Here is a 576,716-nt window from a genome sequence, read left to right on the forward strand (position 1 = left end):
TATCCAGTCATCTATTGACGGGCTTTTTGGTTGTTTCCATGTCCTGGCCACTGTGAACAATGCTGCAATAAACATGGGGCTGCATGTGTCTTTACGTATCAATGTTTCTGAGTTTTGGGGGTATATACCCAGTAGAGGGATTGCTGGGTCATAAGGTAGTTCTATTTTCAGTTTTTTGAGGAACCACCATACTTTCTTCCATAATGGTTGTACTACTTTACATTCCCACCAACAGTGTATGAGGGTTCCTTTTTCTCCACAGCCTCTCCAACATTTGCTATTACCTGACTTGCTAATAACAGCTAATCGAACAGGTGTGAGGTGGTATCTCATTGCCATTTTGATTTGCATTTCTCTAATAGCTAAAGAAGATGAGCATCTTTTCATATATCTGTTGGCCATTTGTATTTCTTCCTGGGAGAAGTGTCTATTCATATCCTCTTCCCATTTTTTTATTGGATTGTTTGTTTGTTTGTTGTTGAGTTTTATGAGTTCTTTGTATATTTTGGATATTAGGCCCTTATCTCAGCTGTTGTTTGAAAATATCATTTCCCATTTAGTTGGCTTTCTGTTTATTTTGTTATCAGTTTCTCTTGCTGAGCAAAAACTTCTTAGTCTGATGTAGTCCCATTCATTAATTTTTGCCTTCACTTCTCTTGCCATTGGAGTCAAATTCATAAAATGCTCTTTAAAACCCAGGTCCATGAGTTGAGTACCTATGTCTTCTTCTATTGAATATGTACTTTATTGTTTCAGGTCTTATGTTTAGATCTTTGATCCATTTTGAGTTAATTTTTGTACAGGGGGAGAGACTGTAGTCCAGTTTCATTCTTTTGCATGTGGCTTTCCAGTTTTCCCAGCACCATTTATTGAAGAGGCTTTCTTTTCTCCATTGTGTGTTCTTGGCCCCTTTATCAAAAATTATTTGACTATATATATGTGGTTTTATTTCTGGACTTTCTATTCTGTTCCATTGGTCTGAGTGTCTATTTTTCTGCCAATACCATGCTGTTTTGATTGTCGTGGCCCTATAATAGAGTTTGAAGTCAGGTATTGTTATGCCCCCAGCTTCATTCTTTTTCTTTAGGATTGCTTTGGCTATTCGGGGTTTTTTATAGTTCCATATAAATCTGATGATTTTTTGCTCTATTTCTTTAAAAAATGTCATTGGAAGTTTGATGGGAATTGCATTAAATTTGTATATTGCTTTGGGTAATATAGCCATCTTGATTATATTTATTCTTCCTAGCCAAGAACAAGGTATATTCTTCCATCTCATTATATCTTTTTCGATTTCCCTTAACAATGGTTTATAGTTTTCATTATATAAGTCCTTTACATTCTTTGTTATGTTTATTCCTAAGTATTTTATTTTTTTTGTTGCAATCGTGAAGGGGATTATTCTTTTGAGTTCCTTCTCAGTTGTTTCATTGTTGGCATATAGAAAGGCTATTGACTTCTGTATGTTAATTTTGTATCCTGCGACCTTACTGTATTGGCTTATTGTTTCTAGTAGTCTTTTTGTGGATTCTTTGGGGTTTTCGATGTATAGGATCATATCATCTGCAAAAAGTGATACCTTTACTTCTAGAAGAATATTTTTATGACACAGAATAGAGAATATTTTAAACACAATGAAAAGTAACACAGGTAAACTTTATAAAATTACTATAAATTAAAAATAAAAAACATGAGGAAAAAATTATAAATTTGACCATATTGAAATTTAAAACTTAAATTCATCCAAACTTGCCATAAATAAAGCTAAAGATAAGCCACAGACTGGAAGACAGTTTTGTGGTGCATATAACTGAAAAAAGGGATTAATATGAGAACTATATAAAGAATCCTACAAACAAATAAGACAAATAAACCATGAGACAAACAGGCAAGAATATGAACATGCAAGTGGTTTACTAAATAGCTATTTGTTGAATTGCATGGCAATTCAAACCTAAGGTAGAATATGAGTAAAGTGTTCTGCCCGTTTCTGGGATGTCTCACTGTCACCAGCCTAAAACTTATTTGTCACTAAATGGAGAAAACACTTTCCTTTCTTTCTCCCTAATGTCTTCAGAAATAGATATGAGAGATGAATTATAATATAGCTCCTTTGAGCACTAAAATGACATAGAATCACTCTTTTCACAAGAAACACACATGCAACAAATTCTTTTTTTTTTTCTTTTTTTTTTGTATTTTTCCGAAGCTAGAAACAGGGAGAGACAGTCAGACAGACTCCCACATGCGCCCAACCGGGATCCACCCAGCACGCCCACCAGGGGGCGATGCTCTGCCTCTCCAGGGCATTGCTCTGCTGCAACCAGAGCCACTGTAGCGCCTGGGGAAGAGGTCAAGGAGCCATCCCCAGCGCCCGGGCCATCTTTGCTCCAATGGATCCTCAGCTGCGGGAGGGGAAGAGAGAGACAGAGAGGAAGGAGAGGGGGAGTGGTGGAGAAGCAGATGGGCGCTTCTCCTGTGTGCCTTGGCCGGGAATCGAACCCGGGACTTCTGCACGCCAGACCGATGCTCTACTGCTGAGCCAACTGGCCAGGGTCACAACAAATTCTTCAGATAATGAAAATAATAAAAATATCACATAAATTATAATAAATAATGCAAGTATTTAAAAATTTACTATAAGAAAGGCAGTGAATTAATACATAAAATTTAGTTTTTAAGAATAACTGTTCTGGCCCTGGCCGGTTGGCTCAGCGGTAGAGCGTCGGCCTGGCGTGCGGGGGACCCGCGTTCGATTCCCGGCCAGGGCACATAGGAGAGGCGCCCATTTGCTTCTCCACCCCCACCCCCCCTCCTTTCTCTCTGTCTCTCTCTTCCTCTCCCGCAGTGAGGCTCCATTGGAGCAAAGATGGCCCGGGCGCTGGGGATGGCTCCTTGGCCTCTGCCCCAGGCGCTAGAGTGGCTCTGGTCGCGGGAGAGCGACGCCCCGGAGGGGCAGAGCATCGCCCCCTGGTGGGCAGAGCGTCGCCCCTGGTGGGCGTGCCGGGTGGATCCCAGTTGGGCGCATGCGGGAGTCTGTCTGACTGTCTCTCCCCGTTTCCAGCTTCAGAAAAATCCAAAAAAAAAAAAGAAGAATAACTGTTCTAAGGCCCTGGCCGGTTGGCTCAGTGGTAGAGCGTCGGCCTGGCGTGCAGGAGTCCCGGGTTCAATTCCCGGCCAGGGCACACAGGAGAAGCACCCATCTGCTTCTCCACCCCTCCCCCTCTCCTTCCTCTATGTCTCTCTCTTCCCCTCCTGCAGCCAAGGCTTCATTGGAGCAAAGTTGGCCCGGGCACTTATATGGCTCTGTGGCCTCTGCCTCAGGCGCTAGAATGGCTCTGGTTGCGGCAGAGCAGTGCCCCCGATGGGCAGAGCATCACCCCCTGGTGAGCATGCCGGGTGGATCCCAGTCGGGCGCATGCAGAAGTCTGTCTGGCTGCCTCCCTGTTTCAAGCTTCAGAACAATACAAAAAAAAAATACAAAAAAAAATTATAACTGTTCTGTTTTCACCTTCTTAGCATTATTACAATAATGAGAGTAATTAACACAGAAAAGTCATCTAACCATATCTTCACTGAGCTAATTCTGAGGGATGGCGAGGCAGATTTCAACACCTCTCCATCACTAGCTGCTGAACAAAAGGAAGCCTGTGAAAGTTGTGTCATCATCTTCATCCGCAAACAAGCCATTGAACTTCTCTCCTCCTGTCACCTGCATCCACACCTCGTCCCCGAGCGTCAGCTGCAGCACAATGCCGCCCGAGGCCTGGTCCTCGGAGCTCATGTAGCCGTCCTTCGTGTGCAGCACCTTCACCCCGTTTTTGACCAAAGACACCTGCACGTTCCTGGAGAAAACAGTGATGTGGTAGGTGAAGTAATAGACCCCAGCGATGTGGCAGGTGAATTTCCCTGTGGCGATATCGTAATGGTTGAATTCGTTGTACAAGATCCTGTCGAATTTAATGGGCGCACCCGAAGCAGGAAACTTGCTCAGCACAGTGAGCCCCATAGTAAAAGCACTTCTTGGCAAGGCTGGAGTCTCACCAATTTTCCCTTTTTCTCCTCGATCCCCCTTCCAGCCTCTCAATCCCCGGACTCCAGGCTCACCCTGAGGTCCCAGGGGCCCAGGTTCTCCCTTGGGACCAGGTTTTCCAATGGGGCCTACGGGGCCAAGTAAGCCAGTTGGGCCCAAAGGTCCAGTGCTGCCCTTTTGCCCCTCTGGACCAGTGGGACCCATATCACCTTTAGCCCCCTTTTGCCCTTGAGAACCAGTCTCTCCTCTGAGGCCTTTGTCCCCCATGGGGCCAACAGATCCCCTCGGCCCATGTTTCCCTGGGGGGCCTCTGGAGCCTTGATCTCCTTTGATGCCTTTTGCTTCAACTTTTCCATCCACTCCTAGGTTAAGGAAGAGAGAACAAAGGAAGAAATTATTTGTGAAACATTATCTTGTGAAAACAACTTTAGTTTTCCTATTATTGAGTGTACAAGTGTGATAAAACTGCACAGGTTCAGCCTACATCCAGGGTTTGAATATCCATTCCTCCTAAATTATACACTTGCATACATACCATGCAGAACACTATTAAACCAGTATCAGAGCTCATCATAGAAAGTACAGCTCTTTACCATCTAAGTCTACAATTTGACCACTAAACAATGCCGATCCTTGGCAAAGGGTAGAATAACTCAGGGTACTTCCAGTAAATGACACTCAATCACATGATGTCCCCAAAAAGGCTCCTCGTGGGAGTGAACAGTCACTAAAGTCTTCAGTGTGGCATTCACTGCTCTTTACTGCCAGCCTAGCCTGTCCATTGTGCCAACTATATTGCACAATTTGTCATTCCGCATAATAGCTTGATGCTTCCCTGTTTCCTTCACCTTGACTGGGGAGTAGTGGTTATGAGCATGGATTCTAAAGTCAGATGCCAGGATTCAGCCCTCTCCACAACTTCTGCACAATGGGACATTGGGCAACCTGACTAGCCACCTGTACCTCTGTTTCCTCTACCATGATACTGGAATAATAATATACTTCCTATATAAGCTGTTGTATTAAGTGAGTCAATACATGAAAAGTTGTAGCACAAAGTGAACATTATACGTTTGCCATCATTAAATATTCTTCATCCCATCAGTCACAACTACAGATAGTCCCTCCTTCCCTTTAGGGCCTGATTCAAGTGTCACCTTCTCCGTGTCGTGCTGCTAGATGCACTGAGTCAATCATTGTCATTCCTCAGTGCTTGGACACTAACCGAGGCCTCGGCAAGCCATGGCCAGCAAGCCAAATCCAGCCTCCTGATTTTATGTGACCCACAAGCTAAGGATGGTTTACATTTTTAAGTAGTCAAAAATAATATATCCTGCAACACATGAAAATAAGTTCAATGTATATTTTTTAAATTCAGATTTTAGTTTTCATGAACAGAGTTGCCTAGGAACACTTTCCAACTTATTCGTGTAGCGTCTGCGGCGGCTTTTTGGCTATAGTGGCAGAGCGAAATGGTTGTGGCAGCGACCATGTGGCCTGTAAAGCTGACAATACTCACTCTCTGGCCCCTCACAGACAATGTTTGCTGATCTCTGCACTGAACAACGAGCTTCTGGAGCACAACTGTGATGCCTTTATTGCTGGGTCATTCCCCCAGCCCAGTAAAGTACTTGTCCATGGTAAGAACTCAATGGTTATTGCTAATTCACCGACAGCTCAGAATCAGAGCAGGGTAAAATGGAACACCCTTTCTGACCTTGTTCTCCTTTCTCTCCCATCATTCCATCCTTCCCGGGACTGCCAGGATGTCCAGGTTCTCCTAGGTGGAAAAGAAAAACACAGACAAGAGTTGAAGCTTCAATCTTCCTAGACACTGCTCTCAATCAATGATGTACTCTGGAGAAGTCCCAGGAGTGGCCCGGGCCCAGACACACACTCTCGACACAAGTACCAGCAGAGAGAGGCAGAGGTGAGTGAGCAGCAAGGGTGCTGAATGGCCAAAGGAGTGAACTGTAAAATGAAGCGGGTGGACTTCCCAAGCACCCAGTTCCAAGAAGGGTTCGGACAAGAAGGCAGGACAAGGGAGCACGTGCACACTTAATCACAGGGGTGTTTCCTCATGTGGGAAGAGTTCCGGAGTTAAAATGTTGGACAATAATGGGCGTCTTTCCCACTTCATTCTTGGCTCATTTCCCCATGAAGTGTGATTTGCCTTAGAAGGGTCTGGTGCCCATCACTTGTGGCTCTAATTAAGGTCATGCTTTGATGTGGTCTGAATATCGCCACTTGGACAAGTTGGTTCTGGGGCCGCTTGGGAGGGACTTCGGCGCAGTTCAATATTAGATGTGCCTGTGATCAGGCCTGGGCTGCCTGTTTGGAGCTATCAAGTAATCCACAGTGTTTGGCTGCCTCTGCTGGGCCTGAGTGTGTGTGGTTGGGGCCAGCACAACGTCAGCTGCCATTCGCAAGGAGCCCGGGGGTACTCGGACATCTGCCACCACTTGCCGGCTGCCTGGTAGACTCAGTCACTGCAAGAGCCTCTGGTGGTACTCAAGTTGCATGAGTTCGGTTATCAGCGAATCACCAGGTAGGAGTGATTCATCTTCACCAGATGGATTTCAAACGTGGAGCCAGTGCTGGGACTGAGACCACTTGGCCAACGTCTCTGGGCACATCGCAGCCAGCTGCCGCTGCCCTGGTGCCTATGAAACTTGTGGCGAGGTGGGGTCTCAGGGTGTCATCATGGTGTAGCTGGCAGAGGTCATCAGGCCTGAACGAACCGAGATTTGGCCAAAGGAGGGTGAGCTCTGCACAGGAACAGTAGCACCAGCTGAGAATGCGAATTCCAAAATGGCTCTGCCTTACTTGCCACAAACTTAGTCTCTTCCTCCTTGAGAGCCTTCCAAGAGAGTCTGCACTGAGAGCCCAAGCTGACCAAAGCCAGCTGACTCTTCTGCGGGCTGTGAGCTCATCAGGGGGGTATACTGGGAGTCGGGAGGGTGGGGCTCTGTGTGTCAGGCATGTGGAAATGACCCTCACCTCAGAGCCACACAACTTGGTTTCTGACACCCCTGGATTTGCCCTCAAGAGTCCTCCAAGAAAGTCTACACTATGCGCATAGGCAGCTGAGTCTTCCACAGGGTGGGGCGACCAGGAGTCAGAAGGGTAAGGATAGTACATTCCTACTGGCTGATGCAGTACATAGAGGAGTACTTGACCCAGGAAAGATGGCATCTGTGGGCAGCATGGGAGGGGGACTCAGCACAGGGACCCTGGCTGTTGTCCCTTCAGCCCTCTCTTTGGGAACCGCACAGCCCAGTTTGTCCTCACATGACTTCAGTCTTCTCTGATCCATCATTCCTCTGCTGGAGCCCAGGGTGTGTGCCTGTGGACATGATTTCGTGCACTGTCCCTTTAAGAGTGTTCCTGGGTTTTTAGCAGTCTCTCATCTCTCCCTGGTGGACAAAATCCCTGCTGATTGTAACAGCCAGGTGTGAAGTTTGGTGGTCCAGTCTGGGGAACCCAGCATTGGGTTGAGACCCCACGCTCCTCAGGGGGGACCTTTGAAGCTGAGATATTCCTTCAGATTCTCAACTGCTGCAGTGGGTGTGGGGCCAGCCCTTTTCTTGTCTCTGCCCTTCCTACCAGTCCTGACGTGGCTCCTTCTGTAAATCCTTGGTTCCGAGATACATTCAGCTGGTCTTCAGTCTGTTTTCCAGGTTGACTGTTCTATAATTGAGTTGTAATTCCAAGTCGGACCTGGGAGGAGGTGAGTGCAATATTCAACCGCTCCTCTGCCCTCTTGGGTCCCCCTCCTTTTCTCTCGCTCTCGTGGAGAGTGGAGTGGAAGGTTCACTAGCCTTCCACAAAAACACAGATGACTGTGGTTACATGGCATGATTTGGGATGGAAGAGAGGGTTCTGGAAGGATCTCTTTAGTGCTGTTGGGTGATGGTAAGTGTCACTGATAGAGTTGACATGGCTGATGCCATTGGGAACATCAGGTGAGGTTTGGTCGAACATACACAAATCCTTATTCTGGGAGCAGGCTTCCTAAGGCTCCAACTTCCCACGCTGTCAGTCAGCAGAACCGAAGTGGCTCCAGGCATGGTAGTACAAGTGCTCACTAGACATGATTCGATCCGAACTCGGGCTTCCCCCATTGCCACAGATAACTCAGACTTCAGGTCCACGGACCCAGCTGTGAGGTGATGGACAGGAAGGGCCAATATCCCGGTCCCGACAATGGACTGACACGGGCTGATTATATCAGTGATGTCTGGCCTCCTAGACCTCCAGGCAGGCTCTGGTCTGGGAGTGTTGCTGAGCAGTAGTCACCCTACTCTTCCCTCTTCTCCCTTCACTGGCCTGCTCCAGAAGTGTAAGCCTTCCTTTCCTAACTTCTTTTTTGTTTTCCTGTTTAATTCTCAGTTCTTCCATTCTCCAGAACAGTGGCCTCCAAACTTTGTCACAAGAATAGACATGTACTCTAATTAATATCCATTTATGTATTCATAAATTACATGCAGATAATATTCTAAAAATATTTTATTATAAAACATACACCAAAAATACATTTGAAGAAGGTAAGATAGAGATGAAGTGAATATTTAGTGTGAAAAGTATGATTGAATATACTTCTAAGAAACATGTATATAATACCTAGTACATATGAACTATGTACAAAACATATGTATGTATATCTGCTTTGAGGAAGTATGTAAAACTTGAAAGAATGGATACCATTGAGGAAAAAGGAGAAAAAGTCAATAGGGGAGAAAATAGAGAAATTTGGTGTTGGCTATATGAGCATTTGTTTTTATTTGTCTGCTATCTCTCTCCTGTGTATATAAAATATTTTAAAATAAAATATTAACATTTTACACTCCATATATCTGGAAATAAAACACATATTCCCAGTCTTGAGTCAGAAAGGGATGAGCACCCGAAGGCAAGGCCGTCACCTCACCCCACCAGAACTGTACTGAGCTGCAGAAATGTTGCCTTAAGACTGGAGCAAAGTGTACACAAGTTTTGAGAGAAAGCTGACATGGGACCCTGGGAGTGTGAGATCAGAACTGATGCCTGACTTTCAACTAGAAGAGTCTAAAGAAGAAGCCAAATGAAGCAAAGGCCCTGCCCGGCACTGAAGGGTCACAGAGCTACAGATGGTTCAGCAGGTTGTGCTGAATCCGGCAGCTGAGGGCATCATGGTGGGAGGCTGGAAGAGGAGACCGAGGAGACAGTTAGACTTGGAGGAGGGAAAGAGGGAAGTGGAACTGGGGTTACAGACCTGCAAAGCTGCCAGCAAACCCAGCTCTGCACCTTCCTAGACTAGCAATTTCCAATCAGTGTGCCTCAAGGATGTTTAATACATGCAACACTTGACTATTTAGTCAGGGGAACTGACCTTTTCCCTTAGATTGTCAAATATAAAAAAAAGTCAACAGTCAACACAACCTTAACCATCTAGTGTGAATGCCCTGTCTTGAACCATAAATGTATAGGTCATAGAATAGAGTTGTACCAGAAATCCTTATATACAAGTATAGGTACCTGATGTTATAAAAGTCACTTTGTAGCAAAAAGTATAGGTTATTACTATTACTATTATTATTATTATTATTTGTAAATCAGTCAAAATTATACTTATATTATTTGTGTGTGAGATAGGCAAAAATTATATTTTTGGTGTGCTTCAGAATTTTGGTCATTATTTTATGTGCACTATGAGACATAAATGGTTGAAGATCGCACCCTAGACAAAGTTCAGCAAAGCCTGGGCCCCCAGGCCCCCAGCATCCACTGGCATTCTTCATCCACTGTACCCCCCAGCAGCTCCAGGCTGCGTTTTCCTGGCCCTGGCACCTGTTCAGTCCCCTAAGACCTTCATCATGGGTGAAGGGGGCTTCTTCTTGTTGACCCCCCCCCCCGATCTCAGGGAGCTGGGAGACTTTCCATGGATGACAAAGACCCTTCAGAATGCAGTGTCTCCCCCAGGTCTCCAGAATGAGGTGCTGCCCTAGCCTGATCCAGACTTCTTAGAAGCTCTGAGCTCCCGGTACCTGAGGGACTTATGTCTGGATGACATTTTTCTGGATGTTGACACACCCATAGTGGAGAAGGAACCTGCGCTGGCCCCACCAGAGCCTCCTCACAACCTTTCCTGTGCCCCAGGGTCGTGGGAGTGGCATGAACTAGACCACGTCATGGAAATCATTCTTCCATCCTCTACCTGATGGGGGCAGGGTGCTGCTTCCACATCTCAGCCTCAGTGGACTGGATGCCCAGATGCGTGTGTGTGTGTGTGTGTGTGTGTGTGTGTGTGTGTGTGTGTGTGTTTTAGGGGGGCTTTAAGCAGTGACTACAGCTTCCTTTCCTCCCATGTCAGAGTCCCATGACTCTTACAGTGTGTGTGTGTATCTGGTTACCACAGCTTCCTGTGAAGATGGGGGGTTCCTGAATTGATTTTTCTGTTCCAAAAGCTTTAATGAGACACTGTTTCTGGAAGTCTTATTTCCCACACCCACATTTCCTTTGCCCTCCTTCAAGGGGCTCCTCCACTTGTGGCTGACCACTGGAGCCTCACGGAAGATAAGCCAGGCATGTCCAAGGATGACATGGATGTGTGGCCTGGTTGCTAGGGAAACCCAGGCTCTGCCTTTTGTACCTCTAAGAAGTAGGAGGGGCTGGCCTTCTCCTCACAGGCTGAACCCCAACTCCTTGGCAGGACCTGAGTCCCAGCAGCCTCTTAATTTATAACCAGGCTGGACCACAGGCAATAGGGTAGAAACCAAACCGCTCCATGTAGCATTATTTAAAAGAAAGGTGAGTTTTGTGATGGCTTTTTTTGTTGTTGTTGTGAGGTTGGTTGGCAATGGGGGAAGGTCACATGAGGAACTAGGCCCGGGAACTTTGGCTGGAACCACCCACAACCATGCCCGCCAAAAAGAAATAGCCCGGAGCCCTTTGAAAAAGAACAACCGTCTGTCAGCCAATGAAATTTCACCATGTCATATCAACTCGCCATCACCCTACTGACCCTATAAAGTACCCCCCAGCAGAAGAATCCACGTGACTTCTCTGGCCCCCATCTCAAGGACCAGAGAACCTCGTCTGGGAAGTGCTCTACTAAATAAAGCTTTTGCTGTTCCACACTTGGTGGCTACACCCTTCTTTCTTCCTCGGCGGGGAAAATACCTTACATTTGATGCCGAAACCAGGGAGGAGCTTGAAGCCCGCTGGGGCCACTCCTCTCCCCTTCCCTTCCAAGGAAAAACCAGGACCTCTGACCTCCCACCCACTTCGGCACATGGTGCAGTAAGTCCCCTGCCTCCAGCCTCCCCTCAGTTCTTTCCGCTGAAACTCCCTGTCTGTAATTGCAGCTGCATCAAGGAGATCTTATCCATTCCAAGTGTGTGTGTGCCCGTGGAGATGTCCCAGACACACACACTCTACCTAACCGTCCCGTGACCAAAGCATGAGTTGTGGGATGCCAATTCTCATCTCTGATCACTCCGAGGGCTGAGGGTGGCCATAGAGGCACAGGAATCTGAACCAGATCCAAAAACACTCCTGGAGTGCCTTATCCGAAATCTCTCCTTCCCTAAAGAAGAAGAAACTGATCTTCTTTTCCGATGTGGCCTGGCCACTGAACCCACTGGATAACCGAACCAGGTGGCCTCCTGAAGGGACTTCTGATTTTAACACCCTCACCAATTTAACTATTGCCAAAGAACTGGGAAATGGTTGGAGATCCCTTACATTCAGGGCTTCTAGTATTTGTGCTCCTGTCCTAATCTCTGTGCCGCCTGCTCCACAGCGCAGGCCCTTTTGGCCAGAAAAACCTCAGCTAAATCTCCACTCCTGATCTTTCCTCCTTTACCGATCCCCAGCTCTCTCCACCTCCTGCCCGACCCCTGGGGCGCCCCTCTCTTGGGACCCCTCTCTGGTCCCTTTGTGGACCTCTTCCAATAGGGTCTCTTCCCTCCAGGAAACCTCCTCCCCTGCCAACCAGGAGCCCCTCCCTTCTTCTCTGAGTTCTTAAGCCCCTCACCTGTCAGGTCCTCCGCTGGCCATTGGCCCTCACACAGGTTTGCAGGGCTCCTGACCCCATGGCCCAGCCCCAGTCTTCTTGCAGGAAGGCCTGGCCCTGTCCTGCCTCTGGCTCTGGCATTTCCTGCCGGATCTGGGTGCCAGCTCCCCAGGAGACCCCCCTCTTATTCTCAACCCCCAAACCCTTATCCGAGACCTGATGAACATGGCATTTAAGGTTTTTAATAGTCGGGAGGAACAGGTCAAGGCTCCTCGCCAGGCCCGCATGTAGCAAAAGGTACCATTCCAAACCCAGGCTCTTGTGGCAGCCTTGAGGCCGGCAGAGCAACAGGGGCAAGGCATAGAAAGTGCCTGACCCAAATCTGGGCTGTAGAGAAGAACCCCACCAGGAGCTTGCTTTAAATGTGGCAAAGAGGGTCACTGGTTGCAACAGTGCCCCTGCCCGAGGCTGCCCACTAAGCCCTGCCCTAACTGCAAGCAGCCCACTGGTAGAGTGATTGCCCCTTTTGGGCAACAGGCTTTTCCTTGGTGTTTCTATGTGGAGGACAAGCCACTCAAATGGGAGGCCATGCCAGTCACGTGGGCCCAATGCTTGAACTCCTTGGCCTCATGAACAACTGATGCGGCCCAGACTCGAAGACCCCCATCATCCTCTTTGAGCCCAGGGTAATGCTACAGGAGTGAGTAAGTCCATCTCATTTCTTGTGGACACGGGGGCTACCTTCTCTGTTTTGCCATCACACTCTGGACCTCTAGTTCCCTCACAGGTCTCGGTTATAGGAGTTGATGGAACCCCTTCTTTTCCCTTTCGTACGCCCCCCTTGACATGTAGTTTGGATGTGGTGGTCACCACTTCCTCCACCCTAGAAGCCCAATGAATACATGTAACTATATATACTGACTCTAAATATGCTTTTCTTATCACCCACAGCCACTCTGCCCTCTGGAAGGAAAGGGGCTTCCCCATAATCAATGCTACCCTCATTTCTAAACTTTTGCAGGCATTACAGCTTCCCACTGTGGTGGCTGTGGTACATTGTAGGGGCCATCAAACCTCTTAGGACCCGGTGGCCTTGGGAAATGCTCATGCTGACACAGTGGCTCGAAACCTCACCATGGGGACCTCCCCCACTCCTCTCATGTTTCTCTCCTCCTCCTTGAAACCTTCCTACACTCCTGAGGAAGAACAGACCCTCCTCAGAAAAGATGGGGACGTGTACAACCAGGGATGGTTATTTCTCGGAGATAGAATCGCCTTACCAAAAGGACAGGCTGAAACTCTCCATTCTGATATCCACTGTTCCTTACATACAGGACCAAAAGCTCTCTATCGATTCTTGCAACCACTCTTTTTCTTCCCAGGCCTCCAGCAGACTATCGAAAAGGTACATGCAGCATGCACTATCTGTTCCAAAACCTCTACACAAGGGGGATTCCGCCTTCTCCACTCATCAATTGAGGGGGCACGTGCCAGGCCAGGATTGGCAAATTGACTTCACTCATATGCCCCCCTCACAAAAAACTCTGCTATCTCTTAACTTTTGTTGATACCTTTTCAGGGTGAATAGAAGCCTTTCCCACCTCTTGAGAGACAGCAGACACCATTGCCTCCATTCTCACTGAAAACATCATCCTGCGGTTTGGACTGCCTACTGCCATCCAGTCAGACAACGGCCCGGCCTTCACTGCCCAAATAGTCCAGCAGGTTGCCATCTCTCGTCAACATTACCTGGAGACTCCACATACCCTATCACCCTCAATCGTCAGGTAAGGTGGAAAGGGCCCATGGCATCCTGAAGGGTCAGCTAACTAAACTATCCATCAAGACCAGGCTCTCCTGGCCAAACCTCCTCCCCCTGGCACTTACCAGAATCAGAGCAACCCTGCGAAACCCCACTGGACTCAGCCCCTTTGAGCTGGTTTATGGTAGATCATTCCTAATCAATCACAACTTACCTGTCAACCCCCCTCCTCTTGCCACATACCTCCCCTTTCTGTCTTTACTCTGCCATCTTCTTAGGGAACATGCGGACCAGACCCTTCCTCCCATAGGGGGTCCAGATGAAGTACAATGGTCCCCCTCCAGCCAGGAGACAGGGTTCTTCTGAGGGAGCTCCAGCCTGGCTCCCTACAGCCCAGGTGGATGGGACCCCATATGGACTGGCAGTCAGAATCACTGGACCCCACCCGTCTCCAGCTCACTAAAATGCTGGGCCCTGCAGACCCTCCTGTTGCTCCTGTCCCTCCCACCAGGAACCTGCAACCAGGGTTAAAGCAGGGAGCAATGCTGTTCAATGAGACTGATGGAAGAAAACAGCTATGTCCTCCACCGTCTGAAAAAAACTGTTCAGGAATCTCTCCTCCTACAACCCGCTTAACTCCTGGTGGCAGCCACCCATCCTCACCTGGGCTGCCCCTATCCTAGGTCCTCTTCTAATTATCAGCATATTACTCATATTTACTCCTCTTTTTTAAATCCTTACAGGACCGCATTCACGAAGTTTCTTGAGTCACAAACAGATGCTCCTACACCCATATATGTGACTCCCCTCAGAGCCACCACCTTCCAACCTCCCCTCCTCACAACTTCCCTAACCAGCAGAAATTAGCCAGATGAATAGCGGTGCCCCTGTGTAGGTAGAGTGCAGAGTGCATTCCTAGCAGCTATGGCTGATGCAATGCTGTGAGAACACTCCAGCGCCGGAAACCCTCTTAGGCACACCCAGGAGGGAGCTCACCCACTGTAAGGAAGTGACTCAGCGCCAACCAGGCAGCTCCCTGATCTTTTCAGCCATTGGCTTTGAAGGACACTCTGTAACACCCTATAGGCTGAACCTGTGTATATAAGCTAGCTTACTTCCTGAATAAAGTAGATCTGCGTCACTGATCCTGGTCTCCGGAGTCGGGTCTCTGCGTCTCCATCATCCTCACTGCCAGTGTGCCTTGTCCACAACTGGCGCCTGAACAGGGACCCAACCGGCACCCAAGGACGGGTGAGTGACCCTCCGCAATGGGAAACCTTCCCCCCACTCCTGAGCCCCGCAAGCTCGAGCCCTCCACGCCCTATTGCAGAGTAGGCGAGTTAAAGTTAGTGAAAAGGATCTTTGTACTTATTGGGAGATCCTCTCTGGTTTCAATCCCTGGCTTGGGGATGCGCCTCTCAGGGACCTGGACACTTGGGCCCAAGCTTTCTGACGTGTTCTTTCGGCTGAAGTACATGAAGGACAGACCTTTCCTCTCAGCCTCACTCCTGACCTATTAGCAATACATGCCTGCCTGACCAGTGCTCCTGCTGAGGACCCTCCACCGGTCCCTAAGGTCCTACAGGCTACTACTCCTCTTTCAGAGGAGCCCCTACCCCCATATTCGCTTCCCCCTGCAGAGGAGGAAGGTAATTGGGCCTCTGAGTTTGATAAACTTGCGGCTGAGCGAACAGAATCGAAACCAACAGAATTAATAACTGCACCATCAGCTCCACCGCAGGAAGAAGTGGAAGTCGCCACTTCCGCAGTCCCTGCCAGGGCTCGGTGCCCCACCCAAGTTCCTCAGACTCCATTTTCCACCCCAGCTATAAATCCAACCTGTGTCCCCGCTGTAGACCCATGGGCCAGCCTATATGTCCCTTTGTGTCAGCAAACAGATATTTCTCATGCAGTATTAGGATTAGAGCCCCCTCACCTTTTTCCGGTCAATATTAACCCTACTGCTGCACGACCGCAAGCATGGTATCCACATGACCAAAAAAACAGTTGTTACTCTCAGAAAAGCCATCCAGGAAGGTGGCCTTCACTCTCCCTATGTTCAGCAATTACTTGAGAATATCAGTATTGATTTAAATTGTCCCCATGATTGGAAAACATTGGCCTGAGCAGTCCTCACCATGGAAGACTTAATTCAATGGAAAGTTTTGTATAATGAGCAATGTGAAATAATAGGTGAAAGGAATCAAAGGGCTGGTATTAACCTCCCTCTGGAAGCCCTCAAAGGAGAAGGGCAATTTGCCTCCCCTGCCGTCCAGGCTACAGGACCCCTCAGTATTTTGATCAAATGCACCTATGTGCCACTAGAGCCTTTACCCAAACTAATGCTCATGGAAGATCCTTGAAGCTTTCAAAATTGCTTCAGGGTCCCAATGAACCTTTTTCAGACTTCCTGGGAAGGGTCCAAGAAGCCATAAAGTGTAAAGTAACGCACGCCGATGCGGCAGATGCTCTAACTAAAGAATTGGTGTGGGAAGGCGCCAATGGAGAGTGTAGACAGGCAATAGGACCTATCAGAGCTGCGCCCCTAGATGATTGGGTCCTTGCCTGCCAAGATGCGTTCAGCAACTCAGCAGCTGCCCTAGCTACTGCTCTTGCAGCCCAGTTAAGTGTCTCCCACCAGAGAAACCAGCAAACATGAGGAGCCTGCTTTGAATGTAAAGACACAGGACATTTTGCGCAGCAGTGCCCTAATAGGAAAAGGAAAAATGACAAAAAACCACTTCTGTATGCCCCCGTTGCAAAAAAGGGTTTCACTGAAAACGAGATAGCCACTCAACTACTACCGCAGATGGAAAGCCCCTGGAGCCTTTAAACAGGAAGCGGGGCAGCTCTGAGCCCTGCTCGTAAAAGAGCAACTCCACACAGGAGTCTATTGAACCTTACCCTTAACTCAGAATAAGGCCTTTCTAACCCTGCGAGTAGGCCACCCCATTTTTGGGCTCATAGACTCGGGTGCTGATGTTTCTGTAATTAGGGAAGAGGATAAAGAGGAAAGCTAGGCCATGCAGCCCGGGGCCTCTCGTACAAGGAGTTAGCTGAATGTGACCAGCCCAACAAGCCATACAGCCACTCCATTGGACCGATCCTGACGGGGCAACTGGAGTTTTCAGTCCTTTATTTTTTTATTTTATTTTTCTGAAGTTGGAAATGGGGAAGCAGTCAGACAGACTCCCACATGCGCCCGACCGGGATCCACCTGACATGCCCACCAGGGGGCGATGCTCTGCCCATCTGGGGCATTGCTCTGTTGCAACAAGAGCCATTCTAGTGCCTGAGGCAGAGGCCATAGAGCAATCCTCAGTGCCCGGGCCAACTTTGCTCCAATGAAGCCTTGGCTGCAGGAGGTGAAGAGAGAGACAGAGAGGAAGGAGAGGGGGAGGGGTGGAGAAGGAGACAGGCATCTCTCCTGTGTGCACTGGCTGGGAATCAAACCCAGGACTCCTGCATGCCAGGCTGATGCTCTACCACTGAGCCAACCGGCCAGGGCCTTCAGTCCTTTATTTATGACTGAATTACCACATACACTTTGGGGACGAGATGTGCTATCTTTACTCCATGTCTCTATTAGCAACCAGCCCCCTCCCCCAATTCTAAAGGCTACTGCTCATCTAAAACCCCTGGAACCCATCAAAATTACACGGAATACCGACCAACCAATTTGGGTCGAGCAGTGGCCATTAACAAAGCCGAAACTAAAAGTTACACAAGCTAGTCCAGCAACAGTTAGAAGCCAAACATATTGAACCCTCCACCAGTCCTCATAATTCGCCTGTTTTTGTGATACAGAAGAAGGCATCCGGAAAATGGAGATTCCTCCATGATTTAAGGGCAATTAATAAGCATATGGCAAAAATGGGCACTTTATAGCCAGGCTTACCACATCCTTCTGTGGTACCGTGGGCAGCCCATATCAAAATTCTAGACATCAAAGATTGTTTTTTCTCAATCCCCCTCCATCCAGAGGACAAGCCTTATTTTGCTTTTACTGTGCCTTCTATTAATCATGCCCTGCTAGCTCAAAGGTATCAAAGGACAGTCCTACCGCAAGGCATGAAAAATAGCCCCACCATCTGCCAGCAGTATGTAGGCACCGTAACGCAACCTCTGCGGAAGCAATGCCTCATCTACCATTATATGGATGACATATTAATAGCTCATGTCGATCCTACAATCTTAGAAGAATGTTACCAGCAGCTCTTAACTAATCTGAATGCCACTGGGCTTTCTGTAGCACCAGAGAAAGTGCAGACCTTGCCGCCCTTTACTTTCTCAGGGTACCGCATAGCGGAAGAAATAACACCTACTTCCCCTATGCTCGCAATCCCTCAGCAATGCTCTTTACATGAATTACAAGAGCTATGCGGCCAAATAAACTGGATACGTGGATACCTATCTATTTCTACTGCTGTATTAGACCCCCTATTCTCCCTCCTTGAGGGCGACATAGAGCCTACTAACATCCTCTGTCTCACTGCAGCAGCAAAACAGGTTATAGCGGATGTTAACAATGCTATTGGCTGTGTCGGACGGCCAGGTTAGAACCTACTCAGCCAATCTCAGCTATTGTCCTAGCCACAAAAGGCATTCCTAACAGAGTCCTATTTCAGAACAAACCCCTTATTGAGTACACTTAGCATATAGTCAGCTGTCTAAAATCACCCCCAGCAAGACCGCAATCTGCATTCTTGGCCAGAAGCTACGGTGAACTTGTGTCACCTTATATGGCCTAGAGCCTGATGTACTTATCCTGCCAATTCCTCTTGACCATATACAATTTCTCCTAGCCAATGATTTAGAAATGCAGACGCTCTTAGCTAACTATCCTGGACAAGTAGACAATCACCTCCCCAATGACTGACTTTTACAGACACTACAAAGGGTCCCCCTACAAACCACCCCTTATTCGTATCTAGCATCTACCCTTCTTCCACATAGCATGTTTGCGTTTATAGATGCCAGTCAGTACTTCTGTGGAATAGTCTTCAAAGCACAAACGGAAGGCACTAAATTCCACAAATATAGCTATGAGGGGTCAGTACAAGTAGGTGAACTGCTAGCCATCTACTATGCTCTACGGCCGCCTTTGGCAACATGGCCCCCTTAACATCTTTTCAGATAGTGCTTATGCAGTACAAACAGTCAAAGGTCTAGCCAGGGGTCCCCAAACTTTTACACAGGGGACCAGTTCACTGTCCCTCAGACCATTGGAGGGCCAACTATAAAAAAAGCTATGAACAAATTCCTATGTACACTGCACATATCTTATTTTAAAGTAAAAAAACAAAACAGGAACAAATACAATATTTAAAATAAAGAACAACTAAATTTAAATCAACAAACTGACTAGTATTTCAATGGGAACCATGGGCCTGCTTTTGGCTAATGAGATGGTCAATGTCCACCAATGAAAGAGATGCCCCTTCTAAAAGTGTGACGGGGGGTGGATAAATGGCCCTAGGGGGCCGCATGCGGCCTGTGGGCCATAGTTTGGGGACCCCTGGCCTAGCCCATTCCACCTTCTGACCCAAGCAGACGTTACTAGATACGGCCCTCAGCCAGCTTAAAGAACTGTTAGAGGAGCATCAACACCCTTGGTATATTCAGCATCTCCGCTCCCACTCTGGCTTACTTGGCCCTCTAATAGCAGGCAACGCACAAGCTGATCGTCTAGTCTTGACTCTTCCTCCTATTGAGCAAACCAGACAACTTCATGCCCCGTTTCATATGTCTGCCCATTCTCTCAAATCTCTTTTCCCCCCATCTCAAGCAGCTTGCAAACACCTTGTTTGTACATGTAAACAATGAAGGCTCTTACTACCATTAGGCCCCTTACAGCCACAAGGTGTCAACCTCGGGACCTACAGCCTACTGCTGTGTGGCAAATAGATGTCACTCATGTCCCCCAATTTGGCAAACTCTGCTGCGTGCACGTAGAGGTAGACATCTTCTCCAGAGCTGTCTTGGCCATGGCCCTATCTGAAGAAAAAACCAAACATGAAATTCGTGCCCTTCGACAAGCCATGCTTTGCCTTGGCGTACCTTGGGAGATTAAAACTGACAATGGGTTCTGTTATACCAGCGGCCAATTTAAAGCCTTTTGTTCTCAATGGCAAATCACATATCACCTTGGCATTCCTTACAACCCCCAAGGACAAGCTGTTGTAAAACGGTGACACAGAGATATCAAGCTCCAAATACAAAAAGAAAGGGGGGATATGCCCCAGGCCTTACCTGGAGAAGTGCTCCTCAGTGCTGTATTCACTCTCAATTATTTAACTTTTGATTCTGATGGAGTAACTCCCACTTACAAACATTAGCGAGGCCTTTGTAGCCAACCAACCCCATTGCCATTAGTATGTTGGAAGGACCCAGCCACAGCTCAGTGGCAGGGACCGCACCCCCATCGATTGCAAGGAAGAGGTTATGCTTGTGTTTTTCCAGAAAACAGCCCACATCCAATTTAGATCCCAGGAAGGAACATATGGCCACTCCCGGTGTCCCAAGATGACCCCACGAATGAATCCCCTGACGCCAGCGAACCCCCCAGTTCAAGAAATGGCCAACCTCGCCCTTGATGAACGGCCGCCTGGAGGAGGTCCTCAGCGCTCCAGGAGAAGCACCTCGTGGCCAACATGCACACCCCATCACCTGGGGGGATGGGAAGGCTTTAGCGGAGCAAGCCCAGAGAATGGCCCCTGACGGGCCCTCAGGCCCTGGTACGCTGTTCCTGCTTATGTGTGCTATAGTGACCGCTAACTCTCAGATACAGGCGGACCCGCACGTCTGGGCTGCTTTTCCCCACCCTGGCATTATCCTGCCCGTAGAGACAACAATAGCAAACTGTCATTCATCAAGTCCAACTGGCCCTAATTAAAAGAGAAGGAGGAAGTGTAGGTAGAGCGCAGAGCGCATTCCTAACAGCTGTGGCTGATGCAATGCTGTGAGAACACTCCAGCACCTGAAACCCTCCTAGGCACACACACCCAGGAGGGAGCTCGCCCGCTATAAGGAAGTGACTCAGTGCCAACCAGGCAGCTCCCTAATCTTTTTAGCCTTTGGCTTTGAAGAACACACTGTAACACCCTATAGGCTGAACCTGTGTATATAAGCTAGCTTACTTCCTGAATAAAGCAGATCTGCATCACTGATCCTTGTCTCTGGAGTCAGGTCTCTGCGTCTCCGTTGTCCTCACCCCTGGTGGGCCTTGTCCACAACCCTATCTAACATAAAAGGTCAGAATGTTGAGGTCATTTGGCAATGGGGGAAGGTCACATGAGGAACCAGGCCCAGGAACTTTGGTTGGAACCACCCACACCTAAGCCCACCAAAAATAAACGGCCAGAGCCCTTTGAAAAAGAACGACTGTCAGCCAATGAAATTTTGCCACATCATATCAACTCACCATCACCCTACCGACTCTATAAATTACCCTCCAGTGGAAGAATTGTACGACTTCTCTGGCCCCTGGCCCCTGGACCAGAGAACCTCTTCTGGGATGCGCTCTACTAAATAAAGCTTTGGCTATTTCAAACTTGGTGGCTACGCCCTTCTTTCTTCCTCTGTGGGGAAAATACCTTACAGTTGTTGTTGTTGATTTGTTTGTTTGTGGGTGATAATGTCTTTTATTGTTATTTTAAATAAAATATTTTAGAAGAGGAAAAAGAAAAAGAGAGAGAAGCCAACTGAAGCTTCCCAAATAGCAGAGCAAAGCAGACAATGGGCCCTGGCCAATTGGCTCAGTGGTAGAGCGTCAGCCTGGTGTGCAGGAGTCCCGGGTTTGATTCCCAGCCAGGGCACACAGGAGAAGCGCCCATCTTCTTCTCCACCCCTCCCCCCCTCCTTCCTCTCTGTCTCTCTCTTCCCCTCCCGCAGCCAAGGCTCTATTGGAGCAAAGATGGCCTGGGCACTGAAGATGGCTCTGTGGCCTCTGCCTCAGGCGCTAGAATGGCTCTGGATGCAACAGAGCAACGCCCCAGATGGGCAGAGCATCGCCTCCTGGTGGACGTGCCAGGTGGATCCCAGTCGGGCGCATGCGGGAGTCTGACTGCCTCCCCGTTTCCAGCTTTGGAAAAATGCAAAAAATACAAATACAAATAAAAAAGCAGACAATGACATGGGGAATATTCACTGCTTTTAGAATCAGTCAGGGCACAGATAGCAAGTGGTGCAGGCTAGGTGACTGCATCCAGAGGGCCCAGGCTTGAAATGCTTTGTAAGGGCCAGCCCCCAAAAAACCACTGCCAGCCCTAGCCAGATAGCTCAGATGGTTAGGTGTTGACTCAATACACCAAGGCTGAGGGTTCGATCCCCGGTCAGGGCACATTCAAGAATCAACCGATGAGTGCATAAATAAGTGAAACAATAGGTCATTGTTTCTCTTTTACCCTTTCTTTCTCTCTAAAATTAATTAATTACTTAAAAAGTAAAACAAAACAAAACAAACAAAAACATGCTGCCAACCAAGGGGAACCCAACAACAAGAAAGTATATGAAGAAACTGGGGGGTTTAGATGTAGTGAGACAATGAGTAAACGACCTCCTTTAAGAAATGGTGCCAGAGTGGGTCCAGAGAGAAGCCCAAAAGCATCTCATAGAAGAAAAGCCCACATTGGGTCATCTAGCTCAGAGGACACAAAGGCAGATTTCAATAGCACCAACTGAGCAGTATCTCCTCGCACTTTTTTTACTCTGCCTAGCCTCATCTGTGGAGTCAAAAGTGGTCCTTGCAGTGAGGATGGAGAGTGTGAATAAAAGGTGATCATGAAGACACAAGTGTAACCTGAGCAGGGACACACACACACACACACACACACACACACACACACTGGTACCTGTGGGAGAATAGAAAATGGGTTTTATTAAGATTGAGGTTTTGACCTACCTGGTGGTGTTGCAGTGGATAGAGTGTCGACCCAGGTTCAAAACCCCAAAGTTGCTGGCTTGAGTGCGGGATCATGGAAATGATCCCATGGTCGCTGGCTTGAAGCCCAAGGTCACTGGCTTAAGCAAGGGGTCACTGGCTCAGCTGGAGTCTCCCAGTCCTGGTACATATGAGAAGCAATCAATGAACAACTAAAATGCCACAACTCCAAGTTGATGCTTCTCATCTCTTTTCCTTCCTGTTGGTCTGTATGTGTATCTGTCTCTCTCTTTCTCTTGCTAAAAAAGGAAAAAGATTGAGGTTTTGCCATGAACTTGGAACAGGGTTTTTACAAGCCAGAATTGAGACAGGTCCCATGCCTAACAGTGATGTAGACGTACTGGAGATGCAGTCCAATAGGAGAGCCTAGGGCTCTGACGGCAGGATGATGGTCGGAGAGAAATAGCATGGCTTCCTGGTGACACTCTGCTTCATCCAGCCCACCCAATAAATGCCCTAGGTCACCAAATGCCATGAGTAGGAAAGAGAAACACCTAGATTGTCAATCACCTATACAACAGACTTCCTGTACTGAAGTAATATGTTCAAATACTTGTTTTTTCAAACCTTAAGAAAGGCTTTTTTAAAATCCATATTTAAATAGCATTTGCTGGCAATGAATTAATTTTATTCCATCTTGAAATTACCTCTTGAGTATTATTTTAATTATTTTTAATGTAGACAGAGGAATATATAATATTCTGACATGATTAATAAGTATCAGAAGAGGCTTCTAAGTGTTTATCATTAAGTTTGGGGAAGTTTTTCTAGTGCTTAATGTATTGCTGAGAAAAATGACAGTGGTTGTGTTCACATTCCACAGAGTCCTGAAATGTCCTATTCCTTCAGGTCCTTCCTGTTAATAATGTATTCCTTATGGTACAGTTTGCAGTTAGGATGAGGTTTACTTTAATGGGTCTAAATTCATTTGCCCTAAGTCTTAATGATTTCTAGGTTTTTACAGACTTCTTTTCAGATCTGACAGTTCATCACTGTTCTCTCCTAGTAATGTACTGTTGAAGAGTTCACACTAAGAACAGAAATGACAGCACTGCTATTTTCCTGTGATTCTTTGATGCTTGTATCATCAAGTCTACCATCAATCTTCTGTTTCTTCGCAGAAGTAGTTTAGGCACCAGTCTGTTTGTGATAGTTTGGGAGTTTAATTTGAAAATCTCCCCAGCCAGGGCACATGTAACTGCAACACAACACATCCCACTGAAGGCGACAGCTGACTGCACAAGGGCGCCCAGCCTAGCTGCTTGCACTGGGGGACTTCCGCTCTCCCCACAGGACATCAGGCTTCAAATGACACACATCTACCTGCAAATGGACCCAGTGAGGTCACCCATGCCAATCCACATACAGGCATCCCTTAGGTTTTACGGGACCAGTTCCAGACCACTGAGACAAAGTTAGTATTAAAATAAAGCAAGATGTGATCTTGCTGGTGGAGGGCTTGCCCTCAGTTTGTAAGAAACGTGCCTGTGAAGTGCAGTAAAACAAGATGTGCCCCTGTAAAATATTTGGAAAGCTCATTTTTTTATCTTCGCCTAAACTTATCTTTTAAAATGTCAGTACAATTTTTGATGTTTTCCTCCTGAACCCAGATGGATCAAGAACCCCATTCAAAAACCAAGCTTATCAGAAAACAAAAACAAACAAAAAACCCCAAAAAACCAAGCCTATTGGTTGGTGTTATGAAAACCACTCTTACATCCTGGCTTTTGCAAATCTTCCTTCCCAGTGCTGGATTCTGTCCACAAATCCCCAAACCCTGGGACAGGTCCCAACATATGGCATAGACCCCTGAGTAACAGCTGTATGGCTGCAGGTGACTGCCCATTTTTGTATTCTGTCACTACATGTCATCTGCTTACAGCACGGCCAGACGTTAGCTCTGGCCTACACTGCAGCTAGGTGCTCTTTGTCAAATACAAGTTCTCAGGTTATGACATTATGACACAGTTCCATTCCTATGACAGTGACGTAACTCGGATTTTGGTGTAAGTTAAAACACACCCTAGCCTAAGCCACTTACCTATCTTAACACAGTTGTAAAACCATAATCCAGAACATAAAAACACAACTAAACCACAGAAAAAGAATACTGAGTATTCTTCCACTGAGCAGCAACCAAACTAGTTCCCCCATGTAGTCTGTAAATAGGACACCAATGGCTAAGCCGAAACACATCTCAATTTTGTTAAGTTTTTATGGGAGTGGGTGTCATAAACTCTAAATGTTGTATGTTGAGACTGTTGTAAACCTAAGGACCCCCTGGACCTGGCAACTGAGTCTCTCTCTAGGCCTCATGTGCTAAAGATCCATCATGCCTGCCACCTTAGGCAGGAAGATCTGTGACATCATATACTCCTGAAAATGGTCCAGCAGTAGCAGAGATGATGACTAACAGGTTTACCCCACTAGATGAGGAAGTCCTTGGGCAGGGCGTTCCTGTCAGTCTTGTCCCAGGCTGTGTACCCATTTAGCCCAGAATCCGGCATGAAGCAGGCTTTCAGGAAGTGTTTGCTGAGCAAGGGAGAGTGAGTATATAGATGAGGAATAAATGAATGAAGTGAAATGAATGAAGGAACAGATGGAATTGCAGCTGAAGGTCACCAGGTGGTAAGTACCTGTGTCCCCTTTGTCACCTTTTGCTCCATCTCGTCCATCTCTTCCAGGCAAACCATTGTGACCAGGATTCCCAGGGACACCAGGGTGCCCTTGCCTGCACGTGTCCTGTGAGTCCACGTTTCCTATGCAGACTCCAGTGGCAAGCAGGAGCCACCAGACCCTCATGGCTCAAATGCACCTGAAAGAAGGAAACAGACCGAAAGGAGAAACCTTTGTCTCTGGGACCATGACACAGCCTCTGTTCCTTGCAGTGGGAAATGGACCCACCCCTGGCGAGACTTGGACAGAACAGTCAGGCTGGATCAGGGCAGAAGCTGGTAGCAGGCCAAGCTGCTTACAATCAGAAGGACATTGTGGTTGAAAAGGATGCTTGTAATTGGGACTGTTTTTCATGGTGAGCAGTCAAGGAGAAAGCCAAGTTCCAAGTCAGGAAACTTCCATTTACCCTTCCATTTTGGGTAGACCACTTTTCAAAGTCACAGAAGATATTAGTGCTTACTTATCTCACAGAGCTGCTGCAGATACCAAATTTATAACCACATTATAAATAGTAAAGCAAACATAGAATTAGCATTTTTCCCAGCAATACCACTTCCGGTGTCTATGCAAAGGAATTGGAAGCAGAGTCTCCAGCAGGTGGTCCTGTACCACGTCCCAGCAGCATTATCCAGGGTAATCAGAGGTGGGGCCCGAGTGTCTGCTAATGAATACACGTACAAACACATTGTGCTCCACCCACACTGTGAAATACTATTTAGCCTTAAAGAGGAAGGAAATTCTGACACATGCTACAACAGGGATGAACCCTGAGGGACATTATGCTAAGTGACACAATATAAATGTACTAAATGCCACTAAACTGTGTGCACTTATAAGTGATTAAAATGGTAAGTTTTATGTGTATTTTATCGCAATAAAAATTTAATCTAACTTAAAAATATTAAAGTGTTGCCCTGGTCGGGATGCTCAGTGAATAGAGCGTCATCTCAGTATGCCCAGGTCATGGGTTCGATCCCCCGTCAGGGCACATACCAGAAGCTATCAATGAGGGCACAACTTAAATGAAACAACTAAGTGGAACTAGTTAATGCATCTCTCTCTCAAATCAATGGAAAAGTTAAATATATATATAATATATATATATATTAAAGTGTTCCAAGTGGTCTTACTACTATGAGATGTATTCTCTGAGTTAAGGTTTGGTTTTTACAGGTCACTATGAAGAAGGCACATGGGCACAGACACATGGTTGGGTGCACACATGGGCACACACACCAGGTCATGGAGCACACAAGGGCACAGGCACATGCAAGGACACACACACAGGGCATGGGCCCATGCATGAACACACACACAGGGCACAAGCACATACAAAGGCACACACACAGGGCACACACACACACAGGGCACACACACAGGGCACAAGCACATACAAGGGCACACATACAGGGCACACACACACACAGGGCACACACACAGGGCACGGGTCCATGCATGGGCACACACACAGGGCACAAGCACATACAAGGGCACACACACAGGGCACATACACACAGGGCACACACACAAGGCACAGGTCCATGCATGGGCATACACACAGGGAACAAGCACACACAAGGGCACACACACAGGGCACGGGCCCATGCAAGGGCACACACACAGGGCACAGGTCCATGCATGAGCACACACACAGGGCACAAGCACATACAAGGACACACACACACGGCACACACACACAGGGCACACACACACAGGACACGGGTTCATGCATGAGCACACACACAGGGCACAAGCACATACAAGGACACACACACAGGGCACACACACACAGGGCACACACACAGGACACGGGTTCATGCATGAGCACACACACAGGGCACAAGCACATACAAGGACACACACACAGGGCATGGGCCCATGCATGAGCACACACACATACAAGGGCACACACACAGGGCACAAGCACACACAAGGGCACACACACAGGGCACGGGCCCATGCAAGGGCACACACATAGGGCACGGGTCCATGCATGAGCACACACACAGGGCACAAGCACATACAAGGACACACACACAGGGCATGGGCCCATGCATGAGCACACACACAGGGCACAAGCACACACAAGGGCACACACAGGGCACGGGTCCAAGCATAGGAACACACACAGGGCATAGGCACACACAGGGCACACACACACATGGGCGCACACACAGGGCACGGGCACACGCATACACACAACAGTGTGAGATGTTCAAGCATTCCTTCAAATTATTGATTTGTTTTCTAACCTCATCAGAAGCTAAGACAATGCTGTTTGTTGAGGTGGGGTTTGAGATATGAAAGAATGTTCTAGACAAAGAGAACAACACAGGCAGACCTCACAGTACTGTGAGTACTCAGGATGTGTGGGATCAGGTCTCTCGCAGGGGGAGATGGCACCCCATCCCTCTTTCACGGCACCATGGGGGGGTCCCATTAGTTTATGTAACTAACATAACTAACCTCTGGCTGCCATCCAACTGTATTTCCCTCATTCGTGTATGCCCAGTACTCAATCCTGGAGCAGCAGGATGAATAAGTATGTTGAGTGGAGTGAATGTACCATGCTGGGTATCCAGGATTTTAAAAGAGAATAATGTAAGGTTGCACAACTGGTCAGAAGCCAGAACCTCTGCTGAAGGCGATGGAAGTCTACACAGCTCTTTAGAAAGTTAAAGAGAAAGGACATCTATAACCTCAGAACAAGCAATCCCATCCCCCAAATTCTTCTCAATAACCCAGCTTGTGAGACAAAGATATTAACTCCAGCATCATCTGCAATAGTGAAAAAGTGTGCATGTTATACATAATGTGCAAGTCAGTGGTTTAGAAAGCAGCACGTTATGTAACCACTGAAATGATTATGAAGGTCACATAGAAATAGGAAAGAGATATATTGTGCTGAATTTTTAAAAAGTAGACTAAATTGCCATGTCCATTACGAATGCACCTATGTAATTACGTATGCACATTGAACAAAAGCTACAAGCAAAAAGATTCAATTGAACGTGTTTGCTTTGGAACGATGGGATTATGGTGTTTTCCCCTTTTTTGAAAAAAATTCTTTTTAACAGTGTCTACAAATTTCTAAATATACATAAATTGTGAAAACAGATTCTGCCATGCAAAAAATTATATTGCCATCTTATGGAAGACTCTAAATGTCACAGGGCTTGAGGCAAACAGTATTTCTGGAAAAGGAAATACAGAAGTTTCCCTTTAAAGTCACAAACATGTGAAATTTTGGGAAACTGAGCTTTCTTAAAGCCAAATTCCATGAATAATCTACACCAGCCTTTTAGTTTTACTCAGAAGTGACTTCTAACAGCCAAATCTAAATTGCACAGACCAACAACTGTTAAGGTGTCTATATGCTTTCAAAATGTGTTACAATTGCAACAGTAATCAAAAACTTACAAGATAAATAAGGTGCCAGATTGTGATCGACCTCATTTTGTTCCCCAGCTAGAGAAGAGCTAAGATAAAAGCAAATATTTCTTCTTCTCCAATTCTTTCACGAGGCAGAGATTGTAGCTAGCTTGCTTATTATACCTCATGCCTAGACTGTAGACAACCTACAACTGGTGAAATAAGTTGTGGCACTATCTCTAATAAGAAAATATAGAAGAGGGACAGCAGGATTTGCATAAGACATGCAGAATTTGCATTACTATGCTACTTTAAAAAAATTAAAAATTACATTTGTGTGTGTGTGTTTAACCAGTTCCTACACTTGACCTTTGTTGTCGGCTGTCTCTCCAAAATACATTAGCGTTAGAATCACTGTCCATGCCCCTGTCTTTTCCTTCCTCCTTTTCCCTCCTTCTTTCTCATCTGGATCACTGACATCTTCACCCCCGTTGGTCTGTTCTTTGCTCTGCATCTAGATGACGGGTCACTTATCAGGCACCAAATGAGGGGTATACCTTTTTGAAAATAGTGACGCATCTTTCCACTTTCTTATGTTCAGTTGAAAGATTGAATGAATAAATGAGTGAATGGAAAAAAGGAAGTTTATTTTACCACTTGGGGAGGTGACTGGCTATTAAATCTCATCCTTGTTGTGCTTCTGGTGACAATCGCTAGTTTCTCCATCACCCCTTCTCACCTTCTTACATGATAACAGAAATTTTAGCTGGCATGTGACTGCTCACAATAAAATACATTTCCCAGGCCTACATCTTAACAAGCTTTCTGTTGTGGAAGGTGTGGCCACTCATCCAAAGTAAGGAAGGCTTGTGGACTTTTCTACTCAGCCCAAGTCAGAGTTGCTGAGGACTTCCTGGGTATACTACCCTTCAGGTGATATATTAAAAGCCAGCAATCATCATTACCTTGAACAGATCAATACAGTCATGTGAATGCATGGAGAGACCCTGAGAAGCTGCTGTGATTTCACAAACCTGACATACTGATGTGGTTAGAGGCTCATGGACAGAGACTGCAAATGACTCAGGAGTTACTGTTTTTCAGTCTCAAATAAAATAGGTTCTTAGTTAACTTATTTCTGGGTTGTTTCTTCTATGTTTGACCTATATTTTTCCTTTACTACTAAATTTCTTGAGAAAAGGCTACTCAGTTCCTCTGTTCCCCAAGGACATGATACCCCTAATTTATGGCCAAGCTTTAGGGTTTTTGTTCTTTAAGACTTATTTATTTATTTATTTTTTTAGGTGAGAGGAGGGGAGATAGTGAGACAGACTTCTGCATGCACCCCGACAGGGATACACCTGGCAAACCCGTTTGGGGCCAATGCTCAAATCAACCAAGTTATTTTTAGCACCTGAGCCACTGGATGTGGGAAGGGAAGAGGGAGAGAGGGGAGAGAGGAAGGGGAGGAGAAGCAGATGGTCACTTCTCCTGTGTGCCCTGACTGGTGATTGAATTTGGGACATCCATATGCCAGGCTGATGCTCTATCCACTGAATCAGCCAGTCAGGGCCAATGTTCTTCAACATTATTTTTATTTATTTTTGTGGCAGAGACAGAAAGAGTCAGAGAGACAGACAGACAGAAAGGGAGAGAGATGAGGAACATCAATTCTTTGTTGTGGTTCCTTAGTTGTTCATTGATTGATTTCTTATATGTGCCTTGACGGGGGGGGGGGGGCTACAGCAGACCGAGTGACCCCTTGCTCGAGCCAGTGACCTTGGGCTCAAGCTGGTGAGCCTTGCTCAAATCAGATGAGCCTACGCTCAAGCTGGTGACCTCGGGGTCTCGCAGGTCCTCTGCATCCCAGTCTGACACTCTATCCACTGCGCCACCACCTGGTCAGGCTTCAAGATTCTTACTTCCCCCAATACTAAGATTTCATAGACTTGCAGAACCACGTTGAGCAATCTCTCTTTTTTTTTTTGGGGGGGGGGTATTTTTCTGAAGTGAGAAGCAGGGAGGCAGAGAGACAGACTTCTGCATGCTCCCGACTGGGATCCACCCAGCAAGCCCGCTAGGGAGTGATGCTCTGCCCATCTGGGACGTTGCTCAGTTGCAACCAGAGCCATTCTAGCACCTGAAGCAGAGGCCATAGAGCCGTCCTCAGTACCTAGGCCAACTTTGCTCCAATGGAGCCTTGGCTGCTGGAGGGGAAGAGAGAGAGAAAGGAAAAGGGGGAAGGGTAGAGAAGCAGCTGGGCGTTTCTCCCGTGTGTCCTGGCCAGGAATTGAACCCAGGACACTCACATGCTGGGCCGATGCTCTATCACTGAGCTAACCGGCCAGGGCCATGTTGAGCGATCTTTATGGTCTCCAAACCTCTGAGCCTCTTTGTGCAGGGGATGAATGAATTCCCAAACATCTCAACCAGGTCTCACAGTTTAAGAATATAAAAATGTCTAAATTGCCTTCAATTAATGCATTTTTTTCTATGTGCCCTATACATTGTACACTTCAAGTAGTTCTTCTTCAACATATTTTGAGAGACTTTTGAAAAAAACAACAGTGTAAATTATTATAGCCACAAATATAAAAACATACACATTAAAATGTCTACAAAACAATTTACAAACTACTTTAGAAAGATCTGTTCATTCTATGATTGTTTGATAGTTTCAGGCCTTCTCCCTGCAATGTACCGAGTTCTGGCAGAAGAATTTCAAAATCTGCTTTTTTCTCTTTTTTATCTCCTCCTCAAACATGAAATTTTGGAACTGGCCTACTCCTTTCCTACCGAACACTCAGCAGACATCAGCCCACATTGCAAATAATGGAACAGGATTGTCGCATGCTGATACTAACAGAACAGTTTTAGGACTCTGATACCATAATTGAGTTTAAAGAAATTGTTTTCTGATGCACTTACCTGCCCCCACAGTGCTGTGGGCTGCACCCAGGCGCAGTGAAGAACAGGACTCAAATTGAGGCAAACTAAATAAAATCACGCCTTCCTGCCATATAATTCTCTGGTGGAGACAGCCGCAAAACAGCAATCACGGGTAGGAGCAGAGAGGCACAGCACACATCTCCGAGGAGCATCAAGACTGCAGCCACACTTGAGTCAGGCAGCACCCGTCATCAGCTCCACTGAGTTTGGAAAACTTAGCTCCTCTTCCCGTCCCTTTTAATGAAATGAGAGCGAGGTACCTGTGTGAGTGGCGTCTGGAGAAGGAAGTCCCCACCACAGACAGTAGGTTTCTCTCCTTGAAGGGCTGTTGGTGCCTTTTGCTTGAACAGCGTCTCTGGGAGCCTTGGGTTAATTCTAGGGCAGGAGGACAACACTGAAGATGCCGTGCCAGGTCTCATTAGGAATCCAGAATTTTAACGCTGATAACATTTAACTAGACCTTTTAAACTTCTTTGTAAATGCCTTTAATTTTAGGCATTTATGTACACAAGGATTTAATGCCCATTGCTTTCTCTCTCTCTCTCTCTCTCTCTCTCACACACACACACACAACCTGCCTACCTGCCACTGAGAAAATAATGATGCAACTTTTTAATGTCATGTTATAATACCGAGTCTTATTTTTTCACAATCAGCATCCGCTAACACTGACCTCTAACTCAAAAAAAAAAAAAAAAAATGGCATCAAAGGACAAATTTACCCAACAGTGTTTCTCGGGAGTGCCGAGAACAGAGTTGGGTTGTGGTGTATGCGGATGTATGCCAAGTCCTACTTAAACTGGGGTAAGACTACCCCTACTTTCATCATGCCTCAGTTTCCTCATCTGTACAGCAGGCAAAACAATGTCAAAGTCCCAGGGCAGTGGCAGGAATTAATTAGGTCAGTACAGTAAATTCAGCCAGTTTCTCCGCTACAACCATAATTGCCTTAACCTCTTAATCCCTAAATCCATCCAGGTACCTTTAGTCCTTTCTTAGCAGAAGCAACGGCAACATTCACCCTGATGATCATTCCTCCCCCCTCTGCTTTTGCTGTCCTTCCCCTGCCTCCCTCCCCCCATACCCACTTCTCCATGCCTGGCCTCTTCCCCTTCTCTTCCTCTGCCTGAGCATTCTTCGGGGTGTTCCTTCTGCTGCAGATGCCTGGCTCAGCTCCATTCTCATGGTTTAACTTTGCAATTGGTGGTGCATTGTCCGATCTCCTTTGCCAGCCCTGACCTCCCTTCCGGGCTTCACTCGATTTATCTTGCTATCCGCTGGACAGACCCATCATGAATCCCAACACAGAACCGCCAAGCATCCTTCACATTTAGCCTCCTCTCCTTTCCCAATGTCCTGTCACTAGACATTGCCTCCTAACTTACCTGCTTGCCTCTGGTTTTCAATCCACCCTTTCCTCTATCTCTGGACTGAGCTCAACCTCGAGCTCTGTGGGGGAACTTACTTCAGAGACAGTAAGGTTCCAGCAGCAGAGGCATCTGGGAAGCGCTGGGTCTCTGCGCTGGGAGAGCTGGAGCCCAAAGACAAACATCACATCCCAGGACATTGGTTAATGACTGGATACAATGTTAACAACTGCCTGATGTTATCTCTTTTAACTTAGAAATGCATTGTTCTGGTGGTCTACGTGACTACTCACCATATGGTTTTGTTATTAACCCCCTTTATGCTATTAACCATCTATGAAAACGGACCCTTGTTCTGCAAGGGATGTGGATTTTGCCTGGCCTGCCACCACAGGAAGCAGATGCTTTGCTTATGTGTGTAAGTTTCTCCTATTAAAGCTCTTAGGAATTTGGATAAGGCTACGTGTTAATTCTTCAGAATCAATCCTGAATTTAGACTTTTAGGATTTCTTCCCAACAGCTTGTCTTTCCAGGTCACAGGGTAGCTGGCTCATAGTAAGTCATCTCCCCACAACTCTTCTAGCAATGGCCACCGCCTATACATGGTACCAGCCTGAGACCCCGGAGACAACCTCTGGGGTGGACTTTGGTTCCCAGTGCTTACACTCCCCCACCTTAGCCCTCCACCTGTAAGGTCACCCTCTTTTTAGTCCTGCCCAAGGAGGATAAACCACTTTGGGAAGCAGGTGGCTATTAAGAGTAAACAAACAGAAAGTGTAGACTAGTTGCCTGGCAACCTTCATAGAAATCCTTTGCTGATTAGCCACAGCAAACAATGGGCTATTTACTAGCTTTTCTGAGCAGTTAATTAAAGGAGGAAATTGTTATCTACCCCACCCTAGAAGGCAAGTAGGCCTAGGGCCACTGGCAAATATCCTGGGAAAGGGACCTGGCATTCCTTGGCCAGCAGCGGGAAAATGAAAGGTGTCTGAGGTCTGTTCTGTCCACCCACCTTGCACCATCAGTGCACAAGGCCCTGCTGCAAAGCAGGACTGTTCACTTTGTGGTTTGGCTCTGTAAATCTTATTCCAACGTTTCCTGACACAATCCGTCCAAAAAAGAATCTTATTCTAATACCCAAATGCATTACTAGAACCAGTTTGGCAAATTAATTTTAATATACATATACAAAACAACAAATACAGATTCACAGCATTTACAAGGAATCATTCAAATAACATTGTAAATATATATATTTTTTCTTTTTACAAAAACTTCAACAAAAATACATATCAAGTCAGAGCCATCTTGTACATCTTTCAGCTATCAACAGCCAATTCATCAGTTTGGAAGCTGTCACAACTTAGAGAAACCATCATCCCGACATTGATGAGTTAAAAGGAAAAGGTCACCAAAATCCTTGCAAAGTAGGTGAGTCAAAACGATGCTAAAGACTTACAAAACAATGACCAATTGTGACATCACAATCAATGGAAGTACTTTCTAAATACAAATGTTGATGCCTGTGGACTCACTAAAGGCAATATTGTTACCTGTATGTAGTAAAGTATATTTGCATCAAATATATGTCTCCAGGTTTTTCAAGATCAGATAGTTTTTACTTTTTTTCTTCTTTTTCTCCAAAATCTTTTGAACTCCACTTTCACCACATCTGTCCTGACAGCAGCTACAAGGCAGCTACAAGTCGTAGGTTAAGCTGATCACAGGGACAGCTGTTTTTGTGTGGTGTGACCTGGTTGATCTGTGTCCTGTAGCCATGAAAGGACATTTATTCACACTTGTTGGCACTGTCCTGTGAGGGGCACATCTATTTCTCCTCTCAACACAAAAATAACCCAGCAATTCCCCAGCCTCCCTAACTCTGGGTGATCAGATGGTTCTGCTATGGCTACATAAGTTGATTTTACTGAGGAATATCAGCAATTTGGGCATGTGAAGATTTTCAACTGATAAAATACTGCATCACGTGGCTTTTTACAAAAGATTTCTACTGTGAACCAAATTTCCAGTTAAAGGCACTTTTCCCCCTTTGCGTCTACCACAGCAATGTTTGACCAAGGAGGATTTTCTGAACAGGCACGGACTACCTCTCTATGTACATTAGGTATGGAAAGACCCAACAATATTCAGAAATAGCGAGGAGATGGGAGTGAAACATTTTCAACTACAAAATCAGATCTACCGGGCAAAAAGGATCAGATATGCCAAAAACAACTGTGCAGATGGTCCCATCAAAGCTTGGGTGGCTGCTGCCACATTTCTGCTATTTGCAGGCCAAAGACAAAGAATGCTACTTCTCCAGGATTTTACAAACATCCTACTTCACGGTTGCTTTTATCTACCTCAAGGCTGCCCTATATTTCAGGTATGATCAATGTTGGAAAGGCTGCTCCAGATCCAAAGCCATTGTCACTGTCTTTTTAACAGAGCTGGCAGACGCTGACACAATGAATGCTAGAATAAGTGAAATTTATAAGAATTCTACATCATCTTTCTTTGATCTACCATATTATGCAATGTAGGGTTAAAAAGAGAGAAAGAGAGAGTGAGATTCCCTATGAAATTCACACACAATCTGTAAAAAAGGCTCTTTGGCAAACCAAAATTAGAATACTTGAGCAATCTATTCTTTAGAGAACTCAGGCATTTTGGTAAAACAACCAAAGCTAGGCACACAGACTTGAAGAAGTCAGAGATTGCTCTAACCTTTTAAATTCATTTTAGCAGTTTTCAAAATCGCCTGAAAACCCAAGCAGGCTCAGGTAATTGTGGCACCCTAGCTTCCTGCTCCTGTCAGGAGCCCATGGAATGAGAGATGGGCACCAAAGGTAGGACTCTTCACAGTCCTTAAGGCATTTCTTCATTGCTCATTAATAAATGTAGTAAATGAAAGCCCCCTGAATGGTTCTTCACTTGCTGAATCCTCACTGAAAATATAACCTAAGCAAATGATTCTCTTTACTTCCTTAATAATTCTCTTATAGTAAAACAAAGAAAAAACAAAAATTGCTGTATATATCAACAACTCTATTTAGCACAGAGACCCCTACAGGTATTGCTGATAAAATACTGCATCACGTGGCTTTTTACAAAAGATTTCTATTCTGAACCAAATGATATATTTTGGTCCACAAAAAGCATATTAATGTGGTTTACAAAATATATCATTTTTTTTGTTAGTAAAAAGGTCATTTACATATACGCAACTAAAATTGAGATGTCTATTCAAAACTGAAACACACATATGCACGCACACATGGTTGTGCACACGCTTGTGCACGTGGTCACAGCACATCCTGAGAAGCCTCCTCTCAGAAGCAACCTTTGATCTGGGACACCCGCTATGAGGATCCACAGCAGCGGCCCGGGGTGTTGGCCATGGGCTCATGACCTAGCAGCAGGAGCGCCTAGCAGTGAGTATGTGGAGGTGAAGAGCAGGCTCAAGAACAGGTAGGATAGCCCCAAACTTTTGGGTGCTGTTGCTCTAAACCTCCCCTAAGGGCCAGGACTATGTCTTCTTGTTGCAGGACACCCCCTCCCCTTCAGGAGCAGCTCTGGGTGCGGGGGAAGGGGGGCAGAGCGAAGGAACCACACACCTAGAGCCGCAGATAACTCCTCTGTGTTTGACAGTACAAGTTTGTTTATTCTCAAGCATGGGTCTCATAGAAAAAAGAACTTTCCGAGAGTAGCATACGAGAAAAGAGATTCTCAAGTAGAAAAAGCACAGATGGTGGCACACGATACCCCCCCCCCCCAGGTGCTAAGTAGATTACAACGGCATCTTGCAGACAGAGACTGTCTTCTCCAGACATATTTAAAAGTAACTTCATCAAAATTGACAATACAGACAACAGATCCTAGGAGAAAAATGTTGGTAGAGATTGGTCCATGTGGCCTTTGTTAAAAAAAGACAGCTATTTCTGAGTCTACATATATTTGGGTAAGGCCTCTTTTATAAAGAGGGAATCTTCAGAAACCTGCTAATAGTGGTAGTCAGCACTATCGTCTTTGAAGCTCATTCTTTTTCAGGGGAATGTAAATGTCATTAAAACCTCATTGAGGAGGGCGCCGGGAATCACTGATGGAATCAGAATGCCTTTCACTCGGTGCATTTGCATAGTCACTTTATCTTTAAATTAAATGGGTTTTAACACTGCAAACAGGTATGTCTGAGAGAGTTTGAGATGATAACTTGCGAGTGGACGTGGGTTCTGGCTCATGGAGTTACACACCACATGCGGGCAGGAGAGTACCTGACGGGAGAAGGACCAGATCAGCCCATGCAGGGTCTCCGTCTCCTCCCTGCCCGGGAAGCAGCCGTGCCATTCAGCGGTAAAGCCGCCCTGCACTACAGACCTCCCAGCCCCATGACAGAGTCATCCTGCTCGCCCCTCCAGCCTGTGTGCAGAGGACCGAGGCAAGAAGAGGGCTGCACTCAGATGACACCAGGGAACACCACATGTGCAGTGGGTCCCCTAATATTACGGAAGAGAGGATGGCTTACCCATGCCAGTGGTGGGCATACTGTCCCAACCCCAGGATGACCATTCCTTGCCAACTCAATGCAAAGGCAGCCCACCACCCGTCTTTCCTCGCAGCACTTCGGGCCTGGGCTGTGGCACCACGGTCCTCATCAGCGAGGTATGCAGGGGGCACTGCTCAGCACTCACTTCGGAGCATGTCACCAGTCCCCCGATCTTGGTCCCCTTGGCACCGGTCACGAGAGGTTCCTGTGGATGCGAAAGCGTTGTCCTGCTTGTGTCATGCAAGGAGGCAGCCGCGTCTTCGAAGATGGAGGCCGAGTCCAAGTGCTTGTCTTCACTCTCCCCCAAAGGACATTTCCAGGGCCAGGCCCAACAGACTGTCCTCAGACTGAGCACAGAATAGAAGAAAGGTCCTCTTCACGGCCACCTCGGTCAAGGTGCGGCCCTCCCACTTTCATTTCTTAAAAGGGGTGAGTTTACTGAAGGTGTGCCAGAAGAGCGAAGGCTTCCTCTTGGGCTCCGCCAGGGCGAAGACCTGCTGCTGAGGGACGCTGGCAGGCACGGTGACGTGGCGCTGGTGGAGGGGGTGCAAGCTGGGGTGCAGCGGGACCGCAGGGCAGCCGCTATAGCCTAGCTCGAGAGGGGAAAGACAGCACAAGGACCGAGGGTCACTTTTTAACCAGAAAGGTCAAAACACAGTGCCAAGACCTGAAGATCTTAGCTGGTTCTCAGTTCACATTAGCTGACAGCTATGGTAATGTGTTTAGTCCGCACTGTCTGTGGAGACACGACATAGATCATCTCACTGACTCCTCACAAAAATTCCCCCAGGAAGACACCATTACTCTGATGTAACCAGAAGGAACACTAAACCCAAAGAGGTTATGTAAATCACCTACGGTCACACACAGTAAGGGGCAGGATTAGTACTGGACTGCTGTGTGGGATGAGAAGCAATAACACACTGCCTTGGCCCAGATCCTACTCTGTCACTTACTAGCTGCAATTATTTGGGAAACTAGTTGATTTCTCTGTGTCTCAGTTTCTGAAATCTAACGTGGGGAATCAAAGTGCCTACTGGGTTATGAGAATTAAATGAGTTTTATAATATAAGTACTGTGCTTGTAATAGTGTCTCCAACACCTAGTCACTTTAATCAAAACTCTTATTAGAGTCAGCATTTTAAATTTGGGCAAAGGTCATTAAAAAGGCCTATTAAAATTAGCTATTAGACCTGACCAGGCAGGTGGTAGCAAGTGGATAGAGCGTTGGACTGGGATGAGGAGGACCCAGGTTCAAAACCCTGAGGTCACCAGCCTGAGCATGGGCTCTTCGGGTTTGAGCAAGGTTCACCAACTTGGACTCAAGGTCGCTGGCTTGAGCAAGGGGTTACTCAGTCTCATGCAGCCCCCAGTCAAGGCACATGAGAAAGCAATCAATGAACAACTAAGGAGACTAATGAGCCGCAACAAAGAATTGATGCTTCTCATCTCTCTCTTCCTGTCTATCTGTCCCTGCCTGCCTGTCACAAAAATAAATAAATAAATTAAATGAGCTCTAGGGCTGTACAGGAACTGTGAAAGTCAGCGTGGTAAGAGGAAAGAGTATAGGTTTTGAAGGGAGCCGGCACCTAAGTTCAGAATCCATCCCTGCCTCTGACTTGCTATATGCATCCTTTGTCTCCCAGGATGACGGGAGGATGCCCAACAGGAAACCATTTGTTTTGTTCTTCAGGGGTCTTGTTGCTAAGCTAGTGACTCTTGGAAGAAACAGAAATAAATTCTAACATATTGATATTTACTAGTCACTGGCCATTAAAAGTGGTGATGTAAAAAAATAGAGTAGGTTTTTCTGCCTTGAATATGTATTATTAATATATATTAATAACTTGGGTGTGGGGTGGAGGGATTCTGCATTTCAGTGGAGGAAGCAGGAACGTGCTGAGTGTTGTTTTGGTAATGAGTTCTTTTTGGTCCACAAGGTAATGGCTTATCATAGTCCTAGGCTTAACTGGTCCTAATTTCTGCATTTTCAGTTAGGAAAACACTGAATGAGATACATTTCATAGGGTAAATGCCTCTTGGAGGCAATCTGAATTAAGTTTATAAAAATGTAACATTTTTGGAATAAAGATTTTCAGTATTTCTGTTGGGCTAGAACACTAGTATTAGCTACTTGAGGATAATCCTTGCTCTATATTAGGACCCTGGCGAATGTGACCAGGCACCAGTATTTCTAAACAGCTGCCCAGATCACCCTGATGTGCACGGAGGGCAGAGAACCCTGCTCTTCAATAAACACGAGTGTCTCTCCCTTACCTCACTCGTGATGTACTGAACTTTTACTTTTTTTTTTTTTTGCTTAAAGTAGAATGTAGCCTGCAAGGTCACGCAGTTGAGGTTGGAGATTTCCTCCTCACATGCCCAAAAGATGCAAGAGTGGTTGATCTGCCTCAGACAAGTGAACGAGCTGCCCCAACAATGCCATCATCTCCTTGGAAGGGGGAGACCCCAGGGGCCGCGTGTAGAACAGGGAGGTCTGGAAACTCTTCATTACTGACTCAGAACACCTTTCATCGACTCAAATGCAAATGTAAGCAAAAACCAAGGCAAATTCAAAACCAAGTGCACGTTACAGTGAAAATGTCTGTTATTTTGGACCTATCATTCTGAGTCTCACCCACACTTCTCTCCTTCATTTAGGGTTGGTCATATGCCAACAATCTTGAGCCTTTCCCCCAATTTTCATTCCAATACCGGTGCACATTACAGAGACGGAGGCTTATGCAGAACTTACCTTTTGACTTTCCATGTCCTGCCTTTTGAGCATTTAACATGGTGAGTTTCTTTTGATGGTCGGAAATTTCCATTCCTGGATTTAGAAATTGAGGTCATTTGTAGTCAAAACAAGTAAAAACATTTTAGTGCAAAACTTGCACCATAACCCCTATTACCCCCTAAGATTTTCACAATAACCTGAAGAAAAGAACCTTTATTCCCAAGGAACTATAAGAGGTTGGGAAGACTGAAGAAGGGAAAGAAACAAGGATTATCATGATGATGGCCACATTATTCTCTAAACCAGGACACAGGAAGGACTGAAATGGGGTGCTGTCAGTAAGGACACACAGACTGCCTGTGTAAACCCAGACAAGGTTTCATACGTAGTCCCCTAATTATCACGGTAAAGGACAAGGCTCTGGGAGAAGAAGGCAACTTAAAGGTACTCCTGGTCTGCTCACCCAACTGCCGTGAAAGCTGAGAGTTTGGATTCTCCCTGAATGCAGGTAACGCCTGACTAATAGGAACTGGGATTTGTACCCCAACTGTAGAGAGCATGAGGAGTGAGACCAGAAATAGGCAGTTGAGGCTAAGGCTGCCTGACAGGGTCCTGCCCTGGGAGACGCTTCTTCCCTGGGTCCTGCCTCTGCCACCATTGCCTGGGGTCTCTCGCCAGGCTCGTCCGCCATCTTCAAACACTCTGCTCCCTATGCCTTGGCCCCGTGGCATGCCCAACGTCTCTCTAATGGGTCCTGACGCCTCTTTTAGGCTCAGTATGCTGGCCCCTGGCTTCTACTGACCCGAGCCCACTCTGGCTTTGTCTTATTCCCACTCTCCACGCTCAGCCTGGTTAATGGCACGATCTTCAGGATGAACCTTCAAGCAACATACTGGGCTCCTAGGCTGACACAACATGCCAGGCAAGGGCCTACATCAGTGGTTCTCAACCTGTGGGTCGCAACCCCGGCGGGGTCGCCTAAAGCCATTGGAAAATACATAATGCATATCAGGTATTTACATTCCGAATCATAACTGAAGCAAAATTACAGTTATGAAGTAACCACCAAAATTATTTTTTGGTTTGGGGTCACGGCATTAGAAAGGTTGAGAACCACTGGCCTACATCCTTTCTACTTTCATCCACTCTCACCAACATCACAGACGTAGTGGCTCAAGAAGTGTCCAAGCATTCATTCATCCATCCACTCACTCATTCATTCCTGTCTGTCCTCTGAGCAGCAGCTACAGGGACGTGCTGAGCTCCAGAGGCAAAACATCAGGTGCCTCCCTGCTTCTCCCGCCAAGGGGTGGAATTGGGAAGCATTTAGAATGCCCTTGTGATATCTGGTTCTGTCTGAGGAAAAACCCAAAACATTCCAAATTACAAATGATTTCAGAGCCTGCCCTAGACAACATTACACGGCAGGTAAAATTAGAATCTTTGTGGATCTCTCATTTTGCATTTGGACATATATGATCTTGAACTCTCTGCAGAATCTTTGGCATTCCGGAGTGATGGGGCTTATCCCAATGAGGCCGTACGGATGTGCGGACAGTTGTTGGGAATCGGTTTTCCTTTTGGAGCAGAGGAAACTTCACTTAGTGGAAGGGGTCACCTGTGAGCAGTGAGTTGTGTCATTACAGGTCGAGGTGCAGGCCAGGGGCCACCTGTGAGCAGTGAGTCCTGTGTCACCACAGGTCGAGGTGCAGGCCAGGGGCCACCTGTGAGCAGTGAGTCCTGTGTCACTACAGGTCAAAGTGCAGGCCAGGGGCCACCTGTGAGCAGTGAGTCCTGTGTCACCACAGGTCGAGGTGCAGGCCAGGGGCCACCTGTGAGCAGTGAGTCCTGTGTCACCACAGGTCGAGGTGCAGGCCAGGGGCCACCTGTGAGCAGTGAGTCCTGTGTCACCACAGGTCGAGGTGCAGGCCAGGGGCCACCTGTGAGCAGTGAGTCCTGTGTCACCACAGGTCGAGGTGCAGGCCAGGGGCCACCTGTGAGCAGTGAGTCCTGTGTCACCACAGGTCGAGGTGCAGGCCAGGGGCCACCTGTGAGCAGTGAGTCCTGTGTCACCACAGGTCGAGGTGCAGGCCAGGGGCCACCTGTGAGCAGTGAGTCCTGTGTCACCACAGGTCGAGGTGCAGGCCAGGGGCCATCTGTGAGCAGTGAGTCCTGTGTCACCACAGGTCGAGGTGCAGGCCAGGGGCCACCTGTGAGCAGTGAGTCCTGTGTCACCACAGGTCGAGGTGCAGGCCAGGGGCCACTTTTCAGGAGTGTTTCCGAGGAGATTCCTGCTGCTGAGGACAGAGTGCCTCACTGACTCATAAAGCCCTTTCTACTCTAACAAGCGACCCCATGAACCCTCGTGGGGGTGACAGCAATATCCATGGCCAAGCCTGAGGCCAGTGCTGGGGACACACACCTGGGTCGGGGAGGCATACCCCCAGTTTCATTCTAGCTCTCCTCATGGCAGCTGGTGGGGAGCAGCGGGGGGACAGACTTCTCCTCCGTCCTGCACCACTCAACCTTGGAGGCTGGGGCTCCGAGGAGCGCAGCAGCCAGGACTCTTCATCCCACCTCATTTCTAGGGGCCACGGCACCTGTGGCATCCTGACTTTCCTTCAACAATCTGCACTCCGAAACCTCCCGTGCCGAAGAGGCACCGTGGCCTGCTGCAGAGGCTGCGGCACCCCCGCTGTGAGCGCCAGGCTCGCGGGTTTGTCTCCTAGTCCAGCCGACGCCTGGAGAACAGACGCTGCAAAGAGGGGCCCCAGTGTGGAGAGGCACGGCCCTCACAGCAGCGCAGGACCCTGTGGCTGAGGGAGGCAGGGAACGCGCAGGCATGGGGTCGGAGTGGGCCGTGGACGAGGGCTAACTTTAAAGTGCTTTAGAGGCGCAGCTGAGGAGGAAGCCTCAGGGTTAGGGAACAGTCACCTGAGGGTGACTCAGTCTCTGGGGTACACTGAGCTGGTTTTAAATGTCACTTGGTCATGCTGTAACAGTGGACAAAGGCCTTGAGCCTTGATGTGCTTGTCTGTAAAATGGGTATAGGAATAGTTTCCACCTTCTGAAATTCAATGAGACAATCTCAATGTGAAGCAGAGTACCTGGCATGTCAGTGTCGCCTGTCATGACTACATCTGCCTATCTTGTAAGCAAGTTTAGGACTCTTTAGAATTTGCAAATCCTTTTCTTTTCTCAGGGGTGGGATTTAACTCTGTGAGAGAGGGCTGGGCGGCGGGGGGTGTGTGTGTGTGTGTGTGAGATTTGAAAGCAGAAGCCCACGCCACTGTGTGGCGTCGAAGTGCTGCTCACCCAATTCCCGGTCCTCCTGCACCCGCCTCCTCTCATCAGCACATGCTTGCAGCCATCTTGCCTTGTCCTCTGGTTTCTTGGCACAGAATAGATGAACCTCATCAGTGGCTTTGCTGACTAGCTTGAAGGCGTTTTTCACGCTGAGGTTCCAGTCCTTGTCCCGCCCGTCCTCTAGGTCCACAAGCTCCATCTCGTCCATGTCCATGCGGCCCCTGTAATAGAGCATGTCCCTCCGCAGCAGGTCCTTCTTGCAGGACACGAGCTGGTGGTCAAACAGAAAGAATGTCCGCTGCTGGCTCTTGCCTTGCTTAGTGATTCGGGTCAGCTCACCAGAATGGATCAATTCTGAACTTCGGTCTAAAATGTCCAGTCCCTGGGAGGATGGAAACACATCGTAAGACCTTCCAATTCTTACTCATTCAGATGCCAAGATACAGGACGAGGTCCTGGCCCAGAGTTTTTACCAGATTTCCCAGTTGCCCAAGGCCCCTTCACAGGTGGCCAGAGTCTCAGAGGCCATTGAAAACCTTGGTTTATTACACTTCCCGCGTGTGAAGTTTCTTTTGTCTCCTACTCAAGGGAAAATGTGACAGTGACTCTTTGTTATCTGAGATGTCTTTCTTATCAGAAAGATTGATGAAAGGCCTGCTGCATTAATGCAATCTAATCAAGATCTGAAATGGCAGCTGACCAAAGCTGAGCCTGGAAGCAGGAAGACCAGGGGCAGCCTCAAGCAGGTGGGCCACAGGCTACATACCTACATACAGAGGCTCTGGCTCTGAGTCGGGTGTATGGCAGCCCCCTGGAATAACTAGTTCAGGGTCTTTGGAAACAAAAGGCCAGATGGTAGATTACCAGCACGAAACTGGTAATCCCCTAAGTCGGAGTCTGAGAACTGAAGGAAACCATACTTTTATCACAGTTAGGTTAGGCCTCCTCCAGCAGAACTTTACGGGCCTAGAGCAATTCTGTGCCTGGATTCTTCATGTACAAAATAAGGGAGTGAGACTCAGGGACTTCTGAGGGCCCATCCAACCTCCAAAAGTCCACATGGCCCTTGAAATACAAGTTATTTCTATCCAACTTTCACCACTATTATCTACTTTAGTTAAAAACATAAATTCTCAACCCAAACTTTCACAGTCTTTTGGGAGAGTGAGTTTTTACCAATTAGTTTGATGCAGGATAAATTTTGCTTGGTAATATGAACAGCTTTAATTTATTATTCTTAACAAGGGCCACAGAGCCTAATGGCTACAATCACGCATGCTGAAGCAAGGCTGCCTGCCTGGGTTTGAATCCAGTTCAGCTACTTCCCAGCTCTGTAGCCATGACTAGCTACTTAACTGTTCCATGCTTCAGTTTCCCCATCTGAAGGGGTTAACAGTTCTCCAACTATTTTTTTTTTTCTTCTTCTTCTTTAATTTTGAAGCTGGAAACGGGGAGAGACAGTCAGACAGACTCCCGCATGCGCCCGACCAGGATCCACCCGGCACGCCCACCAGGGGCAACGCTCTGCCCACCAGGGGGCGTTGCTCTGTCGCGATCAGAGCCACTCTAGCGCCTGGGGCAGAGGCCAAGGAGCCATCCCCAGCGCCCGGGCCATCTTCGCTCCAATGGAGCCTCGCTGCGGGAGGGGAAGAGAGAGACAGAGAGGAAGGAGGGGGGGGGAGAAGCAGATGGGCGCTTCTCCCATGTGCCCTGGCCGGGAATCGAACCCGGGTCCCCTGCACGCCAGGCCGATGCTCTACCGCTGAGCTAACCGGCCAGGGCCCAGTTCTCCAACTATTAAATGCGGTTAACAGTTCCTACTTCATAGGACTATTGAAAGGGCTAAATGAATACATACCTATACAAATGGCTTAGACCAGTGCTACGAATGAGGTAAACACCATACAGGTACTCACTATTGTCACTGTTTTAGTTTTTCTAAATAAGTGTGTGTGTGTGTGTGTGTGTGTGTGTGCGCGCGCGTGCATGTGTGCTGGATCCTTATTACAGGCTGTGTTAAACACTGCATTTATGCTGTCTTATAGGATCTTCCTTTCCATCTTATGGATGGAAACATTGATCGTTCGCAGTTCAGAGGATTTACATGATTTACACACAGAGGTGGCACGTGGCTCCCCAGTCCACTCTCTTGCTGCTCCGTATCTACTACTTTAAACGCTCTCAGGAAGCTCACTCTCTCGCAGGAAGGAAAGCACGGGCAATACATCATTATGGACACTCTTCAGAGTATTTCTCTGGTGTAGGTGCAAGGTAAAGTAGTTAACTTAAATTCAGTGACGTGCCTTGGAGTATATACAGGTATCTGTTTTTGAAAGTTCTCTCTTTACACCACTTCACTTTTACTAAAGACTTACCTCAGTATGTGTTTTTGCAAACCAAATGAAATCCAAAGAGAATTTTCCTCTTTACCAAAAAAAGAGGGGGCAAGAAGCGGAAAAAGCATCCTGTGTTTGTTCCGAAGCTAGACAGTATGGAGGCGGCAGCTCCCCAGGAATTAGGCATGGCCCCATGAGGCCCCACCCCCAGAACCACACTCAGCACCTCAGGGTCCAGCTGCAAGAGCTCTGAGCTGTATCGGGGCATCTGCGCCTCATCTTGGCTTATTCCGTGCACCGGTCAACAAGTTGTGTCCTACAGCAGGGGTCCCCAAACTTTTTTTTTTTTTTTTTTTTTCATTTTTCTGAAGCTGGAAACAGGGAGAGACAGTCAGACAGACTCCCGCATGCGCCCGACCGGGATCCACCCGGCACGCCCACCAGGGGCGGTGCTCTGCCCCCCAGGGGGCGATGCTCTGCCCATCCTGGGCGTCGCCATATTGCGACCAGAGCTACTCTAGCGCCTGAGGCAGAGGCCACAGAGCCATGCCCAGCGCCCGGGCCATCTTTGCTCCCATGGAGCCTTGGCTGCGGGAGGGGAAGAGAGAGACAGAGAGGAAAGCGCGGCGGAGGGGTGGAGAAGCAAATGGGCGCTTCTCCTATGTGCCCTGGCCGAGAATCGAACCCGGGTCCTCCGCACGCTAGGCCGACGCTCTACCGCTGAGCCAACCGGCCAGGGCAGGGGTCCCCAAACTTTTTACACAGGGGGCCAGTTCACTGTCCCTCAGACCGTTGGAGGGCCGGACTATAAAAAAACACTATGAACAAATCCCTATGCACACTGCACATATCTTATTTTAAAGTAAAAAAAACAAAACGGGAACAAATACAATATTTAAAATAAAAAACAAGTAAATTTAAATCAAGAAACTGACCAGTATTTCAATGGGAACTATGGGCCTGCTTTTGGCTAATGAGATGGTCAATATGCTCCTTTCATTGACCACCAATGAAAGAGGTGCCCCTTCCGGAAGTGCAGCGGGGGCGGATAAATGGCCTCAGGGGGCCGCATGTGGCCCGCGGGCCGTAGTTTGGGGACTCCTGTCCTACAGTATTGGCCTCCAGCTTTGCACCATTTCAGCTTACGAAAGGTTTCATAGGAATGCTCTACCTTTGGATAGCAGGGGAATCCTATGTACCATAAAAGCCATGAGTATAAAGCATCAATCCTAGGACGTCAAAGTGTGTCATTAAAGAAGGCCAGAGGGGAGGAGGGAAGAGTGCTGATGGATGATGTGTGGGGTGGGGGTGCACTTACCTCCCAGCCTACGATGGACACCTGCCACCGTGCTATCTTGTCTATGCTCTCCAGCTTGCGTTTGCGCTCGTTGATCAAACAGGCCACATTCTTCATGGCCTCGTATGCTGCCTTTATGTTGTTGTAATCACTGAAAAGTGGGAGGTTAATTTTAACCACCAGGCACACAACTCGCAAACGAGGACTGACAAAATAATTCGCTCAGTCCCTGATTTATACATGAAGAGTCTAGACCAGTGGTCCCCAACCTTTTTTGGTCACGGACCGGCCTTTAGGGTGGGACAGATAAATGTATCACGTGACCGAGAAAATGTCAAGAGTGAGTCTTAGATGGATGTAACAGAGGAAATCTGGTCATATTTTAAAAATAAAACATCGTTCAGACTTAAATATAAATAAAACAGAAATAATGTAAGTTATTTATTCTTTCTCTGCAGATCGGAACCAAATGGCCCACGACTGCTACCGGTCCACGGCCTGGGGGTTGGGGACCACTGGTCTAGACAACGTGGCATTTAAACAACAGCTACTGTTCCCTTTTTCTTGTTCCTCCATGAATAGACTATAGTCTGTATAGGGTAAGGGTGCTGACCAACTGCAACCCAGAATTCTCTGGAATAAGAATGCTGTCCTTCATTTCCCAGAAATTACCATGAATAAAAGTCAATGTCACAGAAATGTTTTAATCACAGTAGCAATGAATGATTTTCACTAACAGAGAAAGGACAGTCTTTATTAGTATTGCTTTGATTCTGATACAGCTAGTTTGCTACAGAAAATACTTTTAATAATCAGTAACCATTTTCAAGAGCAATGATTTGCCCTGAGTCCCATCTTTCACATTGTCAGGAAAGGACACTAGAGAATACAAGCCCGAGGCCTGACAGAGCGAGTTATACAAATGCTAATGAACCGTTTGCTACATCAACAGGGCCTTCAGCTCTGGTACTTCCTATACACTGCAGTGAATCAACCTAAGATCCTACACCCAGCAGGCTCCTGTGCCCTAGAGGCCTCTAGAACTGTAGGTGCTGATAAAACTAAAATTAGTTCTAATCTATAAATGAGGAGCCCTGAGGAGCCACTGCGCCACCTTACCCGCAGGTGTTGTAAAGTACCAAAAGCTACAGAATCGATATTAATATTTTAAGAGGCTTAAAGAACATTTTATTAATTTGGGTTAAGGTGTGCAGAGAAATTTTGTGAATAATCTCTGTACTGTGTGATTGGCATAAAACCAGGATGGCCCTGGGCATTGTATTGTAAATGCAAAGGGAAGGTAACATTCCACCACACCTGCAGGGAAAGGGGTGAATGGCTAGCCAGGTGCAGGAAGAGAAAAGCCAAAATAAACCTTTTCTTATAGTAATGAGCCATTTGCGGGCATTTGTCCCCACGGAAACTACCTCTCCCATGTGAATGCATGGAGTTAAAGTGTGTGACTCTGGACAAAGAGATGGTGGATAAACATTAGAAAATATAGGAATGTTTCTTAATATGTAAAGAGACATCTTTCTATCATTGTGTTGACTTATAAATTTTGTTTTCTCCAAAATGATGTATGGCTTGCAAATTGAACATGGTCCTATCATGTTAAAGAGCATATGACTATAACCAATAGTGGTAAAGGGCACTTAATTGCAATTTTTGCTTCTATACTTCCCGCTTGCAAAACTATAAAAACTAAGTAGAACAAAGGGCCGGCACGCTCTCCCTCAGATTTCTGTCGGAGTTGCCGCAGCTTGGCCAAGCTAGACAATAAAGCTTTGGTGTGGAATCAACGGATTTTGTCATGTCTTCAATGTTTCGAGTCCCTCCAGATTAGGCTTAACACACACATGTTAAGGGATGACCATTACTGGAAACTTTTACATTCAAATTTTGCTCAGCATTAATAACTTGGGAACATGTAAACCAATTACCTGGTGGATGAGCTGATTTTTTTTAACCTTCTAGCACTTTCCTGTGTCTCACAAGTCAGATAGAGCCTTTGGATTTCAATTAGATTCTTACTGTCTATTTACCAGATGCAATTAAACTCAGCTCCTGGGAAGTCTCCGGCCCCTGCCAGGAGGCAGAGCCTGCTGTCTTTAGACAGGCCCGTTCCCACGCAGACGCAGAGTGCAGAGCAGGGACAGAAAGGATTCAAAGGGCTGCCGAAATCATGGGAGCTAGGCTGCCAGCGAGGGCTCCAGCCATCAAGAGTGTGTGCAAAATAACTGTCCTTTTTTTTTTCTCTGCAAGTTTTTCTATACAATTTCAGAAAGAAAACAAAAAAAAAGTACAGTGTAATTTTTTTAAAAATTTTGCTTTGTTTTACTTAAGACAAGGAAATGTGCTTTTTGTCATTTCCTTTAAGATGAATTTTAAAAAAGAGATTGAGTCTGCAAATGCCTCATAGTAAAAAATCACCCTTCAAAGAGAATATTGAAATGTTGAAGGGTGACGTGTGCACCTCTGGCCATAGCTTCTCAGCTTGGAACCTATTCATCTGCTTGATCTGTGGTTTTCAAGATGTCTCTGCTTCTTAATTTTCTTATTTATTTCCCCTAGTTTCTCATAATGATGCTATTTTATTTTTTTTTTAAATTTCTTCAAATGTTTTACTTTTCTGACTTTCTAAACTTTTTTGATTTTTTTTCATCAGAAATAGGTCATATATATAGCTGTTTGATTTGTTTCAATGGACTACCTTTCTCTCTGTTTTGTCATCCTAATTCTTCAAACGCCCATATTGTTTCGCTCCCCTTAGCACTTTTTCTCTTCCTACCTCTCAGTCTAATTGTGAAAAAGACTCCCTTTTCAGTGCCCTCTCTTCACAGGAGTCCAGTGGCAGAGAGGACAAAAGAACGTTCTATTCTGGGCACCTGTAGGGCTAGGCACTGCTGCGGAGACAGGGATTGCTTTCTGGGCGACGGTTGTTAAAATCCAAATTAGTCGTGGTTTTACTATAGCAAATTTCCTCGGGGTGCAATCCTTCCCCTCTCCTTCCCACTAGAAAACCCATCAAGACTGTTTTTTCCAGGGCTGTGGGTGTCGTGAAAATTTTCTGCCAGGGACACAGATGCGGCTTGCTTCTGATCTAAAATAGTGTGCTGTTATCCTCAGACCTTGCCGGATACCACTTTTGTGTCCCCACTAGCATTTTAGTTGTGGTCTGGTGAGAGTATAAGCAATGACTCAGCTGCTTCCATCTCAAGGCAACAAACAGCTGAGTCTCGCTGTAGTGACACAGTCACAGATAATAAACGTGCCAAGTCCAGTACTGAATGGGTGATATCTTTACATAGACTCACAGCAAGATTTTACCTTATTTTGTGCATGCAAGAGAATAATGAGTTACTATTAAGTAAAACACGAAGAACTGCTGGCTCCTCGAAAAGAGCTTAGGCAAAGTAAGCTCTAAAAGGAGATAGAGAGAGCAGGCAATGGACCACGTGAAACCTGTGCTGACCGGAGAGGAAATGGCTGGAAGGGCTCTGGAGACCGAGCAAGCACCCTGGCTGGGCAGGGATCTCCATAATCCACATCTCCCAGGTGGACCCCACATGCTACTCCATACCCTGAGATCCCCTACTCTTCTATAGCTCAACTCTTTCTATATCCTCACCCCTTCTATTTCTTGGCTGTAAATAACACTGCTCTGAGGGGGAGGTAATGGGAAGCAACTAAAGGAATACAGGAGAGGAGAGAGGATATTTCTTACATTGTATTAAATTGGTCTATTTCTTTTAAAATTTGTTTTTATGAACTACTGAGTAGCCACAAAAGACTATAAAATATATGTCAGTGGTGAGAACCAACAACACGCTAAGTCTCCATGTGTTCATAGTGCAGTTTAAAAAATGCTTTGCCTGACCAGGCGGTGGCGCAGTGGATAGAGCGTCAACCTGGGATGCTGAGGACCCAGGTTCAAAACCCTGATGTCACTTGCTTGAGCATGGCCTCAGCAACTTGAACATGGGATCATAGACATGACCCATGGTCACTGGCTTGAGCCCAAAGTCGCTGGCTTGAGCAAGGGGTCACTGACTCAGCTGGAGTCCCCCGGTCAAGGCACGTATGAGAAGCAATCAATGAACAACTAAAAGTACCTCAACTATTGTACAAGTTGATGCTTCTCATCTCTCTCCCTTCCTGTCTGTTCCTGTCTCTCATGCTTTCTCTCTCCTCAAAAAAAAAGAAAGGAAGGAAGAAAGAAAGAATCTCAGTGGTTATCAATCTTTGACATTCTGAACAATCAGAAGATTTCTTCCACAGAGGTAATTAATGCAAGTACCAAGCCTGACATTGGAGTCTCTGTCACTGTTCCCTTGGGAAGTTCTGGGAGAGCCGTGCCTACCTGTGCTCCTGTGGGGTGTACTTGAGCAGCTCGGCCAGCTGCAGTGGGTACTTGCAGATCTTCTGCACAGGAGTGAGCAGGAAGCCATCGATGGCAATGTTGATCATCTGCTGCAACAGGCGGCAGGCCTCAAAGAAGTGCCGGTACCTGCCTTGCTTCATCAGGCCGGACAGCTCCACACAGGCACCTGGGTGGTTGTTACAGTACTCGGAATAGATGGCGAAGCCCTCTTGCTGGGGAAGAGAGAGCACAGTGCCATCAGGCTACAGGTGAGTGTGGGCTGAGACAAGGGCAGGCAGTACCCACTCCTACATGAAGGGGCATTCCTAGAAAGAGGGAGACGGCACTCTAAGGCCTTCTGCAGTGTGCAAGAGGCCCAGATCTCTGGGAAGAAGCCATTTGTGCAGACTCCCCAGGGGATTCTTATCTCTTAGGGGGAGCAGGGACAGGCTGCTCTAGGACTCACAGCCCTGGTCCCTTTTGAGGCAGCCTTCCACAGACTGTGAAAAGGTGTGTCACCAGTACACGGAGCTTCCCCAGGAGAACGGAGCCCTCTGCTGTCAGCCTCCTCACCCCAACTTCGATCTAAGATAAGAAGCTGTCCTTATGCCCAACTGGTTCCATCCTTGTCCTCTTTTACTTTCCCTGGTAAATTCCTTGCTCATGACCAAGAGGTGAGTGAGGATTCAAAGCCGCTGCCTCCTCATTGCAGCTCTTCTCCTTAACTCCAACACCTGGCTCCACACATTACCCTCCGACCTCCAAAGCCAAGTCGTCAGCTTGCTTTCTTTCCCTGACGCCTGTCCTTCTGGACTCTGTAGCACCTGCTCCGGCCCCCCCCCCCACTCCCGGAACTAGGCTTGCTGGCCCAGTTCTCATGCCTCTGTTCTCCACCCCAGGTGTCTCCTCGCTGCCGCCAGATTTCATGGTCACAAACATCTACCTGCCCAGAGTTGGGTTCCTTTCTGGCTACGTCTGCTCCAGGATTTACAACAGGTGTACTCAAACTCAAGATATCCACAACCAAGCTCCTGTTCCCCTAGAGGACAGGTTTTCCCAATCCACCTGTTAATTCTTTCATACTCAACCTGACAAGTGGCTCTGACTGCTGTTTTTCTTTGTACTTATAACCACTCTTGTCAGTTTGTCCTGAAAATAAAACCATCTCAGCAAAACTGTCTTTGCATGTTTCACCACCTTCAGACCCAGAAGCAGTGATGCCTCTGTTCCTAAGCTACACTCTCCTGCTCTCTGGGCTACCTCACCGGCCTGAAGCTTCGTCCCCATCAGGCTCTACCACCTCTGCTCCCTGACCTTCAGTGACCTCTGAAGCTTCTTTCTTGTACTCCACGAACCTTCTCCTCTGGCCAAATACAGTATGTCCGTAAAGTCATGGTGCACTTTTGACCGGTCACAGGAAAGCAACAAAAGATGATAGAAATGTGAAATCTGCACCAAATAAAAGGAAACCCCTCCCAGTTTCTGTAGGACAATGTGACAGCATGTGCAGATGATGACGTAACACCGTGTATACAGCGAAGCAGCCCACAGCCATGCCAGTCGAGATGTGGACAGTACAGAAGAAAGTTCAGTGTGTTCTGTGGCTCGTTAAATTAGAATCCATGACCAAAGTGCAATGTGAATATCGGCACGTTCATAATGAAGTGCCACCACATAGGAATAACATTACTCAGTGGGATAAGCAGTTGAAGGAAACCGGCAGTTTGGTGGAGAAACCCCGTTCTGGTAGGCCATCAGTCAGTGACGAGTCTGTAGAGGCCATAGGGATAGCTACCTAAGGAGCCCTAAAACATCTGTGCGTGAGCCCACATCGAACTGCACTGAATAGGTATGAAACTGGGAGAGTTTTCCTTTTATTTGGTGCAGATTTCACATTTCTATCATCTTTTGTTGCTTTCCTGTGACCATTCAAAAGTGCACCATGACTTTACAGACACACTGTAGGTCTTTGACAAAGTCCCACATAGGCCTAGTCTTCTCATGAGCTGATCTTCCCACCTGCACCACCCCAGAAGCATTATTTTCAGCTATTTGGAAGCACCCACCCTGGGGATCCTCTCCTCTCTACTGCCTCTATGAAGTGCATACTGGAGGAGGACATAGTGGTGGTTGTCATTGCCGCTGTCACTGTTTCTGTGTCAAGCCATTTTGGCTGAGAATAAAATCTTCTTCCTTTGAAAATTTTTTTCTTTTTCATATTTTTCTGAAGTGAGAAGCAGGGAGGCAGAGGGACAGACTCCCACATGTACTCAACTGGGATCCACCCGGCAAGCCCACTAGGGGGCGATGCTCTGTTCATCTGGGGTGTTGCTCCTTTGTAACCAGAGCCATTCTAGCACCTGAGGCAGAGGCCATGGAGCCATCCTCAGCGCCCAGACCAACTTTGCTCCAATGGAGCCTTGGCTGCAGGAGGGGAAGAGAGAGACAGAGAGAAAGGAGAGAGAAGGATGGAGAAGCAGATGGGTGCTTCTCCTGTGTGCCCTGGCTGGGGATTGAACCCGGGACATCCACACGCTGGGCCAACACTCTACCACTAAGCCAACTGGCCAGGGCTTGAAATCTTTTAGCATTAAATTGTTACAGTCAGCCACCAGCTAAACATAAGCCCATGTCATCATCACGAGACTGTACCACAGTAGCTGCACGGGTAGCAGGCGTGGGTCCCACAGCCACACATCTCAGTCTAAATTCCCATCTGCCATTTACTAATGTGTGACCCTGGGTCAGTTCCCCTCTGGCCTTTAGAGCCCTCATCTGTAAAAATGAGGGCAATAATCATACCTACCCCAAAGTAGTACGAGAGCTAACATATGAAGATCCAGAAAACAGTGCTTAACATATAGTAGACAATTCATAGATATTAAAAATTACTCCAAACTGCATAAAAGTGGGAAGATTTTTAAAAAGAAATGGACTTATGGTATTTAGCTAAAAATGAACCATACAGAGCAATCACTTAATTTACAAGTGGCATCTCCAATTCTATGGGAAATTAATCTAGCAAAAAACCCCAAATCCTATTTTTAGTGAAAAAACATTTTGAAATTACTTAACCAGATGCTGTTAATAAAGAAGTAACAGGTGGCATACATGTTGAAGAAAGCAGGATCCTATTTCACTTAAATGAGGTTCCTCTTTATTGTATTGCTTCTCAAGGTCTTTCAGGAACTTTCTTTGGAATTTGTAAATATCTTCAATGTTTCCAAAAATGGTGGATAGTTGTGCAACAGTGAACATCCCCGTGTGCTTGCGACACTGACGAATATAGCCCTGCAAGAGGGAAAGTAAGCTTTTAAAAACTAATTTGGAAATTCACAGAAATTATTTATTTGAATAATATAGTATTTTGGGCCCAAAGCCATTGTCTTGGAGTAGATTTTAATCAGAGAAAATGATTTTAACCTCTATGAGTCTCTGATGGGATAAATCATACTTCCATAACTACAATGTGCCATGTTTTACTTTTTTTCCCCCACAAGTAGCCATAATTTTATTAATTATATGCCATATTTTAAAAACAAAAGGAAAGAGAAAAGATACTTGTTTGGCTGAATTTATCATTCAAGAAACCATGTAAAGTTTCCAGATTACACTCAAGAAAAAAAATTGCTTAGTTTCAAATACTAGCTCAAAAATTGGTATTGTTACACTTTTTCTAAACTCTTCAGACGCTCATTCTCTTATCCTTAATTCTATTCCACAGCAGAGAAGACTTATCAAATACCGATGCCAACGCTTGCTGAACAACTCATGAACTTGGCTTGCTGTCATGGTAGCCAAGAACTCTTACCCAGGATTCCACCATTACTCTTATGTTTCATTTCAGGGCTTACGCAGGTGACCAACCACAAAGGAATGTCCGATGAAGTCATGGACGGTTGAAACTGCTGACGATTGAAAATCCACCAACATCCATAATTAGTGGAAAGCACCCCTGAGCCCAGCGATAGCGGCACCCAATCAGCAAATGCCCCGCCACCCTTCCTACTTCCCTAAACCCTAACCCAGGGGTCCCCACACTGCGGCCCCCTGAGGCCGTTTATCTGGCCCCTGTCGCACTTCCGGAAGAGGCACCTCTTTCATTGGTAGTCAGTGAGAGGAGCACACTGACCATCTCATTAGCCAAAAGCAGGCTCATAGTTCCCATTGAAATACTGGCCAGTTTGTTGATTTAAATTTACTTGTTCTTTATTTTAAATATTGTATTTGTTCCCGTTTTGTTTTTTTACTTTAAAATAAGATATGTGCAGTTCGATTCCCAGCCAGGGCACACAGGAGAAGCGCCCATCTGCTTCTCTACCCCTCCCCCTCTCCTTCCTCTCTGTCTCTCTCTTCCCCTCCCATAGCCAAGGCTCCACTGGAGCAAAGTTGGCCTGGGTGCTGGGGGGTGGCTCCTTGGCCTCTGCCTCAGGCGCTAGAATGGCTCTGGTCGCAACAGAGCGACACCCCGGATGGGCAGAGCATCACCCCCTGGTGGGCATGCCAGGTGGATCCCGGTCAGGTGCATGCGGGAGTCTGTCTGACTGCCTCCCTGTTTCCAACTTCAGAAAAAAAAAAAGATACGTGCAGTGTGCATAGGGATTTGTTCATAGTTTTTTTTATAGTCCGTTCCCGCAATGGTCTGAGGGACAGAACTGGCGCCCTGTGTAAAAAGTTTGGGGACTCCTGCCGTAGCCCTTAAAAAGTGGCCTAAGTCTGTAGCCGGGCTGCTCTCCCTTACGAGACAGCCAGCAGGTTTCCTTTCATTAAAGCCTGTTACACTGGCCTTTCGGACTCCAGTTGATTCTATCAATTACCAACTCTCTATCTACAGCAGTGGTAGTCAACGTGGTCCCTACCACCCACTAGTGGGCGTTCCAGCTTTCATGGTGGGCGGTGGCGGAGCAACCAAAGTATAAATAAAAAAATAGATTTAACTATATAGTAAGTGGTTTTATAAAGATTTATTCTGCCAAACTTAGCGAAAATCTGACATAAAGTACTTGGTAAGTAATTAGTATTATATGCTTTAAGTTGCTGTAACTCTGCTTCATAAATTTTATAAAGTAAAGTTACTTTCCTACTTTATAAATCACCATTACTGTGGAACTGGTGGGCGGTTAGAAAATTTTACACTAACAGAGATACAAAAGTGGGCGGTAGGTATAAAAAGGTTGACTACCCTGATCTACAGCATACATCTGTAGATCTTTAACCCAAGGCCTGTACTAGTTAGAAACTATTTAGTTATATACCCTTCTTGTACTGTGGCTTATGTAGGGATTAGTGAGATATGAAGAAAAGGCTGTAAATATATGTAGTAATTATTCCCACATATCATCATGTACTTATAGACTAGACTGACTAAATGATAAAAGCCACACCACTGACTATTTGGTATAACTTTTCACAGAAAGAGTGTAAAGGTTCAGGGTGCAGGCCTCTGGGGCAGACCGCTTGGTTCAAATCCCAGCCCTGCCACGTGACTTCCCTGTGCCCCGGTTTGGTCAGCTGTGACATGGAGCAGAGAGGACCTGCCCAGTGAGAGTGAAATAAGGTAGTCCAGGTAAAGGGACAGCACACAGTCAATGCTCAACAATGATCAGCAATTACTTTTATTTTCCCAAAATATTACTTTAAAGATAAACTCTCTTAGCCACATGTTTATACATAAGGTGACCAATCATCCTCCTTTAGGGAGGATAGTTATTCTTTTGTAAGTTCTGTCCGCCCTCAAAAAGTGTCCTCCTACATGTCCTCCTTTTTTTTTTTTTAATTTTTTTTTTTTTAGATTTTATTTATTCATTATAGAGAGGAGAGAGAGAGAGAGAGAGAGAGAGAGAAGGGGGGAGGAGCAGGAAGCATCAACTCCCATATGTGCCTTGACCAGGCAAGCCCAGGGTTTTGAACCAGCAACCTCAGTGTTTCCAGGTTGACGCTTTATCCACTGCGCCACCACAGGTCAGGCTCCATGTCCTCCTTTTTGATATTGGAAGATTAATCTGTAAATGTCCATATTCAATAGATGCAGAGTCGATCCATTGCGTGTGATGTGATGTATCTGTATCTAAATGAGTACCTTTTCCTTAAAATTATTATTAAAAATTTATAGGCATGTAAGCATAATTACAATATAAAATATTACAAATGTTTTTATCATGCATTTATCATATTAGAGTGTATTATTGTTGCAATGAATAAAATGTTTCTTTTACTTATGATATTGTTTTCTTCAATTTATTTTTGTCCTTTTCATTGTAAAAATGTTGGTCACCTTATTATACAGAACAAGACGGCTAGTACAAAGAAGCTAGACATCGGTGGGTCTGTATCCAGTTAGCCCAGGGACAGAGTGTGCAGCCGTCTCCCTCCGGCTGGTCTCTGGGCTGCACCATCACAGCTGATGAAGGTACAGAGAGCAGCACGCACGGCCAGGAGAGCTGGAACAGTCGTGGGGGCACACTGAGGTCTAGTCTAGTGTCATGCCTCCACAAAACCCGTACGAATAAGAAACTATCTATCACGAGAGAAATACAACGCAGAGTAGAAGCAGAGTTACCATGATACTATACCGTGGACTTTAGCCTGGGCTATCACTAGACAAAACCAGGGTTTTTTGTTTCTGTCTACATCTAAATGACTCAGACTCTTGTCTGTAAGACAGCGACTAGAGGCAGTGGGCTGCAGACAGAGTCACACCCTTGATTCTTTGTAAAGTCATGTGGGTTTCACCTACAGGGCACTGCCTTCTCAGACAGTCACCGCTCTGAATAATCTGAGAGGTCAGTCCTGAAGGAGATAGAGGCACAGTGCCCTGAAAACAGCTCTGGTTGCCACAGGAGGTCAGACAGCCAGTGATGCTCGCCAAGGTCAACGAGCATGTCACGAGTGAGCAGGAGGTGAGGAGAAACGAGGGATCTAGAGACATGTGCACGCCGAAGAGTCTGACTGGCGACAGAAGCCAGATGGCACACCCCAGAACCACGTGACAGCCTCCATGAGGCCCCGCGCCTGGTGCCTCACCTCACAGATGTCCTTGAGGTGCTTGATGTACACGCGCTCAGTGTTCATGATCTCCTGGATGACGTTGGTCCGCATCTGGTGCTTGCTCTCTGCGTGCTGGTGGCGGTTCCTGCCAGTGTGCTCCTCCGGCTCCTCGCCCTGCGTGCTGCTGGAGCTCTCCGACAGCTCTTCCTGGTTGACTCGCAGCTGCAGGGCACACACAGGGGACAGCTGACTTGGGGGAGACCACCCTGGACCAGCGAGGGCAGCAGCCGGACCCTCGCTGGTCTCGTGTACGTGGTAGAGACACGGTGCTGGCGGCTCATAACATGGCAGCAGCGCCAGACAACTAGTGACCTTAGTGACAAGTTTCCCTCTGACCCAGCTGAATTTCTAAAAGGTGTGATTAAAAGGATCAGAATGATTCAACATGGAGAAAGAGTGAGCTGGGCCTGAACCGCCCCATTGCTCCCCAGAGACGGGTGTGGAGCAGAGAGCCCTGACACGCACCCTGACGAAGCTCGCGGGGAACCAGGCTTCCTTGTCCTCATTCCGGCCCCACCACCAGTCCTTGTTGGAGGCTTCCAGGACCTGGATGACATCTCCTGCCTTAAAGCCCAGCTCCTGGTCATCCATGGTCACGTGGTCCCACAAGGCTTCTGCACAGACCATACTGCCATCGCTGATCAGCTAGAAGAGACACACAGGCATGCTTAGTGCAGAAGCTGACTGGGAGAAACGGGCAGGGGCAGTCTGTGTACTGTCCCAGGGAGAGAAGCACATCTCTAGTTCTCATTTCTTTTTTTAATTTTTTTTTTTTTACAGAGACAGAGAGAAAATCAGAGAGAGGGATAGACAGGGACAGACAGACAGGAACAGAGAGATGAGAAGCATCAATCATTAATTTTTCCTTGCGCATTGCAACACCTTAGTTGTTCATTGATTGCTTTCTCATATGTGCCTTGACTGTGGGCCTTCAGCAGACTGAGTAACCGCTTGCTCGAGCCAGCGACCTTGGGCTCAAGCTGGTGAGCTTTTGCTCAAACCAGATGAGCCCTCGCTCAAGCTGACGACCTTGGGGTCTCGAACCTGGGTCTTCCGCATTCCAATCTGACGCTTTATCCACTGCGTCACCGCCTGGACGGTGGTGTTCTCACCATCAGGCCTTAGTCCTCATTTCTATACACTAATGGCTTTGCATTAATACTTATTAATTGTTACACAAAATGAATGGAGAATAACATAATAGGGAAAGAAAATCAGGTGAGCCTGATCTGTGGTGGCGCAGTGGATAGAGCACTGACCTGAGACACTGAAGACCCAGGTTTGAAACCCAGAGGTCACTGGCTTGAGTGAGGGCTCATCTGGCTTGAGCATGGGATCACAGACATGACCTCATAGTCACTGGCTTAAGCCCAAAGGTTGCTGGCTTGAGCAACGGGTCACTGACTCAGTTGGAGCCCCCGGGTCAAGGCAGGTGTGAGAAGCAATCAATGAACAAGTAAAGTGACACAACTATGAGTTAATGCATTTCATCTCCCTCTCCCTTCCTGTCTGTCTGTCCACTCCACATCACTAAAAAGGAGAGAATCAGGTGAGGCCCCCTCTCACATTCTCTTCAAGAAAACCTCAAGTCCACTTAAAAAATGTATAAATAGCTTGACCAGGATGTGGCACAGTGGCTAGAGCATCAGACTGTGATGTGAAGGACCCAGGTTCGAAACCCCAAAGTCACTGGCTTGAGCGTGGGCTCATCCAGTTTGAGCACAGGCTCACCAGCTTGAGCACGGGATTGCTGGCTTCAGTGTGGGATTATAGACATGACCCCATAGTCACTAGCTTGAGCCCAAAGGTTGCTGGCTTGAAGCCCAAGGTTGCTGGCTAGAGCAAGGGGTCACTCGCTCTGCTATAGCCCCGGTCAAGGCACATATGAGAAAGCAATCAATGAGCAACTAAGGTGCCACAACAAAGAATCGATGCTTCTCATCTCTCTCTCTTCCTGTCTGTCCCTATCTGTCCCTCTCTCTGACTCTCTCTGTCTCGATTAAAAAAAAAAAAAAGTAGCCCTGGCCGGTTGGCTCAGTAGTAGAGTGTCGGCCTGGTGTGCAGGAGTCCCGGGTTCGATTCCCGGCCAGGGCACACAGGAGAAGTGCCCATCTGCTTCTCCACCCCTCCCCCTCTCCTTCCTCTCTGTCTCTCTCTTCCCCTCCCGCAGCCGAGGCTCTATTGGAGCAAAGATGGCCCAGGCGCTGAGGATGGCTCCATGGCCTCTGCCTCAGGTGCTAGAATGGCTCTGGTTGCAACAGAGCGACGCCCCAGATGGGCAGAGTATCGCCCCCTGGTGGGCATGCCGGGTGGATCCCAGTCAGGCGCATGGGGGAGTCTGTCTGACTGCCTCCCCGTTTCCAGCTTCAGAAAAATAAAAAAAATAAAAAAGTATAAATAGTTCACTTATCTGTCAGTCAGTTAATTAACAAATTTGATCACCTCCAAAATGGTTTCTGAGCAGCAGAACAAGATGTCGCCGAGCCAAGCCTCCAAAGTTCATGCACAGACTTAACCACAAGACCCTGAGCTTCATCCAGAATATGCTATTCATACTCTATTCACAATTTGAATAAACTCTGTATTTAACTTTATAGTTTATGGCAACTAAGGAGAACATAGCATGACCTTTGCAATTCAACAGTTAGCAATAAAAGTAAGAAACAGACATAGCTCCTCTGAGCCCACCACAGGGGCAGGTGACTGTATGCCCGCTCACCTCCGGGAACATCCTCACATCCTGGAGCAACAACAGATGCTGTTAACAGGGACAGTGACTGAGACATTACACTCGACATACTCTGTTTAACCTGCAGAAGCCAGTGACGCCTTCGAGAAAGAGTTCTATAAAAGAGGCTAAAATAGAGAGTGGTAGAAGATATGATTCACAGTGAGAAACAGGTGGTTAATGTCAGTTCTGCCACTTGCCAGCAAGTAATTGAGCCTCTTAAACTCATAGTGTTCATTAAAATATAGACAGCACCTGTAACATTCACTTCTTAGATTGGCTGTAAGATTAATGATAAGAGGAGGGCATGTCAGAAGCCAAACAGCACTGCCAACACTAAGGACTGCTGCTCTTATCACAAAAAGGGAGGAACTTAATTACATAAGCTGTGCTTGCAAATGCCAGAAACTCAGTGTTTCTCTGGTCCCAGTTCTAGGTTTGAGAGTATGTTTTAATAAGAAATAGAGAGCCAAGCTTGAAGTGATGCTGGACTCTGAAAGTCAGGCGTCCACTGTCACCCTGTGGAAGTACAGTACCTCATTGAGAGCCAGCTGCTCCCTGCCTGGCTGTAGGTATCTGGGGGCGGCCTGGCACAGGTCTTCATAGCTGTAGTCCTCCTCACTGCCGTTGTCATCCACTAAGGCAGAGGACTCAGTACCACCATCTGAAGAAACTTAAAAAAAAAAAGTTATGCATGGTTTAAAAGACACAGCTAACAAAACTTTTCTAGATGACAAAACCAATAACAGAGAACACACCCACCATCCAAGGGATAATCTTCACATTTATCTTACCCAGAGTGAGACATCATTAGACAGTTTCTACTGATTGATTAACCCAAAGGTAGCAGTAGATGCTAAAAAGAGCTGGGGTTAAGTGTTACATTAGGTAAGAAAGGGAACATTTCAGAGTATTGCCAAGATTCACACACAGCGCTATTTCCTAAGTTAGGATACTTAGGAACTAGGTGTGATTTAGGTGAAAGTTTGTGCTGCCCGAGTGCATATCAAAGGTATAAATATAGATAACGTTTCTAAGCAATGTGCTGATAAAGCTGGAGGAGGAAAATAAAATGAGAAGTAGAATCACTTTCTAAAAAAAGAGTTCTGCTTCCAGTTTCACCTGCAAGGCAGTCGTAACACTACTAAAACCAGGAGGTCCTAGCAGTATCATTAAAGTGAAAATATGTAGCCATTTTCCCTAGCTTTCCACGTGTGGAAAGGGTTGGAACTCACAGTATCAGAATTAGGCATTTAGCAAAAAGAGAGAGAGAGAGAGAGAGAGAGAGAGAGAGAAATTTCTTTTAAGGACGGGTTACAGCATTTTAGATTGACCACGTTGGCACTCAGATTTTCTTTCTTGGGACAGTGGACTATTCTCACCAAGGCTAATGAGTCACTGAGGAAAGGAAACGCACCAAACAGAACAGAACAGCCCTTGTGAGGAGGACGGGGAAAGGCCTCATGGAATGAAGTGTGGGTAGATCTGAAGCACACAGGATACTGACAGCAGTACATTTAACACAAGATGAGACAGGAAGTAGAGCAGGAGCATACTATAGGGGCTTCGAGAGCTAGGGTGGGCGGTGGGGCTGCTCCTTTAGGGTTGGGTAAGGGGCTGACAGGTTTTTGAAGAGAGGTCCCCTGACACTTTAGAAAGAGAGCAAGGTTTAGAGTCAGTGTGAATTTAAACCCTGCCCCTCTGAGGGCCTGAGACCCTCCCTGAGCAATGCCGTCTCTGAGGTTTACATTATTCTGTTGTAAAAAAGCATCTTCTTTCTTTTTGGAGGATTAAGTGAGATAATGTGTGTCGAGCTCCTCACACACCTGATTCATAGTCGGGACTCACTAAGAGAGATCCACCGCGGTGGCGGTGAGCGTGGCGATGCAGGGTGGTGAGGCCGGGGCTGGGTCCAGGCGGACCAGACAGCTGGTGGGTTAGACTCAGAGTAGTGTAAAGTTGCAGCACGGGGAAGGGGACTCAGAATGGTGTACAGGTGGAGCTGATGTCTGGGACAACAAAGACGATAAGGTCAACAACGATTCAGAAAAATACCAAGTCACTGGGAGAATCAGCAAGGAAAGGAAGTCAGAGAGACGTCAGTGTAGTGAGAAGAATAAGTGTAGGTCTGGGATTGTAGTGGAGGGAACTGTCTGCCCTTGCTTTTATCAAGGGCTTGCGATGCTGAATTTCTTTTTCTTTTTTAAGTGAGATGAACGGAGATAGAGAGAAAGACTCCCACATGTGCTCCAACTGGGATCCCCCAGCAGCCCCTGTCTGGGACCGATGCTCGAATCAACAAGCTATTCATTCTCAGTGCCTAAGGCTGACGATGCTTGGACCAACTGAGCCAACCTTAGAGCCTGAGGCCAATGGTCAAACCAATCTAGCCACTGGCTGCAGGAGGGAATAGAGAGAGTGAAGGGAAGAGAAGCAGATGGTTGCTTGTCATGTGTGCCCTGACTGGGAATCAACCCCCAGACCTCCGCATGCTGGGCCAATGCTCTATCCACTGAGCCAACTGGCCAGGGACAATTCTGAATTTCTAATGTCTTACTATTAGGGGATAGGTCTACTTTCTAAACAGAACTTTATTCCAATGACATAATTTCTATTCTTTATTTTGTACCAAATCTTCAAAATCTGATGAGCATTTTATATTTGCAGCCCACCCCATGAGGACGAGCCAAACTCCAGGTCAGTGCTTGCCACGCACGGCTAGCCCCACCCGAACCCCCAAGCTTTGCTCCTCAGGCCTCATAGCTTTCCTTCTTCTTCCTCACTTTGGCTATGCTGTTGTGAACAACTTTTTAAAAGCAATACATTTTGTAAACAGAGCCTAGAATTCTTACACTACAGTAGCAGACTCTATGGAAGGTAATAAACACTGTGGAAATAAGCTCTATGAATATACTTCTAGTACCGGATTCTTAAGTTTCCCTGGCTGCTCACAGACAGGACCACGATGATGTTGAGAGACTAGAAGCACGCAAGGTGTGAAGGCAGGAAGACAGATGGCCAGAGGCCATCCACAAGCTGGCCCGGCCCCACTCTCCCCTAGATGCCCATCGTCTGGGTCTGAGCTCTGTATAAAGCACCACTTAGCAAAGCTCAGGTCTCTGCATGGGCCCGTGCTTTGTATGGGCTGTCCTCTGTACCTGGGAAACCCCACACTCCAGCTGCAGTCTCCTCTACTTCAGCGCAGCTCCCCTAGGCCTGAGGCAGCACTCGTACGGTGAAGCACAACCTACCTGCTGGCTATCTGCGTCCTAGTCAGGCTAACAGGTGGTCTGCTCATAGCTAGGGTGGTCTGGACTTTGGGATAGGCTGTGAATTTGGGATGTGCTGATGACTAAGCAGCTGAGTTGGTGCTTTTAGAAGACAGGAGGGTCCTGGGTTCGGACCACATGGTCCCTGGCACCGTCTTGAACTGCACCACCCCATCCTGTTCCCATGCCTGCTGTCTCCTTTAGGAAGGACCAGGGGCTGTGTCCGAGAAGTAAAAGTGAAAGTGAGCTGCCCTGGGGAAGAAGAAACAGCAGCCAGTGATCATTCCTGAACCTGACTAAAGTCAAGAAGTAAAAGAAAGAAAGGTCTCCAGACACCTGGCCATAGCACCGCAGACAGCCGGGTGAGGGGAGTGCAGACAGCACAGAGCCAGCCACGGTGTCCGTGCAAGCATCCATCCTCGGTAGGGGCTGAGGACACACACTGGGACCCTCTCTCAGGGCGGGGTTCCCTCAGGAATACAAAGCTGGTGGTGCTCCTGCTGCCCAGTGCTGGGAGGGTCCGGGGTATTAGTTTGAGAAACTTCGGTTGTCCTGTCTGAGAAGGGCCCATGAGCCTGGATAAACCATGGCGACTTCCGCCTCCAACGCCGTGGTAAGCACACTTACAGGCAGAGAGCCCGAGGTCACACGGTCTAGTGCACTTTCCTGGTGTATGTGCTTGGGTGGGGGTGGGGAGAAGGTCTTGAGGAAGGAAAGTACATTTTTTTTTAACATGCACAAGTCTGTCTTAGACTATAAAGGAGATAATACTAAAGCTAAAGTCTTCTCTACCGGGAGCCCTTAGAGCAGGTGCTCAGACTGTCACCTCAAAGTGACACTGGCCATCAGCTGAAATGCCCCGGTGATCCCAGGCCATGAGGATAAACATAACCCCGGGCATTCAGGGCCCAGAGGGGCAGACATCTTCCATTTCTTAGCAAGCGCTGGCCCCATAGCACTGCTCCTCACAACACATCCACTGTGGTTGTCCAGAAGTTAAGTTCAGCAAACTAAAGCCACCTGGGCCTCTGGCCCACTGCAAACAACACCCTGAAAATCATACTTTCTCCCTCAAAGACCCATTGAACAATATTTCCCTGGGAAGAATTCCTGATTATCGTATCTGGCTGACGCTGCGATACCCAGTGAAGGAAAAGCCAGTGGCAATCATGTACAAACCCAGTTTACAACCCTAATGAAAAAGAGAATCCACCGTTAAAATAAAAAAATGCTATGCATTTACTGGAGGTACCGGAATAAAGTTCTTTGGAAACAGATACGGAGTTCATATATTGAATAATTTCTTGAGCTGCTCTCATAATCACTTAGGAAAATGGCTGAGGCTGGGTGCTTCCTAAGATTTCAGCAGTGACTGCTGCAACAACATATAATAGATGAGTGCTTACCAGGCACTGTGAAGCAAGAGGGTTCCGAGTGCTCGGGGTCGGCCAGGTAGGGCAGGAGGCCCAGGCTGGGAGGGAGGCTGAGTGTACAAGGGAAAAGGTAAGGCATTTTGACTTGAAAATACCTGGGAAAGCATCTTGGCTTTAGGTACTCTCTGGCTAAGAGACCTTGGGGCAAGTCATTTCTCCTCTTCCAACCTGCTTTCCCATCTGCAGAATGGGAGCAGGTTCAGACATTCTCTATCTCTCTGGCAGTCATTCCTCTTCTTCTGCCTCTCACATCTCAAGGTCCAGCTCATCAGCCAATCCCAACTCTCCCTTCAGAACGTGTCCAGAGTCCGGCTACTTCTCACCACTCTCTCCCACGACTCAGGGCTTGGTCACCTCGTGTTTGGTCACCCACCCTCTGCAGCACTTTAATGGCCTCCTTTTGCTGTTGCCCCAGTAGCAGCCCCACAATTCTCATCCAAGCGACCAGAATGACCATGCTAACCCATTCAGATGCCAGATCATTCACTCCCTACCATCCACAGGAGAGAAAGCCCAGGTCTTTGAAGACCCTCAACCTCCCACCACAGCAAACACTCAGATCTGGCCCTGACAGCTGCCTGCTCACACACCAGGCATTGCCTTTCCCTGCACCAACATTCTCCCCGCGAGCCCGTTCCTGACCATCCCATCTAAGACTGCACCTCCCACCCCTCCTCCTCTGCTTTCCTGGTTTACTTTTCTCCACAGCATTTACCACCATCTAATACAGGGGTCCCCAAACTATGGCCCACAGGTCACATGCGGCCCCTTGAGGCCATTTATCCAGCCCCTGCCGCACTTCCGGATGGGGCACCTCTTTCACTGGTGGTCAGTGAGAGGAGCATAGTTCTCATTGAAATACTGGTCAGTTTGTTGATTTAAATTTACTTGTTCTTTATTTTAAATATTGTATTTGTTCCTGTTTTGTTTTTTTTACTTTAAAATAAGATATGTGCAGTGTGCACAGGGATTTGTTCATAGTTTTTTTTATAGTCCAGCCCTCCAACGGTCTGAGGGACAGTGAAGTGGCCCCCTGTGTAAAAAGTCTGGGGACCCCTGATCTAATACATGGTGTTGGTCGTCTGCCTCCCCCAGCTAAATGCAAACATAAAGACAGTGAATTGTGTCTGCTTCATTTTCCACTGTACTACTGGTACCTCCACCACTGCCCAGCCCACACGGCTCAGTAATTTTTTACAGGACTGATGGGACAGATGGAAGTATAGCATATGAACGAAGAGCAGGTCAGATGGACTAGGCTTCAAATAATCATGCCGCACAAATCCTTTAAAAAAACTTCTGGGTTTTTTTTTTAGTGAGTCCTTTGTCATGTTTCCTTTTACCTGTTCAGTGTGGATAATAATAATACCCATCTCACAGAGTCATCTGTAAATTCTCAACAAGCAATTGTTTTAGTCTGCCGCGAGCCTCACGTGAAATGACATGTGAAAACACAGAGAAAACTTTAAAGAAATGCAAGACTACAGTGTGTCCGTAAGTCATGGTGCACTTTTTACCGGTCACAGGAAAGCAACAAAAGACGATAGAAATGTGAAATTTGCACCAAATAAAAGGAAAACTCTCCCAGTTTCATACCTATTCAGTGCAGTTCGATGTGGGCTCATGCACAGATTTCTCAGGGCTCCTTAGGTAGCCATCCCGTATAGCCTCTACAGACTCGTCACTGACTGATGGCCTACCAGAACGGGGTTTCTCAACCAAACTGCCAGTTTTCTTCAACTGCTTATCCCACCGAGTAATGTTATTCCTATGTGGTGGCGCTTTGTTATAAACACGCCGATATTCACGTTGCACTTTGGTCACGGATTCGAATTTAGCGAGCCACAGAACACACTGAACTTTCCTCTGGACCACCGTCCACATCTCGACTGGCATGGCGGTGGGCTGCTCCGCTGTATACACGGTGTTACGTCATCACCTGCGCATGCGCACATGCTGCCACACCATCCTACAGAAACTGGGAGGGTTTCCTTTTATTTGGTGCAGATTTCACATTTCTATCGTCTTTTGTTGCTTTCCTGTGACCAGTCAAAAGTGCACCATGACTTTACGGACACACTGTATTTTAAGAGCACTTAGAAGTGCCGGGCATTGTTCTAAGCCTATTACCATGACTTGAAGCTCATATAATCCTCACGACACATGGATACTATTAGCTTTCTCAGTTTATAGATGAGTAGACTGAAGTCCCAACGTCACACAAGGCTGGTGCAGAAAGGCCCCCATGCCCACGTTGTCTAACCCCTGCCCACTGGGTGTCACTGTCCCTTCCAGTATGGTACTAGTTTTGTTACTAGTGAGAAGAACAAAAGCTACTAGACAAATATTAAAAAGAGCTTTGTATGCCAAAAGCTAGTACTTCTACATCATTCTGGATAATAGCAACATTCACTGGTCCTCTGCTCCTTTTACTAACTTTTCCCCCCCTACTTCTGGTCACTGTATCCAACTGAGTCTGCCACGATCTGGTTAAGTTTTACTATATCCTTTGCCCTCTGTGACCTTAACTATTTCATGGCTTTACTGACATGGATTTTATAGAGCTGGGTTTTTCAGAATCTGGTGGCTCACTGGGAGGGATGTTCACGCTACACTGGGACACGCTGGGTGCACACAGCACAGACTGCTCATGTGTGCTCCCACACTCAGTCTTCATGTGTATTTCTCTTCTGAGACCACAACTTCCTCCAGGGAAAGGGCATTCTTTCTCTATTTGTATCCCCAGCACCAAGCCTAATATACCAGCCATACAGAAGGCTCAAAAAATCTTTTTGAACTGAACTTCAAATTGCTGATAGGGTAATTAAGGTTCCAAGAAGTTGACTTATTTGGGCTACGCAAGTGCTGGGTCAGGATGCACAGCCAGGTCTCCTTGCCTCATTCAGGACTCATCCCAACCTCCAGCAGAAAACCTTCTCATGTTCATGCCTCCTGTCTCCAAACCCCCCTATCCCCACCCTAAGCCCCCCTACATGTTACTTCCAAGATTAACTTTATCAAACAGCGGTTTCATCATTTTCATAAGAAACTACATAGTAGTTATCTATTGCATCATGACAAAATTCTTCTGTAGCATTCCAAGGTCCCCTGTAATATGACCCAAGGCTACTTCAGCAATCTGTATCCCGGGCACGGGTGCCAAAGCCTCCCCAGCGTGGACCCCTCACCATGGCCAAGACCTCAGGCCGGAGCACTGCCTGCATGATCACAGGCTTGCTCACATCTCAGGATCTCTCCTCCTGTGGGTGGAGACCCATTGACTCCAATGGCTTCAAAATTTTCAACTACAGTTTAATGTTAATAATGACGACTTTTTACTTAAGGGAATTTTGCACAATAGGGAGCTACTATAAATTCTCAAAATGTACTTCAGCAAAAATCGGGGACATAAGCATATTTTCATAATACAAGGGCAAATTTCTTTCTTTCCTTCTTTCTATTGTGGTAAAAAACCCACAACATAAATAGTAACCACCTTCACCATTTCTTCAGTGCACAGTTCAGCGCTGTTAAATACAATGTATTTATACGGTCATGCGGCAGATCTTCAGAACACTGCAAAACTGAAACTTTACCCCACTAACTAACCCTCCTTCCTTCATCCCCCACTCCCTGGCAAACATCTTGCTCCTTTCTGTTTCTATAAATTTGACTACTAGTTACTTCATATGAGTGGAATCATACAGTCTTTAATCCTTTTGTAACTGGCTTATTTCACTAAGCATAATACACTCAGGGTACATCCACAGGGTCAAATGTTCAGAATTCCCTTCCTTTTTTTATTTAAAGATTTTATTTATTAGTTTTAGAGAGAGTAGAGAGAGAGAATAGAGAGGAGAGAGAGAGAGAGAGAGAGAGAGAGAGAGAGAGAAGAGAGAGAAGGGGGAGGCGGAGGAGCAGGAAGCATCCACTTGTAGTAGTTGCTTCTTGTATGTGCCTTGACTGGACAAGCCCAGGGTTCTGAACCAGTGACCTTAGGATTCAAGGTCAACACTTTATCCACTTGCACCACCACAGGTCGGGCAAAATCTCCTTTGTTTTTAAGGTGAAATAATATTATTGTATATATGTACCATGTTTTCCTTATCCATTCATCTATTGACGGACATTTGGACTGCTTCTACCTCTTGGCTATTGTGAATACTGCTGCTACGAATATGGGTATGCATGTATCTCTTTGGGACCCTGCTTTAAATTTTTGGGGATATATATACGGAAGTGAGAATGCTGAATTATACAGTAATTCTATTTTTAACTTGTGGAGGAACACCCAACCTGCCCTTCATGATGGCTCACCAACAGTAAATAGGATTCCAATTTCTCTGCATTCTTGCCAACTGTATTATTACTTGTATTGAATAAATAGGCATGGAAAAACTATTTGGAAAATAATCTTGTAAAGGCTATTGCAAATTGAAATCGCTTTTAAAATCCCCGAACTCCTAGACATGGTTAGATGAGGCAACACAAGCTTCAGTCAAGCTGAGTGACAGCATCTTCTAGCATCTAAAAGCTTTGCCTATGAGTTTTTAGTACATACCTCTCGCTAGGGACAATCCTGAGGCAATGTACCTTTTCCATAGAGTAAGTATGTATAAATATTCTAGATCTGTGAAGGAGCTCTGTTTAACATTTTTGTTTAACCATCACGGCTAATATTCCTCTGGAAAGGCTGTCGTCCCGGGTCTCTGGTCAGTGGACTGGGGGCACCTTCTTTGTGCGCTACCATCTGTCTTGCCAGCCCTGCGCCCTACACAGTCCTCTCTTAAGATGCAGCCCCTGACTTCTCCTCTCACCTCCAAATCTCAGTCATCTTTATTACTTCCCCAACGAACTGATCAACTCTCCAGGCTGCAGCTGCCATCTGAGAGGATGCCCTGTTCACGAGTGGCTTCAGGGACAACTGGAGAGAACTGCCTCTCCATAAAGGAGGAGCCGGTTTTTAAGTCAGTAGCATGGTTGCAAATACAATTAGAGGTTGCAAATACAGTACATGGTTATAACAATTAGAGGTGTTATAAGTTTTTAAAAATGCCAGCAATAAACAGCTTCCACGCTCCTCAGAAGAGAGACGTTCTTCTGTCTAAACTTAGACTTTACATTTGTGAAGGGACAAAACCTGACGACTGATTATGAAGGTGAACTTTTATAACAGGAAATATCCTATATCACCAACAATGGAAAACTATTTTATAACACGTGCCAAAGGATGAGGACTTCCTATAGGAGTTATGCACATAGGAAAAACAAACAAACACAAAAAACAGGCTCTCAGCTCATGTCTGGTGGGAGTTTTTCTCAAGTCTCTTTCCAATTTAGTTTATTTTTGGCTTATATTAAAGATTTTCAATAAGAGAGACAAAATTTCAAAAGCACCAGCCTGGGAGCTCAAAGACCAGGCTTTGGGTCCCAGAGAGGCCGGGTTAGAAAAGGCCCCGATCTACCTACCTACCTCTCTGAGTCTCTGTGGTCTCATCTGTGACTGAGAAAAGTGCAGCCGTCTTATCTGTCACATGTGGCAAGTGAATGTGGAAGGGTTTTGTAAAAGGAAAAGAAAGTGAGGGCACCCTGCACCTTGGACTTCATAATCAGGCACCCGGCAGGAAGGCAGCGTGGATGTTGGCTACCTTCATGAAGGGCTAGGCCAGCACCACCAATAACGATGACCTAGTGCCCAGCCCTCTTCCTGGCCAGTGCGGCTCCTCTGTGGGACTTCCCCGCACAAAATCAATCTGACTTCTGGGAAATTCCCACACTTAGAAGCATCTGTCAAAACATGTGTTTTAGAAAACCTCCCGCTGGTCATTCAGACTTCCTCAAGTTTGAGCTAAGCCATGCTAGCTCCCCATCTTAAAACCGGAAATGGCAAACACAGGCAGGCAGGAAGGCAGCTAGCATTCAGGGCCCATGAGCAGCTCTCCTAAGGTCACTGGTGTCTGGGAGGAAACAGTGAGCCCAAACCCTGATCACCAAGTGGACTCTCAAGCCATGAGGATGCACACAGAGGGAAGGAGCTGGTCACAGGAGGCTGACCTTCAATGTCAAACATTCTATACTACTCCCAGGACCATTTCTCTGCGGGGGTTCCAAACCCCTAGGGCTGCTAGCATCCTATCACATGGGGGCACATTTAGAAAAATAAAGATTACTGCCCTAAGATGAACCACAGAACGAGGCTCTCCAAATGGTGGGGAGGCAAGCTGGGGCAGTTGGCTGAGAATGTGTTTTCAAAAGCTCTCCAAGGATTCTGATGCCTGGATAAGTGTGGGAACCAGGGGAACTTGAGGCTAAACTTACGTAAACCTACATGCATGAATGCATTCTAGGATGTGCTCATTTTGTTGTCTGTCCTGTCTCTGAAGTAAGCCATACGCTGAAAGGCAATGGATTCTGCTGATTGGCTGAAAACCTCTGCTTCCATCACATTATACCACTAAGTGTTCCCAGTATTAACAGAAAGGATAACTTCCTTTTGTCCACGCTGACCTCTCCACCTGGAGCAACATCCCCACTCCCAAACAGGTGATCAAATCCTGACTCACTCTCCCAAGTTAGCCATCTCTTCTTGTGATAGGATCCATGACTTGTGGCTCTCCTCCCTGCTATACGCTGACCCCTTGGTCACAACCTCTGTTTTTAATGTCCTAGAAGCATGTCAGGCTTACCTCTTTAAAATGACTTATCATGGCCCTGGCCGGTTGGCTTAGTGGTAGAGCGTCGGCCTGGCATGCGGGAGTCCTGGGTTCGATTCCCGGTCAAGGCACATAGGAGAAGCGCCCATCTGCTTCTCCACCCCTCCCCCTCTCCTTCCTCTCTGTCTCTCTCTTCCCCTCCCGCAGTCGAGGCTCCATTGGAGCAAGGTTGGCCCAGGCACTGAGGATGGCTCTGTGGCCTCTGCCTCAGGCGCTAGAGTGGCTCTGGTTACAACAGAGCGAAGCCCCAGATGGGCAGAGCATCGCCCCCTGGTGGGCGTGCCGGGTGGATCCCGGTCGGTATGTCTGACTGCCTCCCCGTTTCCAACTTCAGAGAAATACAAAAAATAAAAAATAATAATAATAAATAAAATGACATAATGATTATGTTGTTATTACACGTTAGCTGTTTAACTACAGTATTCTCGCTGTTTATGTGTCTAACTCCTAATATTCAGCCATAACTCTGAACCCAGCTGTGACTCTCTCAGGGATAAGAACTTGTTTATCAGTCAGTATTAGTTAACTGAATTAAAGAATGAACCATCTTTCATATTCTATAATTTAAATTGACACTGTTATGCCTAATCTAGACTTTCAAATCAATGTCCATATAGTATTTTTGAATGTTTTAAACATACTAAAAATAAAGGTCCTGGAAATGGACTTGCCAAACCTTTAATTGATAACCTTATGCTATGTCTGACGGTGCCCTGAACAGAATTCTCTGTCCAATGTGTAGCTTTATGTCTGTGTTCGTCTGAGGGTCACTGCTGACTTCTGCTGCCCAGAGCAGTGGCAGAGCAAGTTATCTGTGATGTGACGACTGAGCTTAACTTACATAATGCCTGAAGATGAATTTTGTGTCACCAATGGTTTAGTAAGTTTTATTTTAAACTACTTATGAACAATGTTTCCTCTTCTCAAATTAAAGCTAAAATTTGTCCTAGAGTCCTGTATGCTCTTTATCATTTAAAAAATGAGTCTGCCTGTATAAGTGGTATTCAGGGCCACGAGTCCTGGGCAGTCAGTGGCCCCAGGTTTCTTCACTCTCTCCTGGGAGCAAACCGGCCTGGAGCCCTCAGCCAGACTCAGCTCCCTCCTATTCTGGACTCTTGCTGTTCTTTTCATTGTTGTATACATAGACACCTAGTCTCCGGAACACATGGAACCAGTGAACGTCCTGAGCAGGAAAGGAGAAGATTCCTACAGAACCATCCTCCCAAATCAGAGAAGCAAAGAGTGCCCCTTTCTCTCATCAAGGGTGCAGAGCCAGCTGCGGTAGCAGGGCCGGAGCACAGGTGCTCCGATGGTCCTGGGGAGGGGAGGGCGCACAGCTCTGCACAGCAGACTCTGACACGATGGGTCTCTAGCTCCATTGAGATCATTCCACTCAGAGCCAGAGGCTGAGGCAGGCCTTTCCTAGGCCTGTGCATGCACTAGTGTGGGAAAAACAGGAACCGCCCTGGGAGTGGAGGAATGCTGGAGAGAGGAGCAGGAGGACGGCTGGGCTACCAGCACTCACTGCCCGGCCGCCTCCGCTCTCCCCCACGCAGGCTTCACCGCTTGGCTGGAATAAACACAGATACACCGGGCGGGCTCAAGCTGAGCAGGGTAGCCTGCACTCCTCCACGGATCCTGGGACCATCACACCCCGTCACTCAAGACCACAAGCACAGCCACTTTGTAGGCAGGTTTATGTTCTGAATGCAGAAATCACTGGGCATTAGTTCTCTTTTTCTAACTTTGTGTTGGTGAAATGGAGTCTATGCTGGTCTGGGTTTTTTTGTGTTGTTTGTTTGTTTTTAATCTGCCAGATATAGAAACCATAACCACATCCTTGTCTGCTCTTGGCCAGCACAGAGAACCAATCAAAACAAGGAGGAAGCACAAAGTACACACTGCACTGTTTCAGCAAGGCCAAGGCCGCCTTCAAGCTGTCAGCTACAGCTCTCATTCATTTCAGTGAGTTACTGGCACTGATTTCAGGCAAAAACAGACATGGCTTTTAAAAGCATCTATTGTATCCATGTGCAGCAGTCAGCTAAAATTCTTTCAGTGAAGTATTTGTTCTTATTTCTTTTTGAGAATACATGGGTGGCAATCTACAACTTCCTAGCCTGAGAATACCATACTGCTTTCACATTTAAGTAGAAGCTAATCTAAATGACAATACAAAACTATTGAAAAGGAAGGGTGAGATAAAAGAAAAAAAAAATCACGGAACAACTGAATTATGGGCAACATCACTTTTTAAAACAGTAAACAGCATTCTCCCAAAATCAATCCATAGGCTTAAACTTTATCTGCCCCCAATTACCAAGAAACATTTTTATATAACCCAACAACAAATTCTTGTAATAAAGAAATTTCATGTAACAGAAGCAAAAAAACAGCACAATAAAAACCAGATTCATTCTTGATTCTTATTATTGTTATATCCTACTAACAGCTCTGCCACAAACAAAACCAATTTCTTTGCCTTACTGTGTCTACAAGTAAAGCTGTCCTCGGTTCCCAGACTAGGACAAATGAGCTTTCACACGCACTTACATCTGATAGACAGCAGCAAAGACAGAAAGGAAAGAGATCAGCAACAGAGCAATTCCGTCTCTGCACACATACCCATATGAAGGCTTTCCAGACTCCAAAATCTTGCTATTTCCCCTTGAGCTACCATCCTTGTTTGAAAAACAGCCATGCTCAGAGCAGGACTGGGGTGTGACTGAGCATCCCGAGAATCTCACAAGCTCTCGCTCCTCCGAAACTGCAGAAATCGCTAATTCACAGCTTGGACGCTGTGGCCATGCCAGCCAGAGCCTGCTGAGCAACGGACAGCACACTCACACTACTCAGCACCTCCAGGGTGGCGGCTCTGGACGCCAGAAAGGAAATTCTAAACTAAGGCAAACCTGCACGTGCCAGACCCACACACATCCACAAGTGTATCAGGTGCAGCCAGCAGCCCTCCATAAATTAGGCGGCAGGAATGTGTTTGCTGCTTTTCATTGCAATCCAAAGCCCAAGTTAGATTCTCAGAGAGCTTTTAAAAAGGTATCTGTTTACCAGAGAAAAGGCAGAGAGGTTTAGGTTTGCTAAGTTAAAAAATGGAGTTGAGGATCACACATTATGTGTGGCATGACAAAATGAGTTATAATATTGTAAATTTATGAAGTCACTTTAAAAAAGGAATTTTCTTTAAAAACATACAAGTGAATATGTGAAAATGATAGGTATATCTTTTGCTAACTAAAGTATATATACTGTATAATAAAGAATTTTTTTAAAAGAAGTTCTCCCTAGATGACATATGGATTATTTACAATAATTCCCTTATGCTTTTCAGTATTTTCCAAGTTGTCTAACATGAGAGCAAGTCTTGAGAAAAACAATTGTTAACAAACTGTGCTCCTTCAGTTTGTTCAGGATAGGAACTTTAAGAAGCAAAATAGTGATCATACAGTCATCTCTCAATAAATGTTGATTAAGAAATGACAGTGTTGGTCCTGGCCAATTGGCTCAGTGGTAGGGCATTGGTCCAGTGTATGGACATCCCAGGTTCAATTCCCAGTTAGGGAACACAAGAGAAGTGACCATTTGCTTTTCCACCCCTATCCATCTCCCTTCTATCTTGTTCTCTCTACCCCTCCTTCCCCTCCTGCAGGAAAGGCTCCATTGGAGTGAGTTGGCCTGGGCACTGAGGATGGCTCCATGGTCTCCGCCTCAGGCGCTAAAATATTTATAGCTAGGGAGCTTGTCAGGTGGATCCTGGTCAAGATGCATATGGGAGTCTGTCATTCTGCCTCCGCGCTTCTCATTTAAGAAAAAAAATTTAAAAAATGAAAGCACCAATTAGTAAATGCATGCTCTACTGTACCGTGATGGGCTATGGAGCACGTCAGACCAGCTAGCTTTAAAATCTGTTCTACCAGAACTACTTTAGGGAAAGTTTCCAAATCTCTACATAGCTGTTTCCAATCTGTAGAATGACCAGTGATCCTTATAGGGTTATTGAGAACATGTTACAAAATGTTTAGGACAATGCTGGCACTTCATCAGGGATTAATAAATGTTACCAATTAAACTGCTGTTACTCTGAAAAATCTGAAGTCCGTAACAATTCTGTGAGTTTCCACAGAACTCACTGTGCGAACTTAACAGGCAAAGAAAGCTTTTATGAGTTATAATACCCATGTTGACAAGGTGCCTTATCATATAGGCTTTTCTATTTATTTATTTATTTATTTATTTATTTATTTTATTTTATTTTTCTAAAGCTGGAAATGGGGAGAGACAGTCAGACAGACTCCCACATGCGCCCGACCGGGATCCACCCGGCACGCCCACCAGGGGCCATGCTCTGCCCCTCCGGGGCGTCGCTCTGCCGCGACCAGAGCCACTCTAGCGCCTGGGGCAGAGGCCAAGGAGCCATCCCCAGTGCCCGGGCCATCTTTGCTCCAATGGAGCCTTGGCTGCGGGAGGGGAAGAGAGAGACAGAGAGGAAAGGGGGGGGGGTGGAGAAGCAAATGGGCGCTTCTCCTACGTGCCCTGGCCGGGAATTGAACCCGGGTCCCCCGCACGCCAGGCCGACGCTCTACCGCTGAGCCAACCGGCCAGGGCCAGGCTTTTCTTACCATCAAATATTTGTAGCTATTGAAGTGCATCCCACACTTCAATCCAGCAAAGGAAGGTTTCTGGGGAGCTCAGAGCTTCAATAATCGACAACAAATGTGCCGTGTGCCTGCATGCACACAATTATAAATCAGAAAACCAGATTTGCTTCCATCGTTCCTTTGCAAGTAATTTTTAAAATGACTTAAAAGTGTCAAATTTTTAAAATGGTTAATAGATCATTTGATAGCAGCATATCTATTCTTAATAAAGATGGTACTTAATTAAATTATGGGCTCAAAAGACTGCTTGAAAGTGTTTTTCAGAGCAGAACACTCTCCATAAGGTAAAGTTTCCTATATACTCCTGTATACCACATGGAGTAGTAATTACATAATACAGTCCACAAAAAAGTTTGAAAACTACCATATCCTATATCTACTTCTTGAAAACCCACAGACTACAGGCTCAAAGAAGTCCAAATAACAACCTCCATGGATCCTTGTTTAAGATAAATTTCCCAATCTTATTTGGCCACACAACTCTCTTTTTATAATCACACACAATACTACCACCAAGAAAGTACCCCAGGGCTTTGATGCCCAGACTGTGGTTCCTGGGCCAGCAGCACAGACACCACCACCGGGAGCGGGTCAGAAGCTAAGGTTCTCAGGCCACACTCAGCTATGGAATCAAAAACCTGCATTTGAATAAGAGTGAGGGCATTCAAATGTATATTCAGGTTTGAGAAGTGCCACTGTAGGAAATTCAAGAAACTCTTTCTTTTGAGGCCACATCTTGAAAACTAGATTTTTTTTTTTTTTTTAGCAAGTCAAAAACTAAAGATGATGATGGAATGAATGGGTAGAGCTGGTTTACTCAGATGAGGTGAGACGCTAACCACTGGAATACAGAGCAATGGAAAGTGGAAATGAATTGTCATGGGCATCCTTGCTAATAGTGCTTTAATTGCAACATGAGGCAAATAAAATCCAGTCTTTTCTTTTTTTTCTTGGTCAAAATTGCAAGTTTTCAAAAAGAAAAAGACACTTTGTCACATTTCCTTAGCAGCACCCCAATGATCCGTCTGCCCACTTTCACTTTCCAGTGGTGGCTGACACAGGAGACAGCTCTTGCCTTTACCCAAAAACTCTTTCTAAATGCAGAGATGAGGTCAGGGTGCTAGAGTAAGATCCTTGGGATTTTAGGCTCTTATCACAAAGGCATTCACTAAGTAAACGTGCTTGACTACACTTCAAAACAAAATCAAGATAAAAAGGGGGAAAGTATATAAACAAAAACTACATTTAAACGAAGAATTGTCTCAAAGTACTCAATATATTGATCCAACAACCCTTCCAAGATATCTTTGGAAGAAACTACAAAGGTTTGACTTTTAAAAACTTTTTTTTTTTTTAGTGATTAGAGCAAACAAGAAAACTGCAATAAAAACCTTACACACAACTGAGTCTTAACCCCACTCCTGCAACATGAACATTAACCTGTTCTCCTTGGATAAGATACCACTACACAACATGGTCAGGACTGAGAAATCACAAACACTGATTACCGGCAACACTGAAAGAATAAAGTAAAGGAATCAATCCCATGGGAAAGTGGAGAAATCCAAATTATATATTAATATCCACTATTTAGAAATCAGGATAAAGGTTGAAAACATAAAATGTTATAATCTTTTTTTTTCATAGATATAGGAAAAATTAAAGTCATATTTGGCAAAGTGTCCCTAAAACCCAAATACTTGCATATATACATATGGAAAAGAAATGCCCTAAAACTGTGATGGAGGTAAGTCAGTCATGATATCTTACACATAAACCACTGGTCATCACTTTATCTCTCTAGGACTGCCTCTTGAGATTAACTAGGTAGTTGTGAAGGTTCCATTTAGGTCCAAATTTCTGGTATCTTCTTATTTTAAGTACAATATGCTATGCATTGTTTCACAGGCCCACTTTATGACTGTGCAGTAAGCTTACCAGCACTGGTTATCTGTTTGTCAACCGAGTGTTCCTGGCTGCTGCTGCTTCATCAAGAGAGTAACCTCTCTGTGTGGCATACAGGTGTCCTTCATCTCTAACCATCCTAGGAACTTTTGGTCCCCACTAAGTTTGGATACAGCCTCATTACCAACAGCTCCAGGTCAGGCACAAGATAGGAGGAGGCCCCAAAGTACAGAGTGGCCCTATTCCTTGGCACAGCACTACTGTCAGTTTTAGAAAATGGGCTTAGGGAGAGATACCACCTCAGCCAAGAACAAAGGTTCCCCTTACCCTGGGCTGGACTGAGTCCCAGTCCAAATTCCCATATGAGTGATGACTACCCAGAATCAAGAGTTACATGGCAAGGGTTCCATGTGCACTCATGTGCTGTCCCCCATTGCAGACATGGGGCTGGACTAGGGGTGGTGGCGGGGCAGGGGGGTTCCTTAACAGAAACTGGCTACAGTTATTCTGACCAATGCTCCCTTGTCTATTAGCATAAGTATTTGCATATCCAAAGCAATCCCTTTTTCCTTGAATGGATTAAAACAAGCATTATTATTAATCTACAGGTCACAGTTATACTATTTCCCAGAAAAGCATAAGAAAATATAACATAAACACTTAACACATATTTTCCAGCATACTGAGGTACAGCTGCACCCACTGTTTAAGAAAGCAGCCGACTCATGCATGGCGAAGGCAGGCCCCACGGATTTCTTCCTGAAACATCACCCACGGCCAGGCTCCTCACCACAGCAGGGGAGGGCCCAATCACAGAGCACACAGGAAGTGGAGCCCAGGCTGCAAGGCCCTGCTGGGTGAGAACCATGCACTGCGCCTTTGAAGCCAGAGGATGAAAAAAATGCCTCTCCATTACCTTCAGAGCTATTTCTTTCAACCAGGAGTTATATGAACATGAAGACACTAAACAATGGAAACTGTGTCCTCACTGGCTTCAATGCACCTCCCCATTCACACCTTCTCTGTGCCCCAACCCCTCTAAAAGTGGCTCCCTAAAGGACACTGTTTCTGAGCACTGACTAGAACTTTAGGTACATTCTGAAGCAAGTATAAAACCATCCTTTAAAAGATAAGATGCCAGGTAACTTGAAGACCCGTGCTTTTCCTGCGCTCTGTGAGTGCCCCCCAAGGCCTCATACCCACTTCACCTTTTCTGTAATACCTGTTTGTCTTTGGGTCCTTAGGTCTCAGCATGTTTCAAACATAATAAGGACAAAATGGGTAGTAGATGAATTTCACTTTTTTCTTTGTTTTAATATAAAGCAATTGTTAAGGTGTGATTTTTTAAAAATGAGATGCTATAATTGACACATAACATTAGCTTCAGAACGGAATGGTCTTTAAAACTGCCAAAGAGCTATACTTCTGTGTCTGCAAGTGGCATCACTGTGTTTAGGGTGGGGAAGCACAGCACCTGGGTGCTAGTGGGTGGAATGGGAACCAGTCTGGGCTTTCAAGTCAGTTTGACCTGGACGAAATGCCAACTCCACTACTGTGACTTAAATCTTGCTTCACAGAGAAAGGAAAAATTCCTGCTTATTTTTAAGTCTTCAATTCCGTGTTGTAAGACCGACAGGATGCACACAGCACGGGCACGTGGCATTTGTTTGCTAAATGTTTAGAGCTCTTGTTCTCCCGCCTCTTCCGCTGACTTTTAATATCCAATTTCTGAAACTTAGTATCAGACATATGAGCATTTGAAGACGCTAGCAGTTTAAAAAGATTTTTTTAAAAATACAAGTTTTAGAACTGAGAGTGTTTTAATTGTTAGACTATAATTCCAAGAGTTTGCTATAAAATGCTAAATACTTTATTTGCAATACTGGTGTCTGGATAAGGAAGCCCTTCAGGATTTCCAAACTCCTCTGACTGGAATCCACACTCGTCTCACAGTACAGTTAAAAGGCAGTGATTTGAGTGTGTACAGCGTTAGCAGCCAGGCAAACACTTTTACTACAAGTTCTTGCCTAAAGACAAGTGAACTGAATTAACTTGTTTCACAAATAAATGTGGCCAACGCCAGCATTCCTTGCTATTAGAGTATAAAGCGGGATGTGGAAGGGAGGAGAGAACTAGACCAGACCCACAACATCCACTTCTGACAAAGAGCTATGCTACCAATACTTCAGCCAGCTTTCCTAAGAACTCTTCTATGGTCACTCTCAACAGGTGACAGGCAGCTAAGATCTCATTTTATATTCTCTCTGATTCATTACTAAAAAAAAAACTTTTGAAAACCAATATGAAGAAGGAGATAACCCAAACATAAGAGATCAGACAAAAAGGTTTTATGATACGTTTAAAATAATTTCAACGAGTCACACTTACAAAACTCAACCAGAAAATGCTTTTCTTTTTCTTCTTTTCTTTGAACAAAATTTATATTGGGTCTCTAGGTCTTTGGAAAATCCTTAGATAATGCCTGAAATTTTGGGTCAAGAGAATCAACAGAAGAAATTCAGTTGAGTATATGCATTTTAAATTTGTTTAACCTATAATGGGATAATAATAAAATACTAATAGAATATTGTTCTATATACACTCTTGGTGCTCTAGGCTTTTTTTACTCATTTGATTAAGTGACTTGTCTAAGGTTAAACTACTCGTTAGTGCAGTTAAATAAGCAACTCAGGCCTCACCAGGCAGTGGCACAGTGGATAGAGAGTCGGACTGGGACACAGAGGACCCAAGTTCAAAACTCTGAAGTTGCTGGCTCGAACATGGGCTCACCAGCTTGAGAGTGGGTTGCTGGCTTAAGCATGGGATCACAGACATGACCCCATGGTTGCTGGCTTGAAGCCCAAAGTTGCTAGCTTGAACAAGGGGTCACTAGCTCTGTTGGAGTCCCCTGGCCGAGGCACATATGAGAAAACAATCAATGAACAACTAATGTGCCACAATGAAGAACTGATGCCTCTCATCTCTCTCCCTCCCCGTCTGTCTGTCCCTATCTGTCCCTCTCTCTGACTGTCAAAAAAAAAAAAAAAAAGTAACTCAGTACTCTGGCTGCAAATATGGCTCACGTTCATCATTCCCCCTCTTCCCTATGTAATTAATGCTTTCCTTTAGTTCTTTGTAGCAATGGCAGCTAATATTTATTGCACACTTACTATGTACCAGGTCATGCTCACTCACCTGTGGGTAGAGAACATTAATCTCTCCTGTAACAGAAGACACTGTCACTCTTAGGTTAAGAAACTTACTGAAGATCACAGAGCTAGTCAGCAGAGGATTGGGATTCAACTGTTTTTCTTTTTGGTTTTTGTTTTTACCAAAAAGGTCTGTTAATAATAAAATTAACTTTTATAACTATAATTGGACAGAACAATACCAGAATCACTGTATGAGTGATTCATATGTAATTCATTATCTCTGGCTATCAACTATCCTTAGTGCATTAGTCTAGTCATCATTCCAAGGAAAAAACAGCAGTTATGATCTATTTTTTTATTTTTTTTTAAGTGAGAGTGCATGTATGCAAGAGAGAAAGAGAAAGAGAGAGAGGAAGGGAGAAAGATGAGGTACCTTAGTTGTTCACTTATTGCTTTCTCATACGTGCCTTGATTGGGGGGTGGACATGAGCCAAGCCAGTGACCCCTTGCTCAAGCCAGCAACCTTGAGCTCAGCCAGCAACCCTGCACTCAAGCGTGAGCCTGTGCTCAAACCGGAAAACTTGGAGTTTCAAACGAACCTGGGACCTCAGTGTCCCAAGCTGATACTCTATCCACTGTGCCACCACCAGTCAGGCTCTATTTTTAGCTGAACTATTGGTGAGTAAATTTGCTGTTTTCAACAAATTAGAAGTAGGATTTTTTCAACAACAAAAAGTACTAAGGCAAAGAAGAAAAACCAGTTTCTTTGACTAAATAAAAAAATATATCTAAAAGAAAGTGTTTTAATAACTTTACTAACTTTGTTGTAAGACTTTGCAAAAAATGCTTCAGTAATTTCTTACAATTCAATTTATTTTATTTTTGAAAATCAAAGTTAAAATGGTATAGGCATTTAGGATTAAATTTCCCCCACGCCCTAACTGTTGAGATATTACATCATAATAATGATCATCTAAATAATGATCATCTAAATCATGATAATGTAAATCAAGAAATAGAACTTTGTGACGTATACCTAACATTACTACTTCTTTCAAAAGTATTTAGTAAAAATGAACACTGACACAATCATGTTGAACTTTCAGATACAGCAAAATAAAGCCAAAATAACTTTAAATATGGTAGCAAAAAATCATTTTTGTTTACACCTAGAAGTTATGGGAAGTTTCAGCTATAAAAATCAGAAAACAAACACAGATAAGCAAAATAGATACCTCTATATAAAACGAACTATCCTGCCCTCCCCCATGACCTTGAAGCGACCCTCCCTGCACTCTGGCTCTGACTTCCTGGTGAACTGAAACAGCTTTGGTCAAGACCAACACACTTCTTGCCGCTAAATCCAATGGACATTTTTCAATCAGTAAGTATCTACCTTGACTCTGGTCACATCTGACATTATCAACCATTCCCTCCATGAAGCCTGGCTTCCTCTGAGACACCACTTATCTGTCTGGCCCTTCCTTCTCTATCTTCTTGTGGATTTCTTTTCCTTCAATGGCCCTCCAAAATTGTTAATCCTCTTTTCTCATTTTTCATACACATCCGGGATGATAACATTCTTTCCTATAGCTTTAAGAACAATCATAGGCCCTCACCAGGCTCGAGTGTCATTCCGATATACCAAGGTTGCGGGTTTGATCCCCCCCGTCAGGGCGGATCAAACATGCAAGAGTCAACCAATGAATGTATAGATAAGTGGAATAACAAACTGATGTTTCTCCCCCACCCCTTTCTCTCTATATAAAAATCAATCAATAAATTAAAAAACTTTTAAAAAATACTTAAAAAAGAAAAAGAACAACCATCCATTTCCTGATGACTCCTGGCAACCTCTGCTGAGTCTCCCTCCTCAAGTCAGACCCTTAACCATAAATAAGGGTCTCCCATCAAGCTGTCCCACGTGCTTGGAACAGGACCAAGTCCCCCTTTTGTGTGCTCTTCTCTTATGCTTCCCAAAACTCAGGCATCTGGGTATCAGCACCCAAAATATTAGATAATTAGCTTGACCTCCACATTCTCAGTTCTCCAGTACTGCTGTCATGTTCTTAGTTCAGGGCTCTCTCCTTGTGATTAAGCAAAAGACTCCTCCTGTATCCAGACAGGGCCACCATCTAGCCAGTGTTATCTCTAAAGTGCGAACCTGACAATCTCACTCCCCTTAAAACCCTCTACCTCCAAGATGAAGTCCCCTCAACAGGAGGCCATGAGCGGGCAGACTCCTTCTTGCTTCTTTTAGTCTGATCTCTAGTCTGGCTGTTCCTCTCAACCCCTAAAGCCTCCTCTCCTCCCCTCATCCTGCTTCAGCCCCTACTGCAGAGCTCCTCCCACCAGGTGCACAGATGCCAGAACTTCTAAACCAGGCAAAAATGATAGGTGCACTTTTGCCTATAACATCTCAACTTAAAATATATATAAAGGTACAATAAATATATCTTTGTTATCATTCAGGACCCGAGTCTGTGTGTATGATCGTCTAACCAGAAGTCTGTGTTCTTTCTTGCACAGTCCACACTCAGAATGTTCAACTGTCAGTTCCAGTTCTAGCTTCTTTAAAACATAGTTACAACCAGAGACTCTTGTGAAGCATTCTGAGTAGAGTCTTTGATATTTCCATTGTTTTATAGCTCTCAATTCTCATCTAATTTGACAGAAAATATTTTTTTAGCAACTCACCTTCATTAAATCTCTGCAGAATATTCAATTTAGTCTTCATAGACATGAATCTCTTTTCAGCCTTACATTTAAACTCCATTTTTTATACAGCCAAATAAGTTTCATAGTTATAGTAAATACAACTGCTCTAAACAGGTTTGGAGTCACACCCGTGCCCTTGGCTCTGGAGAAGGATCAAGCCCCATGGACAAGAGCAGGAGTCAGTGAGTAGACAGTGAGGCTGGCGTGGCTTCATCGGCACAGGGAGAGTATCTTCCATCTGATAAACCTGCGGATGGGGTAAGTCAGTTTCTGCTGGGCTACCTCACCCTCAGTTTCTCAAATGTGCTCTTCTCTCTGTGGCTTCCACCCTTTGCATATACTGTTCCTTTCAGCCTGGAACACACCCGCCCTACCAACAAACTGAGTCTAATTACCATTCACCCTGTGAGGCACAACGGTGAGGTCCTTCTCTCCAGGAAGTCTCAGAGCCCCCCCATATGATCTGCGTTCCCCCTTTTCACACTTCCTCCTCCCCGTCATTCGGCTTTACCCCAGACTGCACACAGACTAAAGGTTCACAGTGCCTCACTCACAAAGGGCACATGTGTACATTATATATCGTCACAGACATATGTTAAATGGATCAGTATAGATGGGGTGTCACTTAAACCAAAGGCACATTCCAAGGTTTCAGAGTACCTTGGGCATTTTCTGAAATAACCGTTTATGTCCTAATGTGCTATATATCATTTCCCAGTAGTAGGTGTATCAACTTTAGAATAAGGTTGCATAAACTTGCTTTTAAAACCAATACTAGTTCCTCAGTGGGGAAAGGAAATAAATAAATACATAGGAAATAGTTTCCATTTATGAAAAAGTACATTTCGTGTGCAAACTGAAATGGAAGTTGTGGACATGGAAAGAACATGACTCCTAAGTAATAACCCCAATTGTGTTTTGAAACTACTGGCTTTAAAGACTACCTTAGGAGACTCCCCTCCCCCACCCCTCTGCATCAACCAACCTTAAATCTACACAGGAAACATTTACCAGATGAAAGCAAGCAAGGTCTGTGGGCCACTGTTAGGGTGGTGCTGCGGGGACAGCAGCCGTCTTGGGGGATGAACTTGCGGGACAGCACTCTATGGGCACAGCCACATGGACGGAGGCCACCTCACTCCAACAGGATAGGCCCCCAGGATGGCCCCGGGGGCCACAGACAGCAGCAGTGCCAGCTTCATTTTAAGAGCCTTCCTAAGATCCCCCAAGAGGCTGCCACACCCCTACCTTTCTGCTCGGGCTTTTTAGGTCACTGGTGCAGCAAAGGAGGGCTTCCCTTTCTCAGGTTCACCCCACCAATCACCTGCTAGGCAAGCCTCCGAGGGGCCATTCTTGCAAGGACAGCACCCAGCTCAGCACAGAGGAGAGGTCACAGATGTGGCTGACCAAGTGTTAAGACACTGGGCAGAAGCCAATGCCCATACTCAATTTACAGATGTTTATCAAAATTACGGCCAGACTGTAATGGCCAAGGCATCCACCTTGAAAGCTGCTCACTGAGCCAGCAAGGCCATGCCCCAGCTCTTGTCTCCAGGCTAGGTGGAGGTGAGCAGTGAGGGACAGCAGTGTTGCCTGCAAGGGGAGTGGGCAGTTTTTGAGGGCAGACCCTGTTGCCAGCACCGTTTTTAGAGTTACTGGTAGACTATTTCTTTAAAATAGCCCCAGTGTGTTTCTGTGGCAAAAGAAAATTGCAGAATGTTGGATTTCTTATCACTACGTAATTTATTTTGGAAATGTCTAAGACACCTTAGCCCCAATCACATCTAACTTTGTAGTCTAAGTGGTAGGCCCTGATAAAATCAGTGACGATCTGAGGGCAGTTTGTAATATTTCCCATTTGCTTTCTTATTGACAGAACTGGAATTTTAAAACCTCAGACTACATTTTCAAAACAGTGCCTCCCTGCACTAGTCACTGGCCCCCACGTGCTTTCTAGACAGGCTGGCCAGCGCAGCCTCTGGGTCATTCTGTCCTTTGGAGATCAAGATGTTCTTTATATATAATATGTCATGCCTGTAAGGGCTGGTTTTTTTTTGTTGTTTCCTAATGAAGAATGTAGAGAGATGGTTATGAGAATCCTACAACCCCATCATTAGTACTTAAACTATATCATCATTCTGTTGAAGACTGAACGATTCTGGCACAGGTCACCAGAAGGCTAGACTGGCTTAATTTGATTCCCTTTCCTAGCTTGCAAAAAAAGTGATTGTCACTTATAAAAATAATCACAGGGATGTAAAGTACAGCATAGGGAGTCTAGTCCATAACATTGTAATAACCATGTATGTTGTCAGAAGGGTATTAAAGACATTGGAGTGATCACTTCCTAAGTTATATAAATGTCTAACCACTGTGATATGTATACCTGATACTAATATAATATTGTACATCAAGTGTAATTGAAAAATCAAAAAATACTTTTAAGTCACTATAGTCATAAGACACTAAATTATAGAGATTTAGAAAATCAGATCAAATAAAAATTTGAGTAATTTAGAAGTATTCTTAAAGCCATAAACAGTCCAATTATGTCAGCTTGTCATATTTGTTATCTCCTCAGAAAATCATTTTCTCTGTTTTTTATATTTAGTTGTTGTTGTACCTAATCTCATCTCTCCTATTGTCTGGCATTATGGCATTATTGTAAAATACTGGAATATAGCACTTATTGGTTTACTAAAGGCTTTTTAAAAATGTGGAGAATGATAATTTTTTTAATGGCACATCTCACTCTACTGATGTCAGCATCATACTTTAGTCCTGTGCTTGTGACCCATGAAGATCACCCTCAAGTGTAAGAGGTAAGGGAACCGGGTGTGCTCCTTTCTGGGAGTCAATTCAGATAATAACTCGGTTTATATCATGTGCACAAACTAATCTGAACTTGATGGGCAGGAGGAGGAGTAGAAAGAGAAGGATAAGTAGACAGGAGAATGAGAATTTTGAAAAATGATCAAATTTGGCTTGTGATCAACAGAGACTAGTTGGGGAAGGAGCATGATTAGATGGATCAGAATACACGGGAAGCACAAGGAAACGTCTGCCTAATGTGGATGCCCACTTATGTCCCATGTGAAGCCCATTGCAAAAGAGGCAGCTGAATAATTGTGTGGACATTATGTCCCACTCTGTGAATGCTGATCCTTGTTCCTAGTTATTTTCATGCTTCCTCGGTGGGTTAAAAGAAAAGGCCCTGGTAGCAGAAACGAACGCCGAGCCTGGCCCCCGCCACAGCCTGCCCCTTCCAGAGTTAATGACATGCTCTCTTGAAAGAACCAGACATCTACTTGTGGACAGCTGATTACAATCGGCCCTTTTCATAATAGAAGGGTGGATGATTTGTCCTTACAGGAAGAGGCGCTTATTCTGGATTTCGGTTTGTTTCCTTTACCTGTCAGATCCCCGCAGGAATCTCCCACAACACTGCTCCTACCTGAGGACTCCCCAGTGAGGGACGTGCCTGGTGACAGGCCAGTGACCATGAATGGCATTAAGCTTTCTCGTTTACATCACTCAGAAGCATGGCATCATACCAAACTGAATAATGGTGTAATGAAAGCCGAGTTCGGGAGGCAGGGAGGCAGCTCAGGGACGTGTCCCGAAGCTGTGCTGTCCTGGGCTGGCTGAGTGCTCGGCCTCACTCACTGACAGGAGAGGGTCACTGGAGCCAGAACAGACAGGGGCAGAGACAAAGGGTAAATACAGGGTTTGTGTCTTATGGTTACTTAATAATACATTTGCAAAATATTTTACTCTCACCCCCTAACTCTGCTCTGTCAAAACTGAATTTATCCCCCAGGGACAAGTTCTTCTCCCAGGATTCCCAGCCTGGCCCTACTGAGCTAGATATCATACAAAGAGGCCACTGCGACCCCCTTTGCGCTGGGAAAGCAAGTACCCCAGGAAGACATGGGGGTCTTCTGTGATCACTGCCACCACGGGGCTGAGGCAACAACCTTCAAATCAGCCTCCCTTCTACCTTTTCTCTCCTAAACTGTCCTTCCTCTCTAAAGTTCAAGTCAGAGCCTATGACTCCCCTGATGGCAGTGGCTTCCCGTTAACTTAGAATAACCTCCACCCCTTCATGGGGCCTGCAGAGCCTTGCTATGTGATTGACAAACAACCTTCTGACCACAGAGCTCCCTCTCCTGCCCTTATTACCTGTGCTCATCATTCTGGCCTTCTCATGGACCCTCGGACACAGCACCTTCTTGCCTCTCTATGGGCATCGATGCTCCTTCCAAGGGGCCCTATCTTCCCTCAGGCCTTTACTTCTGGTCCACCTTCCAGTCTGCACTCCACTGTCACCTCCTAGAGAGGGAGGTCACCCTCTGCCACCCCTGCTCCCAGTCTCTCTCCACCACATTACTCATGTCTGTCTTCTCCAGAGCATCATTAGCACCTGAGATAATCCTGACTGACTGACTAGGGAATCTGCTTAAATGCCAGAATGTAAACGTTCCATGATGCTTTATTTTCAGGTGGGTTCTAGTGGTAAAGCTGTGGCTCATAGTTGTGCTCATAGTTGTGCTCCACACATTTTTATATATGGCAACCCTAGGCAAACAAGACTACTAACAAGAGCTCAGAAAGCCATGGAGTAAAGGTTTGGAACAGCCCAGCTGGCAAAGGGCAGCAGCACTACTAGGTCAAGTGCAAGAGAGCGTGCAAGACAACTCTGTGAGCGCGTCAGGAATGGCACGTGTGGCCTTGCAACCAGAGGCAGGAGGGAGAAATGGCCTTTTGTGGTACTATGTACATCTACATACTATCTATTTTCTATTACTTTTTATCCCCTGCCTCTTTCCATTAGGATAAGGGTACATTGCTTAATTGTACCTCTGGAAATAAAAATTAAGAAGGCATTGCCCAGAAGTGGAGAAGGGGTGGACATGACTCGGAGGACGAGACTCGGAGATGTCTGTGGTCACTAATGAGCCTCTCTCTGGGTTGTTTCCCAGAAAGAAGGAAGGGTTATTAATTATACAGAGCATCGTGCATCGTGCTTAGAATAATGTTCTCTTAAAAATGCATACTCTCTTACTACTTCCTGTTTCTTTATAGTACAACCTGCTGTCTTATAGTTACTGGGGATTAACTTTCCCTCACTATGATATGAGTGATTTAAAGGACGTTGTTTGTTCACCACTGTCACCTGGCACAGGGTTCACACTAAATGGTTATTAAATGTAGGAATGAACAGAGAGGGAGGACTGCTCCAGAAACTATTTCTATTTCTAACACCATATGGATTTTCTTTGGAGGAAGGACCTCCATTCTACTCTACTGTGTTCTGCCTTAGTAGATAGGGACTCCAGGTGCCTACCTTCTAATACGACAGGCAAGGGGGTCCGGGGAGGCACATGACCCTTCTCTCTGTTCCAGTGCCACCAGGTGGTGGGTATGTCACTAAGCTTTGAGAATTGAATCCTCTATCCTGGGACTCTGACTCTTGCCCGAGCACAAAGGACAGAAGGAGTGCTTGACCTTAACTCATTCATTCCCGGGGGCAGCACTACGGACAGTATTCCTGCTACATGTCTTCCGTGGTTCCTTCCCTGTGGTCCCCCAGTTCCCAGACACAACCCTGACTGTCATCCATCTCCTAGACTGTTTCTCCAACCATTCTTTTGATTCTGGAAACATCTGATGCCCTTCCAATTAACTTTCTTCTTGCTTAAGCTAATCATTTGTTGCCTACACAAAAGGACCCTGAAGTTAAAACAAAACACTTTCTGAAAGCAGTCTGCATGTGTACAGGGTTGGAGGAGAAGTCACCTGTGCAGCCCTACCACCTGAACCACACTGCTGTCACCTCTGCACTGAGGTGGCGGACACCGGCACGGTGCTCAGAAGGAAATGACCCTGCCTACACACTGATCTGACATCCAGTCTCCAGCACTGAAACAATACATTTCTATGGTTTAACCACCTGGTTTGCAGTACTTTGTTATGGAGGCTCCAGCAGACTAATAAAGATATGACTTTATTTCCAGTATTTCCCCCACTTTAAAATTGTAGCCATCCTTCCTCATGCTGTTACTTGGTTTTCCTAATTATGCTGTAAAGTACTTTGAAGTAGTCACATGTATGACTCCAACTCAACAGTCCACTGTAACTGGACTTGGACGCTGCTCAGCATCTTGCTATCATAAACATGATCGGGAAAAATGTCTCGAGCCTGCAGCTTTTCTCTCCTGTTGGATAACTTTCTCAAGCTACATCACCAGAAGTCGATGACTGATCAGAGACAACACACATGAGACCTGGGGCTCAACTGCTCTGTAGAAGTACGGCAATGTCCTTATGTGGCTGCCGGGGGTAGACAGAAAATGGAGTTTGGAATTCTAAATGGAAAGAACGCTGACATATGGTAAAGGAAAGGGAGGAAATTCTAGGGACACGAGAGCAAAGGAGGTCTCAGAGCCCAGAGCGAATGGTGGGAACAGGGACGGGCACACTCGAGCCAGAGGAGGGAGAGGAAGAGGTAAAACATCAGCCTGGGCTGCAGAGAAACCTGCAGACTCGTTTAAGGCAGGGGTAGTCAACCTTTTTATACCTACCACCCACTTTTGCATCTCTGTTAGTAGTTTCTAACTGCCCACCGGTTCCACAGTAATGGTGATTTATAAAGTAGAGAAGTAACTTTACTTTATAAAATTTATAAAGCAGTTACAGCAAGTTAAAGCATATAATAATAATTACTTACCAAGTACTTTATGTTGGATTTTCGCTAAGTTTGGCAGAATAAATCTTTATAAAACAACTTACTCTAGGTTAAATCTATCTTCTTATTTATAGTTTGGTTGCTCCACCACCGCCCACCATGAAAGCTGGAACACCCACTAGTGGGCGGTAGAAACCAGGTTGACTACCACTGGTTTAAGGGACTGAGGCTTTATTCCGATGATGATGGGGAAAGTTTGCAAGGAAATAACAAAGAGTCAAAGGTGGCAAACAGTCACTGACTAGCATGTGTATAAAAGCCCAGTCCAAGAAAGCAATAGGGGAGGGGCCTTGGCTGAGAGTGAGGATTAAGGAGCCTCAGAAGCAGGGTGATGCTGAGAACATGACCTTGTGACCATGAATAAGGGGTGTTTAGCTGGCTCCCCTGGGAGCGTGACAAAAGACTCAGTGACAGAAGGAGCCACTGGGCTATTTCCTAGAAACAGGCTCTCTCTTGGACATCTGGACTTGAGTTGTCTGCACATTTCCACATCTAGCTGGCACCTAATTTCTCTTTGCCTTTTGCCTCTGTTTGAGGCAAGGGTCTAGCCTTGATTCCTTTTAATGTGAGTGACATGAGTTAGAAACTGTGCTGGCATACCTCAGAGTGGTAATGCTTCGACAATTCACCAACCCTCTGACCTTTTGCTCTTTGGCCTCCCAGGACAACCTCCTCAACAATTTCTGTGTCTGAATCCACCCGTGACTTCTTGGGTACCCCTGTCTTTAGAATGCCTCCCTTGTCCACCTCCTTGTTCTCTTTCCCTTCTCTGACTCCTCCTGGTCCCCTCTCCTCCTCTCCCTGAAATTGAAGAGTTCTCTAAGTAACACCCTTCGCCTCTTTCAAGTCTCATGAAAAACATGTTTTAAATTTCCCCCTTCTTGCTGCTTTAGTCACTACTTTTCACAGCCCACGGTGGGCTGCCCGCAGTGCTGGAGCCAGAACCCGGGCCGAGGCCTCCTACTGGCCAGGTCATCACTGTCGTGCTCACCACACAATACTCATTTTTACAGATAAGACAGTCAACGCCGTCACTGAAGCTATCATCATTAATGGTCTGCAGTTCTTCACTCAGCACAGTTCAGCAGTTAAAACACAGGCCTTGGTGTTTAAAAATTCTATTTGACTGGTGGCTCAAATCCCATTTCTGCCACTTTCTGGGTGAGTGACTTAGGGCAGTTTCCCTATTGATACCCGGGCTTTTTAATCTGTACAATGAGGATAGGATCTACTGCGGCATAAACATAAGAAATCAAATGAGGGAGCGCATCTGAGCACACAGGATGGCGTCTGCCACACAGCAAGTGCTTCGTGAACATTAGCTTTTATTCCCATCCAGTGCACGCCGGGACCATGCCACCACCCACCCGGACTGGCACTGACATAAATGTTAGTAAAAAGGAAGAGCATCTTTTTTAGAAGTCTAACCATCATTCCCGAAACGTGGTATTTATTACTTCACATCAACAAGTGGGTATGTGCTACAAGAGCACATTTACTACTCTATTATGTAACTTTTCTCTGGTGTTCAGAACAATACCGCTAAATCTTACATACCCAGAAAGAGCCTGAAAAATCCCTGGGACTGCATTTCTGGTTGGATCTTTATCTGCAGGAACACTCAAGTATACAGACACCACAAGGGGAGCAAATGTCTCATACTTGGGGTCACTGCATGATGCAGACCACCCAAAGGGCACCCACCTAGACAGACAGCTGACAACAGACCCAGCTCATGAGATGACCCCTCCTCACTGGCCGGCCAACAATGCCCTGGCCCAGTACACTGGGCACCACGGTTTTCAGAAACCACCCGTTTCTGAAAGGGAAGCCCCGAGCAGGGCCCGGAGGACTTACTGTTGGACGCTCGCATCTGCCGCCGACGTCCCACGCGGTCCAGCCCAATGGGGGTGCTCTGGGAAAATGTGAACGGCCGGAACCGGGCCGAAACCGCCTTGTAGGGCGGCACCTGGTGAGCAGGCACGGGTGGCCTGGCTGCTGGCTATGGGAGGAAAGCAGAGGCAGTGAGAAGGTGCCAGGAAGTGGCAGCTCCGGCATGCTCATCACATACACTGCTGCAAAGGACTCAGCGTTCCTACCTCAGGGCTGCTCACAGATGTGGCATGGTTTCCCCAAAGCATATGCCAAAAGCTTTAGGCTGCACTGAGGCTCAAATGCAAAGACTTATTCTGATTTAAAAAAAAAAAATCAGTACCAACCTATGGGCTCTTACCTCACAGCACCAGGGTTCATCTTATCTGTCAGCAACACACACATGGGCAACACCCAGGAAAAGCCAAGGGTTAGCTAAGAAGAGAAAAAGCAAATTTGGAAAGCAGTGGCTTTCTCACACAGAGGCAGGGTCACAAGGTTCACAAGACATGTTCCCAGCAGCAGCCTCCGGAGGAAGCGAAGTCAGTGCCAACAACCACGGACCACGGACCACGGAGCATGGACCAAGGCTAGGGTGACCAACCATGGCACAGACACTTCTTTCTGGCCCCTTCTACTCATCCATATACAAGCACCCACTAAGCATTTGCAGGATACAGTTGTTTACCTACACTAAGCATGACAACTGATCTTTGCTTAAAAGAGCTGGTTTTCTACAAATTTGTCCTAATCTGTAGAATCCTCTCTATGCAGTGCATGTAACTGCATCAAAAGCCATGCTCGTTCAAGCTGTCCTGAGGTTCTCTGCCTAGTTTCTTAAATGAACTTCGAGTGCAGAATGCTGAGTATACTCCTTTCTGATGCCCTAAAGTGAAATAATTTGTGTTTTAGGTCTTTCCTATACTGTGTTTTGTGTTAAGAGATTACAGTGTGTTTTTAATTCGGAATTATTTCCTAGCACATAGAGCATCTTAACACAAAACATGTGGTATTCTTCAACTTATTTTGTTTTCACCTTAAGAATTCAATTCAATTTAATTCAATTCAGCAAGAGGGCTCTGAGTGCTTGCTATATAAACAAGGTACTATGCTGGGCTTTCCAGGGAGAAGAGAAACATAAAATCCTATACTGATATAGACTTTCCCTTTTAAGAGAGTTTTATGGGTGATTATGATCAGCCATCAAGTTTAAAATATGAAATTGGGCATTTGCTCACGTACTGATCTGTGAACCCTGGATACAGGCTGGGGTATTAGTCTCACCAAATAACAAAAACTCCTACTGAATGGGTCCTTAAAAGTTTTGTATCCTCAAAGAGCTATTTGGATAACTGAAAAACATTTGCTGAATTACTATTACATTATACTAAGGGACTGATATTAAGATTTTAATCTATTGTCAAAGTAGTTGCAAAGCTGGGATTCAAAAGCAAGAAAATGGTGGAAAAAATTATTTCCATATCTCCTAAAAAATCGACATCTTTACTTTCTTCTTATCTTTACATGGTAATAATGGGTGATGCTTTTTTCCCCAAGAATGTCTTCTTTCAGGAGGCTCACTAAACACAACATGGCGACCCTCCCCTTGTTCAAATCTCAGATGATTTAAAACAAGCAACTTTCCCCATATTATTTGAGCAAAGACAGAAGATTAGTAAAACACATCCACATGTCAGATGATTAGGTTTAATATACACAGCAAGCAAAGTCAGGAAGCAAGGTTGTGAGCAGGTGACGTCATCCTTGAGTCAGACAAGAAGAAAGAAAAAGCAGCATCCTGTTTAGTTTGCAGGGGAGAACAAAGGCCAGGAAGCTGAGGGCTCTGCTGGCTTTGGTAGAAGCACACGAGTTCTTACTTGGGTCAGAAGATCCTCTATTGCTTCCGTCTGGCTTTTCTCATAGAAGCTGACCCCACCTATCACAGAGATAGGGCGCCTTCTCGGGCCTCCTTTGGGGCAGCCCATGGTGGTGTCCTGGTCTGCAGGGACCCTGGAGACCATGTTCAGTTGGTGGTCATGGTCCACAATGTCCTCCTTCTGGGGGTCTACAGCAATCGAGTCTTCGGGGATAGACAAACTTCGGCTGGCCAACTGGCCATAGTCTGAGAGTGGTCGAGGCCTTGACCTTTTTCCAGAGCCCCATCGCCTCCTGTAAGTCCTCTGAGTCTCTGTCCTTTCTTCCTCCAGGGATGAGCCCCGCCTCCAGGATTCCTCAGTAACAACCTTTTCAAATTTGAACAAGTTGCATGAGCACTAATATAGAGGAAGGTATTAAAAAAGAACAAGCTATACATTCCTTTTTACTCTCCTTCAGCTTTGTTGCAAGGATTTCTAGGCTTACCTTTTTTTTTTTTAAGGTGGGAGGGGAAGATAGTTAGACAGACTCCCCCATGCGCCCCAACCGGTATCCATCCAGCAACCCCATCTGGGGCTGATGTTCCAATACCGAGCTACTTTTAGTGCCTGAGGCTGAGGCTCTGGGACCAATCAAGCTATTCTCAGTGCCCGGGGCCACACTAGAACCAATTGAGCTACTAGCCACAGAAGGAGAAGAGGGAGAGAAGGGGGAAAGGGAAGGGGGTGAAAAACAGATGGTCGCTTCTCCTGTGTACCCTGACCAGAAATCAAACCCAGGACACCCATACACCAGGCTGTTGCTCTAGCCACTGAGCCACTGGCCAGGGCCAAAACTTATTCATTTAATATTTAAACAGTCAGCACCATTAGGAGTTAATAAAAAAAAACTTTTAAGTATGGTAAGGGTGTCACCCAAAATATACATTAACAGTATCCTGGGGGAAAGGAAAGGCAGGTCTGCTAGGTAGAAGGATGGATACATAATACAACCCATCCCTGCTCTCCTCAGGTACTGTCCTAAAATAATGTTTAAAAATAGAATGTACTTTCAGAAGATGGAGTCCGAGTTGCCAGGGGCTGACACTCACTGATGGGGCATAGGGGAGAGCACTGACCTCAGGTTCAAAGAACCGACTACTACTATGCTATGTGAGCTTGGACATGTCACAGCTGACCTTCCAGGATCTTAGATATCAGACTAGACAACTCACGACTGGAGAGGCTATGATCCTAGATTAAGCAATACGTTCCAATTTATCAAGGGAACTCTTTCAGAGGCAATGCCAAGTACTAGACAAAAGGCCATGAGGTTTGAAAATGAGTGGACTCCTGCGTAAGTCAGATTGGGTCCCTAGCTAGTTTTGTCACCTCGGACATGTTACTTAACCTCTGTGGATTTAGTTCTGTAACTGTTTCCCAATGTGGGGTGGGGGTGTGGGGAAACAAGGCCTAGTGAGGATGAAATACTATAACACTGAGATAGCCTGTATTCGCCATAGTTAATTATTGCCCTTAGAAAAATGCTGCTATAGAATTACTTCCCCTGATTCAGCTCTGCCGGGAGATATCCTTTATCCCAGCAGACCCCTCAAAGTCCAGTCTCAGAGCTCTCCGGGAAGGGGCAGGGAGAGGGGTTAGGCACCATCACGGGTCTGGGAGTCTGGCTGCTGCTTTCAGTTCTTTCATCCCTATACATTATTTAAAAATAAGATAAAAACAGAACCAGGCACTAGAAGAGAACACAATTAACCAGACAAGTCATGTGACTGCAGGGCAGGCAGAGCAGGCCCTGCTAGCAGAGTTGACAGGGCACCCCTAGCTGCCGGGTCAGCCCCGTCCAGGAGCACTGCTGGCCCGAGAGGCCCTACCTCTCTCCAGTCAGCGGCAACTAAAACCTGAGACGCAGGTGCCATCGTTTCCAGCCTGGGCTGTCCCAGCGTTTGCTAGGATCAGGTATCATGAAAAACCTGATTTAGAGTGAAGGAAGCAGGGAAGGACTCACAGATACTCGACGCTGAGCCCATCGCTGTTTCAAATTTGGGAAACCGCAACCCAGAGAAGCAGACTGGCTTGCTCAGGGCCACACAGCTGATTAGCAGCAACAGAGACACTGGCATGTGGGCCTCGTAATTTCTGTTTCCACTATACTGTGGTAGGCAGTCGACAGACATGAGCAGAGTGAAGACTACAGCAGTGGTCCCCAACCCCCGGGCCGCGGACCGCTACTGGTCCGCAGAGAAAGAATAAATAACTTCCATTATTTCCGTTTTATTTATATTTAAGTCTGAACGATGTTTTATTTTTAAAAAGTGACCAGATTACCTCTGTTACATCCGTCTAAGACTCACTCTTGACGCTTGTCTCGGTCACGTGATACATTTATCCGTCCCACCCTAAAGGCCGGTCCTTGAAAATATTTTCTGACATTAAATCGGTCTGTGGCCCAAAAAAGGTTGGGGACCACTGGACTACAGGCCAGGCACAGAAGGTCACCAGGGCAGAAAGCCACAGGTGCCTAGCAATAGGCAAACTGGGAAAACAAGGACCTCCCCCACTCCCAGGGCGACCTTTCCTCCTTAGTTGCTCATGAGGTTTAGACTCCTTAATTTGATATTGCTGGTCATGGAATTCAGACCTTTCCCTTCCCACTAGTCATGTGGTTTTAGACCCCCTTAGAGGAGGAACACAAGGAAGCCAGAGAAGAGCATTTAAGCATTAACCTCCAGAGATAACATCCAGGCCTCCATGGTGTTTCAGCTCCAGGCCCAGAAAAGCAGAAAAGCCAGATAAGTGGTGTCACAGCTGACCTCAGGACTAATGACTATGACCTCAGGACTAATGACCTCAGGACTAATGGCCCCCTGCTCTGGCACTGACCAATCAGTGGAGAACAAGAACCATAAGACATACCTGGAGAACTACTGAATATTCTATTGAAATACTCCCCTGGATCTCCCCACAATCCCCACCCTTAAAAGCCCTTTGGAAGTGCCTATCCCTTCCCCCTCCTCCTTCTCCACTTCTTCCTCCAGGCATGTTTTCCTTGCCCCTTCTTTCTTCTAAGCTCTAAGGGAACCTAGGGAACTTGCAACCGGGGGAGCAGTGGGCAGCAGCAGCTCATCCCAACCTAGCTCCCGAACTTGTCTCCAAGGTCCCCTTTTCTCTTTCTTCCTGCATGGCCAATTACTCTCCCTTTACTTGCTGCATTTTGTCTCTTGATTGAGTTCTTTCTCCCAAGCAAGATAGGAACTGAGGTCTTCTTGCTCCCTGTTGGGCAAATGAGTTTGTAAAATTTGTATTTTTTGAGTTTGCTCACTTTTATTGTTAAAAATGGTGCTGGGCAGCCGTGTGTGCGCTTGCCCTCAGAGCAGGGCAGTTGATTGCAAATTGCGGATTGCATTTCTGCTTGGGAGGGGCCCTTGTTTTGCTAATGTTTGCTGGAGGAGAGGTTTTCCCACCAGAAGGTTTTGAAAAGAGCAGGAGAGAAGAAGGAGAAGAGGCAGAAAGAAGCCATGTTTGCAGAGAGAGGAGAGAATGCAGGGTGCTGAGGAAGAAGCCATGTTGGCAGAGAGAGGAGAGAATGCAGGGTGCTGAGGAAGAAGCCATGTTGGCAGAGAGAGGAGAGAATGCAGGGTGCTGAGGAAGAAGCCATGTTGGCAGAGAGAGGAGAGAATGCAGGGTGCTGAGGAAGAAGCCATGTTGGCAGAGAGAGGAGAGAATGCAGGGTGCTGAGGAAGAAGCCATGTTGGCAGAGAGAGGAGAGAATGCAGGGTGCTGAGGAAGAAGCCATGTTGGCAGAGAGAGGAGAGAATGCAGGGTGCTGAGGAAGAAGCCATGTTGGCAGAGAAAGGTGTGCAGATGGGGAACCAGAGCTGAGGGGCTTTTGCGATCTCTGCTGACACTGGTGGGGGCCTTTGATTCTAGGAGGAACTGGAGAAGATTTTCCTGGTTGTGGAACCGGATAATGTATCAGGGATTTGGGAGCTCTGAATGAATGAAGAGGGAAGTGTTTTTCCTGTGTGTTTGCTCGTTGGGCAGTGCGAGACTTGAATAAAGGAAAGGCCCACCATTTTTTGTCTCCACTGTTTCCTTACTGTCTGCCCGAATCCAGAGGGAACCTGAACACACATGTGCATGGCTGCGAGGGCCGTGGCTACTGGCCCTACATTCCTCATGTAACAATACCACAAAATTTCCCCTTATCAGGTCAGCTCTGCTCAAAGAAAGATGGGTTCTAGCAATTACCAATGACCTTGCTATCTATTGACTCTTAGTGCCCAGAGCACTGTATTTCATATCACCACTGAAGGGGTCCAGAACACAATGCTGAGGCCTAAGTGCTGTTTTTTTTTGTTTTTTTTTTTTAATTGAGACATGGGGAGGCGGGGAGGCAGAGACAGACTCCTACATGCACCCCCAATCGAGATCCACCTGGAAGCCCCCAGCCCCTGCTGCTCATCAACTGAGCTATTTTAGCACTGAGGTGAGGCCATGGAGCCATCCTCAGTGCCCAGAGCCAACTTGCTCAAACCATTCAAGCCATGACTGTGGGAGAGGAAATAGGGGGGGGAAGCAGATGGTCACTTCTGTGTGCCCTGATGGGGAATTGAACCCAGGACTTCCACACACCAGGCTGATGCTCTACCACTGAGCCAACTGGCCAGAACCCCAAATGCTGTTTTCAGCTGAAGATATTTAATGACTAGGTTTCTTTTTTCAATACTCCCTTATCTGCCTGGAAGCAGGATCCCCCAGAACAACTCATTTACCATAAATTTGCTTATTTGGGATAGAATTTCTTCCTTCCGACCAGGGAAGATGGAGTCTTCCCATTCCAGCAGAGAAGCCCTTACCGAAACAGACATGCTCACAAAACCACCCTGTCTCCTCTCCCCTTTCCCCAGGCCCACTGCTCTTTCCTAAAAGCCCCTTATTTCTCCATCAGCACCCCTTTCCCTTATTAAGAGGGTATATAAGTCCCCTATTCTAACCACTTCCTGCAGTCACACTTTTTCTGTGAACTCCCACTTACCTACATGAATATAAATTTGTTCTTTCTTTTCAAATTTGTCTTTTGTCAAATCCCTCACACCCCTTCCACAAATCTAAGAGGGGGAAAGTACCGTATTTCCCCATGTATAAGATGCACCTTTTTTTCAAAAAGTTTGGGGTCTAAAAATGGGTGCGTCCTATACAGCAGTTGTAGACTTTTTACTTGCATTTCCCACTTTTTGACAGTAATGAGGAGTTGTATGAATCTAATGATGAATAAAATTTGAGTTCAAAAACTTAATGTAATACATTTTTTTTTTTCAAATTTCAGGCCCCAAAATTAAGGTGTGTCTTATACATGGGAGTGTCTTATACATGGGGCAATACGGTATAAGAGAAATCACAGAAATGTTAATACTACTTTGCACTAAACAGACACAGGCTATTAAGTATTGTTTAAATTACCACATCAAATGGCACAGACACCTTAAGCACACAATGAGGCTAAACCCATTTGTAGTATCACCCTCTGATAAAAAGCTTCAGAAACAAGCTAGAAAAACAACGTACAACAAAATTACAGGTGAAAATAGTGTGGTCACAAATCTACATGTGGTTTTGTTTGCAATTATGCAATATGCAGCCTGCTTTTCCTCACTGATTCAAAAAAGAAAATATGAAAAGGGGTTTAAGAAAACAAGAAGCTGTCTAAGCTGTTCAGGTAATAAATCCTTCTGAGACCAAAACATACTTGAGGAAGTGACGGAGGCCACGAGAGCAGGGGATTAGAGGGCAGGGGAGGGCTTGCTTCCTTTAACACAGCAGGCCTCGGTGTCCGCGAGCCCCCTAAGGACCTATTTTATTCTACTGAAGACATACAAGGAGAAGCACCTTCCTCAAGTGGCACCACATATTCTAGGAACTGTAAACATTAGTTAACAGGATAACATACAAAACTGGAAAATACTCATCTTACTCCTAGCAGACACACCAAGGGAGGCAGGAAAGGAGAGACAACGTCGAGTCCCTCCGCTTTAGGCCCCCATTCAGTGATCCGTGGCCAGAAGTGACTTAACATTCCTCACAGAACAAGTCTGGGCTTTGAGGCATAATCTGAGACTAAATCCTTTTTAGCAAAATTTACCTACTTTCAAAATACAACCTGCGTTCATTCTGGGGAATGTAGTGAGTGTGACTACGCCTGGAACCACAAACCCAACACCAAGAGCAAAGAACACTCTCCAACAAGGCACTACCTACCCCGGACTGGGCTACAGGCAGCGGTGGTCCACAGAGACACTGCAGGAACAAGCTGTTGAACACATCCATGCTCTCTGAGATTTTTTCTTCCTTGAAAAGACTCTACTCAGGGGCTTAAGTGGCCAGGGCTCTGCTTAGTCACTTTCTGCCCACAGGTCAGCAGCCTGAGCCTCAGATCAATCCAGGGCTCTGTAAGCTTGAATGGCCAATTCACACCCAAGCTATAAACCTTTGTAAACAGACTGCAGTGGAGTGGCTGCCCTTTTAACTCTTGCTTCTCACTCCATATAGTCTGAATGTACTTCCCCCAGGCAGGGCTCCCTACATCTTTTCTTCCTATATAAGATTCCTTTAGAAACTTCAAAACATTTTTTTTAAACCACAGGGAGATTACATTACTAACTAGCAGCAAAAATAAAGAAACGCAGGCACACACAAAAAACTGATCTAAGGTAAGTAAATGGGTCCACTCGCAGGTGTCATGGGTTGAAACATGAGCTCCTAGAAGATACATTGAAGCCCGACTCCCCAGTGATCTTGTTTGGGAATACCATGTTTGCAGATGTATTGAGTTACGATGAGGTCATACTAGATTAGGAGGGCTCTGCTCCAGTGGCTGCTGTCCCTAGAAGAGGGAAATCCGCACACAAAGACAAAGAAAAAAGGAAGAAAGCTGTGTGAAGAACAGAGGCAGAGATTAGAATAATGCATTTACAAGCCAAGATTCTCCCCTAGGGCCTTAAAGGGAGCTTGGCCTTGCCCACCCCTCTACAACAAAGAGACTAAAATGTTCTGCCACCCAGTCAGCGGTAATTTGTTATAGTAGCTTGAGGAAGTTAACACAGCAAGGCAGTTCAGAAGAAAATATAGGCAAAGAAATTAAGATGTTTTGTATAGATTTAAAAAAATAAACTAAAGGAAAATGACTTTGCTTTGAGCAAGCCAAAGTTACTTTCAAGATGCTATTAATATAATAAGCAAGCCTCCAATGTTTCCCAGGTGGCCAGACTCCTGGATACTGTAGGGATGGCAGGTACAGCCACTGAGCTGGAGGGAGAAGGGAAAGCATCTTGACAATGTTATAGAGGACGGCAGCAAGGACACTGAAGTAAACTATGATTGTTGAGTGCCTATGACTTGCCAGACTATACCATGGACATGTTACCTTATTTAACCTCTGCTACCACCCTAAGGGTGTATTATTTCCCACATTTTACAGTTTAAGACATTGAGGCTAAAATAAATAAAATCACTCGCTCAGGTTAATAGAGCCAGAAAGGGGGAGGGCCCATTTTATAACCCAGTTCATCTCACTTAAAAAACTGTCTGGGCCCTGGCCGGTAGGCTCAGTGGTAGAGCATTGGCCCAGTGTGTGGAAGTCCTGGGTTTGATTCCTGGCCAGGGCACACAGGAGAAGCGCCCATCTGCTTCTCCACCCATCTCCTTCTCTTTTCTCTCTATCTCTCTCTTCCACTCCCACAACCAAGGCTCCACTGGAGCAAAGCTGGTCTGGGCGCTGAGGATGGCTCTATGGCCTCCACCTCAGGCTCTAGAATGGCTCTGGCCACAACAGAGCAATACCCGAGACAGGCAGAGCATCGCCCTCTGGAGGGTGTGCCAGGTGGATCCCAGTTGGGTGCATGCAAGAGTCTGACTGCCTCCTCACTTCTAACTTCGGAAAAATACAAAAAAAAAAAAAATCTGTCTGCCCTGGCCAGATATCTTCATTGGTTAGAGTATCATCCTGATACTAACAGGTTATTAATTCGATCCCCAGTCAGGGCACATACAGGAACATATTAATCTTTCTGTCTATCTGTCCCCCTCTCCCTTCTTCTCCCTCTAAACTCAATAAATTAAAGTTTTAAAACAAATTTCTGTCCTTATTACTTTGCAGCCCTGTATCCTTGGCACATTCTTTTTTCTTTTAAATTAAATCAAATGTACTGATTTTTTAAAGTATAGTTCACATACAATATTATATTAGTTTCATGTGTACAGGGGGACCTCGGGTTACGACATAGTTCTGTTCCTACAACAGTGACATAACTCAAATTTTGGTTAACTCGAAACACACCCTAGCCTAAGTCACTTAGCTATCCTACCCCAGTTGTAAAATCATAATCTAGAACATAAAAACACAACTAAGCCACAGAAAAAGGAAAAGGACATGAATATACTGTACCCTGTACTGCATATTCTTCTGCCACGGGCAACCAAACTAGTTTGCCCAAGTAGTCCAAAAGTATGGCATTAACAGCATAAGCAGAAACAATCACATCTCAATTTTTTAAAGTTTTTATGGGAGTGAGTATGGTAAACTTGAAACGTCTATGTCAAGACTGTTGTAACCTGAGGACCCCTGTATAACACAGTGAGTGACTCTACATTTGTATACCTTATAATGTGATCACCAAGATAAATCTAGTATCTATCTTAACCATACAAAGTTATTATGATATTATTTGATATACAATGAGTTGTACATTATATCCCCATGACTTATTTTGTAACTTATTATGCTATAAAGAATGGGACAGAGAGGAGAAAGACGAATGGGAAAACAGTCCTAACTTCTCCGGTGGAAGAAGATGGAAGCAGGTATCTGGGCTCACAACGTCACAACATCATCTGTACTCACGAAATGGCATTTTAAGTCATGGTTGAAAGCACACCAACATTCAAATCAGTAGCCCCAAGAGCCTTTAGAATCACAAAAACAAAGGATTTCATAATAGAATACAGAGTAGCACCTTCATGAATCATCCTTTCCCACAAATGATTTCATTTCGGTTAAGGTCATGTGATTGTACCCAGTTGCTCAGGCATCCTAACTCTTCCCTCATCCCCACAAACCACAGGCACCCAGTCCCCACATTCTGTCAATAACTTGATCTCAGGGGGAATCCATTTTACCATTCCACTTCATGAAACTACCCTGATTGTTTCTTACCTTGCTTTCCAACCTTGGATCCTCTCTCTATACTACTGCTAAAACACACATCTGATCATAGCAGGCCGGTACCTAGAACACACGCAAGGCCAACAAAAATCTCATCTAATATGTCTTCCCAGCTCTGTCTTCAGACAGTTATTCTCCAGACACCAAACCCTCCTCATCTTCCATGTATTTACTGCAATGTAAATATGGTAAGTCCTGCCACCTCTTTTTCTCCTTTGTCAATGTGGAAAACTCATCCTTCAAAATATCATCCTTAAAAAACCACTTCCTATAAGAAAACTTCATAAACTCTCTTGAGCTTTGAGTTCTTTGCTCCTTTCTATGCCTCCATTTAAACCACTATAAAAATTTTTTTTAAAGATTTTATTTATTCCTTTTAGAGAGGAGAGAGAGAGAGAAGAGGGGGAGAAATAGGAAGCACCAACTCCCATATGTGCCTTGACCGGGCAAGCCCAGGGTTTCGAACCGGCAACCTCAGTGTTCCAGGTCTACGATTTATCTACTGTGCCACCATAGGCCAGACAAACTACTACAAAATTTGCATAGCCTTTATTTGTTTATGTGAATATTATACAAAAGCAACTACTTCCATTCTTTTCAAACTATCCAACACTGTGATAATGTCCTCAGAGTCTACACTACAACCTGAGAAACGGGTAATTAAAAATGTTTCATGAATGTGTCGAGGGATGAATGGGTGAGTTGGAGCATAGATAAGTGAGTAAATCAACGAACAACCTGGATGGCAAGAAGGCTGTTCTCATTCATATGTGATTTTATATAAATAAACTTACATTAAGTTATTGCTTAGTTATTATACTAAGTCTGAGTCTCTGACCAGAGATATAAATATCTTATAGTCAGTAACCATGTTTTAGATCAGCAAATCAACCATTCCTTTCCAGTCTTCTTCAAAACCTACTCAAATTCTGTGCTACCCTGAAAACAGACTGACTGCAATTTCCTTTCCCCAATTATCAACAATCCTGTTTTGAAGGTCTATTTATTTCACATCTGTAAGGAACAAGACAATGAAATCTTTTCCAACAAGTAAGTTTCCAAATAAGCTGGCAACAGACAGTAAAAGGACTTAAAAACATGTCTTTTCTCTATCTTAGTTTAAGTTTGATGCGGTACTAGAAAGAGAAAGAGGCTTGGCATAGATGAAGGAAACACAATGAATTAAAAGGGCATCATGATGAAAAGTTGGAAAACAATCGTCAGAAAATGACCACACTTTTACTTGGATTCTTTCTTCCTTCAGGAAACTGGTGATGGCAGAGTGTGTGTGTGTTACCCCTCCTTTAACCCTGTAAAGGACTTCAGCCAGTGAACTGAGTCAAGCAAACCCTAGCCCTTAATTAGATCTGCTGTTCACCAAAAACCCTTTTAATGAGTCATTTGGATTGTGTGTAGTGGGACCACCACAAAGATAAAGCAAGACCAAGAGACAGGACCAGAGTGTTTTTCCTTCAAGAAATCTTATTGGAAACTGGAAAAGACACTCAGTTGTGTAGCCCCCTTTTTTTCTCCCTGTGTGCCACTGGCCCCCACCCCCAACAGGAGAACCATTAACTCCAGCCTCCTGGCCTCCCAACCCTCCAGTGGCCACGCCCTGCTGAAGAGTGCTGGCTGCACCCACCCTGGACCAGCAGTGCGCTTTCTCTTGGGGAGCTCTGCTCTGTAGTAGGGGCCACTTTCCCCAAACTGAGTGCTTGACCGCATTGCGCCCAAAAAGGAGACCCACTAGCCCCGTCCTCCCAACCCCAGGTGCCCTGCCCTTGCAAGCTTGCACCTTGTGGAAGAGACTGCAGGCTGCAGGCAGACTGGGCCCACTCTATAGACTTTTAAGGAAATCCAACAGCCTCAAGGGGTGGCAAAGCAGTAGACAGGTGAAAGCAGATGTTGGGGTGTCTTGGGCCTTTTATTGATATGCCCCTGGGCTTGAGCTGGTGGAAGCCGACCTTTGTACACAGCTTGGACCTTCCCATGTGCACCCAGACCCAGTGAAGGCAGCCACAAATTGCAAATCGTTTGGTAGCTCCAGACAGCTAGCCCAAGGCTGAGTACAGGCAGCAAATGACATTCACCTGTACCATAGTCACTCCTGGACTCAGAAACAACAAAGCCAATAGCAGACTTCAGACTACAGCAGAGCACATATTAACTAGACACACAGTGGTACACCCAAAAGGTGATCCTGGTAGGGACCAGACCCTGTGAAGGGCCAACTCCATTTCAGGAAGAAGCCCCCATACCCTAGCTAATACACGTGGTTGGGAACAATCCCACAGTCAGCCAGCCTGAGGGTTAACCCTCCTCGTGGGTGGGCCAACAGCAATCAAGACTCAGCCACAACAGCAGAGCTCAAACATGCCACACAAGAGACATTCCTGAAGCACCTAGACCAAGAAGATTATACAATAGCTCCATAAGAAACCTACTACAAAAGACCACCATATCAAAATTACGAGAAATAGTAGATCAGTATCTAAAATAAAGAATACATTAAAATGCCTGAAGAGTCCTAATCAAGATAAGCCCAAAGAGGCCCACACCAAGAAAAAATAATTAAAATGCCAAAGGTTAAAGACAAAGAGAGAGTCTTAAGAGCAGCAAGAAAAAGTTACCTACAAGAAAGCTCCTATAAGGCTTTCAGCTGATTTCTCAACAGAAATACTTCAGACAAGAAAGGACTGACATAAAATATTCAGTGATGAACAGCAAGAATCTACAATCAAGATTACTCTACCAGAAAAGCTATCATTTAGAATTGAAGAAGGGATAAAGAGATTCCCAGACAAGAAAAAACTAAAGAAGTTAATCACCACCAAGCCAATATAAAAGAAATATTAAAGGATCTTCTTTAAGAATAATAATAAGAAAAAAAAAGATGAAAAATGTAAATAACAAAATGGCAATAAATACATACCTATCAATAAGTACATCAAATGCAAATGGATTAAGTGCTCCAATCAAATACGCATAAGTTTGCCAAATAAATAACAAAACCAGACCTTTATGTATGCTATTTATAAGAGACTCATTTCAGATCAAAAGACACATAGTCTGAAAGTAAAGGTAATAAGAAGAAACAAAGAAGGACACTACATATCCTGTGTTTTAATGTCTATTCTGTCTAATATAAGTATTGCTACCATTGGATGAAATAAACACCTATAAACATATAACCTTGCAAAACTGAATCAAGAAGAAATTGAAAATCTGAACAGACCAACTATAACTAATGAAATTAAAGCAGTAATAAAAAAACTCCCAGCAAACATAAGTTCTGGACTGGATAGCCTCATAGATGAATTGTATCAAATATTCAAAGAACTATCACATATCCTTCTCAAACTATTCCAAAATATTCAAGAGGAGTGAAGACTCCCAAGCTCATTTTACAAGGCCAGCATTGTCCTAATTTCAAAACCAGAAAAAGACAATATGAAGAAAGAAAATTATAGGCCAATATTCCTGATGAACAGAAATGCAAAAATCCTCAAAGAAACATTAGCAAATAGGATCCAGGAATAGATTAAAAAGGTCATACACAATGATCAAGTGGAATTTATTTCTGGGATGCAAGATTGTCACAACATCAGCAAATCAATAAACATGATACATCATATAAACAAAAATGAATGATAAAAAATCATATTACCATAACAATAGGTACAGAAAAAGCATTTGACAAAATCCAGAACCCATTTAGGATAAAAAAACTCTCAGCAAAGTGAATAAAGGGACCATACCTGAACATAATAAAGACCATATAGAGAAACCCACCGTCCACATCATACCCAACGAGGAAAAAGTAAGACTTTCCGTTAAGATCAGTAACAAGACAGGGATGGTCACTTTCACCCTTTATTCAACATACTACTGGAAGTCCTAGCTATAGCAATCAGACAAAAAAAAATAAAAAAAGAAACAAAAGGCATCCAAATTGGAAAGGAAGAACTCTCATTACTAGTAGATGACATGATACTGTATATAAAGAAACCTAAAGATTTCACCAAAAAATAAAAAAAAACCTCCAGTAGAACTGATAAATTAAGTAAAGTAGCAAGATACAAAATAAACATTCAGAAGTAGATTGCATTTCTATACACCAATAATAAACTATCAGAAAGAGAAACTAAGAAATCCCATATACAATTACATAAAAAAAAAATTACCTTAGCCTGACTAGGCAGTGGCGCAGTGGATAGAGCGTCAGACTGGGATGCAGAAAAAAAAATTACCTAGGATTAAATTTAACCTAGGAGGTAAAAGGCCTGGACTCAGAAAATTATAAGATAATGAAGAAAGAAATTAAATAAGATATAAATAAATGAAAGCATATACCATGCCTATGGATAGAAAGAATTAACATCATTAAAATGTCCGTATTATACAAAACAATCTAGAGATTCAATACAATTCCTATCAAAATATCAATGGTGTATTTCACAGAACCAGAATAATCCAAAATTTTATGTGAAACCACAAAAGGCCCCAAACAGCCTCAGAAATCTTGAGAAAGAAGAATAAAGTTGGATGGATTACAGTACCTGATATGAAACTATACTACAAGGCCATACAAGTAACCTAAATAGCATGGTACTGGCATAAAAACAGACATATACATCAATGGAACAGAATAGAGAGCCCAGAAATAAATCCACACCTATATGGTCAGTTAATATTTGACAAATAGAACATACAATGGGGTTAAAACAGCTTATTTGATAAATGATGTTAGTCAAACTGCACTGATACATGAAAACTGAAACTACAACACCTTCTTACTATACAATAATAAACTCAAAATGGATTAAAGACTTAAATGTAAGACACAGAAACATAAAACTCCTAAATAAAAATATTATAAGGAAATAAAACAAAATAAACAAATAGGACTACATCAAACTAAAGTTTTTGCCCTGGCCGGTTGGCTCAGCGGTAGAGCATCGGCCCAGCGTGTGGAGGACCCAGGTTCAATTCCGGCCAGGGCACACAGGAGAAGCGCCCATTTGCTTCTCCACCCTCCGCCGCGCTTTCCTCTCTGTCTCTCTCTTCCCCTCCCGCAGCCAAGGTTCCATTGGAGCAAAGATGGCCCGGGCGCTGGGGATGGCTCTGTGGCCTCTGCCCCAGGCGCTAGAGTGGCTCTGGTCGCAACATGGCGACGCCCAGGATGGGCAGAGCATCGCCCCCTGGTGGGCAGAGCATCGCCCCCTGGTGGGCAGGGCGTGCCGGGTGGATCCCGGTCGGGCGCATGCGGGAGTCTGTCTGACTGTCTCTCCCTGTTTCCAGCTTCAGAAAAATGAAAAAAAACAAAAAAACAAAAACAAAAACAAAAAAACCCAAAAAACTAAAGTTTTTGTTCAGTAAAGGAATCCATCAACAAAATGAAGACAACCCAATGAACCAGAAAACATATTTACCAATGATCATCTGATAACAGGTTAATATCCAAAATTTATAAAGAACTAAGACAGCAACCACAAGAAAAACAAACAACCCAGTTAAAAAGTAGGTAGAAAACCTGAATAAACATTTCTCCAAGGAAAACGTACAGTTGGCCAACAGACAAAGGAAAAGTTGTTCAACATCACTAATCATTAGAGAAATATAAATCAAAACCACAATGAGATACCACCTCACACCTGAGAGTGGGTATTATCAAGTTTTGGCGAGGACATGGAGAATAGGGAACCCTAGTACACTGTTGGTGGGAATGCAGATTTGTGGAACCACTATGAAAATCCATGTGAATGTTCCTCAAAAAATTAAAAATGAAATTGCCTTATGACCAGTGATTCATTCCACCTCTAGGAATATATCCAAAGACACCCAAAACACTAGTTTGAAGGAATATTTGCACCCCGATGTCATGGCAACATTATTTAAAATTGCCAAAATATGGAAGCAACCCTAGCGCCCATCAATAGAGTGTATAAAAAAGCTGTTGTACATATGTACAATGGACATAAAAAGAATAAAATCTTACCTGTTTTGACAACATAGATGGATGTAGAGGGTATTCTGCTAAGTGAAATAAGTCAGAGAAAGACAAATACCACATGATTTCACTTATATGTGGAATCTGAAGAACAATATAAATGAACAAACAAAAGAGAAACAGACTCATAGATACAGAGAACAGACTGATAGTTTCCAGAGGAGCGGTGAGGTTGGGGGACTGGATGAAAAGGTGAAGGGATTAAGTTCAAGTTGGTAGTTACAGAATCCTTACAGAGATGTAGAATACAGCATAGGGAACATAGCCAATAGTGTCATGATAACTATGTATGGGGCCAGGAGGGTACTTGAAGCATTAGGGGGACCACTCTGTAAAGCAGGGGTCTCAAACTCAACTCAGCATGTGGGCCGCAGAGCAAGATCACAGCCGTTCGGTGGGCCGCACTAGGTCTACAAAAGGCAACTGTTATGCAACACTTTTCTCACTGCAGTTGAAAACAAAAAAAAAATCAGGAGTTTGAGACCCCTGCTGTAAAGTATATGATTTTATAACCACTTTGCTGTATGTCTGAAACTAAGAGGTTAATATTCAATGTAAACTATAACTGGAAAATGAAAATATAAAAAAAAGACATCACCAGTCGTATTTTTTATTGCACAGAGAAGAATATGAGAATCCAACCTATACTGCTGCAAAATACCTTAAAAATGTTTAATACAAAATTTGGCAGTAAAAGAATTACAGATGAATAATTTATAACACAAAAGAGTAAAGACATGAAGCCAAATATACAGCAGAACTTTGGTGTAAGTAAATATATTAAAAATTTATAGCAGTTTCTTTAAAAATTAAACATAAACCTACCATTATGACCAATCTGTTCAACTCACAGGTATTTATCCAAGAGAAATGAAAGCATATGTTCAAACACTTCACAAGGATTTTTATGAGAACTTTTAATGATGAATAGATAAATTGAAATGAATTGATACACAGATCAACATGGATAAACCTCAAAATAACTATGCCGAATGAAGGAAATCAGACAAAAATGAGTATGACTCCATTTATCTAAAATTGTAGGCAATGCAAGCTATGGTGATAGAAAGCAGATCACTGATGCCTGGAGATGGGTAAGGGACGGGAGGGAGGTATTACAAAAAGATACAAGGAAATTTTAGAGGTGACGGATATATCCATTATTTTGATCATGGTAATAGTTTCACAGGTGAACACACCAATAAAAGTTGTGAAATTGTACACTTTACAGGCATGCAGTTTACTGTACATTAATTATACCTCAATATAGCTTTTTAGGAAAAGTGAAAAAATATTTATATGGTACATTAGGGAACAGAACTGACATACTTGATCTTCATCACAAACTGCATTTCAGGTACCATGCCTCCTGTTTCCCGACCTAAGTACTGACCTACTAGAAATGGCAAAGCTCTGGCCCTGTAGTCATACCCCATCTTCTGTCCACTGTGGCTTTCTTTTCTGTGCCATCAGCTGAACTACCAAAAGAAGGTGCCAGAAAAGGGAGTGAAGCTCTTGAGTTGAGCTACCAAGCCTATTCCAGGTAGTCAAAAAAGAAATCAAGAGGAAGGGCTCTAACTTGGGCAGGAACCAACTGCAGTAGAACGTGGCCCATGCTTCACGGAAAGAATGCTAGACATGGAGTCAAAAGGGAAAATGGTATAGAAATGTATCAAACCACTACAATACCACCATTTGAAACGTGGCTTTTATAGATTCCCATCTCATTTAGTTAAAAAAAAAAACCCTGCACATTAGGTACTTTTAATTCCATATCACAGATAAAAAAGACTAAGGTTCCACCAACGATCAGGAAACTAGTAGATGGACAGCTTTTAAGTCTGTGTGCTGGACACCAAGTAGATGCTGTTTCTGGGACTTCTTCCCTGTTTTTTATTTATTTATTTATTATTATTATTATTAATTTTTAGAGAGAGAGGAGAGAGAATGAGAGAAAGGAGAGAGAGAAGGGGAAGGGGCAGGAAGCATCAACTCCCACATATACCTTGACCAGGCAAGCCCAGGGTTTGAACTGGCGACCTCTGCGTTTGAGGTTGACACTTTATCCACTGCACCACCACAGGTCAGGCTTCTTCCCTGTATTAAGACCTGGCTCCAGGCCCAGCTCTGCCACTCACAAGCTATATGACGTTGAGAGCATCCTATAACCTTCCCAAGCCTCAGTTTGTTCTTTTAAAGTAAATCTAAAACTGCTGACCCACTTCACTGGGTGGCTATGTGATGTGAAGAAACACATACTGACTGGAAAAGCATCCTATAAATGTGAGTGGTCACTGTCGACACTTTTATTTTGAAGAGACAATTATATCCTTAAAGTTCTCCAAATTCCAGTTCCCAGCAGTGATTGGGGCAATTGCTGGAATCACATTCCTTTATATATTTCAGACCTAATGCGGCTTTCCACCATTTCTTGCTTGAAAAATTTCTTTCTTTCTTTCTTTTTTTTTTTTTTTTGGCCAAAGGGAATTTTGTTTGTTTTCTGTAGAAATTCATATTCATTGATAATATAATTCAAGGGAAAAATATAGGATTATAAGCCATCTTTAACTTTTTCAGGAATGTCTATCAGGGTTGCTATTAGGAAACATACTGGCATAGCAGATGTCCCTGTAACAAAATGTTGCCTTCTTTAGAAAAATATTTATTAAAAATAATATTATATTTTCAAATTATCTTTCCAATTGTAATTTCAATTCTTGTGATTCAAATTCTTGGGCTTTGTCAGAGAATTTTGAGAACCCAGTAGAGTATGGAAACTGACATTCTCTGTGGTGTACAAACTATGGACAGTTCAACCAATGGTGCTGAAATAATTGGGTGTCTATATGCCAAAAAATGAGCCAAGTCCTTCATTTCACATCATAAAAAAGTCAACTAAAAATGGAGCATAAACCAAAATGTAAGAGCTAAAACTATAACACTTCCAGAAGATAGGAGAAAATCTTTGCAACCTTGGCATAGGCAAAGATTTCTTAGATCTAACACCAGAAGCACAATCCGCCAAAGGAAACAAAACCTGTATATATTAATTAGAGTTTCATTAAAATTAAATACTTTTGCTTTCAAATGCCATTAAGAAAAAGCAATCCAGAGACTATGAGAAAATATTTGCAAGTTTTATTTTGTATTTTTTTATATTTTTCTGAAGTTGGAAACGTGGGGGGGGCAGTCAGACAGACCCCCACATGCGCCCGACCGGGATCCACCCAGCATGCCCACCAGGGGGCGATGCTCTGTTGCAACCAGAGCCACTCTAGTGCCTGAGGCAGAGGCCATGGAGCCATCCTCAGCGCCCAGGCAAACTTTGCTCCAATGGTGCCTCAGCTGCGGGAGGGGAAGAGAGAGACAGAGAGGAAGGAGAGGGGGAGGGGTGGAGAAGCAGATGGGCGCCTCTCCTGTGTGCCCTGGCTGGGAATTGAATCCGGAACTCCTGCACGCCAGGCCGACGCTCTACCACTGAGCCAACCGGCCAAGGCCTATTTGCAAGTTTTATATCTGATAAAGGACTTGTATCCAAAATATATAGAGAAACCTTACTGTTCAACAATAAAACAAAAATGCAATAAAATTATTAGCAAAAGACACTAATTTGAACAGACACTTCACCAAATAAGATAAATGAATCACTAACAGTCCCATGAAAAGATGATCAACATTATTAGTCATTAGGGAAATGCTAATTAAAATCAAAATAAAATACCACTATATACCCCCTTTAAAGGGCTAGAATCCAGAATACTGACAATACCAAATACTGGCAAGGATACAGAGAAACTGTAACCCTAATATATTGCTGGTGGGAACTACAATGGGATGAGTGTTTTAGAACACAGCTTGGCAGTTATGGCTACACACAGAATTACCATATGATGCAGAAATTGAACTCCCAGTTATCAACCAAGGATAATAAAAACATATGCCCACAAGACTTGCATGTAAATGTGCATACACAGCTTTATTCGTAATAGCCAAAGAGTGGAAAAACTCAAGTGTGTAACAACTGATGAATGTGTAAATAAGTATGTGGGATACCCAGTCAACTGAATATTATTCACTCATAAAATGAAATGAAGTACTCATCCATGCTACAACATGGGTGAACCTTGAAAACATTATGCTGGGTGAAAGAAGCCAGACACAAACGATCCTATATTAATTATCTCACCCCATTTCTATAAATATCCAGAAAGGTATAATCTAGACCTCAAAAAGTAGACCAGGTACTAGGGATGGAATGGCTAAAAATGAGCATGCGTTTTTTTTTCAGGGGTTATGGAAATGTTCCACAATGAGATAGTGGTGATGGCTGCACAACCCCATAAATTTACAATCGAGTTAGTCACGTAAAAAAAGTACTGAGACAGAAAGAGTGCTGATCAGTAGTTGCCTAGGCCTTTAGTGGGAGCAGGAATTGATTGCAAAAGGGTATGGAGGAACTTTTTGGGATGATGGAAGTATACTGTGCTTGACTATGGTAGTAGTTGCACAACTCCATAAATTTCCTAAAAATCATCAAACTGTATACTTACAAGGAGTGTATTTTATGTTATGCAAGTTATATCTAAATAAAACTAAAAAAATCTTGGGCAGACTTTTTAGGGTCATTATATTTATATCTATATATGCAATCCTCATCCTTCTGGTTCAAATAGCTGTGGATAGTTTCTAACCTTCATGATAATTGTTTGAATCTCCCAAGTAGCCATTTGAGTAACTCAAAGAGTAAAGTCTAAGCCAGTGGTCGGCAAACCATGGCTCATGAGCCACATGCAGCTCTTCAGCCCCTTGAGTGTGGCTCTTTCACAAAATACCACGTGCAGGCGCTATCTCGATAAGAAATGTACCTACCTATACAGTTTAAGTTTAAAAAATTTGGCTCTCAAAAGAAATTTCAATCGTTGTACTGTTGACATTTGGCTCTGTTGACTAATGAGTTTGCTGACCACTGGTCTACGCAATCTACAAAGAGTCAAAACAATGCAATGTATCTGTGTCTCTTATTAAATCATACAGCAACAGCACCGTGGAGCTATCATTACATGTGAAGTACCCATCATCCCCATAAAACTCTACAATTTGTAATTCACATAGAAAATAGGCTTCAATTTAGCCCCTGTTCACTTACTGAACTACTCCTTCAAAGCTGGAAGAAGGCTTAATCTTAGTGACAAGGTACCTCATGGTGCCCCATAATTCCCCTTGTTTTTCTTTCTGAGGCTGGGATGGGAGCCAGTCATCACCTCAGGCTAGATAAGGCCATAGGTGGCTTGCCAGGGCAAGTCCCCATGTGTGGCAACACCCCTTGTGGTCATAACAATTTGTACTCTACAAAATATAATCTCCTAGCCAAGCACTCACACTAAGTTCAATGAGTCCAACACTTTTAAAGCTACAAATCCCTGAGGAAAAAATAATAAAACCCTGAAACATTTCAGTGTTCAAGTAAACTGATGCTCAGAAAAGGAAAGTGATTTCCCACAAAGGTGCCATCCTGTTAGTGAACTAGGATAACCCAAACTCAACCCTGGCCCACCATTTCTATGGCTTGTTTGATTATTGATCTCAATACAATAATGTCCTACCAATTACCCCATCATCTTGACTTCTCACTCCCCTAAAACATTCAAAGGCTAGTTAAAAATACAAACTATGAATTTTTTTGGAATCGTCCCCAACCCTCTATTTTCTATGGCCTCAATACAGGTTGCACCACCTCTGAACTAGGCTCTCCCCAAGACCACCCCCATTCCAATCCTCTTTGAGAAGTTGGTCCCCCTCTGTTGTCTCTGGTTAACAGGGACACCCTCTTAGGGTGTCTACTACCAGCAGGGTAAAGTCCAAACTCCACAGGTCCAAGCAGGGACCTTCCTAACTATGTACAGACCTAGCTCTCCAATCTTATCTCACTTCTCCACCCAACCACCCTGTACAAGAGTTATGTGAGCAGTCTGCAATTCCCTTAGCACAACAGATTAGCCTCTGTGGGCACTTCTTATTTGCAAAGCTGAGTGCTAAGTACTCAAGCATCACCTCATTTAAATTCACAGCAGCCCTACATAATAGGTAGGTATCTTACGACCCCCAGTTTACAGGGGAGGAAAATAAAGCTTAGATAACACCTCTGGTTGGCTGTGTCCCTATCTACACTACCCGACTCCTCCCCCATGCTCTTAGAATTGGCCTGGAAGGCCCTGTGGCTCCTCAGCTGCTGTGCCCCAGCATCCCCCATCCTAATCTTTGAGAACCCAGTTAATCGTTCTTTCCCAATTACACCATTCTTCATCCAGAGTTAATAATTCTTTCTTTGGAACTCCTGTGCTACTTTGTACATTCCTCATCAGAAACTCATATCACACTATATCATAATATAAATATTACCTGTATCCAGTCCAATCTGCCAATTAGACTGAGAACCCATGAGAATAAAAAGTTTTTTTAAAAAAAACTCTTTCTTGCCCCTATGTCCAACATATAAATGTCCCGCTACGTAATAAATGAACAAAGTATGTATGCTATTATTTATTATGTGTTGTTTCATCCACTCCTGTTCCTTCCTTATATACAGCTAGTGCTCGACTTACGACCACGATTGGTTCCGACCGGTCGTAACACGATTTGGTTGTAAGTTGAGTAGGCTATATGTACAGTACTGTGAAATGATGTTATAAAAATCTTTAAGTCAAAGACAAAGACAATTTCCTCTTGGTAGACATCCTGGGAGGGATTTGATGAAAAATATCCAAGACACAAAACACAAACTGCTGTACCGAGTCTGGGATAACAGCTGAAATAGTACATGCGGAGATGGTAGTGCTGCCGGAAACTGGTCTGCACTGTCGTACGCCCAGCTGGGCAACGCTTGCACTGCCAGACGCGGAGCAGTCGTGGCTAGCGATTGTGGTCGTCAAGTCGAATGGTCGAAAGTTGCGTAGGTCATAAGTTGATCGATACCTGTATTCTATTTCAGAGCCTTATTACCTCTCAGCTCTTATTAGCAATATGTTCCTGACAGCTTTCCCTCTTGTCATCTTTCTTTCCAAATCTCTGCTTTACCAATGGTGAACTAATTCTTCCAAAACATAGTTCTAAGCCTGGCTCTTCTCTGTTCAAAACATCCTCAACTCCTCAGTGCTTACCAAGTAGCACACAGACTCTTTACTCTGGAATTTCAGTGTCCATGATGTGGACTAAATGATGTCATCCCAACCTGGATCATCACCCTACACCAAACCCAATTAGGTCACTTCCTGTTCTCTCAAATCACATAAAACCTCTACACATCTGACTGCCAAAATGCCCCATCTTTCTCTCCATAACTACCTGTAGAAATCTCATCTTCAAATTGGATTTGATCACCCTTAGTAAGCATTCTTGAATTCCCTACATGGGTAAAACTACAACTCTTCTGAAATCCTACAGCATTATGTTTTACCTTTGTAGTGGGATTTATTCAATGCTGCATAGTCTTGCTATGACTTCAATACATCTAAGCTCCTCTACAATTTCTTGGATACCACCTCTTCTTCCTTACAGAGCTACACCCAAGTGTCTTACACCTGGTAGGTGCTTAACAAATGTAGTATAGTGCATTACCAAAATAACATAAATGTTAAGTGATGGTATAACCTAACTCATGCACTTAAAAGAAATTAATGTAAAATCAAATTAATTGAAGAACTCCATAATCCCCATATGGCTATATTATACAGTGGCATGTTAAAAACCAAAGTTGGAAACACACTGACCTTAAACTAGCCCATACCTTAAGAAGTCATGTCATCATAGGATGGAAAAAATCATCTAAATGGACAGTGAACATCACAGAGTGACAGCCAGTGCTGACTACTAGGCAAGGTGTTTAACATGCATCATTTCCTTATTCTTTACCAACTCCAAGGAAGACGAAGCTATGCCACACTACACCCTTGAGAAGACTGAGGCCAAAAGAAGTCCAACAGTTTGCCCAAGGTTGGGGACCTGTTGAATGACAAACCAGGACCCCAACCAAACTAGAAACATGTACCAAAAGATCAAGGCCCCTGTGAAGGAGTTACAGTAGATTCTCATCGTTTACAAGAGCTTCATCTACAGCAGCCATTTTCAAGTGGTGCACTGCAAGAATTTTTAAAATATACAGTACCTGCTTAGTCAGGGATACTGGCCTCTCTTTTCCTTCAGATTGTCAAATTAAAAAAAAAAAAAAAAAAAAAAAAAAAAAGACAACAGCCAACACAGCAATAGTCATCTGGTGTGAATGAATCAAAATTATGCCTTTTTTTGGTTAGATCAGCAAAAAATATATTTTTGGTGTGCCCCAGAATCTTAGTAATTAGATTATGTACCATTAAATGATAAAGGTTGAAAATCGTTGATCTATGGCACATTCAACACTCCCACTAACTACTGAATCTATACTGCATAATGAAGGGCAGGGTCCCTTTACTGGTAATCCCATGCAGATGACTCGGCAGGAGAACCAGCAGTAATGCTCAATTCCTGTGCCTGTACCTTCACAATGTTCAGGGAGCACCATGGGTAAGTAAAAACCCTACACTGCGTGTTTAAACTAAGTAACAATTTTAGGGATTCCTTCAAGTGACCTTTGTTTTTACGGCAAGGTTTACCACTAGGTGGCAGAAATATAACGTTAAGGAGGTGAATTTTCTACAATGAAATGAAGATTGCTTGACATTTTCCAACTCCCTTTTGCAGTAATATAAAATCTTGTTAAACTGCTTGGAGTTCTAAAACACATTTTGTCATTTTCAAAGTGGCTCGCTACAAATAAGTGATTCTAAACAAAAAATTATTCTCCCTTACTGAAAATTGCATTATGATATTTCAAATTATCATTAATATCCAGATTTCAACATTTTTGTACTCAGCATTAGTCACATCTTAAAAAGCTTTAAATATACAAGTAGAAAAATGTTATCAATATTTTTAAAAACACATTACATTAAGATACAGTAAAGACTAAACTTTTAATTTTGTGTAATGCTATACAAGGTAGACAAAAACTACTTTTTAATCCATGAAGGCTAGAATTCTTGTATTTTGCAAGGTTTTTTTTTTTTGTAGTTGTTGGTTTTATTTGTCTTGTTTTGTTTGTACTTTGTATCTAAATGTCAAAATAAAAGAGAAAATCTGGGACTTCTAGCCTCCATAACTGTTACAAAATAAGTTTCTGTTGTTTAAGCAAAATAAAGTTTCAGGTTATATTTTACAAGTTATATTTATCTTCACATAAAAACAAAGAGTACTAATGTATAAAATAAAAATTGGGCAAAATTATCATATTTTTCTCTTTTGACATTAACTTTGGAAGTACAAGAGGAAGCTTGATGTGCTATATAGAAACTTTGAGGAATGCACCTTACAAATGTGATGACTCTCTTGAGGCAAATTTGTGGAATTATCTACCAACATGTGTGCAGCTTTAATACATTGTGTTCTTCTGCTTTCTGTCTTTGGTAATCTCTTGTGGGTAGAAATTAAATCATATATTACTAAGAATAGCAAATACACATGTGAAACTATATGGTCAAACCACCCAGGGAAGTAACTAAGTTAGAAACCAACCCTCACTGAATAAGCACTACAGAATAAAATATTTTCATGATTTTTTTTACTAATTTTGATAAACAAAATATTAAATTCCCACTTTAATGTAAAGAACCCTCTAGACCTATGCAAATCTTTTTTGGGGAAGGAGGGGGGGGGGTAAAGGAGATTCCAAACCATCAGTGTGGCAGTTCAGGGTGTTTGGTGGAAGGAATTGTGCGCTGCATCTCATCAACTAGGAAGGCGGGAAGCCCAGAATGGGTCAGGCCTTGGCCAATTATATAAACCAAAGTTTGCAGAACACAAATGTCTTCCCAAGGCCCACAACAAGTCCTGTGTTCCCACAACCATCCCACCAGGCTTCTTTGGAAATCTGCAGATGAGAAAATGGTGCTCAAGCACAAGACCCTGGGAGACATACTGGCCCTAAGGTCTCATATAACATAGAGCCACAAAAAGTTAGGCCAAGTCACTGCTCTGGCTGCCCAGGGATCCTCAGGCTGATTCAGATTTGCTGAAAGATTTGCGATAGGCTTTGCTTTTTTCTAAGTCTCCTTGAAAGCAGCCATTAAAAATGGACAGTCCAGAGACTGTCCTGGATTGCAAAAGATGTGGCATTATCATTTATTGGCAGCATGAAGCCAAAACTGAGGTCCTCTCCAGGGATCAATGGGAAGGAACAGTTGCTAAGGGATTATTTTCTATAGCAAGCACCAACTGACATCTATAAAATAGTCTAGAAATATATGTGAAGAATAATTTGCAAAATACACACATGGATGCATTTTCTTATCTTTCAATTCTGTAAGGTAATATATTACCAAATGCATTTATAAAGTGAAAATTATACAGTAAGGTATAGTTGTCAGGATGCTTGACGGGATATGAAAAGAACATTTCCTTGACAGTTTTCAGTTGATTCAATTCATGAGATGCTTATGTTCTCTAAAAATAAGTACAATAGCCATCATGAAATTTTCTTTGAACCATCACTGCTTAGGGTTTGATAGTTATCAAATGGCACATTCCTAAATCACTCCTAGGAAATAAAACAGAAAATGTAAAGGTCTCTTAACACAAAGAATCTCATTTCTATGCACTTGGTTGAAAAGGATACAGAAACCATTTAAAATATAAAAAGACATCTATGAGTAATAATAAATGTTTCAAAAATCAAAATTATGAGAGTCCTTGTTAGCTTCCTGGAGTGGAAGGAAGGTCTTTTTCAACGCCTACCCCACAATCTAGCATAGTTGGTGCTCAATAATTATCTTTTGAATAAATAATGTGTGGTAAGTGCTATCTCCATGAATGTCCTACATTAGTAATTCATTTCAAAAGAGATAAAAATGGCCTTTGAATGTGGTAGACAGCAACTCAACAAGAATAATCGTGATGGATAGCATAGAGCCCGCCTGCTCCTGTGGCAAGTTAAGGGAACACATCTGTGTCCATGGGCAACCTCCAGCAAGAATGAAGGGTGGCGCCGTCCCAAGCACCCCTGCTGCAGGACATCACTTCCAAGAAGTCCCTGCCATGCCCTTACCTCCTCCTTCTTTTCTTCTGGACCGGAAGCCCCGTCGAGGTTGGGCTGAGCTTGGCTGCTCGAACAGTTGTCTTCACTGTCTTTGTCACACGTGGCTTGCACTGAATCCGGGAAGGACATGAAACCTTCTGCCCTTTCCTCACTGTCCACTGAACTTAAGGACAATGCACTGAAATTGTTAGGACATGGGGCACTTCCTGTACCAGGGCTCTGAGAGGTAGAGGGTTTGGGGGTGGTGGGCCTCAGCGGTGTGAGAGGCTGCTCGGGTCTCACTGGCACCGGGCTGCCAGGTGTTGGTTCAGAGGCGTTCCTTCGCGATCCTTCCTGCAGAGTGGAACTTGGGGGCAAGCTGCCAGCGCCAGGACCGCCGCCTGGGGCCTCGAGAGGAAACACCGCGGTGTCCACGTCCAAGTGGGCGCCCCTGCAGCCAGGGGCGGCGGCGGCCCTCCTGCGCGCGGGCTCGGTGCTGCTGGACGCTCGGCGCGAGTAGTCGTCATGCAGGAGGCTGCGGGGCGCGGGCCGCTGGGCGTCGCCGGGGCAGGGCCCCGCGCCCTTGGGGCATTCGCGCTTCCAGGTGGTGTCCGCGGCGCCGCTCATCAGCCTAAGCACCCGGTCGAAGTCCTTGGCGCGGATGGGGCTCCTCCAGCGCTTCGTCCGCCTTTCGGCCGGGCCGAGCTTGTCCGCGTCGGCGGAGCCGCTGCTCAGCGTCCGCCGGGGCCGGGGCGCGTCGGGCGCCCCCCGCAGCTCGGCCAAGTTGCAGGCAGACTTCCTTCTGAAGGAGCTCTTCTTGAGGAAGTTCAGGTGGTCGGTGCTCTTGCTTTTCCGGGGAGCGAGACTGGCGCCGCAGCTGCCCGGGTCCCGGACGAGGACGGCACACACAGGGGTTTCCAGGCCGGGGGGCTCCGGGCCCGCGCACTGCGGCTCCGCGTCGCGGAGGCTGATCCGGCCCAGGCCGTAGGCGCGGCGCAGGCTCCGGGAGCGGTGCACGCTCCTCGGGAAGGCGTTGTCCACCTCCTCGGGGTCCGAGCCCTCGGGCGCCGGCCCTGGCCCCGTCCCCAGCGCGGAGAGCCCGCCCGCCGCCCCTGGGGAACCGTGCCTGCCCGTGGGGGGCCCCACGGCCCACCCGTTCGGGAATGCTGGGCCCAAGTTCGTCCCAGAGGCCGCCTCCTTGGCTGCATCCGGCCCCTCTCGGTTTTGGATTCCTTGAAGGACGGAGGACTTGAGTTTTTTAAAAGATCCCATCTTCCGAAAGGAGGCCAGAGCGTTCCAGGTAGAGGAGTGCCCCATCAGGACCACGGAGCGCGGCCGCTCGGGGGTGCCACCCGTACTCTTTCGGCTCGCAGACAGGAGGCGCACGAGCTTGGCCGGGCCCAGCCTGGGATCCTGGGCGCCCGCGTCGCCGCTGCATCCTCCGTTCTGGCATGCTGGGCTAGTCACCACAGGGGAGTCTGTCGGACACTGCACGGAACAGGGGATTGCATCAATGCGCCCGTGGCGGTTCTGGGCTGTTGTCATGTTCCCGCGGCTGGGAGCCAGTCGCCACAGGGCGGTGCAGCTCAGCCCCACGTGCACAACGGTATCCACAGGCCCCAGGTGCAGACATTTATCTTCGAGGCTGCTGCCGGCCTGGCTCTCACACCTGCTTTGCACATCAGACTTCTCCTCAGTTGCAGCCACTGCCTGCAGCAGAAAACAAAGCACGGTTTAGCCATTTCCCCCTCAGAAGAGACTTTATGAACAAGAACTAGTTCTTTTGATTAATAATTATTGCTAATGGACGAAAAGGCATGCCCCATAAACAGGCTGATCAAATACAGTTTTAAATTAAAATTTACTTTTTTTCTAATTCACTTCACAATAAATTAAAGAATGCAATTACTTTAACAACAACAACAAAGATAATTATGGGTTGTGCATTCAAAAAATGATAAACTCTTGAATCCACTGAAACTTGTTTAAGTAAAAGTTTTTGAAAAACTGCTGGAATGAAATAGTCAAGGCATCATTCAAGATGGTCTTCTCCTTGTTTAAAAAAGGAGAAACTTTTAGTTTCAAATAATAAAGAAAACCATGATTTCAAAATGTGTCACAGTGATATGTCAACTTAAGTTTAACACAGCTAATATGCAGACTGAGTGCTTAAACTGATGCAAGGAGTTGTGATGGAGACCAAGAGACTTTCAGCTGCTTACTGTACACTGAATACCCCAAAAATCTAAGAGAGCTACAAAATGCTACATGCACATAGGAATGGAAGGAATCAAGCTGAGGTTGCCTTAGGTGGGCTATGTGAAGGAACTGCATTTGTGAGGGGCTTCTATCAACAGCATTCTCACTGGAGTGAAGAGACACGAGGATAATACTGAAGTACTAGAAATTCAGAAACAAAAATTCAAATTAAATACCACACCTTCTTCCTTCCTCACAATGCCCAGAAGCCCACCGTGCCCATGCTGTCTCACCCAGCGCCCCTACTACTTAACTCTTCCTGTCAAGCCAAGTCCTCCTCAGCCTTTAATAGCCAGCTGAAATGTCACAATCTCCCTGTTCTCAATAAATGACTAGTGAATGAATGAAGAAAGGAAGGATTATGATAATAACCATAGAAGGCTACCATTTATTAAGGACTTACTATATGCTAGGCCCCAGCACTAAGTGCTTCAAAAAAAACAACAAAAAAACAAAAACAAAAAAAAACATGCCACTGAGTACTCATGCAAACCTAACAGGTCAAAAGAATGACTTTCATTTTATAGGTAATCAAATGGATGCGTGGGCAGGTTAGGTAATCCGTCTGGTGATCCTGCAGCTGCCCCTCCAAAGCTTAAGCTCTCCTCCACTGCTTCAAATTCACAAACAAACAGAAAAGTAGACATGTACCTCAGGTATCTGACTCCAATCCAAGTTCTGTGTCTCATGACATAACCCTGACTTAAGTCAAGTCCCTGAAGTCCTTATGATACCAGTCAAGGCCATTACCTCCAAAGGTAAAATTCAAAGCAGAAGAGGAGAAGGAAAAAGTTATATAAAGACCTTGAGGATAGGTCCCAATTTAATTTAGCAGAAGAAAATGTGACTTCATGCAAAGAGATCTGATCTGCTTCTTCTCTCCAAATTCTCAAGTGGGTTCATTTTTATTTGTTCTTATATCATGCCCAGTTAGGAGGGATTCTCAGGGGCAGCCATAGTTAAAGGACTGATCTATTTGAGACCGGGCATATTACAGAGACTTCAACCTCTGCACCCTTTCTGATGTTTATTCACTCAATGCCAGTAAATCAGAAGCCTCATGGGGCTACCATTTGCTCTCTGTAGTTTAATGTTTTAATGGGACAACTGGGGGCCTGAAGAGCTGTGGGTTGCATTTGAATTAGTCACATTAAGCTGGGTCTTGAATCACCCTGGCACTGAGTCTGGATGTGACATCTAACCAGTTGTAAAATGAGTCCAACACTGAGCAACCCCTGTTCATCTGTACATACTATGGGAGACTGAAAATTGTAGTAAAAACCTTTTTTTTCTTTTTTTTAAAAAAAGTTTTTTATTGATTGATTTTTAGAGAGAGGAAGGGGTAGAGGGGAGTGGGAAGCATCAACTCATAGTAGGTGCTTCTAATAAATGCCTTGACTGGGCAAGCCCAGAGTTTCCAACCAGCAACCTCAGTGTTCCAGATTGACACTTTATCCACTGCGCCACCACAGGTCAGGCAACTTTTCAGAATCTTGAAACAAAGCAGTCAGTTTATAGAGAGTCCAGTCCAGTCCCAAGCACTGACTGGCTACATATTCTGTAGTAATAATGGGCTTATTATGATTTGCACTGGTTACAGAAGAACAAACAGGATCCCTATTGTGTAACCTGGTGGACAAAGACAGATCACTGACACCACAGCTAGAGGGCACTAAGAGATCTTTTATAACCCAGGAGGAAACTGTTCAACTCACCCTAAGGGCTACAGGAATAAGCTTGATTTAATGTTGGGTAATTTGAGAATGTTCTATGGAAGACACGAGACCAGGCCTAGGTTCTAAACTCAGTATCATTGTCACATGAACCTTGAGTAAAGTCATTTTAGGAATCAGTGCTTCAGTGCCACCTATAAAAGAAGAGTGCCAACATTTGTGTATTATCACCAAGTAATCAATTCACGAGTCCCTGTTGTGCACAAAGATCTATGCAGGCCCTGTGATGAATTCAAGGGAGTGACAAAGTGATGACCCATTCTAGACGGGAAACTGCCATGAGCAAAGGAAGGGGCAGGAATATAGGTATGTTTGGCAGGCAGTGCAGTATATTTGGGTGACTAGGTGTCCCAATTAGCCCAGAGGTGAGAGTTTCCAGGATGTGGGACTCTTCATGGCTAAAACTGGAAAAGTTTTTGGCAAACTGGGATGACTGGCCACCCTACAGTAAGTAAAACAATACAGTTGAAAGGATGGCTTGATGTAATGTAGTAGTAGAAATTAAGGTGACAACAGGTTTAAAAGAGCCTGCATACCTTTAGTCTAACACTTTGAGATTGTCTGCAGGTGCCACCTTCTTTAAGGAATTCCTTCCTGATCACCCCTCAAATGAATTAGATCCCTGATTTTGTGGGTTACAGACATCTCCCCAAATTGCTTTACCCAAACCTATTACAAATATAGGTTTATAAAGCTGCCTTCAGAGCACGACTGTGAACTCTTAAACAGTAAGAAAGATGTGCTTTGCATACTTAGATTAAGTTTATCTCGATGTGACATTCTCTTGTCTTGTATCAGTTCTCCTGCCTTCTTAAGATCTGTACCAAGGTAAGGATTCATTCTAATTTTTTTCCAATGTGGAGATGGAAATTTTTACAATACTAAAAAAGTCTAAGTATTCACGTCAAACTTATGTTGTAGGGTACAAATCCAGTAAAATACAAGCAGAAAATCAGTTTCTAATTGGGGCAACATGCTTTTTAAAAGACCATTGACTTACTATTTCGTTCATGTAGCTGAACAATGTGATTGCTGTGTGCTACTTGGAAAGAAACTGAAAATCACGGAAGAAAGCTTTTCTTGGAATTTCCAAGTAACATACCAAGTTGAATTATTTAGAATACTTTAACCTCTATTAACAAGGGTTGCAATTCAATCAGTTGTTTTGTAGCAAGTCTTGTAAATTTTGGGAGCTCAGCCAGAGATGTTTATGAACAAAATTACAAGAAAGAATTTTAGATGGGAATATTGTGAAATCCATTGTCTACAGACTAGATTCTGGGGTGTATGAACTTTAGAACATTTTAGTCATAATGAGAATTCTCTGAAAACAACTATGACCAGTAATTTTTAAATAAGAACTTGTACTTGAATTTTGAAATTCAGGAATATATACCAAGTTAAATATACATACAGGAAGGTTTTTGTAATATCTGGGTATAAATTACAGAAATGCAACACTGAAAAAACAGAACATTGAAATCTGAAATTCTGAAAATGTGAAAGTATAGATCCTTGAATCACAGCAGTGTAGGTTATGGCCCTAGGGCACATCTAACCTCTGACTGTAAAGATTAGGACACTGGGGCCCAGTGGGTCTGAGACTTACCCATGGTCAAGCACTACAGGTGAAAGCACAGTAGGCTGGGAATCACGAGGGACCAGGTTTTGACCCAGCAGTGCCACCTACTGGTCAAAATCTGATGGTGATCCTAGACCTGTGATGGCAAACCTATGAGACTCATGTCAGAACTCACACGCATAGCCATTTTTGATGACACGCGGCCACATACGAGAAAAGTATGGGGCTGCATGCCGAAAAGGACGTTTCATCCTAGGCTCCTGCACAGCCAGGTGCAGGAGCCGAGGATAAAACATTTGCCGTAGTGTAGACACTCTGTGCCGGAGGTCTGTAGGCCAAAACAACAGAACTCCAGCACAGAGCATCTAGTTCTGGGACTTCTGGTTAAGCTGCTAGGGGATCTTGACCTCATGGCCAGTGGAGCAGGGAGCAGCAGAATGCCGTGAGGGACGCATCTCTGGGGATCCTGTGATCGCTATTATCAGCAACCACATAACCACAGCAACCATCATCCAATCTACTGTTCTGGGGTGTGTTGGATTTCTAATTGACCATCATTACTGAATAAGTGAGGGGGAGGCTGGGAGAGGTGAGGGCCTGTGCTATGGGTGCTGTTTCCCGCATTAGAAATAGCAGCAGCCCTGGTCGGTTGGCTCAGCGGTAGAGCGTCGGCCTAGCGTGCGGAGGACCCGGGTTCGATTCCCGGCCAGGGCACATAGGAGAAGCGCCCATTTGCTTCTCCACCCCTCCGCCGCGCTTTCCTCTCTGCCTCTCTCTTCCCCTCCCGCAGCTAAGGCTCCATTGGAGCAAAGATGGCCCGGGCGCTGGGGATGGCTCTGTGGCCTTTGCCCCAGGTGCTAGAGTGGCTCTGGTTGCAACATGGCGACACCCCGGAGGGGCAGAGCATTGCCCCCTGGTGGGCAGAGCGGTTGCCCCATGGTGGGCGTGCCGGGTGGATCCCGGTCGGGCGCATGCGGGAGTCTGTCTGACTGTCTCTCCCCGTTTCCAGCTTCAGAAAAATGAAAAAAAAAAAAAAAGAAAGAAATAGCAGCAGCCATCTTAATTTACATAAGATGTACCTTGCAGAATTTCAAGACAGCATCTGGGCTCAGGTGTTTGTCGACTTGAGGTCAAAGCTTGAGAATCTGGAAAGGTGCCACTTGGAGAATCAAGAGGAATGCCACTCACCTGACCTGTGGTAGTGCAGTGGATAAAGTGTCAACCTGGAACACTGAGGTCACCAGTTCAAAACCCTGGGCTTACCGGGTCAAGGCACATATGGGAGTTGATGCTTCCTGCTTCTCTCCCCCCCACCCCCCCCCCCCTCTCTCTGTGTGTCTCTCCTCTCTAAAATGAATTTAAAAAAAATTAAAAAAAAGAGGAGTGCCACTACAAACAGGAAATTTGGAGTGCCTAGAACTTATTACCAGACACTTTTAGCACCCTGAAAAATATAGCAATGGTTTTACTCACAATTTTTCCCTCTACGTACTTTTGTGAGACATTATTCTCAGCGTTAAATAATATCAAAACCAACAAAAGAAACAGATTGACAGATGAAGTTAGTAGCAGCACTTGCTTGGGCTTGAAGTGTATAAAATATCAACCTTCAATTAAAGATTTAGTCAATGAAATTCAGCAACAAAAAACTCACTAATAGGCAGGTTAAAGAATTCCCTCTCCCCCTCACTTATCTTAGTTCAAGGCACCCCACACAAGTTAAATAATATCAAGTCCAACAAAAGAAACCGACTGACAGATGAACAAAGAAGTCACTAAGTTAAATAATTAGTTTTTGGTTTATTAAATACAGTTATATATTACAATTATACATTTTTGTTATTTAAACTATAAATATCACAAAATTATGGTTTTTTTCTTGAAGTGACACACCACTTGAGTTATGCTCATTTTTTTGGCGAATTTTGACACACCAAGCTCAAAAGATTGCCCATCACTGTTGTAAGGTCGGTGGGCAATGGAGGAAGGTCACGTGGGTTCCCTAGCCAAGAACTTTGGCTAGGACTGCCCACAACCAAGCGCGCCCAAAGAAACTTCCCAGGAGCCCTTTGGAAAAAAGCGACCGTCTGCCAGTCAGTGAGATTTCACCACGTCATATTAACTCAACCACCCTAGGGACCCTTTAAATATCTCTCACACGGGTCACACCTTGCGACTTCCCTGGCCTCCATCTTTTCTCGGGGCTAGGGAACCTTGTCGGGCGGGAAGTGCTCTGTACTCAATAAAGCCTTTTATTATTCCACACTTCATGGCTCTGGCCCCTTCCTTCCTTCCTTCTCGGCGGGGAAAAATACCTTAACTGTCCTAGACTTTCTTTTCTTCCCTTAATTAGTCACCAAGTGCAACAGAGATCCTTGTTCAGTGTGGGCTGCCTCTGCCTTATTTCCAACTTTTAGGATTTTCACCTTGATGACTGCATTAGCTTCCTAACAAATCTCCTGTCTTCTAGTCTGACTCACTACAAGCCAACCACAGTGTCTTTCTCAAACTGCAGATGGATTCGTGTCACTTCATCTAGTGGCATAAGCTGCCTTTGGAGACGACTAGATGTTGAATCACCAAAGCCTAGCACACAATACAGTGAGCCTTTCTCATACTACCTTGTTTGCTCTCACAGCTTTTCTCTAGCCATCTTTGTCTCTCTGTAGTATGGGGAACTACAATCCCCAGGCTCCTGTGAGAAATGGCTTCTGGCCAGGTTGGCCAGTGACAAGCACTGGTGGGAGAGGCCAGGCTAGTTCTCTCTGTGTGCGCTGCTTCAGGGACCTTTCCAGCAGCTGCTGAGCCTCCTCTCTGGCTTCAACTCCTGCTGGGCAGCTCCTCCTTCCAGGTGGCACCATGTCTGGCTCGAGCAGCGCCAGCTCTTCCCTTTACCCTTCAGGATAGGGGTGATAGCCTCTTCCTGCTATTGCTCCTCTGAGTGTCTCCCTGTCTTCTCTTCTGTTTCTCAGCTGTGTAAAAATAATCCCTAGATTAATTCTCATTGCTTGACATAGCTAGAGATGTTTCTCTTTTCCTGAATGATAAATATGTGCTTTGCCTAACTTTCATTAATTCAAATCAACTTTTCCTTAGAGGAATTCTTGCCTTTCTAGCCAATTCAGAGGCCCCTTCTGTGTGGGCTCACAGCACCTCATGCATGCATATTTTAGCACTTACCATACTGCTCTGTAATTCTTGTTTCTCCACTCAACTCTGAAAAGGTTGAAAAGGTCAACCAAGGCAGAAACCAGATCTTATTTAACTCTGTTCTCAGCATTCAGTCAGTTCTGACTGAGTAAATGAGGATAACACTACTTCTTTGGCACAACTTAGGTGAGTAAACCTACCACTGGGGGCCAGATAATTCTTAGCTGTGAGAGCTGTCCTATGCATTGTAGGATGTTTATCAGTATCTCCAGCCACTGCCTTAAAATCATGCTATTAGAAAAAAGAATGCAAAATATAGACAAAACTCTGAAAACCATGAAAGTGAGATGAATTAGTTTCACAGTGATTTACTTGAAACTACTGAGATTTATCATTTTCAACTGTAAAACAGTGTTCTATTTATTGTTTGATGGTACTGATAAACAATTTTTTAAATGCTAATGTTGTTAGTAGCTACAGTTTCCCGTGGCAAAAAGCTCAACTTAATGAATGTTTAGGTTCCATTATCACAATAATTGTATCTAGTTTTGTCAGTGCTTTTTCATACATTCAGTGAAAAAAATTAATACAAGAAGGAAGTAAATACTGACATGTTAATAGTCACACCAACTGATCACTGTTTAACTATCAATACAGATTATTTCATTTTAATAAGTAATCAATTTATTTACTAAAAGGTAGTAATTTCAGTGCTCAGATTTCAGAAATTATGAGTTAATATGACAATTAAGACTTTTATAAATGTTTCATAAAACACTTAAAATATGGTTAATATTAATATTCAAATGGTATTGATTAAGATATCATTTGATTCACTTGTCTCAATGTTAATCAGCAATATTTAAATAAAAATATGGTCCTAAAGTACCAGTGATTATTAGGAAAGTGATTTTCTTCTATAAAATTATATATTCCCTTTAAAATATTTCTTCTCTAAAATATATCTTGGAAATATATACTTAATGCAAACCATAACTTAATATTTTCCCTACTCTTGCCCTCATGGGGGACGCACCTGGAGTGCCCAGCTTGGATGATCGGGGAAGCTGTGTCCCCAGATCCTACAGGACACATATCACATAAGGCCACTCTACCAAGCCTGGGAAATGTAGCAGCTCTACCTAATACACAGAAACAAACACTGCCAAATGAGGAGACAAAGAAACATGTCCCAAATGAAAAAACAGAACAAAACTCAAGAAAAAGAACTAAACAAAATGGAGACAAGCAATCTACCAGATGCAGAGTTTAAAACACTGGTTATAAGGATGTTCAATGAACTTAGGGAAAGAGTAGATAAACTTAGTGAGAACTTAAACAAAAAGATAGGAACCAAAAAACAGAGATAGAAAACATTAAAATGAACCAGTCAAAAATGAAGAATACAAAAAATGAAGCATCAACGAGTTGGAAGATAAGGAAGCAGAAAACACCCAAACAGAACAGCAAAAAGAAAAGCCCCTCCCCCCCAAAAAAAGAGGATAGTATAAGAATCTTCTGAGACAACTTCAGGCACACCAACATTCACATCATGACAGATGCCAGAAGAAGGATTGAAAATCTATGTGAAAAAAAAAGTAATGGTGTCTCCTGATCATCAGCATTAAAAAAAAAAATGTAATTTTTTTTTTTTTTTTTAAGTAAAAAGCATGATATGGTAGACCCGTCGGAGTCATTGGCCTGGTGTGCAGGATTCCCAGGTTCGATTCCTGGCCAGAGCACACAGGAGAAGCGCCCATCTACTACCTTCTTTATTAGATCTAGTTAATAACACTGTTCTGTCTTTTTTCCAAATAGCTCCAGATATATGGAAAAGATTTATATAGGTGGATGAGGATCCTCAAACCCCTCAGCGAGATCTTCTGAGAATGGCTTTTAAGATACCTAGAGGCAGAAAAGCCCAATAGAGATCAGGGGAACTACCAGCTTTTAGGATATACCCTTAAAGGCTCCAATGCCCCAAAGGGGTCTCATAGGATGCCATCTGGGTCCTGCTTCAATAGTGGAAAGGAAGGTCATTGAGCTAAAGCCTGCCAGGCTTACACACCTCTGCTGTGAGGAAACAGGGACACTGGAAGGTGGGCTTCCCCCTCGCTTCTCTAAGGGAGGGTTCAGTCTCTTCCAGCCCTGCTCCAGCCACCTATGACCTAACCTTGCCCAGAAAGCTGGGGTTTGCCACTGAAGGCTGAAGGTGGCCAGGGCCGTCGGCCCCATCTACGACACTGTGGACGAGCCTAGGGTATTTCTTCCAAGAAGCAGGTAAACTGATCTCATTCGCACAAGGGCCACTTAACTATGTTTTGCCTGAATAGTCAGGTTTTTTATTCTTCCCTCAAAGATCTCTGTTGTGGGTGTTGATAGTCCTATTTTCTACTGCTTTGCTTAATATATGGTGTTTCCTTTATCCCTCCTACCTCAATGCCCCACTCATATTTCAGGCTGGGACCTACTCCTAATTTAGAGCTCTCTTTCCTCCTTTTGCCAACTTGTATTATGAATTTACCTTTGCCACCCAGCTTAGTGTATCCCAAGGTGCTCTTTACCAGGCCACAGTCACAGAGCTCCAGGGAAAAGCAACCTGGTCTCAACTCTCCAGGCAGAGGAGAACAGAAGCTCCATATCCACGCATGCTGCAAATGGCTTTTTCCAGTCTACCTGAATCATTACCAGCTAGAAGCAGCGGTCATTGGGACTTGGACATGAGCTGCAAAGTATAGAATGGTGACAACAATTCCAGTGCCATGCGGACTTATCCTGTGGGGAACTTTCCTGGACTCCTGCTCCCTGTGACAGCTCCTAACAGACTGAACTGTGGTTGGGTTGCATTTTTCAGGGATTTGGCATGGTGATGGGGCCAACTTGGACTTGGTGAACATGTTAAGGACACTACTCTTTTAGGGATTCTTGCTGTATTGGCCAAGATTTTGCTTAAAGGCTTTTAATCACTGTAAAAAAAAATAGAGGACTGGATGAAGAAGATGGGGCACATATACACCATGGTATACTATTCAGCTAGGAGAAATGATGACATCAGATCACTTGCAGCAGAATGGTGGAGTCTTGGTAGCATAGTGTGGGGTGAAATAAGCGAATCAGAAAAAAACAGGAACTGCAGGATTCCATACATTGGTGGGACATAGAAGCGAGACTAAGAGGCATGGATGGGAGTGTGGTGATTACGGGGGGTGGGGGGAGGGAAGGAGGGAGAGGGGGAGGGGGAGGGGTACAGAGAGAACTAGATGGAGGGTGGCAGAGGACGATCTCTCTTCGGGTGATGGGTATGCAACAGAACTAAATGACAAGATAACCTGGAAATGTTTTCTTTGAATATATGTACCCTGATTTATTGATGTCACCCCATTAAAATAAAAATTTATTAAAAAAAAAAAAGTAATGGAAAACTTCCCTAACCTGGTGAAGGAAACAGACACACAAATCCAGGAAGTGCAGAAAGTTCCAAAGAAGATGAACCCAAAGAGTTCCACACCAAGACACATCATATTTAATATGCCAAAGGTTAAAGACAAAGAGAGAATCTTTTTTTTTGTTTTGTTTTGTTTTTTTGTTTTTTTTTAATAAATTTTTATTAATGGTAATGGGATGACGTTAATAAATCAGGGTACATATATTCAAAGAAAACATGTCTAGGTTATTTTGTCATTAAATTATGTTGCATACCCCTCGCCCAAAGTCAGATTGTCCTCCTCCACCCTCTATCTAGTTCTCTGTGCCCCTCCCCCTCCCCCTAACTCTCTCCCTCCCTCCCTCCCATGTCCTCCCTCCCCCCACCCCTGGTAACCACCACACTCTTGTCCATGTCTCTTAGTCTCGTTTTTATGTTCCACCAATGTATGGAATCATGTAGTGCTTGTTTTTTCAAAGAGAGAATCTTAAAAGCAGCAAGAGAAAAGTAGGTAATTACCTATAAGGCGATCCCATTAGACTGTCAGCTAATTTCTCAACAGAAACATTGCAGGCCAGAAGGGAGTGGCATGGAATGTTCAAAGTTAAGAAAAGGAAATACCTACAACCAAGATTATTCTACCCAGCAAAGCTATCATTTAGAATTAAAGGACAGATAAAGAGCTTCCCAGAGAAGAAAAAGCTAAAGGAATTCATCACCACCAAAGCAGTATTATAAGAAATATGATGCAAATATGAATAAAAATGGCAATAAATACATATCTATTAGCAATTACTTTAAATGCAAATGGGTTAAATGCTCCAATCAAAAGACATATGGAGGCTGAATGGATAACAAAATAAGATCCATATTTTGCTGTCTACAAGTTCATATCTAAAGACACACACACACTGAAAATAAAGGGATGGAAAAATATATTTCATGAAAATGGCAACAAACCAACACAAAACTGGGGTAGCAATATTTATACCAGACAAAATATACTTAAAAACACAGGCTGTATAACAAGAAATAAAGAAGAACTCAGCAATTCCACTTGCAACTTCCACTTTTTGTTTTTTTTGGTTTTTTGTGTTTTTTTGTATTTTTTTGAAGCTGGAAATGGGGAGAGACAGTCAGACAGACTCCCGCATGCGCCCGACCGGGATCCACCCGGCACGCCCACCAGGGGCGACGCTCTGCCCACCAGGGGGCGATGCTCTGCCCATCCTGGGCGTCGCCATGTTGCGACCAGAGCCACTCTAGCGCCTGGGGCAGAGGCCACAGAGCCATCCCCAGCGCCCGGGCCATCTTTGCTCCAATGGAGCCTTGGCTGCGGGAGGGGAAGAGAGAGACAGAGAGGAAGGCGTGGCGGAAGGGTGGAGAAGCAAATGGGCGCTTCTCCTGTGTGCCCTGGCCGGGAATCGAACCCGGGTCCTCCGCACGCTAGGCCGACGCTCTACCGCTGAGCCAACCGGCCAGGGCGCAACTTCCACTTTTTGGAAGAAACCCAAAACACATAAATCAGAAAGACATATGCATCCATGTTTATTGCAGCATTATTTACAATAGCCAAGATATAGAAGCAACCTAATGTCCACCAATAGATGAATAAAGTGGTGCATATATATAATTAGAATATGAGCCATAAAAAAGAATGAAATCCTGCTATTTGCAACAATGTTGATGAGATAGACAGTACTGTGCTGGATGAATTAAGTCAGAGAAAGATAAATGCTAGATGGTTTCACTTATATGTGAAATTTTAAAAACATAAATGGACAAGCAGAACAGAAACAGACTTTGATACAGAGAACATTTGACAATTGCCAGATGGGAGGGGTTGTTGGGGGACTGGATAAAAAAGGTGAAGAGATTAAGAAATACAAATTGGTAGTTACAGAATAGTCACAGGGAAGTAAACTACAATAAAGGGAACATAGTCAATAATATTGTAATAGCTATGTATGATGTCAATGGGTAGTAGATTTATTGGGGTGATCACTTAGTAAGTTATGTAATGTCTAATCAATTGGTTATATACCTGAAACTAATATAATATTATATGTCCTCTGTAACAACTGGTGATGGAAAAAGACCTGATTTGGGGGGTAAATACTCAATATGGTGTACAGAAATCTGTATAATTTTGTTAACCAATGTCACTCCAATAAATTCAATAAAAAGGAAAGTAAATATTTAAAGTTAAAAAATAAGAGATCATTAAAATATTTTTCCTACTCTTAGTTCAAAGGAACTATTTTAACTTTGTCAAAATAAAACTTAATTTGTGTATCAATTAAGCTAGTAAAGTTTTTATATATATCACTTTACATCCAGGAAATCAAGGGTAAATGAATACATTCATAGTTGGGTTTAAGATAAGGTTCTTCATTTCACACCAAATATTGTCATATTGACCTAACACACACACACACACACACACACACACACGTTATCTGAGTACTTGAATTATCAAAATTTTTCTTTTTCTTTCTTTTTTTTGACAGGACAGAGAGAGGGAAAGATACAGACAGACAGACGGGAAGGGAGAGAGATGAGAAGCATCAATTCTTTGTTGCGGCACCTTAGTTGTTCATTGATTGCTTTCTTATATGTGCCTTGAACGGGGGGGGGGGGGTAACAGCAGACCGAGTGACCTTTTATTCAAGCCAGCGACCTCAGGCTCAAGCTGATGAACCTTGCTCAAACCAGTTGAGCCCGCACTCAAGCCGGAGATCTTGGGGTTTTGAACCTGGGTCTCCCGCGTCCCAGTTCGACGTTCTATCCATTGTGCCACTGCCTTGTGAGGCTAAACTTTTTCATTAATTCAGATGGCTATGCAAAAAATTACAGAATTACAGATATATAGCCCAAAGATACTCACATAAATATTAACAGTCAAAATATTTGACAATAGTAAATGCTTTACTTTTATTATACAGGTAATTGCAATTACATAAAATTTCAGTTAGGATAAATTACAGCTTGGGCATTGAGAGAAATGAAACACCATGGTGCTAAGTCTTTCTCATTTGCTAAACTTGACCATTTTATTCTCCCTTTTCACTTCCTGTTAGGTCCTTTTCTTATTATTCATTCCAGTACCTTTCTTAGAACCTATTGAAATCAAGACTTTGACCAGCAACAGGAAATTCTAGTTTCCTACATTTCATGAATAGGTTGTACTTTAAAGGGTTTCTTACAGGCAATCCATATCCCAATAGACACTGTCCACCAAATTATCTTTGATAATATAGCTACCATTGAACTTAACCATAATTTATAACATTTCCATAGGAAAATGCACCTCAGATCCAACTGTGGGTTCTATTTCCAAGGATGAAGTTCTTTTCCACACCCCCTAGTCGTTAATACCCACCACTCTCCCTCTCCTTTCCAACCCCAGTGTGCACATGTCATTCAAAAGGGGAAGGCCCCTCACCCATGGACCGGCCTCTTCAGGATCTCTTCTGTTTAAGGATGGGGAGGATTCTTCAAAAGAGCCAGTAGCTCTGGCTTCATTTTAAAATCTAACCATTTAAGTTAAGTGTTAACAAATTGAAAGTATACATAAAAATGTAACTGTGGATGAGACTGAATCATTGTTTCTTTGGGAAAGGTGTCAATTTCATACAAGAATATGATTGTCTTGGCTTGCCTTATCTGGGTTACTAGGCTAACCCACATTCCTGTGGGTGAGATCAGGGTTTCCCAATGGGCATGGATGTTTGCTTTGTGAATATATTGTGCGGACAATGCTAGTAGAAAAAAATGAGGATTTGCAAAGGTGGGCCTTAAACCAAAGAGAGGAAAATCTTCCTTTTGTCTCTAAAGTTGGGGGGCCAGGCAGGTATAGTGAGGCATGCTAGGGTAGGTCTGGGTCTCTGCAGCAGTAATTATGGTCCTCTGCACCAGCGATTTTCAACTTTTTTCATCTCATGGCACACATTAATTACTAAAATTCTGCAGCACCAAAAAATACATATATTTTTGCTGATCTAACAAAAAAAAAAAAAATAAGTAAAATTTGGAATCATTTACACCAGAAGGCTATTGTTATGCTGGCTGTTGTCATTATTTTATTGGACAATCTAAAGGAAAAGAGATCAGTGCCCCTGACTAAATAGTTAGGTGTTGCAAGTTTTAAAAATTCTTGCAGCACACCAATGCATACCTGTTGAAAATCGCTGCTCTATACTGAACTTCCCTGCCATTAGCCCAAGGTTCAGCAAAGTCCCAGCCTCTGAATCTCCCCCTCTTCCACTCCCAGTTTAACCCCTGGGGTAAAAAGAGGCTAGGAACACCTCAGGAGAGTTAGTGCCAGTGCCCTGCCCACCACTTTTCTCATGGTAAGATTGCAGCAGTCACCACTCGAGTTCACGGCTAGGACAACTAACCTAATGCCTGCAACTGATGCCCAAACTGATGTCATCACAGAGAGTATGCCTCTCTGCACTTAGCATTCAGAGCAAAAAAAGCTTTCCAGATGGGTGGCCTTAATCTTGAAGGTACTTTGAAGGCCACTGGAGCAAAAACATTCCTGCTTGCTAGAGGCAGATTGAGCAGGGTCTGGAGCTGTATGTTATTGAGCTCATGGTCCCCAAAAACCCTGTCAAATGATCTGTGCAGTTTCTGGGACCAGCTTTTGGTTAACCATGTAACTGTCTATAAAAATATATATTTGTGTTGTATTTTCTTGTTTTTTTAATTTAATTTTTATTTATTCATTCATTTTAGAGAGGAGAGAGAGACAGAGAGAGAGAAAGAGAGAGAGAGAAAGGGGGAAGGAGCAGGAAGCATCAACTCCCATATGTGCCTTGACCAGGCAAGCCCAGGGTTTTGAACCGGCAACCTCAGAATTCCAGGTGGATGTTTTATCCACTGCGCCACCACAAGTCAGGCTGTGTTGTATTTTCTCTACATTTATTTTACTGCTGTTTTTTTGTTTTGCTGTTTGTTTTTTTGCACAAAACATGTTTCTAAGCATAGAACCCTGATTCAGAACACTGTATTTTGAGGAAACAAGATCAACATTTGGCTCAGTTTCCAGCTAGGAACCAATTCGGTCTTATCTCAAGGACTGTTATAGCAGCCCATTCTGCCATCACTACAGACAGGTCCAAAAAATGCATTTTTCCTGCTCTGTTTAACGAGGTATCCCACAAGCTCAAATCTGTGGTTCACATTTAAAGCAGTTGCTGAAATGCCTTAATACTGTGTAATTTAAATTGTCTTCTAACTGAACTGACATTTGGATATTGTTTCCTTGTGAGCCGTTCATGCCACTTGGCACGGCCAGCCCCCTTAGGAGACACACTGGACAGCAATGCGGGATGACGCCACCAGTGAACAAAGCCAGCGGTGACTGAACTATTGTTGATGAGCAGAGGTCCCCTATCTTGCCCCTCTGCCCATGGGACTGCTCCGCCGGGCTGGCAGCGGCTGCTCTGTGGCCACTTTGTTAGAAGAACAGGCTATTACGATGAGCGCATCCTCAGGGGACGTCGAACATAAAGAAAACTTCCTACTGTTCATTAGGAAGCCATATTCTCACACTCTTTCATGGCTCAGAAAAGCAAGCTGGCCCAGCTACGAAGGCAACCTGAGAGGGGCAGAGGAGCAGAATCTGGGGAGGAAGATTTAGAGTGGAAAACATCACCCGTTTGTTTCTCAGGCTTTCTCTGTAGGTACCTATTTCTCTGCATTTATTTGTCCTTCAAAAAGGGGGCCCCCTAGGAACTCAGGAGGGTGCCTTGATGGCTTCTTTGGAGTTTCCCCTATTCTTTCCAAACACAAATGTTTGTGGCCAGAAGCTTCCATGAGGTCACATGACCCACTCCATCATCACTTGGCTTATTTGTTTAGGGGGCCTGCTACGAGGAAGGGCCCTGTTCTTGGCGCTGGACACAAAAGGTCTCATTGCAATAGTGAACAATAATACCAATTCTATAGGTACAGCCACTAGTGGCAACTCTCCTGATCTACTCTCTCTGCTGATCCACTACCTACCAGTGGGGCAGAGCATGTTTAAGAGACAAGCCATACTAAGGAGCTGATCCCTTAGACCCTTTCCCCTATAAATACAGCCCAAGGGGAGTTTCCCTTTCCTCCTCTTGTGAGTGCTGACTTTCTCCCCAGTCAGGTATCTGTCACTGTTAGCCTGTGGTCCTCACAGCCCTCCAACCTCAAACAAACCTCCAACATGGTGCCTATCAGGGTAGACCTGGCCTTGAATTTGGCCACATCATTATTCCTCAGCTTCATTCACCTCTCACAAGCCAGAAGCCCCTGGATGCTGAACATCACGTGACTAGAGCATGCATCCGGCCTCGCAGCCCACTCACAGGTGCCTTTAACACAGAGCATAATAATCTTTCAAATATGTCAGCCACTGGTGGGGCCTCATATGAAAGAAATACTATATTCTATCTTTTGTGAAAAGTTCAAAACCAGTTTAGTTCAGGCAGTGAAAGGAAAAAAACCCCACTAAAAAAAAACAAAGACTTTAATATCTTAAACCAAAAAGAGGTGGATTCCTTTTTTTTTTTTTTGCATCCAGAACATAACAAGAATACAGAAAACTCAATTATATAAGAAAATAACTCAATTTTTAATTGAATTTATTGGGGTGCATTGGTTATATTTCCAAGTGTACAGTTCTATAGTACATCATCTGTACACTGCATTGTGTGTTCACCACCCGAGTCAAGTATCCTTCCACCACCGTTTATCTCCCTTTGTCCTCTTCTACCTCTGCCCACTTCCCTTTCCCTCTGGTAATCACCATGCTATTGTCTATGCCTGTAAGTTTTGTTTGTTTTCCAACCAGCGTCACAACCCTCTTCCCTCTGACAGCTGTCAATCTATTTGTCTTTCTCCAACTCATTTATTTGACTGAGCATAATCCTCTCCAGGTCCATTCATGCCACTACAAAGGGCAAGGGCAAGATGAGCCAGGGGTCACTTCTATGAAGCAACAGCCTATAAAAGGTGAATCCCTGGGCAATCAAGACATGAAACAGACTTGCCTTCTGAGAGTGAGGTTGCGAAGTACCCAGTGATGACCAGACAAGTCCAGCAGAGCGTCCCTCTCAGTAAGGTCGAGCCTCACACAGTTACAGCTTAAGGCAGGCTAGGTGAGGGAAAAAGGGCGTCCTGAAGCTCAGAACCCCTGTGCCTGGGTTTTTACTTTGCCTTTTACTGGCTTTGGACACCTGGGCTCGTCACACCCCATCCTTGACACTTCCTTGAGAGTTTTTTGAAGTGTTGCTATCAGAAGCAAATCTACCATGAACAATATTCTCATTCAAATATTAATTATACCATAACATGACACCTTTCTTTGTGAAGTATAAACTTTGTAGTTACAGGTTACTAGAAAACGGAACTCTATACCACAATTTCTAGATGAAAAAGAAGTGAAATACTCGCCTGGAAATTTAATGGACTCAAAGCTTATCAGATATGCACCTGGACTTATGCACAAATAAAACATCCCACGCGGCCTGTGAGGGTACAGAAAGGCACCTGCATGCACAGGCAACTTCTGTGACTAGGAAATAGACCATTCTCTTCCCTTGAGCCATCCTGCCAGTTCAGAGGTCATTGCCAGATGGAGATTGGGTACAGTCAGCATGGTGAGGGACCAGCAAAGGAGTATCTGAGCTTGAATGTGAGGGAATGTGGCCTCTGAAACTAAATATATGTTAAATGTCTTCATTTCATTTTTAGTCAGCTCTATCTTTTCTCCATGCATATGGGTAATATATGCATTAGGACTCTTTTTAACCCTGACCATGAGTATCAATAACACATTACTCAAATTTTTGACATGTGGTATCTAAAAGTCAATTGTTCAGAATTTAAAACATACTGTACTATAATTTTCTCTTATTATTTGCCCAATCCCACTTAATCCAGAATGTAAATAAACTATGTTGCTGGCCCTGGCTGGTTGGCTCAGTGGTAGAGCATCGGCCTGGCGTGCAGGAGTCCTGGGTTCGATTCCCAGCCAGGGCACACAGGAGAAGCGCCCATCTGCTTCTCCACCCCTCCCCCTTTCCTTCCTCCCTGTCTCTCTCTTCCCCTCCTGCAGCCAAGGCTCCACTGGAGCAAAGATGGCCCGGGCGCTGAGGATGGCTCTATGGCCTCTGCCTCAGGCACTGGAATGGCTCTGGTTGCAACAGAGCGACACCCAAATTGGGCAGAGCACTCCCCCCTCAGTGGGCATGCTGGGTGGATCCCGCTTGGGCACATGTGGGAGTCTGACTGCCTCCCCGTTTCCAACTTCAGAAAAAAAATACAAAAAAACCCCCAAAAACTATGTTGCTAATAGCAATATGATTAAAAAGTAAATTAATAGTTAATAAAAAGATAAACCTGATCTCTTTGGCTTGGGGGGTCCTATAGTAGCATAAAAAGAAGAATTTTGTCCCCTTTCCAGTATGAGAAAGACCCTTTGCAATATTGGAAATAGATGCCTTGGGCTTTGGCACCTTCTAATCTTCCCTTTTTTAAAATAAAATAATTATTATTTTTATTTATTTATTCATTTTAGAGAAGAGAGCCAGAGAGAGAGAGAGAAAAGGGGGGAGGAGCAGGAAGCATCAATTCACATATGTGCCTTGACCGGCAAGCCTAAGGTTTTGAACCGGCAACCTCAGCATTCCAGGTCGGGCTTGATCCACTGCACCACCATAGGTCAAAACTCACCTTTCTTTCTTTACTTTCATCCTCCATCTCACTCCCCCACAATGTCCCATTATGCAAGAGGTCACCTGTGGCTCTGGGCCACCTCCCCCCCACCCCCACCCCCCGTTCCTCAGTCCAGGAACATCCTCAATGCTGTAGAGACAAGGCAAAGCCACACAAGCCAGCCCAGAGAAGCAAACCTGCTGTCATTTCCTCTGCGGCATTAGGAGGGCAGACCTGCCTCTACTCAGCAGCTTCAAGCTAGCCTGTCAGCCCCGCTGCTATATTAATGGTACCTCTGTATGTCCTGAGCTTGTCCGTCCAGTTTGCTGTCTGCTCTTTGCCAAATGGCAGTGACTTCAGGGCGCAGGGACAGGAGTGGTACGACAGAGCAGCTACCTCTAAGGAAGCAGGGTTGTGAGTCTAAGCCTGCCAACCACCAAACAAAGCCTGCTTTTCCTATTTTTCAAGATATGGCAAAGTAGCTGCTCAAGTGTGTGCTCCAATGTGACCAATATAACTATATTCAAATTTCATTTAAAAACAACCTTGCTTGCCTGACCTGTGGTGGCAGAGTGGATAAAGCGTTAACCTGGAATGCTGAAGTCACCAGTTCGAATCCCTGGGCTTGTGCAGTTAAGGCACACACAGGAAGCAACTACTCTAAGTAGATGCTTCCCGCTTTGCCCCCTCTTTCTCACTCTCCCTCTCTTTCTTTCTCTCTCTCTCTCCCCCCCTCCAAAGATAAAAAATGAATAAAATCTAAAAGCCTTGCTTCACCCCCCAAAAAAAAACACCCTGCCAAAGTTTGCTAGTTCAATTTTTCTCTAATTTCAGAACTATAATGATATGGCAATCAACTCCATAGGTCCTGATCGTCAGTCCCCCCTAGACCAACTCAAGTGACACAGGGGTCTACCTCACGGCCTCTGGGTGGTCACGTAAGTAGGTCTGCCTCACGGCCTCTGGGTGGTCACGTAAGTAGTGCAGGGCTACGTGCAGTAAGAACACCTGGGTGGTCAGTCAACTCAGACGGTCATTGTTTGAATGTAAATTAGAAGGGAACATGGATGGCCTCAATTTAAATGAAGTTCTCATGGCTTGTTTAGAAGCTTCATCTCTGAACAAGAAAGAACCTCATAGGAGACATCATTTGTTCGTTCATTCATACAACATATGTCTCCTCAGTCCCTCCTGTGTGACTGGAGCTGGCGTAGACACCAGGAGAATGACGAGTAGCAGGCATCCATCCTCTCGGTCATCACAGACCTTCAGCCAACGTGGGAAAGATATGTAATTAAGTAAGCAATTATAATGAAGTCTGCACTACAGCACCCCAGCCGGCCTCCTTCAGGAAGGGACAGGAGGACAAGGACCTGACAGACAGTGGGCGGTGGGCAGTACCAGGAATCTGGGGTAGAGGCCTGGAGGACAGTGGAGCAGGGAGGTACTAGGACCTTGTAAGCCACATTAAGGATGTTAAGGGTTATTCTACGGGTCAGGAGAACCTTCAGGGTAGAGGACCTATGCAGATCCAAGGCAGCAGGACTAGAGGCACCTATGAGGCTGACGCAGCTGCCCAGTAAGACAGTGGTGGTCTGGATTCATGAGGGGCTGTGAGATGGGGGAGGTGATGGGACATACAGCCAGCATGGCCTGCTGACCAACTGGTTGTGTGGGATGAGGGGAGAGAAGATGGAGGGAGATGGAAGAAAGGGTATGACTCCAGCTGAAAGGCTGGGTCAAATGGTGACGGACTACCAAGGCCTGGAGGGGAGCTGGCCAAGAGAGAAGATGAGGAGTTCTAATGTAAATATATTGACTTTACATCACATCCAGGGGCAGCTGTGGATAACCCCTGCCTGGAGTTGGCAAGAGAGGACTGGGCTCAAAACACGGATCCAAGGTTACCCTGTCCCTTTGGAGAGTGGTTAACACTAGTGGGGAAGGGCTGGTGCAAAGGCCTGAGAATCGCTCCGAGGCAACAGCTAGAGACAAGTAGTCTGGAAAAATAGAGAAACAGGAATTTAGTACAGAGACTAAGGAGTTGCATGTCTCTTATCCGGGTTAGCTTCCAGAGATCTAAGAGCGTGGAGCTGATGTGGTCACCTCGTGACAAAGGTCCTCATTTCACTTTATCAAATAACCTGTGGGAAGAACTGTCTTTTCTTTAATTCCCTCAGCTCAAACCATAAGTATGACAATCTAATTTGACAACAAAAACACTGATCTTCGAAAATTAAAGAAATTAACAACAAACGTAGCCCTGGCCGGTTGGCTCAGCGGTAGAGCGTCGGCCTAGCATGCGGAGGACCCGGGTTCGATTCCCGGCCAGGGCACACAGGAGAAGCGCCCATTTGCTTCTCCACCCCTCCGCCGCGCTTTCCTCTCTGTCTCTCTCTTCCCCTCCCGCAGCCAAGGCTCCATTGGAGCAAAGATGGCCCAGGCGCTGGGGATGGCTCTGTGGCCTCTGCCCCAGGCGCTGGAGTGGCTCTGGTCGCAACATGGCGATGCCCAGGGTGGGCAGAGCATCACCCCCTGGTGGGCAGAGCGTCGCCCCTGGTGGGCATGCCGGGTGGATCCCGGTCGGGTGCATGCGGGAGTCTGTCTGACTGTCTCTCCCTGTTTCCAGCTTCAGAAAAATGGGGAAAAAAAATTTAAAAAACAAACAAACAAAAAACAACAACAAACGTATAACTGGGCTTAACAGAGAAGCAGGAATGGACAGGTCCTTTAAAACACTGTTGATGCTATTTGTGATCACATGGTGTTCTCTAGCTGAGTCCCTACAATTGGCTGGACCCTACGTACAGTTCTTGACTCTCTATGTTGGCAGTGACATTTCCCACCACATCACTGTTAAAACAGACCCCTCGATGTACTGAGAACTACCAATACTGCACGAGGCCCAAGAAGCCACATTCAACATGGGCCTGTTCTTCAGGGCATCCTAACCTTGTCCAGAAGACAACACAAACACAATTTGAGAGTCCTCTTTTCAGGGAAGTCTGTGCTTTCCACATAATCTCGCATGACTTCCAGTTAAAAACATAAAAAAAAAAACCTATGCCCATTCTTCAGTCCTTTCTTATGACTTCCACTTGGAACAAACTGAAACAGGCACACGAGTTTCTGAAAAAAAACAACAAAGCTTTTCTTAACTTCGTCCTTGTTCTCTACAATTAGAAACATCCCTCTTCAGACAATTAGTTAGAACCACTTAATAAATGAAATACTCAGGTCTTTCTTTTGGTTTAGGGGCTCATAAAACACTGACTGAGACACCAGGGATCGTGCACTAGGAAAGTCTGGGGACTGAAGGGTGAAAACTATTGGCAGCTAAAGATCAATGAGGGCGGGCTCCACCCCATCAGGCCTCTCACGACTGACGAACACAGAGCAGTTCGTTCAGAAAAGCCGGTGTGCACTGCTGTCCAGATGTCTGAGAACTCTGTTCTGCTGGTACTGCCCCCTGGAATCTTGGTAGCACTGAGATGCAGCAACCAGGCCGTTACACTTCAGTCTTCCTTGGGCACACGCTACATTCCATGCTTTATTCCACAGCAAAACAGTTCAACCAGAAGACGGTGCATTCTAACTAACAGCAGTGTGGAACAGGTGCCATTCATCTTGCTTGAGAACGGAATCTCCTGCTACAGGTAATCATGGGTAGAAAGTTGCCTCCTTCCAGGTCCCTTACTGCTCTGGGAGGCCAATAGGTCCTTTGTTTTAAATGGCAACTCTGAGCCTCGCCTGACATAAACCACCCTCCTCCAGCTTGCTGACAAAGGAATTCCACTCTCAGGATTGTTGGTAGCCAGTCTGGATAAGGCTTGTCACTTCCCCGCTGGTAGCCTGCTCAAGATTTCTGTACCAGGCAGTGCCACTCAAACTTTTCCTCTGAATTACTCCTGAGAGCAACAATCAATAAGATAGATAGACAGAGACAGTCTACACACCAGTATGATCAGCACTCATGACCACTTCTGATATCATACCCATTTCACAGGTGCACAATCTGAGGTTGAGCCCTAAGGTCACACAGGAGAAAGTGACAGAGCCGGCACTTACACCACGCAGTGCAGCCACAGCCCTTCGCCCTTCACCCACTGCAATCGCCTCTCCCCTGGGCTCAGGAGAACCAGTTCACACCCTGGGGAATGGCTGAGTAGCAAGTTACTGAAAGCAGGAAGTTTAAAGTTCCAGAATTTAACTTTCCAAGTCAGGCAAATTTGGCATTCTTCTCATGTGGTTAGTTTTTGTAAAAAAAAATTTCCATGTTACACCCATGAGAGATAGTTATTATCTAAAAGACAGAAAATAACAAGTGTTGGCGCAGATGTGGAGAAACTGGAAGGAACCCCTTCGCACGGTTGGTAGGAATGTAAAATGGTGCAGCCACTGTGGAAAACAGTGTGGCAGCTCCTCAAAAAGTTCAACACAGATTTACCACATGATCCAGCCATTTTTTTTCTGGGTATACAGCCCAAATATTGAAAGCAGGGTCTTGAAGAGGTAATCTGTACACCTATCTTCATACCAGCATTATTTACAATAAGCAAAAGGTAAAAACAACCCAGATAACTATCCACTCATGAACAAAGACAATATTATATATGAATACAATGGAATACTAGTCAGCCTTAAAAAGGAAGGTTCTACAATATATTCAATACTACCACATGGATAAGCCTTGAGAGCATTATGCTAAGTGAAATAAGCCAGTGGTCCCCAACCTTTTTTGGGCCATGGACCAGTTTAATGTCAGAAAATATTTTCACAGACCGGCCTTTAGGGTGGGACGGATAAATGTATCATATGACCGAGACAAGCGTCAAGAGTGAGTCTTAGACGGATGTAACAGAGGGAATCTGGTCATTTTTTAAAAATAAAACATCGTTCAGACTTAAATATAAATAAAACAGAAATAATGTAAGTTATTTATTCTTTCTCTGCGGACTGGTACCAAATGGCCCATGGACCGGTACCAGTCCGTGGCCTGGGGGTTGGGGACCACTGAAATAAGCCAGTCACAGAAGGTCAAATATTATATGATTCCACTTAAATGAGGCATCTAGAGTTGCCAAACTCAGAGACAGCAAGTAGAAGGGTGGGGGCCAGGAGCCGGGAGGCTGCAGGGAGAGTTATGTCTAAGGGGTACAGAGTCTCAGTTTGGGAAGATGGAAAAGTTCTGGATGAACGGTGGTGATGACTACACAATCTTGTAAATGGTGTGCACTTAATGCCATCAAACCGTGCCCCTAAAAATGGTTTAAATGTTAAATTTTATAATATGTATATTTTACTTACAAATATAAGTTCTAGGTAAGAAAGAAATTAAAGTAATTAAAAACCACAGTGCTTTTAATAATTTACCCCTTAAGTTACTTCAAATTTTCCAAAACATATGATTCAGGAAGATTCACAATTATCTGATAGTTTCAAATGTTCCCAAGCACAAACTTCCTGATATCTTTTGTCTGTACCATGAGATAATAGTACCAGAAACCTTGGAGGACTAGGGTGAGTATTCAGTACTATTATTCCTGCACCCATGTCTGATAGGTAGCAGGTGCTCAGGGAAGCTCCTGGCTGTTACTCCACACAAGGCTCTCTATGATCTGCCTCCTGCCATCATTACCGATGAGATTCAGTTAAGGAAGTGAATTTCCCCAAAGTTTAAAGTCCTGAACTAAACCATGATACCGTGCAAGTCTGCATCTAACACACACCCACATGTCAAGTGATGTTTGCGCATGACTGCTGCACCCCCCACCAATACAAAGACGGGGCCTTAGTCATCCTTAGAAAGATGCATATGGCTAATCCTAGTGTCTGGCCTAATGGCAGCTCAGTAAATACTTTATGAAACTTTCGAGGCCTCTTTATAAACATTAGGTCTGGATGTCTACAAAGAAAATGTATCCATCTGTGGGAAATATTACCAAATCCTTCCCATAAATTTCTTGTATTTTAGAATATATATTTTAAATGTTCTTTCCAGCTTGTTTTCCCATTTATCTATCAAGAAAATAGAGAAATAAGAAATCTGGGAATTAGAGGGTCCACTAACTTTATGCCACAGAAAATAATCTGATTCCAATTCTTGCTTTCAGGAATTGGCCATGAAATGAAGGGAAGGCGACATATTCCTGAAGTCATGCTCTCCTGATACACACGTGGGACTGTCCGTCTGCACATGATGTACTGGGACCTGCAGACCATGTCTAACCCTTAAAAGCACTGTTTTGGGAGCGATATGAAAGGCCACAGGAGTCCTGTCCCTTCACTTGACCCGATACCTGACTAACCAGTCACCAAAAAAGACTATGAAATAAATATAACTGGTGTTTTTGAGGCTTCTTTGTGTGGAATTTAAAGAAAAGACATGAAAAAATTACAGTACTCTTATCTGGTATATCTTTGTTTTCTGTTATGTGGTGATTGTCCAGATCCTAGTTTACATCCTCTTTAAAATGGTCCTTTACACTGGGGGTCAGGGAACTTGGAAAGAGGCAACTCTAAATATCTGTTCTTCAGAAACCTTCACATACATACCAACAGTCGCAGCACGTTTCTAGGAGCTATATCTTACTTCCTAACTTAGAGCTTTATACTTCCTATCAATCACTCACTCTACTGCCGCACTGGACAAACACTATGCTTTATGCCATTTCATACTTCATAAAATAAGTGCTGTTTATAACGTTATTCTGCTCTCCTAAGAGTGCTTTGCTACCTTCGGCTGAGTGAAAACTTTTTATCTTAAATAATAAGAAATGCAAATGGAGAATCAGAAGAAAAGGAAGAAACCTCATCTAATGAGAGAGTTGTCACTTTTTTCTCCCAGTGTCTTCTGAACAGGAACATTGTTCCTATTATCTATTACCAATACTATGCACGATTCTTCCTTCTACACCCTTCAGGTGTTAATTTTTTCCTGAATTTTCTCTCTCTCTTTCTCTCTCTCTCTCTCTCTCTCTCTCTCTCTCTCTCTCTCTCACACACACACACACACACACACACACACACACACACAGTCACAGGAGCATTCTAACATTGTACCTCAAAGTAGAAGTGAAACTAAAATAGGACCTGTGGTGTTTGACTGAGACCAGATCTGGGGGTCTGTGGGCTGTGCTGGCTGGGTGCTTTGCCTAGCTCTGTGCGATGAGAAAGTGCTCAAGCAGACATTTGTCCCCAGGCTAGTGTCAAGAATGCACTATTCTCTGTGGGACCAAATGCTCTTTTTGATGATGGGCAAAAATTCATGGCTGCTCGGCCAACAATTTAGTGTGGCTTGTCGGCCCAGTCACAGGAAGATCAAACTTTTCTACACAATGATTATGAATAAGTTCTAGAAGAATTTAAAACAAACACATAAAATGATATCCTTACCTATTATCTTTTAAAAGCAAGGATAATAAATGTATCAAACAAATACAGGAGTCAAGTATTATAGAGATGTTTATTTTAATTGTATATAAACAAATGCTACAACATGGATAAACCTCTGAAACTAAGTGAAACATTAAGAGTAAGTGAGAGACCCTAGCCAGTGGCTCAGTGATAGAGCGTAGTTCCAGAGTGCCAAGGTTGTTGGCTAGATGCTGGGTCACTGGCTCCAGTCCTGGTCAGGGCACAGATGAGAAGTGACCAATGGGTGCACAGCTAAGTGGAACAATAAGTTGATGCTTCACTCTCTCTCCCTCTTCCTTCCCTTTCTCTCTCCATTCTTTTCTCAAAATCAGTGGGGGGCAAAAGAGTAAGTAAAAGAAGACAGACACAAAACCACATTCGGTATGATTCTAGTGACGTGCTAAGATGTCCAGAGAGGGGAAATCTATAGAGACAGACACTAGTGGTTGCTGGGGCCAAGGGAAGAAACACGCAGTGCCACGTGTGGCCATGAGCTTTCCTTTCTGGTTAATGGAAAGGTTCCAAAATTAGATTGTACCAATGATTTGCAGAGCTCTGTAAATTTACTAAAAATTAATAAATTGTACAATTGAAGTGAATTAATTTTATTTTTGTATCAGTAAAGCTGTTAAAAGTATAAAATAAAAACTATTAACCATAAATGTCATTTGAATAGTCTGATAAACATTCTGAAGAGGATTTAGCCAAGAGTTCCCATAATTCAAGATATAGCATCCAGGTACTAATGAATTTCAGTCAAAAGAGCCAGTGTCATTCCCAAATCCCCGCCTCAGAAAAACCTGTAACTTACTCACAGCTTTTCTATCTTCATCACCAATGACCTGAGAAAAGATATCTTCCACACTGATGATTTTTCCAGCACTTTATTTAGGGACTTGGAAAAGAACCTTTTGATTTCTTAGTGCTTGCTATTTGGTCTTCAGCTACTTGGCACAAGCCTACATTACACAGGAGAAGAACCTGCTTCCTGTGACTTGTGTCTAGTAGAGTCACAAAGAGAGGCCTTTCACAGCCAAATGATCAAGAGCTCTCCAAAGAAATGATCTTCAGTAAGCGCACAAGGGATGTGATGTGCGACATGACAATGACAGCCAACACCACTGTGTGATACATAGGAAAGTTGCTGGAGTAAATCCTAAGAGTTCTCATCACAGGGAGAAATATTTTCTTTTCTTTTTATTGCATGTATCTAAGATGATGGATATTAGTTGAACCTTGTTGTATTCATTTTACAATATCTGTAAGTGAAACCATCATGCTGTACACCTTAAACTTATAATGTGATGAGTCAATTATTTCTCAATAAAACTGGAGAAAAGGGCCTGACCTGTAGTGGCGCAGTGGATAAAGCATCGACCTGGAAATGCTGAGGTCGCCGGTTCGAAACCCTGGGCTTGCCTGGTCAAGGCACATATGGGAGTTGATGCTTCCAGCTCCTCCCCTTCTCTCTCTCTGTTTCTCCCTCTCCTCTCTAAAATGAATAAATAAAAAATTTAAAAAAAACTGGAGAAAAGATAATTTTTAACATTATCTTTAGGGTATACCCTTTTGGAGTGGTCCAAAAGCTGAAAGGGCTCAACAGTCCCAGGGCCGGTGAGCTCTCCACCCACCTCCTTCCTGGTCGGGTTCAGAACACACAGTCTAACTCAGCCCAGCATTGGGAACTGCCCCAGCTGAGCTGTGAGCAGAGTTCCAGGGCTGTGACAGATGCTCTGTGGTGTGGGTCACAACAACAACACTTGTTGTTGCTAGTGTTTCAAGCTGATTTTATTATCTGGCCAGCTAAGCAGAGGTATCTGTCCATGTTTGCCACTTTCCAGTCCTTTCTTTCTAGCTCCACATGCAAAGTGGGTACAGGGCGACAAACTAGTCAGGTAAATAGGCAACAGCATCTCACATTCCAGCTTCCACCTTCTCCCAGCCTGAGTGCGGCCCACCTGCAGCCCTCCACCCCAGCTGCACTTCTTGCTCTTAGTTTTGTTTTCTGTCTTAAAAATAAATCATCATTATTCCCATGCTCTTATCTACATCCATCCAGTCCTTCTCACTGGATGTCTCTTTCCCCCCTCATGGCCTCCCTTCTCCTTTATCTGCCTCCCTCTTGCTCAGGGACCAGTATACCTGACCTCAAAATGTCACCCATCTTCCTTTCTCTGTTCCTAGCAGTCTGTGTTCTTCACTGATGGGATGTTTGAGTGTTAGAAATAATAAAGACTTCTGTTCAATGTCTCATTTTACAAAGGATGACCTGAGAGACCAAAATGTAAATAGCTAACATGTTTATAGCCGCTTTGTTCATAATTGCTAAGAACTGGAAACTACCAAGATGTCCTTCAGCAGGCGACTGGATAAGGAAACTGTGGTCCAGCCAGACAATGAATATTATTCAGCAATAAAGAGATATGACCCAAGAAGACATGGAAAGACAAGGAGGAAATGTAAAAGCATATTACTCAGAGAAAAAAAGCCAATCCAAAAATGCTAGATACCATATAATTCCAACTATATATCTGACATTCTGGAGACAGTAAAACTGTGGAGACACTAAAAATATCAGTGGGTGCGAGGGTTGGGAGAGAGGGAGGAACAAAAAGGCAGAACACAGTAGGTGTCTGGGACAGTGACATTATTCTGTGTGATACTGTAATGGTGGATGCGTGTCATCATACATTTGTCCAAACCCAGAGAATGTACAGCACCAAGAGTGAACCAACCCTAAAGTAAACTGTAAACTGCTAACTTTAGTTAACAATAATGTATCAACACTGGCTCATGATTTATAACAAATATGCCACACAGATGTAAGATGTTAATAACAGGGGACACTCTATACAGGGGGTAAGGGTATTTGGGAACTTCCTACTTTCCCATCAATTTTTCTGTAAACAAAAATTTTATCACAAAGTTAAGATTCAGAAATAACTGAATTCTACTTTTCCAATATATGTGATCAGTACTCACCCTCAAGCAGCTAGCTGGTTGCTCATTTCAAACTGAAATCTGTCTTCTTCTTAAATTGGTTCTCCTCTTCTAGCCAATCCAATCACCCCTAGTCTAATTTAGAAACCATATACTGTCTCTTGAAATATACTGCTTTACTAATATGCCAACTTTTTCAGAAAGTAAATAATATTTAATGAACATTAAGCCAGACACTGTAACAGACTGTTCTTATGTATAAACAAAGAAATCAGAATTGTTTTAAGGATGAACTGTATTGCTATTTACAACAACATGGATAAAACTTGAGAACGTTATACTGAATGAAATAAGTAAATCATAAAAAGCTAAGAACTGTATGATTTCACACATAGGTGGGATACAAAACTGAGACTCATAGACATAGACAAAGTGGTCATGAGGGGAAAGGGGAATGTGGAGGAGCGGTGGGGGAAGGGAGTAAAGAAGGACAAATATACAGTGATGGAAGATGATTTGACTTGGGTGATGGGTATACAGCCTAATCAACAGTTCAAATGCTACAGAAATGTTTATCTGAAACCTATGTACTCTTATTGATCAATGTCACCCTGTTAAATTAATTTTTCTACATAAAATAGAAAAAAAATGATGAACCGTAATCTTTACTTGGCTTTATAAAATCATACCCCAGAGTAATGATTCTCAAAAGCCTCTTGTCTTTATTTTTCTGTCCTCTAAGTGCTTTCTATATTAATTACCTTTTTGTTTTCCCATATATTATTAAAATAGATACTGCAGTGCATTGCATGGGTCTACTTAGCTTCTATAGCTTTTAAATGTTTTCTCTTTGCTCTACTCATCCTCCATATGCCACATCAAATGCTCACATGTGTGAAAAAATCAGTACAGTCTGACCGCTCTTGTCTTCGCTCTACATGCAGTTCCAATTACTTTCACATCATGTATGAGGACAGAGTCCCAGAGACTTCCAGAGAGGTCCAAGATCACACAGGAGAAGCCCTGAGTTAAAAATGATGAAATAACAGAATCTGATTCTTCTCTACCACGGTGCACTGCCTCTCAAAACTGCTCTAACTCTAGACCTTTCCAGCACGAACTTAACCACGCATGACCCCTTGAGGGGAAGCAAAATAACAATACTTATTAAAAAGGGTAAATCCCATGACCAAAATCATACAGCACGTGTAAGAACTGGGAACATAAGCTCAGGTCCTTTTAGCTATAACATTGTCATTTTTCAACAATTTAGTCACAAATATTTAGGTATCCTACCCCTCAAATCCACAGCACCCGTGCCTCTTTTTCACTTTACATGGCCTTGTACTTGGCTTCTTTTCTCACATGTTGATGCTGTTTCCTCAAGACCCTTGCCGGGTCTCAGACAGAACAAGTAGCATCTTTATATTTTTTATGTCCCCAGTGCAGAGATCAACAAACCTTTATTGACTGAAAGAATGATGTGAAAAGAATAATAAAGGTCTATTCTACATGAGGTAGAAGTATTTCTACTGTGCCAGGCAAAGCTACAACTATTTTTATTTCATGTTATGTAATTCAAGACTTCATTTTATATTAAAATAAATGCTAATAGTTATCTATTATGTGACTATTATAAAGTACAATATAAATTCATATGAATGTTGAAGATTGTAGGGTGATCCTTCAAAGTAATGTTCTCTTGCAACAGGCCTCTTCATGCTAAGCCTCCACCCTATGGGAGTATATGCCTTCATTCTCACCATCATTACGAGGGCTTCAGTCAAAATACTAGAGGCACTGACCATGACAATCTTCATTACATTTCAGTAACAAAGGAAACTGTTAGAAAAATTATACCAGACACTCTAGGTGTTTTGAAAATTCTGCATTAAGTTTAGTGCTGCCACTTTTCATTGAATTTCTTGGCACCAAAGAATTAAACTCAAATGCAAACTAATGCACTAAAATGAAGTTGCCATTTTCCCTATACAGTGGTCATCCAGATAAAATAGAACATAATTAGTTTTTAATGTTTTCATAAATGAAAACACAAAGTTTACAAAATATATATCCCTATATACTTTGAGTACTAGAGAGCTACTTGCCATTAATCCAAAACATCAAGTAAACTAATACATTCAGCCTTTCTCCCCTTAAACCTTTTCTAGCCAATTCGTTAATAGATGTTAATATGTACCTACATTAACCAGCTGAACTTCTCCCACATTCTCTTCCCCCTCAGGTCCCCAGTGAAGTGAAACTAGATGTTATTAAGGTAAAACCAACAAATCAGTTACTCGGAAAACAGAGAAAGAGAAATTAAATGCTAGAAAACTCACCTTATAAATAACACTGGGAAACAAAATTTTTGTTGCATCCACAAAAACACTTGTTCTTACCTAATTCGAGTGTGCTGATCTCAAATCTGACATTAGTTTTTCTCTGTAAGCTACAGTTTTTTGCAATTCAAGATTTAAGGTTTTCATCTTATTGTAAAATTTTCAACAGTTAGTTTAACATAATGAAGTAGAATGTCTCTTGGGCATCATCTTTGTGAAAATATAATAATTTATATAATGCAGTAAATACTCTAATACACTAAAAGATATGATTGCATCAGAATTTGTCTACAATTTCAAAATAGAACGTATTAAAACACTTATTTTAATCATAAAATTTGCGCAAAACTTACTTAAATTATATTCAGGCAGAAATTTGTGTTTGTAGCTCTTGCATTTGTGTACTTGTTGAGGATAATCTCGTTTGATGCTCCAGCAGTAGTCTGCTCATCACTAACAGCTCCAAGATTTTGGGGAAGTTTATCAAGGTGACTGCTCAGGAAGTGAATCTTAATGCTGTTACATCCAATGCCGCGGAAAGCCAACAGCATCCTTTGAACCAGAAGTTCATAGTTTTCTGCTTTTTTGTTGCCAAGGAAGTACTTTGTAACTGCCACAAAAGACTGACCTGCTGCTTTCTCCTCCTTATTCATCTTCCTGGCAAACTCTTCATCATGTATGAGGGTTCGAATTTGAGGTCTATCGAATACACCTGCTTTTATCTTCTTGAAAGACAAGGCAGGAAAAGCAGAAATAATATGTTGAAAGCATTCACTTTCTCTATTCAAAGCCTGAACAAACTGCTTCATTAAGCCAAGTTTGATGTGAAATGGGAAAAAAATGATACTGTCTTGATTAACTACAGGTTCATTCATAATATTTTGTATCCCTACTTCCAGAGCTTCACGTTTCGGCCACTCCTTCTGTGTCCAGTGTTTCTCCTGAGCTCGGCTGTCCCACAAACACAGAAAGCAAGGATACTTTATGAAACCTCTATGTTGTCCTAGCAGAAAATTTACCATTTTAAGATCTACACAAACAATCCAGTTATGCTCCTCATACTTCAGAAAGTCGAGGACAATTTTTATGTCATTCCTACTAAGTCATTCAATCGGGTTGGCTAAACTGCTAAGGGCTTACTGACTGCTTGGCATCAGAAGAAGACCCTTCAGATTCTACTACCATTTCCTCATGCATCTTATCAAAATACACTTGATCACCATGTTCACTTTCTTTGTCCTTAGAAGAAATAAAACCATTGAAAACTGGAACCGGGAGTGTCTCAGAGTGTGGGATAGGTTGTATTGCTGAAGGAATATTAGGATATGTGATCATATGCCGTTTTTTCTTGCCGATGTCCTTTGTATGGATCAGACAGAAATAACAGTCACTGCTGTGGTCCTTAGTTTCATGCCAAACCATGGGAATACCAAAAGGCATTCCTTTGTGTTTTCCTTTTGTCCAGTCATGAAGCATTTCCTCACAATTATGACACACAATATGAGGAGCCCAATTCTTGTCTTGAGCGCCAAGGGGAACTTGAAAATAGGCAATATATGCACGTGTCACAAATGATGAAATATTGCACCTTTGACGTTGAAGTGTGTAACAGCCACATATATTACAGAAAGTGTCAGGACTATTCTTACATTTACACCTACTCGAAGAAGCCATGATTCAATCTTAAAACAAAATAAGAGGGTGTTTTTATCAGATAATAATTTTTTACATTTAAAAACAACTACAATTATGTAAGAGTGATGTTTGTAAAACATTAATTGCCTTGTGGTTATGTTCAAGCCAAGAGTCCTTGCCCATTAACTCCAATTAAAAAACCAATGCATGCCATTAACTGTAACAAAGAGAAATTAAAATTGCATACAAACTAGAGCATGCACCAAAAAACAGATTTCAGATTTGGAATCAGAGATGCAGAAATATATAGAAACAGTTTTAAAACCTCATGCAACATAAAATGGAAAAAAAATTGTTCCTCAGTGTAATCAGTGCCTGAATAATTAAGAGTTTGCTATTACACTATACTATTCCAGATAAGTGTTGACAAGGATGTGGAGAAATCAAAAACCTCTGACTTGGTTGGTGGGGGTGTAAATTATGTTGCTACATTAGAAAACAATTCGGCAGATCCTCAAAATATTAAATACAAAGTTATCATATGACCCAGTAATTCCACTCCTATGTAATACCCAAGAGAATTGAAAACATGTCCACACAAAAACTTATACATGAATGTTTATAGCTACTTATTGCTAACAGCTTAAAAGTGAAAAACAAAAACAAAAACAAATATCCATCAACTGATATAGAGATAAACCATATATAGTATGATAAAGGCATGAATTTGAACATGATTTGGCCATAAAAAGGAAGAACAGATACACACTACACATAGATGAACCTTGGAAATATTGTTCTAAGTCAAAGAAGCCAATTACAACAGGCCACATATTATATGATTCCATTTGTATGAAATGTCAAGAATAGATAAACCCATGAAAACTGAAAGTACATGGGTAGTTGCCAGAGGCCAGGGGAGTGGGTAGTGGGGCAAGCGTTTTACAAGCTGTATTGTCCACTTCTCATGAATTTAGTCATAATTTATCCTTTTACCTCCTCTGCCAGAAACAAACATTTTGGATGGTTCCCTTCAGATAAGGGAACCATTGTGAGCCCTTTGTATAGGGACAGATAAAATCATTGGTTAATGTCCTGCTGGTGAAGTCAAGATTCCACATACCTTTAAGCAGGTAGAATTTTTAATAGTGTACAAGTGTTTCAGCCATAGAATAAACTAGTATTAGGAAAGGAAGTCCGTGTCCTTCCAACTTAATGCAGCAAACCAAACCAGTTCATGGCAAAATGTTGACTATGCAGTTATGAGCAGGACCACAGTTTGAAAACAGGTTAAGATGTAAAACAATCATCTTTTAAAAGTCACTTAAAGTGGGGAGGTTGGATGAAGAATCAGTAATCCATTTTCATGGCCCACGGATTGCTCAAATGTCCACAGCAACCAACTACATCAACCAACCCTACTGCCCACCTACACCTCTCATCTTCACAGGGATGCTTCTCCAATGTTTCCAACAACGTGCACCTTCTCCTGCAAAGAGCCTGGGAACTCTCCTCTCCAGTTCTACCTACTCTTGCAGGTGATAAGGAAAGGAGACATCAAAGGTAACATTAACTGCAAGAACAAGAACTTAAAAAAAAAAGTCACAGTCATAGATTTTGAATGATGCGAAGGTCAGGGACGCCTGTAAATATATATTTGCATCATTTTACATAATTGGCACCATCTGACACAATTTACATTTCAGCCCAATCCATGGAAAACTAGTTTCTTCAGTCCAGAATCTCTGCTCTGCAAGGACCCTCGGTGTGTGCGGGCAAGGCCGCCAGAGTTCACGTGACTACAGGGCAGCAGAGACAAATGAGGTACCAGCAAGGACTCATCTGCTGAAACAAGGATGCAAAGATGGGAAGATGGACCTGGAACTTGAACACCCAAGAAAGTAAGTTTCCTCTGCAAACTCTTGAATTGCTGCTTCTTTTTGTTTCTATAATCCTCAAAAATTCCTCTCTTCTAGATTTATGTCAATGCATTATAGTTTTCTGATTACTCATCTTACTATGCACTACCCAGAAACTCTCTGAGGGTCAAGACCATTTTTTTGTGTGTGTGTGTGATAGAGACAGAGAGAGGGACAAATAGTGACAGACAGACAGGAAGGGAGATGAGAAGAATCAATTCTTGGTTGCAGCACCTTAGTTGTTCATTGTTTACTTTAACCAGAGGTGCTAAAACAGAGCAAGTGACCCCTTGCTCAAGCCAGCAATCCTGGGCTCAAGCTAGAGACATTGGGCTTTAAGCCAGTGACCAGTGACCATGGGGTCATGTCTACGATCCCACGCTCAAGCCAGCAACCCTGCACTCAGGCTGGTAAGCCTGTGCTCAGGCTAGGTGAGCCCACGCTCAAGTCGATGACCTCAGGGTTTCAAACCTGAGTCATCTACACCCCAGTCCGATGCTCTATCCCTGCGCCACCGCCTGGTCAAGCAAGACCATGTTGATCTTGTTGCCTATCACAACTTCAGCACCTGGCACAATGACTAGCATGCGGTAGTGAACTGAATGAGTGAACCTCCCTACATTCTTTTTTTTTGTTTGTTTTTACAGAGACAGAGAGTCAGAGAGAGGGATAGATAGGACAGACAGATAGGAACGAAGAGAGATGAGAAGCATCAATCATCAGGTTTTTTTTTTGTTCGTTTGTTTTTTCTTTTCTGAAGCTGGAAATGGGGAGAGACAGTCAGACAGACTCCCGCATGCGCCCGACCGGGATCCACCCGGCATGCCCACCAGGGGCGCGGCTCTGCCCACCAGGGGGCGATAATCTGCCCCTCCGGGGCGTTGCTCTGCCGCGACCAGAGCCACTCTAGCGCCTGGGGCAGAGGCCAAGGAGCCATCCCCAGTGCCCGGGCCATCTTTGCTCCAATGGAGCCTTGGCTGCAGGAGGGGAAGAGAGAGACAGAGAGGAAGGAGGAGGGGGGTGGAGAAGCAAATGGGCGCGTCTCCTATGTGCCCTGGCCGAGAATTGAACCCGGGTCCCCCGCACGCCAGGCCGATGCTCTACCGCTGAGCCAACCGGCCAGGGCCAATCATCAGTTTTTTATTGCGACACTTTAGTTGTTCATTGATTGCTTTCTCATATGTGCCTTGACTGCAGGCCTTCAGCAGACCGAGTAACCACTTGCTCAAGCCAGCGACCTTGGGTCTAAGCTAGTGAGCTTTGCTCAAACTAGATGAGCCCACACTCAAACTGGCAACGTCGGGGTCTCCAACCTGGATGTTCTGCATCTCAGTCTGATGCTCTATCCACTGTGTTACCACCTGGTCAGGCTATCTGCCTACACTCTTGACACCACCTGCTATTTTTGCCAATGTACCACTCAGTGCCAAACCGAATGCACTTTTCTCAAAAAAAACAAAACAAAAAAAAACCGAAAAAGGAAAAGAAAAACAAAATCAAACCTACCTTCCCTATGGCCTCAGACATTGGAATGATAGAGTCTTCTCTAGGTTTCTGAGAGGCTTCTGTCAGCAGTCTCCTCAATCCCATCAAGTTGCTCCTTCTCCATCTCCATTTGTCACCTCACTTCTCTGCCCATCCCTAAGGTTCCAGATGCAATTCACTCTCCCACCTGTTTGTGCATGAGAGACCACTCCATCGCCCATTCTGCTCAGCTCCAGCTTTAACTCTCCTAGCAGCTGGGAGCACCTTCACCAGGATTTACCTCTGGCATTCAAACTCAGTCAAATTCAAGTCCACTTCTCCTCAGTCCCCAATAGAAACAAAACCTCCAACCACTTTCTGTTAACATTATCTCCATTCTCCCAGTCGTCCACATCAACAGTCTTAAGAACACTGGATGCCCCATCTCTCTCCAAGTCCTCACCTGTTTCCCACCTCCACTCCCCAGGTCTTTGGAATCATTCCCTCACATCCATGTCCTCTGCCACTGCCCTACCTCAGAGCTACTTCTCCCCAAGACCTGCTATCATTTTTCCATTCTTATACTTCCTAAGTCACTCAGAAGTTTGAGTGCCATAAAACGTTTCTTAAAGAGCATTCCAATCATGGTCACCATCCCATTCAACAACTTTCAAGGGTGCCTATAACTTCCTGGGTTAAAGGTCAATCTCCTCAGGCTGGTCTTCGAGGCTCTCATCAGTCATACCCACTTCTCCTTTCAAAAACTCTCCGGAGTTCCTATGACACACGAAGCACAGTGTTGGGTGTTTTAAGAACAGCAGGAAGAATAGGGAACCATTTCATCTCATGCTCATTCCACACTGATGCTCTTGACCTCAGTCAGCCCAGACTACCTGCTTATCTCTGAAAGTTCCTCCTGCTCCTTTGCCTCTGGTGATACTCTCCCACCCATGCAGGAGGCTTTTTTTTTTTGCCAAGATATCCTCTCAAAATCCTACAAGGTCATCAAGATCTGTCCCACATGACACCCCCTCCTACAATCAGATCTTCTCTTTGTTTCTCCACCACCCTGACCCAAAGCACACCTGGAAGTTAACAGACAAGCTCTGTCCCATGGAGTCTATGGCAGGAGACTTGGTCCTAGTGAGAAGATAGCTGTGCTTACCATACCCAAGTGCCACTACATTAAACATGTAATGACCGCCAGAGAACTTCAGGTCTTGACTCAAGAGACATAGGTATAAACAGAATATCTGGAGTGAGCAGGGACAAAGTGAGTGTGAGACTGTGGGTATGGCTGGAGTTAAGAAGAAAGAGAGTACTTCCGGTCAAGATAGCGGATAGGTAAATGCAGTGCTCACTTCCTCCGACAGTGCCTTAAAATTACAGTGAAACAATAGAACCATCATTCAGAACCACCTTAAATCTGGCTGAATGGAAGTCCAACAATGTGGAAATTAAGCCACACTGACAGTTTCCAGGTCCATCCATGTTGTCGCAAAAGGTAAGATTTCCTTCTTCCTCACCGCCGTGTTGGGGAACACGGGGGGGGGGGGGTTATATTAGGTGGGACACTTGAATCTATGTAAATACAATAAATTAAAATCATTAAAAAATTTTTTTAAAAAGAAGCCACACTGAGACTGATAGGACTGGCAGAGATGCAGAACAAGCTGGCCCCACACCCACATGTGGTGGTTTAAAATCAGGGGGGTTATCTTGATTGTACAAGTACCACCATGAAAAGCAAAGCATCCCAGGCCCACACCAGGCCCCCGAGCCCAGGGTTACAGTGTCAGGAAGAGAAGTCCCCACAACTTCTGTCTGTAAAAACCATCAGGGATTGTGGCTGAGTGAGACAGAAGGAATACTTCCACAGGAGACCCAGGAAGCTTTGCTTAAAGGACCCGCACACAGACTTACTCGGACTCACTCCCTCTGAGCTCCAGCACTGGAGCAGCAGCTTGAAAGGAACCAGAAACATCCGGAGAGAAACTGAGTTGCTGGCATCAGGACGAGAGCTTGGGGGAGGGGAGGACAGCTTTCTCCCAGACAGAAGTGCTGGCAAATGCCATTATTTCTTTTCTGAGCCCTTCCCTCACAGAGCCTCTGGCAGGCAGGCACCACATCTGAGTCTCCATCAACCTGGTTAATACTATTGGCCACACACTGGTGATTCCCTGAGACCCACCCCACCCAACTTTCTGGCCTACTCAAGCTGTTTCCAGTGACTTTTCCATACGAAAGGAGTGTCTTGACTCATGCTTCAGCTTTTTCTAAAATCTCTCAAACAAGAATCTGGCCTCAGGAAGCCCTGTGCCTCTTGCTAAGTGGCCCCAGGCCCAGCACAAGCAGCAGTTGGGCTTGGTTCTCAGCTTGGCCTTGCCTAGGTACCTCCAAGCCCAGTATAAATAACAGCCAACTGAAGTTCACTTTGTAGCTCATGCTGGGTGGCCCCGGGTAGAGCATAGGTGGTGGCTGACTTTGACCTGCACCTCCCAAGAGGCCTCAGAGCCAGCATACCTAATGGAAAGCTTCGGAACACATTGGAGTACCAGCACCCAACTACCTCCACAAGTGACACACTCAAGGAGCAGACTCAGCAGGTACCAGAGCCCCACTGAAATCATTCTTGCTTTGTGAGGTGGGTCTCTGCACAGCTGATCCTCCAGTGCTGTCAGTGGTCACAGCTAATCTTTTCAGCTGATTGACCTGGGGTAAACCCCTCCCATTGATGTGCCAACAGCAATCAAGATTCAACTCCAAGAGAAGGGTGTACACAGTCCACATGGGGGACACACTTTAAGTCCCCAGCTTGGGTGGCCAGGGAGGCTGTGCCACTGGAACCTACAGAACCTACTACACTGGACCTACTATGACCTATTACATAAGATCACTCTACCAAGCCCTGGAGACATAGCTGCTCTCCCTAATGCATAGAATGAACACAGAGAGGCTGCCAAAATAAGGAGACAAAGAAACCTGTTCCAAGTGAACGAACAGAAAAACACTTCAGAAAAAGAACTAAAAAAAACCCCAAACAAACAAACAAAAGAAATGGAGACAGCAGTCTATTAGATGCAGAGTATAAAACACTAGTTACAAAGAACTTAAAGAGAATTTCAACAGCATAAAAAGGGATCATTTAGAAATGAAGGCTATACTAACTGAAATGAAGAATAATTTACAGGAAAACTAGAGTGGAAGAAGTTGAGAATCATGTCAGCAATTTGAAACATAGGAAGCAAAAAAACACCCAATCAGAACAGCAAAATGAAAAAATAACAAACAATATGAGGATATTGTAAGGAGCCACTGGGACAATTTCAAGCATACTAACCTTCATGGGGGTGCCAGCAGGGAAACTGAAAACCTACTTGAAGAAATAATGACAGCAAATTTTCCTAACTTGGTGAAAGAAACTGATATACAAGTCCATGAACATAGAGAGTCCCAAATAAGATGAACCCAAAGAGGCCCACAACAAGACACATCATATTTAATATGCCAATTGTTAAAGACAAAAGAGAATCTTGAAAGTAGCAAGAAAAAAGCAGTTAGTGACCTACAAGGGAGCTCCCATAAGAAGAAATCAGCTGTCAGAAACTTTGCAGGGCAGATGGGATTGGCAAGAAATATCCAAATTGATGAAAAGCAAGGACCTACAACCAAGATTACTCAACCCAGCAAAGCTATCATTTGGAATTGAAGAACATATAAAGTAACTCCCAGTCAAGAAAAAAACTAAAGGAGTTCATCACTACCAAATCAATACTATATGAAATGTTAAGGGGTTTTCAAGAAAAGAAAAAGAACATGTCAAAAATATGAACAATAAAATGGCAATAAATACATATTTATTAACAATTGAATCTGAAAAACAAACAAGAAGGACAGAAACAGACTCATAGATGCAGAGAACATTTGACAGTTGCCAGATGGGAGAAAGACTGGAGGGGATGTGTGGAAAAGGTGAAAGGATTGAGAAGTAGAAATTGGTAGTTACAGAATAGTCACAGGGATGTAAAGTATAGCATAAGGCAGTGGTTCTCAAAGTGTGTGCCAGGGTGCACTGGTGTGCCCTAGAAGATTTCCAGGTGCACCCTATCGTATTCCAGAGAAATATGTGCCTGTTGGAGACCAAAAAACCAACAGGGCTTTTGGAGTTTAGATTTTGGGGGATTGGCTGTAAGCTGATAGTCTGCCCAACCCCTCACTTCACTTGCCTGATTAGGTTGCAAAAGACTGTTAAGCTGTGGTGCTGGATTGTTTACACTACCCCCCATGTTTCCTGGAAAGACTGGAGGCAAGTTTCTTCTATCCTTTGTTTGGTGTAAAGTTAAGATGATATGTATGGTGGGAGTTTTCTGCACTCAACACAACTAAGAGTAAAAAGAGAGGAATTCTTCAATGTAGTGACGAGGAAATGAGAGTTTGCCTTTCAAATATATGCCCAAACATTGAAGAAATCGCTAGGACACATCAGGCTCATGTTTCTCATAAACACAAGAATGAAAAAACTTAACACATTCATGCCAGGACCTGCCTAATTGACTAAATCTTACTAAGATTGTATCTGTATATATAAAAAGATAACTTTTTTTGTCATTTTTAAAATTTTTTAACCCATCTTTGTTATGAATTCTAAAAAGCATAACTCAAAAAATATAACATAAAAATGTTTTTTAATGTCAGAATAAATTTAATTTTTTTGTATTTATTTCATTTAATTACCATAAAAGCACGCTTGGACTTTATTTTTTTTCTTTAATATTTGACTTAATTATTATAACATATTTCTCAGAAAAAAAAATTTTTTTTTTACAGAGACAGAGAGTGAGTCAGAGAGAGGGATGGATAGGGATAGACAGGAACGGAGAGAGATGAGAAGCATCAATCATTAGTTTTTCACTGTGCATTGCAACACCTTAGTAGTTCATTGATTGCTTTCTCATATGAGCCTTGACCGCGGGCCTTCAGCTGACCGAGTAACCCCTTGCTGGAGCCAGCGACCTTGGGTTCAAGCTGGTGGGCTCTTGCTCAAACCAGATGAGCCCACACTCAAGCTGGCGACCTCGGGGTCTCGAACCTGGGTCCTCTGCATCCCAGTCCAACGCTCTATCCACTGCGCCACCACCTGGTCAGGCTATTTCTCAGAAATTTGTATATAGTGCACCTACAATTATTTGTAGGATTTTAAATGCGCCCCGACTTCAAAAAGTTTGAGAACCACTGTCACAGGGTATATAGTCACTAATAACTATGTATAGTGTCAAGTTATGTAATGTCTAATCACTGGGGTGTACCTCTGAAACGAATATAATGTATGTCAACCGTAATTGAAAAATAAAAACTGATTTAAAAGGAAGAAGAAGAAGAAGAAAGAGAGAACTAAACACCAGCACCCTAAAGAACACCTATAGTTAGTGCCAGGAGGAGGAAGAAGAGTTGCCACAGGGACAGAAAGGACAAAAGCAGACTGAGAGAGCAGGTGGCAGAGTGGCCAGGAGGAGGTTAACAATGGTTGAGGTTGCAGAGAATAAAGAAATACTAAAGAAAGGCCATTTATTTGACAATAAAGTGATCAGGGTTTAACTTAGCATTTACTTGGATTAGGTACATCAAATTACATCAAATGCCAGGGCTTTAGAAAAAAATGCACAGCGAGGAAGAGGATTAGCTATTATTCTCACCCATGCCAGGCTTCTGGAAGAGGAAGGTGGAGAACACGGGGCAATGACTGTGTGTTAACAAAGGTAGCGGAGAACTAGCGTGCCAGGACTGCTCAGAAAAACTGCCACCTAAGGATGGAGAGCTGAGCCAGTTTCACTGAACTCTAGGAATGACTCAGGCAGGATTCTGGACAGAGACGATTCTGCAGTAGAAAGAGAGGTCCAGTTTGGCCCATTACTTTCCTGTACAGTGAAAGAATTAATGGGCTCTAAATGCCTGCAAGTACAGGACCAGTGATACAGGTGATAATGCTTTGAACAAAGCAGTTTCATGCCAGAGTATCATAACATAGAGCTTGGTGTTTGTTGGAACAGACTCCTAAAAATCAGGGGTGAATAAAAGGCTCTTTATTGATTTTGCTCTGTTTGCATAAGCCCACACCTACTCATCTAACCCATACTGATGCTCTTTTAACTGAACCAGTGTGTGAGACTGTAGACATGAAATTGCTTTCCTGATAAATTAACCATTTAGAAAATCCTGAGGCTATACAAAAGCCGGTGCACTACTGTTTCCTACCCTACCTTTTGCTATGGCTTTCTTTTTTTCATTCTTTATCTCTCAATTTGATAATTTTTTCCCAATAGTTCTAGTGCTCATTTCAAACAAGTTGCCCTGTGGAGCACTTCTTTTGCACAACTGTATCTTCCATGCAGAAAATGAATGTTCCTGCTACATTACAATACTTTGCTTTTGCTTCCAGAAATGCAAGGCTCAGAAATTCTGAAAGGTAATGTTGATTCAGCTGTTGGACCTAGTACAGGAGCATGACTTCAACCCTGAGGACAACCTAAAATCATTCCGTCTGGAATCTAAATCAGATTGCGCTGTTGAAGTTCTGTGTGTTTAGTTCTAGGACTTTGGGGTGTTTTATCATTAATATTTTTGGCTTGTTGCTGCTGATTCATCTCCCTTTTGTGTTTGAAAACTATTATCTACTCCTTGCAACCGAAGGACATGAGGCTTTGCAAATCCTTGACATACCCTAAACTTCTGTCCTTTTCCATACTGTTAATTTCAGATTGGTGGTGTGTCATCTCATGTTTCCTGTGGTTACTCCTCTATTATATTACAATATAATATTATAATAATATTCTAATTTTCCAAATTTACCTTGTCATTAACTATACATTATGTGAGCAGGTGGAGGAAAGATGGCTTCTGCACACAGTGAAACTGTAACAGCCACGTTTTCCCATTTGCTGGTAGGTGTTAATTTTATGTGTCAACATAGCTAAGCCATGATACCCAGCTGTGTGGTCAGACGCTAGTCTAGATATTGCTGTGAAGGTATATTTTAGATGTGAGTAACAAATCAATGGATTCTGAGTAAAGCAGATTACCCTCTCTACTGTGGGTAAGCCTCATCCAATCAGTAGAAGGACTTAAGAGAAAAGAAAGAATTAAAAAATGACAGAGAGCCTAGGCTTCAACATGGCAACATCAGCTCCTGTGGGAATTTCCAACCTGCCAAAGCTGGAAATTTTGCCCAGCTTTTTCAGTAAGGTTTATTCCTTACTGAACAGATCTCAAGGCAGCTTTAAAATAAGTTATAGCCTTAAATGAGGAAAATCTAAATTATAGACCCCTCTAAAATCATACTCATGGCCGAATGTTGCCAATAAATAAATCCCTTATGAAAAAAAAAATCTTTCACAAAGCAAGCAATAAAATTTTACTGAGTGCTTATCACATGCACTGGGAACCATTATTAACAAAAGCATTTATTGTTCAGTCTTTTGTAATACAAACTATCATCTACAGTGCCACAAACACAGGTCACAGTCAGGTGCTTTTGGTCTCCATTATTAGAAAAGGCTTATATTAGGTTACATAAAGGGGGAAATGCCAAAATTAGTCATAAATACAATTACAGAGTAGGTCTCCTAGAAAAGCAAAATAACGCAGCACAGATGTTCTTTTCAAAAGACTGATTTCCCAAGGAATGACTATTATATCTACTCCAATTCTATAACAGTAAAGCAAAGGTCATTTTCTTCAGGCTCCACCACTTAACCTTAAACTCAAACAGATAATAAAACAATAGCTTTTCTCTTAACTCTGATCTTCACTAAGATAACCAAAGATCTGCTTCATTTTAAAACAGCAGGCTAAACCCATCCAACTTTTCCAAGTCTTTGGAAGGCCACTGAAAGAGGTCACACTGTGGTAGGTTATAATTTTATTTTAGGGCCTGACCTGTGGTGGCGCAGTGGATTAAGGCGGCGACCTGGAAATGCTGAGGTCGCCGGTTCGAAACCCTGGGCTTGCCTGGTCAAGGCACATATGGGAGTTGATGCCTCCAGCTCCTCCCCCCTGTCTCTCTCTCTCTCTCCTCTCTAAAATGAATAAATAAAATAAAAAAAAAAAAAACAAAAAAAAACCCCTCCATATAAAAAAAAAAAAAAAAAAATTTTATTTTAGGCCCAGTTACTCAACAGGAGCTCAGACCATAAAATTATCAGAGCTTTGAACTTGGTCCTGCACCAAATACCCACCAGTATGATTTGTAAGTTTGTGCCATTGCTCAGCATTGGGTTAATGTATAACAACAATTACACATCAGAGGGGGAAAAAATCAACAGGTTAAATACACACACTAGAAAGACCAAAACTGGCAACAAAAAGAAGAAAGTGGTAGACTTTGCAAGTGGACTGCCCCTGTTGGCGTGCTTCCTCCCCCAGTTTCCTATACATGGGAGGAGAGTCACTTGTGATGTAAGCGGTTTGAGGGCTAATGATTGATTGCCAGGCAAGCTCTCATCCACTCAGCAGGGGCAGGCTCTGTTAAACGGAGTGGTTTTCCTTTCAGGAAAAAAGCAGTCTGACTACTTGGGTTCTTATAGAACCAAAAATCCTTCCCAGAGAATTTTCTATATGAAATTTCAACATCCAAATGAGTTTAACATTGATTTCTCAAAAATAAGTCATTCTCAGGAAGCATTGACACCAGATAGCTATTTATTCAAAATCAGTCACTGAAAATGGCAGTCAACATACACCATAAATAGAGAAGAGATGCACACTCTTCCCAAAAGCAGCCTAAGTGGCCCTTGAAAATGGTTTGCTCTTCACTTGACCCAGAAAACCCCACAAAATCATGCAAATTCAGAGGTTCAAACTTTTGTGTTCACTTTAAGAACAACTGTGAAACTGCCCAGGCCATCCAGGGTATTCACATCTGCAAAGCCACCAAGTATCTGAAGAATGTCACCTCACAATAACAATGTGTGCCATGCTGTCATTACAATGGTGGAGTTGGTAGGTGTGTGCAGGCCCAATAGTGGGGCTTGTTTGGATACAGATTCAGTGGCCCAAAATGGATGCTGACTTTTGCTGCACATGCTTAAAAATGCAGAGAGCAATGCTGACCTTAAGGGTTTAGATGCAGATTCTCTGGTCATTGAGCACATCCAGGGGAGCAAAGCTCCCAAGATGCAGCACAGAACTTACAGAGCTCGTGAACGAATGAACCCATCCATGAGCTCTCCCTGTCACAGAGATGATCCTACTGAAAAAGAGCAGATGGTTCATAAACCAGAAGCTAATGTCGCACAGAAGAAAGTGAAGAAACAAAAACTTGTGGCCAGGTAATAAATTCAGCATGAAATAAATACTAATGAAGTTAAAAAGAAGAGAAATCCACAGAGCTAGGGTTATTCTTCACTTAGCACTTTATCTTTCTTCTTACAACAACCCTATGAAGGCAATGAGCTTCTCTGGATACTTCTACCCAGTTCCCTAATCTCACAAAGCTTGGGTCTCCTTTATACAGAAGGAGGGATGATGTCTGCTCAACATGTGGTGTGTAAATATGAAAAACCTGAGAGGCACTACTTTCTAGGAAGTTTACATGATTATTTTTTAAATCCCACAACACCCTGGCTGGTTGACTCAGTAGTAGAGCATTGGCTGGGCGTGTGGATGTCCCAGGTTTGATTCCCGGCCAATGCACCCAGGAGAAGTGACCATCTGCTTCTTCCCCCCTTCTCCCTCTCCTTTCTCTCTATCTCTTTCTTCCCCTCCTGCAGCCAAGGCTCCATTGGAGCCAAGTTGTCCCAGGCACTGAGGATGGTCTCAGGTGCTAGAATGGCTCCAGTTGCAACAGAGCAAGGGCCCAGATGAGCAAAGCATCGCCCCCTAGTGGGGACACCAGGTGGATTTTGATCAGGCGCATGTGGGAGTCTGTCTCTCTGACTCCCCACTTCTCACTTCAGAAAAATACAAAAATAAAATAAAATAAATAAAAATCCCACAGAGCAAAATCAGAATTAGAATGAATGCTCCATATTTCTAACCCTAATGGAGATAGAAATGCAGGGCACTTCCCTTCCTCTGTTAGCTGACAGGTGAGGCAACTGTTAGCTGATGGAGAATATATAAAGTTATGAAAGCCTCGATTTTGATCACTTTGAAAACTTTCCATGTAGAAAGAGTTCCAACTTTTGGACATTACATTTTTTGTGTACTAAGTTAAGGTGTGACAAAGCCCTGGTCAAATGTTTTTATTGGTGCCATTAATCTTGGTTTGCTTTGATGGCAGTTTTCCAAAGGGAAGTAATGGAGAATTATGCCTATCCTGAAGGACGTTTTCATTCATTACATGACTCACATTGAAAAATTTAGATTCAATTTATGTAATTTATTTTAAAATTTTTATTTATTGATTTTGAGAGGAGGGGAGAGAGAGAGAAAGAGGGGGGAGAAGCAGGAAGCATCAGTTCATAGTAGTTGCTTCCTATATGTGCCTTGATCAGGCAAACCCAGGGTTTCAAACTGGCGACCTCAGTGTTCCAGGTCGACCCTTTATCCACTGCGCTACCACAGGTCAGGCTATAATTTTTTATTTTTTAATTTGAAACATATAGGGCTCTGCTAAAACAACCCTGACATGCAAATGACAGAAAAATAGATGAAAAAATTTAGACTTAGTAATAGAGTACTTAAGCTAGTACTGGAAATAACTCAAGAAAAGCCTTCAACCTAACTGCTCTGAGGTCATGCGTGTATGTAGCAATCTTTCTGTCAGGTTACCATGAGTAAGGAACATATGTGAGTAGTTATCTTTCCTCAGAAGCTTCATATACCCTGATCCCAGATACAGCAATAAAAATAACAGTGCCCACTGTGTGTCACTAATCCATGAGCACCAATACCACTGTGCACAACAATGCCATGACGGTCACTGCAGCAGCTCCCTGGGGCTTCGCTGGACTTGGTTTAATGGGCTAGAGTTTGTTTAATGGGTGTGATTAATGAAGTAGGATAACAATGTGTTTTCTAATGCTGATAAAATCTGCACAGCTAACTATACTTAGCCCTATCAGCAGCACACAAAATCACTAGAAATGAAGGTTTTTAAAAAATGAAGGATATAGCTTAAGGTAGAATGAATACATAACCATAAAGTAACAGCCTTGCAGCTTTAAACCAGGTATGGTGAAAACGGATCCTTCCAACTCTAAGACACAGCCTATCTATATAGAAATAACTTTGCATCTCACCCAGCCAGGTCTCCTTCTCAATGCAAAATTTTTCCTACAAAAGAAAAAAAAATCCTCAAAGAGCAGTTTTCCACAAGTCAGTGAATAAATTAACTTTTCATGCAAACATTTATTGAATACTGACTATGATGAAGGTGAAGGGCATGATTACTTATACTCAGAACTTACTAAATGCCAGGTCCAACTGAGTATCTCTCTAAATCTTCAGAAAGGCCTAGCAAGCAGGTATTTGTCCCTATGTGACAGATGAGGAAGTGGGGAGAGTCACACCACTAGTGAACCTGAGCCTGAACTGGCCCTAGGCTGACTATGGAACCATGTTTTTAAGTATTTCCTCGGGCACTCATAGTCATGAAGAATTACAGTCTTTTACCATAGCTTCCGAAGACATTTCAAAGAATGAATAGGAAAAAGGAGTCCTCCTTTGTCAAAAATTTAATAAGAAAATTTTCAGCTAATCAGCATTAAGCAAAATTGAAGACTTTGGAAAAAAATTATGTATTATTTCAAATAAATAGAACACCATTAATACTAGATAAATATTAAATATAAACATTAAAGTACAGTTAATATCAGATTCATTTGTTAAAATTAGAAGCATAAGTCATCAGTTATAATTATATTTATTGCCTAACCTGTGGTGGCACAGTGGATAAAGCATTGACCTGAAACACTGAAGTCACCAGTTCAACACCCTGGGCTTGCCTGGGACTTGATGCTTCCTGCTCCTCCCTCCTTCTCTCTCTCTCTCTCTCTCTCTCTCTCTCTCTCTCTATATATATATATATATATATATATATATATATATATCACTATCTCTCTCTCTTCTCTAAAAAATGAATAAAGTCTTTAAAAAGATTATTAAAAAATATATTTACTGAGTGTACAAAATGTTAACTAAATAATTTATAGATTTTATTCTAATATTCACACTAATTTCCATATTATATATGAGAAAACAGACAGAGGGCAAGAAGTATTTATATCAAAGAGCCAGAACTGGAACCAAGAATACTGTCTCCCAAATTCTTTCAACAATACTTTAGTCTACGTTTAAAATAATGTACACAGCCATGTGGAAATGTATATATAGACACATACATTTATATATATGCTTATAGATATTAGGAAATTGAAAAAAAATTTTTCAGAGCCTCCATGTAATTGGGTGAAATGTTCCACTTTTACACGCTGCAATGTGCAATTTTAGTAAAATGTGTGAAGTTAAAAACCCAGTAACTGCCCTCAAAAAGTTCACATTCAGTGCATGAGATGGAAGAAACACTGAAGATTCTCTAATGACCTAATACATAATTAAGTGTGCTAAAGGGATTTAGCATTAATGAGACAAGTTCAGGAGTGCAAGCAGCTTCACAGGCAAGAGTAATCCAAGAAAGCTTCATGGAAGAACTGGGATACAACTCCACAGGCCACGAAAGATGGAAAGGTAGAGCGACTAGAGAGAAAGGACAACATGAGGGCATTTTAAAAACTGGTCTTGTTGGTCCCTTCTTTTAGGAATAAAAAGCAAGCGTAGAGAATTGAAACCAATTCTTTGCAAACTCTTTCAAATACAATAGGAGGGGATACTACCAAACCCATTCTATGAAGACAGCATTACCCTGAAAATATCACAAGAGTAGAAAACCACATATAATTTCTCATGAATATAGAAACAAAACTCCTAAACAAAATGCTAACAAACCAAATCTACCAACATATAAAAATAATTATTCACCATGACCAAAAAAGAAAAAACACACGATCATCTCAAAAGATATGAAAAAGCATTTGAAAAGTAAAATCCCCTTCATGCTAAAAACACCAAACATATGAGGAGTAGAAGGGAAATTCCTCAACCTAATAAAAAGCATCAACAAAAACCCGACAACTAACAATATACCTAACGGTGAACGACTAGATGCTTTCCCTGTAAGATCAGGTACCAGACAGGATCCCTGCTGTCACCACTAGCCAGGGCAATCAGGCAAGAAAGAGAAATAAAATGCATCCAGATTAGTAAAGAGGAAGTAAAACCCTCTCAAATTACAAAAGACATGATCTAATATGTACAAAGTCCTAAGGATAACACTAAAAAAATGATTGAACCAATAAACGACTTTAGGAAGGTCGCAGTATAAAATATAAATATTGAAAAAATCAATTGCATTTCTATATACTTGTAGTGAACAATCAAAAAAAGAAATTAAGAAAAACAATTCTACTTACAATAGCATCAAAAAGAAAAAAAATACTTAGAAATAGGTTTAATAAAAGAAGCATAAAATTTATACTTTGAAATCCATAAAACATTATTGAAATAATTAAACAATCCCTCAAAAAATGAACTTATACACTGGAAATTTAACATTGTTTAAAGAGGTGGAGAAGCAGATGGTCACTTCTCCTGTGTGCCCTGACTGAGAATCGAACCCAAGACTTCCACATGGTCAATGCTCTATCACTGACCCAACCAGCCAGGTCCTATCAATTCATTTTCAACAAGGGTGCCAAGACCATTCAATGAGGAAAAAATTATCTTTTAGCCTGACCTGTGGTGGCCTAGTGGATAAAGCATGACCTAGAATGCTGAGGTTGCTGGTTCAAAACCCCAGACTTGCCCAGTCAAGGCACGTACTGGAAGCAAACTCAAATTGACGCTTTCTCTTACTCTCCATGCCCCTTCTCTCTCTCTCTCCTCACTCTGAAATGAATAAATAAAATCTTTTAAAAAATAAAAGAATTATCTTGCAAGAAATGATCTAGGATAAATAAATATTCACATGCAAAAGAATAAAGTCACATTCTTTTTTCATATGTATACAAATTTAAGTAAAAATGAAGCATGGACCAAAATTTAAGAGTAAAAACTATAAAACTCTTAGATGCCTCGATTTAGGAAATGGTTTATTATATATATATATATTTTATATATATATATGAGACACTTAAAGCACAAACAACAAAAGAAAAAATAGATGAAATGAATTCCATCAAAATTAAAAACTTAGATGCAAAGAACACTAATAAGTAATATAACTACAGAATGGGGGAAATTATTTGCAAATCATATATATATCTCACAAGGGTCTAGTATTCAGAACACATAAAAAACTCTTGCAACTCAACAACATGGCAAACAAATCAATTAAAATATAAGCAAAGGACTTGAGCAGACATTTTTTCAAAGATATACAAGTAGTGAATAAACACATGAAAAGATGTTCAACATCATTATACAGTAGAAAAATGAAAGTCAAAATAAATCAAATGAGAAGGAAGATTTGGGGAAGTTGGTGTAGTACGAAGCCGAGGAATCAGTCTCCCTATCTAGACAACAATTGCATTGACAGAATGCATCTGACATAACTATTTTAGAACTTGGATACTGTTGAAGGCTTGCAACTTCCAGGGGAGATTTGGATGGTAAATTGCCATTAATTGTCAATTTCAGATCTTAGCACAGTAGCCATATAGCACATGGAATACATATATATTCTTGAAGCAGCTTGCACATAACTTGCAGAAATCAGGGTGGGCAAAAAGGACTCTGTCCTTCAAATATGTGCTCTGATTGTTGATTATTGCTTCTGATCAAATACATGCAGACAAAGAGGTAACCTGTCATAGCTGTTGTACTTCTCCTCTTTGTTGCAATCCCACACCCATCTGGTTAAAGTGACTTCAGAACTTCAACGACCTGGGCCATACCCCACTTCTATTTTTGCCTTTTTCCCTTAGGGATCCAAACACTGAAATGTCCCTAAAAACTAGGCCATTTAAAAACAACTGCATGTATGGGGAATATTAGAAAGTGACCACACATGCACAGGAAAAGATTAGAAAAGACTTTAAAAACCATAAGTTTACATTTCAGGGTGATACTCAGCACAAAGACATCCTACACAAATAAAAAAACAACAATAATAAACAAAACAATAATTAAATATATCAAACCCTGGGGAAGGGAAAGAATCTTATTTCTAGAGTTACCCTATTATGACATTCAAATGTCCACCATTTAACAAATAAAATACAATACATACAAAGAAACAGGAAAGTATGGCCCATTCAAAGGGAAAAATATATCATATATATATCGAACATAGACGTACTCAAGGACATAAAGCAAATATTTATGGTCATAAAGGCCGAAATGAACAGTAATACAAAATAGCTGGGGACTTTGATACGCCACTTACCTCACATTTATTTTTTGTGAGTTAAACTTTTCTTTTTATTTAAAATATTATTGGGAAGTGGCAAGATGGAGATGGAGTAGGCGGACGTACCAACTTCCACCTCCCAGAACCAAAGTGGATTACTATTTATTTATTTATTTATTTGACAGAGACAGAGAGTCAGAGAGAGGGACAGACAAACAGGAATGGAGTGATGAGAAGCATCAATCATTAGTTTTTCGTTCCACATTGCGACACCTTAGTTGTTCATCGATTGCTTTCTCATATGTGCCTTGACCGCGGGCCTTCAGCAGACCAAGCAACCCCTTGCTGGAGTCAGCGACCCTGGGTCCAAGCTGGTGAGCTTTTTGCTCAGACTAGATGAGCCCACGCTCAAACTGGTGACCTCAGGGTCTCAAACCTGGGTCCTTGGCATCGGCATCCCAGTCCAATGCTCTATCCACTGCACCACTGCCCGGTCAGGTAAAGTGGATTACAATTTAATTTTAAGAACCATCATCTGGAAAAACCAACTTTGGACTAAACTAAGAGGACTCTTCAAACAAGGAACACTGAAGAAGCCACACTGAGACTGGCAGGAAAAGCAGAAACGTGGGGAGGGCTGCCCAGCTCCCAAGAGCGAGTGGCAACCGGAGAGACTCATGTGGTGGGAAGTGAGTTTAGTGGAGAGGGGAGGGTCTTGAGCCCTAGGAACAAAGCCCCAGCCTGCAGCCCCAGAGCCCAGAAGAGGCATATGAACATTATTTAGCTGCGAAACAAGTCAGGATACTGTTTGTGAGAAAGAGACAGATTTCTCAGACCCAGGATTCTTCTTAGAGGGACCATGCAGAAAACCTTTCTAACAACCACCCACCCCAGGCTCCAGAGAATGGGAGAGAGGAGAGGACTGGAGCAGCAGGATAAGAGTGTAATCTGGAGGCACAGGGAGAAACACTTTGAGGGACAGCCACCCTAACCCCTGGGCTGAGTCACTCCCCAAATCTGAAGTGAATATTTCCCCTGGAAATAGCAATACCAGCAAAGGGAAGCAGGACATCAGCCAAACAAACTCCCCCGTGGCACTCAGAGCAAAGCTGCTTAGAAGGAGGGAGCTTTTGGGACTACAGTATTGAGTGTTAGGGTCTGAGCACGGCGCCCCAACCCACACTGCTGAGGACTTGCTGGAGGGCGGGTGGCCACAGCAGGAGGCGGAAGCATGGTTACGCTGGCAAGGGTGGAAGCTGGCCGTCCAGGACTGAGGCCTGGATGTGAGCTCAGTCTTGCCCAGTGGGGGTGGAGGGGACACAGGAAGTAGTCAGGACAAGCTGTGGGCTGCCTGCAATCCACCTGTGGTGGAAGGGTAGGAGCCCCGTAAGGGGTGAAGACCCACCGCTGAGCAAGGGCACGCTGGTGCAAAGCCTCACCCAGTCCGCGGAACCAAGGTTTGCCCCAAGCCGGCCCTCCCATGGGGGTGGGGCAAAGTCCAGAACAGGTGGAGTCCCGTGACTGAGTGTGGGCCAAGCCCAAGCTTGCAGCCCACCGGAGCAAGCTCCTCCTGCAGGGGTGGGGCGAAAGCCCAGAATCAAGCAGAGACCCACAGCTGAGCAAAGGTACTCACTCCTGCCTGCAGTGACGAGGCTTGCCGCCTGGGTGGGGCACATAACCCCACCCACGGGGCTGGCGAAGGTGGAGGCCAGGAGACTTGTAGACTCCAGCAGGTAATCACAGCCCCTCCGTGGAGCAGAGACCAAAACCACAGTGACAGCCCCAGCCGGCTGGCACCAGCAACGTCCATACCCGAATGCCCTAGGCAGAAGGGGCAGAGGGGGAGGTGGACCTGCAGACAGACCACACCTAAAGAACACAAAGGCTACACCCATTGGACTCCACTGGCCAAAACCTTCCTATACACAGACAAAATAGGAAGGCAGAGAAAAGCAACACAAATGAATCAAGATAAATCTCTAGAAATGAACCTGAATGAGTCAGATATAACCAAATTACCAGATGCAGAGTTTAAAATGACAATTGTTAGGATGCTCAAAAATCTAAGAAAAATAAATGGTCATTACAAACACCTAAATAAAGAAATAGCAAATATAAAAAAGGACATTGAGCCTGGCCTGTGGTGGCGCAGTGGATAATGCGTCGACCCAGAACAGTGATTTTCAACCTTTTTGGAGCTGCAGCACATTTTTTACATTTACAAAATTCTGGGGCACACCACCTACCAAAATGACACAAAATGACACTCTAACACAGTACATATTATACATATAGTTAATAATATAGTTTCTAAATGTATTTATACTCACACCTGACCAGGTCTCAGGGCACACTGGTTGAAAAACACTGACCTAGAATGCTGAGGTCGCCAGTTCAAAACCCTGGCCTTGCCTGGTCAAGGCACATATGAGAGTTGATGCTTCCTCCTCATTATCCCTTCTCTCTCTCTCTCTCCCCTCTCTAAAATGAATAAATAAAATCTTTAAAAAAAACACATCGAAATAATAAAAAAGAATCAGTCAGAAATGACAAATACAATATCAGAATTGAAGACCACAATGGAAGGAATTAAAAGCAGGATAGATGAAGCTGAGGATCGAATCAGTGACTTAGAGGACAAGATAAATGAAGGCATGGAAGCGGAGCAGAAAAAAGAAAAAAGACTCAAAAAGTCTGAGGAAACTCTCAGAGAGCTCTGTGACAGCATGAAGAGAAATAACATCCACATCATAGGGGTTCCTGAAGAAGAGAAAGAATAAGGGATAGAGACTTTGTTCAACCATATCATACCTGAAAACTTCCCTAAATTAATGCAGGAAAAAGTCTCATAAGTTCAAGAAGCACAGAGAACTCCATTAAAGAAAACCCAAAGAAAACTACACCAAGACACATCATAATTAAAATACCAAAGCTAAGTGATAAAGAGAAAATATTAAAAGCTGCTAGAGAAAAATGGCTATAACCTACAAAGGAGCCCCCATACAGATGACATCCGACTTCTCAACAGAAACACTTGAGGCCAGAAGGGAATGGCAAGAAATATTCAAAGTAGTGTAGAACAAGAGCCTACAACCAAGACTACTTTATCCAGCAGGGATATTGTTTAAAATTGAAGGAGAAATAAAAAGCTTCCCAGACAAAAAACAACTCAAGGAATTCACTACAACCAAACCAATGCTGCAAGAAATGATAAGGGGCCTGTTGTAAACAGATCAAAGGGGAAAAAAGAATATAGCAAAAGAGGAATACAGCTTAAAAAAATAAAAAGGCAAGAAACAACTACATATCAATAATAACCTTAAATGTAAATGGATTAAATGATCCGATCAAAAAATATAGGGTAGCTGCATGGATACATATGCTGTCTATAAGAGAAACATCTTAAAAGAAAAAAATGCACATAGACTGAAGGTAAAAGGATGACAAAAACATTTCATACAAATGGAAATGAAAAAAAAAGCTGGGGTAGCAATACTTATATCAGACAAAATGAACTTAAAAACAAAGGCTGTAGTAAGGGATAAAGAAGGTCCCTACATAGTGATTAATGGGAGCATTCCAACAGGAAGATATAACCATTATAAATATCTACATACCTAATATAGGAGCACCTAAATATATAAAGCAGACTTTGATGGATATAAAAGGCGAGATCAACAGCAATACTATAATAGTAGGGAATTTCAATACCCCACTAACATCACGAGATAGATCCTCAAGAAAGTAAATTAACAAAGAAACAGCAGACTTAAAGGACATACTAGATCAACTCGATTTAATAGGTATCTTCAGAACTTTTCACCCTAAAGCAGCAGAATATATATTCTTTTCAAGTGCTCATGGTACATTCTCTAGGATAGACCACATGTTAGGGCACAAAAGTGGTCTCAACAAATTTAAGAAGATTGAAACCATATCAAGCATTTTCTGTGATCACAATGGCATGAAACTAGAAATCAACTACAACAGAAAAACTGAAAAATACTCAAACACTTGGAAATTAAATAGCATGTTATTAAATAACGAATGGGTTAACAGTGAGTTCAAAGAAGAAAAATAAATTCATAGAAATGAACGATAATGAGCATACATCAACTCAAAATTTATGGGACACAGCGAAAGCAGTCCTGAGAGGGAAGTTCATAGCATTCCAGGCATACCTTAAGAAACTAGAAAAAGCTCAAATAAACAACCTAAACCTGCATCTAAAAGAACTAGAAAAAGAACAGCAAGTAAAGCCCAGAGGTAGTAAAAGGAAGAAAATAATAAAGATCAGAACGAAAATAAATGACATAGAGGCTAAAGAAACAATACAGAGGATCAATGAAACCAAGAGCTGGTTCTTTGAAAAGGTAAACAAGATTGATGAACCTTTAACCAGACTGACCAAGAAAAAAAGAGAGAGAACTCAAATAAATAAAATTGGAAATGAAAATGGAGAAATAACAACTGACACAATAGAAATACAAAATATTGTAAGAAAATACTATGAAGAACTGTATGCCAAAAAATTAGACAACCTAGATGAAATGGGCAAATTCCTTGAAATATATAATCTACCAAAAATTAATCTGGAAGAATCAGAAAACCTAAACAGACCGATTACAACAAACGAGATCAAAACAGTTATCAAACTCTCAACAAAGAAAAGTCCTGGGCCTGATGGCTTCACAAGTGAATTCTACCAAATATTCAAAGAAGAACTAATTCCTATCCTTCTCAAGCTATTTCAAAAAAATTCAAGAGGAAAGAAAACTTCCAAGCTCCTTTTACAAAGTGAGCATAATTCTGGTTCCAAAACCAGGCAAAGACAACACAAAGAAAGAAAATTATAGGCCAATATCCCTGATGAATTTAGATGCTAAAATCCTCAACAAAATATTAGTAAACCGGATCCAGCAATACATGAAAAAAATCATACATCATGATCAAGTGGGATTTATTCTCAGAAGGCAAGGCTCGTACAATATTTGCAAATCAATCAATGTGATTCATCACATAAACAAAAGGAAGGAGAAAAACCACATGATAACTTCAGTAGATGCAGAAAAAGCATTTGATAAAATCCAGCACCCATTCATGATCAAAACTCTCAGCAAAGTGGGAATACAGGGAACAGACCTCAACATAATAAAGGCCATCAATGACAAACCACAGCCAACATCATACTCAATGGGCAAAAATTAAAAGCAATCTCCTTAAGATCAGGAATAAGGCAGGTGTGCCCCCCTTTCACCACTCTTATTCAACATAGTCCTGGAAGTCCTAGCCACAGCAATGAGACAAGAAGAAGAAATAAAAGGCATCCAAATTGGAAAAGAAGAAGTAAAACTATCACTATTTGCAGATGATATAATATTGTACATAGAAAACCCTAAAGTCTCAGTCAAAAAACTACTGGATCTGATAAGGAATTCAGCAAGGTAACAGGATATAAAATTAATACTCAGAAATTAGAGGCATTTTTATACATTAACAATGAACAGTCAGAAAGAGAAATTAAGAAAACAATCCCCTTCATTATTGCAACCAAAAAAATAAATAAATAAAGTACCTAGGAGTAAATTTAACCAAGGAGATTAAAGACTTGTACTTGGAAAATTATAAAACACTGATAAAGAAATCAAGGACAATACAGACAAGTGGAAGCATATACTGTGCTCATGCTTAGGAAGAATAAACATCATTAACATGTCTATATTATGCAAAGCAATTTATAAATTCAATGTAATACCAATTAAAATACCAATGACATATTTCAGAGATATAAAACACATATTCCAAAAATTTATATGAAACCAAAAAAGAACACGAATAGCCTCAGCAATCTTTAAAGGAAGAATAAAGCGGGAGGTATCACACTTCCTGATATCAAGTTATACTACAAGGCCATTTACTCAAAACAGCCTGGTACTGGCATAAGAACAGGCATATATAGATCAATGGTACAGAACAGAGAACTCAGAAATAAACCCACACCTTTACGGACAGCTGATATTTGACAAAGGAAGTAAGAGCATACAATGGAGTAAAGACAGCCTCTTTAACAAATGGTGTTGAGAAAATTGGACATCTACCTGCAAAACAAAATGAAACTAGACTACCAACTTACACCATTCACAAAAATAAAATCAAAATGGATAAAAGACTTAAATGTAAGCCGTGAAACCATAAGCAACTTAGAAGAAAACATAGGCAGTAAACTCTCCAACATCTCTTGCAGCAATATATTTGCCGATTTTTCTCCACGGGCAAGTGAAATAAAAGACAGGATAAACAAATGGGACTATATCAAACTAAAAAGCTTTTGCACAGCTAAAGACAATAAGAACAGAATAAAAAGACAAACTACACAATGGGAGAACACATTCGACAATACATCTGATAAGTGGGTAATAACCAAAATTTATTAAGAACTTGTAAAACTCAACACCAAGAAGACAAACAATCCAATCAAAAAATGGTCAAAAGAAATGAATAGACACTTCTCCAAAGAGGACATTCAGATGGCCAATAGGCATATGAAAATATGCTCAACATCACTAATCATTAGAGAAATGCAAATTAAAACCACAGTGAGATATCACCTCACACCAGTCAGAATGGCGCTCATCAACAAAACACAGAGTAAGTGCTGGTGAGGATGTGGAGAAAAGGGAACCCTCCTGCACTGCTGGTGGGAATGCAGACTGGTGCAGCCACTGTGGAAAACAGTATGGAGATTCCTCAAAAAATTAAAAATCAAACTGCCTTTTGACCCAGCTATCCCACTTTTAGGAATATACCCCAAGAACACCATAGCACTGTTTGAAAAGGAGAAATGCACTCCCATGTTTATGGCAGCATTGTTCACAACAGCAAAGATCTGGAAACAGCCTAAGTGTTCATCAGTGGATGAGTAGATTAAAAAGCTTTGGTACACAGGCCCTGGCCGGTTGGCTCAGTGGTAGAGTGTCGGCCTGGCGTGCAGAAGTCCCGGGTTCGATTCCCGGCCAGGGTACACAGAAGAAGCGCCCATCTGCTTCTACACCCTTCCCCCTCTCCTTCCTCTCTGTCTCTCTCTTCCCCTCCCGCAGCCGAGATTCCACTGGAGCAAAGATGGTCTGAGCGCTGGGGATGGCTCCTTGGCCTCTGCCCCAGGCGCTAGAGTGGCTCTGGTCGCAACAGAGTGACACCCCGGAGGGGCAGAGCATCACCCCCTGGTGGGCAGAGCTTCGCCCCTGGTGGGCGTGCCGGGTGGATCCCAGTCGGGCGCATGCGGGAGTCTGACTGTCTCTCCCCATTTCCAGCTTCAGAAAAATACAAAAAAAGAAAAAAAAAGCTTTGGTCCATATATACTATGGAATACTACTCAGCCATAAGAAATGATGACATCAGATAATTTACAACAATATGGATGGACCTTGATAACATTATATTGATTGAAATAAGTAAATCAGAAAAAAACTAAGAACTATATGATTCCATACATAGGTGGGACATTAAAATGAGACTCAGAGACATGGACAAGAGTGTCGTGGTTACCAAGAGTGGGGGGAGAGGAGTGGGGGGAGGGGAGGGGCACAAAGAAAACCAGATAGAAGGTGACGGAAGACCTGTCTACTACCAAGAATCCCAAATCCAGCAAAACTGTCCTTTAATAGTGAGGGAGAAATTGCCCTGGCCAGGTAACTCAGTTGGTTAGTGACTACCCAATACACCAACGTTGTGGGTTCAATCCCCATTCAGGGTATATACAAGCATCAATCAATGAATACATAAATAAGTGGGACAAAAAAAATTGATGTTTTTCTCTGTTTGTTTTTCACCCCCCTTTCTTAAATCAACAAATAAAAAAAATTTTTTTAAGTGAGAGAGAAATTAAGACTCCCAGATAAACAAAAGCTGAGGAAGTTGGTTACCACTAGACCTGACCTGCAAGAAATGCTCAGAGGAGTCCAGAAAGGTGAAATGAAGGAACACTAGACAGTAATTTGAAGCCATATTAAGAAATAAAGATCTCATTAAAGGTAAATACATGAGCATTATAAAAGCCAGTATTATTGTAACAACGGTTTGTAACCATATTTTTTTTTGTTTTGTATGTTATTGAAGTTAAGCTGGTATAAATTTAAGTTAGAATGTTATAACTTTATTATGTTAAATGTAATCCCCATGGTAACCACAAAGAAAATACTCAAAAGGAATTGAGAAAGAAATTTAAACATTTCACTACAAAAAGTCAATTAAATATAAAAGAAGGCAGAAATGCAAAAATATGGGACAAAAAGCTAAGGCATATAAAAAATATCAAAGTGACAAATGTAATTCCCTATCAGTAATTACTTTAAATGTAAATGTGTTAAACTCTCCAAAAAAAGACAGAGATTGGCAGAATGGATAAACACGACCTAATTATATGCTGTCCGCAAGAGATTAACCTGAGATCCAAAGACACAAACAAGTTGAAAGGATGAAAAAGCTATTTCATGTAAACAGTAACAGAAGAAAGGAGACGCTTCACTATCAGACAAAATATACTTGAAATCAAAGAAAGATTACAAGAGGCAAAGAAGGATATTATATATTAGTAAAAGTTCAATACAGCAAGATATAACAATTATAAACATTTACACACCTAATGAGTGACTGCCAATACATATATACTGCTCACAAAAATTAGGGGATATTTCAAAATGCACTTTCAAGATCAGGGAACGTGCAGATACTGCAGTACTTTCAGCCTAGTGTATAGTGCATTTTCATCAATGAAATAAAAGTTGGTTTTGCATTTCATTTGCATAATCAAACAACTTTGATTTTCATTTGCTTTTCTGATGTTCTTGTTTAATAAAAAAAAGATCAAATGTTTCTTTTTTGTATCACTTCATATTCATTTTGAAATATCCCCTAACTTTTGTGAGCAGAATTGAACAGAATTGAAAGGAGAATTAGTTCTACAATGATAGAGAATTCAATACCCCCTTCACAATAATGAGATGAACAACAAAATGGAAGATAAGAAAATAGGATTTAAACACAATAAAGCAACATGACCTAACAGATATATACAGAACACTGTACTTAACAACAGAATACACATTCTTCTCAGAGCACATGACATATTTTCCAGGTTACACCATCTGTTAGGCCACAAATTAAGTCTCAATAGATTTAAAAAGCTAGTTATCATACAAAGTATCTTTTCTGACCACAACAGATGAAGTTAAAAATTATTTGACAATTCGACTTACATAACCCCAAAACTTGAAAGCAGGGTTTCAAAGAGAAATTTGTACGGCTAAGGTCATAGCAGCATTACTCACAATAACCAAAAGCTAGAAGCAACCAGTGTCCATGGACAGATAAATGGATAAACAAAACATGATATATACATACAATGAAATATTATTCAACCTTAAAAAGGAAGGAGATTCTGCAATATGCTGCCACATGCATGAACCTTGAGGATGGTATACTAAGTTAAATAAGCTAGTCAAAGACAAATATTGCATGACTCAACTTATATGAAGTATTTGGAGTAGTCAAAATCATAGTCATTTCTGTATAATAGAAAATGGTAGTTGCCAGGGGCTGTGGTAGGGGAAAATGGGGATTTATTGTTTAAAGGGCATAGATTTTCAGTTCTACAAGATAAAAATAATTACAGGAGTTGATAGTAGTGATGGTTGCACAACAATATGAATGTATTTAAAACCTTTGAATTATATACTAAAAAAATGGCCAAGACAGTAAAAACTTTAATTTTATTTAAAAATTTAAATTTAACAGGATGACATTGATCAATGAGAACATAGGTTTCAGGTAAATATTTCTATATTATTTAAACTGTTGATTATGTTGTATACCCATCACTCAAAGTCAAATCATTTTCTGTCATCTTATATTTGTCCCTCTATACACCCCTCCCCCCCCGTAACCACTTCACCTTTATCTATGTCCATGAGTTTCAGTTTTATATCCCATCTACGTGTGAAATTACAGTTCTTAGTTTTTTCTGATTTACTTATTTCACTCAGTATAATGCTCTCAAGGTCCATCCATGTTATAATAAATGACACTATGTCATCATTTCTTATGGCTGAGTAGTATTCCGTTGTATAAATGTACCAATTCTTCTTTACCCAACCGTCTATCAAGGGACATTTTGGTTGTTTCCATGTCTTGACCACTGTGAACAATGCTGCGATGAACATGGGGGTACACGTGTCTTTACATACCAGTATTTTCGAGTTTTGGGGCTAGATACCCAGTAAAGAGGTTGTTGAGTCATATGGTGGTTCTATTCTTAATTTTTTGAGGAACCACCATACTTTCTTCCACAATGGTTGTATTAATTTGCATTCCTACCAGCAATAAATGAGGGTTCCTTTTTCTCCACAGCTTTTCTAACACTTATTATTATGTCTTGTTGATAACAGCCAATCTAACAGGTGTGAGGTGGTATCTCATTGTCATTTTGATTTGCATTTCTCTAATAGCTAATGAAGATGCGCATCTCTTCATATACCTGTTGGCCATTTGTATGTCCTCTTGGAAGAAGTGTCTGTACAGGGCCTCTACCCATTTTTAATTGAATTGTTTGCTTGTTTGTTGCTGAGCTTTGTGAGTTCTTTATATATTTGGATATTAATACTTCATGGGAACTGTTGTTTAAAAATATCAACTCCTGTTCAGTTGGCTGGCTGTCTGGTTTTTGTTGTCAGTTTCTTTTGCTTTGCAGTATCTTTTTAGTTTAATATACTCCCATTCATTTATTTTTGCCTTTACTTCCCTTGCCTTTGGAGTCAAATTCATAAATTGTTCCCTATGGCCAAGGTCTGTGAGTTTAGTACCTATGTTTTCCCCTATAATTTATTGTTTCAGATCCTATATTTAAGTCTTAGATCCATTTTGAATTCAATATTGTTCAGGGGGACAAACTGTAGTCAAGTTTGATTCTTTTGCATGTGGCTTTCCAATTTTCTCCACATCATTTACTGAAGAGGCTTTCTTTTCTCCATTGTGTGTTTTTTGGCTCCTTTGTCGAAGATCATTTGTCCACATATGAGTGGTTTTATTTCTGAGCTTTCGATCCTGATATATGTATATTACCACTATCTAAAATCATACCTACAAGTGTTGGTAAGGAAGTGAAGAAATTGAAACCCTCATACATCGCTGTTGGGAACGTAAAATGGTGCAGCCACTTCAGAAAACAATCTGACAATTCTTCAAAAGGTTAAACATCGGAGTTATCATATGACTCAGCAATGCCTCTCCAAGAGAAATAAGAACACGTCCACACAAAACCATGTACGCAAATGTCCGTAGTAACCCTGTTTATAATAGTCAAAAAGTATAAATAACCCAATGTCCATAAACTGAACAATGAATACATATTGTATGAATGAATGAATACATACAATGGATTATTCAGCAATAAAAATAAATGAATTACTGACACATGCTATAACATGGACAAACCTTGGAACATTATGCTAAAAGAAGCCAGATACAAAAAGCCACGTGTTGATACCATTTATGTAAAATGTCTAGAAAACTCAAACCTATAGTGACAAAAGGGGGCTGAAGAAAAGTACTAATAGGTATTTCTTTTTGGGGTGACGAACATGTCCTGGAATTGGTGGTGGTGATGACTGGCATGTCTGTGAATATCATGAAAACAACTAAATTTTGCACTTTAAATGGAAAAACTGTATAGTATGTTAATTATATTTCAATAAAGCCATTAAAGAAACAAATTAGGCTGGATATTTTACAGTTGTGTCAAGTCAGTCTTAATTTAGACAGAAGGTGGAACAGGCAGGAAGGGTACAGTATAAACTACTGGATTATAACCTCAGCTCAGCCATTAGATAGAATGTGTCAGCTCGGGTCATTATTTAAATGTTCTGATCTTCATTTTGTGTCTTTATTATGTGGATAGTAATAGCTCCCTGACCATGCACAGCACACAGTAAGCTCATTTTTTCAGGTACTTGTTATTAGTAAAACCATATATATTAATAACTATATAAATGATGTCATAATTATATAGTAAAGAAGAGCTCTTACTATAAGAAGACAGATGCAACTTCCTCAGAAGTATTAAACTGATCTTTATCCATGGCAGCCATATCATAATGGAGCTCAATAAATTGCTGTTAAGTCAATAAATATATATATATATTTTTAAATGTCTTCTGGTAGATCTTTTTTTTCTTTTTAAACTTTGTGTATTCATTCTTTTTGAGAGAGGAGACAGAGAGAGAGAGAGAGAGAAAGAGAGAGAGAGAGAGAGAAGGGGTGGGAGGAGCAGAAAGCATCAACTCCTATATGTACCTTGACCAGGCAAGCCTGGAGTTTTGAACCTGCGACCTCAGCATTCCAGGTTGACACTTTTACCCACTGTGCCACTGCAGATCAGGCTCAATAAATATTTTTTAAGATCATGTTCATGGGTTGCAAGCATTGGCTTTTGGATTGGATTTCACAGCATCCGTGCCTTATTTGGCCTATACAGGAAGTTTTTTAAAAACTGAATTCATTTTCAATATTTAAGAATAGAGAGACTGTCTCTTAAAACCCAGATTTGTGGCCTGACCTGTGGTGACATAGTGAATAAAGCATCGATCAGGAACACTGAGGTCACCGGTTCAAAGCTCTGGGCTTGCCTGACATATGGGAGTTGATGCTTCCTGTTCCTCCCCTCTTCTCTCTCTGTCCTTTTTGTCTCTCTCTAAAATGAATAAATAATTTTTTTAAAAGTCCAGATTTCTGGACTCTCTTGGAAAATAAAGAGAATGTGCAAACATCGGGTCACATTTCCTTGTGAACCGTACAGGTGGAACCTGTAGTGCAACAGTCTCCTGCAAACTGCTGAGCTCCTCCATAGCTCACATGGCCCCCAAGAGCATAGCGTCTGCACCATGTGGGCTGTCCTGGACTGGAGACAGTGCGAGTAGTAGGGCACGGTTCTCACACTTACAGAGCTCACAGATTAGCAGGGGGAAATATAACCAGCCACCTAAAATAGGTGGGCTCACTAATCATCAGCCCAATTCATTTTATATAGGGGGGAAAGAATAAGGCTCAAAGAAGTTATCTCATTTTTTAAAAGATTTTTATTTATTGCCATGGCTGGATAATTTTGTTGGTTACAGCATCGTACCAAAGTGTAGAGGTTGCTGGTTCAATCCCTGTCAGGGCACATATAAGAAATGACTGAAGTTCGTGTCTCTCTATCTCTTTCTCTCAATAAAATCGATAAAATAAATATTTAGAAAAGATTTATTGATTTCTATGGAGAGAGGAGAAAGAGGGACAGGGAGCAAGAAGTATCAACTCATAGTTGCTTCACTTTAGTTGTTCATTGATTGCTTGTCCTATGTGCCTTGATCCAACAAGCCCAGGGTTTTGAAATGGCGACTTCAGTGTTTTAGGTCGATGTTCTATCTACTGTGCCATCACAGGTCAGGCAGAAGTTGTCTCATTTATCCAGGGAAACCATATCAGCCAGACTAACTGATTTTGACTGAATTGCTATAAATGTATTATCAGTTTCTTCCAGTTAACTATAATAACTTAATGTAACAGTTAAAAGCAATGGTGAATGCAAGTATGTACAATAGTTATCATGTCCACCACACTTTTATTAAGAAATGATAAACAAGTTGAACATACAGTATAATTTCCAATTTCTTTTTATACTAGGAGGACAAAGGAAGAGGCTCGTTAATTAAAATGATACAAAATAAAGCAGGAGCTTGTTATCAATGAACAAATAATAGCTTATCAACCAATCATCTATTACTTATTTAGATATATAGAACTTCTTTAGAGAATTACCAGGCTCTATCATCACAGAAAACACAGTAATTAAATTAAACAGCCACAGGGTGAGAGAAGGAAGACCAGGGACCATTTCTAGGACTCATGCCAGGATCCTGTATGCTTAATCTGGCCTTGGACTGGCCCGGCCCCATTAATCAAAGAAATTGGTTTTCTGAGAAAATAACATGTTTTCATAATTGAAAAAAAAAATATTAAAGGGAAACTATGATGTCATGGGGAAAAGAGCAAATACTTTGATATATTTAGCTGTATTTTCTCACTTTTTGTTGTGTTATGTAAAAAGCAATAGACCAAAAGTCTTTGCTGCCCTTCTGAAATGTACCTGGTTAAACAGGTTACACTAATGATGTGTTTGCAAGTCACCATGAAGTAACTTCAATATTGACACCAGTATCAACCTGTTCATACGTAGGTTTAACGTGACATATGTAGGTGTTCTCTATAAAGTTGTGTTATTGAAAAGACACTGTAAACAAATTTCTGGTATACCTGGAAGCTTCTATTTCTCAAGAAGTAAAACATAAAAATAAATATAAAGTTTAAGAAATTTATATTTGGCCTCTATCTTTATAACAATCAAACTTAAGAAGCATGCCAGGAGCTGAACAAACCCAGGTGCCCCAAACACACCTAAGTGCTAAGCATACGGAGAAGACAGACAAGGGATGTTGGGTTTTGAATTGAAAGTGACTATGCAACTAGGTGATAAAACAGTTTCCTTGCAAAGCATTTTTTTAAAAATTTACTTATTGATTTCAGAGAGAAGGGAGACAAAGAGAAAGACACAGAAACATGAATCTGTACCTGTGTGTGCCCTGGCCAGAAATCAAACCTGCAACTTTTGTATATTCAAACAACTCTCTAACCAACCAAGCTATCCAGCCCAGGGTCCTTCCAAAGCATTTTAAATATTATTTTCCAAATCTGACCTGCAGCATCTGAAACTAAAATAATCTTTCAATGCTGAATTTTCTCTTATATTCTATAGTAAGTTCTTTTTATAGAAGGCATTAAGAGCTTTAGTATCTTTTAGCGGAAGACTAAAAGATATAAGATACTTAAGTCCATGCCTCACTAGTTTATTTTTATATCTCAGGAACTAGCACCATTTTTGGAATAGAGGAATTATACAACAAAATTTTCAGAATAGATGAACAATCAGCTTTTCTTTTTTCTTTTTTTTGTGTGACATTGACAGAGGGACAGATAGGGACAGAGAGACAGAAAGGGAGAGAGATGAGAAGCATCAATTCTTCGTTGCAGCACCTTAGTGGTTCACTGATTGCTTTCTCATATGTGCCTTTACCAGGGAGCTACAGCAGACCAAGTGACCCCTTGCTCAAGCCAGTGACATCTGGGCTCATACCAGCGACCACGGGTCATGTCTATGATCCCATGCTCAAGTCAGTGACCCTGCACTCAAGCTGGTGAGCCCGCGCTCAAGCCAGTGACCTCGGGGTTTCGAACCTGGGTCCTCTGCATCCCAATCTGATGCTCTATTCACTGTGCCACTGCCTGGTCAGGCATAGCTTTTCTATTAATAATTCATTTCTCTGCTCTGGATCAAATTAAAGTAATGACTAAATAAATATTTGGTAAACAGTAAATTAGTTAACTCATAAATACTAGTCAAGAAGTAATCAAAACAACCTTGAAACATATCCTTTTCTTCCAGTGTTGATTGGCAAGTTTAACTACCTAATGCCAATCTGGAGATCAAACTTTGTTTTCTTCAGACTTTGTAATTATTTTTTAAAAAAACGGTGCAGTGAAATGTCCCTCTGCTGTCTCCATCTTCCACTGAGAATACACATTCTATTTTCTCCTTGGCTGATCATCAAAGTGGACCTAAATTGTCAATAGAGACTTTTAGTCTGCTTACTTTTGTCAGACAATAATGACTTCAAATTCTTCACCCATCATCCCTCATCCTCATTCCCCTAGCAGAAAAAAGAAAAAAAAAACAACAAAAAACAATCAACGACCAACATCACTACAACAAAATTCTTCATTTCAGGATTATTGCCGTCAACCAACAGAATTAGGCAGTTATATAACACTCCACCCAACAGCGGAATGTGCAGTCTTCTGAGTGCACAAGAAACATATCTCAAGATAGACAATATTCTGAACAATACTCCAAGCAAACAACACCCCAAAAAAAGCAGGTGTAGCAATATTCATATTTAATAATGCTGACTATAAGACAGAAAAAGTACTCAGAGACAAAAATGGTCATTTCATAATGATTAAGGGGACACTGAATCAAGAAGACATAACAATCCTTAATATATATGTACCAAACCAAGGAGCACCAAAATATATAAGACAGCTACTTATTGACCTTAAAACAAAAACTGACAAAAATACAATCATACTTGGAGACCTCAATACACTGCTGACGGCTCTAGATCGGTCATCCAAACAGAGAATCAATAAAGATACAGTGGCCTTAAACGAAATACTAGAATACTTGGATATGATAGACATCTACAGGACACTTCATCCCAAAGCGACAGAGTATACATTTTTCTCTAGTGTACATGGAACATTCTCAAGAATTGACCATATGTTGGGCCACAAAGACAATATCAGCAAATTTAGAAAAACTGAAATTGTACCAAGCATATTCTCTGATCATAAAGCCTTGAAACTAGAATTCAACTGCAAAAAAGAGGGGGAAAAACCCACAAAAATGTGGAAACTAAACAACATACTTCTAAAAAATGAATGGGTCAAAGAAGAAATAAGCGCAGAGATCAAAAGATATATACAGACAAATGAAAATGAAAATACGACATATCAGAATCTCTGGGATGCAGCAAAAGTAGTAATAAGAGGAAAGTTCATATCACTTCAGGCCTATATGAACAAACAAGAGAGAGCCCAAGTAAACCACTTAACTTCACACCTTAAGGAACTAGAAAAAGAAGAACAAAGACAACCCAAAACCAGCCGAAGAAAGGAGATAATAAAAATCAGAGCAGAAATAAACAAAATAGAGAACAGAAAAACTATAGAAAAAAATCAATAAAACAAGGAGCTGGTTCTTTGAAAAGATCAACAAAATTGACAAACCCTTGGAAAGACTCACCAAGGAAAAAAGGCACAGGACTCAAATAAATAAAATCCAAAATGAAAGAGGAGAAATCACCACAGACATCATAGATATATAAAGAATTATTGTAGAATACTATGAAAAACTATATGCCACCAAATACAACAATCTAGAAGAAATGGATAAATTCCTAGAACAATACAACCTTCCTAGACTGAGTCATGAAGAAGCAGAAAGCCTAAACAGACCAATCAGCAGGGAGGAAATAGAAAAAGCTATTAAAAACCTCCCCAAAAATAAAAGTCCAGGCCCAGACGGTTATACTAGTGAATTCTATCAAACATTCAAAGAAGACTTCGTTCCTGTTCTACTCAAAGTCTTCCAAAAAATTGAAGAAGAAGCAATACTTCCAAACACATTTTATGAGGCCAACATAACCCTCATACCAAAACCTGGCAAGGATGGCACAAAGAAAGAAAACTATAGACCAATATCTCTAATGAATACAGATGCTAAAATACTAAACAAAATACTGGCAAATCGAATACAACAACATATTAAAAAAATAATACATCACGATCAAGTGGGATTCATTCCAGAATCTCAAGGATGGTTCAACATATGTAAAACGGTTAACGTAATATACCATATCAACAAAACAAAGAACAAAAACCACATGATCTTATCAATAGATGCAGAAAAGGCTTTTGATGAAATACAACACAATTTTATGTTTAAGACTCTCAACAAAATGGGTATAGAAGGAAAATATCTCAACATGATAAAGGCCATATATGATAAACCATCAGCCAACATCATATTAAATGACATAAAACTGAGGACTTTCCACCTTAAATCAGGAACAAGACAGGGTTGTCCACTCTCTCCACTCTTATTTAACGTGGTGCTAGAAGTTCTGGCCAGAGCAATCAGACAAGACAAAGAAATAAAAGGCATCCATATCAGAAAAGAAGAAGTAAAGGTATCACTTTTTGCTGATGATATGATCCTATACATCGAAAACCCGAAGGACTCCACAAAAAGATTATTAGAAACAATAAACCAATACAGTAAGGTCGCAGGATACAAAATTAACATACAAAAGTCCATAGCCTTTCTATATGCCAACAATGAAATATTAGAAAACGAACTCAAAAAAATAATCCCCTTCACGATTGCAACAAAAATAAATAAAATACCTAGGAATAAACATAACAAAGAATGTAAAGGACCTATATAACAAAAACTACAAGGCATTGTTAAGAGAAATAGAAAAAGACACAATGAGATGGAAAAATATTCCTTGTTCTTGGATAGGAAGAATAAATATAATTAAAATGGCCATATTACCCAAAGCAATATACAAATTTAATGCAATTCCCATCAAAATCCCTATGAGATTTTTTAAAGAAATGGAACAAAAAATCATCAGATTTATATGGAACTATAAAAAATCCCGAATAGCCAAAGCAATCCTAAGGAAAAAGAATGAAGCTGGGGGCATTTCAATACCTGACTTTAAACTATATTATAGGGCCACGATAATCAAAACAGCATGGTATTGGCAGAAAAATAGACACTCAGACCAATGGAACAGAATAGAAAGCCCAGAAATAAAACCACATATATATGGTCAAATAATCTTTGATAAAGGGGCCAACAACACACAATGGAGAAAAGAAAGCCTCTTCAACAAATGGTGTTGGGAAAACTGGAAAGCCACATGCAAAAGAATGAAACTCGACTACAGCTTGTCCCCGTGTACTAAAATTAATTCAAAATGGATCAAAGACCTAAATATAAGACCTGAAACAATAAAGTACATAGAAGAAGAGATAGGTACTAAACTCATGGACCTGGGTTTTAAAGAACATTTTATGAACTTGACTCCAATAGCAAGAGAAGTGAAGGCAAAGATAAATGAATGGGACTACATCAGAATAAAAAGTTTTTGCTCAGCAAGAGAAACTGATATCAAAATAAACAGACAGCCACCTAAATGGGAAATGTTATTTTCAAACAACAGCTCAGATAAGGGCCTAATATCCAAAATTTACAAAGAACTCATAAAACTCAACAACAAACAAACAAACAACCCAATAAAAAAATGGGAAGAGGACATGAACAGACACTTCTCCCAGGAAGAAATACAAATGGCCAACAGATATATGAAAAGATGCTCAGCTTCATTAGTTATTAGAGAAATGCAAATCAAAACTATAATGAGATGCCTGACCTGTGGTGGCGCAGTGGGATAAAGCGTCGACCTGGAACACTGAGGTCGCCGGTTCGAAACCTTGGGCTTGCCTGGTCAAGGCACATATGGGAGTTGATGCTTCCTGCTCCTCCCCCTTCTCTCTCTCTCTGTCTCTCTCTCTCTCACTCCTCTCTCTCTAAAAAAATCAATAAATAAAAAAATATTAAAAAAAAAAACTATAATGAGATACCACCTCACCCCTGTTAGATTAGCTATTATCAACAAGACGGGTAATAGCAAATGTTGCAGAGGCTGCGGAGAAAAGGGAACTCTCATCCACTGTTGGTGGGACTGTAAAGTAGTACAACCATTATGGAGGAAAGTATGGTGGTTCCTCAAAAAACTGCAAATAGAACTACCTTATGACCCAGCAATCCCTCTACTGGGTATATACCCCAAAACCTCAGAAACATTGATACGTAAAGACACATGTAGCCCCATGTTCATTGCAGCACTGTTCACAGTGGCCAAGACATGGAAACAACCAAAAAGCCCTTCAATAGAAGACTGGATAAAGAAGATGTGGCACATATACACTATGGAATACTACTCAGCCATAAGAAATGATGACATCAGATCACTTACAGCAAAATGGTGGGATCTTGATAACATTATACGGAGTGAAATAAGTAAATCAGAAAAAAACAAGAACTACATGATTCCATACATTGGTGGAACATAAAAACGAGACTAAGAGACATGGACAAGAGTGTGGTGGTTACCAGGGGTGGAGGGAGGGAGGGAGAGAGTTAGGGGGAGGGGGAGGAGCACAGAGAAAACTAGATAGAGGGTGACGGAGGACAATCTGACTCTGGGCGAGGGGTATGCAACATAATTTAATGACAAGATAACCTAGACATGTTTTCTTTGAATATATGTACCCTGATTTACTAATGTCATCCTATTAACATTAATAAAAATTTATTTAAAAACAAAAAAAAGTAAAAAAAAAAAAAAAGACAATATTCTGAGCCATGAAACAAACCTCAACAAATTTAAATGAACTGAAGTCATACAGAATATATTCTTACCACCATAATGGAATAAACTAGAAATTAATAACAGGATGATAACAGGGAAATCTCTAAACACTTGAAAACTAAACAACACACTTCTAAATAATACACAAGTTAGAAAGGAAGTGTAAAGGGAAATTTTAAAAGTACATTTAATTGAATAAAAATGAAAAAGCAACATATCAAAATTAGTAGGCATAGCTAAAGCACTAATGAGGTCAATTTATAGCATGAAATGTATACGTAAGAGGAAACTTCTCAAATCAACAATCTAAGCTCCCATCTCCAGAACCTAGAGAAAGAGCAAAAAAACCCAAAAGCAAATAGAAGAAAATAATAAATACAAGAGCATATAAAAAAATAAATTAAAAACAAAAAAATTAAAAAAAAATTAAACCAAGACTGGCTTAAAGACTGATAAAATTTACAAACATCTAACAATACTGATAAAAACAAAAGATGAGTCCCTGGCCGGTTGGCTCAGTGGTAGAGCGTCGGCCTGGTGTGCAGGAGTCCCGGGTTCGATTTCCGGCCAGGGCACACAGGAGAAGTGCCCAACTGCTTCTCCACCCCTCCCCTTCTCCTTCCTCTCTGTCTCTCTCTTCCCCTCCCGCAGCCAAGGCTCCATTGGAGCAAAGTTGGCCCGGGTGCTGAGGATGGCTCTATGACCTCTGCCTCAGGCGCTAGAATGGCTCTGGTTGCTACAGAGCGACACCCCAGATGGGCAGAGCATCGCCCCCTGGTGGGCGTGCCGGGTGGATCCCAGTTGGGCGCATGCGGGAGTCTGTCTGCCTCCCCGTTTCCAACTTAAGAAAAATACAAAAAAAAAAAAAAGATGAAAGTCACAATACACCAATATTAGGAAAGAAAAAGGATATCACTGCAGACCTGGCAGACAGCAAAAAGGTAAGGGAATACCAAAAACAACTTTACAGACATTAAATTGTCAACTTAACAAAATGAACTACTTCCTCAAAAAACACACACAAACTACCAAAGCTCATACAATATGAAATAGATAACTTCATCAGCCCTTAATCATAAAGGAAATTTTGACAAAGGAGCAAAAGCAACTGAATTGGAAAAGGGATATCCTCTTTGCAACAAAAAAGTATTGAAGCAATTAGACATCAACAGCAAAACAACAATAATAACCAAACAACAACAAAAAACAGTAACAACAATGACCTCAGTCTCACACCTTATACAAAAATTAATTGAAATGCATTGTGGACTTAAATGTAAAATTTTTAACTGCAACTTTTAGAAGGAAAAAAAATAGAAGATACTCATAATGCAAGGCTAGGCAAAGAGTTCTCAGACTTGACATCAAAAGCATAATCCATAAAAGAAAAATCAATAAATTGGACCTCATTAAAATTAAAAAACTTGTGTTCTTCAGAAGACCATGTTAAGAGGCTGAATAAATAGTCTACAGAGTCAGAGGAAATATTTGTAAGCCACAAGTCTAAAAAAAGGACTATTATTGTCAGAGAATTACGCTGAATGATAAAAGCCAATTCCAACATACCATACAATTCTAATTTTATAACATTTTTCAAATGAGGAAATTATATGAAAAACAAATGGTTATTAAAGGTAAAGGAAGTGGGGGGAGTGGGTGTGGCTATAAAAAGACAAGGTGAGGAATCTTATAGTGATGGAAATGTCCTATCTTGACTATATCAATGCCAATATCCTGGTTGTGATACTATACCACTATATCATTGTGTTACAACATGCATGTGAATCTACCACTATGAATCTACAACTATTAAAATATAGTTTAATAAGAATTAATAAACAGCCTGACCAGGCGGTGGCACAGTGAATAGAGAGCTGGACTGGGATGCCGAGGACCCAGGTTTGAGATCCCAAGGTCACCAGCTTGAGCGTGGGCTCATCTGGTTTGAGCAAAAAGCTCACCAGCTTGGACCTAAGGTACCTGGCTCAAGCGAGGGGTCACTCGGTCTGCTGAAGACCCGTGGTCAAGGCACATATGAGAAAGCAATCAATGAACAACTAAGGTGTTGCAACGCGCAATGAAAAACTAATAATTGATGCTTCTCATCTCTTCGTTCCTGTCTGTCTGTCCCTGTCTATCCCTCTCTCTGACTCTCTTTGTCTCTGTAAAAAAAAAAAAAAAAAAAAAAAAAGAATTAATAAACAAAAAATTTAAACTCTTTATGAACACAATTACATGAATACTACCTTAACATTCAAATCCCCACTTGCTTCTTTTGCTGACTCTTGCCTCTTCTGTGTCAGATGTTGACTTTTATTCACCTTACTCCAGCTAATGAAGACCAGCTATATACACACCATTGCTGTCTTATACACAACCAATCACCAGGATTTGGATAGATCTTTAAACTGGAAGTTCAAAATTATTTGAAAGAGATCTTCTCTTGAACATCCAGACCTCACCACTGATACAGACATGTTCAGTACGAGAACCTAGGGCTTAATGCCAGAAGTCTGTCTGAATTCCTCCAGGGTAGGTTACCCAGTCATGCTCCAGCAAGTAGGTGTGGCTACCTCCCTATCAAGCCATTGGTAATTATCCACCCTCTACATCACTTCCTTTGAAACCATTCACCTACCTCTTGTAACAGTCCCACTGTTATCTGCATCACACCATGGGAAAAGTAGGACGTGCTGGAGTTGTAAGACCACACATGAGATCCACTGCTGGCACGCAGCCTTCCCTGCATCAGTTCTTTGTACTCCATCCTCTACATGGAAAGTAGCAGATGCTGGCAGCATAACTACACGAGGCAGACGATAGGCAATGCTTTCAAGTGGCTTCGCACCCAGTTTTGTGCCACCGGGTGGCACAAGAGCCACTTTCTTGGCAATCTGAAACCACCCAAACAGTGAGTGGATCCTGACAAAAATCTCTTAGAAGTAAAAACTCTGGGATCCTTTAAATGGGGAAACATCTTCCAACTAAAAATGCATAAGAGATGTGTTTCGGGCTCATTCTTCCCAAGTACTGCAGCAGTGAGTTTGTACAAGGAAGAGAAAGGCCCAATAACTAGCCCCATATAATAACTGGGTACTGTACGATCCAGAGGACACAAGAAAGGGTAATACAGACAGACGAATCAGAGTTCTGTTGTGTCTTGTTTTAAAACCTTTCTCAGTAATGCCTAAACAGCTTCCCAGTCTTTTCAGTTGACCTGGAAGCATACACACAAGGCAACTGTCCCAGTTCAGTGTGACAAGGGCCGGAAACGCTCTTGCTGAACCAGGCCTCCTTTCACAATGTTCGGTTTATGCCAGACTGATCTGCACAGATACCCAGTAGCTTTATCTCAGAAAAAAATGTGTTCCAGTTAACACAAGGTGTTCTTAAAAATCCCCAACCCAAGAAAAACAGATGTACTGTGTAGAGAGTAAGACCCAGCGTCTACTGAGAACTTTCTAGGAAAGCCTAGAAATCAGTACTGCCCTACTGCTACAAACAATTCATTCTTCCTTTAGAGATCTGTCATTCCAGCAGGAAATAAAAATTAAAAGAGAATAGCAGTACCCACCCCCCCAAAAAAAGGATATTAGAGTCTTATACCAGGAAATCAACAAAAAATGTATCATCTACTTGAACAATTCAAATTCAGTCATCCAGCATGCACTGAAATATAATAAGCCACTATGCTTTAGAGATCCTGCATGGGTCTGAATTAATTTCAGCAGGCTTGCAAATGGCCCCCAGAAAGTAAGTGTGATAAACCTCCTTCAGATGCACTAGGATAAAAATGAAACCTGGTCAATCAAATCAGACATATTTAGGCAGAGGCAAGAGTATCATATGGTTTGACCTATCCACCTATAAGCATTGACCTTGGAATGCTAAACCATTCTCATTTGTTTACTGCTTGAAGGCTTCTGGATCAGCACCCATTCAAGGTAAGCAAGCACTTTGTATAAAGGGGCAGATTAGAAATGAAGATTAGGAAAAGCAGAAAGAGTTCCTGCTTCCTCCTACAGGATTACCTCTATGTCAGCAGGCAGGCAGACAGCATTCTCCAACCCGAGTACTCTCCCTAATTTTGGTCGGAGCCACAGAAGCGCAGAGGGTCTGAAGGCAGAATCAGACAGGGACTGACAGAGCACACATACCCTCTCACTTCTCCTGGGCTCCACCTCCTGGAAGCAGAAGATTCTAGCCTGGAAAGAAAAGTCTACAGGAGGTTAACCTTTCTCAACCTCCTCCCATCCAACGGAGTCCAAATGACAGAAGGTGGGACTAGAGGAGTGAGGAGGTAAGCGCTGCCTGCATTATTGTTGAAACTGGACATTGTGAGTGTGTGCTCATCTCCAGTGTCCCACCCTGGCCAGACCACACTTGTGCTTATGAACAAACGGTCTGTCCCTTTATGTCAATGACCGTTGTCATCATTCATTAGCCAACATGACTTGCAGAAGCACAAGACACTCTACGGGATGCACAGCATTCCATGAGCTGAGTATGAGATGGCGCTGGGCCTTCAGATGGCTCCATATTAAGCAGAACCATTTAGACCAATGTGGGCTGATGGGGACAGCAGTTGGAAATACAAATATAACCCCTAATCAACCTGATTCCATAGCTGCAAGTTTATAAATCAGTCTTCTTTTTTTTATATATATATTTTATTTATTGATTTTTAGAGAGAGGGGAAAGAGAAAGAGAGAGAGAGAGAGAGAGAGAGAGAGAGAGAAAGGGGAGGAGCAGGAAGCATCAACTCCCATATGTGCCTTGACCAGGCAAGCCCAGGGTTTCGAACCAGCAACCTCAGTGTTCCAGGTCGACGCCTTATCCCACTGCACCACCACAGGTCAGGCCTAAATCAGTCTTCTTACTCACACCTTGCGTGGCTTGTCATTAAAAAACTGAATGTTCAAAAAAGCTGCCACTTTTCTTACTCAACATTCCACTGTCTCATTTATTTGCTGAGGCCAGGAGTCTAAGACTCGACTTGGATTAGCATCTCATTCCATGACATACTGATGCACAACAAAGGAGGTGATGCTTCCTTCATCACACACACACACACACACACACACACACACACACACACACACACTCGCACGCACCAATAGATCGCGGCCAAGAAATGGAGCTGGGACATAACAGAGTGAAGTACCCAATCCTTTCCTAGAAAGTATAGGATACTATAGTTCTGCCAGAGTGGCCTCAGGACACAGAGAGAGATGCTCTAAGGCCAGAGCTGACCTTGACTTGGTAAAACAAGCAGGCTGTTCAGTAAGGTAACCCAAGTGATCCACTCTGGGGAGTCGAGATTTGCGTTAGAAAAGCTAAAGGCAAAGTGGAAAAAAATAAAAGCTAAAGACAGAAAAAGCATAGAAAGCAGATCTGTGGCAAAGCTTAGAACATACAATTTTAAGCTACACTTTGTTTACTTTTCCTAGTGTATTTCAGATTGCTTACTGATTTTTAAAATTAAAAATGCATTTTTAACTTTCTCTCATTTTAAATATAAAATCCTTTTGAACATATATTGTTTTGAATGTGGGTTTGAGGGATGTTATTTCAGAAGGACCCATGGAACATTTAAGCAAGGGCAGGCAATTCCTTTGAAGGCCTGCATTTCTAAAGCCTATTCAGTCCATGGGTAACGCGAGTGATAATGGTAAGAGCACACAATAGAGGCTAGTCTTTACCATAATACTGAGCTACTTGTGTACTGGCTATACAAAGTTCCCCAGTGGCAGATTTCCACTTTGTAAATGGGCAGCAGCACAAATATAGTGAATCAATTATTTTCCTTTGCAACACACATTTTAAACGCATGGGGCCATTCTAACAGTGAGCATCGGTTACTTGCATGCCCTGCACAGCAAAACCAAACCAAACCAATAATGTCATCTCACTTTTCCACAGAAAGAACAAATCATACACTCAAGATAGGAATTTACTTATTTCTCACCTCTTTAACTAATTTGGCCATACTACAGGACTGATTCTGAGCTAAACCAAATTAGAAACCCACAGCACTTAGACTGGATCACATATTTCATTCTGAAGGTACTAACTATAGAACACATACCCAGTCCTGGCAAAGTGGATTTTAATACCTTGTCGGGATATTTTAGAATAATCATTGCATTGGGTTTAATTTAATGAATCTCAGCGGGGTTCCAAGAAGGCTCATAAAATCAACATGAAAAATGTCCTTCAGATGTTCTCTTATTAAAAGTTGAATAATTATGTCACCAAAGAGACAGGCACAGAGAAGGCTGCAGTTATAAATCCAAACCAAAAGAAATATTTCACACATGCTGACAAAGAGAGAAAGAGACATTTGTCACTAAAAAAAGACATGATAAAATTGCTTGCTCGGTGTTTGGTGAAAAGCAGGTGCTCATCAATACTTATTGAGTTTATAAAACAATGAATGAAGGTTGAATGAGTATGTGTGACAGGACAAGGTATGCAAAAATATTATACATTCTTTCCACAACGGTTAGAAATATGCAATTTACAACATGGTGACTGACGTATAGATCCTAACAGACAAATCCGGAGCCAAACAAAGAGAGACCAGGTCGAGGGACACACTTGCATATTTGAAAACCAGCATTTAGGTGCAAATAACAGACTATAGCAGGTACAGAGTCCTAGGGTGCTTGCTTCCCACCCCAATCCCACCCACACTGTGAAGCACAATGACTTCATGATTTTAGAACCTGGTTAAACCCCACAAGTTCAAGTGTTTACTGTCTGAGCTAGGGCATGGTGCCCAGGTGCCCATGCTGGGAAGGCTGGCCTGGTGAGTGGGAGGATGAGGAGTCCCATGGGCTGTTGTTTATGACATAATCTTCTGTATTCTTGCATAAAGAATTAGCTATGGAGAACCACTGCATCAGGCCCTTTCACCTCCCAATTCTCAGAACAAAAGATGGAACAATCAGAAAATCTCCAAACGGACAGGCATTCAACAAGGACTCATCAAACAACCGGAACAGCACCACTTTCTCTCATCCTACCACAAACCCATCAGAGCCCCCACGGGCGCAGAGCACGTGCTATGTGCTAGGCACTCTCCCCAGCACTTCTCAAGGATTGATTCACTTTCTCCTCTCAACAGCCCAGGGCTCCCCAGACTTTACTGCCCCAGGTAAGACTAAAAATTCCACCATCTAAGTCACATGCAAAACCAACCCCAGTATTTGGGGGTGGGAGGAGGCATCATTTTTTCAAAAGACCCCCAGGGCAATTCCAATGTGCAGCAAAGTCTAAAACCTAAGAGATGGGTACCATTACCATCTAGATTTTTTCAGATAAGGTAACTAAGACAGAGAAGTTAAAGCCTTTCCAAGATCACACAGCAGGCAAGCAGCAGAGCTGGGATTTGAACCCAGGTTACTTGCTGCTGAACACTAAGAAATCATGACAAGTGGAGGTGTCACAGAAATAATATAAATTACTCTATGTAATGAAATGAGTGGGGAGGGCCAAAGAAATTGTGAAAATGTGCGGACTGGCGAACAAGTATGAGAAATGTGTATGGCTGTTGATGTGAGGAAGATCTTATGTGGTACCACCAGTTAGGAACAGTAACCCTCTCTAAAAAGATTATTATCATGTCACCCCAGAGGGAAGGGCTATTTATGGCTCCCAGAAAACCTAGGTTCTAGAACAGTGGTTCACAATCTATAGCATGCATGAGATCATGTGGAAAGCTGGTTAAAATACGCACTGCTGGGCCCCAACTAAACATTTCAAATTCAGTAAGTCTGGGGAAGAGCCCTAGAGTTTGCTTTTCAAGCAAATCCTCAAGTGGGGCCAGCACAGAAGCACTGCCCCAGGCACACTACTAGTCATGCAGACTGTGCTGAGAGATGCACCAGCATACAGCTAGAGACTGTGAGGGCCCTAGTCACCAAGTCCCTGCACCTCTACTTCTTCTGTTCCCAGAGGGTGAAATGCCTCCCTCTATAACAGGGGTCGGGAACTTTTTTGGCTGAGAGAGCCATGATTGCCACATATTTTAAAATGTAATTCCGTGAGATCCATACAACGAACCGTGTACCTAACGCATTATCCAATAAAAATTTGGTGTTGTCCCGGAAGACAGCTGTGATTGGCTCCAGCCACCCGCAACCATGAACATGAGTAGTAGGAAATGAATGGATTGTAATACATGAGAATGTTTTATATTTTTAATATTATTATTTTTATTATTTATTAAAGATTTGTCTGTGAGCCAGATGCAGCCATCAAAAGAGCCACATCTGGCTCGTGAGCCATAGATTCCTGACCCCTGCTTTAGACCATGGAGTCACAATATACAAATTGAATGTGCTTCAAAGTACATGTGTAAGTAAGGTGTTTCAGGACCAGGAACTCGTTTATCTCTCTATATATTATAGCTGATGACTAAGTACCAGGACCTGACCTCAAACTTGCTTAATGTGACTGAATTGTAATTTTAACTCTCAAGTACAAGACTGCTCACTGTTCCTGTTACACAGAACAATAACTTCTGTGAAAGACTGTAGTCGAAGTTCCCATCTTAGGAACACATCTCACTCCTGGCCTCATGCCCCTCTGCAGTAAGATGATAAAATCCTGGGCTCGCACCCCCCCCCCCCCCCCGCCTTGCACCTGCCCTAGACAGGGAGCAAAGATCCAAGTTTCCTACAGTCTGTCTCCCTGGTGACACTTTCCAGTCTCATCATTTCAGACCCGTGTTCTATTTTTCTTCGGGAACAGCCTGTCAACCCTGGAAAACAAACTCTTCCTCTGTTAATGTGGGCTAAGGGGAAGGGCCAGCCTCTCCATCTCCCAGGTGAGCTGTGCAGAGCCCTCTTGGAGGTCCCCAACCCCACGGCTGAATCCAGAGTGAGGATGATGAGGGTGGAGTTCTGGTACAGATCTGAAGGACTAGAGTGGAAAACATTTTGAGTCAGGCACATGGTCCCTGAAATTGCAAAGGTAACCTTTTATTTCTTCTACAATGACAGAGTGGTCCTGCCACAGGGAGAACAGGTGAAGGTTATTTTGACCAAGAGATCAGGTCCTTTAAGGTCCTGATTAGATGAGGTAACAGTCCTATGTCCAAGACTAAATTTTAACATTATGACCGCAGGATGGGTCAATACCTGAGTCCAAATATGTTGACACCCCTATCATAGCAAATTGCCATGATCAAGTAACAGAAGTGTACCATCCTCTTTCCAACCTGGGCATTGCCACAGCTCCCCGGTGTTCTCCCCAGCACAGTCAGGAAGTGCCACCTGCACCCAGAATGAGGCACAGGGAGGACTGGGCTAGAACTCCTGTGAGCCTTGTGACAGGGCGCAGGCCCTCTCTCACGTGCATCTTCCATTCAGCAAGCAGAAATCGTCTAACTTGTAAGAGGCTCTGTGGGAACACCGCTGCCTGAAGGAATGACAAGCTATGGAGGACAGAGACACACGGAAGTGCGTGGCTCCTGGAGCCAGGCAGCTCCATGATCAAATCTCAGCCTTCTCACTTACTGCAATGCTCCAACCATGATGTCCCTGCACCTCTACTTCTACAGCTGTGAAAGGGCAGCAGGAAAACCTAACTTGCTCATCTGCATAATGATCTTCATCTGCACCGCAGAGGACAGACAAGGCTGTGAGCAAATGTTCCCTTGGTTCTGCTAAGGATGGCACATAACCACCCATCTCCTTCTTGATGCTGAAGAGTAATTAATTACATACAGCCTATACTTTAGGGCACTAAAGTTTAATTCCATCAAGAAAGGCTAATGTGGAATGAGATGAGCACCATGGGTGAACAATACCCTCCTGCTTCCCAGGGTTATAGACAGGCAGGAGCACATCTGGGAACCAGGAGCCCACAGATAGTCTGAGTCCAACAGGAGAAGGGGATGGGCACAGCAGAGCCAACACAGAATCAGCCACTAACCTGACATATTCTCCTCACCCCACCACTGCTATTCCCACTGCAGAGAGGAAGGAACTCATGCAATCACTTTGCACTAAAGCACTTCTTGCCACAAATGGGAAATACAAGTAAATATTCCCATTTCTAATTTTCAAACTGCCATGTATTAGATGATTTGCCTCTAGATAGCAATGTATATTGGGTGTTCTTTCCTGGTGTTTTGGGAATAACAAAAATATTTCTTTCTAAAACATTTGAATGTATACCTCTGTGACTTCATGGTTTCCATTCATGCCATTGCATGTCTCAAAAGCAAACATTTTGTAAAGGTTTTTAAAAAGAAAAACCGTTGATGGTTCCCATTTTAAATGAATCCTTCCAATGCCTCTGAGCTCAGGAGAGGAAGGGGAAAGAAGGTTCATTGCATCCAGCAGCAGGCAGGCCAACCCCCTGTGCATTAAGGCCCTGGATCAGGGGCCAGAGGACCAGCAATCTAAGGACAACTATTGTCCTGCTGCTTTTTCCTTTGATACATCACTTTCTTCTTCAGGGCCACAGTTTCCTCATCTGTAGAATGTAAGGTCTCTTCTAACTATTAAAGTGTAAAACTTTACCAGTATCTGCTTTCGTATCTGCCAAGTAGAAATACTTGCCTCTGACTCTCAGGAAGGTGAACACTAACAAGGAAACATTCGAAGGTGGCTTTAAGATCGCATAATGAGTTAGAAATAAACAAGAATCATAAAACCCCAGGGTTATGAGGTACCCTAACGGTCTGGCCCGCTAAAGTGAAACAACACTCAATACACAGGAGCAGATGGTTGGCAATGGTCTTTTTTATGAGACTATCTTCTGGGTTTCCTATTGCTGAGAGCACCAGTGCCTTTTCCTCAGGAATGCAGGCTGGACGTGACCTGGAATGAACAGTCAGCTCAGGCAGGGTCCCCAGACTTTCAGAGAAATGGTAGGCATTAGGGTTTTCCCATACACTATTTCACAGGTGTAGATATTCTGTCTTCAACTGATTAAATCAAACATGTAAATAATTACCTCATTTCCAAAGCTGGACCCCAGCCCCTGTCTGAATGTAATAGGTCCCCTAGCACAAAGCTCAGGCACCTGGTGCCAAAAGGACTTCAACACTACACACACAGCCATGAGAAAATGGGCCTATCACCCAACCTCCCCGAGCCTCCCTTTTCTAATCTGTAATATGGGGACAGTAATAGTATCTACATTACAGGGATATGAGAATTGATGAGTAATTACTGCACGTAAAACCCTCAGAACAGTGTTGGGCACATATTGTGCACTGAATAACTGCTACCTAATACTCACTTAACTATTCACATGAACTTTATTCAAGAACTATGTCTATGACATGACTTCAGTAAGAAAAGAAACAGGAGCAGGTGGGAAGGTCCTGGTGCAGACCACTCCTGGGGAAATGCAGGAGTGTGCTGCCTCCTCCCCTAGACACTCAAAACACTGAACCAAGATGACTGCAAGGTCAGGGAGAACTGACTGGGAAAGCGGAAAAGGAGCTTGGGATGATGAGGGGGTAGGAAAAGTCACAGCCAAAGGACTGAAACAAGCAAGGTGTGGTGTGGAGGCCAAGGGCCTGTTGCTGGAAAACACTGGTTAGGAAGAAGTAGGTAAAAGGCGAGAAAGCACCTAGGTCAGCGGTTCTCAACCTGTGGGTCAGGCGACCCCTGTGTTTTGGTCGTTCGACCCCCGCCGGGGTCGCGACCCACAAGTTGAGAACCGCTGACCTAGGGGGAGAAACTCGGGCCGGAATGAAGACACCCGCACGTGCATAGGAGCACAGAAAAAAAGAAAAAAAAAGAGTCAAACCGGGTGCTGGGAGAAAGATGGAACATTTGGGGGCCAAAGGCGGTAGGTGACAATGGTAACACTGGGTAACAAGAAATAGTCACGTGAAACTCTAAAGGATGGGGGAGGGGTACCGATAACAAGGCTCTCAGTACATGGAGGGGCACATAATTTAACAGGCACCCGGCGAACGATGCACCGAAAAGTTTGGAAGATGGGGGAGGGAGGACACCACGAGAAAAAAAATGTACTTGTTGAAAAATAAAATAAGAATGAAATGCTTGTGCCTGTTCGCAAAGAGCAACGAACAGATAGACCAGAAGCGGTGAATAGGGAAGAAAACAGTCCGTACAGAAAATGAGAAGTGGTGCAGAGAAAACCTTGGGAAGTGGGGGCCGGTGACATGTGAATTTAGATAGCTTGGGTAATAAGTACAAAATAATTAAAATTATTCTTCTATTTTTCAATATTATTATCCAAAACTGGGAAGGAAGCAACTAACTGTGTTGTTGTTGTTGTTGTGGGTTTTCTTTTCCCTTGGTTTGGTTTGCCTTTTCGTACTGGAGAAAAAGGACATTTGCTCAGGCTCCATAACCGTGCACAGTGAGAAGGGTGGCCCCCCAGCACCGGTCACCTGAGTTCCCCCAGATGTGGGCAGCAGCGCGGCTTCTCTCTTCCTGGGATTAATGTGACCATTTCCCTGGGTCGAGAAAAAAAATGGAACCAAAGTAACTCAGAGACGACATGCGCCGGGTCCCACATGTCTACCTATCTCGTGAAATGAGACTCCTGTGGGCCCTGGGAGGACCTTGATGTCGGAGCTAAATTTTGCAGCCGCAGCCCCCTCGATCCCCGGGGCCAATGCAGCCGCGGGAGAAAGCTGAGCAGTGCGGGGCCACCGGCCGCCCCAGGCTACGCTGCCGGCGCCAACCCGCAGGCCCTGCCCGGCCTGGCCAGGGGAGCGCTGGTCGAGTTTCAGCGTCCTCCCTAGACGGTCGTGCGAAGGAACACCGCCCACGCGCCCGCCCGGGACAGCGCCCCCAGGCCAGCCGAGGGCGCCAGCTACCACCCAGGACACCGACAGGTGGGCGGCCGGGCGGCTCCGGGGACCCGATAAGAGGCGGCGGCGGCTGCGGCGGCGGGCGTCCTCAGGCTATGAACGCTGCCGTGCGGACTGATCCTTCTCCCGGGTTCCCAGCCAGCAGCCCGGGACACTGGCCCCACGCGCCCCAGCGCAGCCTCACCTCGCGCGGCCGTTACTGGGCTGAGCCTCCAAAGTCAACGAATGCAAGACATTCTTGCGACCCAGGACTGGTCCGGGTCCCACGGGTTCCGGGCACGCCGGGCTCTCGGAGGAACCCGTGCCGATGCGCCGCCTCCGGATCGACGCCTGGCGCGGGAGAAGGAGCCTCGCTGAGGATCCCCCACCGCCGCGGCAGCTCGGCTCTGCCAGCCACGCCCCGGTCCGCCCCCACCGAGCCTCCAGCCTGCTCCCCGCCCAGGCCACGCCCCTGGCTCCCCTTCCCACTCCAACCAGTCTTCCCCGCCACCCAATGGTTCCCCGCCAATCTGGCCGGCTTCCCCAGGTCACGCCCCCAGGCCGGTTCCTGCCCACTGCAGCCCACCCACCCAGGTCACCAGACCCCGGGCCCACTATCCTCCCAGCCATTTTCACCCACCCCCACTCTACCTGTGGATATTCTCTCACCTCTGGCCATACCCCAGACCCCCTCTACACTTCCCCCAACTCTATCACCTCCTCTTCTTAGCTACACCTGCTGCCCCCAAACCACCCAGCCCCGCTCCCTTCCAGCCACCCTCCAGAGACTCCACATATCACAATCCCCAGCCATACCCTCTTAAACTCAGCTTTGCCACCTCCCCATCAAACCCGCCAGCCTCGCCCAGGACAGGAGCCTCCCCATCACCCATGCAACTGCCCCCCCATTGCCTACTAGCCCCACTTCTGCCTGGGCGAGCAGACAAAGTCACCATGGTTGCAGTTTTCTGAGCAAAGGAAATGCTAGGTGAGAATTTTTTAACCTACCCGTTTCCCCAGGCCCTAAAGCAAGGCTTCTGGGGATAGTGTGGGTAAATCCACTCAAAGAGCTATCACCTTTATTGTGTGGCTCAAAGACTAATGGTTAATTCACATGAAAACCAGAAAGGAAGCAAACCCTTCTGCCTACATATGGGCCCCAAATATTCTGATTGTTTCCTGATAAGGAACTCAAGAAATTCATAAAAATAAACACATTCTTTTAAAATAGTGTCAGTTTTTTAGATGATTCATTTGAATGGTTATTATGTGCCAGTACTATTATTATAAACTATTTTATAACCAAGAGCAATAATCATTACAGGTATTTATTAAAGGATCTATAAAATTACTAATTATCCAATGAAAAGTCAAAATTCATTTTATTATGCTATTTTAAATAGTGAAAAGCTTGTGAATGATATTCAAGTGTTGGATACATTGGTCAAAACCTACAGAATAGACAACACAAAGAGTGAACCCTAGTAAACTCGTTCATAGTAATGTATCAATTTTGGCTCATCATTTGTAACAAATGTACTGAACTAATGGAAGATGTCAGTAATCAAGGAGAGACTGTGGGGAACCTCAAGTGAGAGAGGATATGGGAATCCTGTGCTTTCTATTCAATTTTTCTGTGAAACTGAAATGGCTCTAAAAATTGTCTATACATTAAAGTACTCACCAAAATATTGGTAATCTCTGGGTGGTGGAAATATAAATTTTTAAAAAAATTTTATTGTTTGAATCTTTTTTTTATTTATTTATTCATTTTAAAGAAGAAAGACAGAGAGAGAGAGAGAGAGAGAGAGAGAGAGAGAAGGGGGGGGAGGAACAGGAAGCATCAATTCTCATATGTGCCTTGACCTGGTAAGCCCAGGGTTTTGAACCGGCGACCTCAGCATTCCAGGTCAATGCTTTATCCACTGTGCTACCACAGGTCAGGCTATTGTTGAATCTTTATTGAAATTGCCCAAGTTTTTGACAATGAGTATGTATTTTTAATCACACAAAAATATTTATAAGAATCCTTTGAGAGAAATAGTGCCATGAGAGATAATCCTGGTCTCTCCCCTTAAGATTTCAACAAATTGAGTAACATATAAAGCATTGAAGGAACCCTAGCTGGACTCGCAGAAGCGCCAGAAAGATCCCTGCACCAAAGCAACTAAAGGTGGGACGGTTGGAAAAGGGGGAGGGAAATGAAACACTTTCCTCATGGACTCTGGAAAGGAGAGAAGCCAGGGGACTGAGGGAGGTAGACTGGTATGGCTTGGGTTTTGTTTTGAGTCAGGAAAGGCAGAGAGATTGAGGGCAGTGGAGAAGAAGCTGAATTAAACCTGGTGCATCCAAGTGCAGGGTCAGGGAGGGGTTTCCCTTTGCTCTGCTTGCTGTCAGCCAGCGCTAAGCCTGCACACTCACTGGATTGGTGCGCACTAGGCCCGGGAGTTCAGCCCACACCGAGCTCAAAGCACCTACCTGATCTGCACGCACTTAGCCCAGGGAGTTCACCTGCCCAGTATTGGTCCCACAGTGTGCAGCCCGCACTCTAAACTTGGCCTACGGTCTGGATAGTGTTAGAGAAGACCATATTGTGCCCCCCTACCTCCCCTTCCCAGATCCCACCTCCCTCCCCTTCACAGTACACAGAATGGTGTGGTATACTCCCACAGCTGACTCTCTGAGGCCACTCTCTCCCCTCAGAGGCTGAGGTTCTCCTTGTCTAAACCCCTGGTCTGTTGAGATGTAGGAAAGAGTGCCCAGAGACCTGAAACCACCATTGCTAGAGCTGTAAAACTGCAAAGCAGTAAAGCTGAAACAGTAAAGCCCTCACAACACACCCCACCCACCAATGCAACTGTGGCCTTGCCTACATCATTAGACAGCAACCGCTCAGAAGAGTTCTGCCAAAGATTTTAGAGCTAAAACTTGTAGTACACTGACACCTATTGGAAAAAGAAAAAAGTAACCTCAAAACTTAAAAATATGTTTTTTCTTCTTTCCTTTTTCTTCTTTCTTTTTCCCATTTGAATTACATTATCCTTAGTTTATGTATTTTTTATTCTTATTTTTTGAGCATTTTTATACTTTTCCATTACTCTTTTTTTCCTTTCTTCCCTTTTCTTTTTCTCAAATGAATTGCATTTTTCTTCAAATTTTTATATTTATAGTCTTATTTTTATGGTGTTTGATTTTTTATCTCATTTTCCCACTTTTTTCTCAGTTCTTGCTCTTTGTTTTCTATACTTTTTCTTTTTTATTTACTATTTTTAGAATTTTATTTTTTCACTATTTTTTAATTTTAATTTCTCATTATTTAGTTGTCTCTTGTTAGAGTTCTTAACAATAACACTCTCAAATGCCATCAAGGAAGAAAAAATCAAATATCATGAATACACAAGACAGAGATGTACTTCAGATAGATGATGAAAAATCTCCAGAAAATAATCTCAATTACATGGAACCCTTGGAGTTAAATGACAGAGAATTCAAAATTCAAGTTCTAAAAATACTCAATAAGATGTGATAAAACACTGATAAGCAATTTAATGGGCTCATAAAACAAATTAATAAAAGAGTACTTCAACAAAGAGATTGAAACTATAAAAGGAACCAGAGACAAAGAACTCAATACATGAAATGAAAAATGAGGTAGCAAGTTTAACTAGTAGAACAGGTCAGATAGAAGAGAGGATCAGTGACATTGAAGACAGGCAACTAGAGATGCTACAGAGAGAAGAGGGAGACTCACAAATTTAAAAAAACTAGAGAGCTCTATAAGACCTGTCTAACTCCATTAGAAAGAGCAATATAGGAATAATGGGTATATTAGAAGAAGAAAAAAGAGAAAAGGGAATGAAGAGCCTATTAAACAAATAATTGACAAGAACTTTCCAAGCCTGTGGAAAGACTTAAAGCCTCGAATCCAGACCTTGGTCAACTAGCTCAGTGGTAGAGCATTGGCCTGGTGTGTAGAAGTCCCAGGTTCGATTTCCAGCCAGGGTACACAGGAGAAGCACCCATTTGCTTTTCCACCCTTCCCCCTCTACTTTCTCTCTTTCTCTTCCCCTCCCGCAGCCAAGGCTCCACTGGAGCAAAGTTGGCCAGGGCGTTGAGAATGGCTCCATGGCCTCTGCCTCAGGTGCTAGAAAGGCTCTGGTTGCAATAGAGCAATGCTCCAAATGGGCAGAGCATTGCCCCCTGGTGGGCATGCTGGGTGGGTCCCAGTCAGGCGCATGCAAGAGTCTGTCTCTCTGCCTCCCTGCTTCTCACTTCAGGAAAAAAAAAAAGCCTCAAATCCAAAAAGTAAATGTCAAGTTATGTCAACCCAAACTCACCTACTCCAAGGAACATTGTAATGAAATTGTCACAAATCAATGACAAAGAAAGAATCCTCAAGGCAGCTAGGGAAAAGAAGAATATAACACAAGGCAAGGCCCATTAGGTTATAACCAGATTTCACAGAAGAAATCCTATAAGCCAGAAGAGAGTGGATCCACACATTTAAAGTACTGAAAGAGAGGAATTACCAGCCAAAAATATTATATCCATCAAAGCTATCCTTAATATATGAAGAAAAAATAAAAACTTTTACAGACATAGAGAAGCTGAGGGAATTCATCACCAGAAAAATTCCACTTCAGAAAATACTAAAGGGGGTTATCTGACCAGATACAAAGAATAAAATAAAACTATAAGTAAAAGCTCCAATAAGATCACAAAAAGAATGACATACAATAATGTAATAATAACATAAAAGGGGAGAGAATAAAGATCAGCAGTAGCAAAGGAGGATGGAGTACAAAAGCACTCATATGATAATGAACATGTAAATATGATAATTTTTCTTTTAATAACCTAATGGTAACCACCCATGAAAATGCCACTACTGAAACACACCGCTTGAAAAAAGAAGACATGGGAGGAAGAAGTATGAAATATCACCAAACAAAAACAACTGACAGAAAAACAAAAGAGAAGAACCAAAGGAGACACAGAGCTTTCAGAAAGCAATATATAAAATGCCTATTATCCTAAATGTAAATAGATTGAACTCATCAATAAAGAGATACAGAGTAGTGGATTGGATCAAAAAGCAAAACCCATATCTAAGCTGCAAGAACAAAAGTAAATTCAAAGTGAAAGATTGGAAAATGATTCTCCAAGCAAATATTACACAAAGAAAAGCAGGTGTAGCCATACTCATATCTGACAATGCTGACTTCAAGACAACAAAGGTAACCAGAGACAAAGATGGTCATTTCATAATGATAAAGGGGACATTGTAGCAAGATGACATAAGACTTCTTAATATGTAGGCACTGAACCAGGTAGCATCAAAATATATTCAATATCTGCGAACTGATCTAAAAACAGAAACAAACAAAAACACATTCATACTTGGAGATTTCAACACACCATTGAGAGCTCTAGATCGATCATCTAAACAGAAAATCAATAAAGAAATATCATCCATAAGTGACACACTAGACCAAATGGACATAGTAGACAATTTCAGGACATTTCATCCCAGAACTTCTGAGTATACATTTTTCTCCAGTGTACATGGAACATTTTCAAGAATAGACTATATGTTGGGCCACAAAACTAACATCAACAAATTCAGGAAGATTGAAATTATACCAATTATATTCTCTGACTATAAGGCTTTGAAATTAGAATTCAACTGCAAAACAAAAAGTAAAGAAACCCACAAAAATGTGGAAATTAAACATCATACATCCATAAAATGACTGGGCCAAAGAAGAAATAAAAGCAGAGCTCAAAAAATATATATACAGATAAACAAAAATAACAACATAACATCTCAAAATTTCTGGGATCCAGTAAAAGCAGTAATAAGAGGGAAGTTTATACCATTACAGGCTTATATCAAGAAACAAGAAAGAGCCCAAGTATACAACTTAAAACCATATCTTAATGAACTAGAAAAAGAAGAACAAAGGCAATCCAAAATCAACAAAAGAAAGGAAATAATAAAAATTAGAGCAGAAATAAATGAAATAGAGAAAAGAAAAATTACAGAAAAAATTAATAAGACAAAGAAATGGTTATTTGAAAAGATCTCTAAAATTGACAAACCACTGGCAAGACTCACTAAGGCAAAAAGAGAAAGGATTCATATAAAAAAATCCTAAATGAAAGAGGAGAAATTACCACAGATATCATAGATATACAAAGTATCACTGTAGAACAGTATGAAAAACTATCTGCCACCAAATTCAACAATCTTGAAGAAATGGATAAATTCCTGGAACTATACAGTCATCCTAGACTGAGGCATGAAGAAGTGGAAAGCCTGCATAGACCCATAAGCAGGGAGGAAATACTGTAGAAACAACTATCAAAAACCTCCACACAAGTAAAAGTCCAGGACCAGACCGCTACACTAGTGAATTCTACCAAACATTCATAAATTTGGTTACTATCCTTCTCAAAGTGTTCCAAATAATAGAAGAAGCAATACTCCCTAATACCTTTTATGAGGCTGACATATCCCTCATACCAAAATCTAGCAAAGATACGGCAAAAAACAAAAACTACAGACTAATATCTCCAATGAATACAAACAATTCCTAAAGAAAATACTAGCAAATCAAATACAACAACATATTTAAAAAAATAATACATCAGGATCAAGTGAGATTCATTCCAGGAACACAAGGATGGCTTAACATACATAAATCAATTAATGTTATACACCATATCAACAAAATAAAGAACAAAAATCATATGATCCTATAAGTAGATGCAGAGAAGACATTCGATAAGATACAATATTCCTTTGTGTTTAAAACACTCAATAAAATGAGTAGTAAAGAAAAATACCTCAACATAATAAAGGCCATATATGACAAACCATCAACTAATATCCTACTACATGGTGAAAAATTAGAAGCTTTCCTCTAAAATCAGAAACAAGACAAGGCTGCCCATGCTCTTCATTTCTATTCAACATAGTGCTTGAAGTTTTAACCAGAGCAATCAGACAAAAGAAAGAAATATAAGGTATTCGTATTGGAAAAGATGAAGTGAAGATTTCACTTTTTGCAGATGACATGATCTTGTATATAGAAAACCCCAAAAACTTCACAGGAGGAAGATTATATTATGAGAAACCATAAACCAATACCGTAAGGTCACAGGATACAAAATCAATATACAGAAGTCTATTGCTTTTATATATGCCAACAATAAAACTTTGGAAAATAAACTAAAAAAAAAAATAATCCCTTTTACAAAATAAAAATAAAATACCTAGGAATAAACTTAACAAAGAACGTAAAAGATCTATATACTGAAAACTACAAAGCATTATTCAAGGGAATTGAAAAAGACACAATGAAATGGAAAAATATTTCATGTTCATGGATAAAAAATAATCAGCATACAGCTAGTGCTTGACTTACAACCACGATTGGTTCTGACAGACCGGTTGTAACACGATTTGGTTGTAAGCTGAGTAGGCTATATGTATAGTACTGTGAAATGATGTTATAAAAATCTTCTTTTTTTTTTTTCATTTTTCCGAAGCTGGAAACGGGGAGGCAGTCAGACTCCCGCATGCGCCTGACCGGGATCCACCCAGCACGCCCACCAGGGGGCGATGCTTTGCCCCTCTGGGGCGTCGCTCTGTTGCATCCAGAGCCATTCTAGCATCTGAGGCAGAGGCCACAGAGCCATCCCCAGCGCCTGAGCCATCCCCAGTGCCCGGGCCATCTTTGCTACGATGGAGCCTCGCTGCGGGAGGGCAAGAGAGAGACAGAGAGGAAGGAGAGGGAGAGGGGTAGAGAAGCAAATGGACGCCTCTCCTGTGTGCCCTGGCTGGGAATTGAACCCTGGACTCCTGCACGCCGGCCGACGCTCTACCGCTGAGCCAACCGGCCAGGGCCTATAAAAATCTTTAAGTCATATTTTATCATAATTTTCTTTCATTATTGTACTGAGTCTGGGATAACAGTTGAAATGGTGCACATGGAGATGGTAGTGCTGCCGGAAGCTGGTCCGCACTGTCGAACGCCCAGCTGGGCAACGCTTGCGCTGCCAGACGCAGAGCAGTCGTGGCTAGTGATTCTCGTCATAAAGTTGAATGGTCGTAAGTTGCATAGGTCGTAAGTCGATCAATGCTTATAGTTAAAAGGGCCATATTACCCAAAGCTATATACAGATTTAATGAAATTCCCATCAAAATTTCAATAGCAATGGCATTTTAAAGAAATGGAACAAAAAATCACCAGGTTTGTATGGAACCATAAAAACCCCCAAATAGCCAAAGCAAATCTGAAAAAAACAAAGCCAAAGGTATTACAATTCCTTATACTATAGAACCACAATGATCAAAACAGCGTGGTATTGGCAGAAAAACAGACACACAGAACAATGGGACAGAATCAAGAGCCCAGAAATAAAACCATATATATAGGAGCAATTCATCTTTGACAAAGGAACCAAAAACACACAATGGAGAAAAGACAGCTTCTTCAATAAATGGTGCTGGGAAAATTGGAAAGCCACATGCAAAAGAATCAGACTTGACTACAGTTTGTCCCCCTGCACAAAATTGAATTCAAAATGGATCAAAGACCTAAATATAAGATATGAAACAATAAATTACATAGAAGAAAACATAGGTACTAAACTCATGGACCTTGGCCATAGGGAACAATTTATGAATTTGACTCCAAAGGCAAGGGAAGTAAAGGCAAAAATAAATGAATGGGACTACATCAAACTGAAAAGCTACTGCACAGCAAAAAGAAACTGATAACAAAACAGACAGCCAACTAAATAAAAGATGATATTTTCAAACAATAGCTCCCATAAGAACTTAGTATCCAAAATATATAAAGAACTCACAAAGCTCAGCAACCAACAAGCAAACAATTCAATTAAAAAATGGGGAAAGGAACTGAACAGATACTTCTCACAAGAGGACACAGAAATGGGCAACAGATATATGAAAAGATGCTCATCTTCACTAGCTATTCAAAAAATGCAAATCAAAACAACGAGATACCACCTCACACCTGTTAGATTAGCTATTATCAACAAGACAGGTAATAGCAAGTGTTGGAGAGGCTGCAGAGAAAAAGGAACCCTCATTCACTGTTGGTGGGACTGTAAAGTAGTAAAACCATTATGGAAGAAAGTATGGTGGTTCTTCAAAAAATAATAATAGAACTACCATGTGACCCAGTATTCCTGCTACTGGGTATATATCCACAAAACTCAGAAACATTGGTAGGTAAAGACACATGCAGCCACAGGTACATCACCGCATTGTTCACAGTGGCCAAGACATGGGAACAACCAAAGTGTCCCTTGATAGAGCATGGATAAAGAGGAAGTGGTTCACCTATACAATGGAATACTACTCAGACATAAGAAATGATGACATAGTATCATTTATGACAACATAGATGGACTTTGAGAACATTATACTGAGTGAAATAAGTAAATCAGAAAAAGCTAAGAATTGTATAATTTTACACATAGGTGAAATACAAAACTGAGACTCATGGACATAGATAGGAGTGCAGTGGTTACCTGCGGGAGCTGGGAGGGGGTTGGGTGAAGTGTGTAAAGAGGGACAAATAACAGGTGACAGAAAATGATTTGACTTTGGGTGATGGGTATACATTATAATCAACTGTTCGAATGATGTGGAGATGTTTACCTGGAATCTATGTACTCTTGTTGATGAATGTCACCCTGTTAAAATTTAATTTTCTAAATAAAAATTTTTTTAAAATAAACTATGGAAAAATTTAAAGACAACATGAGAAGCTAATACTGAATGTTTCATTTTATTTCTACTTGATAAAACTAATAAAATCTGCATGAAGGTCTCATAAATGTTAAAAATGAAATCTATTATAATGTATTGTTTTTAAAAAAGAATATCAAGGCTAAATTGAGAGGGATTTTTTTATTATTTGCTTCTTAGAATTAGCAGTTCTGAAAAGAAAACCTTGATTTTTCTTTTTAAAAAAGCTGTGTCTCAAAGGATCATTCCTGCCTGCTTGAAACTAGTAATATTTTTTTCATGCAACACTTTTTCTTTTTTAAGTGAGAGCAACAGTGATGGAGAAAGGGACAGATACGGACAAACAGGGAGAGAGATGAGAAGCATTAGTTCTTTGTTGCAGAACCTTAGTTGTTCATTGATTGTGTTCTCATATGTGCCTTGACTGGGGGGGGGGCTACAGCAGACCGAGTGACCCCTTTCTGAAGCCAGCAACCCCATGCTCAAGCAGGATGAGACCATGCTTAAGCCAGCAACCTCGGGGTTTCAAACCTGGTTCCTCTGCTTTATCAACTGTGCCACCCCCTAGTAGAGCATGCAACACCTTTTTGTAGTAAAGAAAACACTACTTAAAAAAAAAGTTCCTAGGGGAATATTGACCCAGGGCAGTAAATCAATGGGTTTCAATCCAGTTGTAAAACCATGGCTTAGAGACATCTGCTCCCCTGGGAAGCCAGGACACTTGATACTTTTCCAAGCTTTCGCTTTCCTGTAAGTGAAAAAGGGAGGCAAAGGTACCTCTCTCTCTCTTTCTCTCTCTCTCTCTCTCTCTCTCTCTCGATTGCCTTGGAAATAACAAAACTTCAGCTCATATTATATTCCTAGTATCATCTTAGCACATGCAGGTGCTTAACAATTATTAGTTCCTGTCCTTTTAAAAATAAATTTTTTAGTGTTTTATTGGGAATCTTGAGCTCCCAAGCTAAATTATCGCTTGTTGGAGGAAGCTGGATGGCTCAAGAGGAAAATCAGTAACCTGTCATGGAAAGACGGGTGCTGTAAGCCCAGCACCATCACTAGCCGTGTTTATCAAGTCGATAAATCAGCAAACTTCTCTGGGTCTTACTTTTCTATTCTGTTAAACAAGAGATTTGGACCAGTGATCTCTAAGTTTCTTTCAGCTTCTATCGTTCTACAAAGAAGTTGTGACTGCTGAGTAAAAAAAAAAAAAAAAAAAAAAAAAAAAAAGCCTTAATCTCCTATAGTGGCCCCTTTTTGCCCAAAGGACCAGCCATTACTCACTATCCTGCAAACAAAGCTGACAACTGCATTCTGTCCTTCCCCACAAATGGGAACATACAAGGTTTCTTTGCACTTTTTTCCTCTGGGTGATCTGCTGGTGATCTGCTCTGACTAAAAGTTTAAACTCCGATAATACCAACCTAAAGCTCTCACTGAAGATGTATTGTAACAGCACTGGTGCTTTCTGCAAGGTGGGGTCCAAGAACATAAACTATCATCACTCCCCAAGTCTAAGGTTCACCTTTTTTTTCCCCACAAAATAACATCTCCAAAATTATAATGTATCTTTCTGTCAATATTTATTAAACAATTAACATGCTGCATCCTTTGTACTCATTATCTTCTTGAAGTCTCAAAGCCGCCCTAAGGCTTTATTATTCTCCTTTTATAGATGGGAAAATAATGTTCAGAGAAGCTGAATGCACTGCCTAAGGTAACACAGCTAGTAAATGATGGAGCCAGGATTTGATTTCATGCTTCTGCTTTTACATACTATGAAAAGATTAAGAAAGCAATCCTCTGAGTTCCTCTAAGGTTCTGAAGAAGCAGTGTTATATCCAATCTGCTGAAAGCCACCACTCCTCAGGGCTTTCTCAGGAGAAAGGACAAGGGAGAAAGGACAAAGGATATGAAAGTGTCGCCCCCCCATAATGCATATGTGGAAGCCCGAACCCCTAATGAGATGGTATTAGAAGGTATAGCTTTTGGAAGGTAAGTAGGTCTAGATGAAGTCACCAGATTTTGGCCCCATGATGGGGGGGGGGTGGTGGTGGTTAGTGACCTTGTAAGCACACAGCAAGAAGGTGTCCGCTACCAGCCGGAAAAGGGCTCTTGTCAGAAATAGAATATGCCAACACCTTGATGTTGGACTTCCCAGCCTTGGGAACTGTGAAAAATAATCCCCATATTGAAGCCATACTGTCTGTGGTATTTTGTCTTGGCAGCGCAAGTGTCAACTAACTCAGAAAAGACACTCCTTTCTCCTCATTTAAAAATGTTTTTCTTTGAGAAACTTCCATATGGTAACTCTCTGGCCTTAGGCTCTACCTGACTGTGGGGGAGGAAGGGACTCACTGTTTCACCTACCTGGATAGAATGTACTTGATTTATTAATAATTTAACAGTAAGTTACTAAAAGCACAGAATATTCACTTTTTATTTTTTTGGTCCATTTTGTTTTATTTGTTAAATTGCTAAAAACTCATCTGGAGGAAACAATAAAAAATGAAACTGACAGAGATTTAAATATCAATGAAATCAAATCCACTTTTCATTCCTACACCATTATGTGCCTAAAACAATCATCTCAGGGTAAGCCACCGGGACCCTGAGTTTTATGGAAAACATCACTCAGCACCAGCTTCACCAGGGCCCAGTGGTGCATGCTGACATGAACCCTGGTTGGTGGGACAGGAGCAGAGCAAGGAGAGACAGTATGGATGGAGGCAAAACCTCAGGTTTGCTCTCAGTTGACAATGGCCTTGGGAAGAGGGAGCCACTTAATGGTGACTAAGCAGAACATCCTTCCGCATGCATTTCGTGGGGCAGCTGCACGGGGCCCACACAATTCAGCTTCCTTGCCCTTGGGTGTATTCAGATCCGCCCCACTGACTTCATGCACTGGTGAGACAGCACAGTTCACACAAAGCATGCCAAGATCACCACAAGAACAAGGACAGACAGACAATCCAACAAGGAATACCACCTTTAAGGGGGAGGAAATTTCATGGTTTCAGCTCTTTATATGAAACTCAAACATTAAAATCAATTCAATCTGCAGAGGGTTGGGATAAAGAAAGTTTATATGGCCTTACAACTAAATTTAAGCTTGTTTCAACACTTTTTGTGCTCTAAAAATGTGGGGTAAGTGGAGGCTCTGGAGCCCACCACCCAAGTGTAGAAGGAGGGTGAAAATATTAATGAAAATACAGAACCCTCACTGCTGCCCAGACTGCAAAACAAGAAAACAGGGAGCTCTGTCCAAAAGGGTAGGAAGAGACTGACATTCTCACTTGAGGTAACAAGGTGGCAAGGGAAGTCAATATCATGTGTGGACTCTCAAAGTCACAAATGCAGGAACGGAAGGGGTTAAAGCTTTAAGTAGAATCAAAATGTACCCTAAATACTTAAATACTGATACATAATCTGCTCTAGGTGCTCCCTGAGGGTTTAAAAAAATATTTTGTCTCATTGTTTTCAGTGAATTTTAAGACAAAACTGGCATCATGTCAAAACTGGAGTTGTGGTTAAATCTGATCTGACTAAAGTACCCACGGTGCTGTGGAAACAGTCACTTCAGCTGAGACGCCCACGAACCCACTGCAGTGTGGCTTCCCAGGGCCCGAGGACACAATCGCCTGGACTGCGCTGAGTCGCTCTCCAAGGCGCAGGCCCACAGTGCCCAGGCGCTGCCCAGCCCAACACCACCAGGTGGGGACGAGGAAGATTTTTCTGTAAGAGTTGTAAAGGGACAGTCTGGTTCCGTGTGTTGGGGGTATACTGAGATGCCAGGGAGTTTCTAGAGTTTCTAGAGCTAGAGTTTCTTGAGACTGAAATACCTGCCAGGCTCGACACGGCTTCTTCTGTAAATCCTTGGTTATAAGACTCCTCGTCAGCTAGTCCTCAGTGGTTCTTCAGGATGACTGTTCTATAATTTAGTTGTAACTCCCTGGTCCTGGGAGGAGGTGAATGTGCTTCCACCTACTCTTCCACCACCTTGGATCTGGAGGATTCACTCTTTCCTAACCTTCGCACCCTGTTGGGGGGCTGAACAAATTAACAGGGTATTTTTGCAATCTGGACAGAGGTGCTGGGCCCAAACCCTACCTCATTTGCCTAGTTAACAAAGAGCTACACCTGATTCTCATTTGTCTCACCCATGTTCTCCGGAGGAGGCTGGAAGCTAGTTTCTTATTAGTGTAAAGTAGATTTGGGTGGTATGGTGGGGGTTGTCCTTGAGTTGCCTTGGAAACTTAATTGAATTGCTGATGGACCACATTTTTTTCTATGAGTAAAAGTGGATGTGCTTCTGGGAGCGGGACATTATGGCTCAGGAATAGTAGAGACTGTTTGCCATGGCATCCTCCTGAACCCATCTGTATGTATATATCTTTAAGTCCCTGTCTATCATTTATTTGAATTCCATACCTTTTCCTGTTCAGGACACCGGAATATACTTGTTGTGGTTGGACTGCGACACCACCCTGCTGCTGCAGGAGCGGTCTGGGCTCAGGGTCTCTGCCTCACCGCAAACTGTCATCTGGGTGGGGCGCCTAAAGGTTCACACCTTGCTGGAGGTGCAGGCAGGGTCCCAGGGAACATTAGCAAGAACTTTTCACACAGACCCAAAGTCACATTCTCCAATCGACTTTATTTCTAATATTCTTGTCTGTCAGTCTTGTTTCTTAGTTGGTTGTGAAGGGTGAAGGGGAGAAAAGGAGAGTGCCCCTGGCACAGAAAGTAAGACCTGAGAGAACATGAGCCCCTTCCACCCAGCCTATGGCTTTGGGAAAATGGCTTAGCCTCACTGTGACTTCCTCCCTGTCTATGACATTCTAGGGGGAAGATTAAGTGTGATAGTATATGTAAAGTCCTAGCTAAGTGCTTGGGACATGGTAAAATTCTCAATAAATGGTAGCTGTTGTTAATGATTAGAATGGATAAGAAGGTTTTGCTGTCTTTTACTCTACAGTTTATTAGATCAGACATTACTAATTTAAACTTCCTCAGATGAAAGGCTAATAATTGGTATTTGTCAAATTATTTTGGCATAAATATCTATTTTGGGGAGGGAAGGGAGAGTCCAATTCATTTGGGCAGAGAAAAAAAGCCCTTTCCTTCTTCTTTGCCCAGGAATGGGGCATAGAGCCTGGTGGGACTGGAACACAAGGAGCACATGGGCCAGTCACCAGCTCAGCATCTGTCTGCAGTGCCCTCCCTGTGTGTGCAGTGAAAGGGATGTGCTCCCCCCCCCCCGGGCACTGGAGGGAATATGATGGGTGGGTCAGCCATAAGGAAGAGAGAATGAGTAGTGAAACTGTCCCCAGCTCTCTTACCTGTCTATCAGCATTTGCACAAAGCCATTGTGGTGGAGGGCAAATAGCTCTCTCTGTATCAGTCTAATTCCAGAGTGGTTCTAAAAGCCCGTCCAGCCTGTTCAGCCCCTCTCTGAACGGTGAAACTAGGATTCAAGAGTGGACACTGATCAGAATGAAGAAGAGACTTCTCTGGAGCAGTTTTCCACATGCACAGTCTTTCTCTTTACCTTGATCAAGCAACTCCTGAAATCCTACTTCTTTCTTAAACTGCCATGACTGATACTCTCACTTACCAGTTTTTGTTTTCTCACCCTAATCTCTTTAATGTGACACAGTATACCCTAATTCTATACATAATGTGATCTCTACCCTTGGGGATGGGCACTGGCTTCTGAGGCCGGCAGGCCTGGCACAGAGTCTTCCTTTTCACGTTTCACTAGCTGGGTGGCCTTAGATAACCTCTTTTGCACCTTGGTTTCTTCTTCTATAATTGAGAAATAACAATACCTGCCCTGTTGTGGTAAGGATTCATCAGATGATGTCTATAAAGAGTTGACAGTTGCCTGATCTATAGAGAGTGTGTAGCGCAAATGTCTGCTAATACGCGGTGCACTCGTGTCTGCCTGGTGAGCCCAGTGTCTGCTTCAAGGCTCACCTCAAGTTCACCTTTTTTTATTTTTTATTTTGAGAGAGACAGACAGGAAGGGAGAGAGATGAGAAGCATCAGTTCTTCATTGCGGCACCTTAGTTGTTCATTGATTGCTTTCTCATATGTGCCTTGGGGGGGGGGCTCCGCTGAGTCAGTGACTCCTTGCTCAAGCCAGCGACCTTGGGCTCAAGCCAGCAGCCTTGGGCTTCATGCTAGTGACCTTTGGGTTCAAGCCAGTGGCCATGGGGTCATGTCTATGATCCCACACTCAAGCCAGTGACCCTGCCCTCAAGCTGATGAACCTGTGCTCAAGCCAGCGATCTTGGGGTTTAGAACCTGGGTTCTCAGCATCTCAGGTTGACACTATCCACTGTGCAACCACCTGGTCAGGAAATATTTTACTCTTTTTGGTGCTATTGTAAGTAGAATTGTTTTTTTAATTTCCTTTTTGGATTGTTCTCTACAGGTATATAGAAATACAATTGATTTTTTTCCATATTCCTGTTTTATCCTGCAACCTTCCTGAAAGTTTATTATTCCAATAACTTTTTAGTGTTATTCTTAGAATTTTGTAAATATAAGACCATGTCTTTTGTGATTTGAGATGGCTTTACTACCAATCTAGATGCATATTATTTCACTTTCTTGCCTAGTAGCTCTGGCTAGTGGGTCATGTCTGTGATCCCATGCTCAAGCCAGTGATCCTGTGCTCAAGCCGGGAACCTCAGAGTTTCCATGCTGTGGACACTGTGCCCCACCGCCTGGTTAAGCTCAAGCTCACTTTTTTTTTTTTTGGAGGTAACAGCGCCAGCTTGGCCTCATGCACCTGACTGGACCAGCGGAGGGCTCCAGGGGCACCGCCGAGGGCCAGGCGAAAGGCACTTGGGCACCTGACTCCGGGTTGGGCGGCACCACGTGGCAGTGCGATGGGCCCTCCCACGACACGTGGGGGGCAGCTTGACGACACACAACCGGAGAGGCGGACGGCGGAGAATGTTCGCGAGTCAGGAGACCACGGCACCCACTGCCCACACCACAGAGGGCGAGGTCTGGCAGGTTCCGCACCCTTCTCTTTCCTTACCCATGGCTGTGGTGCAGGGAAGCAAGGAAAGGAGAGGGATCCTCAGGGCGGAGCAAGAAGAGCGTCCCATTCATCAGGAAGGCCCATCCCTACTGCCGTGTGGCTTAGGCCCGGCTGGGGAGAGCACGAGGCCACCACATCGATCGGCAGGTCAAGGTCACTTCTTCACATCCTTCCTGACTTCCTTAAGTAGGGTTCATTACTTCATATCAGAGACACCCTAAGATCTCAGACACAATTCAGGTTGAGTGCTGATTAAGGAGATGATGAGCTCCTTGAGGGCAGTATTTATACACACACATACGCATACACACAGATATATATGCGTATACGTATAAATAGACTATTTTTTTCAGAGCAGTTTTTGGCTTACAGAAAAATTAATCAGGCCCTGGACGGTTGGCTCAGTGGTAGAATTTCGGCCAGGCATGTGGATGTCCTGGGTTCAATTCTCAATCAGGGCACACAGGAAAAGTGAACATCTGCTTCTCTACTCCTCCCCCTCTTCTCTCTCTCTCTTTTCCACTCTCTCTCTCTCTCTCTTTCTCCCCTTGCCGCAGCATGCTCCATTGCTCCAGTGAGTTTGCCCCTGCACTGTGCATGGCTGGTGGCTTCTTGCTCAGGTGCTAAAAAAATAGCTTGGTTGCTGAGCAACAGATCAATGCCCCAGACCAGCAGAGCATGGCCCTATTGGGGGCTTACTGGGTGGATCCTGGTTCACACCTAGGAGTCTGTCTCTCAGACTCCCTGCCTTTCACTTAATTAAAAAAATTAATCAGAAAGTACAGAGTCTTGCCTGACCAGGTGGTGGTGCAGTGGATAGAGCCTCGGACTGGGATGTGGAGGACCCAGGTTCGAGACTCAAAGGTCGCCAGCTTGAGCGCCAGATCATCTAGTTTGAGCAAAGCTCACCAGCTTGGACCCAAGGTCGCTGATTTAAGCAAGGGGTTACTCGATCTGCTGTAGCCCCACGGTCAAGGCACATATGAGAAAGCAATCAATGAACAACTAAGGTGTCGCAACGAAAAACTGACAAATGATGGCTTCTCATGTCTCTCCGTTCCTGTCTGTCTGTCCCTACCTATCCCTCTCTTTGACTCTCTCTCTGTCTCTGTAAAAAAAAAAAGAAAGTACAGAGTCCCCACATATGCCCTTACTCCCCACATTTCCCTCATTATTGATATCTTCCATAAGTGTTACACATTTGTTACAAGTGATGAGCCAATATTGATATATTATTATTAACTAAAGTCTATAGCTTACACACTGGGGGTTCACTTTGCATTTTATAGGGTTCTGTGGGTTTTGACAAATGAAAGATGTCATGGACCTAGCACCACAGTAGCATACAGAATAGTGTCATTGCCTTAAAGTTCCCTGTGTAACATCTGTTCATCCCTCCCTCTCCTCTATCCCCCAGCCACCACAGAGCTTTCTACCATCTCCACAGTTTTGCGTTTTCCAGAATGTCATGTAGTTGAAATCATATGGCATGGAGCTCTAGGTCACATTAAATACTTCATATTTTGTGGCACCTTAAGACTTCAGACACACATTTGTTTTAGTACTAATCAAAGAATTTACAACCTCCTTAAGGGCATACATTTTTTTTCTTTTACTTTATTTGTTACTTTGGAAACTTCCACAATACTAAGTACATAGTAAGAACGAAGAATTAAATAAAAATAATAATAGTAATAATCATAATACACCATTAGTTATTATTATATGCTTTAAAATATATTACAAACATGAAGAATGGAATTAAAAAACAAACAAACAGTTCCTAAAATAGGAATCTACAGTCTAGGCAGGCCGCCAGTTGTTTTTTTTGGCTGATTTTAAAGGTCTTATTAAAACAATAAATCCTTTCAACTCTAAAACTCTAAGCAAACTCTTAATAACCAACATAGCCCATGACTATAATTTGAGATGAACCATGTGACCAGTTTTGAATTTCCCCTCTGAACAAACTCTTCCATTTGGAAACCTAAGTTAATTCTTCCCTCCATCTCTAGTGACTTCAAAAGTGCAGAAGAACAGATGGGAGAGAACTAGATGATTCACTGTGTACTTACAAGTAGCCTTTGAATAATGAGAAACAAGTTGAGGAGACAGTTATATTACAGGAAATTTTAAAATAGAGAGTTTACTTCATAGATCAGAATATTAACTAAGGGATATTTAGAATAAACCTCTAGACTTGAGTGGAGAGAGAGGACAAATAAATGCATGTGCCAGGGAAATGAACTACAATAATAGAATCATATTGATAGACATACAAGAAAACAATGGTAAAGTCATACACTGACCAAAGTCAATTAAAGAAGTCCTTAGAAAGACAAGGATTCCACCTGGCCTGTGGTGGCGCAGTGGATAAAGCGTCAACCTGGAACACTGAGGATGCCAGTTCAAAACCCCGGGCTTGCCCAGTCAAGGCACACATGACAAAGCAATCAATAAACAACTAAAGTGAAGCAGCTATAAGTTGATACTTCTTGCTCCACTCCCTGCTCTGCAGAATCAATGAAAAAAAAATCATTAAAATAAGGATCTGACACCTTCTGAGACACATTGCATTGCTTAAGAAAAGAAACTGTTCTCCGAACATTTTCCAGAAGTAGACTCGTAACGTTTACAAGTGATAAAATAAACATGGCACTTCATCATTATGACATTATGGCATCTACCATTCTCTGAGCTAGTATACTTTGGGCTTTTACCTACATCCTTTCATTGGATCTGCAAACTGAGAGCACAGATTTTGATATCAGATAGTGCTGAACCTGAATCCCACTGCTGCCACTTTGTAGCTGGGTCACTTAAAAGCAAGTTACTTTATATCTTATAGCTTCAGGTATTTTTAAAATTGAGGTATAATATAGGTACTGTACATAAATTTTACATGTACAGTTGGATGAGTGTGTGTGTTGGACAGGCCTTAAGATGACCCACAATGATGCCTACCTCGGTGTTTGTGTCATTGTGTATGCTATTCTCCCTGAGTGCAGACAGAATGTGATTTTCACCTAAGTCCTAACCAATCGAGTACAAAGGTGATAGGATGTCACTTCTGTGATTATGTCATGTAACGACATAATTTAGCAAACAGGAGGGAGAGACACCCAGTGCCAACTGATGAAGTGACCATCTTGGAGAAGCCCGTGTGACAAGGAACTGTTATCAGCCTTTGGTGGCTGTCTCCAACCAACAGCCATCAAAAAATTGGGGCTCTCAGTCATACAGCCACAAGGAAATCATTTCTGCCAACAACCTGAATGAGCCTGGCTGCAGTCTCCTCCCCACTCAAACTTCCAGATCAGAATGCAGCCCAGCCCACACCTTGACTGCAACTCAGAGCCAAGGATCCAGCTCAGCTGTGCCCAGACTCTTGATCTATGAAAAATGAGAGAAAATACATATGTTTTGTTTTAACCTTCTAAGTGTGTGATAATATTTTTCACATCACAGAAAAATAATACAATATCAGTGTAATTACAGGCTGATCAAAATATAGAACATTTCTAGCAGAAGATGGCCTCATGTACCTCCCTAGTGAACAATGCTCACCACAGAATCAGAGGCTAAGTATGAAAAACTGTCAAAGAAAATTAGATGTTCAATAGACTACCAGAAACACAAACATTTGGCGCTCAATTAAGAATAAATAAGTAGATCCCTGGCCAGTTGCTAGTTTGATCCCCAGTCAGGGCACATACAGGAAGCAAGCAACGAATGCACAACTAACAACTAAGTGGAACAACAGATGAATGCTTCTCTCCCTCTCTCTTTCTCTCTCTCTCTCCCTTCCTCTCTGAATCTCTCTAAAATCAATCAATAGGGAAAAAAAGACATGATAAAAAGAATAAGTGGAAATGCACATGGAAGTAGATGAGGAGATATTAAGAATGAAAAGATAAATAATTAACAGGTAAAAAATCATTCATTAAAATCATAAAATAATCTGAGATTGTACATAAATATATGCCGCACAACTGGAAGCCTTTATTATGAAATGTTGGCAGAGAAAAATCTTTCAGGTATATACAAGGAAATTTTCATTCTCTTCAAATAAACTGGTTGTGAAGGATGAAATATTTTTGTATTACTACCATATTATTGTCTAGTGCATAATCACTATGTCCCTAGTTTATTTCATCATTAAAACCACCTTAGGGAAAGTTTATTATTATCTTCATTTTGTAAATAGGGAAAATGTGGCTTGGCTTTCATTTCCAGAACTGTGTGACTTGGGGCAGGTCTCTTAACCTGTGTGAATGTCAGTGTTTTCATCTGTAAAATGATGAGAATGGTATCTCTTCCCAGGATTACTGACGAAAGAATTCATGTAAGTGAAGGACTGGACAAGATGTGTATGTTCTGGGGTGAGGGGAGAGGTTGCGATGGTTAATTTTAGGTTTCAATTTAGCTGTACATGGTGCCCAACTGTTTGGACAGAGACTAGTGTAGATGTTGCCATGAAGTCTTTTCTTAGGTGTGATCAACACTGAAATCAATAGATGCTGAGTAAAGTAGGCTACCCTCTATAATTGGGTAGGCCTCATCCAACCAACTGACAGTGTCAAGATCAAAGATTAAATTTTCTCAAGGAAGAAGAAATTTGGTCTCAAGATTGCAACATAGAAACCCTGCTTTAGTTCCCAGCCTGCAGCCTACCCTGCAGATTTTAGATCTCTCTCTCTCTCTCTCTCTCCCTCCCTCCCTCCCTCCCTCCCTCCCTCCCTCCCTCCCTCCATCTCTCTATCTCTCATACACACACCCCAATATATTTATTTATTCTGTTTCTTTGGAAAATTCTGACGAATTCAGCGGTGGAGGGAAAGTCTAGAATCTTCTTTTTTTGTTTTTGTTTTTGTTTTGTTTTGGGTTTTTTTTGTATTTTTCTGAAGCTGGAAACGGGGAGAGACAGTCAGACAGACTCCCGCATGCGCCCGACCGGGATCCACCCGGCACACCCACCAGGGGCGACGCTCTGCCCACTAGGGGGCGATGCTCTGCCCCTCCGGGGCATCACTCTGCCGCGACCAGAGCCACTCTAGCGCCTGGGGCAGAGGCCAAGGAGCCAGCCCCAGCGCCCGGGCCATCTTTGCTCCAATGGAGCCTTGGCTGCGGGAGGGGGAGGGGAAGAGAGAGACAGAGAGGAAGGAGTGGGGGGGTGGAGAAGCAAATGGGCGCTTCTCCTATGTGCCCTGGCCGGGAATCGAACCCGGGTCCCCCCGCACACCAGGCCAACGCTCTACCACTGAGCCAACCGGCCAGGGCAAGTCTAGAAACTTCAAAAAGGAGATCCTGTCTAAACCAAGTTCCCCCGAAGAGTATACAGGTACCCACTATGGACACCTAACAGGACTCTGATGCTCAGGATGCTAAAAATAGCTGCAGTGTAACCAAGGCTGCCCTCTGCTCTCAAGATGGCAGCAGGAATACATTCTGTAGGATGTCAACCACGCAACATGTGAGAGCCAGGGATGCAGCAAGTGTTGGGGGATGTAGGGGGTTGGAGAGAGGAGGACACTTGGGGGCTCAGAGAGGCAGAAGCCCTGTGGAGAACATGGAGGAGACAGAGTCTCTACAAGCAGAGGCGCCTCAGCAAAGGAAGGGCCTGCGTCCTGTCTTCACAGCCTGTGCTTCTCACTCACCCTTGTCTGATATGACCTTCTGTCCATTTGTCTACCTCAAGCCTCAGCATTTCCCGGGGCTTCACTCTCCCTCGGGGCCAATGCCAGCCTCTGTCCCCAGGCCTGGGACCCACTTCTGGTGGTCTTTCTGCCTGGTAAGCCAGTCCTGCAATTATTCTCTGGGCAATTGAAAGCTATTCCTTCTTTGAGACTCAGCTCACACATTACATCCTACCCTTCCAAAAAGTAGAATTAAGTATCCCCTTCATCTTCCCTCCCAAAGTACTTTTAGAATTATGTGATTATCTCTATCATCAGCCTACAAGGTTCATACCCAGTATTGGGTAAGTATTCATTAACCTGTCATTGAATCAACTAGGCTGGAAAAGACTGGCTTGGATTAGGGAGATTTTTTTAAGCAACCATATCTGTGGTCAGTAGCTGACTGAGATTCTACTCCAATTTTATGGTTCTAAATTCAGAATTCTTTCCACTACACCATGCCTAATTAGACATGCTATCAGTGTGGGGCGCCCTTGGGGCAATCCTCAATTCCTGAGTAGGTGATTGGGGAAAGTTAACAAGCATCAGAATCTATTTAGTATTTAATAGTAGCCAAATTGGGAGACAAAACTCTCATTGACTGAAAAGGAATGTCTAGGAGCAGAAGACAGGTGAAATGTCAGGATGTTTCTCAACTTTCTGACCACGAGCCACAGTAAAAATTATATTTTACATTACAATGCGGTAGATTCATTCATGAATATAGACATGTGGAGAAAATATTAAGAAGAATGCTGATCCTTACCACATGCAATGCATTTTGACACTATTCTGTCTTATATTGTTTGATTTGGTTCTGGTGGGCTAACTAATGGGACCCCACAGTTGGAAAAACACTACAGCGATCAGTAATGTGAAAACTCTAACAATGAGATGATAAATCAGGCACAAATGTGACATCCCTCCCGTCCGCTTTCCTTCTCTGCCTTTTCCCCTTTTGTCCTCCCTGCCTCCACATCTAATGCAAGATAATTGGTTTCAGCTAGCCAGCCTCTTATGCCTGCCTTCCAAATAGATGCCATTTTCCTTTTTCTGGAAAATTCTAACTGTAACTTAAAAGCTACTGAATTGTATTTATACAATAACACTGACATTATATGTTCTATAGTATTATGTAACTGAAAAAAAACTAAAAAGGGGCTCTTTTTCTCTCTTGTTTCAATATTTTCATAAAACAGAGAGCTCAAGAACTCAGTTCCAGTGACTGTTCAGGTCTAACTCTGCTGAGGACAACATGCTAGTGTTCTGACTCCTGCGTGGGTCTCTGAGCCTCTTCTCTATCATATTAGATAACGTTACCAAGTGGTCAGACAGAACATTCAAATCCTCATTCTACTCTTTTGTATGTAGATGGAGTTTATGTATCACAAGGCTAGTCAGCACCGCCAATCCACCGGGCTCTCTGCCCCACACACGCTGTGAAGAGCTACTTTCTCTGGTAGCAATGCTCATGGAAAGCACGAATAGTAAACATGCAGTCCTGCCTGGGCCGACAGCAGATACCAGGACCTCCCTTTCCTCGACCCTCATCCACTGGCCTCAAGCTTTCCACATCTCTCTGCACTCACACTCATGCTAGAATAGAATGTTCATGTTCATGGTTTTGTTTATCTCATTTGGCCAAGCAAGCCTTGTGAGGTGTGTAAACAACTGTAGTTGGGAGAGTACAGTCCAGCTGGTTGCTTACAGAGCTTCTCACTCTCCAATCCAGCCAACTTCCTGCTCTGGTTTTCAGCCTCTACTCAATGCTGCTAAGAATGATAACATTTGAACTTCTGCAGTGGGTAGACCAGGTATACGGATCTGGATGGGAACAGCAGGTCAGGTGCTCCTCCAGGAGCCCTAGAAGACAGAGTTACTGAGGAGAGAACTGGGCGTGGTTCAGTTTCTAAAGCCGCCCAGGTAGTTAGGTAGGACAGTACACAGCTGTGCTCCAGCTTATCTTCTTCCAATTTTATGGGCATGACTGCTATGATGTGATGTATTCATGCATTTCTAAACAAACACACCCTCTCTTGTTCTGTAAAATTGTGCACAAAAGTTCATTGGAGGAGCAGGGCTGAAGCAGACCACTCAAGCCCTACAACTTTATCACCAGAGCCCTAATGAAATAATAATTCTAATGAAAAAAGGCTTACACAGTGAAAAAGGCATGTTAGATTCCTAGTTTAAAAACAACAACAGCAAATATAAAACTACATCTTTTAAAAATGGAGGGAATGTAAAGTAGGGACTTGAACAGATGTTTGCACACCTCTGTTCATAGCAACACCATTCACAGTAGCCATGAAGTGGAAGCAACTCACCTGTCCACTGATGAATGGATACACAACATATAGTTTATCTAGACAATGGAATGTTATTCAGCTTTGAAAAAGAAGGAAATTCTGGTGTGTACTACAACATGGATGAAACTTGAGGACATTGCTGCAAAGTGAAATAAGCCCAACACAGGACAAATAGTGTATGATTCTATTTATATGTGATACAGTAGCCCAAACCATAGAGATGGAAAGTAGAATGGCAGGTGCCAGGGATTGGAGGGAGGGGAAAATTAGGAAGTTAGTGCTTGATCGGTTCAGTTTCTGTTCTGCATGACGAGAAGAGTTCTGGGGTGATGGCGGTGACGGCTGCAGAGCAATGTGAATGTAGTCAGTGCCACCAAACCGTGCACTTAGAAATGGTTAAGATGGGGAATTTTATGTTTGGTATATTTTACAATAATTAAAAAAATGAAGTGGTGGGTAGCTTCGTGGAAGGAGGTTAAAGGTGAACACTGGTGAGTTATAAGGATCAGGGCAGATGCACGCAAACTGAGCGGACCAAGCCCAGAAGCAGACAGTGGGTGGAAGAGGCTCGGGAACAGGTGTGCAGCACTGGCCAGGCTGCCGCCTTCACTCTGGGCTGCTTCATCATAAGCACCAAACACTAAACTTATCCTGGTGATCACTTCACAAATTATATAAATATCTGATCATTATGCTGTCCACCTGAAACTAATATAATATTGAATGCCAACTTTAATTGAAAATAATAAAAATGAAATAAAATAATTTCAAAATGAAAAACATTTTTTTAAACAAAACAAAGAAAACACTAACATGTGGAAATACCTACAAAGCAATGCAACGTTCACATTATATTTGACATCCTCTCTCTTTTTGTCAGTGTGTGTTGCACTAAACTGCTTTATGGAAACTCAACCTTTATCAAATCAGTCTGTCATGACTAAGTTGCTCAACCGTGTCATTATTTCACCTCCATCTACTTCACTGTCTCATAGTCTGCCTAAATTACTTGAAACGTATCCAAGCATCACCTCCAGGACAATTAATCAGACCACTCTTCTTGGAAAACAGTTTTCATTATACAGGGGGTCCTTGGGTTACCACACAGTTCCATTCCTATGACAGTGACGTAATCCAAATTTTGGTGTAAATCAAAACACACCCTAGCCCAGGGGTCTCAAACTTGTGGCCCGCGGGCCGCATGCAGCCCGCCGAACAATTTTGTGCGGCCCGCAGACTAATCCACGAAGTTCAAAATATTTTGGATAAAATTAAGTAAGCCCGTGGATTAGTCTGCGGACCGCACAAAATTGTTCGGCGGGCCGCGAGTTTGAGACCCCTGCAAACGGAATGTGTGCTTTTAACAGGACAAAACGGCGTAGGTAAGTGTACTGGGGGATGTCAACTCCCTCACTCATATGTTCCATTACTGTGTATTCTTTCACCATGCGTAAACAAACTAGTTTGCCCACGTAGTCTGTAAGAACTACACTAAGGGCATCAGCCAAAACACTCACGTCTCAATTTTTTAATTTTTATGGGAGTGAGCGTTGTAAACTCAAAAAGTTGTATGTCAAGGCTGTCGTAACCTGAGGACCCCTGTATATGGAAAAACACTCTACCCTTAGAGTTCAAAATGTCATCTTATCTACCAGATATCAACTTCCATCTGTAAATAAAAATTAAAAGAAAGATGCTGCCTTGCTAAGCTTGATAAACTCAATAACTAAAAGTAACCACATAGGATGTTTTGATCATAAATATTTCTAATTGAACGGGTTATACTGGGAAGTCATGTGCTAGACCTATACTGTATAATAGATTACTGTTGACCATAACCAAGCCCTGCCCATTGTTTTTGTGCCTCTAGAATAACATATGTAAAATGTCAGAATTATCTCTTCTCCAGACCTCCAGAGATAAATACCTGGTACAGTGTGAGACAGCCCACCATTCCTTGTTATTATCTCTTACCTGCATACCTCTGTAAACCATGTATGCTAACTGTTAACTATCCTGCACCCACAAATGTGAATTAAGTATGTATCTCTCTATTTTACCTTTGATTTCTCTGCTTTACTTTCTCCCACCCCCTTACTCTGCCACAAATGGATTTCATGTAACCTTCCTTCCATCTTCTCCTTTGATTCTAATGTAGAAAATGAACTGCAACACTGCTATTCCTCAGGACATTCTCTAAATCCATTGATATTTTACTTCTGGGATTGGCCCCAAACCTTGGCTCAAATAAAATAAACTCTTTAAACCTTTCTTTAGTTTTGGAATTTCTTTCATCAACACACATGGATGACTGCTCTGTTACACACCGTGGAAAAGAATAAACTCACCTGGAGGCCTACTGGCAAAAGAATTTATTGATATAAATCAAGAATCACCAAAATGTTTTCTTCCCTTTATTTCCATGTGGAATGCATAGGAAGAAAACATGTTATGTTTGAATAAAATCTCTTAAAGGGGGAACTTCCACAAATGTTCAAAATTAGAAGAAGGGTTAAACAAATGTCACACCCTTTCCACAGTGTAGACGGCATATAGGACTGTAGAGCATAGAGCCAACACGGTGGAAAATGCTTTAGATACAAGAGGACATGCTAACCGAATGTATAACATAATCATGACATTTTTTAAACACCTATGGCAAGTAAGAAAAAAACTGGTGACTTCAAATTTTTTATATACACTTCCTGTAATGACACCACCTAGAAAATTTTTCAAGGTTATTTAGAGTCTACATTCCTCTATGTTATTTCTTTTATTTTCTTAAGGCTATGTAGATGTTAGACTACCTAATTGTGTATCTCTTTGGAAGCAGTTCTGGTTATCGGTCCCTATCTTTAAATGAAAACCAGTGGATTTCCGGTAGACCCACCCACATGGAAGCCACTAACAATCTCAGGGGTGCTGAGTGACTGTGAAGACCAGGGGAGCTGGCTGGATTGGATGATTAATTGCATTGTAAGGAGTCTGTGGCTCCACCTCATAAGAGGAAACGCCTTGCTGCTGGGGGTGGAATCCTCACACTTAATTGACTATAATCCCTGGCAATCATTTTTTAATTAGCACAAGCTTTGTCAATGGACTCAGGAGTCCCAAAAAGTCTGTTGACAGAGACTCCCTTCATCCTAAACAGAATGCAGATGCCTGCTGCCTATAATACCATTTTCCCATGTATCACCTTTCCCATGTGTCAGCCAAAGTTCTCAAATCCATTTCCTTCTTAGCTTCCAAGGCCCTCCAGAAAGTGACCCCACACTCCCTGTTCAGTCAGTCTCATGCTTTCTCTACTCAACTGCAAGCAGACCGGCCTCACATTTGAGGGCTGTGAGTGTTTTCAGGGGAGCTTGTCTACCTTCTTCCTCCCTTGCTGACATAAAACCTTCTCCTCCATCCAAGACCCAGTATTTTTTCTTCTACCAAGTCTGGCCAATGCCATCCAGGAGAATTTTCCATTCTGAATCTTTTTCACCCCCTCCTAGCTGCACCACCGCTTGGGTGTGTAGCCGTCTTCTGTGTTTTGTTCATGCACATTTCTGTCTACACGGATTGTGAGCGAGGCCTTCCCACACTGGACAGAGAACTTCTGGAAATATGGATTAAGTAATCTATATGTACTTTTGTTGGGTTAACTTTCTTCTCCTTTTTCTTTCTTGCATGTGTCACATAACGGGCAAAGCCATATGCTGTCAGTCTTTAAAAGCACACAGTCCTCTAACACCTTTTCCTTCGGTGAGCTTTCTCCTTGCACCAGACGGCTCTTTCCCAAAGTCTAACCAATCTCATCCTAGCTACTAATCCTTCACCACTGATTGGCAAGTTTTGAATTGTAAGAGGTAGTATCTACTAGTCCTCCTCTGTTCCTAACTCAAATTTAGCTCCACAAATGCTATTGGTCAGGTGCCAAGCTCTACCCTCTGACTCTTCTTATCTGTGGTTCTTTTCATTACATCTGTTAACATTTCACTCAATTTATGTCTTCCATATCTTCAAATTAACTGAGAACCCTTAGAGTGACACACTAGTAGGATGGTGCTGTCAGCCTCTGTGGAGAGAGCATATAAGCTTTTTCTCCAAAGAGACTTGAAACCTTGTTCAAAGACCCTGTCAAGTTAGTGTTTGGCTGGAATCCTCCAGCTACTCTGCAGTGCCACATCTGTTATGGAAACAACCCTAAAAGAGACCTTTAATTAAAAACAAGAAGCTATATCATTGGCCATGGCTGGTTGGTTCAGTGCATAGAGCATTGGCTGGATGTGTGGACATCCCAGGTTCGATCCCGGTTAGAGCACACAGGAGAAGCGATCATCTGCTTCTCCTCCCCTCCCTCTCCCCATTCTCTCTCTCTTCTTTTCCTGCAGCCAGTGGCTTGACTGGTTCAAGCATCAGCCTTGGGCACTGAGGATAAGTCTGTTGGTTTGAGCATCGACCCCAGACGGGTATTGCCAGGTGGATCTCCGTTGGGGCGTATATGGGGGTCTATCTTACTATCTTCCATCTTCTCACTTAACAAGAAGAAAACAAAGAAGTTATATTATCATCTGCCATCTAGTTAAATGCTATTTTGTGGCCATAGTAACAAATCAAACTCTTAAGGCAGTAGGAAGAATTTATTTATATATTTTAACCTATAAGGTATTTATTCCTTTATACATTTTAATCAAATAACCTATCTATGCCTTTCTACATTCTCTTTTCCTGACATTGCCAACACCCAAATTACAAAGTGGTACCAGCATTGCCAGGGAGTGGAGAAGAAGGTGCTTTGGACCAGGTTTCCCGTGACTTGCCTGGTTCTGAATCATGGCTTCCTGCGGTCAGCTGCTGTAGCCTTTCATCCTACCTCCATTCACAATGCCCCCTTCCTCTCACTCAACCTTATCCAAGAGACTTCTGCTTCTTCATCCGCCATGAGGTCATGGATCTACTAGAATCGTAGTCTAAATCTTGGGAGGCATGATGGACTTCTGGAGAGGGGTTGGCACTGTGAGTCTGAGGGAGAGCTCAGGGCAGGAACTGGGAGAAGAGAGCAAAAGGTGGGGAGCTAGGTGGGTTCAGAAATGAGCTCACATCCATGTTCTAACCCTGCCGCCACCAGGACTGGAACTGCAGCCCCTGTGGCTCTCGACCCTTGGAGAGTGGAACTTTCAGGCTGGCATGCTACAACCTGGGCATTGAGGGGCAAGACCCAGCTGCCTGCAGTGACCAGTGACCCACTGAGAGAGCTCCCCAGTGTGCTCAAACACAGCCTAGCCAGCAGCATGGCACACGCAGCCCCCCCACCCCCTGAGGGACGAGCTTTGACTCCCTGTACTCCAGCTTGCCTTCCACAAGATCCATTTCACGTGGCAGCCAGTATCATCCCTGGAAGGCAGCACTGTAGGTCTCTTTTCTCTCCTCTTGTCTCTTTGGCAAAAAGTATAGAGCTGACAGGCATTCTTTGTCTGCTGGCGGTGAGAAAACAAGTTAGGAGGAAGGTGAGTACCTGCTCTTCCCTTTGGTGGGATGTCCATAATGTGTTTTTAGGCATGTTGGTAAAGGGGATCCTGGTGTCACAGAGATGTGGGTTCTTATTCTGCTAGTGTGTCCACACAGAGACAGGGAGCACACTCTCTAGGAACTGTGATCCTACTCTGCAAAATGGGAGTAATAATAAGGACCTCACAGGTTAGGTCATGTTAGGATCACCTGGGATGTGGATAACACGAGGTCTGAGGGTCGGTGAGAAATCCCCCAACTCCTCATGGGCTGAGAGCCTACTCTGGCCAACTCTGGACCAGGCACTTCTTATTAAGGTGACTTAATCCAATATCAGCTCAACCACACGAGGTAGACATGATGACTCTCACCTTACAGACAAGGAAGTCAGGTAAATGACTTGCCTAAAGACATCTGGCCAAAGAGCAAAGTGTGGAAGTGCCACATTTCTGGTGCTGTCTTAAGCCCTTTCTCCAGTTTTTTTAAAATTTTTTAAAAGATTTTATTTATTCATTATAGAGAGGGGAAAGAGAGAGAGAGAGAAGGGGGAGGAGCAGAAAGCATCAACTCCCATATGTGCCTTGACCAGGCAAGCCCAGGGTTTTGAACTGGCAACCCCAGTGTTTCCAGGTTGACGCTTTATCCACTGTGCCACCACAGGTCAGGCCCTTTCTCCAGTTTTGGAGGGGGTCATCCCAGAACTGGGACTGTCACACAGCAAGTTGCCAGAATGTTTCTGAAGAGTATCAAAGTCCCAGTGGAGGTGCTCTACGCTTCCACTTGTAAGGTGTCTGGGCTAAGTGACATTTCCAAGCTTGGGTGAGGCATCTCTCCCTGTGACTGACCCCAGAGTTCTAGAGCGTGGGAAGACAGACCACAACTTGGGGGAAAAATGAGTTTTAAGTTTAGAAAACACACTTTTCTTTTCTGCCTTGGATTATTCATCTTTAAATAGCAGGACTATACATCAGTTGATCCAAAATTGACCCATATTAATGATGTGGTGCCAGTACTTGAGGAGTGTTACCAACCCTGCACTTCTGTTTTGACACTCTCCCCTCCCACCCCCTTTCTGGGAGCCACTTGGGATTTTTTCCCCCTCTTTTTAATTGGAAACAATGGGGAGAGAAAGAAGAGAAAGCAGAATGGGGAAGGCAGAAAGGGCACTGCAGTGTCCCTCCCAGATCTCAGGGCACTTGCTCTGACCTTCAGAACTTTCTAGACATTGTGCTGCAGGCACCGGGAGGCATTCTGTGGCTTAGAATGGGCCAGAGTGCCGGGAAGAGAGTGCCTGGGAGCAGCCCTTGTCCAAAGATAGCGGAGACTGCAGAAGAAATGCCCTCCCTGCCTCTCCTGCCTGCTCTCCCACCTGCGCCTTCTGGGCTCACCTCCCAGATGAATGACCGAGACTCAGATCATCTCAGGACTGGCTTTTGGATGAACCCCACCTAAGAAACAGCTTGCCATCAGCAAAAGGTAGAATTGGACTGGGAGCTGCTTCTGCAGGAAGAGAAGGCCCCAGTTGACATGCCTGGTCTATACTGACGAGGAAAGCAGGACTGCCAGCCCAGTCTTTTCTAAATCCCCCCGGTGGGGAGCCCCACAGTCTGTGAAGGGGATTTTGGGCTGCAAATCGTGGTTCCACACTGAGTTATGTGACTGAACAACCAAGTTCCTGAGAAATACAGAAAATATTAAAGGCCAATAAAAGCAAATCAAGTAATTATCTGTTAAGAAATAATTCTTCAAAACACTCACATGAAAGGTCAATGTAAATTTTTTTTACAATGCACTGAAAAGAACACAAGTATCTCTTCTGTGGGTACTTCTGCCCCAAATGCATAACCCGTATCTAACGGGAAAAAACACCAAACAAATCGAAGCTGAGGGAATAGCTGACCAGTATTCTTAGAAAGCACAAATGTCATGAAAGGCAAGGACTGAAGTACTGTAACAATTTGGAGAAAACAGTTTCACAACTAGACATGATGTTTAATCCTGGACTAGATCCTTTAGTGTGGGAAATGGCAAATCTGGAGTAAGGTCTCTAGATGAGCAGGTAGAATTATATCAATATTTAACCTTCTAGTTTGAATTATCACACTGTGGTTATTTCAGACATAAACATTCAGGGAAGCTGGCTAAAGAATATAAATGAACCCTGTCCTGTTTTTACAACATTTTTTGTAAGTCCAAAATTATGTCCAAGTAAAATGCTGAAAACACTTTCCCTACAAATGATTAACCAGATTCAAGATCGGTTTACCATTGGGACTGTGCATCACGACTGGGGAAAGCTAGCTTGATTGTTTCAGGTAAAAAACTCAAAAACAGAGAGAAGACACTGCCTGCTCTACTTTTTATCATCAGACAAGCTAGAACATTCATGGTAGTACAGCAAAGCCATGCTTAGCCCATTCTGGGAAACACTGTTTCCATAAGGTTCATCAGAGAAATCTGAGCCAGGTGAATAAATAACTATATGCAGACCTAACATCCCATTGGCTAGCTCAAGTTAAATGGCAGTTTTGAAGGGAAAAAAAAATACCAGACTTGCCCAACATGGTGGTTAGTCTGCTCTGAAACAGCACATTATTGCCCTTGAAGTGATGCGTGAATTATAAAAAAAAAAAGTTGACCACATTCACTTAATAATATATCTGTATTTTTTTTTTCATAACCATCTGCGGCTTCAGAGCTAGTGGTATAAAAGGCGACAGCTTTTTATAGGTTGGCCTATTTCTTACTTAGCAAACATCTATTAAATAGCTCCTATGTACCAGGTGCTAGGGTTGCAAGAATAAATCGAGCTCACACCATTGCCTCATGAAGTATTCATATTCTAACAGAGACTGCTCTAATTAATCATGTTATATTGATAGGCGTTATGATAGAACCATATGTGAAGTATTTTGGGGAAATAAGAGAGAGAGAGAGAGATGGATTAGCTCAGATGAAGACATCAAGTAAGGTTTTGAGGAATAATGAGTTTTTAATAAGTAAATAACAGAAGGGTGTGTAGACTTGTAAAATCTCATGATATGTTCAAGAGTCGAGTGTGGCTGGAGTGTGTAGGGAAGTAGAAACTAGTGCCAGAAGGTTCCAAAGCACTACCATGGCCCAATGTTAAATAGTGACCTTCATTAGAAGTCCTCAGAGCACTTAATAAGTTAATTTTTAAAATACTAATTTTCACCACTTCCTTTTAAGATTACAAAACAGATAAGCTTTAGTGGTTCTACTGTTACAAATGTGGCAAATTAATCTGAGAAATAGATTCTGGCCCTTGTCAATATATAGGTTAGAAAATTGACTCAGATTTCGTGGACCACCCACCTCATTAGATTAACATTCTTGGCTTTTTTACTTTAGTGAACTGCAGAGATTCATAAACAATGAAACCTAGCTTAATTTTAGTACCAAATGTTTAATAAACTACAGATAGCTGTTTCAAAAGGACTTACACACAAACAGAAATACACATAAAAGCAAACTTTTGAACAAGAACATTTGACCTTGGCAGAGAGAGGTAGGCTCTTAATCCAGAGTTCTGCTTCTACATCTGAGCCTATTTGTTTTGGGTTCTGAAATCTGTTACCACAAATCCCACCAAATCTCTTGTTTATAAAGGCCTTTGGGAATGAAAACTCTATAGTTGAATCAATGAATTTCACTTCCAACAATAATGAGCTTTTTATATTTTGAAAATATTCTCTTTAGGCCTGACCTGTGGTGGCGCAGGGGATAAAGCGTCGACCTGGGAACACTGAGGTCGCCGGTCCAAAACCCTGCACTTGTCTTGTCAAGGCACATATGGGAGTTGATGCTTCCTGCTCCTCTCCCCTTTCTCTCTCTCTTTTTCTCTTTCCTCTCTAAAATGAATAAAAAAATTAAAAAGAAAAAATGAAAATATCCTTTCTATCTGTAGGGAGAACAACTGTGGGCTGAGGGGAGCATCTCAGTATCTGTCAGAGCACGCAGCCTTACCTGAATCCAACACAGCATTCAAGGACAACAGTGGTTTGAATATAAACCACCTTTAACATCAACTCTTACGCTTCTGTTTACCAAACAGGAAATCGAAGGACCATTTAACCCCACAAATATACATGTGAAAACTGCGGCAAGTGAACTTATAGCATTTGCAGGCATCGGTTATTAGAGTTGGGCAGGACCCTAAGAGTGGTCTCTGCCTTGCATATTCCTTGTTCCAGAACAAAGACACGTCAATTAGCAAACTGTTCTAAGTCATGCAGTGAAGCAGTGGCAGAGCCAGCAAAACCCAGGTGCCTGACTCTATGCAGAATGTGCCCTCAACCTCATCAAATTGCCAGAGGGTATTTTTGTCGTTCCAGTGGTAAGTAACTAGTATTCTGAAATCTTTTCTTTTAACTTTATTTATTCATTTTAAAGAAGAGAGAGAGAGAGAGAGAGAGAAGGGGGGAGGAGCAGGAAGCATCAACTCCCATATGTGCCTTGACCAGGCAAGCCCAGGGTTTCGAACCGGCGACCTCAGCATTGTATATATCTGCACTTGATCCACCACAGGTAAGGCGTATTCTGAAATCTTAACAACTGATTTATATGTTTTTAAAATCCAAATACTTTAAAATGTGGAGAACATAGCTTTCTGCTGTACCTTGCTGTGCCAGATGGGAATAAATCTATATAGATTTCCCTCTGAGATTGTCTCGCTCTCCTGCCAGTTTTTTGTTCCTGCTCTATCAGAATAACCTCCTGCTCATATTTTCTTTGGAGGTATTGTTGAGGGCTCAGTGTGTCTTCTCCCCCACAAAATAGGTCGAATGCCTAACTCCCGTTAATGTGACCTTATTTAGAAACAGGGTCTTTACAGTTGTAGTCAAGTAAAGATGAGCTCATACTGGGTTGGGGGGATCCCTGGTTCCACTGGTACTCTTGTAAGGGAAATTTCAGCATGGAGACCCACAAGGAGAATGCCATGTGAAGAGGGGGGCAGACATGGGAATGATGTGCATATAAGCCAAGGATCACCAAAATTACTGGAACCAGCAGAAGCTGGAAGAGGCAAGGAAACACCCTTCCCTAGAACTTTCAGAGAAAGTGTGGCTTTGCTGATACTTTCATTCAGATTTCTAGCCTCTGCAACTGTGGGCGAATACATTCATGTAGCTTTAAAACGCCAGTTTATAGTAATTTGTTACGGCAACCCTTAGGAAATTAACACAAGTGTGTTATTAAATAAGATGCTAAAATCCATGACTATCCCAAAAAGTTATAAAAAGATATTTTATGACCCAAAAATCCAATTACTAAACAACCATAGAAAAATATATATATTCAACTTTGCTGTTAACTAAAGAAATGCGGAAGTTCTTTCATTAAAGTAGCAACATAACATTGACAGTCAACATGGATCTAGTTGTGGGAACACTGACATACTACAACATTTTTGGAAGACATGCAGAACAGGTACGACCCTGCTGAGAAACAATGTGTCCATGCTCATTCAGTAGAACTTCTATAATCACCTCTGGGTGTCTAATCGGGTTCAAAAGGAGCAGAGTAAAATTTCAAGTACACACATCACTAAGTGTCAGACCTTATAAAACAGCGCTTCAGTGGCCTGCTTCTCTGACCCTTCTAGGCCTTATGACCCATATTCTGATAAGGCACATAAAATTCTCAAACAAAAGGCTGAGAGCACAAGCACTTCTTGACAATTCTTAATATTAGTTATTGATAACGCTATCACTTCATACCACTCCTTGATAAATTTAAAGAGGTCTTATTCCAAAATCCCATTCCAGTCTTAAAATTTCTTAACACATACTACATTCTATAACTATTTTTGGTAAGCAATATTATCTCTGATAGAGAATTAATTTATCAAGAAAATCCCATGGTCATTTCTATCTTCTCAGTTTTACTGAAGAGAAAACTGAGGCTCAGAAACACCAGGCAGCTTGAACTAGGCCCATGGGCTAGTCAGTGGCCAAACCAGGACTAGGACTAGGACCCGTGTCCAGTTGCCTTTCACTCCTCTGTCAGGCTGGGAAAGTCTTTGCACTGACATTTTCAAAGCTAGGGGAGACTAAGAGGTCAACTTACGGATGTGACAACTAGCCCAGGGCGGATAAATGATTTTGCCACACACACAGGGCGATGTCAAGGCAGTCTTATCTATGGGCTGTGGGACTCTCAAAAGTAGCTGAACATCTTTAATTTCCATCAACTACACAGATTTGTTGCACCCATATTTATTTAGCGTTCCTTACAAAGATAACTTTTTGTGGGCCTACTGTGTGCCAGCCTTGTGCTAGGGGCTATCTATCTGTCCCAGCCCAGCAGGTCCAGAGGTCAGCAACACTAGTGGACATAATTGTATTCCCCAAAGCTGAGCCCATCAGTTTTGCTTCGGGAGGTCTAGAATCAGAATTTATGTAATGAATTTTCTGCATGTCCTAATTATTCCTGCCTACGACTGTTTGTTTTAAAACAGGGAATTTCTGTGGCCTGGCAGTGAAAGACCATTCAGAACCTCAGACAAATAATTTCCTATTAATAATCTGCATAGAGAAACTTCTCAAGCAGAATGGTCTCCGCACGGCTTCTGAGGCCAACTGCTGTTCAGAGGGCCACCAAGGACTTCATTCAGTGCAGGAAAGAGAACACATTGTCTTCGGGAGATCCAAAGACTCATGGAGAAAGAGATATCTCAACCCCTACTTTCAGATGGTGCTCCATTTGCAAACTTCTGTGAGACTATCAACCTTGCCTCCAGTTGGGTGAATGAAGCGCTTCGGAGGACTCTGGGAGTATTTACGCTCAGCACAGACCTTCAGCATTTCATTATGTTCCCTATATCCAGCATGATTCTAAGGATTAGCCAAAAGTTCCTGGCTGGGGACAATGAATTCTATCTAAAATTACTAGTAAAGTGTGAAAAGTGAAGCATATGATCTAATTTTCTACCTTAAATGATGATCTTTTGCAAAAGGCATTAAACTCTTAACTGAGTTTACTTAACCTCATTTTATTTTATTTTATACCTTGAACAACATAATAGGACACACAACCTTTAACCCTTCATTAAAAATATATATCTGTGCCCTGGCCAGTTGGCTCAGCAGTAGTATTGGCCTGGCTTGTGGAAGTCCAGGGTCTGAGTCCGGGTCAGAGAACACAGGAGAAGCGCCTATCTGCTTCTCCATCCCGCTCCCCCTTCTCTCTCTCTCTCTTCTCCTCCTGCAGCCATGGCTCCAGTGGTTTGGGCAAGTTGGCCCTGGGCACTGAGGATGGCTCCATGGCCTCACCTCAGGCACTGAAATAATTCAGTTGTCAAGCAGTGGAGCAGCAGCTCCAGATGGGCAGAGCATCACCCTGTAGGGGGCTTGCCAGGTGGATTTCGGTCAAGGCGCACATGAGTCTGTTTCTCTGCCTCCCTGCCTCCCCATCTCTTACTTAATAATAATAATAAAATACATATTTGTTTAAAATTGATGTGTCATCTGTTATGCAACTATTGCAAATCTGAGGGAAGGAGAAGGGACATTGATGAGTGTATTCATTTGCTACGGCTGCCACAATGAAGTGCCACAAACTAAGTGGCAACAACACCACCAATGAACTGTCTTACAGCTCTGAAGGCCAGCAGTCCACGATTAAGGTGTCAGCAGGGTTGGTTCCTCTGAGAGTCGCAAGGGAAGCAAGTGCTCCAGGCTTCTCTCCTTGGTTCTGAACGGGTCATCTCCTCTCTTGGTCTCTCCACATCATCTTCCCTTTCTGTGTGTGTCTGTGTCCCAATGTCCCCTTTGTATGAGGGCACCAGTCATGGTGGACTAAGGCCCACCCTAATGACTGTATTTTAACCCAATTAGCTCTGTAAAGATCCTATCTCTAAACAAAGGTCACATTCTAAAGTTCTGGAGGTTAAGATGGCAAAATATGAAGTTTTAGGAGGGCTACAGTTCAACCCGACACTGAGTAAAGCTGCTCCTAGGCCCCCAAAACTGCTCCACCGAGGCTTTATATTTTATAGACCCAGGGAGCAATGTCAGCAGTACAGTGGCCAGGGTAGTGGGTCACAGCTAGGAAATACAGGAGTGGTCCTCCAGCTCTCCAAGGAGCAAGCTAGGAGGAGGGGCAATATTGCTGGCTCAGAAGGATCACGTCTTATCCTGCGTATATGCCACAAGCTACCAGGGGACCTGGATTCCATGATTTGCCATTCATAGCCAACATTACCTTCTACCAAGAGTTTAACTTTTATTGGTGTCATCTCACTGAAACCTTATAAAACCTCTTAAATGAGAGAGTAACATCCTCTTTTAAATGGATGGAAAAAAATAAATAAGAAAGTTAAGACTTTATGATGAGACAAGACCTTAACATGGACCCGTACTGGGACCCAGAGGCCATTAAGGTTGTTTGAGGCCCAGGGTGCAGAAGAAAATATTGGGCCCCTTAAAAAAGAGAGAAAGAGAGAGAGAGAGAGAGAGAGAGAGAGAGAGAGAGAGAGAGAAATTAAAAATATATGTTAACCATATTTTTAAATAAATAAAAACTATTATGTACTATTAATGTTAAAATTGCACATATGAAACCAAACTTGGTGTCATTAGAAAAAAGTGTAAAGGTGGGGTTTTGCGGGGCCCTTCAGAAGTCGGGGCCTAGGGAGCGCGCTGAGTGAGCCTGCTGTTAAATGCACCTCTGCTGGGGCCAAGAAAGATCGTGATGCAGCCCACAGCTCCCAACATTCAACTCCACATCCAGGGTTTTCTTCTCCAACTCGATGGCCAGAGTTTTCTTTCTGCAGAGTGCAAAAGTCACGTCCAGCTCAAAATACAATGTCACAGCTAAGTTCTCATCAATCTTGGGTGAGAAATCTGAGCCACTTTCCTGCCCTCCTGGTTCTATCTATAATGGCAACGTGACAAATGTGGACTGTCTTGCTGAAGAATGAGGTCTCTCAGTGAGCCTTCAAGAGTGTTCCCGAGCCCCTTGAAGTCTGTGCACATGAGTATGCTCGTTTTCTTGGGAATATGTCTCTAGCTCTCTAGCTTTTCATCAGTTTCTCTTAGAGGTCATTGGCCCTTAAACCAGTGAGATCTGCTGGTCTATCAGGATGGCACATCCAGAATCTCTACTGATATTCCCTTTCCCCTCGTGTAAGAGCATTCCCCAGTGGGACCCCTTTGATGATCAAGGCCTGGCCTAACTGCTTTTAGCTGTGTGGCTCTGGGTGTTGGGCCACCTCTATGCAGCAGGTGCTTCCCCATTTGTTTCTGCAATCAACTGCAGCAAGAAGTCAGCCCTGGCTCACCAGTATCCCCTGAGCCTCACACCGGGGCCCTGGGCAACCCAAAGCAGAACTGCTCACTGGGAAGGAGGCAGGGCTCTGGGGTTTTCACAGCTTGGAAAGGCTCCTGAGACCAACCTGACAACTCTATCACGTACCATCTCCTTTACTCTTTGGATAAAGGCAAATATGTCTTCATGTTTGGGAAGGAAATTCATGGGTCCTGAAGCCATAGTCAATCATAGAGTTTTTGAGTTCTCTTTGCTTATTTTGCCTGGCAGGGACCCACCCAGGCACTATTCTACCTTTGTCTGCCTTTGGGCCATTTCATACTTTTCCCTAGCCACTGCCTGCCTCCTGCCAGCAACTACAAATCCCACATGCTCCTAGAAAGTATGAGGAATCAGTCTTATACCAGATTCTGGAGCCAGCCATCTCCTAGACCAGGAACCCTAAGCTCTAGTGAAACACTCAGTTAATATGCTGTCCGTCTGGTCCAATACTGGGCTGTATGTACCCTCTTCCTGGAAGCCACATTCACACTAAACATAGCCCAACTTCCTGACTTGATAATTCGTGCTGTTCTTTCCCCTTTGGACTAGAACTCTGCTTTCTTTTGCTATTTTCCATTGCGAGGCCCTGGAACATTTGTCTGCCCTGGGCCCCAATTCTGCAGGTGGGGCAGCCTCCCTTCCCTAGCCATCTGCTCACATCTCTGGAGCTCTCTGCTCAGCCTCCCTGTGCACCTGCCCACCTGTTATGGAACCCTAGGACACCTTTTGGCCTACCTACCACCTGTTGCTTGTCTCTGGCTAATGTAGTACACCTGCACAACCTGCTTTTCTTCCCTCACCTTCAGGTATATCTAGCTCCTGCCCTACCTCAGGAGGAGTATCTATTTCCATTTCTGGCTGTCTTCCCCGTGCCCACTGCAATTAACTCTGCTGAGGCTGTGGGTGCTGGCATGAAAATTTACATATAATGTTGTAGATGTGCAGAAATATAACTTTATTTTCTATAATTGATCTCAAATGTCCCATGAGCTGCTATTTCCACTTAGAGGGAGAAACGATTTAGTGTTGTTACTGTGGTTTTAAATCGACTCTTATCAGGTCAACTCAATCATTTTGAGGCAATTAGTCTTTCAAGTTTCTCTTTCTCTTTCCTTGGGCAGCATCTAGGCATAGGGCAAGTTTCAAAGGCTGGCTGATCTCCTTGCTACCATCTGGTTCACAGTCCTATCCCCTGAGTCTCTTGGTTACATCTGCTGAGCCCACCTTTCCAAAGGGAATGTATGGGAGCACCTTGCTGATGCTGGCTCCCACCTTTGGCTCAGCTGTGACATCCATGAGTCTGTGTCCTCCTTGTCACAACAAGAAGTCTCTTAATGGTCCCATCCACTCTCTTTGCCTGTCTGCCTGCTTTGATGTAAAAGGACAGATTTCTGGATCCCCCCTCTCACCACATCATTTACAGGCAATGGGAACCCACACGTGACATAAGGGATGCCATTACCCACCTTCTCCTCAGAAGAACTGGGACCTGAGCCTTCTCTGCTTATTGTATCCATCCCCTCAACATCTTGGAAGTTCCAAATATTTCACACTGAGAGTGAAACAGTCAACCTCTGATTCCTGGTTCAGGTGGAAGCAGACAGAGCCCTGTGATAGGGACTCCTGGGTTGGAAGTGGTTTTAGAATTGACCAGACAGGCAGGCAGTGGGCTTCAGGGAAGTCAGCCTGGGTGGCCAGGCACCCGCCTCCAGACGGGGAACCAGAAGCAAGGTTTCTGGCCAGCAGGGACTCCAGTGCTTGGCTAATTACCAGCATAGTAACTTAGGTACAGGGATTTTTATTTGATAAAATTGGAGTCCAGTGTGAATCCTGGGTCTCAGGATGAAGAGAGAATGCCTGTTTCTAGAACTGAGGCCCAAAACAATGGGGCCAGAAGAACAAAGAACATGATTTGGGTATATCAGTGACTATTTCTAGATCTCAGCATCAAAATCACGCTATGTACATTCAACCATAAACTTATCTTTCAGTTGACCTTTCGTCTAACACAGTGCCTTTTGACTTAGCCCCTTTCTCTACTCTCACTACATCTAGATTGTATTCCTCAGACATCATTTTCCTCATGTCACCCTTTACTGCTTAGAACCTGCAGACGATCCTATCGTCTCAGATCAACCCACACTCCCTAGCCTGTTGTTCCAGCCTTCAGGCAACTTCTCCCTCCACGGTCTCAGCTGCTGTACTTCCCAGGGCTTACTGCCATGGTGCTCTGTTTCCATCAGGTTAGTGCTACCTGTAGTCCTCCTTTTGACAATAGCAAGTACTGATTTCTGCCTCTGTTTTCAAACATAAAATTAACAGTGCCTATTTTGTAACAGGCACATATTTACAATGGAGGAAATAAAAATAAATGAATTCTGGCCCTGACTTGTCAGAAGTTTCCTTTTAGCCTGACTGCTGGTGGTGTCTGCTGGAATGCTGAAGTCACCAGTTCAAAAGCCGGAGGTCCCTGGCCTAAGCACAGATTCATTGGCTTGAGTGTGGGCTCGTCAGCTAGAGTGTGGGGTCGCTGGCTTGAGTGAGGGATCATTCATATGGTCCTAAAGGTCACCAACTTGAGCGCAGAGGTTGTTGGCACAAAGAGCCCAAGCTCACTGGCTTGAGCTCAAAGGTTGCTGGCTTGAGCAAGGGGACATTGTCTTGGCTTGAACCAGAGTCCAGTCCTTGTCAAAACATGTACAAGAAGCAATCAATGCACAACTGAAGAGAAAGCAACTGCAAGTTGATGCTTCTCTCCTCTTCCTACCTCTTTATCTCCCTCCTTTCTCGCTTTCAAAAAAAATACATTTCCTTTTATAGAAATTCTTGACATTTCCTTCCTTATACTTTGAATTCCAAATACCACATTTTCTTATTGTCTTATCCTGAGTCTGGACTTGCCAGATAAATCCCTTTTTGTATTTTCTTTGTACAGGTATTGATAACACTTTATATTTGTGTAAAACTTTTTATATTTTCAAAAAATTTTCAAGTAATTGTTGATCTTCAGTGTGACCTGTGAGATGTCAAGACAGTTATCCTACCCCCAATTTCGCATATGGGGAACTGATGCTGAGAGGTTTTGAGCAATTTGCCTGAGGTCACACAACTAAGAAATAAGAGCCAAGCCAGGGTCAGAACCCAGGCCGCTCTGCCTCTCTGTCCAGTGTCCTTTATATTATAACACAGCACAAATCAGGATTGTATTCAGGCAGCCACATGGAACTGAAGACTCGGTATGATGGCTTAACTAAATAGAGGTTTATTTTTCTCTATAATGAGTTAAGTCATCCCAAGTCTGACATGGCAGCTCTATAATATAATGAGGTTCCAGGCTCTTTCTATAGTTCTGTTTGCCATACTTGCCATGTGGTTTTCATCTTTGTGTTAGCAAAATGATTTCCACCTTGAAGTACCAGCTCTGTGTTCCAGGTGAAGGGCACAGATAAGAGCTCAAAAATCAAAATGGTACATGTCAGTTACTTCTTTTAAAGTAACTGGAAGCCCCATCTAGTGACTCTACTTGCATATTATTGGCTGAACTGTGTCACCTGGTAAACTGTAGCTGCAAGGGAGTCTGAGAGGCTGGGTATGTTAAGATAGGCACATTGCTACCTGAACAAAATCTGAGCTACTGTAAAGACTGGGTGGTTGGCTATGTTTGTTACAACTGCTTACTTTTCTAATCTGCCTCCTTTTATCTTATGTTGCCATATAATAGTTCTCCTTCATTATTTCTTTGCTCTCTCTCATCTCAGTTTCCCAACCCACAAAGGGTTACAATATCTCAAGAGAGCCAGGCTATATAACCACTACTAGTTTCTCAGCAAAACTTCTATTTCCTGAGAACAGTGTCAAAAGCAACAATCTATGACAATAATGAATACAGCTATATGAAAAGCTATATTCATCCTAGATTTTCTCCCTATTTCCCATTTCAAACACATGGTCCTTCTGTGTTCATAAATAAGAATTCCCAACATTTCAGCATCCAAACTGCACCTCCTGGAAACCAGGAAGTAGTCCAAAATCCCTTTATCTGACATGACTTGCTTTTGAGCTATTTCCAAGTCCAGAAGATACTGAGGTGAATGAAACAAGACCCTGCCTTCCAGGTGCTCTCTGTCTGGGTGGAAAGACAGTCTAGCATCCTGGTCAGGTAAGTGGAGATGGCTTTGTGAGTCCATGCCACAAAGAGTGTCCAGTTGGAACTGATCCATGGCATGTGGGCATGGAAAGATGTGGGGTCTGCAGATGCCAGGACACATGGTGGAAGGAGGGCGATCTGATCAGGGCAACGTATGCACAAAGTATGGTATTAATTCTCTCTCTCCATATATATTTTCCCCCCCTGTAATCAGATGTACAAGGACCTAAAAACCCAAGTAAACATTGGCCTTTTCAAAGCAGCCACCTAAGTGGGGTTTAATCATGCAGCCTTTGTTCAAAGCATTCCTTTGTAAATGCGAGCTGTTCACATGCAATTCCTTTTCTGGATTCCTTTCAAACTTATATGAAAATTCTTTGAAATTCCTCTCTGAGAGATTCCTGACCTTCAGGATGGGTTTTATTCCTGAGTGTATGGGGAGCTCATATGGAGACAATACAATTCGGGAGCGAATGAGGCAGGAGGGCAGCGCTGCCACTGGGAGAGCTCAGCAGAGCTGCTTTCCAGCAAGCTGCCCCGCTGAGACCCCAACTCCTTCAACTGCAGATGGGAAGCCTCTAAAGAAAACAAAGTGAAGAATTTAAAAAGCAGTCACAATTTGAGCAGGCTTTTATTTCAGTCCAGGACAATAGTGTGTTTACAGGTCTTGTTACACCCTCTCTTCACAGTCCTAGGATGCGGGGTTACTTATTCACATGAGGTAGGTACTTCATCCTGAGACTGCTAAGCCTCCCACATACTATCAGCACAAAGAACTATTCGCTTATCTGCTTACCGAACATGGACATGGAATGATTAATCCTATAAAGCCAGCAACCTATAAGCTTCTGATCTCGTCAGACAAACTCCATGCTCTAAGGACAATAAAAAATGAGATGAAATGTAGCCAGTATATCAGAAAAGTTATTACTCTGCCATGGGCTTCTAGGATTCTCATCGACTCTACCTTTGCCTTTATTTCTGACCTCTTTCCATTGTCTCTCTTCTTCGTTTCATGTCTTCTCTTTTCCTAGCTGGATCTGAGAATGGTGGTTTGATTCATGTTTCCTCCCTAAGCAGTGTCTGTTTTAATCCATTGATAAGTAGGTGTCCATATTGGCTCAGACTGGATCCCAGAGGATTTTCCCTTTGACCACCGAGGTCTGGGCTCTGCTCCTTTAGTCGTCGGGACCTGTGTGTGTGAAACTGTCCTGTGTTGCATCAGCAGGTGAGGACTCTTGGGGACACACAGAGAGTTGTTATTCTCTGGCATAGTTCCTGCACTGAAGGCTCTAGGTACACATGGAGCATGGTCAAACATGCCTCCAGTAATGACAGTCGTTACATGGGGAATGAGGTCAGCCTGGACACAAAGAAAACATCCTGAAGGAAAGGGTGGGCGGGTGGGCCAGCCTCCAGGAAGCCTCACCCACCTCTTTGCACTTCCTTAAAATGCCAGGGAGTTGGAGGGAGTCCCAGGTGACTTTACGAATCAGGAAAAGGCAACAAATCATCAGGAAGCAGAGCAGGGAGCCACAGGCTAGGACTCCAGGGCACTCCACGGTCCTGACATTTTGGACAAGGGACATGAGATTTGTAATCCGCCACCCTGGCTCTAGGGCTGTTGTGTGGTCTTTAGTCCTGAGGAGACAGACAGTCCCCACTCCACTCATCGGGCACGAGCTGGCAGGGTTGGGCTCCATTCCCAGAAGGATGTCTACTCATCTATCCTACCTGACACAAGTTCACTGTTAAGTCCTGAGTGAGAAGTCTGTGGCCATCGCACAGCCGGCTCTCGGGAACACTACAGACATAGCAGAACAGCCAGCTCCTTCATGGATCAAAAGTCACCAGCTCTTCCTTCTATCCCAGATGAGCAGAGTGCTCTCCAGCTCATCTAACTTCAGTCAAATATCAGGGGAACCAAACAGAACAAACCCAGGACTTTCTCATTTTAGGTTTAGGCCTCCATGGTTGGTTGGATCACCATCCCAGGTCCAGAGGTTGAGGGCCTTGAGAGCCTAAGGTTTAAACTTCCTGCTACATCCTTAACATCTCTCTAGACCAATCCCAATCTGTATTTTTAGCAGGTTTTTTAAAGTTTTATCCTGAAACACAAAAGGTTAAAGAATGGGCTAGGGAAATTTAAAGATTAAAGTTAGACCCCATTCCTGTTGCCTCCCTCCCATGCAGGACAGATTTCTCACTCAATTTGTTGATCACTGGGTATTCCCCTGACCCCCAAGATTTTAGCATAGGCTGTACTTAGCATTTGGCCCCTTGCCACCAAAGTCCAGATAGGCTCTCTGTTTAGCTGGCACCACCCGGCAGACAGGCTTTATATTTAAGGCCTACATTGCAGAAGCCACCTCTTTAAAGTAAATGGGCATTGGCGGGTCTCAGCAGATTGACACCTCAGGGCCACAGGGTGATAACAAAGGAGAGGGTTGTTGAGTTTACCATAGCATTTGCAGTCATCACATTGATTAGATGGTTGCTCCACTAAAACTTTCCCGGAACCATTCTGATCCTAAACGAAAAGAATAATAATTTGCTTTTGGATGTTAGAAAAAGTAAACACATTTTTGGTCTACTTGTTTTCCTAGCAAATTTTAAAGACCAGTGGGCAGTAAAATGTCATTGTATTAAAAGGACAAGCACCAAATTATTCCAGAAATAAGATAAACTAAAGGCTAACATTTAGTTTATATATTTGGTGGGAAGTAAGCATTTTCTTATACTATAAGTAGGAATGTTTCATGCTTAAATCCTCTTTAATGTATTTGTTGTTTCTCTTGCCCCCAGGAGTCCTGTTTTCAAACCAGTCTGCACAGCCAACCCTCCTCACTGACAGGTTCTGTATCTGTGGGTTCAACCAACCACAGATGGGAAAATAGTCAAGGGGAAGAAATCCCAGAAAGTGCCAAAAAGCAAAACTTGAATGTGCCATGCACAGAGCACTACACTGAATCTATGGGGCTGAAGTGATATGTATGCAGAACCTCTATGCAAATATAGGTTATATGCAAATACAATGTCAGTTTATATAATGGACTTGAGCCTCCCAGGCTTTTGGTGTTCGCCGGGGTCCTGGAACCAATCCTTTCAAGGATACAGAGGGACAGCAATATGTTCACATCAATGCATATTCCTGGGCCCAGGAAAAGCTGGTTTCCAAAGTGTTAGTCTGGGACAGGAAAACAGACTCACTGATATCAAGCTACCTAAGGCCAGAGTAGCACCATTTAGCCGAGTGGACCTTTCTAATTGCTCTGCCCCACTATTGAATTACCTCTAGGTTTTACCCTTCTCAGGCAGCTAACCAGAAGCCAGGAAAATCTGACCAGGCATTGAGGTTTGAATAAAAGTGATGCTTCAGAATGTTTCGAAAATCTTTATAGAGCAGGTTAGGTTCTATTCTGAGGAACAGAATAGGCAGAAGTCATTTCTGAGTGTGGCAGGCCACAGATGTCACTTCCTTTCCTAGACATGACAAGTGCACATGTGTAGATCACCCCACAGAGTACAGAAAAATGTCTGATTGGCCATCAAGGAGTCCAATTTCAAGGACAAAAATACTGGTTCTGGAAGAGACCACTCCAATGCTGCCTATATTCCCCAACCCCAGAACCCTAGAACTGGTGACTAATATGTTTGGAGATTGCCTCTATCCAGAGCCTCCTTGTATAAGTGAAAAGCTCCCTTATGATCTCAAAGAAAACCTCAGACCTCAGAAACAATGTGCAGCAGCAGTTAGCTCTCTGTTTACAAAGCAACTTACAGCCTTTGATTTGTAAGTGCTGTTCATGAATTATACTGTCATTTTGCCAGTAATAGAGTTAGAAGTACTTAGATGCAAACTCAATCTGGGGAGAAAAAGTAAGAAATTAAAAAATTCATAACAGACTTGACACTTTTCTGTTTTATTTCCATCTGTAATCTATTTCAATGTATAGCATAATCATCTTTAATATACTGTGTTTTAACATTACATTCAATCCCAGTGTTGTCTAACCATGGTGGCACAGTGCATATATAGAGCATTGATTTGGGATGCTGAGGACCCAGGTTTGAAATCCCAAGGTTGCCAGCTTGAGCTCAGGCTCACCAGCTTGAGCGCAATGTTGCCAGATTGAACGTGGGATCATAGACATGACCCCATGGTCGCTGGCTTGAAGCCCAAAGATCGTTGGCTTGAAGCCCAAGGTCGTTGGCTTGAGCAAGGAATCACGAACTTGGCTGGAGCTCCCAGGTCAAGGCACATATAAGAAACAATCAAGAAACAACTAAAGTGTCACAACTACAAGTTGATGCTTCTCCTCTCTCTCCCTTCCTGCCTATTTGTATGTCTCTCTGTCTTTCTATTATTCTTACTAAAATAATAATAATAATAATAAGTAAATAAATCTAAGGGTTAACACTTGTTCACAAGTCAATATTTTATGCTCTTCCCAGCAGAATGTGACTACTGTTCAACAGACACTGGCACACACTATATGTATGGGGATGATGACTAATGTTTTGTGGAAAAACAGATTCCTGACGTCCAAAAACTTTCTATTGAATAGTTATGAGCCTGAAAGTTCTAAATTGAACCTGAAGTGGTATCACAAGCACTATTTCTGGAGCCCTTCCTGTGCTATTCATCTTCTGCCCCCTTCCTGGATTCACTCGACAGTTCACCCTTCTCCAACCTGCTGTGTCCACAAAGGCGGCCCTATGTGAACTACATCTGGGGCTCCCTGCCCTCGGGCTCCCAGTGGGGTCTGCACAGTGGGAAGCACAGCTGCACTGGAAAAAGGTGGGGAGGGAATGGAGCCAGGCTGGCACACTGTGGGCTAGCTGACCTTGAGTAAAGGCAACAACACCTACAATTCAGCTTTTTCTGCCTTCCAGTTCTGCCAAAGCCCTCAGCATTCTTCCTCAGGCCCGGAGAAGGCTCCCAACCGTTCCAGGCTGGGGCAGCCACCACGTCTGTGCTTCCCTACACCTGTGTAAATCACTCCCTTATTAAACATTCTTCAAACCACTCCCACTTCCCTCTAGGGCTGACTGGCATTTCCACCATGACTTTGGTGTTATTTAATTAAATCCTCATACACACAATGAGGTCATATTATTAACTTCATTTTACAGACCTTGGAACTGAATCTCAGATGGGCTAGGGTATTTCCCCAAGACCACAAGTCAGATCATGGACAGGCAAGAATTCAATCCATTTCTGAACCTCTGGTCAAGAGTCTGGTGGAGAGTCTGGTGGAGAGTCTGGTGGAGGTGGGAGGGGGGTGAAGAGCTGCCACATTAATAAAAATAGTAACTCCTATGTAGGAGTCTCTTTCCCCTGTTTCTGTCCAGGGAAACTCCAGGACGAAGACAACTGGCCGTCCCTGACTTTAGAAGTGACTCAACCCCAACATTCACTGACAAGTAATTTGTCAGTCAGCCCGGCTGGTTAGTGGCAGTAGTAAGAGCAAGGTCTGACTCTGAGTCCTTCCGTTCTAGTTAATTTAATGTCACGCCAAACTATTTCAGAGGCCCCACACTGCACACCACCTCCAGATGCCCTGGCCCAGACTCCACCACACATCACAGCAGCAGAGGCCCCTGTGACCTGCCCCTGAGGCCTCATCCTAGGGGCTGCCCGGGCAGCACTGCAGGGCAGACAGAACCAAAGTTGTTGCAGGACCTCACAGTAGACCTGGGGTGGGGGTGTCACTTCTCGCTGGGCCTGAGACAGGCACCTGGCTCGCCTGTCCCGTCCCTGCTCCTCTGGCTCCTCGGGGAACCAGCTGCTCTCAGCTACGGGGAGAGCTGTCTCTGAGGAAAGGGAACATTTGAAGTCCACATGCCAGAGCAACCCCTCCCCCCACATGCCTCCATGTATCCTTTATTGACTCTGACAATTAATTGATGAGATGTTTATTGGACATCTACTGTTTTTGAGTGCTGGGCTGCCCCACCCTGGTCCTATCCCCCCCCTTTCCTTTGGGTTGCCAGAAGCACTTCTGCCATCTTCTTTGTTCCTATCTCCAAAACAGCCTCTATCACCCCTCTCCTCCTGAGCAAAGACAATCTCCATCTTTTGAATCTTGAAGATCTTAGCCAAGAATGAGAAAGAAATTTCCTGGTTATTAAATCAGCTGGGTTAGGGGAAGTAAAAGAAGGTATAAAGGGGAAAAATGGTGATGAAAGGACTCAATTTAGGGTGGTGAACACACAATACAGTATAGAGATGATGTATTATAGAATTGTACATTTGAAACCTATATTGATAATTTTATTGACCGATGTCATCCCAATAAACTCAATTATACATAAATAGACACATACACACATGCATACAATCAACTGGATGGACTGGCAAGTCTCCTTAACCCTCCCCTGGTCCTTTAAGCAGCTGTATCTCTAGTTGGGGGATTTTCTAAAGTCTGGGAGAAGGTTAGGCTGCTCCACATGCACACACATCCCATGAGATCATTTGCATTCTATATCTATGTTGAGGGAGAAATGGAAAAGGAGACCCCCACACACACTTAATCACTCACAGTTTGTCTGGTTTGTAGGAGGCAAACAGATCTTCCGCTCATCAGATCACATAGGAGGCGCTGGATCTAAACTGTATCCTGGAAAAGCCCACCCCCTGTAAGTCTGTAACTTGGAGAAAAAACTGTGGTCATGGTCCCCTCCTCTTACACATGAGGAATGGCAGAGATTCTACTGCACTGCAGATAAAAACCCCAAACAAAGCAAAAAATTTAAAACCGCAAACAAGTTTTTAGAAACCAAAAACTCAGTTTATCATCACTGGTTTTGCCTATACGAACTCAGATAACTGTTCTCTTTGGTTAATTTACATGTTATTTGATGCTTAGAAAGCAGCCCCAAACAGGTTGTACTTGGCAAAAGGTTCAAGGAGGCTGGTGATAATTCTCACAAGTCCCCATGCTTCAGTGTGCCCACTGGTGTGGACCCACGGGCCTCAGACGGGCTGGGCCAGGAGGGACGGGGAAGTAGCTCAGGAACATTTGACCCTTCCTTCCCGTGGCCGGTTTGCACAGGTTATCTCAAAAGCCTAAAACAGGAAACTTGTTAAGGAGTTAACAATGACTATTTCTGGGTGGAGGAGTTTTAAGTGATTTTTTTTTCTGTTTTAAACATTCTTGTATATTCCCCAGTGAGCCTTCAGAACTTTTGTAATATATTTAATTAAAAAAAATAAAAAAACAAACAAACAAAAACAAGCAAGCAAGCACAGAACATTTCTCATTTCCTCTTTGTCATTTATTATCATGCATTTGTCTGCCCCAGGAAGCTTCCCACAATCCATATCTTCCATTGCTCCATGGCCGTGCGCACCCAAGTGCCCATTTGTAAGTGAGCTCAGAACTTTCCTCTCAATACATGTGTGGTACCATCTCTTCTTCACACTGTAAATGCCTGGTAGGCAGGATTCTAAAACAATGGGCAGCCCCTCCAGCACCTAAACATGCACAGAGCCTTTTTCTTATGTTTTAGCCGGTACTTTGATTTTTATTTGAAGTATTTGTAGTAATAATAACAACAACCATTTACGGAGTATTTGCTTTATGCCAGACTCTGTCTAAGCACTTCATAAACATTAACATATAACTCTCATGGAATCCTAGGGACTGGGTACCAAATATTATCCCCATTTCCTAGGCGAGAAACCAAGGCACAGGAAAATACAGTAGTTTGCTCAGGGATACTTATTTTGTGAGTGGTAGAGCCACAGTTTGAATCCAGACAGTCTGACCCCAAAGATCATGCTCTACCCGTGGAAAATGTAGATAAACTTAACTTACTTTACTTGAGGCTCCTTGCTGCTATGCACCAAATGGACAAAGGCAAGGAAAGACCACTTAAGCCATAAATCTTCCCAGTGACTAAATCACTCAAGACCACAGTAAGTAACCTAGGTGACTGGCCCAGGGCCCTCATTTGTAAAGGCAGTAAGTTTTTTGCATTCTGCAATGTTTCCTTGTAGTCAGGAGTCAATCTCTTGATAACCATTAACTAGAGATTAAACAGCAGTCGTAGAATCCTGACTTTTCAGACAAGGAAACACAACCCCAGTCATTTGTAGGAAGGCGGGACAAAGGAAGTTGGGGTTCAGGATTGCTTTAGAGCCAGATACGAATCACAGTAGGGCTGGGTCTGATCAATTTCCCACTAAAGACAGCTGGAATAAACACTCCCCTCTCCCAGAACACTGCCATTTGGTGACGGTTTCTTGCTGTTATGTTGGGTAGGGAAAGAACTAAGAGGCTACAAGATGTTTGAAGAGGACTTCAGTGTTTGATCCCTGATGGCAATGCTAATAGGAACTGTTCACAGTAAGACATTTTCTCAAAGCATTCCCCTAGCTGAGCAGAGACTGACTGCAGAGTTAGTTGAGCTGCCCTGCTAGAATCTGCAGTTGTCTTGGGCTTTGTGAGGGAGGTCCCTTTCCTGGCTTTAATCAGTTGGTAGTAATTCAGCTCTCACTAGAACTGTTCATAGCGAGGACAGGAGATCAGACTGCATAGCCATGAGTTCAGATTCTTAGGTAAATTCTAAGATACAGACTGGGAAAACCTTACAAAGGGGCTCTGCTTTTCTGAGTGAGCTGTGGGCTGCTTTTGAGGACCTTTTTTTTTTGGTGACAGCTGCTCACACCAAACAAAGTTTATCAAGCTGCTCACCTCACCTGGAGCAAAAGGAGCATTTAGATGGGGTTCTGATAAATGCACTGTGAAGGTAATTTCTTAGGGGCCCAAGTTTATGAAAATGTCTAGTAGCCACTGAGAAAAAGTAGTATTTGTAAGGGCAAGTTTGGTCAATATATTTTTTTCTCTCTCAATATCAATTTGAAAACTTTTCTGTTAAGTTGATTTAGAATTTTCTTCTTTGAAAATGTTCCTGGATTTATCCTTGGCAAGGATTTGAGAAGAACTCGAAAACAATCACAAAAACAGGACATTGCCAAGGGAGCTTAGTTTTTCAATCCAACTCCCAAAACATCATCTTTCTTGGCCCCATTACCTGCTGGTCATGTGACTGTGGTTTACTTACCGAAGCTCTCTGAGGCTCATTGTTCTCTCTATAAAATAGAAATGTAAATCAGAGTTGTGAGAATTAGATGATAATCCTTATAAAATTCTTCACAGAGGGGCTAGTGCATGGTGAGTACCAAATAATAGTTAGTTCTTATTGTTATCATCAGTAATTGAGAGGTGATTATGTGACAGGCACTATGCCAGGAGCTAGGGATGGGTAAGAATATAATAGGGTCCTTCTCCTTAGGAAACAGTCTAACACAGTGGTTCTCAAGTCTGGTCCTCAAAGCAGCACCAACAGCATCAACAGGGACTGGCTGAAAATTCAGATTCTCAGGCCCCATCCCTGACTTACCAAGTCAGAACTGTGGGGACAGAGCCCAGCCACCTGTGGGCCACAAGCCTCGGGTGGCCCTGAAGGTTGAGAGCCAAGAACAAACACATGGGACACATCTGATATTTGTTCTGTAATGATTCAAAATCTCAGTGAATTTAGTTTCACATCCTTAGAGACCACTTCATTCCTGAATACATCACACGTGAATTACCCATGTGCTGAGAATTGCCCGCATACAACTTCTGTGACTGTCATAAATGCATAAGTAGTTTTGCATGTCTCCAACTCTGTGCATTTTCCTACTGTAAATTAGAAACAATATGTCAATTAATCGGGGAGAACTAAGCCGTGGTTGGTAAGAAGAGAGGACATGGGCAGTGAGTCCTCTCAGCATACCAGCTGAGGTGGACAGAGGGGGCAGGGCAGTTGACTTCCGCACCTGGCTCCTCAGGTGCTGGTGGTCCCACACCAGTTGAGATGGGTGTGCTCTTCAGGCTGTCTCACCAATTCAGTGTTTTCCTCACCTTTTAGAGTTCTGAACAATCCATTTATAATTTGTATTTTTTGTAACCAATTTAATTGAGAGTCATATAAACAGATTGCTACCAAAACTCCTTTGGGGTTACTAACACCCCTCAAGTTTTTTCCAAGTCTGCTGTTTGAAAATGAACTAGTGAATTCTACAATGTGAGTTTGACAGTGTGAGATTTTTCAGGAACACAATTATAATGTTGAAACAGAATAAAATACACATTTCCCAGTATTTTTAAAGGATGTGAATAAACATTGTTTCTCACAGAATGGCACTCCAACTCCAAGCTGCATCTTTGGAGCTCAAACAAAGCAGATAGATAATCTTGGGCAGCTGCATCCACTGTTTGGGGAAGGCTGTGGGACAACTTTTTCATTCTCTTTTCATTTTTTATTTATTTTTTAAACTTTTTTTTAAACTGATTAATCTTAGAGAGACAGCAAGAGAGAAAGAAACACTGATTTTGTTGTTCGTGTATTGATGCATTCATTCATAGGCTGATCCTTGTATGTGCCTGACTAGGAGTGGAATTGTGACCTTGGCGTAGTGGGACAACGCTCCAAACAATTGAGCTACCTGATCAGCACTCTTCTCATTTGAAAAAGAAACTTAAAGATCATCTCAGGGAATTTCCTTCTAAGGCAACAAACGTTCACAGAAAAATGATGTAATACAGGCAGTTACAGAGAATTTGTAGATGAATATACCCCCTAAAGGCCTACAATGTGCTGAAATCTAAGAAGTTATTCATCAAATAAGGTAATTATTAAAGACAGAACTGTGTATGACAAAGTGTTTTATTGTCTAAACTGTGAGAAACTGTGGGCAAGGCTGAGTAAATCTTAGGAGGTAACAGTCCTGACCAGATACAGTGTGGTAAGAGTTAGCAAAGACAGTCACTGTTGCAGAACCCAGGAAGAAAGAAGAAAACCTAGGGAAGGCCAAAGCAATGGCATTTATTTATCTTCTTCAGGGCAAACAGACTAAGGGTTTCACTGGTACGTTAATGAAAGATTCAAAATTAAACCAGACCACATATGCTTTCTGTTATTAAATCTGTGTTTATTTTTCAGTCAATCTATAATGTAGGTACCTTTGTTCCCTTGCAACAAATGTGTTGTCCTTGGAAGAATTAAGAGTAGAGCATACTGCTGAACACCTCACGTTTCCAAGACAGTCATACCTAGGTTGGAACCCTACCCTGCTGCTTGGGGTTATAAGATAATTGGGAAAAGTACTGATTTTTTCATTTATAAAACGGGATAGTCATTGTGATGACAGAATGAGATGCTGAAGAAAAGTGCTGAGTACAAGTACAAGGTATATGGCATGTGTCTAGGAAACAGCTTTGTGGCTGCCAGCCTCCGAAATGGCCCCCAGGATCCCGCCTGCTGGTGCTTATGCCCTGTATTCTCCCCCCCACGGTGCATACAGCTGATCTGTGACACCAACAGGACCCTGCAGGAATAATAACGTGTGATTCCAAGACCAGGTCATAAAAGACGTCATCGCTCGCGCCTTGTCCCCTCTTGGACCACTCACTCTGAGGGAAGCCAACCAGCACGATATTCTGAGGACACTCAATGAGCCTTGTGGACAGGTCCACAAGATGAGAAATTGAGGTCTCCTGCCAACAACCAGGGCTATCCTGCCAGCTGTGTGCATGAGCTATCACTGCAGTAGATCTTCCAGGCTGGGTGGAACCCTCACGTGAGTGCAGCCTGAGCTAACATCTTGACGGCAACCTCTTGAGAGACCCTGAACTAGAAACCTCCTGGCAAGTAACTCCTGAATGCCTGACCCACAGAAACTACATGAGTTATAGGCTGTTTATTGCTGTTGTAAGGTGCCAGGTTTGGGGGTGATGATGACTACATGACTTCCAGGTTCATTTCCTTTTCCGCAATTCTGTGTGGCAAAATTCGTGGTCTTCTCCCCTGAGAAACTGATTCTGGAAACCCCTCAGTCCATCTCCAGGACCCTACCTTAGCTGGGTTCAAAGGCAGAGCAAAAGAGTCTGGCAGCCTGTTCACAGTGGCCAAGACATGGAAACAACCAAAAAACCCTTCAATAGAAGACTGGATAAAGAAGATGTGGCACATATACACTATGGAATACTACTCAGCCATAAGAAATGATGACATCAGATCATTTACAGCAAAATGGTGGGACCTTGATAACATTAATTAGAGTGAAATAAGTAAATCAGAAAAAAACAAGAACTACATGATTCCATACATTGGTGGAACATAAAAACGAGACTAAGAGACATGGACAAGAGAGTGGTGGTTACCAGGGGTGGGGGGAGGGAGGGCGCAGGAGGGAGGGAGGGAGAGAGTTAGGGGGAGGGGGAGGGGCACAGAGAAAACTAGACAGAGGGTGATGGAGGACAATCTGACTCTGGGTGAGGGGTATGCAACATAATTTAATAACAAGATAACCTAGACATGTTTTCTTTGAATATATGTACCCTGAATTATTAATGTCATCCCATTAACATTAATAAAAATTTATAAAAAAAAAAAAAAAGAGTCTGGCAGCTTGAGCTGCTTCCAAAAGCGAAAATCAAAAATGAAAAAAATAATATGAATTAAAAAAAATTAAAATGTGACTGATGTAGCAGTGTTCCTGAAGCAGCACAACAGCTGGTCAGCAGCCTGGAAAGCGAGAGAGGGGCAGCGGAGGGAAGCACCAGGCTTGCGTGTGTGCTGTGCTCACTTTGTTGTTCTCTAAATGGTTTACTGAAGTAAAGCACTAACTACCACACACCACACACACACACAAACACACACACACACCACACACAAACACACACACACTGATTAGCTACCATATCTCACATATTGGTTTCCAGTCAGTTCTAACACTCAGGAAGTAATGGGGGAAATTCACAATCAGATTTGACAGACCACCAGAAAGAGGAACAACAATCATTCTTTTGTAGACTTTCAAACGAACTGACCAGTAGTTTCTCCAAAAGCTATTTCTGGAAAATCACTGTTTAAAAAGTTTTGCAGCTGAATCAGAAAACCTAACTAAAGCCTACATTTGCCAATCCGTGCTACATCTGAACTTCACGCTTCTCAAATAAGTACTAATGAGACGTTCATTTATTCTTTCACATTCAGCTTTTAAAAGCTTCACAGAAGTGATTCATTAAACATTCAGTTCAAAAAGGAATTGATGTCACAGCTAACAATAGTTTGAACCTAAATAACTTTTTTGCCTAAAATATTAAGTAATTGAGGTAAAAATGTTTTAATACATGCACAAAGTGGTTTACAAAACTAAAACATTAAGTGGACATTGTCTAGATTGCCTCCTTGGTAGTGTTCCACGGACACATCAGGGAAGAGAAGGGGGCAGCAGCTCAGGGACAGCAGCTGCCCTGCTTTCTGGAGGGTGCTGTCCTGGGCACCCCGGCTTCTAGGAAGTCAGTCAGACTTCTTTGTCTGCATGTCATGTCATCATAGTAAGGGGCTCCTCCTGTTAAGTGGAGTCTGTCAGAATGAACTACAAAACATTAGAATTCTACAAAGTGTTGACGGCCATCTGAACCACAAAGCAGCAGACACAGCGTTAAGAGAGTAAATGCGTTGGTAGGAATTTGCAACAAGAGCAGCAAAGATCAAATGCCACAAGTAGACATTGTGGAATTTGCAGAGGAAGCATGTGGATCAAGATTGAGAAAAGAGACTACCATTTGAGACTTACAGTAAAGCTGTTCTAATTAAAACAGAACAGAAATAGGAACAGGAATAATTAGACCAAAAGAATAAACAAACAGAGAATCCAAAATGGTGGATTCTTGTTTAAATGATAAATTAGTACACGGCAAGGTGACATCAGAATGCCCTGGTTAGAAAACTGATAGGATATCAAGCCACACGTTAAATCTATAAAGGGCAGTTTGTGTTTAACTGATCAGACATTTAGTTCATCTTTTTGACAGCATTGACTGTCTTTTTTTTTTGGTGCCTGGTGTTCCATTTGGCATGGAAATCACAGAGCTGAAGAAGACACAACGTTGTGGAGTTCACATCCTGGTTGGAGATAAAACATGAGCAGGATTCATTCTGATGCAGTGTGGTGAGTGCGACTGAAGTATTAATGAAGTGCAGTGGGGGATACATGAGTGGAGCAGCAAACTGACCGGGTGAGTTTAGGGAGGTTTCTGTTGGAGGGTGAAAGTGCTTAGGCCCAATCACACAGCTCAGTCTGCCATGCCAGAGGAGAGGCTGACCCATCCTCATTGGTGTCCTGACACACACGTGGTCGCAGGCCTGAAAGAAGGCACAATGGGCATGGCTGCAGCAAGGAACGCTTGTTCCCTAAATGAGTGTCCTGGGGGCCAAGGGAAGAAGTGTAGCCAACCATAAAAAGTGCTGCGGCTCCGTAAGAGAGTTTGAGACGAGACCTGAGAATGATCTCCTCCCAAGTCTTCAAGAAAAATCCTTAAGTATTTCAAAATGATCTAGAATGGAAAAAAGTGAGAATGCTCTGTAACTAACTGGAGAGATCTAGCAATAACCTCAGTGACAATTTCAAACAAGGACAATATAAATAATAAAATTATGAGTCAGTCTGGATTATGAACACAGAGATAAAATAGCTAAAATAAAATATTAGGAAACAAATTTCAAATATGTATTTTTAAAAAGCTTTTATGATCAAGTAGGAATTGTTATCATGGCTTCACATTAGAAAATATGCATGTAATTCACTTCATTAAGAAATAAAAGGCAGCACCTGACTGGTGTTAGTGCAGTGGATAGGGCATCCAGTCGGCACACTGAGGTCCCGGGTTCGAAACCCCAAGGTTGCCAGGTTGAGTCCAGAGTCACCAACTTGAGTGCAGGATCTTCAACATGATCCCATGGTCGCTGGCTTGAGCAAGGGCTCACTTGCTCAAGCCAGAGCCCCCTGGTCAAGGCACGTATGAGAAGCAATCAATAAACAACTAAAGTAATGCAACTACAAGTTGATGCTTCTCATCTCTCTTCCTGTCTCTATCTCTCTAAGGAAAAAAGAGAGAGAGAGAGAGACAAAAGGTAGGAAAGCTTGTTTTATAAGATGCAGCAAAAATTGATCCAGTTCAGCATCTATCTCACCATAAAAACTGTTAGCAAATAAAGGAAATAGTAATTAGCTTTATATAGGACATCTATTAAAAATCTAGTTGAATACTGTACTTAAAATAACAGGAGCTTTCCCTTCAAATAAAGAAAGAGAAAGATAGCCGTTATTGCTGCTTCTATTCAACACTATATTAATAATCCAGCCTGCAGAATAAGACAAGAAGACATAAAAAGAGACATATGGATTACAAAGAAAGAAAAAGCTGTCATTACTTACAGAAAATAGCCTAAAGTTGAAATGCCAGAAAAAAATATCTACAAAAAAATCCTGTACTCATAAACTATTAAGCTTAATAAGAGGGTTCTCCAAGGTTGCTGGCTACAAAATCAATTTATAAAAACCAGAACATTTCCCAATACCAGCAACAAATGACTAGTATAGGTCACAAAGAAATCCCACTCAAAATAACAAAATTTATGGCACCTAGAAATAATTCTAACAAAAGATATGTGAAATATTTGTATAGAAAATGATAAAAGTTTATTGAATTGAATTAGAGATGTTCTCAAAATGCTGAGATTTATAATGTTCATAAATGGAAGACACAGTACCATACAGATGATAATTTTCTCCCCCAAATCTAAAATTCAGTGCAAGTAGAATCAAGAGACCAATAGGAGGATATTTTGAGGATGTTGACAAGCTCTTCTTAAAATTCATGTAGATGATAGGCCCTGGCCAGTTGGCTCAGTGGTAGAGCGTCGGCCTGGCGTGCAGAAGTTCCGGGTTCGATTCCCGGCCAGAGCACATAGGAGAAGCGCCCATCTGCTTCTCCACCCCTCCCCCTCTCCTTCCTCTGTCTCTCTCTTCCCCTCCCACAGCCAAGGCTCCATTGGAGCAAAGATGGCCTGGGCGCTGGGGATGGCTCCTTGGCCTCTGCCCCAGGCACTAGAGTGGCTCTGGTTGCAACAGAGCAATGCCCTGGAGGGGCAGAGCATCGCCCCTGGTGGGCAGAGCATCGCCCCCTGGTGGGCGTGCCGGGTGGATCCCCGTCGGGCGCATGCGGGAGTCTGACTGTCTCTCCCCGTTTCCAGCTTCAGAAAAATACAAAAAAAAAAAAAAAATCATGTAGATGATAAAGGATCAAGGGTAATTTTGAAAAAGAAGTATGACTTGTCTATTTAAAATTAAGACTTATAATAAAGCTGTAGGTAATTAAAACAGTATGGTGATAGGACCAAGGGCAGAAATAGAGAATGCAAAATAGACCCTTGTTTAATATGATAAATTTGTATTGGTGACATTAGAATTTAGTAGAAATAATGGACCATTTAATGATTGATGCTGGGACATTTAGCTATCATATAGGAACAATTGTATCCATATCTCATATCATAAACAAAAATAATTCTAGCCAAATGCAGACATAACTAAATGCACAAAGCTGTAAACTTTTAGAAGAAAGATGGTATGTGATAGTGGGGCAAAGGAAAGTTTTTTTAAATTAAATTTATTGAGGTGAGATCAGTTAATATTATAAAAAATTCAGGTGTACAATACTATAACTTGCTATCTGTATACTCTATGGTGTGCTCACCACCAAAAGTCTAGTTTCTTTATGTTACTCTCTCTATATAAAAATAATATCAATTTGCCCTCCTTCCATCCCCCTGCCCCTCTGTTGTCAGTATCCTTTTTTAAATTTGTTTTGTTACTTCATTTGTTACTTTTAAAATATTCTATATATGAGTGAAAGAATATGATTTTTGTCCTTTTCTAGCTAATTTATTTCACTTAGCATGATACTCTAAAGCCTCATTCATGTTGTCACAAATGGCAGGATCTCATTTTTTATGGTTGAGTAGTATTTCCTTGTTTGTATGGAAAATAATACAACAACAAATAATAATATAAGAATAAACTCTGTATGTTGCACATTTACAACTGTGAACTAACCTTTCCCTACCCTGTATTTATATCATTTTAATTTATTCATCTCTCAGTGGGCACTTAGGTTGCTTCCATGTCTTGGCTATTGGAAATAATGTTGCAATGAACATAGGAGTACATATAACTTTATAAATTAGTGTTTGCATATTTTCAGGTAAATACACAGGAGAAGAATTGCTGGATCATATGATAGTTCTATTCTTAATTTTTGGAGGAAACTCTATACTATTTCCATAGTGGCTGCACCAATTTATGTTCTCACTAACAGTGTATGAAGTTTATCTCATCAACTCTTGTTATTTCTTGTATTTTTAATAAAGACCATTCCAACAGGTGTGAGGTGATATTTCATTGTGGTTTTGACTTGTATTTCCTGAATAACTAATGATGTTGGACATCTTTTCATGTGTCTATTGGCCATCTGCATGTCTTCCCTGGAAAAATGTATATTCAGATCCTCTGCTCTTTTTTTTTTTTTTTTTTTTAACAGAGACAGGGAGAGAGTCAGACAGAGGGATAGATAGGGACAGACAGGAATGGAGAGAGATGAGAAGCATCAATCATCAGTTTTTCCTTGCGACACCTTAGTTGTTCATTGATTGCTTCCTTATATGTGCCTTGACCATGGGTCTTCAGCAGACCGAGTAACCCCTTGCTCGAGCTAGCGACCTTGGGTCCAAGCTGGTGAGCTTTGCTCAAACCAGATGAGCCCACGGTCAAGCTGGCGACCTCAGGGTCTCAAACCTGGGTCCTCTGCATCCCAGTCCGATGCTCTATCCACTGCACCACCACCTGGTCAGGTTGCCCATTTTTTAATTACATTTTTGTTGTTGAGTTGTACGAGTTCTTTAATATTTTGGATATTAGCCCCAATCAGAAGTACCATTTGCAAATATCTTCATCTTCTCCCTTTCAGTTGGCCACCTTTATGTTTGTTGACAGTTTCTTTTGCTGTGCAGAGCTTTTAGTCTGATGTAGTTTATATTTGCTTTTGTTTCCCTTGCCTTTGGAGTCAAATTAAAAAACATACAAACCAACAAACAAAAACCCTTTTCCAAGAACAGTGTCCAGAAGTTTTGTGTCTATGCTTCCTTCTATATATTTTATTATTTCAGATCTTACATTCAAGTCTTTAATTCATTCTGAGTTAATTTTTGTTTATGGTGCATAATAATGGTCTAGTTTCACTTTTTTTAAATATGGTTGTCCAGTTTTACCACCCACAATTTATCAAAAATACTTTTCTTTCTCCATTGTATATTCTTGACTTCATTGTTATAAATTAGTTTCCCATAATGTGTAGGTTTATATCTGAGGTCTCAATTCTGTTCCCATTGGTCTGTGTCTGTTTTTCTGTCAATACCATACAGTTTTAATTACTATATAGCTTTGTTATATAGTTCAAAATTGGGACATATGATATCTCTGGGTTCTTTTATGAAAGAGTTTTTTGAATAAGACCAATACAGCACAAACAATAAAGGAAAGAATAATAAACTTGATTACATAAAAATATGGAGGCAATAAAAGGCCCCATGTAAGGATAGATTTCAGGGGTCAAGATCCATGTTAGAGAGACAAAATAATGAGTATCTGAATTAAGATACTAGCAATAAGTGTGGAAAAGATAGAAGATATTATAGTTTAGTTTTTTAGAATTAGAAATGTTTCAGGGCCTGGCCCAGTGGTTCAGTGAATAAAGTGTTGTCCCTGCACACCAAAGTTGACGGTTTGATTCCTGGTCAAGGCACATACAAGAAGAAATCATTGCCTGACCTGTGGTAGTGCAGTGGATAAAGCGTTGACCTGGAAATGCTGAGGTCGCCGGTTCGAAACCCTGGGCTTGCCTGGTCAAGGCACATATGGGAGTTGATGCTTCCAGCTCCTCCCTCCTTCTCTCTGTCTCTCTCTCTCCTCTCTAAAAAAATAAATAAAAAACAAAAACAAAAAACAAAAAAAAAAAGAAGCAATCATTAAGTATACAACTAGACTGAACAACTAAGTGGAACAGTGAGCTGATGAAACAGGCTACATCTTATACCGGGGGTGGGGTGGGGGGGTGGAGGGATCAAGTCTGTCTGTCTGTCTGTCTCTCTCTCTCTCCTTCCCTTCCCTCTCTCAGTCAGTGGAAAACTTAAAAAAAATTGTTGCTGACCTACTCTATTTTATTATTTTTACTAATAAAGAAGGAGTCAAGAATATATAATAGTCACAGATAACACAAACATATTTCAGTCTTTAGCAGAGGTCCAAAAGCCTTGATGTTAGCTTACCCAGCTCCTTATCCCCTTTATCTGAAGTTGGTCAATGACTATAAATGTCTGTCCCTCCTCTGTGTAATCACTTTATGACAGGGGTCCCCAAACTTTTTACACAGGGGGCCAGTTCACTGTCCCTCAGACCATTGGAGGGCCGGACTATAAAAAAAACTATGAACAAATCCCTATGCACACTGCACATATCTTATTTTAATGTAAAAAAAAAAAAAAACGGGAACAAATACAATATTTAAAATAAAGAACAAGTAAATTTAAATCAACAAACTGACCAGTATTTCAATGGGAACTACGCTCCTCTCACTGACCACCAATGAAAGAGGTGCCCCTTCCAGAAGTGTGGCGGGGGCCGGATAAATGGCCTCAGGGGGCCGCATGCGGCCCGCGGGCGTAGTTTGGGGACCCCTGCTTTATGAGCTATGAAATTATCACTCTATCGTCAAAGGTCAAATATTCATTTCCTAAATAGCTTCAACCATCTCACCAGCAAGGACATGTTTATTTCATGTCTGTGTCCCAGGATTAGCACTGTGCTTGGCACATGGGTGAGGGCTCAATAAGGACTTGATGAATGAGTCCTAAGTGGCCATTATCCCCAAACCCTGTTTCCTCCCCCCCCCCCACATTCCCTGGTGTTAGCAAAGCTTAGGCCCAAGTCAGGGGATCACAAGTCCTTGGGGCTGACATAGATTCGAGGGGAACAAGTAGTCTCTAGGCAGCTCCAGAGGCTCTAGGGGTGTGGAACTGACCCATGTGCTTATTTCAATATTAAGTGAATTTCCATCTAGTTCAGTCAATTCTGGCCCTCAAGTGCTGCCCACTCCTCAGGTTTGTCCTCCCTTTAGCCTGATTCCCTACAGAAGCCAGTGGACAAGAGAGAATGAGAATGAGATCTGCTCTAGAACAATCTTCCTCCCTGCTTTTCCCACTCCTTAAGCAGTGCTCTCAAGGTGGCAGACCTGCGAGAGGCGAGCACAGCCAGCAGGAGTGCATGGCTGCCCCGGGTCTGCAGGCTCCAGCTGTCCTCCTCCCGCCTCCTCTGGCGGGAAGCCAGTGAGGGTGACGAGACTAAGTACATTCCTCCTCTAGCTGGAACGGCATCATTAACAGTAAAGTCAGCAAATTAAAATAAGATGGCATTTTTTTGCCTGTCAAATTTGCTAGTTCAAGAGTACAACATCCAAGAGTGAAAGAAAACTGGTACTAGCACAGAATGGAAGTAAAAAATTGGATATAAACTTCCTGTAAGGCCATTTGGCACTGTGTAGCAAAAGTCTTAAAAAAGTGCAGACCGTTGACTTCATGACTTCACTTCTAAAAAAACACATCCCATGGAAATAGTCAGTGAGGTGCACAGATGGTACTAACACAGATATTCATGGCAAATTAATTGTACAAAAAACAACCTAAAAAAGCCCAGTGGCCCTGGCAGGTTGGCTCAGTGGTAGAGCATCGGCCTGGCGTGCGGGAGTCCCGGGTTCGATTCCCGGCCAGGGCACACAGGAGAAGCGCCCATCTGCTTCTCCACCCCTCCCCCTCTCCTTCTTCTCTGTCTCTCTCTTCCCCTCCCACAGCCAAGGCTCCATTGGAGCAAAGTTGGCCTGGGCACTGAGGATGGCTCTGTGGCCTCTGCCTCAGGCGCTAGAATGGCTCTGGTTGCAGCAGAGCGATGCCCCAGATGGGCAGAGCATCGCCCCCTGGTGGGCGTGCTGGGTGGATCCTGGTCGGGCGCATGCAGGTGTCTGTCTGACTGCCTCCCCATTTCCAACTTCAGAAAAATACAAAAAAAATTTTAAAAAAAGCCCAGTAATGGGGTGCTGGTTAAGTAAACTATTCATATAATGGCATACTATGTACACATTTAGAAAAATAATAATGATGGAGGAGATACTTCAAAACATATAGCTAGCCTGACCTGTGGTGGCACAGTGGATAAAGCGTCGACCTGGAAATGCTGAGGTCGCCGGTTCGAAACCCTGGGCTTGCCTGGTCAAGGCACATATGGGAGTTGATGCTTCCAGCTCCTCCCCCCTGTCTCTCTCTCTCTCTCTCTCTCCTCTCTCTCTCTCTCTCTCTCTCTCTCTCTCTCTCTCTCTCCCTGTCTCTCTCCTCTCTAAAATGAATAAATAAAATAAAAAAAAATTAAAAAAAAACCCATATAGCTAAGTGGGGGAAAGGGTTCCAAAAGAGTTTTTATAATATGAGCTCTTTTTAAAAAAATTTTATAGTTTCCAGCTCTGCTTCAATATGATGAATTTGGGATGTCTATAAAATAATACACACATACATATAAGTATACAGACACCACACACATATATGAATCATCATTAGTGAAAGGGAGATTTTAAATGTTTCTGGAAGATGAAGCAGATACAGTGTGGTGATGGTTAGAACTGAGCAGAGTAAAGTACAGCTCATAATTCTCACAGGAGTGGGGGGAGCCAATGTTTCTGTCAAAACCATAGGGAAGCTCTGGGCTGGGGGCCAGTAGGCTTGAAGAACAGAAGAGTAAGAACAAGAAAAGGTGCTGAAAACCAGGAACAAATTGGAAGCCTGCCTAGGTAGGTACCACAGCACCGTCTCCCCCCAGTCCGGTGTGCTGTGGGAAATAGCTAGCATTTATTCCCGGGCCAAACTGTAAGGTTTTTCTGGAGAGAAATTAAGTAAAGAGCCCAGGGAGAGTCCCTGCTCTAAGAGTACATGTCTCTAAGTAAATTCACCAAAAAGCAAGTCCTTAGTTCTTAGATTCAGCACGTGCTGAATTCCCAGGTAGACACCTGTAAAAGCAAAGCAGCACTTCCCATCCCAGACACCCAAATGATTAACTCGTTTATATAATTCTGACAGAAACAGGCTACATCTTATACCAGGGGGTGGAGGAATCAAGTCCAAAGTTTAAGTAACAAGAAGTAGAGGTTTAACTCTAGACACAAAAGGTGAAAATACAACTAATATAACTAAACATAGTATATTAAAATTGGGAGAAGGGCTGAGGTTAGTGCAAGTGACCATCTTTCATACCAGAGATTCAAAAGATTTCACCTAAACTGATGTATTAATATATCAATAATGAACAATATAGCCTCTTATTTAAAGTTCTGAAGGTTACCACCAAAAGGTCTAAAACAGAACCAGCTACAGGAGGTTGCCCCTTCTCTATTCCCTGATTTTTTTCACCATGTACACATATAAATTCAATAAAAATTAAATAATAAAAGGAAGAAAGCTGGTGAGGTAGCTCCTGATATGCCAAGGTGGCAGGTTCAATCCCAGGTGAGGGCACATGCAAGAATCAACCAATGAATGCATAAATAGGTGGAACAACAAATCAATGTTTCTCTCTTTCTTTCTCTCTCAAATCAATAAATAAAAACTAAAGGGAAGAAAGCATATATAGAGATCATCATTGTGCTTTTTCATTTCCATATATGATTCAGAAATTTATAAATATAAAAATGTTGGCATCAGTATTGAAGTACATTTAATGAGATGATTTTTCTCTATGAATTTCAACAAACACAGAATTAACATTTCTTGTTTTTAATATTTTGGGAGTAAATCAGCTTATTTATTTATTTATTTTTTTTTATATTTTATAATTTTATTTTTTAATGGGGTGACATCAATAAATCAGGATACATATATTCAAAGATAACAAGTCCAGGTTATCTTGTCGTTCAATTATGTTGCATACCCATCACCCAAAGTCAGATTGTCCTCTGTCACCTTCTATCTTGTTTTCTTTGTGCCCCTCCCACCCCCTATCCCTCTCCCATTCCCCCCTCCCCCCCGTAACCACCACACTCTTATCAATGTCTCTTAGTTTCACTATTATGTCCCACCTACGTATGGAATAATACAGTTCCTGTTTTTTTCTGATTTACTTATTTCGCTTCGTATCATGTTATCAAGATCCCACCATTTTGCTGTAAATGTTCCGATGTCATCATTTCTTATGGCTGAGTAGTATTCCATAGTGTATATGTGCCACATCTTCTTTATCCAGTCATCTATTGATGGGCTTTTTGGTTGTTTCCATGTCCTGGCCACTGTGAACAATGCTGCAATAAACATGGGGCTGCATGTGTCTTTACGTATCAATGTTTCTGAGTTTTTGGGATATATACCCAGTAGAGGGATTGCTGGGTCATAAGGTAGTTCTATTTTCAGTTTTTTGAGGCACCACCATACTTTCTTCCATAATGGTTGTACTACTTTACATTCCCACCAACAGTGGATGAGGGTTCCTTTTTCTCCACAGCCTCTCCAACATTTGCTATTACCTGACTTGCTAATAACAGCTAATCGAACAGGTGTGAGGTGGTATCTCATTGCCGTTTTGATTTGCATTTCTCTAATAGCTAAAGAAGATGAGCATCTTTTCATATATCTGTTGGCCATTTGTATTTCTTCCTGGGAGAAGTGTCTATTCATATCCTCTTCCCATTTTTTTATTGGATTGTTTGTTTGTTTGTTGTTGAGTTTTATGAGTTCTTTGTATATTTTGGATATTAGGCCCTTATCTGAGCTGTTGTTTGAAAATATCATTTCCCATTTAGTTGGCTTTCTGTTTATTTTGTTATCAGTTTCCCTTGCTGAGCAAAAACTTCTTAGTCTGATGTAGTCCCATTCATTAATTTTTGCCTTCACTTCTCTTGCCATTGGAGTCAAATTCATAAAATGCTCTTTAAAACCCAGGTCCATGAGTTGAGTACCTATGTCTTCTTCTATGTACTTAATTGTTTCAGGTCTTATGTTTAGATCTTTGATCCATTTTGAGTTAATTTTTGTACAGGGGGAGAGACTGTAGTCCAGTTTCATTCTTTTGCATGTGGCTTTCCAGTTTTCCCAGCACCATTTATTGAAGAGGCTTTCTTTTCTCCATTGTGTGTTGTTGGCCCCTTTATCAAAAATTATTTGACTATATATATGTGGTTTTATTTCTGGACTTTCTATTCTGTTCCATTGGTCTGAGTGTCTATTTTTCTGCCAATACCATGCTGTTTTGATTGTCGTGGCCCTATAATATAGATTGAAGTCAGGTATTGTAATGACCCAGCTTCATTCTTTTTCTTTAGAATTGCTTTGGCTATTCGGGGTTTTTTATAGTTCCATATAAATCTGATGATTTTTTGCTCTATTTCTTTAAAAAATGTCATTGGAAGTTTGATGGGAATTGCATTAAATTTGTATATTGCTTTGGGTAATATAGCCATCTTGATTATATTTATTCTTCCTAGCCAAGAACAAGGTATATTCTTCCATGTCATTATATCTTTTTCGATTTCCCTTAACAATGGTTTATAGTTTTCATTATATAAGTCCTTTACATTCTTTGTTATGTTTATTCCTAAGTATTTTATTTTTTTTGTTGCAATCGTGAAGCGGATTATTCTTTTGAGTTCCTTCTCAGTTGTTTCATTGTTGGCATATAGAAAGGCTATTGACTTCTGTATGTTAATTTTGTATCCTGCGACCTTACTGTATTGGCTTATTGTTTCTAGTAGTCTTTTTGTGGATTCTTTGGGGTTTTCGATGTATAGGATCATATCATCTGCAAAAAGTGATACCTTTACTTCTTCTTTTCCGATATGGATGCCTTTTATTTCCTTGTCTTGTCTGATTGCTCTGGCTAGAACCTCTAGTACCACATTAAATAAGAGTGGAGAGAGTGGACAACCCTGTCTTGTTCCTGATTTAAGGGGGAAAGCCTTCAGTTTAGTGCCATTTAATATGATGTTAGCTGATGGTTTATCATATATGGCCTTTATCATGGTGAGATATTTTCCTTCTATACCCATTTTGTTGAGAGTCTTAAACATAAAATTGTGTTGTATTTTATCGAAAGCCTTTTCTGCGTCTATTGATAAGATCATGTGGTTTTTGTTCTTTGTTTTGTTGATATGGTGTATTACATTAACCGTTTTACATATGTTGAACCATCCTTGAGATTCTGGGATGAATCCCACTTGATCATGATGTATTATTTTTTTAATATGTTGTTGTATTCGATTTGCTAGTATTTTGTTTAGTATTTTAGCATCTGTATTCATTAGAGATATTGGTCTGTAGTTTTCTTTTTTTGTGCCATCCTTGCCTGGTTTTGGTATGAGGGTTATGTTGGCCTCATAAAATGTGTTTGGAAGTATTGCTTCTTCTTCAATTTTTTGGAAGACTTTGAGTAGAATAGGAACCAAGTCTTCTTTGAATGTTTGATAAAATTCGCTGGTATAGCCGTCAGGGCCTGGACTTTTATTTTTGGGGAGGTTTTTAATGGTTTTTTCTATTTCTTCTCTACTGATAGGTGTGTTTAGGCTTTCTGCTTCTTCTTGACTCAGTCTAGGAAGGTTGTATTGTTCTAGGAATTTATCCATTTCTTCTAGGTTGTTGAATTTAGTGGCATAAAGTTTTTCATAGTATTCTACAATAATTCTTTGTATATCTACGGTGTCCGTGGTGATTTCTCCTCTTTCATTTTGGATTTTGTTTATATGAGTTCTTTCTCTTTTTTCCTTGGTAAGTCTTGCCAAGGGTTTGTCAATTTTGTTGATCTTTTCAAAGAACCAGCTCCTTGTTCTATTAATTTTTTCTATAGTTTTTCTGTTCTCTAATTCATTTATTTCTGCTCTGATTTTTATTATCTCCTTTCTTCGGCTGGTTTTGGGTTGTCTTTGTTCTTCTTTTTCTAGTTCCTTAAGGTGGGAAGTTAAGTGGTTCACTTGGGCTCTCTCTTGTTTGTTCATATATGCCTGAAGCGATATGAACTTCCCTCTTATCACTGCTTTTGCTGCATCCCATAGATTCTGATATGTCGTATTGTCATTTTCATTAGTCTGTATATATCTTTTGATCTCTGCACTTATTTCTTCTTTGACCCATTCATTTTTTAAAAGTATGTTGTTTAGTTTCCACATTTTTGTGGGATTTTTTCCTCTTTTTTGCAGTTGAATTCTAGTTTCAAGGCTTTATGATCAGAAAATATGCTTGGTACAACTTCAATTTTTCTGAATTTGCTGATATTGTTTTTGTGGCCCAACATATGGTCAATTCTTGAGAATGATCCATGTACACTGGAGAAAAATGTATACTCAGTCACTTTGGGATGAAATGTCCTGTAGATGTCTATCATATCCAGGTGCTCTAGTGTTTTGTTTAAGGCCACTATGTCTTTGTTGATTCTCTGTTTGGATGACCGATCTAGAGCCGTCAGCGGTGTATTGAGGTCTCCAAGTATGATTGTATTTTTGTCAGTTTTTGTTTTAAGATCAATAAGTAGCTGTCTTATATATTTTGGTGCTCCTTGGTTTGGTGCATATATATTAAGAATTGTTATGTCTTCTTGATTCAGTGTCCCCTTAGCCATTATGAAATGGCCATTTTTGTCTCTGAGTACTTTTCCTGTCTTGTAGTCAGCATTATCCGATATGAGTATTGCTACACCTGCTTTTTTTTGGATGTTATTTGCTTGGAGTATTGTTTTCCAGCCTTTCACTTTGAATTTGTTTTTATCCTTGTTACTTAGATGAGTTTCCTGTAGGCAGCATACAGTTGGATTTTCTTTTTTAATCCATTCTGCTACTCTGTGCCTTTTTATTGGTGAGTTTAATCCGTTTACATTTAGTGTAATTATTGATACTTGTGAGTTCCCTATTGCCATTTTATATCTTGCTTTCTGTTAGTTTTGTGTCTTGTTTGATCCTTCTCTTTCGTTTTTCTATCTTTTGTTTTTATTTGGTTGTATTCCATACATCTTTCCTCTGTTGCTATCTTTTTTATCTCATGTGCTTCTGTGGTGGTTTTTTCAATGGTGGTTACCTTTGAGTAATGAAAAGGGTCCCTACCCTGTTCATTGTAGCGAACTATTTTGTGAGTACTTTTGCACTCCATCGTCCTTTGCTACTGTTAATCTCCGTCTTCTCCCCCTCTTTCTTTTTGTTGTTGTCACAGTTTAAATTTGGTTTTATTGTGTTCTTCTTGGAGCTTTTACTTGTGGCTCTGTTTTTTTTTGTTCTTTGTATCTGATTGGAGAACCCCCTTTAGTAATTCCTGGAGTGGGGGTTTTCTGATGATAAATTCCCTCATCTTTTCTGTATCTGTGAATGTTTTTATTTCTCCTTCGTATTTGAAGGATAGCTTTGATGGGTATAGTATTCGTGGCTGAAAGTTCCTCTCTTTCAGGACTTTATATATTGGGGTCCACTCTCTTCTAGCTTGTAGAGTTTCTGCTGAGAAATCTGATGATAATCTAATGGGCCTTCCTTTATATGTTGTATTCTTCTTTTCCCTGGCTGCCTTGAGAATTTTTTCTTTGCTGTTGGTTTGTGTCAATTTCATTATGATATGCCTTGGAGTAGGTTTGTTGGGGTTAAGAAAACTTGGAGTTCTGTTTGCTTCTTGAACTTGAGGCTTTAGTTCTTTCCACAGGCTTGGGAAGTTCTCATCAATTATTTGTTTAAGTATGTTCTCCATTCCATTTTCTCTCTCTTCTCCCTCTGATATACCTATTATTCTTATGTTATTCTTTTTAATGGAGTCAGATAATTCTTGTAGGGCTATCTCATTTTTTTTTATTTTTGAGTCTCTTTCTTCTTCTCTCTGTTGTGCCTCAAGTTGCTTGTCTTCTATTTCACTAATCCTCTCTTCTATCTGACCTGTTCTATTAGCTAAGCTTGTTACTTCGTTTTTCAGCTCGTGAATTGAGTTTTTCATCTCTGTTTGATTTGTTTTTATAGTTTCAATTTCCTTGGACATATATTCTTTGTGTTCATGGAGTTGTTTTCTGAGCTCCCTATATTGCCTTTCTGTGTTTTCTTGTATATCTCGGAGGATTTTTAGGATTTCTATCTTGAATTCTCTGTCATTTAGCTCCAAGGTTTCCAATATATTAAATTTTTTCTCCATAGATTTTTCCTCTTCTAGCTGTGTTACCTCTCTTTCTTTTGTATCCATGATATTCGATTTTCTCTTCCTTAATGGCATCTGAGGGTGGTTTTGTTGATAGTATTAATGAGATTTAATAAAGAATAAAAAGTTAAAAAAAAAATAAAAAAATAACAAATCGAAAGAGTTGTTTTTTTTAAAAAAAAATTAATAATGAAATAAAGAAAAATAAAATAAAATAAAAATTTTTAAAAAAAGGAAATTATTCCCCACCTCTTTTTTTCCTCTCCTCTCCTCTCCCCTCTTTCTTGAGAAAATCTTGTGGTGGACTGTGAGTTATAACAAACAATGCCTGTGATGGAGGGCCTGAATTGGGGAAAAGTAATAAAGGGGCAAAAAAGAGAGAAAGAAAAAAAAAAAAAAAAAAAAAAGAAAAAAGAAAAAAAAAAGAGCGTATGGACCCACAAAAAGCAAATAAGGAAAAAATTTGGGTCAAGAATAAAATGATTTGCTTTTAGGTGTTGGTTTTCTAAGAGTTATGATGAGAGGAATAAGAGGAAAATGGAAAAATGGGGGGACAAATTAAAAACTTACTATTGTATTTAGTGGAACAAGAACTAGATAATATGGAGAGCCAGGGATGGGAGCACTGCTAGTGAGTTAAAAAGGTGAAGTAAAAAACCCCCAAAATGCCACAAACATAGGTTTGAGTCCCAGATAAGATAATTTGTTTGTTATTGAGGTTTGAATGAGAGGAGATGTAAAGGAGAAAGGAAGAAACTAATATAGAGGGAGAAAAGAAAGAGAGAGAGAGAAAAAAAAGAGGGAACCACTAAAAGAAGAAAAAAGAAAGGAGAGAGAGAGAGAGAGTTAAGGGTTTTGGAGTGCAACCCTCATAGAGAGAAAGGAAGAGAAGAGAAATGATAATGGGAGATGTAACACTTATGGGTAGTGTAGTTCAAGGAGAGGAGAGAGTAAGACCGGTAGAGAGTTAATCGGCCAAATTGGAGGAGGAAAAAAAAGTCTCAAGAATGAAGATAAGAGAAACAAACGAACAAATATAATAAAATGGGATAGGTTATAAAGTCTGCAGATTATTCTTGATTTTGAGAGGTTATCTTCTTGCTTTTTCTTTTCTCTCCCTCTTCCTGGTCGGTGACTCTGTACCCCGGGTTCTGCCCCTTTGGCACGCTCAGGTAGAGGTTTGCAGTTGATAAGTCTCTATGGCAATGTCATGTATTGTGCTTTATTCTCTTTGGGAGTCGAGGCTCATTAGCATTTATAGGCTCCGACAGTGAGAGAGTCCGTGTTCCTGGAGCCTTTCTCCTAGTCTTTCCTTCCTCAATTAGTAGCCTGATAATCCAGCTATGGGGTTGCTGCTGCCTCTGCCTGGATAGTAAGAGGCTCAAAGAGCTGGCAACTCCCCACTCTATTTCCACTCAGCACAGGGCTCTGGGTAAGGCTCAGTCAGTCAGAGCTGCTAGCATAATCAGGCGGGCTTTCCGCCCACTCGAAGACCTCTGGCTCTGCCACTCTATCCGGTAACACAAGCGGGCGCCCACTTCCGGGGCGCTTGGAGGAAACTCTCACTCACTGTCTGCAACCAGGATATCCGGCCAGCAGTCTCACGCTCTGAGTGAAACCCCCAACCGCAGGGAAAAGTTGCAGCGTTGGAATTGAGTCTCGCTCCATCCCCGTGCGCGGCTTTTGCAAGGCGCTGGGGCGGCCCGAGATTCCTCTTTGGCCCACACAAAGGCCCCTGACTCTGCCCCTCTGTGCGATAACACGGGCGCGCACTGCCGAGGCACTCGGAGGAATCGCTCACTCCTTATCTGCGCGCGCAAACCAGGATATGAGGCCGGCCGCGGTTCCCTCTGAGTGAAACAGCCTCCAGCACGGAAAATCTCCACCGTTGGGATTAGTTCTCACTCCCTCCCGTGCGTGGCTTTCCCAGGGCGCTGGGGCTGCCCAGATACTCTGCCCTCAGCCCACAGAAAGGCCTCTGACCCTGCCTCTCCGTGGGGCAACACGGGCACCCACTTCCGCGGCTTAGGAAGAAATCTCTCTTCCACTAACTGCGCACCGACCAGGAGACCGGGTAAAATGGCCGCTCCGCTTGTCTTTCTTTCTTTGGGTTTGGCGCGAGTGTTAGCTTGTATTGCCCGGGTTGCCACAGGATCAGATTTTCCTCGGCTTGGATCTCCGAGCCACAGCCTGGTTCGGCCGTTTTTGCTGCGGCGGCCTGGATCTATTCACCCCCTTTGCCCGCCTCAGTTTCTATATTCACAGTTACCAGAGAAAGCCGCCCTGTTTAGGTTAGTGAGGAAGGCGGAGCATTTCTTACTCCCTATTTCCTTCGGGGTTTGGTTATATATTTAGCCAATTTTTCACTCAATCATACCTTTGGGTGTATTGCGAAGAATCTGGAAGCTCCAAGTATAGGTTTTTTCTGTTTCTGGTTGAAGATCTTGTTGAGTTTTGGGGGAGATTTATCGGTATCGCTTCCTACCCCGCCATTACTCTGACGTCATCTCCCAAAATCAGCTTATTTAAATCAAAAGCTGCCTGCGACCTGTGGTGTCGTAGTGGATAAAGCTTTGACCTGGAATGCTGACGTCACTGGCTTGAAATCCTGGCCCTGCCTGGTCAAGGCACATACAAGAAGCCACTATGTACTACGAGTTGATGCTTCCAGCTCCTCCCCCATGTCTTTTCCTCTCTCTCTCCTCTCTCTTTAATCAATAAATAAAAATTTTAAAAATAAACAAATAAATAAATCAAAAGCTAGTATGTTTGCTTTTGCTTTTATTCCTCAAGTTTTTGTTTTGTTTCGTTTTCAGATTTTTTTAACATTTGGCAAACCATTTTTCTGGCTTCTCAGGACTTCTCAGTAGCAATATTGACTACTATCTCCCCCCTCTGTGGGAACAGCTGTCATTGGGCCTATGTATATAGGAAATCTTTACCACCATGACCCAGAAAACTGACTGAGAGTTTAAAGCCTTACACGTTTTGTTGTTAAAGGGAGACTTAAATAGGGTATCTGAGTACCCAGTCATTTTGTAATCATCTTGTATTTCATTCTTCTCCTTTACTTACTATATCTACTTTAATTTCTAGTATTTCTTCCCAGACATAGTTGTAAAAGCTTTATTTATTCCCTCCACTACTCTGGCAAGCATAAATTCTTCATCCTGTTTTTTTCTGCTTTTATCTTCCCTTCATGTTTGTGCCTAATCAGAAGGTTCCCAGAAATATAGTTTTCAGAGAGGAAATGCAACAAAATTTTATCAGTCCATTCCTCAGACATTCAGAAGTGTCCACAGGCATTATTAGCACATGGTTACCTTTTGAATTCATGTTCCCACTTTTGTTCAAAGGCACCCGATTTGCTTTATCTGGAATCCCTAATGGTTTTAGGAACAAGCTTTTTCTTTTGTTGTCTCTTTCTTTACAAGACTACCTATTACTCCATTTCTTTGAGCAGGTCCTTGGTTTTATACCTGCAACACAGGACCTTTGCGAAGTGGGCATGGCCCTTGCCTGGAACTTGTTTGTGACATTTGCTCTAGACTGAGAGCCAAATCTGTGGGGCCCAGCACCAGGGGGGTTTCACGCTGGAAACAGTTATTGAATCGTTGGTACTTAGAGCCAGTCACACGATGCGTGTGTTGTTCTGTGAATGCAGCAGCCGACTGACCGCTCTGCTGCACAACTGCCCAACTGCAGGAGAGGAAGGACAGTAAACAAAAGACCTGCCATGGTCCCACCAGCTTCAGTGGGTGGGGGGTAGTTTACATTTTCATATACAAAGAAAAGTTGATTGTAAGACAAAAAAAAACTCTTGGTTTCTAGCAGATGAAAGATAAAGATTTTGTTTTAAAAAATTTTAAATTAATTTTAGAGAAAGAGGAAGGGGGAGAGAAAGAGAAAGAGAAACATCGATTTGTTGTTCCACTTACTTATGCATTCATTGTATGTGCCTTGACCGGGGATCAAATCCACAACTTCGGTATATGGGGATGATGCTTCAATCAATTGTTATTCGACCAGAGGTGGAAAAATTTCTGTTAATTCATATTAACCACAAACTGGGAGCTTAAACTACAGAACTTTATTTTCTAACAGGCCTGGGGGCAAGAAGCTCAAGATCAAAAGGTCAACAGGATTGGTTCCTTTTGAGGCCTTTCTCTGTGGGGCATATGTGGCCCCCTTCTCCTTGTACCTGTGTATGTGTGTGTGTGTGCGTGTATGTGTGTGTGTGTATAAAATAATATTGAGTGTCAACTGATTTAACATTTTTTTTAAAAAGGAAGAATATTTTTCTGTCTAAGAAACTACTGTCTCAGTGCCCATTATCTCTCCATGAAGATAAGGATACTTGCATATGTTTGTATATATAAAACATTCTCCCCTACCTGTATATTAAGGGACAGTTTTGTAAGGACTATTGGACTTAGGCTTGCTTTAAAATTTTTCACATCAAAACTTATTTTAAAATTGGGCTATTCACACCTTCATTTTACAGATTGACAGGACCAGAATCTCTTTAAATGAACATGAAGTAAAATCAACTGATTCTTTTTCTGAAACATCAAATGTTCTTCTTTTAAAAAAGTCCCATTTGATTTTTGAGCTATTCAACAAAATAGAGCTTTCACACTACAGTGACCTCTCCATATGGAAATTTTCTTTGCATTTACATATATGGTGTGAACATTCAAAGACTTGTTATATATTGCACTCATAACAACATGATGTAAGTAATTTCCTTAAGAACTACTGAAAACACACATTTATATCTATCACCACGGTACCCGGCAAACAGAAAGTCGTAACAGCAAACATGTATATGGTGCCAAATACTTTAAGTATAATTAACTCACTTAATTCATATAATAACCTGTGAGGAATGTACCATTATTATCGTCATTGTAAAGATGTAAAAACTGAGGGACAGAGAAGTCAAGCAACTAGCCCTAAGAGTCATAACTTCTAAGTGGCTGGTGGGATTCCAGCCGAGTCAGGGTTTAGAGCAGGGGTCCCCAAACTTCTTACACAGGGGGCCAGTTCACTGTCCCTCAGACCGTTGGAGGGCTGGACTATAAAAAAAAACTATGAACAAATCCCTATGCACACTGCATATATCTTATTTTAAAGTAAAAAAAAAAAAAAACGGAACAAATACAATATTTAAAATAAAGAACAAGTAAATTTAAATCAACAAACTGACCAGTATTTCAATGGGAACTATGCTCCTCTCACTGACCACCAAATGAAAGAGGTGCCCCTTCCAGAAGTGCGGCGGGGGCTGGATAAATGGCCTCAGGGGGCCACATGCGGCCCACGGGCCGTAGTTTGGGGACCCCTGGTTTAGAGTCTGAGGTTTTGATCACTATTATACTAGTTAAGAAAATTTCATAAATATTAGTTTATTAATCAAAACATCATCCTAGCCCATGAACTACTGATAGGACCAGACCCTCACTTAACGTATTCACTGCTGGCTAAGAAGGCAGCCAAGTGTCCAACCCCAGGATAGTGCCTGGCAATATGCCCCCCTGGCGGGTGCCCCTCAGCACAGGTCCTCCGCACAGGTGTGGGAGGGCAGCAGGGCTGTGCACACTTGTAGCTGGGGAGGCAATGTCCCACTTCCTTCTCCTTGTGCACCAACAGATACACCGCCAAAAATCTTCTGGTATTATAAACATGGCTTAAAGAGAGTGTAAGTTGAGGATGGGTAACATTGTGCTATACACCTGAAGCTAATGTGAAACAATAATTAAGTGTCAACCAAATTTAACATTTTTTAAAAAAGGAAAAAGAATGGTGGTTATAGTTAAGTTTTAAATTTTTTTCTAAAACTTGGAAGGATAAATGTAGTTAATGGTAATAATTGCTGTCATTTATTGCACTCTTGAAATAAGGCCGATACTGGGCCAAGTGCATTGTCTTACTCAGTCTCCCCAACAATGCTGAGCAGTAGCTCTTTTCTCACTGAAAGACAGGCAATGAGGCTCACAGGCTCAGGCCAAAGGCTGTTCTCAGCCGAGCCCTCCTCTCCGCTCCTCCCCACCACGCCCTCTTGTCTATCCGTTTCTCTCTCTTTCCTTATAAATCAAAGTATTAATATAAGTAATACAGTAAAAAAAAAAAAAACCCACTTTTTTTTCATTGTTAATTTTGTTTGGAATAAAATAGCATTGAGGTTATATATTTTCTTGTAAATCCTTATCTCTTACTCATGTGCAATACAGTGTTTACAGTGAAATGGTAAAATATGTGCCTTAAAATATTCTAGTAAAAATAAATAAATAATAAAAATGTAAAGTGAGGGTAAAGAGAAAACAAAAAGAAACAGAATAGAACATGTTTTGTAGTACAGCTGTCTCCGGATCTGGACAGGGATATTGCTAGCACCTGGAGAAACCCAGCTCTTTGTGTCTTCAGTCACAGCCTCATGGGGGTGTCATTAACATCTTGGTAAAAAATCAGATCAAAGCAAGAGCTTCTGGGGGTAAAGATTCTTATGGAGCATCCAATTTTATCAGAAAAGCTCTTAGTGGCTCAGATACAAGTGAAATCAGAAAAGTTGTTGATCCCACTAGCTCATCTTTAATTTAGACTCCTGCAGCTAATTTCAATTTAAGTTCTATTTACAAAGAGATATTTATTTGCATGACATCCTCTATGGGAGAACAAGCATTTCATAAAGCAAGTTGCCCAATTAAGCCTGTGCTTTGACGGGACCCGCAACAGAAGCAGAGCCCTTTCTCCAGTCTCTCCTGCTTAAGTCTGAGTGGCGGTGACTTGAGGAGGTCACAGGAATGATGATGTCACCGGTATTACTATCGGTGTTGTGCTTTTTGTGCTATAAATATAGTATAAAAGTTGTTCCCAAATGTGGCTGCGATTTTTTTAAATGCCTTAAAACTTTCTGTAAGTGATAAGTAGAAAAACAGACTACTTAAAAGGGTATGAATGCCCTTTTATGGTGCAGGGTTGGGGGACAGCACTTTTAAAATTCTATCCAATTAGGCTATACTCTAGAATAAAGATGTTTAAGTGATTGTCATTTAGGTAAGAGAGGTGGCGAGTTGATGTTGCAGAATAAAAATATCAGTAGCAGGTAATGGACATGCTGACGCAGAATTTGGCTGAGAGGGAGGCCCACTTCCGGTGTGTTGTTTTAATAGTGCAGGATTACTTAAGGCCATTGTAATTAGAAAGCCTGCAGAAAACAAAGTAATCACTGAAAAGTGCTGTAATCAGCCTTGCTTAGAGTAACTCCTACTCAGCTAATAACCAGAGTGACATACTAGCCATGTGGCAGCATGACAGGATTGGGACCAACTGTTATTTTTTCCCCACAGAAGTAACGAAATGGCAGTTCTGGGCATGGTGCTACAGTCATGTGAAAGGATGCAAATTCTCTGTAAAGGGACGTGTATACTTAAGTATGGGCTTCTGTACAGGGCAACCTTACCTCATTCTTCCTCTTCTCTTTTCACCCTCCCCCCTCAACACACACAATACACGAATCCCACCTGGAGAATCCCATTTTTCTGAGCTGTGCATAACAGAATGGCCTCTCTCACAGAGCCCTGGAAACACAGCCACTGGGTTTATTTGGGGCACTGGAATGAGGAGTAACTTTTTTTTTTTTTCATTTTTCTGAAGCTGGAAACAGGGAGAGACAGTCAGACAGACTCCCGCATGCGCCCGACCGGGATCCACCCGGCACGCCCACCATGGGGCAACGCTCTGCCCACCAGGGGGCGATGATCTGCCCATCCTGGGCATCGCCATGTTGCGACCAGAGCCACTCTAGCGCCTGGGGCAGAGGCCACAGAGCCATCCCCAGCGCCCGGGCCATCTTTGCTCCAATGGAGCCTTGGCTGCGGGAGGGGAAGAGAGAGACAGAGAGGAAAGCGCTGCGGAGGGGTGGAGAAGCAAATAGGCGTTTCTCCTGTGTGCCCTGGCCGGGAATCGAACCCGGGTCCTCTGCACGCTAGGCCGACGCTCTACCGCTGAGCAAACCGGCCAGGGCCTGAGGAGTAACTTTAAAGGGCTAAACTTAAGTTGGCACAGGATATAAACAAATATGAACACATGTTATATAGAAATGTATAATTTATAATTATGTAAATAATGTATGCATATATTTATGTATGTGTATTATTATATATAGTTATACATATATAACCTCTTTGTTTAAATATATGTTGGTGCTCTGGTTGGCTGTTTTGTACTATGTGTGATAGAACAAATAGTAACTGTTTGACTTTCAAATAATAAGTGTAGGAAGACTAGACACAGATAAAGAAAATACAAGTGCTGACAGTAACACTGTTAAACACCTGTAGAATATGTGGCAGTTACCTTGTGTTGTTCATTTCTCATTTTGACATTTTCAGAATTATTTTAAAAACAAAGTTCATGAGATTCTCCTTCCCTAATTATGCCTTACAATGAAACCTGAAATGACTTAACATATGTGATTTGGTATTTTCCATTTTATTTCATTAAAAATAATTTAACCAATCTCCTTACCAAATAGTGTTGGGAAAACTTGAAATGAGTTAAAGATTTAAATGTAACACAACTAAAAAGCTTCTGCACAGCTAAAGGAATGATCAACAAAATGAAAAATCAACCTATTGAATGGGAGAAAATATTGACAAATCATGTATCTGATAAAGGGTTAATATACAAAATATATAAGGAACTCATGCAACTCAATAGAAAAAGAACAAATCTGATTTAAAAATGAGACTGGGGGTGGTGAGCACATGATACGGTGTACAGAGATGTGTAGTAGAATTGGGAAACTGATTGTATAATTTTGTTAACCAGTGTTACCCCAATTAATTCAATTTTAATAAATAAGCAAAGGAACTTAATAGACATTATCTGTCTACCAATCTACCCATCTGCCTAGCTATTGTATATCTATCTTATTCAGCCACAAGAAAGGAAAGTCCTGCCATTTGTGACAACATGGCCAGACCTTGAGGGCATTATGCTGAGTGAAATAAGTCAGACAGAGAAAAAAGTACCATATGACCTCACTTATTTGTGGAATCTTAAAAAAAAACACGAATGAACTCAGAAACAGAGCACAACTTGCCAATCACAAGGGTGTGGGGGAAATAAGGGATGATTGCCAAGGGGTACAACCTTCCAGTTCCAAAATGAGTGAGTTCTGGGAGGTCTAAAGTATAGCATAGCAATTATGGTTAACAATCTTGTAATGTGTACTTGAAAGTTGATACGAGAACAGATCTCAAAATTCTCACCAGCCTGACCAGGCAATGGCACAGTGGATAGAGCATTGAAGTGGGACGCGGAGGACTTAGGTTCAAAACCCCGAGGTCACCAGCTTGAGCACAGGCTTATCTAGTTTGAGCAAGGCTCACCAGCTTGAACCCAAGGTCACCGGCTTGACCAACGGGTCACTCTCTCTGCTGTAGCCCACAGTCAAGGCACATATGAGAAAGCAATCAAGGAATAACTAAGGTGCTGCAATGAAGAATTGATGCTTTTCATCTCTCTCCCTGTCTGTCTGTCCCTATCTGTCCCTCTCACTGTCTCTCTCTGTCCCTGTAACAACAACAGAAAAAGTTCTCACCACACACACACACACACACACACACACACAAATGATAATAATGTGAGGTAATGAATATGTTCACTAATCTTATTGTGGTAATCACAATATTATATTACCAGTATATTTATGGGGTTTTAGGAGCTATGTGCCAGAAAAAAAGGGTATGCAGAGACCAAGTATATATTTATTATTATATCAAACATTAAACTTTAAAAATGTTTTGAAAAATGTGTGTAGCGGTGTGTGTGTGTGTGTATGTGTATGTGAAAGAGAGAGAGAGGGTATGGGTGTTGAGTAGAGAGAAAGAAGGGGACAAGAAGGCACTGGATGAGAAGAAGAAAGGAGAGAAGAGGGGAAGAAAGCAAAGTCAGGTATCAATCAACAAAACCATGTTGGGTATTAACAGTAGGTCTTTGTAGTTTTCAAGATTTTATCATAGGCATGTAATTTGACAGTCAGAAAAAAAAAAGGCTTTTAAATTAAGAATGACACCAGATTAACTCTTCAGGAAAGGAAGCATTGTGATGGGAAGTCCCTGTCACCTATCCCGGGTAGCTAACCTACAAGAATGGCAACTGCAGTGTGTGGACACCAGAGTCCAAGATCCCGATGAGAGGGGAGGAGCCAAGGGAGTGGAGTCACCAAAAGTCACACCTAACTTGCTGCACAGTTTTACCTCTATCCTCAAGTGTATTTGAATCTCCCTTTGAAAACATCCAGCAAGTTTTTATTACATGTTACTTATGTACTCTTATAGTGGTCACATTTCTCATTAATGCTGTGATATTTGTCTTTCTCTGTCTGACTTATTTCACTTAACATATTACCCTCTAGGTCCATCTATGTGGTCATGAATGGTAAGATTTCATTCTTTTTATGGCCCAGTAATATTTCATTGTACGTATGTACCACATCTTCTTTAGCCAACTGTCTATTAATGAGTATATGGGTTGATTCCATATCTTGGCTATTGTAAATAATGCTGCAATGCTCTTTTCGAATTGAAGTTTTAAATTTCTTTAGATAAATATGTAGAAGTGGGATTGCTGGGTCAAAAGGTAGTTCTATTTCAATTTTTTGAGAAACCTCCAATATGATTTGACTTATATGTGGAATCTAAAGAACAAAATAAACAAGACAGAAATCAGACTCCTAGCTACAGAGAACAAACTGACAGTTGCCAGATAAAAGGGAGGTTGGAGTCTGGATGAAAAAAGTGAAAGGATTAAGAAGTACAAATTGGCAGTTACAAAATAGTCATGCAAGTACAGTATAGGGAATAGAGTCAATAATATTGCAATAATGATGCTAGACTTATGGGGGGATCACTTCGTAAATTATATAAATGTCTATCCACTTAACTATACACCTGCAACTACTATAAAATACCATTAAATGTCCAATGTAATCGAAAAAAGTGCTCTGATATCATTAGTCATGCAAAATAGATGTTTTCTCCTTCTCAATGCTGTAAAATATGATAAAAATTTGTATCAAAAGAATGCATGAATGCATCACTGAAATGACTAGCAAAAGACTGGCTCAGCCTGACGAGGCGGTGCTGTAGTGGATACAGCAACAGCCTGGGATGGTGAGGACCCAGATTCGAAACCCCGATGTTGCCGTCTTGAGCACAGGGTTGCCGGCTTGAGCATGGGATCATAGATATGAGCCCATGGTCACTGGTTTGAGCTTAGAGGTCTCTGACTTGAGCCCAATGTTGCTGGCTTGAGCAAGGGGTCACTGGCTCAGCTGGAGCCACACCCCCCCAGTCAAGGCACATATGAGAAAGCAATCAATGAACAACTAAGGTGCCACAAAGAAGAACTGATGCTTCTCATCTCTCTTCCTTTCAGTCTGTCTGTCTGTCTGTCTGTCTCTCTCACACACACACACACACTCACACAGATTTGCTCAAAGGCAAGAGCTCACCGGAAGAAGCGGGGAAGATGGGATAATCTTGAGTAGTAGGACAAATCTTAACCCACAAAGGTGAACATTGTGGGCAGCACAGAAGTGAGGAGCTTAGATTAAAACATCTGCCCTTGATATGGGTTTTTAAACAGAATGGGGGATATGGAGATCAAAGTTCTAGCCTCAACTTCACTCCAAATTAGTTCTGTGACTTTTGGCAAACAATCCCATCCTCTTTGGGTCCCGTTATCATAAGTATAGATGATGGAGGGTTGAGGAGAATCTGTCTTCATGTGCCTTCCATCAGAATAGTCTGTTATTACAAGACAAAGAAATGTAATAAATGACAACCTGAATTGGAAATGAGAGAAAGGCAGTGCTAAGAATAAGGTTTCAACAAGCACATTTCAAGACACATGAGCTATTGAAAAGTAAACTTGTCTGAAAATGAAACACAGAGGTTGACAGCAGGAGAAAATTGGAAGTTGTTTTTTTCTTCTTTAGAGAACTGGTTGGTACCTTAGAGTGAGCAGTGTGTAATCTTTTAACTGTGATGCAGTGTGGTGTACAGATGTCACTCAGTAAAAAGGTTTGGGAAGGAAAGTTAAAGATCATGAGTTATTAAGAAATTATCTTGTCAGAGGCATAGTGCCCTGAGGAGATTCTTCTAGCCTTAAAAAAAAAACAAAACAACAACAACAACAACAACTCCACAACACTTTTTTTTTGTTATAAAATAAAAAATTGATAAAGAAAGCCATAAAAATGTGGCTTAATGAATTATTATAAAGTGAACACTGGCAATCAGCAGCCTTCTCAACAAACAGAACCTTGCCAGGCACACCAGAAGCCCCGCCCCCAGGAGCCCTGTGCTAACCACGGCCCTTCCACCATTGGTAACTATCATCCTGATTTTTATAGTAATCATTATTTGTATGTTTTGGAGCTTTTTCACCCATGTCCATTCACAGACATGACAGTTTAAAAATTCTTTGAATCTGCAGGTTTCTCTTCATCTCTTTCTTTTTCTTATAATTTATTTGTTAAAAAAAATCTTGGGCCAATTGATCCACAGAAGTCCCCCCAAATCTGGGTTTTTATGATTGTATATTCATGATTGTATATTCTGTTCTCCATATTGTCAGAAAAGTGCTGTTTAATAACTTCTTGCAATGGAAGGAAACATTCTATATATGTACTATCCATTATGGAAGTCACTGGTACATGGGGCTACTAAACATATGAAATGTAGCTAGTGTGACTGAGGAACTAATATTTTAATTTTATATAATTTTACTTAAATTCAGATTTAAATAGCTACATGTGATTAGTGACTACCCTAATGGACAACACAGAATACTTAAGTTTCATTGGGATTTACAAAATGGTGATATTTAAATTTCATATTACTTTGATCTTTTATTAATTAGAATAATTTTACAAAGAGATGCTTATCCTCATTTATTGTACCAAACTGTATAGTATGTAGAGATAAGGCAAAATAATGCTTGTTTTCCTTGCTTTTCTTCTAGGTATAGATTTTTGTGATATTAAATTAGTTCCCCGTTATCCTCTGTAGGTGATCCCTTAGTTTTTTACAAATACCATTGTGAACTCATGTATATAAATATCCTTGATGAATTTCAATTAATTGCAATTAATATTTGTTTTAAAACTTAAATTATGATTTCATCTTTGTTCAGTAGGAGCCTCTTCACATTGGCTCCTGTGTCCTTTTGGCATTGCCTTATAGTGGTCGGTCTTTGGCTGCTTTGGGGTTATCTGAAATGACAAGATGTGCCAGGCATATCTTTTCACATTTCTTAACTCAGATCTGAACCAGCCATTGCTCCAAGAACCTCCAATTTCTTTTAAAGAGAAAAGATACTTCAAGACTTTGCTAAGGATCTAAAGGATTACTGTGGGGTTGGTCATTATTTCTAGGCTATATCAGTGAACAGAATTAGGAAATGTACCATTATTAAAATATAGAATATCTCATGAGTTTATACTAGTATTTCCAATTCAAAGTTATAACAACATGGTGTTTGTTTTGTTTTTTAAACATAATCTCTTTTGCTTCACATTTATAAATTCTTTCTTCCATACTAAGAACTCTGTTTTTCAGAGACCAAGGAGATGACAGAATTAGAGTATCCCGTGATTATTTACTTTCTTGTCTCACATCATACACACAATAGTATCAGAATAAAAATACTAACAGTCCCACAGATTTGTGGTCAATGGATTTTCAAACTAGAGTGACAAGTCAATCCAGAGAGAGAAAGAATCTTCTTTTCAACCAATAGTGATGGGAAAACTAGATATCTACATGCGAAAGAATGAAGTTGGATCCCTACCTCATGCCTTCTACAAAAATTAACTCAAAGTGGATCATGGACTTAATTGTACAGCTAAAACTATAAAACTCTAAGAAGAAAAGATAGATGTAAAATTTTGTAACCTTAGGTTAGGCAATACCTTCTTAGATATGACATCTAAAATACAGACAACAAAAGACCAAAGTAGATACATTGTACATGTCCTCCCATTCTTTCTCCATACTTTCCCTATATGGCTTGAGCAGATAGATGGTCATTTCATATATACTCTTCCCTTTTTTACCCCAACTTACTCTTAGTTCTCCAAATAAATGGTGTTTATTGCTCTCATTAGCACTTATGTCAATGTGATTTGAGTCATTTTGGTTTCTGAAGTTTTATTTTTCTGGTGCATTCTTCAAGAAGAGCTGATTGGCCTGACCTGTGGTGGCACAGTGGATAAAGTGTCGACCTGGAAATGCTGAGGTCGCCGGTTCGAAACCCTGGGCTTGCCTGGTCAAGGCACAGATGGGAGTTCATGCTTCCAGCTCCTCCCCTTCTCTCTCTCTGTCTCTCTCTCTCTTCTCTCTCACTCTCTGTCTCTCTCTTTCCCTCTCTCTCTCTTCTCTAAAAATGAATAAATAAAATAAAATTAAATTAAAAAAAAATTCTGGTTTAAAAAAAAAAAAAGAGCTGATGACCAATATGTCTTAAGTTTTTATGTCAGTGGCAGTTTGTGCTCTTCATACTCAAAAATCAATCTTGTTCCAAATAAATTTATTGTCTTTCCTCAAAGGCTTTCAATATTATATACTATTCTCTTCAGACATAAAGTATTATATTGAAAAGTCTGATGATAATTTCCTTTCCCTTATAAATCACTTGCTAGATGCTCAAAATACTTTTTCTTTTGAAGGCCAATAATTTTACTAAATATGCTTTGGTGTTAATCATTCTGGGTAATATACTTAGGCAGTGTCTCAGGTCATTAAGTAGTATAGAAATTTTTAAAATTTCATGAAATTTGCTTAAAAGATAGTTTTAATATTTGATTAATTCCTTTCTTTGCCTTTCTTCTTTACGAATTTCTCTCTCTCTCTCTCTCTCTCTCTCTCCTTTCCTTCCTCCCTCCCTCCCTCCCTTCCTCCCTTCCTTCCTTCTTTCCTTCCCCCTCCCTCCTTTCTTTTCTTTTCTCCTTCCTTCCTTCCTTCCTTCCTTCCTTCCTTCCTTCCTTCCTTCCTTCCTTCCTTCCTCCCTCCCTCCCTCCCTCCCTCCCTCCCTCCCTCCCTCCCTCCCTCCCTCCTTTCTTTCTTTCTTTCTTTCTTTCTTTCTTTCTTTCTTTCTTTCTTTCTTTCTCTCTTTCTTTCTTTCAGAGAAGGGGAAACAGATTCATGCATGTGCCTTGTCTACCCATCAACCCCCATCTAGGGCTGATGCTCAAATCAACCAAGCTATCCTCAGTGCCAGGGCCAACACTCAAACCAACAAAGCCACTGGCTGGGAGAGGGGAAGAGAGAGAAGGGGAAGAAGGAGGGAAAGAGAAGTAGATGGCTGCTTCTCCTGTGTGCCCTGATTGGGGATTGAACCCAGGATGTCCATATGCTAGGCTGATGCTCTATCCACTGAGTCACTGGCCAGGGCCAAGAATTTTCAATAAGTTGGATCTTCCCTGCTTATTTAAAAATATTTGTTTTCTCTCAAGCCCTTTTTATCATTCCCTTCATTTCTTTCTAAAAAACTATTTAAAATTTCTTCCTTTTCACATTGTTTTTCTCTTAAAGTGTGACCTGTTTTGTTTATTGATGCTCAAGTTCTTCCAGTTTGATCTTTGTTTCTGAAATGACTTTTTCTTTTATTTCTAATTATTTTCTGTTTTGTTACTCTACTTTTGAGCCTTTCCATTTTAATTTGCAAGCAGAAGTTATAACAGTTAAAAAGAAAATTAGAGAAATACCTAGTATTTAGTTTGTGCCAGAAGCTAGTTTTATTTTTAACTTTTGTGCTGACTGGGTATTAAGTTGCTTACAAGTGGAAAATAGGAGTTTTATGAAGTCCTTAGAGGGTGGTTCTCTAGCTTTCGAGTGTATAAAATTCTGGAAGGGTGACTATTAAAATTCAATCCCCAAGAGTTAGATTTCAATTTAATAGGGCAGGAAAAGATCCAGGAAACTGCATGTCTAAGCAAGCATCCTGCCTGACTCTTACAGTTCCGTGGCCTGTACGTGGAGAAACAGTGCTCAGAGCAGAATGGCCTCAGCCTGGCCCTTCCCCCACATCTGTCCCATATTTTAATGTGAGAACTTTGACTGTTGGTTCTGAAAGAATCGGGGTTTTCTTCAAATTGTAACATCACAAATAATTCAAAATATTTGAAACAAGCCTGGTTAGCAGTTTCCTCATAGCCACCAAGGCAGGGCTTCTGTTTATAGTAGGTGACCTTGTCCCTTCTCACAATTGCTCCATTTAATAGGAAAGAGAAGAGTCAATCATATTTCGAAGAAGCATTTGGGCCCAAAATTTTCTGGCTGTTCTTGGGGATAGATCTGAAATATGCATGAACTTGGCATTTACATTGGAGCCATTTAGTAGACTGTTCCTTCTTAAGGTCAATCTCAATTTTCAGTCATTTTACCTTGAGAAAAATCTAGATCACTCATTATAAGGTATCTTTTAAAACTGGCAAATTGCCGGAGAGCAACTGCACCCCTAATAACACAGAACAGTGAGATGCCAGTGGTTGGACAGTGAACTTCAGCATCTACTGACAGTTATTCAATTCTGGAAGAATGAACAGCTTGAGTGAACTCAAAGATGTTGATTTTCACCCTTTACAAAATATATTTGAAACCAGGCTCAGTCACAAAGAGAAACAGCAGATTCCCTTGCTGTTTCTCAGTGATGCTGACCTTTTAACCCTATGAATTATAGGGCCTCTTTATTAGGATCAGGTGGGAAAAAGGATGAATTGTTTATTGCTTTAGAAAATAGTACAAAAGAAATGTAACCTTGCTAAAAAAAAAATGTAATCACTCATACTCTTTCACCAGGGTGCTCTGGAAAAATACGGTTAATTATTTAGCTAGTCTGTTCTCAGATTCTATTTGAAAGGAATTGATCATCTTTTTTTGTCACTGAGTAGATACCAAACACTTTAAAATTCAACTTAATATTAGTGCTTCAGGCTTTAATCAAACAATCTTTTAGTTCTTACTAGCTTTTTCAGTAAGTCCACACAGTAGAGTCTGAAAACTCCACAGAAAGATACGCAAATATGATTATTAAAAAATGGCTGCCACTTAAAGGTGTGGCAGTTTAAAGGGAGAATAACTAGTACCAATAGAGCAATATGTTTTCAAAAGTAGCGCCTCCAGAAAACTTTATCTGGTGAAGAGTTTTTCTACATAGTGCTATAAACAGTTCATTTCTAACAAATCCTAATGTTAGGCTTTCTAATTTATTAACTTTGAATAATCTTATGTTTAAATTATTCTTCTCATAAACTTTCTTATTCTTAACTGCATTGTATGTTACTTTATTATCACCACAGCTTTTAAAATTCTGCTTCTCATTGACTTTGAAAATGTATAAGCCATTATTTTTTCTTAGTATTGAGGTATTATCAATTGTAGTCATTCAATACTTATAGGCAAGGAAGTAATAAAAACTGACTGGGGTGTAAAAAATACATGAAATAAATATCTAATGCTTTTACGTGAGCCGAGGCACTAAGCATCACTATGATAAAATGTTACCTCAGTGGACTACCACGATACCTGAAAACATCATGTAACTACGATCTCTTACTTGAATTAAGGAAAAATTTCTTTAAAAGCCCTTTAAAAAAGGTCAGTATTTGTCTGACCTGTGGTGGCGCAGTGGATAAAGCATCGACCTGGAAATGCTGAGGTCGCTGGTTCAAAACCCTGGGCTTGCCTGGTCAAGGCACATATGGGAGTTGATGCTTCCAGCTCCTCCCCCCCTTCTCTCTCTCTGTCTCTCCCCTCTCCTCTCTAAAATGAATTAAAAAATAAAAATAAAAAAGGTCAGTATTTGAGAAGTACTTCTAGAATAGTAGAATAAGGATCTTCAGAAACCTCCATAAAAACAACGAGAGACTGGCAAACATTGTCAAAAATTATTTTTTCAGAACTCTGTAAACTAATTAAAAGACAATCACAATTCATGGAGTATTTAGAGTATTTACTTTAAAACTATGGCTGAGCCTGACCTGTGGTGGCACAGCAGATAAAGCATTAATCTGGAACACTGAGGTTGCAGGTTCAAAACCTCTGACTTGCCTGGTCAAAGCACATATGGGAGTTGATGCTTCCTGCCCTTCCCTCTCCCCCCTCTGTCTTTGTCTCTTCCTCTCCCCACTCTCTAAAATGAATAAATTTTTAAAAATTAAAAAAAAAAAACTATGACTGAATCTCAGCAAAAAGAGTAAACTTTGTGGCATTGCAACTTCTGCTGTTCCATTCACTCCTCTCCCCAGCTCCATGATAGCATAAGGAACCCATAGCTTTATACCTGTGATAAGTGTGAAAAGCAGTAACCCAGCAGCCACAAGAGGGGATAGAATGTATTTGGAGCTTTCCCAAAGCCACCTCTAGAAAATTGTCATTTTTCAAACCTTCCTGGAAGATTCCTAAAAAGCTCCATCCTCATGATTTATCAGAGCAAGTTCTTTGCAAATGGCATATCCCTAGGGCTTTTGTCAATTTGTCACACACAATCAGCAGCAAATGTTTAATGTGGCAGCTGCTTGAGTTAGGAATAGCAGATAAGGCTAAAAAGAGCTGAATGAAAACAAAATGAAATGCTAAGAAATGAGATATCTATAGGGAGCTTTGTTAAGTAGCAACATATTACTGAAAATCTAGAACACTATACACAGGTGTATGGCTGTGTGTGCACCCAGGCAAGATCTTAGAGGAGCTAAATCTCTCATCTCTAGCTGCCACTGAAACTGTGTACAAACAGGTAGTGACAGTTAAGGCAGAGAGATAAATGGTCTGCTAAAATATTGAAGGCATTCTCCAATATGCTCATAGCCCTTTATAAAATGTGGTGGCCCTGGCCTGGATGGCTCGGTTGGTTAGAACATCATCCCAAAATGTAAAAGTTGCAGGTTTGATCCCCAGTCAGGGCACATGCAGAGGCAGATCAATGTTCCTCTCTCCCTTCTTCCCTCTCTAAAAATAATTTTAAAACATTTTTTTAAAGGCTGGGTGACTTATTGCTTTAATGCACTTAAGGAAATCTCTTTCCAATCATTAGGTATCCATTAAATTAGTTAAGCCCAGACTTCAGTAGCTGCAAGTGACAAAAAATACACATTCAATTCAATTGGTTCAGGAAAATCACCAAACAAGCAAACAGAAAAAACAAAGACAATAACCAAAAATTCTGAGAAGACAATTTGGATATTTAATATTTAAAACATTTAATTAAAAAAATTGTGAGACATACAAAGAAAAAAGAAAGTGTCCAGACAAAAAAAAGTAAATTAATAGAAAAATAAATAATTAATAACAATTGTCCCAGAGAAAGCCCAGACATTGGATTTACTAAACAAAGCCTTTAAGTCATCTACTATATATGTGTTCAAATAACTAAAAAAATTCAAAGAATTAAAAGAAAGTAAAAACACTATGTCTCAGCAAATAAAGAATGTCAATAATGAGATAGAAATCATAAAAAAGAACCAATTAGATATTTTGTGTTGAAAAGAATATGCTAAAATTAAAAAAAATCACTTTAGAGACTCACTAGCATATTTAAACTGACAGAAGAAAGCATCAGAGAATTTGTAGATTAGTCAACTGAGATTATTTAGTCTGGTGAATAGAAAGACAAAAGAACGAAAAGAAATAAACACAGCCTCAGAGACCTGTGCAACACCATCAAGTGTACCAATATATATATAATGGTAGTCTCAGAGAAGAACAGAGAGAGAAAGAGGCAGAAAAAAACACTTGAGGCCCTGGCCGGTTGGCTCAGTGGTAGAGCGTTGGCCTGGCGTGCAGGGGTCCCGGGTTCGATTCCTGGCCAGGGCACACAGGAGAAGCGCCCATCTGCTTCTCCACCCCTCCCCCTCTCCTTCCTCTCTGTCTCTCTCTTCCCCTCCCGCAGCGAGGCTCCATTGGAGCAAGGATGGCCCGGGCGCTGGGGATGGCTCCTTGGCCTCTGCCCCAGGCGCTAGAGTGGCTCTGGTCGCCACAGAGCGACACCCTGTAGGGGCAGAGCATCACCCCCTGGTGGGCAGGGCGTCTCCCTCTGGTGGGCGTGCCGGGTGGATCCCGGTCGGGCGCATGCAGGAGTCTGTCTGACTGTCTCTCCCCATTTCCAGCTTCAGAAAAATGCAAAAACAAACAAACAAAAAAACACAAAACAATTGAAGGAATAATGGCTAAAAACTTCCCAAATTTTATTTAAAAAACATTAATCTACACATCCATGCTCAATGAACTACAAGTAGGATAAATTCACAGATCTATATCTATATCTATATCTATCCACAGTGGTACCTTGAGATACGAATTTAATTCGTTCTGCAACCAAGCTCATAAGTCACTTAACTTGTATATCAAACTGCCGATACTGGACCCATGTGCCAGCTAGCGGCAGCTTCCCAAATCATGACTCGTATCTTGGAATTTCACTTGGATCTCCAACAAAAATACGAACTGAGTCACAGTTCATATCTTAAAAAATTTGTATGTTGGTCTGTTTGTATCTCAAGGTACCACTGTATATCATATCTATATCTATCTATGTCTGTGTCCATATCTATACCTATTTATATATATCTATCTACATCTATCTAGACACATCATAGTCAAAACAACAAGACCCTTGAAAACAGCAAGAGAAAAGCAACTCATCACATTCAAGAAGTCCTGAATAAGATTAACAGCTGATTCCTCATCAAAAACTTGGAAGCCAGGAGGCAGTGGGATTACATTAAATTCTTTAAAAAAAAATGACAAAGAAAGAAAATTACAAAGTGCTGGAAAAAGACTGCCAACAAAGAATTTCATAATCACTAAATCTATCCTTTGGAAAAACAAAGAAGAAATAGAGATAATCTCAAATAAACAAAACCCAAGAGAACTCATCACTAGCAGAACTACCCTAGCAGAAAAACTAAAAAGAGACATTTAAGCTGAAATAAAAGCATTTTATACAGTAATTTGATTCCACAGAGAGAAATAAAGAGCACTGGTAAAAATAACTACAGAGGCCTTGGCTAGTAGGCTCAGTGATGGAGCATCTTCCCAGTGTGTGGAAGTCTTGGGTTCAATTCCTGGTCAGGGCACACAGGAGAAGCGACCATCTGCTTATCCACCCTTCCCTCTCTCCCTTCTTTCTGTCTCTCTCTTCCCTTCTTGCAGTCAAGCCTCCACTGGAGCAAGTTGGCCTGGGCACTGAGGATGGCTCCAAGGCCTTTGCCTCAGGCACTAAAATGGCTCCAGTTGCAACGGAGCAACGGCCCTAAATGGTCAGAGAACTGCCTGCTAATGGGCTTGCCAGGTGGATCCTGGTCAGGCACATGCAGAGGTCTGTCTTTCTGCCTTCCAGCTTCTCACTTAAGAAAAATAAAAATAAATAAATAAATAACTACAGAAAGGTAAGTATGAAAGACAATATAAATATAATTTTTTTATTATTTTATTTTTTTATCTGATTTTTTGAAAATAGCATAAGGCTATAATTATAAAACTAAGTCAATTGGCTTATATGTAAAGGTATAAGTTATATGACAATAGTAGGAGGAAGATGAACAGAGCTAAAATAGAGCAAAATGTTATATATATATATGATACTATTAAAATTGAGTTGGTAATAATTTAAACTAGATTGTGTTAAGGTGTTGATTATAATCACCAGGGAAATACTAAGAAAATAACTTTTAAAATAAGTAGAGTAAAATAAACAAAAAAAATTAAAATAATATACTAAAACAAAAGAATGTAATAATAAAGGAATAGAATAACAAATAAGACATGAGACACATAAAAACACATAGCAAAAGGCAGATGTAATCCTACCAAATTGGTGATAACATTAAATGTAAATATACTTCAATCAAAAGGCATAGATTGGCAGTATGAATTATAAAAGAAAAACATGAAGTCTGTGGTGGCGCAGTGGATAAAGTGTCAACCTGGAATGCTGAGGTCGCCAGTTTGAAACCCCGGGCTTGCCTGGTCAACGCACATATAACAACCAGTTGGTGAACAACTAAAGTGAAGCAACTATGAGTTTATACTTCTCACTCCCCACCTCCTTTATCTGTAAAATCAATCAATAAATCTTAAAAAAAATGGTTCAACTATATGTATATATTTGAAAGACACTTTAGATTAGAAGATACAGTAAGCTGAAAATTAAAGAACGAAAAAAGATCCTGTGCAAAGAGTACCCAAAAGAGATGGTGGGGATATAGTAATATTAAATAAAATAATCATGAAGATAAGTAGCAAAATTTGCTACTAGAGATTTAAAAAGAACATTTAAAAATAATAAAGAAGCTAAACCATCAAAAACATAATTATAAACATATACACACTTAACAAGAAATCCCAAAATAGATAGAGCAAAAATATATTGAATTAAAGGGAGAAATAGACTAATAGACAGTTGGAAAAATCAATGCGCCACTACTAATAATGAATAGAATAGGCAGAGTATCAACAAGAAGGTGGAAGACTTGAACAATATTATAAATCAACGAAACCTAACAGACATCTATAGAACACTACAACCAACAATAGCAAAATATACATTCTTCTTAGTACACATGGAAAATTCTTCAGGATATGCTAGGTCATAAAACAATACTCAAATATTTTTGGAAAAGGAGTGAAAATGAGTTCTCTGACAATAATGAAATAAAATTAGAAATCGATAACAGAAAAAATAGGGAAATTCACAAATATGTGGAGGATTTCTATAGTGTAGTGATTATTACGTTCACCTCACACAAATATGTGGAGGTAAAAAAAAAAACCCACATTCCCAAACAACAATAGGCAAAGATGAAATCACATGGAAAATTAGAAGCACTTTGAGATGAACAAAAATAAAGATATAAGATACCAAAACTTATGGAATGCAAAAGAGCAGTGCTTAGAAAAAAATTTATAGCTATAATTGCCTACATTAATAAACAAAGATCTCAAATTAATTACATAACTTTCCACCTTAGGACACTAGAAAAAGAAGAGTAAAGTAAACCCAAAAGCAAGCAGAATAAAAAGAAAAACAAAGTAAAAATTAGAATGGAAATAATAAAATATGGAATATGAAAAATAAAGAAAATTAACAAAACTAAAAGTTAGTTCTTTGAAAGATCAACAAAACTGATCAAATTTAGCTAGACTGACCAAGAAAAAATGAGGAAAGACTTAGATACTTAGTTGAGGAAGGAAAGAAGAGTGATCTCTACCAATCTTACAGAAATAAAAGAGATTATAAGGGAATGATATGAAGCCTTTTATGCAAACAAGTTAGACAACCTGCATAAATTCCTAGAAACACATGAATTACCAAAATGGACTCAAGAAGAAATAGAAAATTGTGTTAGACATATAATAAGTAACAAAATTGAGTTAGTGTCCAAAAAACTTCACACAAAGAAAAGCCCAGACTGAGATGGCTTCACTGGTGGTTTTACCAGATGCTTAAAGAAGAATTAACACCAATCTATCATAAACTCTTCCAGAAAACATGAGAACACTTTTTATTGTATTCTGTGAGGCCTGTATTACACAGGTATTAAAACTGAACAAAGACATCACAAGAATAGACAACTATAGATGGGTATCTCCTATGACTATAAATTCAACAATATAAACAAAATACCTGTAGCAGTAAACCAAAATTAGCAACATATTAAAAAGATTATACATCATGACCAGATAGAATTTATGCTGGGGATGCAAGGTTATTTTGATATGATAAAAATTCTCAAATTAGAAATAGAAATAAACTTCACCAACCTGAAAACTCCCCAGATAACATTGTACTTAATGGTGAAGGACTGAATGCTTTCCTCATACATCAGAACAAGGCAGATGTCTGCTTTTGCCACTTTTCTTATGTACTATACTGGAGTTCTAGCCAAGACAAGAAGAAAAAAGGAAAGGGAAAGGGAAAGGGGAAAGGGAAGGGAAGGGGAGGGGAAGGGGAAGGGGAAGGGGAAGGGGACAGGGAAGGGGAAGGGGAAGGGGAAGGGGAAGGGGAAGGGGAAGGGGAAGGGGAAGGGGAAGGGGAAGGGAGGGAGGGAGGGAGGGAGGGAGGAAGGAAGGAAGGAAGGAAGGAAGGAAGGAAGGAAGGAAGGAAGGAAGAAAGGAAGGAAGGAAGGTGCAGTAGCAGCGTCCCCAAACTACGGCCCACGGGCCGCAATGCGGCCCCTTGAGGCCATTTATCCAGCCCCCACTGCACTTCTGGAAGGGGCACCTCTTTCATTGGTGGTCAGTGAGAGGACCACTGTATTTGGCAGCCCTCCAATGGTCTGAGGGACAGTGAACTGGCCCCCTGTGTAAAAAGTTTGGAGACCCCTGAAGAGCGTCGGACTGGGACGTGAAGGACCCAGGTTCAAAACCCCGAGGTTGCTGGTTTGAGCCTGGGCTCATCTGGTTTATGCAAGGCTCACCAACTTGAGCCAAAGGTCACTAGCTTGAGCAAGGGGTCACTTGATCTACTCTAGACCCACCCCCACCCCGGTCAAGGCACATATGAGAAAGCAATCCATGAACAACTAAGGTGACGCAACAAAGAATTGATGCTTCTCATCTCTCTCTCTTCCTGTCTGTCTGTCCCTCTCTCTGTCTTTGTCACAAAAATAAAGAAATAAATAAATTCAGCAATTTTGCAGGAAACAAAAGTAAAAAAATTCAGTTCTATTTCTAGACAATAACAATGAACAATCTAAAGATAAATTTAAGAAAAGAATTTTATTTTATAATATCAGAAAATAAAATACATAGAAATAAATTTAAATAAAAATATTAATAAGACATGGAAGTCTTGTACACTGAAAACTATCAAACATCAATGAAAGAAATTAAAGAGGACCTAAATAAATAGTAAGCTATCCAATGCATATAGATCAGAAGTCTTGATAATGTTATAATGGCAATCATCATCATCATCTTAAAACAGAAGAACAAAGTTGGAATACTCACATTTCCTAATTTCAAAACTTACTTCAGAGTAACAATATGCAAGACAATGTGTTACTGGCAGGAGTGTAAAGAACATAGATATCAATGGAATAGAATTGAGATTCCAGAAACAACCTGGCACTTATGGTCAACTGATTTTTGACAAGGGTGCCAAGATGATTCAATGAGAAAATAATAGTCTTTTTATCAAATGGTGCTGGAACAACTGCATATTCACATGCAAAAGAATGAGGGTAAGCACCCCACCTCACGCCATATGTAGCAGCTATCTCAAAAATGGATCATGCATGGAAAAGAACACCATCAAGAAAATGCAAAGGCAACCTACTGAATGGGAACAAATATTTGCAACTCATATCTTATAAGTAGTTAATATTTAAAATATATAAATAACTCACACAACTCAGCAACAAAAAACAATCTGATTAAAAATGGACAGAGGATATAAATAGAAATTTTTCCAAAGAAGACACACAGATAGTTAATGGGTACATGAAAAGATGGTCAACATCACTAATCATCAGGAAAATGCAAATCAAAACCACAATGAGATACCACTTCACATCTGAGATTGACTTATAAAAAGATAAGAAATAGCAAGTGCTTGGGGGATGTGTAGAAAAGGGAACCTTTATGCACTTTTGGTGGGAATGTAAAATGGTGCAGTCACTGTGGGAAACAATATGGGGATTCCTAAAATAAATTTAAACTAGAACAATTCCAGTTCTGGGTATTTATATAAAGAAAAAAAACATTAATTCAAAAATATATCTGCACCCCCATGTTCATTACAGCATAATTTACACTAGTCAAGACATGGAAGCAACCTAAAAGTTGACTGATGGATGAAAGGGTAAGAAAAACACAGCATGAATATATAAGGTCTACCGGAAAGTTCTGTCTGTTTTTGGAATAAAACAAAATACAAATTTTTCTTACCATCAATAAACTTTATTAAATAATATAATTGCCATTATTATTAATGATTCCTTGCCAGCGTGAGGGCAATTTGTATATTCCATTTTGAAAAATGTTTTATCTTTTGATGCAAAAAATTGAACCAGTGCTTGTTTGATATCTTCTTCATTTTTGAATTTTTTGCAACTTCAAAAAATTTTGTAAGGACAAAAACAAGTGATAGTCGGAGGGTGCTAAGTCCGAGGAATATGGTGGATGCGACAGACATGCTTCTGTAGCATTTCTTCTTGTTGAAATTCGTAAAAATTACAGTGGCGTAAATGAACTTTATCAGTAGCCATGGGTACACTATTGCTTCACACATAAGACTAACGTGAATCAACTTTGTTTTAGTTAATTTGCTACATCAGTATGTATACATTAAGTGATAAAAATAGAGAGGCACACATGCGCCAAATAAACATGTGCTTACGTGTTGAAACTTGTTGTGATAGAAATGGACAGAACTTTCCAGTAGACCTTATATATATAGTATAGCGGAATATTATTAAACCATAAAAAATGGAAACCTTACCATTTGCAACAACATATGCTAAGTAAAATAATTCAGACACAAAAAAGAAAATACCATATAATTTCACTTATATATGGAATCTAAAAAAAGTAAACAAAACAAAACTTCTAAACTCATAGATATAGAGAACAAACTGATAATTGCCAGAGGTGGGGATAAGGGGGTGGGTAAAATGGGTGAAGGTGCTCAAAAGGTACCAAAGTACAGTTGTAAAATAAATAAGTCCTGGATATGTAATGTATAGCACAGTGATTAAGAGAGTAAAATTTAAAAGCTCTCACCTGACCAGGAGGTGGCTCAGTGGATAGTATCAGACTGGGATGCAGAGGATCCAGGTTCAAAACCCCGACGTCAAAGGTTTGAAAGTGGGCTCATCTGGCTTGAGTGCAGGTTCACCAACTTGAGCACAGGGTTGCTGGCTTGAGCCCAAAGGTCACTGGCTTGAGCCCAAGGTCTCAGGCTTGAGCAAGTGTCACTCACTCTGCTGTAGCCCTCCCAGTCAAGGCACATATGAGAAAGCAATCCATGAACAACTAAGGTGCTGCAACAAAGAATTGATACTTCTCATCTCTCTCCCTTCCTGTCTGTCCCTCTCTCTGTCTCTTTCTCTGTTTCTAACAACAACAACAAAAAAAAGTTCTCATTACAAGAAAAATAATTATAATTATGGGAGGTGATGTCAGGTAGACGTATTGAGGTGATCATTTCACAATATATACAAATATTGATTCAGTATATTGTACATCTAAAACTCATATAATGTTCTATGTCGATTACATCTTAATTTTTTTAAAAATGGATCATAGGCCTGACCTGTGGTGGCGCAGTGAATAAAGCGTTGACCTGGAATGCTGAGGTTGCCGATTCAAAACCCTGCACTTGTCTGGTCTAAGGCACATATGGGAGTTGAAGCTTCCTTCCCCCCCCTTTCTCTCTCTCTCTCTCTCTCTCTCTCCCTCTCTCTCATCTCTAAAATGAATTAAAAAAATAAAAAATTTTAAAAAATGAATCATAGAGTTTGCAGAGGACTGGCCCTACCCTCTGACCCTCGATACAGAAGACTCTCTGGATAATACAGAAGCCTTTCCCTTTTAAATGACTCCCTAACATAAGGTCCTTTGTACTTATAACCACAACTTTCCTTTCCTCCAAATTTCCGGATACAAGCAGATTTCCTAAAAGACCAAGTAGACAGCTGCACCAAAGTCTCTAGAGCAGGTTTTAAGGGAAAAACAAAACAAAAACTAAGTGAATTTTAAGTATTAAGGACAAGTAAAATATTGCCCAAGAACATTTGCCTCATTAACTCTTATTGTCTCCAAAATTCAAAGTTGGAAAAATAGAAGTGCCCACAGCATTCATCGCAGTGACAATAGAAATACTTCTGCCTGCTTTTTCTACCTCGCCCAGCTGTTCTGAGAAGCAAGTCTGAGCGATCCATGTGGACATCATACACAATGTGAAATCATCTGTGCAAAAAGGAATAATTCTCACTACCCATCTAATAAGCTATTACTATAAAAACAGCACACTGTTTGAAGGAACTCAGTGTCATTTCAAAAATACAACATTGGGCCAGTATATAAAAATTAATATGAAAGAAATACATAAAATAGAAAGTGAGAGAAAGAAGGCAAGTGTTAGAACCACTTTTATATGAAGTCCTCTTTCCCTTGTGAAATGTTTATAAGTTAGTTAAAAGTTGTGCCCCATTGGATGGTCTCATCCATGAAAATGCCCAGTTGAACTGTCTTCTGACATCTTCCAAAATTATCCATGAATATTTCCCACCCTCATCAGTATTTGTTCAACTTTCCATTTGTTAAAAACCTAGTAGTATGTATGGAATACATTTCTTGGGATATGTATCATGTCCTTTTGCTTCATCCTTTCCACCCTTCTTCGTGGGCACCAAGGAACTCAGGAGTGATCGCTAGCACTCTCCCAGTTACCACCCTACTCACAGGCTCCTTGGCCAGCCCATCAAGAGGCTGGAGAACTACAGCAACTGGCAGAGCTGGAGGCTCCACGCACAGTAGGGCCAACCATGCACTTCTATAGAAGAGGTCATTTGGAAATAAATTCAGAGCTTTGATTTTTTTCATTGCATTTTGGAAAGGAAAAATGTGAGGTTAACAAAGAGTTTATTACAGGGGTCCTCGGGTTATGACACAGTTCCGTTCCTACATCAGTGACGTAACCTGAATTTTGGTTTAAGTTGAAATATACACTAGCGTAAGTCACTTACCCATCCTAACACAGTTGTAAAATCATCATCTAGAACACAACTAAGCCACAGAAAAAGGAAAAGGACCTAAATATACTGCACTGTACACTGTAGTAACAGAAAAATGACAAAAAAAATAAGTGTTAAAACAAAGTACAATGCTAAGGATGTAAGCCAAAACACTCACATTTCAATTTTTTGAAGTTTTTATGGGAGTGAGCATCGTAAACTCAAAACATCATATGTCGAGACTGTCATAAACCAAGGAACCCCTGTATTTTATTTTAGAAGTACAACCTAGACCTGTCAAAGTCAGAGAAGTAGAACACAGAGTGGTGGGAGGGAGAAATGGGAGTCATTTAAAGGGAACAAAGTTTCAGTTTTACAGGATGAAGAGTTCCGAAAATTGGTTGTACAACAACATGAATATATTAGATGCCACTGATCTATACACGTAAATGGTTAAGATGGCAAGTTTCATGTTATGTGTGTGTACCACAATTAAACATAAAAAATAACTTTAAAAATTCAACAATAAGAAGACAAACAACTGACTAAAAAATAGGGAGAAGACCTGAACAGAACCCTCACCAAAGATTGTTTGCCACCTGTATGGTGCATAACAAGCATGAAAAGGTGCTCAAGATGACATCATTGGGGAACTACAAATTAAAGCAACAGTGAAATATTACACACACAGATTGGAACCCCCCAAGTCCAAAACCCAGAGAACACCATAAATGGAGAACGATGTGGGGCATCAGAAACTCTTCAATCGTCGCTGGTGGGAATGCAAACAGTGCAGCCACTTGGGAAGACAGTTTGGCAGTTTCCTACGGAACTAAACATACTCATACCAAGTGATTCAGCAAATCACGCTTCTTGCTATTTACCCAAAGGAGTTAAAAACTTACATTGACACAGAAACCTACTCCTGGATGTTTACAGCAGCTTTATTCATAATTGCCAATGCTTGGAAGCAGCCAAGATTCAGCTTCAGTAAAACACGGAGGAAACTTAGAAGCACACTACTAAATGAAAGAAGCCCATCTGAAAGCTACACAGTGGAGGATTCCAACTATTGACATTCTGAAAAAGGCAAAACTATGTAGCCAGTGCTCGCTAAGATTTAGGAGAGAGGAAGAAGCAGAGCATAGAGGATTGCTAGGGCAGTGAAGCTGCTTTTACAATACTATAATGATGGATACATGTCATCATACATTTGTCCAAACCCACAGAACGTGCAATGCCATGAGTGAATTTTAGTGTAAACTATGGACTTTGGGTGATTATGACATGTAGATTCATCCATGTAACATATGCACTACTCCGGAGCAGGAGACTGATCATGGGGCAGAATATGCAATGGGGGGCAGTAGTATATGGAAAATTTCTTAACTTTTCACTCAATTTTTTTGAGAACCCAGAACTGCTCTAAAAATAAAGTCATTTAAAAAAAACAACAAGTATAGCTGCCCCTTGCTAGAACAGTACTCAGATTCTGCTTTCCAGGCTGTTGACCCAACAATTAATATTTGTTACTTAACATGTCATGTAGAAGAAAGAGGCAGTAAATGTCCAGAATTATGTGCTGTTTCATACACATGTTTATCTCCAGAGGAAGAAAAATAAACCCAGAGCTAAACACTGGAGCAGGATGTGTAAACACGTTCAGAGCTTGAGTCAGCAGGATTCTGGCCCCCACCCCAAGTTAGTTAGTAGTCACCTGACCTTGGGTAAAATCCATAAGGCTTAGAGCCTTAGTTCCTCATCTGTGGAATAAAGGCACTATATACCTCAAAGGTTGTTTCAACGATGTTTGAGCAGATGAAGTTATTTTTCCTCACCCTTATTGTTAAAGATGATGCTGCCCATGTGGATGGCCTCACCTAGGTAATAATATTAATTGCCCTTCTTGCATGGAAGGGGCGTGGTTATGCTAATATGTGTTGGAGGAGGGCTTTCACTCCAAAAGGCTTTAAAAGGTGGAGCTAGGAGGCCATTTGGGAGAATAGCTATGTTCTTGTAGGGAGGAGGAGCCCAGGCTGGAGCAGGGCAGGGAAACCATGTGGAAGAGGCAGTCAAAATGGTGGAATGGGGGAAGGAGAAGCCAATTTGTAGAGGAGAAGGAAGTGGGGAACAGAGGTGAATAAGACTGGTGAGGTGGAAGCATTTGCTTCTAGGAAAACTAGGATGAGTCAGAAGCTTTGTGAGTGCTGAATGAGTGGGTTTTGGAGCCCAGTGTGATTGTATTTACTTGCTTGCGGGGTGCAAGCTAGAATAAAGAAAAATGGATCACCAGTTTTGGGCTCTGTTGTTTCATTACCGTCTGTCTGAATCAAACCTGAACCTGCAATAGCCAGGCGGCTTTGATGGTGCCTGCAAATACTGGCTATACAGACGGCATTTAACACACAATAGTTCCCGGTCTCCTCACACGTGTCTCAGCATAAGCCTGCACATAACAACCTGCCATTATTTAATGAGGTAAGGTCACAAGCCGGGAATGTGTGATCCTAGACATCTGACTCTCAGGCATCTGACTAATGCACAAGTTAGAGGGTCAAACATGGCTCTAGAGATGTTAAGGAGGCCTGACCTGTGGTGGCGCAGTGGATAAAGCGTCGACCTAGAAATGCTGAGGTCGCCGGTTCGAAACCCTGGGCTTGCCTGGTCAAGGCACATATGGGAGTTGATGCTTCCAGCTCCTCCCCACGTTCTCTCTCTGTCTCTCTCACCTCTCTCTCTCCTTCTCTGTCTCCCTCTCTCCCTTTCTCTCTCCTCTCTAAAATGAATAAATAAAATTAAAAAGAAAAAAAAAAAAAGAGATGTTAAGGAATTATTATTAAGTGTGGTTGGGCAAAGGGAGCCAGCAGAGAAGCTGGAGAAAGGCTGGAGCCTCAATGTGCCAGACTATGTGATGTGCATGTGCTCATCTGAGGGCCTACAAGCCAGCCAGCTGGTGGCACTGGTCTTTATCTGCTCCTTCCACCCCAGCTCAGTTACCAGCAGCAGCTCCCGGGAGTGGGGAGGCGCTCTGGTGGCTCCTACATGCCAGGTTGGGTGGGAGGTATGCCAAGCGCAAGATCAAAGAGCTCCCCAGGTGCCCTGACCTGAGGAGGCTGTGGTGGGGGAGACGGGGGCAGGGCTGTTGCTAACTTCACTCCTGCAGTGCCTCATTTTGTCCTGCTGTTCACTGACTTCAAAACTGAATTATTCATTTAAAATCTTTGATGCTCCTTCAGAATTTTAACCACCCCCCCAAATTTTTTTTCACTAAAATAGGAGCCAGAAACCTTCAGGATTGCATTAAGCTTCTAAGAAATTAAACTACTTTTAAATCCCTGGATGCTGTCCACAGCTAGGGGTCACTCACAAGCTAGCTCCTCCTAGGGTCCCTGACTGAGAGGAAGGTAGAGCCCTTGACTCATCAACCGTGGGTCCAGACTCTGTGCCTCAGGGGTGGGGTGGGGGTGCCATAGGCTGGTCAGCGGTAAATTGTGACTGAGCAGCTTCGCAGAACTGCAGGGACAGGAACAGGGTCCGGTGCAGGACTCATGCCAGGAGGAGGAAGAGCCTTCTGTCTATAGGTGCCCACCCCACCACGTGCCCCAGGTTTGGGCTGCTGTGCAGGGGGGCCCGCTGTGTGGACAGGTGTCACTGGTGATCTCTGCAGCATCAGCACGAGGCCCAGCGGGAGAGCCTTATGGGCGCTGAGGGATTTAAGAGGCCCTTATCCCACTGGTTTCATAGGAGAGAGCCTGTTACAGCAACTGCCACTGCTTCTCCATATTTCCTTTTTTGCCTTTATTGAAATGTACAAAAATGAAAAAAATGTTTGAGCTACCAGGAAATTGAACATACTTACTCGTTAGCTCAGATTAGAGCTTCCCTCCTGCCCTGGAATGCTGCATGACTCAACTTTGCTTTGCTCCTTCCCTTGCAGAGTTCATCGACTTCAACATGCTTCAGCTGCTGCCACAGTCCGGAGGCTACCAAGCAACGGCTCCAGCTCACTCTTCCGAAATGGAGTTTGCAGCTCCTCCTTGCTGAAACTTTCTACTTGGTGTCTACCATGAGGAGGTCTTCAGTAGAATTCAATTTCACCTTCTTTCCTTTTAAATCATGCTTTATCAGAACTATGTCTTCTCTGGGCCACTGGTCCTAACCTTGAACTCATCCTTGCCACCACCATGCTCTTCTGCCCTCTTCTCTGAAATGCTTCATGACCTGTCACCGAGTCCTATTGACTGGACCATTTAGCTTGCCTCCTGAATCCATCCATTCTTTCGTGTTTTTACTGTAATGCATTTGAGGTCCGTTTACATAATCAAGCTTGAACAGATACAATCATTTTCCAATCAATAGCCTGTGATATTGTGATTATACAATATCACAGGCTATTATACAATAACATATAACAATATATATTTTTGTCCTCTGTCATGTCCATGGTTCCTGATGGACACATGTGGCACAAAACTCCTAAAACTCTGTAATTTCTTAAGTGATACGAGTGATAGGATCATCTGTTATTACAATATTTGTTCTTTTTTCCATGGTTTTTGAAATAACTTCAGAATAATACAGCTGATATGAGTGTCTTCTTATTTATAATAAACATTTTCAATCTGAATTTATGTTAGTGAGGCAATTTTTGGAAAGCCCCACAGAAAGGGACCTGGTTGCCAGGGGAACCAGCCATATCATTAGAGGGTTGGAACTTTCAGCCCCCAACCTCCTGACCTCTAAGGAGGGGAGAGGAGCTGGAGGTTGAGATAACCTCCAATGGCCAAGGATTTATTCAATCATATCTATCATGTAATGAAGCTTCCATAAAAAATAAACTCAACTAAGGGGTTCAGAGAGTTTCTGCGGTGGTAACTGTGTGGAGGTGCTGGGAGGGGGGCCCCTCAGAGGATATAGGTGGGACCTCCACACCTCCTCCCCCAGCTGGCCTGGGCACCTCTTCCATCTGGCTGTTTCTGAGTTGTAGTCTCTTATAATAACTGGTAATCTGGAAAGTAAACTGCTTTCCTGAGTTCAATAAGCCATTCTAGCAAATTACTGAACCCAAGGAGGAGGCTGATGGAACCTCCAACTTACAGCCAGTTGCTCAGAAATACAGGTGACAACATGGGCTTGACATTGGCATCTGAAAGGGGGGGAGGGCTGTGCTGTTGGGACTGAGCTCATCACCTGGAGGATATGATACCATCTCCAGGTAGATAATGTCAGAACTGAGTGAACTTGTAGGACCCCTATCCCCAGCTGGTGTTAGAGAGTTGCTTGGTATGGAAAGCCCCCTACCCCCTTTACATCTGGTATCAGAAGTGAATTCCTGAGAAGAACATAGAGCAATGTTCTTTCCTAAGCCTTACTCCAGTGTCTTCTTCCTTTGACTCGGCTGTTATACAGAGGTCATACGACTCTTTCCAAGACTAGACACAGGCAACTCCCTGTTCTAAAACTTTGGTGATTTCCCCTTTGGAGAAGTTGCCAGATAGAAGCACAGGATGTCCGGTTAAATTTGAATTTCAAATAAGCTACAAATAAAATTTTTAAGTGGTCTCCACTCTATGCAACAGTTAGGACCTACTTATGCTAACAGTTATTTGTTATTTGAAATTCAAATTTGACTGGGCATTATATTTTATGTGCCAAAGCTGGCAAGGATTCTCCTTGACTACAAAACATAAATCAAACTCACTCACGTGGCATTAAGGCTCCCTGCCATCGGACCTTTCCTTAGTACTCCTCATGGTCAGACCTGCCTGCTCTGTACCTTGGCAGTAATATTCCTCTAGTTCCAGTGCTTTCTCTGCTGCTGTAGTGTCTCCTAACTGGCTGCCATCTGGTTAAGCATAGGGCTTCGCTATGGTAACAGTGCCCTGGGACTCAGTAACACTGAAGAGCCAGGAGACACACTGGGCCCTGAATGGTGCTGCCCCTCACCTGGACAGGAGCAGGAGGGCTAACACCCACAGAAGGGCCAGCCACAGTATGCTGACACTTTGTAAGCAGCTGGCTGGGAAGTGCCTGGTACCATCCTGCAGAATGGAGGAGGAAACCCTCTCTGCAAAGGGAGCTGGTCCACATGGCAGAGAATACCAGGTCAAAGAAGGGCAAAATCAGCATCTGTTACAGGCATATTAGAGCAGATCAGGGCCCTTCCCTCCCGAATCCAGCATCCCTCATGCTTTCTTATTTGGGCCAAACACTCTGAATTCCTGCAGTGGTCTTCACATGGTGACAAGTGCTTTCCCCTTGCACAGTCTCTGGTCAGTCAGTGCTGCATGCAACAAGCAGACAGAGTCAGCCCCCCACTTCTGCGTTAGGGCCTCCTGGTCAACAGGAACAACAAAAGAGTTGGACTCCTGAGAATAAGCAGAGATTGAGTCAGGTGTTTATCACCCAATCATTTGACTTCTACACCTTAGTTCACAACTGGATAAAATCCCCACATCTTTATCTTGTACAGTATCAAGCTAGGTAGGATTCCTATGACCAACACTTGAATTTTCAAGTGGAAATCCATGCTGTTACACATCTCCTTGACTTCAGGTCAGCTTTCAAAACCACTTAAAACCTGGTTCTGGCAACTATTTCATTGGCCACCATTGCCTTTTCGGGCTCTCTGAGCCTGTGACATACACGGCAGACCCACTGACAGGCACCAGTCAGAAATTCATCTCCAGCAGACAAACTGTACAGTACAATTCTTCCCTTAAGAAAAATAAGACAGCAAAGTTCCCCTGACCTTTTGAAAGGAAGGCTATGCTGTGCTCAGTGGGTGAGGACCAAGTCAGGGAGCAGAAAGTGCTTAGTGCCCTGGAATTCACTGTTAGTGCCCACAACTGCGCACATTTAGAAACAAATAGTGCAGGATTCAGATTCCCTTTCCAGGGCACTCTACCAGTCTTAAAGTATCTTCGCAAGCACCTTCACTCTCATGTGCGCCCAACTCCTCCGCCCTCCCTCGTGTCTCCAAAGAAGCAGAACTGTGAGCACATAACCTCTCTCCAGCAGGCAAATGTCTCCTCTCACTGTGCCCAGGCACCTGGGTGTCCTTGTCCCCTTTCCACTCAATCTGATCAATGAATTTAAATTGTTCCTCTCTTTGCTTCTCTCATTCAGCATGTTGCTAAGTTATGGAAGATAATTAGGAACAGGTTAGGGGACTTATTACAATTCTAAATATGGTTCCCCCTCCCACTCTACCCAGTTCTCCTTCCCTCTCCCCCACCCCCTTTCTCTTTCCAAGGAGCAGGAGGAAAATGCTAGTTTGACTGAAATCAAGAAAAACCTCCAGTTCTCGGAGCAGAAAAAACAGGTGCTAGGCATGGTGCAAGCTGCACAAATAAATTCACATTGCAGAAACCCTGAAATACTTGGTTGAACCCCTGCCCCACTTTAAGGAAAATGCCAGAAAGGACATGTACCTCTAGGTGGGCAATGTCAGCAAAGGAGGGAGCAGGTAGGAAGTGAGAGTCAGAACCTGGTCGTTCTAAAGGCACAGGAAGGGAAATGAGTCTGCTCCCCATTTGGCTGAACACGGTGCTTCAAACCGGAAAGTGCAGTCGTTGGTCTGAAAATGAGTCCTTTTGATTTTCCAAGCCACCCTTGCATGGCAGTGTAGAAAAAAAGCAACATTTCAATCTCTCTGATTAATGTTACAAAGTGAACCCCCTGATGTCCGTATCGTTATTCTCTTGAGTAAATGATGGCGCACTGGCTCAGCGCTTAGGGAACCCGACAGAACGCTGACCACCTGTCAGCACAGAGTGAGTTCACCACTCTCCCTCCTAGGTTGGGTCCTCAGGCACTCTCGGACTACCTGGCACCCTCTAAACCAGCTTCACGCTACTTTAATCCCACCAGCTTATTTGCAATTTAGGGATTTTAGGAGGCTCAGCTCAGGTTGACACCTGGGCACAGTAGCTGCTCTTGATGCCAGGGGCTGAGTTCACCTGCAGTTGCTGCTGCTGCACATCTGTTTCTAGTCCCTTTCCCTGGGAGATCTCCATTAGCTGGTGCAGAAGCCACTAGGTCACATAATGGTTTATGGATGCCTTTCTCTCCTTAGAGTTAAACCCCTCAAGGCTAGAAAGGGTGCCTCATCCATCTCTTCACCCATAAGACTTTTTATTAAACAAGTGAGCTTTTTATCTTCAAGTGGAAGTGATCATTACTAGTCCATCTTAGAAGGACTGGGCGAGTCCAACCATGAAACATTTAGATTTGTACTCTGAATTGTGAAAACAAATTGTACTCAAATACAATTCTTTTATTTATTTATTTATTTATTTATTTATTTATTTATTGTGCGTGTGTGTGTGTGTGTGTGTGTGTGTGTGTGTGTGAGAGAGAGAGAGAGAGAGAGAGAGAGAGAGAGAGAGAAAGGGACACATAGGGACAGAAATGGAGAGAGATAAGAAGCATCAACTCTTCGTTGTGGCACTTTAGTTGCTCATTGATTACTTTCTCATATGTGCCTTGACCGCGGGCCTTCAGTAGACTGAGTTACTCCTTGCTCGAGCCAGCGACCTTGGGTCCAAGCTGGTGAGCTTTGCTCAAGCCAGATGAGCCCGTACTCAAGCCGGCGACCTCGGGGTTTGAACCTGGGTCCTCCACATCCCAGTCCAATGCTCTATCCACTGTGCCACCGCCTGGTCAGTCCAAAATATAATCCTTAAAAATTAAAGAGGTCTCCAGAGAAGACAGCACTTTCACCCTGAATCTATTTAGAAGTGTTAGTTCTTGTTGTTGTTGGAATATTGGGGTAATGATGCAAAGATTGCATGCGTTTCTATTCCAGCTACAGTTGTGTATAAGCACCCCATTGCTCTCTGAGCTTCAGGTGCACGGGCAGGGCACTGTGAGGACCCCTTGCTCATCCCGAGTGAGTACCCGGCCAGGGTCACTGTCCTCAGCGCAGCTACTTATGCTATTTTATTAAGACAAACCCAGCACACTTGTTAATATGTGGTTTTGAGTCATACTGAGATGTCGGGTCAAACCCTGTCTCTGCCCTGGGAGGGAGAGCTGTGTTCTCCTCGGTGAGGGAGCTACCCTTTCTGAACTTTGGTATCCCCACCTGTCAGTGAGCTAGAAGCCTTGTAAAAATGTTAGTTTTTTGGATTCTGCGCATGAAGCAACCAGCATAGAGCTTGGCAGACAGCAGCTGTTCAATAAATGGTAGTGGACATTATGACTGCTATTATTCTAGATGCAATCTGTTAAGTATGAAGAGGGGTAGGGCTTCTGTGGGTGCAAATGGTACAGCCACCTGAGAGCAATATGGCAGCACACAGTGAAGTTAGGGAGCATGCCACCTACAGCTCAGAACCCCCACTCTGGACACAGACCCCAGAGAGCCCCTGCACCAGGAAACAAGGCTCAGGGTATTTGCTGCAGCATTCTTTGTGAGCGTGCCAAGTGGCAGGCAACCTGGGGCTTTCCTCGGCAGAATGGAAGAGAGTGACAGTGGCTCCACGTGACAGAAGACTGGGAAGCAGACAGGAATTGACTAGAGGTACCATCAGCAACACCCACTTTACTTCAAAACACAATGTGCTTTTTTTTTTTAAATTAAGAAACAGGATGGTATCTACACCACAATCCCATTGCAGAAAATTTAAAATCTCTACCTACATGTATCTGCACTGTGTTTCTCAAAGATGCATGCACATCGACCACCAGTGCTGAGTGACTAGAGAGGAGGGTTACAGGTTGGAGGCAGAGGGTTAGTGGGAATGGGGAGTGGGGATGAAGTGGGAAAAAGTAATAAAATAAAACAAGAGAAGGGCCGTGTACCAACTATTGGTGAACTTTGCACGATTAATGCATCCCTTCACTTTGTTAAAGAAAAAGTGGTGGTTTCTGCTCTGTGACTTGGATAGTTTTATTTAAAGTGAGTCAAATCACTGTGTCCATCAGTCCAATGTCAAGGGCAAAGATGAAGTTTCCTGAGAGTAAGTAATGCTAATGTTTTAACTCCTCTTTATATCCACATACTTAACACAGCACCTAGAACACAACAGACAAAAAACAAATGCTTGAATGAATAAAACAAAACCTATTTCTGTCCCACAGAACTCTCCCTCCCTTCTTACTGCAGCTGACAGCACACTCAGAATAAAAACATTTTGAGAAAACACAGGAGCCAACTATGTTCCTAGGAAATGAGAAGAAGATAAAAAACAAACAAACAAACAGTGCATTGGAGCTGGTTTTCCAATCCTCAAGAAGGTTGGTTTTTGGTGGGAGATAAGACTTAAATAAAAGAATTAAGAACCAATCTTAAATAAAAGAATTAAGACTTAAATAAAAGAATTAAGAAGTACAAAATGAGTGTGTGCTGTGTACTCTGAACTCTACACAATCAAAAGAAGGTGACTCTGGCTTCACAGGGTAACAGGGTGAGGTACACGGGACGCAACGCCACCTCCCTCGCAGTATAACTGAGACTCTGTGACATCAAGGTCATGCACCAAATCCCAGACCTAATTACAGATTTAAGGGGAAATTACCTTCTGAAATGACAGACAGCATGTCAAAGCTAATGGATTCCAGATTCTGACTGGGTTCAAATTCCCCGCAGCAAATGCATGCACAGTGACCCCAACTTCCCCGTCCCACCTGTCCCCTTGTATTTATAGGGGAAGGATGTGCTTTCTGAGAATTTCATTCATTTTGAAGCAATGAGGCATGTGCAGGTGGCAAATAGTTGGAGTCAAGTAGCATGTCCAATCCTTTGTCTTAATTTTTAATAAGTTGTTGGAACATAATTAATCCCTTCACAATCCATTCATTCCCTGGCAGGAGACTTTTCAACTTGCTGTGATGTCCCAAATTGTTTGTTTACACCAATAAAATATATTGGGGTGTGTTTTAAGAATCTTATTCTAGGTACTTCTGTTCTGATATATGGGCAGTCAAAGGACAGATTGTTGTTGGGCTAAGAGAAACTAGTATTGAAAGAGCTTTGGATTTAGATTGGCCTGTTACCTGAAAAAATACCTTCCTCACCTGAGAGTCAGAAGCAGGGACCAGGAAAGACTGGACAGGATACTTGGTAGGAAGGGCCTCTCCCTCAAGCCCTCAGAACCCCCATAGTCAGAATTATTAGACATCCATGCATCTTTCTGAGTCTCAAGTCAGGATTATCAACTCAAACTTTTAGACAAGGCACCCTGAGAGGAACCAGCAACCAGGTCTGCAAAGCATGTTCAGCCACAGACTCAGATGAGAAGCTCAGACCAGAAAATTCCCTGTCTCTCTCCATCTCTGTCCTCTCTCTAATCCATGTTGCATCACGAAGCCAGAAAGAATTTTTTTCAGAGCAACATGAACTATGTCATCCCCTCTTAACCTTACCTCTGTTTAACACTCTCCCCTGTTTCTCAGGGTTCTTGGCATAAAGGCAAAATCCCACTGTGGCCAGAACCGTGCCTGCCCACCTAGCCCTGTGCTAGTTGCTCACTCTCACCCTACAGCTGTCTCAGGTTAGCCTGTCCAGAAATAACAAAGACCTTCAGCCTACAGGCTTGATGCTGCCCAGTCCTGAACCCAACAGGTCAAGAGAGAAAAGATTTTGGAGCTAGACATACCTTGGTTTGAGTTCTAACTCAGCCGTTCACTAGTAGTCTTCTTATGTTTGAAATGAAGATGATAATAAAGTCACGGTGCACTTTTTACCAGTCACAGGAAAGCAACAAAAGACGACAGAAATGTGAAATTTGCACCAAATAAAAGGAAAACTCTCCCAGTTTCATACCTATTCAGTGCAGTTCGATGTGGGCTCATGCACAGATTTTTCAGGGCTCCTTAGGTAGCTATCCCGTATAGCCTCTATAGACTCGTCACTGACTGATGGCCTACCAGAACGGGGTTTCTCCACCAAACTGCCGGTTTCCTTCAACTGCTTATCCCACCGAGTAATGTTATTCCTATGTGGTGGCATTTCGTTATAAATGCACCGATATTCACGTTGCACTTTGGTCACGGATTTGAATTTAGCAAGCCACAGAACACACTGAACTTTCCTCTGCACCGTCCACATCTTGACTGGCAAGGCCGTGGGCTGCTCCGTTGTATACATGGTGTTACGTCATCACCTGCGCATGTGCACATGCTGCCACATCATCCTACAGAAACTGGGAGGGTTTTCCTTTTATTTGGTGCAGATTTCACATTTCTATCGTCTTTTGTTGCTTTCCTGTGACCGGTCAAAAGTGCACTATGACTTTACGGACACACTGTAGTTACAATATTTTTAGTGTTGACTACATGCCAAATACCGTTGCACGGTCTGGTCCCTGTTTGTATCTCCAATCTCATTTTACACCGTGCATTTTCTGCTACAGCAACACTGGCCTTCTACACATCATGCTCCCATACATCCCAGGGCCTTTGCACTTGTTCTCACTGCCGGCATGCTCTGCCTCTCATCTTCCACTGCCTCCTGCTCATTCTTCAATTCTCACTTAAATATTACCCTCTCCAAAAACCTCTCCAGGATTCTCTGGTTAGATAAAATTCAGTGGTAGATTTATAGAACTGTTCACCCTCCTCAGAGCATTTGTCAGCTGCAGTTTTATATTTATGGGGTGATGATTTGGTTGGTTTTTCCCCTGGGTTGTAAACAGCAAGAAGGCACTGGCTGTGTATACCTTACATATTGTTGTGTTCACAGTATCCAGAACAGTAAGGATATGTGGGATATTTAATAATGGCCTGAATAGTGAATGAATGTATGAATCAATGAATGAATGAGCAAACCAGGACTGAAACTTAACCCCACAACTGGGATGGTGGGCTTGGGGTATAGCTGGGAACACTGCATGTACTGATGTCAGAACCACAGATTTAGAAACACAACTTTACCGCTTATGGTGACAACTACATATTTCATGAACACATCTATTGGCAGATGGAGATCTGGACTGACAGTGACAGCAAAGAGCAATATTTTGCTAACTGAGGCCTGCTGCATGCTGGGAATGTGCTGGACTGTTCACACATATTCTTCCCAGACATTTGGAGTGCATATCTCAAGTCACCCTGGGTTAGCATCTTGGCTCCGTCACTTACTAAAAGGATTTTTTGAGCAAATTACTGAAGTGCCAGGTGCCTCCAATTCCTCATTTGTAAGATAGAATATTAAAAGCATTTACTTCAGACTATTATTGTGAGGTTTATATGAACTAACACATACACGGCCCTTACAATGGTAATTGGCATGTAAACACTAAAAACACCATAGTTATTATCATTATAATTTCAAACATAAGAAAACCAGGGCTCAGAAATTTTGATTAATTTGTTTATAGCCCCACAACTAGTAAATGGCTGAGTCAGAACTCAGCTCCCAAGTCTAGCTCCAAAGTCTCTCCTCTTTTGACCTGTTGGGTTTAGGGCTGGGCAGCACCAAGCCTGTAGGCCGAAGGTCTTTGGTATTTGCAAACAAGCTAGCCTGGGACAGCTGTGGGGTGAGAGTGAGCAACAAGGCAGAGGGCTAGGTGGGCAGGCATAGTTCTGAGCACAGGTGCCCACACAGAACCTAAGTTTCAGGGACAGAAATGGAGTAGGGACCAAGTGAGGAGCCCAGGATCCTTACATAAAACTCACAGTGGCTGGGACCACTTTGCAAAGTTAGTGTGAATGAGCAATGTGTCTGGTGACAGTAGGCTGGGCCTTAGCGGTCCTTAGATCAAGGTTGGGATTATTCCCAAAGCCTGGGGTGGGTCTGGACCTGTAGGAGAGAGGAATGTGGGACTCTGAGCAAAGAAAGGATTGTGGGGCCCAGAACAGTCCAGTCATCAAAGCAGTGGTGGGCCACATCCTGAGGCTTCAAGCCTGGGCATTGGGGGTTTAGAGGGTCAGAGAGCAGCAGGAGAACTGTGAGCCTGGTACCCAATATTGCAGCGGGGAATGCATTTATTTCCCTGTAGAAACAGGCACGGTGGTAAGTCCACAGTATAGCATGAAAGTGCTACAGTGCAGTTCATCCTGGTTCTTCTGGCACAAGTCCAATTCAATATTCTATTCCTTTGTTTCTGTAAGAACAAATGTACTTGTCAAATCACTGATCCCAATCTAAGGTTCAGAAAATATGGCCCCCGTTACTATAGTTGACTTGTATTGTGAATTCAACCAGCTCTTGTGGACTGCAGCTGGGATTTTAATTCCTGTATTTATTTCCTGTGGGAAAATTCTTTCTAAGTTCCAAAGAACTTTGGGGACAGAACCCATTCATAGGGTAGGCACTGCCTGCCCAGTGGGAAAATCCACTTGCTATTACTAAGTTCAACTATAATGGCACATGCTTTTCCCTGACATATTCCATTTTCTCTTTATCCACAGGAGACAGTATTTTAACAACAACAACAGCAAACAGTAAGAGTGAAAAATGTGGCTTGACAAGAACTGGGTCCCCTCAAAAAGACATGAACTAAAAGGATCTAACTGAAAGCTAGTTGTTCTTAAGAACATAGCAAGGTTAACGGGGGTCATTCTGCCATAATGACATGTGTCAGGCCGCCAGGCCAGCTAGTTCATGTGGACTCAAGAATCTCGTAGGCACTTCAGGAAGACTTCACATGAACTCTGCTCTCTTGGCCTGCCTTGTTTGGCTTCCGCCTTCCTTTCTCAGTGGAAGCAGCTTGATTAAGTGTGACATTCTAGATTGCTTTTGTCTTCTTGTGAACAGTGTCCTTCTCCTTCTCTCTCTCCCTCCATCTCACTGTCTCACCCATGGTCTTAGTTCTTGTATGTTACACCCATTGCAGAATCACACCAAACCCCTCAGTGACCAAAGCCACAGGAACATACCTGGCCATTAGCTGTGACATCCCTGAACTGCTGATTTATTATAGCCATTTTTTTCCTACTAACAAAGAGCTTTGATTCACTTTTGCACAGATGATATCAAAACAATAATAAATAGAACAAAACCTGCAAATTTCACACTCCTGTGAACATTTCCTTTCCTCTTCTGTCCTACTCAGTCCTCATTCATCTAACCCTCCTGAGCCTAACAGAGCCACACAGGGCACATGGGTATCGCCTGGCTCACAAAGATAACCCTCTCTTGTCCTGTGAGAAGGTTAGTCTGCAAAGCTTAGAACCAGTACAAACATTCTATTTTATTCAACTTGAACAAGGGACATTGAAGAGACTCCCCAGTGGAATGGGCTGCTTGTCCATGAGGCAGGCCCGGGGCCACAAACCGCTCGCAGCTCCCTGGTACACTAAGAGTAGAATGTTCCCATCCTGGGTCAGAAAAAATAGATGTTGACTGCATGTCGGGGTTCCTAGCCTCGAGTCACAAGGTAAGTATTCTAATTTCTAACATCGTGGATCATAATTTTCCACCTTACCTCATTAGTTACTTACATACTGTGGTTTTGTTATGTGCCATATTTGTGGTATTCATTCTTAAATAACTAAGCCCATTTTAAAGACATTGATAGGGACAGAAGGTCTTCTAGAAAATTGTTTTCTGACATAATTTTCTATTCTAGATTTTTTTGGCCCTAATTTTTCTAAAGGAATTCTTTTTTCTAGAGGAATTTCTTTCTTTTACAGGGAAAGAAAGGTAAGTAAACGTCAAATGATGCTGAAGACCTCACTTTTCCCACCCGAGAGGCACCGAGAGACAGGACACTGGAACCAGCAGCAGAAGGAAGAGACTTCCTGTCCAGGTGATCTTCTGCCCTCCTGATTTCAAGGGCAAGATGAAAACCGTTCACTCATTTTAACTCCAGCTGAAATTACAGACAATCTTCAGGTTCCTTTGAACTAGATACTTAACTTTTACAAAGCTGGATAAGCAACTTTGTCATAACTTTTCCCCCTCTAATTCCATAAAATAGAAACAATGCCAGCATTATAGCTACTCTAATCAGCAAACTCAGCCAGAGGTATCAGAATATCAAGTGTTCATTAGAAATATGAGAGTATTTTAGCAATTCTACTTAACTCTTAAGCTCAGTGGAAAGAGCTTCCCTTTATTAACATTTGCTTAATTTTTAATTCTACTAGTGTAATATTCTAAGTTACCTAGGCTTATTTATTTATGATTTCTGCCAACAACTATTTATTGAGTGCCTACAATTTGTTAACCAAAGCTCTAGGCACTGGGGATATAACAGTAAGAAGTAAGCGCAGGCCTGCACTTTGATGGAGCTTGTTTGAGTGGGAGACTGGTGGTGAATAGAAGGTAAATGTTAGAGAATAACAAGGGCTAGGTGCGCATTTTAAAATAGGTACTGTGATCAGGAGTCACTGGGTGGTCAAGAAAGGCCTTTGTGAGGAAGGACACTTACACTGGGATGTAAATACCAAGAGGAAACCAGCTGTCAAAGGTCAGAGAGACACATTCCCAGCAACAGGAGGAGCACATTAAGCAACAATCACTATGATCCTCCCAGGAAGCAGCCAAGGAACTCAAAAGAGGCAGCATAGCAAAGAGTCTCAACTCAGTCGCCAGACATGGGCATTGAAATCCCACCTCTACTGCCAGGATTCCAGTGACAAGGAGCAAGTTTCCTAACTCTGATGAGGATTTTGAAACCCTTTGCTTCCTTGTTGGTAAAATATGAATAGCCCTGGCCAGATAGATAAGTCAGTTAGTTGGAGCATTGTCCTGAAGCATAGAGGTTTCTAATTCAATCCCTGGTCAGGGCATATACAGGAACAGATGTTCCTGTCTCTCTCTCTCCTGCTCTCTCCCTTCCTCTCTCTAAAATCAATAAAATAAATATTTAAAAAAATATATGAATAATAATAGTCCTCAACTCATAGTATTGTCCTTTAAAGGAGTTAACATGTATTAGAATAATGTCTGGTACATAGTATTATAGAAGGGACAGTCATGATTATTAGTATTAAAAGTACTAAGTTATATACATGCTCATGTTCGTCTCTGTATTACTCACAATAGCTAAAAGTTGGAGCAATCTATATATCCACTGCTGGATGAATGGGTAAAACAAAATGTGGTCTTTGCGTAAAATGCAATATTATTCAGGCTTAAAAAGGAAAGCAATTCTGACAAACACTACAACATGATGAACCTTGAGGACACTATGCTAAATGAAATAAAGCAAAGACAAATATTGTATGGTTTCATTTAATAAAAGATGTTTAGGGTAGAGGCTAGAGGGAGGAATGAATAAGGAGTGATTGTTTATTGGGTTCAGAGTTGCAGTTTTGTAAGACAAAAAAAGTTCTGGAGATAGATGGTGAACAAGGTGAATGTACACTTAAAAATGGTTAAGACAGTAAATGTAGTTTTATGTGTATTTTACCATAAATTAAAAAAAATGCTAAGTACAATGTGTGATCAGATTGGCACAGAGACAGAGTAGCAGCTCTGCAAAGGTTATTGGGACAGCGAGAGGCGGCACATCCCCAGGACTTTCCATTCTACCTTAGTCTACTACAGAACTGGCATGCCAGAGATGTTCAGTTCTCTGCCTACCTGGATATTCACGGTGACCCTGTATGCGTTCCACCCCCTAACTTTCCAACATCAACTTATACTCTTCTTCCATAAGTAAAGTTAACCATAAAATCACCTAGAAAAAAATGACAAAGAAATTCCCACCATTGTCTTGCAGAGAAAAACCTGACATTATCAAAATATCAATGATCCCTCAAAATAAACCTTTAAACTAAATGAAATAAGAAGAAGTCAGGACACGATCTGGTTTGCACATCTGAGCTGAGGAGTCACTTGGGCATTAGGTTCAGTGCTGGATGGAATGGCAAGGATGAAGTCTTGGGCCACACTTCACAGAGGTGGTAAAAGAAAAGGAGCCCAGCGCAGATAGGAGGAACTGTCAAAATGAGGAGAAGAACCAGGAGAAAAGTGATGCTGGTGGGGGAGTTTCCGGAGTAGCCAAGAGCCTCACGGGCACAGGGGGTTGCAGAGATTGAGAGAGGAAAGACCTTTAGTTTGGCAAGCCGATGTTCCAGAACACAAGTTCAACTGCAGCATGGGAGTGGATGGAAGAATTCAGGGGACCAAGCTGTGCATGAGTGGAAGGTGCAGAAGAGGAGGCAGCAAGCCCACACAACCCTGTAACGAAGCTCATCTTTACAGCCATGAGGAGGGATGTGGCAGAAGCTCGTGAATAACAGGTGGCTGATATTCAGCCACCAGAGGAGCACACACTGGACATCAGCCTGTCTAAGGTTCAATCTGAATATTAATCATCTATGTGCCTGTTCATACACATGCTTGGTTTTCTACTGATCATTCTGCAAAGGCTCCAGTAAGTTTACCCAGGCAGGAAAATTCTAAAGGTTGTTTCAACTCAGAATAGCTCTGCAAATGAGGACTTAAATTGAGACAATGGTTTTGGCTTTGTGGGATTTTAAAAATAAATTTGCACCAGTAACTCTAGATGTTTTTGTTTGTTTTCCTAGGGTTAGTTACAAACCATTCCCTATGACTCTAAGAAAACATTTACTCTGTGACAGAATAACTTTTTTCTTACATACTTGTGTGTTCAATTTTGTAATTTCTCCAATTCACTCTTACTTAATATCCTGGATTGGATATGTGCACTGCTTTGATTTTCTATAAAAAAATGAGAACAGGGCATATGAATTGAATTATTAATAGAGCAAGCACATGTTACATACTTAACTATGCCAACAAAACCATCAGAAACATGCTGTAACCAGCTGCAAATCCTCATTGTTTAAAGTTCTCCAGCTACCGGAGTACCCAGTCACAGCTTTTATACAGTGCTCACAGAGAAGTTCTCTTACTCAAAAATTCCTTACAGTCTTTCAGTGTTAGAACTTTTGCCAGTATATAAACAGAGCTTATGGGCTTCCAGAAAGATAACAAAATGGACAAGAATGCCAAGAACCTCCTTCTCACTGAATGTCTTTGGATATAGAACAATGAAAAATTTTAGCAGCAACAATGCCAGCAGAGAATATTAAGTCTGACCCAACGCAGAGCATGTGCAAACAGGCATGTGCAGTGCAGAGATCACAGGAACATGCTCCAGGTCAGAGAGGCTCAGTCAGACCGATGTTCACAACTTGGTATGCCCATTTTCCCTAGCTCCACCTTACGGAAGCAATTGAGCATATAGAGCATATATTAATTTCTAAGCCTTAGCCTCTTTGTCTATAAATAATGGATAATCAGACCTACCTCATAGGTTTCTTGTGAGGACCAAATATGACAATGCAGACAAAGGTTTTACTCCAATGCCTTGCACCAAAAATGGTAGTGGCATCATTATCATTTCACTTTAGTTACATCCACTAAAGTTCATCATAACAGACTGAGCTCTGACTAGCTTCTGAATTGTCAGTTCTGATGTTTCCCTGACCTTCGGTCTTGTTGCGTCCATTCTAGTGTGTTTGTAATGAATCTCGGCTTCTGTAAGTCTCCTGAGATGCAGGCTTCTCTTCTGTAAAGAAATCATACTGGAGAGAGAGAGAGAGAGAGATAAAGGAATTGGCTCATACAGATATGAAAGTGGCCAAGTCCCATAATCTGCAGGGTGAGTCAACAAGCTGTAGACCCAGGAGGTCTAACGGTTAATTCCAGTCCAAGTCTGAAGTCAGAGAACCAGCAGAGGTAATGATGTAGTTCTAGTTTAAGGTTGGCAAGTTTGAGACCCAGAAAGATCCAATGTTTCAGTCTGAGGTAGAAAAAACGCTGCTGTCTCAATTCAAATGTCATTAGAAGGAAGAATTCTCTCTGACTCCAAGGAAGGTCACCCTTTCTGTTATACTCAGGCTTTCAAATGATTGGTTGAGGCCCATCCACATTAGGAAGAGCAATCTGCTTTACTCTGTCTCCCAATTTAAATATTAATCATATTTAGAAAATCCTTACAGACACACCCTGAATAACGTTTGATCAAGTATCTGGGCACCAGTGGTCTGGTCAAGTTGACCACCATAATAATCATATTGTCCCAATGCTCAGGCCTAAACTAATCAGTAAATTCCATTGGTTCAAAATAGACATATGACAAACCACTAGCGAATTAGAGCAGAGAAGTCAATGCTGTGGACTTCTGGGAAAGGATATCCTTTCTCTCTCTTCCTTTCAATGATATGCCTAGAAGTGCTGTAGTTGTTTAATATACTGAGGAAAGTCAGGGTAAAGAGGAGAGAGCAGGCCAGTAGAATCCCAGAGGAATGCTGCAGGCCTGATCCAGCCATAAATAAAGTCTAATTTTCTCAGGATATGTCAGTTACTTAAGCAAATCCATCACATTTACTGTGTAACTCAGTGTGGTTGGGTTTTCTGTAAATTGAAACATGAAGTCTAATTGATCTACTTACTCCAACATCAGGACCATTCTTGTCAGCAATCTGCCCCTGAGCTATGTTCCCTCTAGAAGAAGACAGTATTTGGGATACTGTCTGACCTAAGTGATGTACTGGAGCTGTGATGGTGCCCCACAAACATCACCCCTGCCTAGACCAATGAGTTGCACACCAGCAAGCCCCCACGCTGCTCCTCAAATCTCAAGCTGATAGGAATGCTGTCCCAGGGTGAACCCACATTTGAAACATACCTTTGGTCATTGAGATCCGAACTGCTGGTTTCCTTCTGGGAGTCAGCCTCTCAACCCTGCCCATTCCTAACTTTCTTTCTTTCACAATAGCCAGCACCATTTGGTCATAATCCATGAAAGATTAGAGAGAATTATTGAATTGGTACTATGACAGGAATAATAAAATAAATAATTAGAGAATAGTTGTTGTTAAGTATGGTTGTTGAAACAAAAATAATATTAGGTCAAATCAGTAGCCTTTTCTATCCCAAAGTTCTTTTCCTGAGGAGAGATACAAGAGAGGGTGAGTGGAAGAGCACAGAGCTTGCTCTCCATGCTGCTAATTTCAAAGGAAATATTAGATTTCACTTCCCCAAAATAATGAATTTTTAATTTCATATTTATTATAGACCTGTCATCTATGAACTTATTTATGCAATCTTCCTCAATCTACTTATATTTTTAACCAATAAAGAGACTTAGGCTTAGTATTGGAGATGTATTTTTTGGCATCTTTTTAATTGAGCCAATTTGTTTTGAGGCTCTAAAGTTTAATGACTAAATCCTTATTCAGCCTAATCATAATTCATCTCAAGTTACAGTTTTTATAGCCCAAGAATAGTAAGCATGAAGCAAGGGTCAGGGATCTAGGAGTGGTAGGATTTCCAGGTGTTTGTTATCTGGATGTGGTGTTTACTTATGGAAATCATAACTGAGTTACATACTGACCAGGAATGAGGAAGATGTCAAGATTTAGAGCTTTGGTCTGGGAAGGGTGGCAGTGCCTGGGCTGGGGAGTCTACAACTTGGTGGGGGCAGGTGGACAGAAAGAAATACAACCAATTCTATCTGCTTCTGAGGGAAATTCACTGGGCACTGGGTTTGTGAGGTTAGCAGAGGCCACTTTAGCTAGGATCTTGCAAGTGGCGAGCCCAGGCTTCTGCTTGGTTTGGTTCGCCCCTTCTCAGTCCAGGCCTGGCCAGATTCACCCTGAATTTCTGATTCTGACTGCTGTAGAGGGCCAGTGTTTGCTGGAGATTGAAGGTGTACGGTGCTATTGGCATTGTTAACCTGATCACGGAGAAGCGGTCTCCTTGGGGCCACTCACTGGTTGGAAGCTGTGCTGTGCTAGCAGCAGAGTTCAGTGTGAAAGAGCAAGCAGGGAAACAGAGGGGAGAGGGCACATGAGGGGTTACAATGGGTCCTTCCGGGCCCCTCGAAGAAAGGGCCCATGCTGGTGATGAAAGAGGCCATTGTGACCATAGCCAGGCACTTGCTGTCACCCTCCATGCATGAGGCACTTCTGACTTTGAGAAATGTCTCTGCTTTGATGAGCAGTTTAAAGGCGGTTTTGTCCCAGGAGGCCCTAAATGGCAGGCCTGTTTGGCAGCTGGCTCATCATGGAAAGAGTCTTGGTCTTGAAACTGGGAAACAAAAGTTCAGGCTCTGAGACTCTCAACTCCTGGCTGTATGACTTCAGGAAAATTGTTTCATTTAAACTCCAAGACTCAGTTCCCTCGTCTGCAAACTCAGGGAAAGAATACTTATTTTTAAGAGCTTTGATGAGGATCCAAGACACAAAGTCTGTGAAAGAGTCACATGTAACATACATAGAGAGGAAGAACCTCTATTTGTCACCCTCTAGAGGAGTGGGGAAGGGGACAAGAGTCATAAATTAACTAACTCAACTAACAATTACCTGGTCCATTTGTAACAAAGGTATATTATGTACCTATCTTAATAATACATAATAAAAATAACAATAATAAGAACAATAGATTACAGTTATTTCACACCCTGAGCAGTCGCCTTCCCCCGAGCTTCAGTTCCCGAGGGGGAGAAGGGGGGAAGAACCAGAATTAACTCTTGAAATACAAGAGTACTTGTGAGACAGGTGTGATCTGGGAGACTTCTGGGGCTCCTTGCCCAGAGCTCAGTCTATCATTTGTTTTCTTGGGGTTTTTTTCCCCAATTTTTCTATTGGAAGAGAGGAAGGAAGAGAGAAAGAGAAAGTGAGACATTAGATTATTGTTTCACTTAGTTGTTCCATGTAGTTGTGTACCCATACTATATACTCAGTATTGTACAAAATCCCTCATGTGCACTCTGATTTAATCCTTATGACATCTTTATAAAGTCCATAAGTTTCACAGTTACCTGTGAAAAATTTAGGCCCAGATTGCTTAAGTGGTCTAAGACCACCCAGGTTATAAGCAGAAGAGCTGAGATTTGAACCCAAACTATCAACTTCAGAGCCCATGCTTTAAAACTTAGAATTATTATTTTCTTACTGAGTGAAGAATAATGGAGCCCTTAGCACTATGTAGAGAACTCTGCGTGGTTTACCAAACTTTTAGCTTCATCGGGTGATTTGAGTACTAATGCCATCCTCTCATCACTAAGAATTGTTGATATCTTTAGCTAGGTATGGCTTAGGGAATGTCTCTCTCCCAGTCCTATGAGCATTTTGTATTTTGGTTATCCTGATTCTGGGGTGCCTGTTAATACTCTTCCATATCCATGCTGTTTTGAATAGTCAGTTAAGTTCTCTTTGTTCTACTGAGGTAAGGCCTGCTCAAAGCAAGACTTCAATTCAGAGTTAGAGCTGATGTTATTTCCAGGGCTCCAGTACTGTTTTCTTGAATCTGTTACTATACAGATTTAGAACTATGCAGTGATGGAATCTATGTGACTGCAGAACCAGCTCAGACTGGCCCTATCTTGTCTCTAACAAAACCGGAAACAAAGTTTTCCACACTCACGAGTAACACTTGTGAATGCTTGACTGCTTCCCATTCTGCAGAACCAAAGGACCAGGACATGACCAGATCAGAACAATGGAACCCTTTTAGAGGCAAAGGAACCAACGGCCATGAAGATCCAGTGCTAAAACCCAGTAAATCTTGCTCCCAACCCTGGATGAGGGAGAGAGATTGTCTTCTTGGTGGCTGACGAACTACAAGCTTTCTTTTCTCAAAAGCCCTTGCTTAGCAGTGTAGGGAGGCTCCCAACCCTCCTATCGGATCTGCCCACTGGCACACCGATGAGAAGCTCAGCACACAGCTGAGGGGTTTTAGAGATCACTTTGGACTAGACAGGCAGCCCTCGGTTCCTGGACTGCCACCTAAAAAGTTATTTCTGCCTGGCCAGCAGAGTGTCAGCTTACAGTGCTGAGCTCGCAGGTTTGAAGCCCTCGGCTTGCCTGATCAAGGCACATATGACAAGCAGAAATGAACAACTAAAGTGAAGCAACGATGAGTTGATACTTCTCATTCCTAATGCCCCCACTCTCTGTAAAATCAATAAATAAAATCTTTAAAAAAATGGTTATTTCCTGTACTGTTGCCATCAAATACATTTTAAGTTTCATGTGCACTGTCAGAACAGGTACAGTGGCCTACAGTTTTATTAAATGATTTATTAACTTTGTAAATTATAATGTCATATAAATGTGATAATTCTATGGAATGGAAATGCAAGGAATAAGTAGTATTGTGCTAGGATTCAGGAAAGCCTGAATTAGTATATCTTTTATTTATTTATTTATTTTTTATTTTTTATTTATTTATTTTTTTTCTCTTTCTGAAGCTGGAAACGGGGAGAGACAGCCAGATAGACTCTCGCATGCGCCAGACCGGGATCCACCCGGCACGCCCACCAGGGGCGCTGCTCTGCCCACCAGGGGGCGAGGCTCTGCCCCTCCGGGGTGTCACTCCCCCGCGACCAGAGCCACAACAGCGCCTGGGGCAGAGGCCAAGGAGCCATCCCCAGCGCCCGGGCCATCTCCGCTCCAATGGAGCCCCGGCTGCGGGAGGGGAAGAGAGAGACAGAGAGGAAGGGGGGGGTGGTGGAGAAGCAAATGGGCGCCTCTCCTATGCGCCCTGGCTGGGAATCGAACCCGGGTACCCCGCACGCCAGGCCGACGCTCCACCGCTGAGCCAACCGGCCAGGGCCTGAATTAATATATCTTTTGGGCATTCTCAGTGAAAGGCTCAGTCTTCCTTCTTTGTGCTCCTATGGTACTCCCCAAGAACATGGATACTTTGTCCAGGATCCTCCTGTGTACCTGTCTGTCTTTCCTGCTAGACTGTAACCTGTAAGATGTGAAGGACAGCCTGTGCTTTGTCGCCACTTTTTCCTCCAGTGGTGATCAATATGATTAGTTAAATGGATAAGTGGATGGGTGGGTGGATGGATTCCCCAGGTCTTTCCGGCTTCTCTGGACCTCCAACCACAGTATGGTTTCAGTTCTTTCTGCAAGTTTTGCTCTGTAGTTTAGTACGGTATTTGGGGTAAAGCTATGCAGCTGGGCGTGGTGTGGGGAGCCCTGGGGAATGCTCTCCTCTGTCCTAACTGACTGACTTGGCACAAAGAGATCTCAGGACCACCAGAAAGTGGTCTTAGGTAAATTCAAACTTAAATTTTGGAACTAAATTTTTTATCTGGGCATAGTTTAGAGTTATGTAAAAGTTGTAAAGGTGGTACAGAGAGTTCCTATATATCCCTTACCCAGTTTTCCCTATTGTTTTATTTTAAACTTCTTTCAAAGACTTTATTCCTTTTAGACAGAAGGGAGAAAGAGAGAGAGAGAGAAGGGGGAAGGAGCAGGAAGCATCAACTCTCATATGTGCCTTGACCAGGCAAGCCCAAGGTTTCGAACCGGCAACCTCAGGTTGATGCTTTACCCACTGCGCCACCACAGGTCAGGCAAGTTTCTCCTATTGTTAACCTCTCACATCGCCAACATGTATTTTGTCACATGTCAACAAAACTGAGATTGATACGATTTATTATGTGAGCCTCTGCTTAGATGTAGCCAGCTATGCCCTTTCCAGGGTCATCAAGAGATCACAGTGCATTTAGCTGTCAGGTCTCCTTTGTCTCTTCTGGTCTGTGACAGTTTCTCAGGCTTCCTTGTTTTTTCATGACATTTTAAAGGAGTACTGGTGAAAAATTTTATAAAACTTCCTTCAACTGAGTTTTTCTGATGTTTTTCTCATAGACTGGGTTTGAGTTTTTAGAAAAAATGCCCCAGAGGTGAAGGGCAATTCTTGTCACACGATGTCAGGAGGGACATGCAGCCTCCTGACACCACTGGTGATCTTAATCTCCAGCACCTGATTAAGGTGGTGGCTGCCGAATTTCCCCATGGTGCAGTTATAATTTTTCCCTTTGATTTAATGATAGTGCTTTATAGCTGAGTGTAATCTAGCCACTAAACCTGTGGGCTTGATGGACCCAGAGACACAGGTCATTTTAAGTAGGATTTTTTTTGCATGTTTACATGCAACAAAAATGTTTTGTGACCTTTCGAGCTTATTCAATTATCTGTGACAGGATGGTCAGCTGACAGGGGAAAGCAGGGCAGTGAGGTGGCCTGGAGAGGCTAAAGGAAGGGACAGTGAAGCTTAGCAAAGGGAAGTGCTGGAAGGGTGGGTGGTCATGATCAGAGGACTGGAGAACTGAACTGATGACTCCAGAAGTCAGGCGTGCCGTTCTGGAGTGAGGCAGCTCCAGCTGCGGCCACAGGAGAGCACGAAGGCCACACAGGTAGAAGAGGAGGGCCTTAGAAGGGAGGGGGCAACCACTGGGACATTAGCGTATTCGAGAAGCCATGATTAATGCTGGGACTACAAGCTGAGTCTGCGTGTGTGTGTGTGTGTGTGTGTGGGGGGGGGGTGAGACTGGGACACCAATTCTGGACAGCAGTGAGGAGGAATAGGCAGCTTCATATCCCGATGACGTGCGATAGAGAGCTGGTTTTTGTTTTGTTTTGTTTTGTTTTGTTTTACAAAAGGAGAAACAGAAGCAAGGGAAAGGCTGACCCCGCTTCCTGACCCTGAGGTACAGAGGATGTGGACTTTAAAGAAGCTGTACTCTTGGGTGACGGCCAGGGTTCAGCTCAGACAGTGAGGTGGAAGAACATTTAGTGATGATGTAGGGGACTGTGCTTTCCTGCAGCAAGAGTTCTAGAGAGTAGGGCAAAAATGTTTGTGAAGGATGCAGATGAGGCCCTAGGCCCAGGGAGAGAAAGCCCAGATCAGTTTGGGTTCAAGAGGAGAGGATGGTGGTTGGCCAAAGGAACTTATATCTTGGGTATAGATCAAGAATTATAATAATTCATTCATTGACTATTTATTGACTATTTATTGAGTATGTATTTGGCCACATGGAGGATTGGCAATGAGGATACAGACAGGAATTACCCAATGTACCTACCCTTTAGTGGATATACCCTTTAGTGGGGTAGACACAGGGCCATGGTAAAGTTCAATGAGGAAAAACCAGACAGGGGAAGGGAACTGACTGAGACAGAGACTGCTGTTAGGTAGGGAGGCTGGCAAAGGCCTGTCTGGGGTATAGCACTGAGCTGAAAGCTGAGGGACTGGGGAGAGCAGCGACCGGGAGCTTCCTGCAGAGGCAATGGCAGCTTGTGCAGGGTGTGGAGAACACAGGAGATGGAGCACAGCTGAGGGGAGGGAGGGAGGGAGGGTGTGGAAGGCCAGAGCAAATAGGCCCTTCAAGGTCCTACTCTGGTCTTTGAACTTTATTCTGATTATAATGCCAGTGGCCACTGAGTGCAGAAGTGTCCCAATCGGACATTACAGGACCCATTCGAGGTGTGATGAGTTTGGTTGGCATAAGGATGTCGACAGCATTACTTCCATCAGCACCCAGGGGACAAGTGTTTCCTGGGGTTTCTCAAGGGCTGGCTGCATGCGGAAGTGGCTTTCTTCTCAGAGTGAGCTGGCGGGAGGCAGGGGTGGTCTTTGGGTTCCAAGACACAAAATAAAGGAAACACAAGTGGCTTCTGGGAGGGAACTATGGTCTCTGGAAATGAGCAGCCTCAGTCTGGACGTATTCTCAATGCCAGGGTGCCCACCCACTGTGGGTCCAAGAGATTCTGGTCCCTCTGCAAAGAGTCGCACTCAGCACATTGTTTGTGGGGTCCACATGCGTCACACTGTCTACAGAGAAAGGCTGCTGGAGAGAAGCTTCACGGAGATGGCTGGAAGGGTGCCGGGTGCCCACCTACAGGGCATTGCGGTGGAGCTAACCCGAGGGCCTGGCACTACCCGATGGCAGGATCACAACCACAATCAGAATAGCATCAACAACTCAAGTACAGTCTTCAATAGCTGCCAGAGTAAAATCCATCCAAAATCAAAGTTTAGAAATTCTGATTCTTCCTTTACTTAACCCTAAAGAAGGAGAATAAAGGTTGGACAGCAATGACAAATACATGCCTGTGCACTTGCACCTGCACACCCCCTTGTACAGGACAGGCTCCCCTTAAATGTGATGAACCTCCTTACACTGTTTTCACTCAACAGACTCAAGCCCAATGTTGGCAAGACCGAGGAAAGTTAGAGCTAGATAGAAGCTCTTTGGTCACCTGATCCAACATCCTCTATTTTCAAATAAAAAAGGGGGCCTCCTAACCAAAGAACCAGGACCTTTGGGAGGGTGGAGCGCCTGAGCTCATATCTCCATGCCCCATCCTCATTGCCACATGGAGATTGGCTCATCAGAATGAGAATTCCATGATGACAGAGCATCCCCACAGATCTCGGGCCCTGAGTCTTTCATGTCCTGACTGACCCCTCACTGCCCTGCCTCTCAGCCTTTCCTCAAAAGGTCACAACCTCATCCAGACCCACAACGATGTGAGTGGTACACAGAACTTTGGGGCCACAAGAAGTATGCATGATCTAAAAGTTTCCACGGCTCCTCACGGAATAGCTTCAGCACTGGGAAACGACAATGTGCCAAGGGTCACAGTAAAGTATTTTGAGATGTAACCTGTCAAAACAATAATATAAACAAGGCCACCTTAAAATGAAGTTGGAGCTGCCATCCCAGAGGCCTCAAATCTTTAGAATGTTAGAACTGGGCAGAATCACCTGTCAACTGGGCCTGACGCAGCATTGTATCCCCAGTAACTGTTTGCAAAGATAACAAGAAAGCATGTATGAGGACTACTGGACTGATGGCCACTGGACTGAAAATTAAACACACTAGGTAGAATTAGCACTGCTATCTTAACTTATCTGCACCAAGAGAAATGCCTGCCTTCTGTGGATATAATTGTTCCCTTTCCCTTTCTCATAAGCAGACCTCTCCTTCCCCACCTAATCAGAATACTATTCGGGTTTCTGCCTGAATCAGTGCTTCTGAATAGCTGTTCTTTGGAATCTGAAATAAAGGCTTGTTGCCTCTTACTTTGAAAGGCCTTTTATTTTTAGGTTAACAAACCAACCGGACCCTTTAGCAATTACACATGCAAATAAATGTGCTCTTCAAAACACTCCTACTGGTTTTTTAAACATCTCTACCCAGCAAAGTTTCCATTGCTCGGAATATCTCTGATCACCTCTTCAAGATGGCTTTGAGTCAAAGGCACTGAAGTTAAATCTTTTTCTTTTTTTTAGGTGAGAGGAGGGGAGACAGTGAGGTAGACTCCTGTGTGCGCCCTGATGGGGATCCACCTGGCAACTCCATTTTGGTAATTGGGCTGACACTCAATTACCAAGCTATTTTTAGCACCTGAGGCTATTGCACTCGGACCAACCGAGCTATCCTCAGTGCCCAGGGCCACTCTTGAACCAATCAAGCCACTGGCTGTGTGAGGAGAAGAGGGAGATAAGGGGTAAAGGGAGGGGTGAGAAGCAGATGGTGGCTTCTCCTATGTGCCCTGACCGGGAATCAAACCCAGGACATCCATATGCTGTGCCGAGGCTCTGTCCAATGAGCTACCAGCCAGGGCTGAAGTTAATAAACCTTAGTTCTAAAATATACCAGCTAGCTGTGAGACTTTGGATGAGTTCCTTAACCTTCCTAAACCTTCAGTTTCTTCAATTATAAAATGGGCATAAAATTATATTTATACTACAAAACTGATGTGAGAATTAAATTAGATAATGGAAGCAAAAGTACCTGTGCTTGGTATATAATAGACTCTCATAAATGTTTTCTTTCTTCTCTCTATAGGAATTGCCATTAGAAAGTGAAACACTAGTTTAAGTAACTTAATGGTGCCAAATCATTATCTTCAGAAGATGAATTATACCTTTGAAAATGGTCAAAAGCTATAAGGAGTCAAGTGTGATAAATAAAAGACAAGCAATCAAATAGACAATGCCAGGTGCAGCCAATGTGTTAGTAGTGGGTTTCATAAACAGACCACAGCCCAGCCAAAGGGACTCACAGTCTGTATGAGCTGCAGTGACATTACTGCTAGAATAACCAAACACATGGCTATTCAAGAGGGATGATTTTTGCCTGACCAGGTGGTGGTGCAGTGGATAGAGCATAGGTCTGGGATGGTGAGGACCCAGGTTTGAAACCCTGAAGTCGCTGGCTTGAGTGCAGGCTCACAAGCTTGAGCATGGGGTCACTGGCTTGAGTATGGGATCATAGATATGACCCTATGGTTGCTGGCCTGAGCCCAAAAGTCACTGGCTTAAAGCCCAAGGTTGCTGGCTTGAACAAGGGGTCACTTGCTCTTCTGTAGCCCTCCCCCCAGGTCAAGGCATGTAGGAGAAAGCAATCAATGAACAACTAAGGTGCCACAATGAGGAATTGATGCTTCTCATCTCTCCCTTCCTGTCTGCCTGTCCCTATCTGTCCCTCTTCCTCTGACACACACACACACACACACACACACACACACACACACTACCACCACCCCCTACACATACACAGAAGAAAGAGAGGAAGGAAGGAAGGAAGGAAGGAAGGAAGGAAGGAAGGAAGGAAGGAAGGAAGAAAGAAAGAAAGAAAGAAAGAAAGAAAGAAAGAAAGAAAGAAAGAAAGAAAGAAAGAAAGAAAGAAAGAAAGAAAGAAAGGGATGAGAGATGATTTTTTACCAATAATGTGTATGGGGTGGGAGACAGTCTGCAAACTTTGTCTAAAAATAAGTTTCGCTGTAAAAAATAAGTTTTACGTTAACCAGAGAACCTATACAACCTCTACATAAGTCATAAGAATAAACAGACAATTCCCCAAATGATTAGCTATTCTTTACTGAGCTAGCATGGTTTTAGCAAACAAAAATAAGCGATTAATAAATTATTTGAGTTTCATAATTATGTAAGCATTTTCAAACCAATAAAGTTATTAATAATTTTCTTTGCTAGAATCTCTAATCAGGTCCCTCACTATGACTGAAAATAACATGTAGCCCTTAAAACATAAGGACAAGTAAAACTGGTGAACTAGTTTCTTCATCTCATATACAACAATAGACTCCTTGGGATAGGAAGTTTAAAACCTTTCTTTTTTGCTTCTATTCCCTCAATTGTGAAATGGAGATAGGAGAATGAATTATCTACCTATCTAACTCTGGGTTAAATGAGTCCATATAATACAACAGGTTGAAATAGAGCCAGGAGTTGTTAGTGAGTTTGCTATTTCTGTTGTTATTCTAATCTGATACCCACACAGTAATACCAGGGTGTGGGCTGCAGGCAGTCTTCTACACTGGAATCCTTCATTCCCTTTACTATGCAATAATGTCAGCAAAGAAAGCTATCTGGGTTTTGTTCTATGGTTAGCAAAAATTCACTTCATTTAGCATCATAATCATTCAAAGAGAAGTAAATATCAAGATACAACCCTCCACTGTGTCACCAGACACGGAAGCCCTAAGAGTGGTGACATGGTGGTTCATCTTGGTTTGGTCACCTGAGAGGCACTCCTGTGGCTGTGTTGGTAGCAGTTCGTTAAGTTCGAGTCTGACCTTGAACGTTCCCCTCCGCCTTTGGCAGTCCTTTGCCACACTGTTCATGGGATGGAGACATAATGATGTGGGGCTTGGCGGTTTCTCCAGGTGCTGAGGTTAAAGAAGAACATGGAGGGAGCTCTGGGGCAGCAAGCCTCAGTCTGCCTTTCTCTCATTAGTCCTCCAGGACACCCAAGGGACACCTGGGCTCTGACCCTCCTCTCCCACCCCATCTATAGTCTTGGTTTAAGGTCACAGCACACAGAGAAGAGGAAGGAAAGCAGTGACATGTGTGGCCTGGAGATTCCAAAAGGCTGCAAACTGACAGAACTGGACAGGGCAGTGGTCGCAGCCCTTGAGACCACTGACTCCACTGAGAAAATCGGAAAACCACCTGCGTGAAGAGACCCCATCGCAGAGTGAGTGAGAAAGGTCAGGCTTCCTCAAGAGGACCTACAGTGGCAGTGCAGTGGCAAGGTGCCAAAGGCCGCGGTGTGGGCAAAATAACAAAGTTCCATCACCCCCTTCCCCACAAGGCCAAGCAAAGGACCAAGGAAGCCAGAAAAGATAAGGAGGGCTGCTCCCCTTTTATCTCAGAATGATCTGAGGAGCAAAGTTGGTCCTGTCACCAGATCAGTTTGGATGTCCTGTCAAACACACTGGGCAACTTGCTCATTCTGGTCTGCACTCCTCTCTCAAAATGAAGCCACTGAAACACACAGAACGGACAATGGTCTTTCAAGGACTGAGTACATGCAGTTCAGAAGATGAGTCTTTCCACTCAAGATACATGCCTGTACACATATCCTTCTCTTATGTGCTGGACACCTTGCTGGATGCTGAGAGAACAACCAGCAGTCAGACAACACCTCCACTACACAGAGGGAACACTGCAGAGGGGAAGACAGCGTTACCCCGAGATGAGACCTTCAGGGCAGAACAGAGTACTGCGGGAGAGTGTAGGAGGAGGGTTTACTTCATCACGTACTTTATATGGAAAAGGATAATGAATCTAAATCTAAGTTTATTCTTTTAATTCCTTAAAAGTCCAAATGCAGATGTATTTGGTTAACCGGAGGTGTATGCTTTGCCGGCCCGCCTCTTCCTAGAACTCCCAAAGCATTGCTGACTTGCTCCTGAAGCACTTTCAAGTGGGTACATAATAGACACTGCATTGAAGCTGTTCTGGGCACTTTCTTCTATTCCCTTCTAGTGTTCACTTTCTTACTTGGTAAAATATTGGGTAAGATCTTCTATTCAACTGTTTCAACATGCATGAAAAGCCCCTTCTGTTTCATTTCCCCACTGCAAAGACCACCTGTAACATCTCAGAGGGCTTTCACAGAGAAATGTGCTGGTTCCTTCTGTCAGTGCAACCTGTTGTTACCATACTCCCTACGTTGTTCAAACCTCTAATGTTAATTGTGATGTATATTAAATGTCAGAGGGCACAATGTCACAAGAATTAGCGCCACTATTGCATGATTGCCAGTATTATGATTGTTGCACTATCCCACAATTTCCCTCCAACAGTAACTTGGAAAGTTTGCTCTGGATGTGCTGATATTTCTAATGACTCATCATTGACACTTCCAATAGCAGCTTGGTGGTTATTATTTGGAACCCTCTTACTTAAAGACTCACTTGGATAGAGCTAATTTTCCTAAACTTGATATTCGTCTACCCAAGATTATTGCAAATGGATTTAAAGTTCTCTGTAAATTCCCTTCAAAAAATTTTCCCTCCTTCCCTGAGCCAGTGGTTCATTCCCCAGCGCTGCGGAGAGGGGCGACTGTTAGAACAGGCTTTTCTCCCAGTGAGAGTGTGTAGGAGAGATGTCATGTTGTCCTAGTAGGGATGGTTCTCGGGGGGCTTCATTCATCCTCCCGCACATCTTCCCTTCCCTTTGTTAGGCAGCCCCAGCACATGCACTGTTCTGCAGAGCTCCTCGGGAGCCTCCACTCCGTGACAGAGGGCAAGCCTAGGACTGCTGGTTCATTTTTAAAACTGTCTACACCTTAGCATATAAATTCCTTAGTGACTCTTCCTTTGATTCATTTATGTTTGAAAAATGCTTGTAAATTCCTATTCTGAAGCACAAAGAATAATCCATTCCCGAAAACGCTACAGGTTCACAGCCAGGTTTCAAACAGCCATCAGGACAATGGAGAGATCATTTTGATATTTCTTAAAATTCTTGCCTGAGCCTCGATGGCGAAATCGCCAGCCCTTAAATACTATAAACACGAAACCAAAGCATTGCCAGTCTCACATCAGCAGGACTCAGAGCACCCAGGAATGAGAAAGCTAGCAGGAACAGCAACAACAGGAAGGGGCTCCTAGGCCCTCAGAAGCATCGACAGGAAGCGGCTCCTAGGCCCTCAGAAGCATCAGCCCCGCAGCTGCACACTCTAGTGGCCCACAGAGCAAGGTACTGTCCTGAACAGGCCAACTCCACAGTAGGGTAAGTCTAGAAGGGTGCTCAGTATCAAGTTTTCCAGTAAGAAAGCTGAGGTCCAGGGTTTGGATGTTGTGGCCACTTTCAAGTATCTACTCGGTGGTGTTAGTACTTATTCCCCACAGATCATTTCTATCTGAATAGAAATAAGCAGGAACTCCAGGTGCATCACCCATGCAAAAGTAAATAATTCAGAGGTCATTTTAGTGGCTTAAGGTTCACTAGGTATTTACATAGAAATGTGCAGTGATTTTCCAAAGTCTATCACTTATCAGTTCTGGCACTGCTTTATGAAAAAAAAATATAATTAAAATTCACATCTTGTTCAGAAAGAAAATCAGATCAAACAGGCTTAGGGGAAACATATTAGAAAGTGTTCTAGCTCTGAAACTCAGTACCAACGTAACTCTCACAAGACTTTCTGAGTTTCATGATAATAAAATGCAAGCAAACAAAATATTCTTGCTCCTCAAACACTGTGTGCTTTATATCTAAAGTATAACTAGCACAGAGGTAAATAATTATGTGATGTACATATGAATAAATCCCATAAACTTAAAACAGAATGGTGAGACTTTCTATTTTTAGCCTTAAGAGCAGCAGAGAAGAAAGAATTAGTAATCAGAACTGTTGTACAAGTTAGGGGGGAAAACTATCAGAAGCCAAGGTTCCTAGTCCCAAAATATCCTAACAGGAAGCTCAATGAAACAATTTTCCAGGAAAACAGGAGACACATCTCATAAACGATAAGCTGTGCAGGGGTGTGACCGAGACGAGGAAGCCGTGGAAGAAGGAGGGAGAGCTGACGGAGCAGACCCTCTGCTGCTGTCTTGACTCCAGCCATGGCCCATGACATTAAATATTTATATTTGTCTCACAAAATGTGTTCTTTGTAGAGATATGTAGTCATATTCTACTGTGTCCAAAGAGTTCCTTTAAGTAATATCCTTTTATACTTTCCAACACTTGTCAAACTGGTTTTCATTTGGAAACAGGGAAGTCAGATTGAGATGCTGTCGTAGAGATTCCTACCAACCTGCCTGAAACATTTATTTCTCATAAAATGTATTTAAAATAATATAGGAAAGATACCGTATTTTCCTATGTATAAGATACTCCCATGTATAAGACGCACCTTAATTTTGGGGCCCAAAATTGAAAAAAAAAATACACATAAAGTTATTGAATTCAAGTTTAATTCATCATAAAATTCATACAACTCCTTATCCACATGTAAAAGTGGGAAATGCAAGTAAAAAAAAAATCTACATCCACTGTATAAGATGCACTCAGTTTTTAGACCCTAAATTTTTCAAAAAGGGGTGTGTCTTATACATGTGAAAATACAGTAAGTGGCAATGGACAGAAATTTGACTTGGGATGGTGAACACACAATGTAGTGTACAGATGACAGGTGTGGAATTGAGCACCTCGGGCCTGTATAATTTTGTTAACCAGTATTACCCCATTAATAAATTCAATAAAAAGAAAAATGGAAAAAACAGACACAACACAACAAATATACACACAAACACACAGGGTGAGGCAAAGGTAAGTTTATAGGTGAGTACATGAAACACAGAGTTTATTCTTATATTATTATTCATTAATTATTATATTATTTTCTGTGCAAACAATTAGAGACCTACTCTTGTCCCACCCTATATATCTATTTTTAATCAGGTCTCTTACCTGAATGTAAGTGCTGGCCCATTCTAAATTTAAATATAAGGTCATTCTTATTGACAACCAAGAAAGAACAACTTTAAGATCAAACTGTGCCCATGAGACCACACGATCTTTTCAGCTCATGCTCCCACTCCCATTCTCCAAGGTGGGGATGCATTAAGAACAGAGACCTTAGGAGCCATGAATGCCCAAAATGAATGAGTCAATGCTAACTCCCCAACAACTAGAAAGTGTCAATTCATACATGAGAGAGGAGACAACTGATGAAGAACACACATGAACTGAAAGAGCTGGAGAAGAGACATGAACATAAACCTGGGCAGGAAATAGGTAGGAGCTACTGGGGGTGGACAGGGAGGTCTGTGGAAAGATAGGGGAACCCCTCAGGCCCCATGCCTGCTGCTGCCTTGTGTGTCCCCTCACAAACTTCCCCGGTCCTCCTCTGGGTCCCAACCATCATCAGGCTCTCTCAGCAATAAACTATATTGCTGCTGCCTTGTCCCTATTCATTTCATCCACCTGCCCCTGAGACCACTCACTTCTCTTAAGATTCACCTCAGATAAAAGGAGGCAAACAAAACACTAAAACCCCCAGTAAATCACAAGGGAAGAGAATAAGAGAAGGAAGGAACAGAGGAGAACAATAAAAACAACCCAAAAAATTGATAAGATGGCAATAAGCACATACATATTAACAATTATTTTTAATGTTAATGGATTAAATGAACTAATAAAAAGACTACGGTGCTGAATGGGTTTAAAAACGTGATTTATCTATATGCTGTTTATGACACTTATTTGAAATTGAAAGACACACACAGACTGAAAGTATAGGGATAAAAAAAGATATTCCATGCGAATAGAAACAAAAAGCAAGGGTAGCAATATTCATATCAGATAAAATAGACTTTAAATAAAAATAAAGGAGGGCATTACATAATTATAAAAGGGTCACTCCAAGAAGATATAGTAATCTACACACCAGCATAGGTGCATATAATTACATAAAGCAAATATTAATGGACATAAAAGCATATGTTAATAGTAATAAAATAATAACATGGGCTTTAAATACCCCAGTCGTCGATAGATCATCCAGACAGAAAATTAATAAGGAAGTAATGGCCTTAAATGTTACATTAAACAGATTGACTTAATAGACTTTTCTAGAATATTTCATCCAAAAATTGTAGAATACACATTTTTTTTACATGCACATGGAACACTGTCCAAACTAGAACATATATTAGGTCATAAAACAAGAATAAATTCAAGAAGACTGAAATCATATCAAGCACCTTTTCCTACCACAATGGCATGAAACCAGCAATCAACTACAGAAATAAAACAAACAAAAATCCCCACAAATACATGGAGAGTAAACAACCAAAGGATCAAAGAGAAAATAAAAAACCATCTTGAGACAAATAAAAATGAAAAGACAATGTTTAAAAAATTATGAGATGTGCTTGACCTGTGGTGGCGCAGTGGATAAAGCATCAACCTGGAATGCTGAGGTTGCTGGTTCGAAACCCTGGGCTTGCCTGATCAAAGCACATATGGCAGTTGATGCTTCCTCCTCCTCCCCTCCTTCTCTCTTTGTCTCTCTCTCTCTCTCTGTCTTTTTCAGCTCTCTAAAATGAATAAATAAAACCTAAAAAAAAATCCTGAAATGGAAAAAAATGTAACTATAAAAAATTTATGAGATGCAGCAAAAACAGTTCTAAGAGAAAACCTACCTCTACCAAAACAAAACAGAACAAAAAAAGAACAATCTAACTCTACATCTAAAGGAACTAGAAAAAAGAAAACAAAACCCAAAGTTAACAGAAAGAAAAAAATAAGAGTGGAAATCAACAAAATAGAAATTAAAAAAATAACAGAAAAGATCAATGAAACTATGAGCTGGTTATCTAAAAGATAAACAAAATTGTCAAACCTTCAGCCAAACCCATCAGAAAAAAAGAGAGAACCCAAATAAATAATGTCATAATTGAAAGAGAAGTTATAATCAACAGAGAGAAATACAAAGACTAATTAAAGAATACTATGAACAATTATATGCTCACAAATTTGACAATCTAAAAGAAACAGATAAATTTCTAAAAATATTTAGAATTAAACTGATAATTAGCAATAAAATTGAAGCAATAAAAAAAACACCCCAAAACAAAAAACTCCTAACAAACAAAAATCCAGGACCGGACTGCTTCACAGGTGAATTGTACCAAACATTTAAAGAAGAATTAGAAAATTTGGGATGATGTCAGAGAAATAGCAGTGTAAGAAATACTTTTGATCTCTCCCCTTAAAAATTTCAACAAATTGAACAACTATAATGCAGTGAAGGAACCTCAGTTGGGCTTGCAGCCATGCCTGAATGATCTGCACAATAAATGGGCTGAAGGTAGGATGGGCTGAAAAGGAAGGGGGGAGATAATGCTTTTGCAAGGATTATGGAGAGGAGAGAAGGTGGAGGATTGAATTTTTCTTTCTTCTTGCTATAAAGAGGGAGAGAGGCTTGAGTTTTATTCTAAGCCAAGAGAGACAAAGAAATTGGGGGGCAGAGGGAAGAAGCTGAGCTAAGGTGGGTGTGACCAGATGCAAGATTACAGCCCAGGTTTCCAAGGACTACTCACGTTGCTTGACTTGCAATCAGCTGGAGCGGGCCGGTACTCAACCTTCAGTGCTCACTCAATTGGTGTGCACTGGGCCCAAAGTACTTGGCTCCCGTGGGATGCAGGTGCATGGCATGTGCTCCATCAGTGTGCACTGGGCCCACAGTGTCTAGCTCATGCTGCATAGTGCGCACTCCATTGGTGGGTGCTTAGCCCACAGTTTGGCTCGCAGCACTCAAGCGCACTCGACCACAGCTGGCATCCTACCAGCAGCCCACACTCTACTACACAGAGTCAGAGAAGACCAAAGTGCACCCCAACAGCCTCTCAGACCCCATCTCCCTCCCCAGCAGTAGGAAGAGTGGCAATGGCAGGCCAGCCATAGCTGACTATCTGAGGCCACTTTCTCCCCTAAGAGGTGTAAGTGCCCCATGTCTGATCCCCTGGTCCGATGGACATAAGAAGAATGCCTGGAGACCTGAAACCACAACTGCCAAAGCTGTAGATCTGGAAAGCTGCAAACCTGAAACTATAAAGCCCTCACAACATGCCCCACCCACCAATGCGACTCCAACCCTGCCTTTATCACTATGGTAGCAGAGATCTGCCCAAGAATTTCACAGAGCCAAAACTTGTAGTACAGTGACACCCACTGGAAAAAAAATTGTTTCTTGTTAGGGTTCTTAACAATACCACTCTCAAATGTCATCAAGGAAGAAGAAATCAAACATCATAGATAGACAAAACAGAGATGTAGTTCAGATAGATAATGAAATATCTCCAGAAAAAAAATCTCAATTACATGGATACCTTGGAGTTAAATGCTAGAGAACTCAAAATTGAAATTCTAAAAAAACTAAAGGAGTTGTGAGAAAACACTGATAGGCAATTTAAAGAGCTCAAAAAACAAATTAATGAACAAAAAACAGTTCTTCACCAAGATAATTGAAACTTGAAAAAAGAACTAAACAGATGAAAAATTCAATACATGAACTGAAAAATAAGGTAATAAGATTAGGGAATAGTACAGGCCAGACAGAGGAGAGAATCGGTGGGCATTAAAGACAGGTAACTAGAGATACTTCAGAGTGAAAAAGAGACTCACAAATTTAAAAAATGAGAGAGCTCCACAAGAACTGTCTGACTCCATCAGAAAGAGCAGTATAAGAATAATGGGGATATCAGAAGAAAAGAGGGAGAAAGGAATGGAGAGCCTACTCAAATAAATAATTGATGAGAAGTTCCCAAGCCTGTGGAAAGAGTTAGAGCCTTGAATCCAAGAAGCAAACAGAACATCAAGTTACTTCAACTCAAACACACTTACTCCAAGAAAGATTACAATGAAATTGTCAAAAATCAATGACAAAGAAAGAATCCTCAAGGCAGCTAGGGAAAAGAGGAATATAACATAAGGGAAGGCCATTAGGTTATGATCAAATTTCTCAGAAGAAATCCTACAATCCAGAAGAGAGTGGACCCAAACATTTAAAGTACTGAAAGAGAGGAATTACCAGCCAAAAATATTATCAGGTCTACTGGAAAGTTCTGTCTATTTCTATCACAACAAGTTTTGACACGTAAGCACATGTTTATTTGGTGCATGTGTGCCTCTCTATTTTTATCACTTAATGTATACATACTAATGTAGCAAATTAACTAAAACAAAGTTGATTCACGTTAGTCTTACGTGTGAAGCGATAGTGTACCCATGGCTACTGATAAAGTTCATTTTCGCCACTGTATTTTCTATGAATTTCAACAAGAAAGAAATGCTACAGAAGCATGTAGAAATTTATTGAAAGTGTTTGGTGAAGGTACAGTTTCTGATAGGACATGAAGAAGATGGTTCGAAAAATTCGAAACAGGTGATTTCGACCTTTCTGATAAGCCACGTTCTGGGCAACCATCTTTTGATGACGATGTTGTTAAGACCACTTTGGAGCAAGATCCTTTTCTGACAACATCGGAGATTGCAGAAAGGCTTAATTCAGCTCAGCAAACCATTTCGGACCATATTCAGAAGATAGGATTGGTGTGGAAATATTCAAGATGGGTGTCACATGAATTAAGTCAGAAGAATTTGGATGATCGAGTCTTCATATGCACATCTCTGCTTGCTCGGAACAAAATCGAACCCTTCTTGAACTGGATGATAACTGGGGATGAAAAGTGGATTACCTATGAAAACATTGTAAGGAAAAGGGCATATTGTGAACCCAGAAAACCTAGCCCTTCCACCTCTAAACCAAATTTGACTCTGAATAAGAGAATGTTGTGTATATGGTGCGACATTTGAGGACCAATATATTATGAGCTTTTAAAACCAAACAAAAAGCTCAATTCAGAGAAGTATTGTCAGCAACTGGATAATTTAAAGACAGCAGTCCAAGAAAAGAGGCTAGCGATGTTCAATAGGAAGAACATCATACTGCATCATGATAATGCCAGGACACATGCTGCTTTGGGGACTTGTCAAAAAATTGCAGAATTAGGCTGGGAAATTCTGTCGCATCCACCATATTCCCCGGACTTAGCACCCTCCGACTATCACTTGTTTTTGTCCTTACAAAATTTTTTGAAGGGCAAAAATTCAAAAATGAAGAAGATATCAAACAAGCACTGGTTCAATTTTTTGCATCAAAAGATAAAACATTTTTCAAAAATGGGATATATAAATTGCCCTCACACTGGCAAGAAATCATTAATAATAATGGCAATTATATTATTTAATAGTTTATTGACGGTAAGGAAAATTTGTATTTTGTTTTATTCCAAAAATGGACAGAACTTTCCGGTAGACCGTATATATCCATCAAAGCAATCCTTAAAGTATGATGAAAAAATAAAAACTTTTACAGACATAGAGAAGCTGAGAGAATTCATCACCAGAAAAATCCCACTTCAGAAAATACTAAAGGGGGTTATCCGACCAGATACAAAGAATAAAATAAAACTACAAGTAAAAGCTCCAACAAGATCACAATAAGAATGACATACAATAATGTAACAATAACATAAAAGGGGAGAGAATAAAGATCAGCAGTAGCAAAGGAGGATGGAGTACAGAAGCACTCATAAGATAATGAACTCATGTAAATATGATAATTTTTCTTCTAATAACTTAATGGTAACCACCCATGAAAATGCCACTACTGAAACACACAGCTTAAAAAAAGAATAAATAGGGGAAAGAAGTATGGAATATAACCAAACAAAAACAACTGACAAAAAAAAAAACAAAAGAGAAGAACCAAAGGAGACACAGAGATTTCAGAAAGCAATATATAAAATGGCTATAGGAAATCCTCAAGTGTCAATAATTACCCTAAATGTAAATAGATTGAACTCATCAATAAAGAGACACAAAGTAGGAGATTGGATCAAAAAGCAAAACCCAACCATATGCTGCCTTCAAAAGACACACCTAAGCTGCAAGGACAAAAGTAAACTCAAAGTGAAAGATTGGAAAATGATTCTCCAAACAAATATTACGCAAAGAAAAGCAGGTGTAGCCATATCATCTCTGACAATGCTGACTTCAAGACAAGAAAGGTAACCAGAGACAAAGATGGTCATTTCATAATGATAAAGGGGACATTGTAGCAAGAAGACATAAGACTTCTTAATATGTAGGCACTGAACCAGGTAGCATCAAAATATATACAACATCTATAAACTGATCGAAAATTAGAAACAAATAAAAACACATTCATACTTCGAGATTTCAACACATCATTGACAGATCTAGGTAAATCATCCAAACATAAAATCAGTAAAGAAGTATCGGCCTTAAATGACACACTAGACCAAATGGACATATTAGACGTTTACAGGACATTTCATCCCAGGACTTTAGAGTACACATTTTCTCCAGTGTACATGGAATATTCTCAAGAATAAACTGTATGTTGGCCACAAAACTAACATCAACAAATTCAGGAAGATTGAAATTTTATCAAGCATATTCTCTGAACAAGGCTTTAAAATTAGAATTCAACTATAAAAGAGAAGTAAAGAAACCCACAAAACTGTGAAAACTATAAACAACATACTTCTAAAAAAGGACTAGGTTATAAAAGAAAAAAAATCAGAGCTGAAAAGCTATATACAGACTAACAAAAATGACAATATGACATATCAAAATTTCTAGGATGCAGCAAAAGCAGTAATAAGATTGAAGTTTATATCATTGCAGGCTCATATTCAGAAACAAGAGAGATCGCAAGTCAACAACTTAACATCACATTTTAAGGAACTAGCAAAAGAAGAACAAAAGCAACACAAAATCAGAAGAAGAAAGAAAATAGTAAAAATTAGAGTAGAAATATATGAAATGGAGAACAGAAAAACTATAGAAAAAATTAATAAAACAAGAGACAGTTCTTTGAAATGATCAGTTTTATTGATAAACCCTTGTCTAGACTCACAAAGGAAAAAAGAGAAAAGACTCATAAACAAAATTCAAAATCAAGAGGAGAAATTACCACAAATATCATAAATATACAAAGAATCATTGTAGAATACTATGAAAAATTATATGGCACCAAATTCAACAATCTAGAAGAAATGGATAAATTCCTAGAACTATACAATTTTCCCAGACTTAGTCATGAAGAAGTAGAAAGCCTACATAGACCCATAAGCAGAAAGAAAATAAAAACAACTATCAAAACCTCCCCAAAAATAAAAGTCCAGGACCAGACAGCTACACTACCAAACATTCATAGAAGATTTGGTTCCTATCGTTCTCAAAGTCTTCCAAAAAATTGAAGAAGAAGCAATATTTTCAAATACATTTTATGAGGCCAACACACCCTCACACCAAAACCTGGCAAAGACATTACAAAAATAAAAAAAACACTTTAAACCAATATCTCCAATGAATACAGATGCAAAAATCCTAAATAAAATACTAGCAATTTGAATACAACAACATATTAAAAAAATAAAACATCTCAATCAAGTGGGATTCATTCCAGGAGCACAAGATGGTTCAACATACATAAAAAGATTAACATTACACACCACATCAACAAAATAAAGACCAAAAATCATATGATTCCATCAATGGATGCAGAGAAGGCATTCAATAAGATACAACATCCCTTTATGTTTAAGACACTCAAAAAATGGGTAGGGAAGAAAAATACTTCAACATAATAAAGTCATAAAGACAAATCACCAGCTAATATTATACTAAACAGTGAAAAACTGAAAGCTTTTCCTGTAAAATCAGGAACAAGACAAGGCTGCCCATGCTCTCTATTCCTATTCAACGTAGTGCTGGAAGTTTTAGCCAGAACAATCAGACAAGAAAAAGAAATAAAAAGCATTCATATCAGAAAAGAAGAAGTAAAGGTATCACTTTTTGCAGATGACATGACCCTGTATATAGAAAATAAGAAAGACTCCATAGAAAGACTATTAGAAACTAATACCGTAAAGTCACAGGATACAAAATCAGTATACAGAAATCTATTGCTTTCATATATGCCAACAATGAAACTTTAGAAAATAAACTTTAAAAAATAATCACTTTTACAGTTGCAACAAAAAAAAATAAAATACCTAAGAATAAACTTAACTAAGAATGTAAAGGATCTATATACCGAAAACTACAAAGCATTATTAAAAGAAATTGAAAAAGACACAATGAAATGGAAAAATATTCCATATTCATGAATAGGAAGAATCAACATAGTTAAAAGGGCCATATTACCCAAAGCAATATACAAATTAAATGCAATTCCCATCAAAATCTCAATGACATTTTTTTAAATAAATGGAACAAAAAAATCACAAGGTTTATATGGAACCATAAAAAACCTCGAATAGACAAAGCAATCCTGAGGAAAAAAATGAAGCCAGAGGTATCACACTACCTGACTTTAAATGATACTACAGAGGCACTATAATCAAAACAGCATGGCATTGGCACACAGAAAAATAGACACACAGACCAATGGAATGAAATTGAGAGCCCAGAAATAAAACCACATATATTATATAAGGACAAATAATCTTTGACAAAGGAGCCAAAAACACACAATGGAGAAATGAACTCATCTTCAGTAAATGGCACTGGGAAAATTGGAAAGCCACATGCAAACAAATAAAACTTGACTACAGTTTGTCCCCCTGCACAAAAATCAATTCAAAATGGATCAAATACCTAAATATAAGACCTGAAACAATAAATTAAAGAGAAGAAAACTCATGGATTTTGGCCATAGAGAACAACTTATGAATTTGACTCCAAAGGCAGGGGAAGTAAAGGCAAAAATAAATGAATGGGACTATATCAAACTAAAACACTTATGCACAGCAAAACAAACTGACAACAATAAGAAAAATAGTCAACAAAATGGGAGATGATATTTGCAAACAACTGCTCCAATAAGAGGTTACTATTCAAAATATATAAAGAATGCAAAATGCTCAGCCACAAACAAGCAAGTCATCCAATTAAAAAATAGAGAAAGGACCTGAACAGACTCTTCTCCCTAGAAGACATACAAATGTCCAACAGATATAGGAAAAAATGCTCATCTTCACTACCTATTTGAGTATTTGGTTTGATGCAAATCAAAACTCAATGAGGGCCCTGGCTGGTTGGTTCAGCGGTAGAGCGTCGGCCTGGAGTGCGGAAGTCCCGGGTTCGATTCCCGGCCAGGGCACATAGGAGAAGCGCCTATTTGCTTCTTCACCCCCCCTTCCTCTCTGTCTCTCTCTTCCCCTCCCACAGCCAAGGCTCCATTGGAGCAAAGATGGCCCAGGCGCTGGGGATGGCTCCTTGGCCTCTGCCCCAGGTGCTAGAGTGGCTCTGGTCGTGGCAGAGCGACGCCCCGGAGGGGCAGAGCACCGCCCCCTGGTGGGCAGAGCGTCGCCCCTGGTGGGCGTTCTGAGTGGATCCCGGTTGGGCGCATGCAGGAGTCTGTCTGACTGTCTCTCCCCGTTTCCAGCTTCAGAAAAAAAACAAAAAAAACACAAAACTCAATGAGATACCACCTCACACATGTTGGAATTGCTATTATCAACAAGACAGGTAATAACAAGTGATGGAAAGGCTGTGGAGAAAAAGGAACCCTCATTCACTGCTGGTGGGAATGTAAATTAGTACAACCATTATGGAAGAAAGTATGGTGGTTCTTCAAAAAATTAAGAATATAACCACCATATGACCTAGCAATTCCTCTATTGGTTATCTACCCTCATCACTTGCAGACATTAGTATGTAAAGACACATGCACCCTCATATTCATCACAGCATTATTCACAGTGGCCAAGACATGGAAATATCCCAAGTGTCCCTCAATAGAGGACTGTATAAAGAAGATGTAGTACATATTCACAATGGAATACTACTCAGCCATAAGAAATGATGGCCTAGTGACACTTACAACAACATGGATGGAGCTTGAGAGCATTATACTGAGTGAAATAAGTAAATCAGAAAAAGCTAAAAACTGTATTATTTCACACATAGGTGAAATACAAAACTGAGGCTCATGGACATAGATAAGAATGTAGTGGTTACCTGGGGGAGACAGATGTAAGGGAGGGGGAGTGGGGTTGTTGAAAGGGTATAAAGAGGGGCAAATATAAGGTGATGGAAAATGATTTGATTTTGAGTGATGGATATGCAACATAATCGACTTTTCAAATGAGGTAGTGATGTTTACCTGAAATCTATGTACACTTGTTGATCAGTGTTACCCTGTTAAATTTAATTTTCTAAATAAAGAAAAAGAGAAGAATTAGTAATTCCTTCTTAAACTATTTCAAAAATTTGAAGAGGAAGACTTTCAAACTCATTTTATAAGACCAGCACTACCCTGATAACAAAACCAAAGAACAAAAGAAAATTACAAACAATATCCTTGATGAATTCAGATGCAAAAATTTTCAAAAAATATTAGCAAACTATGGCCTGACCTGAGGTGGCGCAGTGGATAAAGCGTCGACCTGGAAATGCTGAGGTCGCCGGTTCGAAACCTTGGGCTTGCCTGGTCAAGGCACATATGGGAGTTGATACTTCCAGCTCCTCCCCCTTCTCTTTCTCTGTTTCTCTCTCTCCCTCTCTCTCTCCTCTCTAAAAAAAATAAAAAAAAAAAATAAAGCATTTAAAAAAAAAAAAAATTAGCAAACTAGATTCAATACTGCATTAGAAGGATTATGCACTGTGACCAAGTGGAGTTTTATTCAGGAATGCAAGGACGGCTTAACATCAGTAAAGCAACATGATATATCACAAATAACAAAATAAAGGATAAAAATTATATGATCATTTCTATAGATGAAGAAAAACCATTTGATAAAAGTCAACATACTTTTATGCTAAAATTATTTAACAAAGTGGATATGGAAGGAACAAACCTCAACATAATAAATGTTTTTTTACGACAAACCTATTGCTAATACCATAATAAGCTTTTCTTCTAAGATCAGGAACAAGACAAGATGCCCTCAATCACCATTTTATTCAACATAGTATTAGAAGTCCTAGTCACAGTAATCAGACAAGAAAAAAAATGTATCCAAATGATAAAGGAAAAAGTAAAATTCTCATTATTTACAGATGACATGATACTATATAGGTTTAGAAAAACCTAAAGACTCTACCATAAACTATTAGAACAAAAAAATTTAGTAAAGTTGCAGAATATAAATTAATATACAAAAATTGGTTGCATTTCAATATACCAATAACAAATAGTTAGAAGGACAAATTAAGAAAACAATAACATTTACAACTATATCAAAAAGGATAAAATACCTAGATATAAATTTAACCAAAGAGTAAAAGAATTGTACTCTGAAAACTTGACATTTAAAAAAATTAAGAAAGATACAAATATATGAAAAGATATATAGTACCTTGCTCATGCATTGGAACTGCTAATGTTTTTTTTTAATTTTTTAATACTTTATTTATTGGTTTTACAGAGACAGGAGAGAAAGGGGAGCATGGAATGGGAAGTATCAACTCATAGTTGCTTCATGTTAGTTGTTCATTGCTTGCCTGTTGTATGTGCTTTAACCAGGGAAGCCCAGGGTTTCGAACCAGCAACCTTGGCATTCCAGGCCGAAGGTTTATCCCCTGTGCCATCACAAGTCAGGTGGAACTGCTAATGTTTTTTAAATATCCTTACTACCTAATGCAGTCTACAGATTAAATGCAACCCTTATTAAAATACCAATGGTATTCTTCTCAGAACTAGAAAAACTAGCCTTAAAATTTATGTAGAACCACACAAAACTTCAAATAGCCAAAGAAAACTTGAGAAAGAATAAAGTGGGACAGATGACGTCAGAGTAATGGCGGGATAGGAAGCGATACCGATAAATCTCCCCCAAAACTCAACAAGATCTTCAACCAGAAACAGAAAAACCTATACTTGGAGCTTCCAGATGTTTCGCAATACACCCAAAGGTATGATTGAGTGAAAAATTGGCTAAATATATAACCAAACCCCGAAGGAAATAGGGAGTAAGAAATGCTCCTCCTTCCTCACTAACCTAAACAGGGCGGCTTTCTCTGGTAACTGTGAATATAGAAACTGAGGCGGGCAAAGGGGGTGAATAGATCCAGGCCACCGCAGCACAAACGGCTGAACCAGGCTGTGGCACAGAGATCCAAGCCGAGGAAAATCTGATCCTGTGGCAACCCGGGCAATACAAGCTAACACTCGTGCCAAACCCAAAGAAAGAAAGAAAAGCAGAGCGGCCATTTTACCCGGTCTCCTGGTCGGTGCGCAGTTAGTGGGCGAGAATTTCTTCCTGGGAAAGCCACGCACGGGAGGGAGTGAGAACTAATTCCAACGGTGGAGATTTTCCGTGCTGGAGGGTGTTTCACTCAGAGGGAACTGCGGCCGGCCTCATATCCTGGTTTGCGCACGCAGATAAGGAGTGAGCGATTCCTCCGAGTGCCTCGGCAGTGTGCGCCCGTGTTATCGCACAGAGGGGCAGAGTCAGGGGCCTTTGTGTGGGCCAAAGCGGAATCTCGAGCTGCCCCAGTGCCTTGCAAAAGCCGCGCACAGGGACGGAGCGAGACTCAATTCCAACGGTGGAGATTTTCCGTGCTGGAGGGTGTTTCACTCAGAGGGAACTGCGGCCGGCCTCATATCCTGGTTTGCGCGCACAGATAAGGAGTGAGCGATTCCTCCGAGTGCCTCGGCAGTGCGTGCCCGTGTTATCGCACAGAGGGGCAGAGTCAGGGGCCTTTGTGTGGGCCAAAGCGGAATCTCGAGCCGCCCCAGCGCCTTGCAAAAGCCGCGCACGGGGACGGAGTGAGACTCAATTCCAACGCTACAACTTTTCCGTGCGGTTGGGGGTTTCACTCAGAGCGTGAGACTGCTGGCCGGATATCCTGGTCGCAGACAGTGAGTGAGAGTTTCCTCCAAGTGCCCTGGAAGTGGGCGCCTGCTTGTGTTACCGGACAGAGTGGCAGAGCCAGAGGTCTTTGAGTGGGCAGAAAGCCCGCCTGATTATGCTAGCAGCTCTGACTGACTGAGCCTTACCCAGAGCCCTGTGCTGAGTGGAAATAGAGTGGGGAGTTGCCAGCTCTTTGAGCCTCTTACTATCCAGGCAGAGGCAGCAGCAACCCCATAGCTGGATTATCAGGCTACTAATTAAGGAAGGAAAGACTAGGAGAAAGGCTCCAGGAACATGGACTCTCTCACTGTCGGAGCCTATAAATGCTATTGAGTTTCGACTGCCAACGAGACTAAAGCACAATACATGACATTGCCATAGAGACTTATCAACTGCAAACCTCTACCTGAGCGTGCCAAAGGGGCAGAACCCGGGGTACAGAGTCACCGACCAGGAAGAGGGAGAGAAAAGAAAAAGCAAGAAGATAACCTCTCAAAATCAAGAATAATCTGCAGACTTTATAACCTATCCCATTTTATTATATTTGTTCGTTTGTTTCTCTTATCTTCATTCTTGAGACTTTTTTTTCCTCCTCCAATTTGGCCGATTAACTCTCTACCGGTCTTACTCTCTCCTCTCCTTGAACTACACTACCCATAAGTGTTACATCTCCCATTATCTTTTCTCTTCTCTTCCTTTCTCTCTATGAGGGTTGCACTCCAAAACCCTTAACTCTCTCTCTCTCTCTCTCTCCTTTCTTTTTTCTTCTTTTAGTGGTTCCCTCTTTTTTTTCTCTCTCTCTCTTTCTTTTCTCCCTCTATATTAGTTTCTTCCTTTCTCCTTTACATCTCCTCTCATTCAAACCTCAATAACAAACAAATTACCTTATCTGGGACTCAAACCTATGTTTGTGGCATTTTGGGGGGTTTTTACTTCACCTTTTTAACTCACTAGCAGTGCTCTCATCCCTGGCTCTCCATATTATCTAGTTCTTGTTCCACTAAATACAATAGTAATTTTTTAATTTGTCCCCCCATTTTTCCGTTTTCCTCTTATTCCTCTCATCATAACTCTTAGACAACCAACACCTAAAAGCAAATCATTTCATTCTTGACCCAAATTTTTTCCTTATTTGCTTTTTGTGGGTCCATACGCTCTTTTTTTTTCTTTTTTCTTTCCCTTTTTTTTTTTTTCTTTGCCCCTTTATTACTTTTCCCCAATTCAGGCCCTCCATCACAGGCATTGTTTGTTATAATTCACAGTCCACCACAAGATTTTCTCAAAAAAGAGGGGAGAGGAGAGGAGAGGAAAAAAGGAGGGGGGGAATAATTTCCTTTTTTTTAATTTTTATTTTAATTTTCTTTATTTCATTATTAATTTTTTAAATAAAAACAACTCTTTTCGATTTTTTATTATTTTATTGTTATTTTTTTTAACTTTTTATTCTTTATTAAATCTCATTAATACTATCAACAAAACCACCCTCAGATGCCATTAAGGAAGAGAAAATCGAATATCATGGATACAAAAGAAAGAGAGGTAACACAGCTAGATGAGGAAAAATCTATGGAGAAAAAATTTAATATATTGGAAACCTTGGAGCTAAATGACAGAGAATTCAAGATAGAAATACTAAAAATCCTCCGAGATATACAAGAAAACACAGAAAGGCAATTTAGGGAGCTCAGAAAACAACTCAATGAACACAAAGAATATATGTCCAAGGAAATTGAAACTATAAAAACAAATCAAACAGAGATGAAAAAGTCAATTCACGAGCTGAAAAACGAAATAAAAAGCTTAGCTAATAGAACAGGTCAGATAGAAGAGAGGATTAGTGAAATAGAAGACAAGCAACTTGAGGCACAACAGAGAGAAGAAGAAAGAGACTCAAAAATTAAAAAAAATGAGATAGCCCTACAAGAATTATCTGACTCCATTAAAAAGAATAACATAAGAATAATAGGTATATCAGAGGGAGAAGAGAGAGAAAATGGAATGGAGAACATACTCAAACAAATAATAGATGAGAACTTCCCAAGCCTGTGGAAAGAACTAAAGCCTCAAGTTCAAGAAGCAAACAGAACTCCGAGTTTTCTTAACCTCAACAAACCTACTCCAAGGCATATCATAATGAAATTGACACAAACAAACAGCAAAGAAAAAATTCTCAAGGCAGCCAGGGAAAAGAAGAATACAACATATAAAGGAAGGCCCATTAGATTATCATCAGATTTCTCAGCAGAAACTCTACAAGCTAGAAGAGAGTGGACCCCAATATTTAAAGTCCTGAAAGAGAGGAAATTTCAGCCATGAATACTATACCCATCAAAGCTATCCTTCAAATACGAAGGAGAAATAAAAACATTCACAGATACAGAAAAGATGAGGGAATTTATCATCAGAAAACCCCCACTCCAGGAATTACTAAAGGGGGTTCTCCAATCAGATACAAAGAACAAAAAAAAAACAGAGCCACAAGTAAAAGCTCCAAGAAGAACACAATAAAACCAAATTTAAACTGTGACAACAACAAAAAGAAAGAGGGGGAGAAGATGGAGATTAACAGTAGCAAAGGACGATGGAGTGCAAAAGTACTCACAAAATAGTTCGCTACAATGAACAGGGTAGGGACCCTTTTCATTACTCAAAGGTAACCACCATTGAAAAAACCACCACAGAAGCACATGAGATAAAAAAGATAGCAACAGAGGAAAGATGTATGGAATACAACCAAATAAAAACAAAAGATAGAAAAACGAAAGAGAAGGATCAAACAAGACACAAAACTAACAGAAAGCAAGATATAAAATGGCAATAGGGAACTCACAAGTATCAATAATTACACTAAATGTAAACGGATTAAACTCACCAATAAAAAGGCACAGAGTAGCAGAATGGATTAAAAAAGAAAATCCAACTGTATGCTGCCTACAGGAAACTCATCTAAGTAACAAGGATAAAAACAAATTCAAAGTGAAAGGCTGGAAAACAATACTCCAAGCAAATAACATCCAAAAAAAGGCAGGTGTAGCAATACTCATATCGGATAATGCTGACTACAAGACAGGAAAAGTACTCAGAGACAAAAATGGCCATTTCATAATGGCTAAGGGGACACTGAATCAAGAAGACATAACAATTCTTAATATATATGCACCAAACCAAGGAGCACCAAAATATATAAGACAGCTACTTATTGATCTTAAAACAAAAACTGACAAAAATACAATTATACTTGGAGACCTCAATACACCGCTGACGGCTCTAGATCGGTCATCCAAACAGAGAATCAACAAAGACATAGTGGCCTTAAACAAAACACTAGAGCACCTGGATATGATAGACATCTACAGGACATTTCATCCCAAAGTGACTGAGTATACATTTTTCTCCAGTGTACATGGATCATTCTCAAGATTTGACCATATGTTGGGCCACAAAAACAACATCAGCAAATTCAGAAAAATTGAAGTTGTACCAAGCATATTTTCTGATCATAAAGCCTTGAAACTAGAATTCAACTGCAAAAAAGAGGAAAAAAATCCCACAAAAATGTGGAAACTAAACAACATACTTTTAAAAAATGAATGGGTCAAAGAAGCAATAAGTGCAGAGATCAAAAGATATATACAGACTAATGAAAATGACAATACGACATATCAGAATCTATGGGATGCAGCAAAAGCAGTGATAAGAGGGAAGTTCATATCGCTTCAGGCATATATGAACAAACAAGAGAGAGCCCAAGTGAACCACTTAACTTCTCACCTTAAGGAACTAGAAAAAGAAGAACAAAGACAACCCAAAACCAGCCGAAGAAAGGAGATAATAAAAATCAGAGCAGAAATAAATGAATTAGAGAACAGAAAAACTATAGAAAAAATTAATAGAACAAGGAGCTGGTTCTTTGAAAAGATCAACAAAATTGACAAACCCTTGGCAAGACTTACCAAGGAAAAAAGAGAAAGAACTCATATAAACAAAATCCAAAATGAAAGAGGAGAAATCACCACGGACACCGTAGATATACAAAGAATTATTGTAGAATACTATGAAAAACTTTATGCCACTAAATTCAACAACCTAGAAGAAATGGATAAATTCCTAGAAAAATACAACCTTCCTAGACTGAGTCAAGAAGAAGCAGAAAGCCTAAACACACCTATCAGTAGAGAAGAAATAGAAAAAACCATTAAAAACCTCCCCAAAAATAAAAGTCCAGGCCCTGACGGCTATACCAGCGAATTTTATCAAACATTCAAAGAAGACTTGGTTCCTATTCTACTCAAAGTCTTCCAAAAAATTGAAGAAGAAGCAATACTTCCAAACACATTTTATGAGGCCAACATAACCCTCATACCAAAACCAGGCAAGGATGGCACAAAAAAAGAAAACTACAGACCAATATCTCTAATGAATACAGATGCTAAAATACTAAACAAAATACTAGCAAATCGAATACAACAACATATTAAAAAAATAATACATCATGATCAAGTGGGATTCATCCCAGAATCTCAAGGATGGTTCAACATACGTAAAACGGTTAATGTAATACACCATATCAACAAAACAAAGAACAAAAACCACATGATCTTATCAATAGACGCAGAAAAGGCTTTCGATAAAATACAACACAATTTTATGTTTAAGACTCTCAACAAAATGGGTATAGAAGGAAAATATCTCAACATGATAAAGGCCATATATGATAAACCATCAGCTAACATCATATTAAATGGCACTAAACTGAAGGCTTTCCCCCTTAAATCAGGAACAAGACAGGGTTGTCCACTCTCTCCACTCTTATTTAATGTGGTACTAGAGGTTCTAGCCACAGCAATCAGACAAGACAAAGAAATAAAAGGCATCCATATCGGAAAAGAAGAAGTAAAGGTATCACTTTTTGCAGATGATATGATCCTATACATCGAAAACCCCAAAGAATCCACAAAAAGACTACTAGAAACAATAAGCCAATACAGTAAGGTCGCAGGATACAAAATTAACATACAGAAGTCAATAGCCTTTCTATATGCCAACAATGAAACAACTGAGAAGGAACTCAAAAGAATAATCCCCTTCACGATTGCAACAAAAAAAATAAAATACTTAGGAATAAACATAACAAAGAATGTAAAGGACTTATATAATGAAAACTATAAACCATTGTTAAGGGAAATTGAAAAAGATATAATGAGATGGAAGAATATACCTTGTTCTTGGCTAGGAAGAATAAATATAATCAAGATGGCTATATTACCCAAAGCAATATACAAATTTAATGCAATTCCCATCAAACTTCCAATGACATTTTTTAAAGAAATAGAGCAAAAAATCATCAGATTTATATGGAACTATAAAAAACCCCGAATAGCCAAAGCAATCCTAAAGAAAAAGAATGAAGCTGGGGGCATTACAATACCTGACTTCAAACTCTATTATAGGGCCACGACAATCAAAACAGCATGGTATTGGCAGAAAAATAGACACTCAGACCAATGGAACAGAATAGAAAGTCCAGAAATAAAACCACATATATATAGTCAAATAATTTTTGATAAAGGGGCCAACAACACACAATGGAGAAAAGAAAGCCTCTTCAATAAATGGTGCTGGGAAAACTGGAAAGCCACATGCAAAAGAATGAAACTGGACTACAGTCTCTCCCCCTGTACAAAAGTTAACTCAAAATGGATCAAAGATCTAAACATAAGACCTGAAACAATTAAGTACATAGAAGAAGACATAGGTACTCAACTCATGGACCTGGGTTTTAAAGAGCATTTTATGAATTTGACTCCAATGGCAAGAGAAGTGAAGGCAAAAATTAATGAATGGGACTACATCAGACTAAGAAGTTTTTGCTCAGCAAGAGAAACTGATAACAAAATAAACAGAAAGCCAACTAAATGGGAAATGATATTTTCAAACAACAGCTCAGATAAGGGCTTAATATCCAAAATTTACAAAGAACTCATAAAACTCAACAACAAACAAACAATCCCATAAAAAAATGGGAAGAGGATATGAATAGACACTTCTCCCAGGAAGAAATATAAATGGCCAACAGATATATGAAAAGATGCTCATCTTCTTTAGCTATTAGAGAAATGCAAATCAAAACGGCAATGAGATACCACCTCACACCTGTTCGATTAGCTGTTATTAGCAAGTCAGGTAATAGCAAATGTTGGAGAGGCTGTGGAGAAAAAGGAACTCTCATCCACTGTTGGTGGGAATGTAAAGTAGTACAACCATTATGGAAGAAAGTATGGTGGTTCCTCAAAAAACTGAAAATAGAACTACCTTATGACCCAGCAATCCCTCTACTGGGTATATATCCCCAAAACTCAGAAACATTGATACGTAAAGACACATGCAGCCCCATGTTTATTGCAGCATTGTTCACAGTGGCCAGGACATGGAAACAACCAAAAAGCCCATCAATAGATGACTGGATAAAGAAGATGTGGCACATATACACTATGGAATACTACTCAGCCATAAGAAATGATGACATCGGAACATTTACAGCAAAATGGTGGGATCTTGATAACATGATACGAAGCGAAATAAGTAAATCAGAAAAAAACAGGAACTGTATTATTCCATACGTAGGTGGGACATAATAGTGAAACTAAGAGACATTGATAAGAGTGTGGTGTTTACGGGGGGGAGGGGGGAATGGGGGAGGGAAAGGGGGAGGGAGAGGGGCACAGAGAGAACAAGATAGAGGGTGACGGAGGACAATCTGACTTTGGGTGGTGGGTATGCAACATAATTGAACGACAAGATAACCTGGACTTGTTATCTTTGAATATATGTATCCTGATTTATTGATGTCACCCCATTAAAAAAATAAAATTATAAAAAAAAAAAAAATTTACAAAATAGTAAGAAGGAAAAATCCATCAATTGTAGCAAATACCACAGTATAAAATATGAGCATGTCTTAGAAATAAACTATTCTTTATTAAAATAAAAAAAAAAAGAATAAAGTGGGAGGCATCACACTTCCCAACTTAAAACTATATTACAAAACTACAATAATCAAAACAGTATGGTACTGGCACAAAAACAGATATATAGATCAGGGAAATAGACTAGAGAGCCCAGAAATAAATCCTCTCATATGGCCAATTAATATATGACAAGAGTCAAGGATATACAATGGGGTAAAGACAGTTTCTTCTATAAGTGGTGCAAAAAAAAAAAGCAAAAAAAAAAAACTGGAGAGATACATGCAAAAAAATGGAATTGGACCACTTTCTTACACTATGTATAAAAATAAACTCAAAATAGATTAAAGACTTAAATGTAAGATCAGAAACCATAAAACTCTTAGAAGAAAGCGTAGGCAATAAACATTGATATCTGTCTTAGCTATATCTTTTTGGATATGTCTCTTTAGGCAAGTGCAACAAAAGCTAAAATAAACAAATGGAACTACATCATACTAAAAGTTCTTACACAGTGAGAGAAACCATCAACAAAATAAAAGGACAACCTTCTAAATGGATGAAGATATTCACCAATGATACATCCAATAAGGGGTTAATATCCAAAATATATAAGGAACTCATATAACGTAACACCAAAAATATGTACAGCCCAATTAAAAAATTGGCAAAGGACATGGATAGACAATTCTCCAAAGAGGACATATAGATGGCCAACAGACATATGAAAAGATGTTCAACATCACTAATCATCAGGAAAATGAAAATAAGAACCACAATGAGATATCTCCTCACAGTTATCAGAATAGCTATTACCAAAATATCAACATGTAACAAACGCTGGTGAGAATGTGGGAAAGAGGAAACATTTTTACGCTATTGGTAGGATTGTAAATTGGTGCAGTCACTATGGAAAACAGTACAAAGATTTCTCAAAAAATTAAAAACAGAGCTGACATACAACCCAGCAATTCTACTTCTGGGTATTTAAAGAAAACAAAAACACTAATTTAAAAAGCTATGTGCACCCCTATATTCATCTTATGGCATCATTTACAATAGCCAAGATATGAAGGCGACCTACGTGTTCATCCATAGGTGAATGGATAAAGAAGATGTGGTGTGTGTATGCACACACACCCATGCACACCATACATATATATGTGTGGAATATAACTCAGCAATAAAAAAGAATGAAATCTTACCACTTGTGACAACATGGATCGACCTAGAGGGTATTATGCTAAGTGAAATAAGTGAGAGAAAGACAAATACTGGGTGATTTCACTTATATGTGGATAAAAAGAAAGGAAAAGAGAGAGAGAGAGAAAAGGGAGGGAGGGAGGGAGGAGGTGAGGAGGGAAGGAAAGAAGGAAGGAATAAAGAAAGGGATAAACAGGCCTGTAAACCGGAGGCAACCCTGTCTGTTGCACCTGGTAAAGCTGGTCATAACCTGTGCAGGTAAGGAGCCTGTGGCTGAAATAGGACAGGCTACAAACTAGGAGTCCAAGGCAGTGTGGGGGCGTGGCAGGTGTCAGCATGGCCACTCAGCAGATCTGTGGCAGGGTCGGGGCAGGAACAGCAAGAAAGACCATGTCAGGCTTCTGAGGGAGTTTTATCTCCACCCTAAGTCATAAGGTCATTCACCTAAAATGTCAAAACAAAGGCAAGCAATCCTGATAACTACAGGCACAAGCTAGCCACCATGACTGAAAGTCACTTTCTACAGTTTACATCCTTAAGGCAGATCATGAGACCCTGCAGATCCCGAGCTGTGTGGAGAGGAAAGGGAGCCCGAGTCTCTGAGAAGCTAAGGAGGTTAGCACAAAAGTGTTCACTTAGAGGTCCCACACTCTGTCCCTTTGACGATGTTAAGGAAATCCAAAGAGGAGGCCTCCTTCCTAAGGCTGTCTTACTAATAAATGGCAGATCAGGGTCTAGAACACTTAACTCACAGCACACTCATCTGTAAGAACACGATGGGAAAAAAACCTCAAACAACACAACGTAGATGTTTTAGTACAAAAGTACAGGAAGCACATTTCTGAGAAATGGGAAGTCCCCCGGGACATTACAGCAACACAATTCAGGAGGCATCCCCCTGGAGTTTGTGCCTGAGTATTGTACAAACCACTACAGTCGGCCAGGCACGGGCAACACATGGTTCCGTGCCCACAGAGCCCCGTCAGGGTAGGTGCACCCCTGCAACCTACAGCCGAGATCATCAACATTATGCAGAATCCTTCATCTGGAGCTGGGCAAAGGAAAGGTTTATGTCACATGAGCAAACTACATTGCCATTCCTGCATTTGGACTTCTGCCTGAGACACGGCACAGAAAATCACTTCATGACTTGGAGACTTGCCCAAGGCTGAGACCCTGCCCGTGTCCCAGGGTCTGCTCTGGCAATCTGCACTTCCTCCTTTCCCAGGTGCTGCCTGATTTAGGGAGAGTGGCCCCAGAGTGATGGTATATGGTCTGGGTCAGCTTTGGATCCAGTAAAACATAAGGTACCTCAAGTATTCTGCATGTGCTCATGTGTGTTTTGTTTGTTTGTTTGGGGTCCATTTGTTTACTCATTTATTTATTTTCAATATTCTCTTATAAAAGGAAGTTTGCTTTCTTGGGAGGACTGGTGGAGCAGGTAAATTTAGCTCCAGGAAACTGACCAGCCCACGTGATCAGATTACAAGGACCTGGAGTACCTGGAAGATTTTAGTCTTCTGGCACCAACTAAGAACAACTTTATATTTATTTCCTAGTATTTACCCGTAGACAAGTAACCTTACAACAATTTCTCATAAGTGCACAGTTAATATCAATCTATGAGTTCTACAGGTGGTTCAGAAAGAGTCTCAAGGTGTCTGTAAGTGAAAATAATCAGACTTACCTTTCCTTGGCTCGTAAAGGCCACTGTAGGTGATGAGGTTGGTTGCACGGTAAACGGACTGTTTAGGTACTTGCTTCAGAATATCTACACCTGTGGTGCAAAGGCATCCATGACAAACGTAACTTCCACTCTTCCTTTCACTGTACTTTAGTATTCTGAAATGAGCATGATAGCAGATGTATGTAGGAAATCTATACTGCCTAAATTATACTATAATAATATTACATTTTTAAAGCTTACTATGATCATTTACATTGTCTTAGGTACCATTATTATTACTGATGCTGCTATTCTAAGTTTACAAAGAAGTAAACTAAATAACCAGATAAGCAACACTTTGTTTTTAAGTCCCCTCATCTTATCCGAGATTAGATATCAGACACATCTTAACCCAAATACTGATTTTTTAAGTAACCAATGTTGTATAATCCTTATGTCCACTTCAGTATCAGCTCCTATCTTAATTCATTTCCTTTTCTTGGGTCCTTTTGATTTATTTTATTTTTTTCTTCCAGTTTCTTAATATGAACTCCAACCTGTGTTTGAAATTGTCCTTCTATAGTAAAGAACATATTTAAGGCTATTTCCTCTAAATACACCATTTTCTGTATCTCATAGGTTTGGCATAACATCTCTTAGTTTTAATACTTGCAAGATAACTTGTAGTTCCACCATGGATTTCCTTTTTGTTCTAGGATACTTTATGAGAGTGTACCGTGGGGAAAACAGCTGTGTCAGGCTTGCTTGCTGGTTTACCGGCTGTGAGCACTTTGCCTGACTAGTGCGTGAGCATGTGGCAACACCATGGATGGATAGTCTACGTAAGGCTACATGTGCTTTCTCTTGGTGGCGATTTTCCCAGATCGCTCTCCCCATCACTGAGAGGTGCAGTTTTCCTGCTCACTTGCCCTCCACTGTGAAAAGCAGGTTTTCCTTTATTTATTAGCTCTTTTCCTTTTTTGTTTATTCACTTGCCTGTCTTTGTGAGCTGCCAATAAATGGATAATGACCTGATACTTTTCAGCTCTGCAGTTCCTCTACCATCTGCCCAAATTCAGTGCAAACCTGCCTGGCCTCAACCACCACCATTACATCTGGCATAGTGGGCAAGATTCAGATCAGATCGATATGGAGCTGCCGACACCCTTGAAGGGTGGGGTAAAGGAATGGTCATTGTTCTCCAGCATATGGTTCTTCATGGCTGTCCTTTTGGGGGCTATGGGGCTGTGTTTTTTACAGACCTTTTAGAAGAAACCAAAAGCTCTGTGTGAGATGCTGCCCAAGGTCAAAAGCTCCAGAATGAGCTGCGGACCAAGTGACAACAGCAGCATGAGCTGGAATAGTCACTGGAGAAACAGTTGTAGATCAGGCTACAGGCTGAAAACCAGTGATGGTGTGAACTGGAATGAGTACTGAAGGAGGCCACCTGCAGTGTTTGATACAGGATGAGCACCAGTGGCGCCTGGAACTGGTATGGTCTCTGGAGAAGGAATTACAAGTTCACAAGTTGCAGTTTGCCCTGGAAGCTGAACGTTGGCAGCAACAGCTGCTGTAGAAACAACTGCAGGTTCAAGAGCTCCAGTCTTAGCTTCAGGTCAAGAACTGGCAGCTGCAGGAGCCAAACCAGGCACTGAAGAAGAAGTATCCATGCCAGTGGAGTGGCTCTGAGTCGGCAGGAGCAGGAGTTTCCAACTCCTCCTCTTTTGAGAAGGAGATTCAGGCTGAAACTGCCATCCACAGACTCAGAGCCTGGCCAGTGGTCACCTAGAAGGTAAAAACACAGGAGCCAAGAGTCCCTCAGGGGCAGGCACAATGTCCTCCACAGGTAGTGGAGCACTCTGTGGTCCGGCCCTACACCCAGGCAGAGCTGATGGAGTTGGAGGTGCAATTCAGGCAGAAACCCACTGAGCCCCTGGCAGCCTGGTTGCTGTGGTCGTGGGACACAGGGGGTGGATGGCATCATGCTTTCCAGAACAGAGATGGAGAAATTGGCCACCGTTACCATGTACTCCTCCTTGAGGCAGCATCTTCAGAATTGGCATGACAACCCAGGAAACCATACCCTATTAGAATAGGGGATGGCTGCCATTTGTACAGTCTGGCAGAATGCTGGAGACTTGCCGGGAGCAGTGAGTCAGTAGCAGTCCTATAGTGAGCTAAGCCAGGTACTTCGGGAACTAGGTATGATTAATGCTGCTTTCAACCTGAGGTCCTGTGGGCCAGATGAGGAAGTCTTTATAGCTGGAATAAGGGATCTTATCCTCTGCAGTGCCCCATCAGCACTCTTTGGATCACTGGTGGCTATCTTGAGTCCTGATGTGGGGCAGCCCATCAATGTGGTTACACAGATTGTAGTAGATTTTGGGGAGTTGGAGGTAGCATGGAATGACAAAGCTGTGAGGGTTGCTGCCTGTGCTGTTCCCCGCCAACTAACAAAAGGAATGGGCCTGTAAATGTTACCCTAACACAGATGTAGGTAGATTTTATTACAGCAAGGGCAGATAGGGAAAAATTAGGTGGCAAGCCTAATAAAATTCTTTTGGAGCTTTGGCAGCAGCTTAAACCAGAACAGAGGTTCCAGATGCTGAGACGAACAGCCCTAACAGCTACCAATAAAACAGTTGGTGTGCAGGTGGTACGGTAACAAGATTATTATGGAGACCTCTGAAGGAGAGGAGAATCCCTAGGACCCGCTGTTCCAGTTTGAATGGAGGGAAGGCTGAGGGACCCGTCTAACAAGGATGGGTGGAGAACAGAGACCCCATGTGGAACAGGCTATCCCCTGGTCCCCTTCTAATGTACAATGAGTGTTGTTGGTTATGGGGACCAAAACTGTTCGAGTAAAGCCAATAACCATTCCATTGGGGATAGAAAGACTGCCTCCTATGTCATACAGGTATATGTATATACTATTCCTGAATATATATTGGAGGTAGATATCTTACAGGGACTGTGGTTGGAAACTATAGCCAGGGAGTTCTGCCTCCGAGTCCGGGTCATGACGGCAGTGTTGCAGGGACACACAGCACATTCCCCCTTGCAATTACCCATTCCCTGGCATGTGACTAGCACAAAGCATTACCACCTGCCAGGTGGCTATGAAGAAATCATTGGGATAATCCTCAAACTAAAAAAGCTGAGGATCATCCAGCCAGCGCACAGCCCTCACCACTCCCCGGTATGGCCTGTGCGCAAAGCAGATGGAACCTGGCGAATGACAATAGATTACAGAGAACTTAATAAAGTTGTTCCCCCTTTGCATGCTGCTGTTCCCTGGATAGCTAACCTGATGTACTGATTAAGCCATGAGTTGGGGACATACCACTTTGTGGCAGATTTTGCTAACACTTTTTTCTCTATTGATATAGCTACAGAGTCAAGACCAGTTTGCCCTCACTTGGGAAGGGCGGCAATGGACCTTTACAGTGTTACCACAGGGCTATTTGCATAGCCCCACCTTGTGTCATGGGCTGGTGGCTGCTGACCTGGCTAAATGGGAACAGCCAGAGGTGGTTCATATGTACCATTATATCAATGCTATTATGCTAACTAGGGACTCTCTTCCAGAATTGGAGCAAGCAGTTGCTACCCTGCTATCCCATATGAAAGTGTGTGGCTGAGTGGTCAACGAGCACAAATTACAGGGATCTGGGTTATCTGTTAAGTTCCTGGGGGCTGTGTGGCTGAGCAAGACAAGTTATCCCTGATGCAGTTATAGGTAAGATCCAAGCATTCCCTGTGCCCACTATGGTAAAGCAGTTACAGGAATTCCTAGGTCTGTTGGGGTATTGGCGAGTATTCATACCTCATTTAGCTCAGTTACAGCACCACTTATATAACCTTTTTCAAAAGGGGGTTCACTGGGATTGGACTGAGTGGGCACAAGGTGCATTTGCAGCAGCTAAGAGAGCTGTTAAGGTGGCACAGGCCTTGAAAGTGTTTGATCCTGCTAGGCCCTGTGACCTTGATGTCCGTGTAATCCCTGAGGGGTTTGGATGGAGCTCATGGCAATAGACAAAGCGCCTATGGCAACCTATTGGATTTTGGTCTCAATTGTCAAAAGGTGCTGAAGTCCATTACTCATTAGTAGAGAAACAGTTGGTAGCTGTGTATGCTGCCCTCCTAGCCACTCCAGTTATGGTCAGACTACATACCCTATTGCAGGATGGGTGAGAGACTGGGCAACCAAACCACATAGTTGTACGGCTCAAACTTCCACCCTGGCCAAGTGGGGTGCATCCTTACAACAACGCTGTGCTCTTAGCACCCCATTGAGAGCAGAACTGCAGGAAATCTTGGGTCCAGTCACCTATGTGATCTTAAAGTCAGGTGCAGCTGGGGATCAAGGGGCAGAACCTGAAGTCAGTCCCTACCAGGAGGGGTGGGTGCCCATCCCCAAGGATGCCTGGTATACTGATGATTCTAGCAGGGACCAACCTGCCAAGTGGATGGCCATAGCCTTCCATTTGGCCACTGAGACTATTTGGGTGGACACAGGTACAGGCCAGAGCAGCCAATGGGCAGAATTAAGAGCCATATGGCTAGCTGCTCATAATGAACCTTCACCTCTGGTGATTTGCACCAACAGCTGGGCTATTGTGGACTGACCCTTTAGATTGCTATTGGGCACATTAACCAGTGGATAGTAATGCACCATCCACTATGGCAGGGGTCCCCAAACTACGGCCTGCGGGCCGCATGCGGCCCCCTGAGGCCATTTATCTGGCCCCCGCTGCACTTCTGGAAGGGGCACCTCTTTCATTGGTGGTCAGTGAGAGGAGCATAGTTCCCATTGAAATACTGGTCAGTTTGTTGATTTAAATTTACTTGTTCTTTATTTTAAATATTGTATTTGTTCCCGTTTTGTTTTTTTACTTTAAAATAAGATATGTACAGTGTACATAGGGATTTGTTCGTAGTTTTTTTTTATAGTACAGCCCTCCAACAGTCTGAGGGACAGTGAACTGGCCCCTTGTGTAAAAAGTCTGGGGACCCCTGCACTATGGAGTCAGGCCATGTGGCAGGACTTATGGGAAATAGGACACCAGAAGCAGGTGACAGTATATCATGTCACAGGGCATGCCCCTCTAGCTCATCCTGGAAATAATGAGGCAGACACCTTGGCAAGAGTGTGATGGTTGGAGACTATGCCCTCAGGTGATGTGGCGCAGTGGCTCCACCAGCGTCTGCTCCACGCAGGACAGAAAACTATGTGGGCTACGGTTAAGGTGTGGAACTTGCCTGTGTCCTATGCAGAAGTACTTGCAGCTTGTGATCAATGTGCATTGTGTTCCAAGAAGCACCCACGGAGACAACTGGCATCACCTGGACAGATCCAGAGAGGTCATGTTCCACTGACACGATGGCAGATAGACATCAGTGACCCTTACCAAAGTCAGACAGGTACCAGTATGCAGTCACCTGTGCAGACACTACCACCAGTCTGCTTGTAGCTTACCCTGCCCGTAACCCAGACCAGAGGGCAGTCATACAGGCTCTGGACTGCCTGAGTGCTGCATATGGAAGTCTGCTGGTCCTTGAAAGTGACAATGGTGCCCATTTCATGGGTTCTATGGTGAGACAATGGGCTCAAGGCCTAGCGGTGGACTAATACCATGTTCCCTACCACCCACAGGCTACTGGTATCATTGAGCGGTATAATGGACTCTTAAAGCAGGGACTGCAATAGGAGGGGGGCATAACCTCCTTTACTTGATGGACACACCACTTGTGGGTGGTACTTTGGATTTTTAAAGAGAGACCTCAATGGGGGAGCCCAGTTCTGGTGGAGGCCCTTCTGCACCAGACAGCTGCTCCCATCCAGTTGCAGATACGCACCAAGGATGCTTTGCTCAAATCAGGTTTTGGACGGCAGGGCAATGTGCTCCTGCCTGCCCCAATAGCCCCCCTTAAAGGCCAACAGCTTCAGTAGACATGGTCCTGGACTGTATGGGTGGACTACACCTATGATGGGCAGTCTTGTTGGCACCGTGGGTTAAGGGGCTAGAGGTAGACCTCCAATTAATTCCCTGGGCAACCAGTATCTTGCCACCTACAATAGAAGTGTATTATCCCTTGAGTGCTCAGGAAGTCAACATTATGGAGGGCACCTTTGTAATTTCTTTATGGCCAGTAATGAGTTCTCCCATTTTGTTACACACAGAACCAGCAGCTCCTGGAGTACAGGACAATAAGGTTTGGTATGTCCGCCCAGGGCGGCTTCTAGTACCTGCTACTGAGCTGTCTGAAGACAGAACTCTGGCCTGTATTCTGCCAGAAGGGAAAGACTTGCCTCTCTTGGTGCTGCTGACCACTCTCTCATTGCACATATCATCTGTGCTTTTGTAATTCTGTTGCTTTAATCTGTACTGTTTCTGTAATGTACCTCACTCCTCACACAGAGATCATCCTGGAAGAAACCTGTCACATAGATTGTGAGATGAGCAACCCTATAGGGGTGGAAGGTAGGAAAACAGCTGTGTTAGGCTTGCTCGCCGGTTTACCAGCTACAAGCACTTTGTCTGATTAGTGCATGAGCACGTGGCAGTGCCACATGTGGATAGTCTGTGTAAGGCTACGGGTGATTGCGCGCAGTGGCAGTTCTCCCAGATCGCTCTCCCGCCACTGTGAGGTGTGGTTTTCCTGCTCCCTTACCCTTCACTGGAAAAGCAGGTTTTCCTATGTTTATTAGCTCTTTTCCTTTTTGGTTTATTTGCTCACCTTTCTTTGCGAGCTGCCCATAAACGGGTATGGCCCGACGCTTTCCGGCTCTGCAGTTCCTCTACCGTCTGCCCGAATCCACTGTGCAACTGCCTAGCTTCAACCACCAGCATAACAGTACCCAAATTCCTAAGCATTTATGAGTGCGTCTTTATACAATTTATCTAATTTTACTGTATTTCAATCAGAGACCAATGGCTCTAAAATCTCTACTTTCTTTAACTGTTTGAAATGTCCTTCATCATCAGGTACCAAATTGAATTTTATACGTTTTAAAGGCAAAAATATATAAGGAAAACTATATATTCTCTATTTGTAGGATGCAAATTTCACATGTTTTATTCCATGAGATTATGGATGTATGAAGGGCTTATTTATTCAAAGTTTACTAGATCTGGCCCTGGCCAGTTGGCTCAGTGATAGAGTATGTAAGCCCAGTGTGTGAAAGTCCCAATTTTGATTCCCAGTCAGGGCACACAGGAAAAGCAATTATCTGCTTTTCCACCCCCTGACCTCCTCTCTTTATTTCTTTTTCTTTCTTCCCCTCCTGCAGCCATGGCTCAATTGGTTCAAGTGCATCAGTTCCCGGTTCTGAGGGTGGCTCCATGGCCTTGCCTCAGGCACTAAAATAGCTCAGTTGCTAAGCAATGGAGCAGCGGCACAGATGGGCAGAGCATCGCCTGGTAGGGGGCTTGTCAGGTGGATCCCAGTACTCAGCACATGCAGGAGTTTGTCTCTCTGCCTCCCCGTCTCTCACTTTTTTTTTTTTTTTGGTATTTTTCTGAAGCTGGAAATGGGGAGGCAGTTAGACAGATTCCTGAATGCACCCAACTGAGATCCACCCGGCATGCCCACTAGGGGGCGATGCTCTGCCCATCTGGGGCATCGCTCTGCTGCGACCAGAGCCATTCTAGCGCCCGAGGCAGAGGCCAAGGAGCCATCCTCAGCACCCGGGCCATCTTTGCTCCACTGGAGCCTCGGCTGTGGGAGGGGAAGAGATAGACAGAGAGGAAGGAGAGGGGGAAGGGTGGAGAAGCAGATGGGTGCTTCTCCTGTGTGCCTTGGCCGGGAATCGAACCCGGGACTCCCGCACACCAGGCCAATGCTCTACCACAGAGCCAACCAGCCAGGGCTTACTTAATAAAAAGTAAGTTTACTAGATCTCATTAATTGTGAAATGAGGATATTTAAAATCATTAATTTTACTTTTGCTTTATGAAATTGTGTTTATATTTATAATAGCTTTTGCTTTATATGTTTAGGTCCATGTTGTTTTGTGTACACAGGTACCTTCGTGTGTACAAGTATCTTATTTTATCTAAACAATACAAGGTAATGCAACAGATGTGATAGTCACTTGGGACATGCAAATTAAAAGTATAATGAGGTATTACATATCCTTGTAGTAGGAATGACAAATGAAAAAGAAAGTAATGCCAAGTATTGGTGAGGAGGAACAGGAACTCCCATGCTGCACTGGGGATATGAATTGGCACTTCTGGAAAACTAATAGGATTTACCAAAGTTGATCAATATACATACCCTCAAATCAGCAGCACATCATGAATAGAACTGCTATGAACATTCTTGTATGTGTCTTATAATAAATATATACATATACACAGATATAAGAACATTCGTAACAGCTTTATTCATAATGTCCTCAAACTGAAAGCCTAAACTTGCATCAATGATACAAAAATGAATTTTGGAATTATAAAACCGACAGATACAAGAATGAACAAACTGCAGTTCAACATGTCATGGAGGAATCTTGCAAATGTTATGTTGAATGAAAGAAAAGAGCACTTACTAGAAAACTCCATGCATACAAAATTCCAAAGTAGAAAAAACAAATCTATGGTGGCAGAAGTCTGAATAGTAGATGGATACCTTCCAAGGATGGAGTAGTTACTAGGAGTGGACAGAGAGTAGGTCTCTGGGGGCCACTTCTTAATTTAAATGCCAGCATACTCATGACTGTGTACAGGCCTGCTGGTGATGTACTCTGGCAAACGCTTGCTATACAAATCTAAAAGGGGTTCTACACAGGATTTATTGTGGCACAGAAAGAGTGACACTTTCTCTTTTCTACAAGGCAGAATTCAAACTTCAAGGAAAAGTATGTGAGGCACTGTGATAATTTCTTCTCAGAAATCCCTTTGTTGAATTCTCCACACTGCCCATTGAGGTGGCTATTATAATCCCACTTTACAGACTAGCAAAATGAGGTTTCTGAGTGGAATCAGTTTGTCCAAGACCACACATCTGCTAAGCACCCAATCACTCTGATTCGAGGCCAGTGGTCTTTGGTTCTACGTGGTTATGAAGCCGAGAGCCTGGTGCAAGGGCAAATCACAGGAACCCCATATGCAGGTTATTTTGAGTACAAAGTACAAAAACTCTTCCCTCATGCTATTTCATATGAATTGCTTGAAGAGAATTCAAAGAAAATTTAAACTTTAGCATTCATTGTCTCATTTAATTTCTTTCTTTTTTTTTAAGTGAGAGAGACAGAGAGAGGGACAGACAGACAGGAAGGGAGAGAGATGAGAAGCATTAACTCATATTTGTGCCACCTTAGTTGTTCATTGACTGCTTTCGCATATGTGCCTGGGAGGGTCCAGCTGAGCCAGTGACTCCTTGTTCAAGCCAGTGACCATGGGCTCAAGCCAGCTACTTTGGGCTTCAAGCCAGCGACCTTTGGACTCAAGCCAGCGACCAGGGGATCATGTCTATGATCTCATGCTCAAGCTGGCGACCTTGTGCTCAAGCTGGTGAGCCCATGCTCAAACCAGATGAGCCAGTGACCTTGGGGTTTCAAACTTGGGTCCTCTGTGTCCTAGGACAACACTCTCTTTACGGCACCACTGCCTAGTCAGTCTTTCCTATTTAATTTCTCAACCTCCTTTGCACATTGGTTTTATTTCTGTACCCTTTGTCACAAAGCCTGGCATCATTTATAGGGTCATTTGACACAGTAAACTTCTTCCACAACAGAATTTACTCTTCCAGTATTTGTAATGATAAAAATACTTGCATTATGTGATCATAATGCAATGACCAATTCCACTTAATATTACAGTTTTATGTAGGGCATTTGATGTTTTTACTTTACAGCAAATCAACTCAGATCAAAACATATTTATTCATGACACATTTACCCTGCCTATTTCCGAAAAGTTTTTGGCTCCTAATAAAAGATACATATGAAATAAACCTGAAATACACAACTTGAAACCTCATGAAAGTAGAAGAAACTAAATTAGGATCATACAAAGGCCATGGTTAAATATTAGATTCAGCTCTAAGCTTTCTGGAAGACAAGAAGAACATATATCTCTTTATCTTATAAAAGAAAACAGATTTATTTTTTCAAAGAGGACAGTTTTCAAGATATGCTAAGAGGCATGCCAAAGAAACTTATACAAAAGATTTGATAATAAGTGATGCAAATTAATTAGATGTCAATGTAAAGTGATATAGAAGTGTCATTTAGGAGGAAAAGCTTACAAACTAAATCACCCTGTGTTTTATTTTTATAGAACAAGTTCCAAGGAAAAGCAAAGGAAAACAGAAATAATGAGAGGTTTTAGATTTTAAAAGGTGGCAGAGACCCACTGGCCAGCCAGAAGCGGCGTCTAGGAAAGCAAGTCTGCCCTCAGGAGTCACTCAGCAGTTACGGACCAGGTATACCCTGCACTCTCATGGCTTCAGTTTTCATACTAGGGGGAAAGTGCTAATAACAATACTTTCCCTGCTTACTTCACATTAAAGTACTCTGTGAATACCAAGTGCTCTGCCAGTATAAAATCATCTAATCTCTAGCAGTGCCATCAAAATGGAAACAAAACAAAATCCAGGTTTCTGAGGTTGAGAAGCAGTTTATATTTGCCATTCTCCTTGTAACCTTTGCCTTGAGGGTGATTTCATATGTTCACTTACTGTCCTTTACAATTTCGTCCAGAAGAGGACTTACTAGAAAATTTCAATGTGCGATGAATTAGCACAGAATCACAAAAATGTGGCCTTTCACTCTGAGTGGTGTTTGCCCAATATTCTTCCCTTCCCCTGAGGCACAAGGCTTATAAACAAAAAGTTCTTCCATTGAAAGTTATAAGAGACAAAATATGGGACCAACTCACTGAGGGTTCTATTCTCCAGAAGAGCACACTTTCCTTCAAGCTGACAGCCATGGATTCCAACCTGGAAATTACCAGTAAGCCCAAGACTCTGCATGTGTGTGTGCCTGTATGTAACCATCAAACTATCAAGGCCCAGGGTCCAAGATATGGAGCATTCTCTTTCCCTATGCGGCCGAAAGCTCTTTCCTGCGTCTCCCACACTGCAGGGACTGCTGCTGCTGAGATGGCAGGAGTTGCTGCCTAGTTTGATTACAAACAAGACAACATTTTGTCACATAAGCCCCTATACTCCTGTGCCCACCTAATCTTTTGCTGCATAATCCCCCATGTATGTCATTGCTAAACTGAATGTTCGTAGTAAGGCAGAGAAGCAAAGTAGCCCTGAATAAAAGAGAGGGGATGTTGAGAAAGGCCGTCTCGACTGTGGGCATCTCTATAAACATAAGCTGATGGAGGGAAAGGACCATACCAATACCAAAGATAAAGAGTTGAAAGTCCATAAATTTGTATGTTCCATTCAACTGAGCCAGACACATTTCAAAGGGTTTCGTGATCAATTCAGACCACTTTAAAATATATTTACATATACGTTTTCATGTAGCATTTGCATAATCTTATCAACTGTTGATCTGTTGTTGATGCTTTGACCTTGCAATCTAAACACAGTGGAGCTCAGAAGAAACATCTTTTCAAGATCCCAGTGGTGTTTCTGTAAGCACTTGCTTCAGAATCAGTTGGGAGGGCAGATTCCCCTTAAGAATTTCCAGCCTAACCAGGTGGTGGTGCAGTAAATAGAGCATCAGACTGGGATGCAGAGGACCTAGGTTAAAAACCCCGAGGTCACCAGCTTGAGCGCGGGTCACTGGCTTGAGCGTGGGATCAGAGACATGACCCCATGGTCACTGGCTTCAGCCCAAAGGTTGCTGGCTTGAGCCCAAGGTCGCTGGCTTGAGCAAGGGGTCCTTCACTCTGCTGTAGTCTCCCCCCCCCCAGTCAAGGGGCATATGAGAAAGCAGTCAATGAACAACTAAGGTGTTGCAACAAAGAATTGATGCTTCTCGTCTCTCTCTCTTCCTGTCTGTCTCTATCTGTCCCCCTCTCTCTGTCTCTGTTACAAAAAAAAAATTTCCATTTTGATTAAGCCACTCAAATTATATCTGTGCACAATATTTCGAGAAGTTTATGAGAGTTAATTCAGAAAGCTTACCTCCTGATGGACAGCACACCAATCACCTACTTGTGAGCCAGTTAGGGGAAACAGTGAATCAGTTAGGCATGTGTGTGAACGTGCACTCAGGCCTCCGATCCATGTGATTTGGGAGAGGGAGGATCAGTGATTCATCCAACAACACGGTGTGCCTTGGCAACAGCAGTATTGTAAACATGCAACATTTAAGGATGTGGTCCAGCACTTCATTGCCCTTCCATCTATGCTTTAATTCTGTTACTTTTCCCTTCTTCTTCCATTCAGTGAGAATTTAAACTTCCCACCGAGATCAATGCTGTTTATCCATAAGCCTTCAGGGCCAGTGGTGGGATTCAGCCAGTTCATGCCAGTTTGCACTGGTTTGGCAGAATTTTTTTGAGTATACCTAATTTTTTGTTGAGTTCGGTGAACTAGTTGCTAAAATGGCACTTGTAATCAAGGGTTCTCTCTAAGGTGGGTGCCTGTGCAGCCACCCAATGTGGAAATTACAAATTTACATTCCTTACTCTATTTTAATGTCCATTTTTGCAACAGCATATTCTAAGTGCCCATAGTAATCTTCATTCTGACCATAGGTGAAAAAGATTGTGAGGACACCAATCAAGAAGCAACATAGAAATATCTTAAATAAGAGTATTATTGTTTTTTTGTCTGGTATTATTTAATATTTTTTCATTAATATTTTAACTTTCTTATAACATAATCTAGTTTTGTGTGGCTCTTTTACTGTTCTTATTTAAATATTAAATGCATGAAACAATAACTACCTTTCTGTATATTTTTATACTTAAAATGGTCATTAGGGCATAGAACTAGTTGTTAAATTATTTGAATCCACCACTGGGCAGGGCTAATACCATGTCCCTAAAATTTGGGTGTGACAAAAATGTCTCCTGACCTCTATTTCCTCTCTCACAATCTATCAGAGCAAACTATGACCTATGCTCCTGTAACAGGGTACCATGACTTCTCAGCACATATGCCTCAGGAAAAGTTCACCTGATACTGTACATGCCTCAAAACATGAGACCCACACAGCCTCCCCAAGTTCCCGATCTTGCTCTTTTCCTCCTTTATTTCAGGCACAGTGTGTCACCCATGACATCTTCCTGAGTGTCACCCATGACCTGCCATCTATCCTAATACCAGTCCTTCTCATGCTCACCTCTCCTCTCCCTTCTTTCCTACTTTATGATATGTCTCTCCCCACAAAATATGGAGGCATGAAAAGATTAGCTGTGTGGGTGGGGATCCAAAAGATTAAAAACAAAGTATTGTCTCAACATTGCCATAACATGAGGTTTGTCTTTGTAACCAATATTGTTTAAAAAAGCTATAGCCTTTTTGACAAAACTGATACTGACTTTTTAATTTTATATTACATAAAATGACATCTATTATACCAGGCCTCTTTACTTGTGAGATTCTGAGGCATTTAACTTTGACATAGGCATTGTAGATTATGCCAATCTGAACCCAGTCAAAATTTCTCAATTGGGAAAATGAGCTTTAAAAGTATGTTTCAGAGAGAGAGAAAGAGAGAGAGAACAAAAAACTCTTTATATCCAAAATTCAGATGAAAACCCTTTCATTTTAAAATCCAAGGAACTTCTAAAACATTGAAATTGCAAGGAGATTCTACAAAGAGAACATGTCCCTTTCATTATGAGAAGCAAGCTTTCCAATTTTTTTTTTTAATTGAGAGACAGAGACAGAGAGACTGACTCCCACATGCGCCCAAACTGAGATCCACCCAGTAAGCCTCCTACAGGGTGATACTCTGTCCATCTGGGTCTGCTGCTCTGTTGCTCGGCAACCAAGCTAAGTATTTTAGCACCTAAGGCGAGGCCATGGAGCCATCCTCAGCACCCACAGCACCCAGGGCCAACTTGCTGGAACCATTCATGGCTGCAGGAGGAGAAGAGAGAGAGAGGAGAGGAAGGGCGAGGGGGAGGAGGGAGATGCAGACAGGTCACTTCTCCTATGTGCCCTGACCAGGAATCTAACCCAGGACTTCTATACACCAGGCTAACACTTGACCATTGAGCCAATTGGCCAGGGTTAGCTTTCCAAATTTTCCTGTGTGTTTTGAGCATACAGTGGATTAAATCAAGTGTATAGATTTGAATCGTTTCAACTCTGTCCTAACCCCACGCCTACCATATCCCTATAGATAAGAGCCCAGGGTGGCATTTATATTTTGCTTTATTTGTTGTTTCAAAGTAAAACTGCATTTGATGCTCACTTCTAACATGGCTTTATTCAGTCTACCAGCACCGCACTCTAAGATGCCTTCTCTCTGCCGACTCCCACAACTTTGGGGCCACCTAGGTGGACCACAGATGTGGTGATCTAATCTGAGCAAAGCTACCTGCAATTGGCCAACCAAAGTCTCTCATCTCAAAAAACCAAGGAAGTGTTTTATAAAACAATGATAATAAACAATTAGCAAAAGCCAGTGGGAACAGATTTAAATTGCTAAAGGGTTCACAATTGAAGTGCTATGAAACCTTTTTTCCTCCCCGGTTTCAATCAGCAAAATTTGTATCCATAACAGAGAAATCCTAGCTGAATTCTCTTCAGATAATTTCTCCTCATCAAAACTGAGCATTACAAAGTTAGTCTTGCCTGACTTTGCATGTGCCTTTCCCTGGACTGTATGGCTATTATCTACTCTTGTCTTCCAGCATCAGCATGTCATGGTTGTGGACCCTGAGAAAGGAGGTACCTGTTAAGAAGGGTTCCTGGTGGCTAACTGGGCTCAAATAAAAAAATAAAAACAAAAGAACAGGGCCTAGGAGCTATTTCTGTACAGAGGCATCTCATACAAACTGCACCTCAGGGAGAAGCCTGCATTGAACTACCTGTCCCTGCACTGAACTTCCTACCAGCACTGTTCCTGCCATCTGAGCCAGCCCATACAAAAGAATTCCTGGAATCCTACTTCAGTCAGTATGTCTGAGGCTTTCTTCATCCAATTAGAACTGCACAGCTATATCACCATCAGCTTCTTCACCAACCAGTCAGAGTAGTTCCATTCTGACCAATCAGAACAGCGCCTTTTGGACCAATTAGATTGGGAGGATTTGGAGTCCTCATTGCATGAGAAGAGACCAAGCACGGATGAGGGGCAAAGACTTCTGTCTGTATAAGTCAACCCCCTCTGGCTTTGGGAGTACACTTTCCCTTTCCACCTAAGCCTGGAGACCATGTTTTCCTGGCTGGAGCTGAAAAAGCTGGAGAGAACTGGCGAAGACCAACACTGAGCAGAGCAGAGCAGCTAGGAGCAGAACAAAGCTATCTAGCCAGACAGGGGCCTGGCCCGTGGCTGCTTTTCAGCCATGCTGTATCACAATTGAGCTATCTGGGGTTAAATTTCCTTCTTCACTGCACCCTAAATTGGGGATTACTGTTGAAGTGGAATTGTTACCGATGACCATCAGTTGACATGGTGTTATCTCCCTCAGAACACAAGGTAGACTTCCGCCTAGCTTCTCTTCATGGTGGCATTATTAGTTTCTTTCCCATACTTAATTATTACTTTGTACACCCTTAAAAGGGGAATGGACAGACAGACTTTGTTTTACATCTTGGTTCAGCCACTTAACACCTGTGAGGCCTTGGACTATAACTTTTCAAAATCTCAATTTCTTGTTTGAAAAAATGGAGAAAGTAAGGTTTGTGGTGCTTAAATAAGATTTGTGCCTTGTTCAGAGCTTGATAGTAAAGGTTGTTTCCCTCCTCTGCTCCCTCTCCAGGACCAGCTCCTAACTTACGCTCTCTACTCAGTGTTGCTGGAGCAGTGGGCACTTACTATTTGATTTGTACACCCAGCATCTCAACCCTCTTTGTGTTTGGGGAATTTCTGCAGAATGGGTTTTATTGGAAGTTTAGGAGAGTTACTGCTGAAAGTGCTAATCTAACCAAAAGGTACATGTGATAGACCAAACAGTCTAGTCTTCAGTATTTCTTGCTTCCATGGCAGTGAGACATAGCCTGGGCTCCGCTAATCAGAAAGACCCTCACCATACTTTGACACAAGATAGCAATCCGAGAAGGAAGGGTGAGGGTCCAGGCTCTTCTGGGTGGGAACAGCACCAGAGGTGACTGGAAGTGTATTTCCTCGGGAGCAAAGGTGGCATCGATGACAGCATTAATAGTTGTCAGAAAACCAAATTCTGGTATAAAAGACACAGGATCAGAGCCAACTACAGAATTCCATCCATACTCCCAGTTCTGATCACATGTATGAGAATCAATGGCAACTTTTACTAAAGGCAAAGAAAAAAAGAAATAAATGTGTAACTTATTGATCTCTACGTTGAAAGAACAGTAAGAGACGAAAGAATGATCAATGCAACTACATGATTGCTTTTGGTGAGATCCAAGACTTCCTACTGAAAATAAAAACAGAAATGTACCCTTTTAGGAAACTTGATAATAAAAAAGACGCTAAATAAGTCTAAGCACTTGCCATGTTTTTAAATTCTGATTTGCAAGTTGAACTATCTAAAAACCCCTTGTGTGTTTGCAGATCATGTAACTTGAAAGAAGTTGTGAATCAGTTTCCACTCCTGTGTTCTCTCAGGAATGACACTATCACATCTCCACCTACAATTTTTACTCCCATCAAGCTTTCCTCCTGCCAGAAAAGTCTGTAAGGGGGCAGCCGGCAGAGCCAGTTTAGAAGAGAGCTGACTAGCAGCTGCAGCCATATACGGGTACAAAAGCAGAATCTAAAGTGCAACAATCACGAGATTGTTCTTGGAACTCGGGTGACATCATGGACCTTTTCTTCATCGTCTGTATGGAGCAGAGAAAGAAAGGGTCACTAATTACAAAGAAGCATGCAATCCAGATTTTTATAGCAGGAGGCTGCCCTCTCCTTGTTTGTGATGGTGTAAACAATGACCTTTTTTAATGTCTCTGATAAAAGGGTGAATAAGAACTGGAATGGTGACCAAAAAAATTGCCCCTGTTTTCCTGCCTCCATCAACAGGCTGCCTGTCTGAATCATTACCTGTGATAAGTGGGTTTCTTTGGATTTGCCTGCTCATTTTTTTTTAGCTAAATTAAGAACTACATGCTATTACTGAAATGCAGAGTTCTGAAAGTCTGCCTAATTATTCAGTGTTGTGCTTTTTTATTACAGCTGGGATTTCCTAAGTCCCAGTGACTTTCTGGATCAGAGGTCAACAAACTATGGCCCATCAGCCAAATGCAGCCTGATTTTGTAAACAGAGTTGGACTTGGACATAACCACACCCATTGTTGACCTAGGTCCTAGGCTATCTTGTATGGTTGTGTGGGTGCAACAGGGGTAGAGTTGAGTAGTTACAACAGAGACCATATGAAAGGTAAAGCCTAAACTGTTTACCAGTTGCCCTTACAGAAAATCTTTGCTGACCCCGGAGTTAGATGCTTGTATTGCCTCTCAGTACTAAGGAGCCACCTTGCTAAACGCAGTAGTCATAGGTCCTGCTTTCCTGGCACTAACCACATGTTTGCATGGGACAAGACAGAACTGAAGGGCAAACCAAGGGATCTCTCCCAAACATAGATCCCCTTGGAATTTCAAAGGTGACCACATGAGTGAGATTCCAAGGTAAACACACACATGAAAGGACTAAAAACCCATTGGCATGATCACGGAGGGGTGTGCTTTCATAGTTGAGACTCTGAAGGGTGAGACTGTCTGTGTGACCACGTTATAGCAGATCTTGGGTTTAAAATCCCCCAGTCCAATCAGAATACATTTATTGAGGATTTATCTTGGTTGTTATTAACCCCGCCCACTTTTTTATGGGGGCGGTGACATATTCATAGACATCCACAATTCATTTGTAATTTCTGGGGGACCTTGGACCCCCCAAAGCTAACCCATCAGCCCCAGATTAAGAAACTCTGATCTTTTTTTTGTTACTTGTGGGACAAATTTAAAAAGTAGTTGTCAAAGAACCTGTTTTCAATTAGACTAATTAGCAATTAGCAAGTGCTTACTTGGCAATTAATTTAAAATTAACATCTATTAAGTGTCAAATGAGGGGTACAGACAAGACCTCATTATGATTGAGAGAAGAAATAGACTACTGTATTACTTGTTAGTAAGGTGAAAGAAGTCTTCATAGGTGAAATGTGATTGTCTAAGATCTGAAAGAACAGCTTAGTTTTAGATGAACAGGAAAGAGCAGGGAGGATTTGGCTACAAATGTCTTCCAGGCTCAGAAAGGTCTCATTTCCTCACCAATGGACCCTAGTTAGAGGAGCACTTAGAACATCCCTCAAAGACAGTCACCCAAAAGAAGTTTCAGGCACTGAGGCTTCAGAGGCTATCTCTAAGTTTCCTGTGTCTCACACCTTGTCAAGCTACTTTATGACTTGTATTTGGGTCAACACCATGTCCTGGCCACATGGGTGCTTGGCCTAATGCTCTACTGTTGTCTTCTTGAAATATGTAATAATTTTTTAAATAAAGAAACAGTATTTTTATTTTGCACTGGGCCCCACAAATTATGTAGCTAGTCTTGCTCCTTAGGAAAGAATGAATCCAACATTAATATGATCAAATGTAGATAAGAAAACTGGAACACCCCTTTCTTCACCCCCTTACCTTGAAGGTAGGACACCAATCTCAAAGGTGAAAGAGCTCTAATTCTTCTTATACACTATCCTAAGAACTTGCCAACAGTACTTAGAATCAATTTAAACTCCTCTGGATGAATAGCATGAGGCTAATTATAATCTTCAAACTTTTCACATAGAAATGAATGTCTTTCACTTGTAACAATTAAAACTTGTTTTCTAAATTTTAGGATTTCTAGTATGTGAAAGAAAGAGAGGGAGGGAAGGAGGGAGGAAGAGGGAGGGAAGGGGGGAGGGAGGGAGGGAGGGAGGGAGGGAGGGAGGAAGGAAGAAAGGAAGAAAGGAGAAAAGCAAGAAAGCAAAAGAAAGAAAGAAAGAAGAAAGAAAGAAAGAAAGAAAGAAAGAGAAAGAAAGAAAAAGAAAGAAAAGAAAAATGAAGGAAGGAAGGAAGGAGAAAGCAAGAGAAAGAAAGAAAGAAGAAAGAAGTAAGGAAGAAAGGAAGGAAGGAAAGAAGGAAGGGGAAAAGCAAGAAAGCAAAAGAAAGAAAGAAAGAAAGAAAGAAAGAAAGAAAGAAAGAAAGAAAGAAAGAGAAAGAAAGAAAAAGAAAGAAAAGAAAAATGAAGGAAGGAAGGAAGGAGAAAAGCAAGAAAAAGAAAGAAAGAAAGAAAGAAAGAAAGAAAGAAAGAAAGAAAGAAAGAAAGAAAGGAAAAGAAAAAAAAGAAGGGAGGAAGGAAGGAAGGAAGGAAGGAAGGAAGGAGAGAGAGAGAGGGAGGGAGGGAGGGAGGGAGGGAGGGAGGGAGGGAAAGGAAAAAAGAGGGGAAAGGGAAAAGGGAAAAGGGAAAAGGAAAGGAAAGAAAGACCGACCTATAAAATGCTATGACAAACTGAGGGGAGAAAGATTTTAAGATATATTTTTAATTATATTATTTATGTCTGTTATTTTATAGCTTACTTTATATACTCTAAGTTGCTATAACATTTTGGGTTGATCCCTTTCATTTACATGGAATCTTTGGTTCAAGAGGCTCAAATCATTTGACCTGCATGAAGGACCAGCCTTTCTCCCCTTTTAAGCCTCATGATTGTCCTTGCACCGGTTGTTTCAAAGCAATTTCCTTCAGGACTTCTTAGCTATTGAAGATTTTGTTTTTCTTCTAAGAATTAAGATCTTTAAGTTTGAAAAGAGTGAAAGGAAGCTTGTTACTACTAAAACTGTTAAGGCTTGAACTTGGTTTAGAGGACTTAGTACTTATTCAACAGATTAATGCAGTGCTTTCATTATTTTAAGAGTAAATTTCAACTTCTGGGGGTATAAATGCAAAATGTAATACAAATGAGCAGAAGGAAAATGACGCTAATAGACCATATGCCTTAGTGATGAAACCTCATTCAAAGAGCTAACTATTTTCTATAAAACAAAGTATAGCATTTGAATCTGATGGGAAACTAGAGCTTGGCTAAGCTAAAAATGGACAGAAAGTTCTTGAGTCCACTTCACTTTGTTTTGATGGGAATGATTAGCCATGCAATTTAAGTCCTCCATAGTTAGATAAAATGGGGAAGTTTGTGTGGCTCTAAAAGATCAAGAATTGAGATACCTAAATCAGTGGTAGTCAAGTGGAGCCTGTAGACCCCCAGAGTCCCAAGACTATTTCAAGCAGTTCTAGAGATCAAAATTATTTCTGTAATAAAATACTAAGATGTCATTTAAGTTTTACTATGTTGACACTTGTACCAATGTTGCAAAAGCAATGATGGGTAAAACTGCTGGGCCTTTGGCCTGAGTCAAAGTCTCCAACTGTCTTAGCAGGCCCATTAAATTTTTCACTAACCTATACTTGTAGTTACAAACAAACAAAGTTTCACTTAAGAATGCCTATTATAATGCAGCTAAACTTTAAATATGAAACTTTGAGTACACATCTTTTCATCTTTTCAATGTTTTGTATGACAAAATGGAAAGTACTCATGAGGATGACGTCAGAGTAATGGCGGGGTAGGAAGCGATACCGATAAATCTCCCCCAAAACTCAACAAGATCTTCAACCAGAAACAGAAAAACCTATACTTGGAGCTTCCAGATGCTTCGCAATACACCCAAAGGTATGATTGAGTGAAAAATTGGCTAAATATATAACCAAACCCCGAAGGAAAAAGGGAGTAAGAAATGCTCCGCCTTCCTCACTAACCTAAACAGGGCGGCTTTCTCTGGTAACTGTGAATATAGAAACTGAGGCGGGCAAAGGGGGTGAATAGATCCAGGCCGCCGCGGCACAAACGGCCGAACCAGGCTGTGGCACACAGATCCAAGCCGAGGAAAATCTGATCCTGTGGCAACCCGGGCAATACAAGCTAACACTCGCGCCAAACCCAAACAAAGAAAGACAAGCGGAGCGGCCATTTTACCCGGTCTCCTGGTCGGTGCGCAGTTAGTGGGCGAGAATTTCTTCCTAGGCCCCGAGAGTGGGTGCCCGTTAGTGGGCGAGAATTTCTTCCTAGGCCCCGAGAGTGGGTGCCCGTGTTGCCCCACGGAGAGGCAGGGTCAGAGGCCTTTCTGTGGGCCGAGGACAGAGTCTCTGGGCAGCCCCAGCGCCCTGGGAAAGCCACGCACGGGAGGGAGTGAGAACTACTTCCAACGGTGGAGATTTTCCGTGCTGGTGAGGGTTTCACTCAGAGGGAACCGCGGCCGGTCTCATATTCTGGTGTGCGCGCGCAGATAAGGAGTGAGCGATTCTTCCGAGTGCCTCCGCAGTGCGCGCCCGTGTTATCGCAGAGAGGGGCAGAGTCAGGGGCCTTTGTGTGGGCCAAAGCGGAATCTCGAGCCGCCCCAGCGCCTTGTAAAAGCCGAGCTCGGGGACGGAGCGAGACTCAATTCCAACGCTGCAACTTTTCCCTGCGGTTGGGGGTTTCACTCAGAGCGTGAGACTGCTGGCTGGATATCCTGGTCGCAGACAGTGAGTGAGAGTTTCCTCCAAGCGCCCCCCAGAAGTGGGCGCCCGCTTGTGTTACCGGACAGAGTGGCAGAGCCAGTGGTCTTTGAGTGGGCGGAAAGCCCGCCTGATTAGGCTAGCAGCTCTGACTGACTGAGCCTTACCCAGAGCCCTGTGCTGAGTGGAAATAGAGTGGGGAGTTGCCAGCTCTTTGAGCCTCTTACTATCCAGGCAGAGGCAGCAGCAACCCCATACCTGGATTATCAGGCTACTAATTGAGGAAGGAAAGACTAGGAGAAAGGCTCCAGGAACACGGACTCTCTCACTGTCGGAGCCTATAAATGCTAATGAGCCTCGACTCCCACGAGACTAAAGCACAATACATGACATTGCCATAGAGACTTATCAACTGCAAGCCTCTACCTCAGCGTGCCAAAGGGACAGAACCCGGGGTACAGAGTCACCGACCAGGAAGAGGGAGAGAAAAGAAAAAGCAAGAAGATAACCTCTCAAAATCAAGAATAATCTGCAGACTTTATAACCTATCACATTTTATTATATTTGTTCGTTTGTTTCTCTTATCTTCATTCTTGATACTTTTTTTTCTTCCTCCAATTTGGCTGATTAACTCTCTACTGGTCTTACTCTCTCCTCTCCTTGAACTACACTACCCATAAGTGTTACATCTCCCATTATCTTTTCTCTTCTCTTCCTTTCTCTCTATGAGGGTTGCACTCCAAAACCCTTAACTCTCTCTCTCTCTCTCCTTTCTTTTTTCTTCTTTTAGTGGTTCCCTCTTTTTTTTCTCTCTCTCTCTTTCTTTTCTCCCTCTATATTAGTTTCTTCCTTTCTCCTTTACATCTCCTCTCATTCAAACCTCAATAACAAACAAATTACCTTATCTGGGACTCAAACCTATGTTTGTGGCATTTTGGGGGGTTTTTACTTCACCTTTTTAACTCACTAGCAGTGCTCCCATCCCTGGCTCTCCATATTATCTAGTTCTTGTTCCACTAAATACAATAGTAAGTTTTTAATTTGTCCCCCCATTTTTCCGTTTTCCTCTTATTCCTCTCATCATAACTCTTAGACAACCAACACCTAAAAGCAAATCATTTTATTCTTGACCCAAATTTTTTCCTTATTTGCTTTTTGTGGGTCCATACGCTCTTTTTTTTTTCTTTTTTCTTTTTTCTTTTTTTTTTTTTTCTTTTTTTCTCTTTTGCCCCTTTATGACTTTTCCCCAATTCAGGCCCTCCATCACAGGCATTGTTTGTTATAACTCACAGTCCACCAAAAGATTTTCTCAAGAAAGAGGGGAGAGGAGAGGAGAGGAAAAAAGGAGGGGGGGAATAATTTCCTTTTTTAAAAAATTTTTATTTTATTTTATTTTTCTTTATTTCATTATTAATTTTTTTTTAAAAAAACAACTCTTCGATTTTTTATTTTTTTTATTTTTTTTAACTTTTTATTCTTTATTAAATCTCATTAATACTATCAACAAAACCACCCTCAGATGCCATTAAGGAAGAGAAAATCGAATATCATGGATACAAAAGAAAGAGAGGTAACACAGCTAGATGAGGAAAAATCTATGGAGAAAAAATTTAATATATTGGAAACCTTGGAGCTAAATGACAGAGAATTCAAGATAGAAATACTAAAAATCCTCCGAGATATACAAGAAAACACAGAAAGGCAATTTAGGGAGCTCAGAAAACAACTCCATGAACACAAAGAATATATGTCCAAGGAAATTGAAACTATAAAAACAAATCAAACAGAGATGAAAAACTCAATTCACGAGCTGAAAAACGAAGTAACAAGCTTAGCTAATAGAACAGGTCAGATAGAAGAGAGGATTAGTGAAATAGAAGACAAGCAACTTGAGGCACAACAGAGAGAAGAAGAAAGAGACTCAAAAATTAAAAAAAATGAGATAGCCCTACAAGAATTATCTGACTCCATTAAAAAGAATAACATAAGAATAATAGATATATCAGAGGGAGAAGAGAGAGAAAATGGAATGGAGAACATACTCAAACAAATAATAGATGAGAACTTCCCAAGCCTGTGGAAAGAACTAAAGCCTCAAGTTCAAGAAGCAAACAGAACTCCAAGTTTTCTTAACCCCAACAAACCTACTCCAAGGCATATCATAATGAAATTGACACAAACAAACAGCAAAGAAAAAATTCTCAAGGCAGCCAGGGAAAAGAAGAATACAACATATAAAGGAAGGCCCATTAGATTATCATCAGATTTCTCAGCAGAAACTCTACAAGCTAGAAGAGAGTGGACCCCAATATTTAAAGTCCTGAAAGAGAGGAACTTTCAGCCACAAATACTATACCCATCAAAGCTATCCTTCAAATACGAAGGAGAAATAAAAACATTCACAGATACAGAAAAGATGAGGGAATTTATCATCAGAAAACCCCCACTCCAGGAATTACTAAAGGGGGTTCTCCAATCAGATACAAAGAACAAAAAAAAAACAGAGCCACAAGTAAAAGCTCCAAGAAGAACACAATAGAACCAAATTTAAACTGTGACAACAACAAAAAGAAAGAGGGGGAGAAGATGGAGATTAACAGTAGCAAAGGACGATGGAGTGCAAAAGTACTCACAAAATAGTTCGCTACAATGAACAGGGTAGGGACCCTTTTCATTACTCAAAGGTAACCACCATTGAAAAAACCACCACAGAAGCACATGAGATAAAAAAGATAGCAACAGAGGAAAGATGTATGGAATACAACCAAATAAAAACAAAAGATAGAAAAACGAAAGAGAAGGATCAAACAAGACACAAAACTAACAGAAAGCAAGATATAAAATGGCAATAGGGAACTCACAAGTATCAATAATTACACTAAATGTAAACGGATTAAACTCACCAATAAAAAGGCACAGAGTAGCAGAATGGATCGAAAAAGAAAATCCAACTGTATGCTGCCTACAGGAAACTCATCTAAGTAACAAGGATAAAAACAAATTCAAAGTGAAAGGCTGGAAAACAATACTCCAAGCAAATAACATCCAAAAAAAAGCAGGTGTAGCAATACTCATATCGGATAATGCTGACTACAAGACAGGAAAAGTACTCAGAGACAAAAATGGCCATTTCATAATGGCTAAGGGGACACTGAATCAAGAAGACATAACAATTCTTAATATATATGCACCAAACCAAGGAGCACCAAAATATATAAGACAGCTACTTATCGATCTTAAAATAAAAACTGACAAAAATACAATCATACTTGGAGACCTCAATACACCGCTGACGGCTCTAGATCGGTCATCCAAACAGAGAATCAACAAAGACATAGTGGCCTTAAACAAAACACTAGAGCACCTGGATATGATAGACATCTACAGGACATTTCATCCCAAAGTGACTGAGTATACATTTTTCTCCAGTGTACATGGATCATTCTCAAGAATTGACCATATGTTGGGCCACAAAAACAACATCAGCAAATTCAGAAAAATTGAAGTTGTACCAAGCATATTTTCTGATCATAAAGCCTTGAAACTAGAATTCAACTGTAAAAAAGAGGAAAAAAATCCCACAAAAATGTGGAAACTAAACAACATACTTTTAAAAAATGAATGGGTCAAAGAAGAAATAAGTGCAGAGATCAAAAGATATATACAGACTAATGAAAATGACAATACGACATATCAGAATCTATGGGATGCAGCAAAAGCAGTGATAAGAGGGAAGTTCATATCGCTTCAGGCATATATGAACAAACAAGAGAGAGCCCAAGTGAACCACTTAACTTCCCACCTTAAGGAACTAGAAAAAGAAGAACAAAGACAACCCAAAACCAGCCGAAGAAAGGAGATAATAAAAATCAGAGCAGAAATAAATGAATTAGAGAACAGAAAAACTATAGAAAAAATTAATAGAACAAGGAGCTGGTTCTTTGAAAAGATCAACAAAATTGACAAACCCTTGGCAAGACTTACCAAGGAAAAAAGAGAAAGAACTCATATAAACAAAATCCAAAATGAAAGAGGAGAAATCACCACGGACACCGTAGATATACAAAGAATTATTGTAGAATACTATGAAAAACTTTATGCCACTAAATTCAACAACCTAGAAGAAATGGATAAATTCCTAGAACAATACAACCTTTCTAGACTGAGTCAAGAAGAAGCAGAAAGCCTAAACACACCTATCAGTAGAGAAGAAATAGAAAAAACCATTAAAAACCTCCCCAAAAATAAAAGTCCAGGCCCTGACGGCTATACCAGCGAATTTTATCAAACATTCAAAGAAGACTTGGTTCCTATTCTACTCAAAGTCTTCCAAAAAATTGAAGAAGAAGCAATACTTCCAAACACATTTTATGAGGCCAACATAACCCTCATACCAAAACCAGGCAAGGATGGCACAAAAAAAGAAAACTACAGACCAATATCTCTAATGAATACAGATGCTAAAATACTAAACAAAATACTAGCAAATCGAATACAACAACATATTAAAAAAATAATACATCATGATCAAGTGGGATTCATCCCAGAATCTCAAGGATGGTTCAACATACGTAAAACGGTTAATGTAATACACCATATCAACAAAACAAAGAACAAAAACCACATGATCTTATCAATAGATGCAGAAAAGGCTTTCGATAAAATACAACACAATTTTATGTTTAAGACTCTCAACAAAATGGGTATAGAAGGAAAATATCTCAACATGATAAAGGCCATATATGATAAACCATCAGCTAACATCATATTAAATGGCACTAAACTGAAGGCTTTCCCCCTTAAATCAGGAACAAGACAGGGTTGTCCACTCTCTCCACTCTTATTTAATGTGGTACTAGAGGTTCTCGCCACAGCAATCAGACAAGACAAAGAAATAAAAGGCATCCATATCAGAAAAGAAGAAGTAAAGGTATCACTTTTTGCAGATGATATGATCCTATACATCGAAAACCCCAAAGAATCCACAAAAAGACTACTAGAAACAATAAGCCAATACAGTAAGGTCGCAGGATACAAAATTAACATACAGAAGTCAATAGCCTTTCTATATGCCAACAATGAAACAACTGAGAAGGAACTCAAAAGAATAATCCCCTTCACGATTGCAACAAAAAAAATAAAATACTTAGGAATAAACATAACAAAGAATGTAAAGGACTTATATAATGAAAACTATAAACCATTGTTAAGGGAAATCGAAAAAGATATAATGAGATGGAAGAATATACCTTGTTCTTGGCTAGGAAGAATAAATATAATCAAGATGGCTATATTACCCAAAGCAATATACAAATTTAATGCAATTCCCATCAAACTTCCAATGACGTTTTTTAAAGAAATAGAGCAAAAAATCATCAGATTTATATGGAACTATAAAAAACCCCGAATAGCCAAAGCAATCCTAAAGAAAAAGAATGAAGCTGGGGGCATAACAATACCTGACTTCAAACTCTATTATAGGGCCACGACAATCAAAACAGCATGGTATTGGCAGAAAAATAGACACTCAGACCAATGGAACAGAATAGAAAGTCCAGAAATAAAACCACATATATATAGTCAAATAATTTTTGATAAAGGGGCCAACAACACACAATGGAGAAAAGAAAGCCTCTTCAATAAATGGTGCTGGGAAAACTGGAAAGCCACATGCAAAAGAATGAAACTGGACTACAGTCTCTCCCCCTGTACAAAAGTTAACTCAAAATGGATCAAAGATCTAAACATAAGACCTGAAACAATTAAGTACATAGAAGAAGACATAGGTACTCAACTCATGGACCTGGGTTTTAAAGAGCATTTTATGAATTTGACTCCAATGGCAAGAGAAGTGAAGGCAAAAATTAATGAATGGGACTACATCAGACTAAGAAGTTTTTGCTCAGCAAGGGAAACTGATAACAAAATAAACAGAAAGCCAACTAAATGGGAAATGATATTTTCAAACAACAGCTCAGATAAGGGCCTAATATCCAAAATATACAAAGAACTCATAAAACTCAACAACAAACAAACAAACAATCCAATAAAAAAATGGGAAGAGGATATGAATAGACACTTTTCCCAGGAAGAAATACAAATGGCCAACAGATATATGAAAAGATGCTCATCTTCTTTAGCTATTAGAGAAATGCAAATCAAAACGGCAATGAGATACCACCTCACACCTGTTCGATTAGCTGTTATTAGCAAGTCAGGTAATAGCAAATGTTGGAGAGGCTGTGGAGAAAAAGGAACCCTCATACACTGTTGGTGGGAATGTAAAGTAGTACAACCATTATGGAAGAAAGTATGGTGGTTCCTCAAAAAACTGAAAATAGAACTACCTTATGACCCAGCAATCCCTCTACTGGGTATATATCCCCAAAACTCAGAAACATTGATACGTAAAGACACATGCAGCCCCATGTTTATTGCAGCATTGTTCACAGTGGCCAGGACATGGAAACAACCAAAAAGCCCATCAATAGATGACTGGATAAAGAAGATGTGGCACATATACACTATGGAATACTACTCAGCCATAAGAAATGATGACATCGGAACATTTACAGCAAAATGGTGGGATCTTGATAACATGATACGAAGCGAAATAAGTAAATCAGAAAAAACCAGGAACTGTATTATTCCATACGTAGGTGGGACATAATACTGAAACTAAGAAACATTGACAAGAGTGTGGTGGTTACGGGGGGGAGGGGGGAATGGGAGAGGGATAGGGGGTGGGAGGGGCACAAAGAAAACAAGATAGAAGGTGACAGAGGACAATCTGACTTTGGGTGGTGGGTATGCAACATAATTGAACGACAAGATAACCTGGACTTGTTATCTTTGAATATATGTATCCTGATTTATTGATGTCACCCCATTAAAAAAATAAAATTAAAAAAAAAAAAAAAAAAAGTTTAAAGGAAAAAAAAAAAAAGAAAGTACTCATGTTGCATAGCAGTACAATGATTGTGTCAAGAAGCACTTGTGCAATAGCTGAGTTGCAAGCCTTTTGTTTTCATGGTACACTATTTTTACTTGAAACAATGACTGATATATAGACTATGGTTGTTCAGACTTGAGTATTTATTGGATATTTTCTCAAAACTCCTGTCACCGAAAGGAAAACAATGGATGGTATTGGTTATCAATAGTGAAATTCAAGTTCAAGCAAAACTTAAATGATTAACACTTGTGTCCCTCACCATGAGCTTGGCAGCTTCCCAATAGCTCAAGATTTTTCTGATGAGCTTTGTGGTGATATTGACAGATATGCTTTTTTTGATATTGGATAATAATGAAATGTGTCAACATTTGAAAGACCTTTATAATTCAGTGAACCAATATTTTTCAAATGGTCAATGCATTATATTACCCAATCATGTATGGGTAAAACAGTCATTGAAAGTGCAAGATAGGACAATGGATTTTAATGTTATAGTATGAATCTGAAACTGACATGGCTTCAGATTCCATATTGTGACTCACTTTTAAGAAACTATGCTTGCCAAGAAGCTCAAACCCATAATTATCTGAAAGGGCTACTTAAATACTGCCCTGTTGTCCACTTCCATATCAGTGTGAGGCCAATTTCCACAGTTCAACCAAGAGGACATACTGCAACAGGTTCAGATTAAACACAAAAGTAGAGATGAGAATTCAACGGTCTTCTATTAAACCAGACACTAAAGAGATTTACAATCGTCTAAAACAGTGCCACTTTTCTTATTCACTTTTTAAAATATACTTACTTTCATAAATACATTTCTGAAAAAGGGTTATTACTGTTCTTTTAAAATAAGCATTTTAAAATTTCTCAATTTTATTTTTTAATATTATAAATATTAGGTGTTGGGTAAACAAGTGTTTTTTAGGTTTGCTTGCTTGTATTGAGGCAGCACCAGGTGTATATAGTCCATGGAAGGTTGCATGTGCTCGCCCTCAGGGCAGCAGATAGCAAATTGCAGATTGCCTGCCTCCATGTGATGGTTTGCTATTATTTGTCAAAGAAGGGGTATTTCCTCCTGGCCTGCTTTGCTAGAGAGTGCTGAGGGGTTTGGGAGCCCTGCTGAGGCTGGTGGGGGGCCTGTGAGTCCAGGAGAGTCTGGAGAAAGAAAGGGAAGCGGTCTTCCCTGCCTGTTTGTTCGTCCACCATTACGAGACTTTAATAAACAGAGTGGCTGACATTTTCTGGCTCCATTGTTCCTTTACCGTCTTCCCGAATCCAATGTGAACCTGCCTGGCCATGGCGGTGGCCATTGGCCTTACATTAGTCATCTAGGTCATTATAAAAGCTCTTCAGGACCCACAATTTTATAAGCAAAACTGGGGTCCTATGACAAACAAGTTTGAGAACCCCTGTTTTATATGAACTAAATACAATTCAATGGTATAGATGGCTTAGGAATATCAGTTAGGGGAGAGCTCCTGAACTGATGGACAAGTGGACAGCATTCTAAACCACTTTATCAAGACCTGTCAGAGTTCCTCGGACATTGACCAACAATGGATGCTACAGACTCTGCAGTAAATATTTAGTATGAAATGATTAAATCTAACCAATTTTATGAAGAATTTCATATCCTGTTATATTTGGTCTGGAGAAGAAAGGATATTACCCCCCCACACACACACACACACACACACAACTCTGCCACTTGGCAGTAACTATATTAAGAGGAGCAGATTTGTAGGTTATATAAAGAAGGTTCCCCTGGGTTTGAAATTCAGATTGTTCTATTATTTAATTTCCCCCCTCTTGAGTTCACTTTTTGCTCAAGACCATAAGCCCAAGATTTCCCAGAATCATTAACCGAAGTCTGTCTTTTAAACAGCTGCTAAATGTTGATGGTCTCATGATTACTTCTTAAAGGATTCTCTGTGGGTGGGGGAAGCCACCGCCTCTGACTCTTAATTAAATATGGAAAACTCAGCCACAAAAACAAAGGAATAGTGTGGAATTCTCTGAATCTGAGTAAATAAACTGTTCTCTCATCCATAAATACAGACTTGCTACAGCAAACTCGCTATTGCCTTCTTCCTGTCTGTTCAATGATAAGACTATTTTTGATAAATGAGAAAAGCGAATGGGTAGCCCCCCAAAACTGCAGTTTCCCGAGTCTCCTGATTTCACACTTTCCTCCTGGCTCTGACTTCGAAGGTGATCACATCTCTTGAACTGTAGAATTTACCTGCCACATGATAGATGGGAAAACAGCCATTTACAACTGGAGAAATTCACTTTTGCCCTGAGCTCGCTGGGACTGCCAAGCACCCCCCACCCCCAGCACTGCACTGGCTCCCAGTTCAGGCTGGGCCAGGATTCAGAGCCTGATGAGCCCCATGAAAACTGAAGCCAGAAACATCTGCTTTGTGTCCAGTATGTGCTTAGTCGCTTCTTTCATGTCAGTGTTAATTTCAATAGTCAATTTCAAGTCTGAGTTGAAACTAGGTGGTCATCAGAGCACTTCGGGCAGGGGAAGGTGCCAGAAAGACTTTGGTACACAGATCAAATTAGCATATTCATTAATGGAAATGACTTTATCTCTGATATTGTGAGGATCAGGGAAAACATGTATCTCAATACTGAGAGAGAAAACATGTATCTTTAAGAGAGGGAAAACATGTATCTTTCTGGCCAATCAAAAACAAATAGGAAGGAGCTGTTTTTTGTTTTGTTTTGTTTTTGTTTTTTAGCCCACGCAGGCAGAGAGAGAGAGAGAGAGAAGAGAGAAAGGGACAGATAGGGACAGACAGACAGGAAGGGAAAGAGATGAGAAGCATCAATTCTTTTTTGCAGCACCTTCATTGTTCATTGATTGCTTTCTCATATGTGCCTTGACCCAGCAACCTTGGGCTCAAGATAGCAACCTTTGGCCTTGAGCCAGAGACCATGGGGTCATGTCTATGCTCTCACGCTCAAGCTGTGACCCTGCACTCAACTTTGTGAGCCTGCACTCAAGCTGGCAACCTTGAGGTTTCAAACCTGGGTCCTCAGTATCCCAGGCCAGTACTCTATCCACTGCGCCACTGCCTGGTCAGGCAGGAAGGAGCTATTTTTATTTACATGCCTTTCAACTTTACAGATTTTTTTTTAAATCTCTGATGCAAATTTTTTTTAATTTTTATTATTTATTCATTTTAGAGAGATGGCAGGAGAGAGAGAGAGAGAGAGAGAAGGGGGAGGAGCAGGAACCATCAACCCCCATATGTGCCTTGACTGGGCAAGCCCAGGGTTTTGAACCCGCGACCTCAGCATTCCAGGTTAATGCTTTATCCACTGTGCCACCACAGGCCAGGCTCAACTTTACAGCTTTTGACTTTCAATTTTATTAGATTTTTGAAATTCTGTTTTCTGAGTAGTTGTGCTCAATTTAGTGGCTCCACATGTGATACAGAGGGTAGGTGAGTGGTTCTGCTCCCAAATGCGACAGTCAAACCATGCAGTCTAAGAGACTTCCATTCACTATCTAACATCAGAGGACTTGCTGAAGGCCCGCAAGAGTTAAATATCTTTTAAAAGTTAAATCAATGTCTTATTTATCTACATAAAAATATTAATTTCTTCTTTCTCCCCATTAAAAGTACAGTATTATATTAAGCTAACCTTTCAAACCTTCCCAAATTGAATCAAATAAGTTAGTCTAAACTCCCTGCTCAGGACTACCCCAAACACCCTGGTATTCCCAGACTTGGTGACTCAGAAAACAAAATTAATCTTATAAGGTCTCAGACTCACTGACTCAACTCATCTATCTCAATTATAAGGCTGAAAATCAAGACCCTGAACCTCTAGGATAGGGCCACCCTGATGTGTGACAGCATTTGGGTTTACTCCTATTTAAAAGTTTGCTTACATTTTAGGGTAAACTTAACTCTCAAGTGTAGTGATTTTGAAGTTATTATACTCATGAACTAGATTTTCCCATGTTTCTGAAACTTTAATGTCTTCTTTGCAGCCCAAGGTTTTCATGCTCTTAAGACAGAAATAAGCAAACAGCTTTTCCTCACAATCAGCTGCCCCTGTGAACAAAAACAAGAGGCCCAAAATATTTGTAATCATTTCCTAGAAACTCTCTGGCAGATGCATAGGTAGACTGGTTTTAACAGCATTCCACTTCCTGCTAGTGCCACATGAGTCATTGTGAGGAAACAGCAATACCTTGAGTACTCAGCACACAGAGGACAGCTAAGGATGAAGAGTCACCTAAACATGGAGAAGAGTGACCTGAAGAAGCAGCTTGCCTAGAGATAATGTGTAAAGACAGTACTGAGAATGCCTTGAAAACCCAGAAGTCTAGTCGTGTATCAAAGTTGACTTCTTCAAGTCTGAAATTAAATGAAGAACTTGTCGCCCTGGCAAGTTGGCTCAATAGTTAGAGCATCAGCTTGGAGTGAAGGCATCCCAGGTTCAATCCTCGGTCAAGGCACACAGGAGAACAACCATCTGCTTCCCTCCTCCTCTCCCCCTTCTCCCCCTCTTCTCTTTCAGTAGCCAATGGCTTGATTGGTTCGAGCATTGGCCCGGGGTGCTGAGGATAGTTCAGTTGGTCTGGGCATCAGCCTCAGACACTAAAAATAGCTCAGTTGATTCGAGCATCAGCCTGACAGGGGTTGACGGGTGGATCCTGGTTGGGGTGCACAAGAGTCTGTCTCTCTATCTATATCCCCTCCTTTCACTTAAAAAATAAAAAAAAATAATAAAAAAATTAAGAAAAAACTTTTCATGTAGATATGAGAAAGAGATTTTCAAGTGTTGATTGAACATAAGGGAAAGAGCCATCAGTTCTTCAAGGGCAGGTCACTGTCTTATTCATCTTTGCATCATATGTCAGTGGCCAGCATGGTAACCAGTATATAACATATACTCAGTCTGTGCTCATCATTTGACCAGTTCTATGGTAGAAATCTTGATTATTAGAAACAGTTTTAGCAGATGTTCCACAGGTAACAGGCCATTTAATTTTCTTAGGTCACTTAATTATCTGTGTTCTAATTCAAAGTTTGCCAAGCATACATGTGGCCACAGATGTGTCTTCCCCTTTGGATATCTGGAAAGGCTCTGGAGAGTGGAAACAAATATTCTAGTCACAGAAAATGACTATCTCTAACAGTAAATTAGTTTGTTGGAATTAAGTCATATGAAATTTTTTAGCGTAAATCAATACACTAAAGTCATATTAGTGCTAGGTAATCTGATTAATTGAGTTTCTGAATAAGTAAACCGAAGGACAAAACCTTGGACTGTGCTGAACCCTTCAAGACCCTGCTGCTGACGGGGCGTCCTACCTAAGACACAAGCCAGACCTAAAGCCAGTGCCAATGCCACCCACTAAAGGCATTCCTCATAGGCAGTAGCCCTAATTGTGGCACAAGTTAAGTAAATCACACCTAATGAAATAAATAATAATAAGCTTCATCACTTTTTGCTATTTTGAAGAATAAAAGGTATTAAGAAGTAGAAAAGTACAGCAAATTGGGTGAAAATGTAGACTTTGGAGATTAAATAGCTAGGTTTAAGTTTGGTCATTACTTTGTGAATTTAAGCAAATTATTTAACCTTCTTCTGTAAGAGCAATCTCAACTTTCTCTGTGAAATTGAGATAATTATATTATCCATTTCATCAGGTTGTGAAGATTGAAAGAGATAATACACATGAAGATTGAAATCTACTGCTGGCCATAAAGTGGACTAGAACTCTCCCATGACAGTATGTTAGATTTGATAATTTTAAAAAATGTATAGGTAAGGTAGCAAGAGAATAAAGCATGTCTCTCAAATCAGGAATAAAGCCAGGAAAATAAGAGATCACTGAACACTCATCAGTCTGAAGGCATCTTCCAGTCTTAGCTGGCCTAGAACTTTGATGTCAGTGGAAACATGGGTGGACAGGCGATTAGGCAGGAGGAGAGACAGAGACCACCACAAAAAGACAGAACACATAAGATGCTATGCCTTGGAGAAGTGCTAAACATGAGGAAAACATAAACACCCCGTCCAAGCTGCAGACAAGGAAAGTTATCTGTCTTGGTTTTAGCAGAAGGGAAAAAATTCTCCCCTGAGTTGAGTTGTCATATTTAGCAAATAATTTGAATTTTATATAAACTAAAATAGTATTTGCTGTTTATTTGAAATAACTTCAACATCATCTTGTATTTTTTATGGCAACCCTACTTCTTGAGAATCCATAGTTACTAGCCAGTCCTAACATGGATTTGGGTCCTAAATTCACATTATCTGCCAAAAAATTTTATGTTAAAATATTTATATTAAATAGGTCCAAAATTATATTGTACCAAGGTGCCTGGTGAAAACAAACAAAACTCTTCCTGTAAAACTGCATCTTTAGATTCAAGTAAATAGCAACTTACAATAAGAAAAAGAAAATAAAAGGAGAAAATACAAGAAAACAAAGAGTCAAAGCGGGAGGTGTGGTAGATAATAATGGATCAGACTCATAAGGACTTTAGATATTGAAAGATCAGATATAGAAAAACAAAATGTTCATGTACTTAGAGAAACAAAACAGGAAATTAAAACTATAAGCAAGAGGAATTTTTTAAATAACTAGAAACATTAGAAAACAAACCAACCTCAAAAATAGAGAAATATTTATATAATTGTTAAAGTGAAAAACTCGAAGCAACTGTTAAATAGCAGATTACACAGGATTAAATAAAGAATTAATGATCTAGAATCCAGACTCCAACGCAGAGAAAGAAAGAGATAGAAAAAGCTAAAGTAAAGAATACTGAAGCTTGAGTAAGAAGAACCAACAAACATTCAGTTGAAACTTCATAAAGAGATAACAAAGTGAATCAAGTAGAGGAAATTAATATTTTTCCAAAATGAGAGTAAATATTAATCCTAAGAATGATGAAGCATAGCCCTGGCCAGTTGGCTCAGTGGTAGAGCATTGGCCTGTTGTATAGATATCCCAGGTTTGATTCTCAGTTAGGGCACACAGAAGAAATGCCCATCTGTTTCTCCACCCTTCCCTCTCTCTTTTCTCTCTAACTCTCTCTTCTCCCACAGCCAAGGTTCCAATAGAGCAAAGTTGTCCCAGGCGCTGAGGAGGGCTCCATGGCCTCTGCCTCAGGCACCAGAATGGCTCTGGTTGCAACAGAGCAACACCTCAGATGGGCAGAGTATCGCCCCGTGGTGGGCTTGCTGGGTGGACTCTGCTCAGGTGCATGCAAGAGTCTGTCTCTCTGCCTCCCCACTTCTTACTTCAGAAAAATACCAACCCCCCCAAAAAAAAACCAAAACATAAAAAGTGAAGAAGCATAAAGAATACAAAGCAAGATTACTTTAAAGCAAAATCTACTCCTACACATTACAAAAAACCCTGAAGAATGCAAAGCCAAAGAAAAGATTTAAAAGCAGCTAAAAATAAATAAATAAGAAAGAAAGAAAAAGAGATCATTACCTTGTATCTAATTAGACACTCAGCCTACATTCCAACTGCAGCCATGGAAGTCAGAAGAATATTATCTCTGAAGTACAAGGAGAAACATAACTATCAATCTAGAATTATGCACCCAGCAAAACTCTTTCAAGAATGATGGCCAAAACAATAATAAAAAAATTAAAATAAAAAAAGGGAGCATTTGTGATTTTGCTTCCTGGCATCAGGTTGGCTCAAATACACTCATAAAAAAATTTAAAAAAAAGAATGATGGCAAAAAAATAGACATTGTTAGTTAAACAGATGCAATCAAATAAATTGAGAGCCTTATATCAACAAGATACCCTCTCTAAAAGACCTGGAAGAATTCACTACAGGAGAAAAAAATAAGTTCACATTAAAAATAAAATGAACAAAGAAAGTGGTACCTATGTGAATAAATCCAAACAAACATTAATAGTATAAAACAATAATAATAGTTTAACTTGTGGAGTTAAAAAAAACCAAATAATATTTACAAAAGCAAATATTAGACCATAAATTAAATTTCAAAAATTTTTAAATTGATGTCAAATAGATTATGTTTTCTGACCACAATATAACAAAATAAATTTTAAAAACCTTCTATGCATCTAGATATGATAAAAAAATTTAAGTAACTCACAGATCAAAGAATAATTATATCAGAAATTAGAAAAAAACTAAAACTGAATAATAACAAAAATACTTTTTATCAAAGTTTATGGTGTTAAACAGCTATATGATATCTAAGAATTCATTTAAGAAAAAGAAGAGAAAGAGAAAGAAGGTGGGAAGAGCACTTGTCTAGTAAACACTTGGCCTGAGGTATTATTCTAAGTTCCTTACATATTAACTTATATAATCTTCCCAACAAACCTATGCCACTATTATCACCCATTTTTTAAGAATATGAAACTAAAGCACAGAGAAGTTAAGTTACATGACCAAGGTCACATAGCCAGAAAAAGGCTTAATTGCTTACATTAGAAAAGGAGAATTGATTAATTAATGAACTGATCACTTCTTAGACTTTTGACTAAGATCAAGTGATTATTATATTTTTTTTAATTTTTTTAATTATTTATTTATTTATTTATTTTGAGAGAGGAGAGAGAGAGGAGAGAGAGACAGTGAGAGAGAAGGGGGAGGAGAGAAGGGGGAGGAGCTGGAAGCATCAACTCCCATATGTGCCTTGACCAGGCAAGCCCAGGGTTTCAAACCGGTGACCTCAGCATTTCCAGGTTGACGCTTTATCCACTGCACCACCAAAGGTCAGGCAGATCAAGTGATTATTAATGAACTGAGCATTAACACATAAATGTAGGAAAGAAAACCCAATAAAACCAAGAATGTAGAAAAAAGGAAATAATCAAGATAAGACCAAAATTAATAAAATAGAAAACAAAGATACAACATAGAAATAAAGTTGATTATTTGAAAATATTAATTAAATTAATAAATCTCTAGCAAGATTTAAATCAAGGGAAAAAAGGCAAAACAAAAAAGATCAGGAATGAAGTACTATGACAGTAATATAATACAAATCTAAAGGATAAGACTATATAATAATCAATTTCTGCCCATATATTTGAACCAAACAAAATGTACATATTACTAGAAAAAATAATAGAAAATGAAATAAAAAGGAAACAGAATATTCACAACCAGTACAAAAAGTGAATTGGTCATTCAAAACCTCTACCTTTACACACAGTTTTAATAAGCAAGTTTGCCAAACATTAAAGGATCAAATAATTCCATCTTATCCAAACTTGATCAGAGACTAACTTTTGAGAGAAGACAAGTGTATAATGATGAAATAACATGCAGAGAACTTAAGATGTTTACTGTATGGCACCTAGGAAGAATTCAATACCTAATAACAGGAATAACGGTCATGTGGTCCATTGTTTTAAAGAGCAGTGTGATGAAGTCCCTAGAAGGTCTCTAGTGGCATGGGACTAAAAGGGATTGGGTGCCTAACACTGTCTAGATAGGGCCTCCTCATGTACGTGGCTGGTCGGGTGACTGCCACAACCCAGGAAGGAAGGGGTGTTCCTCCTTTAGTTAATAACATGATTCATCTTTATCTCTTCATTCTTCTCATCAATCCATCCATCCATTATTGCACTGAAAAAGTATTTAAGTACCAACCAAGGTCTGGCAATCTTCACATTTCATCTTTCTTTCAAAATCCTATAGTTTGCAAAATCTTAGGTCAACAAATGGGTCACCAAATTACAGGAACCTGGACGGAGTCCCACCTAAGGTCTATCTGATCACTCTCCCTTAGCCATCCCACCCTTCCGCCAATGTGTGTTGAAATGGATTGCTCTCAATGAGAAGTCAACTCGGATTCATGAACTTCCATAGTACATGATTCAGAAACCTCCCCAGTATACTGGCAGTTCTGGTTCCTTCTATTATAGTAACCAAAGCTCACAACTCACGTATACTGACAACACGGACTGAGTTACAGGTACCGGGGAATTCTATTGTGCACTGACTGTGACACATGAGAACGTCTTTGTAGCTTCCTAATGCTCCTGTAACAAATCCCCACACAGTGGATTGAAAACACAGATTCATGACCTATAGTTCTGCGGGTTCACAGCCCAACAGGAGTCTTAACTGGGTAAAATCAAGGTGTCTGCAGGACTGCAGTCCTATCTGGAGGCTCCAGAGAGAATCCATGTCCTTGCCTTTTCCACATTCCTGGGACCCTGGCCTCTCCTCCACCATGAAAGCCAGCAATGTCAGATTAAATCCCCCTTGCATCCCAACACTCTGACCTACTCTTCTGCCTCCCTCTTCCCACTTTTAAGGGCCCTAGTGATTTCATTGGGCCCACCAGATAATCCCAATCATCTCCTTGTTTCAAGGTCCATTCATAAAACCCCTTAATTCCTCTTTGCCATATAAAGTAATGTATTCACAGGTTCCAGGGATTAGGACATGGACATTGGGGGGAGGAGTGTACTCTATCTACTGTACTATGAAACAGCCCTCATCATCCCCTAATTTTCTCTTTCAATTAGCTAATCAAAAAGCAAAGTATCAGGACCGAGTCATCTCTACTCTCCAGAGAAATGAATTTCCCAATTTACATCTTAATGTAATGTCTACCTTTATAGAGAATCCAAGTTCGTTTGAACTTCTATGTTTTTATAAACAATAATTCAGGTTATTGCCCAGCATGTTACTCAGTGTCCCATTTCTATAAGCACCTACTCTACAAATTTTTGCTTGAGTTTAATTCCAGGAAAGCTTCTGATTCTGCAGATATAATTATCAAATGGAAACCACATGGGCCACAGTGCTGCCTGCATGGGCTGCCAGAAAACTTAAGAGCTAAATTCATCTCACTTCCTCAAACTTTTTGTTTTGTTTGAGCTCTAAAAAAATTTTCTTACTTTGGATCTTTAAAATTACCTTAAGTACTCTAAGAAGTAGTCATTTCTGTCTTAATAAACATAATAAAAGCATCTATTAATTTTTTTTTCTTAGCAAAAGAGAGAGACAGGAGAGAGATGAGAATCATTAAACTTGCAGTTGAGACACTTTAGTTGTTCATTAATTGCTTCTCATTTGTGCCTGACTAGGGGGCTCAAGCTGTGCCAGTGACCCGTTGCTCAAGCAAACAACCTTGGGCTCAAGGCAGAGACCATGGGATCATGGAGATGACCCCACGCGTAAGCCAGTGACCCCCTGCTCAAGCTAGTGAGCCTGCGCTCAAGCTGGCAAGCCCAGGGTTTAGAACCTGGGACCTCAGCATCCTAGGTTGACTCTCTATCCACTGAGCCACCACAGGTCAGGCAAACTATTACTCATTTTAAAAAAAAGATAAATTTCAACTATGTTTAAACATTTTACAAATGTTTTATCAGGTTCAGAATACTGTAATTAAGAAATACTAAGATTTTCAAAGAAACTTATACTTAGTGTATACTCAATAGTATACACTGGTAAATAATGCCTAATAAACAGTAAATGCTGTAGCATTTTATCTAAATCTAGTCCCACTGACCTGAACACTACTAGGATGTTCTTTGGGTTTGAGGTCTCAAACTATCTGAGGTGGCAGAGGAAGCTGTCTTGAGTAGAGGATGTTCTTATCACTCAAACTTCTGCATGTGCAGGGAAAGGGGGTCATTGATCAGACTTTGACATTCAGAGCAATTAGGTGCAAATAAGTGCTCAGCATTTATGCAGGATCCCGACCTGCCGGTTCTTCCTGACCCTCTCTCAATCCCCTTTTATGCAACCCATGTCCAAGCATGTGTTCTGCTGGCTGCTCCAAACTTCCTGAGGCTGTACTCTGACTGTATTTGCCCTTCCCACTGTTACACCCCCACAAGTCCTCCATGTCCACTCTTAAATGCCACCTCCTCCATCTTGCCTTTCCCAATGCCATCTCTCTCTTTTGGAACTCCATAGTAGTTTGCTTTCTTTCTTCTATGATTCTCTATTACATTTTATTTTGTAATGTAAATGTGCAAATACGCAGACACACATACATGTGTATGAACCATAGGAGTGATTTATCTTCATATCCCCTGTTGGAAGAAAGAGCCTTATAATAATATGCACTCAAACATACTCATTGAATTTAACAGCAGTACCTCTTCATTATATGTTTATATGCATAACTTTTGTTTGAACAGAAATAAAAATTATGCTATTGCTGATCACATTGCCTTACATTTGCTAGGCCAAATTATCTGGATAGTTTACCTCAAGTTTCATTGAAATTCAACTACATTTAGTTTAAGATTCAACAGCTCCCTCGCATGGCTTCCAAGGGAAATTGGGCATACTGGGTATAAGAGTTAACAGTTAAGCCAGAATTTCAATTTATTATAGAACTTAAATTTGAAGTGGTTCTCAATCAATTTTAGCTCTGGTGTTATAAGTCAATTACCATTGAATAGTAACTTTTATTTTGTGTCATTTTTATGCCAAGAATAAATATAAGCAGTTATGAAAAATTTAGGTCAATGGTTTCCATCTCAAATGACTGTACACCTATATTTAAAATATATTAATATGTTTTAACTTGAATGTTAAGATATTTGATTAAGGTTAAAAATCAGGTTTTCTTTTATTTATTTTTATTTACTTTACATTTTTAGATATTTTTTATTTATTTTTTAAAAAAATTTTAATTAATTTTGATGGGATCACATTAATCAATCAGGGTATAGGTTCAGAGAAAATATCTCCAGGTTATTTTGACATTTGATTATGTTGCATACTCCTCACCCAAAGTCATATAGTCTTCTGTCACCTTCTATCTGGTTTTCTTTGTGCCCCTCCTCTCCCCCCACCCCCTCTTAGGCCCTTCCCCACCCCCAGTAACCACCACACTCTTGTCCATATCCCTGAGTCTCACTTTTATGTCCCACCTATGTATGAAATCATATAGTTCTTAGTTTTTTCTGATTTACTTATTTCACTCAATATAATGTTATCAAGGTCCATTCATGTTGTTGTAAATGATCCAATGTCATCATTTCTTATGGCTGAGTAGTATTCCATAGTGTATATGTACCACATCTTTTTTATCCAATCATCTACTGAAGGGCTTTTCAGTTGTTTCCATGTCTTGGCCACTGTGAACAATGCTGCAATGAACATGGGGCTGCATGTGTCTTTACATACCAGTGTTTTTGAGTTATGGGGATATATTCCCAGTAGAGTGATTGCTGAGTCATAAGGTAGTTCTATTTTTAATTTTTTGAGGAACCACCATAATTTCTTCCATAATGGTTGTACTATTTACATTCCCACCAACAGTAGATGAGGATTCCTTTTTCTCCACAGCCTCTCCAACACTTGTTATTACCTGTCTTGTTGATAATAGCTAATCTAACAGGTGTGAGGTGGTATCTCATTGTAGTTTCGATTTGCATTTCTCTAATAACTAATGAAGATGAGCATCTTTTCATATATCTGTTGGCCATTTGTATTTCTTCCTGGGAGAAGTGTCTGTTCATGTCCTCTTCCCATTTTTTATTGGATTGTTTGCTAGTTTGTTGTTGGGTTTTATGAGTTCTTTATATATTTTGGATATTAGGCCCTTATCTGTGCTGTTGTTTGAAAATATCATCTCCCATTTAGTTGGCTGTTTATTTTGTTGTCAGTTTGTTTTGCTGTGCAAAAACTTCTTAGTCTGATGTAGTCCCATTCATTTATCTTTGCCTTCACTTCCCTTGCCTTTGGAGTCAAATTCATAAAGTGCTCTTTGTAACCAAGGTCCATGAGTTTAGTACCTATGTTTTCTTCTATGTAATTTATTGTTTCAGGTCTTATATTTAGGTCTTTGATCCATTTTGAATTAATTTTAGTAAAAATCAAGTTTTCAAAAATTATATTTTTTCAGTGCATGCAAATGAATATATCTGGAAACTCAGTGACAATGTATTAGTGCTATATATTTTTGTTTTTTTCCTATTTGGAACATTAGTTACAAATAAGCTAAAAAGCTCAAGCATTCTAACTATACAATCAAATGCTCAAGTTTGAAATGGAACAACTTAAAATTAAACTAAGTAAAATTCTAAAACATTAAACCTAAGAGTATAGCTCTTAATGATGCCTAAATTCTTTAAACCACCTGGCCCACAGTTGGGGGGTTTATGCTAACAGGGAAATGCTATCTGAAGGATATCAAGTTCTGGCTGTTGGTGGTTCTCTGTGCTCTGAAGTGGCTTCCTAAGATAGCAACTGGAGTCCCATTGCACAGCGAGGGCTTAGGATTCAATAAAATGTCTGTATTCTCATACAAGACAAAGATTTCCAGCTTGTCTATAGAAGGACTCCAGGAATAAGAGGGTTGGGAGATCTTAACTTGTGTTATCCTCTCTGACTCCAGTGAGAACAAGAAGAGGAGCAATACTGAAATCTACACCACAGTTGCTAACATGACTTCATTTCAAAGAATAAAATGTCTGTTTACTAGAAGCTTTTTCAGTCTATGGAATGTTTCCTTCCCCTTTGGACTGCCTTTGTTGCACAGATCTCTAAGCTGCCTAGGATTCCAACAGTTATTTCCGAACACCATCATTTTGAGAACAATTCTATAGTTTCCCTCTTATAGTTGTATTTTTAAATAAGGTCTGTCCTCAGAGTAGCATTTTCCATAATGATATGGATTCTAATGGTGAAGGACGCACAAGTGAAAAAAAGAGACTAGGTTATCCAATAAGTTTGATAACCATTGCACATGTGCATCTAAGAGTACATTAAAATATCTGTAAGTCTTTGCTAGATAAATGAGTTTACCAAAAAGCAAAACAAAACTAAAAACATGTAGAAACTGATTTTCTACTACTAACTAATTTGTAGTAATTATACAATATGTCATAAAAATATATAAAGTTTTTCTCTTTAGTAAATAAAAATCATAGAACTTCCAGGTTCTAAGCCCCCCCCCCCCATGGAACTGAGCCAGGGTATCCAGGACTTGGTCCAGCTGACTGTGAAGCCCTACTTCGTTCAGTGTGCACTGAGGTGCAGGTGCTGACAACAGAAAGCGGAATTTACCTCAGCTGGGTTGGTACCTGATGGGCTCTCCCTCTGGATATGTTGCAAATAAGGGTAGTTGGTTCCTCCTCTGATGTTTTCTGTAGCTGGCCACTAGATCTGTTGGGTTTGGGGCCTCTTAGGAGGGAACTTGGTGCAGACCAGCGTAAGACACTGCTGTGACTGGACCTCAACATTTTTTGGAGCTATAAGCAATCCAGAGTTCATGGCTGCCTGTGCTGAGCTTAGGTGCATAGGGAGGACCAAGCTGCACACCTAGGCTGACTTTTACCAGCCCTGGGCCTCCGGGCAGGTCAGCAAAAGGCCCAAGAGCCATGTCCTGCTGCTTCTGTCTGCTGGCTGCTTGTTGTGTTGAGCCCTTGAAACCACCTCTGTAGAATCTAGAGCCTGGGGCTACTCAAGGATTAGGAAAGGTGCTGGACCCCAGCACTCCAGGTGTCAGCCTGTCCTGAACTTTTCCACAGACCTCAGTAGGCTGTGGCTACTAGATGTCCAGTCAGTGTGGCCTCTGAAACTCAGAGATGTGGTCTGCTCACAGTCCAGACAGTTTCTATTGAATGTCCTGTGAGCAGGAAGCACCAGTCACACTCTTAGGAGAGTGTATGTGTGGGGAGGGTGGGAGCTCCAGCCTCAATGCCAGACAACTGAGTCACTGTCACCCCCTGAGTCTTTTCAGCCCCCTGCTTCCTAGCCACGGTTGCTTTCTTCTCCTCAGAGCCCAACCTCCATAGGGTGGGGTGAGAGAGATTACTAAAAGTGAGGCGGTTGTTTTTTCCCAGGCTGATGCCACACAGATGGGACTGCTCCACTCAAGACATGGTGACTGCAGTATTGGAGAGTGACCCAGCACAGGGGTTCCAGTGGCTGTCCTTCACTGCTTCTCTTCTTGAAGCACCAATTTCACACTCTCCTCATGTGACTTTAGATCTCTCAGCCCTCCCTCTGCCAGAGCCCAGGGTAAGTGACTGTGAACAAGATTTTTTGTGTTAGCCCTTTAAGAGGGTGCCTGTATCTCTGAGTTCTCCTGATTCTCACAGTGAGAAACCTTGCCTCTTTTCACTGCCGAATACTATGTGGGCACCTCTTCTAGGCTCTGGGGCTCCAGGCTGGGGCACCCACCTGGGGCTTAGGATCTATCCTTCTTAGAGAAAAACCTCCTGGCAGCTGCTGCTCCTGGGAGCAGGGCAGCCCTTTGCATGCATCTGCCATTCCTACAGGTCTGAATGTGGCTTCCTCTGTGAATCCTTAGTTATAGACTCCTCTTCATTTAGTCCTAAGCTAGTTTTTCATGCCAATCTTCTTAAATTTAGTTATAACTACAGTTTGGTCCTGGGAGGAGATGAGTGAAATATCCATTCACCTACTCCATCACCATCATAGAATCTACCTCCCAAGTAACATTTTAATAGTTTATCATAATGTCCTCTCATTTAGTGTATACTAAATGATTTTGAATATATAAAAATATGTATGTTAAGTCCATCACATAATATGCGAAACTTAGGAACTCAAATGTCATTGGGTAACTTTTCCAAATAGAGATCATTAAAAAAGTGTTTTTAAAATGCATGAATTGCCTGACCAGGTGGTGGTGCAGTAGATAGAGCATTGACCTGAGATGCTGAGAGCCCAGGTTTGAAACCCTGACCTCGGCCCTGGCCGGTTGGCTCAGCGGTAGAGCGTCGGCCTGGTGTGCAGGGGACCCGGGTTCGATTCCTGACCAGGGCACATAGGAGAAGCACCCATTTGCTTCTCCACCCCCACCCCTCCTTCCTCTCTGTCTCTCTCTTCCCCTCCCGCAGCTAAGGCTCCATTGGAGCAAAGATGGCCCGGGCCCTGGGGATGGCTCCTTGGCCTCTGCCCCAGGCACTAGAGTGGCTCTGGTCCCGGCAGAGCAACGCCCCGGAGGGGCAGAGCGTCGCCCCTGGTGGGCGTGCCGGGTGGATCCCGGTCGGGTGCATGCGGGAGTCTGTCTGACTGTCTCTCCCTGTTTCCAGCTTCAGAAAAATACAAAAAAGAAAAAGAAACCCTGACGTCCCTGGTTTGAGCACAGGCTCATCTGGCTTAAGCATGGGATCACCAGCTTAAGGGTCACCAGCTTAAGCATGGGATCATAGACATGACCCCATGGTTTCCGGCTTGAGTCCAAACACTGGCTTGAGCAAGGAGTCACTGGCTTGGCTAGTGCCCCCTGGTCAAAGCACATATGAGAAAACAATCAATGAACAACTAAGGTGCCACAACTATGAGTTGATGCTTCTCATCACTCTTCCTGCCTGTCTGTCACTCTCACTATCTCTTTCAGTAAAAAAAAAAAAAGGAAGAAAGAAAGAAAGAAAGAAAGAAAGAAAGAAAGAAAGAAAGAAAGAAAGAAAGAAAGAAAGAAAGAAAGATGCATGAATTAAGCAAAATATAGGACAAATAGCCTGTTTATTTCAGGTCAATGGCATATGGCAAATGAATGTCAATGTCAAATAAGGTCTATGGTGTACCAAATCAATGAATAATCCTCTATTTGAACTCAAACAAGCCAGCTGATCACCCCAGCTAATAAGCTATACCTTATTTGTCATCGATTACTATTAATATGCTTCTTTGGGTTTCTGACACAAAGGAAGACATAACCCAAAGGGCCTGACAGAAGGTATATCTTCAAAGTCAAAAGAAGTGTAAAGCTGTCAATCTGAGAATAATCCAAGTAGCACTGACTGGGGTGGGTGGGGGAGGGAGGGAGGACTGCAAGCCATTCTTACCAGGTTCGGAGCGCTGGCAACCCTTGAGAAGTTCTGGAAGGGAAGAAAAAGATGCACTGTTAGTACACGGATCTATAAAACAGGTTATTTAAAGTTATATTAGAATGGTAGCTAGAGTTCAATCTGACCAGAAAAGAGCATATAAAGAAAAACTAAATGTAGGTGTGTATTCTCTCTCTCTCTCTCTCTCTCTCTCTCTCTCTCTCTCTCTCTCACACACACACACACACACACACACACACATACACCTCACATGGCCTTCACAGCATATTTTAATAACACTAGAAAAAGCATTCTGCCCAGCATATTGGGATCGAGCTCCTGTCCCCTGGTTATGGCTGTGTATTTTATTACTGTTGGCCCTCAGTTTCAAATGCATTGAACTATGGTGAAGCACATGGATCTCTAAAGCCAGACTATATAGGGTAAAATCCTGGCCCCCATTTCGTGTATGGTCCAGGGTGCCTGGCATGTTGTAAGCCTATGTAAATTTATGCTAGTGATAACATTTGGTCCCCATCTCACAGGGATTTTTTGAGGATTAAATAAAATAATGTACATGACATTACTAACTGCTAACTTTTCAGAGAGTAGTTCTTAGAGCAAAAAAAAAAGTGGAGAAAAACTGTAGAGAATCCAGGAGCAAGTAGTGGTAAGGGACAGAGACAGGATAGTAAGGGATCAGATGTTTGAAATGATTTTCCTTTTTTTTGGGGGGGGGGGGAGGTAAATTAAAGAAAAAGGAGATTCTGAAGGACTTATAAGGTCAAGGAAATATGCTTTTTCAATATAACTGGGAATTAAGGTTTTTGTAGCTATTTTGTCCCCAATTCTCAGAACGGTGACCGTGGGACACTGTCCCCAAACCGTATCTCTGGTGGTGGGACAAGATACAGGCGTGAGGTGGGTGCCACAGAGCCCAGAGCTGCGAGGGCAAGAGGGAAGTGGAGCAGCAGTCTGGACAGCTGTCAGGCTGAAGACTCAGGCAGAGGAAGATAAACAGGGGTAGAAGAAATGGGATGCCTTGGAAACCAAGAAGCTTAAACATGAGAGAATACTGCTCAGTGAGTGGGAAGTGAGACCTGGAGAAACCCTTGTGGGAAACGTGCTGTGTGAATGGGGAGGGAATTGTAAATGCTCTGGGTACTGCTTAGGAAACCCCGCTCACACCCCTGTCAGGAGTTGGATAAAGCGTAGGTTTCTCAAACTTTACAGAGGTTTGCCCTGTGACCTTGTGCTGCCCTTGTGCTGCCCTCCCGCCTGGGCTCAGATGTGAGGGTGGTTGCCAATGGGGCGCTGGCAAACGGGACACAGCAGAAGCTTGGAAAGCTCTTGCACAATGTAGACTTGTTCCCTTCCCTACAAACATGTCTGGGCTGGCCTGCTGGATGAGGTACACTTGGCCCAGTTACATGCCACCCCAGCTAATAGCCAGCTGGGTGCCAGCTAGGCCAGAGAGCTCCCTAGAGACCAGAAAAACCATCCAGTCAAGCCCAGTGAAATCCCTAGCCTATAGACACATGAGTTACATAAATGCTATGGCCTTGAGCCACTGAGCTTTGAGGTGGTTTGTTATGAGGCACAATTGTGGGAATAGGTGACTGACGGCGTCTAGGGCTGCTGGGAAGCCATGGTAATCATTCTTCTGAGGACTAGAGCCCCACCCACCACACACCCTGGTTGTGGGACTGGCTATAGGAGAAGGTAGGGCAGGCTAGGAGCTCATCCTAGTGGAGAAAGATGAACCATGGGAGCCACTAAGATTGGAGGACCACGCCTTGATCATCCTGGCCCAACGGGACAACGTCTAAGTGGGAAGCCTGCCAGAATTTCCCATGTGGGTATCTTTCTCGCCTCTTAGCACCAGTAAATGTAATCTTTGTACCCATCTAGTCACATTGAAAGATACTGTATCCTCCAGATACTGACCAGCAGTGAGCATCTGAGGCCAATGACCTGTCCAAGGTCAACCTTGAAGATAGATTAGTTTTGTTCATGAGCTGCCCTGTGCCTGCCCTGTGCCTGCAAAAGGGTTTAGGTTTTAGAGCAAAAAGAAGTTCCCTGGCCCTGGCCGGTTGGCTCAGCGGTAGAGCGTCGGCCTAGCGTGCGGAGGACCCGGGTTCGATTCCTGGCCAGGGCACACAGGAGAAGCGCCCATTTGCTTCTCCACCCCTCTGCCGCGCCTTCCTCTCTGTCTCTCTCTTCCCCTCCCGCAGCCAAGGCTCCATTGGAGCACAGATGGCCCAGGCGCTGGGGATGGCTCTGTGGCCTCTGCCTCAGGCGCTAGAGTGGCTCTGGTCGCAACATGGCAACACCCAGGATGGGCAGAGCATCGCCCCCTGGTGGGCAGAGTATCGCCCCTGGTGGGCGTGCCAGGTGGATCCCAGTTGGGCGCATGCGGGAGTCTGTCTGACTATCTCTCCCTGTTTCCAGCTTCAGAAAAAAAAAAAAGAAAAAAAAAAAAAAGAAGTTCCCTGCTCTGGAGCGGTCCGTAGACTCCTGTGCCCATGTCACAGGGTCTGGCTGTGACAGAGGGTGGAGGGGGCAAGATTCTCAGGCAGTTGATGCTAAGTGAAATAAGCCAGACAGAGAAAGATAAATACTACATGGTATCATTTAGATGTAGAATGTTTTTTTATGTCAAACTTATAGAAACAGAGAGTTAGAATGGCGGGTGCTGGGGGACGGGTTGTGGGGGAAATAGGGAGAGGCTAGTAAGTGTGTACACACTTCCAGTTCTAACATGAGTGAGTTCTGAGGATCTGATGTATAACATGGTGACTAGAGTGGCTAATACTGTATTATATAACTGAAATTTGCTAAAGGAGTAGAACTTAAGTGTTCTCATAAAAAAAAATGTAAATATGTGAGGTGATGGATATATTAACTCCACGGTGAGATCCTTTCACAATGTAGACGTATATCATACATCACATTATACACTTTAAATATATTACAATTTTATTTGTCAATTATACCCGAATAAAGCTAAAAAAATAAAAAAAAAGATTCTTAGGCAATTGACTAAAACCTGCACTGACCTTCATTAGACGCCAATTACACCCTTGGCTTCTTGGCAGTGTGTTTGCCAGTGACTGGGTCCCTACATCCTCTCAGTGAATTTGGCACCAAGTTCTATTATAGACACAATGGTAGGTAGGCAAGATGAGGTCCTGTCCGAGTGAATCTCACCCTCTGGAGGCAGGAGTAAGTGGCCAGTGAACTTGTTACTATAAATGTATGAGCTAGGACAAAGAAGCCCAGTTATGCCACCTGGTCTGAAAGTTCTAGGCCTGTGAGTTCAAAAAGACTTTGGGGTTTCCCAGGCTCTGACCAGTTCATCTCCCATAACCTCCCTGAGGCTTTCCAAGATCTGCAAACAAGGAGGGCCAGCCCTCAGGCTCTGGGCCATCCACCTCGCTCCAGGCCAGGCTCTGCTCTTGGCATACCAGCTGCCAGACTAGGGCTGCACAGTACAGATAAATGGCTGCTTGACATGCCTGTAAGTTCCCTGCCAGGAATGAAGGTGCAGACCCAGTGGGTTCTGCTCCCCCAGTACAGTTAGAGTCAAGTATTGTCAGCCACACTTGAAGAAAAAAAGCCAGCCAGAATTAGTCCCTTGTTGGCAAATCTAAGGGTCTGGAGCCAGTGGGCATGCTGGCATAGTCTTCCAGCTCTGTGTGCAGCCCCACAACTCAAGGGCACTGCCCAGCCTGGGCACGGAGAGCTAGGGGAGGGTCCTCTATGGCTCGGGGCTCTTTTTCGATGGCAGCTGTACTTTCAGGCACTGGCAGCCAGGTCACTACTATGCTTCCCAGGGGAGGGGCAGCAAGGCCAGGCTCTACATTGGGACTCTCTCAGGAAATCCTGACTGGTTAGCAGTGTTTGGGCTCAGAATGACTATGGAATGTGATGATCACTTTGGCTTTGGTTCAGGAATGGGGAGAAAAAAATTTCCTAGACCCAGGTTCTCTGGAGTATACTCACTTCTCTTTGTAGGGCAGGTGGGATCCTCAAGTGCTAATCAAGGGGGGGGGGCAGCACCCCCAAAGAATGGGCCCAGCCTAGGGCTGAAGTCCACCTAACCTCCTGCAGAGGCCAGCACTGTGAGGTGGGGGCTACAGCCGATCAGTCAGGCTCAAGAATAGAACCAAAATCAAAGTCTCAGAGAGGTCAGCCAGAGAGAGAGTACAGACACATCACAGCAGGATGGAAACAGAGAAAGAGACAAAAAAAGAAAGTGGTTAAGGTGGAGAGGGAAGGCCAGGCTCAGAGACTTTCTATAGGAAAAGCCACGGTGCTCTGTTCCTTGAGACTCTAGGTACGGGCACAGCATTCAGATACCACTGGCACAGAAGACATGAGCCAGTAGAGAAAAAGAGGGGATGAGATGATGGGTGGGAATCTTTGTTGGAAGGAAGAGAGGAAAGAGAGAGGAAGTGGGCCATGAGAGGAAGAGCAGATCTGATTCAGGTCTCAGGTGGAACAGCTTCCCAGGTAGAGGATGGGGATCACGGACAGTATGGAGAAGGTGGCCCTGCTGGACCAGCAAAGGCTCAGAAAAGAAAGAACAAGAGACCAAGAGAACAGTGATGATGCTTTAGCTCTTGCCTCCATGGGAATGTCTGTGACCTACTGAAGTATATCTGTCAGCTGCTAATGAAACCAGAAGCACAGTTTAGGTTGGGGAGAGCGAGCTGGCTCCCATCTCTGCCCTTAGCAGGGCCTGGCCCAGTTCACTGGTTCCTGACTGCAGCAAAAAGAAAACTTAGCACATTCAGGCCACACTGCTCATAGAAGCAGAAGGGCTCACCGTCCTAGCTGCCCTTGATGCTACTGGTTGTCCCCAGAAACTACATGACTGCTGCCTTCTGTTTCAGGAGTAGCCTCCATGTACTTGGTGCCCTTGTTATTTTTTTGCCACCTATCCTATTTTTAGCCAACTGGGTTCCAGGAGCCATTAAATCCATCTTTCAGCTGGAGGCAGGAGAACTCATTTTCATAGACAGAGGCTGCAGAACAATAATACCAAGAGCCCTCAGGGATGTGTGAGGTGGGGAGCAAAGCAAGACTTGGAGCTCTGTGAGGTTATCCAGGTTGCAGACTCCTCTGTTCATTCAGGCTGATGTCTTGGACTTCAGGATTCCTTCTCTTCATAGTAAGTACAGCTTTATTCCACTATGACTTCCAATAGTGCTCTCTCCTTTGTTCTTTCCTTTCTTGATAATCTCTCTGTTCTTCTCCCCCTCACCTGCCCCTGAACTTTCTTGTAAGGCACCACCAGTATGGCCCTCCAATGGAGAGATAAGGGGGAGATCTAGGAGCACAAACCTTCTGTCACGGCTGCCAGTACTGCCACCTTTTCTGAAACACCAGGTAAAATACAACTTGGGGCTTGGCCAGTGACTCCAAGGAGCAAAAAATCAGAACTTTGCTTCTTTCTCTATCTCTCTCTTTCACACACACACAGATGAATAAAAATGAAAACAAAGGCCCTGCAAACCACAAACTTCAGGATATAATTTTCTTGAGATTTAGAAATAACCATATCTGAGGACCTTAACTGGGTGGCTCAGTAGATAAATCATTGACCTGGCATGCCAGAGGTCATGGGTTTGACCCCCGGTCAGGGCATGTACGAGACACAATCAATGAGTACACAACTAAATGGAACAATTAAGTGAAACAACATGTTGATGCTTATCTCTCTCTCTCTCTCTCTCTCTCTCTCTCTCCCAATCAAGACTCAATTACAACAGGAGTGCTCACATAACCCATACAAAAAACATTCCTGAAGCACCGAGCTCAGGTGATCAAAGAGGCTGCACCATTGGACCCCACAGAACACCTAAAGCCACAGAATATGTAAAGCCACCCGCAAAGACTAGAAGTCACAGCAGATCTTACCTACTACATAGAAACAAACATAAACAGGTGGTCAAAATAGGGAGATAAAGAAACAGGCCCCAAATGAAAGAACCAAAAAAGTCTCTAGAAAAAGAGCTAAATGAAATGGAGGCAGGCAACTTATCAGATACAGATTTCAAAGTAATGGTTATAGGATGATCAAGGAACTTAATGATAACTACACAGCATGAAAAAGTACATAGAAACCGTAAAAAACGAATAGTCAGAAATTAAGAATAAAATATCCAACATCAAGAATACACTGGAAGGAATAAACAGTAGGTTGAATAAAGAAGAGGATCAAATTAGCAATTTGAAAGACAAGGTAGAATGGTAGTATAAAACACCCAATCCAAGCAACAAAAATAAAAAATATTTTAAAGAATAAGGATAGTTTAAGAGGCCTTTGAGACAATAAGAAGTACAATAATATCATACATACAATAAGAAGTACATCCACATCATAGGGGTGGTACCAGAAGGAGAATAGAGAAAGCAAATAATCAACAGCTTACTTGAAGGAATAATGACCAAAAACTTCCCTAACCTGGTAAAGAAAAAAGACATAGAAGTCCAGGAAGCACAGAGAGTCCCAAACAAGATGAATCCAAAAAGGCCCACACCAAGGCACATCAGAATCAAAATAGCAAATGTTAAAAACAAAAAGAGAATCTTAAAAGTTGCGAGAGAAAGATAGTTAGTTACCTACAAGGGAGCTCCCATAAGACTGTCAGCTGAATCCTCAACAGAAAAATCAGGCTGGAAGGTATTGGTATGACATATTCAAAGTAATGAAAAGTAAGGATCTACAACCCAAACTACTTTACCCAACAAGGCTATCATTTAAAATTGAAGGAGAAATTAAGAGCTTCCCATCAGAAAAAAAAATGCTGAAGGAGTTTGTTACCACCAAACCAGTATTACAAGAAATGTTACAGTGACTAAAATAAGAAGAAAAGAGAATAAGGAGGGGGAGGAGCAAAAGAGGAAAAGGGAAAGGAAGAAGAAGAGTAAGAGAATGAAGAAGAAAGCCAAGGGAACATAGTTAAGAGAATAAAATGGCAATAAATACATACCTACCAATAATTACTTTAAATGTAAAAAGCTTAAATGCTCCAATAAAAAAATGTAGGGTGGCTGAATGGATAAGAAAACAAGACCCACCTGACCAGGTAGTGGCTCAGTGGATAGAGCATCAGACTGGGACGCAGAGGACCCAGGTTCAAAACCCTGAGGTCACCAGCTTGTGCGCAGGTTCATCTAGCTTGAGCACAGGCTCACCAGCTTGAGTGCGGGGTCACTGGCTTGAGCATGGGATCATAGAAATGACTCCATGGTAGCTGGCTTGAGCTCAAAGATTGCTGGCTTGAATCCCAAGGTCGCTGGCTTGAGCTCAAGGTTGCTGGCTTGAGCAAGGACTTATTCGCTCTTCTGTAGCTCCCAGCCAAGGCACATATGAGAAAGCAATCAATGATCAACTAAGGAGCTACAACAGAGGGTTGATGCTTCTCATCTCTCTCCCTTCCTGCCTGTCTGTCCTTATCTGTCCTTCTCTCTATCTCTCTCTCTGTCTCTGTCACAAAAGAAAGAAAAAAGAAAAAAGTAAACAAGACCCATGTATATACTATATACAAGAGACTCACCTCAGAACAAAGAATACACACAGACTAAAAGTAAAGAGGTGGGAAAAATATTTTTGCAGTTGGAAAGGGAAAAAATGCTGGGGTAGCAATAGACTTTAAAACAAAGGCTATAGTAACAGACAAAATACAATGCTGCATAATAACAAAGGAAGCAATCAAGAAGAGGATATAACCTTTGTAAACATTTATACACCCAAAATAGGAGCATCTAAATATGTAAAACAAATCTTGATGGACATGAAGGGAGAGACTGACAATGATACATTCATATTTGGGGATTTTAACACCACATTGACATCAATGGATAGATTTTTTTTTATCAAATGAGAGGCAGGGAAGTGGAGAGACAGACTCCTGAATGTGCCCTGACCGGGATCCACCTGGCAACACTATCTGGAGTTGATGTTCTGCCCACCTGGGGCCACTGCTTGGCAACTAAGCTGTTTTAGTGACTGGGGTGAGGCCATGGAGCCATCCTCAGTGCTCAGGGCCAACTTGCAAATTCGAGACATGGCTGTGGAAGAAGAAGAAGGAGAAGAAGGAGAAGGAGAAGGAGAAGAAGGAGAAGAAGAAGGAGAAGAAGAAGGAGAAGAAGAAGGAGAAGAAAAAGAAGAAGAAGAAGAAGAAGAAGAAGAAGAAGAAGAAGAAGAAGAAGAAGAAGGAGGAGGAGGAGGAGGAGGAGGAGGAGGAGGAGGAGGAGGAGGAGGAGGAGGAAGGAGGAAGGAAGAAGGAAGAAATAAAAAGATAAAGAAAGAGAGAGAGAGAGAGAAGAATGAGGGGAAGGGTGGAGAAGCAGCAGGTGATCACTTCTCTTGTGTTCCCTGATTGGGAATCAAACCCAGGACTTCCTCATGCCAGGTCAATGCTCTACTGCTGAGCCAGCTAGCCAAGGCAATGGATAGATCTTTCAGACAGAAAATCAACAAGGAAACAATGACTGTAAATAATACACTAGATCAGTGGATTTAATTGCTATCTGCTGCTCCAAAGCAGCAGCATATATATTCTTTTCAAGTGCACATGGAACATTTTCTAATAGATCAGATGTTAGAACACAAAGCAAACCACAACAATTTAAAAAGATTAAAATTATATCAAGCATCTTCTCTGACCATAATGCTTTGAAACCAGAAATCAACCACAAGAAAAAAAAAACTGAAAAATATGCAAAGACATGGAAGCTAAATAACATGTTACTAAACAGTGAATGAGATAACAATGAGATCAAGAATCAAATAAAAACATACCTTGAAACAAATGAAAATGAGAACACAACAAACCAAAATCAATAGGACACAGCAAAAGCAGTCCTAAGGGGAAAATTCATAGCATTACAGGCCTATTTATGGAAACAAATAAAATTTCAAATAAACAATCTAACTTTACACCTTAAAAAAAAACTTTAAAAATAAAAACAAACAAAGCCCAAAATAAATAGAAGGAAATAATGAAAATCAGAACCTAAATAAACAAAATAGTCTAGAAAAAACAATACAAAAGATCAATAAAATCAAGAGCTGGTTCTTTGAAAAGCTAAAACAAGATTGACAAACCTTTAACCAGATTCATCAAAAAAGAGAGAGAGGGAGAAAACCAGAGAGAGATTTGAATAATAGAATCAGAAATAAAACAAGAAATAACTGACACCAAAGAAATACAAAGGTTTGTAAGGAAATATTACAGACAACTCTATGCCAAAAAATTAGACATACTGGACAAATAGATAAATTCCTAGAAACATACAGTCTTCCAAAACTGAATCAGAAAGAATTAGGGAATCTGAATACACAGATTACAGCTAGTGCAACTGAAGCAGTAAACAACTTTCAGCAAACAGAAGTCCTGGATCGGATAACTTTACAAGTAAATTTTACCAAACATCCAAAGAAGAACTTAACACATCCTTCTCAAACTATTACAAAAAAAAAAAAATCTAGAGGAGGGAAGACTCCCAAACATCATTTTACAAGGTCAGAATTATCCTAACTTCAAAACCAGATAAAAATACTACAAAAAAAGAAAATTATAAGCCAATATCCTTGATGAATATAGATGCTAAAATACTCAACAAAATATTAGCAAACCAGATCAAGCAATACATTAAACAGATCATACATCATGATCAAGTGGAACTTATTCTAGGGATGCAAGTTTGGTACAATATTCACCATTCAAAAAGATGTGATGCACCACATAAATAAAATGAAGGATAAAAACATAATCATATCAATAGATGCAGAAAAAGCATTTGACAAAATCTAGCACCCATTTAGGATAAAAACTCAAGAAAGTGGGAATAGAGAGATTATACTTGAACATAATAAAGGCCGTATATAACAAACTTACAGTCAGCCTCATACTCAATGGGAAAAAACTAAAAGCATTTCCCTTAAGAACAGAAACAAGACAGAGATGTCCATTTTCACCACTTTTATTCAATATAGTAATGCAATTCCTAGCCACAGCAATCAGACAAGAAGAAAAAATAAAAAGCATTTAAATTGGAAAAGAGAAAGTGAAACTGTCATATTCCCTGATAACATGATATTGTACATAGAAAACCCTAAATACTCCACTAAAAAGCTACTATATCTACTAATTGAATTCAGCAAAGTAACAGGATACAAAATTAATATTCAGAAATCAGTGGCAATTTTTACACCAATAATGAACTGTTAGAGAAAATAAGAAAACTATCCCATTTATTATTTCAACAACAACAAAAATACAGTATCTAGAAATAAATTTAACTAAGTAAGTGAAAGACCTGTACTCAGGAAATTATAGAACATTGAAGAAAGAAATTGAGAACAATACAAATAAGTAAAGCATATACCATGTTCATGGACTGAAAGATTAACATCATTAAAATGTCCATACTACCCAAAGCAATCTATAGATTCAATGTAATTCTTATTAAAATACCAATGGCATATTTCACAGATCTAGAACAAATATTCCAAAAATTTATATGAAAACAAAAAATGACTCCAAATAGCCTCCCCAATCTTGAGAAAGAATAACAGAAGTATCATATTATCTGATATCAAACTATATCCATAGGCCATTTTAATTAAAACAGCCCAGTACTGACATAAGAAAAGGCATATAGATAAATATAACAAAACAGAAAGCTCAGAAATAAACCCACACTTTTATAGTCAGTTAATAATTGACAAGGGAGGCAAGAGAATGCAATGGAGTAAAGACGGTCTTTTCAATAAATGGTATTTCAAAAATTGGAAGTACATGCAAAACAATGAAACTAGACCAACAAGTTACATCATACAAAAGAATAAACTCAAAATGGATAAAAGACTTAAATGTAAGTCACAAAGCCATAAAAATCCTAGAAGAAAGATTTTACAGGCAGTAAAATCTCAGACATTTCTCATAGCAATATTTCTGCCAATATATCTCCTTGGGCAAGGGAAACAAGGAAACAAATAAACAAATGGAATTACATCAAACTAAAAAGTTTTTGCAGAGCAAAAGACACCATCAACAAAATGAAAAACAACCCACTGAATAGGAGAACATATCCACTGATTATATTATATATAAGGGGTTTACATCCAAAATTATAAAGAACTTATAAAACTCAACACCAAAAAAACCCCCCCAAAACAATCCAATTTAAAATTGAGCACAGGACCTGACTAGACAATTCTCCAAAGAGGACATATAAATGGCTAATAGACATATGAAAAGATATTCAGCATCACTAATCATGAGGGAAATGAAAATTAAAACTAAAATGAGATATCAGCTCACACCTGTTAGAATGGCTATCATCAATAAATCCACAAACAAGTGTTGGTGAAGATGTGGAGAAAAGGGAATGCAGATTGGTGCAGCCAACACAGAAAACAATATGGATTTTCCTTAAAAAATTAAAAATGACACTGCCTTATGATCCAGCAATTCCACTTCTGGAAATTTATCTGAGGAAACCCAAAACATTAATTTGAAAGAATATATGCATTCCTATGTTTATTGTAGCATTACTTACCATAATCAAGATTTGTAAACAGCCCAAGTGCCCATCAAATGAATGGATAAAATAAAGCTTGTGGTACATTTACACAAGGGAATACTACTTAGCCATAAAAAAGAAGGAAATCTTACCCTTTGCAATAGCATGGATTGCTAAGTGAAGTAAGTCAGTCAAAGACAAGTACCATATGATTTCATTCATATGTGGAATCTAATGAAAAAAATGAACTAACAAGCAAAATAGAGACAGACTCATAGAAAGCAGGCTGACAGCTGTTGGGGGAGGGGAACTGCGGGGATGGAAGGATTGAGCAAGAATGAGAAAAAACTCATAGATAGAGACAACAATGTGGTGATTGCAGGAGGGAAAGGGAAGGCAGAGGAAGGTATGGGGGACAAATGGTGATGAATGGAGACTTGACTTGGGGTGGTGAACAGACAATACAGTATCAGATGATGTGTTGTAGAATTGTGCACCTGAAACCTGTGCAATTTTGTTGGCCTGCATCACCCCAATAAATTCAATATAAAAGAAAAAAATAGCAAAAATGAAAAAAAAATGATTAACCAGAAAAGAAATGCCTTATCTCAGCAGCCACACATTCTCACTCAAGCACACTAGGAGGACTAAAAAAGGAAGAAGTAACAACCTCTGGAGTAATGACTTCTCCTCAAACCTACTAGTCTTAACTTTCACCTTGGAGGGCTGGGGACAAACAGCAATACTCATCTCCCCTAAGGCAAACTTATTCACATGCCCACCCACGCTGTGGGGCAGGCCCTTGCTGCCGCCAGCACCGCTCTTTCCCAGAACTTCCTGGTGCACTTGCTGGAGGTAGTGTGTGCATTCGGATAAGGACACTAAGGAATGATAAAGTAAGTCTTACTATGTACCAAGCTCATGTTATATATCATTTAACCCTCACAATCACACATGAAGTAAGTAGAACCATTACTCCTAAATTAAAAACAAACAAACAAAAAAAACAAGCCTTAGTAACTTTCCCAGCTCATATAGCTAGGAGCAGGATTTTGATGCTAGCCATCAGTCACCTCAGGGCTCCAGCTAACTAACCACAAGTATGACTGCCATACTCACGCACCCAACTCCCGCCTCATGGGCAAGCTTCAACCCCAACTTACCCAGGAATGACTTTAGAAAGCCTGTCACCCTTTCCAGAGATAGTGCCTCTCAACAAAAGTATATTCCAGGGGTCCCCAAACTTTTTACATAGGAGGCCAGTTCACTGTCCCTCAGATCGTTGGAGGGCTGGACTATAAAATAAACTATGAACAAATCCCTATGCACACTGCACATATCTTATTTTAAAGTAAAAACAAAAACAAAATGGGAACAAATACAATATTTAAAATAAATAACAAGTAAATTTAAATCAGCAAACTGACCAGTATTTCAATGGGAACTATGGGCCTGCTTTTGGCTAATGAGATGGTCAATGTCCGGTTCCATATTTGTCACTGCTAGCCGTAACAAGTGATATGACGGGCTTCCGGAGCCATGACGCGTGCATCCCGTGTCACTGGAAGTAGTACTGTACATGAGCAATGCCACGCTTTGTGACACCACTAGATACAGTACTCCTGTGCTCCTCTCACTGACCACCAATGAAAGAGGTGCCCCTTCAGGAAGTGCGGCGGGGGCCAGATAAATGGCCTCAGGGGGCTGCATGCAGTCCGCAGGCCATAGTTTGGGGACCCCTGGTATATTCAACTCGACTCTGAACAGGTTTGATGCTCAGTGCTTCAAGGGACACCCAGGTGACCAGACATAGGGCATTGAGATGTTTTACAGCCTAATAAGATGTAGGTAAAGCACAGAGCATTTACCTGGCAGCTGTGGCTGATGCTATGCTGTGAGAACACTCCAGCAAGGATAAACCCTCCCTGGCACACCCCAGAGAGAGCTCGCCTGCTATATGGAAATGACTCAGCACTAGCCAGGCAGCCTTCTGACCTTTTTGGCCATTTGTCCTAGTATAACATCCTATAGGCTGAACCCATGTATATAAGCTAGTTTACTTCCTGAATAAAGTGGATCTGCGTCACTGAACCTGTTCCCCAGAGTCGGATCTTTGTGTCTCCATCATCCTCACCCCCGGTAGGACTTGTCCATAACTGGCACCTCAAACAGGGACCCAGCCAGCACTCAAAGGACGGGTGAGTGACCCTCCGCAATGGGAAACCTTCTCCCTCACTCCTGAGCCCGCAAGCTCGAGCCCTCCATGCCCTATTGCAGAGTAGGCAAGTTTAAGTTAGTGAAAAGGATCTTTGTACCTACTGGAAAATCCTCTTAGGTTTCAACCCTTGGCTCCGGGACATGCCTCTTTGGGATCCCGATCCTTGGGCCTGAGCTTTCTGGGGCGTCCATTCGGCTGAAGTACATGGGGGACAAACCTTCCCTCTCAGCCTTATTCCTGCCCTGCTAGCAATACATGCCTGCCTGACCAGTGCTCCTGCTGGGGACGCTTCACTGGAGTCAAAGATATTGCAGGCTACCTCTCTCTCTGAGGAGCACTTCTCTATAAATTAAACTTAATCATAGGTATGCAGGTATAGGAAAAGACATTCTATATTTAAGGTTCTGTACTATCAATGGTTTCAGGCTTCTGCAGGGCTCTTGGTTTCCTCACACGTGGCTGTAAAAGTCAGCCAGCCTACTGTCCCCAAAAGGATAGCCATGGGGAACCATAACAGCAACCAGTCCTCTACCATGCACATCAAGGGTAGTGGCTCCATACCGATCTCTGAATTCTGCCACAGACTACGCCAAATGTAAAGCCAGTAGCCAGGGCCACCATCATAGCCACCTGGCCTATGCAGGTTCACACTGGATTTGGACAGTCGGTAAAGAAACAACAGAGCCACGAACTGCTGGGCCATTAGCTTTAATCCTAGCTTGCTCCCGGCAGGCAAGTAAAAACACACACTGGGCTCCAAAACACACTCATTCAGTGCTCACAAAGCTACTGACTTATCCAAGTTTCCTAGAATCAAAGGTTTCTACCTCACTAGCCTCATTCTCCTTTGTTCCCCATCTCACTCACACAACCTGCAAACATCTTGTTCGCATATGTAAACAGCGCGGGCCCTTACAACCCTTAGGCCCCCTACAACCACAGGGTGTCAACCCTCAAGGCTTACAGCCTAATGCTGTGTGGTAAATAGACATCACTCATGTCCCCCAATTTGGCAAACTCCACTACGTACACGTAGCAGTAGACACCTTCTCCGGAGCCATCTCGGCCATGGCCCTAGCAGGAGAAAAAAACTACACCTTCAATTCATGCCCTTCGACAGGCCATGCTTTGCCTTGGCATACCTTGGGAAATTAAAACTGACAATGGGCCCTGTTATACCAGCAGCCAATTTAAAGCCATTTGTTCCCAATGGCAAATCACACACCGCCTTGGCATTCCTTATAATCCCCAAGGACAAGCTGTTGTAGAACGGCGACACAGAGACATTTAGCTTCAAATTCAAAAAGAAAGGGGGGGGGGATATACCCCGGGCCTTACCTGGAGAAGTGCTCCTCAGTGCTGTATTCACTCTCAATTATTTAACTTTTGATTCTGAAGGAGTAACTCCCACTTATAAACATTGGAGAGGCCTTCATAGCCAACCAACCCTGTTGCCGTACACTGGAAGGACCCAGCCACAGCTCAGTGGCAAAGACCACACCCCCTTCCAATGCAAGAAAGAGGTTATGCTTGTGTTCTTCCAGAAAATAGCCCTCATCCAATTTGGATCCCAGAAAGGAATGTACAGTCACTCCCGGTGTCCCAAGATGACCCCACCAACGACACCTCCAACACCTGTGAACCCTCCAGTTCCTCCTCATGTGTGCCATTATCACAGCGAACTCCCAGGCGTGAGGAGATCCTTGCATCTAGGCAGCTGTTCCCCATCCTGGCATAATTATGCCTGTTGAAGTTAATAGCCAACAGTTTCCAGCAGTATGTTCCAGTAACTGCTCCCTTAGTCTCCCTTGTGACAATAGTGGCCAAGAATCCCAACAGTGGAACGGCATTATATGGGGTAACCTCAGTGACCCAGTGCTACTTAAGTTTACTCTGAATAATAACACTGTCCCCTCAGAGGGATGGGTCCTCCTTTGAAATCATACTACAGGGGACTTTGCTGAAAATGGTACTACCAACCAAGGCTCAGAGGATGGCCTACAAGCCCTCCTCCCCTTAGCTACCAATAGCTAGGCCTGCCCCACTAACCTTGCCTTCCCAGGGTCACCTCTTTGCCCATTCCTGTATGACGAACATCTAAGAACACTCCCGAGAGAAGGAATTCCCTGGAGAGACTGCCGCATTGCTTCTGGCCCAGGTGCACAGACCATCAACCTTGGAGTTTGGCATCAGAAGCTGAGAGACGGAATGCAACCATATGCAGTACACAGCCCACGGCAAGCCATCCGTTCCATGTTTGGACGCTGGGACCTTTGTGGGAAGGGGGCGTGCATGGACCTACGTCCATTTTTTACAATCAAAACGGAACTGTGTTTAACGGCACCTAGACGGTCTCTGTAACACAATGGGAGGAAAATGACATCCCAACCCGTAGGAGGAATCCCCTCTTTCTATTTCCTAACTAGTCAAACATTACAGAAGCTTGCTTCATTGTTTAATCCAGCTAATCTATTAGCATATAGTATAATAGGTATTATAGTTGCTTTAGTTCTACTAGGGTTCCGTTGCATAATGCATAGCATTCAGAAGCTACAACAGCAACAATCAGTCATCAAGCAAGTTCAACTGGCCTTAATTAAAAGAGAAGGGGGAGATGTAGGTAGAGTGCAGAGCATTTACCTGGCAGCTGTGCCAATGCTATGCTGTGAGAACACTCCAGCAAGGATAAACCCTCCCCGGCACACCCTGGAGGGAGCTTGCCCACTATACAGAAATAATTCAGCGCTAGCCAGGCAGCCTCTTGACCTTTTTTGGCCATTTGTCCTAGTATAACATCCTATTGGCTGAACCCATGTAGATAAGCTAGTTTACTTCCTGAATAAAGTGGATCTGTGTCACTGAACCTGGTCCCCAGAGTCGGATCTTTGCATCTCCGTCGTCCTAACCTCCAGCAGGACTTGTCCACAATAAGATACCAACCGCATAACCACAACACCAGCTAGAAAGCAATGGGTCTTACCAGACACAGCTAGGAGCTGAGGCCTGAAAGATGGCTCTTACCTGGGGAATCATGAAAGACCTTATAAGGAGCTGGTATTTGAATGGGATGTGAGGGAGTGTGGGCTCTGGTCACGTTAAGGATGGGGCAGGAGGTGGGGGGCACGAACACAAGGATAGGCTTCTCTACAACAACAAAACAGTGAAAGCCAAGGGCAGAGGCAGCTTTACATTGATCACAAAGAGCACCATTCCCTTACCAGCATTCTGCACCATGGGACCATTGTGACAATTCAACATCCCAGTCCATGCAAAATGCTGAGATGAGCGCCTCACAGTTGGCACTCCGTAAATCACCCTGCTGTGGTAATAGCAAATGTTGGAGAGGCTGTGGAGAAAAAGGAACCCTCATACACTGTTGGTGGGAATGTAAAGTAGTACAACCATTATGGAAGAAAGTATGGTGGTTCCTCAAAAAACTGAAAATAGAACTACCTTATGACCCAGCAATCCCTCTACTGGGTATATACCCCCAAAACTCAGAAACATTGATACGTAAAGACACATGCAGCCCCATGTTCATTGCAGCATTGTTCACAGTGGCCAGGACATGGAAACAACCAAAAAGCCCGTCAATAGACGACTGGATAAAGAGGATGTGGCACATATACACTATGGAATACTACTCAGCCATAAGAAATGATGACATCGGATCATTTACAGCAAAATGGTGGGATCTTGATAACATTATACGAAGTGAAATAAGTAAATCAGAAAAAACCAGGAACTGCATTATTCCATACGTAGGTGGGACATAAAAGTGAAACTAAGAGACATTGATAAGAGTGTGGTGGTTACAGGGGGAGGGATGAAAGGGAGAGGGAAAGGGGGAGGGGGAGGGGCACAAAGAAAACTAGATAGAAGGTGACAGAGGACAATCTGACTTTGGGTGATGGGTATGCAACATAATTGAAAGACAAGATAACCTGGACTTGTTGATCTTTGAATATATGTAACCTGATTTATTGATGTCGCCCCATTAAAAAAATAAAATTATAAAAAAAAAAAAATCACCCTGCTGTTGTCATTACGAATAGTAGCAGCAGCAGTAGTTACTACAGGGCTTGCCTGGTCTGGCATCTTCCCAGAGCTACAGCCTCACATTCTGCCCCAGTGCCCCCTCAGTTGGCTGGGATCCATTCTGGCCTTCTTTTGGTTCCTCCATGGAATAGCATATGTGACATGGGAACATGCTGGTAACAAGGTGGCCACACAGTTGTCTGAAACTGTTGCTCGCCATGCAAAGCTTGAGGATGCTAGAAGGCCCTGTTCATGAACTATGCATCAAGGGTAATGGCTCATAGACACCATGGGCATGGGAAATCATTATTCAAGGAAATAAATCCTAATGAACGGTGATGCTCAGACTTACCCTCTGTATCCTCACAGATATACTTCACTATGTCAATTAAATTTTTTTTATTTATTTATTTTAGTGCGAGAGGAAGAGGAAGAGAGAGAGAGAGAGAGACAGGAACATCTGTTCCTGTGTGTGCCTTGACCAGGGGTCGAACCAGCAACCTCTGCACTTTGGGATGACACTAACCAACCAAGCTATCCTGCCAGGGCTCTCTACATCATTATTATTTCCTCACTTAATAATAGAATTATGGATAGTGACTTGCAAAATTGCTGCATTTGCTCTGCAGTTCACACCAAAACCCAAAGGAATGTAACAGGCACCCACAGCCGCTTCCAGCTCAGTACCTTCTATCCAGAAGTATGGGTCCAACCATAATAACTGTGCAGCAAAACAGGTGATAATTATGCAAAAAATAGTGTACTGTATTTTATAAGGTCAACAGAGTGGAAGTCTTTATTAAGGAGAGAAAAAATGTCAATTATGCTGCTGAGGGCAGAAAAGGAAATCTACTCCTCCACTGACAAAAATGCTGAGGCTGCTGCTTCCTGAGCCTTGGGTCCAACTTCTCTGGTGTGCTGGCAAATCCAAATGTGCATTCCTGGGGAAGTGCTCTTCTATATTATGAGTGTCCTCAGGCCCCTTTACATGACACTTACCAGCTGTTCATCTTCACAGTGATTATTTGAAAGACAGTGTTATGCACTAAAATATCTTTCCTGTCCCTCTCGCTCACCCTATCCCCAACACCAAGAGTAAGACACCCAAACTCACTCCTTCATCAGGCAAGAAGGCTGCAATTGCACCTCTTTACCCACCTTCCCTGTATACCGAGCATCCTTGATATTGTAATTTCATTTTATCACTGCATTAACTCTGTCTCCCATACTGAAGGAGGAAGGGCTCAAAGGGCTGACAGAGAAACTTTGAAACAGTAAGGAACTCCAGCAGTGAAGCCCTTATCAGTTCCCTGAAATAACTTGCAACACAGGCGAGAAAAACAGGATATTTGAATAGTCAAGGACAAATGGTTCAAACCTCCTTTCATACCCCTCTCCTCCTGGAGACACAAAAGTCACATAGGTTTGCAGATGAAGAAGTCAAAGAAATCAGGCACTTGTCACATGAAAACTAAAACTGTAAAAGTATATAAGATGTAAGAAATCTAACTTCAGGGAGCTTGTGCTTTGGTGCTATTAACCGCACGTGCTCCACCGGCTACTAATAAATTCCTCTTCCTCCATCAAATTGTCTCGGCATCTATTATCCTCTGTTTGCAGCTAATTCCTGCTATAATACTTAAATCTGAGCTCCTGACCCTGGACTAGCTGCTCATCACTTGGACAGCCTCCCTCAGTAAACTGCTCCCAGTTTATACTGATGTTAGCCTGAAAACACATGCATATCTTTTAGGAACAAGATTTCATCCACCCATCCAGATTTATTAAACATTATAGAAGTGTAAAAATTAAAGTAATTTTGAAATGTGAGCACTCTATATACATTGCCATAGAACAGAATTGCTTTTCAATTAAAAATGAATGCTGACTTCCAGCATTTAATTCCTTCCCTAGAAATGCAGAAAAAGCAGTTTCTTTAAAATAAGAACTCTTGAAATATTTAGTTTGAGAAAATCTTGGAACTTTTGAAATTGAAAGTAGCCCCTGACAGATAGCTCAGCTGGTTCAGAGAGTCATCCCGAAATTTAAAGGTTGTGTGTTCAATCCCCAGTCAGGGCACATACAAGACAGATTGATGTTTCTGTCTCTCTCTCTCCCAAATCAATAAATTAAAACACTTGTTTAAAAAGAAGAAACTGAAAGTAAGTTGGCAAAGATAATTTATATGTTAGCAATAGGTAGTAATATAAAAGGAACTTGTGAATGTAGGATCAATTAACTCCTTTGGTTTATTCTCACACACAGTATATTGTAAGAATAATAGAGAAGCTCATTCAGGAGATGAGCTTTAAGTTTCACCAGGAATCTGATGTGATGGTGGGGAGGGAGTTAGTCTCATTTGGGAGTCTTTAGGGAAGTGGCATTTTGTTATCTCAGTGCCCTTTTCCATTTTACAATTGACTTTATCTCACTGTAGACTCTCCAGCCGTTTACATGGGATAATGTGACTGAACATAATTCAGGATGATAAGTACTATGGAAAGTAAATTTTCAGGTCTGTGTTACAGAGTCCTGCTCCTGGAGCTGATATAACTGATGCAGTTTTCTGACTAGTTTCTGAACCTTTCTGGGTAATATCTATAGTGCCTATTACCTGTCGCAAGAGGATACCTCAAGGAACAACTTCATAAAAGGGTGACGTCCCTTCTCTACTGACTGTCCATTTTCACCCCTGAGGGGAGCAGCCTACTTCTGATGGTCATGTTGTTAAAACAAAATCCTAGCGAGCCTGAAAATAAGTAATCGATAGTGCAGGCTTCCATACTAAATGAATCTCAAATATACAAATGTTGATCCAACCTATATTCGATTAATTTGACATGTAAGAATTAAGCATTATTGCCATGTTAAAAACTTTGAATGCTGATATTAATGATATCCATTCAAAGTACACATGTAGCCTGTTAGTACAAGGAAGAATGATTTCACTCCTATATATAATTATACCTGCAGAGCTACTGCAGTTATAAAAACTGCAGAGTTTTTTTGTTTGTTTGTTTGTTTTTAAGGGCAGCAAACATTTATTAGCGTCTCTAAGAGCCAGACTGGAGGCGGCGTCTTCCCTTTGCCGGACCGGATTGGGCCTCCCACCCCGCACCCGCCCATGTGAGACATTCCCACTCAGCGCCCCAGGAGCCACACCCACAGCTGGGCTAACATTTTGGGAGAGGACAGTGGCGTTTTGCACCTCAGTTTGAAGATGGGGGTAGGCAGGAAAAACAATCAGGAGAAGCAAACACTTTGCAAGGTTTTGTTTGACAGCAGGTTCAGGTGGGGGGGTTCCCAGGCAGAGCTGACACCCCATATTCCGCTCAGCCAGGTGAAGAGACCCACGCTGGCGCTGGTGGTCAAGGGGGACCAGCCAGAAGAGATCAGCCGGAACGCACTGATTTCAAGGCTTTATGTTCATTTTGCCCTTTATGTATTATTTTTAAATAATATTTTTCTAATAACTGTAATTAAAAAAATAAAGATAGAGGGTCCCCAGTACCTGATTTTGAAATTTTTAAAGCTACAGTTATCAAGAGAGCCTGGAATTGGTGGAAAGAGAAAAATACGGTGAAAAGAAAAAAATAGAGAACCTAGAAATAGACTCTTACATATATGATCAATTGATTTTCAATAAAAAATGCAGAAGAATTTCAGTGGAAAAAGTAGTCTTTTCAACAAATGGTCCTGACACAAATAGTCCAGTACATATTTGGGGGGGGTACACAGTACATATTTTAAAAAAATATCTTGATTTATATCTCACATCATTTATAAAAACTAATCCAAAAATTTAGATATGAAAAGTTTGTGTAGATATAAAAAACTTCAGTAAGAACACAGGAGAAAAGTCACTGTGACCTTTTGTTAGGCAAAGATTTTATAGATATATAACCAAAAAGCACAATCCATAAAAGAAAAAGATTGATAAATTGGACTTCACTAAAATTAAGAACTTCTGCTCTTTGAAAGACACTGTTAACTGAATAGATAAGCCACAGGCTGAGAAAAACATATTTGAAAATCACATATCTGGTAAACAACTTTTGTTCAGAACATATAAAAACTCAAATACAATACTATGAAAACAATCCAATAAAAATTGGCAAAAGATTTGGATATTTTCATGAAAGAAGATATACAAGTGGCTATTAAGCACATAAAAATGCTCAACATCATTAGTTATTAATAAAATGCAAATTAAAATCTCTCAAGACCACTCACACACCTGTTAGAATTGCTAGAATTAAAAACCTCATCCCACCAAGTGTTATAGAGAATGCAGTGTATGTAGCTGGAACTCTCATTCTCAGATGATAGAATGTAAAATAAGACAGTAAGTTTAGAAAACGGTTTGGCAGTTTCTTAAAAAGCTAAGCATAGCTACCACATGACCCAGTCAGTCTAGTAGTAAGTATTCCCATAAGAGATATGAACGCATGTGTCCTTATCAAGATTTGTACGTGAAGGCTGCTAACAGCTTTACTTGTAATAGCCCCAACCTGGACACAACCCAGATGTCCTCTCACAGGTGGTGACTGGGCAAACAATACCCAAGCCTTCTAATGCAAACAATACAAAAGCATGACCTAGTGACACACTCAGCAACATGAGTGAATCTCAAAATAATTCCATTGAGTGAAAGAAGTCAGACAAAAGCAAAATTCATGTTGTGTGATTCCTTTTATATGAGATTGTAGAACATGCAGACCAGTGTGTAGTGATAGCAAGCAGATCAATGTGCAGATTAAATCACACACTTTTAATATATGCAGTTTACTGTATGTTCATTATACCTCAATAAATAAAAACAGCAAAGGCAAAACAAAAATAGAGACCATTTCCACTCAAACTATTTTTAGTTTTAATTTATGGTTATTTAAACAGAAAAAAATAATTAGTTTTAAGAGCTCAGATTTTCCCATTAAACACAACTGACCATCACAGAGAGATTAGAAACACGGAATGTATGGGCTATTCCATTATTCACTGATTTTTTTTTTTTTTTTGTATTTTTCCATAATGAGAAGTGGGGCAGGCAGACAGACAGACTCCCACATGCACCCGACTGGGATCCACCCAGCATGCCCACGAGGGGGGGCGGCGATGCTTGGCCACTCTGGGGCATTGCTCCTCTGCAATCGAAGCCATTCTAGCACCTGAGGAGGAGGCCAGGGAGCCGTCCTAAGAGCCCGGGCCAACTTTGCTTCAGTGGAGCCTTGGCTGTGGGAGGGGAAGAGAGAAATAGAGAGGAAGGAGAGGGGGAGGGGTGGAGAAGCAGATGGGCGCTTCTCCTGTGCGCCCTGGCCGGGAATCGAACCTGGGACTCCTGCACACCAGGCCGACGCTCTACCGCTGAGCCAACCGGCCAGGGCCAGCATATGATAGTTTTTTAAGCGGGTTTTTGGTAAGAAGAATCAGAACTATCTAGATCACAGAATGAGGAGATTTTAAATATGAAAATGCAATCAAATAATGATGGGAATGACTTCATCTGTTTATTACAAAGGGGAAACCCTCAGTCCGCCTCAAGATTGCATCTGTTTTGGGTTGAAACTGAGTCATCTAGTAGGCCACCTGCCAGAGCTGACTGCTCTCTTGTTTCCCGTCTGGGTGCAATGCAAGTTATCCATATAATCAGTGTTCCAGAAATAAATTAGAATTATAAGAAGTTTTATAAACTAAGACCAGTGATTTTGATATTAATGTCAAATCAAGTTAAACAGGATTCATCAAGACAACACAGAACCAACCCTACTTGGATTTGATCAAACCAAACTGGAAAAACAAAATAATCTTTGACTTATATGCATTCGATGACCAACTTTCTTTGTTTTTAGGGTTAAAATCTAAAGAATAGCTATGCATGATAAACGATAAATCATTTTAACACATTTTAGACAGCATCATTCTTTGTGTGGGGGCTGCCCTGTGCATTTTGGGATGTTTAGCAACATCCCTGGCCTTGAGCCGCGAGAGGCCAGAGGCATCCTCTCGGATACAACCCGCGAGAGGCCAGAGGCATCCTCTCCGATACAACCAAGATGATCAAACCATCCCCAGACCTTGTCGATATCCCCTGGAAGCAAAATCACCCCCCTCAACTGAGGACACAGCTAAATTAGCTTACTTGCTTAGTAACAATTAAAGCAAATTCTTTCTAGATGAAAGCAAGTCCTCTGTAACAGTATCCTGATGTGAATTTAACCTTCCATCTGCAATATAGGCATAACACCTAGGGCTTGATTACAAGCTGTTTTCTGCATAACTCTAAGGAGCTGGTGGGAGAAAAATTAACTGCTTATTGACTTACAATTCTACTCTTCTGTTTCTTATTTCTTCACATCAGAGATGCCAATTTTGCAAAGCTTGTAAAACAAAACAAAATAAAAACCCACTCTTTCTCTACCGTACCCCTTCCCCATTGTCATTGCTCATTGAAGACTTTGACATTTGCCACATAGAGTCGTTAGAGATTGGCTCTCAATTATAGATGGTGAGAGGGATGTGTCCACCACTGACAATCATAGCAGCCGCGGCTGCAAGATGCCCGGAGCATGTGACCCTCCTCTACGACGCCTCTGTGTCTATCTGACCGAAAGCTCTGCCTTTACTAAGGAGGACGGCACACCTTCCAGCTTCTACTCGCCTTGCTCTCTGGAGTCATGCATGGCAGGACAGGTCTAATTCCTCCTCTGTGCGGCAGTTCCTTGAGAAGTCGATGTTCCAGCCAAACTACATTAAGACATGTTCCAAATGTTTAACAGCCTTAGGACAAAAGCCCAATTAGGACCCTTTTAGTTACAGTTTTGCCATAAGTTTGTCAAAGCCGATTTTGCGTTAAAGTATTAGGTCCATAACACCTGTCCTAGTGGTATTTCCATTAGAGAATTTTTTCAAGTTGAAATTTAAAGTGTTAGGAATATATAGCTTTTACCTCCCAAACTGTACCCCAAACCTGCAAGGGGCTGACTCCAGTCCTGGCAGTCAATTCACAATTGAGAAGGATGTTTGTTTTATTGTAACTGCTTGCTACTTGTCAAAAAAAATGGGGGGAGCAAAAAGATTGAAGAATTACAGAACACATTTATTAAAACTTCTCAGACTTCACGGAAACACTACTCACCCCCAAATGGTTGTTCAAATATTCAATGACTTCCCCCTCAAACTGCGTAAATATAAACTGCTGCCCCAAAGGTGGGTTTCTCTAGATAAATTCTTATTTATCATAAGCCTTGTGGGTCTGGATCTGTGGTGGGAGCACGTGCTCTGCAGGGTGGCGTGGGGGTGGGATGAGCAATGTGCATCCTGTCAGTTGCCTGGCTGAGAATGTCACTGAGGGGTCTGCAAGGTGCATGTGGCACCTGTGAAACACGTACCCGGCCCGAGAAGTGCTACTGCCACTTATTTGCGGACGGGTCTTTTTTTTTTTTTTTAAATAAATTTTTATTAATGGTAATGGGATGACATTAATAAATCAGGGTACATATATTCAAAGAAAACATGTCTAGGTTATTTTGTCATTAAATTATGTTGCGTACCCCTCGCCCAAAGTCAGATTGTCCTCCGCCACCCTCTATCTAGTTCTCTGTGCCCCTCCCCCTCCCCCTAACTCTCTCTCCCTCCCTCCAATGTCCTCCCTCCCCCCAACCCTGGTAACTACCACACTCTTGTCCATGTCTCTTAGTCTCATTTTTATGTTCCACCAATGAATGGAATCATGTAGTTCTTGTTTTTTTCTGATTTACTTATTTCACTCCTTATAATGTTATCAAGATCCCACCATTTTGCTGTAAATGATCTGATGTCATCATTTCTTATGGCTGAGTAGTATTCCATAGTGTATATGTGCCACATCTTCTTTATCCAGTCTTCTATTGAAGGGCTTTTTGGTTGTTTCCATGTCTTGGCCACTGTGAACAGTGCTGCAATGAACATGGGGCTACATGTGTCTTCACGTATCAATGTTTCTGAGGTTTTGGGGTATATACCCAGTAGAGGGATTGCTGGGTCATAAGGTAGTTCTATTTGCAGTTTTTTGAGGAACCACCATACTTTCCTCCATAATGGTTGTACTACTTTACAGTCCCACCAACAGTGAATGAGGGGTGAGGTGGTATCTCATTGTAGTTTTGATTTGCATTTCTCTAATAACTAATGAAGCTGAGCATCTTTTCATATATCTGTTGGCCATTTGTATCTCCTCCTGGGAGAAGTGTCTGTTCATGTCCTCTTCCCATTTTTTTATGGGATTGTTTGTTTGTTTGTTGTTGAGTTTTATGAGTTCTTTGTAAATTTTGAATATTAGGCCCTTATCTGAGTTGTTGTTTGAAAATATCATTTCCCATTTAGTTGGCTGTCTGTTTATTTTTATATCAGTTACTCTTGCTGAGCAAAAAATTTTTATTCTGATGTAGTCCCATTCATTTATCTTTGCCTTCACTTCTCTTGCCATTGGAGTCAAGTTCATAAAATGTTCTTTAAAACCCAGGTCCATGATTTTAGTACCTATGTCTTCTTCTATGTACTTTATTGTTTCAGGTCTTATATTTAGGTCTTTGATCCATTTTGAATTAATTTTAGTACACGGGGACAGGCTGTAGTCGAGTTTCATTCTTTTGCATGTGGCTTTCCAGTTTTCCCAACACCATTTGTTGAAGAGGCTTTCTTTTCTCCATTGTGTGTTGTTGGCCTCTTTATCAAAGATTATTTGACCATATATATGTGGTTTTATTTCTGGGCTTTCTATTCTGTTCCATTGGTCTGAGTGTCTATTTTTCTGCCAATACCATGCTGTTTTGATTATCGTGGCCCTATAATATAGTTTAAAGTCAGGTACTGTAATGCCCCCAGCTTCATTCTTTTTCCTTAGGATTGTTTTGGCTATTTGGGGGTTTTTATACTTCCATATACATCTGATGATTTTTTGTTCCATTTCTTTAAAAAATCTCATAGGGATTTTGATGGGAATTGCATTAAATTTGTATATTGCTTTGGGTAATATGGCCATTTTGATTATATTTATTCTTCCTATCCAAGAACAAGGAATATTTTTCCATCTCATTGTATCTTTTTCGATTTCCCTTAACAATGCTTTGTAATTTTCATTATATAGGTCCTTTACATTCTTTGTTATGTTTATTCCTAGGTATTTTATTTTTTTTGTTGCAATCGTGAAGGGGATTATTTTTTTGAGTTCGTTTTCTAATATTTCATTGTTGGCATATAGAAAGGCTATGGACTTTTGTATGTTAATTTTGTATCCTGTGACCTTACTGTATTGGTTTATTGTTTCTAATAATCTTTTTGTGGAGTCCTTTGGGTTTTCGATGTATAGGATCATATCATCGGCAAAAAGTGATACCTTTACTTCTTCTTTTCCGATATGGATGCCTTTTATTTCTTTGTCTTGTCTGATTGCTCTGGCCAGAACTTCTAGCACCACGTTAAATAAGAGTGGAGAGAGTGGACAACCCTGTCTTGTTCCTGATTTAAGGTAGAAAGTCCTCAGTTTTATGCTGTTTAATATGATGTTGGCTGATGGTTTATCATATATGGCCGTTGAGATATTTTCCTTCTATACCCATTTTGTTGAGAGTCTTAAACATAAAATTGTGTTGTATTTTATCAAAAGCCTTTTCTGCATCTATTGATAAGATCATGTGGTTTTTGTTCTTTGTTTTGTTGATATGGTATATTACGTTAACCGTTTTGCGTATGTTGAACCATCCTTGAGATTCTGGGATGAATCCCACTTGATCATGATGTATTATTTTTTTAATATGTTGTTGTATTCGGTTTGCCAGTATTTTGTTTAGTATTTTAGCATCTGTATTCATTAGAGATATTGGTCTGTAGTTTTCTTTCTCTGTGCCATCCTTGCCAGGTTTTGGTATGAGGGTTATGTTGGCCTCATAAAATGTGTTTGGAAGTATTGCTTCTTCTTCAATTTTTTGGAAGACTTTGAGTAGAATAGGAACCAAGTCTTCTTTGAATGTTTGATAGAATTCACTAGTATAACCGTCTGGGCCTGGACTTTTATTTTTGGGGAGGTTTTTAATAGTTTTTTCTATTTCCTCCCTGCTGATTGGTCTGTTTAGGTTTTCTGCTTCTTCATGACTCAGTCTAGGAAGGTTGTATTGTTCTAGGAATTTATCCATTTCTCCTAGATTGTTGTATTTGGTGGCATATAATTTTTCATAGTATTCTACAATAATTCTTTGTATATCTATGATGTCTGTGGTGATCTCTCCTCTTTCATTTTGGATTTTATTTATTTGAGTCCTGTGCCTTTTTTCCTTGGTGAGTCTTGCCAAGGGTTTGTCAATTTTGTTGATCTTTTCAAAGAACCAGCTCCTTGTTTTATTGACTTTTTCTATAGTTTTTCTGTTCTCTATTTCATTTATTTCTGCTCTGATTTTTATTATCTCCTTTCTTCGGCTGGTTTTGGGTTGTCTTTGTTCTTCTTTTTCTAGTTCCTTAAGGTGTGAAGTTAAGTGGTTTACTTGGGCTCTCTCTTGTTTGTTCATATAGGCCTGAAGTGATATGAACTTTCCTCTTATTACTGCTTTTGCTGCATCCCAGAGATTCTGATATGTCGTATTTTCATTTTCATTTGTCTGTATATATCTTTTGATCTCTGCGCTTATTTCTTCTTTGACCCATTCATTTTTTAGAAGTATGTTGTTTAGTTTCCACATTTTTGTGGGTTTTTCCCCCTCTTTTTTGCAGTTGAATTCTAGTTTCAAGGCTTTATGATCAGAAAATATGCTTGGTACAATTTCAATTTTTCTAAATTTGCTGATATTGTCTTTGTGGCCCAACATATGGTCAATTCTTGAGAATGTTCCATGTACACTAGAGAAAAATGTATACTCTGTTGCTTTGGGATGAAGTGTCCTATAGATGTCTATCATATCCAGGTGTTCTAGTATTTCGTTTAAGGCCACTATATCTTTATTGATTCTCTGTTTGGATGACCGATCTAGAGCCGTCAGCAGTGTATTGAGGTCTCCAAGTATGATTGTATTTTTGTTAGTTTTTGTTTTAAGGTCAATAAGTAGCTGTCTTATATATTTTGGTGCTCCTTGGTTTGGTGCATATATATTAAGGATTGTTATGTCTTCTTGATTCAACTTCCCCTTAATCATTATGAAATGACCATTTTTGTCTCTGAGTACTTTTTCTGTCTTGTAGTCAGCATTATTAGATATGAGTATTGCTACACCTGCTTTTTTTGGGGTGTTGTTTGCTTGGAGTATTGTTTTCCAGCCTTTCACTTTGAATTTGTTTTTATCCTTGTTGCTTAGATGTGTTTCTTGTAGGCAGCATATAGTTGGATTTTCTTTTTTAATCCATTCTGCTACTCTGTGTCTTTTTATTGGTAAGTTTAATCCATTTACATTTAGTGTAATTATTGACACTTGTGGGTTCCCTACTGCCATTTTATAAATTGCTTTCTGTTAGTTTTGTATCTAGTTTGATTCTTCTCTTTTGTTTTTCTATCATTTGTTTTTGTTTGTTTGTGTTCCATACTTCTTTCCTCTGTTGCTACCTTTTTTAAGTCAAGTGTTTTTGTGGTGGTTTTTTCAAGGGTGGTTACCATTAAGTAATGAAAAGGGTACCTACCATATTCATTGTAGTACCCTATCTTATAAGTATTTCTGCACTTCATCGTCCTTTGCTACTGTTAATCTCCATCCTCTCCCCCCTTTTTTTCCTTTGTTGTCACAGTTTAAGTTTGGTTTTATTGTGTTCTTGGTGGAGCTGTTACTTGTGGTGTTGTTTTCTTTTGTTCTTTGAATCTGGTTGGAAAACCCCCTTTAGTATTTCCTGGAGTGGGGGCTTTCTGTTGATAAATTCTCTCATCTTTTCTGTATTTGTGAATGTTTTTATATCTCCTTCATACTTGAAGGATAGTTTTGATGGGTATAGTATTCTTGGCTGAAAGTTCCTCTCTTTCAGGGCTTTAAATATTGGGGTCCACTCTCTTCTAGCTTGTAGAGTTTCTGCTGAGAAATCTGATGATGATCTAATAGGCCTTCCTTTATATGTTGTACTCTTCTTTTCCCTGGCTGCCTTGAGAATTTTTTCTTTGTCATTGGTTTGTGTCATCTTTATTATGATGTGCCTTGGAGTGGGTTTGTTGGGGTTAAGAAAACTTGGTGTTCTGTTTGCTTCTTGAATTTGAGGCTTTAGTTCTTTCCACAGGCTTGGGAAGTTCTCGTCTATTATTTGTTTGAGTATATTCTCCATTCCATTTTCTTTCTCTTCTCCCTCTGATATACCTATTATTCTTATGTTATTCTTTCTGATGGAGTCAGACAATTCCTGTAGGGCTTTCTCGTTTTTTATTATTTTTGAGTCTCTTTCTTCTTCTCTCTGTTGTGCCTCAATTTGTTTGTCTTCTATTTCACTAATCCTATCCTCAATCTGGGCTGTTCTGTTAGCTAAGCTTGTTACCTCGTTTTTCAGCTCGTGAATTGAGTTTTTCATTTCTGTTTGATTTGTTTTAATAGTTTCAATTTCCTTGGTAATATATTCTTTGTGTTCATTGAGTTGTTTTCTGATCTCCCTATATTGCCTTTCTGTGTTTTCTTGTATATCTCTGAGTATTTTTAAGATTTCTATTTTAAATTCTCTGTCATTTAGCTCCAAGGCTTCCAATATGTTAAGTCTTTTCTCCATAGATTTTTCCACATATATTTGTGTTACCTCTCTTTCTTTTGTATCCATAATATTCGATTTCCTCTTTCTTATTGGCATCTGAGGGTGGTCTTGTTGATAGCACTAATTAGAATTAATAAAGAGTAAAAAGTAAAAAAAAAAAAAAAAAAGGTAAAACACCCCACAAAAAAAAACAGTAATAATTTATTATTTCCCCCTTTTTTCTTTCTTCTCTTTCCCTCCTCTCCCCTCCTCAGGGAAATATCGTGCCTATAATGGAGGGCCTGATTTGGGGTGAAGAGTTCAAGGGGCAAAAAAAGGGAGTAGGGACCTACTAAATGAAAAAAAAAAAAAAAAGGAAAATCTTAGACAAGCATAAGATGATTTGCTTGTAAGTGAGGGTCAACTAAGAGATATAATGAAAGGGATAAGAGGGAACCAGAAAAAAGGACCAAAAAAAGAATAATAAAGAAGAAAAAAATAAAAATAATAAGTAAAAATCTGTTGTATTAAGTGGAGCGAAGACTAAATACAATGGAGACCTTGGGTTGGGAGGACCCAAAATGCCACAAAAATAAACAAACAAGAAAAAAACAAAAACAAAAGCAAAAAAGAAAAATAAAGCCAAAAAAAGCCTTGAGTCCCAAATTAACTAATTTGTTCGTGATTGAGGATTAAATGGGAGGAAAGTAAAACGAGAAAAGAAAAAACGAATAGAAAGGAAAAAATAAGAAAAAGAGAAAAACGAAGGAAGAAATAAAAAAGGAAGAGAAAAAAAAACAAAATAAAGCAAAACAAAAAAAAAAAACAAAAGAGGAGAGAGTGAGAGTTAAGTGTTTTGGAGTATAACCTTAAAGGAGGGTGAGGATGAAGAAGAGAAATAAAATGTAACACTCATGGGTAGTGTAGTTCAAGAAAAGGGAAGCATAAGATGGGCAGAGAATAGAAGGACCGAGGTGGAGGAAATAAAGGCAATAAGATAGAAGAAACAAACAACAACAACAAAAAAATTAGTGGAACAAGTTGTAAAGTCTGTGGATTTTTCTTGATTTTGAGAGGTTAACTTCTTCCTTTTTCTTTTCTCTCCCTCTTCCTGGTCGGTGCCTCTGTACCCCAGGCTCTGCCCCTGTGTCACACTTAGGTAGGGATTTGCAGTTGATGGGATTCTATGGCAATGTCATATAATTGGCTTTAGTCTTGCTGGTAGTCAAGGCTTGTTGGCGTTTGCAGGGTCCAACGATGAGAGAGTTTGCTTTCCTGGATTCTCTCTCCTAGTCCCCCCTTCCTGAATTAGCAGCCTGGTGATCCAGCTATAAGGCTGCAACTGCTTCTGCCTGGGGAGTAAGAGGCTCAAAGAGCTGGGAATTCCCCACTCTATCCCCACTCAGTGCAAGGCTTTGGGAAAGGCTCTGGCAGTCAGGGCCTCCAGTGTAATCAGGCGGGGGTGGGAGTCAATTGTTGTCAAGGTGACTGTTCAGCGCCTAGCATTTAGTTGGACCTCTCTACCCAGGCTTTCCACACTTTGTAGCCTGTTTTGGCTGGGAAGAAGAGGCACTAGTCTCTGCTTGCGACTAGTATAGTATAGATCTTATTATCTGCCAAGTCCTTGTTAGCGTTTATCCCTGAATATGGAGGCTCTATCAATCAGAAGTTGCCCCCGCTCCTTTAGCAAGAGGCACTAAAAAATATCACGCCTCTTGTCTTGGGTCGCTGAACTGAGAGAGGTCTTATCAATTAGAACGGAGGGTGCGCAGATTTCATGGGTTAAGCTAATTTCAGTGATTGGGTCGCAGCTGTGCTTCCGAAGGTATTTTAGGCTGCCTGCGCGCGCCCCTCCCCCAACGCTTGATTGTTAGCTTGAATGGCTGGGTGAGGTGCCCCGCCCACGGAGAGAATCTCCCAAGTAGAAGACCACCCTGGTGCCTCTCCCACTCGCCCTGCCGCTGGCGGCTGGATCGCACCAGGCGCAGGATAATGGGGCACCCTGGGTGTGCGGGCCAGTAGGGTGCTCTGGGCGTGTGGAATGCCCAGGGCACGCGCGCGAATGGGGTGCTCCGGGCACTGGTGGCTGGCGACTCTCACTCGCAGTGCGCGGGCCGCTGGGAACGTTAGCGGTGCTCGCTCTGCAACTGTACCGGGTGCGCGCCAGCAGCTGCTTGCCGCTCCGGAGTGTGGGCGGTGCTCGCTCTGCAACCAGACCGGGCGCGCGCCCACGGCTGCTCGTGGCTCCCGAGTGTGGGCTGACTCACCACAGGCGCACTCCCACGGACGGGTCTTATTGTCATGACTGTGCTGACAAGGGCAGTCTGTTTGATTCTATGCATGAGGGCATTGGTAGAAATAACAGCATTTGAGAACCACATAGACCACATAGACCAGTCACAGACCAGTTAGTAGTGGATCAACTAAAACCATTAATAAAAATGTAGCAGCTCATAGAATCCCACTGCTTGGACTGCAGATGTCACTGAACTGACCAGGATGCTGTCCCTCCATGTGAGGCAATGAGCTATGACTCTGCAGGTACAGAGAGTGAGCTGCCAGGGTGGCCATGCTTGGGGACACTATGTTCACGACCTCCCACAGTGCAGGCTTGTGTCACCCTCTATATGGCAATTCAGGTGGTTGGCATTTAAACCAATTCTTACCTGGCAGCACAGGTGAGTACACATCATTCCATGTTGTCAGTAGATGAATGACATGGGCAAAAATGAGACATCCTATCTAGAAACATTAACAGACAATGATGCTCTCTGAGAACTACGATTTCAAAATTAACACAGACTGGTTCAGAACAGAGAAATCCCAAGTCACCTTAAATATGTGACAGACTTCAACACATGTACAACCTAAATACTCCTAAGCAAAGCAATTAATGTATTTAAAAAAACAGTCACAGGAAGAGGTACTGGTCAGCAAGGATGCATGGAGAGATGACACACCTGGAAGAAGGTGTGTACCCATGTGGGGGAGGGGTGCCGCCCAGAGGCCTGTTTTCTGTGTAAGGCACACGCGAGGTGGCAGAGTTGGGCTGCTAGGGCTCCTGAACACTACCCCATCCAGCCTCTCGGCCCCTTCCTCTTGCCTGCAGACTCACAAAGCTGTTTTCTGAGTGCAGAACCAGGTTCTAACACCACTTAGGTATGCGCTCAGGCAGGGTGGGTGGCGGCTTTGAGTCTGGTCCTCTAAGAATTGTCTCTTGGTTGGTGATCAGTCCTGTTTGCACCCAGGTGTATTCCTGTGTGCTTGGCTGATCTGAGTCTATATGTGGGAAAGGAAGTCACTTTTCTAGTGCTGACAAATCATGCTCTGAGAATGGCAATGCTAGAATTTGCACCAATTGATCTCAACTCCAACTATTTATGGGGCTTTCAAATTAGAACCACTTGGGGACATTTTTAAAAGTCCCAATTATATCAGAATCTCTGATTGAGGGACCTCCTGAACAACTTGTCAAGGCATGCTGCCTTTGATCACACAAGCAATGTGCGTCATGCTGCAATTCTAATGCTCTCTCTTTTTCCCTATTGGCCTTGTCATAGAAACTCATCCTGTCAGCCTATGAAGGAAGAACATGAGGTAACAATGCAAAGGCAGCAGCTCACTGGCTTTGAGCCTGGGTTTCACTAACTTTACAGGGTAAATCCCCGTGGGAGAAAAAATTTTAAATGATTTTATTTTATTTTATTATTTTGTTGATTTGAGAGAGAGACAAGAAGGTGGAGAGAGAGGGAAGAGAAAGATGAAAAGCATCAATTCAGAGTTGCTTCACGCTGTTCACTGATTGCTTCTCATACTTGCTTTGACCAGGAGGCTCAAAATGAATCAGTGACACCTTGCTCAAGTCAGAGACCTTGGGCTCAAGTCAGTGACCTTGGGCTTCAAGACAACAACCTTTGGGCTCAAGCCAGCAACCTTGGGATCATATCGATGACCCCATGCTCAAGTTGACGACCGCATGCTCAAGTCAATGAGCCTGTGCTCAGGCTGGCGACCTCAGGATTTCGAACTGGGTACTTCAGAGTTCCGGGTTGGCACTCTATCCACTGCAACACCACCAGTCAGGCATTATGACCGCAATATTAGCTGTGATGACCAAGGGGAAAAGAGGAGGAAGGAAGTCATTTCAGAGTGCCTTAAACTCAAGATTTGCTGTCTTATTTTAGACAGTCCACTAAAATCTGAGCTTTGTTATTTTCACTGTACTGCATATTGATCAGACCCTAAGTTCCAAATCAATGACTACATGTTGCAAACACAGGATTTCTTGCCCTGACTCAGCCCCAAACCATACCTAAATCTCAAAAAAGATGGCCATGATCTGGAAACAACCCAAGTATCCGTCAGTGGACGAGTGGATTAAAAAGCTTTGGTACATATATACTATGGAATACTACTCAGCCATAAGAAATGGTGACATCGGATCATTTACAATAACATGGATGGACCTTGATAACATTATACTGAGTGAAATAAGTAAATCAGAAAAAACTAAGAACTATATGATCTCATACATAGATGGGACATAAAAATGAGACTCAGAGACATGAACAAGAGTGTGGTGGTTACGGGAGTGGGGGAGGGAGGAAGGCGAGGGAGATAGAAGGTGCTGGAGGACAATTTGACTTTGGGTGAGGGGTATGCAACAAAATCAAATGTCAAAATAGGCCTGACCTGTGGTGGCGCAGTGGATAAAGCGTCGACCTGGAAATGCTGAGGTTGCTGGTTTGAAACCCTGGGCTTGCCTGGTCAAGGCACATATGGGAGTTGATGCTTCCTGCTCCTCCCCCTTTCCTCCTCCTTCTCTCTCTCTGTCTCCTCCCTCTCTCTCTCTCTCTCTCTCTCTCTCTTTCTCTCTCTCTCCTTTCTAAAATGAATAAATAAAATAATAAAAATTAAAAAAAAATGTCAAAATAATCTGGAGATGTTTTCTCTGAACATATGTACCCTGATTTATCAATGTCACCCGATTAAAATTAATTTTTTAAAAAAGATGGCCATGACTATATTAAAAAGAGAAGACAGCAGAGGTGCTCTGGTGGGCCACTTGGTAGGCTGCACTCAAAGATAATTTGCATTATAGTGACTCAAAAACCATCCCTTCCGCCCTGGCCAGGTAGCTTAGTTGGTTAGAGCATTGTCCCAATATGCCAAGGCTATGGGTTTGATGCCCAGTTAGGGCACATACAAGAATCAAGCAATAACAAGAATGCATAAACAAGTGGAACAACAAGTTGATGTTTCTCTCTCTCTCTTTCTCCTTCCTGTCTCTCTAAAGTCAATAAACAAACAAAAAAATTTTTTTAAAAAAACATTCCTTCCTCACCAACCTTGACCAGGATCTTGACCCCAAGCTTGTATGCCCAACTGTCCTAATTGAGTTCCCTGCCCGTCTAGCACTCTGCCCAGAGTATGAGCAGGTGGCCCAGTCTCAACCCTGAGCAAGTCTAGCTTTGTGACATTCTCACGAAGCTAGTGAGCCACCGCACAAATCAGACTGCAGCTACCAGAGCTCTCTCTTCTTGCCAACAGGTTTCAGAATCTGCCAGGAAGACACTCGTGGTCACAATATGTAATATAATCACAGCCCATTCACACACAGCCACACCCCATTCTCAGGAGATACTTTCCTTCAATCCTCCAGCCATCTCTCAACAATCATCCATCAACAGGTATTTATGAGCAATAAATATGTTAGATGTGAGGCAATGGTGGGAGACAAGAGCCATGGTCCTGTCCCCTGGGCCCTTGTGTCCTGGTGGGGAGTAGCTGTCTGCACAAAGAAACAGGCTATTCCGGCACAGGATTATCAGTGAGATATGAAGGAGGCACCTAGGAGAAGCCACAGACTCTGATGCGGACGGTGCCAGACAAGACTTGCTGGAGGAAGAGTGAGCAGGAATTACCCAGGTAAAGGAGTTGGGGATCATTCCAGAGTGCAGCTTCAAAGTTTCTGAAACCAGAGCATGTACCCTAAGTCTGAGGAGCTGAAGGATCCCGAGGGAAGAGTGCACTGTAGGAAGAGCAGAGGCCGTGATGGAGGAAGCTCAGGGGGAGGCAGGCCAGGCCAGGGTGTGCTGGCCTCAGAGGTGATACGAAGGAGAGTAAGTGTGATCCTCAGGGTGACAAGGGACAACCAAAGGGTTTTAAACAGAGATGTGCCTATCTGATCTGCATTTTATAAACTTTACTCCTGGCTGCAGATCAGAGAACTACTGCACAAGGACACGTCCAGAGCAAAGGACCAGGTGGAGGCTGCGGCAGTCACCTAGAAGAGCTAGGGTACGGGCTGGACATGGCAGCTGTGATGTGGGCACAAGGCGGTGGACACACCGGAGGGACATTCAGTGTATCAAACTGGTTCGCAATCTGCAGGACATGGACATGCGTGAGGAGACGAATTAGACAACCCAGGCAGGAAATGCAGCAACTGAGGCATTGCTCTGTGGGTCCAAGGAATGAGTTCAGAGAGGGGTGTGTGAGTGTGAGGTATCCAGTACATACTCATACAGGTTTAGCAAGAGGAAATTTAATGATGTACTGGGTTTTGTTGTCTATTTTTCAGCACATACCAAATTGCTTATTATATTGAGTTTATATGTCCAGTTTTTGAAATGTGAGCAAAATCCTAAATATCATTAAAACACATTTTGAGAATAGAAATTTTTACAATGTTCTCACAAAGATATTCTTTCTTCTGAATATAACCATTTCAGTAAAGCCTCCTACAGCATCAGTCTGTCCCCATAATAAGTTACTGTCACAGAGCCAGCGTTTGTTCAGTGGGGTTGAAAAGCAGGTTTCGCTCTTCTTAGACAAAGCTCCAGTTTCAGGGCAGAGCTCCAAAAGTCTCCCACAGGCTATGTTCAGGATGCCAAACAAAAGCAGATTTTTCAACAACAGCTAATATAAAGAAGAGGGACATTGCAGGAGGAAAGGGGTGGTTGGGTGCAAATGGGGAGGATAGAGGGGGTAGATGGTGATGGATGGAGACTTGACTTGGGGTGGTGAACACAGTGCAATATACAGATGATGTGTTGTGAAATCGGGCACCTTGAAACCTGTGTAATTATTAATTAGTGTTACCCCAATAAAGTAGAAAAGAAAAAAAGGAGAAAAAAACTCAATATCCCAACTGAGAAATGAACAAAGGAAATGAAAATAGTCTCGGTAAAAAATACAATGGTGGCCTGACCTGTGGTGGCGCAGTGGATAAAGCATCAACCTGGAATGCTGAGGTCGCCGGTTCAAAACCCTGGGCTTGCCTGGTCAGGGCACATATGGGAGTTGATGCTTCCTGCTCCTCCCTCCCCCTTCTCTCTCTCTCTCTCTCCTCTCTAAAAATTAATAAAAGTAAGAATTAAAAAAAAATTAAAAAAAAAAAAATACAATGGCCTTGGAAACACTCAAGAGTTCAGTCAAGTAGCTGTGGTGGTGCAGTGGATAAAGTGTCGATCTGGAAATGCTGAGGTCGCCGGTTCGAAACCCTGGGCTCGCCTGGTCAAGGCACATATGGGAGTTGATGCTTCCAGCTCCTCCCCCTTCTCTCTCTCTGTCTCTCCTCTCTCTCTCTCTCTCTCTCTCTCTGTCTCTCCCTCTCCTCTCTAAAATGAATAAATAAAAAATAAATAAATAAAATTAAAAAAAAAAAGAGTTCAGTCAAGTAAAAGAAATGTCAGTTACTACTGTACTGAGACACCATGTTCTACCCAAGATGAGCAAAGATGGACTCTGGTAACACTCTGTGTGGTGAGAGGTAAGGAAACAGTCTCCACAGGGTAAGTGAGTACTCTTTGCATGGAGCGAAAGATAGCAATAGCCCCCAATTTAATGTGCCCATAAAAATTTTTAAAGCAAATCCATTTCAAGGAATTTGTTTACCTGATTATACTCATACAATGTGGGAAATGGTTTAAGTTTACAACTATTCACTGAAGCATAGAAAAAAACCTAAACACCCATCAATAGAGAACTGGCTTAGACAATATGTTATAGCTATAGCACAGAATACTATGCAGCCATAAAAAGAATAAAAAAAGAGTGGAAACAACCCAAATGTCCATTGATGGATTAATGGATAAAAAAACCCAATAAAATGGCATTCAGACATTAAAAAAAAATGAAATTCTGACACACATTACAATACGGATGTACCTGAAGATATTATGTTAAGTGAAATAAGCCAGAAACAAAAGGGCAAATATTGAATGATCACAGTTATATGAGACACCTGGAATATTTAAATTCATAGAGGCAGGAAGTCTGAACAGTGGTTACCAGAGGCTGGGGAACGGAGGAACAGGCAGTAGTTCAATGAGGACAGTTTCAATTGGGATGATAAAAAAGTTCTGGAGATGATGGTGGTGATGGTTGTACAACAATATGAATGTACTTAATGCCACTCAACTGTACACTTAAAAATGGTAAATATATATATATATATCTCACAATCAAAAAAGAATGAAGAACTACTTTATGTACTAATATGGAATAATCTCCAAAACAGATCATTAAATAAAAATAAAATTTCCAGAATAACACATGTACTATGTTGCCTTCTGTGTAAAACAGAGGGGAACAGAAGAAAATATATTCAGTTATGTAGGCTCAGACTTTCTTCAGAGCACACAGAGGAGCCTAGTCACACATGGGTGCATCCCAGAGGAGCCAGTGGCCTGAACGTGTCAGTGAGTGGAGGCAGAAGAAAGGAGAAGACTTTTCAACAGATGCTGTTTTGTACCTTCCAGTTTTATAGCCTAGAAATATATTATATACTTTAAAATTTTTTAACAATTTTTTAAAATTAATACAATTAAAATGCTTATTAAAGTTTTTCTTGCTTTCCTAAAAACTGCCATCTACCAAAAAACTGCCACCTCTCACAGTAAAAAAAAAAAAAAAAAAATCCATGTTTTATATAATCAGTTTTTTAAAAATAGATTTTTGGCAAACTAATGGGATATATATTTTTGTTCAATTAAAAAATTAAACTGTCATAACACTAAATTTTTCATATAAAACTAATAGAAATATTAATAAAGGATGATGTTTTCTATCATGCATCTAATTCATACATAGCCCTTTATACCAACTACTTGACCAATCTTTCTCACCTCGTCATAATCCATCTTCATAAATTAGATCCCAATGAAAATTCTAGAAGTGCCTTTTCCAGAGAAACAACCAAAGATGAACTATTTGAAAGTCAAGATCCCCGTCCTTCTTTGTTCCAGGAAGCTCCTGTTTCACCACTGGCCCCTGTGGTGCCCAGGGACCCTTTCAGTTGTCACTGACTTCCGCTTTTTTTCTTCCCTTTTCTATGCCCATTAAGTCATAACTAAAACAAAGTGCTTGCAATTACATTTTGGCAGGTGTTATACTCAACAAATCTTGATACTATTGTTTCCTGTTGCCTTTAGAAGAGGCTATTTGATTCCTAAAGTACTGATTAGAGTTATACTAAAAAAAAACTACAGTTTTTACAAGAAACTCTTATTACCAGTCAACATTCTTTGAAAATCTTTTTACTTTTCTCATTTTTAACAGGATAAAAAGAACTTTTAAGTCATTTTTTAAAGGAATTGCCCTTTTTCCTTTTCTTCGTAAACAGGTTCTCACTGCTATTGGCATTTGGACTTTCCTTGCCTACTATCCCCAGTAATTTCATGTGTGGCTTAACAGTGTGGCTTTGAAGACCAGCCAGTTTTCAATGTAAAATGTTGCTCCTATTATGACTGTGGGGAACAAAACTGTGTACACTTTGGAGTATCATGAACCAATCTTTCCACATCCAGGGCTTTTACCTCCTAATTGGTCAACATTTAATTGCATAACTGAGCAATTTTCAACTGGTGTGCCGCAAAATTTTAAAACAAGCAAAATACCTGCCTATTTAGACAGGGGCACTGTTTCTTTTCCCTTAGACCAGGAGTCCCCAAACTTTTTACACAGAGGGCCAGTTCACTGTCCCTCAGACTGTTAAAAGGGCCGGACTGTAAAAAAAACTATGAACAAATCCCTATGCACACTGCACATACCTTATTTTAAAGTAAAAAAACAAACGGAATTAGTACTATATGTGTGCGACGCTGTGCTGTGCGGGGCCGCCACATACAGTTCTCCTGTTCTCCTCTCACTGACCACCAATGAAAGAGGTGCCCCTTCCGGAAGTGCGGCGGGGCCGGATAAATGGCCTCAGGGGGCCGCATGTGGCGTGGGCCAGAGTTTGGGGACCCATGCCTTAGACTGTCAAAAAAAAAATGACAACAGCCAACACAACAATATGCATCCAATGTGAATGAATCAAAATTATACCTATTCTTTTTTCCACCAGATTTGTAAATAATATAATGTTTTTGTTGTGCCTCAGAATTTTAGTAATTAGTTTATGTGTGCCATGAGATGAAAAAGGTTGAAAATTGCTGGCATAATCAAATTCTTACTGGCCAAATCACGTCTTTTGGGGGGGAAAGGCCCTATTCAGTGGATGACTGCTTAAGTTGGCTGAAAACAAACACTGTTGGAAGAACAATTTGGGCAAATTCCCAGAGCTAACAATGATTAATATGATATTTAACTTTACAAGGGCTTAACTCTTCCACAGAGAATATGTTCCCACAGTCAGGGGAAACGTTGATATTCACATTACTCCAGCTATCTCTCACAAATAATACAGGTATCTTATGTGTGGCTCCTTGCTTTCACAAACATATTTTAAGATCTAGACGGGAAATTTTTTCTAAAACACCGCATTTACTATCTAAATAGAGACATAGCCACTAAAAGAAAATGTGACAACTAAGATCCCACAATTATAAATTCTTTAAGAGACCTACTTTCATCATACAGGTTCAGTATAGGTTTAATTTCGTTCAATCTCCTAGTTTAAAATATAAATCCGAAATACCAAAATTCTTAACTTTCCAAGATTTTATATGTAGTATATGCATATAATTCACTACATAGGAAAGCCTTGAATGTTTCCAGTCAAAGGACATAGAGGCATTCGTGTTGAGGATGCATCCTGAGATATTCTACTCAAGGAGTAATGTAATAACAACAAAAACGGCCTCAAGATACCATGATGATTTCATGGCAACCTGATGGCTTCTCAAGGTTGAGATCTCAGAGAAAAGACACTGCAGCCAGGAATATTTGAAGAAAATTATATTTTTTACAAAAGCATAAACCAAAGAATAGATTAAGTAAACCTGAGAGATCCTTACTTTTACAAATTTTTCTCTAGAGACTTTCCCAATCTTGTTTATGAAGATGAGAAGGTAACGTTATTGCTGACTGTTGCAGTTTCATAGGGACACTACGAGACTCAGGGACAAAGGCAAAGGGACTGAAATCTGATGAGCATCTGGGATTCAGAGAGAAGACTCATTCCATTTTAGAAAGAGCAGAATTCTAGAACACTAAGGGACCTTAGAAATGGCCTAATCGTCACTCGTCTTGCAGATAACAAAATGTTATCTATGGGTATCTGGCTTGATAAACATTTATTAATTTTGTTAGAGACAAGACTTGAACCCAGATATTCTGATCCTCCCCTAACCCTCTTTATTCTATGTGTTGCCATTTAAGTAAAACTCTCAGTTGCACTTATCTTCATGTCACAAATGCTTTATGCAACAAAAATACATTTCCCTTGTTTGGAATTTAGCACACATTTTCCTTATAAATAGGATATACAATGCACAGGTCCCTGAGCCAGCCCCAAATACCTATATGTACACAAAAGGCAGTAGTATGACAAAAAAAAAGTCTACACCAACAACTGAATTTATCATTCCAACTCAAAATGAGAGAAGCAATAGAATTAGAGACATCTACTCTCCCTTCTCGGCACCCCTCCAGCTCCAAATCACTACTGATCATCAAGCAGAGAGGAGCCAGTCCCCTATGGGTGAGGAGTGGGGAGCCTTGAGCTTGGTTAAAGGTATAATCCCAGTGGACACAACTATATCCCAAGCTGGCCTCTGAGTCAACATGTTTATTTTCTTCCATCAGGATAAGGACCATCTATCTCCCTGTTGCCCTATCTTCTGTCCACATTAGGATTTTAGACCAGTGTTTTTACACTGTTTTTTTTGTTTGTTTGTTTGTTTTTTATTTATTTTATTTTATTTATTCATTTTTAGAGAGGAGAGAGAGACAGAGAGGGAGAGAGAGGAGAGAGAGAGAGAGAGAGAGAGAAGGGGGGAGGAGCTGGAAGCATCAACTCCCATATGTGCCTTGACCAGGCAAGCCCAGGGTTTCAAACCGGCAACCTCAGCATTTCCAGGTCGATGCTTTATCCACTGCACCACCACAGGTCAGGCCTAGACCAGTGTTTTTCTTCTCTCTGCCCTGCTGTTGTCTTCAACACAGTCTCACATTCTTATGTAACCTACATATCCTTCTGTCCTTAAAATGAACGCTCAGGCAGGGTTTTTATGGCTTTCCAAGGATTTATGACTTTCATCAGTGATGAGAAAGAGTGGAAATGATTCTCTCGTCTGCTCTTCCAGCCCAGCACTTTCTTTTATTTTCTTCAATCCCTGGTGGAGTTCCTCCATGAGTTTAACTGTTTAAAGTCCTATGGCCAGATTCACCCTGGTTTAAGCATAAAGATGGCATTCTTTTTTTAGCATCTACACTGGGTAGAAGTAAGGGATGTTTAGAGGATGAGAATTTGAAGGAGATACGCATCTGGAAGCCACAGAGGCAAAGGAAGATGCAGTTCTCTGGCCACTGAGCCTTGCCTCCCACAGTTGTACTAGGGGTTTATGGAGCACGCACACAACAGAACCTTTAATGTGCTTTTGTGTTTTCATGTTTCTTTACCCTGAACTAGAGTTATCGGCTACTTGAAGAGAAAGCCCATGATGTATCTTTTCATGCCCTGTCAGTTCTGAGAAGATAGTGATTGCTAAATACTTGTGACTACCTGGAAACTTCGAAACTTCTTCAATGTCATGACCTTCTCCAAAGGGATATAAGGAGTATTTCACTATGCCAAAATCTGGGAAAGTCATGAACAGCCATGAACAGTAGTTTTCTTCACTCTTGATACATCTGTATTTGCTTCTTTTCTCCCAATTTGAGGGGAGTGCCTCTGAGGCAATCTCTTAATTAAAAGGTGTTATAGAAGCTAACACTGAACCTATCAACCCACCTCCCAAACCTGTACCAGGCAATTTGCACAACTGACCACTGAGACAAACGTCTGGCTCAAATCAGAAGGAGAAAGGTACGTTCTGTCCTTCAGGGACTGGCGCTGCCTTTCAAAGCTGACTTTTCAAATTCCAGGTGTTGGCATCCATCCCTTTACTAATTAAGTATGCACTGCTCTGAGAAACAGGCATTCTTTTTTTGGCTGGGATGACAATAGCTATTCCACATAAGAACCCGTTTCTAAAACCACTCATCGTGGAAAGCTGCTGGACCACACCCAAAGAGTACATTTCAAAAGCTTTTGGCATTCCGTGTAAAGGCTCCACTGAGTACACCGGATGCACATCCTTTACTCCAGATCCTTCAGATAATCAGAAGGTAGTCCAGGGCCTCACTCTCAGAAATGGGACAGTCCTCAAGGGGGAACTCAGAGAAGTACAGCGAAGACATAAATAACCTTCCACAACTCAAGGGGTGGGGGGGGGAGCTATTGTGGAGCTGTTATAACATCAGATTCCTAAAACAATGGGCAGAGTTCTGATTCAACTTACAAAAAGGGGCAAAAGAGACCTATTAAAACTTTCAGCAAATGGCAAGATATTACACAAAGAAAAGGGGACAACTATGTACCACCTTTTCTGAAGACAGAACATGAAGAACGTCAAGGAGACAACAGTACTTTGAGATGCTGACTGACTGGTGAATATTGAATCCTTCATGGCTCTGAAACCTTCTTTGGACATCTTGAAACACAGCAGTGACTTCTACCTTTACAAAGCAGGTCTTGTGAACTAAAATCCAAGAGTAAGGCACTGGCTGCAAGACCTGCAGGCTGCTGCTTCTTCTTCTTTCTGTTTGTCTATGGCCACAGCATTTTAATAATTTGAATCTTTTGACACATTTCAATTATAACCTTGTTAGTTGTTCAATGCTATACAAAACACCTTCAAATTCTTCTGGCTCCCTTTCATAGACTGAAATGCTATGCTGAACAAATCTTGTAAGAAATAAGCATGGAAAATATTATCCAGATAGAAGGTTGCTGAGTTTATCTTACTGGCTTCAAGGGTTGCAAAATCTATGTCCTTTCAGTGTTGTGATTTCCTTTTGATTGGATTTATCATGCTACAGAGGCAGTGGATATGATCCAAATCACTCCACATTTCAAAAAGGGCAAAGAGACTGATCACACTTACTGGAAACGGGGTTGTCATCAGCTTGGTCTGCCTTTGTCAAAACTTGATAAGGTATGGAACTAGCCCTGCAGTGGTGAGTGTGAAAATAAAGTAATACGTCAAGTTAAATATAGAAGAATTCTGTTTTGAATCTTTTCTTTATATAACCAAGGGAACATACTGATATAAGAAACTGCCACAACTCACTCAAAACTTTATTTGTGCTAGAGAGAACACTAATGAGAATTAAAGCAATTGAAATAGGTCTTTGTCTTCAGAGTGATAGACCAAGTTCATTTTCCTTATTCTCTATCATGGGCTAAACTGAGTTCCTCCAAAATCTGTATGGGGAAGTCCCAACCCGAGTACCTCAGAATTTGACTGTATTCAGACATAGGGCCTTTAAAAAGACACTTAGACAAATGAGATCAGATTGATGGGCTCTGACTCGATATGACAAGTGTCACAAGATGAAGAGATTAGGACACAAACACACAGAGGGAAGACCCTGTGCAGACATGGCAAAACGGTGGCCATCTGCATCTGCAAACCGAGACAGGTCTCAGAAGAAACCAACCCTGCTCACACCTTGACCTTGAACTTCTAGCCTTCAGAACCATGAGACAATAAATGTCTGTTGTTCAAGTCAGCCAGAGTGCGGCACCTTCTTACAGCAGCTCTAGCAGACTAATAATACACATCATCTTCTGGGTCTCCTACCAATATTGAACCTTGCTTCCTTCTTTTTCTTTTATCAACTTCAGTTGAAATCTGTTTTTCCTAACTCCCGCATTCTTTTCTTCTGCTTAGCCCCTCTCCACTCTTCTTTCTTCCACCCTGCCTCTTTCTTCTTCTTCCCTCACCTTCTTCCCAGGCAGTGGTGTTACCCTGTGAAAGTGAGAGGGAGGGAAGGCATCTTGCACCCAGCACCCACAGGTGTGTTGAGAGACTCCGTCCCCCCACACAGCTCCCAAGTATATCTGGTTTGTATTTAAAAGCATTCAACAACATCAGCCTCTCCCTTTCTGGGTGAATGACCATGTCACTCAACTTCTCTGAGTTTCTTTTTTCTCATATATTAAAAAAAAATAGTGATGCAAAATTTTGCATAGTTGTTGTGAGGTTCAGTTAAGGTAATAATATACTGGAAAATACTTCATATACTAATCACTATAGCTCAGTTTCCTATCTGTAAAAGAAGTATTGCCTAGAATATTTTAGTATTGAATCATGAAAAAATCAATAGCAAATAATTACAACTTCTATGACTCTGGATATTGTATATTTTAAAGAATTACTCTGTGTTTCATTGACCTAAGAAAGTTTATTTTTGTTTTTCCTGCTAGTCAATATTTATGAAATGTTATATTTGGTATTGAGGGGAATTTTAGAGACACAAAAGCCCTTGTTTGTGCCTTTATGATCCTGCAATCTATTTGGAAGGATAAAACTTTAATAGTAAAAACAATTATAAAATCTGTTGAAGTGGTTTTCAGGGCTGCAATGGGATATATTTAGCAAAGTCTCACTGTAGGTCGAGCCAGTACGTACCTGAACTTTCTAGGACAACTTTCCAGACAGCGATTTTCAACTACCCCCATTAAAGTCACTGCCAGCAGACAAATCTGACTAAAGAGATTTAACATCAAGAACAATAAAAATCTCTGTGCTAACTTAAATGGTGTATATTACTTTAATCAAATCTAATTCTATAACAATTTGTAATATAGGACCCCTTAATAAACAAGTACCTCTAATATTTTTCTACATTCCATCAGGAAAAAAATATATATGTATTATATTTCCCTATGTATAAGACGCACCTTTTCTCGAAAAATTTGGGGTCTAAAAACTGGGTGCGTCTTATACAGTGGTTGTAGAAGTGTGGCATTTGAAATGCCATAGATGGAACTGAGGATGAGGCAATAAATGAAGACAGTGATTTGTCATCAGACACAGATGAGGACAAGCTAATGGATGGGAGTTTTGACAGTGATGAGGAGTTATATGAATTTTATGATGAATAAAACTTGAGTTCAGTAACTTTATGTAATACTTTTTTTTTCAAATTTCGAGCCCCAAAATTAAGGTGCATCTTATACATGGGAGCATCTTATAGATGGGGAAATATGGTAAGTGATATCTGACTTTAGAAACATCTCAACCAAACTGAAAATCAAGTAATTTTTTTTAGAAATTCACACTATTAAGAAAGGCATCCAAATTGGAAAAGAAGAAGTAAAACTATCATTATTTGAAGATATTATATTGTATATAGAAAACCCTAAAGTCTCAGTCAAAAAACTACTAGACCTGATAAATGAATTTGGCAAGGTGGCAGGATATAAAATCAATAGTCAGAAGTCAGAGGCATTTTTATACACTAATAATGAACTATCAGAAAGAGAAATCAAGGAATCAATCCTCTTTACCATTGCAAACAAAAAAAGTACCTAGGAATAAATCTAACCAAGGAGATTAAAGACTTGTACTCGGAAAATTATAAAACATTGATAAAAGAAATCAGGGAAGATACGGATAAGTGGAGGCATATACCGTGCTCATGGTTAGGAAGAATAAACATCATTAAAATGTCTATATTACCCAAAGCAATTTATAAATTCAATGCAATACCAATTAAAATACCAATGTCTTACTTCAAAGATATAGAACATATATTCCAAAAATTTATATGGAACCAAAAGAGAACACGAATAGCCTCAGCAATCTTGCAAAGGAAGAATATAGTGGGAGGTATCACACTTCCGGATATCAAGTTATATTATAAGGCCATTGTACTCAAAACAGCATGGTACTGGCATAAGAACAGGCACATAGATCAATGGAACAGAACAGAGAACACAGAAATAAACCCACACCTTTATGGACAACTGATATTTGACAAAGGAGGTAAGGAAATACAATGGAGTAAAGACAGCCTCTTCAACAAATGGTGTTGGGAAAATTGGACAGCTACCTGCAAAAAAATGAAACTAGACCACCAACTTACACCATGCACAAAAATAAACTCAAAATGGATAAAAGACTTAAATGTAAACCGTGAAACCATAAGCATCTTAGAAGAAAACGTAGGCAGTAAGCTCTCTGACATCTCTTGCAGCAATATATTTGCTGATTTGTCTCCACAGGCAAGTGAAATAAAAGACAGGATAAACAAATGGGACTTTATCAAACTAAAAAGCTTCTGCACAGCTAAAGACAATAAGAAAAGAATAAAAAGACAAACTACACAATGGGAGAATATATTTCACATTGCGTCTGATAAGGGGTTAATAACCAAAATTTATAAAGAACTTGTAAAACTTAATACCAGGAAGACAAACAATCCAATCCAAAAATGGGCAAAAGAAATGAATAGACACTTCTCCAAAGAGGACACACAGATGGCCAATAGGCATATGAAAAAATGCTCAACATCACTAATCATTAGAGAAATGCAAATTAAAACCACAATGAGATATCACCTCACACCAGTCAGAATGGCGCTCATCAATAAAACAACACAGAATAAGTGCTGGCGAGGATGTGGAGAAAAGGAAACCCTCCTGCACTGCTGGTGGGAATGCAGACTGGTGCAGCCACTGTGGAAAACAGTATGGAGATTCCTCAAGAAAATAAAAATCGAACTGCCTTTTGACACAGCTATACCACTGTTAGGAATATACCCCAAGAACACCATAGCACTGTTTGAAAAGAAGAAATGCACCCCCATGTTTATGGCAGCATTGTTCACAATAGCAAAGATCTGGAAACAGCCCAAGTGTCCACCAGAGGACGAGTGGATTAAAAAGCTTTGGTATATATACTATGGAATACTACTCAGCCATAAGAAATGATGACATAGGATCTTTGGATGGGCCTTGATAACATTATACTGAGCGAAAGAAGTAAATCAGAAAAAACTAAGAACTATATGATTCCATACTGAGGTGGGACATAAAGATGAGACTCAGAGACATGAACAACAGTGTTGGGGTTACAGGGTGGGGAGAGGAGAGGGAAGGGGTTGGGGGAGGGGAGAGGCACAAAGATCATGGCTTTTCAGCATTTGCCATTTTCCCCCTTTAATCTATAGACAGACAGCAAATATTTACTTATGGTGTTTCTATTATAAAGACTGCTGTCTCAGGGACAAATGCTGATGAACTATTTCAGCAGTTCCTCCTTCTTCAAAGACTTATATGTCAACATAGAGCTCCATGTTTCATAGGACATACTCAAGCTCACTCCATGCTCCCTGGAGCTTTAGCACAAGGGAATGCCCCCCCCTTTTTTTCTTCTTTTCTTTTTTTTTTTTTTTTGTTGTATTTTTTCTTTTATTTATTTATTTTTTGTATTTTTCTGAAGATGGAAATGGGGAGGCAGTCAGACTGACTCCCGCACGCGCCTGACCTGGATTCACCTGGCATGCCTACCAGGGGGGAATGCTCTGCCCATCTGCGGTGTTGCTCTGTTGCAACCAGGCCATCCTTAGTGCCTGGGGTGGCTTTGCTCCGATGGAGCCTTGGCTGCGGGAGGGGAAGAGAGAGACAGAGAGGAAGGAGAGGGGAAGGGGTGGAGAAGTAGATGGCGCTTCTTCTGTGTGCTCTGACTGGGAATCGAACCCGGGGATCCTGCACACCAGGCCAAGGCTCTACCACTGAGCCAACCGGCCAGGGCCTAGGAATGCCCTTGTTGATCAAGCTACCCAAAAGAAAATTATATGGAGCAACCATGACAGACCGAGCAAGTCAGTCTCATACTATTCATCACCAGAACGCTGCACCCCGGTGTAAACAGTTTCAACTTTCTCGGGAAGCAGCACAGCAGATTGGGAAATCCTGTCCAAGGGGTCCTATACTGTCCCTTCATTTGGAGTTAACCCTCAAGGACCCCTACCAGGACAACTTTGGCAGATGGATGTTACTCATATACCTTCATTTGGCAAACAGTCGTATGTCCACATTACAGTGGATACATATTCCAGATCTCTGTCAGAACAGGAGAGGCTGCTAAGCATGTTATAGCTCATTGTCTGTATGCATTGTTCTATTATTGGATTTCCTAAACTGGCTAAACTGAAAATGCTCCTGCATATGGAGCAAAAGCATTTACGGTATTTTGTCATGCTTACAATCTTTAAAGTTAAGGTATTATTAAAGTGTACTCAGCAAACATTTTAAGGTCAATTAAAAAAATTTTTTTAAAGAGGTAGTCATATCCTGGAACTCCTACGGGTCTACCATATCATGCTTCTTACTAAAAAACAAAAATTTACATTTCTTTTGAATGCTGATGAGCAGGAGACACCAAATCTTTTCGCCTGCAAACTACTACCTTCTTTATTAGATCCAGCTAATAACACTGTTTTGTCTTTTTCCAAATAGCTCCAGATATATGGAAAAGATTTATATAGACGGATGGGGATCCTCAAACCCCTCAGCGAGATCTTCTGAGCATGGCTTTTAAGATACCTAGAGGCAGAAAAAGCCCAATAGAGATCAGGGGAACTACCAGTTTTTAGGATACACCCTTAAAGGCTCCAATGCCCCAAAGGGGTCACATAGGACGCCATCTGGTCCTGCTTCAATAGTGGAAAGGAAGGTCATTGAGCTAAAGCCTACCAGGCTTACATGCCTTTGCTATGAGGAAACAGGGACACTGGAAGGTAGGCTTCCCCCTCGCTCCTCTAAGGGAGGGTTCAGTCTCTTCCAGCCCAGCTCCAGCCACCTATGACCTAACCTTGCCCAGAAAGTTGGGGTTTGCCACTGAAGGCTGAAGGTGCCCAGGGCCATCGGCCTCATCTACGACACTGTGGACGAGCCTAGGGTATTTCTTCCAAGAAGCAGATAAACTGATCTCATTTGCACAAGGGCCACTTAACTATGTTTGCCTGAATAGTCAGGTTTTTTATTCTTCCCTCAAAGATCTCTGGTGTGGGTGTTGATAGTCCTATTTTCTGCTGCTTTGCTTAATATATAGTGTTTCCTTTATCCCTCCTACCTCAATGCCCCACTCATATTTCAGGCTGGGACCTACTCCTAATTTAGAGCTCTCTTTCCCCTTTTTGCCAACTTCTATTATGAATCTACCTTTGCCACCCAGCTTAGTGTATCCCAAGGTTCTCTTTACCATGCCACAGTTGCAGAGCTCCAGGGAAAAGCAACCTGGTCTCATCTCCCCAGGCAGAGAACAGAAGCTCCATATCCACGCATGCTGCAAATGGCTTTTCCAGTTACCTGAATCATTACCAGCTAGAAGCAGCGGTCATTGGGACTTGGACATGAGCTGCAAAGTATAGAATGGTGACAGCAATTCTAGTGCCATGCGGACTTTTCTTGGATGTGGACTTTTCCTGGACTCCTGCTCCCTGTGACAGCTCCTAATAGACTGAACTGTGGTTGGGTTGCATTTTTTAGGGATTTGGCATGGTGATGGGTCCAACTCAGACTTGGTGAACATGTTAAGGACACTACTCTTTTATGGTTTCTTGCTGTATTGGCCAAGAGTTTGCTTAAAGGCTTTTAATCACTGTAAAAAAAAAATAGAAGACTGGATAAAGAAGATGGGGCACATATACACCATGGTATACTATTCAGCTAGAAGAAATGATGACATCGGATCACTTACAGCAGAATGGTGGAATCTGGATAACATTATGCGGAGTGAAATAAGTGAATCAGAAAAAAACAAGAACTGCAGGAGTCCATACATTGGTGGGACATAAAAGCGAGACTAAGAGACATGGACAGGAGTGTGGTGGTTACAGGGGGTGGGGGGAGGGAAGGAGGGAGAGGGGGAGGGGGAGGGGTACAAAGAAAACTGGATAGAGGGTGACGGAGGACGATCTCTCTTTGGGTGATGGGTATGCAACAGAACTAAATGACAAGATAACCTGGAAATGTTTTCTTTGAATATATGTACCCTGATTTATTGATGTCATCCCTTTAAAATAAAAGTTTATTTATAAAAAAAAAAAAAAAGAAAAGAATGGTCAAGCCCTGGCTGGTTGGCTCAGCAGTAGAGCGATGGCCCAGCATGTGGAAGTCCCGGGTTCAATTCCCGGCCAGGGCACACAAGAGAAGCGCCCATCTGCTTCTCCACCCTGCTCTCTCTCCTTACTCTTTATCTCTCTCTTCCCTTCCCACAGCCAAGGCTCCATTGGAGCAAAGTTGGCCAGGGCACTGAGGATGGCTCCATGGCCTCTGCCTCAGGTGCTAGAATGGCTCCGGCCACAATGGAGCAACACCCCAGATGGGCAGAGCATCACCCCCTAGTGGGCATGCTGGGTGGATCCTGGTCCAGTGCATGCGGGAGTCTGTCTCTCTGCCTCCCCCACTTCTCATTACAGAAAAATATCAAAAAAATAAAAATAAAAATAAAGAATGGTCAAAATGTAAAATATGGTAATTCAGTTAGTAAGGATAAAGGAATAAAAGAGTTAATATTTCAGAAGCAGCATGTCACAGCAGTCACATTTGAACTTAGATCCTGACTTCACCACTTACTAACTGTAAGGCCTGTTACAAATTACTGTACTGTTCTGAGTGCCATCTTCCTCATACTCGAAATGGGTATAAATAATGTCTGCCTTGAAAGGGCAAAGGCGATGACATAGATGAAAAGTTTACCTGTGATTTTTACACCGCAACTGGCCATTAGCAGAGTATGTACTGGGTGGAATTTCTGAACGAGAATAGCATAGTGAATTATAACTACTCCCTAACTTTTCTCTCTCCCCAAACTAAAATTTTCTAATTCAACTTTGTACATCCCTTTCACCACCTATTTCTTTCTCCCAGAATCTGGCAATCTACACATCACATAATAAAGACTCAATAAATGTTTGATGACTAAATGCATGAATAAAAATAAGACATAGATAGTTTTAAAGTAGAAGCAGGGGAAAAAATAAACTCATGTATGGAATACATCTTAAGAACTGGTAACAGATCAATGTCTGACAAACATGATTAAAACCTGGAGAAACAAACAAACAAACAATACACCAAAAGATAGCTTTAGCTCTAGTAAAATAAAAGGAAAAAGGAGGGAGAAAGTACTACTGTAGCTGCCAACCATTGCTCTGGTAAAGATAATTTAAATTCCTGGCCAATTTTTTTTTCTTTTTTTTTTTTAGTGTATGGCTAAAACAAATAACCTTTGAGATAAATAAGCGAAAACTGCTTGGTGCATTTACATGTAAGAAAATACCCAGTGAAATAAAATGGAGGTTGATTCTCTCCTATGCTTTGTGAAAGTCGTGTCTTTCTAAACATTTTAAGGCGCACTTGTCTGGGTTCTTCATACTGTGTCTGCTGCCTCCTGTATGTGCTCTTCTTCCCCAAAGATCTTGCTTAATATGGAAAGGCTGAGGATCGATTTGTTTTCATGGATCCAAACTTGTTCCTGTATTTTATTTTTTTAATAATAATAATTAAGGAATATCCATCAGCAGCTGCAATATTGCAAAAGAGTAAACAGAATGCTGTTTTTTATCACATTTTACTTTAGAAAGGAGTATCTTCTAACTTTTTCACGTCTTCCATCAGACCATAATCCAGAGATTATCAAAAGGAAAGTATTACTACACTAAGTAGGTGGTAAGTCTAGAAGTTTAATTCCCTAACGTAAAGACAAGTGTTTGCCTATATACTTAACGATGGCAAGCGAAACTTATCAAAAGAAACATCAGACTTGTTGGCTCATCCTGGGGAAAAAGCTCCCAAATACAGGGGCACCCCTCCCGCGCACTCCCTCGTTACTCAGCAACCCGGGCAGGCCTCCGCTCCGTCTGCCCCGCTGCCATGGCAACGCCCGGATGCCCGCGCGCCCGCTTTGTGTCCGCGCAGCCTGGACGCCTCAGTGCGCGCCCGCCCCGTGCACCTGTTGGGCTGCGGCAACTTTTCAAACCCCCGCGTCCCGGGCTGCTGTGCCTTGCATTGTTACCCAGAGCCACCGATTCCCGTCTTCTTTCAGAAAAAAGCTGTTCCACCAATACAGGATTGCAGCCACCTGCTGCTAGGTGGTCCCGGCTCCAAAGTGGCAACCGACAAAGAAAAAGTACTTACCTTTTCCAGCATTCTCGCGCATTAAAAGGCGATGGAGAGGGCTTAGAGGGCTCCGCCCATCCCGCGCCGAGCTCCACGTGGAAAGGAAGTCACGGAGAAGCCAACGGGAAACTTTGTCCCCGGCGAGCCCCTGGCCCGCACCCTCACCCCCACCCCCGGGTCCCCTGCGTCGTCCTCATCTCCAGCACAAAGGGCGAGGGAACTTTCAGGCCATTCGATCCCGGCTAGATTCCAGACGGGTTCTGCGGGGCTGCTTGACGCTACCCCTCCCTGGCGGTGCCCGGCTCCGCCCGCCCGTCCTCCGAGGCGAGCTGCACCTCCAGGACCTGGCTGCGCTATTGTTCGTTCCCTGGTTTCGGAAGGTTGCGGTGAAGGGCGGGTTAGGGCGTGGGGGGGTGGCTCGAGCTCACTCCAGGCCAGCTCAGGTTGAGTGTCTAGCCAGGTTTTCTCCCTGGCTTCCTCCCCGAGCCTTGCTGTTGCATATTCATAAAGGCGGAGTCGTCTTCCATCTCTTTAGAATCCCCTGGGTAGAGGGAAACTGAAACAAGTCCGGACGATTTGATTGGAAGGAAACATGGAGAGGAGAATAGGTGGGGAAATGAGTGGTGACATGATTAAATAGGAAAGTGTAGAATTTCTGTCTTTCACAGAGGCCATTTCACGGTGCCTGGATCAAGTAAATTTAATTTACTGAGTAAATCCTTCAGTCTTAGTTTACAGTATTAGACTAATTGGGAAATTCTTTTTTTTTTTTTTTTTTTTTTTTTTTGCGCCAAGGATTTTTAATAACTATTTGCACTGTGTGCTCTTCATACCAAACAGACCAGTTAAAAATGTACGGAGGCAGACCTCCCTAATCACATCAATCCTATTGATTTTCATCATAATTAATTGTCTACTTTTCACGTGGTGCAGCCCTCCACCACCATTCCCCAAAAACCAGATTTTCTGAGTTTTATAAGGAGTTACATTGCTAATGGAAACCCATTTTTATTAAATAAAAAATAGGGTAAGAAAAATGACAGGCCGCCTGACCAGGCGGTTGCGCAGTGGTTAGAGCATTGGACTAGGACACAGAGGACCCAGGTTCGAAACCTTGAGGTCACAGCTTGAGCACAGGCTCACCAGCTGGAGCAAAGGGTCGCTGGCTTGAGTGTGGGATCATGGACATGACCCCATGGTCACTGGCTTGAGCCCAAAGGTCGCTGGCTTGAAGCCCAAGGACGCTGGCTTGAGAGTCACTCGCCCTGCTGGAACCCATCCCCTCAACCCCCATCAAGGCATACGTATATGAGAACGCAATCAATGAACAACTAAGGAGATGCAACAAAGAATTGATGCTTCTCATCTCTCTCCCTTCCTGTCTGTCTGTCCCTATCTGTCCCTCTCTCTGTCTCTGTCACAAAAAAGGAAAAGAAAAATGACAGGCTTAAGGACGTTAACGTGGGGGACAGGACAGTCTTACTGAGAAGCACTAACACCGTTGTCATGAGGTATTTCTCCAGATACAAAAGTGGTCCTGCAGAGTGGTTTATTTTTCTTCCCTGAGATTTTCACTAAGAAAATCATTACTAAATTAGATCATGGAATTCAGATCCAGTCCACCTCATATGGTGTAAGTGGTTACATGAGAAGGTGATTTGAAGGGATGGCTAACATTCAACCTCCAAACAGCCTGCTCTGATGTTTTTCATCACCAGACTTACTCTGTATTTAAGTCCTACAGCTAGAAGTAGTGACCCATACTTACTACTTCTTGATAACTATAGGTGGTTAGACTTACGGGCTTTAGAAATCTGTTCATCTTACAAATCTTCATTGGTACCTATCTAGTAATGGCTGGTGGGTACTGAAGAGACAACTGACAATAAAACAGCCCAGCCGTCCTGGGAGCTGTCCTTCTAGTGTGGGACAGACTACAAACAAATGACAAGTCAGGTAGTGATGATTGCTGTAAAGAAAAACAAAGCCATTTAGAAAGTCAGGTTCCAGAAGCCCAGAGTATAGTCCTCCAGCCCATTGGGAACTACTGGTATTGCGTGGAAAAACTGCTCAAGACACAAACTAGTCAAGAGAAAAGGGAGAGGCAGTCAAGAAAGACTAATCTAAGTCTCATTCTCCCAGAGCTTTTATTGATCAGAAGCAGAACAAGGGTAACAGGATTGCAGGGAAGGCAGATCAGGTGATAAGGGGAAGGGATGACTAATGTATTTCTTGTGGATATTGATAAAGGGCTAGTTTCAGTCAGTACATTCTTTTTCTCTTGCTAATTAACAAGCACAAAGTGAGGGGCAATCTATAAACCACTAGGCCAGTGGTTCTCAAAGTGTATGCCAGGGCACACTGGTGCACCCTAGAAGATTTCCAGGTGTGCCCTGTGGTATTCCAGAGAAATATGTGCCTGTTGGGGACCAAATAACCAACAGGGATTTTGGAGTTTAGATTTTGGGGGGGGCAGATGTGTGGGGAATTGACTGTAAGCTGACAGTCTGGCCAACTCCCCACCTCACTTGCCTAATTCGGTTGCAAAAGGCTGTTAAGCTGTGGTGCTGGATTGTTTACATCTCCCCCATGTTCCCCGGAAAGATTGGAGGTAAGTTTCTTCTATCCTTTGTTTGGTGTAAAGTTAAGATGATATGTATGGTGGGGGTTTTGGATTGATGATTAAACATAAGGAATTGTCTCTTAAAGCCTTTTGGATTTCTATAAAAGAAGAACATGTGGCAATATCTAAAAAAAGCTTTGAACATTTTACTAAAATTTTCAACATCCTATTTATGTGAATTAGGATTTTCTACCCTCAACACAATTAACAGTAAAAAGACAGGAATTCTTCAATGTAGTGATGAGGAAATTAGATTTTGCTTTCAAATATATGTCCAAACATTGAAGAAATTGCTAGGATACATCAAGCTCATGTTTCTCATAAACACAAGAATGAAAAAACTTAACACATTTGCGCTGGGACCTGCCGAATTTACTAAATCTTACTAAGAACGTGTATATATATATATATATATATATATATATATATATATATATAAACATAACTTTTTTGTTGTTTTTTTATTTTTAACCCCTGTTTTTTAAGAATTCTAAAAATCATAACAAAAAATGTAACATAAAAATTTTTTTAATGTCAGAATAAATCTAATTTTGTATTTATTTCATTTAATTTCCATAAAAGCATGCTTGGACTTTATATTTTTTTCTTTAATATTTGACTTAATTATTATAACATGTTTCTCAGAAATTTGTATATAGTGTGCCTACAATTATTTGTAGGATTTTAAATGTGCTCCGACTTCAAAAAGTTTGAGAACCACTGCACTAGGCTAATTTCCTAAAGCCTGTTCACATTCATTCCTTTGTGTTTGCCCAATGGTCACTTACACAGTTTCTTATAGTTTGCATCCAAGAAACCTATTTCCCTGTGTTTGCAGCAGGGAATTACATTCACATCACCTTTCACACTCAGGGTTTTTTAACTAAAGTTCCCTTATCCAAGTTACAAAGTGTTCAAGATCAGATAGGTTACTCCCTACACCAGAGATTATGGAGGTGCCATGACTTCCCTGTGGACTGTGGACCCTGAGAAAGAAAGATTAATTTGAGTGAACCCTAAGAAGGAATTTATCTGCTGAGATGGACTCTTCCATTAAAAATTTTATAAATAATAAGAGCCTAGCAGCCATTTGCTGAGTGGGACTTCTTCTCACTTACTCTATAGTAGGAAGAACCTCAGACATGAATTGCCAGCTTCCTGCACTCCACCCTGATCATTTATGCCATCTGAGTTTATAAGGGAGTTCTGTGTTTTGTCTTTCTACCAATGAACTAAGGCCTTCTAGGTACAATCTCCATTACAACCATCAGGATGCATAATGCTGACCAATCAGGACTGAAAATTTGAGACTAATCAGATGTATAATAATTTGGATGGCCTGAACTGTGGTGGCGCAGTGGATAAAGCGTCGACCTGGAAGTGCTGAGGTCACCGGTTCAAAACCCTGGGCTTGCCTGGTCAAGGCACATATGGGAGTTGATGCTTCCTGCTCCTCCCCCCTTCTCTTTCTCTCTCCTTTCTAAAATGAATAAAAAATTAAAAAAAATAATAATAATTTGGATGACTCATTTACATAAAAAAGACCGAACTGGAAAGCTAGGTGGAAAACCTTTGCTATAAAAGGCCACCTCTCAAAGCCAGGCCAGCCATGATGGAGGCCTGGGGTGAGCTCAGTCTCGCACAGCAAGAGCAAAAGGGGTGCACAAAAGCAGTCCAACCTGGCCACGGGTTGGGTGAGCAAGAGCAGTCCTGCCGGCAATCCTTCCCACAGGGGAAAGGTCAAAGCTGGGGAACTGCAGAGATTCATGGCTAAGCGCAGACGTGCAGCCCCACCTGCAGTGCTGAGGCTTGTGGCCCCAGCGCAGTGCACAGCCCCACCAACCAGGGCAGGGCAAGGGCTCAGGCCGGCGAGGCTTGTAGACAGGCCACATGAACACTTCCCCTCCCATGGAGGAGAGGTGGAAACCACAGCGACTGGTGCAGCAGGCCAGGGCCAGCAATGCCCATACCCAAAATGCCTGAGACAGCGGCATAGGGGATGGTGAGCCTGCAGACAACTACACCTAGGAAACACAGAGGCCACACCCATTGGACTCCAGTGGCCACACCCTTCTTGTACACAGACAAAATGGGAAGGCAGAGAAGTGCAACACAAATGAATCAAGAGAAATCTTCAGAAAAGGCCTTGATCGAGTCAGATATAACCAAATTACCAGACACAGAGTTTAAAATAATGATTGTTAGGATGCACAAAAATCTTAGAACAACAATACATTGACATAGCAAACACCTAAATAAAGAGATAGCAAGTATAAAAAATGATATTGAAATAATAAAAAAGAATCAGTCAGAAATAATAAATACAATATCAGAAATTAAGACCACAATGGAAGGAATTAAAACCAGGATGGATGAAGCTGAGGACCAAATCACTGAGTTAGAGGACAAGATAAATGAAGGCAAGGAAACAGAGCAAAAAAAAAAAAAAAAAAAGAGACTCTAAAAGTCTGAGGAAACTCTAAGAGAGCTCTGTGACAACATGAAGAGAAATAACATTCGCATCATAGAGGTTACTGAAGAAGAAGAGAAAGAACAAGGGAGAGAGACTTTGTTCAATCATATCATAGCTGAAAACTTCCCTAAATTGATGCAGGAAAAAGTCACACAAGTTCAAGAAGCACAGAGAATTCCATTAAAGAGAAACCCAAAGAATCTACACCAAGACACGTCATAATTAAAATATCAAAAGTAAGAGATAAAGAGAAAACATTAAAAGCATGTAGAGGAAAAAAAAATGCTATCACCTACAAAGGAGCCCACATAAGGAAGATATTGACTTCTCAACAGAAACAGAAGAGGTGAGAAGAAAATGGCAAGAAATATTCAAAGTAATGCAGAACAAGAGCCTACAACCAAGACTACTTTATCCAGCAATGCTATAATTTAAAATTGAAGGAGAAATAAAAAGCTTCCCAGACCAAAAAAAAAAACAACTCAAGGAACTCATTACAACCAAACCAATGCTGCAAAAAATGTTAAGGGGCCTGTTGTAAACAGATCAAAGGGGGAAAAGAATATAGCAAAAGAGGAATAGAGTTTTAAAGAATAAAATGGCAAGAAACAACTACATATCAATAATAACCTTAAATGTAAATGGATTAAATGATCCAATCGAAAGACATACGGTAGTTGCATGCTAAGAAAACAGGACCCAAACATATGCTGCCTACAAGAGACACACCTCAAAACAAAAGATGCACATAGACTGAAGGTAAAAGGATGGAAAAATATTTCATGCAAACGGAAATGAAAAAAAAGTTGGGGTAGCAATACTTATATCAGACAAAATGAACTTTAAAACAATGGCTATAGTAAGAGATAAAGAAGATCACTCCATAATGATAAAGGGAGCAATCCAACAGGAAGATATAACCATTATAAATATCTACGCACAAAATATAGGAGCACCTAAATATATAAAGCAGACTTTGACGGATATAAAAGATGAGATCAATAGCAATACTATAATAGTAGGGGATTTCAATACCTCACTAACATCTCTAGCTAGATCCTCAAAAAAAAAATTAACAAAGAAACAGCAGACTTAAAGGACACACTAGATCAACTGGATTTAATAGATAACTTCAATACTTCAATACCTTTCACGCTAAAGCAGCAGAGTATACATTTTTTTCAAGTGCTCATGGTACATTCTCTAGAATAGACCACATGTTAGGGTACAAAAGCAGTTTCAACAAATTTAAGAAGATTGAAATCAGATCAAGCATTTTGTCTGATCACAATGGAATGAAACTAAATATTAACCACAACAGAAAAACAGAAAAATACTCAAACACTTGAAAACTAAATAGCATGTTATGAAATAATGAATGGAATAACAATGAGAAAAAGAAATAAAAAAAATTCCTAGAAACAAATAATGATAAGCATACAACAACTCAAAATTTATGGGACACAGCAAAAGCACTACTGAGAGTGAAGTTTATAGCATTACAGGCATACCTTAAGAAGCTAGAAAAAGCTCAAACAAACAACCTAACCCTGCATCTAAAAGAACTAGGAAGAGAACAGCAAGTAAAGCCCAGAGGTAGTAAAAGGAAGGAAATTATAAAGATCAGAGCAGAAATAAATGACATAGAGGCTAAAAAAACAATACAGAGGATCAATAAAACCATGAGCCGGTTCTTTAAAAGGGTAAACAAGATCAATGAAACTTTGGCCAGACTCACCAAGAAAAAAAGGGAGAGGATTCAAATAAATAAAATTAGAAATGAGAGAGGAGAAATAACAACTGACACAACAGAAATACAAAGATTGTAAGAAAATACTATGAAGAACTGTATACCAAAAAATTAGACAACCTACATGAAATGGACAAATTCCTTGAAACATATAATATTTTAAAAATCAGTCAGGAAGAATCAAAAAACCTAAACAGACCGATTACACCAAATGAGATGGAAACAGTTATCAAAAAACTCCCAACAAAAAAAAGCCCAGGGTCAGATGGCTTCACAAGTGAATTCTACCAAATATTCAAAGAAGAACTACTATCCTTCTCAAGCTATTTCAAAAAATACAAGACTTCCAAGCTCCTTTTATGAAGCAAGCATTATTCTGATTCTAAAACCAGGCAAAGACAACACAGAGAAAGAAAATTATAGGCCAATATCCCTGATAAATCAGATGCTAAAATCCTCAACAAAATATTAGCCAACCAGATCCAGCAATATATGAAAAAAATCATACACCATGATCAAGTGGGATTTATTCTGGGAGGCAAGGCTGGTACAATATTCACAAATCAATCAATGTGATTTATCACATAAACAAAAGGAAGGAGAAAAACCACATGATAATTTCAATAGATGCAGAAAAAGCATTTGATAAAATCCAGCACCCATTCATGATCAAAACTCTCAGCAAAGTGGGAATACAGGGAACATACCTCAACATGATAAAAGCCATCTATGACAAACCCACAGCCAACATCATACTCAATGGGCAAAAATTAAAAGCAATCCCCTTAAGATCAGGAACAAGGCAGGGGTGCCCCCTTTCACCACTCTTATTCAACATAGTTCTGAAAGTCCTAGCCACAGCAATCAGACAAGAAAAAGAAATAAAAGACATCCAAAATGGAAAAGAAGTAAAACTATCATTATTTGCAGATGATATGATATTGTATATAGAAAACCCTAAAGTCTCAGTCAAAAAAACTACTGGACTTGATGAATGAATTCAGCAAGGTGGCAGGATATACAATTAATACTTAGAAATCAGAGGTATTTTTATATACCAACAATGAACTGTCAGAAAGAGAAATTAAAGAAACAATCCCCTTCACTATTGCAACCAAAAAGATAAAGTACCACGAAGTAAATTTAACCAAGGAGATTAAAGACTTGTACTCGGAAAATTATAAAACATTGATAAAAGAAATCAAAGAAGATACAAACAAGTGGAAGCATATACCATGGTCATGGTTAGGAAGAATAAACATCTATATTACCCAAAGTAATTTGTAAATTCAATGCAATATCAATTAAAATACCAATGACATACTTAAAAAATATAGAACACATATTTCAAAATTTTATATGGAACAAAAAAAGAATACAAATAGCCTCAGCAATCTTGAAAAGGAAGAATAAAGTGGAAGGCATCACATTTCTTGATATCAAGTTCTACTACAAAGCCATTACTCAAACAGCCTGGTACTGGCATAAGAACAGGTATACAGATCAATGGAACAGAACAGAGAACCCAGAAATAAAGCCACACCTTTATGGACAACTGATATTTGACAAAGGAGGTAAGAGCATACAATGGAGTAAAGACAGCCTCTTCAACAAATGGTGTTGGGAAACTTGGACAGCTACCTGCAAAAAATAAAACTAAGACCTCCAATTTACACCATTCACAAAAATATACTCAAAATGGATAAAATACTTAAATGTAAGCCGTGAAATCATAAGCATCTTAGAAGAAAACATAGGCAGTAAGCTCTCCAACATCTCTTGCAGTAGTATATTTGCTAATTTATCTCCAAAGGCAAGTGAAATAAAAGGATAAACAAATGGAATATATCAAACTATAAAGCTTTTGCATAGCTAAAGACAATAAGAAAAGAATAAAAAGACAAACTACACAATGGGAGAACCATATTCAACAATACGTCTGATATGGGGTTAATAACCAAAATTTATAAAGAACTTGTAAAACTCAACATCAGGAAGACAAACAATCCAATCCAAAAATGGGCAAAAGAAATGAATAGACACTTCTCCAAAGAGGACATACAGATGGCCAATAGGCAGATAAAAAAAATGCTCAAAATCACTAATCATTAGAGAAAGGCAAATTAAAACCACAGTGAGATATCACCTCACACCAGTCAGAATGGCGCTCATCAACAAAACAACACAGAATAAGTGCTGGCGAAGATGCGGAGAAAAGGGAACCCTCTGGCACTGCTGGTGGGAATGTAGACTGGTGTAGCCACTGTGGAAAACAGTATGGAGATTCCTCAAAAAATTAAAAATTGAACTGCTTTTTTGACCCAGCTATCCCACTTTTAGGAATATACCCCAAGAATACCATAGCACTGTTTGAAAAGAAGAAATGCACCCCCATGTTTGTGGCAGCATTGTTCACAATAGCGAAGACCTGGACACAGCCCAAGTGTCCATCAGTGGACGAGTGGATTAAAAAGCTTTGGTACATATATACAATAGAATACTATGGGGCCATGAAAAGGAAGGAAATCTTACCTTTTGCGACAACATGGATGGACCTGGAAACTATTATGTTGAGTGAAATAAGCCAGGCAGAAAAAGAAAAATATCATAAGACCTCACTCATTTGAGGAATACAAGGAATAATTGGAACTGAGGAATGGAATTGAGACAGAGGAGGGATCAAAGGGACCAGAGGAAAAGAGGACAGAGGGAAAGGGAATAATGGGATGGGATAAACCTGAAGGGAAGGGGGTAGGGCGTTATGGGGAGGAGGAAAAAGGAGATGTTGAGGGGAATATGAGGGAGGGGGGTGCATTTGGGGCAACACTACAATCTATGTAAACACAATAAATTAAAATCAATAAAATAAAATAAAAAGACCACCTCCCATTTTTCTCTGCAGAGCACAATTTAGGCTGCTTACCTGAATCAGTGTCTTCCTGGTTGCCGCTCTTCTTGATCAAATAAGTTATTTTTAAAAGTTCTTTAATACGGTCTAAAAATAATCTTGGTTTATAAAACTGAGGCTAAGTCCAGGTTTTCAGAAGAGTTTTAGGCCCAATGATATGGTCACCAGCTCTGTGACCTTATGTATATGTGTACCTTTATGAGTTTCTGTTTCCTCCATCAAACAGACAAATGAAGATGAGGCTGTGTTTTAAGTAACTTTTAGCATGGGCAGAGCAAACTGTAGTACTGATCGAGTGCACTGTGCACATTGGGCTCATGGGATCTGACAAGGCAGTCAGATGGTTAGCCCATTGTCGGGCAGATAAGTTATTCTATGCTCACTCCTCTCACGTGGTGATACTCTCACGTGATACAGCTAATTGCCCTTCTTGCTTGGGAAGGGGCTTGGTTATGCTAACGGGTGTTGGGGGAGAGACTTTCACACCAAAAAGTTTTAAAAGGAAAGAGCTAGGAGGCCCTTTTGGAGAGAGTGTCCCTGTTTTTGTAGAGAGGAAGAGCTCATGTTGGAGCAGGACAGGGAGGCCACATGGAGGAGGCAGCCAAAATGGTGGAATGGTGAAGGAGGAGCCAGTTTGTGCAGAAGGAGATGGGGAACAGAGGTGAATAAGACTGGTGAGGTGGAAGCCTTTGATTCTAGAAATATTCTGATGAGTCAGTGGCTTTGGGAGCCCTGAATGGAAAGGGAAGTGTTCTCCCGCTGTGTGTTTTTACTCGCTTGCCGAGTGTGAGTCTAGAATAAAGGAAAATGGACCACCAGTTTTTGGCTCCGTTGTTTCATTACCATCTGTCCAAATTAAATGCAAACCTGCAAAAGCCCAGTGGCTCTGATGATGGCCGCGTCTTCCGGCTATACACCCATGGAAGCTGATACCAGATTGAGCTTCTAATGCATTAGCTGTGCAAGACACCTGTCTCCAAGTCTGGTTTCCTTAATGCAAACATGGATAATAATATCTACGATAGAGGTTGCTGAGAATATTAAATGAGACAATGTACAAAAATCACAGGGCTAGTATTACAATTATTTCTCACCCAAGCCACAGGGCCTTCAAGAGAGCAGCATTGTGGCATATCCTTTGAAAGAGGTGATTGCTTTACTATGAAAACTAACTTTGCTTTCCAATTCTTGCTACCCATCTGTAATTCTCTCCCTGCAAAAGGAAGAAGGATGTGAGGAGTTGGAGAGAGTTGATTGTTATTGAGGCACCAGCTGACCCTCTGCATACATTATTTCTTTGTCATAAATCCTACTAACCATTGCACAGATTTAAAAGAGGATCCAAGGGGTTGCTTTTCTCGCCAACAACATACAGAGTGGATTTGGGTTTCCAGCACCTCTCCCCAAAGCCCTGCTACTTCCACAGCCCTGGCTTCCTTCAGAGCACGTGCTACTTTCTGCAGAGGAAAAGAACAAAACAAACTATGAAGCAAAGGAAAAAGATTCTCATTGCTGACTGTAATAATAGAATTACAGCAAGTATGTAATTATTTTCTTCTACAAAACAAGGGAAGTGTGTCTTCTAGCTCCTAGGAGCCAGCTGGATGTGTCTCCAGGGTCACAGCTGCAAATAAGAGAGAACTGCATCAGTGGCAACTGCCCAACTTTGAAAGATGCCAGACATAACCCCCAGGGGCTGAGCAGAGGCTGCTTTTCTGGGCAGCAAGGCGTAGAGCCCGAGAGACTCTGCCATTTGTCCTCCTAAACCAACTGCTTCCCATAGGGCCCAGGTAGGTCCTTCAGCAGGGTGTTCACTGGAGGCTACAACCTCACACTGCAACTCCACCCTGTCAACTGCTTCCCAAGTGTAAGAACACAAAAGGCACCCAGATGCCTTTACACCAGACACTCATCAGAGTCCAATGCCTAGAAATAAGTCTTTCTGAGTAAGAACCCAGAAGGAGCAACCATGAAAATATTTCAGTTGTCCAAAGGCAGTTTTTGGAGCAATCCCTCAATATGGGATAATGTTTTCAAATGCATAACAAGAGCTGGCGTTAGATGCATGGTTGGGAGAGGATAGGAAAAATGAAAATAAAGTCAGTGAGAAGAAGAAGAAGAAAGGAGAGTTTGGAGGATGAAAGTGCCCAGAATAGGAGTTGTGCTTAAATTCACACAGACTTAAAAATAAACCTCTTTAAGACCACCTGAGATTGAGGATGCATTTGAATTGCCTCCTTCTTTTCTAGGTTGAATTCTGCAGCTGCGGGTCACTTCTCAAAGGATCCAGACCTATTCTAAAGTGTATTATTTTCTATCTGACCAGGCGGTGGTGCAGTGGATAGAGTGTTGGACTGGGATGCAGAGGACCCAGGTTTGAGACCCTGAGGTGGCCAGCTTGAGCGTGGGCTCATCTGGCTTGAGCAAAAAGCTCACCAGCTTGAACCCAAGGTCGCTGGCTCTAGCAAGAGGTTACTCAGTCTGCTGAAGGCCCACGGTCAAGGCACATATGAGAAAGCAATCAATGAACAACTAAGGTGTCTCAACAAAAAACTGATGGTTGATGCTTCTCATCTCTCTCCATTCCTGTCTGTCTCTCTCTCTGACTCTCTCTCTGTTCCTGTAAAAAAATAAAAAATAAATAAAGTGTATTATTTTCTAATATCAAAATCCATTTTAATGTAAATTTTTGGAAATGCTTATGGTAGTTGTCAGCATGTTCCAATAAGTATATTTATTATTTTATTTAAATCACATTTTATTTCAGGAAGAGTTTTAGGTGGCATACATAAATACATATAATCCAATTTTAAAAGAGGATAAGAGGATTTAAGACAGGCAGATGAGGAAAATATGACACAGATGAAATGGGAAGAGAAAAAAAATGAACAGGCAGGTATTCACATATTTACATATATATAAATTTATGTATTCATAACTATTTACACTAAGGCCCTTTAGAACTAACTATGAAAGTGATTTAAGCAAACCATGCAATAACAAATTGTTAATACATTAAAATAAAAAGACATGAAATATTTCATGAAAAGCTATATTGTATTTATTGGGAAGGATGGAGTTGTGATGAGACAGGGACCTAGAAGTTTCTGAGGTACAAACTGTTATAATTTTTTTACACTGTATATATTTGTTTTGTGCACTGTTTGAACACTGGCCATATTTTTTTATATGATAGAAATAAATGTAATGTGGGGGGGGGTTGCGGGAGGAGTCCTGTTTTTCCTTAATGCTCTATCACTTATGAAGAGTTATTAAAATCACTTGAGACCCAGGGATAAACTGGCACTTAAGTTCCCTCTGGTCCTAGTCTGATACTCTGCACCCTGTGAGTTCGGTGAGTGCTGGTCAACTGACTTGCTGACCAGCTTGTTTTCTTTTTTTGTTTATTTCTGTGAATGACTTTGAAAAGTGTTTCCGGGTGTATGTTTTTCCCACCTTTGCTCAGGGCCCACTTTAAGAGCACATCTGAGACACATTTCTGATGTTGGCCATAAATTTGCCTGTGAAAGCATTTAGATAGTGCTTCTGGATTCAAGACTGGCTTTCTTAACAAAGGCTTAGGAAGAATCTGAAGTAGAAGAACAGGCAAGGGCAGGGGAGGTGTGGCCATGATGAATTGGCAGCCCCATGAATCAGGAATGCCTAGGACTTCAGGGAAGATGACCTGTACCTCAGTTGCACCTGAAGGTGTCACTCACAGGTCACATAAGTAGCTCACAGGGATGGCTGAACATTAACAATGTCTCTTACTAACATATTTGCTCATGCATCTGGAGATCTTAAATCTTATTATGGACACACTACATTATTAGATATTGTCATCTATAAGATTTAATTCAGTTATCATTTTGTTAATTCTTTTCTCAGTGATTATCTACAGTTAATTAACTTGGATAAAAAAGTTTCTTCCACTTTTGATATACACAGAAATGTATCATGTCTCCTTTTTGGATTCCCCACTTAATATACAAATAATGTTAGGATAATTCTGTGAGAAGTTCTTTATTCCATGCTACAGAAAGACACAATATATACTTCAAAATCCTTTCAGAATTCCAAATGTAACATTATTATCAAGAATTGCTCTAGTGCGTTATTGGGTTTTGAATTAAATGAAAGAAAATCAACACAGAGGACTTGGGTTGGCAACAAAGACCCACTCATGTCTACAGTCATAAATTCTTCTAAGCACCAAATAAGCATTTTATTGAATACTTTGGGATCTCACTTAAAGTCACTTTTGATCATTCTCATTGGATACCCCACAGAAATAGGCACATAAATAAAACTGACAAGATCTGATAGTGTTACTAGCCACCAATGTCAAACTTGATCATCGTAACACAGAATCCTCTCACTACATGCCTCCGGGCCTTCAGTATACCAGGTAGATATGAAGGGAGGAGAAATGAGATTGAAATTGAGACAAGACTGCTCTATGGATGACTGACAATATTTGTAAAGTGCTTAGCACACAGACTGGCACAGAAGGGCACTCAGTCACAGTCGGTGATGGTGGTTGTCATTGCTATTGCTTGTATCAACTCATGAGGTGGTCCAAATAAACACATAATTGATTGCTTACTGTCTGCTATGCACTGTTCTGAGTTTTTTTTTATGTGTATGTAAAAGATGTTTGTAGAGAACTCTAGGGTCCTTTATAAAAAATTTAGGTTTAAATGCTGATGTTTTTTATAGAGGTGGTGTTTACAAAGTTGAGAGTGTGTATAATATATTTAATTATATATTCCTTGGTATCAGTTAGAACACATTTGAAAAGAGAATTTTACCATAAGATCTTGGGTATCAATGAGTGAACTTCAAGGAATTTTGTGTGCCTCCTAAAGTAGTAAGCAAAATTTTTCAGAATGTGCATAAGTCGATTTTCTTCTAAAAAGCTTACACTTTTCATATAATTTTAATGAGGTTATCGATAAGATCTAAAAGCTTTATGTCTCTAGAGAATATAATATATTGATATTAGTTTAATACATTTTGAGTGTTGTAATACAAAAATTTGTATGAAACCCAAACTTTACCAGAAAAAATATTCCATTAGTGATTTAACTCAATATATGTAATATATTTCCATGACCCTAATTTTCTTGAGTCACATAAACCAAGAAAACTTTAAGAAGCTTTTTTTTAAAGAACATAAGTGACAGACGGACTTTTTAAAAGTCTCAGTCACCTACATAACAGAGGTTTTTGCTACCTGTAAAGGAAAATCAACGTGTAAAAAGAAGTCTGTGTGCACGAGAGAGTGCGGGAGGAACTTGCGTGCGCATACCTGTACGGGGACGGCGGGACGAGAACATTCAGGAAGAACTTGTGAAGAAAAAGCTTTAAAAATATAAAACCTCACATCTTAAATATTCCCCCCCCCCTTTCTCTTTGAATTAATCTTCTGCTCTTTCTTGGGTTGGTAAATGCTCACTTGTTTTTTAAAAATCTTTTTTTTTTCTGCCTTTCTCTTCTCATACGATCTCGTTCTTCCTACACGTGCCGTGGGGACTCTTTGAAGAGGAGTGTGGTAATAGTGTGAGGCAGCTGAACGCCCATGTGCTCGGAGAGGAATAGTTTGGCAGGGAGGTTGTGTGTTGACCACTTAAGAGGCTTTTGAAATAATCCAGGAGAGAGAAAATTTCATTTCTACCTTCTGCCAAGGGTCACACAGAAGAAACACCACATTCTAAACTAAGAAGACAATTTGCATCAGAAAACTTGCACAGGTCAAGATCTCTGATATCATTCCAGATGCACTCCCAAATCCTTCAGAGCCAAGGCTCTGTTCTTGCAGATTAAGAAAAAGGCAATGTATGAGACTCTCATACTGTACAGAGGGCTAGCTATCAATTATGGAAGTTGACGTGTCGTCTGGCTGGAGTCTGCCATCGCAAGACTCAGAAAAAACAAGTTTTAGTACTCAATAATTCCAAGGCAAAGGATGGGAGAAAATAGTTCAGAAGGCTGCTGCCAAACTCTTTGGTTAGAAAAATTCATGATTTTAAATGTGAAAAATAAGATTTTAAAGACAATTAACCAAACTATACTTTAATATCTATAATTAGACATTATGTTAAGTATTGTATTATTTTCTCTCAAATCACCCTATTTAATCAAAGTGAACCAAGTTAAAACTAATTTATTGTGTAAGTTTAGTTTTAATAAATGCAGCCTGTTATTTGCATAAATATGACAAGAATAGTAATTGGTCATATAGGCTCTTTTAAATCAGCTTTGCTGTAATTTCACAAGAAATCTCTGGATTGAACTTTAGCATCTCAGGGCTAGGAAGCCAAGACAAACAGTTACCATCAATGTTTCTCTGCAATATTTATTGATTTGGCTGAATTTTTTATGTTCTTGAGATTCTTCCTCAGGAAAGCAACCTTTGTTCCTTATCTGAGAAAACTGTTATGAACCATATATGTCAGGCACCAAACTATTTCTCTAACGGGCTGTTATTAGCTTACAAAATTAATCTTTATATCTTAAAGCTTCCTGGTGACATCCAAAGTCTAGGTATATCTCTTTCAAACATGACATTACAATCAAAGTCTTGGTAATAAACCAATTTTCAATTGTGTCCCATTATAAAAAGAACATATTCTTACTAAATTTATGCAAATAACCATATAGCCATGAAAATAATACTCACTAAGAGTTTCCAAATTCTGGAGGGATTATGAAGGGAGGAAAATACAAATATCTTAATACTGCTTACAAAGGTATAATTTACCAAATTGCGCTAAGAAAAACAAGTTTCCCAATATCGGGAAAACAGAAAAGATTTAAAAATTAGCAATATTCCAACAAAAAGTTATAGAAATGATACTTATCCTTAGTTCATTCAGTTCCATATAATTAATTTTGGTCCAACTCAATCTTTTGCCAGTGATTCATAAATCCAGTTATTCCTTAGAACTTTATGAATCTTCATCCAGCTTAAAAATATAATCCTAGAAAACTCTGTTTTAGAATAAGTCAGAGTTCATGAATCATTCTGAATGTGAAACATACTTGCAAAAACATCAGAGTAAAACAACAGCTGTCTATAAGTGACAAAAAATAAAATGGCATGGTTATAGATATGATTATAAAGCAATTGACAAATAACTTTGCTTTTTTGTAACATATTTTAAGACAACAAGAATTATAAGTTTTGTGTCAGAACTTTATAGACTTCTGGAGATTTTTATATAATCTTCAATATATAATATCCATTTAATAATAAAAATATATGCACACAAATAAATACAACATAACTGTTTTCTTAGTTGGCAAAGCTTCTCGTGCAATTCAGATATATCAAATAGGCCTACTTAGTTCAAATTTCTTCCTTACAAGGAGAGAAAAAATCTTTTGAGGTTTCCCAGGGGCCCATTGGAATAAACCAAAGCCATTGCTGAGTTAAGAAAGTCTCTTTTTAAAAAATGTAAACCCTTGGAAATCTGTCAAACACATTTGATCAAAAAGATCATATATCATCATGAAACAAAATTAAATTATATATTAAAAGTTACAATAAAAGGTATCAAATAAAAATGCAGGTTAGCAAAACTTAAGTTCTTGGGAATCAGAAGATTAATTTCTTAAGTAATTAAGAACCTGATCAAAACAATAGAAAACTATTTTAATAAAATATAGAGTCTTTGCTTTCTGAGCAGATAACTTCCTATAATTTTTAGTGGAGAATAAATAAAAAAAATCCTTTTCTTTTTTAACAGAATGAAAAAGAATCGAAATCTTATTCTGCATTAGCTTACTTTTAATATTTAAATTAATTTACTTAATTAAACTTCAGTCTTATTTAGCTTAATCACATATAAAATCTCCTCAAGATTTTTTTTACAGACTTTTTACAATTTTTTTAGTCCTCTAGTTTGTTTCTTTTTATACAGAAATAACCAACTTCATTTTAGGACAAACTTTGTTCTTTTAATTCCTTCAAAAAAATGTATTTTCATATCCTATATGTTATATTACTAAAAACATTGTTACTTTCTACCTTAATTAGAAATCTTAACTCTCAGGAACCTCAGTTTCTAATCATAATTTAAAAATACATTTATAAACACATTTAACAATTTCTAAAAATATATTTATTCAGCACAATTTTTTTTGTGACAGAGAAAGAGAGAGAGGGACAGATAGGGACAGACAGGAAGGGAGAGAGATGAGAAGCATCAACTCTTCGTTGTGGCACTTTAGTTGTTCATTGATTGCTTTCTCATATGTGCCTTGACCAGGGGCTACAGCAGACTGAGTGACCACTTACTCAAGCCAGCAACCTTGGGCTCAACCTGGTGAGCCTTGCTCAAACCAGATGAAGCCATGCTCAAGCTGACGACCTCGGGGTTTTAAACCTGGGCTCTCCACGTCCCAGTTCGGTGTTCTATCCACTGTGCCACTGCCTGGTCAGGCTCAGCACAATTTTTTAAATGTAGCATAAGACATGTTTACTAAGGGATCCAAATATCTTTAATTTCTCTATAATAAGCAGAAAGTAAACCTATGTATAGTAATAAATATTTCATCTTAATTGGAAATGGTCTAGACATTCGATGAATATTGATTATTTAATTTATCTAGCAAAAATTTTGTTTTAAGTTACCAAAAAGATTTATAAAACTATATAAGTATAATATAATTATTGCTAGAGTTAACAGAAAAGAAACATTTTATCCCATTTACTTGTTCCTAACAATTAAATTTAGATTACTTATGAAAATTTTATCATACTAAGTTATTTTTCTTGATGACAATTTTGCAACATAAATAACATGGACTTATTTAACTAAAGAAACATAGGTAGAATAAAAGTATTATTTAAAGCTGATGATTCTAAATGTGTATCTATTTATCTAACCCAAACTCAAACCAGCTTTAATATAAAATATTTTACCAGATCACATAATTTTGAAAAGCATTTGGGTTAGTTTCTGTTATATGTTTGAGAATTCTCAAATAGTGATTGTTGGCTTAAACTAATTTAATAGGGATTTAAAAAAAAAAAAAAAAGAACAATTCCATCCAGAAGTGGAAAATACCACCACACACATAAACATACACACAGACCCATACAGAGCTTTTTTAGCCATGAGACAGGCACCATAGAACAAAACTCACTAGTTTAGAAAATAACAGCTGGAATAAGTTAATTTGATTGGCTCAGATTACTAAGGGTTTGTTTTTTGTTTTTGTTTCACTAATATTTGTTGAGAAAGCACTTAAGATCTGTATTTGTCCTTGGTAAGGGAGTCTTGGAGCCATAGAAGCAGTTTGTGCTTTCATAAACACCTTACTCCCCCTTTTCCCTTCAGACTTAGGAATTGGGAGCAAGAAAGAGAGGTGGACCTGTACTGCTTCTAGAGCGGTGTTTCTGGTTCCACAAAAATTTGTAAGATATGGAGAACTGCCCTCAAACTTTGGGTGGAAACTTGTGACATCACTGGTTGACCTACCTGTCTAACTACATAATCTATTATTTGCTTCTTTCCTTCTGGACATATATTTTTATTTAAGCTTAGGGAAGGGATTCAAAATTTTAAAAAATCTTATCTGTCTCTAACATTAGTTTTTAATTTGACTAAATTTTTGATCACGAAATTATTAAAACTTTTCCAATATCTTGTCAGGTTCCAGCTAGGACAAACGACAAATATTTTTAGCATTATTAAACAATTTCATGAACTCAAGAGAGTACAAACACCCTCTAGGGTCTTTCTCTCTGATAGCCAAAAGAAAGACCTGACAGTCTTCATATTCCAGTTCCCCAATGAGACACATGTTTATTTCTCCAATGCAATCAGGTAAAAGAGTTGCAATCAAAGTTGATATAACCTCGACCCTTTTTAAAAATAATGCCTTATCTATCTATCTATTTATTTTAAAATTATTTTTATTTTCAATTACAGTTGACATATATTATTATATTAGTTTCAGGTATACAGCCCAGTGATTATATATTATATAATTTACTAAGTGCTCATATCAATAAATCTCCTGCCCATCTGAAACCACCATAAACAGTTATTAGAGTACTATTGACTATGTTTCCTAAGCTGTATGTTACATCCCCATTAATATTCTGCAGCAACCAATTTGTACTTCTTAATCCCTTCACTTTTTTCACCGTTCTCTCAACCTCCCTCCTATCTGTATGTATGAGTCTATTTCTATTCATTTTGTATTTTAGAGTCAATTGTTCATAGATATGTATATATTGTCATTTTTTCTTTTTTTTTTCTTCTCCTTATTAAAGAAGACCCTTTACCATTTCTTGTAATACTTGTTTGGTGGTGATAAACTCTTTTGACTTCTTGTAATGAAAGCTCTTTATCTGTCCTTCAATTCTAAATGATAGCTTTGCTGGGTAATCTTGGTTGTAGGTCCTGGCTTTTCATCACTTTGAATATTTTTTGCCAATCCCTCCTGGCCTGCAAAGTTTCTGTCTAGAAATCAGCTGACAGTCTTATGGGAGCTCCCTTGTAGGTCACTAGGTGCTTTTCTCTTGCTGCTTTCAAGATTCTTTGTCTTTAATTTTTTGTATTTTAATTATGATGTGTCTTGGTGTGGGTCTTCTTGGGTTCATCTTTTTTGAGACCTTCCATCCTTCCTGGACTTCTATGTCAATTTCCTTCACTTAGTTATGGAAGCTTTTGTCATTACTTCTTCAAATAGATTTCAATTTCTTGCTCTCTTTCTTCTCCTTTTGCTACTCCCATGATGCAAATGTTGGTACACTTGAAGTTGTTCCAGAGGTGCCTTTACACTATCTTCATGTTGTTTGGATTCTTTTTTCTTTCTGCTGTTCTGATTTGTTGTTGTTGCTTTCTTATATTCCAAATTGCTGATTTGATTTTCAGCTTCATCTATTCTACTGTTGATTCCATGTAAATTATTCTTCATTTTAGTTAGCATATCTTTCATTTCTGACTGGCTCTTTTTTATATGGTTTCTACATCCTTTTTCATGCTGTTGAAGTTCTCACAAAATTCCTTGAAGTTCTTAATAAGTTCCTTGATCATATTTATAACCATCTTTTGAACTCTGTATCTGTTTTTTGGTTTGTCTCCATTTCATTTAGCTCTTTTTCTGGGGAGTTCTCCTGTTCTTTCATTTGTCTCTTTGTCTTTCTTATGTTTGTTTTCATGTGTTAGGTAGAGCTGCTACATCTCCCATATTTGGTCAAGTGGTCTTGTGTAGTAGGTGTCCTGTTAGTCCCAGTGGTGCAGCTTCCCCAGTAAACTTAGTTGGGCATTATAGGTGTGTCCCTGTGTGGGTTGTGTACACAGTCTTGTAGTTGAGCCATAAGTGCTGTTGGTATCACTGGGAGGAATTGACCAATAAGCCAATAAGCTGTGAATACTGGCTGCAACTAGAGCAGAGGAGCTGCTATGTAGGAGTTGACTTTATGGAGCAGGACTTGCTTCAATGGGACTTTAGTGCTCTCTGAGTCTGCTTCTTGAATGTGTCAATAGTGGAGGTGGTGGGGTTAGAACTGTCCACAGGGTGCACTGGCTCTTGGGCCAGCCACCCAGAAGGTGCAAGTTCAGTCACTGCCTGTGTCCTACCCATCACAAGCTACAGAGTGACATGCAGATGGCTGCTACCTGCACTGGGCTTAGAAGTGCCCAGATGAGTCTAAACTGCAAACAAAGGCTGGCTGCTCCTAGTGCCAGGCCTGGGGCCATTTACTGAGAAGTATGGGGTATGCAGAGGCCAGATGTTACCTGTTTGAGAGATTTTAGGAAATTCTGAAGCATGACACAAAAAAGGTCATTAGTATAAAAAAGCCTCTGGAAACAGCTTGGTGGGCTCACAAGTTGGGTGGGGCAGGGTCTCAGGGAGTCACCAGGGTGGGGTGAACAGTGTTAGCTGTGTTGATGGAGACTCATATATGGCACCTGCCTGCAGGCTTTGTGGGTTGTGAGTGGGGGTATCTCAGTATAAAAACAATGGCCTCTGCCAACAATCCTGTCTGACAAAAAGCCCCCCCCCCACTAGCCCTCACCTGATGGCACACAGTTCATTTCCATACATGTCTCTGGTTCCTTTCAAGCTGCTGGCCAGTGCTGGAGCTCAGAGGGAGTGAGTCTGAGAAAGTCTGTGATTGGGCCCTTTAAGAGGAACTGCCCAGAACTGCAGAAGCCCTCTATCTCACCCAGCCACAATCCGCTCTGAGTTCTACAACCAGAAGTTATTAGGACTTCTCTTTCTGGCACTGGAACACTGAGCTGGGAGGTGGGAGGGGGGGAGTCAGGCATGTGGTTGGGACCTCCTGCTTTTTAGGGAGGAACTCTGCAGTCAAGATATCCCACACATTTTAAACCACCAAACATGGGTGTGGGACCAGTTGTTCCACATCTCTGCCCTTCCTACCAGTCTTGATGTGGCTTCTTCTTTAAATCCTTACTTGTAGGACTTCCATTCAGCCAGATTTCAAGTGGTTCTGAATGATGGTTGTTCTGTAGTTTAGTTGTAATTCTGATATCCCATTCTATACTGTCTTAATTACCAGAGCTCTAATTAGTTTTGAAATTTGGAAGTATGAGATTTCCAATTTTTTCTTTTTTTTTTTTCTTCAGTGTTGTTTTGGCTATTCAGGATCCCTTGCTTTTCCATATGAATTTTAAGATCATCTTCTAAAAGATCAATTTCTGCAAAAAAAAAGGGGGGGACAGCTGTGGTTTTTATTGTTAAATATGTCGCTATAGTCCTGTTAAATATGTAGATCAATATGTGGAATATTGCCATCTTGATGATGTTAAGTCACCCAGTCCCTTAACATGGCATGCTTTTTCTTTCACTCAGATCTTCTTTAAATTCTTTCAACAATGTTTTGTAATTTTCTTGTACTATTTTGTGAAGTTATTCCTAAATGTATTATTCTTTTATATACATTGTGAATGGATTTTTTTTCTTAATTTTATTTGCAGTAGATTGCTAGTACACAGAAATACAATTGATTTTTGTTTATTTATCTTGCATCCTACATAGGTATATACATTTGTTGAAAGTCAGTGAGTCTTTGGACAAGAGTTGGGGGTTACGGGGTTGGGGGGAGGAGAGGGAGGGGGTTGGGAGAGGGGAGGGTCACAAAGAAAACCAGTTAGAAGGTGATGGAAGACAATTGGAATTTGGGTAATGGAATGCAGCATAATCAAATGTCAAAATAACCTAGAGATGTTTTCTCTGAACATATGTACCCTGATTTATCAATGTCACCCCATTAAAATTAATTTAAAAAAAAGAAAGTCAGTGAGTCTTCACTTATATGATACACGCATTGCACTATGTAAAGTTTCCCTAAATAAAAAAAAATTAATAGGGGAACACAGGGGTGGGGGAAAGGGAGATATATTCAGTGGGAATCTTGAATCTATGTAAGCACAATAAATTAAAATCAATTTAAACTTAATATGTGGTTTTTTAAAGGATGAACAAAATACTCATTATTTGTAGAATGAGACTGTTCTAAAAACTGAAAATACTATAGGATTATATAATTCAATTGATTAAGCAAGGCGCCTCTCTGAGAGAAAGGAGCAAGGTTATTCAATGGAGCACAGCTAATGGATGTTGATGGAAAAATAAAGCCATTCAGATTGATTCTGAACAGAGTAAAAACAACTCACTAAATCAGTAACTAAGGCAATTGAAGAGAACATTACTTACATTCCCTTGACATTTACTTTGAGCAGTCTCATAAACACAAAGGCATTTGTTTTCTTATAAAAATATTGTGCATTTGTCAGATGTTTACTGAATTTGCATTGTCGTCATTAATAAGCACTGAAGTCCCAGCATTTCTCTTTTATTGTTTACATCTTGAGGCACCATAAGAATGATTAGAGCATCTTCACTGTCTCTTCAACCACATCACAAATACTGAGACTTCACTGTTTGGAAATTATCAAGAGAAGTGTCAGCTGCCAATCAAGTAGATAAAGCTCTTTCGGTGCAGAACTTCTTGTGAAAATATAACAAACACTAGCTATTTTCCTAACTGTTGAGATAGTAAGGTCCATCTCTTGCAGTAGTAAAACACATTTCATTTCTTCTAAAGACCTCAGGACATTAGCAAATCTAATGAACACTTAGTATCCATGCAGTATTTCCCTCAACTTTTGGAGTTTACAAAGAAGGCTTTGAGATGTAAACTGCTAGAGACACTGGTCTTTGAGCTCTTGTACCTGAAATAAAAGGAAAGTAGACCAGACGAAATGAAATGGATTATGTGGGCCATGTTCATTTTTCCACTGACAGAATGATTCCTCTTCAAGGTATTAGGTCTCATTAGACCTTAGTCTAAGAAAATCCTGAGTAAGTCCTGTCAACCTTTATTTAAGACAATCTGTTTTTAGTCTCCTAATGTATGCTGTTATCATGTAAATAATCTAGATATTCTTGGGATGATGATAAATAATCACCCTTTAAGTACATTCTATAAAAATGGTATTAATAGTTGTTGAGTGACTGTGTTCCATGCATCATTTTGGTGTTTTTATACATGATCCTCAGTTTAATGAAATTTGACCACAAATGAAAAAAAAACAAAAACAAATCACCTTACTCCCCAAACCAATTCAATAAATCTGTGTTCATTAAACAGATGTCTAAAACAGCACACACATATACATAGTCTAACATCTTTTTTTTCTTAATATTGTTTTAAGCTTTCCCAAATTACCATAAAGGCATCAAAACCCACCATCGCAGTTCTGTCCTAATTTTCCCACTGAAGGATGGGAGAAGAAAGTGCCATATCTGTCATCTAAAACCTATTAGTAACGACTGTGGCTAAGCCTGGAAACTAAGATGTCACAGATTAATTACACAGCAATGAGCTGACATTGGTTTCCTGCCAGGAGCAATACACACAGATAGAGAGAATTGCTTTTCTGAATATAGTAACAGAAAACACAGTGTTTCCTTTGTAGGGATCTAGGACTTAGGAAGTTCGTTGTAAAAGCAGCATGTTAAAAGTAAGAACTTAGGTTTTGGGGAATCAGTAGAGGTGCTGGTCTCCTGGGTGTGGTGTCTCTTTAGCTGGCTTATCTGAATGTGCTGAAACAAAGAGAATGTTCTCTCTTACTTCTGGCAGAGTTGTGCAGAAGTAAGGGGCAGGGGTAAATGCTTAATCTTCTCCCAATAGCTCCAGAAAAAGAAATAATGAAACGTTAAAATTGAAAGAGCCCTTAGAAGCCATGTCATCCACAGCCTGATTTTACAGACAAGGAAACCAAGGCAAAGATCAAACATGAGCTTGGTTAAAACTTAAAGACCTTGTGTTATCTCTTTTCTCCTGTGTGTCATTTAAACATGATGCCCAAAAGTTCTGCTGGTGGGACTCGGACTTGGTTCTCTGCAACTGAGTTGAAACAAATGTAAAAATATTTTTTCTTATTTGTTTGATAACAAAATAGCAGAGGACTATTTACAGCAGGGGTTCCCAAACTACGGCCCGCCGGCGCATGCGGCCCCCTGAGGCCATTTATCCAGCCCTCGCCGCACTTCCGGAAGGGGCACCTCTTTCATTGGTGGTCAGTGAGAGGAGCATAGTTCCCATTGAAATACTGGTCAGTTTGTTGATTTAAATTTACTTGTTCTTTATTTTAAATATTGTATTTGTTCCCGTTTTATTTTTTTACTTTAAAATAAGATATGTGCATTGTGCACAAGGATTTGTTCATAGTTTTTTTTGTAGTCCGGCCCTCCAACGGTCTGAGGAACAGTGAACTGGCCCCCTGTGTAAAAAGTTTGGGGACCCCTGATTTACAGTAAGAATCAGCATATTCGGTTCTCAGAACTGAATCCTTTGCAAAATGTCCCTCTGAGGAACGTCAGGTACATCCAAATGGCATTCATTCTAAATGCAGTTTCCATCAACTGGACCATCTACTAAGGTAAGGCGCCCTTCGTTACACAGTCAGATTCAGGATTTGCCAACTACAAACAGCCAGACATAGCTTGGCTTGCTTTTAGCAATGCCACTTAGCTCAAGAACAGACCTCTCAGATAGGAGACATCTATAGTCTTAATATGAAATGAAATTAAGCTTAAAAGAACTTTTCTTTTGTGAATTGTAACCTATATCTATATGTGGCAGATAATATATTTCTTAAATTTTCTTAAAGTAGAAAACTGCATTAACTATAATACATTTACATATACACATGCTTACATAGACGTATGATTTAAGAAACTTTGGGCTGGGAAGTGGGGGAGTAAGGAAATGTTGGCCAAAGGTACAAATTTTCAGATATAAAATTAACAGTCTTGGGATCTGATGTACAGCATGGTGACTAATGTGGTGACTATAGTTAGTGATACTCTATTATATACTTGAGTTGTTAAGAGAGTAGATCTTAGATGTTCTTACCACACACACACACACACACACACACACACACACACGAGAGAGAGAGAGAGAGAGAGAGAGAGAGAGAGAGAGAGAGAAAGAAACAGAAATTATATGAAGATATGGAGGTATTAGCTAACAATGTGGTGGTACTAATCACTTTGCAATATGTAATTATGTCGAGTCAGCATATTTGCACCTTACACTTACACAGTGTTGTATGCCAATTATGTCTCAATAAAGCTGGGAAACATTTTAAAAAGAAACTTTGAATTTCTTTTTCAATAATAATTAGGTTTGTACTTCAGCCTATTTATATTAACAAGATGAGTAACATTCCCACTAAATGATGTCTTTCTAGGAACAATATTAGCTTTTGCACTGTCACTAAAACAACTAAATTCTATCCTCCCATGTCTAATAAAAAACTGGTGTCCTTTCTGAGCCATCTCAAATATACCATATTGAGAATCTTGCTTACCAAAAGTCTACATTAGATAAGAGATTCCCCGAATTTTGGGTTTCTAGTTCTTGGAGCAAAAGACAATTTCCAAGAACTAGATCTTATTCCTTGCTGAAACAATAAATTTCTGTCCCTGGCCGGTGGCTCAGTGGATAGAGTGTCAGCCAGGCATATGACCATCCTGGGTTTGATTCCTGGTTAGGGCACACAGGAAAAGCAACCATCTTCTTCTCCCTCTCCCACCCCCTTTCTCCCTTTTCCCCTCCTCCACCCAGTGGCTCAATTTGTTCAGCACAGCCCTGGGCACTGAGGATAGCTCAATTGGTTTGAGTGTTAGCCTCAGGTTCTAAAAATAGCTCTGTACTTGAACACTGGTCCCAGATGGGGTTGCCAGGTGGATCCTGGTTGGTGCATGTGAGAGTCTACCTCACTATCTCCCCTTCTCTCACTAAAGGAAGGAAAGAAGGAAGGAAGGAAAGAAAATGAATTTCAACAGCATGTTGCAGTAATAATTTTTCTGGAAATTGTAATATAAACACACAGTACTTGAATTAGGGGTTGCATGGAAAATGGTTTCTCCTTCTTCTTTCATTTTATAATTCAATAATATTGAATAAAAGCCTCATTCTGCTATTACTATTCTACATTTAGTGAATATTTTTACTGTTAGTGAGTAATAATACAGGTTCCAATAAGAATGTGTTCACTCAAAATATGTTTACTCCTCACCATCTGAGACTATGGGGTGTTAATGTTGTAGTGCTGCTGCCATCTTCTGGGGGCTCCAGTCTCTGCAGTGTTGGCTGGATGGTTGTAAAAAGCCAATGCTGCTACATTTGTTGCTCCAAGTGTTTCCGGACTGGGGGTAGTGTGGTGTGGAACACTTGGCTTCCTGAAATGAAAGAAGAGCAAGTGGAAGGGAAATCATAAAGAATTGATTGTAGGATGAAAGGTATCGTTTCTGCTCTGTCTTATAAATGACTGTGATAGTTAATAAATAGAACCCATCTTGATGCAAAAACCCTGTTCCATCTTTCCCCTTCCCTCTGGGTCATTTAAATCAGAAAGAGTCAGAGCCAACGAAATCATTTCCCAGGTCCCCCTTTACTGACCTCCTTTGCTTCTGTTTCCACGGGCAGTAGCTGAAACAAGTCAACACCACGCATCGGCCACAAGGGGGAACCTGCTGTACGCCTGCGCGCACTGGAACTCCTAGCTTGAGGACAGCCTGTTTACAGGGCTGGAGCCTTGATCTTCTAAAGCATTTCTCAGGATGCCAAATTGCTTGATAGGGTTCTGCTGTCAAAATCATCATCGTCGTTGTTGTCGTCGTCGTCATCATCATCATCATCATCATCATCTCATCATCAGGGGTGCTCTGTCTTCCTCCCTCTGTGCAGGCACATAGCCCATTTCAGGAGCACTCACTGGGCAGAGTACTCTATGGCCTGCTCTGGTGGCCAGCTCTGACCATCCCTCTCTTCTTTTTTTTTTTTTTTTTTTTTTTTTCTGAAGCTGGAAACGGGGAGAGACAGTCAGACAGACTCCCGCATGCGCCCGACCGGGATCCACCCGGCACGCCCACCACGGGCCACGCTCTGCTAGTGGCGTCGCTCTGCCGCGACCAGAGCCACTCTAGCGCCCGGGGCAGAGGCCAAGGAGCCATCCCCAGCGCCCGGGCCATCTTTGCTCCAATGGAGCCTTGGCTGCGGGAGGGGAAGAGAGAGACAGAGAGGAAGGAGGGGGCGGGGGTGGAGAAGCAAATGGGCGCTTCTCCTGTGTGCCCTGGCCGGGAATTGAACCCGGGTCCCCCGCACGCCAGGCCGACGCTCTACCTCTGAGCCAACTGGCCAGGGCCCCCTCTCTTCTTTTTGGCCCCTTTTTACTCAGTGACAACACAGGACACGTTCTCAAAGGCCCAGCCCATAGTCACCAATCCACCTTGCAAAGCCTCAGCCATCATTAAGGGCAGACCCTGCACCAAGGAAATCCCACCCCAGGGGGCTGCATAAGATAGAACTTGCCCTGGAAATAAACAGAGGAATGTTTCTTGATCAATCAAGTCATCTTCTCAAGGTTCAGAACCCCAATGACCTGTGTTCCAAGGGGGGAAATATAGGGGATGGGTAGAGTTTATCCCTTTCCTCATTCTATATTCTCACACAATCTAGTCTCACCCTCTTTCCAGACACACACACACACACACACACACACACGTACACTTACACTTACACACATGTACAGAAACACACACGAACACCTATTTGCTCCTTTCTCTTCTGCCTTGAATCAAAATGCCCGATTACTTGACTGATGCACAATGGAGATTTTCAATGGGAAACTAACATTTTTGAAGAAGGGAGAAACCTGAAATATAAACTACTTATGAACATTTCATAGGCTGGATTAGCAGGAGCAGCGGTTGAAAGAAAGACCAGGTAGATGTCTTGTCATGTCTTTTCCTTCCAACTATCATTCCGTCACCCGTTTGAGAGGGGTCATTCCATGCCAGTTACTGTGCTGCGCACTGGGGTAAGGAAGGGGTCGTCTCTGCTTTCCAGGTGCTCATCCTCTAATGTACTCTTGCAGACTCCAGACTCCTCAGTTCTCCCAGGAAACATTTACTGGCTAAGAGAGTCGGTTGCTGAACATGAAGTAATGAGAGGACCTGAATTTCCCAGGAAGTTTTATTTCTAGAAACGAAAACACAGGTGTGAGAAGACAATGACAAGAAGAATCCATAGGGCAAAAAACACTAAGTTGAGAAAAGATAAAGTTAAAACATGATCTATGGTTATCAACCTCAATGACAGGGTAATGGGGGTGACTGTGATGAAATAAAAAAACTCAGCAGAGCTAGTTGGGTGCACAAGATGGCACATTCACGTGGAGACGTAATGACTTCAAGTGGCTGCAAGACATAAGTGCGAGTCATCAGCAGATGTTTAGGGTTAGACTTACAGATGGTGTTCGGGAGCAATCTGGAGGCGGTAAATGAAAGCAGTGAGAGATGAGGAAATAAGAAAAGACACAGCATGATTTTAATTAGGTGGCAGATGTCATTTCCTCCACACACACCTGTGGAAAATAAGCCATAGAAAGGAAATCAAGAGGCAAGGCGGTGGCCAAACCCTTCTTTCTGAGCCATGACCATGAGCCCTGGGGACACAAGTGTGAAAACTCAGGGAGGCTAAGTCCTGGCCCAAACCGGGGCCTTGTTTCTGTCTAATTCCACGCAGGAGGGGAGGCGGCAGAGCAGTCCCTCTGACTGCCAGGGAAGCCCACACAGTTTCACTTTCTGCCTCCTCCTTCTGGGAGCCTCACGCAGACACATGTCTGAGCCTGACAGGCCCCGAACACTGAAAACATGAAGGGACAAACTCCTCAACCACACATAACACAAAGCATGTGTATATTGAAATTAAAACAGCCTTTTCATATATTTTTATTGCAAAAATCAGGCTTTAGGGAAAGTTTTCATTTCTGTGCCTCTGTTCTGTTGATGCCCCAACTGAGAACTTATCTATGTTCCAGAAAACCCAGCACCACCGTACACACACACTCACACACACACACACACACACACACACACACTCACCCCACTGCTTCTCTCATTTTCCTTGAGAGTCCGCAGCTTTTTGCTTGGCTCTTCCAGGTCGTCCCAGGCTGGCCTTCATGCCTTCATTACTGGGTCAGGCTTCGTGGGGCCTGTGTTTCAGTTCAATGCAATCCGTACTGGCCACAAGCCTGAGCAATCTCAGCACTGGATGTGGCAACTGGACTGTGCATTTGCAGATGTCACCTGTGTTCTCTATCATAGGTGAGCTGCCAGCCTGCAGCCCCAGCTGCCTCCACATCCCACACACTCAGAAGCTGATCTGCTGGTGCTGCTCAGTCTTGCTTAGGTTGACTGCATGCTGCTCAACCCTCTCCCTGCCATCCCTAAAGCAGGGCTGAGTGACCTCCCCTGTTTGCCTTTCAGTGGCATGATGATGTCACATGATCTCACCTACTTCTCAGGAAAGTTTTCCATTTTCAATTCAGTGCTCCAGATGAACTTTCCCAATAGCACAAGTTCTATGTCACTCCTGTCATTTAAGCTATACTATGCTGGGATATTTTTTAGTCGCTACTTTATCGTGTGATATGGTTCAGCAATTAAGAACTTCCAGGTTCCCATTTGCCATTGGTTTGTGAGGGGTTAATAGTGAAAACACTGTTTCCTCGCAGACCATCTTTGCAGATAAGCTCGTAATTTATGGAGATGTCAAAGCAGAAAGTGCTTTTCTGGAACATTGGCAGGCAGCTCGTCTTTATTTGTAGGATCAGGGTGTTCTAGGTGCTCCTGGGGCCTCCTTTTTCACTTTGTGAGAATTTCATATTTATTTAATAGCCAAAGGTAATGTGATGAATTCCATGATGGCTGTCCCTTACTTTTGAGTAAACTTTATTTTTTTTAATCCCTGCTTATGTCCCCAGCAAGCTCTCTATGCAGATTTTATAAGGAGACTCTCAAGAAGAATAAAAGCAGTCTTTCAGGTGAGTCCCAGAGCCAGGTAAGGGGTGTCTGCCCAACTCACACAGTGCATGGTCCACAAAAGTCCCATGAGGATGACCCAAAGGGACAGCAGCAATTGGCCCGGGGCTGGGCCACATGCTGTGATAACCAACAACTAGACCAAATATTGCTGAGAGCACTGGCAGAGGCCTTCCCTTCAGTCAGTCCTTCCCCTGGTTCCCATGCAGGATCATGTCCTGGATCAAACTTGACACCTAAGAGCTGGCTCAGAATTGCCTTGGGTCTCTGTCCCTATCTCCAATCCACTCCCCAAGTTTGGGAAACTTCTTGTAGAGCCACACCCCACCTCCTAGACAAGGAGAACACACACACACCCTCTAAAGGCTGTTTCTTTCAGGACCTTGTAAGTCCCCTCTTTCTCCAGGTCATAAAATCAAACCCATCGATATTGTATTTACCTTTTAAAAAGTGATTTCTAAATACCCAGAATCTTGGCACACATAATTCAATATATGAATAAGATTTGAAAATGTCATCAACAAAGCACAACAAAATATATTCTCGACTCTGTAGGTTGTAGTGTATTTCATATATTTCTTCTCTGTATTCTCATGTTCATTTATTCACTCAACAAATTCTGACTTAGCACTTCCAGATACTGAAGTTTCAAAGACAGAGAAGGGTTGATGATGCATGAGAAACAGGCATGTAAATCAGTTACTCTACCAAGTGCTGGCTGTGCCCATGGTGCTGTTGGGTGGAAGTTATAGAAATGGTCCCAGTGGACCGGTTTCAAGTACTCTCTGACTCCCACATCCTACAATTTTAAAGGAATTATTGTTCCCTATTACAGAGAATAAAACGTGTCAATTCACTCAGCACATGTTCTCAGAAAGAGATAAATTAGGTCTGTCCTTTGGACGACATCTAACATTCTGTCTCCTAACTATTTCTGGGATGGGGAAACCAGGGAAACCTTTGTAGCAGGCAGCTAAAGCCCCCAAGGCAGCTGGGTTTCCTTCACCTGCCATGGGTCAAAGCAGAGAAGGGAGAGCCCAGTGTGTTTGAGATGGACCTCAAGGATCCATGCATGGCTCCAGAACCAAACCTGGAAAACACCACTTGGGCAATGGGTTCTTTAGAAAATTTTCCCAGTTCTTATTCAAAAAGCAAAGGAGAGGAAAACAAAGAAAGCCCCCAAAGCTCTTATAATAAATTGACTCATTCCCTCATTCTGTGAACACTCATTTATTGAATATTGACTTTGGGAATAGAAAGATTAAAAACACAGCCACCAGCCTGACCTGTGGTGGCGCAGTGGATAAAACGTCGACCTAGAAATGCTGAGGTCGCTGGTTTGAAACCTTGAGCTTGCCCGGTCAAGGCACATATGGGAGTTGATGCTTCCAGCTCCTCCCCTATCTCTCTCTCCTCTCTCTGTCTCTCTCTCTCTCCTCTCTAAAATGAATGAATAAATAAAATAAAAATTAAAAAAAAATTTAAAAAAAAACATAGCCACCAGCAGCTAGAAGACAATGCAGATTACCTGTGAGGATACAAACACAGCTCAGTCTGTTGTTCTGTACCAGAAGCTGAGAGCCTGGTCCACTTACCAAGCCAGGAGGTAACCCTCCAGGATACTGTTTGAGATGGGAGGCCTCTGACTGCACTCCTTGATCCCCTATGTCTCTCCAAGTCTTGGAACCAGCATTCCTAGCAGATGAAGGAAATAGCTGCTTGAGCAGGAGGAGTAGGGGGAGGGGAGAGGCACAAAGACCACCAGATAGAAGGTGACAGAAGACAACTTGACTTTGGGTGATGGGTATGCAACATAATCAAATGTCAAAATAACCTGGAGATGTTGTCACTGAACATATGTACCCTGATTTATCAATGTTACCCCATTAAAATTAATAATTTAAAAAAAGAGAAAAAAAAAGAAATGAAGACCACACTGGAAAGAATTAAAAGCAGCATGGATGAAGCAGAGGATCAAATCAGTGAGTTAGAGGACAAGATAAATGGAAGCAGAGCAGCAAAAAGAAAAGAGGATTAAAAAAGTCTGAGGAAACTCTAAGAGAGCTCTGTGACAACATGAAGAGAAATAACATCTGCATCATAGGGGTTCCTGGAGCAGAAGAGAAAGAACAAGGGATAGAGAATATGATTGAAGAAATCATCGCTGAAAACTTCCCTAAATTGATGAAGGAAAAAGTCACAAAAGTTCAAGAAGCACAGAGAGTTCTATTAAGGACGAACCCAAAAAGGTCAACACCAAGACACATCATAATTAAAATACAAAAATTAAGAGATAAAAAATGAATATTAAAAGCTGTAAGAGGCCTGATATGTGGTGGCACAGCGGATAAAACATCAACCTGGAATGCTGAGGTCGCTGGTTCAAATCCCTGGGCTTGCCTGGTCAAGGCACAAATGGGAGTTGATGCTTCCTGCTCCTCTCCCCACCCTCTGTCTGTCTCACTCTCTCTCCTCTCTAAAATGAATGAATAAATAAATAAATAAAAGCTGTAAGAGGAAAGCAGTCTATCACCACAGAGGAGCCCCAATAAGGCTGACATCTGACTTCTCAACAGAAACATTAGAGGTGAGAAGGGAATGGCAAGAAATATTCAAAGTAATGCAAAACAAGAGCCTACAACCAAGACTTCTCTATCCCGAAAGGCTATCATTTAAAATTGAAGGAGAAATAAAAAGCTTCCCAGGCCAAAAAGAAAAAATAAAAATTCAAGGAATTCATTACAACCAAACCAATGCTACAATAAATGTTAAGGGGCCTGCTGTAAACAGAAAAAAAAAGGGGGGGGGGAATCTAGTAAAAGAGGAATGTAGATTTAAAGACTAAAATGGCAATAAATAACTATATATTAATAATAACCTTAAATGTAAATGGATTAAATGATCCAATCAAAAGACATAGGGGAGCTGTGTGGATAAGGAAACAGGATCTGTACATATGTTGTCTACAAGAGACACAATTCAAAACAAAGATACACATAGACTGAAAGTAAAGGGATGGAAAAAATATTTCATGCAAATGGAAATGAAAAAAAAAAAAGCTGGGTTAATACTTGTATCAGACAAAATAGACTTCAAAACAAAGTTTGTAAGGGATAAAGAAGGTCACTACATAATAATAAAGGGAGCAATCCAACAGGAAGATATACCATTATAAACATCTAAGCACCTAAAATAGGAGCACTTAAATATATAAAACAGACTTAAATGGACATAAAGGGTGAGATCAATAGCAATACTATAATAATAGGGGATTTCAATACCTCACTAACATCACTAGATAGAGCCTCAAAAAAGAAAATCAACAAAGAAACAGCAGACTTAAAGGACACACTAGATCAACTGGATTTAATAAATACCTTCAGAATCTTTCACCCTAAAGCAGCAGAGTATACATTTTTTCAAGTGCTCATGGTACATTCTTTAGGATAGACCACATGCTAGAACACAAAACGAGTCTCAACAAATTTAAGAAGATTGAAGGCATATCAAGGATCTTCTCGGATTACAATGGCATGAAACTAAAAATCAACTACAATAGAAAAACTGAAAAACACTTAAACACTTGGAAACTAAATAGCATGTTATTAAATAACAAATGGGTTAACAATGAGACCAAGAAAGAAATAAAAATTTTCCTTGAGGAGATTAACTGGCAGAAGAGGATTTCAGAGCCTCAGGTTTCACCCACCGATTCCTGGATACAGTTTCAAATAAGCCCCCTGCTAAGATCAGCAAACAAGACAATCATCTGTTAAGAAAACAAACAAATCAAGACTTCAAAGTGGCCCAAATCCTAAAGTGGATAACAAATAATAGCTGATGACAACCCAAGAAGACCTAGAAATAACACAAGTAAAAATTGGAGGCAGACAACACCAAGCCTAGACTCAACCAGCTCTACAAAGAAAACACTCAAACACCCAGACACAATGAGAAGACAAAGAAGTGCAATCCAAATGAAACCACAAGAGAAACCTTCAGGAGATGAACTGAGTGATATGAAAATAATCAAATTTCCGGATGTAGAGTTTAAAATAATGATTGTAAGGATGCTTAGGGATCTTAGAACAACAATGGATGGTCATCACGAACACCTAAATAAAGAAATAGCAAGTATAAAAAAGGATATTGAAATATTAAAAAAGAATCAGTCCGAGATGACAAATACAATATCAGAAATTAAGACCACAATGGAAGAAATTTAAAAAAGGATGGATAGCGCTGAGGATTGAATCACTGAGTTGGAGGACAACTGGAATGAAGGCATGAAAGCAGAGAAAAAAAAGAAAAGAGACTCAAAAAGTCTGAGGAAACTCTTAGAGAGCTCTGTGACAACATAAAGAGAAATAACATCTGCATCATAGGGGTCCCTGAAGAGGAAGAGAAAGAATAAGGGATAGAGGCTTTGTTCAATCATATCATAGCTGAAAACTTCCCTAACTTAATGCAAGAGAAACTCTCACAAATTCAAGAAGCACAGAGAACTCCACTAAAAAAAAACCCCAAAGAAACGTACACCAAGACACATCATAATTAAAATACCAAAGCTAAGTGATAAAGACAAAATATTAAAAGCTGCTAAAGAAAAAAAGGCTATCACATACAAAGGAGTCCCCATAAGGATGACATCAGATTTCTCAACAGAAACACTTGAAGCTAGAAGGGAATGGCAAGAAATATTCAAAGTATTGCAGAACAAGAACCTACAACCAAGACTACTTTATCCAGCAAGGCTATCATTTAAAATTGAAGGAGAAATGAAAAGTTTCTCAGACAAAAAAAAAAAAAAAAAAAAAAAAAGAAACCTCAAGGAATTCATTACAACCAAACCAATGCTGCAGGAACTGTTAAGGGGCATGGTCTAAACAGATCAAAGTGGGGAAAGAATATAGCAAAAGAGGAATAAAGCTTTAAAGAATAAAATGGCAATAAACAAATACATATCAATAAAAACCTTATATGTAAATGGGTTAAATGATCCAATCAAAAGACAGAGGGTAGCTGCATGGATAAGAAAACAGGACTCGTACATATGCTGTCTACAAGAGACACAGCTTAAAACAAAAGATGCACATAGGTTGAAGGTAAAAGGATGGAAAAAATATTTCATGCAAATGGAAATGAAAAAAAAAAGCTGGGGTAGCAATAATTATATCAGACAAAATGGACTTTAAAACAAAGAATATAGTAAGAGATAAAGAAGGCCACTACATAATGATAAAGAGAGCAATCCAACAGGAAGATATAACTATTATAAATATCTACGCACCTAATATAGGAGCACCTAAATATATAAAGCAGACTTTGATGGATATAAAGAGCGAGATCAACAGCAGCACTATATTAGTAGGGGATTTTAATACCCCACTAACATCACTAGATAGATCCTCAAGAAAGAAAATTAACAAAGAAACAGCAGACTTAAAGGACACACTAGATCAACTTGATTTAATAGATATCTACAGAATCTTTCACCCTAAAGCAGAAGAATATACATTCTTTTTAAGTGCTCATGGTACATTCTCTAGGATAGACCACATGTTAGGGCACAAAAGTGGTCTCAACAAATTTAAGAAGATTAAAATCATATCAAGCACTTTCTCTGATCACAATGGCAAGAAACTAGAAATCAACCACAACAGAAAAGCTCAAAAGTTCTCAAACACATGGAAATTAAATAGCAGGTTGTTAAATAACGAATGGATTAACAATGAGATCAAAGAAGAAATAAAAATTTTCCTAGAAACGAATGATAATGAGCATACAACAACTCAAAATTTATGGACACAGCAAAAGCAGTACTGAGAGAGAAGTTAATAGCACTACAGGCACACTTTAAGAAGCTAGAAAAAGCTCAAATAAACAACTTAACCCTGCATCTAAAAGAACTAGAAAAAGAACAGCAAGTAAAGCCTAAATGTAGTAGAAGGAAGGAAATAATAAAGATTAGAGCAGAAATAAATGACATAGAAAGTAAAGAAACAATACAGAGGATCAATGAAACTAGGAGCTGGTTTTTTTGAAAAGGTAAACAAGATTGATGAACCTTTAACTAGACTCACCAAGAAAAAGAGAGGACTCAAATAAATAAAATTAGAAATGAGAGAGGAGAAATAACAACTGACACAGCAGAAATACAAAGGGTTATAAAAAAAATACTGTACTGTGAAGTATTGTATGCCATAAAATTACACAACCTAGGCAAAATGGACAAATTCCTAAAAACATATAATTTTTCAAAAATCAATTTAGAAGAATCAGAAAACCTAAACAGACAGATTTCATCAAATGAGATAGAAACAGTTATCAAAAAACTCCCAACAAACAAAAGTCCTGGGCCAGATGGCTTCACAGGCAAATTTTCCAAATATTCAAAGAAGAACTAACTCCTATCCTTCTCAAGCTATTTCAAAAAGTTCAAGAGGAAGGAAGACTTCCAAGTTCCTTTTATGAGGCGCGCATAATTCTCATTCCAAAACCAGGCAAAGACAACACAAAGAAGGAAAATTATAGCCCAATGTCCCTGATGAGTATGGCTGCTAAAATCCTCAAAAAATATTAGCAAACAGGATCCAACAATATATGGAAAAAATCATACACCATGATCAAGTGGGATTTATTCTGGGGAGGCAAGGCTGGTACAATACTCGCAAATCTATCAATGTTATTCATCACATAAGCAAAAGGAAAGAGAAAAACCACATGATAATTTCAATAGATGCAGAAAAAGCATTTGATAAAATCCAGTACCCATTCATGATCAAAACTCTCAGCAAAGTGGGAATACAGGGAACATACTTCAACATGATAAAAGCCATCTATGACAAACCCACAGCCAACACCATACTCAATGGGAAAAAATTAAAAGCAATCCCCTTAAGATCAGGAACAAGGCAGGGGTGCCCCCTTTCACCACTCTCATTCAACATAGTCCTGGAAGTCCTAGCCACAGCAATCAGACAAAAAGAAGAAGTAAAAGGCATTCAAGTTGGAAAAGAAGAAGTAAAGATATCATTATTTGCAGATGATATGATATTGTATATAGAAAATCCTAAAGTCTCAGTCAAAAAACTACTGGACCTGATAAATGAATTCAGCAAGGTGGCAGGATATAAAATTAATACTCAGAAATCAGAGGCATTTTTATACACCAACAATGAACAGTCAGAAAGAGAAATTAAGGAAACAATCCCCTTCACTATTACAACCAAAAAAAATAAAGTACCTAGGAGTACATTTAACCAAGGAGACTAAAGACTTGTATTCAGAAAATTATAAAACATTGATAAAAGAAATCAAGGAAGATACAAACAAGTGGAAGCATATACTATGCTCATGGTTAGAAAGAATAAACAATTAAAATGTCTATATTACCCGAAGTGATTTATAAATTCAATGCAATACCAATTAAAATACCAATGACATACTGCAAAGATATAGATCACATATTCCAAAATTTTATATGGAACCAAAAAAGAACACGAATAGCCTCAGCAATCTTAAAAAAGAAGAATAAAGTGGGAGGTATCACACTTCCTGATATCAAGTTATACTACAAGGCCACTGTATTCAAAACAGCTTGGTACTGGCATAAGAACAGGCACATAGATCAATGGAACAGAACAGAGAACACAGAAATAAACCCACACCTTTATGGACAACTGATATTTGACAAAGGAGGTAAGGAAATACAATGGAGTAAAGACAGCCTCTTCAACAAATGGTGTTGGGAAAATTGGACAGCTACCTGCAAAAAAATGAAACTAGACCATCAACTTACACCATCCACATAAATAAACTAAAATGGATAAAGGACTTAAATGTAAGGTGTGAAACCATAAACATCTTAGAAGAAAACATAGGCAGTAAGCTCTCCAATATCTCTCACAGCAATATATTTGCTGATTTATCTCCATGGGGAAGTGAAATAAAAGACAGGATAAACAAATGGGACTATATCAAACTAAAAAGCTTTTGCACAGCCAAAGACAATAAGAACAGAATAAAAAGACAAACTACACAAGGGGAGAACATATTTGACAGTATGTCTGATAAGGGGTTAATAACCAAAATTTATAAAGAATTTGTAAATCTCAACACCAGAAAGACAAACAATCCAATCAAAAAATAAGCAAAAGAAAGTAATAGACACTTCTCCAAAAAGGATATACAGATGGCCAATAGGCAGATGAAAAAATGCTCAACATCACTAATGATTAAAGAAATGCAAATTAAAAACACAATGAGATATTACCTCACACTGGTCAGAATGGCGTTCATCAACAAAACAACACAGAATAAGTGCTGGCGAGGATGTGGAGAAAAGGAACCCTCCTACACTACTGGTGGGAATGCAGACTGGTGCAGCCTCTGTGGAAAACAGTATGGAGATTCCTCAAAAAATTGAAAATTGAACTGTCTTTTGACCCAGCCATCCCACTTTTAGAAATATACCTCAAGGACACCATAGAACAGTTCCAGAAGGAGAAATGCACCCCCATGTTTGTGGCAGCATTGTTCACAATAGCGAAGATCTGAAAACAGCCCAAGTGTTCATCAGAGGACAAGTGGATTAAAAAGCGTTGGTACATATATACTATGTAATACTACTCAGCCATAAGAAATGATGACATCGGATCATTTACAATAACATGGATGGACCTTGATAACATTATACGGAGTGAAATAAGTAAATCAGAAAAAACTAAGAACTATATGAACCCATGCATAGATGGGACATAAAAATGAGACTCAGAGACATGGACAAGAATGTGATGGTAACAGGGAGTGGGGTGTAAGGTTGGGGAGGGAGCGAGGAAGGAGAGGGAGGGGTGTGGGTAAAAAGGAAACCAGATAGAAGGTGACGGAGGATGATTTGATTTTGAGTGAGAGGTATGCAGCATAATCAAAGTCAAAATAATCTGTAGATGTTTTCTTGGAACATATGTAACCTGATTTATCAATGTCATTGCATTAAAGTTAATAAAAATAAGATAAAAAAAGAAAACCAAAAACAAATAAACCTCAATTATTCATCCTACAACTAAGAAAGAAGAGCAAAAATGTATTAAGACATATTAGCTCTACTGAATGATAGACAGGGTTTAAAGTTTACTTAAGTAAAGTCAATTAATATGTTACTTTTGAAATTGACAGCACCTGTTTTAAAATATAACCAAACAGGGTTAAATTGGACATACCAAAAAAGAAATCTGCTTGGTTTCCCTCTATGGAAAGCAAAGGACCAATGTGCGAACTCCATTGTGAACCTCAAACACAAGGACACCTTTAGAGCAGACTCCTAGTAATATTCCAGTTTGTGACTTTTTCTCAGGGTGCACCCGGTGAAAATGAACTCCATATTCTGTCAGTCTTTGGCAGACCTGTTGGAACAATACCACAGACTTTGCTAAAAGGTGAAAAAATAGGAAGAAAAAATAATAATAAAAAAGAATAAGAAATTTTTAAAAAATTAAAAAAATTTCCTTGAAACATGCAACAACTCAAAATTTATGGGACACAGCCAAAGCAGTACTGAGAGGAAAGTTCATAGCACTACAGGCATACCTTAAGAAGATAGAAAAAACTCAAATAAACAATTTAACCCTGCATCTTAAATAACTAGAAGAACAAGTAAAGTCCAGAGAAAGTAGAAGGAAGGAAAGAATAATGATCAGAGCAGAAATAAATGATATAGAGGCTAAAAATATATATATAGAGAGAATCAATGAAACCAAGAGTGGTTCTCTGAAAAGGTAAACAAAATTGATGAACCTTTAATCAGACTCACCAAGAAAAAGAGGGAACTCAAATAAATAAAATTAGAAATGAGAGAGGAAAAATAACAACTGACACAGCAGAAATACAAAGGATTATAAAAAAATACTGTACTGTGAAGTATTGTATGCCATAAAATTACACAACCTAGGCAAAATGGACAAATTCCTAAAAACATATAATTTTTCAAAAATCAATTTAGAAGAATCAGAAAACCTAAACAGACAGATTTCATCAAATGAGATTGAAACAGTTATCAAAAAACTCCCAACAAACAAAAGTCCTGGGCCAGATGTTTTCACAGGCGAATTTTCCAAATATTCAAAGAAGAACTAACTCCTATCCTTCTCAAGCTATTTCAAAAAATTCAAGAGAAGGGAAGACTGCTAAACTCCTTCTATGAGGCAAGCATAATACTGATTCCAAAACCAGACAAAGACACTACAAAGAAAGAAAACTATAGCCAAATATCCCTGATGAACTTAGATGCTAAAATTCTCAACAAAATATTAGCAAACTGAATTCAGCAATACATGAAAAAATCATACATTATGATCAGGTGGGATTTATTCTAGGGAGACAAGGCTGGCACAATATTCACAAATCAATCAATGTGATTCAACACATAAACAAAAGAAAGGAGAAAAATGACATTATAATATCAATAGATGCATTAAAAGCATTTGATAAAATCCAGTACACATTCTTTTTTTTTTTTAGTTTTATTATTATTTTTTTATATATAAATTTTTATTAATGGTAATGGGATGACATTAATAAATCAGGGTACATATATTCAAAGAAAACATGTCTAGGTTATTTTGTCATTAAATTATGTTGCGTACCCCTCGCCCAAAGTCAGATTGTCCTCCGCCACCCTCTATCTAGTTCTCTGTGCCCCTCCCCCTCCCCCTAACTCTCTCCCTCCCTCCCTCCCATGTCCTCCTTCCCCCCACCCCTGGTAACCACCACACTCTTGTCCATGTCTCTTAGTCTCATTTTTACAGTACACATTCATGATCAAAGCTCACAGCGAAGTGGGAATACAGGGATCATAACTAAACATAATAAAAACCATCTATGAAAAACCCACAGCCAACATCATAAGCAATGGGAAAAAATTAAAAGAAATTTTTCTTAAGATCAGGAACAAGGCAAGGGTGCCCCCTTTCACCACTCTTATTCAACATAGTTCTGGAAGTTCCAGCCACAGCAATCAGACAAGAAGAGATAAAAAGCATCTAAATTGGAAAAGAAGATGTAAAACTATCATTATTTGCTGATGATATGATACTGTACATAGAAAACCCTAAAGTCTCAGTCAAAAAACTACTGGACCTCATAAATGAATTCAGCAAGATGGCAGGATAGAAAATCAATATTCAGAAATCAGTGGCATTTTTATACTCCAACAATGAACTGTCCGAAAGAGAAATTAAGGAAACAATTCCCTTCACTATTGCAACCAAAAAAATAAAGTACCTAGGAGTAAAGTTAACCAAGGAGGTTAAAGACTTGTACTCGGAAAATTTTAAAACATTGACAAAGGAAATCAAGGAGAATACAACCAAGTGGAAGCATATATCGTGCTCATGGATAGGAAGAATAAACATAATTAAAATGTCAATATTGACAAATACCCAAGGACATCAGAGAAATGGCACTGTGAGGAGGGCTCCCAATACCTCTCCCTGAAATTTCAACAAATTCAACAATTAGAGACAGAAAAATAATCCCAGGAGTATCTGAAATACACATACACCAAACAAAGGAACGATTGGGTGAAACGGTAGCTAAATATATAATCGACTCTGAAGGAAATAAGATGGAGAACGGAGCACTCCGCCTTCCTCACTGACCTGAGCAAGGGCTGCTTTCACTTGGAACTGAGAGAAAGTGAGGGCTGGGGGTGTGGAAAAAGCTGAGCTAGGGCAGAGACGTTCAAGCCGAGGAGAGAGTGTGCCTACGGCTCAGCCCATGCAAGCTAATGCCAGCAGCAGACCCCAGCAGAGGTAGGTGAGAAGTTGCCTTGTTTACTCCCAGTATCCTGGTCAGTGAGTGCAGACAGTGTGTGAGTGGTTCCTCCTAGCGCCCTGGGCATGGGTGCCTGTGTTTTCCCAACAGAGGGGCAGGGTCAGAGACTGTCAGCAGTAGCCTTCTGCATGGGCTGTGACCAGAATCTCAGTGTAATCCCTGCTCCCTGAACAACAGCACAAGGGGAGTGCACAAAAGCCGACTTACCTATGTCCAGGCCTCTCTGGGCAGGCAGGGCACCTCCGCCAGACTAACAAAGCACACTACTTGGGAAGAAAGATATGTAAGTGCTAGAGGAAGGTGCACACAGGCAGCTTGTAGACAGTCTCTGGAGTAGATCTGCGGATCCAATCACTGAAATTAGCTTAACCTGCAGTCTGTTCACTGCCCAACTGGCTTACGCTGGCAGCAGCTCTGGCTGACAAGGTCTTCTTTCTCAGGTCAGCAATCTAAGAGAACCCAATGGAGAGATGTGACATTTTTAGGGCCTCTTTCTCTGCATGCAGTAGCTGGGGCAACTTCCTTCCAGCCGATACAGGGTAAAAAACACATTCCTACGGAACAGACCTTGGAGAACACTGCAGAAGTTGGACATGCTAGGCTATAGGCTTCTTAAGAAGGGAGAAGCCAACAGAGAGCAATCCCATGGAACACTAAGGCAAATTTAACTAGACATACCCAGAGAACCTTAGAAAAGAGCCTGAACAGAAGGCAACTCGCCCCCCTACCTGCTTAAGCTGGTGGCTCTGGTTGGCAGAGTTTTCATACTCAGGACTGAGCTCTAAAAGGACCTGGAGGAGGGACTTGGCAGCTTTTAAGACCTCCTGTTCTGCAGGCAGTGACTAGGGCATCTTCCTGACAGCCAATACAGGTTACAAAGGGCAAAAAGCCTGGGGATAGTGCTCCCACAGAGAGCTGAGGCATTCTAGACATACCTGGAGGCTCATAGAAACACATCTTGAGAGTAGTTGGCTCTCAGCCCTGCCTGATTATGCTGGCAGCTCTGGCTGACAAAGCCTTACCCAGAGCCCTGCACTGAGTGGGGATAGAGCAAGGATTTTCCAGCTCTTTAAGCCTCTTACTCTCCAGGAAGTGGCAGGGGCAACTTCACAGCTGGGTCACCAGGCTGCTGGTTCAGGAAGGAGAAACTGGAGAGAGGCTCCAGGAAAACAAACTCTCCCATTGTTGGAGCCTGCAAATGCTAACAAGCCCTGACTACCAATGCGACTGAGGCCTAGTATATGTCATCACCATAGTGACACATCAACTGCAAATCTCTACCTAAGCGTGCCACAGGTGCAGAGCATGGGGTACAGTGCCACTGACCAAAAAGAAAAAAGAATGAAAAAGGAAAAAGATAACCTCTCAAAGTTAAGAATAATCCACAGTCTTTATAACTTTTTTCACTTTTCTTTTCTTTCATTTTTTTATCTTCATTTTTTTTCTTCCACCTTGGTCCTTTTATCCTCTTTTCATCTTATTCTTTTCTCTTCATCTTGAACGTCATTACCCATAGGTGTTACGTTTCCCATTCTTTTTTTTTCTTTCTCTCTTTGAGGGTTACATTACAAAAACCTTAACTCTCTCCCTTTCTTTTTCTTTCCCCCCCCTCTCTCTTGGTTTCTTCTTTTCTCTTTCACTTTTTGTCTCAGTTGATCCTCACTCAGAAACAAATTATTTTATTTTGGACTCAAATTTTTTCTTTGTGGCATTTTGTGTGCTTTTACTTCACATTTAAACTTATTAGCATTCCCCCCAACCCCGGCTCTTCATTCTATGTGGTATTTGTTCCACTTAACACAATAGTACTTTTTTTCTTTTTCTTATTTTCTTCTTGTCTCTTTCACATTATCTCTCATTTGACCATCATTTACAAGCAAATTATGTTATTCTTGATCCAATTTTTTTTCTTGTAGCATTTTGTGGGTCCTTATCTCATTTTTTACCCCTTTGTCACTTCTCCCCAACTCAGGCCCTCCATTCTAGGTAGTTTTTGTTCCATTTAGCACAATATAATTCTGTTTTTCACTGTATTTTCTCAAAAAAAAGAAATAATAATAATTTTAAAAAAATTTTAAATTCTTTATCAATTCTAATTAGTGTTATTAACAAAACCACACTCAGATGCCATTAAGAAAAAGGAAATTAAATATCATGGATACAAAAGACAGAGATGTAGCACAGATAGATGAGGAAAAATCTATAGAAAAAAATTTAAATAGATTGGAAAACTTGGAGTTAAATGACAGAGAATTTAAAATAGAAATCCTAAAAATACTCAGAGATATACAAGAATGCACAGAAAGGCAAGTTAGGAGCTCAAAAAACAACTCAATGAACAGAAAGAATATATTACCAAGGAAATTGAAACTATGAAAATGAATCAAACAGAGATGAAAAATTCAATTCATGAACTGAAAGATGAGGTAACAAACTTAGCTAATAGAACAGGCCAGATAGAAGAGAGAATTAGTGACATAGAAGACAAGCAACTAGAGGCACAACAGAGAGAAGAGGAGATAGACTCATGAATTAAAAAAATGAGAAAACCCTACAGGAATTGTCTGACTCCATTAAAAAAGAGCAACATAAAAATAATAGGTATATCAGAAGGAGAAGAGAGAGAAAATGGAATGTAGAACATATTCAAACAAATAATAGATGAGAACTTCCCAAGTCTATGGAAAGAAATAAATCCTCGAATTCAAGAACCAAACAGAACATCGAGTTATTTTAACCCCAACAAACCTACTCCAAGGCACATCATAATGAAATTGGCACAAACCAATGACAAAGAAAAAATTCTCAAGGCAGCGAGGCAAAAGAAGAATATAACATATAAAGGAAAGCCTATTAGATTATTATCAGATTTCTCAGCAGAAACTCTACAAGCTAGAAGAGAGTAGACCCCAATATTTAAAGTTCTCAAAGAGAGAAACTTCCAGCCAAGAATACTATACCCATCAATGCTATCTTTCAAATATGGAGGAGAAATAAAAACATTCACAGATACAGAAAAGATGAGGGAATTTATCACCAGAAAACCTCCACTTCAGAAAATACTAAAGGAGATTTTCTGACCAGATACAAAGAACAAAACAAAACAAAACCACAAGTAAAATCTCCACCAAGAACACAATAAAATCAAATTTAAACTGACAACAAAAACAAATAAGGGGAGAGGACGAAGATTAACAGTAGCAAAGGAGGATGAAGTGCAGAAGCACTCATGAGATAGTGTACTATAATGAACATGGTAGGTACCCTTTCTATTACTTAATGGTAACCACCACTGAAAAAAACACCACAGAAGCACATGACTTGAAAAAAGAAGTAACAAAGGAAAGAAGTATGGATTACAACCAAACAAAAACAAATGATAGAAAAAAAAAGATACTCAAACAAGATACAAAACTAATAGAAAGCAATATATAAAATGGCATAGGAAACCCTCAAGTGTCAATAATTACACTAAATATAAATGGATTGAACTCACCAATAAAAAGACACAGAGTAGCAGAATAGAATAAAAAAAAAAATCCAACTGTATGCTGCCTACAGAAACACATCTAAGCTAAAAATATAAAAACAAATTTAAAGTGAAAGTCTGGAAAACAATACTCCAAGCAAATAACATCCAAAAAAAGTAGGTATAGCAATACTCATATCTGACAATGCTGATTACAAGACAGCAAAGTTAATCAGAGACAAAAACAGTCATTTCATGATAAAGGGGACACTGAATCAAAAAGACATAACACTTCTTAATATATATGCACCAAACCAAGAAGCACCAAAATATATAAGACAGCTACTGACCTAAAAACAAAAACTGACAAAAATACAATCATACTTGGAGATCTCAGTACACCACTGATGGCTCTAGATTGTTCATCCAAACAGAAAATCAATAAAGAAATATTGGCCTTAAACGAAACACTAGAACAATTGGATATGATAGACATCTACAGGACATTTCATCCCAAAGTGCCAGAGTATACATTTTTCTCTAGTGTACATGGAACATTCTCAAGAATTGACCATATGTTGGGCCACAAAAATAACATCAGCAAATTTAGAAAAATTAAAATTATACCAAGCATATTTTCAGATCATAAAGCCTTTAACTGCAAAAAAGAGGTATAAAACATCACAAGAATGTGGAAACTAAACAACATACTTTTAAAAAATGAGTGGGTCAAAGAAGAAATAAGCGCAGAGATCAAAAGATACATACAGACAAACGAAAATAACAATACAACATATCAGAATCTCTGGGATGCAGCAAAAGCAGTAATAAGAGGGAAGTTCATATCACTACAGGCCTATATGAACAAACAAGAGAGAGCCCAAGTAAACCACTTAACATCACATCTTAAGAAATTAGAAAAAGAAAAACAAAGATAACCCCAAACCAGCTGAAGAAAGGAAATAATAAAAATCAGAGCAGAAATAAATGAAATAGAGAACAGAAAAACTATAGAAAAAATTAATAAAACAAAGAGCTGGTTCTTTGAAAAGATCAACAAAATTGACAAACCTTTGGCAAGACTCACCAAGCAAAAAAGAGAAAGGACTCATATAAACAAAATCCAAAATGAAAGAGGAGAAATCATCACAGATATTATATATATATATATACAAAGAATTATTGTAGAATACTATGAAAAACTATATGCCACCAAATTCAACAATCTAGAAGAAATGATAAATTCCTAGAACAATACAATCTTCCTAGCCTGAGTCATGAAGAAGCAGAAAGCCTAAACAGACCCATAGCAGAGAGGAAATAGAAAAAAACTATTAAAGACCTCCCCAAAAATAAAAGTCCAGGGCAGACGGCTATACTAGTGAATTTTATCAAACATTCAAAGACTTGGTTCCTATTCTACTCAAAGTCTTCCAAAAAATTGAAGTAGAAACAATACTTCCAAACACATTTTATGAGGTCAATATAACGCTCATGTCAAAACCTGGCAAAGACGGCACAAAAAAGAAAACTATGTACCAATATCTGTAATGAATACAGATGCTAAAGTACTAAACAAAATACTAGCAAATCGAATACAAGAACATATTAAAAAAATAATACATCATGATCAAGTGGGATTCACTCCAGAATCACAAGGATGGTTCAACATACATAATACACCATATCAACAAAACAAAGAACAAAAACCACATGATCTTATCAATAGATGCAGAAAAGTCATTCAATAAAATACAACACTCAACAAAATGGGTATATAAGGAAAATATCTCAACATAATAAAGGCCATTTATGATAAACCATCAGCTTACATCATATTAAATGGTATAAAACTAAGGACTTTTCCCCTTAAATCAGGAACAAGACAGGGTTGTCCACTCTCTCCACTCTGATTCAATGTGGAGCTGGAAGTTCTAGCCAGAGCAATCAGACAAGAAAAAGAAATAAAAGGCATTCATATTGAAAAAGAAGTAAAGGTTTCACTTTTTTGCAGATGATATGATCCTATACATTGAAAACCCCAAAGACTCCACAAAAAATTACTAGAAACAATAAACCAATACAGTAAGGTTGCAGGATACAAAATTAATATACAAAAGTTCATTGCCTTCCTATATGCCAAAAATGAAACATCAGAAAACAAACTCAAAAAAATAATCCCCTTCATGGTTGCAACAACAACAACAAAAAATACCTAGGAATAAACATAACAAAGAATGTAAAGGACCTATATAATAAAAACGACAAAGCATTGTTACAGGAAATTGAAAAAGATACAATAAAATGGAAAAATATTCCTTGTTCTTGGATAGGAAGAATAAATATAATCAAAATGACCATACTACCCAAAGCAATATACAAATTTAATGCAATTTCCATCAAAATTCAAATGTCATTTTTTGAAGAAATGGAACAAAAAAATCATAAGGTTATATGGAACTATAAAAAACCCCAAATAGCCAGAGCAAATCTAAGGAAAAAGAATGAAGCTGGGGGCATTACAATACCTGACTTCAAATTATATTACAGAGACATAATAATCAAAACAGCATGGTATTGGCAGAAAAATAGACACTGTGACCAATGGAACAAAATAGAAAGCCCAGAAATAAAACCACATATATATGGTCAAATAATTTTTGATAAAGGGGCCAACAGCACACAAAGGAGAAAAGAAAGCCTCTTCAACAAATGGTGCTGGGAAAACTGGAAAGCCACAGGCAAAAGAATAAAACTAGACTACAGTTTGTCCCCTTGTACTAAAATTAATTCAAAATGGATCAAAGACCTAAATATAAGACCTGAAACAATAAAGTACATAGAAGAAAACATAGGTACTAAACTCATGGACCTTGGTCAAAAAGAGCACTTTATGAATTTGACTCCAAAAGCAAGGGAAGTGAAGGCAAAGATAAATGAATGGGACCACATCAGACTAAGAGGTTTTTGCACAGCAAGAGAAACTGACAATAAATTAAACAGACAGCCAACTAAATGGGAGATTATATTTTCAAACAAAAGCTCAAATAAGGGCCTAATATCCAAAATATACAAAGAACTCATAAAACCCAACAACAAACAAACAAACAATCCAATAAAAAAATGGGGAGAAGACATGAACAGACACTTCTCCCAGGAAGAAGTACAAATGGCCAACAGATATATGAAAAGATACTCATTTTCATTAGCTATTAGAGAAATGCAAATCAAAATTACAATGAGATACCACCTCATGCTTGTTAGATTAGTTATTATCAACAAGACAAGTAATAACAAGTGTTGGAGAGGCTGTGGAGAAAAAGGAACCATCATCCACTGTTGGTGGGAAAGTAAAGTAGTACAACCATTATGGAAGAAAATATGGTGGTACCTCAAAAAACTAAAAATAGAACTACCATATGACCCAGCAATCCCTCTACTGGGCATATACCCCCCAAACTCAAAAACATTGGTACATAAAGACACATGCAACCCATGTTCATTGCAGCATTGTTCAAAGTGACCAAGACATGGAAACAACCGAAAAGCCCTTCAATAGATAATTGAATAAAGAAGATGTGGTAAATATATATTATAGAATACTACTCAGCCATAAGAAATAATGCACTGCTGGTGGGAATGTAGACTGGTGCAGCCCTATGGAAAACAGTATGGAGATTCCTCAAAAAATTAAAAATGGAACTGCTCTTTGACCCAGATATCCCACTTTTAGAAATATATCCTATGAATACCAAATCACTGTTTCAAAAGAAGAAAATCACCCCCATGTTTATTGCAGCATTGTTTACAATAGCCAATATCTGGAAACAGTCCAAGTGTTCATCAGTGGATGAGTGGATTAAAAAGTGGTGGTACATTTACACAATGGAATACTACGCAGCCATGAGGAAGAAGGAAATCTTACCTTTCACGACAACATAGATGAACCTGGAAACTATTATGCTAAATGAAACAATCCAGGCAGAGAAAGAAAAGTATCATGTGACTTCACTCATTTGAGGAATCTAATGAACAATGTGAACTGAGCAACAGAACAGAGGCAGAGGTGGGATCAAAGGAACCAGAGGGAAAGTGGTCAGAGGGAAAGTAGAAAAGGACATGGGATCAGAGAAGGGAAAAAGATTAAAGAAATTATATACACATAACACAGCATTATAGAGAACAGAAGAGCAAATCCTGGAGGGAAGGGGGGAAGGCATTGGGGAGAGAGACATGGGGGTCTGAGGGGAATAAGGGGGTGAGGGGAGATATATTTGGTGGGACACTTGAATCTATGTAAACACAAATTAAAATCATAAATAAAAAGAAGAAACAGAGGAAAGACGTATGGAATGCCACCAAACAAAAACAACTGACAGAAACACAGAAAGGGCCAAAGGAGACACAGAGCTACCATATGCTGCCTTCAAGAAACACAACTAAATTGCAAGGAAAAAAGGAGACTCAAAGTGAAAAGTTGGAAAGATTTTTCAAGCAAATATCACCCAAACAAAAGCAGATATAGTTATACTCATATCTGACAATGCTGACTTCAAGACAACAAAATTAATGAGACAAAAATATACATTTTCCTCTGGCTGGTTGGCTCTGCAGTAGAGTGTCGGCCCAGTGTGTGGAAGTCCTGGGTTTGATTCCCAGTCAGGGCACATAGGAGAAGCACCCATCTATTTCTCCACCCTTCTTCCTCTTCTTTCTCTCTCTCTCTCTCTCTCTCTCTCTCTCTTCCCTTCCTTTAGCCAAGATTCCATTGCAGCAAAATTGGCCCGGGCACTGAGGATGACTCCATGGCCTCACCCTTAGGTACTGAGAATGGCTCTGGTCACAGCAGAGCAACACCCCAGATGGGTAGAGCATCACCCCCTGGTGGTCATGTTGGGTGGATCCTGATCCGGCACATGTGGGAATCTATCTGTCTGCCTCCCTGGTTCTCACTTCAGAAAAATATAGAAAAAAAGTATATATATATATATTATATATATAAAAAGTATATATATTATATATATATACTTTTTATATATATATACTTTTATATATATATATATACACACATTTCATAATGATAAAGAGGACACTCTATCAAGAAGACCTAACACTTCTTAATATATATGCACCAAATCAAGGAGCACCAAAAATATAAGCCATCTACTAACTAATCTAAGAGTAGAAACAGACAAAAACACAAGTATATTTGGAGATCTCAACATACCAAAAATGGCTTTAGATAGATCATCCAAACAGAAAATCAATAAAGAAATATCGGTCTCAAATGACACACTAGACTAAGTGGACATAATAGACATTAACTGGACATTTCATGCCAGGGCATCAGATCATACATTCTTTTCCAGTGTGCATGAAACATTCTCAAGCATAGATCATATGTTGGGCCACAAAATTAACATAAACAAATCCAGGAAGATTAAAATTATACAAAGCATATTTTCTGACCATAAGGCTTTAAAATTAGAATTAAACTGCAAAATGGAAGTAAAGACACCCACAAAAATGTGTAAAATAAATAAAATACTTCTAAGAAAATGAGTGTGCCAAAGAAGAAGTAAAAGCAGAAATCAAAAGATATATGCAGGAAAATGAAAATGACTACAGATATACCAAAATATTTCTGGGATGCAGAAAAAGCAGTAATAAGAGGGAATTTTATATCATTACAGGCTTATATCAAGAAACAAGAGAGATTCCAAGTAAACAACCTAACATCACATCCTTAAGAACTACTAAAAGAAGAACAAAGGCAATCTAAAGTCACCAGAAGAAATAAAATAGTAAAAATTAGAGCAGAACCAACTGAAAATAAAAAACAAAAAAACTGCCTGACCAGGAGGTGGTGCAGCAGACAGAGAATTGGACTGGGATGTGGAGGACCCAGGTTCAAAACCCCGAGGTCCCCATCTTGAGCACAAGCTCACCAGCTTGAGCGCAGAGTCTCTGGCTTGAGCATGGGATTATAGACATGACCCCATGGTCACTAGCTTGAGCCCAAAGGTCACTGGCTTGAAGCCCAAGGTTGCTGGCTTGAGCAAGGGGTCACTCACTCTGCTATAGTCCCCCAGTCAAGGTGCATATGAGAAAGCAATTAGAACAACCAAGGTGCCACAACAAAGAATTGATGTTTCTCATTTCTCTCCCTTCCTGCCTCTCCCTATATGTCCCTCTCTCTGACTCTCTCTCTGTCCCTGTTAAAAAATAAAAAAAAGAACAAAAAAACTATAGAAAAAACTAATACAACTTAGAACTGGTTCTTTGAAAAGTTCATTAAAATTGACAAACCCCTGGCTACTCACTAAGAAAAAAAGAGGAAGGACTCATATAAACAAAATTCAAAATGAAAGAGAAGAAATGAGATCACAAACATCATAGATATATAAAGGATCATAGTAGAATATTATATATAAAAGATTATATACCACCAAATTCAACAAACTATGAGAAATAGATAAATTCCTTGAACTGTGCAATCTTCCTAGACTGAGTTACAAAGAGTGGAAAACCTAAATAGACCCATATGCACAAAGGAAATAAAAACAACTATAAAAAACCTCCCCTAAAATAGAAGTCCAGGACCAGATGGCTACACCAGTAAATTCTACCAAACAGTCAAAGAAGATTTGGTACCTATACTTCTCAAAGTCTTCCAAAAAATAGAAGAAGCAATAATCCTTAACTCATTGTATGAAGCCAAATTACCCTGACACCAAAACCTGACAAGGACAACATACAAAAAAATTACAGACCATTATCTCTAATGAATACAAATGCAAAAAACCTAAACAAAATACTAGCAAATCAAATACAACAACACATTAAAAAAACCCATCAACCGGTTGGCTCAGCGGTAGAGCATCGGCCTAGCGTGCGGAGGACCCAGGTTCGATTCCCGGCCTGGGCACACAGGAGAAGCGCCCATTTGCTTCTCCACCCCTCCGCCATGCTTTCCTCTCTGTCTCTCTCTTCCCATCCCACAGCCAAGGCTCCATTGGAGCAAAGATGGCCCGGGCGCTGGGGATGGCTCTGTGGCCTCTGCCTCAGGCACTAGAGTGGCTCTGGGCGCAACATGGTGACACCCAGGATGGGCAGAGCATCGCCCCCTGGTGGGCAGAGCGTCGCCCCTGGTGGGCGTGCCGGGTGGATCCCGGTCAGGCGCATGCGGGAGTCTGTCTGACTGTCTCTCCCTGTTTCCAGCTTCAGAAAAATGAAAAAAAAAAAAATCCCATCAAAATCAAGTGGGATTTCTAAAGTCAATCCACTTTCTCTCACCATTAATTTTACTTTCTTTACTACCCTTCCCTCCACCTTCTTCCTTTGGTAACTACTTCACTTTTTGTCTATGTTCATGGGTCTCAGTTTTATATTTCACCTAGTGTGAAATTATGTAGTTCTGAGCTTTCTCTGATTTACTTATTTTGCTAACCATAATATTCTCATGGTTCATCCATGTTGTTGCAAATGCTAGTTTTTATTATTATTTATGGCTGAGTAGTATTCCATTGTATATATGTACCACATCTTTTTTATCTAATTCTCTATAGAGAAACCCTTTGGTTGTTTCCTTGTCTTGAACACCATAAATAATACTTCTAATAATACACTAAATGTGAATGTGCATATGTTTTTGCATAAAAATGTTCTTAAAATTTTTCTGGGAAGGGGATGACGTCAGAGTAATGGCGGAGTAGGAAGCGATACCGATAAATCTCCCCCAAAACTCAACAAGATCTTCAACCAGAAACAAAAACTTATACTTGGAGCCTCCAGATGCTACGCAATACACCCGAAGGTATGGTCGAGTGAAAAATTGGCTAAATATATAACCAAACCCTGAAGGAAATAGGGAGTAAGAAATGCTCCGCCTTCCTCACTAACCTAAACAGGGCGGCTTTCTCTGGTAACTGTGAATATAGAAACTGAGGCGGGCAAAGGGGGTGAATAGATCCAGGCCGCGGCACAAACGGCCGAACCAGGCTGTGGCACGGAGATCCTAGCCGAGGAAAAACTGATCCTGTGGCAAGCCGGGCAATACAAGCTAACACTCGCGCCAAACCCAAACAAAGAAAGACAAGCGGGGCAGCCATTTTACCCGTTCTCCTGGTTGGTGCGCAGTTAGTGGGCGAGAGATTTCTTCCTAAGCACCGGAAGTGGGTGTCCGTGTTACCCCACAGAGAGGCAGGGTCAGAGGCCTTTCTGTGGGCCTAAAGCAGAATCTCTGGGCAGCCCCAATGCCCTGGGAAAGCCGCGCACGGGAGGGAGCAAGAACTAATGCCAACGGTGGAAATTTTCTGTGCTGCTGACGGTTTCACTCAGAGGGAAACGCGGCCGGCCTCATATCCTGGTGTGCGCGCGCAGATAGGAAGTGAGCGATTCCTCCGAGTGCCTCGGCAGTGTGCGCCCATGTTATCGCACAGAGGGGCAGAGTCAGGGGCCTTTGTGTGGGCCAAAGCGGAATCTCGGGCCGCCCCAGCGCCTTGCAAAAGCCACGCACGGGGACGGAGCGAGAGCGAATTCCAATGCTGCAACTTTTCCATGAGGTTGGGGGTTTCACTCAGAGCGTGAGACTGCTGGCCGGATATCCTGGTCTGTGCACGCAGATAGTGAATGAGAGTTTCCTCCAAGCGCCCCGGAAGTGGGCGCCCGCCTGTGTTACCGGACAGAGTGGCAGAGCCAGAGGTCTTTGAGTGGGCGGAAACCCCGCCTGATTATGCTAGCAGCTCTGACTGACTGAGCCTTACCCAGAGCCCTGTGCTGAGTGGGAATAGAGTGGGGAGTTGCCAGCTCTTTGAGCCTCTTACTATCCAGGCAGAGGCAGCAGCAACCCCATAGCTGGATTATCAGGCTACTAATTGAGGAAGGAAAGACTAGGAGAAAGGCTCCAGGAACACGGACTCTCTCACTGTCGGAGCCTATAAATGCTAATGAGCCTCAACTGCCAACGAGACTAAAGCATAATACATGACATTGCCATAGAGACTTATCAACTGCAAACCTCTACCTGAGCGTGCCAAAGGGGCAGAACCTGGGGTACAGAGTCACCGACCAGGAAGAGGGAGAGAAAAGAAAAAGCAAGAAGATAACCTCTCAAAATCAAGAATAATCTGCAGACTTTATAACCTATCCCATTTTATTATATTTGTTCGTTTGTTTCTCTTATCTTCATTCTTGAAACATTTTTTCCTCCTCCAATTTGGCCGATTAACTCTCTGCCGGTCTTACTCTCTCCTCTCCATGAACTACACTACCCATAAGTGTTACATCTCCCATTATCTTTTTTCTCCTCTTCCTTTCTTTCTATGAGGGTTGCACTCCAAAACCCTTAACTCTCTCTCTCTCTCTCTCCTTTCTTTTTTCTTCTTTTAGTGGTTCCCTCTTTTTTTCTCTCTCTCTTTCTTTTCTCCCTCTATATTAGTTTCTTCCTTTCTCCTTTACATCTCCTCTCATTCAAACCTCAATAACAAACAAATTATCTTATCTGGGACTCAAACTTATGTTTGTGGCATTTTGGGGGGTTTTTACTTCACCTTTTTAACTCACTAGCAGTGCTGCCATCCCTGGCTCTCCATTTTATCTAGTTCTTGTTCCACTAAATACAATAGTATTTTTTTAATTTGTCCCCCATTTTTCTGTTTTCCTCTTATTCCTCTCATCATAACTCTTAGACAACCAACACCTAAAAGCAAATCATTTTATTCTTGACCAAAATTTTTTCCTTATTTGCTTTTTGTGGGTCCATACCCCCCTTTTTTTTTCTTTTTTTTTTTGCCCCTTTATTATTTTTCCCCAATTCAGGCCCTCCATCACAGGCATTGTTTGTTATAATTCACAGTTCACAACAGGATTTTCTCAAGAAAAAGGGGAGAGGAGAGGAAAAAAGAAGAGGGGGGGAATAATTTCCTTTTTAAAAAAATTTTTATTTTATTTTATTTTTCTTTATTTCATTATTAATTTTTTTTAAAAAAAAGACTCTTTTCGATTTTTTTCTTTAACTTTTTATTTTTTATTAAATCTCATTAATACTATCAACAAAACCACCCTCAGATGCCATTAAGGAAGAGAAAATCGAATATCATGGATACAAAAGAAAGAGAGGTAACACAGCTAGATGAAGAAAAATCTATGGAGAAAAACTTTAATATATTGGAAACCTTGGAGCTAAATGACAGAGAATTCAAGATAGAAATCCTAAAAATCCTCCGAGATATACAAGAAAACACAGAAAGGCAATTTAGGGAGCTCAGAAAACAACTCAATGAACACAAAGAATATATGTCCAAAGAAATTGAAACTATAAAAACAAATCAAACAGAGATGAAAAACTCAATTCACGAGCTGAAAAATGAAGTAACAAGCTTAGCTAATAGAACAGGTCAGATAGAAGAGAGGATTAGTGAAATAGAAGACAAGCAACTTGAGGCACAACAGAGAGAAGAAGAAAAAGACTCAAAAATTAAAAAAAAAATGAGATAGCCCTACAAGAATTATCTGACTCCATCAAAAAGAATAACATAAGAATAATAGGTATATCAGAGGGAGAAGAGAGAGAAAATGGAATGGAGAACATACTCAAACAAATAATAGATGAGAACTTCCCAAGCCTGTGGAAAGAACTAAAGCCTCAAACTCAAGAAGCAAACAGAACACCGAGTTTTCTTAACCCCAACAAACCTACTCCAAGGCATATCATAACGAAATTGACACAAACCAACAGCAAAGAAAAAATTCTCAAGGCAGCCAGGGAAAAGAAGAATACAACATATAAAGGAAGGCCCATTAGATTATCATCAGATTTCTCAGCAGAAACTCTACAAGCTAGAAGAGAGTGGACCCCAATATTTAAAGCCCTGAAAGAGAGGAACTTTCAGCCACAAATACTATATCCATCAAAGCTATCCTTCAAATATGAAGGAGAAATAAAAACATTCACAGATACAGAAAAGATGAGGGAATTTATCATCAGAAAACCCCCACTCCAGGAATTACTAAAGGGGGTTCTCCAATCAGATACAAAGAACAAAAAAAAAACAGAGCCACAAGTAAAAGCTCCAAGAAGAACACAATAAAACCAAATTTAAACTGTGACAACAACAAAAAGAAAGAGGGGGAGAAGATGGAGATTAACAGTAGCAAAGGACGATGGAGTGCAAAAGTACTCACAAAATAGTTCACTACAATGAACAGGGTAGGGACCCTTTTCATTACTCAAAGGTAACCACCATTGAAAAAACCACCACAGAAGCACATGAGATAAAAAAGATAGCAACAGAGGAAATATGTATGGAATACAACCAAATAAAAACAAAAGATAGAAAAACGAAAGAGAAGGATCAAACAAGAAACAAAACTAACAGAAAGCAAGATATAAAATGGCAATAGGGAACTCACAAGTATCAATAATTACACTAAATGTAAACGGATTAAACTCACCAATAAAAAGGCACAGAGTAGCAGAATGGATCAAAAAAGAAAATCCAACTGTATGCTGCCTACAGGAAACTCATCTAAGTAACAAGGATAAAAACAAATTTAAAGTGAAAGGCTGGAAAACAATACTCCAAGCAAATAACATCCAAAAAAAAGCAGGTGTAGCAATATTCATATCGGATAATGCTGACTACAAGACAGGAAAAGTACTCAGAGATAAAAATGGCCATTTCATAATGGCTAAGGGAACACTGAATCAAGAAGACATAACAATTCTTAATATATATGCACCAAACCAAGGAGCACCAAAATATATAAGACAGCTACTTATTGATCTTAAAACAAAAACTGACAAAAATACAATCATACTTGGAGACCTCAATACACCGCTGACGGCTCTAGATCGGTCATCCAAACAGAGAATCAACAAAGACATAGTGGCCTTAAACAAAACACTAGAGCACCTGGATATGATAGACATCTACAGGACATTTCATCCCAAAGTGACTGAGTATACATTTTTCTCCAGTGTACATGGATCATTCTCAAGAATTGACCATATGTTGGGCCACAAAAACAACATCAGCAAATTCAGAAAAATTGAAGTTGTACCAAGCATATTTTCTTTTTTTTTTTTTTTTTTAAATCAACTGTTTTTTTTTAATATTTTATTTATTCATTTTAGAGAGGAGAGAGAGAGAGAGAGAGAAGGGAGGGAGGAGCAGAAAGCATCAACTCCCATATGTACCTTGACCAGGGAAGCCCGGGACTTCGAACCAGCGACCTCAGTGTTCCAAGTCGACGCTTTTACCCATGGCGCCACCGCAGGTCAGGTCATATTTTCTGATCATAAAGCCTTGAAACTAGAATTCAACTGCAAAAAGAAGGAAAAAAATCCCACAAAAATGTGGAAACTAAACAACATACTTTTAAAAAATGAATGGGTCAAAGAAGAAATAAGTGCAGAGATCAAAAGATATATACAGACTAATGAAAATGACAATACGACATACCAGAATCTATGGGATGCAGCAAAAGCAGTGATAAGAGGGAAGTTCTTCTCCAAGTTTTCTTAACCCCAACAAACCTACTCCAAGGCATATCATAATGAAATTGACACAAACCAACAGCAAAGAAAAAATTCTCAAGGCAGCCAGGGAAAAGAAGAATACAACATATAAAGGAAGGCCCATTAGATTATCATCAGATTTCTCAGCAGAAACTCTACAAGCTAGAAGAGAGTGGACCCCAATATTTAAAGTCCTGAAAGAGAGGAACTTTCAGCCACGAATACTATACCCATCAAAGCTATCCTTCAAATACGAAGGAGAAATAAAAACATTCACAGATACAGAAAAGATGAGGGAATTTATCATCAGAAAACCCCCACTCCAGGAATTACTAAAGGGGGTTCTCCAATCAGATACAAAGAACAAAAAAAAACAGAGCCACAAGTAAAAGCTCCAAGAAGAACACAATAAAACCAAATTTAAACTGTGACAACAACAAAAAGAAAGAGGGGGAGAAGACGGAGATTAACAGTAGCAAAGGACGATGGAGTGCAAAAGTACTCACAAAATAGTTCGCTACAATGAACAGGGTAGGGACCCTTTTCATTACTCAAAGGTAACCACCATTGAAAAAACCACCACAGAAGCACATGAGATAAAAAAGATAGCAACAGAGGAAAGATGTATGGAATACAACCAAATAAAAACAAAAGATAGAAAAACGAAAGAGAAGGATCAAACAAGACACAAAACTAACAGAAAGCAAGATATAAAATGGCAATAGGGAACTCACAAGTATCAATAATTACACTAAATGTAAACGGATTAAACTCACCAATAAAAAGGCACAGAGTAGCAGAATGGATTAAAAAAGAAAATCCAACTGTATGCTGCCTACAGGAAACTCATCTAAGTAACAAGGATAAAAACAAATTCAAAGTGAAAGGCTGGAAAACAATACTCCAAGCAAATAACATCCAAAAAAAAGCAGGTGTAGCAATACTCATATCGGATAATGCTGACTACAAGACAGGAAAAGTACTTAGAGACAAAAATGGCCATTTCATAATGGCTAAGGGGACACTGAATCAAGAAGACATAACAATTCTTAATATATATGCACCAAACCAAGGAGCACCAAAATATATAAGACAGCTACTTATTGATCTTAAAACAAAAACTGACAAAAATACAATCATACTTGGAGACCTCAATACACCGCTGACGGCTCTAGATCGGTCATCCAAACAGAGAATCAACAAAGACATAGTGGCCTTAAACAAAACACTAGAGCACCTGGATATGATAGACATCTACAGGACATTTCATCCCAAAGTGACTGAGTATACATTTTTCTCCAGTGTACATGGATCATTCTCAAGAATTGACCATATGTTGGGCCACAAAAACAACATCAGCAAATTCAGAAAAATTGAAGTTGTACCAAGCATATTTTCTGATCATAAAGCCTTGAAACTAGAATTCAACTGCAAAAAAGAGGAAAAAAATCCCACAAAAATGTGGAAACTAAACAACATACTTTTAAAAAATGAATGGGTCAAAGAAGAAATAAGTGCAGAGATCAAAAGATATATACAGACTAATGAAAATGACAATACGACATATCAGAATCTATGGGATGCAGCAAAAGCAGTGATAAGAGGGAAGTTCATATCGCTTCAGGCATATATGAACAAACAAGAGAGAGCCCAAGTGAACCACTTAACTTCCCACCTTAAGGAACTAGAAAAAGAAGAACAAAGACAACCCAAAACCAGCCGAAGAAAGGAGATAATAAAAATCAGAGCAGAAATAAATGAATTAGAGAACAGAAAAACTATAGAAAAAATTAATAGAACAAGGAGCTGGTTCTTTGAAAAGATCAACAAAATTGACAAACCCTTGGCAAGACTTACCAAGGAAAAAAGAGAAAGAACTCATATAAACAAAATCCAAAATGAAAGAGGAGAAATCACCACGGACACCGTAGATATACAAAGAATTATTGTAGAATACTATGAAAAACTTTATGCCACTAAATTCAACAACCTAGAAGAAATGGATAAATTCCTAGAAAAATACAACCTTCCTAGACTGAGTCAAGAAGAAGCAGAAAGCCTAAACAGACCTATCAGTAGAGAAGAAATAGAAAAAACCATTAAAAACCTCCCCAAAAATAAAAGTCCAGGCCCTGACGGCTATACCAGCGAATTTTATCAAACATTCAAAGAAGACTTGGTTCCTATTCTACTCAAAGTCTTCCAAAAAATTGAAGAAGAAGCAATACTTCCAAACACATTTTATGAGGCCAACATAACCCTCATACCAAAACCAGGCAAAGATGGCACAAAAAAAGAAAACTACAGACCAATATCTCTAATGAATACAGATGCTAAAATACTAAACAAAATACTAGCAAATCGAATACAACAACATATTAAAAAAATAATACATCATGATCAATTGGGATTCATCCCAGAATCTCAAGGATGGTTCAACATACGTAAAACGGTTAACGTAATACAACATATCAACAAAACAAAGAACAAAAACCACATGATCTTATCAATAGACGCAGAAAAGGCTTTCGATAAAATACAACACAATTTTATGTTTAAGACTCTCAACAAAATGGGTATAGAAGGAAAATATCTCACCATGATAAAGGCCATATATGATAAACCATCAGCTAACATCATATTAAATGGCACTAAGCTGAAGGCTTTCCCCCTTAAATCAGGAACAAGACAGGGTTGTCCACTCTCTCCACTCTTATTTAATGTGGTACTAGAGGTTCTCGCCACAGCAATCAGACAAGACAACGAAATAAAAGGCATCCATATCGGAAAAGAAGAAGTAAAGGTATCACTTTTTGCAGATGATATGATCCTATACATCGAAAACCCCAAAGAATCCACAAAAAGACTACTAGAAACAATAAGCCAATACAGTAAGGTCACAGGATACAGAATTAACATACAGAAGTCAATAGCCTTTCTATATGCCAACAATGAAACAATTGAGAACGTACTCAAAAGAATAATCCCCTTCACGATTGCAACAAAAAAAATAAAATACTTAGGAATAAACATAACAAAGAATGTAAAGGACTTATATAATGAAAACTATAAACCATTTTTAAGGGAAATTGAAAAAGATATAATGAGATGGAAGAATATACCTTGTTCTTGGCTAGGAAGAATAAATATAATCAAGATGGCCATATTACCCAACGCAATATACAAATTTAATGCAATTCCCATCAAACTTCCAATGACGTTTTTTAAAGAAATAGAGCAAAACATCATCAGATTTATATGGAACTATAAAAAACCCCGAATAGCCAAAGCAATCCTAAAGAAAAAGAATGAAGCTGGGGGCATTACAATACCTGACTTCAAACTATATTATAGGGCCACGACAATCAAAACAGCATGGTATTGGCAGAAAAATAGACACTCAGACCAATGGAACAGAATAGAAAGTCCAGAAATAAAACCACATATATATAGTCAAATAATTTTTGATAAAGGGGCCAACAACACACAATGGAGAAAAGAAAGCCTCTTCAATAAATGGTGCTGGGAAAACTGGAAAGCCACATGCAAAAGAATGAAACTGGACTACAGTCTCTCCCCCTGTACAAAAGTTAACTCAAAATGGATCAAAGATCTAAACATAAGACCTGAAACAATTAAGTACATAGAAGAAGACATAGGTACTCAACTCATGGACCTGGGTTTTAAAGAGCATTTTATGAATTTGACTCCAATGGCAAGAGAAGTGAAGGCAAAAATTAATGAATGGGACTACATCAGACTAAGAACTTTTTGCTCAGCAAGAGAAACTGATAACAAAATAAACAGAAAGACAACTAAATGGGAAATGATATTTTCAAATAATAGCTCAGATAAGGGCCTAATATCCAAAATATACAAAGAACTCATAAAACTCAACAACAAACAAACAAACAATCCAATAAAAAAATGGGAAGAGGATATGAACAGACACTTCTCCCAGGAAGAAATACAAATGGCCAACAGATATATGAAAAGATGCTCATCTTCTTTAGCTATTAGAGAAATGCAAATCAAAACGGCAATGAGGTACCACCTCACACCTGTTCGATTAGCTATTATTAGCAAGACAGGTAATAGCAAATGTTGGAGAGGCTGTGGAGAAAAAGGAACCCTCATACACTGTTGGTGGGAATGTAAAGTAGTACAACCATTATGGAAGAAAGTATGGTGGTTCCTCAAAAAACTGAAAATAGAACTACCTTATGACCCAGCAATACCTCTACTGGGTATATACCCCAAAAACTCAGAAACATTGATACGTAAAGACACATGCAGCCCCATGTTCATTGCAGCATTGTTCACAGTGGGCAGGACATGGAAACAACCAAAAAGCCCGTCAATAGATGACTGGATAAAGAAGATGTGGCACATATACACTATGGAATACTACTCAGCCATAAGAAATGATGACATCAGAACATTTACAGCAAAATGGTGGGATCTTGATAACATGATACGAAGCGAAATAAGTAAATCAGAAAAAACCAGGAACTGCATTATTCCATACGTAGGTGGGACATAAAAGTGAAACTAAGAGACATTGATAAGAGTGTGGTGGTTACGGGGGGGAGGGGGGAATGGGAGAGGGAAAGGGGGAGGGGGAGGGTCACAAAGAAAACAAGATAGAAGGTGACAGAGGACAATCTGACTTTGGGTGATGGGTATGCAACATAATTGAATGACAAGATAACCTGGACTTGTTATCTTTGAATATATGTATCTTGATTTATTGATGTCACCCCATTAAAAAAATAAAATTATTTAAAAAAAAATTTTTTTTTTGGTTGATATCTAATAGAGGCATTGCTCGGTCATATGGTAACTGTATTCTTAATTTTTTGAGATACTACTTCTTTGTCTTCTATAATGGTTCTACCAACTTACATTTCTAATAACAGTGAAACAGGGTTTATTGTTCTCCACAATCTCTGCCACATTTATTAATTCTCTTGTTGATAACAGCCAATCTATCAGGTGTGAAGAGGCATCTCATAGTTTTGATTTGCATCTTTTTATACATCTCTTCATTGTTTGTATGTCCTAAGAGAAGTGTCTTTTTAGATTTTCTCTCTATTTTTTAATTGAATTGTTTGTTGTTGAGCTTTGTGAGTTCTTTATATATTTTGAATATTAACCCCTTTCAGGGCTATCATTTGTGAATATCATCTTTCTATTGGTAGGCTCTCTTTTTCATTATACTTGTCAGTTTCTTTTGCTGTGCAGAAGCTTTTTGGTTTGATAAAGTTCTACTCATTTATTTTTGCACTTAATTCCCTTCCCTTTGGGGTCAAATTTATAAAAAGTTCTTTATGGCCAAGTTTTAGGTATTTAGAACCTATGTATTTTTCTCTGTATTTTATTGTTTCAGGTCCTATATTTAAATCTTTGATTTATTTTAAATAAATTTTTATGCATAGCAACAAAAAAAAATCAAGTGGGATTCATTTCAAGAGCACAAGGATGGTTCAACATATGTAAATTGATCAATGTAATATACCACATCAACAAAACAAAGAACAAAAATCATATGATCCTATCAATAGATGCAGAAAAGGCATTTGATAAGATACAACATGCCTTTATGTTTAAAACACTCAATAAAATAAAAATAGATAGAAAGTATCTCAACATAATAAAGCCCATATATTACAAACCATCATCTAATATCATAGTAAATGGTGAAAAAATAAAGGCTTTTCCTCCAAAATCAGGAATAAGACAAGGTTGTCCACTCTCTCCACTCTTATTCAACATAGTTCTGGAAGTTTTAGCCAAAGCAATCAGGCAAGAGAAAGAAATAAAAGGCATTCATATAGGGAAAGAAGAAGTAAAGGTATCGCTTTTTGCAGATGACATGATTCTGTATATAGAAAACTCCAAAGACTTCACTAAAAAACTATTAGAAATAATAAACCACTACAGTAAAGTCAAGGGATACAAAATTAATATACAAGAGTCTATTGCTTTCCCATATGCTATTGATGAAACTTGAGAAAATGAACTAAATAATAATAATAATAATTCCTTTACAATTGCAACAACAACAAAAATACCTAGAAATAAACTTAACAAAGGAGGTGAAGGAACTATATACTGAAAACTACAAAGGATTACTGACAGAAATTGAAAAAGACACAATAGAATAAAAAAAAAATTCCATATTCATGATTGATTCTTCCAATCATGATTCATGGATTGGAAGAATCAACATAGTTAAAATGGCCATATTACCCAAAGCAATATACAAATTTAATGCAATCCCCATCAAAATCCCAATGTCTTTTTTTAAGAAAAAAGAACAACAAATCAGCAAGTTTGTATGGAATCACAAAAAACCTAAAACAAAACAAAACAAAACATTAAAAACCTCGAATAGCCAAAGCAATCCTGAGAAAAAAGAATGAAGCTGGAGGTATCATACTACCTGACTTCAAATTATCCTACTGAGCCACAATAATCAAAACAGCATGGTATTGGCAGAAATATGGACATACAAACCAGTGAAACAGAATTGAGAGCCCAGAAATAAAATCACATATATATGGACAAATAAACCTTGACAAAGGAGCCAAAAACACACAATGGAAGAAAGAAAGCCTCTTTAATAAATGGTACTCGGAAAATTAGAAAGCCACATGCAAAAGTATGAAACTTGGTTACAGTTTGTCTCTGCACAAAAATTAATTTAGACTGAATCAAAGATCTAAATATAATATCTGGAACAATAAATTACATAGAAGAAAACACAGGTACTAAACTCATGGACCTTGACCATAGAGAACATTTTATGAATTTGACCCCAAAAGCAAGAAAAGTAAAAGCAAAAGTAAATGAATGGGACTATTTCAAACTAAAAAGTTTCTGCACAACAAAAGAAACTGACAACAAAACAAATAGCCAGCCAATGAAATGGGAAGTCGTATTTGCAAGTAATAGCTCTGATAAGGGGTTAATATCCAAAATATATAAAGAACTCACAAAGCTCAGCAACCAAGAAGCAAACAATACAATTAAAAAATGGGTAGAGGCCCTGTACAGACACTTCTCCCAAGAGGACATACAAATGGGCAACAGATATAGGAAAAGATGCTTGTCTTCACTATCTACTAGAGAAATGCAAATCAAAACTACAATGAGATACCACCTCACACCTGTTAGATTGGTTATTATCAACAGGACAGGTAATAACAAGTGTTGGAGAGGCTGTGGAGAAAAAGGAACCCTCATTCACTGCTGTTGGGAATGCAAACTAGTACAACCATTATGGAAGAAAGTATACAGTGGTTCCTCAAAAAATTAAAAACAGAACTACTATATGACCCAGCAGTCCCTCTACTGGGTATCTACCCCCAAAACTCAAAAACATTGGTACATAAAGACACATGCAGCCCCATGTTCATTGCAGCATTATTCACAATGGCCAAGACATGGAAACAACCAAAGTGTCCCTTGATAGAGGATGGATAGAGAGGAAGTGATACATAAATACAATGGAATACTACTCAGCCATAAGAAATGATGACATAGTGACATTTACAACAACATAGATGGACCTTGAGAACATTATACTGAGTGAAATAAGTAAATCAGACTATGACTTCACACAAAGGTGGGATATAAAACTGAGATTCATGGACATAGATAAAAGTGAAGTGGTTACCAGGAGAAGGGAATGTGGGGGAGGGGGATGGTGACTTAAGTGAATGGGGAGGAGAGAGAGTGGGTGGAAGGCTGTAAAGTGGGACAAATATAAGGTGACAGAAAATGATTTGACTTTGGGTGATGGGTATACAACATAATCAACAGTCCCAGTGCTATAGAATGTTTACCTGACACTTTAAGTACTGTTATTGATCAATGTCACCCCGTTAAATTTAATTTTTTAAATAAAAGAAAATTTAAATAACATTTATAAGGATATGTAAAGGAATTTATTGTTAGTGTTTTTAGATTACATATTATGTTAATCTCTTGGAAAAGGATGGATTCTTTTAAAGTAACAATAACAGTGACAGACCCTGTTATAAATGTGTGTGCCTTAGGCTTGTTCTGGAACTATGTGTTTTAAGCTTATGAGCTAATTTTACAGGAATGATATTTTAAAATCAGAGAGTTCTTAATCACACAATTTTGAGAAACTTGAATAACTTAATTATTGCTTATTTTAATATTCTCTAGTGATGTATACAATAGGTGATATATAATCACTTGCTCTAACTGGAGATTTATTTTTTGAACTTGGCTACTAGTGACCAATGTATTAAATCTTTTATTATCATAATTGTATTCCAGAATCCAATGAACAAGTGGAAAGAATAATAATAATTCACCTTTCTGGTAACCATCATCACCACCATCTTCAGGCGATCACTTACATTGCAATTTAGAGTCTCTAAAAAGGTTTTATATGCTTAATCTCACTTGAGCCTCCCAAGCACCCAGTGAAGCAGGTGTAATTATTTCCATTTCATGGGGAAGGAAGCTGAGATGCAGTAAGATAAATGCATTTAAATGGGATAAATGGCAAGTGGCAGAGCTGAGAATGGAAACTGAGCCTTTCTGTGTGTGTCCTCACACGGTAGAGTGTTGAGATATATATAGATATGGATGAAGACATAGATATTGATAGAGGCATAGGTATCGATGAACAAATAGCAAGAGCTGTGCTTTGAGACTTCCTGGATATGAATTCTGGCCCTGCCATTTACCACCCAGGTAACCCTGAACCAGTTATGTAACTAACCTCTTTGTGCCTCCTCAGTCACCTTTCAAGTGAAAATCACAATATTTACACTATAGGGCCATTCTATGAGTAAAATAAGTTAACATATGTGAAACACATGGAAAAACATGGGAAGCACCTCTGGTAGTCTCGCTATGAATATAGTGTAGCACGCCGCCTCCTGGAAACCTATTATTGCTGGTAAGTGTGCAGCACACAAGTCAGTGTCCACACAAGAATCCTACGATTGGATGGGTCTGGGTATCAAAATGAGCAGGAAAAAAAGAAAGCTCAGCCAGTATTCTGGGTATCAGTTTTCCTTAGCTCTCTTCAAAATGCCACCCAGGCTAGACAGCTGTGGTTTGAGATTCACTGTTTAAAAAGCCCGTGAAGTTATCCTGTTAATTGTGTGTTGAAATAGCCAGGGATGGAAAGAGCATCCATTACTCCCGGCGCTTTTATCTTTCACCATCTCTATCTCAGCATCAGCCGGTAGCATCAGGGGCAACAGTAGCTTACATTTCCACTGCATCTTCCCACAAAGAACAGTTACATCTGATAAGGCAAAATGCTAACATATTTTAAATCTCCTGTTACATAATTCAAAAAGAGTTTAGGAGCTTTTTTATTATTTCTTCTTAAATTATTCATAACGTAAATCTTTGAAATATTTAAAGTCCTCTCTCCCAGAGTCAGAGGGGAATGCTGATGGAAACCTCTCTACCGGATGGAGAGAGCAAGGCTGCTGGGGGCAGAGGAGGGGCTGCAGAGGGGCGGGTGTGGCCTTCCACTGAACCTTCAGAGGCTTTCCTTCTGCATGCTCTACTTTCCCGGGACTGGGAATGTCTTCGTTTGGAGATCAAGGTTTTACCAAATGGGATTTCTCTTTTCTAACGTCGTTCTCAAGGAACAGGCTTTCAACAAAACACAAGCAAACCCGGGAGGACGTTGAAGTGTCCTCCTGTAGTAAATGAAAAGCCGCTCGTTAGCAAAACCCCCGGGGTGCTTCTAGACACTGGTGCAGCTGGCACCAATTCTGAGAGGAGAATGATGCATTACCATGGTTACTGATGCCAGAAATATTACCTTCTGCAATCAGCACACACAAAGATCCTTTAAAGAGAGTGTAAAAATTAGAGCACTGTAAACAATTAATGGAAATTGCCAGCAGGCACGGAGGCTGAGCATACACAATGCTGCTTTCAGACCATGAAAACAGAGGGGATGCACCACTGCCACACCAGCAAATCATGCTGATAGCAAAAGGGGAACATTCCTGTCCACGCAGTGAGCTGAAGGCCCCACCAACAAACATTTCTGCACAAAGTTGTTTTCAGTCTCCTAGACAATGTATTTGGTAATATCTGCATGATCAAGTTCTGGTTCATTAAAACCACATTGTTTTTTAAAGCTTTAAAAAAATTAATAAAATTTACTTTTTAGATCAGTTTTAAGTTCACAATAAAACTGAGCAGGAAGTACAGAGAATTCTAATATATTCCTGCACACACACACACACACACACACACACACACACACACACAGCTTCCTCCACTATCTGCACCCCAGAATGATGTATTTGTTACAGCCTGCCAACCTACATTGACACATTGTAATCACCGAAGTCCATGGTTTACATTAGGGTTCATTCCTTTATATTTTTTCTTATCATCATTTTAATGATAAGATAAAGATACAATTGAAGGTTCATTGGTATTTTGTTTGGGGCAAAAGTATAATGACATGTCTGAACCATTATAGTATCATACAGAGTAGTTTCATTCCCTAAAAATCCTCTGTGTTCCACCTATTAATCCCTCCCCACCTCAATTTCTCCCCTTCTCACCACTAACTGCTGGCAACCACCGATCCTTTTATTCAGCAGTGGGATTCAGCTAGTTTGTTTGCACGGGTTCAGCAGAACTGATACCTAGCTTTTGTTGAGTTTGTTGAACCTGTTGTTAAAATGGCACTTGTAATCAGGGTTCTCTCTGAAGTGGGTGCCTGGGCAGTCACCCAATGTGGAAATCACAAATTTACATTCCTTACTCTTTTTTAACATTCATCTGTGGAACAGCATATTATAAGCACCCATAGTAATGTTCATTCCGTCCATAGGTGTAAAAAATTGCAAGTGAGGACATCAATCAGGAAGCAATATGGAAATATATTAAGTAACAGTTTTATTGTTTTTTTGTCAGGTATTATTTAATATTTTTTCATTAATATTTTAAAACTCATAATATAATCTAGTTTTGTGTACCTCTTTTATTGTTCTTATTCAAGTATTAAATGCATGAAATAATAAACTACCTTTCAGTATAATGTTTTTTTTATATATTTAAAACGGTCATTAGGGCAGAGAACATTAACTTACTTGAATCCCACCATTGGTATCCTAGAAATGAAGTACTTAGAGCAGTATGTTATCACATCTGATGCTGTTACTTCTTAGTAACAAAATACAGATAAAGAAGATCAAGGAAAGAAAATTTGGTTGTTAAATAACAGCAGTTTTCTTTTCAATTGCCATGAATTTTTCCCCAAATCTTGAAAAAGGAAAATAGGTTATCTTTCATTAAAAAGCTTTGACTGAGTGGGTGAATTTCTGTTCGTATTTTATTTTGTTTAAAGAATGTCAACACCTTGAGGCAATCCATGCTTTCATAAACTCTCGTCCAAACTAAATAAAATCCCAAAGCCCCACCCTGCACTCCTGAAATGACTGCAGTAAAATCTCAATCATTCAGAACTCTTGACTTTCTGTCATGATAATTTGAACTTTAAAAAATTTTTATTTATTGATTTTTCAGAAGGAGGAAGAGGGAGAAGAGAGAGAGAAAAATATTAATTTATTCCACTTATTTATGCATTGAGTGGTTGATTCTTAGATGTGCCTTGACCAGGGATCAAAGCTGCAACCTTGGCATATCAGGAGGACACTCTAACCCAGTGTTTTTCAACCGCTAGAGCACAGACTGGTCTTTCAGAAATTTTGTGCCAGCCCACAAAAGAGTTAAACATCCTGACGTCATATGAAGATTATAGACCCAAAGATCTTAGTTGGATTCATTTATGTTCAAGGTGATTTCTACCTTAATGGTCCCTGAAATAATTCTGCTTTGTTCACCAATTCCCAAGTGTAAAAAAATTGAAAACCACTGCCTAACCAACTGAGCTGCCTAACCAAACAGCCATCTGAACTTTTGTCCTTTTTTTTTTCTTTTTCCTTTTTTTTTTTTTTGAATTTTTCTGAAGTGAAAGAAGCAGGGAGGCAGTCAGACAGACTCTCGCATGCACCTGACCAGGATCCATCTGGCAAGCCCACCAGGGGGCGATGCTCTGACCATCAGGACATCACTCCTTTGTCGCTGGATCCATCCCAGCACCTGAGGCGGAGGCCATGGAGCCATCCTCAGTGCCCGGGGCCAACTTTGCTCCAATGGAGCCTTGGCTGAAAAAGGGGAAGAGAGAGAGAGAAAGGAGTGGAGAAGCAGATGGGCGCTTCTCCTGTGTGCCCTGGCTGAGAATCGAACCCAGGACTTTCACACGCTGGGCCGATGCTTTAATGCTGAGCCAAATGGCCAGGGCCCATCTGAACTTTTAATGGACTAAATATTTACCTTCTGCAGCATAATTTTTTCATGATAACCTTGTTAAATTAATTAGTAGTATAAATAATAACCTAATTATAGAAACAAAGTGTTTTTGCATTTTGCAACATAATTGGCAGTTAATTAAAATATTCTATATTTCATGTTTATCATTGACTCTTTAAGTAAATAATACCAGTTTAACACTTTATTAGCCACTAGTGTGGTCTCAAGTAGATGTAACTTGTGATATACATACATATATATATTTGTATATAAAATATATAGAAATATGGAGATCTAGATGCAATGTAATTTCCACATGAGCAAGGACTTTTTTGTTTGCATTGTCCATTGTGTTTTTATTTTATTTTATTTGGAAAATTAAATTTAACAGGGTGACATTGATCAGTAAGACTACATAGGTTTCAGGTAAACATTTCTATAGCATTTGAACTATTGATTATGTTGTATATCCATCACCCAAAGTCAAATCATTTTCTGTCACCTTATATTTGTCCCTCTTTGCACCCTTTCCCGATCCCCCTCCCTATCCCCTTTCTCCTGGTAATCATTTTGCTTTTAACTATGTCCATAAGTCTCAGTTTTATATCCCACCTTTGTGTGAAATTGTATAGTTTCTAACTTTCTGTGATTTACTTATTGCACTCAGTATAATGTTCTCAAGGTCCATCCATGTTATCATAAATGTCACTATGTCATCATTTCTTCTTGTTGTAAGGTACCAAAAGCTACAGAATTAATATTAATATTTTAGGAAGCTTAAAGAACATTTTATTAATTTAGGCTAGGCGTGAAGAGAGATTTTGTGAAAATGATCTTTGTATTTGTGTGATTAGCATCAAAACCAGGATGGCCGATAGCATTGTACTGTAAATGCAGAGGGGAAGGAGCGTTGGATTCTCTGACTTCCCCCGACACCTGTAAGGAAGCGAGTGAATAGCTAGCCAGATGCAGAAAGAGAAAGATTAAATTAAACCTTTTCTTATATTGATTGGCCATTTACAGGCATTTGTCCCCATGGAAACTACCCCTCCACTCCTGAAAGCATGTAGTTAATGTATATATCTCTGAACAAAGAAATGGCAGGTGAATACTACAAAATATAGAAATGTCTTTTAATATGTAGAGTGACATTTTTGCTGTTGTGTTACCTTGTAAGTTTTAATGTGTAGAAACGTTTTTTATGAATCCTATAGACCTGTGATGGTGAACCTTTTTATAAAAACCACCCACTTTTGCAGTGCTGGTCAACCTGGCCCCTCCCACCCAAGAGTGGGCATTCCAGCTTTCATGGTGGGCAGTAGCGGAGCAACCAAATGGCACCGTGATTGGCCCACCATGAAAGCTGGAATGCCCACTAGTGGGCAGGAGGACCAGGTTGACCAGCACTGCAAAAGTGGGTGGTTTTATAAAAAGGTTCGCCATCACAGCTATAGATGAATGTTATAAACTTGCTAATGAATTGTGTCCCACCCCCCACCCCTTCATCCTTTTCCCAAACCTGTATAGGTGAAAACAAAGGTTATAAGCTTATGCCGTGATGTCACGCTTTTCCCCCACCCATGTATAATTAAGGGTATATAACCAGCCCCTAGAATACTATAGAGACACACGATTTGGGATTGCTGCCCCATGTAAGCTATATGTGGCTGGCATATCTAATAAATTTCCTCCTTCAATAAAACTTTTCCAAATTCATCTGGACTGGGTGTCTCTACGTGAACTCGATGAAATGAGATATGGCGTCTTTCAGAATCTGGGGTGCAGTACTTTATAACATAATGGCTGAGTAGTATTCCATTGTTTGTATGTACCACATCTTCTTTATCCAATCCTCTATTGAGGGACACCTTGGTTATTTCCATGTCTTGGCCACTGTGAATAATGCTGCAATGAACATGGGGATGCATGTGTCTTTACATACTAATGTTTTAAAGTTTTGGTGGTAGCTACCCAGAATAGGGATTGCTAGATCATATAGTAGTTCTATTCTTAATTTTTTGAGGTTCTCCATTGTTTTATCCCAAGCACTAAGAAAAGTGCTAGCACATAGAAGACTATATCCAGATGAAGTCTTCTAATATCTACATAATCTTCAAATACACAGATATATGAATGAATATGAAGGCCCTCTCTCTCCTCTTCCAAATTCAAATAGTTGTTGATCTTCCTTGTGTGTTTTCTTTTTCTGCAGACAGGAGCTCTCCCTCTGCAATGACTCTAACAGTGTTTCATAGTTCTGTGTATTCCTAGCCTTCCCCATGCTTAGGGAAGTCTCATCCAGTGTCCTGGCCTGGACCTGTGGGCTGCTCTTGCTTCACCCCAGCATCTGTGTCCTCAAACACACTTGGAATGTACCCTTGATTCTTCTTTGCTTCACTTGAGTGTACTTCTTTTGACCTGCAAACAGGAGTTGTAAACAACCTAAATTCCAGTCTCTTCAAGCATTACAGCATCCTTGTGAACTTTTCCTTGGTGCCAGTGGTTGATATTCAATTATTGGAACAGAGTCAGCAGCCGGGCAATGCCCATCACAAACCAAGACTAAGTCAACAACAAACAGCAAGACTGGCCAAAGGCTTGTCTGGCTAAATTGATGGGCTCACTAATATGGCAGCTCCCAAACAGATCTCACCTGAAGGAACTGATACAGCAGTGAGAAAATCCTTTATATAATCATGAAATTAATAGAGCCTCAGTACAATCATGTGTTTGCCTGGATTCTAGAGCTGAGAGGTTGAGAAGTGGTACAATAATTATAGCAGGGAACTTCACAGACAGGTAGATGGACGTGCTTGTCTCTCTTGGGGGCCTGTCCTATTGCCCACAAAGTGAGGCTGACAGGGATTGACTGTTGTGAACATCCTGTAAAGACTCTCATTTCTCTGCCTCAATAGAGTATTCAGGACACCTCTGCCCAGGGAAGAAACCTGAGAACCAATCAATTTTCCAGCCCTACTCTTCTTCATCAGTAGGCAGAATGATGGAGGAGGTGAGAGTGCAGCCTATCAGAGGTGAATTAAAATCTCTGCTCTACTATTTACTACCTGCATCATCTTAAGAAAGTCTCATCACTTCTCTGAGCTTCAGCTCCTATAACTGTAAGATGGCAAAAGTTATCACCTGCCTCATAAGGTTGTGACTAGAATTGGTTACCAGTATGAAGAGAGTGTGGAGGGTACAGAAAAGCCCTGGTGATCTTGTTCCAACTATTTTCCTATGACACTTTATAAGGTGTTATATTACATGTCCTATAAGATGTTACGATCATCTTGACAACTGGATGGGCCTATCCCATGTGGGCTGCCTCTGGTCAATCTGTGTGCCCACCTTGAGCAGGCCTTAGCACTGTGACTCATCTCCAATGTCTGACCCAATTCCCTAGTAGAAAATACCAAAGTTATGAAATGGTCAACTACATGTAATAGTGTGAAATGTGTATTTCATTCAAGATTTTATGAGGATTTAGTAGAGAGGACTCAGCACTAAAAATAGAGTAGAAAAAAATTAAATTCCTCAACAATATTTCAGTTCTTTTTTCAAGTTTCTCTTAACTGTAATCAACATCAGACCTTCTTCTTCTATTCCTGAAACACAGATTCTAAAGATATCCAGAAGAAAGGAACACAAGCCAACCCCAAGGTGAGAGATGACAGATTTTGCTCAGTTTTTCTGGAGATGTTCACATTCCCACAGCAAGGAGTTCCAGTTACTCACCCAAACCAATGACTCAAATCCTCACCCTTTTCTGTCCTCCACATGTTTTTTTCTGGGCTTTGAATAGACAACTGGTTTTTCTTTTTTCTTTAAATTTTTTTATTTATTGATTTTTAGAGAGAGAGGTTAGGAGAGAGAATCAGAGAGAGAGAGAGAAACATTGATTTGTTGTGCCACTCATTCATATGGTCATTGATTGATTCTTGTATGTGCCCTAACCAGGGTTCGAACCCACAACCTCAGCATGTCAGGACAGTGCTCTAATCAACTGAACTACCTAGACAGGTCCATCAGCTGGTATTTCTGTTTCTCCCTGCATTGCATATATTTTTAGGATAATATTGAAAATACCCAGATCAACATCCATTAATGTTTAAAACACTTAATAAAATGGGTACAGAAGGAAAGTACCTCAACATAATATATAACAAACCATCAGTCAATATCCTACTAAATGGTGAAAAACTAAAAGCTTTTCCTCTAAAATCAGGAGCAAGACAAGGCTGCCCACTCTCTCCACTCTTACTCAACATGGTACTGGAAGTCTTAACCAGAGTAGTCAGACAAGAGAAAGAAATAAAAGGCATCCATATTAGAAAAGAAGTAAAGGTATCACTTTGTGCAGATGACATGATCCTGTGTATAGAAAACCCCAAAGACTCCACTAAAAACTATTAGAAATGATAAATCACTACAGTAGCCCCTCTCGTGACATCATGGTGGCCTACTGGCAACAGGCTGGACTCAGCTACATTCGGTACTCCCAGATCTGTGCAAAAGCAGTGCGGGATGCACGGAAAACGGAATTCAAAGTAGCCGCGGAGAAAACTTCCGGGAGCAGCATAAAAATTGTGAACATGAAGAAGGAATAATGTACCCTGACTAAAACTTGAAATGCTACATTTTCAAGGTGAAGATGTGTGGGCACATGTTAGAGGAGACTGAAAATGATCTCACTTCATGGGGTGGGGAATACCTGGCTGTGGATAGACAGACAATGCCAATAAATTGAAGTATGGCTCACTCAGAAAAAAAAAAAAAATCACTTCAGTAAAGTCATGGGATGAAAAATCAATATACGAAAGTCTACTGCTGCCTGACCTGTGGTGGCGCAGTGGATAAAGCATCAACCTGGAAATGCTGAGGTCGCCGGTTCGAAACCCTGGGTTTGCCTGGTCAAGGCACATATGGGAGTTGATGCTTCCAGCTCCTCCCCCGTCTCTCCTCTCTCTCTCTTTCTCTCTGTCTCTCTCTCTCTCCTCTCTAAAATGAATAAATAAAATAAAAATTAAAAAAAAGAAAGTCTACTGCTTTCCTATATGCCAACAATGTAACTTCAGAAAATGAACTGAAAAAAAAACAAAAACAATTCCTTTTACAATTCCACCAATAAATAAACAAATAAATAACTTGGGAAAAATGTAACAAAGGATTTGCTAACTAAAATAAGTAAATCAGAAAAAGCTAAGAACTGTATAATTTCACACATAGGTGGGATATAAAACTGAGACTCGTGGACATAGATAAAAGTGAAGTGGTTACCAGAGGGAGGAATTGGGGGGTGGAATAGAGGAACAAATACACAGTGACGGAAAACGATTTGACTTTGGGTGATGGACACACAATGCAATCAGCAGTTCAAATGCTATAGAAATGTTTACCTAAAACCTATGTACTCTAACTGATCAATGTGACCCCATTAAATTTAATTTCTAAATTAAAAACACAATGGAATACCCTTAGGGGAGCAACATAAAATTAAAACTGAAAGCAGATTTTGTGCGAATTACAAGGCAAGTCACTGGTGGCCCAGCTATTTTAAGTACTGGCTCAGTTACATGTGATTAAGACAAGTATATCAAATCCAAGAAGGCACATGTCTCTCAATTGCCAACCTGTTCCTCCTTGTTTGAAGATCTTTCCAAAGCATGACATTACATTTCTCGCAAGAGTAAATTTGCCTGCACAGGAAGCTGTGGACCTCTTGTGCTCTTAGTCTATGGTCTGGTTATGCCGCAAACAAGTGCCTTCAAGGTTAAGTCAGGAATTTTCCATGAATCAGGCACTGTTGCTAATAGAGAATGCTTTACATCCCAGCTATAACTGTCTGCAGTGGGTATATTTCTATCAATATTTCTGCTTTGTGCCTTCACTACCAAGTGCTGATGGACTCAACCAGGTGTTTGTCCTATCTAACCTCAGGGCTCTTCTCAAAGTCCTTTTATTCATATTTCACTGTTTCTTCTTGGTCTCCATGGGACTGCTTCAGACTGTCAGTCACCCTCATTTCCTCAAGACCTCAGTCTGGCCCTGGTGGCAGAAGGCTTCTCTTTCCGCTTTACTAAGAACATACGAGCCCTTCTTGTCCTAAAGCTATGCCTTAGTTTGCATTGACCCCTTGCCTCACTACATCAGTTTCCTCATCTCTGTCTCCTTCAGGGGAAATTTGGTTTGAGTATGGCCCTAGCACAGTCTTTTTAGGGTTGGAACATATACCAAGGTCTGGCTCTCTGAAATATCCCAGCCTCAAGAATTGGCTCAAAGGCAATCACATGTTCTGGGGCTGGCCAATCAGAGTAATTCAAATCCCTTGCCTGGTGACTGGTTCAAGGATGAGTTTAAGACCCAAATTGGGCTAGTCCAGGTCAATGCAAGGACTGAAAAAGACCCCCAGGAGGAAACCTTTGTTTCTCTACTTTATACCAAAAGTATTCGTATAAAGTCCCTGTTGCCAGGGACTGAACAATGGTACCTGAAAACTGGAGCAAACATAATAAGAAGAAAGAAAGAAACCAAGTTCTTATGGCATGTTTGAATTTCTAGATGTAGCCCTGCTTGGACTTTTGACTGCATGAACCATGACTTTCTTTTTGGTTCAAGTCAGTTTCAACAGGGTTTTCTGTCGCCTGCTGTGGCTATGCCTGGCTGATTCAGTGTTTTCTTCCAGTCCCTGCAGTTCTTCGGCAGGTCCACAGACCTGTCACACTCCCATGCACCCACCGTCTGCAGATGGCCTTCCTCCTGTTGCATAGAGAAAGAGGCCCTCAAGCAGAAAGCCTGCAGCTTCTCTGTCACTCCTCATCCTTCTTCACCCCCATCATTATGGGGATGTCCTCGCAATGTACTTCCTCCTGTCCCTGGGGAGCTGGGCCACCTCTGCTCTAGATCCTGTCTCCTCTGCCCCCCTGTGGGACTCACTTTGTCAACTATTCTCTCTTCCTTGTCTTTTCAACCTGTCCTGCCCCACTGGCTCCTTGTCTTTAGTTATGAGCATATATAAGCCTCTAAGAATAGAAGGAAGGAAGGGAGATAAGGAGAGAGAATGGGAGGGAAAGAAAGAAAGAAAAAAGGAAGGTAGAAATTTTTATTTCTGAAAATCAATCTGGTGCCCTGGCTGGTTGGCTCAGTGGTAGAGCATTGGCCCGGCATGTGGATGTCCTGGGTTCAATTTCTGGCCAGGGCACACAGGAGAAGCGCCTATCTGCTTCTCCACCCCTCCCCCTCTCCTTCTTCTCTTTCTCTCTCTCTTCCCTTCCTGCATCCAAGGCTCCATTGGAGCAAAGTTGGCCCCAGGTGTTGAGGATGGCTCCATGGCCTCGGCCTCAGGCACTAGAATGGCTTTGGTTGCAACTGAGCAACACCCCAGATGGGCAGAGCATCGCCCCCTAGTGGGTTTGCCAGGTGGACCCTGGTTGGGTGCATGCAGGAGTCTGTCTGTCTGCTCTCCACTTCTCACTTCAGAAAAATACAAAAAAAACAAAACAAAAAAAAACAGGGAAAGAAAATTAATCTATCATTCCTTTTCTTTCCTTTCTTTCATGGGGTGATTGCTTCAGAAACATTCTATTCCACCCTGCACATTCTCATTGTTCACTCACTCCCTAGACTGCTGTGATTAGGATTCTGCCCCTCCACTTTCCTGGAACTGCCAAGTGCAGTGGCCTAATTTCCACAGCTCACTCCTCTGTCACAGTTCATTCTGCTGATTTGTTCTCCACAAAATGGCCTTCTGAACACTTGCCTCATAGATCTTACTGTTCATTTTTAGTGATTCTTCCTCCACTTTCCATCCTGTAAACCAACAATGGGTTGAGTTTTTTAGATTACAAAACTCATTGAAAATTTCACAAAGCCTGTGGTTTGTTTCCCTAGAAACATGGACTTTGCATGGGATTGGACAAGGTGGTTAGTAATAAACAAACATATACTCTAGCTAGTTTAATCAGAATGGGCTCTCCTCAGGGTATACACAGATAATGGTTGGGAGTGTGAAACTTCCAGGAATTTTAAATCACAGGAAAGAACTGCTCTGCTTCTGCTGTTGAGAAAGCTTCCAAATTAAAAGGCACAACTAAGCTGCTGGCACAAAAACTATAACAGCTCCGTAGGAACTGTGCCAGCAGAATGGGTGCCCTGCACTCCACTCTTCGCTCCTCCTGTAACTCCAACCAGGTCAAATCTCACATGAGGTTCTCTGTCTCCAAGTGACCCAGTTTCTCATCAAGGTCTCTCACAAGCTCACCTTATGGCAGAACCTAAATCTCATCCAGAATCAGCAGACACTGCATGGCAGACAGGACACCCGAGGCAGAGAGCCCTGCCTGTGTACAGCGGGCAGTACCCGCACCCCAGGAAGCCCAGGCCAGGGACAGGACCATGACATCTCCAGATCCCTTGGAGGGAGTTCCTACCATGTGAGTGGGCATGGGAGACTCACCACATAGTCTTTCTCAGCAGCGTTATTACGCCTGAGAGGCAAAATACGCACATCCCTCCTCCTCCTGTTACTTTCTGATCAAACGGCCCTGTTCACAGTGACAGGTCTTTGGCTGTTCTTGCCTCCCTGCTCCCCCTGCTGCTCTACAGCTTGCCCAGAGACCCTCAACTTTAGGACAGGTCTGTCCTCTTCTCTGTCTCAGGCTGGGTCCTCGAGAAGCAGGCCTGAGGTAGGGACTCTGGAGCAAGGGTGTTATTACAACAGAGTCTCTTTTTATCCCATAGGGGAGGAAAGGGCAAAAGAAAGGCAAGAGGGAAGTGAGGAGAGGGTGTGGTTTGGGGAAGATTCCCCTCAGCCTGATCCCCAGGAGTTCTGGGGCCTGTATTCCACTGCAAAGTCTGTCCTGCCTTCAGCGTGAGGAGCAGTTTCGGACCCCTCTCAGGTCACTGGGATGGGGTAGAGTGGGGTGGGGTGAGGTCAGCTTCCAGGAAGACCTGGGGAGGGAGCCAATCAACCCCAGGTGGAACTTCAGAGAAAGTGGTGGGGCTGAGTTATCTGCAGGAGCACCTGAGCCGGCTGCAACGAGCTCAGGCTTGCTGGGGACCTGGGCAAGGAGGCCTCCCCCAGTGCCTGCCACAGCCTTCTCACCTTCACTTTTTAATTGCATCCTTTCACTTGGATAATTCAGGTAGCAAGGGTGGAAAATGGCTCTCACAGTTAGCACTGGATTGCTACCAGGTACAGCTAGTGCTCGACTTATGACCACGATTGGTTCCGACAGACCGGTCGTAACACGATTTGGTTGTAGTTGAGTAGGCTATATGTACAGTACTGTGAAATGATGTTATAAAAATCTTTAAGTCATATTTTATCATAATTTTCTTTCATTATTGTTATATGTTATAATTTTCTTTGTTCATTTTATGCCATTTGTATCATCTCTACACCATTTTGTTTCTTATTTTTAAATTCATCAGCTTTAAGTAAAACACTGGATTACCAGTGCAACTGGTCTAATATTTGCAAAGACAATTTCCTCTTGGTAGACATCTTGGGAGGGGTTTGATGAAAAATATCCAAGACACGAGATGACGTCAGAGTAATGGCGGAGTAGGAAGCGATACCGATAAATCTCCTCCAAAACTCAACAAGATCTTCAACCAGAAACAGAAAAACCTATACTTGGAGCTTCCAGATTCTTCGCAATACACCCAAAGGTATGATTGAGTGAAAAATTGGCTAAATATATAACCAAACCCCGAAGGAAATAGGGAGTAAGAAATGCTCCGCCTTCCTCACTAACCTAAACAGGGCGGCTTTCTCTGGTAACTGTGAATATAGAAACTGAGGCGGGCAAAGGGGGTGAATAGATCCAGGCCGCCGCAGCAAAAACGGCCGAACCAGGCTGTGGCTCAGAGATCCAAGCCGAGGAAAATCTGATCCTGTGGCAACCCGGGCAATACAAGCTAACACTCGCGCCAAACCCAAACAAAGAAAGACAAGCGGAGCGGCCATTTTACCCAGTCTCCTGGTCGGTGCGCAGTTAGTGGAAGAGAGATTTCTTCCTAAGCCGCGGAAGTGGGTGCCCGTGTTGCCCCACGGAGAGGCAGGGTCAGAGGCCTTTCTGTGGGCTGAGGGCAGAGTCTCTGGGCAGCCCCAGCGCCCTGGGAAAGCCACGCACGGGAGGGAGTGAGAACTAATCCCAACGGTGGAGATTTTCCATGCTGGAGGCTGTTTCACTCAGAGGGAACCGCAGCCGGCCTCATATCCTGGTTTGCGCGCGCAGATAAGGAGTGGGCGATTCCTCCGAGTGCCTCGGCAGTGCGCGCCCGTGTTGTCGCGCAGAGGGGCAGAGTCAGGGGCCTTTGTGTGGGCCAGGGCGGAGTCTCGGGCCGCCCCAGTGCCTTGCAAAAGCCGCACACGGGGACGGAGCGAGACTCAATTCCAACGCTGCAACTTTTCCCTGCGGTTGGGGGTTTCACTCAGAGCGTGAGACTGCTGGCCGGATATCCTGGTTGCAGACAGTGAGTGAGAGTTTCCTCCAAGCGCCCCGGAAGTGGGCGCCCGCTTGTGTTACCGGATAGAGTGGCAGAGCCAGAGGTCTTCGAGTGGGCGGAAAGCCCGCCTGATTATGCTAGCAGCTCTGACTGACTGAGCCTTACCCAGAGCCCTGTGCTGAGTGGAAATAGAGTGGGGAGTTGCCAGCAATTTGAACCTCTTACTATCCAGGCAGAGGCAGCAGCAACCCCATACCTGGACTATCAGGCTACTAATTGAGGAAGGAAAGACTAGGAGAAAGGCTCCAGGAACACGGACTCTCTCACTGTCGGAGCCTATAAATGCTAATGAGCCTCGACTCCCAACGAGAATAAAGCACAATACATGACATTGCCATAGAGACTTATCAACTGCAAACCTCTACCTGAGCGTGCCAAAGGGGCAGAACCCGGGGTACAGAGTCACCGACCAGGAAGAGGGAGAGAAAAGAAAAAGCAAGAAGATAACCTCTCAAAATCAAGAATAATCTGCAGACTTTATAACCTATCCCATTTTATTATATTTGTTCGTTTGTTTCTCTTATCTTCATTCTTGAGACTTTTTTTTCCTCCTCCAATTTGGCCGATTAACTCTCTACCGGTCTTACTCTCTCCTCTCCCTGAACTACACTACCCATAAGTGTTACATCTCCCATTATCATTTCTCTTCTCTTCCTTTCTCTCTATGAGGGTTGCACTCCAAAACCCTTAACTCTCTCTCTCTCTCTCCTTTCTTTTTTCTTCTTTTAGTGGTTCCCTCTTTTTTTCTCTCTCTCTTTCTTTTCTCCCTCTATATTAGTTTCTTCCTTTCTCCTTTACATCTCCTCTCATTCAAACCTCAATAACAAACAAATTATCTTATCTGGGACTCAAACCTATGTTTGTGGCATTTTGGGGGGTTTTTACTTCACCTTTTTAACGCACTAGCAGTGCTCCCATCCCTGGCTCTCCATATTATCTAGTTCTTGTTCCACTAAATACAATAGTAAGTTTTTAATTTGTCCCCCCATTTTTCCATTTTCCTCTTATTCCTCTCATCATAACTCTTAGAAAACCAACACCTAAAAGCAAATCATTTTATTCTTGACCCAAATTTTTTCCTTATTTGCTTTTTGTGGGTCCATACGCTCTTTTTTTTTCTTTTTTCTTTTTTCTTTTTTTTTTCCTTTTTCTTTTTTTTTTTTTTTTTTTCTTTCTCTCTTTTTTGCCCCTTTATTACTTTTCCCCAATTCAGGCCCTCCATCACAGGCATTGTTTGTTATAACTCACAGTCCACCACAAGATTTTCTCAAGAAAGAGGGGAGAGGAGAGGAGAGGAAAAAAAGAGGGGGGGAATAATTTCCTTTTTTAAAAAAAATTTTATTTTATTTTATTTTTCTTTATTTCATTATTAATTTTTTTTAAAAAAACAACTCTTTTTGATTTGTTATTTTTTTATTTTTTTTAACTTTTTATTCTTTATTAAATCTCATTAATACTATCAACAAAACCACCCTCAGATGCCATTAAGGAAGAGAAAATCGAATATCATGGATACAAAAGAAAGAGAGGTAACACAGCTAGATGAGGAAAAATCTATGGAGAAAAAATTTAATATATTGGAAACCTTGGAGCTAAATGACAGAGAATTCAAGATAGAAATCCTAAAAATCCTCCGAGATATACAAGAAAACACAGAAAGGCAATATAGGGAGCTCAGAAAACAACTCCATGAACACAAAGAATATATGTCCAAGAAAATTGAAACTATAAAAACAAATCAAACAGAAATGAAAAACTCAATTCACGAGCTGAAAAACGAAGTAACAAGCTTAGCTAATAGAACAGGTCAGATAGAAGAGAGGATTAGTGAAATAGAAGACAAGCAACTTGAGGCACAACAGAGAGAAGAAGAAAGAGACTCAAAAATTAAAAAAAATGAGATAGCCCTACAAGAACTATCTGACTCCATCAAAAAGAATAACATAAGAATAATAGGTATATCAGAGGGAGAAGAGAGAGAAAATGGAATGGAGAACATACTTAAACAAATAATTGATGAGAACTTCCCAAGCCTGTGGAAAGAACTAAAGCCTCAAGTTCAAGAAGCAAACAGAACTCCAAGTTTTCTTAACCCCAACAAACCTACTCCAAGGCATATCATAATGAAATTGACACAAACCAACAGCAAAGAAAAAATTCTCAAGGCAGCCAGGGAAAAGAAGAATACAACATATAAAGGAAGGCCCATTAGATTATCATCAGATTTCTCAGCAGAAACTCTACAAGCTAGAAGAGAGTGGACCCCAATATTTAAAGTCCTGAAAGAGAGGAACTTTCAGCCACGAATACTATACCCATCAAAGCTATCCTTCAAATACGAAGGAGAAATAAAAACATTCACAGATACAGAAAAGATGAGGGAATTTATCATCAGAAAACCCCCACTCCAGGAATCACTAAAGGGGGTTCTCCAATCAGATACAAAGAACAAAAAAAAAACAGAGCCACAAGTAAAAGCTCCAAGAAGAACACAATAAAACCAAATTTAAACTGTGACAACAACAAAAAGAAAGAGGGGGAGAAGACGGAGATTAACAGTAGCAAAGGACGATGGAGTGCAAAAGTACTCACAAAATAGTTCGCTACAATGAACAGGGTAGGGACCCTTTTCATTACTCAAAGGTAACCACCATTGAAAAAACCACCACAGAAGCACATGAGATAAAAAAGATAGCAACAGAGGAAAGATGTATGGAATACAACCAAATAAAAACAAAAGATATAAAAACGAAAGAGAAGGATCAAACAAGACACAAAACTAACAGAAAGCAAGATATAAAATGGCAATAGGGAACTCACAAGTATCAATAATTACACTAAATGTAAATGGATTAAACTCACCAATAAAAAGGCACAGAGTAGCAGAATGGATTAAAAAAGAAAATCCAACTGTATGCTGCCTACAGGAAACTCATCTAAGTAACAAGGATAAAAACAAATTCAAAGTGAAAGGCTGGAAAACAATACTCCAAGCAAATAACATCCAAAAAAAAGCAGGTGTAGCAATACTCATATCGGATAATGCTGACTACAAGACAGGAAAAGTACTTAGAGACAAAAATGGCCATTTCATAATGGCTAAGGGGACACTGAATCAAGAAGACATAACAATTCTTAATATATATGCACCAAACCAAGGAGCACCAAAATATATAAGACAGCTACTTATTGATCTTAAAACAAAAACTGACAAAAATACAATCATACTTGGAGACCTCAATACACCGCTGACGGCTCTAGATCGGTCATCCAAACAGAGAATCAAAAAAGACATAATGGCCTTAAACAAAACACTAGAGCACCTGGATATGATAGACATCTACAGGACATTTCATCCCAAAGTGACTGAGTATACATTTTTCTCCAGTGTACATGGATCATTCTCAAGAATTGACCATATGTTGGGCCACAAAAACAATATCAGCAAATTCAGAAAAATTGAAGTTGTACCAAGCATATTTTCTGATCATAAAGCCTTGAAACTAGAATTCAACTGCAAAAAAGAGGAAAAAAATCCCACAAAAATGTGGAAACTAAACAACATACTTTTAAAAAATGAATGGGTCAAAGAAGAAATAAGTGCAGAGATCAAAAGATATATACAGACTAATGAAAATGACAATACGACATATCAGAATCTATGGGATGCAGCAAAAGCAGTGATAAGAGGGAAGTTCATATCGCTTCAGGCATATATGAACAAACAAGAGAGAGCCCAAGTGAACCACTTAACTTCCCACCTTAAGGAACTAGAAAAAGAAGAACAAAGACAACCCAAAACCAGCCGAAGAAAGGAGATAATAAAAATCAGAGCAGAAATAAATGAATTAGAGAACAGAAAAACTATAGAAAAAATTAATAGAACAAGGAGCTGGTTCTTTGAAAAGATCAACAAAATTGACAAACCCTTGGCAAGACTTACCAAGGAAAAAAGAGAAAGAACTCATATAAACAAAATCCAAAATGAAAGAGGAGAAATCACCACGGACACCGTAGATATACAAAGAATTATTGTAGAATACTATGAAAAACTTTATGCCACTAAATTCAACAACCTAGAAGAAATGGATAAATTCCTAGAAAAATACAACCTTCCTAGACTGAGTCAAGAAGAAGCAGAAAGCCTAAACAGACCTATCAGTAGAGAAGAAATAGAAAAAACCATTAAAAACCTCCCCAAAAATAAAAGTCCAGGCCCTGACGGCTATACCAGCGAATTTTATCAAACATTCAAAGAAGACTTGGTTCCTATTCTACTCAAAGTCTTCCAAAAAATTGAAGAAGAAGCAATACTTCCAAACACATTTTATGAGGCCAACATAACCCTCATACCAAAACCAGGCAAGGATGGCACAAAAAAAGAAAACTACAGACCAATATCTCTAATGAATACAGATGCTAAAATACTAAACAAAATACTAGCAAATCGAATACAACAACATATTAAAAAAAAAATAATACATCATGATCAAGTAGGATTCATCCCAGAATCTCAAGGATGGTTCAACATACGTAAAACGGTTAATGTAATACACCATATCAACAAAACAAAGAACAAAAACCACATGATCTTATCAATAGACGCGGAAAAGGCTTTTGATAAAATACAACACAATTTTATGTTTAAGACTCTCAACAAAATGGGTATAGAAGGAAAATATCTCAACATGATAAAGGCCATATATGATAAACCATCGGCTAACATCATATTAAATGGCACTAAACTGAAGGCTTTCCCCCTTAAATCAGGAACAAGACAGGGTTGTCCACTCTCTCCACTCTTATTTAATGTGGTACTAGAGGTTCTAGCCAGAGCAATCAGACAAGACAAAGAAATAAAAGGCATCCATATCGGAAAAGAAGAAGTAAAGGTATCACTTTTTGCAGATGATATGATCCTATACATCGAAAACCCCAAAGAATCCACAAAAAGACTACTAGAAACAATAAGCCAATACAGTAAGGTCGCAGGATACAAAATTAACATACAGAAGTCAATAGCCTTTCTATATGCCAACAATGAAACAACTGAGAAGGAACTCAAAAGAATAATCCCCTTCACGATTGTAACAAAAAAAATAAAATACTTAGGAATAAACATAACAAAGAATGTAAAGGACTTATATAATGAAAACTATAAACCATTGTTAAGGGAAATCGAAAAAGATATAATGAGATGGAAGAATATACCTTGTTCTTGGCTAGGAAGAATAAATATAATCAAGATGGCTATATTACCCAAAGCAATATACAAATTTAATGCAATTCCCATCAAAATTCCAATGACATTTTTTAAAGAAATAGAGCAAAAAATCATCAGATTTATATGGAACTATAAAAAACCCCGAATAGCCAAAGCAATCCTAAAGAAAAAGAATGAAGCTGGGGGCATAACAATACCTGACTTCAAACTCTATTATAGGGCCACGACAATCAAAACAGCATGGTATTGGCAGAAAAATAGACACTCAGACCAATGAAACAGAATAGAAAATCCAGACATAAAACCACATATATATAGTCAAATAATTTTTGATAAAGGGGCCAACAACACACAATGGAGAAAAGAAAGCCTCTTCAATAAATGGTGCTGGGAAAACTGGAAAGCCACATGCAAAAGAATGAAACTGGACTACAGTCTCTCCCCCTGTACAAAAATTAACTCAAAATGGATCAAAGATCTAAACATAAGACCTGAAACAATTAAGTACATAGAAGAAGACATAGGTACTCAACTCATGGACCTGGGTTTTAAAGAGCATTTTATGAATTTGACTCCAATGGCAAGAGAAGTGAAGGCAAAAATTAATGAATGGGACTACATCAGACTAAGAAGTTTTTGCTCAGCAAGGGAAACTGATAACAAAATAAACAGAAAGCCAACTAAATGGGAAATGATATTTTCAAACAACAGCTCAGATAAGGGCCTAATATCCAAAATATACAAAGAACTCATAAAACTCAACAACAAACAAACAAACAATCCAATAAAAAAATGGGAAGAGGATATGAATAGACACTTCTCCCAGGAAGAAATACAAATGGCCAACAGATATATGAAAAGATGCTCATCTTCTTTAGCTATTAGAGAAATGCAAATCAAAACGGCAATGAGATACCACCTCACACCTGTTCGATTAGCTGTTATTAGCAAGTCAGGTAATAGCAAATGTTGGAGAGGCTGTGGAGAAAAAGGAACCCTCATACACTGTTGGTGGGAATGTAAAGTAGTACAACCATTATGGAAGAAAGTATGGTGGTTCCTCAAAAAACTGAAAATAGAACTACCTTATGACCCAGCAATCCCTCTACTGGGTATATATCCCCAAAACTCAGAAACATTGATACGTAAAGACACATGCAGCCCCATGTTTATTGCAGCATTGTTCACAGTGGCCAGGACATGGAAACAACCAAAAAGCCCATCAATAGATGACTGGATAAAGAAGATGTGGCACATATACACTATGGAATACTACTCAGCCATAAGAAATGATGACATCGGAACATTTACAGCAAAATGGTGGGATCTTGATAACATGATACGAAGCGAATTAAGTAAATCAGAAAAAAACAGGAACTGTATTATTCCATACGTAGGTGGGACATAATAGTGAAACTAAGAGACATTGATAAGAGTGTGGTGGTTACGGGGGGGAGGGGGGAATGGGAGAGGGATAGGGGGTGGGAGGGGCACAAAGAAAACAAGATAGAAGGTGACAGAGGACAATCTGACTTTGGGTGGTGGGTATGCAACATAATTAAACGACAAGATAACCTGGACTTATATTTGAATATATGTATCTTGATTTATTGATGTCACCCCATTAAAAAAATAAAATTATAAAAAAAAAAAAAAAAAAATATCCAAGACACAAAACACAAATTGCTGTAACGCGTCGGGGATAACAGTTGAAATGGTGCACGCGGAGATGGTAGTGCTGCTGGAAGCTGGTCCGTACTGTCCTACACCCAGATGGGCAATGCTTGCGCTGCCAGACGCGGAGCAGTCGTGGCTAGAGATTGTGGTCATAAAGTCAAATGGTCATAAGTTGCATAGGTTGTAAGTCGATCAATATTTGTAAACATCAGTTTACCAAAGCCCCTGAGCCGGCCTTCCAGGGAAGGTGTGAGAGTGTAGTCAGTTAGGAGATAGGAAGGTGCTGGCAGGCAGTGGATGGAGAAAGAAACCCAAATGGCCAATACACATAGAAAAAGATGCTTGGCCTTCCAGCTGGTGGCTGACTGGTGAGGAGCATACAAGTGCTGCTCCTCTGCGCCAAGCTGGGACTTTGTGGGGAAATACGTGCTCCAGAGCCTCCAACCCCCACCCCTCGGCATCAGGATGAGGAGATGCCCTTGAAACCACATCTGGCTTTCCTGGATGTGCTACCATTTGAAGGATGGCATTTAAACTCAGAGGACCAGATAAACTCAGCTGCCACTTACATTACATTAGTCACATAGTGCCATATTATTTTCTAATTTTTTTAAATTAAAAAGGTATTAAACCTGTGTGTTTGTCTGTGTTCACAACTGCATATCATACTAGGATGCACTGAGATGTATTATGTTGGTGCTGTTGCTGTTATTATCTAACAGTTCTTGGGGAAGGAAACAATTTAAATGGATTTTTTCTGATATAAACTCAGGGAAAACAGAGATTACTGACCACAGTCTTGATTCTCCCTAAAATATGAGTGACTCTTACATGAGTAGGGGACCTCATAACTGTGAGGAGAGCAGGGGCCACTAGGCTTTTCCTGTCACAGCCTTCATAGAAAATGTCAACATGTATATAGTACTGTGTAGCAAAGCAGAATAAACCTGGAGACAACCATATGGGAGTTGATAAAAAATAATAATAATAAATCACATTTTCTTCATATTACATCATATAATTGTGTCAAGAAAAATAAGACAGGAAGTATAGAGGAAAATATTCAATACTGACTTTCCATGACACTTTGCAATAAAATCTCTTTAAGAACGTGCTGAGACATCAGTCCGGTCTCCTTGGTGTGGCTCTCAGGCCTCACATTCCTTTTCCAGCCCTTGCTAGTCACTGTCAAGGAGAAAATGCGTTCACTCAAATGTGTTATAAAAAATTGAAAACCATTTTTGCAAACCTTTCAAAAATTTATGACAGTTGAAATTAGGTTTAAAGAGTCTAATGGCTTTTTATTTCTTTTTTTGTCAGGAGAGAATTTCTTATAATAAGGGCCCATGGAGTTTGAAACCAATTGGCCTTTTGACACCAATGATTTCGTGACACATAAACTCTCCTTCACTTACTATGAATGTTGGAGAACAGTCACTCTGAGGACAGTGGCTGTGCTAAAAGTTCCCCCTCAGCCAGAAACAGGCAGTGAGTAGCGTGCTAAAGTGGAAAACAGCTCGTGGGGCCTGGTCCACCGAGCCTCCCACAGCCCAGTCAAATCCTTGCTCAGCACCAACCTGGCTGCACCATGGGCTGTGGTGTCCTTTTCCTGGAACCTTTCCTACACAGACTCCATGCACAGACCTACTCCTTGTCCAGCAAATGGACAGCAGGTGGCTGAGACAGAATTCCAGGTGCTGAAGCACCTGGCTTTCCTTTTCTAACACTGCAGGTAGTAACAGGTGTTTGCATTCATCCTCTGGCCTGTGGATACCAGGGGATGTTGTTAGGCTCTTTATCCCTGCCCACACCACTCTCTAAAGAGCCCAAACACAGGTGTGGCCAGCCACTCCAGGCCCTTCCAGACCACCCAAAGGGCTGAGGGATCAGTTCTTCCAAGCACGCCTCTGAGGAATAAACCAGTTAAAGCCATAAAGCAATTCTTTTTTTTTTATTATTTTTTTTATTTATTCATTTTAGAAAGGAGAGAGAGAGGGGGAGAGAGAGAGAGAGAGGAGAGAGAGAATGGGGGGAGGAGCAGGAAGCATCAACTCCCATATATGCCTTGACCAGGCAAGCCCAGGGTTTCGAATCGGCAACCTCAGCATTTCCAGGTCAGTGTTTTATCCACTGCGCCACCACAGGTCAGGCCATAAAGCAATTCTTTAAAGGTTCAAAGAAAGAGCTTCATAAAATAACTAAGACAGATACAGCTGGTAAATCAATTGGACATATATGCTATGAGAGTACAGTATCGGTTTTTATTTCTTTATTCATAGCTACTATAATGAAAATAATATTTTAAAAGTTTTATATGGGATTTAAAAAGTAAGCCTTTCTTTTAACCATATCCCTGCAGTACTGCCATCCAGCTCTGATGCTAGTTCCTGGATCAGCATAGATGCCACAGGTTAAGGGCCACAGTCTCCAGCTGTCCTCATACCAGATGCCAACCACAAGGCTTGCAGTCCCCAGGTCACCTGCACTTCTGTCTAACTGGTTATGGATTTGAAAGTTCCTCAGGTTTCATAATTCTCTAGGATGACTCAGAGAACGTAGGAAAGCACCACGCTTACAATTATTAAAAGGACACAAATGAGGACCAGCCAAATGAAGAAACACACACATCTAAAAAAGGTGCTATCATTCAGTTCTAGAATCCCCATCCCACTCAGGGCAGAATGATGACCAGTCTATGAGAAGTGTTTAGGAACTGAGATTAATTCACAGCATAAGCTGTGCTCATTTTTTACTTGGCGATGGCAGAAATTGCCCTCTTGCTTAAGTTGTCTTCTACTTCTCAAACCCAGATTGTTACAGCCTTTTTTTTTTTTTTAGGTTACATGCACCCAGCTCTCTGTTATTAGTTATGGTTGTACTACCTCTGACACTGTGTCGTTCATAGTGTGGGGGAGTGTAAGCACCATTTTGATCTGATCACCACTGTGTCTAGTTATGATTGCTCTTTTTAGTTGCCAACTAACTACCCAACGAAATCAGCTATTACCCTTGACTTCTTCTACCAAGGATACGCTTTCCCCTCTAGGCTCTCCTAATTGTACAAAGGTTTTTAATCTCAGAATAATGTCTCTCAGAAGAACACACTCCAGACCTCCTCTCCTCCCCTTAGTTTCCCTGTTTTTTTGTTTTGTTTTGTTTTTTTTTACAGAGACAGAGAAAGAGTCAAAGAGAGGGATAGACAGGGACAGACAGACAGGAACAGAGAGATGAGAAGCATCAATCATCAGTTTTTTGTTGCAAGACCATAGTTGTTCATTGATTGCTTTCTTATATGTGCCTTGACCATGGGCCTTCAGCAGACTGAGTAACCCCTTGCTTGAGCCAGCGACCTAGGGTCCAAGCTGGTGAGCTTTGCTCAAACCAGATGAGCCTGTGCTCAAGCTGGTGACCTTGTAAACCAGCAAAGGGGACTCAACCTCCCCCAAAAACCTCAAGGAGAGAGCGCAAGCCCCACCGTCAACACCCAAAGCTGATATTCTAATTAAACTACCCCTTGACCTTATATAAGGAAATAAAATTTTCCAAAGTACCCCTCCCGCACCACTTATAATCTTACTTCCTATGTATATCGTGCATTAAATTATATTCCCCATGAATATTAAGCAGGTACATATTAATTAAATGGTACAGGATATATTAATTGGTCATCGTACATAAACCATTCAGTCTTGAACCTGGGTCCTCCGCATCTCAGTCTGACACTCTATCCACTGTGCCACCGCCTGGTCAGGCCTTAGTTTCCCTGTTTTTACCTAAGCACACTTCATCACTCTACAACTCCCCCCATCTAAGAGTCCATGTTTCTCTCTATTCTATATCAAGTTCTCTGTTCAAAAAAAACAAAAACAAAAAAACCCCATCACTCCAAACCATCGCTTTAATTTTATACTTTTGTTTAAACAAAATAAGCTAAATGAACACACACACACACCCAAAACCCACAACATACTCTTTCAGACACCTATCTTTCTGAATATTAATAATGGTACAACTACTGTATAAATTAAATCTTATCATCATTTTATAGAGTAGGGAACTGTGGCTCACAGAAGAAAATTGCCCAAAGTCATGGAGCCAGAACATGTCCAAATCAGAATTCAAACCCAGATTCTGTTTGACCCTCAAACTTGGTTGCTTCTTCCCACACCTTACTACTTGAAAGACTTTAGGGCAAGTCTCCCAGCATCTCTGAGCTTTAGTTTTCTCATTGCTTCATTAAAGGGAGATTGGGTTCAGCTATTCAGTTAAGGTGCCTTCCATGTTAATTCTAGGAAAAGAGAAAAGGAGCGAAGATGAGGGCTGGGAGAATGGGGCGGGGGAGCAGAAGGGCAGAGAGGTCCTGTGGATTTCTTGTCTCACTCTTTGTGGTTCCTCTGATGTCCATGTACTGTAACTATTAACTGTACTAATCAGATCTCCTTTTGGATGTTTACCTTCATTGTGTTCTATAGATAAATATAAATTTCCTTTGCATTTAAGAGCCATGTAAGCAACTATATTATGAACAAGATTATTTTAAGAAAGGTAGATGTCAAAACAATTTATGCGGTCTTCAGTTCTGATTTTTCAAACATAAAATGGCACAACCTTGTTATTTTTCACATTGAGTTTCAAAACACTGTGGATTTTGAAGTATTACACATATGAAGTAAAAACATACCCTGTATTGCTGGTGGTTGAGGCCAGGCAGGTTCACACTGAATCTGGGCAAATGGTAGAAGAATGTGGAGCCAGAAAGCATTGGGCCACTCTCGTTTATTGGAGGCTCGCAGAGACAGGCAAACAAACAAGCAAAAGAAAACCACTTTTCTTGGTGGAGGGCAAGGGATCAGGAACACCGCCCCTCATGGTGGGGGCTGAGGGAATCAGGGAACCACACCTCGTGGTGGCGGGAGACCAATCTGGGAGAATTGCCACTAAATAAAAGCACCCATAGCTTTCCATAGAGACACACAGGTGGCTTTCTGCCACGTGCTTACACACTAGTCGTACAAAGTGCTTGCTGCCAGGAAACCAGCGAGCAAGCCTAACACAGTCATTTTTTTCACATACCCCAAAACCTTACCCATGTAAAAAAAAAACCCAAGAGAAACTGATAACAAAATAAACAGAAAGCCAACTAAATGGGAAATGATATTTTCAAACAACAGCTCAGATAAGGGCCTAATATCCAAAATATACAAAGAAGTCATAAAACTCAACAACAAACAAACAATCCCATAAAAAAATGGGAAGAGGATATGAACAGACACTTCTCCCAGGAAGAAATACAAATGGCCAACAGATATATGAAAAGATGCTCATCTTCTTTAGCTATTAGAGAAATGCAAATCAAAACAGCAATGAGATACCACCTCACACCTGTTCGATTAGCTATTATTAGCAAGACAGGTAATAGCAAATGTTGGAGAGGCTGTGGAGAAAAAGGAACCCTCATACACTGTTGGTGGGAATGTAAAGTAGTACAACCATTATGGAAGAAAGTATGGTGGTTCCTCAAAAAACTGAAAATAGAACTACCTTATGACCCAGCAATCCCTCTACTGGGTATATACCCCAAAAACTCAGAAACATTGATACGTAAAGACACATGCAGCCCCATGTTTATTGCAGCATTTTTCACAGTGGCCAGGACATGGAAACAACCAAAAAGCCCATCAATAGATGACTGGATAAAGAAGATGTGGCACATATACACTATGGAATACTACTCAGCCATAAGAAATGATGACATCGGAACATTTACAGCAAAATGGTGGGATCTTGATAACATGATACGAAGTGAAATAAGTAAATCAGAAAAAACCAGGAACTGCATTATTCCATACGTAGGTGGGACATAAAAGTGAAACTAAGAGACATTGATAAGAGTGTGGTGGTTACGGGGGGGAGGGGGGAATGGGGGAGGGAAAGGGGGAGGGGGAGGGACACAAAGAAAACAAGATAGAAGGTGACAGAGGACAATCTGACTTTGGGTGACGGGTATGCATCATAATTGAACAACAAGATACCCTGGACTTGTTATCTTTGAATATATGTATCCTGATTTATTGATGTCACCCCATTAAAAAAATAAAATTATTTAAAAAAAAAAAAAAAAACCCAGAAAATTACCATTTAGAAGGATTCCAACTGGCTGTTCTTTAACATTCACAGGTAGATTAGCCAGCCTAATACAGCATTATTAGAAATGGAGATTTTCTAAGTAAAAATCTCAGAAATCAGGTCAGAGTCAAAATAACAAAGTTTTCAAAAGGCAGCTGCCCAAAGCAAACAATAATTTTCCCTTGTCTACAAAGTGTGCAAATAAATATGGGTCTTCCACTGGTCCTTCCACCAATCACACACACGCACATCACATCACATTGTCACCACAACTGTCATTAGTACAAATTCTAAAAATTGAGAAAGCTGTAAAGAAAATTCATTCTGGAAAAAATAATAACCAACAGAATTCACTTTCAATGTAAAGGAGCAACAAAATTTATTGACTGAATTAAACACAACAGTTAAAATGGCAGTGTTGTATTTTTCATTCTGAGATGTTTGAATGAGACAAGAAAGGTGCTATTTCAAGCTTCTTACATTCATTAAAAGAGTGACTATCAAAAACAGCAACATGCACAATGATATATATTCACAAAATGGAATTATATCAACAAATATACAAAATACTCAAAATAAAATATGTACAGGTTTAAAAATATAAACATTGGTTCATCTATCCCATTAAATTGGAGTGGACAAAGGAGAAAAGACCCTATTGCTATTTAGAATTTTTTTTAAACAGGTTTTAAAAACATAGAGTAGTTCTAGAAGACAATTTTTGATGTTTTGGGGGAATTTAACATTCTATTATAAAAATAAGATCTATAAACCTACTAACAATTTTTCCTCCTGTACATAAAAATAATATAGCCAAAAGCTTGTCCTCAGACATACTTGACTTTTGGGAAAACTAATTATAGAAATGGAGTTTCTCATTTGGGTTTTCTTTGTCATTATTTTCAAATAACCTGCAGTTCTCCACCTTACACTGAGATATTTCATATAAACAACTTGTACAAAACATGAATTTAGCAATGAATGAGCCTGATAGATAGCTGAAGTCAAGTAAAAATGACAAGGATTTACTTTGCCTGTAACATCAAAACCATTTTCTTTGATATTTTTTATAAAACTACCACCATCAATCAGATCATCCAAGTTCAGTTAAATTTACCCTGGGAGCATTAAGAACATTATATATTAGTCTGTTAAAGTTACTCCTCCTTTATTTAGAGATAACTGTGTAATGAGGGATAGATAGCTGCAATGTACATATTTGAGAAGGCTAATTCCTTTACATTACCTAGGGCCATTTCATGACATGTTAACGAGTATTTACTGCATGTCTACACTATGCCTCTTTGCAATTTGACCAGATATTTTTAGTATCTCTGTTAGCTTATTAAATGATCCAGGTATATATCTGAGAAATTTTAATATGTCTATAATAATCAGTAACCTAGGTTCTATTTTGTGAAAAATGTTATCTTCTCCCATAAAGCAAAAACTCTATTCAATTACTGAATAATTTCCAAAAATTACCCCAATGTACAACTCAAAAGAATGGCCACCAGTTATTGAAATCTTCCAATGCACCTCATTAAAACGTGGTCTATTTCTTTTTTTTTCTTAACTAAGTACAAGTAGCCCATATATTAGTAAAATAACCTCATTAATTGTCCCTATAATGCAATTGCTAACAAATTTTTTCTAAATACTGAGAGTGGCATCTTAATAGAATCAGAGTGAAAGAAAACTGAAGTTACAACCTACAGAATTCACTATTAAAAATACTTTTGGTTTTATTATTGACAAAGCAGTCTCATACTATAAAATCTGTATGTAGATCTGCTAGTATGTAACTCTAGTTGGTGAATATGATCCAAATGCAGGCTGACCCAGGTGAGGAGAAAAACTGCCAGACTCTGAGCTTTCCCCTCTTAGACTTGCATGTATAAAGCCATCAAGAAAAAAATTTTTAAACAAGTTCACTTTTAGCTAATATAGTTATCATTTTAATGGTATCAACAATTATAAATATCTGGGTTGGCTCTTGTCGTTCATAACTTTCCTCAGTTTCATACTTAAAATAAGTTTTAGCAAAATTGAACCATGGCTAAAAAATATTTATAGTTAAACTATGAGCTTTGGGAATTAGGGTTCTGGTTCAAATTCTGTCCATTAGTTATTAATTAAATGGGTGACCAGGACAAGATGTCTCACCTTTGTGAGCATGATTTTCTCCCTCTGTAAAATGGAGCCAATACTCACCTTGCTTGTTTCTTGTGAGCAATGGACATCACAGTGGGAAGAAAAGCACAGAGCACCATCTCAGTACCAGACAAACACACAGTATGTGTTAGTTATTTCAATTTAATGTAAAATACTCAAATTCATGATGGCAGACAATAAATATGCAACATCTATTATTTGAATGAATTAATGAATCGGAAAATATAAGCTAGGACTCAATGGCCATAGACAGAAGGTAGGATGCACTCCCTTTGAAAGAGCCAGGAGCTCATCTCTGAAGTTCAGAATTGTATCAAGGGATTGCTTAGCTAGTTATTATCTAAACAACCAACAGAGAACACCCAGAACAAGTGAAATGTGCTTGGAATGACTGACATCCTGTGCGGGAAGAAGTGTCACCATAACAACAGGAGAGATTTCTGTTCATACTTTTGATGGTACTCCCCAGCAGGCGTGGATACCTCCAAAGGAAGGCAGACAGTCTGCCTATTAATTGTAAATGGGGCAAGTTTCCGGCTCAGTGACATGAGCATTGTAGTCTCTGACACAAAACCAATTTCCAACTTGTTGACCTGGGTTAGCTTTTTTTTCTATTGAAAGTGAGTTTGTAATGACACTAAGCAGTTCTTAGCTCTTGTATTATCAAAAGTCACTAAAGAATGTATATCCCTGTTCCAGACACTAGTAGAAATTGGGGGAGGGGAGATGGAATGGGATAGAAACAAACAAAAGAGATGAATTAAAGATGTCATACTAGGAAGATAACATTACCTAACCTATATGGTTCTTAAGAGGCCTCAATAACGATTTGTATTGGTCCTAGCAGTCACTAGCACTTAGTAAGTACTCAACAACTGCTAATCATTGTTATAACTACTATTTCTTAGAGGCATTTTTTTTTCTTTTCTTAGAGGCATTTGCTTGGCTTAATACATACCACCTTTGTTCAATCACAACAGATTCTGCTCTACCCCACAAACTATAGGCAACAAATACAAAAATAAATAAAAATATCTCGGTAAAATAAAAGTATTTTTAATGAGTATTAAGTCCTATTACAGTATAGCTATGTGCGAGCTACAAATTGAATAGATTTTTATTAAGTATTGACTATATGCCCCGTGAATATGTGTTGCATTGAATTAAAGTACAATCCATCATAAAATGTGCCCAATTTCAGTTCTGGAGGCTTTGTGACTATTTTAATCTCTCCTTTTTCATTTTGAGAAGAAATTCTTTTCCACAACCATAAACCTATCATTCTGAATCAGTCCTTAAAAGTATAATCTGCAATGATATAATAATATTCCATATAAGTGGTTATTATTGCAATTGTCTCTTTTAAACCATTATCACAATGAAAAAGGCTTTGGGAAGCAATCCATGACAGCCATCAGAACATCTTTAGAGCAGGAAGTGGTGGCAGAATCAATGATTGCCCTTGAAGAAGGACCATACCTGCATATCACCTGACAATGTTATAGTCACTTTTTTTTTTAAATGAAGACAATGCTTGCTTCTTGCATTGCCCACACAGGCTATGTTAAGATATCAGTCTACGATACTAACCTTTTGATTTCAAACTGTTTTATTCTCATGAAATGAATTGAAAATTTCCAAGAATCGTGTGGTCTGCCTGGAGAACGGGAGGGATACAGGGTTAGGCCGAGGTATTTGGGTGTCTCTTTTCATTTCTCCCAGGAACTCTTAATTGGCCATCCTCAGTAGTGATAGGAGGCAACTGTGATCCTTTTTCTTCCTTATTTTTAAGAGCATAAAATTCCTAAGTTAATTTTATAGCAAGAGTAAGGGGAGTAAAATACATGTGAATGTAGAACTATCAGCATTAAACCAAATTTAAATTACTTTCTCAAGACAAAAATAATTTCAAATACTTCCAATTTTACAGTAGACACCTTTTCTAGTTTGTGCACAGTTGATGCACAAGCACGTGTGAGTGTGAGTTGCTTTATGAATTCCTAGTGATGTAGTTAGAGTTCTTAAGGATATGTTTGAGTATAGGACCTCCTCTAAAGACATGAGAGAATGAAACATTCAAACAATATTTCGAAATAACATTAAGGATCTGATACAATGCAGTAAAAGCCAGTGATCTGACTAAAAAAGAAATTTGGCAATTCTCCACCACCTCTTCTAATTGAATCATTGCAGATTTTAAAAACTGGGGAACCTGCTTTGTGATACTGACTCAAATTTGTTTTTCTTTGATGCCCATTTATTTTGTTACTTCCTTCAGATTACTCAAATAGGATTTCCTATACTTAACTTGCCTTATTCTTTCCTTTATAAAACAGATAACAAACAAAAAACATGTGATATCAGTTCATTATTTAGGCAATCTTTCTGGAAAATGAGAGTTTATATAGAAGTGTTTATGTTATTTACATAATATGCAGTTTCCTGTGAATATGTCTCTCTTCCTGATACCATGAATCACATCTCCTGGTAGAAACTCTGGTCCTTTCATGAAATACACAGGAGTGCATTTCAGATGATATTATAGAATGATTAGACCCTAATAGTATTCTAAGAAGTGCTTCAGTTCATCATTCAAGCTACCAAGGTGTACAGGAACCCTTTCTGAAATAAATGTTTACTCTCAAATAATAGAAAATGCACACAAAGTAAGCCACTTTTCAAAAAATCTTGGCATAATGTGTTTATGATATGTAAGTTTGTCAGTGTTATATTCTGAACATACCTATTTCAGCCATGAGTCTATAAAGCAGAAGTCAAATGACTGAAAAACTATATTTTTTCTATTATTATTTGTTGTGTTCCTCATTTTGGACTCCTCATATTGAGATATGGTTGAATCCAAAATTTTTTTATAGCAAAAGTAAAATATCTTTAAAAAACCAACAAAGTTTGGGGTAAGAAACAAAGAGATTTTACCCGACATGGCAGAACGATTAGCTCTAGAACATAAACACAATATATATATATTCCTCTACACTGAGAACCAGAAAACTCATAGAAAACAAAAACAGAATTGCTTCACGTTACAGCACATAAAAGAAAATTAATGGTTTAGGGACAGTTACCATATCTAGCTATAAAACCAGATTTTAAACTTGAAGTTACGGACAGATTATAAAATGTTAATAGCTGAATAAACTGTAAAATATGCATTATCTGCAAATAAAAAAAAGTGACAGTTTATAAATGCTAAAATACTGGGTCTGTTGGCATTTAATGAAATCTTTCCCCCATCCCGATTTCTGCGTGGAGTGGAAAAAAACAAAAAAAGGAAAACCTGCTCTGCTGAGCTTTTATTCCCCCCAAATGATTTAAAACAAACAAACCAAAACTCTCCTTTCTTGTCCCAGGGGTAGATATTTACCTATTTGCATACCTAGCAACTGAAAATAGGAAGTTTCTGCCAATCAATGATGTCCTCTGCCCATCAGGTAAAATACCTTATTTATTTATTTTTTTTTTTTCCTTCAGCTTCCTGGGTGTTTTCCACACAGTGATACAGCAAAGGTCTTTGTTGTTGTTGTTGTTGTTGTTGTTGTTATTCTTGTTGTTTTCCTGGAAAGGGAAGGGAAGGGAAGGGAAGGGAAGGGAAGGGAAGGGAAGGGAAGGGAAGGGGAGGGAAGGAAGGGAAGGAAGGAGGGGAAGGAAGGAGGGGAAGGAAGGAGGGAAGGGAAGAAGGGAGGAAGAAAGGGAGGGAGGGAGAGAGGGAGGAAGGGAAGGGAAGGGAAGGGAAGGGAAGGGAAGGGAAGGGAAGGGAAGGGAAGGGAAGGGAAGGGAAGGGAAGGGAAGGGAAGGAAGGACGTAAATAAGTAAGTTAGGGAACAGGAGAACTCCTCTGGTTCTTGCAATGGCTCCTCCAGGCCCTCTGGATCCCGGCATGTCCAAACAGCATGGTGTGCTGCTTACTTCAGTTTGGTTAAGTCCTATTTTCTGCAAAGGCAAGTAAAGGTGAATTCCAAGTACTCAGTGCATTAAAGAAAAAAGAGAGAAAAAATATTTTTAAAACGGTTAAAAAAGAAAAAAAAAAGAAAAAACCGTTTAAAAATAATTCCCAGGGATTTATCTTGGGAGGAGAATCCCATGTGCAGTGTGGCATCCCCTCTCTAGTGTCTCCTGTCCCAGCCAATGACAAAGACCTCCTCGGCCCAAGCTCTGTAGCAAGGATCGTCCTAAAAACCTTTCTTTAGGGGAAGCACAATTTATTTTATTAGTTTCCAGAAAAAGTTGTATTCCTTGACATGTGATCCAATCAACTTGGTCTTGGAGATCTCACAATTTTTTGGCACTGTCGTGGCATGCCGCTGCCCGGATGGTGGTCCCAGCCAACCCTCGGTTGCTGACCCTTCGGACCAGCACTTTGGACACCGGGATTTTTGTTCTGGGTACCTCGCTCCTGGCTGGTTGTTGGTGCACCACAGGATGGCTGGATGGAAGGTTTGCGAAGTGCTTGACGCTGATAGGAATCTTAGAGTCCTTCAGCAAACTGCCTGGTGTTCGCAGTGGACAGGTGATAGTGACCGGAGACACAGGCTTTAACCGGGACACGCAGGAAGTCTCCTCGTTGGCAGGAAGGACTGCTGGGCTTCCATCCGGATCCGCGTAGAGATCATAGAGCGCATCACCGCTGTAGCTATCTCTGGGGATGCCCGCCTTTTTCCCACCGCCGCCGCTGCTTGTGCTGTCTTCCTCTGGGCCTGGAGTGGTGGAGTCCCAGTAGCCCTCATCACTGTTGGGGATGCCTTCTTGCTGCTCCTTCTGAAGGTGCTTAGTCTCCTCCTTGGGATGGGACTCAATGGGAATCCGGTCGAGTCTCCTGCGCTTGACCAAGGATACGTCCTTGGCCACTTCTGCACACCTGGTGTCTTTGGAGGTCTCGGGTAACACCTTGGAGTCCAGTGCTGCAGCCGCCTTAGCCAGGCCCTCTTGAGGCCCTTGTCCTTGGTCCTCAGTCTGGGAGAGCATGTCCCAGAATTCCTGGAGGTAAGTGTCATCTACCTCATCAGAGCTCGCCATCTCCTCCCCTCCGCCTTGGTAGGCCACCACGCTGGGGTTCTTTTTAGAGACAACTGGCTTGCCTGGCCCGGGGCCATGCTTGTCACAGCTGGGACCTGCCTCGTCCTCTTGGTCTGCAATAATATCTCCACAGCCTGTAAGAGAGTCAAAGCTTTTCAGTGAAGTCACGTCAGAAAACATCAAACAAATACGATCAGCTGATGGGTCTGAGGGTGGATCAACAGAGGAAGGGTCAGGGACGGCAGACACTCGGCCGCTGCCACAGTCGGAGTCAAGGGGGACAGTCTTTATCAGAACGTCACCTGTCCTGGAAGCATCCTCGGCCGTCTGGACCTCCCCAGCGCCCAGGTCGGGGGGTGCTCGGGGATCCTCGGCGCGCAGATGCCCCGCGGCGTCCTCTCCCTGGGTACCGGTGGCGCTAGGAACCCCGGGGCTCTCGGCCTCTCGGCAGTGAGGCACTTCGGCGCCATCGGCAGCGGCCGGCCCCGGCTCTCCCACTCCAGGCTCACCTGCTGGGTCTGGCGGCGCGTCCCCGCTGGGGTTCTCCGGCGCGCACACGAGTCGGGGCGCTTCCTCCGCGACGCACTCCAGGCTGGCAGTGAGCGACCCCGGCAGGGCGAGGCCGCCCGGGCTCCCGGCGCGTGCCGCGAGCTCCCCCTCCTTGCCGCGCTTGTCCTTCCTGTGCCAGCGCACGCTGCTGAAGAGCCCTCGCAGCCCCCTCTTTTGTTTGCCGCCAGCCTTGCCTGCGTCCGCCGTGTCCCCTTTGCAGTTCTCGGATCTGCCGTTCTTTTTCAAAAGGGAGAAGAAGCTGTGTGACTTGGCTACAGAGCTGCTGGCCAGCGAGCCCGCGCCGGGCCCGGCAGCTCTCGGGGGGCCGGGGTTCGGCCGACCACCGCCGCGGCCGCCGCCGCCGCCGCCCGGGCCGCGCGGCTCCTCCTTCCTGCCGCTCTCCAGCACCACCACCTCGGCCAGCCCGTCGTGCGTCCTGCTCCTCACCATGTTCGGCGCACCCGAGCCCTTCCCATCCCCTTTGTTTTTGACCCCAAATATGCTGGGCAGGGTGCCACCCGATTTCCTCTTCTTGAATAATTTGAAAGCGGCTCTGTTGATCTTTCCCGACGGCGGCTCGGCGGCCGGAGTCCCGGCGGCACAATCGCAGGGCGAGTCCATGTCCGCCGCGAGGGTCCCGGCCCCGGCCTCCTCCTTCCTCCTGCAGACCCCGGCGGACGCGCCGCCGCCGCCGCAGCCGCCGCCGCGCCCGCTCGTCGCCATGGAAACCGAGGGGGCTCAGCAGCTTTCGTCAGCCCGGGGCTCGTGCCAAGCCACTGTCATCCGAATTCTAAATCAACCTGAGCCACTCGCTGTTGCTGTTGCTGTTGCTGTTGCTGTTGCTGCCGCTGCCGCTGCCGCTGCCGCTGCTGCTGCTCCTGCAACACGCAGAAAAAATGCATCTCCCCGCTCGCCCAGGGCTTACACAACACCTAAGCCACTAAAGGATCCATCCCACCTGGCTTTGCGCTGTAGAGTGTTATTTTTTGGTTTTGGTTTTTGTGGCGAGAGCAGGTAACAGAGCTCCCAGTGGACTGCAATAATTAAAGTCGTAATGATGGAATTCAAATACCATCCTTTCCACCTCCAGATTGGCTCTTTCACAAAATGCCCTTAAAATATTGAATAGATTAAAAAAAAAAAGATATAACCAACACAAAATGTTCAGTCTTCTGATCACCTACCTTTCATGAATCTCCATGCCTTTCCCAGGCCCTTCACGTGTGTCCCTAGCTTTTGGGAACCGAGCCCAGCAGACTGGAGTGTGTCTTTATTTTTGTCTTGTCTGATGCTGAGCACAGTCTCCAGGTTGATGTTGAATCCTTATTGTTGCCTGTTCGTTGGGATTCTTGCTACAAAAACACCAGCCATCAAATACCCATTAGCAACTCTCTGCAAGGAAAGTGAAACAGTTCTGTGGGTGGAACTTGACTGGTCCTTTGGGACAACCGTGGCTTTTGTCCCAGACTCCAGCTACTGGGGCTGAGGTAACAGAAGCCACTGCCCAGTTTGCATTTGGTCACAGTGGAGTGAGCTGAAGATAGAATCTCAGGTCCACTCCAGAGGTGGTCCTTGGAATGCAGTCTACTTTCTCCTTTTCCATCAGGCAGGTCATGGGCGTTACTCTTGACCTTGCCGGCCGCTGCCTTCACTCCCCCAGGCCTGTTCCGTGGCCCTCTTCCCTGTGGAGCAGGGGAAAGCCTGGCAGGGACTACTGCCCAGGAGTCTCGGCACAATTTGACTGGGAAAAGGAAAACCTTATCCCAGGGAAGCTCAATCTGGGGGGGGGGGGGTCTCTTCTGTGCTCTGATTTAGAAGGTGACTGCTAAATTGTAAACTTGACACTTGATTTCATAATCCTGACTGTGGGTTTATTAGAAAAAAAAGTGGAAAGTATGAACATATATATAATTTTTATATGTTGAATATTATTTTAAAATATGTAATTATATTATTATATATCACTTACTGCTACTTATTAAATATTTTTAATAATATGGATATTACATATAAACAGATACCAGTCTTTTTCTGAATTATCTTGAGCTTCATTTTGTGTGCTTACTTGCATTATACCCAGAAACCCTAACCAAAGTACACTGAGGTTGGAGTTATATTAATAACTGTGGGCCATTGCATGGAACACGGTTGGTTTCAATTTCAGTCTTGAGGCCTGACCAGTGGTGACTCAGTGGATAAAGCATCAACTTAGAACACTGAGGTTGTCAGTTCAAAACACGGGGCTTATCTGGTCAAGGTACACATGGCAGTTGATGCTTCTTGCTCCTCCCCTCTTTCTCACTCTCTCTTTCTTCTCTTTCCAAAAATTAATAAATAAAATCTTTTTAAAAAATGAATTTCAGACTTGGGTTTATTACCTATATACTTTCTCTTTCCTGCTGATTTTAATCAAGAACACTGTTTTGTAAAATAAGAAATCAATAAGTTTAGATTCTGGAGAGGTTTTCATTCCTAGCATTGAAATCCCATCAAGCTCTCTCCCACTCTTAGCCTGCACCTCCTGGACACCGCATAAGGCTGAGACCAGAGAAAGGCTATTCCTACTTCCAGTTGACTGCTTGCCATAAATCAGGGGCCTCACTGCCTGGAGGAGAGAACAGGTGTGAAGAACTATATAAAGAGAACTCATCTTTTATCTCTCCACAACCTTTGGAGGATAGTTAAAAATCTTTCTCAATTCTTTTATGCACATAATACAATTGCCTTGACTATGTGAGTTACTTTGTAACTGTGTCAATTTGGAAGAATTTATGACTGGGATCGGTGCAAATGCACGAGTCTGTAAATATCTCCCCTTCCCTAGCCCAGAGTAAAGAGTTGGGACAAGGTGAACCTGCATATCCACTGAGAGCTTTGACCTAGTAAGACAGGCCTCTTATATGAGAAGCTTTGAGCCTCGTGGGAGAAATTTAGCAAGGTCTTTAGGGTAGATATCATTCCTCCAGGACATAGACCTCCATCCAAAGAGAACGGACAAAGCAGTCTTCGGTTTGAGGAACGTGCCCCTGTGGCCCTGCGGTAGAAGAATGTGAGGATCTCCTGGAACCTCAAGACTCAAGGGCTAGGCGCTGGGTGAGCTTTAGAAGCCAGGGGGTGAGTGAGGTCCCTCCCATGTCCTTTAACCCAAGGTCTTTTCTATAGAGACTATCAGAGAAAAGCGGGTGAGGCCAGTTTTACAAGGACCTTACCAAAAGAACCAGACAGGTGAGGAAAGCACTCCCAGTTCCACTCTGGAGCATGGGCTGAGTCCCAGTCGAACTATGGAGGGGCAGATTGATGTCAAAGGCAATTGTTAGGAACTAGTGCAAAGGTTTGCCTGCCCTTTAAGTTGCTCTGCACCATCCAGCACAGAGAAGCAGACAGAATTTGCACAAAATAGTGATTCCTTCCCGCACCTCCTGCCCCGCCCCGAAAGACATATCATGACAGTGAAGAAAGTTTTACCAGAAGCACGTCTGTTTTGGGTGATGGTTTCATCTTTCATTCTTTTCCCCTCTCCTGTTACTGCCCCCACCCTGCCCCAATTTAGACAGCGAACAGAAAATTCGAGTAGAAAGGGCTAGGTGCTGAGGGAAATTGTTTCGGGAAAAAGCTGTTCTCAAACAACAGGATGTTTCACAAACAGAAGCAAGTGGGTTCTGCAAGAGACACGTACGTGTGTGCTTGTCTTTTGTGGCACAAGAGAGGGTTTGTTGTTCAGTTAGGGCTTCTCTGTCTCCGTAGCGAGTGTCTCCGGAGGAGGATAATCAATGCAAGAAAGAAAGAAAAAAGAGAAACAGAGGAGAGCTTACTATCATCATCAATTCCTTTTTCAGGCTGTCTTGTAACCAGTGTGGCCTCTGCCTTTGTCCTGAGCTTACCAGGTGGATTCTTTTTTGTGTGAGGGAAACCACCTAGAACACTGTGTGGAAGAGGCAGGGTGAGGTGCTGTCCTTGAAGCGGTGGCGTGGCTGCTGTGTGGGACTCCCCGTGTCTCAGCTTCATGGGGAAGGAGGCTGCTGCCTTCTCCTTAAATTTGCCTGAGGTCTTGAAAGGGATAATGCTTAATCAATGGAGTTTGGAAAGGATGCTTGGATTGGGATCAACACCTCCTGTCTTCAGACTGCAGACAACTCTAGACCCCAGCCCAACTGGAAATGCCAGCTCCCTGTTCTCATCCCTGTCCATCCCCCTCACCATCAGGATCATCATCCAAGGCAATCTTTAGAAGCTCTGTGATGCCAGTGAGGACCCTCAAGTGTCCTTCAACCCAGGGTCCCTGTTATGAGGACTATCAGGAGAACCCCAGCTTTGCTAACCTTGACCCTCACCTACCAGTCCACGCTGTCCACATATCCGAGGCATGTCCTTGTCCTCTGAGGGATGTCCTGGTCCTCAGACAAGCTGAGACCACTAGGTGATGTGCACAGTTGCCAGGAGAGAGACATATAAATGTCCCTTGCAGGGAGCTGGTCCCAGGGGGCAGTGCTGTGGCCCTTCCTCGTACCCTCCTGGAGAAGGTTCTGGCCCAGAGTGGGCAGGGTGAGGACAAGAGTGGTCTAAGCACAGTAAGCCCTGAGCTAGACTGAAGTTTTTATATTCTTTTGCAGATTTTGATTCCTGAGTTTTCCTGAACATCAGCTTCACTGTGGCTTAATAGCTGCTCTGGGTATGTGTTTATTCAGAGGAGAAATTAATTTCTAATTAGTAACATACAAGAGAAAAAAGCCCAGCACAATTTGTAATTTCACATGCAACCCCAGTGTACAGCAGCTGCTGCAGGAAGAGCGCTCATCACCAGGAGCCGTGGCCCGTGTTGGCTCTGAAGTAACTGGGAAGCTACGGGCATGGGGTGTTCTGGTTCAGCAGGTGTCACCACTCATAAGATGCTACCTTGGCCTGGGCCTCATGAGTATGAACCAGGGTCCCAAGGCAAGGGGGTGCACAACAAACAACCAAATAAAAGCAAAATGAGCATTTCTATGTAATACTGGTGGATCCCAGGGGGCGCGGGTCACCCAGCAGCTGGCAGGGCTGGCACCATGCAGCCCATCCCTCTCTGTCAGTGTACGGTTACTGCTGGCAATGCTTAGTTTCTAGATACATCATTACAGATTCTACCACTGTCTTCACACGGTGCTTTCCCTCACTTGTCTACCTGTGTCTCTTCCCTTCTTATTAAAACAACAGTCACGCGGGATTGAGAACCCCCTCTATTCCAGCATCACCTTATCTTAATTGACATGTTAGCCACATCTGCAAAGTCCCTATGTTCAAATAATGTCATATTCACAGGTACCAGGGGTTAGGAGTTGCATATATCTTTTGGGGGACACAATTTAACCCATGACAGGCATCATTGCCAGCAATGGAGATGGCACTTCACCTTCATTCCTTCAATGCAGTCACCAGAGCCTTGGCACAGACTAATGTCAAGGTCATGGATGGCACTTCTGGGGTCCCCAGCAATGAGAGGACAGAACACTGCCATCCAGAATAAACAAGAAAAATAATGGCGGTGGCCAAGAGGACTAGATCTTGGCATGCATATCTCTTAGGATTGTTCAGGAGGAATGTAAAAGAGGTGTAAGAATTCCAAAATAGTGGATAGAACAGAACAAAAAAACCATTGTGGCTATTACTGCTCTTTTCCCTGCATGTAAGTTAGAGTTGTCTGAAAACCATGCTGCTTCATAACCACGAGTCTACTTCTTCTCCCCATAGTTTCCTTTTCTCCTGGTCTGCTGTTTGGCTAGAGCGCCCCTTAGAATATATTCTAATTCAGATTGCAGAGTGGGTTGGGTTCTCTTAAATCTGCCAGTACCAGGGTGGGCACAGGGAAGCCAAGAACAGAGCAGAATGAGATCAGATAGCAGAGGGCATGTGGACAGGATACCAGGGCTTTGGGCATGGATGAAGGCACTGTAGGGAGCAGCCAGACTCAGCAAGTGGGTATCAGCTAATCCTA

The 576,716-nt window shown here is 41.6% G+C and overlaps 4 protein-coding genes and 1 pseudogene across 16 annotated transcripts in view; 2 read left to right on the forward strand and 3 right to left on the reverse strand.

Annotated features, from left to right (window-relative positions):
- Positions 1–3,197: 3,197 nt before the first annotated feature.
- On the reverse strand, positions 3,198–33,256 carry C1QTNF9 (C1q and TNF related 9). Of its 6 annotated transcripts, none has more exons than XM_066254850.1 (5): positions 33,195–33,256; positions 31,709–31,963; positions 25,369–25,547; positions 5,751–5,813; positions 3,198–4,395 (listed from the first exon to the last, which is right to left on the reverse strand). In XM_066254850.1, exons 3-5 carry the CDS (start codon positions 25,532–25,534, stop codon positions 3,626–3,628), a joined length of 999 nt encoding a protein of 332 aa, XP_066110947.1. In that variant the 5' UTR covers positions 25,535–25,547; positions 31,709–31,963; positions 33,195–33,256; the 3' UTR covers positions 3,198–3,625. The 6 variants fall into 6 exon arrangements, with proteins under 6 accessions (XP_066110947.1, XP_066110945.1, XP_066110946.1 ...); XM_066254848.1 differs by having other exon boundaries at positions 31,709–32,104; XM_066254849.1 differs by having other exon boundaries at positions 33,115–33,256.
- Positions 9,735–10,233, forward strand: LOC136323749 (SERTA domain-containing protein 3-like; annotated as a pseudogene).
- Positions 33,257–34,262: 1,006 nt separating the features above from the next.
- Positions 34,263–468,192, reverse strand: SPATA13 (spermatogenesis associated 13). Of its 8 annotated transcripts, XM_066258299.1 has the most exons (14): positions 209,257–209,455; positions 208,647–208,712; positions 122,172–123,851; positions 95,817–96,182; positions 93,925–94,069; positions 61,993–62,129; positions 59,194–59,373; positions 58,705–58,890; positions 54,793–54,972; positions 51,682–51,914; positions 47,340–47,469; positions 43,695–44,067; positions 40,398–40,472; positions 34,263–38,231 (listed from the first exon to the last, which is right to left on the reverse strand). In XM_066258299.1, the coding sequence occupies exons 3-14, from the start codon at positions 123,684–123,686 to the stop codon at positions 38,056–38,058; spliced, it is 3,696 nt and encodes a 1,231-aa protein (XP_066114396.1). In that variant the 5' UTR covers positions 123,687–123,851; positions 208,647–208,712; positions 209,257–209,455; the 3' UTR covers positions 34,263–38,055. The 8 variants fall into 8 exon arrangements, with proteins under 8 accessions (XP_066114396.1, XP_066114394.1, XP_066114395.1 ...); XM_066258297.1 differs by lacking the exons at positions 208,647–208,712; positions 209,257–209,455 and adding an exon at positions 468,166–468,192; XM_066258298.1 differs by lacking the exon at positions 208,647–208,712.
- A 75,701-nt stretch (positions 468,193–543,893) lies between these two features.
- Positions 543,894–544,176, forward strand: LOC136323026 (ATP synthase subunit epsilon, mitochondrial-like). The gene has a single exon (XM_066254852.1). It carries the CDS (start codon positions 543,906–543,908, stop codon positions 544,059–544,061), a length of 156 nt encoding a protein of 51 aa, XP_066110949.1. The 5' UTR covers positions 543,894–543,905; the 3' UTR covers positions 544,062–544,176.
- Positions 544,177–568,980: 24,804 nt separating this feature from the next.
- AMER2 (APC membrane recruitment protein 2) overlaps positions 568,981–576,716 on the reverse strand; it is a 9,603-nt gene continuing 1,867 nt past the window's right edge. Inside the window, exons 1-4 of the mRNA XM_066258306.1 lie at positions 574,425–576,716; positions 571,933–572,100; positions 570,709–571,626; positions 568,981–570,333 (exon numbers count right to left, since the gene is read on the reverse strand). The exon at positions 574,425–576,716 is cut by the window's right edge and continues 1,867 nt beyond it. Coding sequence (XP_066114403.1) covers positions 569,456–570,333; positions 570,709–571,471 — 1,641 coding nt within the window. The 5' untranslated portion in view covers positions 571,472–571,626; positions 571,933–572,100; positions 574,425–576,716 and the 3' untranslated portion in view covers positions 568,981–569,455. The remainder of the gene's footprint in view (positions 570,334–570,708; positions 571,627–571,932; positions 572,101–574,424) is intronic.

The sequence above is a fragment of the Saccopteryx bilineata genome, chromosome 2 (assembly GCF_036850765.1).
Source record: "Saccopteryx bilineata isolate mSacBil1 chromosome 2, mSacBil1_pri_phased_curated, whole genome shotgun sequence".
Lineage (NCBI taxonomy): Eukaryota > Metazoa > Chordata > Mammalia > Chiroptera > Emballonuridae > Saccopteryx > Saccopteryx bilineata.

Excerpts from the sequence above, each read along its gene's own strand:
- C1QTNF9 (XM_066254850.1), bottom strand. The coding sequence starts at position 25,534 with ATGAGGGTCTGGTGGCTCCTGCTTGCCACTGGAGTCTGCATAGGAAAC. Across the intron at positions 5,814-25,368 it reads AGGTGACAAAGGGGACACAG|GAGAACCTGGACATCCTGGC; the intron begins GTACTTACCACC and ends TTTTCCACCTAG. Across the intron at positions 4,396-5,750 it reads GGGAGAGAAAGGAGAACAAG|GAGTGGATGGAAAAGTTGAA; the intron begins GTCAGAAAGGGT and ends TCCTTAACCTAG.
- SPATA13 (XM_066258297.1), bottom strand. Across the intron at positions 62,130-93,924 it reads GCAGATGCGAGCGTCCAACA|TTTCTTCAGATGGTGGTACT; the intron begins GTAAGTCCTCCG and ends TTTTTTTTTAAG. Across the intron at positions 40,473-43,694 it reads GCAGGAGGACCGGGAATTGG|GAATGGAAATTTCCGACCAT; the intron begins GTGAGCAGCACT and ends TTCTAAATCCAG.
- LOC136323026 (XM_066254852.1), top strand. The coding sequence starts at position 543,906 with ATGGTGGCCTACTGGCAACAGGCTGGACTCAGCTACATTCGGTACTCC.